Source organism: Balearica regulorum, chromosome 13, assembly GCF_011004875.1.
Source record: "Balearica regulorum gibbericeps isolate bBalReg1 chromosome 13, bBalReg1.pri, whole genome shotgun sequence".
Lineage (NCBI taxonomy): Eukaryota > Metazoa > Chordata > Aves > Gruiformes > Gruidae > Balearica > Balearica regulorum.
In genome coordinates, this window is record NC_046196.1 from 14,473,838 (window position 1) to 14,994,047 (window position 520,210).

Here is a 520,210-nt window from a genome sequence, read left to right on the forward strand (position 1 = left end):
TGTATACTCAACCTCAGACAAATAATAGAGATAGTATTAGGCTGTTCTTGTTTGTCTTACCTGATGTCCACATGAATAGCTTGCTCTCTTTAGAAAGCCACTGTAACTGCTTCTAAGTTTGTTATTTCAAACTGCGGATTCGTGCAAATCTGCTGCTTTTATAAAAGAGGAGTTTACCACATGTGAAACACTGGCTGAATTAAGTGAAGATTATGTGCATCCAGTGACTGTTTTTGAGCAAGTTTTGTTTTCTTTTAGTAACAAAGGGGCCACACTGAAGGCAGCAAGTCCCAAACTGCTTACAGTCTCTAGGAAACTCATGGAAAGGAAGACAAAGCCCATCGATGGCCACATATTTTAAGGCAGATGATGATCCAGTGGGCCAAATCATGAGCGCAGAGGTAGGCTGCATCTCCTCTCTTAAATTACCCTTCAGTTTTGGCAGACTTCAGCAGCCTCTGCAGCTCATTCAGCAATCGCTATGTCCCACTCCTCCTCCCCAGTGCTGGGTCAGCCATCTTGCCAGAAGCTAAAAGAAGTCTTAGCCCTTTCCTGGCTGCTCATGTTTGGTTTCTGGAATAGGTCTGCCTTCAGTGATAATCCACTGTCAATTTGGGAAAAAGAGACCTCAGAAATACTGTGTTCCTGAGTTTTGTGAAAAGAGCAGCCAGGAACAGCAGTGAGACCATCCAAGTGTTCCCACAGATGGAAATGCCGAGGCAGCCACAGCCTTGTCCACCCTGCAAGGCCACAGGCAGTGAGCTCAGCAGGAGGCACAAGATGGCCGTCCAGCACATCACCACATTACTGGCTCTGCTGGGCCAAACGCACAGGTGAAAGGGGGTAGGAAGTCTTCCAGAGATAGCAGAAAGCAGAGATCGTTAGAGGACGATAGAGGACCCTATGGGCCATTGGAAACTGCTGCAGATATGGTGTGGGGCATGAGCCGTAAAAAGGCAGCTAAGAGTAGCCAGCTAGCCAGAGGACATGAGGAGGAAACTGGGAGAGCCGTTGAGAAGGCAGGCGGGCGGCCGTTGGGGAGCCGTTAGGAGGGCAGGCAGCCGTCGGAAGCATTGCTTCATAGAACCTGCTCGTGAGGGAACCAGTCTGCGGGCAGCGGGAACAGGGCAGTCCCGCCTGCAGCCCCGCGGCAGGACTCCGGAAAGTTTTGCCAGACCGGCGCCGTCCCAGCACGGGGCCGGATGGGCTGCGGACACAACCGAGCCGCCCCACAGCCCGCGGCGCCGCGCCCGGCCCCTCCCTCTGCCCGGCGGGGCTGTGGCGGGGCGGTGCCAACAACAGCGCGGGGCGGGCGCCAGAGCCAGGCTCGCCGACGGCGGAGTTGCGGGGAGCACCGCTGGCTTTCCGCCGGCAGCCATGGGCCAGGACCTGCCGTGGCTCAACCACTCCGGCAGCCCGCGGGCGGCAGGCAACGCCTGTGCAGCGGACGGGCAGCACGACGGGCCCTTCGCCGCCGCTACCGCCGCTCTGCTGGCGGCGCTCATGGGGCTGCTGGTGCTGGCCACGGTGCTGGGCAATGCCTTGGTCATTCTGGCATTCATGGTGGACCGGAGCCTCCGTACGCAGGGCAACTTCTTCTTCCTCAACCTAGCCCTCGCCGACCTCCTGGTGGGTGAGTTTTGGGGCGCCGGGAGGGGCGGAGGGTTGTGGTCTGAAGCGCTGCACATATCACTGCCGAGCTCTGTCCGCAGGCAGCTTCTGCATCCCCCTCTACATCCCCTACGTGCTGACGGGCGAGTGGAGACTTGGCAGGGGCTTGTGCAAGCTGTGGCTGGTGGTGGACTACCTGGTGTGTACTGCCTCTGTCTTCAACATCGTCCTTATCAGCTTCGACAGGTTCATCTCAGTCACCAAAGCGGTAAGGGCTAGGCAAGTGGTCCTAAAGGTGCTCTGCAGGGGCTCCAAGGCTGCCCTTACAAGCACAAACACTGCAGGAGACAGGGGGTATTGAGGCAGTTCCCCTCAGTCCTGGAACTACTTCTGGGGGTGATTAGCTTTGGCAGACAAGACAGTTGCTTCTCACTTTGACAGTGGAAGAGGTACTCTGTTTTAGAAACAGGCACAATTTGTATATGCTACTGTTCCAGCTAGAAGGGCAGAGGGAACAAGGTGTACTTATTTCCTCCCCTTGCTTCAGCCATACAGCATGTCAGTTATCGAGAAAGGAGTAGACTAGACTTTCCAAATCAAAAGCTAGCTTCATTTTCACTTAGACCATCCTGCCTCAAAGTATTTTGGATGGTGCTGAAGTAACACATTTTACCTGCTAATAGGTTTCACTCTTCTACACACACTTCTTGGTTATTGTTCCACCCACATTTTCTTAAAACATTCATTTAGCTTCATTGCTCATTCTAAATCACACAAAGAGGCAATGATACTTTTTTTGGCAAACAGTACAAAGAGAGGCTGCAAGATCACATTAACAGTTTATATGCAACAGTGTTTTACCAACTTCTTTTTCCAGAGGGAGAAATGAACAGATTAATTCTTAAACAGTCACCACTTACAATTCCTTTATTTTCTAGGTTCCAAATTAACCATGTATTTTGCTTTCATTACCAAACTCGTGACTATACACATAATATAAATATATAGACTGGATGGTTTCAGAAACAGAAAGGGTCATAAGTGAAAAAATCAGCCACTTTAAAATACTTCAAATTAATCCTCCATATAAAAATCCCTCCCCAAGCAAGAGTATGGAAGCTGGCTGTTGGGTTAGGGCAATATAAGAACTTCATATATTCCTGTTCATATGTTCTAAATTAGTCTCTATCTCAATGAAAATGTTAATCTTCCTGCAAGACTGCTCCTAAAATCATTAGTAGCTTTGTCAAGGATTGCAAAATCAGACCCGATTCAGGCAAGCTCAGGATTCCTCAGCTGTGCAGGTATTCCACCAGAACAGCACTGGCTGTGGAGATCTAGATCCAGAAATTGGGGCAGTAAACATGAATCCTATACAGAATTCAAGGCTGGAGGACTTCGCATTCCAAACCACTGTGTGGCCACTGTAGAGATGTGAAGACTGAATTCCAATTTACTACATGAATATTGTCTAGTACACTAGGGAATTAGAACATTGAGAAATAGAAGATACTGATTTTAAGATTCTACTGAATTCTATTGCTGATATGGTTTACTGACATTTTTGCACCTTAGATTCTCTATTTTCTAAATAAAGGAAATTAGTGACTCCTCCTGTAAAGCACTTTACAGACCACAACACTCCATCTATACATCTGAACTGCAGATAAGAGTTCTGCAAGTACTTCTAAGAGAATGAAGGTAAAGATATCAAACAGAAATAAAAGCTTTTATCCACTGAATTTTTTTGGGGTGTGATTTTCACATTAAGAAAAAAGGCTATTTGTCTACAAAGCAGAAAGAAAAGAGATTGCATGGGTGTTCTAGGAATTCGGATTCTTTTATTTATTTTAAATTAAATTATTTAAAAACTCTAAATAAGTGAATTTTGAAGGGCCATCCTTCTAGCTTTTAAGCTCCAACATACATTCTCAGAACATATCCTGTCAGCTTGATAATGTTTGTTGGAATGATTTGAGAAATAGCTTTTCTGTGCGACCAGTAAGCTTGGTATAACCCTCATCCTCAAAACAATATATTATCAACCCTCACAAGTGACAGAGAAGGCCATATTCCAAGGTACCCATGTAACTAAGATACTAGTAACGTATGTGATTTAACTTTTCTCTCTCACAGGTCAGTTACAGGGCTCAGAAAGGGATGACCAGAAATGCAGTACTGAAGATGATCGCTGTATGGATTGCTGCTTTTCTTCTCTATGGTCCAGCCATTCTCAGTTGGGAGTACATTGCCCAAAAGAGCATCCTCCCTGAAGGAGAATGTCATGCAGAATTCTTCTACAACTGGTATTTCCTAATGATTGCCTCTACTATTGAATTCTTTACACCTTTCATCACTGTCACATACTTTAATGTAAGTATTTACCTCAACATCAGGAAACGCACATCCCTCAGAAATGAAAACCTATCACCTGGTCAAGAGGACTGTGAAATGAGTTTCCAGGGGAAAAAAAGGGAACACACCATATTTTTTGTAAAACCTGCTAACAGACACAAACATGAGAAAAAGAGAGCAAGCAGCCTTTCTCCCCCAAAGGTTTCAAGGCTCAGCCTGAATGACAATCAGTCATTAAATCTGACTGTCAATCAAGACCTCCCACCACTTCAGGTGGAAGTCAAGACCAAACCTCATAGGAATGGTTTCTACAAAAATACAGAAAGCATATGCAACACCGCCACCAGAGTGGACATTGCTAACACTATGGCAAATAGATTTAGACTTTCCCGGGATAAGAGAGTAGCAAAGTCTTTAGCAATTATCGTCTGTGTGTTTGGTTTGTGTTGGGCTCCATATACGCTTTTGATGATCATCAGAGCAGCTTGCCATGGGCACTGTGTGCAGTATTCTCTCTATGAGACTTCATTTTGGCTTCTGTGGGTGAATTCAGCCATTAACCCTGTTCTATACCCACTGTGCCACGTGAGCTTTAGGAAAGCCTTTATAAAACTCCTGTGTCCAGGAAAAGCCAAAATTCATCCTCATATATTTATGTGAAAAAAAGAAAGTGTGAAGGCTAACAATTAGTACATCTTGCTTTCAGTGGGAGCGTAAACTGGCTAATATTCACCTGCAACTATTAAGTGCCATGTGCACTGGGTAGTTTATGGAATACTGATAAGTAGGTACAAGTGTAGATATTTATGAATGTATAGAAACAGTCATCCATGTAGCTGAAGAAATCACAGCAGTGAAGAGAAAGGTCATTTCTCAAAATTTTTTGAGAAATTATGCCAGCAGTATATTTTCTGGTAATAGTGCACTAGCATTAAAGTGCTGAAAGAGAATACAACATTCATGGCCAATAAGAGTTCAGGCTCTCTCACTTTTAGTAACTGTAAGCATGACTGATAAGGCATTTCATAGTGTTAACCTTGGATCTGTTATATCTTACCCCCAGTTCCACTAGAAGACACAAAGGGTCTCAGCTGTTAAGTGTAGTATGTTTTTTTCCTCCTTTAGTGGCAAGCCAGACAAGATCATGAGCAATGAAAAAACCTAAATACCAGTGTCCAGGAAAAGCATGGGACAAGAGCTTTAGGTAAACTTCCCTTGGAGTAATTTTTTAAAAATATTTCCAAGTAGACTTTTACTAGTCCTAGCTAGTTCTGAAAGGAAATAATGTTTTCCCCTGTGCCACCCACTGGATCTATCTATCCATCAAGTCATCAATGGTTTAAAAAAAAAAAAAGAGATCGTATTTGAAGTGTTCAGACACTTGCGCCATGAATATTCATGCACCATGAATAGCATGACCCAAAGACTTAAAATTTACAGCCTTCCTGTTGACCATGGGTATGAAAAACAAGAGCGTAAACACCTACGTACTGTTTCTGCCATTCTGCCTCTGCCACAAGAGATGCTTGCACAGCTAAATCCTTCCTGAGTTTTGACTATATTTGTCCCATAACAGGTATGGATTTGAACATTGCTAGTGATAAAGTTTGTTTCCACTGTCATAAACATGTTCTACGTAGCTTAACAGACACTTTCCTTTGCTGACAAGAGTGATAGCTATCAAACAGCCACAGTTGTCCATTGCCACAGCCAAAATGCATGTTAGTACAGTTATCTTAAAGTTTACAGACAGTATTTTGAAGTTATTTACTTTGTCAATTTCAATAAAAGTAATTAAGAACTGTGCAAGAGTCATAACTTTGTAGCCTTAACAAGCGGTACATGGAAAAAAGCACTAGCCTACAGCATTTCGGTAACTGCAGTTGAAACTGCAAAACCATTATTCAAAGACATTTCTTAAGTTACAAGGACTGACCTTGAGGATTAAACAAACATGGTTAGCCAAACACTGTAAACTAGGACATATCCCTACTATATGAATGTATGTACATGAACGTGATCATCATGTTCCACTATGGATGTTTTATAACAAAACAATCAGCTTAACAGTTCTGTTAAGAGGAACAGCATCAACAGATACAGAGCAACATTAAGATTTTTGAACAGCATTAGTTGTATCACTAGGCAAGTAAAGCCATTAGATTCTCTCCCCATTCCTCCTCCCCTCCAAGCCAGCCTTACACATCAGTAGATTAATCATCTAATTGCTGTCTACTCCATAATTCTTATGTTTCCTAGGATCATATTTGCCTTTTACAGAAAACAGGTAGCATTATTAGACACTCCCACCAAGGTCTCATTCGCTGTCCAGTCAAGCCAGGACAGTTTTCACAACAGTGACTCAACTCAAGGAGTAAGGAAGTTCAATCAGATAGCTTTAGAACATTATCCAGGTAAGGTAAACCAGACATTTCACAGTTCTCAGCAACTGGCATTAACCTACAGACAAGTCTTCACAAGAGTTGCCATTGGCAGTTGTACTACTGCTCCATTTCCTACAGCTTTGTCATTTAATTGCCACTCGTGTCTCTGCCACAGACCTAGAATCCAGCAGGATTCTCCACCACGCTCTCAAGATAAGTCGTAAAAGTGTTCTGAAATATCAACACACATCATCTCAGCATCATTTGGAAAAACACTGGATTTGAATTATAAAATTCTATATTTGAAATAGTAGCAGCCTCCCAGCTTGTCCAGGTTAGCTGTGCCTTGGTTCTTCTGTCCCTACAAAACAGAAGTTCCTTTGTTTTTATCAAAAGGTCCAACATTAGCATTGGGTTCAGTGGGCTCTGAAGAGACATGAAACAACAGGTGTTAATAGCAACTTTATTGTTTCACTGGTGCAAAATCATGATACTGAATAAACTTGTGTAATGCATTTTCCCCTAAATTTACAGTAATGAAGGTTATACATATCTATATAGATTGCAATTTCTCTATTTTTATACTATTTGGAACAAAATTATCTTGATAAATATGCCCTGTGCACAGTACTGGCCCTCACTGAATGTCACAGAGCCTTAATATGCAAAATATAACTTCTGTTTTTGAACATGGTACTTTAAAACTCTCCAAACATGCATTAATATATTCTAGTTTTTAGGGAAAAATATTACACTTAGTCTTAACTTGCATTAAAAGAAAAGCACAAGCAGAATCTGACATACAATAATCCCAAAAGATCTGATGCTCTGTAAAGGATCAGACACAGTTTCAGATGACAGTCACTGCCAATTTAGACCTCTAGTGCTACAGAAGCAACAGTAAACAGACAGAAGATAAATCAGAACTGGAAGAGCCCTACTATGTCACATGGATTTCAAAGAAGTTTCAGCCATGCTAACTGATGAAACCTGTAGTTGCTGGTCCAACCTTTCAAATTTGTTAGAGTACTCACAGGTGTTTGAAGTGCCAGACTGAACACATGAATGTTAACTTAACTTGACATTTCTGAAAGGCACAACCTATGAATCTATTTTAAAAAAAACATACAGTATGTAAATGAAAAGAATGAAGTACAGTGTGTATCTTCCTAAAGAACAAGACCTTCATAAATTGGCCCCTCAGATTCTGGTGATTCCCTCCGCAGACGCAAGTGCTCCAGTGTGTTGTGAAAGTGTTTGTTAATCTGTTCTGTTTCTTCAGTAGACTCAAGGTTTGGGAGATCTTCTCTTATCTTCTGTATAAGCTGATTCAAAACCTGAATTGTCACCTACAGGAGAACATAAACAGAATAGAAGTCATCAACAAGACCTCTGTATAAGTGCATAGACATTACTTTTAACAGACTTGTCTCTAAACTACTGGTATTTGGACAGTTCTTAGAAATATTGGCAAGACTGTATGCAGACAAACTGTTGGAGGCTGCCTTCTCTTGTTCCTCATAGGACCATTCTGATTTCAGAGTTTTGTGGAGTTTCCCCCATCCCAGCAAATGAAAAGAACTTAAGTCATTAACCCAATAGCTTTGTAACTTTTACCACAGCATTTCTCTCCAGTTTGTTCAATACAAATTTAAAAAGCTTTAAACAAACAAAGCACATAATCAGATTGTCTATGCACCCTAACATAAACTGTTTCTTGTTAAAGTCAGTCAGGATGGCAATATCTCATGTGAAGTTACTCTCAGTGACCAAGTGAAGTTATTCTTGGTGACCGAGGAAAGTTCGAATGCCTATGGTTGCAAGTCCAGCACTACACACAACACCACAGCACAAAGTGCACTGCAGACCACCACTGTATCCAGGGACTATTCTTATATCTGCCAAGTGCTTGAAATTCAAAGTTTTGTTTTCATCTCCATCAGATACAGCATCTACTAAACTAGTGCAGCACTACTATAGTGGGAAGCCAGTTCAGCTGCTGGAAATTCAGCAAATCCCTAAGATCTCTTTAGACAGTTTCTCAAGAACTACAGGGTATTCATCAACATCTGCTCGTGATCAAATGACATCAGATGGGATGTGGATCTCTACTTGACTGAGCAGCTTTTACAAACTGGATAAATTTACTAGTTATTTCCTAACAGAAAATGTATGAGGTAACTACTGTCTCAGATTTCAAAATTTAAGCTGGTACATGAGATGTCATATCTATTTCTTAAAATTAAAGCTTACACCAGCCATTTGTGGTACACTCAGCAGTGACCATGAACAGCCGTAAGAATTTTCTTTCCCTTATATGTACATACAAGTTAGGTACCTCTAAAGTTAGAATCTTACTACTTTATCATCTAAGTCCTAGTCAGTTTTGATCTAATAGATATTTCAGGTATCCAAGTATCACAATATTTAAGTTCTTAACTAAACTGCAAAGGTTTGAAGTTTTTCCCCCACGTAAGAACGAAGTTTTATCTACAGTTTTACTAGCATATCAAGAATTGACTACTCTGTCATTACCAGAACTTGTGCTTCTCATGAGAGGTTACAGAGCAAGTTGAAGAGACACGATTTAACATGTAAGTGTGAGTGAAAAGCTTAAAGAAATGCTGTTTAAGAAAGATGCAATAGAAAGAATACAATTCTACTTACTGCCTCATTTTCCTTTTCATAAAAATAGATATATCTATTCAGAATTTCTATGAAGAGTTGGACTTGCAGAGAAGGGTCCATGCACTGATTTGCTATCTTCAGAGCCTTCTTTAGGCATTCCATCACTCTTTTTCCTCCATGAAGCTAGAAGAAAAAACCCAAAAGTTACAAGAAACAAAAGAAACTTAGGGAGCTCCACTGTCTCTTCCCTTGGCACATAAATGGCACAACCTGCTGGCCTACCACAGAAACACAACACTAGACAAACTGCAGAACAAGCTGTCATTGAAAGCTTACCTTTCTTGACTGCCACCAATTTTACTAATTTTTCTGTTAAATCAGGCAGTAACATTAAGAGTTGTTGAAAGCCTTCAATTCTGTAATATGTACACTAATGCGTACTTTGAGAAAAATATTTTAAACATTGCTCTTTAATTACAACAGCTTATGTGACAAGCCCTAAAGAACACAGTTGTTTGTTGGTTTTTTTTAACCTTTAACCTCAACACCTTTAATTTGGAAGTTTGTTAGTTCACATGCAATCAAGAGCTGCTATAATAAACACATACAAAATGCAGACTGTACCAGTCAAACTAATTGACACTCAAAAGCTTGCGTGGTACTTCCACGCTTAAATTTGAGTTTTCTCCACTTTGGTATTTATGCAACTTATACTGCAGTGAGATTTAGAAGGTTCATATATTAGAATACATTCCAACCAAATCTACATCATTAGGTGATATATACGCTTTAGATGTAAGAGCCTTCAGAACAAAGGCAGAACTATGTTACCGAGGTAGGATGTGTTACACTGCTGCTGCTTTATTCTTACCTCCTCTCCATTCTTGTCAGTGTTTCGGCCAGACCAAAACAGATGGGCACAAGTGCTCACAGCCCGGCATTGGTCTGGCTTCTTAAGGAGCTTAGAGGCTGCCAGCGCACACTGAGTCCTCAGAGGCTCATGGTTCTCCTCACTGAAGCACTTCATCCTCTCGAATGTCCCAATTATCAAGGTGATTGCAGCCAGCTGTGCTTTTGAATCACTGATTTCATCTTCATATAGAGAGAAGGCCTAGTGGGAGAGCAAGACTCTTAATCACTGGTTTAGAACACATCAGGAAAAAAAAAATTGCACCTGCTAGTGACATGGCAAGAAAATGTCCAGTTTTACATTTGTTAAAAACCTCAGGCAAGAAGAAAGATCTTTCATTGTGAGTGTCAAAGTCAAGTTAAATCCACAGTCTGGAAGTAAGTCTTGCAAGAAATACTACTTAAGTGGTCATAGTAAACAAATGTGATCTACATATAATCTGAAGATTGAGGTTTTCCTCATTTCAAGCGCCTGTTCAAATAAGGAACCTTCAGTAGAAGTAGTAATCCCTGAAGAGGATTTGGTCCTTTGAAACACACAAAAGAACAGAGCAGAAATTGAGTGGTAGGTCGGTGACCACAGAGTAGGTAAGAACAGCGTTTGCACTGCTCCTACATGGATGAAGAGCCTTGAGAGAACACTCCAGACTAAAAGTCTTAAACCGTATCTCTAACAGAAAGAACACAGTTGTCACACTGCTCTCACCTTCAGAATTGTACTACAATGGCAACCGATACAAGACAGTGAGGAAAAGCAAGGGGTTATCAGCAACTCAGTTCAAGAACGTGCATTAGTAGCAGTATTAGAGGAAAGATTAGGACAAAGCTTGCAACATGGATAGTGTTAAATACATTGGTTCTTTATCTGATGGGGAAGATGGGAAGGTTTTTGCAACAAGTAAGGCATAAGACCACGTTACAGGTTTAAGTGTATTTTCATCATTTATAATAGGTTTCAATACAGGGATTTTAATTAGCAAAACCCAGCATGGCAGTTGTGCAATTTTTAGAGAACTTCCGAAGAGTGCTTGTGGTCAGGGCAACACCAGCCAGATACCAGGAGCTGGTAGACAGTCTTGGAAGCAGTGAAGGAGCATTTTATATTGAGAAAGCTACACTCCTCCAGTGAACCAACTATGTGAGCAGGAGACAGCTGTCAGACTGAGTATTCACATCAGTAGCAATGGAGCTTAATTCCACAGCAGCCCGGGAAGCAAGAACTAAGGTAAGGAGTTTCTACCTAGTAGCATTAGCTGTCAATCATTTCAGGTGTTTTAATCACACTGGATGGTTCAGTGTTCAAGAAACCTACCCAAGCCAAATTTAAGGTAGCATAGGACAGCAACTGTAATAGTAGGACACTCACCTGGGACATGAATTCATAGGCCACAGTTTCATGATTCTCAAAGCCAATCTCTCCTGCAGCCAGTGCTCCTTGTAGGAAGAGCCGGAGAGGCAGCTCTGCCAGTTCTGCTTTGATCAGAGCACTGATGGTCTGATGAGCAAACGAGAAGATCTTCTGGCACTTCTTTTCCCATTTGTCATCCTAGAGAAGTGAAACAAGTCAAACCTTGAACAAGACCATTGCTATAAGGAAAAGAGAATCTAAATTGTAATAAGATCTGTTAAGTGCTTCAGTCCATTGTCTTCTGCATGCCAGTCCAGCCACTTATTTACTGAGGTAGTGGTGAGTGCCCTAGCAATACTGTGTTGGCCTTAGTGGGTCTTCACAAATTATTTCTTCCATTTACAAAAAAAAAGAAAAGAAAAAAACCCAAGGAAAAAAAAAAAGAAAAGAAAAAAACCCAAGGGAAAAAAAAAAGAAAAGAAAAAAACCCAAGAAAAAAAAAAAACAAGAAAAGAAAAAACCCAAGAAAAAAAAAAAACAAGAAAAGAAAAAAACCCAAGAAAAAAAAAAAACAACTCACATGCATTTTTCCTACCAGTTCATAGAAACCTTCCTCAGAAGTCTATGCTGAGCTGTAGTTACCACAGCTATGCTTAGAATGTAACTGAGCAAAAGCCTAATTAGCTAAGTGGAGAAAAAATTCTATTCAGTCAGTCACTGCATTTAAAAATACTGATTTTGAAGAGTGTTTTAAACAAACAGCATTTTAACTTATTTCCCCACAGTAAGGGAAAATACATATTTAAGCTAACTCTCTCAATCAGAAAGCACTAAAAGGCCAAAATGGATCAGTGATTGTTTTAGTGTGCACTTTTAAAACTACCATGTAAGTTAACCTGCAAAGAAGAACTTGCTTTTAGAAACATTAAAACAGTATAGCTACCGATTTAGAAAAGTCTATGAATTTCAATATCCAGATTTAAATCAGTTTCATGCCACCACTTGCAGTGTCGTAGTTGTCTGATCTCCATGTAAAAACACATAATCAGTCACCTTCACACAACTACCCAATTTCTGCTTCACCATTCCTCAAGTGCTCAAGTAATTTAATATGAATTGATAAAAATCCTCCTTAAATTAGAAAGCATTCACACCTCAAATAAAAATCTGCCTTGAGCAAAATAACCCTAGCATTCTGTATCAAGTCTTAGCATACTGTAGCCAGATGAAATGTATTTTTCAGAAAGTCAAAAAGAAGGAAGTATACAAGAATTACCTAGAGGTCAACTTACCACTTTGGAGTTCTCTTTGTAGCGAAAAGCAAGCTGGTATGCTGCAAAAACCAGTGGTGGTAGTGTAAAACGAATACGTTGGTTCCCACCTGCACCAAAGTGCTTCCGAGCAGTGTTTAGGATCTAAAACAAAAGCACTGTAAGCTTACAGAATTCTTGAAAGAGATATGTTATTTGCATCTATAACTTAATCTGCACTCCATGGAACAAGAGCAGATAGACAGATAGAGAGTTAACATCAGATAAATTACAGTATTTTGAGGGGACTACATACAAGTTGCTTTACTTGAATTAAATTTGTGCAGTATCTGTAGCTTTTTATGTGTTATCTGCCCAAACTTTTCCTACAGCTGCTTAATAAGTGTTAGGCAACACTTGTTGTACTATATTAACTGCAGATACATTTTGGATTGTGCAGCAAGATGGAATGTGCCTGAGCTTGCATTTAGTAATGACCTCGGATACATTCTGTCCTCAACTCAATGGAAGCTACAAAAAGGACTATTCTTTCTTACAATAGCCTGTAAGAAAGGAAAAGAAAGAAACCAAGTTCATGAAAATAAACACATAAGTCAATAACGTTTCTCATACTCTGAGAGAGACTATAGTGCCACATTCTGGTAGCAATACCTGCAACTTTTGCCATTTTCTCCTGGTTTTAGTTTTTCATTATGGTCATTAACAACAGTTTCTTTTATTGCCTTTTTCAGTTTTGAGCACAAGCTGCACACACAACATGAACATGATACTTTTCTGCCTATCACCCTTGTTCTAAATCTGTGGAGAGGGACTAAGGAGCTCTACTTGTTTGTTCTGCTAACTTCTCCTCTTCCCCTTATTTTGGGATTATTTCTATCTATTGATATAGTTAGTCATGTATTCTCATAACCAGAATTCTTGGGAATAGCAAGAACTCCAAGTATCAGAAGAAAAATTAATCAATCTGTTCCAAGCAAGCTAAACATTACGTTTGTTGTTTGTAATAACCTGACTCCCTTTCAAAGGGGACAAAACTCAGACATGTCATATTTTACACAAACCTCTGAAATAAAACCAACACGTTTTAACTCTGATCTCTAGCAGATATTTTATGATTTATTTTGTGTGTGTGTGTGTTTAAGTTTCAGAACAAAGATGCCTAGTTACTACAGCCAGGTACTACCTTGCTTTCTGGTCATAGCAGTCCCATTACCACTTTGAAACAAGCACTAGAACTGAAGCTCAAACATTTTTAGATTACATCTAGAATTCATGTAAATAACAAATAAATACAAATCTGTCTTCACTCATTATACACTGTATTAGCCACTTTAGCTTGTAATGCACTAAGGTGTTTGACTTTACATTTCTGATCTCTTCCATACAGAATGCATAATTTAAAGTGAGACACCAAAAAAGAACTATGAAAATCCCATAGTCTCAGATTTTTTCCTACCATTCCTGTAATGTAGGATAATTTGATACAACCATTTGTGATGCTCATCAATAAGCCATTAACCATTTTTACCAAAAGGTGTTAAGTAGAATTCTATCCAAAAGGTAGTTTGACAAGTCCTGTGATGGCATTTAAAGGTGGTCAATCTGATTAAAGCTAAGCATTGCTAGATGAGAAAGAGGACAGCCTGATGTTCAGCAGCTTTGCAAAAACAGCTTCAAGATCTCTAGCTATACAAAGTCTTTTGGGGTAAAAATACATCAACTCCCTCAGTGCCAGCATCCCTTTGAGGGAAGCTTTGTTCTCTATTAAAAAAAACTCAACAAACCACCATTATCTCAGCTTTTCCTATATGAATAATGGTACTTGCTAGCTGTAATCAACCCATATAGTTCTTGAAATGAATGAGAACCTGGTTGACCTTCCTGCCTTCCTCCAGCAATATTCAGAAATAATGCAGTCAATGAAATGCAGGTCCTGAAATGCAACCCTCTCCCATGTTTGTACAGGCATTAAAGTTATGCTTCTCCCCATTACAGAAGTTGCAGCAAAGCTCTACATTTCAAGCAAGCTATTTTAATACAATATTTCAAACTCAAGCTAAGTGAATGTCAATAATGTTGTACATAGCTTCTACTGGATCATGTTGGTCTTTTGTCACTGTTTATACTCTGTAACATTGCTGCAACTTCAAAACATAGTCAACGAATTATATTTCAGGCACATTAACTGTAACTTCACAGTAGTCCCTACTCAGGCCTAAGTTCTGACTACAGCTAACTAATTGCTGCTGCTCTGTAACAGCATCCAACTTCAGCACATCTTCTGCCAGCTTCTCCAATGGATTTTGTGTAGACAGAATATCCCTGTCCCTCTGCCCCAACACACACTTCTCTATATAGGGGGACCATTTAAACTTCAAATAAACTAAAGTCAAAAATAGCAGATTAACATCAGAGAGCTACACAAAGCTTTGATGGATCAACTCAAACTGCTGGAAATAACATAATGCATAATTTTCACGGCCATATCAAGTCTGCTATTAAGGACAGACCAAGCAGAGAGGAAAAACATTTGTACCCACTAAGCAGCAGTATACTACAGGCTATACGAAGACTGTATACTTACACTAATTAAAATCTGAGTCCAAACACATGAACTGTATTTTCTGAGCTTTTTGTATATTTTGATACCAAGAGAATGCAAGTGGCACAGTGCTCCAAACTTCGCTTGCTGGATTTTAGATAGATGGTGATACGAATTTGTCACTATGTTAATTAAGAGTTACCATAAACTAACACAGTTGCATCCAAACTGTCCCCTCGTGGGATAAAAAGTTTAAATCCACAAATGCTTTTAAGTCCTTGCCTGCTTTTTCCAAATAAACATTTCACACTACCATTAAAGGTGTCATACAATGTTTTCTACTGAGTTTGTAGTGCCAGAGCACTGATGTCCCAACTCCCAGCTACACTAAATTCTTGTATATTAAATAATGCAAGAACTGACAGTTAAGAGAGCACAAGCATTCAGAAGCATCAATCGCCATACCAGATACTGTTGGTCAGGGTCATCCGAACGTAAAAGGTGAATAAATCTTCCCACAAGACTCTGCTCATCAGCAAAGTCCTCAGGGTCAGGATCTTCAGCAGGCTGATCTGGTTGATCCTGGATCAGCGTGGATACCAAATTCATGATAGCATCAACCTGTTAAAGGCAATACAAGCTCTGTTTAAACCAGAGTAGTCTATAAGCGTAAGTTGACAGCAACTGGGAACATCTTTACAGCCATTCGTAATGCTGACAAAGCACGAGGAAAGTCTATTATTAGCTGGTGATACTTCAGGACATATTTGCCTTACTCCCTGAAGAAGGGTCCCTCCTAACAAAAGCGGGACAACACAGCAGCATAGGGGAAATTCAGATTCCAGAAGTACTATCCAGCCTTCTTTAGGTAACAGGCCTAGTTTTAAGGGGATTCAGGGTCTTCGTTCAACCCTAACAGAAGTAGTCTCTAAGATAAGGTTAGGTAAAATATGCAACAAGATACTTAACAACATGAGTAGAATTATTAAGTGGGATAAAGCCTATGCTAATAAGATGGGGGGGCGGGGGGGGGGGCATGCAGGTGGTGAAAAATATGTCCTGAATGAAGTCACTTAGTATGTGTTTCCAAGTCTTCAAACAGTATTTTAGATACTTAGAATTTCCACTTAAGTTAACTTATGCCATACCTGTTCTTGGGATACAATTTCCGTGTTGTAGTCCAATACATTGCTAAGCACGTAACAACTCATGCTCTTCCTGGACTCGTAATCAAAGTATTCAAAGAGTGGGTGGAAGTGTTTTAGTTTCAGAACTGTCAGGATATTGTTGTAAGTATCAACAGGGATTTTCAAAAGTCTAGTCAGCTCCTTTGAAACAGCACTGCTTGTTGCAATACTATAAGAAAATATACGCAACACACAATTAATCAGTAGTTCACAGATGTAGACAGATTTAAAGTCTGCCTCAATACAAATTCTGATGTATACCACAACAATTAAGCAACTTGTTGCTAGGGAGATAGGAAATAAAGTATCAAACCAAGTCATATCTTGCTCTTTAAGATATACAGTGGAAACTGCACATTTTAAGTTGCTGACAGCAGAAGCAGAGACTATAGCTGCAAATTCAGCAAGAGGAGAACTCTGGAGTGCCGTAAGGGATGAATAGATAATGACTACACGCAGCATGGCATACACATTGTGTAGCTGTGCAGGTATGCAGTAGGATTCGTGCACGGGTGAGCAAGTCCTGGTTAGTCAGTAGTTTATCATGATCCTCTCTAGCTTGGCTCAGTAACCTTACACATCCAGAGCATAGGTATCTGCCATGCTGCCAAGTATGGCGAAATGTAGAAATCAAGATTTTAGAGTATTAATTGCCAATCCAGAGAGAATGCAAGAGACATTTACTTACTGTTCCAGATTAAGTTTATTGAATATTTCCACAGTTGTCTCCAACACCTTATCAACATAGTCAACACGGTCCGGGTAGCATTTCATAGCCAAGTTAATGAGAGAAACTTGCAGAGATACCACATCTTCTGAGGGCATGTCCTGGCGAGACTGAAATTGAAGACAGCACCGAGTTGATAAAAAAGCACATAAATTTGGGAAAAAAAAAAAGCCAAAACTGCATGCAAGAATACACAGCATACCTGTATAACAGTAGCAACCTGCTGTGAAAAGATGTCAAACAGTTTGATATCTGCTGGGATGCCAGGCCCATCTTCACGATGTGCAAATAAAGCTAACCTGGTAACAGATAAAGGAAAGCAGCTCAGTCAGTATAGTTTTCCCACTCCTCAGATCAGGCCAGAAAGAGACATTGGCAGAAAAAGCAAGTCCTTTAGCTGTATTTGCAAGCTCTATTACCAGCAAAAAGGAAATTCAGAGAAGTCAGAAGACTTAAGAGCAACTAAGCCTGGTAAATATCAGTCCTGGAAAAGTGCTGACAGAGATGGCAAGATGAAGAAAGAACAAGGATGGTGTTTCAATAATCCATATTCTTCAGCTAGCAGCAAGTGTTCTGTTCTGTCCAGCAGAGAAAGAGGTATAGTGTAGGCTGATGGAAAAAGCAAATATCCTGCATCAATTCAATAGTATTTCTAAAGCCAGACATCCAGCAGCATTCTCTGCAAAACTATCTCCAGAGAAAAAACAGAGGAAAATGCTGACTTAACTATGCTTTTTCTCCAAACACAAACACGTTTGGGACTTCCACTGTTTGCAAAGGGCAAAATACAAAGTAAATTTGAAGTGGAAAAGAATACTTTGGGGGGGGGGGGAAGAGATTGCTATCCAGCAAGCATCCAAAAGATGTGGTTTCTCTATCTGTCACAGGAGAAAGTCATGCCAACCACCACCTTTGCAGAAATCAGACACAAGATAAGAATCACCACTATAGGAAGGCTAGCACCTTACCAAAACTACACCTTAAAAAGCTCAGCATTGCTATCTGTGCTTTCTAATCTTAATTAGAGAAAGACCTACAAGAATATTTAGGAAAAGGCACCTGATTAAAATTAAGTTATTTCTTACAGGGTTTCTAAACTTTGATTCTGAATGAACTCTGGGTCTGAAACAAAGAGGCAGGTAAGAAAAGGTTGAGGTGCCAAAATACTTCACTGTCAGGAAAAATAAACATTGAACTATGCTTATATTTCATTAGGGTGGTAACAAGCAGACTTTCTAAAGCCAGGAACAATCACTGCCTTTTCTCAAAGGGAGAAGGCAGCTTTTCTTGGCAACAGCTCAGAGGGTAAGGCTGGCATGCTACAAAGTATGATCAAGATGCGCGCAGATGGCGGCAAAATTAAAAGCTATGAATGGTTTAGTAAGGCAAGAAAGATCCCAAAGCAGCAAGACTATTTGCAGAAAGATTCCTTTAAAAGTGAAGCCCCATGGGAATAGGGACTAAAGCTTCACAAGCTTCCTCAGCAGTTGTTGATGTTCAGTTTCAGTTATCCCCCGCCAGCTGAAATATGCCAACAGGCACTGCCTGTAAGGGGCAGATTCACATCTTAACCACACAATACTGAAACGCACCTAACAACTCTAACCCAAACACAAGAGCAACATCTTCCCTACCTGCATGGATTCCAAAAACTGATCCACTCATATCCTCCAACACATGCCGCAACATTACAGTCAAAAGCACAAGTTGCCATACTACAAAAAAGATAATCGTCACACTGCCACCTTTTGATCCTTGTCCTATAGCCAAATAAGAAGGCTCTGGAAGACACTTAAGTGGCCCAACAAGACACAGTAGCAATAAATCTAGGAGGGCAGCAGGCTCATTGCCAGTAAGTTTATTACTGTTGTTTGTAACAGTAAGAATAGAAAACCTACTGTGGAGGTAATACCAAGGCTGTTTAGGTCCTCTAAGTAGACTTGACAGCAAAAGCTACCTGAGGAAAGCCTTCTTGCAAGAATTACATTGCTACACACTAATGTGTAAAGCTAGCCAAAAGATCCTGTGCCTCTGTTGAAAGCAGTCTCAAGACAGACAGTCTCAGAATTATATTGTTATAGGTAATGCTTCTTGGGATTTCGGGGTTTTGTGGGGTTTGGTTTTTTTAAAGCTAACAAAATTATGAAAAAATCTCAGCCACAGCAGCAAAATTAATTCCTGTGAACATCTCTGGATGAAGGCAGAGCTGCTTTTCTGCCAAATGCACAAATACTTAAAGATACTCCAGTAAGACCAAAGACCTGAACAAACAGATCTGATGTAACCTGAAGAAAACAAACTACAGATTTGTTCAGTAAAAAATTCAAGATCTTAAGTTATACCAGTCATGCATAATATACATGCTCCATCTCCAGGCATTAGGGAAGATAAAGAAACAAAGCCATAACAACCCTATTCATTGCTGAATGCCACTGGGACTCAAGATTCCAATGGAACCGAAGTCCACACATGGATCAGATATACAAAGGTACATATGTTTGTGTGCAAGTGTAAGGCTTTTTTGAGGCTTCAAAAAAGCCATGCAAGCGCTCTTCCTTTCTGCGGTAAGAAAGTACTGGTGACTCACTGATATTCTGTGTTGCTTCCTTTCAGGATACAAATCTTCAGTTGCAATTTCTCCCCCATATTTGAATTCAATGCAAGCAGTTTTAAGCAGCACCTCCACAGGAAAAATACACTTTTGGGAGAACAAGCAGGAAGCTAGTGGTAAACTAAGAATTAAGAAGGTAGATCCATTTCCTACCAGCTCTTTCATCAAGAGGCATGTGTTCTGTTCTCCGATTAAAATTGCAAGGCAAAGTATCCTTGATATACGATTTAGCCATTAGGATCTTCAAATTTTCAAGAAGTACCTGTGACCAATATGGCTGTCAAGCAGAACACTGCTGCCACTTTAGTTCAGAAATATGAAATTGGTCAATACTAAATGGGTTGTTTCCTGGCTTAATCTGTTTACTAGTTTTAATCAGCTCTTAAAGCAGGTTTCATTAGAAGCTGTAAAAGCAGAGTCCAGAGAGCAGAAGCTATAGAAATAATATTCTTCGCAGCCTTAATTACAGCTGATGGAAAGACACAGAAACAGTGAAGCTAAGCAATATTACAAATTGAAAGCTTTCAAATGCTAGAAGAATTATCATCTGCTTGTGCACAACACAAACTTAATTTTGAGTCAATTTCCACCCCCTTGGTCACTCACCTGTCAATTAAAGCAATAATTATATTTTTCACATTCACATTTTGGTGCAGCTCAGCACAGGCTCTGAGAAATGGGTTCAGGGTTTGGAGGTGAAATTCATCTGGGAAAACCTGAAGTTTTAGATCAATAGTCATCAAGTTATAAACTGAATTTGCCCATTGTTACACAGCAGTAAAATGCAACAGAGTAATTCTAAAGCAGATAGCCACATAGTAAATACGGTCTGGCATATGAAGGCTTTACAGTTCCCCAAGCTGACCTTGGCTGGGTAAATGCATGAAGCAAGAGATGCAAGACAAATGGGTAACTTGAAGGCCCAGCTATCTATTACAATTCATACAGCAAGCACTGCTGCTCAGATGCTTACAAGCTTCCACAACAGGAGGAGCACAAAATGGACTCATCTCCACTCTGCCCATCTGGTTAAAAAAAAAAATTATGGGACAAGCCACTATGTAAGAGTCCCAGTGATGTTTTCCAGTTCGTGAGGAAGAGGTGAAAGTAGCCTGAATCTGACTAAGAGTACAGGAGCGTCCCTGTGTCCCATCATTGCAACTGAATTTAAGCAGCTCACCTGTATGATGCACTCCATGAGGTACTCCTGAGCTAAAGCATCTCTACAGTTTACAACTTGTTCCAATATTCCAGGCAGAACAATCTGAAACAAGAAAAAAGAAGTCTTGCAGTGATTTTACGATTACTTTCTAAGTTTATATTCACACATATGCATTTAATACTGCTCTGCTTGGATTTCTAACATTTCTCAGCTTATTCTTTACATAAAGGCTTTCTGATAAAAAGTCCTGGTTTTCAGCAGTTCCATCCTTCAGAGAAAAAAACCCCACTGGTCTCTGACATCTGTCCCTTTCGTACACTACATAACCTGCAAGCTTTGATTTACTAAGTCAGTGCTACTAGCTTTGCTGGCACATGCCACTACTCAGGGTCTCAGCAGTACCACTCAAAATAGTTTTCAGCAGCTAGATGGTAGAACTTACAAGGACAGACTTCTAAATAATATCTTTGCTTGACTGTCATTTCATGCAATAACAGTTCTCTTCAATGCTTTGGGAAGCATAGCTTCATTTAACTTGTAAAGTCTGTCACAGAACACTGTATGTATACACATCCCTTAAACCAACTCATTGTTCTATAAGTAGAATGGGAATCAGCAAGGAAAGTTTTAAAATTTCTTGTTAACATTACAGAAAAGCTTATAGGAAAAATGCACGAGTCATGTCCTTAGCCTCACAACACATTATACAGCTTCATTAGCATTCAGAACTCTTCCTCAGGTTAAGAGTTTGAGAAGCACAGGATACTGAACTTCTAGCATAGCTGTAACACTTCAAGCTGCTCATCTGAAAATCCAAACTGTTTTCATCCTGAAAAAGTAACAGAAGTCAGAGAAGATGGACAGACACCTCACCTGCTTATATCGTTCCACATTAACACCTTCCAACTGACTGAGACGAACCAGGTTTGTTCCTACTAGGATTCTCAGTTCCTGCCTTTCTCGTTCCCTTTTCTCTCTGTCCCGACTATGGCCCTGGTGTTGCATTCGCACCCAAAGTTTGTTCATCTCAGCAAAGTTCAGCAGCACAAAATCCATCGAATCACTGATGTCTCCAGTGGTTTCTTCACTGCAAGTGAGAACAGGAAAAGCTTGTCAGAGGCATTCATCCTTCCATCCAGTGGTGAACATCCAATTTTTAAGAAGGTAGGAGGGTAGGAAAGTATGTGGTGGCACATCTGGGTTCGTAAGAAAGGTTCATATCCTCACGTGTGAGAAACCTTCGTTCCGGAAGGCAGTTTTTAATGGACAAAACAACTGTTGAGTCTACAGAGTTCTAACATATTTACTTCTCTCAAATCTGAAGAAAGTCATACAGAAAATTTAAATATGTTCTGTTAAAAACAATAATTTTTTAAAGTTATAGCCCATCTTTCTTACTCTGCTTGCTCGCCTTCATCTGGTAAGATATTCCTGGTACACTGCAGGAGATAGTTTCTAAGAAAGAGGCCTCTAAGAGGATGCTGTACTCCACGGCACATCTCCACCAGGTCTTTCAAAATATCTTTCCTGGACTGTGGAAATGACTTGACATAGACAACACCTACTGTTATCAGGAGATACCTGCAAAAGGCACAGAATCAAACAATAAATTGTGAAGTAACAATACCATACTTAAAAGCAATGGTTCCTTTCTTACATCCTGGTAGTACTACCAAAGCACAGAAAGCAATAAAATATCATCTAGGTCCCATAATTTTGGATATTTAGTCAGCCTTCAACTCCTATTCTCCTCTGCTACACAGCACAGCAAGTCTGAACAAACACTTGACCTCATTATAATGCTTTATACATTGAATGTGTAAATGCTGAGCATGCATAGGTTCTGAGTGCTCTCAGACTAGCTTGTCTATACTTTCAGCGTTCCACTAAGCTGGAAAACAGCTCAGGCACATATAGATAAGTAATCTATAAGTAATCGATAAGTAAGTGAAGGAGATAAGCCTCTTTCACACAGTAGTCTAGCTGTTAGGCTCTTCAGAAATCCCCAGACCTGTACTCTTCAGCATCTCTATACTAATCAACTGGTAGACGTAACATGCAAGATGCAAAGGACTGGTGCTGCAGTATACTTGGACTACCCTTCAGCTTAAGAGAAAAAAATACAATGCTCAGAACCTTCACATATTCAGTTTAGAGGCCTGAATCCTCCCTGCACACTTCTCTGCCTCATGCATGGATGTGCACCGAACTTCCATGAAAGCACCAGAAGTGTTCATCAGGGAGAACTAGAGCCTACATCAAGCAGGCAGGAAGACAACTCAAATGATTATGCAGAGGGGTAAAGATATTGTGGAAGTCATTAGCCAAACTCCAGAAACTGCATGAGGATGCAGTCTGGTGTCTCCAAAGCCTCTTCCTGGCATGAACATAAGGTCAGGTATTAAAAACTGCAGTACCAAGCAAAATCTGAGTCCTAAGTCTGAATATCTAAAAGATCTATTCCAGCCCAATGGTCGCATATTTAAAGATAAGCCTTCCAGTATCACCTCTACCATGCTAACACACAGCCAAAAAAACATATTGAAAGCTTTCTGATTCTTAATAAGTAAGTTACAGAAATTTTCAGCTTCCTTCTCACAGTTCTTACTTTTCAAAGTGACAGACTGTTACGAAGCATCTACTATGTGTGAGAATCTAAGACCTCGATCCTCAGGTACAAGTTCATTAACAGATAACAGAAAAAGTTAATAAATGTGTAGACAATCTCACTGATCAGAACGTGGTACTTGGTAAATCTTCCACTGACCAGCTCTTTACTCAAAAGCCAATTTTATTCCAAGATCAAAGTGCTTTCATCTTGGTCATGTGCAAAACCAACACAGTGGCAAGAGGAACTGACTTTCTGCAGCTGCACTCTTGGCATAAATCTCAGAAGTCCCATAGCAATCCACTCTTAAGATATGCAGAAATACTATTCACCGTTGCAAACCAAATTCTTGCTGTCAAGCAAGAACGCAGATCAATCATTATCTGAACCCAGGGCCTGACCACTATTCACCAATTTAAAAAAAAAAAAAAACCACAACACTAACATATACACACTTACAATCTTGGAATAATATTTCCAGCGTACTGCACTAGCTCATAAAGGTCTGCCACTTTCCGTCCTTTGGCAAATTCATCTGTCAGGTAAACTTCTAAGTAGTGTAGTTCATCAGAAATTGCCATGTCTTTTTCTCATAGTTAAGGATTTTAAGTCAGAATGTCTACAACAGATTTACATAGCAATTTGCTCATTCACACCAAGGAGGAAAGATGCTATACCAAATACAATCATGCTTAGGTAGGTAGTACTTCTGAAACAAAAATCACTATTGGGATAAATGTGCAAAGTTAACCACAAGTGTTCAATTGTCATTTTTATCATATTAGAAAAGGAGAAAAACCCTGATAAAATAGTGAGCAAATGAATGTGACTGAACAGAGTAATTAAAGGCATACTATGTGTCACAGAAGAATATCACCCACACACAGAGAAAGTATTTGAATATATCCACATTCTATTCCCAAGTCTCATGAAAAGGCTCCCCTTCTTCAGATACCACACTATGCACAAGTTAATACATCGAGGCACTGACTTATGGTTAGAAGCTAAGATAATAATGAAGGGCAAAAAATAAGTTGGTTTTACAGATTTTTGGGGTAGCATAATGCAAGCAGAGATGTTTTACAGAGCTGGTATTTTCAGAGACCTAGACTCCTGAAACCTCCCAAAGGAAGATATGCAAGACATTAAAGACCTGCTTTATACCAATGGGAAAAGATGAACTTACACAGTGAGCAAATAAGTGTATATTCTCCTACAATATATCCAGATAACTAAATACTGAGGAGAAAAGTGCTAGAAAATACCTGAGACCAATGAGACATCACTGTACCAAAAAAACAGATGAACATTTAATTCCAAATTCAGCATTTCAACTATTTGTTTCCTCTTCAAAGGATACAGAGCTCGTAATAGCTCTTTGGAGATAGCATAGAAGTCCGCAGCTCACCAAGCATGTTGGAAGCATGTTTCAGAGCATCCATGAGCTTGTTTTTGTCCTTTAGAGGAAGAAAGAGAGAATAGTCTGTAAGAAATAATACTAGGCAGCTACAGTATTTTAGGCGGCTTTTTTTTTTTTTAGCTTTTTCAAAAAACATGCAAAGATTAAGTAAATATCAGGAAAGCATTAACTCAAATCAAGTGATTTAGTTTCTAGCTTGTACTATGTTGCCCATCCTAATTAAGTGCAACATTATACCTGAAGGTAGTATCTGAAGAGAGTGCTACAGTACTTAGTTGTAATACTAATGGTAAAAAAACCCTAAAAATTTTGCTTATGCAGAAATCTCCACCCACCACTCAGATTCTATCCAGCAAGCAAAACAGAACAGATTCCCTCCCTCCCTCAATCTGGTCTGTTGTTTTGCTCAGATCTCATGAAGAAACCTCTGGCAGACGGAGGATACGCACTGCCAGCAGAGCACTGTTAGAATTACATTCCTTTCCCCTACTTCTCACCCAAGAACAACAGCTTACTGAAAGCCACAGTTTATTAGGCTGCATATAACTTACACTTATGATGTATATAATCACCTGGCATCACAAAATACAAGACAAACTTCTAATCTACCACCCATTTACTTGTTCAACCCACCATAAGAAGTAGCATTAAGTTTTGGGGGAGAACGGAAGGAACTGTTGGTGTGATCCACTTAGTATATTGCCACTGAGTTACACATAGCAGTGAAAAGCTAAGCTGCAACTACTTCAAAGATTTCAAAAGCATTCCACAGAGTATAAAGCTGGAAGAGGTGTTACCTTTCTTGCTACTGTCATTTGGCTGCAAAGTTAGCTTGACTAACCATGTGGAAATATATGGCAATATGTAAGTTTTCACTGCAACTTTAAGCAGTTTCTCCAAATAAAAATAAGCTTCTCAAACCCAAGAAAGCTACGCTTGATGACATCATCTGCCTGCACTGGCTACAATTTCAAGATAAAGATCGCAGCACAACCCTAGCTAATGGTGTTTTTCCAGTCACAGAAGAATTTATGCATCAGTCTACAATTAATCACTACAAAATTTATCCTATGCAGCAGGTAAGTCATTAGCAGCCTCACAGTCTGTGGCTCATGCCAAGAGAAGACTATATGGAAAAAACAACAGTATGTTGACCATAAACAAGAATAGTGTCTCATCACATAGTTCCATGAATTTGAGTAATAACCTTCTGATGTCAAATGGCAGGCTTATTTTCAGTTTAGGTTTACTTAAATGCAAGCACATAAATTATAAAGGTTAATTTATCTTGTCTAACACTGGAGCAAAAATCAGGAAGACACATTCAAAGAATACTCAAGGTTCACTCTCATTGAATAGCTGCCTCATTTATTTGCAAAGCTTCTGCTAGAAAGATGCATAAAGGGTTAATTTTCCTCACAGCACTAGAGATTAGTGCTGATTTATTGTACTCCTAGCAGACAAGAAGCTTCATTGCATTTTAAATTCACATTCTTACCAAGCATCTCTTCATCTGGAAAGACTGCACCTTCACAGCCTGAATGGCTTCATCCAGGAGTTTTTCCTGTTCATCCTGAGGAGATTGCTGTGTTGTTGGCTGGAGGGAAAAAAAACAGAATTCAATTATTTTTATGAAGCTGTTTATGACTTGTTTCAAACAGGGTTCCTGTAGTTTAGAACATAGTGCGAGTGACACTGCAGTGTGACCACTCAAGAGTTGTCAGAAATAGCTGTGTGACATGTAAGGGAGAAAGCTCCCAGTACTCTGAAAAACCTGAGGGCAGGGAGGAGAAAGGTTATGGGTAGCCTGCGAGCACTGTTGCTTCTTGCAGTGCAAAGCCATAAGGACGCAACAGGGTCAACTTTACCCTTTTAGCATTTAGAGGTCAAGAATCCAGTCCAAGTATCTGGCAAGAAAAAGCTTCAAGAGAATGCAAAGGCATCACCATGCTGAGAGGAAGTATTGCTACTTCTTGACACAGAGCTTCAAAGCAATGCTCAGATCACACACACTGCAACTGTACAGATGCTTTCAGTACTCACGAGTCACAAGTTCAATTAACTACTATCTGAGCCACACAACTCTATTAAGGACAAGTTTCAGATAAGCAAAGGATAAAGTACAGTTGGTGCTTTCCAGAAGCTAGAAGCAACTTGCAGGAAGCAACAGAAAACTGAAGAGAAGCAACAACTCTTCACGTCCCTTATTTGTCCCAGTGACCCTCTTCTCCTCAAGAGAGGCACATTCCAGGCCTTCAACTTTCAACACCTTTTGCTTTTCCAATGATCACACTGCATTTTCTCACATTATTAAATCCATTGCTTATAGCCTTAAATTTCCCCCCAACCCAGCAATAATACTCCTACTGCAGCTGCTCCCTGCCCTCTACCAGACTGATGAGATTAGTTTCTATGAGCATTACCCTCTAAGATGTCCAGATTTACCTAGCTTAGAACCCCTAATGCTGTCCCCGCCTGCAATCTGCCTTCCTCCTAACACCTTACAAGGAAACATCACCATCCACCTATTGTTTAGGCCAGTCTCCAGCACCTCATTAAGAGTCTTCCAGCCTCTCCTTTTTGTTTTCAGATGGCCTCTCTGAAATATTGACAAAGATAAAAATGCTGATGTTGTGTCCTAATTACATCTTTGCTAGTCTTGACAAATACCATGCACAGTGATTGGCACAGCAGGTTCTCCAAGCCTGTAGCTTCAGTAATTTCTCAACTATTTATACATGTTCCTGTCATCCACTGTGTTCAGAAGGTACCCAGTCTCCTCTTTTTAACTAAATCTCAGTAACAAGCTAGCAGACCATGAATTACGTCATCCTAATGTTCTTAAAAACAGTATCTTCAGTACCAACTCCTCCCACACATGCCATGCTTGGAGTCCTCCTAAGTATCTTTTGAGGACAGATTAAAATCGAGGTCTTCATTAAAATAGAGGGTTTAGATCAACAACAACTTAATGGTTATAGAGTATCACAGCCTTGACACATCTGTTTCTCCCATATTTAATTAGGTTTTCTTCTGCAACTGGAATCTCCCTAATAAGAATGGCAAACAGTATCTCTGCCTTGTTCTCCCCACTATCCTTTTTCACATACAGAAAGCAGACAGTGCCATGCAATACTGTTCTTGCCTTGATCATGCCCAAATAGGCAGTGAATCTCTGCCTTTGAAGGTTTTCAATCAGCTAGACAAAGCCAAGGCTGATCTGATCTAACATTGCTGACAATCCTGCTTCAAGCAGGAGGTTATATGAAATAAAGGTTCCTTCCAATCAACACTTCTGTGACTCAATGTGCCTCAGTAATATTCAAACCATGCACAATAACTAATTAACAAGCCCATTTTGTCAACAGAAAAAACCTACCTCTTCTAATTAGAGAAACTGCACCTCTTACAAAGCTCTCTCTATAATTAATCACATAAAGTGCAGGTCTTCCAAAAATGACTGAAGTATAAGGCGAGAGTGGTATCCGTAGCTAGATGACCCTATTTCCCAGGCAATTCAATAGCTACGAACTCTGGAAAACCTAGAAAACCTCCAACTGTGAAGCAAGTACATTCTGCCAACAGAACTTCGCTGTAATTGCTAAGCTTTATTTGTACCATGCCAGATCAGACTTTCAAGGAACAGAAAATGACAGTGCTAGGACTAGTGTGCAACAATCAATATCAAAGCATCATGTAACAGACTTGCTGAATTATGACCATGCCAGCACATGTGTCACCCTACAGTCCCCTAAATGCATATTAGTGCTTTAGAGAAGACACATCGCTACTGAGCTGAATACCACATGCTCTAACCACACCAGATATCCCTATATTAAAGCACAGCTAGAAACAGTGGAGTAACATTAACACTAGCCACAGGTTCCTAAATCCCCTTTCTAATGGGCATTAAGTTTACACAGCTACCAGTCCTGCTCTTCCATCCCCAGTTATTCATGGGGCCACATACTGCTGGGAGAGCTATTTAGGCTGTAAAGCATCAAAGAAGCTAGAACACTAGCCCAGCTGATTGGTAGTTTACCATTCATCTACTTCACCCTACGACCACATAAAACCTTGCAAGGGGTGTGAAAAGGCAGCCTTTGACAGCAAAGCCAAGTTAAAGCATTTACTGAAACACATAATATTTGCTACAGCTCCAAGAAGTGGTTGACAGAGTGCACACACATCAGTCTCCTCAATTTTGGTTAAATCATAATGGCTACTACAAGTTCGACTATGCTTTAGATGATACAAATAATGACCTCATCAGAAATATCTAACTGAAGGTATACACTTTCTTATGCAACTTTAACCCCTGTTTTTTAGTGACAGTTGGGGAAATAATGGTATTTCAGAGCCTTGCTCTATCAGACCTAGCTTTCCCATTTATGACAAACCAGAGTCAGCTTTACATCAAATTCTGTCTGCATCAACAGAAGACATTGACAGTGTTTCCATTTCTGCTCTAAATCTGAGCACCAAGGCCCCACACTGTATTCAACATTGGGACTGTAATAAGTGCAGGATGAAATTCACTGATACAAGCATTTCCATGTTACTGTATTTTTTTCTTCTGTATCTCTTCAAGATTAAAATTACATTCATATCCGTTCCAATTTGAAGACTGAAAAGGTGATTAGTATAAACAAAGATATCTTTACTACAAGGGTACTGCACTTCATGTCTGAAGAAAAGACAATCTCAGTATTTTACAGTTGCATAGGCAGTGAGATAACCTACCACTGATTGTAACAAGTGTACAACCAAAGCAGTCTGAGGTGTTGTTTGCAGCAGCTTTACTTCTACATGAAAACATCTTAACAGCAACACCACTGAACAACTTCCAACTTTCTTACTTTTCAGTTTTCAAAGTCTGAATATTCAATCAGCCTACCCTTCCTACTTCAGAAAGCAAGCTACTTTCACCTTCAGAATTTTAGAGCATTTCTGCACATAACCTGGTTATTATCAAGTGATGCACAAGATCACGTGAAGATACACGTCCTGATACATATGCCTGAAGTTTGAGGAAGTTGTAGCAAAAAGCAACTGAAGTAAAGAGAACGTACAGCAAAAGCCTACCAATGACAGTTAGCAGGGCACACACCAAACCAGAAACCAGTTCTTCTGTCAGATACAATGTGGAATAAAGCTGTTTATTTTCTGTATCTTCCACTTCAAATGAGGAACCTAATAACACAGGATGTTATTTTCAAGTGTTATTTTATCAAAAATGCAACTGTGCTGTGAAGTCCTATGCCAATCTACAAACAAAAGTCTTGAACATAAGCTTTTGAAGTGGCAGATACTTTGACACTGGAGAAAAGCAGCAGTACTCTGTAACCAAGGCACAGAATGTCCTGCCTTGTCAACAGCATGCACAATAAGGTATAAACTCCTGCATGAACACGAGATAAGCAATTTATAGCAATTATGCAGCCATTTAGACTTTAGAAATGCCTTATCCCCACTAGATACACTGCAAATGCTGAAGTAAAAAGGAGAGTTGATGTGAACAGAGTTTTCTGCTTTACTTGCTCCCTAACCTTTTTTTCCCGCTGAAACCGCAAGGAAGCCAGTGAGCAGTGAGGAAGGGACAGAGAACTGCCTCTTTCAGCCACACTACCAGTTGCTGTACACCAGACCATAGCCTTTTTCCAGCTTTGAAGAAAGGACTATCATAAGTTACCACATGCAAGCTATGGAAGTCCCAACACACAGCAGCTGAATTTGGCAGAGGGGTGAGGAGAGCTGGCTTTTGGTGTGGGGTTTTTTTGTTTGTTTTGGGTTTTGTTTCTTTAGGGTTTTTTTTGTTTTTTTTTTTAAATAAAAGCTAATCAACTGTAAGTCGCCTTGGAAAACAAGAAATTTTTTTAAACCCAGAACTAGATTGGAATAAGTCTACTGCCTGGCTAATCAGAGTGGGTAATACAAGTTATCCTGTAAATAACAGTTACAAAAGTATATTATCACAGCAACAAACATTATTCTGAACTGTGCCTATCCTCATAATAGCAACTGTTCTTGAGCATACAGTATGAACTTTACACCTATTGTGTAGGATTTACTTATTTTCCAACACTCATCTCCATGAGAAGACTTACATAAAATTCATACTTAGTTTCATACTTGAGACTTAGCTGCACTCTGGAGATGGTTATAATTTTGGGTCAATATGTTGACTAGTCAAGATGCTCATTCCATTTTTAAAAAATTGTAAATTGCAGTACTCAGTAGAAAGAATTACATAGTATTGAAATACAGCAGAATTCAAGGCAAGCTTGTGGAGCCTACCCAATAGCTTGGATTCTGGCGATATAGCTATCTTAAGCTGGATGCAGAGTATAAATACTACAAAGTAGAAGGTTTTGCTTCTGTTCCAATCTAAAGTTCATTAGATTTACCCTGCCTCCTCCTAGTTGGATTTTATTAGGGCTAGCTACCAGTCAGTCACCATTGAGACATTTAAAATGAAAGCTACCCAAGAGAGAAGATAGGTTAGCTACAGAAGCAGATCAGGACAACTGTCAGCCTACAGATGAAGCCTGGGTGCACACAATACATCACTGTAAAAGTCACCGAGGTGCTTGGAATTAACAAAAAAAAAATGCATCAGCATTTTATACCACATTGAAATCATTACTCTGCAATACTGAAGGCAACTCCAGAACTTCTATTATATCTCACAGTATAGGAGCTCAAAGATGAGCCACAGAGAAGAAAACATTTTTCACATGTTTAAACTGGTACTTACTGCCACAGGAAGCCATAAGACATTAACAAGAATCAAGGGGCTGGACTTTTTATTCAGGGGATGATCAAGAACAGCCAGAGTCCACTTAAAAATCAGTCTTGTTAAAGGTATTTAAACATTCAGCTTCAAGGTTTAAAACAAGCTTGGCAACAAGAAATGGCAGTGGAGCCAAATTTGGTAGAGGGGATTATCCCATGTTTAACACCTATAAGTTTATTTTTTCCTGAATCACCTGATATCAGCTATTCTTAGAAAAAGGACACAAGAGCAGTCTCAGGCCAGTTTCCATGGAAGTGACAGAGAAAAGTTGTGTCATTCTTGAGTTAGTGACTACCACAAAGTATTTCTCTGGGGGACAGAGACTGCTATCTAAGTAGATGTAGCATTTCTCATCACCCAATTAAATATTTTCCATTCATTTTTCAAGTTATATTACAGGTTTCCCCCCCACACACATCTCTAGAAGATATAGTATTAAACTTTTACCAACATATGCATAACTTCAAAAAGAAAGGCTGTCCCAAAAGCCTAGGAACTGCACAATCTCTGCATTATAAAGCACTCGGGTTTCGCCTCGCTGTCTAAATCCTGTTAATACTGTCTATACTCCACAGCTACGCTAATCAACGCACTGCAATGGTTATAGCAAATGCTGTGCAAAATTTTACTGAATATTAAATACCACAGAAGACACGTACTAAACAAGCAGACTTTTCTATTTTACCAGGAAACTTGATTGTCACCATATTTTTATTGAAAATTTAAAAGCGTTTCCTAATAAGAGGTATTCCCATGCTGAAATTTCAGGTTTGCTTCTCTAATAAACATCAACATTTGTTCCAGACCAGCTTTATGGAGCAGGGCCCACCAACACACAACCATTTCTTCTGCAGGAGGAGAAAGGGGGCTCACTAGGAAAGCCTGAAATAGCAGTCCAGTCCTGGAGGGTCAGGAACAACTGAACGGCAGACTGCAGCGCGGACAAGAACACACATGCACAGCAGCAGCAATGACATAACCTCGCGTTTACGATAGAAGCAGCCCGCTAAAATACATTAAACTCTGAACGCAAGTGCAGCAGCGGTTCCCTAACAAGAACACCTCCCTCCCCTGCGCCCCTACAAGCAAACTCGGCTGAACCCAGTAAAGCAGCGACTTGTACCGACCCGCCGCAGCAGCGGAGCGCGGGCGACGTTCGCAACCGATACCGCGGACACAACGGGCCCAGCCCTCACCTCAGCCCCACCCGGGCCGTGCGGCGGCCTCCGGGCCCGGCTCCGGCCCCTCCACCCCGCCAGGCCCGGCCCGGCCCGGCCCGGCCCGGCCCGCCCCCACCGCCGGCCGAGCACGGCCGCTGACGGCGCTCCCGAGCAGCAGCCAACAGGAGCCCCCAGGCCCAGGCCGACCCCGGCCAGCCGGGCCTGCCCCTCAGCCACCGGCGGGCGCGGGCCGGACCCCTCCCACCCGCACACAGGGCGGCGGCGAGGGCGGCATCAGCGCCGGCTCCCGGGGACCGCGCCCCGCGGCGCCCGCCAGACCCTCCCGCCGCGGCCCGGCCGCCCCCCGCCGCCCCTCACCATGGTCGCGCGCCGCCACAAGCCGCCCCCACCAGCAACACCCCGCAGCGCCGCGCACCGTCATGTGACTGCACCGCCCGCCCCGCCCCGCCGCCGCGCCGCGGCCTCTCCATTGGTCCGCTTCGAGGAAGTGGCCCTCTCCAGGCCGATCGGCGTAGAGGACGATGATTGGCGGTGAAGCCGGCCAGTCCGCAGCCGAACCTGCCTGCGCGTCGGAGGGCCGTGCGCTGCAGGGAGGCCGGGCGGGAGCGGCGGCGGTTGGGGCGGCCCATGGAGCGCGGTGCGGTGCGGCGCCTCGCCGCCCGGCTGGGCCTCACCGAGCCCCGCGTCATCAGGTACCGCGGGGCAGCTTCCCCTCGGGCGGCCCGGCTCCGGCAGGGCCCCGAGAGCGGTGTCTTCCTCCGGCGGCCGTTATCGCGGGGTGTAGCTGCCGGGGCTCGGTGCCGTCCCCTCGCGCTGTGGAAGAGCCTGCGGGACGTGCCGCGCTCCCGCTGACCGGACACCAGCTCCAGCCGGCTGCCGCCGCTCTCGGGAGCGTTATTCCCGTCGGGATAAGCGTGTCCAGCGGTGCGGTGCTGGCCCGGCCCGCTCCCCTCCGGCCGCCTGACCGTGCTTTGCCGCCGGGCCTGCCTGGGCTCCGCCCTGGGGGTGCTGGGCTGGGTAGGCCTCGGGCCGGTTCCTGTCCTGGTCTTCTTACTGCCTTGCAGCTGGTTTGTTAACGAAGGCTTTGTATGCCGGGTGTTTTGCAGAAAAGCTGAAGAGTATCTGCGGTTATCCCAGGTGAAATGCACGGGATTAATGGCTCAAATGACGGCGACAAGCAGTGCTGTGATGTGCCTGGACCTAGCAGCTAGTTTCATGAAACAACCAGTTGACAAAGTAAGATACGGTATACGACGTGGCCGGCTGGCGCGTTCTCCATAAGTCCACTAAAATCATTGTTCTGTGTAGTGTATGTCGGGATCAGGAAAGGGACAGTAATAACTGGCATTACCCTAGACCCCGTGTGCTGCTAAACATAGAGCTTTCACTGCTCAGGGTTTGAAACAGGGCAAATTGAGATCAGTGCCATAGTCACTTCACAAGTTGAGCTTGCTTTGTTATCATTTCAGCTCTTTTAGTAACAAATAAACTACCAGCGAGGATGTTAAATTTAAGATCTGTGGGAGGGAAGCGGTGGCAGTACCTGTAAACCTCCATCTGCAGACTTGCCAGGTAAATGGCACTGAGCTGCCAAAATAACATCCGGTACAAGATGTTATTTTGTGTATATTTGGATCCGTCCATTCACAGACAGAGGAGAACTTAATGGGACCTGACCCCATGAGAAGCAGCATGAAAATACTGCTCAACTCTTCAAGTTGCCCAGATCTTAGTTACCTTTGTTTTCAACCACCTTGTGATGAAAGGGCCATGTCATATTATACAGAAAAGACAAACCTCACTTCCGGTAAACTGGTCTAAAAATAACAGTGTATTAAAAGATCCGGCATTCCTAGGTGGTTAATCTTTCCGTGTGCAGTCAAAACTTACATCATTCATTGCACAAATTTGTTTAATACAGCAATTGAGCTTTATTTTATGGTGTTGTATAATTTCTCCCTGATTTATTTTGGTTGTCTGAATAAGATGTCGGAAAGGAATCTTGCTAATTCTTGGGGTTTGTCTTTGTCTTCTTGGAAGAGCTATTTTGTTAAACTCTCTGGTTTGAACAAGACGACGTACCAGAGCTCCATGAAGTCTTTGGAGTGTTTGCTAGAGGTGAACCCCAGACTGGGAATGCGAGACTTGGCTGTGCAATTCTGCTGCACAGAGGCAGTGAGCACCGCTTCAAAAATACTACAGAGGTGAGGAAGGTCTCATGAGCACACTGGTAACCACTAGTAAGATTCTTTGTTTGTTAGAGGTGTTAAGAGCTTGATGGTTTGAAGGGCCAAGTATCTCCCACTGACTGGAGTGGTGAGGTGAGTTCTTAGCACTGACACTCCAGCCATTTGTCTAGGCCACTTGCTAGAATACATGCCAGAAAGACTTAGTCTGTGAATCTCAGTAAATCATTGTCTGAGTCCCCTCCAGCTGGGAAGGGTATAAAAAATGTAGGACTCGGAGTCCCTGTATTTGTCCATAGCATCACACTGTCTTCCATTTAACTGCTGATCATGTCACACTTCAGAAGTAATGCTCAGCAGAAATCCTCCCTTCTGGGGAAGCAGATCTTTTAAAATGCATGTTACTCTACCTGTAAAAACAATAAGTAGAACACTTCAATGGAGATTCAGCAGATTTAACTAAAATTTTGCACTCTAACATCTCCTTTAACAACAGCATTCACTGAAGAGCTCTGTTCTAGAGTGCTGTCACCCTGGTAGCACATGTTTAAGCGCTGTTAGGTCAGTGAAAAAAGGCTGTGTATGCTTGGCGGTGCTTAATACAAACTAAAAAAAAAAAAAGCCTGAAGACAGGTGGACAATAAAAAATGAAATTCTCCAGTGCTGCACATCCACTATGTCATTTTCCATATTTAAGTCTTCATCTGTGTAATATACATCAGAGAATCAAAAGAATCAAAAACCCTGTAATTCTAGGGAATTAAAAGAATCAAAAAACCTATAATTCTACCTTCTGCTATAGGATGGATGGATGCAAAGTATCTCATTGTCACTTTTAGATGTAATGTAGAGATAAAAGTGCTGTGTGGATGGGGATCACAAGAAGTAGATTTTACTGACACGCTTTGATCCAGATCCCCAATTTGAAATGCCTTTCATTCAAAAAGAGGAGGTGATCCCAAATCCCCTTCTTTTCCCTGGTCTCTTTTCCTCTTCTCAGCCAGTAGCAGCTGTTTCTGCTTGACTGGGCTGCAAAGGACCAAGTGATCCAACTGCTGAGTACCATGTGACTAATGAATTTCAGCAGCTTCATTTGAGGCAAACGCACTATACAATGATCACTCTTGTTGTTTAGGTATGAATCCAGCCTCTCTGAAGCACAGCAAATGGACCTTGATTTCTCAAAACCACTTTTTATAACAGCCGCACTATTCACTGCGTGCAGGTGAGAATACCTTGAGGGATCTTTTATGGGCTTAAATGCCTAGTGAGACACCAAACAGAAATAGTGCTTACAGTGTAAGCAGCTGATTCATTCAGTATGTCTGAAGGGTCTTGCTTAGCTGCCCTCCTCCTGGAAATGGAGACAGCTGCAGCAATCCAGGCCTTTCCTTACAGTGAAACCTACGCTGCATTTCCCTTCAGGAGAAAGCAGAAGTATTGTATCAACTATACAGAAAAGGACCTTGAGTTACCTATCCTAAAATAAATGAAACCTGTCTTCCCTGATGTGTAATCAGATGCTGTGGATAATTCCATTAGGACATATCCACAGCAGTGGCTGAAAAATTTCTGTTAGTGTTTTACACTTCATGTTCCTTCTCCTCAGCCTCACCTGCATAACATAATCCCTTAGTAACATTTTCAGATTTAGTGGGATTTTTTTTTCCATTGTCAGGATAGACTGGAGCTGGGCACAAAGCAAAAAGTTGCATAGCTGCATAGGTGAGATACCGCTTAAGGTGCAGGAATGGCTGCTAGCTTACTTCTGAGCACCAAGAGGCAGCGATTCTGAAGAAGGAAAAGCCCTACACCATAACATCCTAAGGGTGCTTTAACCTTTGGGAGATGGATCTAATAGCTGTCTATCTAGATCTATCAGCTTGGAAGATAAGCGTCAGGAGCAACTGACTCATCCAACCTTTGTAAGAATTTGGTTGCAGGCAAATACCTTCCCTCTCAGTGTTATGCCTTATAACAATCTTACGAAGCAATTCAGGTGCTGTGTAGTTGGCACAGCTCCTGACAAATGTTCTCTTGACATAGGAGTCCCATTCAGCTTTTTGCAGTAGTGGGATTCTGTCCTGGTTCCCTCAAAATCTGAAAAGTGCTTTTTTCCTAATAGAATTTCCTTATGTAACTTGAACTAACCCTGAGTTTCAACTCCTGAGCTGTATTGACTGAGTATTGGAGGGGTCTATATTTTTAAGTAAATCTCTTTCTGAGACAAGGATTAGATAGGACAAAAACTCAGGCCTAGCTTCCTCATTGTTGCAGGCAGTGGTGGTACAGTAAATGTCACCTGAGTGAGAGTTGCTGGAGTGTTGCTTTGTACAGAGGTAACTTAACTTTCTCTTGTAGGTGTTTGAAGCTAAAAGTGGACAAAACCAAAATGTTGGCTACATCTGGGGTGAAAAAAGCAATTTTTGACCGGCTGTGCAATCAGCTGGACAAGATGAGCCAGCAACTCGGCAGTAAGTTTTTGGCTTTATCCCTGTAAGACAGCATACCCACTGTCTGGCCTCACAGTGCCCCATCCTTTTCCACTGGTGATTTCATTTGGATCACTTCAGCTGTCCCCATCCAGCCAAACCTGCCCCTCCATTCCAACATGTTTCCTGCCACCCAGTTCCTGTCACAGTCATTACTTCTGGAGAAGTCGCAACAGCTTAGCATGTGGCAAGGCAAAAAAAAACCAAACAAAACTTTCCTCTCTTCCCAAATGCTCACTGCTCCTTACATTCTGTGCTGCTGCAATTTATTCCCTGCTTCTTCCATCCTACCTGACTTATCTTGGATTCTTCGTTCTTGCTTGCTTTCTGCATTCCGTTAATGTGGCAACATCACACACAAATTAACATAAACATCTTGCTACCTCTCTTGCTTTAATTGACTCACTTCTGTGTCCTTTCCCCTGCTGCAGGACTAACAAGACTAAGCCCTGCTCTTTTGGCAGTAATAACTGATAATCCTGCCTGAGGAAGCAAGAAGGCTAGTAGTGTGGTTTTGGGGTATGAACATGGTGGATCATTGTGGTTACAAATGCAGCAGCAGTGCTAGTTAAAGCAGCCAACCAGTCCATGCAACCCTTGAAGCATGCTGGCACCTCTGCGTGTACAGCCTGAGCATCAGTCTGGACCAGGTCACTGCTCTGACTGGGAGACAATACTTTTGGAAGGTGATACTGCTGTCAAAGAATTGCATAGAGAACACCACCCTTGGGGCCCCAAACACCATTCAGAAGTAAAGCAACTTATTCCTTTTGTAGAAGATGTTCCACTGGCTGCAGACACACATGAAAGCTTGCAGACCGACCTGGAGCACTGTGAAAAGGAAAGTGGTAAGTTGTGTTTAGCTATGAACTAAAATCATCTCACCAGAGCAGTTCTGAGCTTTATTGCTGCTTAATATTTTAGTTGTATAATATGCCATAATCAGTTCACAGCAGCTTACTCCATTCTGCAAACCCCTGGCTAGGGAAAGGATGAGGAGAACCTAGCAGAAGGACAGTGCTGTTTATACTGAGTAGTCCTAGTAGAATTAAGGACAAATTCCATTCAGATACAAAGTGAAGAGGTGACTGTTGTGGCAGGTGAGGGGAGCAGCAAACCACAGGATTAGATAATGCAGTGACAGACCCTGTGCTTGTGTCTGCACATTTGCTCACTGCCGTGTGGTTATTCCCAGCAACGTATTGCCCATGATAGCCTGCGATGGAGTTTCTCCTTCTCTTACAGGATCTGAAGATGATGAGGAGATGCCATGTAAACGGCCAAAGACTGAAACAAAGCAAGACTATGAAGAATGGAAAAAGAAAATCCTGGAAAACGCTGCTAAGGCACAAGAGACAAGTAGGAGTACTGTCTCTGTAGTGCCACCTAGTAACACAACTGCTGCTTGCTCATAATTTTAACTCTCCCTCCGCTCTAACAAGAGTTCCAGTAGCATATAAGTGATGGCTATCTGGTAGCCAGCTGATTTTATTTATTAGCTGTTTTTTAAGTATTTAAGAAGTTATTTTTAGTAAATTACACCAGAATTGAGGTGATTTTACAAGAAGCCTGTCTGACTACTCACCAGGCTGGTACCTGAGCAGCTATGGCATTAGGTGGTAAATTCTCTTGCTGCAAGAAGCAAGTAACATTCTAATGCTGTGTTAAGTGTAAGTAAGTTACAAGTTATATGCCTTGGGTCCCTGGCTGGAAGTAGCCAGTGAAAAAAGAGGGAGGGGACTTACAGTGCCTTGTTAAACCAGCAGAGGAATTAAGACAGACAGTTTTTTATTAATTTTTTTTTTACTGTTGAAATACTGTTTTACTAAGAAATATTATTTAGTCACTGAATTTGACTTATTTTTGTGACCTCTATGGGACTGAAGTCTCTTGTGCTTGTAAGGGGTCCCAAATATTCCCAGAAACAATAAAAATACTGGAAGGAAAAGCTTTGTATTATGACATCAGGTTCTTTGCACTTGTCATATATAAAACCCTTAGAATGCAAAATAAAAGACAGAGGAGATGTCTGTGCTTTAAGCAGGAAGATATCCAGGGACAAGGATCTTGTCGGGGTAATACAGGTTTTTGCATTTCGCAGTCATAAACTTAGAGGAGAGAGTGCTCTGCCCCGTAGTTCTTAGGGGCAACTTCCACAGTCCTACACTTTCATCCCACAATTTGTATTTACTACTTTTTGAAGGAAAATGATTACTTTTAGCAGTACAGGGCTAGTGTAACTACATTTCTCTTGCATGTTTTCTGCCTGGGATGTGCAGAGAAGTTCACTTTAATAAAACCTCATTTCAAAACAACCTGGACAACCCCAAGTGTCCATATGAAGCAAGGGAAATTATCTCATGTCTGAGCATTTGGAGTTGAAGCACTGCCCCCCCATCTGAGCTTCTCAACAGTATTTTAATGGCTTGCCAAATGCCTAGCTGCTGTGCATGCTCCGTGCTTACCTGCGTGACACTGATGGCACTAGGATTACGGCAGTTGATACCCTTAACTGTTTGAGATATCAGTGTATGGGGCCAGTTCTTTTTGTCGTACTTACCATTCCAGTGACTCACAGGTCACCTGTGGTTTGGCCTTTTAGCTTGTTGTTGACCCCAAAGCAAAATGCACAAGACATGGTGAAACAGCCCGTAAGGCTGCGGAGGTAGGTTTCATTGTACTGCGGAACCATGTGAAGAATCTGAAGGGACTTCTTTCTGTTATGAACAAAATAGTAATCCTGCTGGCCAGATGCACCTTCTCTTTGCAGAAAATGGAGAGGAAATGCATGCAAGACAGCAGTGAGCATCCGTGTGTTACACTCTTAACAAAAATAGAAGCAGCAGCAGACAGTAACTGGAAAATTAAAACTTGCTGGCCATTTTCCTTTCCCTTTCCCTCCCAATGCATAAAAAAGGAAATCACTTGAAGCCAACTTTAATTAGCAAGACATTTCATTCCAGATGAGAATTCTGAAACGTAACAGTAGCTATTGGGGAATGGACTCCAAACAAGTGCTTGGTGTGCAGAGCAAATGTTGCTAATTAACACACATTGAGTAACAAAGTGTCTGCCATTTAAAGTCTGATCTAATATGTAACAGAGGGTTCTTAAGATGGGAGAGAATCCAACCTCGTACATTAGCATTCTGTTGTTAAGACCTATTCAGAGATGCTTTCAGGTTTGTTTGGCAGAGGGATTTAAACCAAAATTGAGGAATAGGCTTATTCCACTTTAATGGAATTTATTAGTATTACTTCAGAAATATACAGACCAATTAATATAATCACATTTTAGCATGCAGAACCATTGTGGAAGGAAAACATGAACAAAAGTGGGCCTTCACAGAAGGTGATACATTGTCAAGATTATTACACTTGATTTTAATTATTCTCCTCTGTTTCAATTCTGGCAATGCTGCAGAAGTCCAGAATTCAGGACCATGCAAAAGGAGAAGCACTGGAGTGGAAAAGATAACTAGACTAGGGTAAGCCAGTCTTACAGTCTCTTTATTAGCCACCAACACTTTTGCTAATTCAAGGGACGTGAAAGTCCATAAAGTTAAAGGGATCTTTACAGTGGTTTGATGCCTTTGCTGGAAAACTAGGTTTAGTAGTAGGAGTTTCTATTTTTCCTAAGAGCCTATTCAGATCATACTGAGTTTTACAGAATCTAGAACAGGAATAAAGAAAATCACAGGTTTAATAAATAACGTTGTTACACCTTTAGCTGAGACTGTGAGTGGCTCCAACTCTTTATACATCAAGAAAAAGTTTAAAATACAAAATAAGTTAGTGTTGTGAAGAAAATGTTTAATGTTCAAGAGCAAAGTGGGGGAAAAAAAGGCTTCAACCTCCTAACTGGGTTAAAGGCAGAGTCTGGCAACACACCATTTCCCTTTTGCTGAACAGCAATAAAACCTATTTTTCATATCACACCATATCAACTTCTCGGACTTCATTAAAATTGTCAGAGAGGAGAAAAAAGTCCACAAACTAAAACTTAAAGAATTAAGGGCTGCAGTCACAGGCAATGAGAAGCACTTAGAAGTTTTAAATACATATAAAATGATGTCTGGAAATCTTTTCTGCACAGCATGGGATCTTTTTGCATAGACCCAACGGTCGTTAGGTGATTTTTATTTGTGGCAATTTCACCTATCTCCTTCCAAAAGTTCAATCCAGTTCAATTCAACTCATCGTAAGAAAAAGCAGCAATTGACCGACTGACTTAAGTTGCTTCAAACCAGGATTCCTCATATTTCCTAACTATGCAGTGACTAATTTTTAAAGGAGCCAGTAGAATAAAAAAAAGAAAACCCCACCCAAACCAAAACCACTCAGCTCTGAGTAGTTGCACTGAAGCATCATCATGTTTGGGGGAAAAACAAAAATGAATCTTTTTGAAAAAATTACAGAAGACAAAGATATCCAATATCTTTTGTTCTAAGTAACAAACATCCAAAGGAAAAATTGTGCCATTGTTGTGGCAGTGCTCTAAAACTGCTGACATACAGCAGTCATGAAAAAAGTTTTTAGAGATCCCATGCTTGGTGTGAGAAACCAGAAAGCTGACAAGGTGTTCTCTGATGTAAACACACCAACAATACTTCGCAGAATCCAAGCCTTCAGCAAGAAGTGAGCCCCAGTAACAGCCATGTTTTTCCGTGACTATGTACAACTACTAAAAACTTGTAAAAACAAACAGGTAGGTTCTGCTTTTAAAAATTATTTCAGTGCCTCTTCCTTGAGACAATTCTGGAACCTTAGCACTAACACACATAACATTTGAGGATGACAGACCAAAAACCTTATGTTATAAAGCAAAGGGGCAGAAATTATTGAAGATACTGAGTCCTTCTTTCATGGCTTCATGTCCATCTCCAAGAGTGGCAGATGCTTCATACAAGCTTATGCAAGCTTGACAGACATACTCTGAAATCTCTTCAGCCTGTTAGCAGCAGCCACCACATAAAAATGTTTCTGTAAACAAAACAACAGTCCAAGTGTGAGTGCAACTGAGGGAAAGGACCTTTTCAGTAGCTGACTGGGATTTTTCTTCCTGGTCACCCACACCTTGTGTCGATTGCAGTGCTGAACAGCTTTGTACCGGTGAACCACTGATTACTGCAGAACAGACTGCTGGTACTGCAAACTTCTGCAGCATTATTATCAATTGTATAGTAACATGTCTTTAGATTATATATTTTTTTAAAATGCAAGTGCAGAGGTCTGCGACCAACAGCTGGAGTGGAAAAAAATGTAAGCCCCTGGTTTAACTCCTTTGCAAGGAATTACAACTCTCCAGTCACAAAAGAAAAGGAAATGGTCCTCACTGAGTTTTCCTCACATTTCCACAGGCTTATATGTAACCAGATCACTGTGTTCACCTCTCAGGATTCATTATCTACAATCCAATAGAAATTCTTATCTATCACTTCTTCATATAAAATTGAGTTCTGAAGGAGCATGGGGTTATCAGAAAGGTCCTGAGGAGTTCTCTGGATGGGTTTAAGCCTAATTTTTTCCTTTCCCCCACACTTCTACTCTCTGCAATGGGAGGCACAAAACTGCCTTATGTTGTATTCCTACTCCATAGGGACAATAGAACAATGCAACTGTTACCAATGGAAAAAAAATCTTAAATATGAAGAGAAAGAACACTTAATACAAGCTAAGTACCATCTGAAGCCTCTGAACTTGCAAAGAAAAACAATTAAAACTTCTAAACACCATTCAGGAGGAGTAAAAATTGAAACAACGAATTTTGCTAAAAATAAAAGCAATATCATTCTTCAGGAGGGAAAAAAAAAACAAACCCAAAACAATTTACAACTGAAAAATGACTTCCAAAAACTCATTTACAAGAAATAAGCCTGTGGGCAAAAGTGAGCCACCATCCAAAAAAGGAGGGAATGGCTCTGCCTGTGTTGAGCTGATTTGCCCTCTGGAAGTAGATTTGCCACGCTTTGTTTGTTTACCTTCCATTTTCTGTGAGCCATGTAACTCTGCAGCAACAACTGGGACTTCAGGCGAAGCTTGGACTTCTTGGCTTTGGCAGGCAGATCGTTTAACCACTCATGCTTCAGGCACTGTGTAGCACTCATCCGGCAGCTGCAGGAAAGGAAATCTGCCATGTGAATCCAGCTACCCCCCCGCTGCCATTTGCTCAGTGCCCTGTGCTCCTCAGTATTACTGCTCAAAGGAACTGCCTTAGAGGAACCAACACCCTGAATGGGGATGCTTCCTGAGACGTTGCTCAACCCAGCCCATGGGATGCTAACGGCATCCTGCACTCTCTGATGTAAGGGGTAAGGTGGTGTGAGATGTTGCTGGTGGGTCTGCTGTGGGTTCACTGAGCTGTGGTTAAATACTCTTATTTTGCCTTTTTAGGGTTTGGGTTTTTTCTTTGAAGCAGCAGCTGTACAGGTTCATCAGTTTCTGTATCATTTTGTTATGTGAAAGGAGAACTTTTCTAAAAGAATCGGTGCATGCAGAAAATATTTTGTGGTGTTATCTGTCTGTCCTGATAGTGTAGGTTTATTCTGTGCCTCACATTTAAAAAGCAAAATTGTCTTTTCAACCTAAACTTGGATCAAGCTAAGCATACATTACATCCCAACATTCAGCAACGGGCCAAAATCTGAAGGCCTACCCAAAAGCTTTGAGAAAGCTGTTGAGGAAAGAAAGAAAAAAAAAAAAAGCTCAATTTGCCTTTTTTTTTCTGAAACAAAAGCCTATTCCTAACTCCTGAGCTTCGTCTGAGCTATCACTGAGAAGACAATGAAGACTCCTGCCTGCTCCCACCTAATTTCAGTAGCCAGGGGAGGTAGCTAGAAATCTTGCACACAGCCAGAGCGACTGGCATGCCAAGGTGCCTAGTCTGTAGGAGCACGGAGGCTGCCCTGGGAGTACCTTGGGAACAACTGGGCCAACTAATCGTTGCTCTTTGCTTCTCCCCGACAATACTCTTCCTTTGCACAGTCTTTCATTCACCAGATTCCAGTGTGCCTCTGGAGTCCCTATTCCCATTGCACAGAAAAATGGAAGACTCCAAAGCAAAGTTTACAATCTCATAGCAAATCATCATTGCAGTCTGAGAAAAAGCCCCTTTGCTGTCTCCTGCTGGCAATATGCTAAAGTTCAATTTATTCTTAGCTTTTCATATGACTTATTGTTCAAAATGTAATTAGTACTAGGACTGATTTGTCCGATTTAGGTAATCATCTGGAAGTTGTTAATATTCTAAGCACTCCTTTGAATTCCCCTCGAACACATAATCTGTTTTACTGTATGCATCATTTCCTGTTTTGATTAGTTTTGTATCACTGCTCAGAAAGGGAAAATTTTCTCTACTCGCCCAACCCCATAGCCATGGTCTGACATCAATATCACCCTCGTTCTCTCCTGCTGTTTCATATGTGCAATCACTTTTTTTTTCCAGCGGAGCCAAGACTGAGAAGCCACATGCAGAGTTAAGTCCCAAATGCTCCTTAATATCTACCAAATGCATGTAGACCACTTTAGAAGAGAACAATGCACATTTTCACAGCTGCAGCTTCCATTTATCCTCCATGGCATTCAAAAGACATTTTTGCAATTTGTGTCAGGGCTTGTGAGAATCCAAAGTATCACAGAAATAGCTTTTGCTCAGAGAAAGAATACTAAAGACAGATTCCTACACAGCAAATCCTTCCAGATTTTCTGCGTTCTGCCTGTACTGATGCTACTGTGAAAAGCAACTTTCTTCAGCCAAGGTACCCAGACGTTTTCCTTTTAAATAGGGGCTTTTGAATCACTGAGGAACTGCCCAGCAAGCACAGATACAGCATACAAAAGTGTCACGTACTAAGTTCTCATTGCTGGCTGCAATGCAAACAGTTGGCTAGGAGGAATTTAATGTTATTAGGTGCTACTGTCCTCACAATCAGACAAAGAGGTACCTTTTCTCCTTCATGAGCAGTCTGGAAATAAAGTCTTTAGCTTCCTCCGATAGCTGTTCAAACGCTTCTGCATCAAAATCCCAGCTGCAATTGACTACATAATTCATTGTCTCTGCATCGGTTTCTCCCAGGAACGGGGACAGGCCACTGAGCCTTAAAAAAAAGAAGGAAAGAGAGGGACATGAGTAGTTATTATATGCAAGATGCATTTTTAATTCTATGAATCCCCTGCTTTATAATTGTTGTTAGCTTATGGAAAGGAACTCTCAGCTATGGGGATTCCACTTCTCAATCACTGCCAAGATAAGCCAACAGTTTGGTGCAAGAAAGCACTGTAACGTTAGTGTTACTCTGGCACGTCACTCAGCTACACCAGGGAGCACTGTTAATAGATCCCCAAGGAAATTAGTTCAGTGGAGATCTAGGTACATAGTTCAGTGCTTTCCCAGCTAGGAAAGCTAGAGGGACTCAAGAACTTTCCTGAACCAAGACCCATATCCGTATTTGGCTTGAATTAAATGGAATTCTGAACAATAGCATACTTTTTCAATTAGTCTTTAAGCTTAGATTTATTGTTTCAGTTGTTTATTACTTCACTCAGTTGGGTTTTGGCTAACATAAAAATTTAAACCAGAATTTCCAGTTAACTGAAAGCGTCTGTGAAAGATTCTGGGATATAAAGTCAGCTGATCAGAAGGCATAGATTTTGGACAGACAGACCGTCAGCGACCGCCATCCAGATATCAGAGAAAAGTTTTAGCCCTCTTTGTGACATGACATTTTTTAGACCTACGGCCTAACATCCAATGCTAATTCCTCTGTGCAGATGCACACAAAGTCCAAAATCATCAGACTGCAAATTTGAAAATTAATTCAAGTCCTCAAGAACAGAATCTAAATGAAAACTGTGATGTGTTTTGAGCAACTTTTCTGAGAAAAAAACCAGACCTAACCCATTTTACCTTGCTAAATAAGGTGGTAAGGGGGAACACTTACGTATTTATCAAAAGGATTGTTTATTGTTTACGGACTTCATATGCACAGCAAGGTGCCTTTGCATTAAAGGCTGGATTTTTAACAGAATTAATTAGGTGGAGCGACACCCAGACGTGCTCAGCAGTTGCTGCGTTCCTGCTCTGCTGATACCCTCCACTGGCATGCTCTTGCACTGCCTTTGGCGCCATTGCCACGACCCCTCACAGGGCTACTCACAACATATACGTGATGACGCCTACGCTCCACATGTCCGTTGGGAAGGAAACAAAGTCGTAGTTCACCACTTCAGGAGCCAAGAACTCTGGAGTTCCAAAATTAACCTTCAGTTTCTCACGAGGTTTGTACCTTTACCAGAAAGAGACAGACATCACTGCTGACAGCAGGCTGGGGAACACATCTCACATTTGTAAAAATCAAGGCATGACGTTTTGCCACGTGAGCATGGCAGAGCGAGCATAGCAGGCTCCCCAGGCAATCAGGACAGCATTAAGGTCTCTAAAAATAAATTGGTGAATTCTGCTGTGACTTCAGGTGAATAGACCATCAGCTATTCCTTTGCCAGAGCAAAACGAGAAGGAAGAGCAAGGGCAATAAAACTTGTAAAAGCCTCCCCCACAGAGCGACAGCAGCTTTACGCTGCCAGGCTCCACAGGATGCTTTCCAGCAGATGTTATCCAACATAAAACAAATAAATGAGCTTCCATTAAAGCAGGTTTGGGAAGCATTTGCTTAGTGGGATGTACTCAGCTACAGCTCAGGGTGAAGGTCTGTATGACAGATATGAGCACAATATAACTGCTAAGGTGGGACTCTGAAGATGTTTATTTGGGCTTGGTAACAAGTTAAACAGTGATCCATATAGGGAGAAAATTATTCTGGTTTATTGCTTAAAAGAGAAAGATTAGGAAAATGGACCAGTAACAATTGTCACTGATGGCAGCTGGAGTTACATCTGTGTAGAGACAGAACAAACCATTAAAGTATTGCTTTTACATCTCTGCTTCCTGGAATATGTTGTTTTCAAAACTGCTTTAGTAGTAGTTTGCGTCTTTACCCTCACAATTTAAACAAAACAAAACACCAAAACACAATGTATCCATTTCTGTTTTCATAAAATACTTGTAAAAGAAAAAAGTCCTTGGACAGATACTTATATACATGTAGGTACATGTATAGGCATGAATATACCAGGATTTGGCTTAACAAAAACCTCAAAGGGTTTAGAAAAATAGAGAAATGTTGGTGTTCTTACCATTATACCAACAGGAGTCATTCTTTTCTATTCTAGGGGAAATGACTCGCAGCTTTCCTTTAACAAAATTATGCGAACAAAGTAAAAGAATGGAGAAAAGTCCGTATTTCTCTGAAAGTTTCCTGTTTTAGATGGGATGGCTCAAACATGCTTTTTTTTTTTTTTTTGTTCCCTTTAATCAACTTATCTACGTAAAGACTTTAGCAGATAATTTCCAAAACTTGAACCTGCTCAATAAAACCCAGCAGTCAAGAAGTCTCTGAGAGCCTTCATGGAGCCCCTAGAGTAAAAGCTCTACATGGGGAATCATTTTGAGATAATTAGAACAGCAGTATATCTTTACCCAACAGAAATGTTATTTGAAAAAGTAATTAGATAATTAATGCACACAGCAGAAAACTCATGCCTGGAGCAGCATACTGCTTAGCTCATTCACATAGAGCCACCAAAATGTATAAACCACCCTCCTCCAAGAACTACTAAAAACATGTCAGAGGTTTGTGGGTTTGTTTTGGTTTTGTTTTTTACAACAAATTCAGAACTGAACTCTCTTACCTCCTTGCTAATCCAAAGTCAATAATTTTAATCTGGTTTCCTGTGTGATTTACACATAGTATGTTTTCAGGCTACAAAAAGAAAAGAGGGTATTTTGAGTTAAATATATGACTGTTTGAGAAAGAGACCTAGCAAAAGAGTATAAGAATCTCAGAGACTTTAATGATTATTTTTAGTATAAACTTTTCCTTCTATTCCTATCATAAGAGAGAAAGATTTGACTGGTATACTGAGCTAGTGAAAGGTTTAGGTTGGACCTCCCATAAAGAAGTTCAACTTCTGTTCCTGTATAACAACATTCCTCTATTTCACCAAATAGACAAATAGATTTGAAATGGAATGGCCCCACTGTGTGATACAGGAGAGTCAGTCTGATGGTTGAGGTTTACCCACTGGATTTACTCCTTAAGTATAAAAGGAACTCCATAAAAAGCCGCAAGAAACATGTCAAATGCACCCTCAGGTTTGCCCACGATGGCAAAAAATTGATTTTTTCAATGAGAATATTTTTCAAAGTGGGGATGGGAGGGATGATGGTGTCCAAACTTATTACAACTGCAGAACTGTCTACACGACAACCAGGTCTAATGTAATTTGGGTAAGGCGCTGTATAAACAAGTAGAAAAAAAATCAGTTGGTATTTCTGTTCAAAAAGATCAGTTATTAAGGGGCCTTTAGGAAAACATTGTCATTCAGTTCAGTTCCAGGTAGTAAAAAGCACAAAGAATAGGAAGATGAGTGAATAGGTATTCGAACACAGTTACAAGGGGACAGGGGAAAGTGGAGGGAAGACTGCAGGCATTTCTCACCAAAGTGGTTATTGGGTGTGGTTTTCTCACTGATGACAAAAGGCCATTGTTCAGTGAATGAAAAGCTTCTCATTTAAGAGAGGCAAAAGCACAGAACCCTGTTCATTTCACTATTCTAAGCAAGCTACCAAATGGACACTGAAAAAAAAAAAAAGTAATGAATCTCTAGACCTCCATTCATTGTGGCTATTGAATTAAATAAGTCTATTTCTTTATGGCATAAGCCCATGAAATGAGAAATGACTCTTGTAATTAAAGACTTTGTGGTGGTCCAAACCATAGCATCGCTAAAGAATGGAGAGTATGAACTACTGACCTTCAGATCCAAGTGGAGAATATAATGCTGGTGCAAGTAGTGGACTCCTTCACAGATCTGTCTGGTAAATAGGATTGCATCCAACTCAGTTAGATTGTAGTTTTCATCCGTGATCCGGTCAAATAATTCACCACCATCAAGACTAAAATTTTGACATAGAAAAGTGTTAAAAACCTTAAAATTCCTCATTTTACAAGAGCTGACAAATTGGACTCATTTCTGCACAAAAATTAAGAGAAAATTACATCAGATATATAGCCCTGACAAGGTTCTGCAAGGTAAAAACTTCAGGTATTAATTTCAATATACATATTGTAAATATTTTATCATATTTATATTTGCTGTTTCATTTTGTATTCTTTTTTCCTTCAGGTCACTAACAATTAGTTCTGTAACAGAAATTCAGCTCAGTTATAAAACTTCAGGTTTTTGTAAAGCAATATGCCACGACACAGGAAAGGCGGCAGGGGTACATCATGAAATCTCCCTTTTGTGAATTCCATATTTGATATAGATCAAAATTCTTATTTAGTTTCAAATGGGGAGGCATTTCTATTAATCCTAAAATTATTTAGAGGAGGCAGACTATGCATATAACTAGTCACCTTCCTACCTTCTCCATGTCTTTTCTAAATTTACTTAAAACACCTCACTTCTCCTCTTGTCTGGGTCTCTCACCTTCACTCTCTCCCTAATATGAGATTTTATTTACTCACAACACTTCTGTGTAATTTGGTAGCTAGGGACAATGTTGGGGCCTCTAAGTTAAATGAAAAATGAACCATAGCAAAGCTCTGTTCATTAACAATCTTGTAATTTTGTTCATACTCTTGAAGATAGCTTCCTTCCTTACCATCTGTTTAAACTGTAATCTTGCCAAATACATAATTTTTAACCTGAAGAAATTACCTTTAAAACATTTTTTTTTTTTTTTTTTTCCTTCTGAAAGTGAAATCAACTCTCTGTCAGGCTGGGAAACCACTCAAGTCTTCTTCACACCTCAATTATCATTCCCTATTTCCTTCAGGGACCTGAGAAAACCCAAACATGTAACAGTTCCTGAGATCATTTAAACTTACTATTCCATGATCAGAGTTATATTATTTTTGGCTTCAAAAGCATCATAAAGCTGGATCAAATTCACGTGATTTAATTGGTTCATGACGTTAATTTCATTTTTTACTTCCTCCTGAAAAAATAACAAATTAACAAAAAATGAGCAAAATATGCTTCTTAAATTCCAATATATTAAAATACAATTATTTGTAAAACCCAGTAACCGCTATACCACAGGTCTCACGTGGACAGAAGGTTTAATCACAAACACAGGAGCTGACTAACAATCACATAAACTCCAAGCTGCTACTCACTGAGACAGACTGCACAGTATTTGATACTACCCAAGGACAAGTAGACTCTTAGGGCTGCTTCAGGGAAGCGGTGTTAAGGTGCTTGCAATGAGGCCAGGTTTAGAGTGTGCTCACTTGGGTTCACAGCAACATAGTTACCCTCTCTTTTGCTCCTTTCACTTTTATGATTTTGGCTGCCAGGTTGAGACCGGTTGATATTTCCGTGCACTTATGAACTTGCCCAAAACGCCCCCTGTTGATACCAAACAAAAGATGGGAAATGGGCTTAACACAGCTCACTGCAGAAACTTTTCATACAACTATTCTTATCGTCAATCAAAAATAGCACAGTACAAAGTGAACAGAATCAGGTGGCCAGCAGCATGAATCTCCTCTTTCTCTCAGCTTATGAAGGATTAGTTTTATCTTTCCAGCCAGTTGTTCAATGCTTACATTAAAATATTATGCCCCCTTCGTACTACTACATTTCACTGCGGTATGATGACCTGATGATATTCTTTTTCGGTTCTGTAACTGTACCCGCTTGCTGTCCTTCAGTGATGCGTTAGTGGGTATATTAACAAGGATATTTCTGTCCTGATCTCATAACTTTTTAAATGACTGTAAGACCAGTAACTGTAGCCACTCCACAGACTGCATTTCTTGCATGTTGTAAATTCTCCCCCATGTCACCCAGATACGTTAATGCCCCTTGGGACGATCTCTAAACACCGTCTTTCTGCTATTGCATCATCAGGCTTATACTTATTAAGCCATATTTGTACTTGGATCAGCCTGTAAATCAAACCTTCTTGTCAGATAAGTAAGGATACAAGAATACAAAAGCTGAAGCAGCTGCAGACTTCCTATGACTGAAAACTAAATGTAAGGTCAAAATAATTATTGTTTCTCCCTTAGTTGTCTTTAATGCACAGTTCGGCACAGAAAAAACATTTGGGAAGGTGCCTGCCCTAATGGGCTTCGCTGACTTCAAATGCTCTGAATCTGTCTGCCTGAAGGTTACAGATTTTTCTCATGACACCAGCTGTGGCCAAGATTATTAAAAAATGCAAAAAAACCAGTCATCCAAGATCACAGTCGGGAGTCTGAAAATGAAAACAGTCATCTAAGGGACACCTCCACACGCACTGCACCCCCAAAAAAATCAACAGAAGGGTGACACAAGGAGCCCAGAAACTACGATAGCCCAGAAGGTCTCAAGCTCACCGTGGCTGCAGTGAGTGTGTAGATGCCCCACCCACACCTTGGAGCTGTCTGAAGAAGACAGCTCTAGCTCCCCAGCTAACCGAATTTTTCCACACCTTGGCCACCAACAGCAGTACAGTATTAGGGACCTGGAGACTTACCCCCCCAGTACTTCGTGACGACACACCGAGTAGCACGTTGTTACCTCTGTTTGCTTGACACTCACTATGCGATGTTCAAAAGGAGCTGGAGGAGAAGGGCTGTCATCTAAAAAGGAGACAAGCTGGTCACTGAGATGTTTCTGCACACATCACTGCACTCAATTTCACCTCCCTCAGACCACAGATTTCAATTCACAGGACATGCACATCACCTTGTTGTGTTTGCTAAGTGTAAAGAAAAGTCTCAACTGCCTTCTGTGCTTCCAGTATCCACAGCTCCACAAAACCACGCTCTTGTGCTGCCCCCCACCTTCGGCACGGCTGCTCCTCAAGGGATGAGCCCAGTTGCTCAGACAGGCACTGGTGACGCAGAGCTGGGAGCACAAATGCAGACACACAGCTCTGCCACCTCAGCCCTCAGCACTTCTGGGGATGTGGGGCTCTAAGGGGGAAATGCTGGGGGCCAACACAAATGCCCAGACAAGGAACCTCCGACTGCTGCCAGTGAGCTGCTCGTGCAAACACTCAAAACAGAACTTTATACTAAAGTGCACTACCCTCTCTCCCATCTTTGCTCTTTGCTTCACGTTCCTCTACCACACCATCATTTTTTCTTCTACTGGAATTCAGACAAGCACTGAAGTATCTGGATAACATTAAGCACGCAATTCCTTCACTATTTTTAGAGTGGCACTGCAAGTAAAGACGATTGCATTTGCAGCTAGCCCTAAGATGGGAGGTGCTGAAAACATCCAAAATCTCCCTGTTACTTCAAGTGAGGGACTTCTACTGCTAACAGCCTTTTACAGATGAGGAATAAAGGCTTGGAACCAAGAACAGGATCCCACCTCCTGAATCTCAACCCTTTTTTTTTGCTTAGGGTTTTTTGTTTGTTTGTTTGGGGTTTTTTTGTTTTTCTTTTTAACACACTAAATCCACTGGACACCTTTAGAATATCAACCTCTTAGCTTATACATTAACAGAAGAGGTCACTTGAAAAAATTATCTTGAAGTTTGAAAAAAATTACACTCGATCTTCTTTTAATCTTTATATGGCAGCTGGAAAGACCAGCACAAATACACCGCATTGATAAACAATGACAGTTACTGGTAAAATCAGGAAGTTTCTCCTAGCAGCAAGATTTTTGCAGACAATGTCCATGTTAAAGCTGCAAACATTAACATTACAACTATTAAGTTTAATCAGTTTCTGTGAAGCTAAATCAGCTAAGCATGATATGTTTAAAGTCCAAGTTTTTCTACGGTAAAGCTTCCATAAACCCACTTTTGGTGTTCCGCATTTGAAGCAATTTTACAATTAATCTCCAGATATCTTAGGATGCAATTTAACATATATCCAACTCATCTCCAGCCACTGCTGAGAAAGCCAGATCCAGTCATGACATCTACCCACGTATGTCCATTCTGGGATATACACATATGTATGCGGCCAGGAGAAAGCACTCCCTGAAACAATGCAATCAGGTATTCACACAGTAACCGAGAAGAGATCTGTGGCCAATAACACAACAAAGACCACAGCAAGATACTCCTTCTGCAATATGTTGCTGCTCCAGCCCATAGTTCCTGAAGCATACCCGGCTTCCAGACTCTGTCTTAAGGAATAAATGCTGAATCTAAAGAAAATGGGTTTTTTTGAAATTACTCTTACTTCTGAACAAACATATACTTCACCCAATTTTAAAGGAACTTTTTTCCCCCAAAACACACTTTAAAAGGAAAATTGCTATTCAAAGAATTTGTACAAATGTTAATTCACTTGTTATTTACAAAGGTACTCACGGCAAAATGTTCTTGAACACAGGTGGTCTACTGAGCACTGCTTCAGCTACTATTGGATATATAACACACAAGTAGCACAAAATCCTGAGTGTAAAAGTTTCTGAGAGTAACTGCGAGCAACTTACCGATGACCATTTCATCCTGTGTGGGAAGCTCCTTGCTAGCGTCCAATGACTTTGTCTTCTCTGGTGCCATTCCTGTACCCTGATGGGCATCATTTTCACTTCCCCCTGCAGATGCAGACTCAGATTCCCTCCTCTCAGAATTACTCTCTGTTGGGGATTCTTCTGCTTTTGCTGTTTCTTGATGGAGTTTCACTTCTGCCACCAGATCTTTCGTAGGCTCCTTTGCAGAGGTATTCTGTGAGGTTATGGGCTTGCATTTTAATTCTGATTTCTCTTCAGCCTTGTTACCTGGTTTGGGCTTGCTCAGTAATGGCTGTTTCTTCCCTGTTTGAGGTGCAAGTTCATTTTGCTTATTGTTGCCTTTCACTTCTTGATTTGGCTCAGTGCTGATGCTTTTAGGACTCTGCTGAAGTTTTAATTTGTCAGGCAGCTGTTCAACTCCTTCCACTTCTGCTGGTGTGGAGGATGGGGATTTTACTTTGGGACTTTTACCTCTGTGATCATTTAAGTTGCCTTCCTTGGTCATCTTAATCTTTTCTTTCATTTCAGTCATATGTACGTTGATGGGTATCCTGCAGAGAAAACAGCTGACGTTTTATGCAGATGACTAGCCTTGCTTTTGTAACTTTGTGGGGAAAGAAAAAAAAATCTCTAAGCTTCTGAAACCACAGCTTTCTACAGTATCAAAAGGAATCTAACTGTATCAATCCTCTTCAGAAATACACCACTAAGCAAAGACCACCAAAAAGCCTGCGGATGCTTTTTCTGTGTCCTTATCTGTGTGTACACCTGTCTTCTGCTGCACACAAAATGTCTCACACACTGCAGTGTTAATCCCTCATTTGAAAGCTCACCCACTTTTTGCAACTATTACCGTTGGTCTAAAAAAATACCACTCATCTGGGCCGAGAAGGGATAGTGACTGTCCTCACAAACTACAGGCTGATTATCGAAATGGCTAACTGTGCACATGGCTCCACAAATCCAAAGGTTTGCATCCATCCCAGTCCTCTTCCAGCTGGCTGACTTGCACACTCAAACATCTGTGTTTGTGTCTTCTGATGGGATAGCATTCTTTCCACAGCTTTCTGTTAAAAATGTAACTTTCATAAACTCGCTCGCTCCGTTAGTACTATTTTCCTTGGCATTCTAGCTACTGGAAAAAATTAGTAATTTTTTTCCTCGTGTTTCCTAAAAAGAACATGGGTTAAAACCAATTCGCTGTGCTCCTAAAATCCATCAAAGACATTCATGTGATAATTTGAGTCAGCTGTTACCACTTCAACTGTCATGAGCATATAGTCTGATTTCAGAGAGGCCGAATTGAAACCTGTGAAGTTGTAAAGTAGATTTTATACAACAGCAATTACAGAAAATTTCTGATGTCTAGGAGAGAATGCACCTCATTTTCCCAAAAGTTATTGCCTCTTTCAGTGCAGCTACCTTATTACAAAAGATGTTATAAAATAAAATGTTTCCACTTTTGCATTACAAGTCTGAAGTTTCTCATTTTCAGCATCTTTAACGCCCCTGCGTTGTGCTATGAATCTAAACCACACTGGAGTGAGCTACAGGGCAGCTGAACACCGCTCTGAGCAAACGCTTCCACTGCTATCTGGACAAGCCTGAACTCGGCAGGACTCTTGGGCATTTCTCCAAGCAGAGGAACACAATGTTCTTTTGATGCTTCTGCGTGGGCTTACAGACTTCATTAAAAGTTGTATTCATTTTAGAGAGGCGTTCACCACCCTCATGTGACTTCACAAACAAAAACTTAATAGGTACCCTGTGCAGGAAGGCTGCAGCTCCCCTTGGGGATTACTCTGGGTTCTGCCTTCCAGTTATCTGTCTCCCTCCTCCCCGAGCCAAAGTCTTTGGGGCTCAGACATCCCCCTGCCCAAACCAACCAGCTGCTTGAGAAGCTGCTGCCTATCTCCCAGTTCACTGCCCGGCACGTCACGATCAACCAGCACTGACTTCCAAGGGGTAACGGCAACTGTTCCTCACTGCTTCTCCAACACCCTGAGCCGTCCTCAGGGGAGCCTCCGAGGCAGCGCTCCGGCAGGCGCCTGGGACGGCCCTGCTCCAGCTGCTGAAGCAGAGTGCCTATGGCTGGCCAGCCAGAGCCTAAAACCCACAGGCAAAAATACAGGGATGCTCCGCTTTTCTCAGTGCTATTACAGCAACCAGTTTGGAGGTGACAGTGTCTATAACGCGCACACAAAGCAGTTCCTGCATGTTTGAAAAGAGGCTGCAGCAACGAAAGCTTCTCTTACTTTCTCCTGCCACTTCCTCACACTCAGCCTCTTCGGAGAAAAATATCCCAGGGTGCCAGCCTTCGCAGTGAGCCATTTCCCTCATGAAGCCCTATGTGCTGGTATCAGGACAACTTTCATTCATTTGGGTAATTTTTTTTTTTTTTTTTTTTTTTTTTTTTTTTTTTTTTGAAGAGTCCTGTAATCCCAGCAGACAGGAAGTACCCATTGCACAGGAAGATTTAAGTGTTCATCCAATATCCAGAAGTACTGGTACAAGTTCAAAGTTTTCAAATTAAGGTACACAAAAGTACTGTCACATTCTTGTCTGGGCTTCAGATTGTACACGAGCAATGGGGAAATTTCACACACAAGTAACATATGTACATATATATACACACACATATGTAAGAGTGTGTGCATCACCCATACATATACATGTACAAACAGCTTTATATCCACCAGCCCAGCCAGAGAAGGCATGGCAGTTAAAATTTGCCACAGAATTTCCAACTGTCGGGGTTTGGTTGGTAGGGGTTTTGGTTGTGAGGTTTTGGTTTTATTTTTAATTGAAATAAATGGGATTACAATCAAATCCTAAATAAATAATTTGAAAGGAAATTGATTATAAAAGACATGTTATAAAACAGCTATTTGAGGAGATTAGGCTAACAGATATTAAGAAATGAACAATCTGGTCATATCGTTATGTGACCAAGACATTAAAAACCCCACAAAAACACTGCTGACATCAAAACAAGTTGTTCGGTTTTGTCATATAGTAGTAAGTGTCTCAAATTCCTCTCATCCCCATGGTTATAGGAACAGAGGAGTTAGAAAGAAGCAAGTTGTCTATAAAGGTACAACGATTTAAGCTATACTAGTGTGGTCACCTTCCTATCTCTAATGCACAGAAGCCCCAATCATATAAAAATCTCCCATACGTCTAGCCCTCTAATTCCTTGGCTTCATAAAAAGTTACAAAGGGCCCTTGCTGCCTTGAGTTTTTGCCTTAACCATCTGTAAGGTCTCACTGCTCCGTTCCCAGCATGGCTGGTTTTCCCCTGGGTCATGCCTCAGCAGGAGCTGCCTCCTACAGTGACCTGGCTTTCTTTTGTTTCCTTCTGACACATGGAACGGTTTCAGATCACACAGAACGCTACCAACAAGGCCATTACCTGGTGTGTGTCACTTCACACCCTGTGTCAGATATAGCCTGGGATGTGGAGGGCACAGCTTCCCGGGATGCCACACTCGACGATGGAGGTTTGTTTTCATTCTCTCCAAGTTTCTGATGAACAAGCTGCCTGTGGCACGCGTCTAGGTGTGAGGTTCTGTCTGTACCACGTGCTTTAGCAGGAACATTTTGACTGCCTACACGAGCTTGATTTACGAGGGGAAGACCATTGTGTTGATTCAAAGCTTTGACACCAACGTCCTTTTGCTCTTGACAGCTCTCAGGGCTGTGTGTTTTGCCAGCACCTTCTACTGCTTGCTGCTGCGTCGTCCTCTCTTTAACTTGGGGTTTGGAGTCAGCTTTGCAGGCTACAGCATTAGAAGTGTTCTCCTTCTCACGTGCTCCCTTGTTTTCATCCAGCTTTTTCCCACTTTTTGTCTCTGAATAAAATAAGCCATTAATAAACTATCCTTAACAAAAGTGACAACAAAACAGAGAGGGGGTAAAATAATCCACCATTCAAAATAATCTATGCAGTTACATACACCTGAAAAGTAGCAAGAAAGCCCCTAAAAGGTTTAAAATCCTTACACCAGCAGGCTTGAGACAGCCATTATTAATGCTCATGGCTCGATGAGAGCTTTAACTGTTCTGGTGGCTTTCTAGCCATGTTATAGATTGAACTTGGATTTCCCTAACACAAACAAAAAAACCTGTAAGGCTCACCTTACTGCTTTTCAAATCTGAAATCACTCTGCAGGCAAATGTAACAAATAGTTCAGGCACTACAGACCCAGCCAGGACACTCCTAAACCAAATACACCCTCTACCTGATGAGAGCAGCAGAAATGCACAGAGCAAGACTCCAAGGGATGCTGGGGCTTGAGACAATGCCTATTGTCCTTTTGTGGAAAATGCAAGAAAGTTCTTCAACATCCTCTCATGACAATAGGTGTGAATATTAACAGTGGAAATTCCTAGGGTAATTTCTTTCAGGGTTCAGCATACACAGGTCACCAGCTATTAAGATTAGTTCACAACCCTGTGTAGCTTTTGAGTCAGAATTGTGACTGACTGTCTGCTTTATTTTTCTCACTTCCTAAACGATGAAGCTGAAAAGGGGATGGTCCATAATTTAAAGGATTCACTGACAATTTGTGAAGACAACAGCATGACAGGGCCTGCTCAACATCACGTTCACCCCTGTGGCAACTCCACAGGTATTAATAATGGACGCAACAGGGCAACGTCCTGACAGACGCATCCTAAATAGGAATCAAACCCTGACATGGCAATGAAACTTGCTGATCAAAAAAAGATATTCCCAATGTCAACATGTCACTGTTTCTGAGAGGGGGAGGAGGGAGGGCTGGTTCAGACGTGTTAAGGGAAAAGAATTTATTAGGTTTGCTATGTGATATTGCCACTACCTTTGTGGTATCTCCAAACAAATTCTGCTGTCTCAATTCAGCCCATTGTAATTTCAAAGCTAAAAAATCTGTGCAGCTGAACAAAGGCGCTGCTTTTATTTTCTTTATCTTCTAGGGTTTTGTGCGGTTTGATCTGGAGGACAGATGTTCTTGTGGAGGAGGTGAAGAACATCTCTATTTTCCCAGTATTGGTGGACAAAGTTACTCAGTTACATTTGAGTAATTCAGGTAGTGGGAAACAGCAGGCTATTAATTTCCAGTTTGCCTGCTGCACATTCTAGAGTCAAATCTTGTAGCGTGCCTGGAGTGATACATACCTTCCAGGGGCTTCTTGCTTTCAGTTTGGGTTCCTCTATTACTAAGCACATGCTTAGGTTTTGCACCACTCTCCTCAGGTTTATCTTTGGCCTAAAAATGGCAGGGGAACACAAAAATAACAGTTATGGCCAAGAGTGTTTCTTTCCCACTAGGTTCCTCCAACTACCTGAACTAGGTATTCAGACTCTGTAAAACAGACACTAACACCTCTGATCATCTGATTTTTTCAGTGACTACTATGTTTACTCCCTTCTTCCAGACTCTCCCCACTTTTGCAGACAGTCATACTTCTAAAACAAGATGACAATGATAATACATCAGCTCACTGCTTTCCAAAACTGTGACTGTCAGAGATTTTGCCTCCTGTCATCTTTATTCACATTGCTTAAACACCATGACATGTGAAACATAGAAGAGAGATTAGAAAAAGAAGTTACACTGTCTTTCTGTTGCTTTTTGGCTGGTGATTGAAAGATAAGCAGTATCTCTAAAGATATTGCTTAACATATCTGTCTCAAGGCATCTAAAGATTCATCATTTGAGCTATGATAGAAGTGATACCAAAAAAGAGCCTCTAGCTTACAGTAACTCTTGTGTATGTTCTCGACTTTACGCATGCCACCTTTGGCATGGTTAAAAAACAGATTTACTGTCTTTTAGTGGCAGATTTCTATTTTTAAGCAAATTTCTTCCTCCAATTAGAAAGCACAGAGGAGGGATATTTTGTAATAGCACCACTAAACACTTTACACAGCAATATATTTGTAATCAAATTAAACTAAGTAACTAGTTTTTAGCAAAAAGCATTACACAAAAATAGGAAAAGGCATAACATATTTCTTGGTTGGCATATAGTTAAAATCTAGCGATGAGCAGCCTCTTATCCTTATTTGTACAAGCAAATACACACTTAAAATATTTCTGCAGATAACTGATTACAAGACTGCTGCAAATCACCCCCTTCATCTGTTAGTAAAAGCGGTTAAGGATTAAGTTTTTCATGCTCCAACCACATGGATTCCAAAACAGACCCCCCTCCCGCTCCTTCCCAAAAAACAAAACATCCAAAGAGTAAAAGTAGTAAAAAATCATTACCATTTTTATTACAGCTCTAAGCAAACCTGCAACAATGACCAGGGGGAACATTATTCTTGCAAAATCCTACGTGCAAAGAAAGCCTCGGATAAGTGACAGTTTAACGCTGGTGGGTTTTTCCGTCTGTTTGGTTTTTTAAATAAGTTAGAAGTTTGGATCCTATGAAGCTCAATTCACAGTCTTTTATTAATTTGACTCCAACCACACAAAACTTCTTCCATGAGCATTCCCATGGCATCCCTGGAATGCTGTCATACCATCAACAAACAGCTTCACTCAGAAATGAAAACATAACCTCCCCACTCCCATCCCCATACTGAGTAACCTTGCACTAAGCCAGCTCCGTGATAAGCAGCACGCTGTTACAAAACAGCAAAGGCTGGAAAACGGGAACAAGCAGCTAGCAAAATCTTTCTGTGTGCAGCCCCCGTGCAACTGTGGAGCTCTTTGGACATGTCTACGCCGCTATCACAAAACAGGCGGCAAAAACCAGACCAAAGTTAGCACATGGCTCAGCACAAGCCAATTTGTTTTTAAATTCACTCGTGCTTTGCTCCACGTTACCCCAGCTAGGTCACGTACATACACTACCACACTAATTCAAGCCTAGTTCAAATATCACTCAGCAGCCTGTGATCAAAGTATAGACATATCTTAAGGTCTTATAACTGACCTTATGCTCCAATTTCAAAAATTGTTCATGACCAGAAACAAAAAAGGAGAACGATGATGGTCACATTGCAAAACCGGAGTTAGTCATAAAACTCCTCGCTTGCTCAGTACACATTGGCTGTTACAACTAAGGCAGTAGTTAGAGCCTGGGACAGAGACCTCCGCCCCACCCTAGTCCATCAGGGCACCAACAGCAGGTCACTTCACCTCTCAGTCTCTATCCACCTACGCATAAAACTCAGATGAAGTTCCGACCTCCTTCAATCTCCCCTTTTGCAAACACCGACGAGGAGGCAGTGCATAGTGGCTAGTTGACAACTAATCCCAACAGTATGCTAGAAGTCCATGTGAAACATTCCTCCAGTATCCCTCACATCACCTCCCTTTATTTACATCCCTCCTTACTGCTCGCTTCACTTAGAAACTGACAATCTGGAAACAAAATTAGTTTATCATCTCTATATTCATCTTCACTTGGCCATTGACACACTGTGCACTGTCAGCCCGGTTCAAGGTGTAAATCCTGCTATGGATTGTATCTGTCTCCAGGCATTTTACAGTGACTGCAGGCAATAACTTGTAACAATACACAGCTTTAACCAAAACATGTCAAACTTTTCCATTTCTCCAAAAATATGTAGAATTGAAATTGGAACTGCAAGGAAGTACAAGTTTCATCTCTATCCGGAATTAAGATTAATACTTAATGTATGATTTATTGTTCTCAACACTAATGGAAACTCTTTTTAAATTCTTCTGTCTCCTAACAGTCCAGCTCACTGTCAGCCTCCAGCACTTAAAAAGGGAGACCAGGAGAGCATTCAGAAAGCCTGAAAAGGTATGCTAGCATCTAGCATTGCCCTGCTCTTGTAAAAGTTCATGTGTACCTTTCACCAAAACATTTTACAGTTTTGGTGAAAAATATTTGGATTACGATACACATGGACATTTGCATGTGAGCTAAGTTCTCCTTACTGTAATCACACCTCTACATACAAGGAGATTCTTGGAATGAGCAAATCTATTCCAACTCTTGCAGTTTTCCTCGCTTCTTCCCCACTGTGGGATACAAGCCGTAGTGAAAACTGAGCCCTCCCATTAGCTAAAACTAATTCCAGATGCCTGTAACTTTTAAAAACAAGGTTAATCGATTCCAAAACACCGTATCAACTACGTACCTGTCTTGCCTGTTCCTCCCTCACTGTCCTCAATAATTAGGAAATGCTTAGGAATTGATGTGTAGGAACTTGCAAACACAAGAACTATTTGATTTGAGGAGTGAACAATGTTGAAGTTGTTGATAAAGTCACAGGTTCATCATAAAGATGTAGCTAAAGACAACCTATGTGTCTAAGGACATATATGTCTGCTCAGTAATATGACCATAAATCAGCACAGGTTTTAGTAACTGGCGTTGTGTTCAGAATTCATGATCAATCAAGAAAACAGAAGCTTCTTCCAACAACAACAACAAAATGTTTCTAGTATGTTGCTCATAATTTTCACTGGGGCCTCATTTCAGTCCCTAATTTGAATGACACTGCTGATCTTCAAGCACTGGTAGAAGCTGAATTTTCCTTTACAGTAGCAATCTACTCCTCATTCTTGTTACAGGATTGCCTGGCGCACTTTGGGAACCTCAGACATAAGACTGCAAGGCACGTTTTGAGCCTTGGACTCTGCCTTAAGAGCCTCGCAACGCAAAGGTCACAGCAGTAACCTGTAGCAGCAATACTGAAAGGAAAATCTGAATTACATGTTATTCAAATCGTCAGGAGAGCCTAAAACCCTGCTACATCATAAAAAGAAATATGAAGAATAGTAGAATAAAACCAACCTCAACAAGGATTTCCAGCAGACTCCCCTTCTTCCATGGCACAATGCCTTTGAGAATAAAATCCACTACTTTAGAATTTTTTAAAACTTCTCCCACAAATGTAATCACTTTATCCAGTGTATCAACCCTTTTCTCTATCTTGGCCAGCCTCTCCTTATGCTTCGAGGCATCTAGCTGGGCAGCTTTCATCAATTTCAACACTTCTGAGCATATGCTCTGGATATCAGCCTGGTGAGTGCTGTCCGATACCTTTAGGCCTTTTTTCATTGTATCTGTTTCGTCAGGAGCTGCTCGGGATACTGTTAGCTTGTTAATGCCTTTTTCTACATCATCAATGCCTTTGTTAACTCGCTGCAGTTTGCCTGTCAGATCTTCTTGGAAATGCAACAGTTTGTCCATCTTTTCATTCAAGAGATTCAGTTTTTTGTCCATCATACTGAAATTGTTCACTTTCGTAGGCTGCAACTTGGTCAGGGCATTTCCCTCTGCAAGGTCCAAGCTACCCGCAGACATTCTGTCCAGACAGCAGGATGTCAGATAGATTAGGTTGGCTTTTCATTAATCATAAATTAGAAAATGAGGGTCTGAAAGTTCATCTTCGTTAGCTATTCCTACACCAGACAACTTCACTTATTGGAGTCACTAGAGCATATCATGAGATAGCTACTGCACAAAAGATTTATTTCTGTGTTATCTCTTTCTTACTGCGTGCTTTCAATGATGGAGGTAATTTGGCACCAGACTATACTTTCTTGAACCTCCTTGACGTCACAAAACCATTTAAAAATTCTTTCTCAAGTGGCTGTTGATAGGCAAGTATCTTAACAATTGCCAATGCCTGAGCAGACCTCTGGAGGGAGAAGGATTGTTTTTATGACCAGTTTTAGTTCTGTGATAATGGAAAGAACTTACTAGAGCATTTCTCTTAGTTAAATAGGAAAAATATAAAAGTAAATTTGGTGGCCTTGTGCTAAGGCTTGGAAGAATTCAGCTTTGTAGCACGGATGCAGAGCGTGCAGCATAGGGTGTGCTCTTTAGGTTGGCTGGCACTTGAATTTAAAAATAGAGTACAATGACAAGGATCTGAAATACGTATCTAGCACCAGCATGTCTTCGTCAACTGAAAGTTCTAAAATTAAATCTTTCTCCCAGGCTATGAAAGTGAACAGAGTTTAAAAAAAAAATCTTCATGAAGGCACAGCAGAATTAGTCCAACTATAAGCTATTAGCAACAAAATTATTAAATCATAAATCTTATTTAAACAATTTGTTACTGACTTGCTTTCACTTCTGAATCACAGCGTGTCTACTACAAAAATTAGTCAGTCACTAGAGAAGAGAAAGATAGTCACTTTATATTTGCACAGCCTGCACTGCCACAATTCTGAATGCTTTAGAAACATTAATGAATGTATCCTTACAGTCCAACACAGAACGAGTCAGTCCTCTTCCACAGAGGATGAATTGCGGCATCAGGAGATAATGCAGTTTGTTCCATGCCAGACATGACGTTGTGTCAAACGACTGCGCCTAGCTCTCAGGTCCATTTTCACTGCTGTGTGTACGTAGAGAGGGGGCAGAAAGCAGCGGAGAAATCCTGCTGCCGCAGGAGTCCTGGTGTGACAGAACAACGGAACCACATCAAATCCATAGGCTTTGGGCATCCCTTTGCTTCCAATCCCTTCCTCATTTTTTGAAATGAGCATATGGGAAGAAAGTATAATTCTTAAAGTGAATTTGCTGTATGAGATAGGACATTCTAGAAATTAAAATCCTTCCCCTACACACCGCCGAGTAGTAGCGGCATTAAAATTACCCTCTTCAGAAGATACTAAGTCCTTGCCACTTCTGTAAGACAAAGTGTTTTACCGTTACAAATAAAAAAAATAAAAAATTGTTATGTCTGCCAAGGGTACCAAATAATTACAGCCAGCCTGGTGGTTCTGTGATATTTAGAGGCCAATAACTGTCTTTGCAAAAGACACCAAAAGCTTTAATACTTGGACTGTTCATCACCTTGAAGGGAGAGTTTGAATAACAAGCAATGACTTTAGAAGAAAACTTGGCCGATGGGAGTCGGCATTTCATGCCATGTCACTTCTCCTGATCAAAAAAATATTTTAAACTCACTGGTATGCTTACAGTGGTCTGGGATAGTATGGCATAAGTTTTATGATACTCATATAATCTTATTTCAATAATCAAGCACATCATCCAGTAAAATATACAGCTCTATCTTGAAAGTATAGGACACTGGCAATAAAAGTTTCGCAACTCTACTACTGCGTTTAAAGAATCAGAGTTTTCAACCAAATGTCTTTAAGTAATTAATTCTTTCAAGCCTACAAATATGCTTGATGACAAATAATCCAAACAGTCAACATTTTTATTAAATCAAAAGTACCAGCTGAATGTTGTCCTCTTAGGGACAAAAAGAAAAAGTAGAGTCATTTGATTGTTATATTTAAAGTTAGACAACTTGCAGCAAATATTTCAGTAAGAAAACCTAGCCACAGAAAGTCATCCACAGTTGCATACTTTGAACTTAAGTTGCCACCAGCAGTGTGCTATTACAGGCACAGCACGCATGGTCGTGAAACAATGCAAGTACAATAAAAGTGCGCAGCTGGCCTCTATGGTTGTGGGCAAATGGGAGTCTTTTGAAATCTTGAACCTTCTTAATTATTTAACAATTGAGAGCCAAAAGCATTAATGTTGCACCATTGTTATTTACTGCTGTTATTATTCATATAACTGATTATTTAATCCTCCTCACATACAATGGACGCTAATGGTAAATGCTGTGTAAAACAAAAAAAGGAGACTTCAAAAAACCAAAAAGGAAATCTCTGAATTTATATTCATTTACGCAAGCAGACCTGCCCGACTGCAACTCAAGGGGCAGAAACCATCTCCTCCTCCTCCTCCTCCAGCTTCAGCCACACGCACTGTGTATTCCAGCTACGTGGAACAGATTTCACCACCTAATACCTACTTAGTGCACTGTGAGATGTGTAAGATAACGCACTATGGAGAATACTTGCTACATGCAGCAAATATTCCTTCCTGGTGTTGTCTGATATATACACCAGGGAAGATACAGCCAAAACTGCTTCCTGCTCAGATACAGCTGTTTGACTTCTAACGCTACTTACATTGTACTGTGCATCCATAAACAACTGCAAAATTACGAGTGGGATGAGGGATAGAGAAGAAGGAAACATCATTTGGCCCACAGTGAGACGTTTTAAACATCTGTCAAAAAGTTATTAAGGTCAGCTTTTTCTTTTAATTCCCTCCTCCTCTCCATTTTTGAACTGCTGGCAACACACAAAAAGAAAAAATGGTTCCAACGGATCTGATCGTTTTGCCTTCAGGGTGATAATATGCTCAAATACTGGCAAAAAAACTTTTATTCCTTTTGCTTTGAATTACAATAGAAGGCAGTTTTTGTTCCAAACGTTAATTTAGTGCCCAGTGTTTCCATCTTGCTTGAGAAGCCTGAAGAGAGCATTCAGTTCCATTGACAGTCTCAAGCCTTTTAATACTCACCAAAAAATAAGAGAAAAATTCTAAATTGCCAGGCTCCGTATTACAGATCATAGCATACCTATCCCTAGACATCACAAAAAAGTACCATTATTGTAACAAATGCAATAGCAACTCACTTTTTCTTTGTCAGGAGCTATTGCTTATGACAACGCTTTGCACTTACATACTACAACACATGTTGCTTCATCTTCAATACTCCCCAATTTACATCTGAAGAACTTGAAGTGTTGTATGAGCAACGAATACCAGTGAACCTTGCAGGACCTCTGTAGACTGCAGAGCTATGCTCAGTCACCCCGTGTTGTCACTGGCAAAACACACTGGTGATCCACAAGACTCCATCATAGTCTGGATGTAACTTTGAAGTTTCTGATGATAACTGGTCTCCTGTGGATTTCTGCTGGTTTCTTCCAGGTAACAAAAATGAGCATTGTAATTTGGTGTGTGTAGGCAACTGCCTCCGTTCCATTAAGAGCTGAACTGAAATGAACTTGTCGGATACCTTTAAAATATCTCCAAGGTATCAAGTATCTTAGGAGTGCCAGAGAAAAGGAACACAAATGCCGGAGAACCAGAATGACAGGTGACCTTGAACCGATGATGCCAAAGAGCCTTCTGTTCTCAAGGGGGAAATCAGAGTTTATTCCTCCTTGGCTTCAACCCCCTGCACGCTCTCCCAGTTGTGAGAGACAGATGTCAGCAAACAAAGAGAAAAATTCACATTCAACACAAAGAATCTATGATATTGCAGTTCAGTTACAACCCCTCCTTGCCAGCTCTGAGCCAAATGAAGGAAAAACCACAAAGATGGGGTGCAAAGAAAAAAAAAAACCACCAAAGAAAAAACCCTACAGCACATACTACAGTAACAGCAGAGGCTTATATCCCAAACAAGAAATGTCACAGAGGTTAAAACCAGCTGCTCAAACAGATCATCTCATTAGATTATTGCATTGCTTCCAACAACACAGTAAAACCAGAGATGGCTGAAAATATGTAGGTAAATGAAAAAAAAAAAAAAAGAAAAAAAAGAAAAAAAAACCCACACCAAACTTTTTAAAAAGGCCTAAACAAAGTCAAAGCTTAATAAAGAAGTTGGGGGCTTTGGGAAAAGTTTGCAGTGGTTACAAAGAAACAGAATTCTAAGAGGATGAAGAACTCAGTGTTGTAAAGTATCAGGAGCTTACAAAAAGGAAAAAAAAGCAGATAAGCTCAAAACAATCTGGCTACATCTGCTAAACACTACTCAGGCAAAAAATACTAATAAATATCCTTTACATATTTAGAAACCAGCTGTCATTTTTTTCAAGTTACACTGAAAATCTATTTAATCTACATCTAGATGCTGCAGTTCATTAACATACACTTCTTAGTTTTTCCCTAAATGAAAAGGTAACTAAACATTTTTAGGGTAACGAAACTTCTGAAAACTTAAGGCCTACACCAGTGAGTAATTTCTCATGAACAGCATGTTTCCTAGACACATGAAAAGTAATAAATCATGCCCAAAGAGCAATGGTGCAGCAAGAGACCACTTCTCATGACAAATGGCAAGCACTGAAATGGGCACTGGCTGTAATTTAGAGGAATAACTTCCAAGGGCAAGATATGCCATACAATCTGGATAAGTCTATCTGGTCCAATAGTTGGGTTCCCCGCTGAGATCAGACAGAAGATGTCCATCTGCAATGTTTGGTGGCGTACTAGGAACTGGCCCACACCTGCTTTAGAAGGCCAAGAACCTGACATTTAACACATTACTAATGTCAGCTCTTGGTTGAAATCCACCTGCACAGTACAAAGGTCTATCAAGCACTGTCAGTCTCCCCAAGTGTCCCTGGCATGATATATTTTCAATATCGCCCAGCTCACAAGAGCACAATGTTACTGTAGTACTAGATTGACTAAACCTTAACAATCATTGTATAAACTTTTTTTCTTTTGCTATGTATTTAATGACAGAACTGTTAACACAGCAGGTTATGAAAAACTCTCTTGCAAGTCCTGACTTCTTCCCCTCCTTTTATTTAATTCTTTTTCAAATAACTGATTCTAAGTATAATGCTCCCAGGCATTAGCACCGCTAAGGACAGGTTAATGAATCGCAGATCATGTGTAATATTGTAATGCATCTCTGTCAAGCAGCTGACAGCAGATAGCTGAACAGATCAATTATGACATTTCACTTACATCAAAGTGATGAGATTGCTAGATAACACTGTTTACCATTTGCCCACATGGCTTAACAAGAACCTTTAAGTCCTTCCTCCAGGTTACTTTGCCTCTCAGGAGGCCAAGAGAGCACCTGTTGCTTACTCTCACCACCAAGTCTGTTACTCACAGAAACTACTTTAAGAAGCTGTCTCATAACTTTTAATTTTCATTCTTTCAAACTTTTAAAAAAAACCAAAAAAACCCAAAAAACCAAACACACCCAAGCAGCTACTATCTATTTTACCAACTTGGACCAGAAGAGTGGTAATCAGTAATGTCTCAGATGACAGCTGCCATTATGATACACCAAATACCAAGTACTGTGCTACTGTGCTCAGTATTCCTTCCTCATAATGGTCTTTACAGGAACCTAACAATGGGGGGGATTTTTTATTTTTTTTAAACTAAGAACACTCTTTTACATTACTATTCCCCCCTAATAACCAGAACACCACGTTAAGGAAATTCTAGATCAAGTAAATAGTCATCTGTCCTATAATGAAGTCTGTTATGTGCTATATTCACCTGCTGATTTAGATCTTTCTGACATTTTGCTTTGACGTCATTCACAAACACAGAAATAACTTCATCAGTTCAGGCTTAGTCCCAACACAAACTCTGCTTTGAAAAGGATTCAGAGTAAGAAAATCTGCATACAGAAGCTGGTGATTTTGCAAACTCTTCTCGGTAATCAAATACCCAAAGAGAAGCTACATGTACTCCTTTAGGTGAACACTAAAACATCTGGCAAAAACCAGAAAATGCTGCATCCATTTCAGATGTGCAAAAGATCTCCAGCTGAATTTATAATGGCTTTCATCAAGTTGGAAGAAAAATACAATAAACTAAAGAACATCATCTACAGAAAAGCTTGTCTAGAAGAAAATTATATCACATGCCCGTGGAACTGCAGAAAGCACATAACAACAGGCATCAAGCTTACCAGAGCAAGGAGTGAGAAGGCAATTTCTTCAGGTTTATCTCTCTAAAGCAGATAGTTTAAGAACAGTTGGGCGTGAATCAGACGCCTTGAGTTAGGGCCCCAGTGGCATGACTAAGCACAGTGATCCATTTTTCCATCTGAAGTTGGTGTCTCAGCACAAATATCTAGTAAACCCAGAAACCCACAGCACATTCGGTGCAGCTTTTTTCAAGCCCAAAACAGTAAGGACCCCCTGGTGCTTCTATCAGAACTCAGGAAGCTTTGCTTCTGAACCACCTCGCTACCTTAACAGCCAACAGACTCCAGAGTATTAATTTTAAGCAACCACATAAAAGATTCTCTGCACTCATAAGAAGCTCCTGAATTAAAATGACTAAAACATCAATTTTGCAATTCTGCTATTAGATCAGTGACAAATTAATCACCAGATGCATTGCAGAGATAGTTGTAGTGTAAACCCAGATACACTGATAAGCCGTATTAGACTGAAAAAACAGCATCAAGTGCTGGCACCGTAAAGCAAAATCACTTGGAGGAAAGCAAGCAAATAACACCGTTGATAAAAGGTCTGGGATATGAATGGTTTGGATTTTCATATTAGTTGATATCAAGAGTAGCTGTATCTAAAGGGCAGCAGGGCAGTGCCAGCCACACATCTAGTAACAGTACATCAAGATCATCTCGGTGTGAGAAATTAGGAGAGTAGATAAAATGCTGGGCAGGATGCTGGAAAAGACTACAGTAATATTCTGCCAAGAGGTGAGCACCAGGACAGCAAGTTACACCTGGCAAGAGTCTCTGCATGCAGTCCGTGAAAACGGTGGAATACAGAGCTGCCTGGCTCTTGTTCAGCCACAAAAGGAGGGACAGGAAAAATTTGCAAAAGTTTCTCTAAACTGAATCTAATGAGGAGTGGATCTTAGGAAGCTCTGCATTAACCATAACCCAGTGGGAAGCGTGCTGAAACGAACTCCATGCCGCACAGCAACGACTGACAGCTTTCTACCTGCCTCACCAACAATCACTGACAGCCATGGTAAGACCTGCCTTGTGGAGCAGGATGACCCAGTCGGCCATTTGGCAACTCGCACCAATGTTTTCTGGCCCTAAGACTGACACTTCTGTATAAAGCAAACCCAGAAACAAGGAGGTCATTCAATCATCAAATTTGTAAGAAACTATTTTCTTTTTATAGCAAGAGAAGGCAAGGAAAATGCAATTAAAGCTGTGCCAGTTCTTAAAGAGGTGCTGAGAATTAACCAGAACCCTGAAGCCAAAGCTCCCCACATTGGCTTCTGGGGGACCTCAGCTGAAACTGGGAACAGGAATCCACCAAGAAAATATCCAGAACAGAGCTATTTATAGAAGAGGAGCATTCCTTTTTAATTCTACCCAGCCTCATACAATACCAGTGAGCATGCAATGACAGTGCTGGAAAGGATCAGGTCTCTGTACAGAAGCATTCAGGACAGTACATACCTGAAGTCGGAGGCAAGTGTAAATAAGTTGGATGAGCCAGAAAGCACACGTACTGCTCAACCCTGAACACCAAAACGAGGACACAAATGTGAGAATGAAGGGTGAACCACAAATACAGAAGACAACAGCAGAAGGACCTGCTAGCTCCTGCTATCTCAATTCAGCCATAGGAGAAGGTGAAAACAAACCTGTTTTGTAATGTCAGAGCCTATATATAGTTTACTACTCTAGTTTCTGGGATATGAACTGTCTGAAAGGATACTCAATAGAATATATTTAGACAGCAAACAACTATACACTTGTGCAAAATTCAAATGGGAGCATACGACATCTTTCTCTTGAATTCCCACAAAGCCTGGGAAGACAGTGCTAACAATGGAGACGCTCAGAAATTTTCCAACCATGCATTTTTCTAGAAGTCTCAATCCTTCAAAAAGGCTTACTACTTCCACTGATTTTGATGATTTTTTTTTTTTCCAGTCTGTCCACTTTTCTGCTAGCTCTCCGTAGCAGTCTGCACGTAGCCTGCCAAGACTCTGGACCCAAGGGTGGTAGATTCAAGGCCTCCGCAGTACGCAGACTGCCCCAGAGCCGGCGGTCCCAGATCAGGTCTGCTGAGAAGAGGAACGACTCCCCAGGTAAACAGGAGCCGGAACTGCAGGTGTCAAGGCCTGGCTCCATCAGGCCTATCCCAGCACCTCTGTAATCCAAGCATCAAATAACTACACAAAATGGGAGACAACTGTTCTAAGAGGCAACAAAAGGTAACTGTTATGCAAAAAGAACACTGGAGTTTCATAAGTTAAGACAACGTAATAAACATGGTTTCACATTATTTATATTTATTATATATGTTTATTATTAACACAATTCTCCTCTAACTCCCTGTTACCTCAAAGTCTGATTGATTTAACCTAATAAGGATAGATAGAAGAAAATACTTGGACAGTAGCCACAAAGCCAGGAGAGAAAACTAAGCAGAAAGCAAAACTCCTTATATACAGTTTTACAATATATTCACATAAATTTTATGTGCTAAGAAAAAAACAACAGAAAAAAAACACCACAAAAATTCAAATTCCAGAGTAGTCGTTTTCCAGTTCTCATGAATAAACTATTTAATAGCATAATGTTAAAAATAAAAGAGAATCAATTTAATACAGCAAAACTATGAGTGTGAATGATGTTGCATGCCTGAATTCTAACAGGATCAGGCTAAAAATACACTTTCTTATAGACATACTTTTACTGCATCATCAGTCCTATAGAATTCAATGACATTAAAAAATGAATACACGAAGGTCAAGATGTGAACCAAAAGTACCTGAGGAGTTTCAAATAACCCTACACAGGACTCCCAGAAGAAATAAGCCTGAACAGCAAAACCAGCAAGACGTTACCCAAAAAATGACAGTGGTACACACACACCCTACTCTCCTCCTTGAGAGGAGCATAAAGATTAGCTTCTGCGAAGGACTAGGTGACTTCAGATATCTTATTCAGTGGCCATGTCCTACGAGTCAGTTCCATGAAGTCAGCAAAATAAAGAGAGCAGCACCACCAAGGCTAAAAGGACTGATGCAGCTGAACATCAAAGCTGTTCAGCTCATGGGAAGGAGAAGCTTGAAGGAAGTATAGGCACCTTGGTCTTCAGACACATTAGAACACTCCTATCACTGCCTCTACTAATAAAGAGTCCGATTAATTTTGGAAATACAAACCACCTCATCTTATTGCTTGAGCACGAACTACACCCTCCACCATACATGTGAGCAACACCACAAATTTCCAAGCAATCTGTAAACACACTCAGGCCACTGCTTTCAGAGCTGCCTCGTGTTATGAGTTCTTCCATAACACCAGGATCAGCTGAGCCAGCCACTTACTTGAGTATAAGCAGGCAGATCCGTGAGTACTATGCCAGAAAGAGACTACAGTCAACAAACATGCAGGCAACAGGCTCCACACTACAACCACTGAAATCTGAAGTGTTGATACACTCACCAGCTTCTGCTGGAACAGGCTCAAACCCAACTTATAGGCTGCCATTCTGTGTGGCAGAAGAGAGCTCTCACTAGGATTAATATTAACATTACAGATTACGACAGTTCTCACCAACACCACCAGTTCTCAACTGCACGCATGGTCCAAGACACTATTTATCCTTGTACGCTTCTCTGCTGGTCATATCCTCCAAAAATAAATTTGAGTGCTAGCTTTGTGACTAAAACAAAGAATGATTTTCTAAGTGATAAACATAATGAGTTTGGTAAGCTGGAATGATGTCATCCAATGCAAGACATCCAAAACAAAGTTATTTTTGATTTCTTAGCTCACTGAGGACTAAGAAAACCAATAAATCAAACTAAATCTAAGATAGCTTTTACCTATGGACCTTAAAGTGTTTTCAGAGAAGTATCATTATCACTAGTTTTACAGAAAAGGAAATTGAAGCAATGAATATGAAAGTATTACTCATTCACCCAACAAATCAATTGCAGAAAAATAAGATATTCTGCATCTCATTACAGTCTTCGTATTACTGCGAAATACTAACTCTGCTCTGCACAGAGCCGAGCCACAGAATGTCATGTAGACAGAGAACTGCAGTACTGACTTTTTTACCCTCCAAGATATGACTATTCCAAAAAATCCTGATCATTGCTTTGATGGTTCTAAAGCCACCTTCTGTAGTCCTTCCTGAAATATCTTTCATTCGCATTCCTCCACCAACAAGCTAAAGAAAATTGAATGTATTTCAGGCTGTTAAATATCTTTCATTAGCAAAAAGATGAAAAACAATTTAAACACATCATTATCTTTTCAGCATAAAGAACAGTTGAGTAGTACATTCAATTAAATTAATAGACTAAATTTTTTTCTGCTCTGTTGCCATAAATAGACAATAAATCATATGGCCAGAGGGGTATGAAATGCATCTAGTCTTCTAAACCATTCTGTTTCTTATGTAATAAATTATATCCAGAAAATCATATTGTACTGTTTGCTATATTAAATCCAGTACATGATATTACATTAGATTAATTTGAGGCTTTGGAACAAGATCCTATTTGTTGAAATTAGTAGAAATTTTGTTTTTTTCTTCAACTGGGCCAGAATTTGGTTTGTCACTGTTGATTTAGTTCATTGACTCCATTGGCTCTTTAAAGAACTAAATGATTACGAATATAAACTCTTTAAGAATGCCCACTAGAGTTAGCATCTAGCAAAATACATGAGGATATAATTTCTTAAAAATTTTGAAAGAAAACAGCCCTAAAAAACCCCTACAACAATCTGAACCATTCTCATTTAAAATGCAACTCCTACTTTTTTTCTTCATTACTTGAACTGTATTATGTGTACATGGCATTCTTTTTAAGGTTGCTTAAGTCTATTTTCTGCTTCTGTCTGGATGGTAATGGTCTTTTCAGCAACTCAAAAAGTAGGCAAATGCAAACAAACTGAAAAAAACTGGGAAAAAAAAAAACCCAAACCTGTTTCCCTAGACTTCCTACCACCGCAGCAACTGAAACTTAACTCCACAGATAGCATTAAAACACAGCGTAGTTTGATGAATAGCTTATGATGGCAGAAAAGCAGATTCCTATTCTCTCTTCCACCAGTGACATCTCTACGTCTCTCTCCTCTTGCAGGGTTTGCGGTCTGTCGATCAGTGGTTAAGCTTTCACAGGCAGACTCTCTTTCTCTTTATTTCCTCAGACCCTTGCACAATGGGGTTCTGATCTCACAACTTTTAAGTACTGCCACAGAGCACACATTTCAGGTACCAGGCGCCTTGCGTTCAAGTTGATTGCACTGCTTTTACCACAGGTCGATGTAGAATTTGGCTTCTCATTAAATTGCCTCAGTGTGAGCCTTCCCAACAGATTCATTGTCTTAAAATTCTCAGACACATGACAACTAAAGCAAAAAGCTGTAACAACTGACCACATCATTTGAATGGCAGTCTGGCATCCCATTCTACAGATATACCACTTGGAATAAAAGTTTTAATGTGCCAAGGCTCTCACAAAAAATAAGTTTATTTATAAAGGCAAAGCCAGCACTCATCATTTCAGAAACACGTCCTTGACATGGGCAGGTGTTTTGCAAGCCAACAGACAGCACAACCTGGCCAAGAATGCCAAACACATACAGCACTTTACAAAAGGCACAGAAACCAATACTGCGCCATCTAGAAAGTTTTTACATTCAGACTCGGCTCACAATAAAACACTAAGGAGTCCCTTACCGTAAATCTCTTGATGTAATCAGAAACACAAAATCCTCCCATGCTCAAACGAAGGGATCTGTGCAGGGAAGATTCTTGATATAAAGTTCCCATCCTGTTTGGCTCGTATGGTGGTCACTCAGATAGCCCAAAGGCTTTTACTGAATAAAACTGCACAGCCTCCCTGGATCTTACTAGAATTCTGCTTGTGAGATAAACTAGGCATTTCATCTTATCTAACACTACACCAGGCATTTCAATCATTTCACTCCCTTATCAGCTATGTTACGTTCTATCCGTATCCCAGCAGCTTCCTTCCTGAATTACTGATAACAGCTACTGTTAGGCACGGAAACAACAGAAGATCACAGCCAAATCTCTTGAGTCACTAAAGAGTCCCTTCTTTGCATTTCTCTGTTCCTTAGCTTATTTCTGCCAATTTAACTTTGTTTTAGCTGTAACTTAAGGACAGCATGTTTCCTTCAGCCAAGCAGTGACAAGACTGTCGTTTAACTGACTGTTCTTTTTTTTCAACGATGCTAATTACTGCTGCAGAGTATTTCCTTTAACGTAACAACATGACCATTATACATGTGAGCATTTCTTTTATTTCCAGTTTCTCAAGCGATAACATAGGAACAGAGAGAACAAAAGAATGGACAAAAAAGGACAAATATTCATCCTCCATCAGATTTCACATACCTATTTATGCCTTCAAGCACTGTTTCTACAGTCTGATGCTATGCACACAGAGCCATTCACTTCAGTCCGTAAAACACCTTACGGTCAAACAAAAGTACTCACACAAGTGTACGTTGCCATGAAGTCCATGTAGGCATAGTTGTGAACCCCTAGATTTAGAATCTTTAAAATTTTTTTCTACTACACAGTTAGATTAATAAACAGCCATAATGTACCCAAATGATGTTCCTCCTCACGCATTTGGTCCTCAGCTAATGAATTCCTTTTTATTTTAACCTGTGTAAAACACACATTTTTTTAATTGAGTTCTTACCTTAAGATTGTGTCAGTTGAGTACAAATATAAAAAGACAACAGATACCAAGATGCTGGATGACCTAAGAAGGAAAGTAAGTTCTGGAGAAGTAGAAAGAAAATCTACTTTCAATTTTCATCTGTACTGTGCCTTCCTTTCCCCCTCTGCCAACAAACTGCAGTGGAATTAGCTCTGTTGATTACCAGCTGCAAGTGATTTAACACTAACCTGAATCACATCAGGCATGGGCATACAAAAGCCACTCACTATGGACCAGTGGCCTTTGAGCAGATGGACAAGCATCTCGAGCCCAGTATCCGGGCTTAGCAAGGGCCATGTCTTCACTGCTTAAATCAAAACAGATGTGTGTTTTACCATAGAACGAGTGCACATGCACTCTCCCCTAAAATAATCAATCAAGCAACGGAGATAAAATACTGTACCTTTATCATTACGGTCTAAGAGATGTCAGGTCCAGAAGTGTGAGTACAGCTCTGGCTACCTCTCTCACAGCAAAAACAAGTGCTTCGTTTCCCCTTGGGTTTGTACAGCAAGATAACCAATATGCTGTTAAAACACAAAATGAAACCTATGTGAGTACAGACAAAACCAGTGAATTAAGGCGAATGAGGAACTCTCAGAGGGCAAAAGCCAGGGAGGAGATGGCCATGCTTGCTGTGCTGCAAGTATTCTTTTACTGCCTGGCAGGGGATGTTTTTGAGGCCATTCAATAAACAAGTGAAAAGGCCAGGGGCTGCCTGGGGTACAGGATGACTGGCCACAGCTCATAGAGGTGAGAGAGAGTTCTACCAAGCGGTTAGTGGTCTAACATCCTGGTAAAGGGACACAGGCAACCTGAGGCTGCCTGACACACTGGACTTAGATCTCCAGAAACGTGAAGTCAGTCTCAGCTGCCAGACTCCTGTGTTATTTCTAATTCGACCTCTGTGCCTAGGCTTTTCCCCCTGTAAAACCAAGTTAAACTCTTCCTAGCTCACAGAATATTTTCAGAGGTTAAGAATCTGTTACTACTATTGCCCCTTTTAAAAGGCAAAATCAACCCATAAACCCTAGGTCAAAACAGCCCCCAAAATTTTAAGACACATAAGCTAGCTCCATACAGTGGTATAGAAAAAGTGGTGTCTTCTGAGCAGTAAGCAGTGAGGCTGCTGCCGAGCCCTTCTGCCTGGATAGGGTAAGACCATTGCAGGCTTTGTGGCAGCACTTTGAGCAGTATTCCTGGCAGCGGCACAAGGAACGCTACCCAGCCACTCTCCATGGCAGAGGAGACTATCCGCATGGGCATCAAGCTCTTGAACATGCCCTAAGCTTTATTAACATGTAACCGATTATATGAATTAAAGACCCCTATTCCAGATCCTAAGAAAAACAACAAATACTACAGCTATTCAAAAGATTTAGCACTTAATAGAACAATCAAGAGACCGCTAGACCTAGGGGAAGAAAAAAAAAGTATTTTTAATACATTTGTGACTTATTTCAATAGCACAAATAATCACGTTGTTACTCCAGATTTAATAAAGAGATGCTATTACTTAATGTGGCAGCAGAGGCATGCACACCATGTAAGCACCATGCCACAGGGGAAAGCTTGCATGACAAAGACAATCCTTTAGGAAATTTGGCAAGCAGTCCGGAACAAGCAATGCTCAGCCTGCGACCTTCCATTAGCAGATCTAAATACAGAACTGTAGTGTAAAACAACACCTTCCTGCAGTATTTTCATTAATTAATACTAACAATATAATTATTATGATGATGAACTTTACCGATTTTGCTTTTTCTCCATTTTAGCTTCTGAAAAAAAAAAAATTTGGAGCTTTTCACCTCCCCATTTTCATTTCAGATCTTATGATGCCGATTCTGGACTGTGTTTTCAGAAGAGCATTAAAAGCAACAAATCAGTAGCAATTATAAAACATTCAATCCACAACAAGGAAATAGTCCACTTTTCACAATTTAAATGTATTGCTGTGGATAAAAAACAGGCAATGGACACAGGACTACATTTTCTTCGGTACTAGGAAAAAGTCCAGTGAATTTTACACACAAGGAAAAACAGTTTGGTGCCTTGCCCTAAAATACCAAGAGCTAGAGACAAGAAAAGCGCTCACTTGGAGTATAGTTATTCCAGTATAGGCTTTGTAGATGTCATGAGACATCATTCATCTATAGAATAAATGCAAAGCTTTTCCAAAAATAATGCAAGTAACACGCAACAAATGAAATCAAGATTAAGCTACTTTAACTTTTAGAGCAACTCTTTGAATCTGCTATACTTATATTCCATAATTCCTCTTTCAAACCAAGAGGGGTGTTTGACAGCTAAATTGGTGCATTTGGAGCAAAGACTAAGAAAAGGAAAAAGGTAATGTTAAGAGGCTATTAATTATTACCAGCTTGCCCAGCCAGCTGCTGACAGATATGCCAATTCCCACACTAACTACAGAGTAAAATGAAGGGGCTCAGCATTTTTGAGGTGACCTCTTTCATCTCCTAGCATCAGCCTTTGTGAATTAGGAGGTGCACTGCTCCACAAACACATCCCATTTTCAGGGAGTTTATAATCTAAACAACATTCCTTAGCTGTAACTGTTAACATGGCAGTTAATACAGAGTATATTCCTTCCTGAAAATAAATAAGGAGAAGCTTTAGTCCCTTGGCACATACACTTAAGAGTTACTAAATTACTTAAGTATTTTAGAGCCTTTTTGTCATAATAATCGGGGCAGGAAGCTACTAACACTGATACCACCCAGTTTAACTCACCATGACTATGTCCAAAACATCTGACAGTTCACAGTTCTCTTCCAAAAGGGATTTCCAAACTACCAATAACTTACCCTTTCATTACGCTTCCATCCATGCAACAAGCTAGAACTGAATGCCAGCATACAGGAGTGTTCCCAGAGAAACACACGCAGAATCAGCAAGCAGAATATGAGTATCAGAAATGTTCAGGTCCCCGTCTGTATCTGATCAGGACAAGTATTCAGGAGTTTGTGAAGACTTTGACTGATGAGGCATTTCCTAAGAGCAGTCAATTCCTGGTTGTCTCTGTGCCAGTATCAGCACATTTCTAGAGCTGCTCCACTCACAATGGATTAGTATTAAAGGCCAGGTCTGAAAGCCTCCCCACTTCATTAATATTCATTTTATATTTTAAATCCCATTTACACAAGGACTCACCCCCAAGGCTAGAAGCCTCATAAGTTATGTTCCGTTTTTAAACCTGCAGTATTCACTCTCATTGTTTCAGAAGGAAACCACTAGCAGAGACAGCTTTAGGCAGGCTGCTTTTGTTTAAAAGAATAGTATCTAAAGCCCTTTAACTGCATTAGCCCATAAAGATTTGCACTACAACGAATCCTGCCTGCAAAGCACAAACACAAGTACAACTGTCAGCAGATTTTCATTCTTTCATTATTCTGCTTTTGTTCCAGCTGCCAAAGCAGCTGGGTATAACATCTACAGCTGAATAAATTCACAAAAGGCATCATACCTAGTGAACACTTCAAAATAGCTACAATCGCCATAAAAAAAAAAAATTAAAGGAGACAAAGTGATTCAGTATCTACTTTGTCTCCTGGCAAGCATGGGTAGATGATTTTGCATTCAAAGCATACCACGTTACATAGAAAGCCTGGCTTTGATGGTCATAAAAAAGGTCCGAAGTAGAACAGATTCAAGCCTTCGCTGTAAGAACGGGGGACAATTTTGGGGTAGTAGTCTTTTACTTCTGTATAGCACAGAACCCTGTTACACAGGTCAACTCTACAGGTAGAAACAAACACGTTTGGGATGCTGAGACAGACAGTGCCTGTACCCTTCTAGTCTCCACTAGTGAAGGAATGAACAGCAAAAAGAAAAAGAAAGATGATTTCTTCTAGTTTTACCTTATTCTCCTTTGCAAAGCATCTGTTGTAACACAGTACGGTTCAACAGCCTGTTAGTTTTTAATGCAGAGGTAACCTTTCACAAAAACCTGAAACCAAAAGAATTTGACATCATTCCTCCACTTGCCATCAAAAAAGCCTACAATAATGAGCAGAGCAGATCAAGTATGTTTCCCAGAAGATGGGATGAGTAGGCTGTTCTTTGCATTGGATGACAGATTTTTATCAAGCTCCTACTTTGCATGTGCACTATTCTGTACTTTTTCTAAGAATTAACTCACACCCTCTTGCCCACTCTGAGGCAGCCACGAAGTATAGTCGGTAATTACAAACTCTCATTTCAATGGTCCATTAACTAGAGAAAGTATCATTTCTGTGAGTAAGCCCCATAAAGTACACATGCAGCACCAAAATTATATGTCAAATGAACATGCACGTGGAGATCAGATTTATAGGATCCTTTACATTTGTTTGAAATTCAGAGGTAAGTATTTTAGATGTATTTTAACTCTGGCAGTCTACATTGCTGACTTTTTTTTCTTTAAATCAGTGTCCACTAACTGGGTTCATTCTAGTCCTCAAAAACCTTATTTACAAGATGTTTCCTCATTTTGAATCCGCTCTGAAAAACAAGGATTTAGACTCTCAGTCCCACTCCCGGGGGGAAGGGGGCGGATCTTGTTCATCTTCCATACAATCTCTGAACTGGTTTCCCATAAGAAAAGATGAGTAAACTCACAACTAAGGATACAGCCAGGGAAGCCCAAACAACACAGAAAAAATAATACAGCCTCTGGAGAATTCGTTTCTCAAACCACCTAATTGTTAGGTAAAAAGGAACTGCTCAACTCTGAGAACAGCTTGAGTAGCTGTATCCTTACTCCTCCTCCTATCCAGTCACCTCTCCCTTGTTCTCCATATTGCCCTGCTCCTCTTCAGATCTCCAGAAATCTGAAACACGTGCATTCCTTTCCCTGCCATGATATCCTGCAGAAGGTCCCCATGTCTCTCCCAACAGCCTTAACACACTCATCTTTAATTCTCATCATTATACCCTTCTCCATTCTCTAGCTAAGTCTAGCTGTTCTTTTTTCTACCCTCACCGTTCCTGGCTTGGTCACCCTGGTCCCTGCCTTCTCCTGATGCCTGGAGTGAGCCACAATCACCTTCCTCCCTTTGCTATATAAGGATACTCCACTGCAACTGTAACACTGGCTAATACTGAGAACTGCATGCCTGAAATCCCAGATATTGAGATTAATGTAATACAATAACAACCTGCCACTGGCTTTTTAAGTCATTGTGCTTCTAAGTATTACTACAGCCATAAAGAGTGCAAGCTGTCAAAAAACCCTTAAGGTTTTACAGCTAGATCAGCAAAGCAGTAGTAAATTGACAAGCAGCAAACAACAATCTCAGAAATAATTAATCTAATATAATTTCAACCCATCTGTTAGTCTCACAAAATATCTCTATATAATTTTTGTGACTTTCTCAGATTCCCCGTGTTCAAACAATTAATCTTCTTATTTCCCAGGAATGCATTTGTAATGTTGGCATTCAAAATAGAATGTGTCCCCTGCTCTTTTCCATTTGCTGTATTTTTATTTTTGATCTTTCTATGGTTGGTCGGAGTAGAGTTCTGTTCATTTTGTTTTCAAGTTTTGTAATACATTAACAATCTAATAAAGATTTTAAAAGACAAAACACTTTACGAGACATTTGCCTATGTACTGTTGCCTTCAGTCTCAAAATCAAAATTGCTGAACAGTATAAATTATTATTCCTCTTCCAAACTCTGTACTCCTTTAACCTTTTTTTTTTTTCCAGAACTACATTTAGATGCACACGTATGAGCTGTACGTAAATGTGAGCTTCACTGTTGCTAAGTAACTGTGTGCCAGTAGATAGCACTGCAAATGTTGTAAGCAACATCACACAAGTTGCCAAGTTCATAATTTGGTCAGCATGGAGAAATGGAAGCTAAATATTTTGGATGAGACTCTCAGACCTTTTTAAAATGGACGTGAGCAACAATGAAAGAGAAATACACTGAGAAGTGACTAGACTCATGAGTATTCCTACATACTGTGGGACAATTTCCCCTATGAGGACAGTTAGGCTATTCTTCAGAATGAAGCTACTAGTATTTATCTAAATTGTGCTTCTTTCCCAATTTCCATTCAGCCCATTTTTCACTGCTCTGGGGTACTATGTTCAAAAGACTCCTCTATGTAAGTGTTAGAAAGACATTCCATCATTTTAAACGTTCAGTTAAATTAAGAGTTTGTTTTAGAAGTATCTTCTTGAAAAGTTTTCACTGGATGTCAAGACCTGTCACCAAAAGAAATCCTAAGAGTAAATTCTAACACTCATCTTCAAATCTTAGGATAAATTTGCCCCCTCAGTTTGGTAAGAAAGTCTACTTGTACAATTTTTATATATTTAAGTTTTTTATTTAGTTTCCTCTTTTTCAAGAGAATTAAGAGGTAAAACTACAGGATCAGGCTCTGAATCAGTACCTGGCCAAGACCTGATATGTCTCAATGTCTTCAGTATCTCATAACTTATTGTATTGTTTTTCATTCTTTGGAATTGCTCTGACCTAAAGAACAGATACTTGTTACTTTTTCAACATGACAGGAAGTATCATTATTCTCCACTGTTTCAGAAAGCTAAAGTAAAAAGCAGTTATACCTTAACCTCATTCTACAGTAACATAGGTTCCTTAGTGAATTTAAAAAAAAAAAAAAAAATGAACCTTGCATTGCTAACTTCATTCATTTGAGGTTACACAACATTTCAGAGTTTTAATAAAGTCCTCCAGCTGACAGTCTCATACAAAATAACAGCTATTCAAGAGTTTCTTACAGTCATACCTTTTCTCTGATTTCTGCCTTGTGTTCAAGACAAAGTCTGTCCTACCTTTAGGACACTCTGTGCGGTTTCACAAGATAGATTTAATACCTAGTGCACCTCTTATGCATGTTATGACAACACTAGATTTAAAGATTCATGAACTATGCTGTTAATAAACTATCCTTTTACCTAAATAAAAACGTCCTTTATTACCTATTATTTTAATTTATTTGCCAAACAAGTAAACTCCATCAATAAACATTACTTTCAAATACATTACAAACTACCATGCAGTGCCAGTAAAATCAGTGTTAGGACTCAGTATCATTTGTTCATTTTACTGAAAAACAGAACTCCTGGTTCACACCTCTTGATCCAGGTGACCTTAGATGAAACACCAGTTTGCTGTTGTTGAGGATCAGGACCTTGGCCTCAGACCACCTACATGGCAGACTCCAACGATGTACCTCATTACGTGTGCTCACGTGTGCATGTACACACACACCCACCCTGCTCCACAACTTCTCCAAATAAGGCAACGCAGATGTCAATCCAAAGATTTTTCTTTATTAGCAAGATATTGTCAATAAAATATTCAAAAGTTCTTTATTCCAAGACAAAGTAAAAACCACTGAGACTTGGAAAATCATCAGACTATTAGTATTTGTACTCCTGGTATCTGGAACACTCAGTGTTCTTAATAGCGTTCTATGGTCTTCAACACTGTCCAGGATCAAAACCAGTATTTATTTCTTAACCCTTATGACAAAATTAAAGACTAAGTTATGATTGAGAGAAATAATGCATAGTAGGAGACCAAAGGTAGTAAACTAACTTTTGTAAGATGGAGTTCCGTTTCTACGTACAAAGCTAAAAAGCATCAAGAAAAGCAGATTGTGGGGGTGGGAGGAAAATGAGGGAAGAGTACCTGACTTTTTCCTGGGGGGATATGCTGCACGATGACACAGAATGATTCATAAGAACCATGTTCTGAGCTTGAAATTAAACAACTTTGGTGAAAGCAGGTTTAGGTTTTCTTCTGGAGAAAAAAAAGAAATACACAGATTTATCCATTTCCACTGCCTTCTTCCTAATCAATTTCTTGCTTTTTCCTTAGATTGCACATCCCAATCAACGGCTAGCAGCTATAGGCAACCCCTTCTAAAGTAAGGGAGGAAAAAAAAGCATTCTTATACATTGATTTACAGATACTTTCGGTTCATTATCAATTCACAGTATCTACTGAAATCGTGTAGGGTAAATTGACCATCTTCATCTCAACAGAAAAACTGCTTAATCAGATATAACTTTGTGGTAGCCAGACTTAGAATTCTGTAACTACTAGTGAGTTTTGAAAGTGACAGTTCAAACAAGAGGAAAAAAAAAATAAAATCTTTCTACTACTTATGAGAGCTGTCCTACCACCACTGCTACTGAAGTGGCAACCTCCAAAAATAGGCAAATAACTGGGGAAAGCAACATCGTGAAATGCTACAGATAGATTTGCTAGAGGTTATTTGCCAGAATCCAGTGAAATAAAAATGTAGGAAGCCTACTACAAAACACTGATAAAATTGTTACTACTTTGAAGGATAAATTGCTTTTAGACTCACCTGAAAGTGTTGGTTAAACTTGTTAACATTTGCTCTGCTGTATTTTCATAATAAGCAAGGAGAGAGGCACAACGGGAAGTCTGTAGAGTGAAACAATTGGTACTGAGAGCCCAACATCTGCTATAGGTAGTCCTGATCCTGCAGACCAAACACCCACTACCAGCTGAAGGACATCTTCAAGGTCAATTTTTTGTAAAAGAAATCCACTTCCTGCTCCCCAAGACCATTCCATGATGCAAACATAAGCACTGGAAGTACAGACTATCATGAGATTTGCTTGAAACACACACTCCTAATCCAAACAAAACCACTTGCATAGATGTACCCAGAGATACAAATTAGGACACCAGCAATACCTGCACATGTTCATGCACACAGAGGAACTGTGTTCTGGAGAACAGCAACTCAAAAAGGCTTAAGCTAAACTGTGGTTTAAGACAGCTTTCTGGTTACATTGTTTAATCCCAGGTTATCAGTACCTTAAAGGTTATCACTATCTTCAACAACAAGAGTCAGGCACCATGTCCTGTTAGGCAACAGAATACTAAGCATCCTTGACAGTACAGTCCAAGATACAAGGAACAGACACAGTGCTGCTAGTAGCCTACATGAATCATTGTTTCACTCTTAAAAAAAAAAAAAAAAAACAACTAGAAAAACTCAAAAAAAGAAAAGCACTAAGTAAAACCAACCCAAAGACCTTGTTTAGGACCTGATATTTGAAACAAATATCTCAATTCTAGTCTCCCTCTCTACAAATCCTGCTGCCCAACCACAGGGTGACGATAATCTGCAAAGTATTCCCAATACCTTGCCCCATTTCCAATGGTTTTTAATCAATCATAACAGTATTTAGTGAAAATAACAGAAAAATCAGAGATGTTTGTAAAATTTGACCAAAGAAAACTTACATATATGAAGAAGAGTTTCCTTAAACCATTTTTTATTAAATTGCTAACTGAACGTTCAGAGTTCTTTGGTCTTGACAAATTCATCTTCACCAATTTTTACAGGTCAAGAGCTAACATTCCACACAACTGATGAAGCCATCTACTTTCAGCACACACAGCCAATAACATCCATTAGCAGGATTTTAAGCTCCCAAGTTAGGTATGAATGAGTAATGTTCTAATGAAAAATAATCTTTCAGTGTACTTTCACCAAAACTGAATACTATGCTCTTCCTAGTATCAATAGTAAGAATGCCTGAATAGAAAGCAACTCTTTAGAATAAGGCTGCCATCTAGTAGCAGAACAGAGTAAACGCAGAGAAATCTCAAGCCAGAATTTGAACTGTGAACCTGCTTGACAGCCTGACATGCTGTTACATAGAGCTATAAACACTGGAAGCATAGTTCTTCAGGAAAAAAAGAGGAAAGAGGTGACAGAAAGCAGAGCTTGCTAGATGGTGGTTCATAAACAGGCAGTTCTCCAGTGCAATCCAAAACTATTCAGTTCACAACATCAAGTTTTTCTAGTCAGGTAAGTTACTATGCACATATAGTAACAGTATAGAGGTAGAGTGGTATTTTTGTGGTGGTGATGTACTCGATCTTCTTTCAAGTTAATTAAAAAACCTGCAGCCTAATTCACTTTCTGAAAGACAACTATTTTTCCATGTGAGGTCTCATGCTACAAAATGCAGTGAAACAAATTTTAGACTGAACCACAAACACAAAGGCAGGGCCTAAAATCTTATACTGGAACTAGAGAGTCACAAAAAAAATTTTGCATAAGCAACTTCCTGAAGTGTTCACATTTATTCTTGCTTCTTGGAAACTAGGCAGTTTCCAAGTAAGTCAGAGCTGCAGTACACAGAATTTTATGCTCTCATCATTTAGCTGTCACTGGCTTTTTTTTAGTTTCATAGACAGAGATTCAATATATTTTACAACTGTAATCTACAATGATTTGCCACAGTGTTTCATCCATTGATCATCGCTAACACAAAGAGCTCTTGAGCCGCCATCATGTTGACGCCCATTTCATATGATACAGACACTTTCTAGTTCAGTCACCGAATATGTTCAAAGAAATCTAAGTCTTAGCATACCACAGCCACAGAGTTATGGAAGACACTGAAGTGTCTGTCCATATAGGAAAGAATGGTTTGTTTCTGGTTGGTGAGACGAGAAAGCCAGGACTCTTGCTTTGCAAGATCCCCTAGCAGAGAACCACTCTCTCCCTAGGATATTTTCAAAGCCACCTGCTTCCATCACAGCTTTCTCAAAGAAACTGGAAGCCAGCGGGGAAAGAAAAATAGCATGACCACAAGTGGGAAAGAGCTGACAGCAGAGACCTAGGGAAGACAAAGAAAAGAAGTACAGAGATAGAACTCAACCACTGTTTCAAGAGAGTTTCCACCAATGAAGGAGAAAAACCAGTCTTGCACTTTTGAGAGGTATGAATGTATTTTTCAGTACTTATCAAAGGCGGCACCACTCTAAGTGTAAAAAGCATAAGTTAAATTTTGTCACATCTAACAACATTTGACTTCAGTCCTCTGAAGATAACTAATTCCATGTACAGGAGCAGAAAGAAATAGATACCTGCAGGAACGCAGGTTAGACTGCCAAACAGGCTGCATTAGTAGTTTCCTTTGTCCCTTCTTAACACAGCAGATCTCATTCTAGTGACAGAGGTAACACAAGCCTGACCGTATCTTAAGTTTTCAAAATTAGAACTTCCCTTTTGTCATTCTGACTTTAATAACTTACCATGCAAACATATACTCTATCCTTAAGAGTTACTCATCTGTCCTTACTACTGGTATCTGTGACAGGCTAGTTCTGGAAAGCAGAAGTCTACATGATGTAGGGAAGTAGGTCTCATGTTCGCAATTCCTCATTTACTGGAATAAAGACAAATGTATATTAATGGTTTACGTGCATTTCCACACCCATCCCTCTCGCTCAGTGAGGACCCCATTACTCCTTAGGAGTCAAGAATTAAAAATCACTTTCCACGTTTCCTGCTTCTGCTTACAAAGTTTGCATCTGATCATTCCCTTGTGGCTTGACTCAAAACTATATAACTAGTTATTATAGTAACAAATAACTAATGAATAGTCAGTATTTAATAGTCTAGCTTTATTAATAAAAATCTCTGCTTCCACCCAGAAATCAGTTCTGTAGCAGAATCCCATTAGGTAATTCTCACTATTAAAGTAATGTGATACTGAAAAGCATGAGTAATACTGAAGAAAAGCTAAGACATTTAGTTGCATTTCCCTTCTTAGAAGAGTGACATGTGACAAAAAACTAGCATGCCAGACTTTATGAATGCAATTACCTCCTACACCTCCTTCCTCTGGATTTTACAGGGCTTGAGCTTTTTTTTTTTTTCCTTCTAAGAAAAAAACCCTGTATATTTACTAAAGTAAGAGTTATGGCTCAAATTGCACTATACAACTTTAACAAAGACTATTTCATTGAATGTCTTCCCCAAACCTATTTCTATCAAGACAGCTCATTTTTGCACACTCAGGTAGACTTTTGCTTTGGTATTTACAGTCAACAGTTCAAAGACAATACTGCTAAGAATTACACTTTTAAAAGACAGACAAAAAATGGCAACTAGCATATCCTCCTCATCTTTTGAAAATACCAGTAAGAAGATGCTAGCTGCAGATCTCCATCTCTGATGCCTGCTTCTCTCCCTCACCAGTAAATGATGGGCCAAGAAAGAGTATGGGAGACGTACTTACCGGCTGGACAAGGCAGACACCCCACAAGTAGTTGTTACAAAACAAGTGCTTAGCTCTCAAACTTCAGGATTCTGATCCCAAAAAGCATATGTGATTTTTAAAACACAACTCTATGTAACAGGGAATAATTTTCTAGAGAGAATTCATAAACAATATGAAATTGTCAAACAGAATAATCCCCCAAAATGAAACTGCTTTAATTTTCTTCCTATCAGAATGGTATCACAACCTATTAAAAAAATGCAAATCTAAAGACATTCCTAGGATGAATACCAGATTTCTAAGAGGATTAAAGCCAATACACCCTAAGATCACAAACGTACTTAATTCCCAGTTCAATAAAATATTGGAATATCAATTTATTAAAAAGTTATGTCAACTGTACATACATAAACTGCAATATAGCTGAAAAATCTGAAATATATAATTTTAAACGAAAATCATTTACTTCTGAAAATATTTAAAATATTGCATTTCTGGCAGCAAATTTAAAAGAAGTGCTGTGGAATGGGTGCAGTCTCTCTGTGCATTTGTCTAGCATTTGTCTTCAAGGCATAAAATATATCTGCTTTCTGATTTTTTCATAGCACAATCTCGTGAACACTTTCTGACTTGCAGAGACAGAATTCGATTTCCAAGAACAGCATCAGAATTTTAATAGGAAATACTATGGTCCTTGATGGTGCAGACAACACACCTTCCGAGAGTCCACGACACCTTGAAAATATGCTAGCCATTCTGCACATAAATGCATCAGATTGTGCTTACAAGTTACAGAATAAGTCTTTGATTGATAATTTTTCTGTTTATTTCCGCCAAGGCCACTGAAAATACGAAGGCCTTTTCATCTGAAAGGTTAGCATACATGTCAACTTCTTTTTCTTGTTTCTCTGTAGAAGAAAAAAAAGTCACTATTAGAAGTTTTTCCCATTATTCAAAGTTAATACAAGTTACATAGCAGTTAATAAATTATGTGGAATGGAGTACTGGAAGTTAGACAATTAACTCCTATGCAGGGAGGAATTGAGAGAGGGGAGGAAGGAATGGAGGCACACAAAGGCACTAAAAGAGTCACAGAATCAGTCATCCAAAAGCATGACTGAATTTCTGTTCTTTAATGATGAAGAAAGAATGAGTCATTAACATTATATTGATTTCTGACACAAACAAGTATTCAAGTGTTCCTCCAGTTTTGGTTTTGTAGGGGGGTTTTTTTGCATTTTGTTGGTGGTTGGTGGGTTTTTTTGCTTTTACATAAACACCTCCCATCCTAGAAAACAAAGTTATTTTACAACATCCTCATTAAATAGGACATTTGTCCCCCTATTTTACATCTAAGTAACAGAAACCCAAGAGTTTAATTACAGTGCCCAAGATCAAAGAGCAGATACATGGCAGAAGTCTGGTTCCAAATTTGTCACCATGAACATTTCTGGACTTTCTATACTGCAGATTTTCAATCTTGTCGCACATAGAGAACAATGCTAACACTTCAGTAAGCAAGCGAAAGCCCCTGAATTCCCTTTGCTGATGCTGGCTTGTTTCAATGCTACAGACACACAACAGCAAGCCATCAAGAAGCTTCCATACTGCAGTGCTCAAGTACACTAAGTTACACTACAGCATATGACAAAAATCATAGAACAGCATAATTTCATAAATACCACTTAATCCAGACCATGACTATTTATATCCCAGTTTAGCTAGCCATGGGTAGCTGACGCAACTCATTAAAAAAAAAAAACAACCACCACCAGCTTTGTCAGCAGAAGACCAGGCTTGTAGACACAAAGAAAGAAATACACATAGAGCTTTAAGGCTGGTGTCTAACTGTGGAACTCCAACTCTCATCCAAGTTGCACGGTGGCCTGGATGAACTCACAATCACAACACAACACTCCCCTGACAGACCCGTCTCATTAACACACAGACATACATGTGCATGCATTTTTTGCCCACAGCATGCTCTGGCAGACTGCTCCACCAAGAGACCTAAATCAGCAACGCGTATGTGAAAGACAAAGCAGCATTGGAAAACAATGGGAAGCCCCACATGGAAAAAGGATCCCAGCATCTCGTATCTCTGCCTACTCACAAGGTTATTCCTTCAATGGGTCCACATTCATAACAACATTTTTAGATTTGGCTTCACATCCAATTGTCTATCTGTGTTACAGTTACACACACCATTCCAGACTGCCTTCCTTGTGAGATCAAGCGCTTGTGTTAAACAACTAGTGGGAGAAACTGAAAAATCCTTTAGCACTGCGTTCTGATTTAATATTGATATAGAGACACACAGCAACAAACCCCTCTACTTAAAAGATTTCTAGACAACTTAAATCATACACAAGCTCACCTTTCCCTGCAAGTGAAATTGCTTAATGAGGAGCCTGGACACACAAAGATGCATCAGTTTTTAAATTAAAACCAAGAAACTTGATTAGCAAAGAAAGACAAATCAAAGCATGTTTGATATTTGGAATGTGATTTCTGCTGGCTTCCTGGCTACACAAGACAATATTCTCCAGTGTACTGAGTTTCAAATGAAAGCTAAGAAACTGAGTTTCACTGCAAGTCCTACCCCGTAGTTTAAGACAAATCAGTTTCTATATGTACACTCAGTCTGGGTTGCTCCACTTCCTCCCTCCCACCATTTACAAATTAACAATGCTGGGAGTTGTTCTGAGCACAGAATACATACACTGGCCATTCCACATTAACCTTTCCTATTTTCACTTCTAAACCCCTCCCCTTTTTTCATACTTCCCGATCCAAACAAATCCAGCCACCACCTGAATATGTCACCACCCATCAAAATTAAAAATACTTTTCCCCCCCGGCCCCTGGTTACTGTTAACAGATTGTAGAATTCTTAGCAAAATAAATTTCTCAAGTTTCCCTTCACCACTGTCCTCTCAAAGTACTGGCTTGTTCTGACAGACTTCAGCTTTAAAGAACTGAAAACCTGATATCAAACAGCGTCAGGGATTAACACAGATTTGCAAGCTTTATGCATTCTTAAGACAATTCCAGTTCTCATCAGTAACTAGTGAAGAGCTTGCACCTGCCTGACATTTTATCACACACTACTCATAGGATACCGTGGTTTCTACAGACACTATTAAAATTTTCCGCTTCACAGTCTTATCTGAAAGTAGTTTTGACTCACTTCTCTATTATTAGCAAAAGACTGCCTTACAGACTCACAATACCATTTTTGTAAGATGTTAAAAATATTAAGTCTTTTGATAGACAGCTAAGAGGCTATTTAGGTGAAAATACTCAGGCTTTCTGTAGCATGTCTCACCTCCCCAGATCTGCAACCCACTAGACCCACAACCCTTAAAATCATGATCTATGTATAAATCGAATACGGGCCCTCCCCTCTCACAAATTTTGTATGGATTCAAAATCCAAAGTGCTGAGATTCACTATCCAATATAGTAAACTATTTCAAATGTGCACATTGGGCAAGCAAATGTATGAGTAATACAGTCAGAAATTACTGGAAAACTTGGGTAAAGAAATTTAATTCAGCTTAAGTTTTTTCAGCATACTGAAATGTATGTGTCTTTAAAGATTCACCCCTTGTTAAGTATCAAGCATGCTTTAGTAAGACTCCAGGCCCAACTTATTGAGTCTCACTTGATGGTAACCTCTTTCAGGAACAGAATAACCAATACCACTTCCTCCAGCATACGAAGGGTTTTTTGTTTGTTTTAATATGATCAAGGTTGTTACCTAGATAACAAGGCAGATTGGGAACCTGTCTAGCTGTGTATCACAATGCCACACAGTAAAATAAAAAACATACCACCACCACAAAAATCAGAATCAGATTATTATGAAGTTTCTATTTTCAAAACGTATTGTACCATTTCTGACAAAGAAATTAAGTGACAATTTTGACAAGCCAAGCCTACAGTGAAAAGTTCCTATTTTCCAGGGTCATCACAAGGCTCTGAAACATGATAGGAATATTATCTGGGTCCCAGCACTCTGCCATATCCCCTCAATCTACATCAGCTTCCTCCTTCTTCCCCCTCCATTTCTTCTTAATAAATCTGCAGGAAAAATAGCTTATTTTAAAATGCCCTTTTGCTTCTCCTATTCTTTTTAATTGCTGTTGAATCCTGCAGCTCTTTTCTCTAATGTGAACCAGTCATGAAGGATACAAAAGAACTAGTCAAAGGCACAGACATAACTGGGAACAAAGACACTATGTATGAAAAGAGCATGACACAAGCAAGGAAGCAAAGCTACAAACATCATGGGTGTCTTTTCCTAAAAAAAAAAAAAAAAAAAAAAAAAAAAATTTCACAGCTAGGTAGTCTTCAGATGGATAGATTATCTGTTCTTGCATGCTATTATAATTCAGGTGTTCTCTGTCCTCCTGTTTTTCATCTACAAATGCATTAGGCATTGCAGAAGCCTAAGAAGCACCAAATATTTAACAGCTTTGCAAATAGTGGCTTATTTTCAAGTCTTTTGGGAGAAAGAAGAATAGCATAATCTCTAGTGGCAAGTAACGTGTACCCAAAATATCCTAGAAATATACAATAGGCAAGGAAACAATATACTTCAAGTGTAACACTAAGTTAATGTCTTGCACTCCGGAGCTGACTTTCAACACTATGCAGACTGATAAAAGGACCAGCAATGAGTCACACAAAAATCACCTTAATTGGAGTAGAAGAATTAAAGTTGCTTAATATGCTTTTACACAAACAACACTATCAAGCAGCAGGTTTGGTAAAGGAAGAATATTTCTAAAATTCCCCGCTAATTATTCCACACATAGTTAAGCAAATTTTATAAGCCACTTGAAAAGGGAGAAGTCAATGTTAACTTGTTTTATAGTAATTATTTACAAAATGATGGGTTCTCTTCTGAATTTATTTTTATAGCCATGACAGCCATATATATCAACTTTTTGTTTGCTTTTTTAAATCTCCCCCATAATCACTACAGTGGTCTACACACGTCATAGTCTGACATGACCAGAAATAAGTCAGAAGTAAGAAAATATCCTAAGCCTACTTACTCCTAACCAATAAGGTCTGTTGTACTGCTGAGGAGCAAACATAATTACAAATGGGTGTGAACCCAAGCTCTGTACCAGCTCTGCAGAAGAGGTCGAGGAAGAGTAGTCACAGTACCAAGAAGTAAAGGGGATGGTAGGACAGCACAAGAAGGTGAAAGCAATCTTCTCAAGTGAGATTCAATTTAAAAACAAAAAACACAACAAGCAACAAAAACCAACACCAAACACCAAGAAAACACACTACACACACACTCTTATGCAAAGATTGCACTACATCCATATTTCTAGTTTTCTACCTCAGAGCACTGGCATTTTGTCATGCTTCAGAGTATGTGGCAGGAAGTTGAAAACATTCAGACTAGTTTCAGATAGGAAAACATGTCCTCTAAATATCCCTCATGCTTTCAAATTCTCACTTTGTGGATACTATAAAACATGCATTAAGATAATGAATATTTTCTTTTGATTGCACTCCCTCTTATCAGGGGACAGAAAAGAAGATTTACTTTTACAGGGCAACTCTACAGGCTTGCACGAATTTTCAAACCAAAGGTGTGTGAGAACTAGACTGACAGTAAAATGCCCAGAAATGATCTTACAGGTGCTGGACAAAGTCTAGCTTGGGTCAATAACAAACAGGGAAGTTCTGTGTTCTGTGAAGCCATATGCAACAGCAGAGAGATTAGATATTATAAGTGTATTCCTATTAAAGCAATCGCCATCCAGAAAACATACAGAAATCAAATTCCACCTCCTCTTTCCCCAGCCAAAGCACTAAAACAACAACAAAATCCCAATTTACACTTTTTCTCATAGGAAAGAAACTTTTAAGAATGAACAGGTTTACATTAAACAGCAGAGACAACAAAATTGGTTTTGAAAAATCAGAAGTTAAAGGTACTCACTTTGCAACACGGATTAACACCCAAATTTGTTAACAAATAAGGTGGGGGGAAAAAACAATTGCATTCCTGAGTTATGCCACAAGGCACACTTGATGGTTTCAGTAGTTTTAAGAACAAGATCTTCTGAATATTTATATGAAGTCTTGTTCTTCCTCTCCTATCTCCAGCCTTTTTAAGTCTATGCTGTTTTGGATTAATTATTCAGGACTAAAATTGGTATCTCCAAAACCATAGGTAGCAAACGCAGTATCAATAGGCTCTTAAAAAAATAGGAATCTTAAGTGATAGTCATATACTTGAAGGGCTCCAAAATTACTCTAGTGCATGTAACAATCTACTGTGTAAAGATTAAGAGCAGCAGGTCACCAAGGAACCTTAATAAGCAAGGAGGCATTCTTTCCTCTAGACTATTATTCTGTAGAAACATGGGACAAAAATTCAGGTCATAGCAGTGACTCAAGATGCCCTTTTTACTTTGGCCCTCCAAAAGGTTTCAGTGAACTTTTTAAGCAATTCAATTATCCTAATCACTCTCTGATAACAGGCATCATTATATTGTTTGTCCTTGTAACATAGAACAGTGGTATCTCAAAAAAATTTAAACAAAACCAAACCTAAAAACCTACTAAGCACTACAGTTCAACCTACTTGCTGAAACCTGATCTGGTGGCCAAAAATACAGACTTAGTTCTTTGTAGTTAGTTCCAATCAAAAACTGAAACATAAACACAGAGGTCTCTACAGATCTGAAACAGTCCCTTCCCTGTACATTAAGACACCGACTATTGGCTGAACTAGTCTAGTTATTTAAATGGTTTGAAGGGTATAAAGGTTTATTGATATAAAAAAAAGTCTTCATACAAGAAGAAAACTCAATTAACATATTTCTCCAGTTCGCATACCTCTTTCTTCCTCGTGCTTTTTGGCTGAGGCACTCTTAGGTCTTCCTCTTCCTCGTCTGCTATGATCTGAATGGCTGTTAGACCTGGACCTTTTTCGGTTTTCTAAGTCTTTATTTACTGCAGAATTTATCTTCTCTCGCTTAACTCTCTCTGTCCGTCTCCTTTTGGCCTCACTCTTGTTTTCTGTACAAATAAATAGAGATGGTATGATCCAGGGTCGTTTTCATCTTTGTTCTTAATTTACTCTTAGTGCTTACCCCACCCAATCACCTTTTTTCTTTAAATCTCTTAGCAAAAGCAGTTAGATGTCTATACCTTTACAGAACTACATCTGCACAGTATCCATACAGAAATTAAGGTGTCAGATCCAGAATGACACTTCACTTCTTCATTACAAGGATCAAGCCTTTAATTACTTCAAATGCATTCTGCAACATGAGACACTTGCTACTATACAAAAAGTTCAGTTTCCCATAATAAGATGGAAAAAACTGTACAGATCACAGCCATCAAGACAGCCCATTGCTGTTTCCACTAGCCAAAAAAAAGTTTATCATATAGGCAAACAGCAAAGTACTTCATCTTCTTTTGTCACTAACAATGAAATCATTCCCGCTGCTCACACAAATTGAGACGCTGAGTAAACAATGCTGTCAGTAAAAGCCACATTACACAGCATACATGTCCCACCAAATCTAGTCTACAACAAGGCCTCATAACACTTAATGGTGAACAAGTGTATTGTTTTCCTACACACCAGATTTTAAAAAAAAAAAAACAAACGAGTATTTACATGAGTTTCACCTGTAAGTTAAGTATGGATTAACAAGCTTGGGTACTGAAAATAGTACAGTCACCACAGCACACTATTCAACAGACTAGTTGCACATTTGCATGGCTGCAGCACCATTCTGCAGTAGCTATACTGTTGAAAATACTGGAACAATGTTTTCTAAAAGAAGTTGCAGTGACCTTATGAACACAATACAGACATACACAGTCTCCCACTATATCTTCCTGGGCAACTAGTTTCCTTTTGCTGCAGTTGTCCCATTAATCTTGTATGGACACAGGGTACAAACTGGACAGCAGGGTAACATTAACTAATATTAATACCAAAGCTGTATTTCACAGTATCACAAAAAGGTTGCGGTAGAAAAGGACCTCTAGAGACCAACCCGTCCAACGCCCCTGCTCAAGCAGGGCCACCAAGAGCTGGCTGCCCAGGACCACATCCAGATGGCTTTTGAGTATCTCCAAGGATGGAGACTGCACAACTTCTCTGGGCAACATGTGCCAGTGCTTGGTCAACTTCACAGTAAAAACGCGTTTCCTGATGTTCAGAGGGAACCTCCTGTGCTTCAGTTTGCGCCCATTGCCTCTTGTCCTGGCACTGGGCACCACTGAAAAAGAGCCTAGCTCCATCTTCTTTACACCCTTTCTTCAGGTATTTCTATATATTGACAAGATAAACGTGAGCCTTCTTTTCTCCAGGCTGAACAGTCCCAGCTCTCTCAAACTCTCCTCAGAGGAGAGATGCTCCAGTCCCTTCTTCATCTTCATGGCCCTTCACTGGACTCTCTCCAGTATGTCCGTGTCTCTCTTGTACTGGGGAGCCCCAAACTGGACACAGTACTCCTGGCCTCACTAGCACCAAGCAGAGGGGAAGGATCACCTCGACCTGCTGGTAATACTGTGCCTAACGCAGCCCAGAATACCATTAGCTGCCTTTGCTGCAAGGGCACATTGCTGGCTGATGTTCAACCTGCTGTTCACCGGCACCCCAGGTCCTTTCCTCTAAAGCTGCTTTCCAGCAGAGTGGCCCTCAGTATATATTCATGCATGGTGTTCTTCCTCCCCTGGGGCATTCCCTGAGTACAAAGCTGAATTATACAAGAGCTTTGCTCTACCAGATTACAGTCTTCAGCTTCATTTGGCAACTACTTTATCAACTTTCAAATAAAACAAATCAGGGAGAGGGAAAGAAAATTGACCAACACTTCCAAACAGCACCATAGACATTGCTTAATCTCCTCCACCTTGAAAATTATCTAGCATAACATCATACAATTCCTACAAGCTAGTAAACTATGAGTATCCTTCAAGATAGCAATATAAAATATCAAATACTTAGTTTCCATTTTGTACGTCTGCTAGATTATTTTTAAAAGTAGAAATTATAAATCAGATTTTTTTTTTCTAAATATCTTCCCTGACAGGTGCTTGTTCTGACTAATTCCTACTAGGACTGGAGAAAATGACAAAAATGAACACTAGGAGAATGTGAATCATGCCAGAATGCATATTCAACCAACTTCTTACTGTGCCCATCAACAACAAAGACACACAAGTTAGACACAAAAAATACACTATTTTTTTAATTGAACCATGCAGAGATACTTAAGATCCACCTGGTTTTAGACTAAACATATGACCAATTTTATACAAAGTGCCATTCAGGTGTTCATGAATAAATACAACTTAGCATAACTTCTTCAAAAAGAGAGGATTTTTACTTTCAGAAAACCCAGCTTCAATCAGCATGTACTCTGAAATCTGATCCCTTTGGCACCTCTAGACATTTCGCTTCAAAATAGGATTAACAGAAAGCTTTCTGTAAAGAGTTATTTTGCATAGCAACCAATACGTGCTGCTAGAGTACACAAAGAATAAATACAACATCACAAGTACAAAGGAAGTAAGACTGAAAACACCCACTTTTTACCCCTTCAAAATTCAAGAAAAATTAACATATTAAAAGTCTACCATGCACAAATTCAAGGTAAAGTGAACTGACACCAGTCAGTTTACACGGAGAAATAAAATACTCTATCCTTTGCCTCCAAGTAATAAAGAGAAAGAACTACTGTGCCCTTCTGCCCATTTGTGTAAGTATTACCTGTGATGGGTGGTGATCTCTCAGCACGTTTAGCATGCAAGAGTTTTCGACTAATAAATATGTAGCCACAGGGACATGATTTACATGCAACAGGAACCTGGGAAAACAAAAGACAAATATTTCAATCATGTCAAATTATGACAGAATTCTTGTCCGATGAAGAAAAAAACCCTAATAACTCGTATTTTGTCCTCAGAGATAGCTCTTCAAATTCAGTCTGTACTGCAAACTATGGCCTGCACTATTATCCAATTGTATTTAAATGCAGTAAAAACAGGTTCTGCTGTGAATCACCCACCAAGCCTTTTCTTTACGCAGTTGTTAGAAAGCAAGCTTGAAACATACAGCTGTTGTGACCGCTTTGTACTACAAACCCTTTTCCCCAGACTATCAGGAAGGGGTAGGGGGAAATGGAGAGCACTAAAGCAAGGGTGAATTATAATAGAAATATAATTTCTATTCAGAGCTCTCAAATATCCCCAGTCAAATCAGTCAGACATTCCCTGTTTTCCTTCCTTCATTTACGTTCAAAAGAAAATATTACAGGAAAATCATGAGTTAAAACTGTCAGTACATTCTGAATACATTCACTTTCAGAAGCATTTGAGAACAACTCCTTTAGAGAGCAGGAGCAGCTTTAAACAGGAGGCACAATAGAGCCCAAAGCAGAACAGATGCATTTGTACCACACTCTATAACCCGACTGTAGACAAGGCCGGGTGGTTACAGAAGGACCTAGTTAATTCAAAATGCAAATAACCTACCAGAGCTAGTCAAAAGCTGACTGCAGGCTGAAGAGTTTGAGATACTACAGCTAAGTAGTCAGGAGCAGTACATTTCCCTAGCATAAGACAATTTAAAACAAGATGAGAAAGTCTGGAAGTGCCACACTTACATGAAAAATGACAAAAATCTTACTCTGAGCAATTGAAAGAAGTGATGCTGATAAATTACAAACCTCATTACCTTCACTTAAAACCAAGATCTTCCAAAATGTAAGGAACACACCATATTGCTTTGATTAGGTTTAAGACTGAAAACACAAATCAAAGCAAGTTTAAACAGAGATCTGGAAGAGATTAACATAACATACGTTAAAGTCAAGTCATGTTGAAGCAGGATAGTGGGGGAAAAAAGCAGGAGGTAATTACTTAAATGTAATTCTTTAAGACACGTCTCTACAAGTTGGCCAATGTCTGCTGAAACAAACAGGAGTACAGAACCATGACTGCCTGCTCAATTCTACCGGACATGTGGAAGAACCAAGTTCCAGTGTTCTACTGACTAGGGAAAAAAAAACCCCCGTCAAATTAGTACATGAATTTGTAAAGGAGAACTTAACTGCTACTCAGAACAAATCATTTTGCTTTCTGTAGCACATCTTAACTCCTGTACTTCACCTTATGAACAGCTTATAGATAGAGTTTTGATACAGGTTTTAAATAAGTAGACTTTTAAATTCCCTTTATGGAGACACTGACATAATAAAAACAATTCTAATCAAACTTTATTGAACCCTAAAGCTCAGAATTTATCAGACTTGTGTACACGCTTATCTCCTCATTCATATGTCAGTGTAAGAGTACTAAAACCCACTATCTAGCAGATAGTTTGTCTGTATTGTTTAGGTGATATAGGAGTTCCATTTAAGCTCATTTTTGAACACCTGGGTCTCTAATAATTACCTTTCCAGGCTCAGCCTAAAAAAAGATTGGGGAAAACCACACAAGGGGATTGCAGCAGATCCAATGTTTTTCAATGAACTTCACTGTGCTTAACAGAACAATATTGCTCTCCTATTAGAGGTTTGGCATGTAGATGTATGTGTCATTTTTGGGGGGGCTGATTAGGTGGAAAGGGACTATTCATTGAAAGATATCAGTTATCCTTTGAAGATCTGCATTGATAACACCCTGTAACATAATTATTATGGCAACATAGTCCTACACACACTATTTTAGTCTCTTCAACATTTTCCTAAGCAAAAAGAGATTGAGTTTCTCATACCAGAAAGTTTACCTGAAGCTAAATTAAGAAGCGATAATTATTTCTTCTGATTGACTGCACGTACTTCAGGCTCCCTAGTTTAACAGGTCCACACTTTGCTTGTGAAAATATCATCAAAACCCTTCTTTTTTATTTAAAATAAAATCTAAATGTCAATTACATATCAACCTAAATTACAACAGAAAAAGTTCAAAAGCCAAAGAAGTGTTACTCAATATTATGCTCCAATATTTGTGGCTGTCTAAATATTTCCATGCATGCCACTTCCAGTGAAGAAATCAGAAACAAATGCAAAGCCCTTGTTCATGGAAGAATTTAAGCAATGCTAGCACACAACTAGACACAACCACTTAAGAGTCACACAAGAACTTCCCCACACTCCGCAGAGGGCTGGCTAGTACTGCAGTAGGGCAAGGTTCTAATTTCTTGTCCTCTCTCAAACACTTGGCACTGGAATACAAGGTCCTGTGAGCAATCCTCGTGCCAGGGCAGGACACACAGGCCCATTAATTCCACGTTAGCTGCAGAAGAGCTGCTAACAGAAAATCTACATTGACATATGCATATCACATGTTTTAGTTTTAAAAAGCAGAACAAAGTGAAAATTTCAGCATCAGCTTAAAAATGTTTGCTTACTTGCTCTTCCTATTGGTGGTTTGACATGCACTAAAATTATTTTAAAAAAAAAAAAAAAAAAACAACCCAATACCACTCTCATATTCAACTTCTCACTCATTTTAATTTCTTCTTCCGCCAAGTGAATAACCAGAACTTGGCACACAATTTTTTCTCAGAAATAGTACTTCAGTGACGTGCTTAACATGTGAGCATTTGCATTGGTTCATCCATTGCTTAAAACATGAAAGTATGCCCCCCTCCCCAGCTTAACATTCCAAACTGTTCCAGGATGAGTAGAAACACTATAAAAACTAAGCAAGTCAGAACAAGTAAGATGACTTTTTAAAAATCTTTATAAGTAAAGAAAAATTACATGAGATTATTTTTTTTAACTATAGCTAAAATAGCGTATAGCAGCCAAGTTTCAGGATCAAATAACAGAAACGTGTTTCCCATGATTAAACATAAAAGCCTCCCCCCACCCCGAGCCCCACAGCAGCAGCATTCTGCAGCGCTGTGCTATTGTTCAGCAGAGGAGCACTGCCCTAACAAATTTGCCTATTTTTAATAGTAACATCATTACCAGTAAAATGCATAAATGAAGACAAGCTGATATTATATTAACAGTGAAAATCAGCTGTTGTTAATGTTTAAGTGTAACTCCATTTTGTACATATTACAAAGCTGCAGTGAGACATAAACAACAGTTCGCATATACATTTGGACTACACGATAGAAATTGCAGCAAAGGTCTCAATTTTGCTATTTCTAAACTACTCCATGAGAAAACAACACAAGTGAATGCTCTCCTGACTAGCCTTAGGCACATTAATCATCCAAAGGGCAAAATGCATCGTATAAATTACTAAGTTCATTATATTTTTAATAAATTACATAGTTACTAAACAATACTAGCACATAAACAGTTCTGCACGTCGCACAGAAATCCTTTGGCATAATATATTGCGCTACCCTGCAAGAGGAACACGGTATTTAATCCACATTCCAAGTAGAGACTGCAAAGGCAACAATTATTTACTTCATATAAACATTGCTTCACAGCGGCACGGAGACAGTTCAATATATTTTTTTCCCCCCTCCTCCCTCAAAACCAAACAGCTCATTCGACAGCTTCTTGCATTGCTATTGCAAACGCATAATCCGCAGCGGCGGGTATCAAGAAGCAACCACAACCGACACGGAGAGGAGAGAAAACAGGAAGCAGCGCTGTGCGTGCTAACGCGGGCAGCCGCCCGGCGGCCGGGACACGGCGCACAGCCCGGCGCCCCGGGAGGTGGAAGGCGGCTGCGAGCGGCCTCTGAACTCCGCCCGCCCCGGCGAAAGGTCAGTGCGGGACAGCACACACCTATCGCGCCGTACAGAGACAAGCCTGAACGGAGTCGGCAGCGGCGCTCCTCGCCGAGGCGCTGCCAGGGAGGGACGGTGGCTCAGGGCGGCGAGCACCAGGGGAGCGGGTCCCGCAGTCGAGGGACACGGACCCCACCGGCAGCCACGAGCCGCCGCCGAGGGCCGAAGCCCACCTCCCCCAGTTCCGCCGCCCGTTCCCATCCCTCGCTTGAGCCAGGGCCCCAGCGGCAGGAGGCACCTGTCCTCACTGAGGTGGCCGGCCGGCCCCTCTGCCCCCGGAGCGGGGCACCCCACCGGCCTGTGAGGGCCAACCGGCCCCGACCGCGGGCCGCCGGCTGGCGGGGCGGGCTCCGCACCCTGCCTCGGGATGGGCAGAGGCAGCGCGGCCAGCGCTCCTCCCGCTCACGAGGACGCCGTTTTAACCCCGCGGCCGCTAATCCCCCTGCCCCGGCGGGGCCGGCCCTCGCGGGGAGCGGGGCCAGCAGACACCTCACCTGCTGGTCGCACTCCGGGCAGGACTTGGTGGCCATCTTCACTTTCTTGGCCCTGCTCGAGGACATGCTCGCTGCTGCTGTTGCTGCCGCGGCCGCCGCTGCCGGAGCGCCGGCCGCCCCGCCCCGCGGCGGCCGGGAAGGGCGGGAGGAGAGAGCAGGGGCGCGGCGCCGGCCGGAGCCTGCACAACCTCCGCGGGCCCGGCCCGCGCCCAGCGCCCGCCCCCGGCGCGGCCCTCCGACAAAGGAGCCGCTCCCCCACGCCGCCGCCGCCGGAGAAGCCCTGCCCACCCCGGCGACGGCAGAGCTTGGGGCGGGGCGTGTGCGCCAGGCGCCGGCTCCGTGCCGGATTGGCCGCGCGTGAGGGCCGGAACGGGAACGGTTCCGTGCGGCCGCGGCCCCCGGGCTGAAGTGTCGGGACCCGGGGCCGAGGGGAAACCGGGGGGAGCCGGCGGCGGGGGACGGCGGAGCCGTGGTTATCCCCGGGCCTAATCTCTGGCTGTCGCTTCCCCGCGCGGCAGAGCGCTGCCGGGGCTCCGGCGCGATCGCCCCTCTCGGGTGTCTTCGGCGGGGCTGAAAGCCGGGCAGTGCCCCACAAAAGCTGCCTGCTTCTCGGTTTTCATGTTTCCGCGGGCTTCTGTTTCATTCGAGGCAGTAAGTGACAGGGCAGCTCCGTTACCGCCTTCCCAGCTACCCGTGCCCCACAAGCAGCCCCAACCAGCAGGATGAAATCACAGTGAAGTACAAGCAGTCAGCAAGTGTTAGGTGCTTTTTTTCCGGTCTTCATCTCAATTCAGAAAAAGAAAATACTAATGTTGAGGGGAAGGCTTACCGCCTGCCGTTCCTGTATCTTTGGGAGCCTGGTGGTTCAACAGTTAAGGGTCCTCAGTCGTGCCTCTAAAAGTTGTTGTTATGCTTGCAAATTAGATGTTTTTACTTTAGTACGTTAATCTTCCTGTCACTCCCACCTAAAAATATTAATAGCATAATGTAAACTAACTGCATTTTTACGTTTCTTGTAAAATACATTTTTAAAGAAATAAAGCAGCTGGAAATACTCAACTCCAAAATTTCTTCAAGATAAAGTTCTTCGACTGAAACTTTGCATCAGCATGTAAAAGTTTTGTATTCCTATGAAATGCTTATATCTGAAACATTTATCTCTGGACTTAAAAATAAGAGGAAAGTGACAACAACAATACTGCTATTAACAGGAGTTTGGATGATTTTTTTTTTTTTTTTGTACTACGAAATGTCTACAGGAGAAAAGCACAGCAAAGTCTCAACAGAAAATTCTTTTTGAAGATTACGGTTTAAAATAACCTGAAGTGCAGCTGCCAACAAATATTAAAGGACTGTAGTGGAACTGTAATGCTTTCACATGGGTAGTAATGAGTGCATCTGTGAGACTGGCTCTGGGCCCAATATAACAGAATTTTTATTTTATGTTTGTGGTTTAGTCTTGAACTCAATTTGCTGCACCTAAGTATTGAGAAAAAAACATTGGAGGAGAGGCAGTTTTAATAAGACTTTTGTCTATACTTCTCTTTCAGGGAAATTAACCTAAAAGCAGTTTGAAGGATAATTTTTTTTAAAGTGACTTTTACAGCTATTTAAATATTAATACCGTCTACTAGCTTGTTACTGAGTTACTTTGATGCCTTTGGACAGGAATCTAAAGAGAGTATTTATTCCTCTGCCAGGACAGCCCAAATAATTTTTCCCTGCCAGGCAAATTAAAAAGACACTTCTTCATTCAGGCAGAAAAAGACTAGCACTTGTCACAGTTTCTCACAGAGTAAATTCTCCCTACGGCTGCAGGCCTAGTGGTCTTACCTTCTGTGGCTTGTCGACCTTCCCTACAGATCAGATAGCTCACAGTATCCCAGCTGCCAAGGAAGCTTGTCTAGAGTCTCACTAGAGCTTGATTCCTTCAGCTTAATTGTTGAAGCAAATTTATTACAGGTTCTGTGAAACTTGAAAATGGAGATCCAGATTCATAAAAGACCACACATGCTCTAGATAAGCGTTACATTTTTATTACAGATTTCTAAGTGACATGATTGCTGCACATACCTTAAATGTAGACTGTAAAAACTGAAACATCTTCTGAAAAGCCACATAGAATAACAAATTACACATATCTATTCTGAGGAAAATCTGAATAACACCAGGAAGTCATGTGATATGATAACCTTAACTACAGCAGAGGTAGTTCCCCACCTTAATCATTTGAAATGTGGTTCCTCTTAGTAATCATGACAGTTAATCTTCTCATATGACAAAATCCACAGGTAACAATCTTAGGATAAAATATTCCTTTTATAAATTTTAAAAACAAATCTCTTTCACTACATACTAATCATGATCTCCTCAGAGTAAATTTCTCACATTTACCATTTGAAGTGGAAGGCTGCAGTTCTGGCTCCAAGTACGATTACTACAAGTCATTTACTATCTTCTCTTGTTAACAACTTATCTCTATGATTATCAGGGGCAGATCTTCACTGAGAGCTCCTGGATAAAACAGAATAACAGAACTCTGGACTATGCAATTTTTCACATGCAAACTGAGGACATGCAAGGGTTTTAATCACTTCTAACCTGTTTAGGCTCCATTTTTCCCACGTGGCCCAGGAGAACGTCTTCCCACCCTTCTTTTAGCAGCCACCCTAAAGAGGGAGAAGGCATCTCACAGCATCCTAGGGGATGCTGTGAGATCTGAGGGGCATACCTTGTCATGGACAGGGCCTCCATGAAGACAGCCCCTGAATGAAGAAGATTATGATCCACATTTGTACAAAATACTATACTTCTCATTGTAATTCTCATTGTACTTCTCACTGTACTTGATTTCACAAATCTTTCATATAAATATTTATATCTTTGTGTATTCACTAATATATGCAAGTTAAAGACACCTAAAAACCTATTCCTGTAACAGACCAGCTGTTCTGTTTCTTTGTTGTTGTTTTGCACTCTTCTTAAATGAATTGATTTAATGTAAAACTGTTGTGAGATTAAAATGACCAGAAAGATCTGTTTGGTAAATGGTTTTTCTACCTGTTTTCCACTGGAAGCCCTACATGTCACAGCTGGCTGCAGTGCTGGCTGCTTTCGCTTTATTGTAACACAGAGGATTTAGATAAAACAAATGCTGATAGAGGTAATTGCTTCAGATAGCTTTATATTTTTGCCAGGGTAAAAAGTAAAGACAATAAAATAACCTCAACATTTTGATTCTAAATTACTCACATAAAGCAAAAGAGTACAGATGCTTATTAAACTATACTACAATTAAGATTTCCACCACTGGAACACATAGTAGGTAGACTTTAAATGCAATGCTTGCTTCATGCACACTATCATGAAATAAAAGCAATGCTAGAATGGATATATGAACTGTAGGCAAACAAAAATAAACTCATAATAATCAGTATATACAGTCAAAATATAATTAGAAGTGGTTTAAATCCTAAATATTGATAGTGGGGAAACATCACCGAACTCTGATTATCATCTCTCCACACAAATATACTCTAAGTGGTTTTCTAGATGCTGTGGGTATCCAGATGCTGTAAGTTACAATGAGCATATGTAAGTATTAACTTTGTCTCTTATAGATAAATGTAAGATATACAGGTATACAGTTTTGTTTGATCTAGTTTTCCTGATTGTATGCCCAATGCCTCAACTATAAAATCATGCTTACTGCAGTCTCATACATAAATTTCTCTTCCTGAAGACTGCAGTCAATGTTCTCAGCAGTGTGCTACTACCGTACCACTACCAGGATACCAGAAAGTGACAGGAAAAACACTGGACCCCTGCTATGGATTTCTGAGAGGTAAATTACATTTATGCCCTAGAAAGTATCCTTCAGATTCCCAGTTTGTCATGCCAGTCCTCTCCATCCTTACTACTAATATTATATGATGAATAAAGAATCAAACATCTTATCATTTTCAATATCCTTTCCTGTGACAGTACTATCTATTGTTTTTTTTCTATCCTTCCACTTCCTTGAGTCTCTATCTTGAGCCCTTTTCCCATGCAGGGCATGAGAACACACTCTTCTGTACTCGTATCTTGGGCTCCCCCAAGTCTGTGTTGTGGTTTGTGTGTGAGTACAGAGTTACTGAATTGGCTGACTTGCCCTTTTCCTTTTCTTCTTAGTATTTAAGTTATGTCTCAGAGGGTGGGTTTTGTTTCCCTTCTCTCTCTGCAAATTGTTTTCAGCCTATAGCACTCCATTACCAGCAGAGGTCTTATCCAGAGATACACAAAGACAAGGCAGTTTATTTTTTCTATAAACTGTGACTGTTGCCAAAAACACAAATGTGTTCTATGTAGACAGGACATCCAGATTTCATTGCTGAATCAAGACCAAATCCATGCAACCAGGACCTTGAGACTACTTTCACATTTATTTTTTTTCGTCTTAACTGAGAAAGCCCAGACGTAACAAAACATAGAGACTGTGTTGGTATTTCAGAGGGTCTTTGTAACAGCAGGGGGCTCTGCTGTGTATAGTAACAGTATCTAGTAAAGAAGTTAATGAATATACACGAGAACTAACAGAGACTATTACAATACCCTGCCTTTCTGTATAGAGCAAATAAACTAGTCAGTGACAGCTGTTCTATTCTAATACAAACAAAAATATTTTCCTTATTGAATACAAACAAGATAGTATTCATAGCTAAACAATTGATTATTAAGATTTACCAAACAGACATATATTTTTCTTGTTACTGTAATTTATTAAGTCATTAGTTTTGAGTTCTGAAAGTCCAAGACTATTTCTTTTGCATCATTTCAGAAGTTTAATCCAGCACTGAGAAAAAAACAACAAATACCTTTTTAAGGGTACAGGTACCTCCTCTCTTAGAGAGTCAATAATGAGTGGCACCTTGCAAGACCAAGCCTCATTTAAAATGTGCTTTACACTAATTTAAAATAGAAAATAAGAAAGTTATGCCATTTCTGTATTTTATTAAAAGCTACACATTTAAAGTGTCTGTTCCTGATGGCTTCCTTTCCTTGCTGTTGTCACAATGGAGTCCAGCTGATCTGAATAGTCTGAGATCTTAGGGTTCTTATCCCCTTCATGGAATGTAGTGTGTATGCCTGCCACACCAGCTTCTTGCAAACTATGGTATTTTGGCATGAAACTATAATTTTTCATGAAAAAATCCCAAAGTAGGTACAACTCCCATATCTAATCCACATGAGTTTTGGAGAAAGAAGCACTTCCTAAGTTTCATTTCTGCTCACCACTACAGACAATTTGGAAGCATTCTGCTCTCCTGCAGTAGAGTTCCCTGCGAGCTCTCCTCTGAGGACTGACAACCTCAGACTTGCCTAAGAACTGACAACCATCAGCAAACTGAAAAATTAAATTCCTAAATTGCTGTGCAACCTTGTGTCAGAAAGGTTATAATGCATTCTGATTAAGTAATTACTCCCTCATTAGTCAGCTATATTCAGTGGGGTTTTTATTCTTTCCTCAGAAAAAGTAACATCTAGAGAATTATTGCTATATCTAAAATATATAGGTATTCATACTAAGAACAGAATGTATCAGAAGAAAATTACAAATAATAATAAAAGCAGCTAGATGATAATATTTGCAATGTTACCACAAATGAATTGAACTTGTAATCTTACAGTATACACCTGGTAAGAGAAAAGTACTATATCAAAATCCATTCATTATACAGACAAGCTTTAATCCTATTTTCTGTGATTTTGGTTTTGGCAATTTCAGTAACCACAACAGTCTGCAGTACTTAATACTGTCACTATGCTTCTCATCAGGAGATTTCAGGGTAGCTGTAATCTGAGTACCCTCCGAGTCCTTTAATAAGAAATCAAAGTTGTGCCTAACAAGTCCTTTGAGATCCCATTGCTCTGAACCTGGGCAAGAACAACATTTAAGTGGTACAAATGTTGGCTTTGTTCTCCAAGTACAGCTAAATATTAAGCGTTGCCCAATTACAAAGCATTTTGTTCTTCAAAATGTTGTTACGCATTGATGTCTTTTGGTTTCAGAAAGCCCACATTCAGGGTGACTTCCCATCTTTAGTTTAAGGTTTTTTTAAGTTAGACCTCGCCTGAAAAAAAAAGACCATGCCACCAGTGTAAATAAGTATGCCAGCTTCTACCAACACAAGGTAACTGCTAGCTATTTCAGACAACTATGACATAGTTATGAGCCAGCTCAAAGTGTTACTGCATCATCAAGCTTCCCAGGTAATCAACACCCACTCCTGCTTTACAGTCACTGCAACACTTTCCCACATCTGCAACTGAACATCACTTGTTCACCACAATCTGTGGCAACAGAGTCTAATCAAAGTGAAGCTCACTTCAGTAAACATTTTACATGTTTTTAAGAAGTCCTATATTTTCTATACCTTTACTGTGCTTCTTTTTGTACTCAAAAAGAAACATTTTAATTTCTAGCTCCTGTATTTTAGTAAGTCACTATATTAGTAATGGGAAAAAAATACTTGAACTTTTCCACTCAACTGCTTGATTTTACTTGATTCTTAAAGCAAATGTGTCCAATACATTGACCTTGTCCATCTATTTTATAACAATGAGTTATACGTCACTGAAACCCTCTAGGGGTGAAAACTAGGTAGAAGATCCCTCTCTAATCAAGCTGAAGCGTACCCTATAAAATGAGGTTTATGGCCCAGGTCAATAGTGTTTTTTCAAAAAGATTTATTTGCTTTGTGAAGCAAGTCAGCTTCAGAAGGGATTTTTAAAAGAAGATTTTATTAAAATATTAATAATTTAAATTACTTAATGCCAGTAGCAGCTACCATTCCATAAAAAAGACTTCCAACATTTTATTCTCACATATCAGGCCTTTTTCATGGGAAACTTTATTAAAATCCGGATGTTGTTCACAGTTTGGTTTCAACAAAATCATCATTTTCCCCAAAAAACCTCCTGAGCAGTTTTATTTTAAATCTAGTGTGTGTAAAAATGCTTTGCAAAATAAAATTACATTATTTTCATAGAGCACCTTTTCAATTAATTCTCATTAAGAGAATTCAATATCCTATTTTACACGTTTCATTTTGGGTTTGTTTTTTGGGTAGGGGGTTGGGCTTTTTTTTTTTTTTTTTTTTTTTGCTTATCATGAGAGTATGAGAGCTGGTAAACATTAAGATATGAACTCACTGAACTGGCACTTTTTCCACTGACTGCATTGAGCTTTGGACCAGATCTTAAAGGTTTACGTTAAGTTTGAAGAACAGTAGGAACAGTAATTTCTCTGAAGATGCTCATTATGTTCTGAACTGCTACCATCAGCAGTATTCCAGAGGAAACAACCATCCTCCATACCTGCACAACACAGAATACAGAAAGGCTTTGCTCTTTTTGCCTAAAAACCCATAGTTTTTGCAATGTGGTTTCCATTTACTTAGTGTCCTCAAAGATTCCTAAATATCATTAACAAGACTTGGCCATTTTAAGCTATGAAGAGTAGTTTTCTATCCAATGCCTTTATTTAAATGAAAGAGCAGAATAAAAATGAATGCTTAGGTACCACATGCCATTATTGTAATCATGTGGTTTAAAGCATGCAACTATACATAACAAAGAAGCTTGCTGAAAGTCTGTCAAAATTGAAACATGTGACAGCAGCTGTTATCAGTTTATCAAGGTTTTTCTCCAAGTCTGTCTTTATCTTTCTGTGTATTTATGCATTTGCTGTTGTTCTCTATCTCCAACTCCTCACCATCAACATAAATTCATTATTTTAGCTTCTTACAACCGCAAGAAAACCAGTCTCTGTCTTTATGACTAAAGATGGAAGGCAACACAAGGATCAAAGAACTGCCCTTGGTAAGCAGTACTTGCCCACTTTCTTTGGCGTATCTGAAACTTGTGTTTGTATGATTTGTACAGGATACATAAACTGTCTGTTGATCAGGCCAATTGATGACCACAGGCCAACTTGCAAAAGCTAACGTCTTCTCTGAAAAGTATTGCATGAGCCTGTAATTAAGTGTGCTATCGTCAGTTCAACTCAGGGAGCGGGGGGAGAGAGAAAGAAAGATTTCCGTAAGTAAAAACAAAAAGATACTTCATCCTTAATAGGTCATCGCACAAGATTTTTACAAACATGGCTTAACTAATTTCACAGCTCATGAGGTAAGTTTTCTTCTCCTCATTTTATACATAGACATCCAAGCCACAATAAGTTAGAGTGCCATGCACAAAACCACAGTCACACTGACAGAGGAGTGGAATGCTCACTCTCCTGAAGTCAACAGGAGCTTCGCTGCTGACTTCAAAAGGCAAGAAGATAGGCACAACTTTGCCTCAACATTGCAAGTTCATCATACTCCATTTCCTTTCCTGAAAGTATCTGTATTAAAATAACATTTGGAGATATATTTATCATAATGAAAGCAACAGATACTCTTTCTGTAACACAAACAAGACTGCATATTACATTGAACATGGAAAGGCTTTTTTTCATCTTATTTATTTCCTGTGTGCATTTCTTAACTTAGGAAATTAATCAGACTATTGAATTTCAAGTTTGCGTATATTCATTCAAATGTTTTACTAAAAACATATGCTTTGGCTTGTGCAACATGTGTTTTAAGATTGTTAGCCTTATTCCAGCGCTGCCACGTTAGCCTTATTCCAGCACTGCCACGCTATGTTACGAGCTCACAAGCAGCATTACAGAATTTGCAAACAAGGTGTGAGGTCTTGCTGGGATTGTCAGCTAGAGGCAGAAATGGAGATGTCAGGCAATCTGTACCTTTCCTTCCTGGGGGATCAATCAGAGATACTGTGGCAGTGCTGGCTGGAAACTTTCTGCTACGCCAGCTGTTTCTGGGGGGCGGATTGGGGGTGGAACAGTAGCGTGTGGACCAAGAGCAAAGGTTAATTTGTGTTCTTCCCCCAGCAAAATTAGTGGTTCCAAATCCATTGGACTTCGATTTTTAATAGGCTGGGTAGCATTTCAGCCCAGATTTCTAATGAGCCCTGCAACACTCACACTTAAATCAAGACATCTGGAAAGTCTACTTGTATACACCATACGTAAATATTAGAATTTAAAAGTTAGACATTTCAAATGATCTGATTAAAGGTTATTGCAAAATCAGTTCTGGTTTTGTTTTCATGGTAAATTTGACCTTGACAAGTCTTAGCACAGCTTGAAATCTTTTCTTCTGAATTACATTTTATCAAACCTGGGGAAAAAGCACCATGACACTGCTCGTTAATTATCAGTCAACAAGCTGGATTCAGGTAACACTAAGCTTTCCAGATATACAACTGATGACGACTTTAAAGGAAAAGTGTCAAAATGTACAGGCTCCAAAATTTGACATTTCAAAAGTTAAAAAGGTTTAAAAAATGGAAAAAAAGAAAAAAGTCTGAGGAGAAGCAGACTGCGATGTCCTGAAACAGTTATTGAAGGTGCAAATAAACAAAAATGTCCTTCTTGGAACTTGAATTTCTAAACATATAGTGCTCCACTGGGTCATTTTTGTGAGCAGAATTTTGGAGGGAGGATAAGCAGGGCCAGACGCGCTCCACTCAGCCTTCACAAGCTGAGCAGTAAACAAGAAAAAGCTTTCACTACAGTCAGTACAATGACTGGAAATACACAAAATTTAATTCCTGAATAAAACAAATGAGTTTTCTGCACCATCTGAAAATGGTCCGGTCCCTTCAGCACAAAAACCATCCCATTTGTGTTATTTTGTTAACTATGAATTGACTAAAATTCTCGAGTAGCAATTATTTTTAAATTAGCATAGAGCAAGAGCTAAAATATTGCACTTGAAATAGAATAAGGACTGGAACAAATTATTTATGAAACTAAACACTATGGCAAGCAGAAGCTCATTAGAAAGAAGAAATAGTAAAGACAGGAAAAAGAGGCAAGATATAATTGTATGGGACAAAATAAAATCAAACGCAGCAAAAGCAAAAGCTTGCTTCCTCTTCATTAACAAAGGAAAGATACCAAGCCACACAGAACAGAACTCAAGTCTCAAACCATCTAATTTAGGTACCTAAAACAGAAAGCTGGTTTTGTATATTCTAAGTCAGTGGAGAAAGAGAAAGTAAAAAGATGGCTCTACAAAAACAATTCACAAATAAGCCTGACTTACAGCCCAGGCACTTACTCAGAGAGGTAACGTTAGGTCATAGGAATATTCCTGAGTGAATGATCCCTTATTCCACTCTCTGAGCACAAACAAGGAGCCTCTTCTGGGCAACCAGGATGGTAAAACGGGCCTTCTCCTCCCCAGGAGCAGCAAGAACGAGAGAGCATTTACTCCTCTCTCCCCCGAATTCTGCTGCTGTTGTATTTCATGGCAGATCTCCAGTCATTTGCCATGAAAGCTGAACTGAACCCACAAGATAAAAACATTTTCATCATCTGGAAACAATGAGGAAACTGTGAAAGAGGACCGACTTGTTCCTGCGGGAGGGAAGGATCAGGAGAAAACGCTCCCCTGGCAGGGTGACAGCGTGAGGGATGCAGCTGCTGGCGTTCAGCCTCGCTGCCTGGTCTCTACCCGACTCGCCCTCCAGCAGCCCAGCAACAGGTGAGCCATTTGCAGACCCCCTCCCCGCTGCACGCTAAACCTCACGCTGCATTTCTGACGCCCCCGCGAAGCTGGGAAATGAGAGCAGGAGGCTTTTTTGCCCAACGGACAGAGGAGAATCAGCGGGGGCAATACTGCATTTCTCAAACTGCAGAGCAGAAAAACAAATGCAGACAAAGGGAGCGCTCTCTGTCGCGGGCAGGCAGCGGCGTGCGGCGGCACGACGGAACCCGCCGCCGCCCGCGCAGCGGGAGCGGCAGCGACGCCCTCCCCGCCCGCCGGGGCTGCGACCACGGCCCCCGCCGCCCTCGGCCCCGTTCCGGGGCTTGCACCGAGAGGACTCGGCTTTGCCATTCTCTCAGGAAACGCCCCGGATTTGCCCCCTCCCCGGTTCCCCCGGCATCTCCAGCACCAGGAGCGCGCCCCCGCCCGCAGGCGGCGGCAGACAATGCGGGACGGCGGGTCGGGCCGGGCCGGGAAGGCCTGTGGGTGCGGTAGTTCCCTGCCCATCACCTGATGCTGTGGGCAGGCGCAGCCGAGGGCTGCAGGAACTACAAAACCCGCCAGGCAGCGCGCCTGGCAGTCTCGCTGGTGCAATCCACACCTTAGCACGCCTCGGGGCCGGGGTAAAGGCTGGCAGGGGCGGCTGCAGGCGCTGGCTTTAAGAAGGATGGTTTTACCCGGGACTCTTCCGGAGCACTAGCGCGGGCGCTTCTGCTGGGGAGAGGCAACGCTATTCTGATGCAATGGTGGGATCTATTGCTCCTCCGGTGGCATCGCAACACTGCAAGATCAGTTGTATCCATTGCAATTAAGTTTGCAGGATCTGGACATGGGAGGATCGAGCACGTACGTATAACTGTGCCACCTCTTCGGCATTGCTTCTGACTGCATCTCTTGCTCGCGTGAGTCTTACTAGCTCCCGGTTCTGACTACAAAATACACCGATCCTCAACACTAGTATCCTTAATCTTGCTTTGGGAACTACCTGGAAGACCATGCATCGATTTGTCTTGGTTGCCAAGCAAACTGCGGCAAGCCTGGGCTGCAAAGGGCCGGGGGTCGGCCGAAGCGGAAGGAAAGACATGGCTTTGCGCTGCGCCGCTTCGCTGGCGGCGGGGCGGCAGCCGCGGTGTCCCCGGCTCCAGCGGCCGGCGCGGGAGGGGACGGTGCGCTGGAGCAGCGCTGCCAAGGCCTCCGCGGTGAAGATCAACGAGAAGGCGAGCAGGGAGAAGATCCTGACGCTGGAGTCCATGAACCCGCAAGTGAAGGCGGTGGAATATGCAGTGCGGGGCCCCATCGTCCTTAAAGCCGGCGAGATCGAGAAGGAGCTGCGGAAGGTGAGGCAGGGGCGGCCGGGGCGGGGCAGGGCAGGGCGGACTCCCCGCCGCCCCGCTCCGCGCTGCCCGCTCCCGCGGCGTGCCCGCCGCCGCCGCACTGGCCCTGCCCCCGGGGCACTCCTCCGCCGCCGCCGCTCCTGATTGGGGCGTCGGGGGGCTCGGCAGGGCCGCGTCCGACGGTGGGGCCGACGTGGCAGGCGGTGGGGCCGGCGGGACCGCTGACACCCCGCGGGGCTGAGACGCGACCCCGTAGAAGTCTCGGGAAAGCGGGCGGCCGGGGGACGCACGGGGTCGGCGGCGGTGCGAGTGCCAGTGCAATGCCTCGTACCAAGCTAAAAACTGGCAGACCACGAGCAGCTTTTCCCCCCGTCCCTGCTGCTGTCCGAAGCGGTGGCCGGACGTGCTGTCCCCGCTGGGGGCTGCGGGAGCGGCCGGGACCGGGCCAGGGCGCGCAGCCGCCTCCCGGCCCCGCCCTGCCCGGCCCCGCTCCTCTCCGCTGCCGGACACCCCTTCGCTTGCGCCCCTTCACACGGGAGAGGCACAAAACAAAGAAACCCGCCCTCCGGCTACTGTTTATCTCGTGTCACTGATTGCGTAAGGCAAATACAGTATACCCCCATAAAGTAGTGTTTACATTTCTTCAGCCACTTTGACCCTTTGCTGCAATCCCATGTCCTTTGTGTTATACAAAAGGGTGACTGACCAGCTTTCATCATACCGATAGAGCATTTAAAACATCCATTACGGTTTTAGAGATACTGCCTTCGCCGAGGCAGGGAGACACCTCTGAAATCGCGATCTCCTAACCCGTGAGCTGGACTCGGCTCTTCCCAGTCGCTGCTCCGCAGGCTCAGCCAACGCTCCTCTGCCTCTGGGTGTTCCAGAGCCGGAGAGACTGAAGTTTTCTGAGGAGACCACCCATAGTGTGCTGCTCTTTTCTTTTTTTTTTTTTTTTTTTTTAAGTTGCACAAGTTGCGGTGCCTGAGGACAAGCCTTCAGAGCACAAACGTTCGGTGATGCTGCCCAGAGTTTTAGGTGGTTAGCGCTTTTAGGAGGATCGGGCAATAAAGCCTGATACAGAATACTCCTGTGGGTCTAGGCCAAAATGTACTAAATAAAGTATCCAAATCATTCAGTGCTTACATTTTGTTCTTCTTATTTTTTTCTTATTCCTTATTTTAAGACGTACCGTTGGGAAAAAAAAACCCTTAGCAATTCAGGCGTGGCTTTTTGTTTGTACTATTCACATCACCGCTTCCCCTGTCAGCATGAGGACTCACTTTTGTTTTGAATAAAGCATCTGGCATAGTTACTTTTCTATCTTTTCAAATATTATTCCCTGGCTTCACTGCTTTAGAAAGTCTTGCTAATATCTTATTACAGGTACTGCAAGACAAATTTGATTAGTATATGTAAAGTGCTTTGAACAAAAACAGTGCCATAGCAATGCTAATGAGAAGAGCTTATTTTAATTCTTTGGTCTTTGTGTTACTTGCTTGCCCTTGTTTTAGAAGGTGAAGCATGTTTTCAGCTCACTGTGTATTATATACATCAATTACTTACATCTAACTCAGTAATTATTAAAACCAGCTCCTTTTTTAGAATTCTACTTAAAAACTTTGGTGATGGAGATTTCATTTCGGAACATTTGTTTTGATTTTTGCCTTAAAGCTTGTTTATAAAGGTGTCACTGACTTTTGGCAGCTAGGTTCTCTAGTGGGTGCATTTTCCAGAGCATAAAATCTTCCAGTGTTCTCACTGAGTATGTTTGTTTTCAAGTTAGAGGGCAGGAGATATTACTTGGCAAAACAAACATAGTATGATCTTCACTAACTCCTCCCAACTCCCCTGCTTACTTCAATTACCAGCTGAGTCACCAGCAGACAGAATCATCTTCTGTGCACTTTTTAAAAAATGCAAGAGCAAGTCATTGCCAATCACTTTATTAAAAGATTGCTATGGCAGTTTTGTGCCCGCTTACGTGGCATTTTCCATTTAGAAGTTTTTTTCTTGAACCAGTCTCATGGAATATTATCAATGGCTACCAGCAGTTAGAGACATGTGACTATGCTCTAAGATGACTAAAGCAAACAAAAACCTCCCTGTTGGCAGAGGAGTACAGTACTACTGCAAAAGTTAAGACAATGTACCAGCAGAGAACACTAATCAACTTAAGGAAGCAGCTGAAAGACTTTCTTTTCTTCCGCAGTGCTCAAGTTACTCATTCCTCTTTGCCTTCCTGATAAAAATACTGTTATTCCTGCTGTTGTTTAATCAAGCTGTCTGGTAAAGCCTTGAGTAGTACCTAGGTTCCTTATAATTGAAATATTACAGGTTATCTAAACGTCTACTTTTTGGTCTCAAATTGACTTCTGTATGATCACAGGTCAATAGCACTTCTTTGTTTACTTTTAATTAAAACTGGACAACTACTTTTTTCATCCCCTTCAACCTTAGCTCACAGAGTTAGATCAACCACCGCCAGCAGAATTAACGTGGACTGATTAAAAAAAAGAGGCTAAAGCGATTGTCAGAGAAAGGTGATGCCCCACAGCATCTCTAGATCCATGGTTACTCTCCCTTGACAACAAAAGGGTTGCCCCATAGCAACTCTACTACATACGCAGGAGCTTTGCACAAGCATGAAAGCATGGACTCTATGGTACGACATGGAAACGCTGCACTGGCTGGTGGTAGCAAGAGCAGGCAGAGGTGAAGCAATGATATACCCACTAGTAAATCTGCATTTGTCCTGTTCTGCCAAGATGCCTTTGGGTCATTTGTTTCTAAACTAAAACCATCTGAAATGCAGCCATTGTCTAATCAGATGCAATAGAGGCTCTCCCTGTTTAAACTTGGTTCAATTCAGTTAGACTTCATACTTGTGTAACTTTTACAGCTTGTTATGTAGACTATAAAATAACTATTTGAAGCTGCTTGCACAGTGTAAGCTTTAGTCTTCTTTGAGTTTTGTTCTGCTGTCTCAGATTCTGAATAGCAGTTCCTCTGTTATTCTACCTGGCATTTGCTTCTTTTGTCTATTAACTGCAAATGATTACAACAGGAGCTGTAACTCCACAGTGCACATAGAAATAAGGACTAAAATGTTACTTGAGAAGTCTGCAACTAGGCAATTTAAGGCATAGTTCTTTAAAAAAGTAAATAAAAATGAGGCATTAATTTCAGCTAATGTGCTCAGGATTAAGCCAATGTAACTGACAAGTTAGAATACTCTATTAAAGCCAAATAAGATTGATTGCTCAGGAGTACTGATGGGGCATGCTGTACTGGATTCATTAGGTTTTGTTGGCCTGTGACCTATATTGATCTAGGTGGAAAATCAAGGTTTTGATCTACATTAAGTCTTTCCAGCTGGCAAACTTTATGTAAAATCACTTACTGAATATTTTTTTTTATAATTTTGAAATTGCATCATGCTTCAAAAGTTAAAACCTGATTTCTCTTCCCCTTTGCTCATGGTAATAATCAGCTGATTCTTGCTTACTAAGGTGATACATGGAGAAAGAACTGACTTCAGCCATTCTCCTTGGTGTTTCTGAAAACTTTTTAAAGCAAGCTAGAGCACAGGCACATTTTAATAAATTATTATAGCCCCAATAGAACTCAAACAAATATGATCTTTTTTCTATCGCCTTTTTTTAAAACTTGCTAACAGATGGCCACCATATCAAGCATTGACTTGATATTTTAGACTAGAAATTTTAGCCTGAACATGAATTCAATGCAAGAACAATGTAATCTCTGGACAGAGCCCTTCTCTTTACTTAATCAGTAATAGCAAGCTAGCTTTATCTTTACATAGGCAACACATATACCTGATTTATTACTTTGCATTCATGCTAATTTTAACTGACCTTGTTATGGAAAGTCCCTTCATATCTGTTACTCTGACTTCTCTCTCCACTTACACTCTCCTTTTTCCCCTATATCCTGCTTGGGTTTTACATAATGTCAAGTTCTATCTCAGGTTAAGTTGGCTTAGGTATACTTGCAAAGCGTATGGATATTAAACAGCATTTTAGGATCCACAAGTCAACTCATCTTACATTGGAAACTGTGCCTGGCTTAGAGTAAGTCACACAACATTAGGTCCCTGTTCAAAACTTTCAAGTTACTGAAACAGAATTGTCCGGCAGAAAGGGGTAGAGGGATTGTATGCAGAGAGACATTGGCACCATGTAGAAAGTTCCTTCAGATCAGCACAGGTGGTTGCATATTCCACCACTGGGTCTGGAACTATGTGCCTTTAATGGCAATATACAGTCTCTACGCACTGAAGTCCATTTTTTTCTGAACAGCCACTGAGTCTGACTTGCTTTTACAGCAAAAGGGTTGTACACTCATGTGCCCATGTTTTTCATTTGCATAGCTATTGCAAATAGGTTCCTGTTGTATGCTTATTCTTCAAGTCACTGGTTCACTCCCTACCTTTCTGTTTAGATCAAAAACCTACCAAAATCCCTTTTACTTATGTAGCTATAACCTCCGCTTCTGAGGCGGCTTCTGCTAAAGTATTTTGGTGAAGACTGTAGAGCTTTTTGGTTTTTTACTAATTCTTCAGGCTTTTAAATTGAATAGAATAAAATCCGACTTAGAATCCAGACTTAATTGTAAATGTGAGTTGACTGTGTCCCTGTGAGTTTAGACGATGACATGCAAAAATACAATCTGACATGCCAAGAAAAAGATACAAGATTGACTGGTACACCCAGTAATGAAAGATGTTAAGCTTAAATTACCATCCTATAATTTTCTGCTTTGAATACGTGACTGTGTGCACACTAAGAAACTATCTTCCAGGCAAGAGCATTTGGCCTCATTAAGACTGAACTGTTGTTCTTCAGTTGCCTGTACATGTTGCATACAGAAGCGAAGCTGTAGTAAACCCCATGTTTTTTAACAGGGGAAAAACTACTGCAGATGTAGATGAAAGAAAATAAATTTTACAAGTATGATTACCAACATCATATGATCAGAAGCACACAGTCCACAAGATCTAGTTATCTGATCTTTTCTTGTAAGCAAGAAAGCAAAGTAGCAAAATCTATTCCAAAATAGCCCTTTTCCAACAGGTCTTCAAGTTAAGAGGGTCCTAATGTCTAATCTCCTTCTAATGAGCATTATTTTAATTGTCATTTACAGTCGCATTGAAATCTAGAGCTTTATTCATACAGACAAAATTTCTGAATGCAAATGCACTTTGAACAATGTATAAGGCAAAAGTAACTTGAGGACAACTCCTGTTCTGTAATACGTGAATCAGATCTGCCAATTAATGGTCAGCCTCATTGATTTTTTTCATCTGATATTAGGGGGACATGCAAGTCATCACTGCCATTTCAAGTCAAAATTCTGAATCTGCCTTCTCCTTCCTTCCAACAACAGTTCCTGTCAGCTTGAATTACACATGCGTAACACAAAGACTTAGTCTGTGGTAAGCAGGTCAGGTTTATTTTTCTGCTGCGAGCTGTTTTAATAAAAAGATTGGAATGCTAATTCGGGCCTTCAAGTCCCTATTAGTTAAGGGCCTCTGGGTAGTGCTTTCTTGGCCCTTTGCGAAAGGGAAGAAAAAAAAAAAAGGCAAGCAAGCAACTTGGCTACTACAGCATAGATCTCAACTATGCTGAAATGTTTGGTTTTGCCAGCTCTCTTATTATACAGCTTGTTTGTGCAAGTCACAGCAAAACCAGACTTGGCTTGTGCTAAGGAAATAGCACAATGTTTCACAGTGTGATGTTATTGCCTGATAACCATTAAGAGGAGGCACAAAACAATGGCAATGAAAATGAAACAGTGAGGAGCAGCCAAGAGTGGACAAAATCTGAAATTCAGAAATAGCTGAAGTACTGTGTTGCTCTTCTGGGATTAAAAGCACCACACGTTTTCATGGCCTCCTCAAGGGAAGTCTTTTCAGTTCTTTCCTATCACCATTACCAAATCCAAATCACACAAGCCTCTCTACAGACTGAGGGTTTTTCTTTGAAATTTGCTGAAGATTTTAGCTTTAAGTCAATTTGCACCCTTCTTTACTCTTTCTGGGCACAGTGTTATCTTGCAACTTCCCAGCATTCTTAGATGGCACCACTGTAAAGGGAACCTCCAGGCATAGTAAAACTCCTAAGAGAAAAAGCAGCTCCTGGCAGTGCATTGCCTTCATGTTAGTTTTTTGGGATAGTGTATGTTCTGGCATCATATCATTTCTTTGATCAAATAATTCTCCCAACACTTCTTGCACGGTGACTCTCTCCTTGAGAGACAGCTCATCATTTCATACTGTGCTCCTTAACCTGCTGGGTTTCTTGAGGCCATGGGGATATCTAGGGGAAGAGGAAGCTTCTCCAAACCTGGTTAACTACACAAAGATTTGTATTAACTCTGCACCAATGAACTCTGATTCACATATGAAAATCCCTTCTCCCAACTTTGTGTGATACTTAGAACACTGATACAGTTGTTAGAATAATCCTGTCTCACCTGCTTCAGGTTTCAGAGGCTTGTCATCTGGTGTCTTAAAGGACTGCATTTCCTCTAGGTAGAGGAGTGTGACAGAAGTAATTGCTGAAGGAACTAATTTCCAAAGAGCTTATTTCAAATCTGGGAAGATTCCTTTATTCCATTAAAATCCTTTAATTATCAAGAAGACAGCAACTGGGGAAAAAAATGAACACATTTTTGTATTTTCTTCTTTACATCTGACTTTGAAAGTGCAAGGTGGCTTCTTCAGCTTTAAAAATGGCTACTACAATTAGTCCCTTTGCTAACAATTTCAAAATAATGACAGAAGATTGGCTTTGTTCCCAAGATGAAGATGAATCATTTTGTTAGGACAGTGTGAGGTGCCACCAAAGGCTTAAGAAGGCTATAGCAGTGCTTGTTTTGTAGGGCTGGGTATTGGTTTTCCTCCTTGAAGTGGATCATACCCTCTTCAGTAGACATGAGTATCAATCTGGTACTTACTGCTCCAGAGTGTGTTATTAGAGCTCCTGTTCTGCAAGCTTCACTTTTCCAATTCTCTGCCTACTGGCAGAGGCCAGTTACAATCCAGTCAGACTGCCTCTAGAACACACCTCAAAAGCCTGCCTGTACTTAGAGAGAGAGAGAATATTAAAGAGTATGAGAGAGTATGAGAATATGAGAGAGAACATGAGAGACAAAAAGAATATGAGAGAAGCAGAGAGAAGCTGCGGAGGGTAGCTCTCTATCACTAGAAGAAAGCAAAACAATTCCAATGACCTAGTTGCTGCCCCCCTGTATGTTCCTTGGCTTGCCAGGGACTTAAATTGTCTCAGCCACAGGCATGTTGCTGACATGGTCAAAGACTGCTTAGCTTTCTGCAGTGAAATAAATCTTGCCCTAACAAACTATGTCCTGTTGCACCACTTTTCCTGCTGTTCTACAGCCTGATGTTGAGGTTATCAACATCACATTCACACTTCCTCCTTGCATACAGATCTTTTCATAGACCTTCCAAAAAGTATTTGACATTACTCTTCCCTTGGATACCCATGCAAACCAGTGCCATCACCATAGAAGAAACCTTGACACAAGTAACCAGTGACTAATGCCACTCTGTCTTAAGGATTTAAGTAGAATTCCACCTTGAACTCATCTGCAGAGTCATAGGTACTGTCTAGACTTCTCTTGATGCCAGCTTCTGATATCCTTGGTTTGAAACTTGGACTCATTAGCATTTGACACTTTTTCTTGTCTGTTACTGCTTCCTGTTCCTTCTTTCTGAAATGTTAAGATGGGACTTTTTGTTCTGGAGGAATCAAAACTAAATCTGAACAACTTCTGATATTCCTTCTTTCCACAGAAAGACTGGAAATCAAGTAAGAGAAAAAGATGAAAAAACCCTATGTAGTCATAACAATTTTTTTCTAGATTTCACTGGGAGGAGATACAGTGAATCTCGTGAAGATAGTTCTAAACACTTGTTGATATTAACTCATTGTCAGGGAAGGCAAAGGCCCCAGTTATTTAAAAGCATCTCTCTTCTGAAAGACAAAAAGGGTAACAGCTCTTGTAGCTGAGACCAAGAAATACACGTTAGTCAAGAGGACCACAGGCCTTTAGGCAGGTATGTAGGAATAGTGTGTACAACAGAGAAAACCTAATTGTCCCTTCTCTCCCAGAATTTTACGGTAAGATAACTGTTATGTATATTTTGATATTTTCTCCAGATCAATCATTTTAGAAGCAAAGTTAGTGTGGGGTTTATGGAGTAGGTGATGATTATAAACTTGCAGTTGATGCCCAGAGGCAATGATGGCATAAACACTGAGTTTGGCACTAGCAGAGATCAGAATGGTATCGATGCTAATAAGCTATGACATTATTTACAATAAACCTGACACAGACACCAAAAAGCTCTGCTACATTTGTTGTAAAGGCTGTACCGCTAGAAAAACTCCAAAGGTACATTATGAAATGCAGGATACCTTTAAGTATTTCGCTAACCAAAGCAGCAACAATTTTTTATTACAGATCACAATAGTATTTGTGTGCAAAACCCATCTAATTTGTCTAACATCATGTATTTATGTTGTTAAGGGGTTGGTTTGTTCTGTTTTTAATCTGGAAAACAAGGTATTTCTATTTCATCTTATTGCTAAGAACTGCTATGGTTTTTTAGATTGCCTAACTTAAGGCAAAGAAAGTATCATCCCTTATTTTTTAACAAATTTGTATTACTGTGCAAATCTAGTGAGACTGATTCAGGTTACTGTAAAAAGGACCAAATGCAACCAAAATCTGTAAGATTTTTTCTTAATTTCATACAATCTGAATTTGTTGTCCTTCTACATGTATCTTTCTTTTCCTGCTTATTTGTAAATTAGAATGAAACATTCAGTGGACCCCAGATAGTTTGAAGAGAACCTATTTGTAGCTGTTTGCATTACTCACAAATTGCTAAACTCAGCCTCAGATACCTGTAATCCTTATTCCTAATTCCTTATTTAAGGTTGAAATACAACTCTTATTAAGCACTCACTTAGATCAGCAAACATAAAAGCAAATGACTTGATGGAATCAGTGTGTCACTTTCAATTATTTTAAGTGAACATTTTTTTCAGTTCCTGCTAAATTTAAGATCATATAACATTCACCCTTTTGAGTCAGGCTCACAGAAGTCAAATTGTCTTGTTTCAATGCCATTTCTAACTACTTATTTAATTTCAAAAGAAAAAACTAAATGCTATCAGTTATATGATGGACTGGATCTGTAGTGGGTATCTGAATCACATTATCACATAACCTCTCAGCCACATCACACAGCTGTAAACCTCTAAATCTTGGCATACCTGAGAATTTCTGTCCCTGGTGACTAACTAATATTTTAGTCATTGTTATCTTTGCACATCTGGGTTCCAGTCTGTCATTGAAGTGCAACACATAATCCATGGTATAAAAGCAACAATCAGCTAAGGCTTGCCAGCCACATATTCTATATCCAAATCCAATAACTTGCTGTAAATACATAGGCCAGGAAGAGGCTTTGTGAGTTCAGTCCACAGCCAGAGCAGGTTGTTATAGGTAATTTTGTACAGAAAACTAATCGGTCTAATTTTGCAGTTCATTAGTCCACATGAAAATTCTGTCACTGTTAGAAGGCCTCCCTACTATCTGCCATACTTAAATATACATTAGAAAAACTATACATTTTTTCTTGCCTCATTTATTCTTCTTGTAATGTTGGCCTTTCCTTTCAGTTAGTCTTTTTTATTTAAATCAATGGTGTTTTTTTTCCTACCAGGCAGTTCCTTGCCTTTTTTCCCTTATTTTATTTTGGTTTTTAAAGAGCTATGATTGCTAATCAACATTCATCAACTGTTTTCCCTCTGTTCTCATGATGTATTCAGTTCCTCATGGGAAAAATGGCTGTCTGTTCAGATTTCAGAGATTAGGAAGCTTTTAAATATTCATGGAGATTATTTAGCACTTCTGCTGTTTATCACATAGAGCCTCACTATGATATACTTTGTAAAACATCTGTATATGGAAAAGTGGGCTCATCACATGATGAATATTTAATCTAAATAGAAAATAAATAAGCAAGCAGTATCTTTACTGTTTTTACTCTAAAAAGTACTAAAGGTCTCAAGTTTTCTTTTGTTGGTAGATTTCTCAAATGTCAACTGTTTTTAGCTTCTTGACTGATCCATCCCTCCCTTAGGTATATCAAACAAGTTGCTCTATTACTGACAATTCAGAATGCGTTTTTTCATCTTTTCTACTTCAATGCGTAGTTTCCAGGCAAGTCAATCTCTTACTTGTAGCTAGCAGAAAAAAAAGCCAGCCCATCATTTAAAAATGTGTCACAGTCAGCATCATTTCTGTAAAGCATTTAAGATTTACTAGCAGTATTGTTTAAGAAATGCATTAAGCTTTACATTAAACACTCTATGACAGATACCAAAAAAGAAGACCTACTTCAGCCCTAACAATACATTGTGAATTGTCTCTTTTTAGGGAATCAAAAAACCTTTTACTGAAGTAATTAAAGCCAACATTGGAGATGCACATGCAATGGGACAGAGGCCAATCACCTTCCTCCGTCAGGTAAGAATATTATAAAATATTATTCTTGATTTTTTATTAGATTACCCAGAATGCCTTAAAATCTGTCTGATGTCTGTATTAGTATAAATGATTCCCTAGATGCATAGCTCACTCGGACTCCAATCTTCACTGTCCGTAATACAAATAGTTAATAATTCTAAGCTGTTTTTATCAGCAGAACTTGGAACCCAGTAAGATTTCTTCACTTCTGTAAGCACTACCCTTAAAAAAACCAACTGAAAGCTCTTCATCAATAACCTCTGTTTTAAATTAGCTTGTATTTGTCATCTTAATTTCCAAGGAAAGTTAACAGTAATATTACCAACTTAAAATTACCATTGAGAAGTGGCCAATTTACATTTTCTTGGCACTCTAGGTAGTGGCACTGTGTACATACCCAAACCTGCTGGACAGTCCAAGTTTTCCAGAAGATGCCAAAAAGCGAGCCAGACGGATCTTGCAGGGTTGTGGAGGAAACAGCTTAGGTAAGTGTCTGTTTCAGTTGCTCCTGTTGGTATTAGAATCAACAAAGGTAGTTTCAATATCTGCAGTGCTGAAATTTCTTAATTGTGTTTTATATGATTACAAAATCATATGGGAGATGGCCTAGGGCAAAATGATAGGGGAGGGTTCACCGTATGGCCTTCTGATAAGCAGTGACTAATAGTGCAAATTTTTTATAAGACTTGTCACAGAAGAGGACAAGATAAGGATTATACAGTTATGGGGCCCTCACCACAATAACATCTAGGCGAATGCTAAGCTATTTTGTATTAGAAAAGTATGTGGCAGAGAGTACTAGTGAAGCTTTGTTACTGTTCTTATGACATATGTTAATCCTGGGCTCTGACAGCTATGTCTCCTGCTAAGTCTAGGTGAGGCTGTTTATAATTTTATCGTCTGTAGATGTTTCTCTGTCAAGGAGTCTACTGTCCCTGTAATGATGGTATCAACAAACAATGTATGTCCATCTCAGCTGATCCAGTTCACAATCCTGTATCTTAATTTTGAACTATCAGTCCCAGTATGTTTATCAGGATATGAATTGGGGTATCAGAAACTCAGGTAACAAGGCAATAATGCTCTGCAAAGGGAAAGCTACACAGTGGAAAGGTAGTAGCTTTTTACTTAGCTGTGATAGTTTTAACTGAAGATGTCAAAGCCCGATTTCTCCAAGGTAAAATAACCCTTGAAAGAACTAAAGAACTCTGTTCTTCAACCACTGTTCCTGCAAGAGTATACATATAATATACACACAAATAAGTACAAATTTTGCATATTCAGTAGAGAGGAAATAGAAGAGACAAATTATTTTCCATCTAGCAACTGTGCTGCCTACTTGTACCTGAGAAATGCCACTAGAATTTGTACTCTGCAGGTAGTGTTACAGGTCAAAAACTGATCCCTCCATGTAGCTTTAAGTGCTGCGTTGTGTTCTAATAAAACCTTATTTTCAAAAACATTGTCACTCCAACACAGAAGTGGCTCTACTACATATGGTTAAGCTATTTGAAGCATTGTACCCACATCTATACTGGCCTATTTAAATATATTAATTGCAAAGTTAATATGAATGTCTTAACCTCTGGTTATGAACTAGAATAACCTCACTTCCAATGTACGTTCATTTGGCAAAACCTTACTCTTAGTATTGAGTCTTGCTACTCCCAGACCATGTATTTATGAAAGCTCAGACATGTCCTCAACTTCTGTTGTGTTCAAATACTCTGGGATTCCTTTGGCATCACTTACTTGGCACGTGGGATAACTGTCATATCTTTCCAGGTAGTCGAGAAATTTACCGCCCTCCTATATATAAAAATATCTAATATATGCACATGCAGCTTTTTGGGTTGGGGTTGATTTTTTATTTCTTTGCATCTCACAATGCAAACAGATGGATTCTAGTCAAAGCTATCAGTTGAATACAATCAAGTGTAGAAGACCTGAAAATTGAATTCAGGTCTTCTGTATATCCTTACTGAGTCATAGGACTCAGCCTTCAATGGAGCACAAGACAGAATGACAGCTTAGGTTTGTTCTCTTACTTTAACAGCAGCTTATTAGCTGTGGTCAAAGACCCAAGTATAGATCCAATATAACTTTTAGTTCTGTAAAAGTAAATGTTTAGGACATCAGGGAACTTTGTGCCCTGAACTACCATTTTGTCCAATGCAATTGTACAGTACTTGCAAAGGTTCTTTGTCTTTATAAATTATGCTTTCGCAGAAGTATTATCAGGCAGACTACTAGCATATAACTGAGTGATGAGAGTCAAGTCAGGCACAATTATTCCACTCCACCCAACAAGCAAAGAAGATTCTGCAGCTTCATGACAGTGTTCGAAATTAGATATACAGTTGTCACTTCATTGTCCATCAGTCTTAGGCTTCATAGCTTGAATCCATTCCTTACCTTGGCTTAGGCTTATTTTTACTCTGTATTTGTTGCACGTGCTCAGCAGTGTTGCACACAGGCATCTAACATCTGACTTTATTTAAGATTATTAGTTGTGCTCTCTCAACTGCACATGAGCCTTATAGACTGGGGTGATCCTAGATGTTTCTGCTACAAGTAAGTGAAAAGCAGTTGTGGGAGGCGCTGTGGGGGGAGAGAGAAGCAGTTTAGTATTTTTTGGGTTTCAGATTGTGGGAGAAAATGGTATTATATTATTTTCATATTGCAAATAGAAGTTATTTTTGTCATGGATTTGAGGAAGTTATTTTCCTTTCTATTGCACATGCTACCTCTGTTCCTTCTTCCCATTATTTAAATAGGTGTTGTTTGACATTCTGAAGTGGTTTTCAACATGAAGAAGACAACAGGGAGATAGCTAAAATGGGATTGCTGTCCCAGACTTTAAATCCTACTTCTTAGCAGTCCAGTATATTATAGTGGATACTTATTATATCTGTCTAATTGCAAATGAATTCTTTTGCTCTATGAACAAACCAACTCCCTTTCCTACTCCTTGAAATAAAACCACACCAATCCTGGGGATCCAAAGCCGTCATACATACAAACTACTTCATACAATACTAGCTCAGGAGTTTTGCTAGCAAATAGAAAATCTGATGTTCATTGTACTCAGTTCTCATCTCATTCTTTATTTTTCACAGGATCTTATAGTGCCAGTCAAGGTATAAATTGCATCCGTGAAGATGTTGCTTCATATATTGAAAGAAGAGATGGTGGGGTTCCTGCAGATCCAGATAACATATATCTTACCACTGGGGCAAGTGATGGTATTGCTGTAAGTGTTAAAATTAAACCTGTATTTTCTTGGTATAAACTATAATTTATCAGTTACCTTTGGATATACGGATCTCTCTTGAACATCTGGTCTCACAAACTTCTGTGAGTTTGATCTAACGGATACTGAAGTCACATTAAGTGGATATTCAATATACCCAATTATGTGGATGTAAGGGGCCAGCTAAGAAACAGGCACATGGAGACAAAGTCTTTTAACATACATTACCTTGTACCTTCCGTAAAGGTAGTATAAACCACATAGGTGCCTAAATATAAATTTAGGAGATTCAGACCATTCAGACTACATAATGGTGTCCTCAGTGGATAAGATACATAAGCACTGAAGATTAGAAGGTATGAATCGGTGGCAGAGAGAAGAGGGAATGACCTTGGATGTGAGAAGTCTCAGCAGCTCTTCTTCCTACTAAACTCTCTGCTAGTGCAGATTAATGACAGTGAAAATCCCAAAGATCTATTTCAGTAGCCAGCTTGTTTGGGAAAAACTTCCGGTTTTGGCTTCAACAAAGGTTCAAAGATGGTCCTCAGTTAAGACAGGAATAACTGACTCTATTAGATTTTTTCTTTACACAGAGACATTTACTTATACTACAACAACCAGCAGTTCTTTGCTATTATTAAGGTAGCCTTTTATAGCTTGTTTGTAAAAGGTTTTTTTTAAATGACATCTAGTGGCAGAGTTCAGAATGACAATGTTCTGACATGAACAGTTCTCCAGATGTCTTTAGTGAATAGGCTTTCCAGAGTTTATGATGCCAAGCATTATACTGGCAGCTTGTCAGGAATGGCAGCATACCATATCAAATCTGTACCATGCTTATTTGATTTCACCAGTGATGAAAAGTCAGCAGTACAATGACTCTCATTATTTGGCACTTCCAATGATAAAACAATTATTGTTTCATAACATGGGGGACAGAGGGTATTAAAGAGGTTTTAAATTTGCATTTGGTCCTAATTATACATTTTGGATGTGTGTTGGGTTTGTGTGGCAAGGTTTTGGTAGTGGGTGGGGGCATGGGCTATAGGGGTGGCTCCTGTGAGGAGCTTCTAGAAGCTTCCACAGTGTCTGATAGAGCCAATGCCAGCCAGCCCCAAGATGGGCCCGCCCCTGGCCAAGGCCAAGCCAATCAGCGCCTCTGTGATAACATATTTAAGAAGGTGGGAAGTTTTTTTACATCCGGAGGGGGAAGTGCGGAGATGTAACATCAAGGTCAGTGCAGGAGGAGGGGGGAGGTGGAGGTGCTCCAGACACCGGAGCAGAGATCCCCCTGCAGCCCGTGGTGAAAACCATGGGGAAGCAGGCTGTTCCCCTGCAGCCCATGGAGGACCGATGAGGGGGTGTAGAGATTCCACCTGCAGCCCGTGGAGGACCCTACGCTGGAGCAGGTGGAGGTACCCGAGGGAGGCTGTGGCCTGTGGGAAGCCTGGGCTGAAGCAAGTCCCTGGCCGGACCGGTAGACCCGTGAAGAGGGGAGCCCACGCCAGGGCAGGTTTTGGTGGCAGGACTTGTGACCCCGTGAGAGACCCATGCTGGAACAGTTTTCTCCTAAAGGTCTGCACCCCATGGAAGAGACCACGCCGGAGCAGTTCGGGAAGGACTGTAGCCCGTGGGAGAGACTCCATTTTGGAGCAGGGGAAGGATGAGAGGAGTCCTCCCCCCGAGGACAACGAAGCGGCAGAAACAACGTGCGCTGCACTGACCGCAACCCCCATCCCCCTCCCCCTATTCCCCCCCCCCCCCCCCGCCACTGAGGGGGGGGAGGAGGGTGAAGCCGGGAATGAAGTTGAGCCCGGGAAGGGGGGAGGGGTGGGGGAGGTGTTTTAAGGCTTGATGTTACTTGTTTTTTTTCATTGCTCTATTCTGTTTAGTAATAAATTAGATGAATCCCTCTTTCTAAGTTCAGTTTGTTTTGCTCGTGATGATAATTAGCTCTCCCTGTCCTTATCTCGACCCGAGCCTTTTGTTAACTTCTCCTCCCCATCATGCTGGGGAAGGAGTGAGTGAGCGGCCGCGTGGCGCTCAGCTGCCGGCTGGGCCTAAACCACGACAGTCCTTTTTGGCGCCCAACGTGGGGCTCGAGAAAATCGAGATAAGGATACTAATTGGAAGAGGTAACGGGCAAAACATGAACTGAACATAGTTTGAGACTGAAATAGTGGTGAAGGGACGAGGGGTGGACTCTGTATTGGTGTTGTGATGGGGATATTTTCGCTTTGGTGTGGGAAATTTTTTTTTTTTCCCTTTATAGACGTGATTACTGTTTGTGAAGTTTTTGTGTTGAATGTATATTTTAATGATTCTTAAATATGTGATTCACAGAGGCGAGGGGTGGAATGTGTTGGGTTTGTGTGGCAAGGTTTTGGTAGTGGGTGGGGGCATGGGCTATAGGGGTGGCTCCTGTGAGGAGCTTCTAGAAGCTTCCACAGTGTCTGATAGAGCCAATGCCAGCCAGCCCCAAGATGGGCCCGCCCCTGGCCAAGGCCAAGCCAATCAGCGCCTCTGTGATAACATATTTAAGAAGGTGGGAAGTTTTTTTACATCCGGAGGGGGAAGTGCGGAGATGTAACATCAAGGTCAGTGCAGGAGGAGGGGGGAGGTGGAGGTGCTCCAGACACCGGAGCAGAGATCCCCCTGCAGCCCGTGGTGAAAACCATGGGGAAGCAGGCTGTTCCCCTGCAGCCCATGGAGGACCGATGAGGGGGTGTAGAGATTCCACCTGCAGCCCGTGGAGGACCCTACGCTGGAGCAGGTGGAGGTACCCGAGGGAGGCTGTGGCCTGTGGGAAGCCTGGGCTGAAGCAAGTCCCTGGCCGGACCGGTAGACCCGTGAAGAGGGGAGCCCACGCCAGGGCAGGTTTTGGTGGCAGGACTTGTGACCCCGTGAGAGACCCATGCTGGAACAGTTTTCTCCTAAAGGTCTGCACCCCATGGAAGAGACCACGCCGGAGCAGTTCGGGAAGGACTGTAGCCCGTGGGAGAGACTCCATTTTGGAGCAGGGGAAGGATGAGAGGAGTCCTCCCCCCGAGGACAACGAAGCGGCAGAAACAACGTGCGCTGCACTGACCGCAACCCCCATCCCCCTCCCCCTATTCCCCCCCCCCCCCCCCCCGCCACTGAGGGGGGGGAGGAGGGTGAAGCCGGGAATGAAGTTGAGCCCGGGAAGGGGGGAGGGGTGGGGGAGGTGTTTTAAGGCTTGATGTTACTTGTTTTTTTTCATTGCTCTATTCTGTTTAGTAATAAATTAGATGAATCCCTCTTTCTAAGTTCAGTTTGTTTTGCTCGTGATGATAATTAGCTCTCCCTGTCCTTATCTCGACCCGAGCCTTTTGTTAACTTCTCCTCCCCATCATGCTGGGGAAGGAGTGAGTGAGCGGCCGCGTGGCGCTCAGCTGCCGGCTGGGCCTAAACCACGACAGGATGCTTGATATTTTTAAACTAGTGGTGGGTACAAAATTATGTTGATTATAAATCATTAGCCTAGCAGCTGAGTTAGCATGTGATGAGAGGCACAGAAAGGCAGAGTTTGTTCTAGAACCAATGAGAAACTTAAAGGACACCGCTGTTATATCTGAAGAGATATTGTTGTTTTTACACTATCAATTACAAATTGATAAGGATGCCTGCTTTGATTGCACCTGTACTTCAGAGTTCTCCCTTAATTATAAAGGCAAGAAATCTCTCCACTTACTGTACCAAATGCACTCTTCTATTTAATTCACATTAAAAACCTACACATAGACACACACAAACACACAGCTGTTGGGCACAGGTAAATCCTCTGGACTGACCTTAGCACAAGTATTACATTTCTGTCTGTATCTTCTGGGCATAAACTACATATGATACATTAGATTTCCATCCCAAGACATACAGACTTCTGGTTTCTTCTACTACTTGAAGATGAAACCATAATGTGAGTCTCTAGCTTTGTTCCCACCTGGCCACACTTGCTCCTAATCTAAAACAGGGCGCTCTCTTCCAAAGGAGAACCTCCACAGGCCCAGTTCTAATTTCTGGTTTTACTTATTGGCCTCTTCTGTTTAGTGAGATAAAATGGCTGGAAAGCAACAACTAGCTGAGGCTTCTTTGCTTACAGCTGGGCACAGTAGAAAAATCATGATCTTGATATTCCCGTTTCCAATTTTCCCTCTAGCCTTGTGCTCAGAATGTTTTTCCTAAATTTTGCAGTTGATCAGATGTGATCTTCTTTAGAAGCCATGACATGCAGAGGAATTCCATTAAGCTGAGTTAGACTGTCCTCACTCAGCCAGCAACAACTTGAAATAAATAAATGCCCGTTGATATGAGAAAATGACTGTATGCCTCTAGAATAGAAATCTCTCTTAACTCTGATTTTTTTTAAGAAGGAAGATCAGTAACTTATTCTAGAGTATACTATTAATTATGGTGGGTGACTCTTTTTTTTTTTTTTTTAATTACTATTTTTTCCCCAGACAATTTTAAAGATCCTGGTCTCAGGAGGTGGAAAATCCCGAACAGGAGTGATGATCCCTATACCACAATATCCCTTATATTCAGCAGCTATATCTGAACTAGATGCTATCCAGGTGAACTACTATTTGGATGAAGAAAATTGCTGGGCTCTAGATGTGAATGAACTTCGCCGTTCCTTGAATGAAGCTAAGGCATATTGCAATCCAAAAGTCCTCTGCATCATCAACCCTGGAAATCCCACAGGTCTATAGTAATTTTGTTTAATGGATGGGTTTTAAGACCAATTTTTTTTCCCTTTTCATTCATTTGACATTGCAGGCAAACCCTAAATACTTATCAGATATGTAAAGCTGAATTCTAGAGATCAGTGTTCTAAGCAGGACAGTATGTCATACTTTTAGAAACCTATTTGCGGTATCATGGAACTCCCAGGATTTGGGAAGAGAGGAGGGAGCAGTTTCACTTCACTGGATCCCATTTGAAGCCACTGCTTCCACTGAACTTTGCAGACTTATGGAATGACTTTCAGTCACTTTTGGTCTTTATCAAAGATCTTGTCTCTGACATGACCTTTAAGAGGCAATAACTACAGATACACTCTGAACTCAGTCACAACCACTGCCTCCCTCAGAAGAATTTAGTTTTTTGAGTAGTTGAGGTTGATTATTGAGAAACTAGCTCCCACTTAACCATCATGCATGTATTTCAAATGATCAGTTAAACACAGAGTACTCTTAGTAAGTTATTGATTGATTACTGTATCTCACATTTCCTTTGCTTGAGATGAACTAAGTTACCTTGAACCATAATTCCTAAAAAAATGTTCTTTAATTTCACACTTAGTGAATTGAATTCTAAAATTCAATAGCACTTTTCTGAGAAGGAGGGATATCTTATTCGAAAGCTAGTAGTCTAACTAGGTCTGGGTGAAAAAAATTGTATATATGTGCTCCACTAACTTTCTTCTTACTTTAAAAATCGAACTATAGGACAGGTGCAGAACAGAAAGTGCATTGAAGATGTGATACACTTTGCTTGGGAAGAGAAACTTTTTCTTCTCGCTGATGAGGTAATGGAATATTCTGTTCTCTCAAAAGCCCAGCTCAGTATGTATGTGAGGTATAATTTTGCTCCATGTGTGGTATTGGTATTTTTTAAGTACAGGGAACAGATTCTCTGTTATTATCTTAAGACATGAACAAACATGCAAGATTCTTAATATCAGAGGATTAACATGAGAGGTGGCTTGATCTGGATTTGAACTAGAGACAAAGTGTAGGGGGGACAACCAAGGAGACATAAGGAAGAACTTTGCTGGAACTGACATAAAAACCTATGTCATACTCAGACCACTTCAAATGAAAGAAACAGTAGGAAAATAAATTTAAACATAGAAGTAAAAGTTAAATTATACAAAGCAGCTCACTGTTCTTCCAAAGGCTAAACTAATAAGTATGGCCACATGAGTTAAAATGTATCATTACAGTAACTATTAACAAAGAATCTTGTGTCTTCTAACGGGTTTGAGTGTTAGCACTGTTTCTTCAGTTCAGATCTGGCTATCTAAAAGGCCATCTTTTATCCTTAGTTGGGGGAACAGAGCACATTAATGTCTTCTGACTGTTCAGGTTTACCAGGACAATGTGTACTCTGAAGGATGCCAGTTTCATTCTTTCAAAAAGATTCTGTATGAGATGGGACCCGAGTACTATAACAATGTTGAGCTGGCCTCTTTTCACTCCACCTCTAAGGGATACATGGGCGAGTAAGTCTGCTTTAGTTGTTTGTTGTTTTTTATTTCATCTCACCTTCCTCATTAATCTGGTTGGACAGCCGTTTCATGTTAGTGACCTGAAGGTAATCTACTGTCTTCTATTAATTTTAACTAAAAACTATTACGAAAAGGAAAACAAGCATTTAAAGCACAGAGTAATGGAATAGCTCAGTGGTTTCAAAGTACCGAATAATAAGTGTATTTATTTCAGACACCTAATGCCTCAGTTCCACAAAGGTGAAATCCTACAGTCCTAAACTGGATCTGTGATAAAGGAAAATACAATCTCCAACATTCAAGGGAACAGCTCAAGAATCACTGGGATGTTTGATATCACAAATGTTTGGGTTTGGTTGTTTTGGGGAGGAAGAGATGGAAGAAAAAGAACTTTCTGATTAAATGAATGCTAAATTAATACGCTACAGACATATGCTCTTATTCTGAAGAGCAAACAACCCAAGTTAATTGTTACCTTGCCTAGCAGGGAAGCTGCATGTACACAATTTTCTCTGTATGGGATATTAGGGCATAAAGGCATATTATTTAGTTCCATCTTGAAACATTATCAGTATAGCAGCTGTTGCAACAACCTGTATGTTACAAATTGCAAATTGTCTTTCCACTTCTGCAGTTATTTTCATTGCTTTTCCACTGTTTATACACACGAGCTTAACTGATCTTTTCTGTTCACTTCAATCCCAGATGTGGCTACAGAGGAGGTTACATGGAGGTCATTAACTTGCACCCAGAAATTAAAGGACAGCTTGTTAAGCTGCTTTCTGTTCGCCTTTGTCCTCCAGTCTCAGGACAAGCAGCAATGGATATTGTAGTGAATCCTCCAATACCTGGAGAAGAATCTTATTCACAGTTCATAAAGGTCAGCAATAACATGCCTGTTCTTTTGTGCACTTCCTAAACCTATCGTAAATATTGTTAACTCAAACTATGCACAGAGACCAGACTTCTTTCTTCTCAGACAACCCTGTAATAACACTAGTTTACGGAACTATGCAGGGTATTTTAAATTAACTCAATATGACTACCTTTAAAAATATTTTTTATTCCTTTTGAGGTTCCTTTGTTTAGGAGCCAAAAAAAGCTAAGAAACCATTACCAACTCAGTTTTCTTACTGATAAATTCAACTTTTCTCCTGTGTTCAGCATGACAAAAGAATGACTAAATAAGATTTGGGTTTAGATTCAATACAGTTATAAAATCAGCCTTGTTCTTAGGTATCCAATGCCTCTATATACTCAACAACATGGTATTCTCTAGTAAAGTATACATATAGTTTCTCACTTGTAAAACGGAAACTGAATCTGGCTTAAGAAATTACAGTGTTAAGTCAGATCAAAGGTTCAGCTAACACGGTCTCTAAAAATAGCCAAGAGTGGATGCTCAGAAGGAAGAATGTAAGAAGGCGGCATCCAGATAGAGATTTCTGCAGGTTACTGTTTGTCCACACCACTTTGTAGTTGTATCCTGCTAATGCCATTTTGCATTGCTGTCTGTAAGAGTATGACTGGAATTGGGAACATCATTTGCTCTGATAGCTCAGCAAATCCCTAAAAGTGCTTAATTTGGGGAAGGCTTCTTGAACATCATAATTTTCTCTGACCTTTTTATTGCCACTTCAAATATGTCAAACTTAACACCTTCCTTTTAAACAGGAGAAGGAGTCTGTTTTGAACAATCTTGCCAAAAAAGCCAAATTAACAGAAGACATGTTTAACAAGGTACCAGGAATTCACTGCAATCCACTTCAAGGAGCTATGTATGCCTTCCCACGGATCTTTATTCCTTCCAAAGCTGTTGAGGAAGCAAAGGTCAGTCAGTCATTTCTACCGAAATCAATTTTAACCTTCACACACTTGTGCCTGCCACTTCCAATGATGAATTTTTATTCCAGAGATAGAGTAAGCTCATGTAGTTACAAAAGCAGTACTTCATTGACTACGTATGATCTTAAATATAACATGACCTTTATTTTAAGAGAGGGAAACAAAACAGAGCATTTCATCACACTGGTAAGGCTTCCAGGTTGAGTATGTTACCCAAGGACTTCAGTTTTAAATAGATTAAGTCATAGGGTGGGCAAGTAGCTGGACCTGTTCAAATTCCAAATTGCTGCCCACGCCCGGGTTAGGTAGGCCAGCACGTGCGGCATGGGTTGTGAATGGCAGAGTGCTACTGACTCTGCAAAAGAAGCCCCATTCAGCAAGTGTGGGAAAGAGAGGAGGAGGTTTCCTTACAAATTTTATGTACAATTCCTTTTTGTATTTGGGTCAGTAAGCTACATTACTACACAGCAAGTCTTTTTGTTCCTAGCTAAGCTCTATTACCTAATGCGTAACATTCAATTTTTAAAGGGAATTTTATCAGCACAGCTGAGGACAAAAATAGGGCTGTTTTTCAGCTGATTATTTGATTAGGCATGTAACCTGTATGTATTTAAGAACTTCCATAGTTATTAATCAGGTGACTTTCTAGTCAGCACATAATTCAGGGGAAAAAAATAGTAACTGTCAACGGAACTGGAACACACAGCTCTCAGTTTCCCCTTGCCAAATGTCAGTGGCTTAGACTTTTGTGAGTACAATTTTGAGACTTTTGACAAAATGTTACAAGCAAGTCAAGGAGAAAAATAAATATATCTAAAACCTTTCTTTTGAAGCGAGTGTTTTGTGCAGGCCTTGCTCCTCCATGAAGTACTGTTATTTAATTCGCAGTGTGAACTGTCCCATTGACAATTGTTCTTCATCTTCTCTAGTAAATAGAATAAGAAACTAATAATGTAAGATAAGGTTTCAGGAAGAAAAGCAATCATGAAATTCTATATATTTGGAATATTTTGACTTCAATAATTCCAAAGCATCTGTTCCCTTAGGCTCATAAAATGGCACCTGATATGTTCTATTGCATGAAACTTCTGGAAGAGACTGGAATATGTGTCGTACCTGGAAGTGGATTTGGCCAAAGAGAAGGAAGCTACCATTTCAGGTACAGTTTCTGTTTCTTTAAAATCAAATGAACTGTACTTTCTCTTCTGATTATATATAAAGATTTTTATTTCGGTTTATGTTGTCTCACTTTCTACTGGACATTTTCTGTGGACCGACAGCTAGGTCAAAGACCTGATCTACTAGATCAGCTATTCACATTTTCCAGGTGTTTTCACAGCTTGCTGACATAGTTTTATTCTATTTTTATACATGGACATTTTAAATGCCTTCTCCACGAATACAAACAATAATAATAGCTTATACTGTAATCTTAAAGTTGGCTAAGGCATTACAAAAATTGCCCTGCTTTCTTCTGGGGGACCACAGGATTAAACAGTATTTCCATACGGAGAAACTGCGTTAAAGATGCTGTATCTTCCCTACAAATCAGCTCCTTAAACACGCTGAATAACTCCTCACTTTACCAAAACAAGATGTTGGACTAAATCTTCTAATGCCAAAACTGTGAACATAAACACTATTGCTTTTGCTTCCAATAAACAGTGCTTTACTCCAGCTGAGTCACTGATAGCTACAGTTTATCATGGAATTTAGTCTTGTTTGGTCTGAAGCAATATAACAGAGGGTACTTTTAGCCAAGCTAGTTCTGCAACACAGATAGCTGGGTTAGATAGCTGGGTGCATGCAGCTCCAGAAAAAAGCTAGTGTGACTCCATTCCTGTACCAGTGTGGGAAAAACATTTTGTTCTGTAGTTCTTGGATACAGTCTGATAACTCAATGTGATTTTCAGATTATACAGAAGAAGGAAAAAAAGGACTAAAAACTGCAGTGTGGGATGTTGTATTGTTTGAATGCTTCTGAATGAAGTTTTCAATTAAAGAAGAAGTGTACATTTACTCATAACTGCCGGCCCGTAAAGCTCAAAAAAATTAGTATAATTTGGCATGACTGCCTCAAAAATGGAAACCTAGTTGCTGCTGTTTCTTACAGATGACCTTCTTTATCACTCAACAGAAAGTAACAATTCTTGAATTCCTATGTATGAACCAACCGAAACAAATGGCTCTAGTTTAATAGTATAGTTCAATTACAGCATAAATGCAGAAAATAAGAGAATCACATCAAAACTGATATTAAACTTAACATCTTACTTGCTGTGCCCAGAGATTAATCAATATCTCTGCAAAGATCACAGTTTAGTTTGTTTTGAAGATAATGTGGGTGGTTTTTTTTTTCTTCCTCTAAATATTATTTTTCAGAATGACCATTCTTCCTCCAGTAGAGAAGCTGAAGATCCTACTAGAGAAAGTGAAAGACTTCCACATAAAGTTTCTTGAAAAATATGCATGAAACTACTGTGGCTTTTTCCCCTCATCCTCTCCCCTTCAAGGCGAATGCAGAAAATGAACAAAGATGTGCTGAGAATGTGCTGTTCATCTAATTTAACTAAATTCAAAATAGATAGATCCAATCTCAGATACTGCTACAATTTATTGGATTATTAAATTTAATGTCTGGTATAGAAGACATTGTTACACCAACTTTTTTTTTAAGGGGAAGGGGAGCATGTGACGACAGCAGTGAGAAGAAAGAGTCAGTAAATGATTTTGTGCCTTGATTGGAAGCTACATTCGTGAACTTTTGACTCAATAGGTTGAGGAAGGGAGTTGTTCATTAAAATTGTTGTGTGTGTTTTTTGCAAAACAGAAATGCCAATAGGGATTGTTTAGCTATGAACATGTTTCCCATCTTAAAATTCAGAAACAAAAATTCAAAAGCCTACATTATAGATATTGTTTGGTTTATTTTGCTGTTGTTGTTGTTAAGTATGAAGTGTTCTCCAAATCTGATTAAGCATGTAGGTACAGTGTGCTTATTAAAAAAAAAAATATTTGGCAGATGTGTGCAGATACCTTTGAACTTTTGTTAAAAAAAAATCCTGCCATCACAGCACAATCTGAATGGAATATACAGTTTTGATCAGAGGAGCGAAGATGGTGTCTGCTCGAACCCTATTTTTATGAAACTGAAACATAATGAGGAGTATTAGCTTCTTACGCATATGCTATTCAACACGTTATCCCAGCACCAGATGAGAGCACTGAACACTTCCTCTCCTAACAACAACTCCATGAGTCTCCTGTTAACTCACATCTTTTATATACATGGTACATAGTAAGTTACTGTTTCAATGCAGATGTGAGTAGTATCAATCCTTTCAAGTAGGGTAAAATATAACACTATTACAGAATCACTTTATCTATGGAGAACATTTGTTTGGAACCACATGACTGAGAGACCCCTTAGCTGGCCAAAATCCAGCTTGAACTGGCAAGGACTAACAAATGGTGTTACCAGAAGAAATGCTGGGGGTGGTTTCTAATGAAGGAAAAGGTATTTAAAGGAAAATGTCTTGCACCAAGCATAAAGGTAACAACAGTACAGCTCACTCTTAAATCTTCCATAGTCACGCTGCTGGCTGAATGATCCTGAGTGCTTATTAAAACTCAGCTAAACCAGGTCGCTGTCTAGGAGTACAGCTGTATTATGCTACTAATCTACGCCAGTTTCCCTGCACAAGGAAAGAAGGCTTCTGTTTCTCTAGAGTTGGAAGCTGAACACCTTCTGCTAGTACTGATAAAGGACTGAAGGAACATAGCTTCCAGTATTCAGCCATGAAAGCATTAGCATTTGTCAGGCTTAGGCTCAGCATTTACAAAGTTTATTCATTAAGAATATCTCATTTAATCTAGTCATTAAGTTATTATTTAGAAGTAAACTCATTTTACTGTCTACTAGCACTTTGTTAGGCTGCCTTTGTAGCTGGTTCAACATCCTATGCTGATCCAGGTTACTAAAGCCAAGGGCTAGAGAATCACCATACGGATAAAGGATGTGCCAATCTATTATGTGTGGAAGACAAGAGATGTTGCCCATAATTGTCCTTGCAACAGCAGCTACTAGTCTATGACATAGCATTAGCAGTTGGTGTACTTCTCACAGTTCCTTACTGAAATCTGTGAAGAAGAATTTAGTACTTCCCAATCACCTGCCAGTGGTCACAGGCTCCTAAATGAAAATGGCATGCTGCTACACAAAGTTACTATGGAGGCTCGGAGAAAAAAAAGTTAATACTTTTATCCTTGGAGAAATGGACTTCTGGGAGGACAGCAGACAAAAAACCCTGATGTTGCTACTATCCATTGATAAATACAACCTTTCATCTGTTAGCACTCTCCACTTGGCATCCTTAATATGCACTAATAAAACAAATCTAGAAAGCAAAACTGTAGGAAGAGGTCAGAATATTGATGTAAAAAATAAGACAAACAGCACTTTCCTATTCTAGGAATGTGTCCAAATCAGATCTGGCTTTGGACTCATACTGCAGTGTAGATTGAAGCTAAGATCTAACAATGGGAGTTAGAGTATTTTTTATATTTTTGTAACTACAGCTTTTTCATGGGGTAGTATTTGTAATCTAATTAAGTCAATAGATTTTATATTAGTCTTGCATTTGCACCTGATACTTCTGGAAAAAATGTAAAGGTTTACAAGTTTCTAATGATAACTTACAGGTGTGAAAGGCTTTTTGTTTTAAGTCGGGACAGCAATTCTTACACTTTTAAATCAAAATATAATGGCATAAACTGAGTTTTTTCTAAACATTCTATTATGGTGCCTTTTATGTTTCTGACATTATAAGGGATAACAATTTGTTCTTGATGCATCTCATATGGAAGGGTGGTGATTTCTATTGTCCATCCACAATATTTGTATGTACTGTGATAAGGTTAATGTGCAATTTTGTGGAACAATCCTGTAAAGCTAAGAAAAGAGGCTTATTTTCAATGTCTTTGAAATATTTCATTAATAACAGACAATCCTTACTTTCAAATGCATGCTTCTAGGTTTGATTTTCCTACAGGTGCTCCTTATAATGGTACTTCAGATGTATGAGACTTCCAAATAATAAAGCACACGTTTAAAAAAAAAAGGCAATAGTTCTTCATTTCCTATGTCACTGAAGCAACACTTGCTGGATTGCACTATGAGGCATTTAACTTCATGTTCAAACTAGTATTTACTTTAATCCATGTACCAGATCATTAATTCTTGCATCACTCCAATTTATGGACTTGAAATTTGTCAAACTTGTTACCACAAAACTAGTCCTTACCATCGCAGAACTGTACATAGAGATGTTTTACGCTCATAATTAATCATATCTGTTGTAACCAGGAGTTAAGCAAGCCAGACTTCTTTCTTCATAGAGAGGATCAATCAGTCACTTAAGGCTGATCAACTGTGGCCTGAAAGCTTTGGTGGAGGGTTTGATTGGTATTGTCAGTTGTTTCCTTTTTAAAAGGCTTCTTACATAGCTTGTACAAAATTAAACTTACAGAGCAACACAATTTTGTCTTTTCACAGTGACACCTCAGAATTACTTTAGAGGTGTTTGTTTGGTAATTTAAAAGAAGATGAAATTTAGGGAAAGGGAAGCTAGTCCTGATCTAAGTATATGCCAGCACCACTAAAAAATAGTAAAACTAGGCTATTCTCTTCTTTGTATCAGGTATTTGAGTGTTTTTTGGAGCAGAAACATTTACCTGTTTTTTTGGGGGGGGAGGTTGCTTGTTTTTGAAACAAGAACATGGTCTGATATAAAATGGTTATATTATGTATTGTCAGTCAGATTTTTACAACTCTTTTTTTTCAGTGACATAGGCTGTCCCATCTGGATCAGTAGATAAGGATACTGTGCCCCATGCATAATACAGAAAAAGCTACTAACTTCAGAGAGCTTGCAACATCAGTTACATACAATGTGTGAAAACCACCAGTATTTTAAAACATTATCTAAATTCCTTTTTATGCAGCTCCTTGGTCAATAAAGAATATGGGTTTGATCATTTGTGCAAAACCTAGGATACTCATACGTCTGGTGTGATTTTTTTATTTGGATGCATGTAAGATAGTAAGTTTCAGCGAGGATTTCTGCTTTTAAGGATATGGCTTTGAATGTTTTTATATGTCCAGTAATACGCATAAGTCATGCCTTTCTAATGCTCCACATTATTACATGTTTATTAAATACTTTCTTCACCTGATTAGAATTTACACAACCTGTAACCATTTCCATCAGGCAGAACAGGTTATTCACTTTGTTAGCTTTGAAGCACTGCATTCTCTGCGCACTGAACAGCAGTAAAATAGCTAAAACTAAACCTCAGCTCTGAAACAGGGTTCTTCCTATACAGCAAAAAAGTTTCCCAGTACCTATCCAAACCCTGGCAGCACAACCACTGCCTGGCCAAGGCCTGGGCCTGCATTCGACCCCTCTGGCACTGGTTACTACTCACCCCCGGCAGGAAATTGGTCATCTGCCCTACTGCAGCTCCTCAATCAGGTGCGGAGGTCAGCAGCTGCCGCTTCAAAGCAATTAACGAAAAGCATGATTAATTTTGTTCCACCAGGCCAAAGCAAGTGTGCGTGTGGATGTACGTAAGTGTGCCTAGCTCCTCGCAGAACGCGAGGGCCCCGGCCTTGTGCCTGTCCGGCCGTGCCCAAGCCCATCCCTGGGGCACTACCGAGACTGGGGACGCCAAGATTCCCACCCTCACCGCTTCCCCTCACCCCTTCCCTCCCTTCTGACAGGAGAGGCCGAGGACCCCCGGGGTATCCCCCTCCCCGCTATAGCTCCCGACCCACAGACTGGCACTTCCCGGGCCGCCCCCTCCCGCAGCCCCTCACAGGAGGCCGGGACCGCCCGCTCCCACCGCCCCAGAGGGTGTGTCCGCCCGGGCCCAGGGGAGGAGGAGAAGGAGAAGGGGAGGGAGAAGCCCCCGTTCTTACAAAAGCTTCCCGGGCGAGGAGCGGCACGTTTGTCCCGCGGGGTAGCAGCCATGCCCCTGAGGAAACCCGTGGGCAAGCGGCGCAGTTCCGACTCGGGCGTGGAGCCCGACCGCGGGGCCCTCTCCCAGGAGAAGAAAAATCAGCGCATCGCGCTCTTCCTCAGCGACTTCGACCAGCAGGGTAGGGGCGGCGGCGAGGGCCTCGGGGCTCTCACAGGTGTTGAGGCGGCTCCCGGCGCGGGTCGGCGCGCTGGAGCTGCCAAGCACGGCACTGAGGCCAAGCACCGCGCTAGCGGGGACCGTGGCGGTATCGCTGTTGCCCGCCCGCCTGCGCTTCCCTGCCCGGCGGGAGGGAGCAGCGGCTCCTGGCGAGGAGACCCTCCGCGACGGAGGCGGGCGGCGAGGAGAGAGGAGCCGCTCGCCCTGTCCCCTGAGGGGCGCCGCCAGGCACCCGAGCCCGCGCGCGGGCCGGCTCCGGGAGGGGACGGCCTGGGGGCGAGCGGGCCTTAGCGCCCGGCGCCGCCTGGCGGAGCCCGCGGGACCCCTCGATCGCGGGCGGGCGGCGGCCCCGGCCCCCTCCTCCGCTTGGCCGCGGAGCGGGGCGCAGCTCTCGTAGGTGTGCCCGCACCCTGTCTCTCCTCAGCCGGAGGAGGGTCTGGCTGGTGGCGACTTCCAGGCGCTCTGCCTCCCGAGTCAGATTACCCCAGATAAAGCGGTAACTTTCTTTTTTAGGCAGTCTACCAGTGCTTATACTTGGAAATACGTAACACATATGGCACTAAAAGCCTGTTTTGTTTTAAAGCCAAGGAAAATATCCAGGAAATGAAGAAAGAGCTTGATTCGCTTTTGCAAACAGCTGAGAAGGCGTTTACAGTGGAGCTGCTGAAGATGCCCGTTGCCATCAGGAAAATGAAAAGAAAAGACTTGCTTAGTAAGTGTGTGTGGCCTTACATTTGTGAGGGATGCAGGCATCGTTAGAGCGTGATGGACCCTTGACTAGCGTGAGAACCTGTCAACTTGGTGGCTTTTATGAAAAAGTTTGCTTTCTCTGCTGCCTGTCGTAAGCTAATCAGCAGTGGTATTATGCTGCAGGTGCTCCGTAAGCGCTCTTGTTCAAATAGACTGACCTGTGTAACACAGGGTATAGAATTAGTAGGTAACAGTGTATAGAGTCTGGAGCCTTCTTTTTTGTGTGCTATTAAGTCATCTTATTTAAAGCCTGAAGATACAAGGAATAATTACACCTCTAGTATTTTCTGTGCATGAAAATGTAAGGACTTCTTTCCATCTGAATCTGTTCTTCCTAGCCACAGAGATTTTGTTAATTTGAAGTCTTTTACTACTGAGCCTTTCTCATCTAGTCATTTACCTATGATGACGAGCAAACAAGTTTAATTTTAACCTCACATTTATGCAGCAGTTTAAGTTGTGGTGTACAGTCAGCATCAGACGTATATTCTGGTACGAAATGATGTTCTTGGAATCTACCTGGCAGCTAGAAATTGCAGGAATCTGCACAAAGATCAAACCTAAGACTCTTGAAGAACTTGAGTTTGCTGTAAGCCTTTGCTGAGTATGTGTTTCGATGTCTTACCTGAAAACTTCTGCCTAAAAGCATTAGCTTTCAGCAGTGCACTGTATGGGTTTTTTTCTTTGAATTCAGGTTATATACTGTGTGACTACACTTAGTATTCTTTCAAAGATTAAACATACTGAAATGGCCTAAGATTTTCATTGTTGTTTTGTAGGAGTGACTATCCTACAAGACTTGAATCTTGTTCAAATATGACATATATGCTAGCTAAGGTTAACTACTTAAGCAACTGTAATCCTGAATTACTTGTTCAGCTTCATAGCCCATAAGATAAGAACCTGCAGTAATAATTATGTAAGTAATAGTAACATAAACAAGCTATACTTTCTTGAGTTACAGATTTGCAAGGAGGGGAGGAAGTGGCTCTTGCTGCTGCGGTGGTAAGTGTGTGTTTTCAAATTTTATCACAGCTTACAGAATAGAAGTCTTCTCTCCCTGAGAGAATGTCTGAAAACATTTCAGACAAATAATTTTGTTTGGCTGTCTGTTTAAATAGAAGATGATATGAAAAAGCTAGGCAGACAGCCATGGTGCAGTTATAAACATTACCTAAAGCTTTAGGGTCATCTGCAGGCAGAAATCCAAATGTTTCTGAAAAAATAAATGGGTGTTTAGCCAATCCCACTTCTGTCACTTTCTTTTATGCCCTTTTATTATCCTATAAGAGGTAGTGAACTATGCATTTACTGAGCAAAATCTGTTGACTTTCCCTTGTCAGATAAACGTTTTTATTTTTAGACTGACTGCTCTCTAGAAGACATACCAAACCCAAAACTAGTGAGGACCAACAGCAAAAAAGGCAAGTCAATCCATTAATATATAGCTTGGTTCTTAAATTTTCTTTGTTTATTGGTTTGAACTGAGCATTTGTAAAGTGAATGTTAAGCCTGAAGAATGTAAGAGGGAAGGGTGTGTAACCAGAAGTATAACATACAGGTCCCTCAGCATTCAGCGTGGAAGATCATGAGCTATGCTACTGTTGAGGTACTTTAGAACGTGAGATAAGAGTTTCTACCCTTTGGATTTATCACTGAAAATGGCAAGAAGATTTAAATGACTTGTCAGTGCTTTACAGTATACCAGAGGAGCTAGGAAAGTCACCCCTATTTTCTCACAGGTTCCCCTTTGACCTCCTGCCCATTGAGGTTTGTCAGGAAAATTCCGTTCCTCTTCATGTTCTGAAATATGCAATAAGGAGGTCACTACCACTGCAATGTAATTCTATTTTGTCTGGGGGTTGAAGGGTTATCTAGTGTCTCTTAACTGTCCCGTGTGTCACAGTGTCTGTGACAAACACAGAGTTTGCTTTGCACTCTGTCCCAGGCGAATGACCATGGAATAACAGAATTGCCTCAGAGCTGTCAGTGGGGAAATAGCCCTCAACCAAATGAGTATGAAGTGGTGTTTTGTGTTCTTCATGAGATTTTTATTTTCCTTGTCTTTCTAATATTTTTCTAGTTAAGGTAACTACAATTGTTGAATATGAAGATGCCAAGCATACTTCTGCAAAGAAAATATCTAAAAAGGTAAGTTTATTCTGAACAAACAATGTGAGGGTTTAATCAGTTCTGACCTGCTATGAACCCTGCTAGATCCATGACTGGGCAGGCCAGTGGCCTGCTGTTTGTTTAAAACAAATCAGTTAGTTTAAATTCAATACATTTTAAGTTAAGCAAGGCTAAACTGTATAGTAAATTAATTTCATAATAAAATATTGTATCTGTACTTCTGGTAACTGATTCACACAGAGTTGCGAATATTGGCATAGTCATTCTCTCTTGACTTGCCAGTAAGTCTTGGTGGTTTGAGGAACCATTTTTTGTTAAAATTTAAAAAAAAAAAACAAAACAACCCTCAACTCCGTGTTTTAATACATGCTTTTCTATATTTGAATGACTTGTGCATTCTTGTCCACCTTGATCTCTAAACCAATTAGCACAGGTACCATCTCGGTCTGTCTGTGCAATGCAGTGCCTCAGCCAGACACTGAAGTATGTAGCAAGATGACAATAAAGACAAAGATTATATGTGGAGTTACAGGCATTAATTATAAGAGGGCTTACAAGTTGAAGGGTGTATATTAGAAAGGTGGTTGTTTGTACAGAACTTCAGTATGAACAAATACATTTTGGCATTATGAAACTCTTCGTTATACATTTTGGCATTATGAAACTCTTCGTTTGGAATGCTTATTTACCACTTTATGTGTATGTAGAACTATTTAAAAGGCAGCACTATGGGCTTAACTGTTTGGGTTATTTCAACAGGGAATTCTCAGAGTTATTTTTCCCTGGAAAAATCTATCTATCATTGTACATTAAAATGCCACTTCTTTTAACTGCAGTCTTACATATACATTTTCAGGTTTCCAAAACAAAGTCGTTGGTTTCATTGGCCTCTGGTTTAAATAGCAAACTGAACCCTCTTTCTAGGTAAGACTGACCCTCGATAGCTTATTTAACTCACCTGAACTTGTCAATGCTGAATAAAATTCTTTTCAAATAAAGTAGGTGAGACGTGAGCCCAATAGGAATTCATCTGACAAAGATGTCTTCCATAACCTGAATCAGATGCATTGTAGTGATGTGAACTCTGAACAAAAAAACACCTCTAGCTGATGAAGGGATGTAGTTGTATCTCTCACTGAACAGTGCAGAGTTCTGAATCTATGTAATCAGTGTAGATTTCCAAACAATACTTAATGGAAGAGAGTGTGTAAGGAAAACATCCTCTTTGCTCTGCTAGGACTCATGAATTGTGTAATAATTGTACCCTCATACATAGCTTGAAAGGGAGGTGTCATTAGCAGGAAAATACACACTTGCAAAACCACCTTAGAGCTACTTACAGTCATGATGGACCAAATTCAAGTATCACTGTAAGATCTAATGAATTAAGAAATTGGTGAATATCTGCATGAAAAATCATTTTCTTTTTAAGAAGCTCCTGCTATGCCTGTGGCTCCAGTGTGCATACTTGTACCCACTGGCACTTATTTTGATACATTCAAACTGTCTTCAGAGAAACGTAATTTAAATAATGTATCAGTGTTTAATGTGCCTAAAAGAAATTAAAAAATCTTAGCCAGGTTTAATTACTTTCTTGAATTGTGATTATAGAATTTTTGGCTCCACAAAATCAAAACTAGAGAAGACTACTTTGCCTGGGGAAGTCTAACTTTTCAGTGTTTGAAGGCTGCTTTTATTCAAGTACACTAACACTGGGCCAAAACCACATGCCCTTACAATATCTCAAACGTGTGCAGGAAGAGACAAGAGGAAAGAGTGAGGTCAATTTCTGACATCAAGATTTCTGTGAACAGAGTTAAAATCCAAAACTGGAAAAAAAATTGTTCTCTGGATTCAGGTCCCTACACAGGATGAATATCCTGAGAACTAATCCAGAAAAATGAATTCCTGCTGAAAAAGAAACTTCCCAAGAAACTTTTTGCACATTCAAATAGAAAGCTGTGGATGCTTCCTTAATTATACCCAACTTGGGTTTTGCAGCCCTCCCCTACCTACTACATAAACCATCCTTTCATTCCTCTGGTGTTAGGTCCCACTATATCATGTCTACCTCAGGAGGGTTTCTTCATGTGTATATACACTAGATCTCTGTCATGGAGCACTTCAATGTTCTCTAATTCACCAGCTGTCTGTCTTCATCCTACCTAAAACTCTGCAGTGGAAGTAGATGAAAATTAAAATTTAAAAAAAAAATTTTTTTTAAAGTCTGGTCACACTTCTGCAAGTGTGACTGAGGCCGTTAAGTCTCTTGCTTCTGATTGCAGTGCCACAAATTTCAAAGCCACGCCAAAGGTATCTAAGAGGTAAGGGGGTTTTGGCTTGTTCTTAGTAAATAATTTTTTTTAAATACCAAGATGCTATATATCTACCTTAGTATCAATCTAGATACTAATAATCATCATCAGTCTAGATTTAATAGATCCTCATGGTCTGCCACTAAGTTTGGTAGTGGGGATGTGAGCCAGTCACACCACCTACTTTGAGTGTAGGTATTAACATGTTCTCATGGAGGTACAGGATTTGATGTCATAACTAAGCCAGCTTAAAACCCCAGAGATTTAGTATATAAATTCTGCTCCCACCCACTGTTGTTTAAAGGTATAATTTACAGGTTAAACTGAGAGCCCATACTTGATTAAAATGTCACAAATGCTACTCTTTAAAAAAACAAACCAACCACTCCTAACAAAAACCAAAACACTGCCCCCCCCCCCAAAAAAAAAAAAAACAAAGCAAATAAACTGACAATCAGTTCTTTGCACATTGAACAGTTAGGGTTTTCAGTTGTTATCATTTTCTATACACCACAGAGTTTTGTTTTAGTAGAAGTCATCAGCTGAAGTGAGGGGGTGAAAAATTTAAATGACTCATGAAACCAGCATGTGGCTTAGTTTCACCGTGGCCTGCTATAAATTTTGGCTTGTTTCCACGCAGAAGATATCCAAATCTTATGTTTTTTTAAAGTGGAATAAGAACAACTGCATCATGAAAGAAGCTTAGGAATTGTGTGGCGTAAGGCATGCCCTGTACTGCTGAGAGCTAGCAGCCTCAGTGTTTCTTGGTATCTCCCTCTGTAGTAGACACATACAGCATGTGTCTTACCTTTAGCCCTGAGGCATGAAGTTTGCTGTTTCCAAAACTGTAAGCATTCACTGTTGATATTTGGAGAGTGGATATTCTTGTTACCAAGTGGTCCAAATGTCAGCTTGCTTGCTGGCCTGTACACAGGCTTAGAGGGTTGCTGCAGTGGTTCAGGGTCATAAAATGTTACCTAGTGGTGCTACTAAATGCTGATGGTTGGATTTCCCATAGTCTTCTGGCAGAACTGGAGAAATTTAGACATGATTGCCTTTCTGTTAGGTATGTTTGCTACTACTAGCATTTGTTTCATGCTTGAAAATGTCTTGCACAGCACTGGAAGTTAACCTCAGAGTAACATTTTTATTGTATTCTAGTGCTGGACTGCAACAGACTGTTTCAAGAACTGTACCTACCAGTGGAAGAGTTCAAGGCATGTTACTAAGAAGTAAATCAGTACCCCAAGATAAAACCATTCCGTTTATAAACATTCCCCTGGCTGATGGACAGGTAAACTTCTTTTTTTAAAACAAAAAACAACCTACTTACTTATAGTAGTTGATAAACTGTGAATAGTCTGATAGTGATAGCTTTTGTTATCCCTAAATGAGTTGCTGCTAAACAAAAGGAAAAATGGTGACTAAAGTGTTGCAGCGCAGCAGGGAAGATGATTTTCAGAAAAGCGGGTGATGCAAGTAAAAACTTTCAAGTAGTTTTTATCTTAAAAGTGTTTCTCTTCACGTTTAGACACTCTGTGCAGCTGGTGGAGACCTCCATAATATTGATGTGCAACTACTAAATCAAGATACAGTGCAGCATATTCATAACTTAGTGGTAAGCTTAAACTAGTACACTTAAATATAAATATTAGGTGTCTAGTCTCAGGTTTTCAAGTGAAATACTGTCATGAATGCAAATTCTAAGTGCTTTAACTCTTTTGAGGTTAAGCTTAAATTGGCATAAGTTGGAGGGGGGATAGGGCAAGGGAGAACCAGGGAGGGGAGAACTGCTGCACATAGATAATGTGTAAAAGTAAATGCATTAATTAAGCATGTGTGATTTGGTAATTGCCTGGGGGACAACAGAAGCATAAACTCTTCCTTCTAGATTGCTCTGGTGTCTCTCCTACTATGTGAGCAAACTGCCCTTCTCTACCTCTTATTCATAAAGGCTCATAAAGCTACAGCTAAGTTTCAATTTTTTGCTATAATCTCTCTATTATTGTGTTCCTTGCTGATTAAGAACTATACTCCTGTTAATTCTCTGCTGCAACTGAATAGTAACTGCCTTAACTTTGGTTCAGGGAAGTAAATTGTTTTGAAGCAGAATGAAGTTGAATAGAACTTTGTAGCACATAGTGCCTGAATCTCCTGAAGATGCAGCTACCTGGGCTTTTGGATGAAATAATGTGCAGCACTAGACATCTACCTAGACATCATAAATCAGTTTACAGTCTTGCAGGTATTTAGACTTGAATGCAGCTAGGAGTTAAGCTAAAGGTCTGGAAGCTGTTGCATATTTTACAACATGGATCTGCCTCTGTAGGTAGAGAACGGGGGAATTGCTTGCTGCTTGCTTTAGCAACAGTGACTTCTTTATTTTTTCAACTTCTATTGAGTAGATTGAAATCAAATTGTTTTTTCTCCTGTTAGAGTGAGCTGACTGTACTATGTGGAAAGGCAACTGCTAAACCAAGTTAATGGAACTGCCTTGTGATTACAGAATATTTGTGACAACCCTTGCTGCCTCTGAAACATTTAGAAGAATGTCTATAATGTCTTAATAAAGTGTATACTACCCAGTAAATTTTTTTATATAAAAGCTTACAATGTGATCTGTGTATTACTAAATACCTGTTATCTCTGTGAAGAATACAGAGGCATAAGAAAATAATTCTACTTTTCCAGCTTCTTTATAACAGGCTTAGTTAACATCTAACTTCCATTCACAGTAAAATGAACAGTAATAGGTTGTATGTAGGAAATAAGTATCAACTCTGATATTCTCAATAGACTGGGGGGGTTTTACATAACTGTAGAGCTCTTTAATGTCATTCTTCCATGTAGTGTTGGTTTAGTACTCATGTTTAGTCTTCCCAGTATGCATTTCTTTGAATCTAACTCTGGAATCAAGCTGAAATGCAAGTTTCTATATTCTTGAATAGTGTTTTAAGGCATGTAACTTCAGTTCTGTGGTGGCATATATGAATTTGACACAGGAATAAAATGTATTACAAGTCTTGTGCTGTGACATGACAGTAACATGCAAGATGACAGGTAGTAACCTAGACTTGCTGTAATTTATAGTGTCAACCCATTTTTTCTAGTACTTATGTACTTTGGGTAACTTATAGGAAAAACTTTTAAATACCTTTCCAGGTAAAGATGCCAGTCCAGCTGTCACCCTGCTGTGGGTACTTTAGTATTTTTAGAACTGGAGGATGCACTTGAATTTTACTCCACCAGTGGTGATTTCAATTAAAGTGCTTTCACTGTTGTAAAGGATGGTATGAGAGACTCCTATACTCTTTGAACTAAAATGTTAGTTTAAGAATAAAATCTAGATAAATTTGTCTTCTGTTCTGCTTCCACCCTTGTTTTACTTAAGGAAATGAAGGTCACAAATTTCAAATAAGGTAAAAAAAAAAAGCTTTCCAAGGCATGGGAGAATAAAACTGGTAAAGAACATGAAATTAGCACTATTGAACCTATATTAAAATAAGGTGCTCTCATTTGGTAACTAGGAATAAACATCTTGTTCAGATTATACATGAAGTTTACAGAACATTCATGAGTAGTTAGAGCTGTAATTCAGTAGTTTAACCTGAATTAACATTTATTTTCTCTTAAATTGATAAGAATGCGATATCAATGCAGTATCAGCAATGCAATATCAGCTTTTGATTATTGCAGACAAATGGACATTTTTAACATGAATGATTTTTTTATTCCCATACCACACTAAGGTAATCAAAATTGCAATGCAGTATTGTACACTAATTGTGTATTTACAGTTTTTCACACTTTTGGAAGTGTTAGGTATGGTGGCCTATCTTTCAAAGCACACCTTTATGGATCTCACTTGGGGTTTAGGTATGGTGGTAGTCATTAAAATTGCTGCTAGTGTTTAATCCAGTCTGCTCTTGTTAAAGTATTTTCTGAGTTGCAATTTAGAGATTAGTACTTTTGTAATTAAAATGCTACTACTTAAAGTGTTTCTAGGCCCTGACACAAAGGGCAGATTCAGAGGAGTACACTGTAATGAAGGACTCTTCAATCAACTGAAGTCATAGTGACTTGTCACCAAGCTAGGAAGCCTCCAGAACTCCATTAAATTTGGTAAGAGCCATACAATTGAATGTACCACACCTCCTTTACATGGATTGTTTGAACTTCATACTTACATCAGCCTAAGGCTATAGTGGAAGGTTATGGGTTAATATGTAATACTTCCCATTACATCCTATTTAGAGGGCTGAGAAATTGCTGCATGTTAACAGATAAGTCTGACATGTTTCATTTTTGCAAACAGCAATAATCATTCTTCCCCTGATTACTTCTGTTGTCTTTGCAAACCTATTTTTCAAAAGAACACAGCCTCATCTTTTATGTGAAAAAGAACCACACCACTGTCAGCAACTCAGCGAATTGAACACACTCAGGAGGACAGATAAGACTGCCTGAGTTTATCTGTCCAGCTTCTTGATGCCAATACTAAAGATATAAAAGCATCAACTAGAAAATGGTTTTTAAACACTTCTAGTTATCACTTTTCCTTCCTCCCCAACATACAGAATACTCATTTGTTAGAGGTGGTACTATAAACAAGTACTTCAGTTGCAGCTGTTTATTACTGAGCAGATTCAAATAAAGTTTACTTCATTATTTGGAGGACAATCACATTGGCCCAGTTAAAGGACCCATGTGACTGTCCTATGAATAAAGTTAAATAGCTACATTAAGCTTCAGTAGTAAACTACTAAAGCATTAGTAACTTTAGTCTTATATTACTTGGAACTTAAATATTGAAACCAAGACACTGTAAATTATGAATTTGTCAACTTTTTCTACACTACAAATTTGTAAAGGGATACTCTCTTAGTAGAGGAGATATAAGGGCAACTCTGAAGTAGTCATCTCTCATTGTAAGATGCTGCTGTGAGGAGCCTAAATCAGTTCAGTCTCAGGACTAAACCAGAACTAGACTAATTCACACTATGTACAGTGATCAACTTCTCTACCCCTTCACTTCAGCATACTATACAAAAAGTTACCAAGAATCCCTTCCTCTATCCCTGCCCCCCCCCCCCCAAAAAAAACCAACCCCAGTTTGAAAGTAAGGAGATAAAAGTTTAGAGTACATACTCTGTTTTCCAAGGAGGTAAATCCTAAAGCTATTACATAAAAGCAGAAGGCAGGCATTTTAATTATTTAAGCAGTACAGGTTAAAGATGACTGACTGGGAGAAACACATCAGGAAAAGGGATCAGTATGTAGCCATGGCTTCATGAAAGCCAACCTGAAGGTTTAATAAATGAAAATAAAGATTCACTAGACTAGAATGCCACAGCATAAGAAATGAATGCTTAAATGCAGGTCAAAGTATTTATTCTTGCTTCAGTTTTAGAGTTTATCACAAGGATGTTCAGCAACACTCAAATGCCAATGCCTACCCAAGCACATGGAAAACCTTGGAGTTTGTCCCTCTAACTACATTGGTAAAGCATCAACAACTATCTGAGCAATAATTAAACAAGTCACACTTCAGATTTGTAAAGAAAAGTAGAGGCATTTTTCAACTTGCTCACTTCAACAGGGAAAGAAACCTCACTATAGAGAAGCAGCTTAATCAACCAAAGTTCTCACACAGTTCCTTAACACTGTAACAAAATACCTAGATAACTAACTGTACCTGATAATTAAAGGTCACATTTTTGCTTTGTAAAAGCATATAAAAAGCTGAAGAACTTAATGTCTTAACAGTTAAAACAGAAAGTGCAAACTACTGGAAAAGTAACAGAACCATCTACATTTAGTATGTTTCCAGGTCAAAAATTTGTCAGGTACAACACTAATCTCAATCTCTTTGCAAACTGTATTAATGCAACCACAAGTTCCCAGGCCTAGTGTTCATTTTTACAAACGTTTTTGAAATTGGAAACATTTCTCTAGGAAGTCAGGCTGAATCAGGCTTTGAATGGGATTCAAAGGCTAAGACAAGACACCATTATTTTGGGATCTAATCATCTTCATTTAAAAGGTTTTGTAATCTTCTGACTGAACTCAGACATTCCTGTGTTTTCTTCATACAAAGGAGACATGGCTAGAACCTACCCCGTGGCCCAGTTAGTCATATCTCTTTTCAAGAAAAGGCTTTTGTATGTGGCACACAATTGTTACCTAACTGCAACCTAGTCTTAAAGCAGCCTCAGCCTCCCTGTGTTTATAAAATGTCTACCATCTACATAGTCTCATCATATACAGCATATTCAAAGCCACTTGAAAAGTAAGAGTTACAAGGCAAAAGAAATATATTATACACCAACTGCTTTTATTTAATTTCAGAAACCGTTCACAAGATGGTAGAAAAAACTTACAACCACTTCTAATTTAGCCTCCCATTGTTCCCAGTCAGCTCTAAACCCTTTATGTGCAAAGCCCATTTACCATGCATCTAGATGATAGATACAGGCTATGAAATTCTTTATTCTACTTGTAGCAGCTTATGCAGGTGCAGCCAAATACCAAGCCTCAGGACAAATTGTACACAAACTTTACAATGTAGAATTTGAATTTAAAATATGAAACTTAAAATCTACACAAAACTGGTAAAAATCAAGCACAGATACGAGGACAAACTTAAAACCCATGTGAAAAGGAGTCTTGTCTTCCTTTCAAGTGCTTTATTCTGCTACACAGTCAAAATGAAGATGTAAGCTTGTGGTTAGTTTAAATTACACTCTGTAGATACTATAGACCAATTTAAAAGTTACACATACAGCAATAAATGTCCATTGGTTCATCTGGATTACTTATACAATCCAGCTGGATTGTTGAAAACAAGTCAGGCAAAATTTGAAAGAAAATCCTTGTGCAACTTTTTAGACAAATGTTTACTGATGGGCACACTGTACCCCAGGTCCATGATGGCTGCTTTCTTCATCAGAACTATCGTTATAAGCTTCACGTCTCTGGCCACCACCTGAACCACGAGTAGTATCAAATTCCTGAAGATCTACCTCTTCTGCATCACCAATTACATTGGGAAATTCTGGTCTAGCTGGCAGAAGGTCTTCAAGTTCCTGCCCCAAAAGAAGAAGTACATTCAGTACTGCATCTACAACTGCTAAATAAAGTGACCAGTTTCCCACAACTTCAAGACTCCGTCTCAGAGCAGGTTTGGTTTAGAAGTCTAAGCTGATATAAGCCCTGAAGTGCATACTCATTTAAAAGCATCCAAAGTATCTGTATCAACTGGAAGATGCCACTTAAAGAAAACCAACTGCTCCACATATTATCAACCAAAAGTGCAATCAGTAAATACAGTTGCACTCTGGAAACTTATCACACAGCAGCAGGAAGATTCTTCCTCCTGCCCTCATTTGCCTAACATCTGCACAGCTCTTAAATACAGGTTCCGTGGCTTCATATTCCAATAGGTATTTTCAAGTTACGTTAAACAACATTAAAAGAACAATTGTATTTGCACCTAAATTTAGGCACAGCAAGCAAGCACATGAGGTACAACACACACACTTCACATGCTGTCAAGAAAGACCACCACGTTTACGCTTGAAAAACTACTTACTGAAAGCTTTTCTGGGCTAATCCAGTTATTTTCAGGAAACTGAACATCAAATTTAATGTAAAGATCCCCCTTCTCAAAAGGATTGCGATACTGTGGCATTCCTTCACCTCTGACTACACGAACACAACCTGTAATTCAAAGAGAAGTAAGCTGAAGAGTGCTACTTCAGGACAAATCTTTCTCTATACAATTCTCCTCATTCTTCTAGCCTAGGTTCATTTAACAGGACAACAAAAACAGTATTAGGTGTTAAAGAATCACAAAAGCATAGTCAAAGAAGTCCTTATCAGGTCAAGCCTACCTGGTTCAATTACTTTTCCAGGAGGATATTTAACCACAATTTGACGTCCATCAAGGTGCTTAAATGTGAACTGAAATCCACACAGTGCTTCAACAAGTCCAATCTTGTGCGTCATATGCAAGTCATTCCCATCCCGCTGGAACACCTGAAAACAAAACCAGATGTCTTCTTAGTACTAGACTCATATCTCCACCAGACTCGTTATTTAGAATTCATTATTATTTCTTCTTAAAATTCAATGTCAGAGCAACAGCCTTTCTACAAATTTAACTTGATTCTGTTAATTCAAATAGCTTAACATGCTCGGGAAAGTTTGTGCCTGATGCAAGTGGCATCCAAGGTAAGGCACACAACACTAGATGCTATGAGGTAAGGTTCAAATTAAACAAGAAGGCCTATATAACAGCAGTGCTCTCTCACCCAAGATCTTCCACACAAGCAACCCATAAACAAAAAACTTCTGACAGTTCGACATTACTTCCCCCACACAGGAGTACACAAAACACATCTTTGTTTCTCAACATTTAAATAGTCATCATGCATATCTGCTTCAGCTAACTTTATCTACAGCAGGGCTTCGATCAATTAGTCCACAGCTGTCATAAGTGATCTTTAAGCCATATCACTCAGTATTCTTAATCAGAGTAAATTTAGGCTTTATCCACCAGCAGAACCATGACTCCCACCTCAAAGGAAATTTTAAAACCACTAAAAGCTTCACTAAAAGTCTGTCTAGTTTTACTCACTAGGGCACAAGCTACAGTATTTTTCAGAATTGTTAATACTGTAAAACTAGATGTAGTTCATTAGGAGACTAAGATAGAAGTGGCATCCACCATCTGGAATTTGATGCTGTCATGCACATCTGACTGTTCTGTACACTCACAGACTATTTCTCCCTCATCATAGTCAAAATCAACTGCAATGCCATGTTGCAACCAGTATTACACAAGAAAGAAGAGGGGAACATGTAAAGAGCTATGCAAAACTGATTGACAATTAGCAGTCCTTGACACAGCTTTGAAAAACTTACGAAGTACCTAATTTTCAGATAACCAACACTATATCCTTAATATGTGACTGAAATTGAAACTCATATCCAACACTATTCTTTGTCACAAGAATTTCCCACCACCACTCCATTCAACGTTTTTTCCAGAGTGTAACACAAACTGTCTTATTTTTCTTATCTTAGTAATACCTGGCCTTTGTAAACAAAAGCATTAAAAAAAAAGCAGTCACCTCAACTCTGCCCTAAGGGAGTTTTAACACAGAAGAACATAAATTGCAATATTTAATTCAAAAGTGTAATGTATATACTCCAGACTACAGTAAGCACAAGCATTAATGAACTAGTATAAAATAACTGTGTGTGTTTGAAGTGAATCAGTAACATCACCATTCTGTTACACTTCCAGAACCACAGTAGCAGAGATAGAACACACCATCTGGGGATTTTAATATGAGTTCCATGCCATGTCACAAGACACATGATAAAAGCAATACTTAGCATTTTGTTAGTGTCACAAGCAAAGCAGACTGAAGTTAACATCTTGAGTGGCTCTTCACTGCATCCACCGTATCAAAGTGAGCCCAAGCTTACCCAAGAAAGCTACCTTTTATTAGCACAGGAAGCACCAGAATCTGCGTGTCCTCCGGCTACAGACTTGCAAAGTTTGCTCTGGTTCACCATGAGAGCCATATTACTTGCTATAAATCTATTAAAAGCTATTCACTATCTCTCCCAGAGCTGCAACTATATGAATTACTTTAAAATGAACAGCCATCTATATCACTTTAATATTAAAGACCAGTATAAAAGACATTTAGAATATAAACTCAAAAGCATTACCTCATTCTCCTTTTCTTGGAGTAAGAGGACAATATCACCTGGTTCCACACCTGGAGCCTGATCTGCTTCTCCACTGAATGTAATTCTTTGCCCATGTTTCATGCCTTTGTCTACATGGACTTCAAGTATTTTAACCTCTTTGATCACCTTCTTCCCTTCACATTTTTTACAGCGGTCTTTTTCATTAATTACTTCACCTAAAGACAAATTTTGAAATCAGAGATTTCCACGTAATTGCATCCGATTCTGAATAAAAGCTATTTTTAAAGTAGGCTGAAGAATTCATGCAACACAGCCTGTGATTTAGATGTTGCTTTATGAATTCCTCACAAGAGGAAAGCCAGGTTCAGTTTACCCTACCTGGGAGAGGGGAAAGAAAAAAAGAAAAGGGGGGGGGGGGGGTCAGGGAGAAGAGGAGGAAATACAAAGATACACATAACCTTTCATGCTGTCTAATCAAGGATTTTGAAAAGTGAGAGTGCATTAGAGAAAGGCAAAACAAGGCTTTGTTTATCACTTCTGGTGTTCCTTACATCTTAATCTGACTCCAGTATCCTTACCAATCAATTTACTACTCTTAAAGAAAAGCTTACTTTTCCATTCCTTGTTATGCCAGAGGATGACAGCTATAAGAGAAAGGATAAAGCTAAAACCAAAGTGAAGTGTCTCCCCTCTCTTGAAAGTCAGAATACAATTTTCAATGAATTTAGGAAGCTTAGTTCCTCTTCTGTTAACAGTGAAAAAAAGGATTACTGGGTTCTGTTCACTGACAGCCATATTTTGTAGTATACCCCCACACCAAAAGTATGATATAAAAACAGCCAGTAGAACGAGAGTGTCTTACATACAAAACGGGCAGAAGATAGCTGGTCAAATCACAGTTTCGTGCAAGAGCAATATGTAGGTCTTCCCACAAGAAAGGATCTAACATTTTTGGACACATAAGTGATTTCACTTTTATACTCTGAAACCAAATAGTTTTTCACATTGTCCATGACCTCCAGGAAGGCAATTACTTCTTCCAGCAAACTCAAGGATGACTATCAAAACAGCTTAAATCCTCTGTTCTACCTCATCTTTATTTTTTAATTGAACTATTGTCTTTGTACAGAGTAACCAAAATATTACACCAAATGCACTGTACAATTTCAGTACTTATTTCCAACACTGCTCTAAGTGCCACAAACAATGCACTTGGCTTACGATATTAAACTTGCCAGCTTTAAACAACCTTTCTGTGAAACAACGCATAACATTATGATGCAGTTGAAACTACTAAATATGTAGGTTAGGTATGTAAACTGTGAAAACTAGATGTTCAAAGACAACATCATTTATGAAATCTTTTGACTAGTCAAAAAATATAAGTTACTTCTAAGTATTATGAAGAGTAAAATCATCCACAAGGTGATGTTACTACGCTGCAAACTGCAGAAAATCTAAAAAGGAATCACATGAAGTGCAGATCATGTGCTGAACTTGTTCCCCCAAATACAACCAATTCAGCAAAAGATATCTTCTAAATTTGAAGAAACTAAAATCCAACTTTAGGTTTCATTTTTAACCTAAACCTGTCCTTGGATATTAAGAAACTGCAAAAAGACAAAAAGCTCCTAAAACAACAAAATCTTGGTTTTTACTTTAACAAGAGTAACAGGAATAAGTAATATTCACATCTAAGTCTTTTAAAAAAAAAATAATCTCCATCTCTACTGTTGAAGCTTCCCAGCTGCCTTTCAGTACATTAGAGACTTTAAATCTTGCTGCTGTTCCAAGTAACATGATTTCTCCATGTTGAGATCAGATTGAGACCCAACAGACTAACTGAGAACAACATTGTCCTGGATAAGTTCCCCCTGAGATTTAACCAGGAGGTCGAATCCAGCTAAATACGTTTAGTAACAGAATAGCTTGGCCTACCTTCTCCATTACAGTCAGAGCATACAGACTGCATCTGCTGAACCATTCCAGGAGCCAGCTGTCTGATCATGATACGTACACCTCTACCCCGGCAAGCATTACATTTCTGAACAGCTCCAGCCTTCCCTCCCTGCCTAGAATAGAAAGCACCAGTTGCATGAAAAATAAGTATTTCTGAAACATACAACAAAAAAAACCCCTACATCAGTAGGTTAACATGCCTAATTGCACTGCCAATTATAATTAGGTTCTCTCCCCCCACCCTCTTTCCCCCAAACAAAGCCCTTGAATAGCTCCAGTGCCATCAACAGCATCATTCAAGTTCAAAAATTTTCTAGTCTGAAAGCAGGCTCCAGTAAGTCAAATACTGATAAAGATCTGACAAAGGAGATGCTTCATTACACTATACACCAACAAAGCAACCAGAGAACTCAAAAATATAAACAAACTTACCCATTACATGCACTACAAAGGACATTCTTGCTAAGTTGTAGTTTAGTTGTCTTTCCATTATATAGATCTTCTAAAGAGACTCTACAAAATAAAGCATTTCTCCTGGGTTATCATTTAAGAACTTACTTTCCCCATGTAATTAAAATACTTGCCTAGGACAAATTAAAGAAAAAATATATATCTTCACACAAAGACTAAATCTGCTATTAAAACAAGATTTTAAAGCACAATTTTAGCTTTCACAAGGAGTCATTGAAAACTATTCCATACGTATGAATACACAGATGTAATCCTGAACATAGATTCTGAGAAAAAAAAATATCAGAAGAAACTACATAGGATTACTTGTGTTTCTCAATAGGAAACAAGTTGATCTAGCAATTTGTGTTTTATTATATAGTCATAGTTGATTTTTTTTTTTTTATTACTTCTATGATGCAGGTGATAAACAAACCCCTCTAGATAGTCCTGACAATATTTATAGCAAGAATACATACAGAATACTTACTACTGTATTGGGCTTTCCAAACAAGATAGTTTAGTTGGGAGGGGTTAGCATGTTCCCAAAGCCACTTAATTCTTTACATTTGCTCATATTTCAATTTTTTTAGAAGCTCTTGAATAGACTATCAAACTCCACTAACCTTCATATATTGACAGAAGTTTATGAACACATTTAGTGTTTCTCCTAAAAGCATTTATTAGCAGATAGAAATTTCAACTCAATGCATTGAGAAAAGGTTGCCTGGCATCAGTGTTTACAAACAACAACAAGACCAAAGCATGCAGTACTAGCTACTAAACTAAGCAAGCATGTAAAAGTAAATAGACTTTACTAGGCACGGTTTGTCAACCACAGGAAAGATGCAGCTTAAGAAGTTCGAAAGGACCTGCTCAGCAGGCAAAAAGCCAGTCGTGACTGCAAACAGAAGTCTAAAAAACCCAATTAGATTTTTCTTCTTAAAGCCATGTTTGAATATCACAACAAAAAAAAATCCACCACACACACTTTTCCATTAATTATGCAGTTCAACTTTAGTTCCAGCCAGTGTTACGCTATGAATGCAAGTCAACTTAAGTCTTTCCAGAGCCTTAGTACCTCTGCTTCACTTCCTCATCCAGCTAGTAAGTAATACCTGGATGTTGAATGCTTTTTCAGGTTAGAACTTCCAAACATAATTAAGGAGCAAAACCAAGGAATATAATGCTAACAAAGTATATACGAATATATAGGGCTAATAACCTGGCAAAACAAAAGCATTAGGTAGTCTATAAGATTAACCAATCATGAAAAGTAACTCAAGATGACTGGCTTCTGGGCTACACACAACATGCAGGTCTAAAAAGTAGGTGTAGACTGCAAAATATCTCAACTGAGAAGCATGTCAAGACCATAAAACTAGTAGAGTCAGGTACTGATCAGGAAAGCTCGAAAGTACAAATTGCAGTATCAAGATACTCACTTGAGTGGATGCATCATATCTTCTCCTCTTCTTCTACCATTACGACTTCTACTCTGACCACCCATGAAATTGAACAATCCACCACCAAAAATATGGGAGAAAATATCATCCATTCCACTGCTTCCACCGCTCCCTTCTCGAAGACCCTGTTCTCCATATCTATCATATAACTCACGTTTCTCTGGATTTGACAATACTTCATAGGCAAAGCTTATTTCTTTGAACTAGAAGAGGAACAGAGTCAAAACAGTGCATGATAAATTAGAACTTCAAGGGAGCATTTTACTACTGTTTTTTGCACAGCATGAACACCCAATTAAGAAGGTGCAGAACAGAACAATTTTCCACCCTCATTCTAGTACGTAAGACTTAAGTGAGATTTGGGCTTAGTTGTGTTACCTCTTATTTTATCATAAAATATGCTATTTTATTGCAAAACTTTGTTAGCTTCATTCTTTACTGTGCCTAGCATGACAGTTTTCTTACAAACAAAAAAATCCAACCAAAGAAGAAAGCCCCCAAGTATGCAATACTGCAGTAGCCACCAGACAAAAAACCCAGTTACACACTAATGTTAAAACCTTCAAGACACATTAGGCACTTAAAATATGCTAACAATTGAGCAACTTACTAAAAATGTACATTAACGTGTTTGTCCTCAAAACAGATTAATATCTTTTCACAGTCAACTCTGCTCACCTCTAAGCAACCATTAGAACTTCAGTTCTGTTAAAGAGAATCAGTGGAGTCAACTTAATTGACTTTTTTTAATTGCTATTAGCATAACAAATCTAATTCAACCTTCCCACAGACATAATTTGTTTTATGCCGCAGCAGTTTCAAGAACCTCCATACATGCATTTTTCCACATTGGAAAAACTTGGAAAATTGACTCTCTATCTTTTTCGAATACCTATGTAGATGGCAATGCCAGCTGACATCATCTTGGCAGATGGAGAGGCAGTTTTTCCCTCAGCATTACCTTCTCAACTAACTTGGCTCAGCCAACTGCTGCATTTTGTCATGAGGGACACTGGTAGATTTTGAGACTGGGAGGAAGCAGACACAATAGAGTTCCCTCTCACAGTTGTTATTTTTGAACAACTTGTAACAGCAAGCCCCCAACACCTGCATTTGGTCCCTTAGATGTTACTCTAATAGCAAACCTCAGGATTTTAAAAAAAGTCTTACTTTGTCCCCTGCATTTGGATTCTTATCAGGATGGTATTCCTTAGCCAGCTTTCTGTATGCCTAGTTGAAAGAGGTACAAAATTAGTTTCAATTTTTATTCATCTGTTATTTTCTGATAAACTCAAGTACTGTCTTCAGGAAGAAAGAAAATCCTAACAAAGCAAAGTGAGAAAATGAGTGTTTTGAAATCAGATACACATTGAAATGATACATACAAAATTCTAACATTGCTATATGCATAAATTAACTACACCTGGATTTAAACACAACTACAGCACACAATAGCTAGAACTAGTTTCCCTGCTTAACTTACAAGAAGAATTACATTGGACTTTCAGTAAAATTACTTACCCTCAGAACCTACAATATGACAATTTAAGTTTGAACCCATTTGTCTTTCCCCTCAATCACAGCAATACATTAACAAGAAAATGGCTGCCTCAGCTTCTCATTCAACCCTACCAGTCAATCCTCACACCAATCATTTTATTCTTTCTTACCTATCAATAATGGAAGATTTCATCTCACTTTGAACCAAGTGTATGAGTTACATGTGTAGAAACATACAAATCATTGCTTTTATTTAATTTCATTGTTCTAAAACCATACAAGGAAGAAGTACAGCCAAATCTCCACAAGAGATTTTTCAGAATACCTTTTTTCCCTGACCAGTACTTTGACTGTCAGGACCATCACTTTTTCTACAGCAGTACTTCATCTGTTTTGCTTATACTTTAGAGGATCAAAGCAAACAACAAGACAGGCAGATACTTTTTCTACAAATTGAGTTGTGGGGGTTTTTGTTTGTTTGTTTTGGGGGGTTTTTTGTTTGGTTTTTGGTTGTTTTGGTTTTTTACAGTAAAGATCTCAACTCTTTCCCCACTCTTCCTCAACATCCCCCAGTAACAATCAGGGGACAGATACTAATAAATTACATGGTATACAATTGTTTATTTTTAATTATACATATTAAAAAAAAGCTACAGTGATGCAACTACAAACAACTGAAACCTGGTTCTTAAGAGTGGATTTTTCAAGAGTTCTACTTCTGTAGAACTGAGCATCTAAACTAGCTCTTTAGAACAACGTTCAGAGCTTTACACACAAGCTTTACAGACAAAGCTTTACGGAGATCACCACTTTCCATTTTGTACTGGAACAAGTAAGATTCCTTTTTTGTATCTGCACAGTTACTTCTCTTTACTGATTATCCTGAAATACTCTGTACTTCTGCATGCAATCAAGAAGTAAATTTTGAAGAGGAAATAATGAAACAAATAGAACACTGATATTACAAGCCAAATATTCTAAACCACAGTAGGCATAAAGAACAAAAATCATAGGTCTTATAGGACAAATTACCCATCAGTAACAAAGCATGATCTTCCATAAATCTACACATTCTGTAATAAAAATGGATTTTCCCCACATCTTTTAAGGAGTCAAAGTAAGAAAACAAAAAGAGAACACTAAACTAAAAACCTACGTAACAGTATCTAATCAGGAAAAAAAGCTTGCATGGTGATCTTTAAAAAGAGAACACTCATGTCTTTGCTGATAACAGCATTCCAGTTTAGAGCAATTCATTAAGACTACCCATGGCCCAAAAGCAAGCTACCACTATTTATTTAATCAGAAAGAGATCCAGAATCAAGGTCTACACAGCCATCATAATGTCAACAAAAGTTAATTTAACTAATCAGTCTTAAAGGCTATTCTCTCAGCCCCTTCCAACTAAGCTATTACCTATTTGTTTTCACTTTCCAGTACTGTTATATAGGTTAAAATATCAGATTTATAAAGCATCCATGTGACCTCTGAGTTACAATAAGATATAGAGGAATTTCTTACTGTTGTAGGCAGTTAGAAACTTTATGTTCCAGAACAAATCTAATCTATAGTAATTAATATTGAGCAGCACAGGTTATCTGAGTGAAACTGCTGTCACTTTTTCATTCACACAGATACCTTTAAGAGAATCCCGTAAGAAAAGAAAATTCTACTTGACTATGTTCAGTATACAGCACTATCTTCTCAAAGCATGCCTTCCATCTCCAACACTATTTCAACACTGCAATTGCCTATCCCTGCACAAATTAGGCTACCACATGCATGCTGGGTAACGCATAGTTGTTAATACCAGCACCACCCATCAGCGGAAGCAGGTCACTGCTAGTAAACTGTCTACTTAATTATTCTCCCTCACGTGTAAATGACCATTAAGTCCTTTTAGAAAAAAAGTGGTTTGTACACTATAGAACGAAATGGACGTTGTGACTTGTTACACTGATGACCTGGCTCCAAGCTTCCACCTCGCTTCTTTGTTTACCTTGCCTCAGCGCTTTCGGCCTGAGAGGGATCAAAATACAAGAGCAAACCGAAACCTTACCGAGGCCTACACGTGGGGGAGACAATAGCACCAGTTAGAATCTGCCGGTCCTCCGCGAGGCTTTTCACACCCAAAAAGCCTTTCACTGGCTGCGAACACCGCTCTGCCGCGCCGGAGGGACGCGGCGCTGCGGGGGCGAGACGAGCTGAGTCCCGGCGGCGCCCGGAGCCGACGCGGGGCCCGGCAGCGCCGAGCTAGGTAGACGGGGAGCGCGGCCGGGCCCGCTGCTCCCTCCTCCCGCCGGCCCCCCTCCCCCCTCGCCTCCGGGCCCTGCCCGCGGCCTACCCCGCTCCGCCGGCGCCTGCCGGCGAGCCAGGCCCCAGCGGCACCGGGGCGCGGCCTATCTCGGCGGGCTGAGGCGGCACCGGGCGCCTTCAGCCGGTGCCGCACCCTCTCCCCCCCCCCCCCCCGCAGGCCTCAGGCGCGCGGCTAGGCCGGCCGCCGCCGCCTTCAGGCCGCGCTCCCCGCGCCCGGGGCCTTCCCTCGGCTCTCCTCCCCTCGCCTCTCGCCGGCCCCGGGACAGTCCGCCGCCCGTCTCAGCCGCCCCGCAGGGCCCTGCCTGGTGGCGAGCGAGCCCGCCTCCTCCCCGACAGCGCTGCCGCCTGGTCTCACCGGCCGCCGCCGCCCCTCCCCCGCACCTTTTTGAGCTCGTTGTCGGAGGCCCCGGGCGGCACCCCCAGAATGTCGTAGAGCTTCGTGTCGGCCACGTTCGCCATAGCGGCAGCGGGTGGCGGGCGCAGGCCGGAACGGGTCGAGGGGCGGCGAGGGCGAGACCGGGAGCAGGACGAAAGCCGCCGCGACGTCACGCGCACACCACCCTACGTCACCACGCCGCGACGCGGGAGGAGCCCGCCCGCCCCCTTCACCCGGCGGCGGCGCCGCAGCCCCGCCCCCTCGGCCCACTTCGGGCGCCTGACCCAGTTCCAGCGCAGCGCGGCAGGGGGCGCTAGTGTGTGTGTGGTGGGGGGGGGGGGCTCGAGCTGCCGTTCGCAACCGCCGCGGCCGGGAGGCGGGAAGAGGCTGTGAGGGAAGGGGGGACGTGGGCGGCTCTCTGCCCCCAGCGGGCAGCTGTCCTCCTGGCGTTTGAACCGGCGATCCGGCAGAGAGAGGAGCACTGCAGATGAAACCAGTGTCCTCAGCTCTCCCCCGTCATTTCAAAGCCTGAAATTCCACGGCCTATGTGCGTGCTTCCCCGGTGCCCTCCTGCTGGCGTGATTGCTCCTCACTCCTGAAGTACGTCACTGAAGTTTGTGGCCAAAGGGCACCCATGCACCAACCTGCTGTCTAACCTCAAGCACCAATGTATTTTTTTTCAGGGATGTATTGCTAAGGCTTCAGTAGTTATTAATAGTATTGGTACCCATCTGCTCAATTTCTGTGTTTTGCTCCACTTCTGGGATCTTAAAAAAAGCACTAGTTGCTATGCTATGCTTAAAGCGACTCAGGAGCAAAGTATATTTGAGAGGTGCAGAGGCCTCGAGGCCTCAGCTAGACACTACTTTCAGCAGGCAAATAAAAAGCCCAGTTGTGTTTAATTAGAGGCTTGTTTCTTACAGCTTGGCCAGGAGAGCAGCTACCCAGCCTTTCCTCAGGTGTGGTCTCTTGGTTGTTAGTCCCTCATTAGGCAGGGGCTGCAGAAGGTGCTAAAAGCTGTGGCAGGTGCCTGGCTGAGGAAGATGGTGGAGGGGGTCTCTGTGAGGGCAGAAAACAAAAAAACCCAATTTTTTTGGCCTCTCTGTAGGTAAGCCTAAGGCTAAATGGGAGAGGGGGCTCCCTGAGGAGACTCTGCTGGGAACAGACTCATGATCTAGCATGTAAGAGAGTACAGAAAAGGTACTTCAAAACAATTCATGGATTTGTGGGGCAGAAATTTAAATAGGCCCCTTGCCTGAGGAGCACAGATCTGAGTGCTTAAAGGCTTCTCTCATTCTATGTAGGGGGACTCTTAATCTTTAGTTCCTTGACATAGCTTGCGGTTGCAATGGCTGTGTTGGGAAATGTACTCTCCTGGTGGCTTCTCTGCTCCTTCTTAAGCTTGTGTTTATGGAGCCCGAAATTCCATCGTTGTGTTTATTCAGTCTGGCATAATCTGATTCAGTAGATGATAGTAATATCTGCCTCTGGTGTTGCAGGTGTGGCAGCAGTCAAGAGCTTCAAAGGAAAGTGGAGACTGGTTTTGGAGGGAGAAAAACAGTGGCAGGGCAGAGAACAGCTTTTGGGAAGACAGTCCCATGGACTGTAGTTATTAGTCTGGTTCAGGGATGTACAGAAAGAAAGTTAAAAAAAAAAACTTCATGAGGAGAGATATGTTTCTTTGTTATTTTTGGAGGCTGTGTGTACAGCCTTTGGTAATTGCATGGCTAAAGCCAATAAAGCTTCACAACTTGCTTTACCTGTGTTCTGCACTACTTGGCTTCGTCTTTTATTTTGGCAAGGTTGAATTCAGCTACTCTAAGAACTGTCTGCCATGCACACATGGCTTGACTGTTTTGACTTGTGCTTACTTATGGATTGATATGTTTCTAGAGGAGATTTTTTTTTTTGTCATGCAGGATTTTTTTCTTAATGGGCAGTCAGGTAGGAAGAAAAAGTTAGGAGTGTGTGGAAGAGCGCTTTTTTGCCCTACAACTCAGGCTTATAATTTTAGGAGCTAAGCAGAATTAGAAGGATTGATATAAACAGTATTTAAACTAGCATTTGCATGTGTCTTTGTATTTAAAAAAAATAATCTCTAAAGATCTGAGAAGGTAACCCAGCTCAAACCAGTGGGGTGCCATTCGTATCTATGCCTGTAGGGATGAAGTTCACCAAAAACATGATTCAGCCCAGACTTTCCTGTTCTGTGAGCTGAGCAGCTTTGTTTGCAACTCAATCCAGAATGAGAACCAGCAGATCGATGGATAGTAGGAATGGTAGGTGAACTTGGTATATCAGCTTGAGCCCAAGCTAAGGAGGCAGTTTAGAAGTAATCTTTGTATGCTTTCTTCTCCCTTGCCAAAACATCCCTGTTAATACAGGCCTGTTCTATGTCTTATAGAACCAAACCACACAATATATAAGAAAACTTCTCTGGGATGAAACTTTACATGTAATTTTGAAGTGGAGCTAGAGAATCACAAGCTTGAATGATCACATTTTATTAAACCAAAATGCAGATGAATTGCAAGGTAAAGTTTCCTCTTCCTGCATACTGCCTTTACCGAGAACGTTAGGCACACAGCTGAGATGTTGTGTCCTCCCCCACTTTCTTGTTAACACTTGTGCATTGTCTTTGTTTTCTTTGTATGTCTTTTTCCTTTTTTTATTATTTTCCTCCTCCTCCAGATATGAGCTTATTTGTTTAGTTTCTAATGTTGTTGTTATCACACAATGTGATGAAAAGCAGTTGCTATGTGAAGTTTTGCTTGTTTGTTTTTTGAAATAGACTGCAGAATTCTCAGCTCTTTGAGATACTGTTTTGGCCTTACACAGGCACTAAAAGGATAATTTAAATTCAGTTCTTGTTTTGGACCTTTTTTTGCATTCTTTATATGAAACAAATTGAATTTCTTTTTTTTTTTTTAAGATTGAGCATTTTATAATGCTTCCTTAGAAATCAAATAAGCATTGATTACATTTATCACTGGAGAATCAGAAAGAGGTCAGTTCATGTTACTGCAAAAGACATAAACTTGAAGGAAGGGGGGTTATTTTTATCAAGTTATTTTGTGTTTAACATGGTCTTAACACAAAAATATAAGCAGGCATTGCTGACTCCTGCTTAAATCTAGTACAACAGAATCAAATTTTTAAAAGTGTTCTGTTTAAATACTCCTGAAGAGGTATGCAGTTACACTTTAAAAAAATTACAGAGCCTACATGACCACTGCTTTGAACCTTTTTGGTATCAACTTTCAGATAAAGCAGGTTGTGTGTTGTGCACACTCTCTGTCTGATTCCTAGAACTCTTCAATTACAGAAAACAAGCAAGCCAGTAAAGAGCAAAGAACCTGAAACTTGTAGAGAATTTTAAGACTTAATAACTGAAGAGCCTGTTTTGAAGTGGGCAGCTGCCTGTGCTGGCAGGTGTAGAAGGCACAAAGCCCAGGATTTTTGTGCTAGCCAGCTGTTCCCTTGCTGGTCAGGAAAAGCACCCTGCCTGCCCCTACCCCAATTCCCCTGACCAGGGAAGCAGGCTTGAGTTTTATGGTGTGCTCAGGACAACAGGTTTGGCTTATTGCCCTGCCCCAGCTGTGGTGATGAAACCCAGGGCTGCCTGACAAGTACCTCTGTGCAGCACCAATAATACGAGTTGCATACTGTATTCCTTTTGCCCTTTCTTGGCCCCCCTTTTTGTTGTCCTTGCACCTCTGTTTTTCCATCCCAATCACCTCCTAAATAAACCACCTGCTCCTAATTACTTATGCACCATTGGTCCCAGTTTTGCTACATTTGTACTCAGATTTGGGTTACTTAGATACTGTTACTTAGGTAATCTCAGCCTTATATGGTATTACTGAGATGGTTACCTAGGTGCTCTTGCCCTTGGACGACTTTAGGGACCTTTTAGGGACTAGTAGTCCCTTCCAACTATCTCTGATGTCTGGCAATTTCTCCTCTAAGCCCCCCTTAAGCACCTGTGGGACCTGGCCACCCTCACAGCATTATCTGTAACTTTTGTCACCATCTCATAGTGTTATTTGTAACTTCTAGTGATATATTTTTATGTCATGTCCAGTAGTTTTCCGCATCTTGTTCAGTTAACTGAGTCTCATGCCAAAACCTAGTCAGTGGCCTGTTATTTGCCTGCAATTCTAATTGAGCATAGCTAAATAACTCATAGAAAATCAGAATATTAAATACTTTTAACAGAGTTTTTATTCTTTTTTATATATAAACATTTAAGTGCTATACTTTTTTTTTCATTACAAAATGAAAGTACACATCAGCAAAGAGGGGAATGTTGGCAGGTAGTGTCATCACAATCTCAGAATACTGTAGTGTAGGAATCTGTTTGGGGGGGGTGAAAGGGGGGAAGATAGCTTAAGGGATTTTCCTTCCGAGTTAGCAAGAACAACTTATGGAGTTCCACATTCTTAAACACCAAATTATCCAGGCAGTTGGGGTCTGCTAGGTTTTTCCATCTGAAGGGTATGTGACAAATCTTTTTTTTCTGGAAAGTGGAGTGGTTTGAGTTTGGATTTAGGTTTTGGCAGTTTTGGGTGTGGTGTTTTGGGTTGTTTGTTACTCGCGGACATTACCCTACTTTTTGCCTGCATACAGGCTGTTCTCAGAGATCACAGAGCTCCCAATAGATCCCATGTTAGCAACTTGGGGTGGGGGGAAAGAAGAGGATTCTTTAATTTCTTCCTCACTGAAAGAGATTTCTGTGTGACGAACAAATAGTATGAAGTGTTAGGTATAGACCTTTTGAAGATTGGGAGAGGATCAGAAAAATCTACAAAGGAAATTAATCAAGTTTATCTTTTCTCTTCCCAATAAACTCTTGGTTAGGTTCTTTCCTCTGTGAGTCAGAGCAAGATAAATTGAGTTTCAGCTCTAGTTTGACATACAGTTTCTGAGCTAAAATTATGCAGTAGTAAATTGGATTATCAGGCTGAATTTGTAATGATCTTTAGCAAGGTGGAAAGCCTTTTTTTCAAAGCTCAGGAGAAAGCTCAAAAGGGTTGTGATTTTTTTTTTTTTTTTTTTTTGTAATCCTATAGTAAGAGCTGGATGAGTAAGGAAAAAAGTGTATGTGTATATAAAAAAGCAAAAAAGTATCTGTACATATATGTATTGATAAATTGACATTGCAAGAAGTTTCCTTCTGCATTTGAGTTGCTGCTACTTGGAACCTATATTATTGATTTCTTTGTAAGTATGTACTAAGCAATGTCTTAGAATAAACTATATTTGCATCTGTGCCTATGTCTTAACACTGGATAAGCATTTAATATGCTAAGATTCCAACTCATTGTTCTAAACATAATTTTTGTTATTATTTGAGTTTGATTATCTTGTGTATTTGCTTGGCTTTTCTTGTCTGTTGTTCCTCATATGCTAAAACTGTGCCTTGGAGGGACTTTTATGGACTGCAGAGCTTATTGCAATAGGACCCTGATACAAGTATGGTGTATGAATGTAAGCAAAAGTGTTGTGAAAATAAGTTTGGATAAGGAATCAAAGCTTTAGCTTTGAAACAAAAAGAAGTGGTGGTTTAGAATTTTTTCTTAATACATCTAAAAGATTAATTTAAGACTTGACAATGGGAAATTGTGGGAAATTTTCAGTTGGAAAAATAAACCTTTTCCAAGTTCAGGTTATCCAGTGAGAGATAAACACCATATGATTGACTAGCAAAGAGATCAAGGAGTGAATAGTGAAAAAAATTATTCACAACTCAAATGTACACTAAATTTTTGGCAAAATGTCTAAATTTCAAAACCATCATTTGTATTAAAAAAAAAACAAACCAAAAAAAAAACCAAACCCAAAACAAACAACCAAACAAACCACAAGCAAAACACCTCTGCTCAAATATAATTTTGGAGGAAAAGGGGAAAAAACCCAAACCAGCCAGCCCTGTTGTTGTCTCCCTTTATTATTAATTCCTGAGTGAGGTCCAGCTTTCTTTTTCTAATGCAAAGATCTCAGTGTTACTGGAAATTGTACTAGACAAGATGTTTTTAATAAGGTTTGTCTTTGGAAAAAATGTTTATTAGAATGTATAGTGCATGTAACTGTTGAGATGGAAGGCCCTTGACATGGTGTGAAGTGGCCTTGCCAACTGTTGTTCTTTTTAGTTGTCATGTTTTCTAATATAACTGACACTTGCATTCGCTATTTTTATATAAGAATTTTCTTTTTTCCAGTGTGCAGCAAATCCAGTAGTAGTTGATACAAAATGAGTGCCTGAGCTGTAAGTATCTTTTAATTTTACTAACAGTTTAAATTCACTTGCACTCTGAGAACTTGTTACTCAGAAGTCCTGCTGGTTGTGTAGCCTTTTGCCCTTAACTCTGTATGGAGTGGGAACCAAAGGCATTCTTAAGATAAATGTTACATTTTGTAAAACACATGCATAACCACAATCTCTGTGTACAGACTTAAACAGATGTTATATTTTCATACTTAAAATTTGGATGCAACTAAAGTTTACATATTCTTGAACTATATGCTTTTAACAATCTGTCTTATTAGGTCCTACTTTCTGCAATACATGCAAACATTCTCTGTGAAGAAAAATATACTCTTGTTTAATACTTTGTGTTGTGTCTATTCTTTAATTGAAGGCCTGTTCTCAACAAATGGCTTCATTTCAAAGGAGAGTAGCAAGGACATTTTCTTGTCACATAAATGTAAAGATACTGTTGTTATATCTCTGTATCTATTTACATTTTTCCTGAAGTATGTTGCAACTGATACAAAATAGACTAGGCCCTGGAAATGTAGGGTGAGAAGGTAACAACTGTGAAAAGTGGTAGCTAGGTAGTGCTGAACAAACTGGACAAAGGTTTAAGCAAGGATGGAAGAAGCCATTGGAGAAGGTAACTGGGGACAAACAGCAGTTGTTTAATGTTTACTTAGAAAAGAAGACCTATTTCTGAGAATCATCCTTAGATAATCCCTGAGCAGTCCATATGGGATTTAATTCTTTCCAGATGCAGTTAAAATATAGACAAGTAATGACTGGCTTCTGAGCCACAGAACTTGGGATAGTATGCAGAAGCCTTCTTTATATTGCCAGATTTACTTTATGCTATTATGGGGTTTTTGAAGGAAAGAGTGAGAGAGTGTGTTTGTGTGTGTAGGTATGCTGAAGAAGGAAGTACTTACATGGGTGGGGGAAGCAAGGGAGAATGGGAATTGGGGGATGAAGAAATATTATAGTTCAAAGAATGCTTTAGCAAAAAAAAAAAAAAAAAAAAAGGCAATACAACTACTTGAGGTAATAAACTGCTGCTGAATGTGTCAATCTGCAAGGGTGTATACCCTTTTAGAAGAAAGGAGGCAGCAAAGGTGCAGATAACTAGCTCTTTATAAAATTTTGAGACTAGGACATGTATAAAATGAGATGAAATATTCTGTAGAAGCACTCAGCTATTCACTCAATAGCTTATTTATTCTATAGAAAAAAACACAACTGTTCATTAGTCTACCAATAATCCATCAGTTAGTGGTTGTCTTAAAGAAGCCAGTCCAGCTTTTGAGACACTTGTCCTTGAACAAGGAAAACACATTCCTGAAAGCTGTTACTGAATTCCGGCTTGACGATGGCTCATTACTGACCATTTCCTCTATGCTTTGAGCTTATATTTGTAATAAATCTTATTACAGCCGGGAGTCAAATTATTGCTAGATCAACAATTTTATAGTCAGTGTTTAGGAAATGCATAAGGAATTTTTTTAGAAACCATTGGATATTGGCTTTTTATAAATATTTTCCATTGCACATGCTTTCTCCAGTTATATTGTGTCTCAGATAAAATAATTTACATGAAATAGTCTACTATAGTTATTTCCATGAGTGAAAAGACTGCAAAACAAATAACAGGTAACAATGTTTTACCATAAGTTATGAAAGTATCTGCATTTCCTTTCTTCCTTTATATAGCCAAAATGTTGATGTCTAGAGTTATGTGTTATTTTGGAGAGAGATCAGTTGATAAAAATTTTATGTACAAGATAGATCTTTGCAAATAGATTTGTCACATTGGAGCTTTCCAAAATGAAACAATTTCATAAGCTGGGGCTGTATTTCTTCACTGATTTAAGAGTGCTATTTCAAATCTGTGCACTAAAGGACAAATCTATCCTCATATATAGATTTTTATGAGTTTGTTTAACCATCCACCAATACGACATTATTTGGTTCAGATCTAAAGGTTACTTTATAACTTTAGCTTCAGACTTGCCGTACTTGATCTCAGTTTTACTGTTGATTTCAATAGAAGTGGAAGTCTGGAACTTTACCAAATGTCTGTCTAAGCTTTGCCAATTTGAAACATGTTTGAATAACAAGTTAAAATGGGAATAGCTTTTTATCTGTCACTGAATTAATAATGTGGACAGAGTATGTGAAAGTATGAGATGTCTGCCTTTCAGCTACCGACAAACTCTTTAGCCTTTGGGAACAATATGTGACTTAGTGGAGAGAAATATTAAAATTAATCTTGTAGATCCTCTCTCATATTAAAAGCAGAAGTTGTTTATTCGTGTATTTATTAACTTTGTACTCTGTGAACATGTGAAAAATAAGCGTTAACTTGTCATCGTACTCCTTCACTTGAATAATGACTCATTTCTGACTTCTTCTGAGAGCTTTGGCAAGCGGGAAAGGTGAAAAACCAGAATCTCTTCCTGTTTTATTTAATTACCTTTTTTGTAATTTGAAGTGGGGAAAAATGGCCTGAAGAAAAAATGAAATGGTTTGTGAGGAAAAAGTAATACTTAAGATTTTCAGACTTATGGTCCTCAGCGATGGCTCTGAAGTTTGGTCACACACAAGATAACTGCAGTGTCTCAGCTGAAATGTGAATTGCAAATGAAACAGGAAAGGGGAGGAGTTCAGACAAAAGGAGACTGCCAAAGAAGTCTGGCTTTTTTGTGTACAACTTTCCTATCTTTCAAATAATCTCTATTATGGTGGACATGCAACCCAGTATATCAGCAAGGTATTGGAGGTTGCTTCCTTTTTTTTTTTTCTTCCTTATCTCATCTCTGTAAGGAATAATGGAATCTTGCATCTGATGCCTATGAAGAAAACAGTGAGAGAAAATACAGAAATACTTAGGGCCGCTGCACCCCCTGCAAGTTTCCACCAACATTCTGGCTCTGTTTCCTCTAGCATGCTGTCGCTAGGCAAGTACCTGCAGCCAGGTTTTTTGCATCTGAGCCTTACAAAATACCTCTTGTCTACTACAGGTCTGGGGCTTGAGGAAGGTAGACTTTTCTCAAGGCCAGAGCTCTTCCCAGAATGCTTTCTAACCATCTTTTATTAAAGCTAAGAATGGTCTTTAAAATCATGTGCCAAAAAGACTGCCATCATCAGGTGATATGCTTTGTGTTACATTACATGTTAGTGGCTCCCTTTATGAAAAGTCTGTAGTAAAGAAATTTAACTCTTGTTTTGCTGCTTCAATAAGCAGCAAGAGACTTTTTGGATCTTGGACCTTGGATATTTTGGATCTTGGATATTTGCCATGTGGATGCTAAGCAGAGGCACATTGTCTCTGTGTTGAGGAAAGTGCCTATTCCTAGCACTGTGTCAAAAGACCAGCTAATATACTGCTGAAAATAGTCTAGGGTGTCCATGCTGTCTTGCAGAAGTCTTTCTCTTCTGCCTTGGTTATTGGTGAAGCAGTCATCCTAGTAAAAGAATAATTATTGTGGTTCATCTTGAATATCTTCAGATACACTTCTGAACTTTGAAATCTATTATTTCTATCAGTAAAGAAACTAATGCCCCTAAAGCAAGATGAAATGGGCGTACTTAATTTCTGAATGAAGTTGAAGTATGCAGCTCAAAGAACATTCTTGTTCTTTTCTCACTTTAATCAGCAAATCTTGAAAAAAAAAAAAAGGGGGAGAAAAGCCTGGTATTCAAAGTGTAGCACCTCTCCAAACCCAAGTAATGTTTTTTTTGTTGTGGTTGGTTTGGTTTTTTTAAATATGTATGTGTTGGGACAGTTTGGGATGCTGCTGACCTCAGAGTTGAATTCAGTTGCCTTAATGTTATTAACTTCCTTATTTTCTAGTTACTATTTTATCCCTCTTAATTCTTGTCTCCTTTCATGAATGGAATTATTTTTCCTTTGTGTCTGTGTTGTGGTAACTGACCAGAGAGAATGGCACTAGGGAAACGATGGAGAATCAGCCCCTGCACGCTGTGATCTCGCCTCGATTTTCATTCCGGTGTTACCGGACCCCTCTCTTGCCGCTGGAGGGAGCTTTTGCTTGTGAAATCATTTTACTCACACCTGTACGTGCCTGTGACGTGCCCTTAAAAGTTTTCTAAGAAACCCCCCCCAAAACGTGACTTTGTCAAACTAAACAGTTTTCGTTAAAATTGCTCATCTGAAATTGTCTGTCAGTTATGACAAAAATGTCAGGATGTTGAATCGTTTCCATAGTAACTTGAAAATAGATGCTTAGGAACACAATCTACTAAACTGACAGTAAACAAAATTTGGAATAATTTTGGTAATTATAGTGAGTTTAGTGGGACCTCTGTGAATTCAATAAATTGTCAGTTTGAGCAAAATCTGCTCCTTACTGTCTGGTCAGAGAGCTCTGGTAGTTGGTTGTATTGTATTATGAGGGAAACCTGTTTGAATACAACCCAATGCTTCCACTTTGAAGCTGTTAACAGAAATAGGGAAGAAGAATAAGGTCATGCTTTCAAAAAAAAAAGGAAAATAATACAATTAAACCTATCAGTAACAGCTGAAAAGGAGGAAAAAGGATTTGTAAATGGCAGAAAATTGAAATCAGAGGCAGACTTATATTTACTATACATTTTGCAGTAAAAAAGAAAGTTTAGGTAAGTGCTGTGTCATGGAGAGTGGTGGCCAAAGCTATTTTTGTTTCATTTAATGCCAAGCGTAACCATCTTTCACAAATATCTCAGGAACATAGCTAGGACTTGTAATACCGTAGGTTGTCTTTCAGTAGAGAACACAGCTTTGTGTGTTAAGGGATTTCTTCACTTCCTGATCCATCACCGAGGAAACAGGAGGAAAAAACCTCAGTCCTTTAAGAAGTGTAGAGATTATCTCCTAGGGAACAAGAAATAACTTCATGAAGAGGTCTGTGTCTCCTAGCTCTCTTTTGTTACTTAGGTGATTTTTTTGTGGAATAGTTAATCAGAAAATAATTTTGAACTTGATCACCCAAAATAACTTCTTCTGCTTTCCTACTGGTCTCATTGGTAAGAATTAATGAAGGCAACCTATTCCATTTTGCAGTTCTGTAAACTGTGAATAAATATTTTGTGGAGCCTTCAATTTAACTCAGAAAATGGAACTAAGGAACTAAATGGAAGACAGGAAGATTTTGCCTGGTATCCAAGAAACACACATTTGGCAATAATCCTGGGCCTTCTGATTGCTAGCTGAAAGGAAAAAAATATTTAAAGTACATAATAGACTGTGAGAAGCTTTTTCTGTAGTATTCTTAATTGTAGGAATGTAGTCTGTTAAATAACAGAGATAAAGCACTCTGCTGTCAAACCATTTGATGGGGAAAACCTGAAATTATCAAGTAAATAGTCTGAGGACAAAAGAAGATGATGTGGATTTTAAAATTCTGTTATTGTATGTGTGCATTTAAAAAAATAGACAAAGTAACAATTTCAATAATATTTTAAAATACCCTATAGAAACCATATGGCTTATTTCTGGCATTACTATCAGTAGATGCCTAAAGCGGCATCCTGAGTGAGTTATGCTCATACAGTTCACTAGGAAACATGACCTTTTGAATCTAGTGTTATGATATGTGACTTGCTGTGAAAATTTTTATTTGTAGGTGAGTAGGTTATACCTCAGTAGGTATACTTTCAAGGGAGTTCAGGTATTGTGGACAGACTTCTAAAAATGCATACTTTTAAGAGAGTCAGCTTTACCCTTTCATCTTTCATAACCTATATAAAAATGCAGCTAAGATTTGTGGACGGATCTGCTTTTTGTTTTGATATTCCAGACAACTTGACTTTGTCAGATGATTTAGATTCTGTACAGGAAAAGTGTAGAACTAGTGTAGCAGCGGTTGCAGACTGGCTTCCTAACAACATTGACTGAACAGTGAAGAGCAGCTTTTTTTGACCTGTATATGGGAACGCAGTATGTGTGTTGCTAAGTGTTTATTACCTTATTAGGCTTTAAAACAGTTTGGCTTTTTATACAGGGTGAAAAAAAAATCTAAAAACTTGGGGCCTTTAGTTGATTCAGTTCTACTAGCTAAAACCAGAAACAATCACTATTAATCAAACAAGCTGATTTTGCTCAGTCAATAAAATTACAGTACATGGATTTGGCATGCTAACAATTAAGTGAGCAGCTGGCTTAGACTGAGTATATTGATAATATCAGCAATAAGATGCCCTGGTGGTGGTAAGGTCTCACAGAAATAAATATGCTGTTTCCAGATGGAGAAGTGAGTAATGAGCCCGGATGCCCTCCAGCATTGCTCCAGCTCACAAACATTCTACCTTCAGCATTGCCTTTTCCTGTCAAGTGTAGGAACCTCTTGGCAATAACAGCTCAGTGCTCCTGACAGGAAGCATCTCCGCTAATGATGTATGACAAAGGGGTATATACTAGCATTGCCATAACGCATAGGAGAAGGAGACTTCATTGCCAGCTCTGAGTTGACAGAGGGCGAAGTGTCTAGATACAGCACAGCATCAAGATGAGCTAAATCAAATAATAGTTTCCTACTACTACTGGCAAAAGCTATATCAAAAGAAGGGTGACATAACTAGAGGAGATTACTAGAAGAGGGCGTCATCCCTTACAAGATGATGTAGTAATTCTTCCAAAGGAAAATGTCCTGAGAGACAAGGTATAAAATAGAAATAACTATATAAATGTGAAAAACCATTTTTTCTATAAGTATTTGCATGAAGTCTTGCAAAGTTAGAGAGCATGCTCAGAACATGCCTGTATATACTGTGTCATGTGTCGTCCCCCCCTCACCCCAGTTGGCCAACAATGCCTTTTCTTAGTTCTGAATCTCTGCTGAACAGAGATGAAATTACTCAACTGAATATTGAGTAACTAGGCTGGCTCTTACTTATGAGGTAAACTGTAGAACCTCTGTGGAACTACTGTGTTAGCCAACTGTTCAAAGTAGAAGATGGTAATGTGGGTTGTAGAGTACTTTACAAGCAAAAGAAGATTTAGGGATTTCTAAATTTTGAGTAAACACCTTGTCATGATTTAAGTCAGCAGGCAGCTAAACCACACAGCTGTTCACTCGCTCTTCCCATGCACAAATTGTCACTCAAACTAGACATCCATCAAAATAAAATAAGGACAGAAGAATCCAAAATATGCCAGGTATTTTGCAGTATATAATTTAACTTTAAACATACACATTAATGCACATCAGCTTGCTTTAAAATGCACTGAAATTAGTTTGAAAACAAACCAACACTATGAATTGCAGGAAATATGAGGAATAGCACATATAAGTCAAATGTGCTGAAAAATTTAAGTAAAAAAATCAACATCTGTAGAGCTCTGGTATTACATGTTAAGTCAGCAAACCATTTATGATACACGTATGTCCCAGAAATTAGATTTTATATAGCTATTATCTACAGATGTTTGTTGTGACAAAAAGGACCTGCATTTTTGAGAGATTTACATATGGTGTCAGACTGGTATAACATCTCTGTTTTTCCTGAAAATACTTTTGAATGTGTTGTTTATTAGTTTATTAGTAGATTCTAAATTCTGTGCAGAACCTTAAGCTTTTATTTCAATGCTAAAACATAAATCAAGCTTGTTAGTCCTTTAAATATCTTTAAAAAAAAAAAAAACCTCAATGTGTTTAATGAGAAGGAGTGATGTTATACAGATCAGATACTACATCAAGTGTGGTGCAGGAAACTCAGTAAATATCACAGTTACATTGCAAAACTGCATAAATATAATAGAATCTAAATTTTTCTCCTTCACATAAATCCAAACTATAATTACATCTAATCTCTTATATAGGTGATACAAAACCTAGCTAGCGTCAAGTCAATAATGAGTTTCATATAGTTTAAAGTAGCTCACTAGCTGGTTTATTCTTTGCCTTCATTTCATGTTGTTACTGTGAGCAATGGAAAAATGTCAGAAATCTTATGGCTGTTTCTGGCATGTGAAGACCCTGGTGGCTTGGTGTCTTTGTGGGAGGGATTGAGAATAAGATTGTTCTGGAATATTTTTTTTCTTTTTTGTTTTTCTGCTTACGACAAAGAAATATATGATCTGGGAAGGTATTGAGAACTTATTTATGTAGAAAAATTGGATTTCATATAAAAATAAATGTGTACCTGTTTTGCATGTATTATACAGGCTCCTCCTGACTGAACTAATAGCCATTCTATTCCTTTTTAGTTTAGTGAGGAGGTGAAGACTATAGAGATTATGATGATATTTACTTTTTTCCTGACTGTCATATTTTCTTTTAAATACTATGCAATAACCTTTCTTTCACTGTAGTTTGCTTTGTGTGTTAAGGCAAAATTGATCCCTGAGCAGGAAGTTGACACAAGAGTTACATGCCTCTTAAATTCTATGTAAACTCTACCTGGAGCATGGGATTTATACTGATATTTTGCAAAGAGTTGAACTTCACCTTTAAGACCTGGTTAAGGCATTCTTAACTTGGTATCAGTAGGCCACTTGTGAGGAGTGGCATTGCTTAATAGGAGTTAAATCAAGCTTCAATTTTTTTTTCTGCTGAGTTTCTTGAAATTTTGAATAGCAGTTGTAGAGAGTAATCCCTGTTTTCATTATTGCAAGACTTTGTCCTCAAGATCTGTTACCTCATACATACCTGCTGAAAGGGAAAAAGAAGGCATCATCTTTATGTCCAAGGCTATTAGTGTGCTACACCAGATTACCATTTTGTCTGTCCCTATGTCCTGTTTGACGTGATGCCTATAAATGCAGAAAATCCTGAAGACTCGGTATCCCTAAAGGCTGAGTTCAAATATATAGAATTTGGGCATTTAATTACAATTTGAATTAGAAGTTTTTATATACTTTCAATCTACTTACGTTGATGAGTATTTTAACTTGGACTCTTTATCTATGCTGTCAGTCAGACATGCTTGATGTGCTTAACTGTTGGTCTTAATAAGTAGGTTCTATAGCTGAACCATTGTATGTTCTTCTGAATATAGGTCAATTCTTAAACTGTTTAAGGAGTTTCTCAGTTTTTGTGTATGCTTCTACAGTGATGAGACAGGACACACTTTTCTGCTGTTGCACTTGCTTTTATTTATTAGGGTGGGGATCATTGGTTTCATTTTTGTGTTTGTTCTTGTACCCAAGGCCAGAATTTAGTCCAAAGATCTATTATTATTATTAATTCCAGATAAAAGCCAACTGGAAAAAAGTAATGGTTTAGTTCACAAGTTGCACAATAATAACTATACTTTTATTGTATTGTCATTATTGAGTGCAGGAAATAAATCTTGTGTTATCCTTTAAAAAGCTAGCACAATAAATTGTATTACAGTTCAGGAATCCTAGCTGGCATGGTCTCAGATTCTTCAAAAACATACAAGAATTTCTTCCCAATTTCTTTCTTCTGCTATCATAAGCCAGTATAAACATTGGGGAAAAAAGGAGCATGGTTCTTTCATCTTCCCTGTAAGTCCCAGGAAACACCAAAGAAAGTAAACTGGTAGCTAAAATGGAATGTAGAACACTGACAATTGAGGAAGAGTGTAGAGGTAGAGTATACATATAGTTTTGCAGGCAAGAAGTTTAATTAGGGCTGAGTTTCAGAAGTTTAGACCTGTGCATAGGTATACTTACATGTCTCGTGCCATTATAAATAAAATTGCCTTTAATAGATTTCATTAAAGCTAAACCAGCAGTTGATGATTACTGCTTTGGTAAATTTGGACAAAAGCATGAGTATTTATGAATCTTTGCAAAAGTAATCATTTGAAAAAATAACTGAATTAGAGGTTCTGACAATGCTTTGAAAACAGCATTTATGCAAGGTTGTACTGTCTGATCTAACATTGTCTAAATTACAAAGAGTCTTGCAGTCTTCCTTGCTCAACATTGTTTCAGGGCAACCTCATTATTACTTTTCTGACCTTTTTCTCTAGCTCGGTTCTGAGATAATGTCCTGGAAGGCTCTGTGGCTGATGCATCTTTCTGATTTAACAGGATTCCCTTGGTGTTCCAGACTTTTTTTTTTTTTTCTCTGAGCTATCCCAGTGGCACATGTACACCAAACCAGTACACTTTCAGTTGTGTACCAAGATACCCTAACCAGTCTTCTTTCTTCTACCTATTTACTGTGGAGAAAAAAATATCTACCTGATTCACATTGCCTAGTTATTAGGCTCGGTTTGTAAAATCTACAGCCTTGATCTCTTAGAGTTATAGGTCAAGAATAAAATAGATAACACAGATCAGAACTGAAGTGCATAGACAGAATTTGAAGATCGTATAGCACCCATAAGCAATTTGCCTGCTTTGAAAATGTCACTATGTTCATTAGTGCTGAAAGTATCCAGCTGATCTGATAGTTGAATAACTGAAGTAAAAATTATGGTAAAAGAAAAATCATCCTCGCTAACTTCTTGTTAAAAAAAACAGTACAGAAAGCGCATCAATGGTTTGCATCTGTGTCCTTTTAAGACTGCATGACAGCATAGAATAAGAATTTTTTAAGAAAACCCATGTTGGTGATTATAGGAATAGCATCAGACTATAAATCAAATGTATTCAGAAACTGATTAATGCTTTATAAATTTCTATTCTCTTGACAACACTATATGCTAAAAGGTAATTCTTATTTGTATAAATATTAGTGGTTTAGAATTCAAACTTCTTGAAGTGACTGCTTTAGGGAAACAGCAAGATCCAATTATGTATTAGAGGCCTTTTATTTAGCAAAGGTTAAAAAAAACCTGTACTGAAAACTGTTCATAGGATTGCATCATCCAACTCTGAGATATCTATAGATAAATGTTACAATTACCTTCTAGTATATTTATTTGCTGTCTATTCCAAATCTGAATACCTATTCTATAGGAGGAAAACAGTTTGACCCCAAAAAACTGCGATGCACTAGTTTCTATAGTGCTCTCGGTCACGGCACTGGGCTGCTAGGTTGTCTGGGAAAAATGGGACAGAAAGTTCTGTTGTGAGCTTACTTTGCAGTCCTGTCTCTTCTCACTATGTACTTCTGAGTAGCTTTCTCCAGCTGAGTTGCACAGATAATGACCGTTCATGTTTCTCCTCCTGTGTGGACTTTGGTAACAGTCACATTCTTCCTGAGTCTGCTTCAAATATTTAAAGTGTGTTTTTTCAGCATCCTATAAATTCTACATCTCCTTTAACTTGAATGAGGCAAGGAGGGAGTACAACTATTGCTGATAAGCTGTTTACTGTCATATGCTTTGTTAGTTCAGCTTCCTTTTTCTTGTCTCAGTATTGCTTGTAGCTTATCTGTAAATAATGCTGAATCAAGAAAAAGAAAACAAAGACGAATAGCAAAAGGACTGTTTTTATCCACTTTTGCTTTAAAATGTTATATATATTTTGGGGTTGCTAGTGCTTAAGACATTGTTTCACAGTGCACCACTTGGACAGATGTGATATATGGTGCTCTGCCAAAACAAAGACTGTAATATTCAACTGTCATCTTTGAAGCTTATGTTTGAAGGTTGGATAAAGTAGCATTGAGATAGTTCTGTTTTGTTAGGGATGTCTGGAAGTAACATTTTCAAAGTAATAGGGATGGGGAATGTTATATTCTAACTATATTAGAGCAGCAGTGGTAAAATTTGCTAGAAATGGCTCGTAGTAGTCCATATTTTGGTTTTATTTAATACAGTATAATTTAGAGACATTCTTTTCACAGGAAAAAAGCAGAATAATTTCTAGTACCCGGTTTTATGTGAAGAAAGAATTCAAGGAGGTGAAGGGGAGGCAAATGGTGCTTGGTTTTAATTTCATTGAGCTATTTATGTGGTTTTAGTAAGCAATACTGAATGAAAAGAGCAGGAGACCCCACAATGTTTACAAATGGACTTTTATTTTTGTGCAATTAGCAGTAACATTTTGTTATGTTGATTGTGCATGGGATGTTGTAACAGAATTATAAACCCCATGAGGAAGTAGCAAAGTCCTATGAGAAAAGCAGTCATATGAGCAAAGCATCGCTCTGATACTACACAACAAGTAGTAGTCATGTGACCTCTCGCTTGGTGCGCGTAAGAGTAGAATAGGGTAATGTGGGCCCAAAATGCCTATTGACAAGAGAAGAAAGCCTTGTCCTGTGCCATTCTTCCTCCTGTTCTCTGTAGAAGCTTCTTCATGCTAGATTTTCAGAAGCTGACAAATATGGGTGAAAAGGGGTTTTTTTTTTGTTGTTTTGTAATATGCTTGTGCCTAAAGGAGCCGCATTATTCCATGATCCTTTGGAAAGAAAGAAAGCAGGTTCTAACAGGGGGTATATTTTCCTTATAGAGGTGGAGGCATTCTGTAGAATTATTGCGTAGAATCTCTCACTTTTAAGGGTGAGACATTGGAAGAGTGAAGAACACCTAAGCTATAAATGCCCACCCCCCAACAAACTCACCTGTCAGGATCTCTGTGTAGAGTTTACCACTTGTAGATATAGCAGACGGCAGCACTGTTGCGGGTTTGCTGCGTCCAACAGCCTTCGTGTTAGGCAGCTACCTGCTTTGCCCATGCCTAGAGCTATCTCTAGTCTTTGGTTAGAACACGTAGTTATTTTATAAGTACCTGAAAATAAGTGTTTCTTTTATTATTAAAAAAATATAGTTCTTACACAGTTTTTACTTATGTGACTAGATTTATCAGACAGTAGACTGCTTACACAAGTAACTGCTCAGCTGAGTAAGTCATAATATATCCCTTATCTCTTGTCAAACAGTTGTTATCTTCAATTGAAAACTGCTATAGAAACTTAATTACCATAATTAATTGAGACATTAATTATTACATTGTCTTGTGTTTGAATATTCTGTCCCTAGCAATAAATGTAGAAGAGTTTGAGAATTATTAGAGGATTATTTATACTATATTTGCTATGGTTCTTGGATTGCTCTTAAATAATAATCCTCAAACATTTCCAATACTAAACCAGTTTAAAATCTATTATATATTTAGTTTGTTCATCTGTCCTCTTGATATTTGCCTTAAAAAAAATCTGTTGTTGAGCTATGTTGTGAAAGGATAGGGATCATCTATGGAGTTTAGAATTTCTATTCTAGTCCTCTCTTTCCCTGTGAGAGCAAAAATGTGTGCATAGCCATTTGAGCCTATCGTGGCTCAGGATATGCAACAGTGGAACTTGCAGGCTTTCATCTTCTCTTTTTAATCTACTTTCATAGCCACAGGTATAAACGAAATCTTTGTTTCCATTTTCTCAAATTTTCTGTTCAGTTTCCATCAAAGCAGGCTCTTCTTGGAGGCTTTAAATAATCCATTACTGTGATGCTTTTTTCTTGAAGTGTTATGGGCTTTGTTTCATCAGGGAATGGACTGTATGTTTTGTTCAGTATTGTAATCTGTAAATCACGTTCTTGCTGGAACTATTTTTTTTACTTTCTACCTATGACTGGGCATTAGAGATAGACAATAATTTCCTGCCTCGGAATGTAACTGTTCCAAACTGGTGATACCCATAAGCAGCTTTGTGTTTCAGGCTTTTTCTAGTCAGCCTGCCATACACCCGCCGAACTTAGCGTGTAGCTGGTAACAACATGTGCAGTCCTGTGCTGAGTGCTGCCTTAGAGGGACTCTCTATGTAGGAGCATTGGCACATAACTGTCCTGTGACAGTTTGTATGAAGTAGTTATAACGAAATATTTCACTGCAGAGTAAACATTTCTGTAGACATTATCCTCATCTATAGTCAATATTAGGTATGGCAGGAGAGAAGGAAGCAAGAAGATTTGCATGAGAAAGACCTCAATTAAAATTTTGTAATGAGTTTCATATGTAGTAAGCGTTACCTACAATTAGTAACCACTCAAATTTGCTCAGTGTTCCCATGCATTAGTTACTTTGACCAGAGACGAGCTGAATCTGAGCATAAGTTAAAACAAATCAAACTGAATAGATCTAAGCCAGCAAGGTGAGACACTTCAATTTAATATCAAGTATAGTAACTAACCCTTGTTGCCATTCTCTGTGACCATTCCAGACTTTATGGAATTGTATTGATTTAAATTGAATCAAAATTAGAAGTTGCTACAAAGTCTGGATTTTTGATGATGTTACAGAGAAGATGAGTTTGTTCTTTTTCCCACCCTTTCCTGGTTTTGTTTGTTTCGTGGGGTTTTTTTTGCTTCTGAAAGACAAAGGAAACAAAATTCACCTAGTTTTATTAGCCACCTCTGCTCCAGAACAGATTTTTGTCATTACTGTTATCCTCATTTCTGTATCAAAACAGTTTAATCCATCTTGTGACTACTGTTTCTTTGGTATTTCTAGTATCATCCCCATTAAAACTGGGAGGAACTGTGCCCAAAACCAGATTACATGAGTGTACTCTTGGCCAGGAAATGGCATTATAAACAGTAATTTGGTTAGAAATGTTTATTCTAGAACATGACCTGAATAATGAACATCACCTGCTCAATGCTGCCAAAAAGCTCCTGACAGCATAATCCCTGTAGCAATAACAATGCCAGTATTCTGGTTGCAGACAACTTGAAAAGATCTATCTCTAATGTACTAGGTGTATCTGCAATTTTGTGTGGATAGTTAATTTTTTTAATCTAATTTACTTACTAAATATACCCCAATTTCTCATATTTCAGGACCTGAGTAAAAGTAGAGAAAACTTAGAAAAGATGTGATACCCATGTAGTCAGGATCCTGCTAATGTCTTCAGATACCTTAACAATTTTGTAAAAAGTTGTATTTACCTCCTTGCTGTTTTGATTGTTCACTTTAAAATTAGATTTAAAAGTGTTCAAAGAGATCTTGTGTTACTTTCCTCACTGACCTGTCTTTTTGTTTCTTTAAATTGTAAATTTCCTACCTGTGATTCAGACTTGTTCAAAGCATCATGCCTTGAATCATGAGAGAGACATTGGAGTCGGATTTTCTTTCTGCTTTGTCGCTTACATGCAACAAACCAATTACACTTGTTTTGCAGCACAAATGAAAGTAGTGGTTACACTTACACAGAGATGGCAAAGGAAGTAGTCATATGTATGAAGTGGAAGATTGTTAGCTATCTGGAAACTGGATAACTTTTGTGTGTTGGTGGTTTTTTTCTTCCCTTCCCTCTAGTCTAGATAAAGTAGTTATTTGTATGTGGGTTTTAATACTCCTCTTCCTTTGTTGTTTTGGGTTTCTTTTCTGCACTGGAAAAGTAGCGCTGGCAAATTGCCACAACCTTGTTTTGGAAGGAAAATATAATGAGGAAAAATGCGGTTTCTTTTCAGTGATGTGCATGCTGGCTTGTTTCAGGAGTACAATACGGTCTCAAGTACTTGGAACCAGATGATCTTTAAGGTCCTTCCAACCCAAATCATTCTAAGTTGAAAAGCCCGAGGAGAATCTTTCATGTCTGCTGTAACATTTTGAAGTAAAACTGAATTTTATAGGAAACTAGTATTGTCACACCATCGGTAATGTTCAGGGCAGACAGTTAACATTTTATTACTGAATCCATGAAACTAATAGACAAATTTGAACACTTGATCTCAAATGACTAAACGAAGAAAACAGTGAATAATGGCAGAATTGGGAAGAAAATCCATGACTCCTGACAAAAAAGGTAATGCTCTATCTTTTGAATCTTGACTGCACCAGTATCCCTTTCCAATCAGTATTATTTTATGATTTGATTGTAGTACAGTTGTGTGCTTAAAATTATAGTCCACAACTGCAGACAAAAATAATCTTGAAATGGTTGATGTAGAAAGGCACATACCTAAATGCACCTTTATTCATGACTTTTAGCAGACTCAGAAATTAGTTAGTAATGTAATAAGTAGGGGAATTAGGTATTTGACTGATGAGACTCTTCTTCCGTGTTAATCCTATGACTTACTGCCAATTATTACTAGAGCATCACATCACTGCAAGTAAGCTTTTCCTGCCTGCTCTTTGCTTATTTATTTTGCCCTCAGTGTGCTTTAGCTGGCATTAATGGAGGAGCATTCATTTGTATGTTTATCAGGATGTAAAGAGACAGTTCTGCTCTCACTTTGACCACTACAAGTTGTGACCAGTCTAATGAAATAAGAGAGCTATACAACTTCTGTAAATGAAGTAAGAAGTATTTATCTTGTCTCTCCACTCAGTCTTGTTAGTAGAATAAGAAATTTAGAGCAAATAACTTTTCCACAGTCAGAGATGGGAAAAATCATTAATGTAATTGTAAAGGGGGCAAGGCATGCCTTTTTCCTTGATTCGTTTCTGCCTTGGCCCCCTGACTTAAAAGCCTGAAATGTACATTGATGTAGCAATTCAGTGAACTACCGTCTAGTGAAAGAATTTTCTAAAAGCCTCTGTTTTGGTCGGAGTGTAATTGAGGCATCATTCCTTCTACCAGAGTAAGTAAGAATTTAAAGGAATATTTTTATTATGTTCTCTTTCCCTCTGTATGAGCTGTGTATCCAGCTTAAAGGATTTATTAAGAAGCCTTTTCACTTGTTTGTGCTCAGGAGGTGGGGGGGGGGGGGGAAGTTATTTCTTTGATGTTCTCAAGTCTTTCCACATAACTGGATTAGACCCTGAAACCATGTTAAGCAAAAGCTGCGACAGTAATGTACCCTAATTTGTTTCCCTAGAGATTGATGTGATGGGTAATTCAAGCTGACCTCTCTTCAATTGTTTGAACATCTTTAATAATGTATGGATATCTAGAAATAATCTTTAATGCTGATAGTAAGCTGCTAATAAACAGGCAATACTTAACTCCTTTGTAAATTTTCCACAATATTCTTTTTTCTCTCCTGTATACATACTTTATTTAAATCCGGGTTGTCCAAGATGAAAACATGCATATTTTAAATTGTGCGTGTAGATTCTTACAGGGTTACTGGATAGATGTTTAGCAGATTCTCTCCCCTATTTGCTATAGATATTAATGGATTAGTATTTTAAATAATAGCTACAGGAACATAATATTGTACTTTCTGATGTTTATTTGAGTATGAATTGTTATCTGCATAAAGACAGAAGGGTGCCATAGTCTCTGAGCTTTTGGTCAGATGGAGTGAAGGACAAAGAAAATAATTTCTCAATCAACAGCTTTCATGGATGTTAATGCTGTAGGAAAAAACAGAGCTGGCAGGCTTTGGCAGCATATTCAGTCTGAGGTTTGTTTTGTTGTTGTTTAACACTGACACGAAACTCTCATGAAGATGTAACGCTTGTCTAGACATGCTCTGTATAGACATTACTGGACACAGGGTCCCATTTGATGAGGAAATAGGTTTATCTAATTTTTTAAATGTTTGCTGTTGTAGCAGGCTAAAGAGGACCATATTCTTGAATAGTCAGATTTGTGCTTACGAGGGTTTTTGCACTAAAAACAAAGAACTTGGTCTTTGATCTACTTCATGCACCATCAGGATCATGAGTGATGTGAATATCTCTGCAGCCTACTGTTACAGTCTAAAACCTTCAGTTGTGTCAGTATAGGAAAATTGGATCATTAGATGGGTGATAAACTTCACTGGTGATAAGTGAGACAAATCTTGCAATAGAAGGGAGCAGTGTTTCAATAATGCTGTAGGTTTACCTTTCTAGAGCTCAAAAAAGCCTGTTTCCAATTTTCAGCTTTATATTGGTGCTAGAGAGACATACAAGTTATACCTTGGATTATATATACAATTGAATTTTTCACCCCTTTGTAGACTGTTGTGTAGTATCTGTTCTGACACTTTTGTAACTTAACCTTTGGTTTTTTAATAGTTTCTTACCTAGCTTTTCCCTTTCTGAAAGGGTTTGTAACAAAGATTTTTCTTTCAAAATCCTTTTAAAAAATAGTAAAATAAGCATTAGCTCAGATGTGGCATTTTGCTTATATAGTTTGGCTGCTGGGAGCAGAGAGAACCAGGTTTAATTTAATTTGTTAAATCGTCTTTCAATTCTTTTATTCTAGGCACTAGCCATTAATATTCATACCAAGTCTTCCTTAAAAAGAAAAAAAATCAATAAGCACATCTGACCTTAACAGGGGTTTGCTGTTAATCAATAGGATCACTAACATAATATATTACCCTTCAAAATAGCACTCCAGATATTTGGCTCTGTCTCGAAATCTTTCAACTTGAGTGTGGTTTAGCATTGAAAAGTATTTCAGTATGTTCAATGAAGCTAATGTCTATTGTTCACAGGAGATCCATATCTAGTATCTTAGGAGATTGTGTGATTTTTTTATTTTTTATTTTTTTTTGGTTGCTTATCCACTGAATCTGATGGGTTTTATATTAGACCCTAAAATTTGACTCCTATCTGAGAGGGAATCGAAGCCATATACTTTTATTTTCCCCTGGTATACCACATTGGGTATTTCTGTTAAGGTTGTTAAGCTGAGCCCCACAGTCAAGATTGCCATTCATTTCAGATATTCTCCCATTGTTACTTAAAGTGCTTCCATGATGAAAGAAGAGAAGGTAGCCTCATGGTTAGGCCAGCAGAAGACTAGTTATTACTTTTTTGAATAAGGCAGACAAGTTCTTCTGCTTTGAGATAGGCTTGGCTCTCTGCTCTTTGTAACTCAACAAGGCAACCAAACAATCTGCGTTTTCTTGCAAATTTACATAAATACTTTTTCATTATACTGTAAATCTGAAGTGACTGTTCCTTATATTTTTTTTTTTTGGCAATAGTAATTTCTGTGTAGTCCTACAGTAAGGATAAGTCATGACCTCCAGTTCAGATTAAAATAAAACTGAATTCAACTATGTATTTTTCCCTTAGTAGTCCTTGTTTGATCACCCTGGGTATTTTTGTTTGTAATGATGCATGATCTTTGTAGGAATAGGAGAATTAATGTAGAAATATCTCCTATACTCTTTCTACTTCTCATTAATGTTCCCCTAAGCCTTGAGGGCTGCTTGTTAGCTTGAGCTCCCTGTTTGGCACTGTTGCTAAAGAAGAGTTAGTAGCCCTTATTTGTGTTCCTGAGGGGAGGACAGAGTACTGAAACAGAAGTGGGTTTGTGCTTTTTATTTCTCTTGTTGAGCACTTGTATTTGCCAACTGTACTGCTGTAGTGTTATAGGTGGTGCTGAAATGTCATTACATGAAGTTGCCAGATGTGTAACATGAGGATTTAATGTGAACTATTCCATGAATGTATATAACACAGCTTTTGATACTTTTATAAATTTACATTAAAACCAGGTATTTTGTAATTTTAAACACAGTAATGCAATATAAATCTACCTATTATAGCTCTTTGTGGGCAAGAAATCTGCATGCTTACTTTAGAGAACATTTTGTCTTATGATGCTAATAATTAAAGGAAAGTTGGAACTATAATTTAAAAAAAATCCAAACCTGTGTGTTCTAACAATTAATAAGAAATAATTCATGTTTGGATTCTACTAGTTCAAATAAAGGATGTGTTTCCCTTATGCTAATGCCTGTCCTTGCTCCTACTCTGATGTGGAAAGTGCAGTACAGTAAAGCTTTCCAAGTTTGCAGCTTTATTAGTTCTGGATCTTAAAGGCAAATAACTTAGCTTTCTGTTATTACTACTTCCGTTGCACAGATTTAAAGTTTGAGTGCTTGTATTCAAATTTGTCAAAACAGACATAAATGCAGAAATGTCTGGGAGAATATGATAACCTTAGGAGTCATACAGAGCCCTAAAAATTACCTAATATATGAGATTATTTTAAGTATCCATTACTTTTTTATTTGCTTACTATACACTTGAATTTTACATACTTATTTTGTACTGTTCTTGTATATTCCAGAATTCCCTTCACTGTTAAGGATAAAACTTAATGATGACAGAAGATAAAATGGCCTATGCAGAATCTTTTGCCTCTGGTAAGTGCAAAGCGAACATCTTCACTCTACTAGATCTTTGTTTTTCATTACTACAGAAAAATTAAAATTATTTGGCTTCGCCTCAGGCCTTCAATTGCTCTGTTGGGTTATTAAACATACAGTGGAGAGCCAGTAATGAGTGGTATTGCTTATGTACCTTGTCTGTTTGTTCTTTACAAATAGAAGATTCATTACAATGTTTAAGAGACTTGGGATTTATTGACTTGTCTTTCTAAGAATCTCTTATTCTCGTAATTGCTTTCAAGAGTATTTTCTTCCTTTTTTCACCCTCATTAATAACTGAGTCATCTTTTTATCTAATAATCAGTAGTAATTGAGAATGCTATCCAGTAAACTTGGTACTAAACAGCTGGGTTCTTCCAAATTATCAGGAGTATTGAGGGTGTTCACTAAAGTGAGGGAACCTAACATATTGATTAAGTAGAATCGTGTACTTTATTACCTTGAGAGTAATTGGAGTGTGTTGAAGGGTAAGTTAAACATTGCATCAGAAATATCTAGTGGTTAGTATTTTATTGTCTCCCACTTTATATTTAAAACAAAGACTTTTTTAAAAATTTTCAACTCCTCTCCTGTCTCTGCAAATAGCTTTTTAAATTTTTGTACAACTTGATGTGCTTTGCCAGTGGAACTGAAAGGAAGGTTAAGCTCAGGATTCCTGTGTTATTCACAGGTGAATGTAGTAGTCATTAAAGACAAGCATTATGAGCAAACTGAGTGTGATAACCAGGGGCAAACTAAACCATTTCACATAAAAACACACGCCCTTTTAATTTTGATATTACTTCCTTATAAAATACTAAACCTTGAGTATTAGAACACTGATATACTCGTTCCACTTTAGCCATATTCATTTGAGGTTAAGGAGATAATCCTGTGAGCTTTGAGTTTTCCTTGTAGTCTCTTTTCAGGTGAAAAATAAGCTGCAATATAAACTCAGAAATTAACATAATGCTTAAACTCTGAAATACTGTAGTTTAATGACAAATACTTTAAAAATATAACTCTTGCTCCTAAATAGATCTGGAAGGAAGTCAGAAGCAACCTTTTCTGTGATAATGTACTTTGAGGCTAATTATAAGAGGTAAATAATATGCTTATATTTCTATATATAAATTAATAAAATACTGAAATAAGAATTAACACTTTAAATATGTCTAAAAATCCATGTTTGGGAGGAGGAATAGTGCTTCAGAGAAGATGGTATGATGTACATCCTTTAAGTACACTGGCAGCATTGACAGGTCTTACCCTTCAGAAGGCATGATTCAGACTCCAAAACAGCAAATTATCTTGAATTTTGAGATGTGTAGGTCTTGGGGTACCTATTATTTGGTTTATCATAATACTTTATTTTTTTGTGAACAAGACATAATTTTTTATGGGTTTCTCAGCATAAAAGCTATTACCATAAATTATGTGATGGTAATGGAAAGACATACAAAGACATCAAGTTCTTACTTTGTTTCTCCCTAAGCCTGGCTCTGTAAGAACAGACTTATAAAAACTAAGCTGTTTTATCTGGTATATGGTAGATTATCTTCAATAGCTAGATAAGAGGGAAGAAGTTGACAATTCACAAATGACTGTTGGTGTTGATCTATGAAACAGATGGAAAACAGATTTTTGTTAAGCTGATTCTGTAAATGGAGTGCAGCAAAGGAATTTGTGAAAATAAACTTGCCGCTCCATGGTGATACAGAACCACATATTAGAGCATATTGACATGTGATTTATTTGTGTATTATAGATAGGATTTATGGTTATACAGAGATGGTTATTGGAAACCACAGAAACAGAAGTCTTTAAAGATAGTAGCTTTTTATATTGTTAGGTTGAGATAGGTGCTATAAATACTCATTTTCAAAGCATGAATCAACTCAAAGGTTTTTTAATTATAATGGGAGAAGGATTTTAAAATCGTATTCAGTTGTAACAGTGTGATCTCATATAATGTAAATCAGCTTATCTTTCAGGCTGACATAGATTAGGAATCTTGTTTTGGTAAACAGTCTAGAGACCTTTTTGAGCATTCATAGGGCTCATACATAAATTTTGAAATAAAGACATGTAAAAATAAATGGATTTGACTGAGTTTTACTGTGAACAGGTATATAGAGACTGACCGTACAGGAAGATCAAACTGTAGATATGTTTCACTATATCCGTATGAATTAAGTTGCTCCATTTAAGCAGTAATTTACTCTTGGCTTCTCAGATATAGGTGCTAAGATCTTTTTTTACTACTTTTGCTGTGGTAGCCTTTTAGATAAAGGATTATACTTAAGTAGTTTGGAAACTTAAATGTTACAATCGTTGATATAAGAACCTTCTATTTAAGGACCTAAATTGATTTGAAAATAAAGCAAGCCTTTTCTTCCTCATTCAGCAGGAGATTTGCTGCTAATGCACAGAATTCTCTGTAGCAAGTAAAAAACAAAACAAAGTGTATTTTAAATGGCTTAAATTCTGTGAAGTGTTCACATGACATGCACTTTTCTTGTAATGCAATGACAGATCTGTTCATACCTTTCTTTGTATTGGTTTTAGTAAAAATGGACAGTAATTCTTATAATACACCATTACAATTTGTATGCACTATGAGGGTCATCTTGTCTATAGCACACAAGTCTCATGCATTTCAAGTACAAATTAGTATTTCTGTGATCACTGAAACATTTCAGAGTCAGTAACAGTGTTAAGTCCGAGTTTCCCACACCAGTGTCATCATATCTGTAAATGCAGATATCTCCTTACAGAACGGTCAAGAATCATGGTTCTCAGTCACTTTTATTTTTGTTGGCTGTAGGTTTACTTCTACAACTTTTATCCACAATAAATTGTTCTTCATGTTAGATAGTTTGTATAAGCTACTATGATAAAAGGTTAAGTGAATTATATACACACAAAATTGGTTAATGCTGTTGGCCTTTTCCTGGTCAATGTGGTGTAGGGAATGTAGCTTTGCTTGTGAGCATTTAGTGTTAACAGAGGGTATCAGCGATATGGGTACAATTGAGTGCAAAATCAGGATGCTCCTAGAAATGTATGGATTTAAGATGGAGACAATGGAAATAGGCTAACAGATATTCCAAGAGCATGAAAAGTGGTGTTTTCACTAGCACCAAAAAAGTTTAAAGACCACATCATCAGCTCCAACTGGACTGAGACTGCAAAACCACTACTAGATTCTTTTGCTGAAAATGTCGGCTTTCTGCACTCTGAGTGATATCAAGCAGTCCACCTAGTTAGTTTTTCTCTGTAGTAAAGGGAATTTGATTATACTGGAAGTGGAATTATGGCTCTAATAGTTACCACTCATTTCTTAGAGCACAGCTAAGTAACTGAACCCATCACTACAATGAGATGTACAGACACATTGTTTTTTAAACACACCATGCACAAGTTTTCCTTTCAGATTTGTAGGTTCGATGTTCATTTCGTCTTGCTTCTAGCAAAACAAGCACTGATATTTCATTTTCCTGCCCTTACTATGTATAGAAGCCTATAGTAATTATTCCTTTGGGTTTTTTCTTTTGGATCTGTTCAAGTGTACGGCTATTGGCACAGTAAGGCCTGGGTCTGCTACTACAGAACTACTGAAAAGCTCCCTCCAGGAGAGTTTTTGCTTTGTATTGGGAACCGGGTGCAGGTGTTACCTAGGCAGGAGTATCTTGTCTTTATCCTGAAGACAAAAAAACCCCAACAGATTAGACAGCAAGGAAGGGGGAGAAAGCAAAGCTTGTAGCACTGGGCGTGGGGATATTGGAAAAAGTTACACAGAGAAGACATGACTGGTTATGGGAGCTCACCTATATGTTCTGGGATAGCCAAAAAACCCAGCTGGTGTTCTGACTATGTCATCAGAAAGTTACAAGAGACTGAAATATTATTCAAGCCATTTGGAACTTCTTCAGTAGAGCTTTTCCTCTTTTCTCCACAGGACTTGTAGCTTTGCAGGCTTGCTATTTGTTTATTACAGGTTACTGTTCAAAGACAACATAACTTAGGAAAGAATAGGGTTCACATTATTTTTATCACATGGACAAATATACTTTAAAAAGAAAACTTAATCATGCAAACCTTGCACTTACAAGAGTTATGTGGATAAAAATGACCTGTGTAAAACTACATATTGTTGAAAGAAGCTGAAACTAATAGACTGTCACAAATAACATCTGTATCATATAGGTCATGGTGAGATACTTATTTCTGAAATCAATGAGAAGTAAATTAAATCTGTCAAGAAATGTTTTAATTATTCAAAAATTTTCAAGTCAAAACTAACTGGATTTTTTAACACTTATCTTCTGCATGAAGTATATCTAAAAATAATGTCCATTTTCATTCAAATTGAAATCCATTCTGGAACCAGCACAAAAACTGACACCAGGATACAGCCTTAGGGGTCTGATCTATGAGCTTCTGATTAAGTTCTTTATAGATATCAGACAGGGTTAATTTTTGAAATTGGGAAGTGTCCAAGACACTAAATTCCTTTCCCCCCGTCTTAAACTTCTTACAGTCTAAGCATTCATTAAAAAAAAAAACCCTAACTTTTGTCATTCTAATGAAAATTTGTGATTACAGCTGTTGTTCATCTTTTATTTTAAAGGAAAGCTTTTTCAGTTGCTAAGGTTTTTGTTTTTTGGTTGGTTTTTTTTTGGTACTACAGTCAGTACAACAAACATTACAGTTTAACATATATTTGTAAATAAAGGACATGCCCAGTTCAAGCTGGTAGGCCACCTTTAGTGAAAGGTTTCCTGTAAACAAAATACCAGAATAACCCCAAACAAACCAGGGAATAAAACGTAGGCTAATGTGGAAGTCATATTAAGTATTCTTGGCAAACTGCGATGTACGCAGCAGCCACTGCACATTATTCAGAGCTGTGAATAGGGACATTGAAACAAGCCTGCTGTACAGGTGCTAGATTTTGATTCAATAAATAGTCTGTACAGTATCAAACTATATAAAAGTTTAAAAACCACAATGAGAATTATTGTATTTTAAAAAATTTTTATATTGTAAAAATTTTAAAATTAGGTCCAAACCACCATTAAAAAAGGTATGAAATGTGCAATTTTGCAAGTGGAAACAAGGGACACAAGAAGGGTTCCATAAGGGTTAATAAGAGTTGCTTTGTGATTTCTCTTTGTTTCCAGTCTCTTCGTATACCTGGTAATCACACAGACCTCAGAGCGGTTCTCTTCAGGCAAGTAGGACATGAGCTAAAAGTATCATCACTGATTTCAGTAGGGAAGATTGGCTGCAATAAGGAGTGAAAGGCTATTTTAAGAGACAAATGTACAGTCTATTTATGTAAATACTTGGAAAACCAGGAACAAAATTGTTTTCTAACTACAGAGCTGTGAAATCAGTGAGCCATATGGATCTATAATATATGGTAGAATATTTTAAAATCCTAAACCTTCTTTAAAGAAAACTGTTGTAAAAGTCTGCATCTAGAATATGAGTACTTACTTGTGTTCTGCCAAAAGCTGCGAAGATTATATATTTCCAAATGTACTAAAATTAATGTAGGTCAGTATATTTAAAAGGCAGAAATCCTTTTCACTTATTTCTCACAAAGCATAGAGTCAGGAACTGATAATTAAAGGCAATATAAATGGTAAGCAAGATGAAGCAGATGGCTGTTAACATAATTCTTCAGTCTTAACTGGCACTTAACACTAACTCTACTTTCAATTTGACAAATACAATAAGACACCTATGTTGACATACATGTGGTGCACTTAACTACTTTTATTTATGTAACTGAGGTATTAAAAATGTCTTGAAAAACAGACATCTAAAGAAGAGAAAATGATATGAGGAAGAGAATAGTAGTCATTGTTCAACGATTAGTAGTTGTGTTTGGGTTTTGTTGTTGTTGGTTTTTTTTTTTTTTCCTTCCAATATCCTTAACTTGTAAGTTCCGTGCAATGTCTCTGTCTTACTCCTCCACTAGATAGGTAGCTTGGGAAGATGGGAGGAAATCCACCATTTTTCAGCAAGAGTTAGTTATGAAGACTTTTTTTTTTAAATGAAGTATAGTAAGCTAAAAGTGTGTGCATCTCACACGGTGCATATAGTGCACTTTTAATATATACACTGTCATCGTACACAAGCATCTTGTAAATACACTGATACCATCTTCCCTAGGAAATTAAAAGTCAATAGATAATGAACCTTGTGCCGTATCTTCTCTTCCTCTAACATAGATTTCACATGGAATCTCCTCCATCACCCTGTCTTCTATGACTTGCTCAGGGCAGTCATGCGCTTGTTTGAAAGTGTAACTACTTTTCTTGAATGTGCTATTAAATGTTTTCATTGGCTGAGGCTGCGCAAAATCATTGCGAAAGGGAAGTTCCATGGAGCTGAGGTTTGTCCTGCTTTGTTTTATATTAGAGGCCTGGGAGCCACAGTGGTGGTCATGAATGCATCTGGAAGCTGTTGAAGGGCGTCTCATTTTCTGATAATTTTCAAGTTCTTCTGATAAATCTGCCAAATCTGCAGAAATTTCTTTGTCCCTTAGTGAAAACAGTTCATAATGTGGAGGATCAAATACTTCCTGGAAACCAGTTTTATTGAAAGCAGTCTTGCAAGCCATAACCTTTTTGCGAGGTTGTTTTACTTGTACTAGAATTGAAATGATGAGAAGAACTAAAACTATCCCTGATGTGATGCCAATGACTGTTCCATGAGTTTTGGTGATTTGTTCAAACAATCCATTTTTTTTCTTTTCTGCAAAGAAATAATGAGAATTAGCATAAGGCTTTTATTATTTTCCACACTTTTGATCATGTATTAAAAGCAAGCAAGCTGTGTTGTCATTGCCAATAAGTGATGTATTAATTAAATGACTTAATAGGGAGATGACCTGTATTTCAATGGGATTTATCATACTGGATTTGTGCATTTGTTCAGCAAGTCTAATTCCCTGTCTGCATTAGTGGCTACCATATGATAATTCAGTGGCAGGTGGAACTCTGTGGCCAGTGCATGCTGACTCAGCTGGGACGTGGCTTCAATCCTGAACCTATACTGATCAGTTCATATTCCAAAATGCACGAGTTAAATAGGCTTAAATGAACCTTAAATAGGTTAAATACAGCTACAGATGATACATCTCTTACCATGGTTTGCTCCTGCTGGTAATATTCCCATTGATGTCAGTAGAAGGAATCTAGATTTAGAATTATCTAGTCCTTTTTTAAAAGTGAAATATTATCATAGTGATGATGTTATGAGTGACTATACTGCTTGTTTTCACATCTCTTGGAAATTTAATGACTGCATCTATTGTTTAAGTCTGTTATACCTATTTCCACACAGGGAAGTTTAGCATAGATATATTTCAGTTTTAACAGTCCAGTAATAAAGTCAGTTGGGGGGGAAAAAAAAGGGGGGGGGGGGGAACAGGGGGAACCAACCAACCCACCCAAATCATATGGCACTTTTGGCTAGTACTTCATATGGAATCACACAAGATGGCAGCATCAGAACAAGATGGTTTTCCATACTTAAAATTTTTATTTGAAGATTACAATTTTCCAGTTGGATTTCTGTTCTGTAAATGTATTTGTCCTAGAGGACGAAGAGAATTCTACACTGAGACTCTGCAACATCTGCTGGTGGAGGAGAAAAGCATTTAAGATTATGTAGAAGAAAATGTAGTAGCCTAAATGTTGCATATTTTTTTAGATATCTGGTTCCTGGCATCTGGATAGGTGTGTTATGCACCTAAGTACTCCACACACAGTGCATGGAGAGAGTTATATAGCATCATATGCTATTTGAAACAATCCATATACTAAACAGAGACTTCCAAGAAATTGGCTAGTAAGTTGTCTGAAATACAGTTCTGTTTAAGAGCATACGTGGTTTACTCTGAGTTACATTTATAACTTCAATGTGAAGGAGGGCATCTCCCCTTGTCCTGCCTAGCTTAGATCTTAGTGTTACCATACTTTGTGGGAGGTATGAATTTCAGTGCTATGGCAGTTCTCTCAACTGCATCTATATTTCTTAATTCTTGGAAGATATTCTAACCAAGAAGTTGTTATGCAAAAGGTAATGTCTTCTTCAGTAAGAAATTGCACACAACTGACTTACCTATCAATTTTTGTGTCACTGGTCTTAGGGATAAGTCAGGTCACAATATGCTCAGATTTAGGTAGCTATCGATATGGACTAAATGAGAACTCTGGGTGCCTGCAGGAATTAAGCACAATTATGAGAAGCTCTCTATTTAAGGCTAGATGTTGCCCATTTGGTTGCATCAGTCTCCCTTCAGTCTACCTGAGCTGGCAATATGGATCCAGTCTTCAGCTGTCTCTTAATTATCTGCTGTGCAAGTATTAAAGCAGAATATAGATTGTATTCAACATAAAACATGGTAGGTTATTCAGCACTAGATACAGCAATTTACAAATATTGGGAAAGATACTTTCGTCACATTGCGACATGGTTTTCATGGAATTAATTTTTTAAATACTGCAGTATACGAGTGAAGGGTGGATCCTAGGCAAGATTTTAGAAAGCAGCTGGTAAAGATGGGAAAGAGGTCTAGAAATTGCACTTAAGAGGGAACATTGCATCAATCAAAGCTAAGGATTGTTTAGAGGTAGCTTACCTTTACATTGAAAACTTGGGAGTTATGGATCAGTTTTGTTAACTGGAAAGCGTCCATAATATACCTTGCATTAGAGTATTTATTAGTGGTGTGAATTTGTTTGCCCAAAATGCAATTTCAAAGTAGTTTTTTTAACATTTATTTAAAAATTTAAGCAGGATTTGTGTGTTGAAAAGCCATTTTATTTCAAGTTTTTCTGTAGAGAAGGTTTTGACCCTTCCAGCAGGGTCAATTTCTCTTTGAAATGGAGACATACTCAAATCTTTCTGGAGTTTTGTGTTCAGACCTATTTATGCCATTCTATTTGTCAAGAAAACCCAAAGCTCAAGTTTGTTGTTTTATTTTTTTCTTTTAGCAAGAAAAATTGTTGACCTTAAACTGGTTTTGTTCCAACTCTGAAAATTCAGTTATTGTTGAAGCATAGGTGAATATATTTGTGCTCTAACAGGATAACAATTTTTTCAAATTATGAGAATTTTTCCTAAAAAATCTGACATCGAAACAAATCTTTACTGTAGTTGTGATGGTTTAAACGATACTCCCCTGCCCCATGTTCTAGAAGCAGTGATTTACATGTTTCCTGTAAGCAATGACTTCCTGCTGCCCAACAATTCCTCCTTCCTCCCATCCTTTCTCACACCATATGCAGTAGATGCATTTACTCTGAGATAGTCTGTGAAGAACAACTTACACAATTTTAAAACATTTGGTTTTTGTCTTTCAAGATTGTTGCTTCTATTTCAGCCCTGAGAAAGGGTTTTTGTGTTTGAAGGCTTGTCTGTCTTTTTCCAGCTCTGTTTTTTTTTTTTTTTTTTCTCTAATAAAAGGTATTACCTGTCCCTATGATCCTTGCTTCATTTAGAGTTTGGAAATGGATAGAATACAACCTGGCAAATACTAAATTCTATTTCCTATTAAGCTGACATCTATTTAAGATAGAGAATATATGCTGAAGAGGAAGAAATTTAATTACAAAGCAGTAAGATCAATATTCAGCATGCTTACATGTCTCCTGAGTTTAAATAAAAAATTTGGAACATCTTCCTGAGATTAGTAGAATAGCTGTCTTCAGCATATTTCCAGGAAAAAGACACTTCATGACTTTTTTTTTGAAAGGCAAACTGACCAGCCTAGCTCATAAAGGCTATACTTTGCATTAAATTCACCTCTGCAGTGATTTTCATCCCAAGGGTATGCACAGTTTTGAATGCCGTTGCAGACTAAAGAATTATTGATGCACATGTTGCTATGGCAGAAGTAAGTGTTGCCTGAGCAGGGAGCTGCAGGAGAGAAGAGAAAGAAAACATTATGAATTTTCAGTAACTAATGCATTGCAATAAAACTAGTAAATTCCTATTATTTTAACATGCATACTCATTCTTTATCTTTCAAACACAATCACTTTTCTTGCACATCAGTAATTATTGGATGATTTACTCTCTCTTCGTGTAATGCTTTCAGGTGCATTATCAATAATAAAATCAATAAAAAATATTTCTTGCTCAAAATGGGTAGCACACAGAAAGAAGTCACACAACACAGATAATGGAAGAAAGCGTTAATACTTGTCTTTAAAAACTTAAAGATCGCATGCTCACTATCAATTATATATTTATTCAATCTGCTGTGCATCTGCTATGTAAATGTTGTGAAACAGTTCCTGAACAGCTGCATTTTAGAGCCCATTAATATCTTAAGGCAAATCAGATTTCAGCTTGTGGAGGACTGTTTCAGTAATTGCAAGAGATTTCAGTAACTGGAGGCATCTAAGTCATTCCTGCTTGTGAATCAAAGCTCTTAGATCCTCCTATTAGCTCTAATGCAGGGATTGAGAGGGTACAGTTTAGCTTTTTATCTGTCTATATATAGTTAGAAATTTGATCAAATTAACTAGAAAGTTGCCCAAAGATTTTATGTTTCCGTGAATGTTTGCTATAGTGCCTTGACATTAAAAAAAATATATTTAAAAATAGTAATAATTCTTTTCAGGATGTTGTATAATATACATAGGGAATTCCTTATGAATTCAGGGCACTGGACAAGAAATTGATTTTCCTTTTCTCTATCTCAGTAATGTGGTATTTTTATGATAGAAATGTCTATTAGTGGAGTCATATATTAAACAGAAAAGGTGTGTGATAGACATTTTACTATTTGGTTTCATAGAAAGAATTTATTCTTGAGCAGTCTGGATTCTCTGAAACATAATGTGAAACCCAAAGGGTACAGCAGAGGAGGGTGACTAGTCCTGAATAGAGTGTGTTTCTCACTTATCCCTTCTGTTAGGCTTTGGAGTCTCAATGACAAAAGGAGTTATGTCTAAAAGAAAGGAAAATTCAAACCTTTAATTCTGAATTTGCATTCCCTAAATCTGTGTTGTCTTCCCGTTTCTTACGCCACTGAGATTTGGTAACCTATGCTCATTGGTTTTAAGTTTTTTGTATTAGCCTTATGTTATTGCTTAAGCCCTGGCAACCTGGCAAGAAGTTCCATATGGGAAGCTTGTGCTTTAATTGTAGCACAAGTGCTGTAGTACTTTAATGCAATACAGAATCTATTTAGAGTGTATTTTGGAAGAGTTTATCGATGTAATTTCAGTGTTTAAAAATGTCATGGTAGCTATCGCATGTATCTTCCTCAACTGAGTTGAGAATTTAATTGTTTAATTTGTTTGGAAAGTAGATTTAGTCTGAAGAACACTGCTTTAAAATATGATCAATGCTTAGGAAGGTATAGATCATGCCCATTATATCAGTTATGAATGAGATGTCATTTTAGGTGCAAGCAGGGTCAGGTGGCCTGAGAGGAATACATTATTCTGTAAGCATCATATGAAATCATGATATATTGCGATATAAGCAGCATCCAAAATTATGCTGCAATTAAATTCTAAAGGGATTCACACTTTCTCCCTGCAGGACTACATGATGATAAGCTAAAACATACGCAAAAGTATCAATCTAAATATGAAAACAGGTATCCCGGATAACCTAAAGCAATTCATAGAAACAGGAAGATGTAGTCAGTGTTTCTAACCATTATACATATATAATGGGAGAAAGGCTAATAGTTAAAATGGAAATGTTCATGATGTGGACCACAAAATAAAAGGCTCTTAGCCTTATTAGCATATGTGGGGAGAAGAGACTTAGGTAATTTTTCCTTCTGAATTTGGAAAGAAAGATTGTGCAAGCTTTATTTTATAAAGGATAAACAGGATCATTGTTTAAACAGAATAACTTAAAAAGGCTATGTATGTAATAGGCTACAATATCTACTAAAATATTTCTGACTGAGATAAAGGAGGATCTACGAAATTCATATCCAGAGTGTTTGTCATGGATGCATGTGTATCTGCTGGTGTTTCAATATAGATCTGTATGGAGCTGTAGTTCTTTTGGAGGCACAGAGGAAGAATTATGATGTAAGACACAGTGCCTTTCTTACTTCCCTCAACAGGGGAACTTTTTCATGTTTGTGTATTTTTTGTATGATGCGTTCTGCTGCTTCTCCATCCACCAGCACAATCTCTATTTTACATTCCTGTGTAGTCTCTAACATTTTTGGAGGATGGTTTTTGTTCACAAGTTCATAAAGACAGGACGAATAGACTTATTTTTGTTTGTTATTTGGGGAGCACTAAGTCTTAAAGTCACCACAATTGATTGGTTCCAGTCCACAACTTCAAGGACATAGCTGGACTCTTCTCATAACAGCTGCCTAATACTGGTGCAATGTTCAGTGTTCTTTGTATCTAGCATTATTCATGTATTGAATCAAGCCAGAAATCAAATACATTGATTGTATAACATTGCTGTTAGCCGAATTACTTAGTCAAATCTGCAAGCAGCACTAGATGTGTGCTAGCTGACTGCCACGCACAATTACTTCACTTATGTAAATCTTTTCAGAAATATTGACTGTTTTCATGGTTGGCTTCATATAATTACAAATCATTAGTAAGGTAGAAGAGAAAAATAGCTTAATGATCTGAAAATAAGATAGACACGGATTAACTTTTTTCAGTTAGAAAAACTGCTTATCATTATTTAAAAATACATGAAACACTTCAGAAACATACTTTTCAATTACCCTATCCAAGAAAGACAGTACCGCACTTTAGAAGATAAATAAGAATAACCACATACCTTTGCAGTTTTTCTTTTGCCAACGACTTTTGAATTGCTTTAAAATCATAAGTTTGGAAAGTTATCTAGCTTTAGGAGTCATCACTGTTTCAACCTCCTGCACTCAAAAAAAAAAAAAACCCAACAAAAAAACCCCCCAAAACCCACACTCAACCAAAAAACCCCCAAACACTCCAATATTTATAATATAAATAGATAATTTCCCTGGCAAAGTTAATAGCATTTTCCAGATTGAAACCTGGAATAACTTGCACTACCACTAATATCAATAATTGTATTGAAGTAAAAGTTATTGGAAAAGTAGTTATAAATTTTGCAAGTTGAGTTTAAAACTGATATTCACAATATCTAAAGTCTATGAAGTCCCTATTATAGGTTAAACAATAGACTAGTTTGAAACATGCAATTGTTTATTATTACCATGTATGCAAAGTAATCAATAAGCTATTTCTCTTACGTTTCTGCTACTTTAGAAAGATTATTTTACAGAAAGTAACTTTTTTCCTGTGTTAAACTTCACTGTTTTATGGAACAGAATATAAAATCTACTTGTTACCTGTAAACTGAACACTCTTGCAAGTGACCAGGATACCTTTCAGGACTGGCTACAGACATGTTAGTTCTTTGACAGCAAATGTGTATCATTTATTCTTCAAACAGAATTTTTTGCAAGCCTTTAGCACAAGCATAGGTCTGATTTCCTGAAATGGCAGATATGTTTTATTCAGCTCTCTCTATGTATCTCATATCTGCTCTGCAGTTCTAAACTCAGCCTACTTTAGTGCTGAAGATGCCACTTTTTTTCAGGTTCTGCAATGTGGACAATGTCATCCTTTGTAAATATGAGGCAACAACATTCAATTAAGTTCAGAAAGAAAGCAATTAGAAGAAAATCTCACAAAAGGCATGCTTTCAAGAAACATCTTAATTTGCAATGAGCATAAAGACTATCTCTAACCCAAGTTATGGAATCCAAACAGAAATCCAGATTACATTTACAGCTCTGCTTTGAATATAGCCTTCTTAAATAAATTTGAATTAACTGCTTTTCCATGGTTGTGCAACACAACTGGGCTTTGCTAAGGGAGCATGTTTGGGATCATTTGGAGCCATGTGCAGCTGAGAAGAAGGTAGCAGCTTAAAGCATAGCTGGAGTGGGTGTAGTTCCAGATCTGAAATTGGAGGTAAAGCTGTGGATAGGAAGAAGATTCAGACTCTGCAGGGTCACATGTGTTTTCCAGCCTTCTGAACATCCACTTTGGGCTTGAGAAGAGTCTGTTGTGGTGTCTGGCAGAGAACTGGAAGATGGGGGCTAGCAGGAGAGCACACTTCAGTCCCATTGCTGTCTTTTTTTAAGTAAGCCTCTGCTCATTTGCAGAACTCTGTGAGAAGGACATAGCCTAGGGCTGTATTATTACTGAATTGAAATGAAAAATAAACCTTTTAAGAATGGAGGAAAGCCTTTCTTCAGGAACCATGCTTATAACTGTAATAAAGCAAGTATTTAATTTACCTGCTAGTATGTGATGGAAACGGAAACAACCTTTCTCATGTGTTCCTGCTGCATAATATACAGCTGATGCTTTTCCTAAAATACCTGAAGTACCTTGATGCCAGTAGAATAGGCACTTTGAAATCTACTTACGATCCACAAATGAAGTGAACAGCATTCTGAATCTGCTTAGTCTACTGCCTTCATCTGCCCACATTCGTACCACACCGGTCCCAGTCTGCAGCATGACATCGTTTGCTACGGTGCTGCAAAACTTTGCCTTCAGGTTTTCAATAGAACTACTGCCATCATATACAGCAACAAAGTTTCTTTTGCATTCATTTGAATGCTCCATTTGATAGTCGAGAAATCGCAAATAAATCTGTTAGAAAAAAGAAATGAATGTCTCTAGGAAAAGTAATACAGAGAAGACAGTTTTCTTTCTTAGCAAATCTTGAATAAGATGTTTTGTCCCTTTACACATGTGTAACTCCCAATTCACGACACTTTCAAACTTACATTTTCTCATTAAATGCCAACGTGGAGTATTACTCAAAATCTGTCTTAAGTATCTGTTTCGCTTCTCCTCTCTGCCCAAAGCAATCTTTACTTAATAATTTTCTCTGATATATTTCTGCTCCACTTGGAAAAAAAAAAATAGAAGTGACACACTTGCTGAAGAAAGCCCTAAGCAGCTCTGCTATATGTGCAGTCTGTTAGTCTAGAAGAGATACAAGAAATGCATAAATCTGCTGAAAGAATTTTAATGGTATTTCGACTGATTTCTTTTTAATTCATAAAAACAATGTTAATATATAAGGGAAAGAGTGTAGTCAGAACAGCTCTGAAGCAAAATAAGGAAAATTTGTTGCTTCAGAATGAAAGTTAATTACTGAACCATAGCAGTGTTATGGAGACATAAACCATGAAGTCAGGAATAATTTGAATAAAAATTTGAAAGAAAAGTAAGCTAGCTACCTAGGAAAAGTTAATGAGTTTAAGCCAATCTTAATTCCTTCAAAAGCAGAAATCTAATCCAAGAGAAGGCAGTGTATGGTATTAGAACACATGCAGCAAGGAAATTAGAAGACCAAGATGGCACTTGAAGAATAAGCAAATAATTTATTTTGCTGGAGCAGGAAACTTGTGCAAGATTGTAATTCAGTTAGAATTACATGAAAAGATCATAGGGGTTTTTAATCTTTTGAATGGTTGTATTGGAATTCTCAAAATTCTAGTAAAAGTTGATGAGATACATAACTAACTCATTTAAGCATGCTGCAAAGTCTATCTTTAAACTTTAAAAATTCCTCAGATAGCCATTATTTTGATAGAGAAGAAATCTATCCATGTGGAGGCTGAGGTCTCCTGCTCTGTGAGAGAAAAGGTGTTCCTCCTCTATCTATGAGGTCTTCCATATGTTCTTCAGACGAGCTTGGGTCTAGACTGTATGTGTATTGAGTACAGTTTATAATTAATCAGCCTCTCCAGCTGACACTATGGATGCTAAAGACCTTTTGCACAGTGCAGTTTTTCATGCATCTGCCTAATGACAAGAATCTCAAACTCTTGTTTAGTTTGTGAAGCAGGGAAGACGGGGTAGATAAATATCATGTTTACTACTAATAAAGTATCTATTTTTCTGTCCTTTTACCAGATCTTGCTTTTAACCTCAGTGAGTGCCAAAGCCTTTTAAAACTGAATTTTAAAGAATTCACTAAAACAAAACCAACCACCTTGGGGGGTGAGGATGCCCCCCACGTACACTTAACAGGCTCAATTGAAAACACAGTAAAAGAGCATAGGAAAAGACAGGTGACGCTTGTATAGCCTGGCTTTTCCTTGTCAGTGTTTTCCAGAGGCAGAGTGCCAGCACCGTTTCCCCTTACACGTTCTGTGAAAAGGAGCAACCTGTGCCATATTATCTTATGCTTCATCTCACTTACTGTTTCGTGATTTTTCAGTATATAGATTTTTTTTTTTCCTTTCTTTCTCATTTTTGCTTCTGTCTCTGTTAGATTTACTGCCAGAAATTCTCAGCTAAATTGAGAATCTGTCTTTCATTGATGTCTTATCTCACAAACATTGGTGTGAGCTGTAAGTACTAGTATTTGGTCTGAGAGATTGTATTTTCATTTAATGATTGACTTTATATATCTGCTGTGAAACTACAATGGAAGCTAAAAATAAATTAGCATGCTTTTAGTAGAGCTATTCTGTGCCTGAAAACAAAGGAGTAATTCCATTAAAAGAGCTCAGCTCTGCAAAAGCTCCTTCTGGTTAGTGTGTTAGGCAAGTAAATATAAAAGGTTCTCACTCTTAGATTATATTGATTATTCTAGTAATTTTCTGAAATATGGAGGTAATTTATTAAATATCTGGGTTTTTTAAAAGTCCTTTCATTGCTGCTGTTGTACCAGTTTTAAAAATTTATTTTTATTACAAAATCAAATTGAAAAAATTAAAAATGTCTATGCTTATTTTTCTCAAGACACTGCACCATATCAGATTTAATGGATTTTATCATCATGATTCTGCCAGAATTGAAGCTTGAGAAACCACTGTCAGAATACTAAGAATTATTTTTCTGTAATGTTTTAACTCAATAATTTATGATGATGATCTAATCTCAGGACTGACCCAACTATAACTCTGCCTTCTGGCAACATTCAATAATTTATTAAAATATTTAAGCATAAGACCTGGTGCACTCAAGTGGCAGTGTAGAGAGAAAATGGTTTTATTATTGTTTCTGGAAGAATTGCTACTATTACTTAGACTAGAATAGGGCTCTGGGGAGTTGAGTCACTTCCTCAAAGGCTCAAATATATTAATGGAGTTTTAGTTTCTTTCTTGTCTTGTCCTCTTATTACCATCTTTTAGGTTGCTGTTTTAGAACTAATTTGGAAGTTGGTGAATAGGGCTGGTTAGTTAATATAAGGCGTGTGTAAGAAGGCATAGAGTAGGTTTGTCATTTTGGCAGCTACCGCTTAAAAATATTTTTTAATTTTTATGTATATGTAAGCAGTGGTATGTGCTTTAATACACATAGGGAAGCAAAATTACAGATGTGTATGCTATATGGAGAAAAAAAGTATTCTTCTGTGCAACTCATAAGTAATTAACAAGTATATGATTCTGAAACATATAGCTGTGGTGGTTTGTTTTTTTTTTTAACATGCTATAGCTATTGTATTTTGGAATTATGAATAGGATTTTATCCTTCCCTCTGCCCAACAATAAAGCTCAAGTTGTTTTTAATGAGTATAAGATAGTGATGTTTTTGTAAGCTGTCTCTAGTTCTGCAGGCACAATCATAAATACCAGGTAACAAATGCTGATTTTTGCTTTGAGGACCTAATACGTCCCTTTACGGTTTGGGTGGAAAAGCTCTAGCAAATTTTATTGTGGCACTTTAAGAGGATGTGATCCTATAGTAAGCCAGAAGAGAAAGAGTGGTAATTCCTCAGTTGTTTCCAGGTAAAGCCTTTTATTTTAGCTCAGACTGCTGCTGAAAGTGGGTTTTAAGATGCTGGATTGTTAATTAAGACTGAGGAGGAGCGAGTACGTGTTCTGTTGACTTTGAACAGAAGCAAATTCTCCAGTAGAACCACTTGAGGCAAAATTTTAAACCATGGCAGCAAGATTTACTGGAATTTATCAAAGCTGTAGCCAGCATTTTTGCCTGCAGTCTTCTAATAAAACCAGAGTCCAAGTCAAATGCCCTTGAAAATTGTTGCTTAAACAGTTTTCACAGTTATTTTGTATTTTAAGTTTCAAATAATAGGAAGACAACACTGTGGACTTGCTGTATAAGTTTAATTTCAGAAACAATCCTCTATCTGGATTTCCTAAGCCACTGATATATAATTCATTTCAGTGAAAGTGAGATATGCAAATCACAGCTAGTGACTATTACCTGTTACTAATGACTTGGAAGCCTATTATGGCTGAATGATATGAACGAAACCCACCTTGGCATTTGGAGTAGCTTTAATTGTCCATATGCAGTCAACTGCTTGTCCTGGTTTTGTTTTTCCTTCTTGTTCTACTTGACTTGAACGTACTATTCCATCAGCTCCTGAGAGCTCAAACTGGCAGTCTAGGGAGAAGATACACCTTGCTGTCAAATGCAGTATGATATTAATTTAAAATTTCATATATAAAGAAATTGTTACTGTAATACTAGACCTGGAATGGGATTTAAAATACCTCCTAGGTAAGTGAAGTCAGGATCTGTAACAGAAAGAAGTCATGAATCACAGGGGCTATCAATGCTTGAGAATCACTTTAAGGTTTAGTATAATCTGAAGATTACGTCAATTTTTTATTATGTCACAATAAAAATTGCCAGAAAGTTTACCGAATCAATTGGAGGGTACAGAGATATTTTTTTTTCAGATGATAACATTATTCCACAAAGACTGACCTTATCTGAATCAGGTAATTCTATACTGACAGCTCAGATTTTCAGTATAATACCAAAAATTACTATTCGGTATTTTGTTCCTACATTACATTCTGAATTTAACTCTGCCAGTTTTCACTGAAATCACTGGAGCTCCACAGGAGTACAGGGGATTTTTCTGTGTGCATCGTCTCTATCAGATTGCTGTCTGTCTAGTTGTGAACAATTTGAACTGGAACAGTTTGGTAGTTCAAAGTGTATCAACACTTTGAAATTGCTAATTTCTATTAATAAAGAATATAAAGAAGGACAGTTCAATACTAAAGATACTTTTTCCTTGGGTAGCCATGCCTCTTCTGTTAGGCCAAATAGCACACTTCCAGACATCCTTTATGAAGGCAGAATTTCACCTTGATTCTATCTTCTCTCTTCTAAATGTGATATGTAGGTAGTGTATGTATCTGTAGTATATACTGTAGTAGTATACTGTATGCATACTGTGAAGTAAGCATGCATGCCTACTGTATGCATAATGAACTAAGAATATACTTTTTTGTAATGGTTAACTGATGGGACTAGGGTGTGGCTAAAAATGGGTCTGTAATGGGCTAGGATGGTCCAAGGCTTAGATTGCAGTGATCAGGGTAGTAATCACGTATCAGCAGAGAAACTCACAAGATGCACCCATTCACAGCTGTGGCATAAAAAAATCACCACAGAAATCACGCAAACCACAGTGTGTGTGTGTGATGTAAGTCTCTGCAATGAAAGCACTATTTCATGCAAAAGTGCGTGCCTGTTTTCTACAAAATTATTTTCCAAATGAAGATCCAGAATTTGGTTCTTTCTGTGATGCTCTAAATGTTTTTCTGTCTAGGGAGTTTATCACTTCCCCTAAAATGCCTCAGTCCTGAGCTTAAGACTCGGTACAGTTCAGAAAACGTCTTTTTTGCCCTCCTCTGTTTTAGTTACCTATAGTGAAATCTATGATCACTACATGGAAAATTCTGCAAGGTTTTCAACCTCCTTTGTGAACTGATTTTTTATGAAGTTGGGGTGTACGTGCATGTCCTCTTTCATTTTCACAATCCCAAAATATTTTACCACACTCCGTGTAAATGTAGAGGAAAGAAAAGGAAAGAAAAATATCAGTCCTTCAGTTGCTGCAATCTACTGTGGAAATAATATACAGTTTAAATATATATTTAAAGTTCCAGCCTGGAACCTAGGCTAAGTTATTTTTGAAAGTGATGTTAATGAACTGGCTTTGGAAATGGACTTAGCAAAATGCATAAGTACTGTCCCTATGAAAACGTTTTAGCATGTTATTCCCATTGGACTGATCACCATGTTAATCTGAAGAGTTTCCAAGTTTAAATCCCTAGTAAGGTATGCAGTTCTATAAGCAGTAATATATAATCGTGTATAGTGTTTTCATGTGTTGTAGGGGTAAAGACCAGTTGGGTAAAGATGACATTAAAAAGTTATGCCTGTGTATACATTTATAGCAGTAGTAGAGCTGACATTTGTATATTGTCTTTTGTTCCAAAGGACAATAAAATGCTGATGACTACACATATAGTATCTATGAAGTACAGCAGTCAAGCATTGCACAAGGACATCAGGTCAAATTTTCTTGTAAAAAGAATGCCCTGCCAGTTTTAAGTGGCCTCACAGAGCAGACATACTTTTTGTTTGTCTAAAGGTACTGTCAGCATATTATCCTCTCCTTCTTACCCTGTAAATTACACAGTACTTTGAGCAAAGAACAATTCTGTTGTCCGAGTCTGTGGTTTGAAGGAATCTAATTATACTGAGAGCTGATGCTTGGACTGTATAGCTACTTCCTCTGGCTTTTCAGAAAGGAGCTTTAAAATATTTTGCATCTGGTTGGAAGTGCTACTGTAGATTGGCTTCAGGTGTTTTTGTCATAGTGTCTTACATTTCTAGAAGATAAGCTGTTGAAAATACCAGCTATTTGTCTATCTAAATGCTCTTTCCATGATTACCAATGCTGAAAGTGGTACAAGTTACAAAGTAACAAAGAGGGAAGTTGCTAAAACCTTCAGCATGAACAAGATCAACTGACTTCTTCACTAGCAAAATATACACCTGTAATTTCCTTCAGTCAATTTTCCAAAGTGGTTTTAGTCATGTATGCTGTAGGATTAGCAGGACTGAGACTGAAACTATCGCACTGTCACTTTGCCTTCATAACCACTTATGACAAAATACAGCTTTAGACTGCCAGCATAAACACATCCACAGAGTTCAATGGGAGCAGATGATCATTAACTCAGAATTTTAGGCATCTTTACCTGGTATAAATGAGTACTTTGCTTGAAATCCCTTTCCTTCCAGCTCCTCATCAGAAGTAAACTTGATCCACATAAATCTCCCTGTTGATCTAATTAGTGCAGGACTTTTCAGACCACAGTAACGATTAATGAGAGGGGAGAAACCAAAAGGTCCATCTCGAACTTCCAGATGATCAAACCGACATTCAAATGAGGGTTCTATGTAATAAGGTTCATCAAAGGTCAACTCAATTCTTTGCCGTGGAGCAGCTAGACATCAAAAATCAAGCAAAAGATTAAATAAAGTTCTATATAAAAAACACATGAAGACATGAAACAATGAAGAGACAGGCCTCCAAAACAGCAAGATAAAAAAGAGACTGGAAACTTCTCAAAATACATCTGTCAGTCTGCTACAAAAACTTGGATACACTGTAATAAAAGTTTAAAAAATGACTGTGTAGAAGGTATTTTTTCACGGAATTTTATGGAATTTTTTTGCTTGCTGATCTTTACTGTTGAAAATTCAGAAATGACATAAATTTAATGCAGCACATGTAACGAATATTAATATACATGCAAAGGTATTCAAACAAGGTTTAATATTAAAGATATAAATTAAAACCACTGTTCTGTGAAAGTAAAGTACATAAAAGAGGACAAAATATTGAGGGATGCAGAAAAGAATGGAAAAGAAAAAGATACAAAGAACTACTCACTGGTATATTTCCTAAACATTAAGCCCAAATTTGGAGATCCTTTGGCAGGAGACATCTTTTATTAGAATATTCAGAGAAGTGTAAACGCTTCATACATATTATTAATATGCAGGTGACTACAGATGTTGGTAAGTCTGAACCAGTGACAGCCTAACATCAGGATTTGGATCAGACCCCTAAATCCTGATGAGATGTAGCTATGGCTACTTTGTGACAGGACTTTCACATCCGTAGTTTGGAACCGTAACTTTATATTGTATGAATAGCTTTAGTGTTTCTTGTTCTCTATGGAGCTACATGAACTTTCAGATGGTTCTGGTATCTGGAATGACAGCATTGAAGAATCACATGCTGTCTGCTGCTTCTGACTGCAAAAAGGTTTTACTTACAATGTCTAACGCTCTGTTTAGACCTCATGCTTACTTATACCCAAGTTAAAAATTCGTAGCTGTTTGCACTTACTGGCAGTAGTCTGCAGGAAGGACCACACCCTAGCTAGAAATTGCAGAGGATCTTGGTCTCACTCAGGTACTCATGATGTTTCTGTATAAGGACTGTGAGGACAAAGGTGTGGAAGCTGATTCTGTGCTCCATGGAAATTGCCTTGTGCAAGGGAGATCAGCAATGCATCTGGTATGTCTGAACTCTGAAGCTGGACAGGACATCTGTTCTCCAGTGCCTTCACTGGCAGGGATGATGCAAAACTTCAGACATGCATGCATACAAGCAAAAATGAGGGTGTCTAGGAACCAGTGTTATACTGTACAAATAAAAACTCACTGAAACGTATTACTTGGAATATTTCAATTAATTGATATGAATCTGATGATTAAGCTGACTAAGGTTTTAGCTGACTTCAGTGGTTTTGGGTGCATTCTAATAAGAGGAAAAAGTAATTAGTGTGTCCCAAGTCTTGCAGCCTTTATCCAAGACATTCTCATTGGAATGTGGTTTTATTCTGGTTAATGAAATTTTTTTGTCCTCATCACATTACTTTAATGGTGACCTCAGCAGTGTTAACAAATCTCCGTATTTTTAGTGCAGTGCTATGGCAGTCAGGTGTGTCTTCATTTATTAATAAAGTACAGCATAAAGATTTTCTGCTTGTGAGAGAGAATAACACAGTATGGTCTGGTAAATGCTGAAGATACAACTGCAAAAGGTGGTTGAAGACTATTATCAGCAATGTTGGAAGTGATATCAAGATAACAAGCTACAATTTTTATCTTAATAGTTCTGTGCCTTCATAGATTACAGTAGATCTGATGCTGCTTTTTCTGGCTGTGAGGGTGTGTCTTATTCTGTATAGCTAATTCCCAAATGTTTGCATTTTCTATAATTTGTTGTTATTACTTCAGAGAGCAAATTTAGCTTCTTGTTCAACCAAATGACTGCAGAATTGATTATATTACCAGTATGGCTATACAATACTTGACAGTATAGTAAAATGACATAGTTCTAACAGTTCAATATTATCCACTTAACAGTAAGATTACAACACAACAAAACAGAAATACAGCATGTACCTTCTAAGATATAGATGCACTCTTGATTTGGTGGGTACATGTTAGGGTAGTTTGGTGAAGCAAAATGTCCTCCATTACTTGTCCGTACCCAATTGTCACACTGGGTAGGAGGAATGCGATTCACTCCAATATTTTGCCCACCTTAAGCAGGGGGGGGAAAAAAATCAAATAAATTGCTCCTACAAGCATGCAAATTTGATTTTGCAAAAGTAAAACAATGACATAACACATATCCTATAAAAGAAGAAAGTAATTTATTCTGGTTGAAACCCCTCTTCTATGCCACTCTCATTAATATCTCGCTAGGAAAATCTTAGGTTTAATTTACTGATGTGGTATATCTTAAGAGATCCCAGTTTTGAATATCAAATATGTTTCAGTAATCCTAGGGAATGGAAGAGAGAAAGTAAATATTTTTTTGCCCAGTCAGGTTAGATTTTTTGGATGCTCTTCTTTCTAAGTCAAATAGTCACAGTGGCTGCCAATACAACAGCATTATTTTATAGCTTACGTCTTCTCCATTCCTACGCAAATGTAATCCGAAATATTTGTTAGCTTATACTATTTTTGTCCCTTATTCCAGTGTATACTGCAGTAGATGGCCCTTAGGTTGAATATGTATTTACAATAATTTGCTGGATACAGAATGCTTATAACAGAATGAATTATAATATGTAAATACACTACATACAGCAATAATAGTAAATAAAATTACTGGTAATAGGTAGATTGCACTGGTAGCTAAGGGACTCATTTAGGATCAAAGGTTGTCTTCTGGATGCACAGGGAAATATGATCCTTGGCTGAGATTATGCAGTTTACTAAGCTAGGGCACCAGGCTGGACCATTTGCAGGAGCTTTGTTAGTTTGGATTTCCTTATCCAAGGAAAAAGGAGTTGGGAATAGCATTATCTCTCTGACGTTCTTCTTAAGTACCTTTGGCCTTTCTCCTTGATATCAGCAGAACTGGAGAAAGACAAAGGATACGTGTTTTCTGCTAGATTTTTCCTGAATCTCACAGAGTGCTCTCATGTTATTTATATCTATGCAGTTTTTCTTTGCAGACCTTTGAGAGGGAGTCCATGCTGATACAGGTCTTAGCTGCCTGCAAGTAAATTACATCCACCTTCCACTGGTTATCTGGGCAGCTTTTTGATTTATGGGTGTGAAAACTTAGTCTCTCCCTACAGAAATTGTTCAGGAAATTCTGTAGGTGTCAGTTCAAGGAATTCTTCTCTCCTAAGTGTGGGTTAATCCTACATATGAGAAAATAAGTTTTGTGAAAACTGATGCCTTCCCCACTCAGCAGGCTTCAAAGTGTTTGTGGGTGGACTATTTAAAAGCTTGTGTGTCAGATACAGAAGATACATGACTTTCTGTGGTGGTTTTTTCCCACCTCTGAGGTCTAAAATCATAGAATTTGAACTGGGTAAGTGAACTTCCATGTTATTTGTACTGGATGGCTTTATTCAATTGGAAAAAAATGCAGTAAATAGGGGGAAAATGGAAAATACTGAAATTCATATTGATAATTCAAGAGCTATTAATACCTGAACACAAATACTTTCTTTCACTTATATTGCTTAATTAACAATTATAAACTTGTTACATTTTTTTGAAAGAAAATCATCAAAATTGTACCTTGTGTCTTCTGTGCAACGGCAATCCCTTCCACTACAAGGATTGTTACTAGCAACACTGATGAGAGAAATTGGACAGGAAAACCATCAGTAATTCATCAAAATTATAGACCATTTTCTGCAGTCCCACTTTATGCAAATCCTAGAATCACTAACCAAAACAACACAGAACATACAAAAATATATAATTCATTTATGTGCTTTCTTAAAACTTCAACTTTAGGAAACCAGTGCAGTCTAAGTGCACTGTCAGTTCTTTTTCCAAGTTCCTTAAGAAAGCGTACATGAGAATAGCAATTTATTATTTGAGAGGACTTTGAGAATATTTTCTAGAGCATCTACTAATTTGCAAGCATTTTTAAAATAACATGGTATCTATCTTCTACGTAACTTTTATATCCTGAAACAAGATGTTTCACTGCTATATTGAACCGTATTTAATTCTACAATTCCATTTGCATAACACATATAAAAGACTTTTCCAGCTTCCAAGAAATTAATCAGGAGCACAGGAGACACTGCACGGTCTTAGCCCTACGTGGATTTCAGGAGCACTATGGAATTGTGCTGGCAAGACCGGTCATTGTGATGCTGCTGCAATATTAGTGATTTCTGCAAACGATGTGGTAGTAGAAAATGAGCAGTTACAAGTTCTAATGATGGAGAGACTTACTCTGAGCAGCGACAATAGCTAAGACGTGGACACTGTTAGGATGTATGCTGCTGCGAGCTCTCTGGTTTGCTGCACTGTTGCGTTAGTCTCAGGTGTTGGTACATGCTAGTGTTTTCTAGATATGAATTGACTAAATACTGGACCCGTTAGATTCTGTTATACTCTTTCCTCCAGCCCCCTCCCTCCCTCCCTCCCTTCCTTCCCTGAAAAGAAGCTGTCTAGATGGTTTTGCTTTTGGTCTTTCCCTTACATTTACACTTTCCTTGCATCCAAGAAGCATCAGTCTGAACAGCACATATTAAAGATTCCATATTCCACTATTCATCAACGGTTTTAAAGCAGGCTTAATGTCCAGATTTTCCTAAATGGCTTTTCAAATTGTTAGGGATTAGCAGGAAGGGAAAAGAATGAAATAGAGTATATAATTATGCCACTCTTCAAATCTTTCATTTGCTTCTATCTTGAATATCTCTACAATTCTGGACACATCTTAGAGAACTAGCTAAGCAGGCTAGGACTCTCTGCCCTGGACAGAAGCTGGCTGAGGGGAGATAGGATACAAGTTATAAAATCACGAGTGTCAATAGACAGCAACTACTTGTGGTCTCTTCCAATACAAGAACCAGGGCTATCAGACAAAGCTGGCAGGTGGCATGTTCAAAGTAAATGAAGATTTTTTTTTTTTTAATCTTTTTTTAATGCACATACTTCATAACGCATCCTTCAGGTAAAAAATTCTGTTTCAGAAACCCCTTAAGCCATAAGTTGTTGGAAGTCTGAGACAGTATTTGGGGCAAATATAATTTGCTATACTTTTATACTTTATCTGCTTTTTTTATCTCTGTGAAAGAAGATAGTAGGCTAGATGGACCTTTGATTTGACCTAGTATAGCCTTTCCCATGTTCTTGATCTACTTCAATACTAAGTCAGACAAGCATGGCCTCATCACTGCAGGAAAAAAAAAGATTTCAGCAGGAATTTTATTGTCACATTCAAGAAATTAATTTTATTTTCCCAGTTTTCCCCCCTGGTTGCTCAGGCATTTTAGTGGCTAGTGCTGAAATGGCATTTTCTCTATGTGTGATTTTCCCTGTGTTGCTGTTAGACTTTCAGCCCTTTAGAGAGTTCCAGAGTGAGCATGCACTGACTGTGAACTACGGTGATCTCGACTGAACTCATCTAGATGCTACTATAATGTTGGCATAGATATATTATCTTGGGGAAAGACAAAAGGAATCCAAGTCTGCCCCGGAAAATATCCATCTAACATTTGTGTTTTACTATGTATGTTTCTGCTGCCCTTTCTCCTCTCTACAGATACTAAACCAAACCGTATACCATTATAAGACTCTCCTTACCAATAACCGCTTTTCCCCTTGCAAGTCAAGTTCACAACTGTGGGTGTTCTAAAATACCATAGGAGTCTTGCAAACTTACTTGATTTTTAGGGATGGATTAGAAGACTTAGGTAGTTTTGCAATTTCCATTTTCGCAATAATTCTGCATTTTCATCAATATTAATATACTGAAAAATACAATTCCTAACTGTTATTATCCCAATACAACATATCAATCGTTAATCATTGCTGACACTCACCCTAGATTGAAAATTCATCCTTCAGAAGAAAGTATCTAGTACCCACTACTCGTCTTCAAGTTATGGATGTTCACTAGTCTTTAAAGCAAGTAAAATAAACAAATATCCCATCTTTATTGTCATTAGTTTTCAGATATTTTAATGTTTAGTATTTCTTATATAGATGCTATTATTTCAAATGATTTTGCAGTTTATTTTTGTGGCTTCTGTGTTTAAAGTGTGCACTTAAAGATCTGAGTTTAAGTGCATGAACTTACATTGCATTTGTTCTCCTGAGATTGCTTGTCCCTAACAGAGGATGTTGATAGTGGTTATAAAGTTGTTTTTATGTCTTTTCTTTGTTTTTTCCTACACTGGTTTTGGAGCAACACTTCAAAGTTGGCTTGTATTGTTAAAGTAAATGCAGTTTCCACAATCCTATGTAAATCATGTGTGTCAGTATGTTGTTCTATTGAATTAACCTTTCTTAAAGATGTGCTATGCCCACCCTCTATTTTGCAAGGACATATCAATCTCTTTATAGCTTGTGCTACTGCTTAAAATGTGAAATGGACTTTCTTTTTTCCTTAAAACAAACAAACACAGAAATATGAGTAAAATAAATCCTTTCATGACTAACAAAGTTAATGCAGCTAGTCGCTTTCAAGTAACAGTGAAAAATCTGGTGGGCTGTTGGATTGTTTTGGGTTTGGTTGGGGGTTTTTTTAGCTATCTACTACGGCTAACGCTGTTACAGTATACCTTTTTTTTTCTTTCTCACCTTTAAAATATCAGTAAGCATCTATGTTTATTTCAGTGACTATGCTCTCTTGTACAGATAGAGACAACATAAGAATAGATGTTCAGTTACACTAACCAGTGATTTCCCTTCTTGAAATGATGCGGATACAGAAACAAGCCTCCTAAAGGGACTTGAGAAAATCTGACTGGCTTTCACTAAAGCCTGTGCCATTTCTATTAATAGTCCAGAGCTGTGTGTGCGTGTGTAAGTGCAAAGGAACGGTGCATATTTCCTGCAGAACAGCATGGATATGCAGGCAATTACAGAAGATAAACGGGCTGAATATTTGTCTTACTGTCCTCCTTTTGTCACGTTATATGGATGACTGGATATAGTAAGTATGGGCCACCTTCTCTTTGTTCCCTGCCCTTTTCATCCTCTTCATTTTTAATCTCTTCCATCTCTTGCCTTTCCCTGGCAATGCCCATCCTTCTCATGCTCTCAGTCCTTAAGATGTATTCAAAGCAGCCCAGGTAGCAGATGTTTAAAGGCATTCCTTTGCCATTACTTTTATCCCTGGTGATAGCTCGATAAAGAACAGAGAGGTGTCTGACTAATACTCTCTATGTGTGCTGTCCTTATCTCTGTGACATTGCTAGCAAAAAGGTGGAGAGAGGACTTATATCTGTTCTTCCGGAGAGTAGTGGGCAGGGATGCCTGAGGCAGTATAGCTTTAAACTGCGGGCATTTACATGACACAGTATAATGTGGAATAGCAAACAAGAGTTTTTTTGGCTGAAAACAAGGCCTATCAATGTTCAGGATGAAAGGAAAAAAAAGAAGGAGAAAAAAAAACAGTCAGGATATTTTTAGACCTTCTAGACTGCTTCCATTAAACCATTTTTGTGTGCATTTTAAAAACAACAAAGCAATCACTTGGTGTCCTAAATCCATACCACTTCCTGGAAAAATATTTTCGAATCTCAAAGACTAATTTGGACCATACAAGTCAGTAAGGATGGAAGATGTCTAGGAAAGAGACAGATCTTGTAGGACGGTGCAGTGGAGAGCTAGTGCTGAACCAGTGTCCTGGTACTGCATGCAGGGACGCAGACACAGCAATTAGAACAGACGTGAGATACCAAACTACTTTTAGTAAAAGTCTTGTAGCACTTGCAGAAGGATGAAGAATGATCATCTTATTTCTGATAAATTGAAATTCAAATAGTTATAATGCACCTGAATTTGCAATGGGCCACAGTATTCCTCTGCTCCTTCTTTTTTCCTCTTTTGAAGTCTATTACATATCACTGACATGATTGTTCTTCAGTATGGATGAAAGGTAACTCTAGACTTAGCTCCGTATTCTACTATGGTACAGGAAGCAGAAGTAGTAAGTCTCTAAAAATGCCACTTGAACGTGGCTTGTTATGTAAGCAATGGCACAAACAGTGCAGGATTGCATGACTGCTTTGATTATCAAAGGGATACAAGGGTGGGTTTGATTGTTTTGTTTTTAATGCAGGAGTGTGGTGAGAATTCTACTAGAGGACGCTGAAATATGGGAGACTGACCTTATAAACTTAGAGATATTTAGTTGGCAAATATAATAGAGGTTAGTGCTTCTGCACCTTATATTGAGCTTCTACTTCATGATATGTAGACTGCAGAAGAGGCTATCATTAAGTCAACAGCAACACAGCCACTGAGGCAGACAGATTGAGGGGCTTCTTTTATTCATGAATCTGGTATTTGCTACAGACTTTTATTCCACAAATTATGCTGCATACTTTTGTACTACCATTTAAAGCTCTGATAGTTTTTACCTGTGTGCACATTAACCAGAAATAAAGAAAAAGCAGCAAGCTTCTGTCTCCGTTTTTAAAAGAATTGATTTTTCATTTTCTTTACTTCTTTGCATGAAATATTTTAGATCACATAACCTGCAGACAGCTGTATGAAATTTTAAGAGTGAAGACACTAATCATACATTGTAAATGCTTATTACTATTCTGTTGTTGAAATAGGCTTACGGAATAATACAAAAGAATCCCCTGAACTGGTATAATAAACTATACATTGATTGCAGGAGTCAAGATTTTCTTTGATGGCATTTCTTAAAATTCTCTAAAATGTATCTAAGCTACAAAAAAAAAAAAAAAAATTAATTTGCGTATTGAAGTGTATATACAGACAGATTCACAAATGAGTGGCTCCTACTTCTCTTTAAAAATGAGAATAATATAGTTAGTTTTATAGTAAATGGGTGTTCAACCCAATATTGAGAATTCACTGTTGCTTAGAAAAACAAGTGCTTTAGGCTGCAAATCTGACATATGCTTGTATTTTCTGGCAAGATGCATTCTTCAGATTTCATGGGATACAGTAGTGCTCTGAGCTCCCAGTGGTATGTCTTTCCTCTGCTTTTTCTGCATGCTCTAGGGATCTTCACATATAGAGAAAACAGACTAGATGTGCCGTGTGGCTCTGAGAGCAGTGTCTGTCTTCAGTGATGGCAGTGGGGGATCTATGCATGCAGGGCAAGCTGAATATCAAACTGGGGAGCAGTCATGCACAACTGAGAAACAGTGAAAAATTCCACCAATTTTTTAAATAAAGACTTAATCATTTAGAGTATTACATGTTCTTGGTATAGTGGTAGTCAGAATCCTAGGGATAAAGATGATAGACATTGCTTAAAGCAGGATTCACTGTTTTATCTCTGTGCTGTACTCCCTGGATTAGGCAGCACCTTGTATACATACAGTCCAAATAGACAGTAATTGGCAACACATGGGTCACGCGTGTTAGAAAATCTTGCCAGGATGCCTGCTTCTTTCTGGCAGATACAGCCTAGAGTAACAAATGCTTGATCTTAATTATATACTATGTTTAGCCTTATGGGAATGAATCCTTTTCGTGTACTATTCTTAAGCCTAGCTCCTAATTTGTCCCATGTGCTAAAATTAATGTTACTTTCAGTAGCTGCTAATCACAGTATCCCAGCTTTTACATCCACTTTTTTCCCCACATATGTCTAAACGTTAGCTGTTAATGTGGTGGGGACATTTGTGATGTCATATCCTATCTTATTCTCTGGCCAAAATTATCTGTACAACATAAATTACTTATGTGTTTTGGGTGCTTTTAAGGACTGACCAAGTGTAGGGTCCCACGATATTAGATGCTGCACAAATTCAAAGTGATTGACTGGTCTTCTTGCAAAGAAGTCCTGCAATTTAGACAGACAAGGTAAGACAAGTGTCCAGACACTGGATTTCATGTAATTCTGTGTGGATGGTCACCACCTTTTCTTTCAGAAAGCTAATTAAGTGCATTTCTAATTCAAGTCATTTTTAGCTCAGAAACACAAACTGTAAATTCCAAGGAATGAGATTCTTCTCTCTCTTCCTACCATTTGGTGACATTTGCTAATTGATAAAAGGAATACTGGATTGCATCTGTAGCTGCTTTTTTAGGCAAACAATTCTATTGCAGAGGATGAAAACACAGTGGTTTTCGAATCCCACATGCTCTTACCGTTCATAGTCTGTATATATTCCCTAATCTCTCATGGTCTCAGCAGGACATTTGCAGATTGGTAAAATGAGTATCAAAGAGCAGTTAAGGTGGCTGCCTATAACTTAGCCTATAAACAGCTCCGGAGATTTCCTCATATTGGAATATTCCGCAGGGTTGCCACAGAATAAAGCAACAGAGTTGAAGGTGTGCACATCAGGCAAGACATATTTTAGCTGTTTATAAGTCTCACCCAGAGCATGCTAGTGGAGATGCCAACTCATTTTTAATCCTCCTCACAAAAGCCTGATAGCAGAAGTGGGCTTCACCAGCTATTAACAGTGACTCTAGCACCTTTCTATGATCCAAATCTTGTTAGCCATTAGCATGCCAGCAGGATATCTGAATGCACTCAGGTCTATTCTCAGATATAACAGTTTCATCTCACTCCAGCTGTTTCCAGTAGGGATTCCCTTCTTTAAGATTGCCAAAGAAACAAATTGGAAGTCTGTATCTCTGCAGAGAAACCAGGTTAACTGATTCAGGAAGTGAATGCAGTTCTCCCACGTCCCTTTGATCAAAATCATCTGCAGAACAATTCATGCTTGGATGGATCTGTGACAGAGTCCCTCCAGGTTTGCTGAAAACATTTAACATTTCTGATCCCTTCCTCCATTAGAAATGTACAAGCAGCTGTGCGCTGCTTCATTTTACCAGTTGCTCCACATCCTGTTATTTATAATCCATTCCTGAGTATGTCTGCTAGCAAAACTTCTGCCAGAAGAATGATATCTTTCATTTTTAAAATAGAATCTTTCCTATGGAATATCTTTTTTCATCTCCAAGCTGTGTGCAGCAAGACTGATGAGAAGGCTGCATGTGCAAACCATGTTGATGAGGGGTTCCAAAAACCTTATTAAAATACATACACGGACTTAAAGTTCAGATGGTTTCCCTGTAGCTGACAGAACTGATCCTGCTGTATATGACTATTCTGAATAAATCTTTCACAGAGATCACGTATTCCTAGAACACTTGGATAGTGACACTTTTGACTTAAAAATAGAACAGATTGTACCAAATTCTTCATCTCTTGTTCTTTATTATCAATACAGTGTATTTTTCAGTGGAAATCTTTTCAGTAATGTCTATTATGGAACAAGTATTAAAAGTTCTGCTATCTTCTGTGATGTCTGACAACGATTTGTGTACAGAATATAAATTAATATTTTTTCTAGCTCCTCACTCTCAGTCCCTTAAAAAAAAACTTCTCTTGTTCATGGATTTCATCGTATGCTAAAGGAGGAGGTTTTTTTAAAATGTATTGTTAACATATTGGCAGTCCTTTCCTGCTGCATAGTGGGTCAGCTTTGTAATAACAGAAAGTGGAATGCAGCACAAAAATAAGCTAAAAGAAATGTGGGGGTTTTTCAGGAAAAGTTACCTGCAGATTTTTTTCTTGAATAATTTACACTCCCCCACCCCAATCACTTGCAGTATTTGAGGTGGCAGTTGTCAGTCATATATCAATAGAGGTAGCAAGCTATTTAAAGGTAGCAAGCTATTTAAGTTGTCCAAGACTGTAAGTGCTTCATTAATTAAAAACCAAATTGGAGTATATAAGGCAGAAAAGCAGCAAGCTTGTTTGCAGTGCTAGAACACCAACTGTATCCAAGACACTGTAATTAAGATTTTGCTTCAGTCTGGATAAGCATGTCCATCACCACATGTGTAACCTGTCTGGTATGTAAACATGTACAAGGGTACGTGCAATTTCTGGTATTAACTGCAATGTTCATGAGCTCTCTTTACCATTCCTGCAATGAATTATACTGTGAATTTCTGACAGGCTCATAAATGAATAGCTTATAAAGTTTCATTTTGGGGGTAATTTTTCTGTCTAATCTCTCTCCATGAATTAAACCTTAGGGAAGGTGCTAAAAATCTTAGCTTTTTCATTAGACAGGGATACATAATTCAATAGCTCCTTTAGCTTCAATCCAGTGTTATTCTGCACTCTGGCTACAACTATATACCTGATTTATACACTGAACTTTTCTATTAATATCAATGTAATTATAACCAACTTGTTCGGTAAAAATTTTAGTGGTCATTGTCAACTATGTCCTAGAAAACTAGGGAGTTAATGTTTTTGAAGTTATGCTACTCTCAGAGCAGTGCATTTTGGATATTAAGTTTGTATATATATATTAATAGCAAGGCATAATACATACCACCAAATACTTCCCTTGTTTATAACACAGCAGCTTTTTGAATCCTATTCTACAGTTACTTGAGTTACTTTGCTTAACTGCTTAGTGGTCCAAGCTGTTTGGTGCTTAGCTTTTTTTTGAGTGCAGCAGGAAAGGTTGCAAGTAGATCCTGGTTTTAAATAAAAAATAAAATTCTGACTTCTACTTGATACTGCCTTCATTAGAGCCACTGTAGCCTCTACAGACAGTACTTTGCTTCTGATTTCAGTGGACAAATCATTAAATCATTAACAGATTTTTAAATTATCTTTTTTCTCTGCTTTTTTTCAGCTTTTTGGGGCTATTGCTACACCTTTTGATTTTGGAAACAGGAGGCCATAACTCCTAGCTTTTGTGTGGAAGGAAGCATTACTTCCTAACACTACTTGTTTGTGAGAAATTAGCTGTTAACATGATGCCAAAATGCAAATGAGTGGGCTGAGCAAAATGGCAGGAAGTTAATCATAGTAGTCCACATTCTTGCAACCTGCCAGAGTTGGAAATAATTCCAAAGCTCATTGGAAGGCTGGGAATGTCAACTTTCCAGAAGTAGCAGTAATTTGTTCTAGCCCTGGCTACTTGTTGAATTATCAGGACAGAAATGACAGAATTATCTTTTTTGGCTTTTTAAATTAATCCAATATAATAACTTCCAAATAAATATTCCAAAACTAATGTACAGTTAGGATTTAAGTTAAGGTTTGTGTGGTTTTTTAACCAAATAATAGCATATGGAAATGAAAGAGGGAGCATATTTGAAGAATGGGAACAAGGTCTTAGCAAACACATTTTGGGGGAATAGCAGATATGAGGAAATTCAAGATAGATATATTTAGTTAGAAAGCATAACAGGAACGTGGCTTTATTAAGAAAGCAGCTGCTTTTCTCTCTTATGAAATAGAGGGTTATAATGCTTTATTGTTGTAGAGCAGTTGCATTTTGCAAGCTGTGCTAGAATTAAAGAATGATTCTAGTGTGTTTAAAATCTCATTGAGAAATGAAGATGGGAAGAAAAGGCTTTGTCTTTAAACAACAAAACGCAGCAAGCACCTTGGCCTCCAGTAGGTTAGATACACTACTGAGAGAGCAGGTGGGCATTGGCTGGGCTCCACTTCAGCACACCTGCAGCTACTGCAACCTCAGTGCTGTTGTGGTCCACCATCACTTCTGCTCAGCACCACTGGCTGGAAGGTCTGGATGAGAGCAAATAATCAATGTAAGATGATGGATGAGACTTAAAAGTTTACCTGATCTCTATGGACAGAGGCAATAAGAATAAAGATGTTTATTTAAATCAGCCCTTACAATTGATAGCTGAGGAAGAACATAGAGTAGTTCTGAACAAGCATAACAGAAGAAATTTGAATTGCCACAGAGTGAGTGTGATGGGCTCTCTTCTGTGCTGTATACTGCAGCCAAAAAAATACACCCTTTGTGGATGACAGAAATGTATATATGCATTCCAAGTTAAGAACACATATGAAGTATTATTTAAAAACAGATGACTTTTCACAATATACTGAGCTTCATGGAACTTCGTATACGGTTTAGCAGAACTCACCCAGTTCTGCACACAAAGCTGTTTGTATGGAGAGAAAAAAAATTACTGCCACTGTAGGTAGAGCTTCCACACAGAATTTAAGATGCAACTTGTAAAATACAGAGGCTTACTTTGAATGTTATTTCCAACAGTTTCTTTTTTGGATTAAATCTGTGTGTCTATTTATAGGAATCTTTTTTTTCTTTCTGATTAGATGTAATAATCAGACTATATGAAGACTTCTAGTGAAGAAGAGATAAAAGGGAGTGTATGGTGATAAGTAATGATAGGTTGTTTCTGTAGTCATGGCAAGTGATGCATTTAGAATACTAACAGCTTATTGACGAGTGGCTTTGTGCAATTTATAGATTATGAATAATACAAAAAACTTCCTGTAGAGGGACTTTTCACCTGGACACTCGTGTGATTATAGAAGATTAGCATGAGGTCTGTTCAGGAAAAAACCTGTATAGTCAAATTTGCAGCAATCAGATATTTCTGAAATATAACTGAATCTGCATATGTAGAAAGTAATTAAGAAACAGAAATGGCAGTTGTATTTTATGGTTGTTTTATAGTGGTTTTTGGTATTTAACTATGTTACTTAAAGAGGAAGTACAAAAAAATCTAAATGCCTTTTCTCCCTCATGTAAACCTTATGTTCCTATGTTATCTAAACTCAGCGGATGGTTAACACCTATTAGATATAGACAGACATTTATTGAGAGCAAGAATCTTCTCTATTATTATGCTAATAAATGAGAAATATTTATTTATACCCTCAAGACATCTGTTCTTCAGGCTAGGAACATGGGATTTTATGGGCTGCAGAAGCATTCTGGATTTAAACCAGACTTCTTTACAACTTTCATACCGTGAGAGGACATCAATGCATATCAGAAACAGTTCTCCACTCTGCAGTAATGCCTTGTTGGCTTCAATAATGCAAGCAGATGCTCTAAAATTTCCTAATGGAATAATTTAATAATAAAAAATCCCTCATGGTTCAAGCCTGCCATTGCTAAAGAAGATACAGAATGCTAGAAAGAATCTCTTGAGGCACAAGGTTAACTGCAATATCTAGCTTTATTTTCCAACAGAGAACCCTTGCCCATTGTCGAGCTGTATAAATAATACCACAGACAAAGAAATGCTAGGATGAGGAGCCTTCCTCGGCTGTTTACCTCTGAACCTAAGTAAGTGAGAAACAGGATTTAAAAGCTTCAAGCAGAAGAGAAGCACAGGTGAATACCGGTCAGGCAGTAGCTTGCGACTCAGGTGACTGATTTTGTGAAAACCTTGCTGAAAACAGATCTTGCTCCCGATAACCTGATCACTGCTAAGGCATCTCGTTAGGAGAGTTCAGAAAGCTGAAAGAGTGTTTTTACCGCGATGAGAGCGTAGGACGCTCTCGGTGTGTCTCGGGAATACGCGGAGCACTGGGGCAGGGGCGCTGCTACCGTGAGCCACGTTTCTGCAGGTTGGGACCCCCCCAAACCGAGGTGCCGAGGAGCTCCCGCCGCCCGCCCGCGCCCAGCGGGGCCGGGAGCAGCCCGGGATGGCTGCGGGCTCCCGGCCCGCCACGGCTCCGCGCTGCGCTCCCGGCACAGTCCGTCCTGCGGCCCCGAGCCGCCGCGGCCCCGCAGCGCTGGCTTTCGCGCGGAGCAGAGCGGGACCGGGGACTCGCCAGCCGCCCAGCAGTGAAGCGGTGCGGTGGGGCAGCGTGGGCGAGAAGCAGCAGCCCGGGAAGAGCAGCCCCCGTCCCCCTCGTTTGAAAGTTTCCGCTGGCGGTGGAAGGGCGGCCGGGGCAGAGCGGGGCCGCACGGAGCAGCCGAAGAGGCGGGCGCCTCCGAGGGTACCGCGGTCTCCCCTCCGGCCGGGCGCGGACAGCTTCTCCCGCGGAGGGCGCCGAGCCTCCCGCGGCTCCTACCTTCCAGCACCGAGCAGAGTTTGTGCAGGGCCATTGTCTCCTGGCGGGCCGCGGCGGCGACTCCACGGCGACGGCGATCACCAGCGCTCCATGGCAGAAGCGGGGCGCGGCGGCGGCCCCCCGCGAGGGCGCTGTGGCCCGCGGCTACGGCTTGGCCGGCCCCCGCCCGCCCGCGGCCATGCCCGGCGCCCCCGCGTGGGGCGCGCTCAGCCTCCGCCGCCCGAGCCCGGAGCCTCCGCCGCGCTCAGTCCCATCTAGAGCGGGGCGCGGCGGGCTCCGTCGGGGCTGGCCTGCCCCAGGGTGGGGTGGGGGGGGAATGCTCCCCGTTAGGCTGTCTGAGCGCAGCCCGGCAGCTCCCAGCCCGACTGAAGCGGATGACGGTAAATGAAGCTCATTTAAGATGTGAGGGGTGTTTGCCTGGATGAGCCGCTTGTACGCATGTGCCCGCCCCTCACGGAGCCCCGCAAGCAGCCGCAGCCGGCGGGGCCGCCGTGCTCCTCCCGCCTGGCTGGGCACCGAGCGGGGGCGGCCGTTGCGGCGGGGCGGCAGCCGTCCTCGCCCCGTCCCTACGGGGAGCCGGTAGTGGCCCCGCTGAAGGACCCCACCTCGGTCCCCCGCCGTGCATCATGCCCCAGGCCCCATCCTCCCCGCTCGTCTGCCGGGATTTTCCCTTCTGCGGAGAGGGACCCGGCGGTGCTGGCTGCTGGGAGCGCATCCCCCGCGTCCGCGGCGACCAGGGCGGAGCGGACGAGCCGTACGGCCCCCTCTCCAGGACACGGTGGCTCGGGTGAAGCTGGATCCCGGCTGTTCGCCTTTGTTTGGGATCTGACTGGGGTCCCGGTGGGGTAAAAGGGAGCCGGTCCTCCCCTTCGTCTTCTATTCCTCCTCTTCTCCCCCTCAGTCGTGGCAGAGAGTCCGTGCGGCTCCAGCCGCCCAGCGTGCCCAGCTGCCTGCCTGGCTGCAGTGTGCTGCCTGCAGCTCAGGCGCCGGGAAGAGCCCCATCACACGCTATTGTGCGGCTGTTGTCTGACAAGAGTGACAGCTAAAATGGAGCTATTACTTTACAAGAAGTTAATAAAAAGGCGCACTTAGCCTGCTGCCTGCCCTGGCTCCCATCCCTCTGGTTATCCATCACATCGGGTTAGCTTGTGAGGGGAGATGTTACTTAGGGAAAGGGCCCGAGGTGGGGGCAGGTGGCGATGTCTGGGGAAGGGATGACTGTAACCCCCGGGAGAAGGGCTTTCCACCGGGCGGGGCGGGGCGGGAGAGCCCCCCAGGCCCGCAGATCCAGCAGACCCCGTGGCGGCCGGGGCTCCGCGTCCTCCTGGACACCTCCGAGCTAGCGATGGAGGCGTGAAACGGCGAGAGCCACTGCTGTTCCGGACAGCCGGGAGCATGGCCGCGAAAGGTTGCCGTACCGATAGGCTACGTGTAAAATTGTAGCGACACATGTAAGCCCATTAGAGATTTTTTCAAATCTCTCATAGGCACCACGGGTTGAAGTATCTCAGGGTACTTCATATAGGATGTCTTTTCCCGAGAACTGCCAATTAGGCGAGGCTGAGAGCTTTTGCTCAGGATCTCGAAGTATTGAAATGAGGAGATGTTCGGATCTGTGCGCGGAGCGTGTTGCAAAGCTTCGCGCAGCGGGCAGCGCGGTCCGAGCCCTGCCGGCCCGTCCAGCGCAGGGGCTGCGGTGCCGGGCGCGGCGACCGCGGGTTTCCCGTGCCCGAGAGCAGGCTCCAGCCCCGCTCGCAGGATGCAGGAGGTCACGTTCTCCACTTCACTCAGGTCTTCTCCCCATCGCGGTCGTGCACAATGATGCAAGTCTGAAGCACAAGGTACCCATGCGGAACTTCGCTGTCCGAGCTCAGGCACTTTATGGAAGCAGTTTGGCACCCGCTCGATAGACCCACTAGATTTTGCAAACTGTAAATTAGATGCGTAATTGCAATTTGCTATTCTGTCTGCTAAGGAGTAGGGCTGCTCACCACAGTCTCGAACATGATTGTGAGAGGGGAAGCTCTGATTTTCTTGTGGTTTGGTGCTACGTGTTTGAATGTTAAAGTCTTTCTACAGTATTCAAAGGTCAACATATTCTGTTAGAAAAGGTCATTTTTCTTGCTTAAGATTATCAGTTAAATATTTCAGGCTCTTCAAGTCAATATGACTGTCAGTTATGGCGAACTAAGCGAGGCGGGACTGAAGAGCAGCTGGCCGAAGCCAGCGCGGAGCCCCGTGGGCTGCGTGTGCGGGCGGTACGGGGGGCGGCACACCGCCCTCCCAGCGCTCCTGCGCTCGGCTCAGCCACCGGCCGCAGGGGAGACCCGGCGAGATCTTATCGTAAAGGTCCTGAGCTTTTCTGGGTATTAAAGATCCATTTCAGTGTTCTAAAAGAAGCTTGATGAAGTATTAAGCTTGATGCTCTGGCAAAATCCCAAGTTACATAATTATATTATTCCGCTTACTCGAATTGTCCTTTCAATTTCAAATAGAGATGATACAGTCATTCTCAAAGGGTAGCTTTTCCATCAGTTGTTAAATAGCTAATGCATTCCAGCAGCAGATAAAGCAATCTCTCTCTGTTCACCTCTTAACCATGTTTTTATAGTGGTGTGATGAAAAGTTAAATTCTATAGTGAAAACTACTATATAAAGAAAAGTCCTCATTAGGTGGATCTACTTTGCATTTCTTTATTAACATGTTTATTGTAGTAACTCAAGAAAATATCTAACAAATAATTCCTACTGTATCTGTGCATCATCCACAATTTTTTATCCTCTCTGCAAGTACATAAGCACAAAATAAAAATCTGACTGTGCTGTTGTGCAGATTGTTAGGAGATGGGGTTGCTTTTTTCATCTCTTTTTTTTTGAATGCACAATGATGTAGCTGATGGCAAAATTTGGCTCAGATATTTTTATTACCTATGATGATATAAGAAATGAGAGAAGTAGCCTGATTCTCAGATCTCAAGCTGAATTTGCATTCAACAAAACTGTGGTCAGTTGTCTCACACCAAAGAAATAGGAGAAAACCCTAGTAACATCTTGTGCTCAGTGCAAGTTGGTAGTAATTGCAAAGACCCAATCTGCTACAGTCAATTTAACTGCAAAGTTAAACTTCTAGTTTGTCCATTAGAAGGTTGAACAGAACTATTACACACTTGGGGAAATGTAGTAGCTTTTCCATCCTGGTTTTTTCCCAGGGCTGCATCAAGCTGTCAGTGTACGCAGGTAGTAGCATCAACTTGTAGATTTGGGGCATATTCTGCCATTATTTACCGCTGCTTTCAGAGAAATTTCTCATGTGGACATCACTTTTGCTATTGAGTCATCATGATTATTTTTGAATGGGAGTAGTTCAAGGAAGGCAATGGGCCCCGCTCATTTTGATGTAGGTAACTACCTGCATGAACAGTTAAAGAATGAGTCAGTTACATCAGGTGCTCTGCTGTAATAAAAGGCTTCAATTTCCATTATTAGATCTGGTTTTGCCTCCTCCCAACAGTTCTTGCTTAAAACTTCCTTTGGTTTGCTGTTCTGCTAGAAGTTTTGATATTACATAAAGTATTTCCTGCTCTTGAGTAGCAGGTTATACATCACAAATAGTCTTAGACCAGCAGGTTTTTTACTACATTTGAGGCTATTTGGATATTGTTTTTGAAAGAGATTGCAAAAATATAGATGTCAACAGTGAGTAATTCTGAAAGGACGTTAGCAGTTACATTTTAACTGTTCTTGTACCTGGGTTTGTCAATGGGATTTAGGTGCATTTGATAAATCTTAATTATATACAATTTCTAATTAGAAAATGATAGAAGGTGCCAGTGCCTCTTAGTGTGGTAACAATATGTAATCAGACATAAATATGTATAATTGACTTTGTTATTTACTGCTAAGTTAAGAACACTGCAAACTTTTCAATAGTCATGAAGAATACCGATAGTCTTCAGAAAGATTACCGTGCACTTCTCTATTTGCTAGGCAATATAATTAGATCTGAGTATTACAATATACCTATAAACTTTTCCATCTGAAGTCAGGATTTTTAAAATAAGGTTAGCATGTATTTTACATTTTTTATGGATTGTATCATAGATGGGATCACATTTTTCACTGAAGACAGGAATTATAAAAATAGTGCTGTGTGGCTGATTATTTTCAAAGTGACAGCTGAGGCCAATATTACTTGTGCTTCAACAAAAAGATCCTGTTGCCAAAATGGAAAAAAAAAAATAGAATGGATAATAGGGTTACTGAAACAGCATAGCAGTATTTCAGATTTAACTTCTCTATTGCTCTTGATTTCTTGACATACTTCTCAGTCTTCAATAAGAAAATTCTGAATTAGTAAAATAAGAACTAGTACTATTTATTTGCAAAGTTTGAGATTATTTTAAGCATAACTTTATTTTCTGGATTAAAAAAAATAATTCTTTTGGTTATTAATACCTTTAAAACTGGCATGGTTAATGCTTTTACATTGCTTTAACAAAACTAAGCTCTGATTATTATAATATAGTAGAACCTTACGGACTTACTTCTCCTGTTCTTTTTAGGTGTCATTTATTTGAAAGTAGTTATAAAAGTCCTGAACTGACTTGGTGATTACTTTTCAATTAATTGTAGCAAATGTTTGTAATAAAGCTGTTAAGAAAGATACCCTCATAGGATTCGTCCATACTATCCATTCCTCCATTCCTATCATACTACACAGAATATGCCTATTAATCTGAAGCAGCAAAGTTGGTTCTTTTTTTGGGGGATTATAGTGCATTAATGATAAATCTGGCAGGAAGATTCAGTCTTAAAGCTTCTCATGGAAAATGAGAACAAAGAACGATGGTATTTCAACAGCCATCTGTCAGTTGGCGTGTCAACAGTATTTTTATATAGGTGAGATTTCACACTGAAGAAGCCTTCCAATAGCATTTCTCACCAGAGCTGTGTTATGGTGGATGCATTTTGAAAATTTATGTAGTTAGAACTATTTCTCATTTTTTCAGTTACTGTGACAATTACCTGGAACTACCCTTTCTCATTGATGTTGCTTTCTTAAGCCCAGTGGTAGAAAAGCAGTAACCTTATCCAAACATATTTTTGATGCTTATAGAATAGAAAACCAAAGTATGACATGAAACCTTTGACAAGAGATTTAACAATATTTAATGCTTTAATTCAAATAGTATGCATATACTGTTGTGAGCCAAGTTATGAGTAGTTAGAACCTATGGTAAACTTTATTATAAGAAAGCTATTAAAGCACCAATAATGTATTGTATATCAAGTGATGCAATGATGCACTACAGAGCATGCAAAATACCTTAAAGCAAAAGATACCAAGTCATTGTTTTGTTAACTTGACAACAGCTTAAATTTCAGCATGAGGTTATTTAATTCCAAAAAACAGGAGGTGGCTAATCTATGTTTATCATATTGTGACAGAGGGCTACAGACAACTTTGCTGCCACAGTGGCATTATGCATTTAGCCTTATTCTCTGACCATCTGAAAAAGACAGGAAGATATATTGAATTGTGCTTCCACTTAATTATGAAATCTATTATTACTTTTGCTGTTGGAAGCAAATTCTATCAATGGGGTTTAAAAAGTCCAATAGCATTGAGTATTAATCTAAAAATCTTACCTTTTCTCTAAGAGAAATATTGAAGGTGTGCATTAAGGAAATATGCTATCCTGAACAGTAACAGTAAAGTATTATGAAAGTCTCCTTTGTTGGAATCTGAACAGTTCATAGTGGAAGTATCTAGTATAACTTCATAGCTTAGTAGACCGCTTATCAGTACTCTTCTGATTTTTGGCTTGGTGTTGCTGTATGAATGGGTCACTGTTCAGCAGTGCCGTGGTAACAAATTGTTTGACTGTGATTCGGGGTGGACGTTACCAGTTCAGCTTTGTACCTGCTTTCTCTCTTCTGTTGCTGTGTTGACAAGCGAAGGTAGTGTTACAGGACAAGCACCACACTGGAGGAGATAACTACTGCAGAGGTGATGCATATAAGACCAACACTTTGTAGTTTGTTGAGAAAGTGTGTTCTAGTTTATCAAACAGTATTTATTAGGAATGCAAATTAACATATTTAAATGCACAATTAATCATGTAAACTCATATCACCAAGGAACAACTATTAAATAAAAGCCTGATTATTTTTAGAGACTCTTCCAGGATCCAAAGAACACTGAGCAATTGTAACTTATCACTATTTAAAATATATAAAGTTGAGCTACTCATCTTACGTAATTATTACAGCTTTATGAAATTTGGGCATAGTAGTGTACATAGTGTACACTGCTTATTCTAAGTGTCCTATTATTTTCTTAATTTAATCTTAGTATATCTCATCCCTTAGCAATAAATGTTAGGGAGTCAATCTTCATTCTCCTTCCACTCTAAAATGTGTCTTTTAACTTCTTTAAAAAACAAACCAAACAAAAAAACCCCCATACCTTTCTTGTAAGTTAAAAAAAAAAAAGTTACTTCCATGATGACTTAGGTCTTTTTAAAATAAATGTGGTTATAGTTTAATTATAAAAACAGTTTATGTAATGCTGATACATTTTTATGATTTTAATTTTTTAATGTGTTGTCTTCTCTCTAGAACTAACACGCATAAATACTGCATCTATCCCATGATAAGCTACTGAACTAGCATTAACATTGCAGGTTTCTTTAGTTTTCCAATTCCTAAATTCTTTAGCTACTGTACATATGGATTTAAACAAAGAAAAAATACAGCATACATACTTTAGCTTGAGTACCATTTAGTACAATCAAAATAATTAATGATCAAGTCATCTGAGAAATTGCTCGAGCTTAATTTTCAGAAATGCCAGTCATTTTGCAGGAATGTATAAATGACAAGACCAATTCAAGTGGTACAAAGTATTCTGCTCGCTGAAATGCTAAACTTTATTTACACTGCTTTCTTTCTATCAAATATTATGAAAGAATTGATGGCACGTAAACAATGGTACATGCAATTTGATCCCTTTACTAAGAAAAATACATTTACAGTTCTGTTAAATAAAGACCAAATGTTACTATATACAGTCTGTTAACCGAAAGGCCTTGTGAGACATTCAGGTCTAATTTTAATACTTTCCAAATAAATACCAAATAATGCAACATTTACAAATAGCACACCAGCAGTATTTTCACGGTAATCACTTTACAGATCAGAATTTAGTATTTCAATTAAGCAAATGAGTAGGAGCTCCTTCATAAATATTAAGGCATGTCACATAGCATCAAAATGGAACCGATGAGCCTCCTGTCGCTTCTCTCTGTCATCTGCTTTCTGAAAAATAATAATGAAAAAACACTTTGTGGGATCTAGAGCAATACTGTTACAGAAATGAATTGTCAAATGTCAGAGGATGGTTGATTTTTTCCAAGTCATTCATTTGACAAAAGGCAAAAAGCTTAGTAAAAGTCCCAGTAATTAGCTTTTAAATGATGTCAGTTTGAAATAGCAATAATCTACTCAAAATTGGCTTCTGCTGTTAATGTTCAGCTGGTTTAGTATTTATGACCCATTATTTTATATTATTTCTAACAATGTTTTTTAAAAGGAATATTTAAAAAATGAAGAATGTTTCCTAGTATGCATTTATTTAGTCTTCATCATAAGTATGAGATAAAATTGCTCTGGATTAACTGTAAATGTCATCTATGTTACACTTAAAATGAGATTATTTGTAAAAATTTCTGTCAAATACAAATTTAGACAAAGATGGCAGTTCAATAATTAACAGAACCAAGTAGGCTAAAAGTGGTCCATGTTCTTGATTGTATTATGAAAACATGAAGTAGGATGCATTTCCCTGCTTGTTTATGCAGAACACACATTGAAAGAGTAGCTTGGATAGTGCTTGTAAAAAAGAAGCGTATTTAAATTGTACCTATAATCCATGTAATGTGTAAAAACATGTCCTCTGCCACAAGCCTCCTCTTGTGTTCTCAAGCAGTAACAGAGTATGAAAGCACATCTTAAAGGATTTTTGAACACATAGTGCAAATTTTTCTAGAAAACAGTGTTTTTGTCATGACAGACAGTATGTGTAAATCTTAGCATAAGACAATTTAGCAAAACAGATTTAAATGCTTTTTAGCTTGCTTATGCCTTTTTTTTTTTTTTTTGATGAGTAAAATGACAAAAAGCCTTTACAGTATGCTGTTGTGTGGGCATTCAGATTTGTATCTTGGTTGATATATATACATGACAATTTTGGTAGAAATTGGTGCATGTGTTCTGCCATGAAAGTTCGTCATCTGCTTTGGAGCAATGCCAAAGATTTCCTCATCACACAATGTTTATGTACAATAGCAACTCTGTTCGATTAACTATGGATTTTACTGCATTTTGTGGCAGCAGCAGAGCTGTCAGTGAAGTTTAAGATATATCAGTATGGCTTTTTTGCAGGGACTTTATCAATGTCAGTAGTATTCTGAACGTCAAAAATGGGGTGGGAAGAAGGGAGTGGCATACTCTTTCCTACATTGAAATGCTTGTCACATTCCACAAAATTTTATAGTCTCACTTAGAAAGCAATTTTCATTCAATTTCGTCTATGCTTGCTGAAAAAATTACTACTTCAAATTTGACAGTTACTGATACTCTGATGAATCCATCAAAACTTCTCTAGCAGTATTAACATCAATGTGTAGTGTTCACATGACTAGCCTCAAGACCACAAAGCAAGTTATAAAGAATCAGAATACAGGAATATCAAGGTCCTTAGCTAATGTAGCAGACTATATTGTTGTAAGATGAATAACGGTGTAAATTCTTCCTCAATTTCTCTTTCATTTGATGTATCAAAACTAAAAACTAGTAACTATTTAAAAGTTTTTTTTTTTTAAATGGATCTAAAATTTCTATGGCATGACAGAGCAACATACTATTCCTAAATCCTACAGTTATTTAAACAGTACAATACTTGACTGGCAGACGAGTGTAGAAGAACTATTGTAGACAAAGGGCTCCTACTACTACTTATCTGCAGAGGTCAATGTACACGGTTTATTTTAACTGCTGCATAAAACACTGCAGCTTACACATAAATATATCCTCTGGAGGAAAAGAAAGGATTGTAACTGCCAGTACATTTCCCCTTCCTTTCTTTGCTATAGGTACTCTAGAGATCTGTAAGGGAAAACAGCATTTAGGCAGAACAGTATTTTTACGAGAGGAATACTGCAAGACACAGTAAACCAAGAACAAGCTTAGAAACAAGGAACTTTGGAGTTTAACTCCCAGTCATGTCAGTGATGCACAATACAGCCTTGGTCAATATTCTTGTTTGTTTTATACCTCAACCATTTCTTCTAAAAACTGGGAAGGTAAAAATCAATAGGAGGCCTTTGGAAAATTATAGTAATTAACAAATATTTATACAGTAGTCTGACAATACACACAATTTATCCAAATAATTGTGCCTATTTTGAGCAAGATGCAGCTGTTGGAAATGAGTTTATAATATAGCCGATACACCACTTCATTCACATATACCTAATGGGGTTTGAAATGGCTCAGAAAGCACTCACTCTGGGCTGAGTGCTTCTTTACATTACAATACATGAATTATTATAAGAAGAATCATTTTAAACGTTGACATAAAATTGCCATTTCTCCAGATGGAATTATACATAGTTAACTCGTCCCCAACTCAAATCCAAGTATTTTTTTCTGCTACTCTTGTTGCTTAAGATGTGTTGGAGACAGTTAAACCCAGCCAGTGCATAGACCCAGCTACAAGTTATCAGTGCTTTCTTGGTACCGTAGGACATGCTAAGGGCAGTCATCATAAACTTTGTATTTCTTTGTATGTTTTATTTCCAGCCTTACTATTATTTGGAGACCGTATTTAACATTTTGAAGAGTGAAGACTGACAAATAACATTTAAATATGAAGCATGCGCAAAGCCTATCTGAATGTTTAACAAGGTCATTTTATTTCCACAAGCACAAAATAACAAACAATTCTACCATGTCAAAATGTGCAGTAATTTTATTTGACAGCTAAGATTATGGTTTGGGTATAGAGTAGCATTTATTGGCAATCCTGCCAGTTGGATATGATTGTGAACTGAGTATAGTTAAGAAAAATGGGAATGCATTTCTTTTGTGACATGAAAGGCCCCTTTCAAAATGCTTCTTCAAACCAATGGATTTCTATACACTGCATGTATAATTCAGACACACAGAGCAAAGCAGCCAATATGCACACGATTGACTCCGTATACAGTCTTGAATGCTAATGTCAGGGCAATCAGCAAAGATGGATACAGAAAAGGAGATGTTTTCTTTATTTTTAGATTACCAGGAGAACTCAAGATAAGTAAACTCAGTTTATGTTCCATTTTCCAAAACAGTACTCCTTAAAACTCTGCAAAATAGAAAGCTTAGATATGAAACAAAAATGTCTCATTCAGTTAGGAATAACAGCTTAATGGCAAAAGCTTATCCACGCTGCTCTTCATTTCCCTTTTTAAGCATTTTAGAGCTTAAATAAAAACAATGCCAATTGTTAAGCTTGCAGTAAATACTGAATTAATAATAAACACCTTTTGGGAATTAATGCAGTCTGTGTCAGAAATTATACTGTAGAAAACTACTCAAAAAAACCCCTAATGTACAAGACTGTAAAATATTAGGAAGTTTTAAATAGTATAGAAAATATAGAAAAACGTAGTTAATTAAGCTTACCTTTTCTTGCCAGTGTAATATGCCAATTATTGCCAGGATGAAAACACAGACACCAATTAAGGCTATAGCTGTTAGCAGCACAATGTTACTTGGGGTCAGATATAGCTTGGCGCTCCAGCTATACAAAAGAAGAAAATCCAAGGAAACATTAATACCTTTCATTAGGAAGCCGAAAACAGATTCAACTTAGAAAGATGAAAAGAGTCTGCTGGTGTAAGACAGGTAACAACTTGCTCTACAGAAACTAGTGGCTGTATTTAGAGACTGAAGCTTAATGGCGTTTACCTGGAAATATATGGCTTAATATCATTACTTTCAGGTAATGCCATGTCTAAATTCAGTTTCTGTTTAACTTTTCAGGAATGCTATGGATATCCTCAGGGACTGACTTTTTTCTCATTAGGAGATTTATCTTCCGCCCCTGCCCAGGACAAAGTAAAATGTGTAAGAAAGCCTTCCGCGAAACTGCGTGCGGCTTGGGGAGATAGAGAAGCAGGGTGAAATAAGCCTGTAAGACAGACTGTTTCCTCCACATGAGGAGCTCCTCTTGGACAGGCTCATGGGGTCCAGTTGCCTAGGCATCTCTCAGTCTGAAGTCTACCCAGGGACAGCTGCAGTTGTAGGCAATAGAACCAGTTGATTATGGCAGGAGAATGCTGGAGAGCAACAAAATTAAGCAGTTTAAGGGCTTCTGGAGACATTGCTTGAATGTTGTGGGGTTCTGAGACTCAGTTAATACCCTTTTTGTACTCCAGGCTTCCTATCATGGGAAAATTGTCAGCAGGAGGCTCTGCGTTGAGGCAGCACTGAGGCTTCTCAGGAAACAACACATCTATGCTAAAAAAAATTTATAAATTTAAGAAGTGTTTATTATGACATCTGATTTCTTCTGGGGATTCTATCCTCTGCTATTCTACACTGTCCATAAACTTACTTTATAGGAAAGCAAAAATAGATTAAGGATAAGACAACAGAAAAATTTCTGCATAACACACACCTTTAAATACTTCAACACTATAAGTAAATTTTCTTCATCTAGCAGATGTTATTCCTGTGGTTGTTAATTAGCAACTCAAGTGGCACATCACTTCTCCACTGTTATTTGTCCTATAGTAAAATTAACTGCTGAAACTGATTTCAGAATAATTTCTGCATGATAAATGCAACTGACCTCACTAGTAGATCAAGCGGCAAAAAGCAGCTGGAATAGATGACTAATGTTTTCTCCAATAGCAAAGAGAGAAACATGCTTTCTTTCTGGGAGAAACATTTTAATTGCAAAGTGATTTCAGTGTTCAAGCTCTTGTGTAACCAACCCATTCACCTTTACTTAAAGAAAAACATTTATACCTGTGGCAACAGATACTGCATTCAGAAGGGCTGAACTAAAGCTTTTATATGCAACTAGACAGAAATTGCATGTTTGGTGAAACAAAAATGCTTGCTTCAATCATTACCATGCTTGCAATTTGTCAAAAAGGACATTGGTAAATCTAGCAAATATGTTATTATTTACAAGAGTTCAGCTGGTAATTCATTTTTGATTGTTTGTATGGGCTGGTAAAAAATTTTGATTGTTTACGGGCACTATCTAAGAGTCTATGTAAATACGTGAGAAGTATTCTGCCTGGTCACAGAGAGGCAATGACATCTATAGAATTGACACCCTCCCGCCATTGTTCTGAAACTTACTTTCTGTACAAGTGACTATTTTTAAACCTGCACATAATGTCTAATTTAAACTCTGTATTAATGTAATTTTGTGATGTGCAGATCACAATGAAGAATGAAGAAGTTACCTTCGAGGAACATTATGGGGATAAGGGATGACTATAAGCTGGGAGTTTGGTATGATAGCTGTCCATTCTTGTTTTCTTATGGACTGAAAGAAAAACAGGCTATGTCAATTCCTAACAAACCAACATACTTAAAAGCAAAGAAATTCTCTGTTGAAATATACAAAAGGAGAAACAATGAAACGCTCGCTTTTTTAATTTTAAATATAAGTGATTATTCCCTTATGTTTGTATAAATCTTTTATTCTGAAAAAAAAATAATTATTGCTGATATGAAACACAGCACATGCTTAAAAAGTACAAAGCAACAACATAATAGGGAAAGAAGAAAAGAACCAGTTCTACAAAGGAGGCAGGAAAAGCAATTATCCAAATCCGAATTTGGCCAGTATGCTAATTTGAATACTTCACTTTTTAAAAGTAGTGACATCAGATCTTTAAAGACTGACAATAGTCAGGACCCTACTTTTATGTTTCACCTGAAGATTAGATAATCACAACAATCTCCACCTCACATCATACTGATTGTGGTTTTGTCGCTGAGGCAGAAAGGATCATGTGAGTTTACAGGCCGGCCAGACCAACCACAGGAAAGTCTTACAGCTGAGACCAGAATAATTTGGACCATCAGATCTAATACACATTTACCATATAAACAAGCACCATATACCTGTGCTAACATTTACAGACGGCTTCAGTCATCCTTTGGTCTTAGTGTTAGCTTCAGAGCTTATACACCCCCCCAAAAACCAAGCATACAAGTTTCTTTTTGGCAAACTATTCTGTATTCAAACTTACTACTTTGATATTCTTGCTTCTGGGGGGGGAAAAAAAAAAAGCATCCCTAGCCGTATTTCCATCCAAACTCTATTAGGAAAGGTAACACCATAAATATTAGCTTGATTATCTTAAATCTCAACTAACCTTTTCTCCTAATGGACGAGGAATGCCAACGTACAAATGGTCAAGGAAATTAGCACTACGTCCCAAACCTAGCACGTTGTATGGCAACTGGAGAGCAAAATGTGCTGACTGGCTAAGCTGTCCAGCTGAAATAGAATTAGAAAAGAAGCCCAAGTAAGTATTTAGGATAAAAACAACCACCAACCCCAACCCCCCAACTTTCTACACAAATATACATTTCAGAGTCAGTAATAAAAATGTTTAAAAAATTGTAACCAACCACATGATTGTTTAATTCTTGAAGGCTCAATCCCACATTTCCAAACTACTTGTGGGCACTCACTTAGAGAACAGCTTAAATGCTTTACGTTTCCAAGTAAAATGATTCTTTTGAGCACCATTTCTATGTTGAACTGAATCTCCAGTATTTGTTACAGGTTGAGAAGAAATCAGCTATCCGCATTTATTTTCCTACGAGTAATACTAAGTCTATTGCTCCATTGATTTATAAGCTCAGACTCAACGTGTGAAGGTTCACTTTAATTCTTACCAGTGTTAATCAGTAACTACTGTTTTTTCTTGTGTCACAAAATTTGCTAAGTAAATTCTTACGAACAAATTCTCAAATAATAAATTGATTCAATGAAAACTGGTTTACAGTGGTTGCAAGTTAGGTCCTGGTGAGAGCATGTAATTATAAATAATTAAAGGAGAGACGTAGGGGGAAAATATCATTCTTTGCTTCCTGAAAAGGCAGTAGGGAAACAGACAAGCGTTGCAGCTATCAACAGGTTCACTAACATCCCATTTTCAAAGTATTTAATTATCCCATTTAAATAAAAGTCTCATCATCTTTTAATTTCTGGCAAACTGATTCAGACCCTACGTAGATTCTTTGTTCATTGTCTAGAAAGCCTCTTAGTGATCTGGTTACACAGCAGGAATGGTATCAGCACCTCACAAGCACCACAGTGAATTCAGCCCTTCACCAGACTAACAGAAATGAGTTCAAGGGATACTTGACAACCTCAGGTAGGTTTATGTCATCAATAGAAACAGTTTTTCACAAAGATATGATGTATTTAAGTGGCAGATTTCTCTCTGCTTTAACATCTGATAGATTATGCCTGAAATTTATTACAATAAGTGACAAAACATAACAGAATGTGAATTAAAGAACATGAATTCACATTTTGTAATGCATTTACAGCCAACTGCTTTCTACGTCTCCACACTTTCTTCCAAGGTTCAATTCTGAAAGTCAGTCTTTTGCTTCAGACAACTTTGCCATCCTAGTTGCACTGCAACTTGCACAGCTGCAGTGAACAGAAGTGGGGAAAAACTGCCAAACCACTACCACTACAACTTCTTTGGCAAAGTCAAACATCCTTTGAAGAAAAAAACAGAAACAAACTCCCATGTTTTGCTGCTGGAGATAGCCTAATAAGTGCAAGCATGCATTTGCTGCTGTTGAACAGCAATGATCCCTGTGGGAAGTCTCTGGAAAGTGACTGTACTAGAGTATTATAAAAAGCTCTTACACCAAGGGACTACCAAGATGAGACACCTACTTCCAGAAGCATTCAGCTTTTGTATCCTCTCATGGGGGACAAACTACTTTGTATATTGGATCGTGGTAATTTTGAACCCCTATTCAATACAATGGTGACTTCACAGTTCTATTTTTCTGAACCTCCACACCCTCCACCAGCTTTTTAGGAAGAAGCTTGCCATATGCTATCAGGCATGTTTTGAAACAGGCCCTTTCAATCGTGAGATAAATATTCTGTATTATTGTAGTTTTATTTAAAAATATAAACATCAACTAAATACACTTAGATGAAATCTGAAAAATTAGCTTGATGCAGTTACCTTTTTATTAAGCTAAAATGCTATTAGCAAAAAAAACAATAACAGGTTTCCTAAAAATTAGGCATATTTTAGATATAATTTCCTCCATGCAGAGCCATGTAATGGGCAAGTAGACGTGGAAATATTTACATAGGGTTTGTACTTTCAGTCTTCTGGTGTGAGGGCAAGGTGGACTGTGTACATTGTTAGGTGAATTCCTAGATTACGGAATCTGTGGCAGACAGCATTAGCTGAGAAGCTTTTCTCTAAGAATGGGGATTTTTCCAGTAAGTTGAGATAACAGTATAGGCCTTGAGTCTGTCCCTGCTTTGTCACTGACTTCCCTTACATAATCTTGGCTAAATTGCTCAATCTCTAGGTCTCAATTTCCAAATAAAAAAATTGAGTAATTCTCAAATTAGAGTAAGCTCATACTATCTCAAAGCACTGGTTACCAATATAAAAGTAGAAAGGAACAAAGGTAGTTTTATTAAATTTAAGTTAGGTATACAAACAAGGTATGTATTACTTGATAATGCTATAACATAATAAAGAATTTTCTTTAAAAATTTGCTTCATTAATGCTGAATTCTGAAGGAGTTTTCCCCAATAAACAAGGTGCAAGCTTTTTAACACTGAAAAGCTTTTAGAATGATTTTTGAGTGAAATATTTAGGATTATGAGGAGACTGCAGCTGACATCTTCCTTTTTTCTTTCATCATACAAATGAGATGAATGTCAACTAAATTAAAGGAAATAAAAGAAAATGTCATACACTGTGTGCAGTCAGCCTTAAAGAGGTTAGAGAGTCAGATACTGCAGCTAGAATTCTTAAAAGCATTGAATAATTTCATGGCTACTAACACTGGTTCTTATGCCTACTAAGATAAGGATAATGAAATGCTTCAGGATGTAAATAGATCATTTGCAAAGGTCAGAAAGGAATGTTTTCTTCTACATAGCAGGCAGAAAACGTGCACGTACCTTTTCTTTATTTGCCTTTAAAATTGGGAGATACTAGCTAAGCAGGACTTGGGATGATAGCATATGGAAGGTTCTAGTTTACTTTAAAGCTAACTACAAATATGAGATCTCTGAGACTATTTCTTGCTTTACTCCACCTATATCTATCATAAATTCTGTAACAGTTTGATGGTTACTCAAATGTTCCGCTCAGAATTGCAAACAAGTAATTAAGAATGACAAGTGTTCAGCTGAGAAACATAAAAACCTTGAACAAAGATTAAAAATAAAAAGAGAAATTACAGAGAGCACTGTTAACAGTTTAGTGTAATTTCTGAAGTTCTCAATCACTGCTAATTAATTTACTTATGAAAGTAAATAGAAACATAGTTTTCAGTGGTTTCAGCCTGTCAGAGACCAAATTTTTAAGAAATAGCCAATGATGTTGGGCAGCCAAACCTTACAAAATTTGCAGAGTTTGATATTCAGAAATCATTCTGAATATCTCTGAATCAATCTCCTTATTTTTGAAGTCTGGCATATAAAATTTGAAGCAATACATATCATTAACCTTTTGAAAGTCTTGTCTGAAAAACACAATGATGTGTTGTCTATGCCACATACAGTACTACTTCTTTTATATCTGAATTAAGGCATTTCCCTTCCATTTCCATTAGACTGAAGTAAACTTGCTTAAAGCTTAAGAGTAGCCCACTATGCCCTGGGTTAAACTGCAATGTCCTCAACAGCTTATTTCAGGGTGACTAGACTTAAGAGCGTAAGTGCTTAAATGAAGCCAATTTAACTTTATGAAGGGAAGGTGACTGCATTTACATGTAGAAGCAGTCCGTCCTATTGTTTTTTTAAACAGAACTGATAATGTGTGATACTGGATTTAGGAACAGACTAGTTGAACTTACATAGACAGATTCACAAAACTGATATTGTTCAGCCAGTTTCAATAAGCTTATTTTGTGGAATAATAGAGCAGGACATACGAGATCACCACACAAAGTTGAAAGACTAATGGAAACTCAGATTTCAAACCTGCAGTCTCCTGAAGTGCCACTCCTTTAGTTTTTTTTATTATGCTTTTCTTGACAAAATATCATTTGCTTTGAAGTAGTCCATTAGAGCCATTCAGACTAATTCACAATTCAGTAATAATATTTAGGCTTTCTAAAGTCCCCCAAATTCAATATATTAGAGGACTGAACAGCTAGATGTGTGTTCATAAATAAAAATGTTATGTCATTATTTCTTCCAGTTACTATATTTTCCTCTAATTTGCAAAATGATGCATTTATCACAAGCTTTAATACATTCACCAAAATAGTAACTGAAGATATTTGTGAAGTGTGAATCAACTTGTCAAACCCCAAAAATACAACAAGGAGTTGCTTTGGTTTAGACATACATTCTTTGTACTCATTGACAATGTAGGTGGCTTTTCTGGTAAAAAAAAACCAAACCCAGTTCATTGCGTAAAACATAGTATCCAACTTGTAGCCTGTAGTCTCAGACTTGCATCTAAATTCTTCTGTACCATCACCTATCTTAATACTGAGGTCAACACATGATTGACTGCTTGCTTATAGATCAGATACACATGTGCATCCTAGAAAAACTGAAAGTTATTCCAAAAAACTACACACAGAAGTTGCACGAATTGCTGCATAGCTGTGAACAATGTACATGGAACAGCTGGAATAAGACAAAGCCAATTCAAGAGTTAGGTAAAATTACACAGTGAATGTGCATCACTTAAGCTGCATCACTGAAACACTACAATGGTATTTACAGTGATTATCAGTATTGTGCTACATTGCATACCAAAGTGTTTCCCCATCTTTTGAAGTTGGCAGCTCCTTATTTTATTTGAAAATATGCCAGAACCACTTACTGCAAAAGAAGGGGAAAAATATAACTGATAATAATGAAATACTTGTGTAATATGCGTAATAATACAAAGCAGCTTTCAGGAAAAACAAAAACAAAACAAAAAACCAAAAAACCAAACCCCTAACAACTTCAAACCTGAAAGCTTTTTAGAAACTTGGTGAATTTTATTTCCTTGGCTGTAGTTGAAAGCTTTACTTCAGTTCCCTTATTACTGCCTTTGGGGTTGTAGGTCACTGGTTGTAAAAAAAAAAAAAAAAAAAAAAAGTGGAGAAAGAGCTCTTTTTTGGCTTAAAATTATTTAATGGCAACTTCAGCTGAGGATGTCTCTCTCTTCTGACTTAGCTGTTGGCTTCTTTTCATTGGTTCACACAATAGGAAATTCTGGATTAATGCAGTACACAATTTCATCTCAACTTTTTCTGCAATTTCTTTAGAGTTCCAGAAATAACTAGGGGAAGTGGGCTGAAAGTGCACATTTGTAGCTTTGATACCTATTACTTGCAGTGCTGCTCACACTAGTGATACTTCTTCTGAAAGCCCAAACTCCAAATCTGATGCATTTATATCAGAATATGCACTTTCATTAAGAATACTTTACACCATAAAATTATAGAAGTAAAACTAGAAACTCTTTTAAAAAAACATACAATAAAACAATCATATTGCTCATATTCCAAACCTTTGCACAGGGGAAAGTTGTCTAATTTGTAATGCCTAAATATTTGAAGTTTGGAAATATTGCATGCGACAAGTCCAAATAAGTTTTCTAAACAGAGTTGTATAGAAAAACATACTAGCAGGGTATCCCCACCTACAGCAACCAGAAAATATCTCTTAACAGAATCCAGCTATTCCATTATTAAATGTTTCCAGCTTGTTCCATGAATACACTCCTCTTTCTATAGAGCGTGGAATTCCACATAACGAATCCTGCAATGTCAAATGACCATTGAAATTAAGCTTATTTTGCTTTCGTCTGTTACATATTGCACTCTTTAAGTTTAAATTCATTACTGTAATAGCTGCTAGACATTTGTGTTCTCCTCACAATCCAATTTAGTCAAACAGCATGAGAACTCAATGCAAAAACAGGAAAGAGTAAGCAGATTTAAAAAAAAAAAACCAGAAGGGCACGACTTAACAGCATGTGAAAGGTCATTCTGCCATGGAAGGTTTAAAACAAAACCAAGCAAAACCAGCAAAATGAGAATTGCAGAGGCTATCAGTCCATACAGCTTTAGTTGTACAGATATTGAAACAAATTATGACCTGATTCATATGAGCAATTCAATTAATCTATTAATATGATAATATTATGCCTTTGTATGGACATTGATCTTTGTGTAAACCTTAAACATTCATTGCTCTGTTGTTCCTGGCCCATAGGATTAATATTTTTGGTAGACACAAACGGCAAGTATGAGATGCTGATGGCTAAAGGCAGCCTGATGTTCATAGTATGAAGTCTCTACAGGACTACCCAGTCATTTGACTTGTTGTTTGGTCAAGGACTGAACACTGCAATAACAAATTTAAAATGCCTGTCTTGTGCTGGTGCTACAACATGAAACCATCCTTCTGCAGTTTGTGAAAACATTTCAGTAAATTAACCGCTGCTCCATATTAAATTTAAAGTATCTGATCTTATTTATGTTGTTCTGGGTACACAAGAACATTAGTTTTAAGAAAATTAGTTTGTGTTACTGGTAATAAAATAAATGAAAGCAAACATATCAAGTAGGTAGCCTTCTCAAGAAAACACAAAGGATCATTATCAGGACCCGCTTCAGCTTGCAAAAATGACATGCCTGTGTTTTAGCCAAGGCCAGAGCTGTTAACAAATAGAGCTGTATAGATGTAATCTGCAGTAATCTAACTAGCATCAGTCATTAAGCAAAATTCTACTCAAAACCAAAGAGATTTAGTAGGGTTACTATTTCATTATCAACAATGATTTTTTTTTAGAATGCTGAAAGTTTAAAAAAAAAAACCAACAAAACAACAAAATGAACAACCCGCAACCAACCACACAACAAAAAACTCCAAAGCCCAACAACTTGCATTTGGTTAGTTTTACTAAATTCATCTCATGTATCACTCCCCGCACCCCAAACAATTTCCATTTACTCTGTGCTCAACTTTAGGTATTATGCTCTATTTTATGCTATGCATTGTTATTTACAGGATTCAGCTGAAAACCACCATGCCAGAATGACATTAGAAATTTCTTAGAAGCCAAAAAAAGCCTGGAAATGCAGATGAAGAGCTGAAAATCTGGGCTGACGCTCATACTTAACTGTGGGGTCTCCTTAAAAACAACAACTCCAGAAGAAACGTGCAGTGGAAAAGGCAGATCACAGGAAATGGATCAGAAAACATTACTTAAATTTGAGTTTGTGAACTTCTCCCAGATTTACACCTGGACCTGATCTGTTCTCAAGCATAAAATTCCTTAAATATTTGAAGAAGTTGTTGCAATTGAATTTCCTCTCAAAGAGAGAAGGTCTGTGGAGATGTAAGATGTAAGACCCAGTACTTCTCAATTCTTATGCTTATTTTGGCAATTGCTATTCCTTGTAGCTAATTTAATAGTATTTCTTGTTGTAAGATTAGAAGTGAATTGAGCAATGTGGAAGTATAAAAGCACAGAATATGCACTGATTATTATTCTGCTATCTTTTAACAACATACTGGAATGTTAATAGGAGACAGAATAATTCTAATGATGTTTTAAAAAAACCCCCTCATAATTATGCAAATTTCCTGTAGTTAAGGCTTGGCAGATCAAAGAACCTTAAAATGAATTAGATAAGGACAGCCATATGTGCCTTTTTATTTTACTCTTTGCATGAATATTGCATACATGAAAGATACTGTAATTAAGAACTAAAGACCTGCAGAATTAGGAAGATCAGAAGCAGAATGGTGGACATTTCGTTGAGTACCGTATGATTTACTTTGGCCCAGGACTGGATGGATAACTTAAGGCAACTGGAAAGTTTGGTTTCAATGGTCCAGCCATCAACTCTTCCCCTGCTAAGACCAGTGGTAGAGACAACAAATAGCATCAACTGACTTGGAAAAAACCCACTGATTGGTTAGCACTGTTTCCATTAGAAAAAGAACTATGTCATTACTCATGTTACTTCTTGGGAGAGAGATGAATTATTTTAAAAATATGATTACAAACAGATTGTCTCATTATTGCTTTCATATAATTAAAAGCTTCAGATATGGATTGTTCCCTGATATTATATAAGGAATATAAATAAGGTGGTGAAAATTAGTTTTAAAATAGTGTATCGATGCCCTACTTTTAAAAGCTTAATCTGGAAAAGATGTTTTGTAAGTTTATATATAGCCCAAAAATGCCATGTGGGTTTGGTATTGCCCATCAGTGCACATATATAAAAGTGTTGCTTGAGGTATTTCTTGATAGTCAAGTAGAATGAGAGTCTGATGTAAGAGACTGTTTTTCAAGATAATAACCTGTAGGCCAGTACCTCTAGTTAGAAGAACATTTAGTGAATTTTACGAGTAGGACTTGTAAAAGAAGAAAGTTTAGCTACAAACTTAATATAATAGCTTCAGAAAATGTGACTTTGAAAAGTTCTTGCAGGAATTATACAGACTCAAGAAATGTATTAACATATTACAGTTGAGAAACTGATCAAAGACAGTGTTATAAAATCCCCTGTAACAACACTGCTAGGGTCATAAATGCACTTGGAATTCATTACTGTTATTTCATAATGCCAAAACAGAAAAGGAAATTCATCATGATTGGACTCTGTTACGTTTTTATTATTGTAAATATGGTAGCAGTGGAGATGAATGGTACTACAGCAGTATTAAATCACATTTGATAGCTTGCTCTTAGAGTAAATTGTAGAAACATTGCATTTCTAAAAGCACCACCCCATGCCCCCCAAAAACCCCCAAACAACCACACTCACCAAACGCTAAAGATAATGTTTAAGAAAAATGGATTTGGTTTTGTTCTTGGAAGAGAGAACCAGGAAAAAAAAAATTGATACATGAAATAGGTCCAAATTTTAAGCTGGCTTTATTCTCCACAGATTTAAGGAATTTGTTAGCTATGTGCATTCTTCTGTGACACAGAGGTCTATAGTTCTAGGTCTATAGCACATCTTTATTTTGCCACTGGACTGTTTTGTAAGCTTGCTTAAGTAGCAGGTGCCAAAGGGTCAAACGTAAACGCGACAAACCCATCTAATTTTCTATTTCCTGAAAGTAGCATTTAGAATCAGTTTATACTGCTGTGAATTAACCTTTTAATAGATATTCTGCACTTGAGATCCCACAAATCCATTTTGTCATCTTCTGATTAAAATTATGTCAATTTATAAAAATAAAATTTATTTTAAAAAGCAGCATGCAATATTTCATCCACATATGCCAAGTTTCAGTTCTCTACAGTTACTATTTATGATATCCCAAATATAAAATAATTTCAAGACTCTAATAATACAGATACTACTAGCTGTTAGACACGATTAAGTGTATTGTATGTGTTCACTTAAAATACCAGATTCCTAAGTCAGAGATTGTGTTAATAAGTAGCAAGAGTTAAAAACTTCTCTGACTACATGAATGATGAATCTAACTGAGTATAATTAGATCTAAGCAAAGGTTATGTTGTAGGTTTTTTTGATTTATAGCATTTTCCTAAAGAAGAAAGAAAGGGTCAAGTTTGATGGTTTTACTAACGTGTTTCTTTTCTTACGCAAAAAATGTCTTGTTACTTAGGCAAACAGTTATTTATCAGTACTCTTGATTCTCTGATAAGATTAAGTATCTATTCCTAAGTCACATGGCCAAAGGAACTATGAAGCTGTGTTTTCATTACGTTAGTTTATATTCACATGTGTGCACCAAATTTAGGCAGGCCTGCATTAAGTCCCAGTGAGCCTGAAGGAATAAATACATTACACTATAAACCCACCAATTTCTTAATTTAGATGCATGTTCGCCCAATGAATGCATTTAACTATTAGTGGCAGGCTGGAAAGAAATTTTGTAATATAGAAATTATGGTAATTTCCAGTAAGTCTGACAGCAGGTCTCAAGCTCTATCGCTAGATCCATATTCCAAAAAGGTAGCCCCTGGAGTACAGAGGGGCAGTGATTGACTGCAAATACTTTAGTTAACAGCAAAAGAAGAGATTAGTGAACTCCAATCTTTATTACACACACTTATGAAAGAGTTTTTATTCTTTACTAAGATATGAGAAAGCATTCCAAACTCTTTATACTTTTGTTGTTTTGAAAGACAAGTACTCATGCCTTGTAAAAAAAAGGAATAGGTACAACAAAATTGCTTGTATTTAACAGTATAGGTCTTACTGGTATCCTATCAGAAACTCAACTCTAAAGCCAATACGCAACATGGAAGCAAAATGAGAAGAAAACCCAAGATACTCGATCATCAAGAAGAACAGAGCAGAAAAGGCACTCCAATGTGGATTAAAGTAACATGGAGAAAACAGTAGGAATCTCTAGAAACCTGTCCTGAGACAAAATGCTTTCAAAAATGGGATAGAAACTATGAAACTAAGGATGTCTGTATTCGTATGAATAGGAATTCCTTCCTGTATGGAACCTGCAAGATCTTTTAGCCTTATCTTCTATTTCGCCATAAACCCTTCATAGTACACGAAGCTTTTTTCTGCAATGCTCCCTCGTTACTGCTGGACAAGAACATTTCAGGCTATGGCTAATGCCACCCGCAAGCATGCTGACCATATGGCCAGCCTGAGGACAAAACCAGACCAAGTAACTGATGATCTCTTAAGTGAAATCTTTTTTTCATGTGGAATTTTGTCTTCCTCTGAACTGCTGATTTTTACAGAACTAGTAGAGTTTTGAGGCATGTAAGTTTCAGTTAAAATTGGCTTATGCTAGCTAGTGGATTCAAAAGTTATTAGGGACCACAAATAATCTTTTTTCTCTTTATTTTCTTCTAGGGTGGAATTAACAGTCCTGAGCACAGTAGTCAAGGTGAGAGCATTATCATTGATTTAGGACCTTAACATGTCAGCATTTTTTTCCCCTGAATTATTGCTATTATTTAAATAATGTTATACAGAATACAGTTTTGTCAGTGAACTACAGGGAACTTTTTTTTAAAATTTGAGTTTAATTTGAAATAAGACTTGAGTGACAGATGCAGATGACTGCCACCATTGGAAAGGAGTTGGAATGGTGCAATTTACAGACTTGCATTCTCTGCTCTGATCATTTTTGGCTTGCAAGTTCGAGATTTTTGCCTAAGCAAGAAGTGAGTCCATTATGAGCTGTGGTCATAAGAAACATTAAGTCTTAAACTAATAGACCAGTTAGTACAGTCACCTGTGTCTTCTAGGAGCCACTAGTACATAGCTAGGAATGCAGCATAAACCTCAGGATATTCTTCTAATATTAGGCACTGCTTGGACCATGGTCTAATGGATTATTCTTTGTCTACTTTGGTTTTGGACTTATGGAAACTGTGGCATCTGCAGCGTCTCATGCAATCACACACAATTGTGTGAAGCACTGCTTCTTTCCATTTATTTTGACCCTGTTACCTAATGATTCTTTGATACCTTGTAGTTCTTGTAATACATGAAAGGATGCAGCCATTCCCCCTCTATCTTCCTCATGCTACTTCTGACTTACAGATGCCTGTTAGACTGCTAGATGTAGTGAACAACTCCAGAAAAATACATCCTGTGTTTACTGAATACTATGTTGATCCTTTTTCATGCGCCTACAAGATGTTATTTAGGTATTTCAAGGCCACTGTTGTTTCTTAATATATTAATTGCTAAGGAACTAGTAGAAAAAGTAAATCATTAGCAGCTTATGCTATTTCACAAACTGTTGATATTGTATCCAACAATTTTTCATATTGGGCAAGATATAGCCAACTGTTCAAACCCAATTTGCATGGGACAGAAGAAAGGAAAAAAGAATGCAGTTGCAATGTTTTGAATAAATACGCAATCTGTAAAGAAAGAAGGGAAAGTTAGGGGGGTTTGGCCTTGTAAACTGAAGACACTATTCAAAACCAGTCCCATTTCACTCTGTAGACTTCTTTCCAACTCTTTAGTTTGCTGAGAAGTATATACAGACAGACCATGCCATATGTATTCTCATTATAAGGTTATCTTACCTGACCCATTTTTCAGGTATCCATTTGCATCTACAGTAGTGTACATGATGTAAGGACCAGGCTGATTAACACCAAAAGGCTACAAGGAGGGGAAAAAAAAGCAGACAAAATTTTAGGAACAAAGCTACAATAATAAAAGAGTAAATCCAAGAAAAATGTTTCTAGGTTAATGATTTCCTATTGATATGGATAATTTTGAAATCTTGCAACTGTTTTGGTCATAGCATTATGTGGAAATTAATTTTCAAAATAAGGCTAATCAGTTGTCAAAGTAACATTTAGTTTCTGATGAAGAAAGCAACACTAGTCAGTCCTCTGGCAAAAGGTTTAATGCTTCCATGGAAGTTACAAGTAAAATTTAAAAAAATCTCTAAAAATTCAAAGAAATAACTGCATGTCTTGAAAAAGCAGAACTCACTTGATATTGTCTGAGAGAATGCACTATCTTGATGGCTTTTCTGAACTGAAAAATACTACACAAATTCAAAATTTTGTTATCAGTATTTAGCAGTGTTTTATTTAATTCATGAAAGTATTTGAATAGTTACTTGTTGAGTACCAATATCTATTTTGAGCAAATTCTCTTGAGGGAGAAAATGTACTTAAAGTTATAGGGGAAAAAAGTAAATAAATGCATAAATAAATAAAAAGGGAGTTGTGGATTAAAGAGAGATGAACCGTAACAAATTCACTGAAGAAAGAAGGCGGGGGAACAATTATCTGCTATGGTGGGGGAAAGGAGGGGAGACAACTGTAAGAATATATTTTAAAGAAAGTTTTTGTGTGGGGTTTTTTGTTTAATTTTTTTTAAATGCTGAATTCAAGCTGCTATTAGGGTATCAAATCCAGTAAAGATCTTTCAAATGAGTTATAGAAAGAACACTACAAGAAGAGATGATGACACATTTCACACCAGGCCTCAAAAAAATAGTAAGATCTAAACTGTAAGAGTAAGTGATAATGATGAGAGATGAGATCAAAGCCTGAAAAATAATTGATTAGAATGAAGAGTAATGAGACCACAAAGGTGATGTTAATGTAGATTTATGAAAGAGGAATAAATAAGGTGAAAAACTGATTTTATTCTTTTTTTTTTGCGCTGTATTCTGGCATAATGCACTTTTTGTTACTTTCTGACAGAGGACTTCTTTTAAAGTGGAAGCAATAGTATTTCAATGATCTTGATAATGAAACGTTCACCAACATCTGTTGTGAAGATATGCTCTTTAAACCCTCTCTTTAGTTTTGTAATTAAGCTAATAATACCAAACCCCTTTATTATTTTATACTGGAAATTAAACCCTATGTTTTAAAAATGGTTTGAAGAAAAAGTTGGTCGCATTTGAAGCAGTTTTTATATTTTCAAATCAAAATTACATTTCATATTTTTGCAGAGCTAAAGCGCTAATTCTAGCTTTGATTCCTCTAAGTTCCTCTGTCAAGCCAACTTTCACTGTGAACATTCCTAAACAATTTGCTAATTGAAAGTTTGGTGGGCGAGTTGCAGGGTCTCTGGAGATTATTAAAATAATTAAAATAGAAATCAGCACACATATATGTAACTATCTGCAGAATCATCAGAACCAAGTATATTTCCTTCCCTTATATCCTTCATTGTACCCATTTACTGTATTTTAATGCAGAAGAGGCTTTATGGCTGAATCTGTCCCATAATCAGCTTTGCCTGGCCTTTCTGACTGCCTAGAACAAGACCTGGCACACCACACAGTTTGGGCATCCAGCTATATTACACAAGTTTTTCTCGTATCTGGTATATCCCAACCCCCATGATGCTGGGTACCAAAGCTCACTGCAGCATCAGGCTATTGATTTCATCTCTGAGCAGGCAGCTGGTGAAAGGTATGGCTCTCAAATGTGCAGAACTTGGCCAGTCATGATTTGGATTACACATTCTTCCAGTCAATAACTGGCTTAATATGTGGAGAGCTTTTGGTATAATTATACCTCAGCATATTGGAGGCTAAATAGTAATGCAAAGTTATAGTTATACTTACTGTTATTTTCCGAGGACAGTCATTAGAACAGAGGCCACTGAGAACTGCAAAACAAAAAGTGAGCTTGTAGTGTTTATGATAACAAGCCATCTTACAAGCTCTACCTCTGAAATCTGTTATAGTATAGCAATAGTGTCAGGTATCCATTAAAACAAATAAAGAAATGTCTTCTATATGACTTATGTTAATGTATATTCATTATTCTTCATTTCTAACCATTTAAAAATACTGGCAGAGATTCAGCTTTACTGTTTTAACTAGTAAAAAGGTAAGTAAAGGCAGACAGTGAAAGCTGATATTTGGACCAGATTTGAGGGCAGGTCATCCTAATCACCAGGATTTTTGAAAAAATGTTTTCTATCTACTTTAAGGCTCCATGGAGTTTCAGGTAAAAAATGTCTAGGGACAGGGAAATACTAAAAAGTGCACATAAGATGTTCATAGCGTAATAGTCTGATTAGAAATCATTCCTTACTGCAGTCGGGAATGGCACTGTTCTAGTGAAGCAACATTTCTAATATTTTGTGTGCAAATATTAACAACTGTAATGATTCCTAAGTTATCATTCTTTTCTTGCGATTTAAAGATGTTGATGTTTCCAGATATAGAAAAATCTATTATTTTTATGCAGTCCAAAAAGTATCTGGACACATAAGATGAAAGTGTGGCAAAACAGAATTTGAAGACCATGTGTATCTACAAATAGACTTTTTAAGCTATGAGTTTATTTTATATATTATACATAGGTGCATATGCAAGTGGAACCAACTCTTCCCATTTTGGTGCAAAACACCACACTGCAATTTGCTGTTCAATTTCACTACCGGAACAAATAATCTGACCAAGTACATTTGACACCAGTTATAATGAGCAAAACTGTTCTCATTGTCCATATGCCAAATAAGTGAACACAACGCATTTATTAATACACTAACTTGCACAAAGCATGTCTTGTTAGAAATACTCTCCCCTGTATCACAGTAAAGATATTTTTAGATAACTCATTAATTCCCATTTCCTGGGGTTTCCATGCAAAAATATTCACACCTTAGAAGAGTGCTAAAAAAGATTTACACAGAGCGAACCAAAAAGCATGTTGCAAATTACTCCTTTCCCCATTAAAATATCACACAATTATAATTCTAATATGGCTTTGTAAAGTGTAAGATTTTTTTAGAGCATTTTCTGCATGCTTGTGTGAATTACACTACCTATATACAGTATTATTTAAAAGAAGGCTTCCATCAACATGACAAATCATTATAGGGTATTACGAAGAGAATTAAGTTCAGGCTAAGGAGAAAGCCCCAGTAGTAGCTGCATCAGCCCCAGTAGTAGCTGCAGTTCTGTTAATCTTATGGCGTGCAGAATGTGCATGTGAATCCTTTCAAAGGATTAGATGCATTTAAATAACATTAAGGCCAATACAATTTTTGAAGGTGAACCTCTAGTTGTTCCTATTTAGCTTTGTCCTCATAAGCTCATGTACAGCCTCACTTTTTAGTCATTCTCAAAAAAAAAAAAAATCAAGGAAGACAGACAAGCAATAAGCTCAAAGCTCAACACCTCTGCAGTCTGGAAGAACATGGTAGGGCATGCAATTTGAAAACCTAATTACTCTCAATTACAAGTATCATAATCTAACTCTAGCCTTTCAAACCAAGGCTCTAATTAATTCACACACCCTTGCCACGTTCATTGTCATTCTGTGCTTTTATGGTAAGATGTGTTTTGTGCCATGTGCCTCTAGGCTGAAAACACCAAACTGACTCACACATGGAAACAAACTCTCAGAATAGATCATGCAGCATAAGCAAAATATACACCATGCTAGTTCTCACTGAAATGAAACCAGCTTATTTTGCACTAGATTCTGCATACTTTCCAGATAATATAGAAAAGAACTCCAGTAAAGTAAGCTTGATATGACAGAGGTACAGCAAAAAAGACAGAAGTCACTGCTGGAAAGAAAATATTGCAACCACTCAAGGCACAGATAAAAGTAACTGCACTTGGTTATTGTTTCTTGCCTAGGTTTCTGAAAATAGGCAAGATAAAAAGGCAGTCACTGTGGACAGAGCATGTTCCTTCAAGTCAATATTGCTGTACTTTCTTCTGGTTCCTTTCTGTCTTACTATGGCATACATATTTTTATATGCAAGCATAATTATATTTTTCCTTAGATTAGTGATTTATGAGCTAATCTTCCTCCAAATTTTAAATAGCATCACATATTAAAAAAAAAAATCTAAGTTGAATGATAGGTATGTGTAGATCTAATACTATTTTTGTATTGACAACATTATGTTATGTGAGGAGATAAGTGAAGGTTCACAGAAGGGGCCTCATATGTTCAGCTAGTCCAACTCTTTCCCTCAGAAACAATTAAATACACTACATAATTTCTTAACCTAGTTGTGAGGAGCTCTAGTGTTGGTAACTCTGCAGCTTCTCCAGGAATTTATGTTATAAATTCTGTCATTTAGGAAATTATTCTTAGTATTTAGTTTTTGTAGTTTGTTACTTTATGCTGTATCTTGCATGGACACACAGAATGCTATTCCCCCGCTGTTATGCATCATTATGGATTGAAGACATGGATCTTCTTTCTTTACGTTTCTCTTTTACATTGAATAACTTGGTTCCATGTGGTCTTTCCCTGCAGATCATATTTTTAAGACACTTGATAATCCTTGTTTTTCCTTCAGAAGCCAGCTGAGAAATGAGTTTTTAAAGACCTAGTATCTCTTTTTAGAATTTTGCTGGGATGCAGAAGGAAAGCTCCATGATGAAAGAGATTTAGCCTGGCTCTAGTTAGCAAGTGAAATAAGACATGCATTCTTGTAAAAAAACCAAAAACCAACAAACAAACCCCCCCCCCCCCCCCAAGAGATGATGAACACTTATTTAAAGGTCATTGTGGTCAAGACTGATATTAAAAACAACTAAAGTGTTGAAAATAGTGGGCAGAATTACTTTGAATTTTAATAAGTACACTTAAATAAAAACCAAGAAAAACCCCTTTGAAACAAAACAAAGCCAACGTATCCAAGTTCAGATTCTGTAACAAGAGATTTCTGCAATCCCTAATATTTTCCACTCTATGTTTTTTCTTTTCTAGAATTATCATACCCAGAGCATTACCATAATGTTATCACATGCAGAGGCTCAAATATTCACATTCCTCTCAAGGTCCCATTTTGACTTGATTATACAGTGATAACTTACCAATAACTTTAACAAAATAGGCATCTGCTTCAAAGTTATTTTTTAGTGTATGGATAGCAAAGTCCTTGTTCGGGTAGCCTTTGCTTAGCACAATGATATCCAAGATTCCCTGGAGGAAAAAGTTTACATTAGAATGCTGATTTACTCTAGATAACATCTAAATTTAGCAAACTAATTCCCTTAGATACAAAAAGGGAAAAAAAAATAGTGTGCAAAGTTCACTACTAATTTTAATACCTTTCAAATCTTATTGATCTATGGTTATTTAGGACAGAGTGCTCCATCCAGAGATAACCAGGACAATGCCTGCGGTGCATGGCTTCTGCCTTGCCACTGAAGAGGGCAGCTCAAACTGAGCACCTGGAGGGTCAGCAGACTTTTAAGCAGCGATGGGCTGCTGCTGTCTGCTCACCTGCCAGGGAGCATCTCGAGAGTGAATTTCACTGCCTGCCATGTGCTGTAAAGCCAACGTTTCTACAAAGCAGCCTGGCAATGGCGCACTGAGAGATACAGCAACACAGAAAGAGAGACACTGATGACGTAGACAGTTGAACTTACGTCTTCGTATATGTCAAAGAAGGTTGCTACCACTGCATCCTTGATTTGATTTAGATCCGAGAGCTCCCAAAAAACTTTAAACATACGACGTACACTCTTGCAGCTTACATTATTGCATGGGACGTTTTCTAGTAAAAACGCTTGTTGATTGCTGTAAAACATGCATATATATCAAACAACTTACTTGCTATAAACAGTGTAAATAATAGACATTACAAAAACAATGTAATTAAATAATTTTAAGTCTGCTGAAGTTAAGTATAATAAAACCAAAGCTAGCAGCCACTGGATACTTTAAAATCCATAAGCATTTATGTTAACTTTATGGACAGAATTATAAATATTATGTGATGCCTGACTTAAACTAATGAATACACTAAATAAATGGGTCCAAATCAGCAGGAATCATTTCATTAACCATCCACTCAAAAGACTGAATATATTCTTACTTCATTCTGAAACAAGTACAAATGTACTTATCTATTCCTTAATCCCTCCATGGTCCTTCAGCTTAAACACTGCTTAAAAAGTGTCAGTGCTTTTTCGTTATTTTATGACAATCTCTTCCCACCCCAACTCCATTAATAAATTTTCATACACATTTCATGACAAAACCAAATCTCTGTTGATATTTTTCCATTGTTTCAAAGCAAAATAGAAAACACAAACCCCAACCTACTAGTACAGAAGAAATAGGATAAGACAAACCAAATTAGACATTTGCTAACATACAACAAATACAGACAGAAAGATAGGCTGTAATACTGAAACAAGAAACAAACAAACAAACCAGAGCACCAGGTCTAGTATAGCAAAATTTCCCTTCTAAAGAATTTATCTAATACATGCCCATCGGTCAGTGGGAGACACAAGTTCATACATGCACGCTGGTGGCTAATAGCAATATATGCTGTCACTGATACTGTAACATTGCTACTCTCACTGGCATGGTGAAAACCTTCAGACTTTACCAACTGGGAGTCTGATTCTTTGGCAGGTCTGTATCCTGGGAGCCCACTAGAATTCATCACCGCCTTGGCAATGGGAATTGGCAATGGGAATGAAGTTTCTTCCTCTCTCTCTGGGGGCAGAGCCAGGAGATGGAGCAGACAGTGTTCTCTAAAGCCAGCTAAGCATGTCAGAGCCCAGGGCAATAACCAAACCCGCTTCTTCATTATGACCTTGAACATGCTGCTCTTTCAGAGGGTGACAACAAGGTGTTTTTCTGTATCTTAATGGCATCCAGTGCCTCCAGGATGCAGTCACGCACATACAAGCACTCCTCCTTTCTTTGTTTCTATGGTATATTTCTCATAGGAATCATATCCCACAATATTCATATTTCTGCTCCATCCATTTCAGAAAGAGTTAGACAAGGGCAAAACATTTACCCTGAGAAAAAATATTTCTGACACTGAAGTAAATCAGTTTCCTTGCCTGTTCCAAGTTAAGATTTTAGAACCTGCAATGGGAAAGATGTAGGATTTTATTTGCTGTAAAATGTGTCAATAGTAAAATGGGATATTTACACACTTCCCTCAAAACCTCATAATCACATTTCTTGAGCTTCTGTGAAAAATACACAGACTAGGCCTTTATTCTTCTGCCATATGCCTGCATTTGATTGAAGCCGAATATGAACAACCCACTTTTTACTATTTCACTTAGAAGCACAAGTATATTGAATTAATGTCCAGCCAAAATGAAATGAGGTGATCTGCAATATTTAAGACATTGTATTATCAGTATCTGAGAACTCATAATCGTAACTTGAAATTGTTAAGTGCTCACATTCATTTCATGTATTATATAAGTATTGTATCAGATTAACCAACTATAGTGTAAGGTGACAACTTAAGCAAATTGTTTCAGTTTCTCTTTTTCATCATCTTGATGTACACTTTTTCATTTAATTTGGAGGAAGTTTTACAAAGATGCTTTCTTTCAGTTCACATTTTCTATATTGCCAGATATAAATGCTTTAACTTGAGAATATCACTCAGGTGTCCTCTACACCATCTTGTTATTTCCTTTTCAAAAATTGGATAACATTTATAGTAAAGAACTAAGTTACAAACTCACATTTAACCCCAAAATGATTCCATTTGATTCTTAACTTTCCTCACATTTCTGGCCAAAATTTTGAATTATATATATCCTACTAATAATACTTGAACAGCATTAGTCAACTAAAATACACTCTTGAAATAGTAGTAGGTTTTGCTGAAAATATTCCCCCTTTTTTGATTGAAATTGAGTGAACATGACTTTCCTTTTCCTCATGTGTTTTCCACCCATTATCTCTTGATAACATACAAGATAAGGATTTTATCATGAATATGTAAGAATTATCTACAACACCTAGAAACAATTTCAAAATAACTACCCCTAAAAAGCAAACGAATACACTCACACAGCAACTTCTGAATTGAGCAAAAACCAAAAAGTGCTCATTTGGTGGTGGGGGACAGTCTTAAGGTTTGCCCCAAAAAATACAGACCAAAAAATCCAAACAAAAAAAAAAGCTTTCCTCACATCTCTGTATAAAACAGCATTAGTGCTTTAAACTTTCATGTTTTTCAAGGAGAGCTCCGTTCCAAGTTGCACTGAAGGCTGCACAGATTATAACTAGTTGTCTTTGTGCACAAACTTAATTTTTTTTCATATGCACAGACAAGTGATGCCCACTTGACTCAGATAAAAAACAGCAGTGAAATAAAACATTAATAAAGAATTTTTAGATTTTGATTAATAATGAACACTAATGGAAACCAGAAACTATATATATATGTGTGTGTGTGCGTTTTATATATATATATACACACACACACACATATCTTAGCAATTGTTAGCTACATTATGTCTGTCTTGATCCTTCTCAGTCCCAGTCCACTCCTGGGGCTGTGCTGATACGGGAGGTCCCGTGTGCTACATCTCAGCACGGGAGGAGGAGATCTTAGTGTGCGGGCCGTTCTGTTGAAAGGCTGCAGCAACAGGGACAGCTGCAGTGCCTTACTGTTTGCAGAGGGAAGAAAAATCAGCTGTTTGCTGCTGCCTCAGCTGTTTAATTCTTTCTTGGAAGAACTCCTGACATCTGGATTTGGCCTATGAGCTGCCAGTTGAATCCTTGTTATTTAGGGCTTTAATACACAAGCATCACTAGAATCAAAGTGTCTACCTCCGTGTTTCATATCTGCTACATACTACCATTACCAACAGCAAGTTTATGACCTTTCTGTTATTTTGAACCAAATTTTAAGATTAACACCATCAGAAAAAAAATCTCTCTGTAACAATGAAAATCATCATCATCTCTAAAATGACAAAACAATGTCCCTGAAAGCCTATGGAAAAACACAGGCACTGTTACAATGGTAAAACCTTAAAATCAATGCTAAAGTGCTACACAAATGTGTAATAGTCAATAGCGAACAGTTCAGCTTAAATACTGAAAAGAAGTAGAACAAAAGAACTCTGAACTAAGACTAGCACATTGCTCTTAACATGCTCCTTGCAGCACTTTTAATATTTAGGTATACACACCAACATATACACGGTGGCAGTTAAACTGTGTACTACTTGCATAACTTTATCCCAAACAGGTTATGAATCATGCTCAATAAAGTACATAGCTGTCTACAATTTGGAACCTTCTGACCAAAGTAATCTATGCAGCAAAACCAGATTTAATAATGTTGAATAACTGTAAGTAAGGCCTAACACCAAAGAAAGACCGAAGACTTACCTCAGTTTTATTTTAACATATTTCTTTGCAATTAGAATTAAATATTTACTGCTTAATTTCATACATCTCCTTCTGTCACTTTTAGGCTAGTTCATTTACAGTTGTACAGGGAACATCTAAATGACTAATGTCTTACTCCAGACAGTCAGAATAATTGGATTTGTCTCTATTTTTCAGATTTGTTCAATTATAGGGTGCTCATCAATCCTACATTTAAAAGAAGTCCTTTATCCAACCTTGCTTCTGACAAGTGACAACTAAGTGATTTAGGAAGAGGTAATTTGGTCAAATAAGAGTCCTTTCAAGTAGACCCATTTAAAGGATTAATACACACACATTAATTTAAAACTGAGCAGGAATACACTTCTAGAAAGTTTGAGGTATTCATGCTCAAAGGTCTTCATTCACCTGTCCATAGCCAGTTCTGTGTTATCTCCAAGTTTCAGTCTTTACTGTTATTTATCACCAATGTCAGGGAGAGAGAGATACTGTACTTCCAACTTGACCATTACTTTACCAGTGAAAAACATTCCCTCTGAATAAAAGCATCATTGAAAAAAATGCTTTCTTAGATTACATATTTGCAATGCAAGATGCCAATTATTAGCATCTAATTTGGAAACAAGTAGTTAAGCAAAATTTGTTTTATCTAATTAGGTGGGAGAAAGCTAGGTGTTTATAGACTCACATACAGTACTTATACTTTCAATGTTTCCAGAATCAATTTAAAACCAGCATGTGAAAAAGTGAATACATTTAGATAAGATAGCAAGTAGAGATGAACCAATGAATAACTACTGATAAAATCCCTTTACGTATTATTATTCTATGTACATACACATTTTCTAATACATTCACGACTAGAGGAAAGAAAAATTCATGTATGTATCTGGCCTGAAGAAAATTCTGTGCACTGGAATTCTAATGTGCAGGTTTTGACTCAAGTCAGAAGTTAAAAGAATTCTTAATGGACCAATAAATATGTAAGAATCGACTGTGAATTTAGCATCTGCACCTGTTGGAATTTATTGAGTCTCTGGGTTCAAATCCCCACTGCACTTGCTACCACAAGTGAGATTCCTTTTTTGTTGTTGTTGTCAATAAGGAATATCTCCATGCTGTCAGAATATTACACGCTTTTATTTAAAATCAAAAGGATATGGCAGGAAATGAAACAGTATGGTGTTACGGCAGTTCTGAAAATATTTAAAGCTATTAATCATTTTCCTGACTTACTCACCTGGAAGGACAGTAAACCAAAGTTATGAATAACTATCACCTCTTTATTTCAGTGTTTTGTAGGTATTTTTAAGGACTTGACCTGAAAGTGCTTTCCAGAATTATGATGAAAGCATATAATTGATTTTAATTGCATTTTTCCATTATCATGTATCAGTGTATTTTCAGATGAGTAAAATGGTTTCTGCCTCCCTTAATTTCTTTAAGTTACAGATAGCAACTAGAGGCTAGGCTTCCTAGACTATAGCACAGATTGAGGTCAAGAGTTTACAAAAATGCTTTTATCATTTAATCACAGTAATCAATCACTGAAATTAGATCTGTAGATGTAGCATGAAAGGCTTCAGAGAAAGAAATAAACAGCTTGATCCAGAAGTGTTTAAAATCAATTAAATAAGGTTTTCATTTTATGTTGCTCTAATTTAAGAGGAGCTTTTAATTTAATTCCCACACTGTTTTAATTCTTTCCACTCTATGACCCAGTTACACATTTTAACAGAAAGCATTTGCTTAAGTCTCTCAGAAACAATGAATTAATATTACTCTGAAAGTGACAGCAGGTCAAGGGAGGCGATCCTGCCCCTCTACTCAGCTCTTGTGAGACCCCACCTGGAGTACTGCGTCCAGCCCTGGGGGCCACAGTACAAGACAGACATCGAGCTGTTGGAGAGAGTCCAGAGGAGGCCACGAAGCTGATCAGAGGGCTGGAGCACCTCTCCTACGAGGACAGGCTGAGAGAGTTGGGGTTGTTCAGCCTGGAGAAAAGGCGGCTCCAGGAAGATCTAATTGTGGCTTTCCAGTACCTGAAGGGGGCCTACAGGAAAGATGGTGAGGGACTGTTTATCAGGGAGTGTAGTGACAGGACTAGGGGTAACGGGTTTAAGCTGAAGGACGGTCGATTTAGATGAGATGTTAGGAAGAAATTCTTTCCTGTTAGAGCGGTGAGGCACTGGAACAGGTTGCCCAGAGAGGCTGTGGATGCCCCATCCCTGGAAGTGTTTAAGACCAGGTTGGATGAGGCTTTGGGCAACGTGGTCTAGTGGAGGGTGTCCCTGCCCACAGCAGGGAGGCTGGAACTAGATGATCTTTAAGGTCCCTTCCAACCCAAACCATTCTATGATTCTATGACATTTTATAGTGAGTGCAAAAAATGAGACTTTCATTCCCATCCCAAAGTACAGAGTCTGTTGCCATTACCTTTCTACAAATACTAGAAATATAGTGTTAACATGCAATGTATTTCTTAATTCTTAGTTTACTTACTCTTTTTGTACCAGACTTCCTCAGCTCTCTGAACTTCCCTTTTAATAACCTGTCAAATCATCTGCCAGTACGTTCAGTCCTTATGCCTTACTGTGTCACTCAACTTTGAAGTCAAGTTTCAAAATAACTTTAAGACACACTCAAATGAATAAACAAACCATTTCAGAAGTAAGGAGAATAAAGATAAAAGTGTATCACAGTCATTCACTGCAATAAGACATACGTAACTTCCTGGGCTTTTATAGGAGTAACTATTTACGAACTATTTGCATCATTTACATAATATTACATTGCCATAATTATACACCATCTAGAGGAGAGAGGCTCCTAAGAATATTAAACGATAAAATAACTTCAAATAAACTTCTGAACTCCATAAATCTTCATGAAGTTCTTCTGAAGTGTATTAGCCATCAGGATACACACTGGAGGATAACCTACAGTACAGCTCAAAATACAAGATTTGTGGGATTTAAGTAAAAACAAAGAGAAGAACAACTTAGTTTAGATGTCATGGTATTTCAATGGAAAAGGAAAGACTTTGGTTCTAGTCTGCTCTCTAGACTGTTTACATTACAGTCTTTATTCAATGACTACTGAACAGAAGATGTAAAATCCCAACTGAGCAAGGCTATGGAGTAAAAAACTTGATATTCAGGGCACTTTAACTATGCAAGTTCTGGGCAGTAATAGCATCACCTCCTTCTCTGTCATATCTGAATATGAACAGCTGCTGTGATAGTTATTTTAAGGCTTAGAGGTACAGAGACAAAGCTCAGCTGCTCACTGCCTTGTCTCTGAATCACATCACGTAGGCTGAATACAGGCACGTAACTCTTCAAACTAGGTCATTTTTAGGTATGTGTCAGCATTTGAAAAACTCCAACACAAAATGTCAGTGGGTGACTCCTGTTTAGGCAACCACTAGAGGATCTGAATTGACTTCTTTGACTTCAGCATCTAAATTCTGTCAATATACTGTTTTAAGCAAAGTGAGCTCCTCAGTTCTTTCCTTACTGAGTATTAATTCCAACTCTTGAACCTGCACTCAAGTTCATCCAAGATATTGTACAGAGGAAGATAATAAACAGACCTGTAAGAGAGACTTACTGTGCTTTGTAATGTGCTAGTGCAAGTATTTGTCATAGATCCCAGTAAGGAAGACATTGAGACTCCATAAGGTATCGATTAAAATACCTCTTAGAAGCGATGCCATGAGGAAGAAAAAGGGGATAGCATAGATAATCTTACATGTCTTCAGATGCTGGAAAACCCAGGTTGTGCAGCATCAGACAGACCTCTAGTCAGGGCACGGCATGCTGCGCATATCCTGTCTGTAGTGATGTTCACTGGCATTAAGGTCTCTAGAGCTCTTTTAGGTTTTTCTTAGAAGTAAGTCTATTCATCATTTCTACTGTCAAGCAAAAGGATGTTCACGTGAAAACACGCTGCTTCACTTCAAGGTAAAGACAAGGACATGCCAGTGGTATCATCACCAGGTGCCAAGTGAGAGCTGCCTACAGGCTTCTCCGTTACGTTTAGCTGGCTAAGTTTATCCTGCAGCCAAGCAGTATGAGCAGAACAGCACAGGCACGCACCTACTCAGGTCAGCTGTTATGTGGATCACTACGTACTCAATGTGCAACAGTCTCCCTGTAAGCATCACCACATGCCCTCTCCCACTTAACACCAGATGGTAGCTATACAAAGTATTGGGAAAGCAAGTAATAAAGAAAGAAAAGGAAGAGAAAGATTACACTGACAAATTTAATAGGAAAGGTTACAAGCTTTTTTTTTTTTTTTTTTTTTTTTTAGAGCAGGGGCTTTATTTATTTCAGTTAAACTTGGATAATATAAAAATCACTGGTAACTTATTAAGTGTATCTAAAATTCCTGATTCTCAAAAGGGCCAAAAGAGTATTGCATTTTTCAGCAGATTCACAATTAGTGTTCACTCCATGTGACAGCACAGAACAGGCTCCCCAACTCTCAGCAGCCTGGTGTTACTAGCTAACAGTGAAAGCTCAAGTCAGGATTCTATAGAAAATTATTTGGGAAAGGAAAGGGAGAGATAATCAGTTCCTGTGATCCAGGAGGAGTGCCTAAAATGCTACTTCATACTCCACTCCTCTGTGCAATTCCCCACCAAGAGTCACTGTCTGAGCCTATACAATTACGCATTCTGAATATACCATGTAAATGCATACTTTTAAAAAGGGAAACATTTAGCAGAGATCAAGTCTTGTTCACTTGATAAAATGAACAAGATTCACTAAAATTAGTAATTTGTATGACTGAAAATTGAACATGCATTTGATAGTCTTTATTTCTAGGTTTACATATACTCTACCTTCCAGATGTATTCTTTAATATAGCAAGAGCATCTGGGTAGCCATCCATATTGTAATCTCCAATATGAAGTGTAATTGGAAATGAAATTTCCATTGAAGATTTGTCATTTTGATACGGTACGAAGCCCCAGAGTGTGTCTTTATTTCTGAAGTCTTGCAAGACTGGAATCCACTGTAAAATAAACAAACAAACAAGAACAGCTAGGTAAGGAAACCCATTTTATTTATTTAAACAACCTAATTCTGTTTTAAACAGCTGACATTTCTTCACTGCATCAGGATCTTACCCATTTACAAATTTCCAAAGAGGAAATAAGGATTATTTCCTAAGACTGCCACCAAATGAAAAAATTAATTTGAAGTCTTTTCTATGCACTAAATTATTCCAGAACAGGAAAAAAATGGGTAAGGTTGTAAGAGTAAAGGACCTGTGTTTTGGAATGTGTCCAACGTATGGTGATATTCAGTAACAGCCTCACTGAAATTCAAGCTTGCCTGGAATCTGTGCTAATCCTTAAGTGTAGGTAAGCCAAAACCATCAGGGCCTTGAGATCCTGAGTCCCTTTGCTTTCCTTGGAATTACAAACAATAGGCAGCATTAAAGCTGGAGGAGGGATGCACCCTCATTAAATACGTGGACACCACCAGTTTGGGGACTGCAATGAATGTGCTTCAGGGCAGCATGGCCATTCAGAGAGGACCTAGAAAGACACGAATGGGCAAACAGGGACCTCAAAACAATCAGCAAAGTCCTGCACAGAGGCTTGTTCTGCCTGGGGAACAGAAGATTTAGTGGGGACCTCATAGCGGCCAAGGAGATAACTGAGAAGACAGAGCTAGGCTGTCTACTGAGATATATGGCAGAAGAACAAGGGACAACGGTCACAGACTGACACAAGGGAGGTTCCAACTAGAGACAAACAAAAACAAAAATTCACTATGATGCTGGTAATTAAGCTAGGAAAGAGGCCCAGAGAAGTTGCAGAATCTTTGTCTTTGGGGGTCTTCAAAAGTTTGACTGGACAAAGCTCTAAACAACATGGTCTGAATTCAGTGTTGACCCTGCTTAAAGCAGGAGGCTGGATCTCCTAAGGTTCATTTCTGCTTGAATGATTCTATTATTCATGGATATTTAGAAGTTCAAGAGCTTCAATTCCCCTCCTATCTCCCCAGCAGCCCCAGATACTGAACTGTTTGATAAGAAATTAAGATTACAGTGTCAAATTGAAAGTACAAAAGAAATGCAAAGTATAATTTCTCCAGGACAAGAAATAGAATGTATCTGCCCTTAGTCTCCAAAGTGCTGCAGAGGTGCTAAATCGGAATTTATCTTAATTAAAATCAAAGTAATTTCACAAGTTGGTATGAAGCTGAAGTACTAGGGTTAACATTTCAATGCTACAGAAAAATTCACTGCCATTTTTAAAGCCAGAAGTAATTTTATATGTCAAGTAACTGACAATGCCTTCAAAAGGACGGAAGGGTGCCATCTTAAAGGATCACTACCACCAATATCAAAAGCACTTAAAAGCATCGTAAATGTCTCTCAATCGAGCCTTAATTTCGCTATTTCAGGCACCAGAATGAAATCCCTGACTAGCATCCTTTCCTGCTGTGGAGAGACTCCCTCACTAACACAGTCCCATAATCAACAGCATCCCTGCCACACGGCCATTGCCTGCGACACTTGGACTGGCCCCTTGAGATCACATACAACCACATGCATAGGAGAGAAGCCTCTAAAATTATTAAAAACATGCACTAAAGTCAACTTTGTTTGGATATCCCAGATGGCTTAGAAGCCTGGAACAGTTCTGCCAGACACTGTGTGTCTGCCTGTGTAAGTGATGACATCGAAACTGCAACAATGATCTACAACACTCTTGATGAAAACTCAAAGTTGAAATTAAACCTAGTTTGACCCCCGCCCCCCTGTCCCATGTGCATGCCTATTTAGTTACTGTTAGCAGCTGAAGGTTTGGAAAAATCTAAGAAACAGAAAATAAGAAGGAGACACTTAACCTGAGGGAAATTTTTCAAAGGGTTACATTTCTTAGCACTTGTCATGCAGAAGACAGATGAAATGATATTACTACAAAATACTGTAATTTTGAAAAACACTGATTGAAATCAGAACCATGAAATAGAATATAGTTTTTACTTTACATGGTATCATTCACACAGTCATTGCAATGAAATCCAATTATATCCATCATATACTTTCTAAATGTTCCCATGTATGGTAACACTATTGTAAAGAAACAAAATTAAAAATGAATTTTTAGGTACAAATCTGAATTTGTATTCTTTTTTACTCAGAGTGATTCGTAGAAAGCAATTTTACAATCATACGGTCTACAATGAAATGCAGAGATATAAAACAACAGTGAGCAAACCAGAAACATCACCTATAGCTCCCAAGCATCAGCACTGTGCACGCTCCAGAGTAAGGTTCATCCATCTCACTGAATCAGTTGTGGGACTTTTTGTAACAGCAGTTACAGAACATTTCAAAAACATCAGTCTTGTTCGATGTGTAACCAGAGCACGATCCCAGCACCATATGTAACTTACTCTGACAGTTTAAATTCAGAGTAATCCACACTTTTGGTGAAACTCATTCTGTATATTTCTATTATAAATGGCAGTATTGTGTAATGTAATGCAAGACTAATTGTTCACGTGCCTCAGCACATAGATTTCAGTACGGAATACAAAAAAAAAAAAAGAAGATATGTTTGTCAATAATATAAATCTCCTGCTTCTTTTGTATTTGATAATCCAGACAATTTAAACTGTTATAGAGGAACAAGGAAAAACTAACAGTGACCAACTGCAGCTGATAATCTATACTGTCAGATAAACCTCTCTGGCCTAGAGAATGATACCACAAAGACCTGTGGTTTGCTGTAGGATGCACTGCTGCTGTGGTCTACTTCAGAGCTCCCAGATTTACAAGAGGAATAAAGCTATAACCTTTCTATTGAACAGAGAAGGGTTATAAGGACCACCAACCCCACAAAGAAACTCTCAAAGGAAGGGACTGAAATACTATTTGCCTCAGGAAATGAATGAAAAATCATACCAAATACTTGGCAAAATTAAAGGAAAGATTAGTCATCTCTAAAAATATCGTGATATCTAGAGTTTCTACAATTAACAGTAGTGAAGACTTTAAAACAAGCTTCAAGGAGAACTCAGTCTAATTTTCAGAATCTACATGAGAGATCCAAATCAGCTAGCAGATTAGTCTGTAGCTATTGCAGGTGAGTTTAAAGTCATCTAAGGTGGCCTAACACCTGCCACAATCTAAAACAGCGTATGGGATTCTGCTTCAGATCTGACAGCAATTCTTCTGTTGCTATGGAAACATTCACATACTTTTACAATTTTAGCAGGTCTGTATCTCCTTAAGTCACTCATAAGTATTTTGTTGGCCTTTACTTTGGCTCCATCATCCAAACCAAAAAATTTTACCTGACATCTTTCTAATACTTATAAATATTAAATTATTAAATAAATTAAACCCTATGGTGAAAGATCATCCTTGAAATAGTTCTCCTAGATCTGCTTGGTTTGTTGCATGCTTCCTTCATGCAAACCCTTTATATATGTGTGTGTGTGTATATATGTGTAAATTTTTTTTTTTTTTTAGTATAAAATAACTCCCTAACTTAAACTGAAGAAGCTTATTTGAATTAATTAGATCTGCTTCCAACTCTTAACACAAACTCTGTTTTTCATCTCGTGCTGGGGGAACTTTGGCACTTAGAATGCATTGTTTTGAAATCAAGAAAGTGAATCATCAGAAACATCAATAACTTTCTTGAGTAGAATTACCCATTATATAGAATTCTAGGTATGCAGCCTCTTCCACCAAACGCATATTTTTTTTGAGAAATAATAAATAAATAAAAATATATTGTATGCAATAATTACAGATGAGGAAGTTTCATTTTTCTTTCCTGAAAAATCATTTTCCTATTTCATAAAGCACAGTATTTTCCTTTGTCTTTGCAATTCCAAACTCACAATACCTGATCCAATCCCAGCTTAGTTAAGTAGATGGCACTTTTCTGACATGTTGTATCTTCACAGACTGGTAATAAATGTTCACTTTGTCCATCCCCATCTGCCAAAGAAGAAAAAAAAAAAAGACTGTCAGCTTTGTATTTTCAAAATCAGAAACCCTGTTTGCAAGAGACAATCAGCTGTGAATAATTTATTATTTTTTAAAATGTGAAAAATTACATGATATAAAACTAGACCTTTTCAAAATCCTTAACCTAATCATTTAATTTAGATCTTTTGTTTGAAGACTGTTGATGCATTTTCATCTTGATCCATAATTAGAGAAAGTTTTACATTTTATTTCTGATGATAATAAGATATATTTAGAAGAGTAAGTGCCTAGTAGTTAACTCAATTCCTGTGTTTAGTTAGAAAGAAAAAGTAGCTTTTATATAAGTCTACCATCACAAATCTACCATACAAACTTTTTTAATTTTCTAAACTAGTTTTAAACTCCTGTCCTGTCAGCAAGACTTTAAGAAGAGTCATAAGTTCACATGTAATACGTAACCTATATTAAAAGATAAAAACAAGACTGGAAAGTTGACTAACACAATGACTAATGAATTCCAGGTTTACAGAATTAGGCAAATCTGACTAATTTACAGGTTTTCAAAATGGTTCTTCAAAGCCTTTAATCCATGTATTTCCAAAATCTTTAACAGAACCTTTTAACATTTAAACAAGCAATATCTATTTGCATCTAGAATTCTGACACACAGAGCACATCATGGGGGTGGGGAGGAATAATAAAAAAAACCCTAATCAATGTACTGCTTCATTATCCACTCTAGGAACAATCACTATGATCACATTTTGACCTTGCAGCCCTGCCTCCCATATTCAGAAATACACTGCCCTCCTACTAAGAGACAGGCTACCACAAGTTACCTTGTATGGGCTGAGAAGGAAGAACAGAGAGATAGGTGAGTGTAAGCAGACAAAAACCAGCAGCTAGAATTGCTGCATTAATGACAACTGCTGCAAGTCCTGGTTATAACCACACTTGACTTGCTAGAGAGATGGTATACCCAGCCCAGAAAAATTTCAAGAAATCCGCTTATCCGGGCTGTGAAATCAAAGCTCATACTGTAAACCAAAAAAATTTAATCTTTCCAAATTGTCCCTTAGCCCATACAGTTCTGAGGAGCTTAGTATTCATAATTCAAGTGATTTTGTAAAGTTGCTTGATGAAGTCTCCTTAGTTAATATGCAAAAACTAGATCATCCGCCAAAGTCACTGAATCTCCTACCTATTTGCCAATACACTAATGACCATAGCCTAAATGTTCCATCATATTTTACCCATACTATAAGAAATGCTTTCACAAATTATATATCTATGAAGCCGAACCTCCTTTTAGTGTGTATGTGTGTATATATATATCTATGTGCATAGCTATGTATAATTAAGTTTTCTAGGTCCCCCCCTTATTACATAAGGAAGTCAGGAGATGGAAAGTAGGGTTAGAAGAGGGAGGAGAAGTGAGAAAAATACCAGACTTCCCCAAATATATCTCCAAGTGATAAAGCCAAACAGCCACCTTTAGTGGCTTTCCAACATCCCATCTGCCTCGTGAATATTTCACCTCACCACTAAACCCCTCCCAAATTATCATGGCAGCTCAGTTATCAAGGGTAAACTATTTAGGATGCCAAGTAGGCTAGGTGATAGAAATCCAGTAAGTTCACATGCAAAGAGCTGGGAAAGGAAATTACCACTGAATAGAGAAACCAACAGAGCAACTATTGAATTTGGTGCTGATTTCAGACTGGTCAACTTTTGAAGCTGTTTGTTTTTCTTCTGCATCATTCAACAACAACAATTAAAACATGTTAGTTTAATTTTTGCTTACATGAACTAGAATTCAATACTGTTTAGACTGCAGGCTTTTTCTAAACTTAGAATGGGAGAAATTGTTTAATTTGCAAATTATAAACTTGAAATATTGAAGGCTTTGCTAGAACTAAGTTGTAGAGATGTGTTTGTGAAATATAAAGTTTAAATTAAGCCCTAATCTTCTAATCATGTACCTACAGAAGTTTCAGTCAAAAGTAATTTTAGAAGATTTTCAATAACACATGAGGACGAAGAACCTTCAAATACTAACTCTTTTCTTGCTCTTAGTTAGAAAGGAACAAGGACGTTCTCATTTTAAATTATGCTATGGAGCAGAGAAGAATAGAAAATGTTTGATTCTACTTAAATTGCAAACATTCACCTTGTTATGCTGATAACTCAGTTTGATAGTCTTGGTAATTAATGTTCAATAATACTGCAGTATATTGACAAGAACAACCTAAGTAGCTTTGAAGAATAATGAAACCATAAGGCAGTAAGAAGGATAGAACTTTCACATAATTAGATACAAAGGCACCATCTCACAGATGCAAGTGTTCTAGATAAATTACAAGTTTAAGACTAAGATTTGATCAAAATAATTCAGTACAAGCAAAGAATGAATAGAAGGTAGATATGCAAACAACATACCTTTGTCCCTGCAACAGAAAATAATATGATACATATTCCATATTGGAAGGACACAGTTTCCCCACAGTTTCCTTTGACCAGAACCTACAGGTCCATTTATGTAACTTTTATTATAGGCTCATGTTTTCAGCTGCAATTGCTCTTCAATTCTGTGTAACATAATATTTAAGAATCCAATAGTTAAAAAATAAATTTGTAAGATAAGAGAAAAATCTGTTGGAGATTTATAGCACAGTTTTAAGAAAACTGCTAATTTTTAAAATAAATTTTGTGAAGAAAAATCTTTAAGACAAGGACTCTCAGGGGCCACTCTTAAGCTCACCTAGATCTCAAATTATTGCTGTATCCACCCTCCAAAGGTTTTGCAGATAAAAATATCCATCTTATGAATAGTGGACTGTTGTGGTGGGGTTTGGGGTTCTTTTGTGGGTGTGGTGGTTTGGTTTTTTTTTTTTTTTAAACACCGTGCTCAGCTGAATGTAAAGATAACAAAGAAATGAGATATAAACATATTAGTCCAATAAATTAGTATAACTACATTTGTCTTAAGCATGGATGTCTGAAACTAAATTTTAAGCTGTTTGTGTGTTGTAAATTTTGAATTCCTTAAATCAGTACTTTAAAATTAGTATTTTTATAAAATACATTTTATATGGCTCTACAAAACGATGGCTTTACAGTATAACACTTTTATTCTGAAGTGATATAGGCTGTGGGTTTCAAGTAGAGATGACCACATGACGATGTGGTTGAGGCTGTTGAGCTGTCTAAAAGCACTTCCATTTGCTTCCCTCCTCCTCTGAGGTGCGTGGCTCCCAGCAGCTAATTTAACTCTAGAATGGCTCACTGTGGAATTGGGTAAGAATTAGCACCAGCACATGGGAGAAAGTAGAACTATAGGAGCAGGGAAAGGAAAAGATAAGCTTGGACCATGTAAGTATTGATTTGTGTTTAACATGCCGCAGAACTGCCTTCGCAGTTGAGACACAGAAAAACTACCAACTTCAAAAGCAAGTATTAGAAAGCAGAATCTAAATAAAAGCACCTCCTTTAGAACTTCTTCAGGTGTCTCCTAAGTGTAGAATTTTCCATGCACTTTGTAGTCACTTTAAAAAAAAAAGTCAAATATTTCATCTTGGTTTTGATGTGGTACCTGATTTACACAGAAATTACTTGCTGACATTTACCTGTCATACTGGATCATTAATGTACAGCTGCAAGTATTTTACTTATTATGTGCTTAACACATAGAAAAAGATTATTGTTGAAAATTAAGTATTTATTTAGACATAATTAAAAATTAGTATGTTTTATATGCTGTGAATGAAAATTGTGCCCAGCATTGCTAACACAATGACCAAGAAGAACATGGCAAAAGAAAGGTGGAACAATTAAAGCACCTAACTTTCCAACAAACATTTGTAACATTCATAGTATACATGACAATGGGCAATTTATAAATTTGCCTCACTGACGAGCTTCATAACTGTTAGCATTTTTCATCCAAAAGAAAGTAATTTTCTGAAAAAAAATCAGAGATTGTAAGAAATGGTAACATTTTATAAATAAACAACAGCAGTTACTGTTTTTGACAAAAATAAAAAGGAATAAAGATAAAATCTACCTAGAACATTGGCTAAAACTGTAGAATAATTTATTTAAATGCAAATCTTGCATCAATCTTTGTTGAAAAACCCCACAAAGAAAAAAACCTCCCCCAAACCCAGCCCTAAGCACAGAGCTAAAGCTGAATCTCTTTCACTACCCATCGCCATTTTAAACTGTCCTCATCTGTAATAAGTAGAAAGTGGAAAAGGCTAGAAACAGTCCCACATACTCATCAGCTGCAAACCTGCACTTATGTCAAAAGATGTCAAGACAAAATTAGCAGTCTTATGCCATCTAGGAATCATGTGAGAATCCTTACTTACAACTGCCTGTTCACTGCAATTCATAATGGTAACATTGCAGTTTGTGCAGTTTCATAAATTGCTGTAGCAAGTCTATTAGGTTTTAGCCCTTTCAATTAGAACCAACTCGATTATCACCTCACATTGACATGGCCCTTTTGTGATGGGGGGGCAAAAGGAACTCAGTCAATTGTATCTGATAACTAACTTACCATCTACATCTATCCATAATTAAAAAGAAATATATATAAAGTAACTAGGCTGAATAGGCAAATAGGCAGCAAGCCCTAAAGACAGAATATAACCCTCCACTACCAAACTGATTTTTTAAGAAAAGACTGCAAGTGAATTACGAAGTTCTTTCACACTTTAAGAAAGAAAGAGTTATGTACATAGTGAATTTCTTCCCAAACCAAGATGTATCACAGATATGCTTTTAAAGCAAACATGCATATAATTAGCATGAGTAAACATAGGCAAGAAATACTCAATCCAAATCTTTAAATTCCTTTAAAAACATAGAAAAAGGTGTCAGGAAAGTGTTATTTTGCAACCAAGTTCAAGGGTTATCAGATTCATTGGACACACTTATACAATGTACTTTCCAACACGGGCTTTGAAAGAAAACCAGAACCCAGGTAAATGACAAGTATCATGATCACTTGATTCAAAACTGTTTTGTAATACAGCAAGATAATGTTGTAGTGGGTGTATGATCCAAAACTTTTTACTTTTAACAGCTATATAGTTCTGCTGCAGTGTAATTTTACTTCTGCTCCTTTAAAAACAAAAATTGAATCATCTTTTTTTTTTTTTTTTTTTTTTTTAAGAAGACAGACTGATTACAGTTGTGTTAAATTCTTTTCTGGCAAATAAAAATAAGCTAACTATGCAGGCTCAGACAGAACAGTCTAGCTTTCATAATTCTGAATGTGATGCTACATAAAAGCAAGACACTTCATATGCCACAAAGTCCTCATGCCTTGAGAGCCTACTGTTCTCTCTTGAGAATACACATTCTAAACTAGCCGTGGTCCCTGTACGATTACAGATCTTCTGTCAGTGCAGTTTTACCAGTTCCCTTCAAAAGGTGAGAAAAAAACACCATCCTCAACATCGTACAATAAAAGCCAAGACATTTTTCTCTGCTGTTGATTTAAAGTCCAAATAAGTACAAGGCATCTCTTATTTAATACAATACAGCCTAATGAAGCTTTATATGCTTTTTATTTCACCACACATAGCTTGCTCACATCTCCCTCATGGCTTTGCACAGTTCTGATTCTCCTTTGTCAAGAGCCTTTCATTTAAAATTCTAAAGAATAGTAAGAAAGTAAGGAGGAAAAAGCCCTGTTATAGTAGTGCTCAAAAAAAATACCCTTCTGGGGCAGGCAAGATGACTACAACCAGTACAACTGAGTTTGATATTCAAACGCAACAAAGGTTTGTTTGAAAGCTGATTATCTTAAATTTATCTTCTGAAGTAATAAAATGATTAGAATTCTTTTGTCATTCTTTGCCTTTAGGTGTTCAATGAGATGGTCATGATAGAGACAATTATCATAAATTACTAAGATAATTAAGCACTATTAAAAGAATCAGTGTCAGCTGCTTTTAGAAAATGTGAGTCACAACTTCAAAAAACAGATGCAAAGAGCTTTTACAGATGATTCAAAGTTCTGTGGACATTAAAGAAACCCTTCTAACACTCTCCTTCATACTGAATCAATTCTGACTTTAAGTCTGTCTATATCCTTCCAAAGAATCCACATTGACACCTCCACTGCAAGAAAAGCATTTAAACACAGCATGCCAGCAAGCCGCACAGAGACTTCCAGGCTGCATCTGATCCAAGAAGACAGCGCGGTCTTCTGCCTTACACAGACTCTATCAAATGTAGTAACTGGAATCCAAAGGAAATGGGAAAAATAAATGGAATTCAATACAAAATGAGAACCCCCCTGCACACTAAACAAGAAGTAGCACTGAAATTCTTGTAGTTGAAGCTGAAAACTACTAGTTCCAACTATCTCATATTGTTAAACCAGAAACTACAAAGCCTGACGGTACAGCTTGAAATTATCTAACGTTACACATTTAGAAAGCTCATACGGCATCAAATTTTCACATGCTAATAAATGAAGGGGATAATGGTAATTAAAGGCACTTGTGCAACTAAATTTTGGGTTGAGATTTCTTGTTATATTAACCATGAATGTTGTCAAGGAAAAATTCAATCCTGAGGAGATGAAGTTGTTCAACAAAGAATGAATAAGCAAGTGGCACGTGCACCACTCCTCTAATTTTATGATTGGAAACAAAACGAAGTAATTCTTAATGTACAAGTCCCTTTGACAAAAATTAATATGAAGCAACATGTGAAAGAACTTGGCAAAATACGGGAAACAGTTATATCATCCCATCCCCCCCCAACAGACACTGCTTTGAAACAACATTTAAAACTAAGTGGACAAAAATATCTCACCATATCCAAGTCATAATAAAGAACTGGAAAGAAAGAAGTAACAGAATTATTGTTTATGGTTTGGAGGGAGTCAAGAACACATATAAAGTTACTTAAGAGTACATGTCATCTAAGGCTGTAGCTCCAGCTATCGCACAGCACGCTCACAGGTGCCCAGACATGCCAAAACGCTCTAAAATATTCTGCTCTTGCAAAATTAGAAAATTTAATCCCAATTATATCTTTATTATATTATTATTTACCCTGTGCAAATTGATGGAAAACAAGAATCATATTAGAAGAAAATATCTCTTGGATTTTTGATATGCCATTGGTACAATTGTAGCCAGCTACCACTTAGTGGCAGGATGGGAAACAGCTCAGAAATGTGGGATTTCTGTGGATGTCATAGCAGGACAGATACCTTAAGGATCAGGAAAAGCAGGATTTTAAACAGCAAAAGGAACAATATGAAATGATGGTATAGAAGACCGCTTACTAAATGACTATGCGATAGGGAAGAACAGTAAGGATGAGATGCACAGAATAATAATCTCCTGAAGGAGTCAAAGATGAATCTGAAAGGAGAATGAGGCCACTGTATTCAAAAGTTTCTTAGATGGACTTTACACAATTACTTCAACTTAATACCTGTCCTATTCTCAGATTCACACCATGACTGCAAAAATAAATGATGAAGTTACTAAGGCCATCAGATGGAGTGTAGTCTGTAGAGCAATGTGAACTACTTACACCCAACATGAATTTACACTTTTTGTGTGTGTGTGTGGTTGGGATTGTTTTTTCTTTTTTATTTTTAATTAAAGGAACTGCAAAGGAGTAAGACTTATAGCTATGGCCTTAAACCTCAATACAGGATCTTTTTCTAGAAAGAACTGTCCAAAATTACATAAATTAAAAAAAGGGCTAATATTAAAAGGAAAAGGTATCACTGAACAGCATTGCTGGTTACCAATTAACAAATAAGACAGATTTAGCCTCTAAACCCACTTTCATGGACTCAACTCACAAGTGGCAATTAACTTGGTATGTCTCTATGCACTGCTGTTTCAGATGAACTGAAGTGCTTCTGTTACTAAAACAACTTCTTCCTTATCTAGAGTCACTCAGAATTCTTTATTATCATCAGCTTTTGTATCTTTTTACCCAAACTGATCACAGTAAGAACAGTTTTCCTCATATGTGGAGCGTTTCAAACAGATATATGGTCTTCCTGCATCTTTAGAGAATCCTTTTATTGACTACAGGAGCACTAGTACATTTTCACAATACAGTGCTCAAAAGACAATTGCTTTATAAAGAGGTTATTTACTGAAATGCACCATTAAAATTTTCCTTTGATACACAGCTACTACATCTGAGGATACAATGTTCTGAAGAGAAGGAAAAACCTAAAGAAATTCAGATACTAAGATGACATTGATACACAAAACTAAAAGCTACAAAATTGAAATGCAACTGCAGGCAGAAATGCAATGCATTTAAGATCTCATCAGCTGCAGGATAATCAAAGTCTACTTTAAACCAAAAAAATCTTTGACCAAAATGCATCTTGCACTGTGCACTGAATGGCTTTAAAAAAATCCAAGAGGTTAGGCATTGTTATCCTGTTTAAACATAATTAACTTGCAATAATGAACTATCATTTCCTACGAGAAAACCAGTAATTTCTACCATATGTCATACAAGTAGTTAACAGTGGATATCCAGTTGATAACCAAATTTTAAACGTGAGAAAAGTTTGAGTTCAGGCCCCTAAAAGACTTGGCTAGAACTTTAACAATCCCAAACCATGCTTGGTCAAAAAGTAATCAAGTTTGCATAGTAGGAGTAAACACAGACTTCATAAAAAAGGGAAGACCACACAGATAAAGACTCAGCAGCAGCTAAGAAAATAAATGGTGAGTAAAAGATAAAGAACTGGAGTTGGCTAAATGCTACCTTGAGAAAGTAAGAATTATGTTGTGTTTACTTATGAGGAGGATCATGCTTCAAAAGTATTATCTAGTTTGATTTTGAAAAGCTATTATTTTCTTTACATACAGGCTGCAAATTTATTTGCCTAAACTAAGCAAAATCAGTGTCTGTCTCATCAAAATTTTACATTCTTTGATCAGATGTCACAAAGGATGATTTATCAATCTCCACTAAACCAAGTGAACCAATCATAGCTGAATAGCAGTTATAACATTAATTTCCTATAAAAACGAATTAATGGACTGTATAACCAGCACAATATTCTATGTAATTGCTTCTGGGTTGCTCCTTTAAACATATATTTCATTTATCTTCAGTGGAACAAGAAAATAGCAGATTTATGTGTCCAAAAAATGGTTCACATTCATCTTGTTACTAAAAAAAATTGGTCATTTTCAAAGCCCCAATGAAATCCTAGATTTAACAAATACACATTTTCCACTATTTCAAGTGACAATTATTAAAACTCTTTATAATTGCAATTATTTATCAGAATTCTAGCCAGCATCTATGATTTCCTCTAAATACAGTACAAGCAGATCTCATAAAAAGCCTCTGCTAGCATACAGATAACAACAACGGAGGATTAATCATTTTTGCTATAGCAACCATTGCACTGCAATTACCATAGTGACATGAGAAGAATAGAAAAAGTAATAATGAAGAGCTCTTATTTGTTTGGAGCAATGTGTCAGCCAAATAAGTGCAGAATTCTCTAGTGCCTAGCTCTGCTCACCTTAATCAATTGAAATGCCATTTGTAATAAATATGTCACAAAGCATTTCTGATTTATTTTTAAAAGGGCAATACAAATTTGTCAATTGTTCACTGTCCTTTGGTCAGGTTAACGTACAAATCATTGCTGCCATGTAACAGAGCGGAGTGCTACTCATTTTTGAAGTTCCAATTTAGACAAAGTCTAAGGTCTGCTACATTACCATAATGATATTGATAGATATACATCTGCTTTTGCATATTTTTCCATTAAAATACACACACAGAGGTACAGAAATGTAGTAGACTTTACAGACACATATATAGAGATGTATACAAACATACACTTGCATATCTTTTTAATGAAAAAATGTATCTTTATTATTTGAGTACTTCAGATTACACTAACACTTGTGACAGTTTCTCATGAGTCACCCAATTGATTTTTCCAGCTCCACTTATCTAAATAATTTCTGTGTGATAGCTGTTGTTCAACTTGCTTAGTTTAAGAAAGGAAACCTTACCCAAAATTAGTTGCCTTTGGAGGTTCTCAGTCAGAATCTTATTCAAAGCTCCCCCATTTTTCAAAAGGCAAGTAAATACTTACGGCTGGAAAGGGTACTTCAAATAAAACTTCTGGAAGCTGGAAATAATATTAGACGAAGTCACCATTTGAAATGAAACATGTTTTGCCAAGATGTAGGTGTGCCAATAAATCAGAATGTTGCACTGCAGAAGTACAACAGTGTGCAAATAGAAAGGTGTGTGTAAATGAGAAGGCAGCAGCACACGTGACATGCTCCCAAGCTCATGTCTGGATCTGACATCGTTCCAGAGTCTAATATGCACAAGGTTAAGTAAATGAGAAGTGGCAGAGAGTGAAAACACACAGAAATACGGAATCCTTCAAGACCTTTAGTGAACGGCAAGGCTGGCACATCAGCTATGAGGTACAGAAAATGTCAAGAACGGGGAAGAAAAGAGAGGCAGGCAACACAGAAATAAGAATGTACCAGGCTTGTGACTGTATATCGAACGTGTTTCTAGTCACAGTGGCTGTATCCCAGTGCCAACAGTGAAGATGCTGGCAGCACGCACAGAGCTGAGTGAGTGCTAGGCTACGTTCTGCCCGAGCGTATCACACAGTTTGGCAAAAGGTTCATGGGTAGAAGGTACTGTAATCTTCTAAGGCATCTCATTTTACATTTTCATTGTGCTATTTTAATTTTTTTGCAATGAACCTTCTTTCAGGCCTCGTTACAGGTAGCCAAATTACTATTTCAAACTGCAAACCATCATACCTTAACTTCCTTTGACTTATGATGATCATTATTTCATCATTTTTGAAACAGGGAAAATCAAAAGGACATGTTCAAGTCTGACAAACCATTTCTAGTAAGGCATTTTCTTTAACTTCAGTTCACTACGAGCAGAATCTGTATGATAAATGACTACCTTTTAAAGTATCTAAACATATGCAGACATGGCACACTGGGTGAACGTAGATACTGTGATACAGTGTTATTCTAGTAATGTGAGATTTTGCCTCTATTGTTAGACTGGTGCAGAACAAAAAATACCGGAATGAAAATGAACATGAGCAGAACTCGGCTAAGATCCTCCTTTGCATTAAAAGTTTTTTCCTCCTACCAATTACTATATAGCCACTCTTACACAGAACTATTTAGCTGTACGTAGGATTTTTTGATGGTGGTGGGGTATTATTCAGCTTCCATCACACTGCATTTCATAAAGAACGTGGAATTTAGAATTATATCCCTTCATTACTCATACACATTGTTTTAGCATCATATTCCCTTCAATATTGTCTAGAACTTTGTTCAAGAAAATAACTATTTGTTGTCTTCATTATTTTAAATTAATGCTGGGAAGATGAAGAAAAAAAATGATGCACTACTAAGTTTCCTACCCACTGTTACAACAGAAGAAAGATCAATTAAAGTCACAATAGTACTCAAATAGTATATTTAAAGTTATGGTTGTAAGTATTTCTGTTGTTGTCAGAATAAGCTTTGTTCCTCTATCAAATACACACATACATTTATAGCACTCCTTTCACTCGGGAAAATTAATGGGCAGAAAGGCCATTAAAGCATTTCCCATCCTTCATCCTGGATGAACGTGAGTGATCTGGAATGAAGATAAAGATGACTGTGTGTATGCAGCTGTTCAGGAAGAGGAGTTCTGCAAGACCTGTGCTGAGTGTTCTCTCTTAGAGATGACATGGCTGAGATCTTTCAAAATAAACAGTTCTAAAAAGTCAGCCTCTGAAAAGCTAGCATCTCCTCCCAGAGATGACACTGATGATTCCTTGCCTTGCTATCTACTTTGCCACATACACGGTCCCTCTACATTTATTTGCATGTATTTCCTAAGTCCCTGCATGCATTTTCTCCCATTATGTTCATTCTTACTAGAAAGATTTCTCTACTGTTGCCTCACACTAGTGCATTGGCTATGAATGTGAGGATAATGAGCAGAGCAGGGTACTAAACAACTAGTGATGGAACTTCAAAACAGCAGCACCCTGCGGCTGCAGCAGCTAGACCAGGCATTGCCTTTCATAACTGTGGCTGTACCAAAACCCCACAGCGTACTGCACTGCTATATCACTGCACATTCCATTTATTCACGTTTTCAAAATTTTAACCTTAGCATTTGAGCAGTTCCACTTCACTTTGCAAAGATATCCCAGGATTTATTAAAATTGCATTAATTGTGATAAATTTCTACAATTATGATATATCATTTGGGCTCATTAGCTACCTAACGTAGAGATGAAATTATCCTATATAAAGACTGGTTTCCACATTGCCATAGTTAAAAAACAATCTATAAAAAAAATCTGATTTTTACTTACCACCTATTAAGACACATTATTCAGAACATCAGCCTGGAAAATGGTGACAAAACACCCAACACACTGAAATTTTTTTTAAACTGTAAAACCATAGTATGTATTCTTTCCTTCAGAAATTACATACCCAAGCATTTGGATTTGTAGTTAAACAGTAAAAGATTTTAGAAAACTTGTTAAACATTTCACAGAAGAACCTAGAGCACTGTTCAGCTTCTACCTTATTTTATTTCCTATAGATCTGTAAACCCATCCATAGTTGCTAGATCAGGACCTAAGGATAATTAACTATCCAGCAGAGGTGTCTTCTAGTTACATGTCAGGAAACAGCTTTGCTAGAACTCTACAGAATACTTCTGACTGGCAGCACAGTGCAAGAGAGTTGGACTCCGCGTCTAAAATGAAGTCTGACTTTCAACTTAAAAAATTGTCATTTTCTTTAAAAGAGATTTTAAATCTAAATGATACAACAAGGCTACCATTTGACAACACTTAAGACAGGCTCAGTCTCACAATTAACAAGTATGGTGTATAAATACAGTAAATTAGTTCTTTAAGAAGTTATTTGCATTCAATACTGTCAGCAGAATCAGGACTGTAGCACTTCCCTTGGGTTGCAAAATTCTTATTTCTGCCCAGAAAAAAGGTATTTTTTTTGTACTACAAACCCAACATTTCCTGTTCATAACATGACACACATGTTGATAAGACACAATTGACTAAAAAAGTACACTAATAGAAAAATATAAGCTTTCACTAGCCCTTGCAAAAATATATTTACATATAAATTAAGTTTTTCTTCTGTCCAAAAGCCTTCCTGAAGTTTCAATTACAACCATTAATGAAACATGGTAAAATACTAATCTTTATACAAGTCATTTTAATTCATTTACATTTTGGCTTTATTAGTTTGTACAGGTGAAGAATTTATGAACATTTACTCAAATAGTATCTTCTGAACAAAATTAGGGGAAAACCCCCAAATCACGACAAACAAAATAAGTCTGATAAAAGTAAGTTTAGTGGTGTACCATGCCTCAACAGAACAGCACGTGTCCTTAAGTGTGGTGCTCAAAAGTAGACACGTGATGCAGAATGCACCGAGATAGCCAAAGTTGAATTTAGTTGAATTTATTAATAATTATTTCCAGATATTTCAAGATTTACACTTAAATAGATAGAACACCTTAAAGAAAAAAAAGGAAAATAAAATTTTAGAGCTGGACACCTTTATTTGTTCTTTGATTTAGAGTAGCTAACCAAAAGATGAAAAAGAAAGAAACACCCAGGATAGTTTAAAAGAATAAAACTCACCAAAATCTGCAAACACGGACTGTCCAACAACTTTCACACCACTAGGTGTTTCCTTACTGTTTTCTTTAGAGAAGTTCCCCTCCTGTCAAACAGGACAAAGATGAGGAAAAAACAGAATTGCAGACTAAGTGATAAAATTTGACTCTTGCACCAATGAAAAATAAAAAAAAATCAATAAACACATCAATAAAAAAAGTGTTTAACTAGACAATAAACAAACATCTCAGCTACGGAAAAAAAATGTACTCTGAAAATTGGGACTGAGTTTCTGCATTTCTAATCCTTCATGGAATCTTATGGAATTGCAGTAATATTCAGACAGAATTGTCCACCTGTTTTGCTGTGTTATGAGAAAGAGATCGGGTTATTTTTTGCAACATAATCTAAATCATAATTAAGTGATTATGAATACTAATTTGCATTTATGCATATTGACATGTGATTTTACAGATATATGTAATATATAAAGCCACACCTGTTAAAAATAGCTCCTGATTTTCCTTCTAATCAGGAAATTACTTTACATTAAGTCTGACTTAGGTCCTGTTTTAATTGTTTATTATTAAAACCTAGGCCTGCAGAAAACAATATTCTGGTGTTTCATCAGAAAGACAAAAGAGGAGTATCGGATCCTTGTTTATTGTAGAACTGGATCATAACTGGAACAAAAGCATTTAAAATGTTAATTTTTTGTAACCAAGGAAGGAGACCTAAGGCCCACTTTCCTAGTCGCTGCAATCAGCTCATATAAAGTGCTATACACACCAGAATACATAAAGCCATTGAGACAAATGATACTGTTTTGTGGATTATGTATAGTTATCTATATTGCCTACTTATGTCATATTCAGTTTGTAGACTTCAATGCTGTTGCAGATGAAACTCTGGAGACAGTAGGTAGACGTTTGACTACATATCTTTACCTTGACATGTAATTTATAATGACTCAGATGAGGGGAAAAAAAATAATTATGCAAATCATGTCCATGCAGAAAAGAAGACTAGGCCCTGTGCTCAGTTGGCCAGAAAAAGCATATATCATATAGGCAAATATTTTAAAAGCATTTTATGGTGCATCAGTGAATTACTTTGCCTACGTTTGTAGAGCAATTTAACAGCTTTTAATGGATTTTATGACCTATTTTACAGGTTTGTTTGATTCCAAAGAATAGAATTCAGTCTTTCTAAAGATAAGCAAATCTTTGCATACAAAATATATAACCTAGAATAATATTTAGAATACATGAGTTTGGAAAATCTGAATTTGTAAGAAAATAAAAAACCCCAACACCTACAGGAGACAGGTCAAATGCCTTATGTAGTCACTAGCACTCAATCCCTCAAGAATTATATTTGTCAAAGTTAAAAGCAGTTCATTTTTAAGTCAATATAAAAGCTACAAATAGAGAATTCATGACTTGCTGCTTATAAGTGTCTAGTACAGCTTTCATTACTTTTGCTGAAAAATTAATATTCAGAGAATACCTGACAGCTATTACTTCCCCCCCCCGTCCCACCATCTTCAGTTCAGCAGCTGGTTGAAGATAGAAGTCTCCAGACAAGACTACATTCCGCATTCTACGGTGACTCACTGTGATACGACAGATAAATTTTCAGGTAAATAAAGCCTCAAAAACTCATTCCTTAACTATTACGAAACACATTAAGCACTTAATATTATAACAAAAAAGTAAACTTTTAACATACACATCTAAGATTCTTAATTACAGTCCTTTTGGATAACAGATTTAGTATCAAGGATGATACTAAGTATCAAGTAGACTAATTTCATTTATTTTTATTAGCAATGAGGTTCTTCACTGACCCTGCCCAGGTTAAGCAATACAAAAGCAGCATCTCAATAAATAAATAAGTAAATAAAAATAACCTGTTGACCTATATCTCCCAACTTTGAACTGCATTTGTGATATTTGGTTAACATAGGACTATATCTTGTGTACATATTGTAACGGTTAGAAGTGAGATTTTGAAACTCTGTCCCACAAAATCTTACCCAGGACCTGAAGTCATAGTTCTAAGAAAGCTTACTTAAAGAAAAAAAATCTATGAGACAACAAGAATAAAAAATCTGATCAGCCTTTTCTTCATAAATCACCATGCTAAGTGTCAGTAACCTCCTAGAACAGCTGATGACACACCAGGAGTCCTGCTAAGGTGTATGAAGGCAGCCTGATTGATTTACTTAGTAGTAATGTTAAAAAAATCTGCAGAGGAGCTTATGCTGATTAAAAGACCTCCTCCAGTGATATTGTGTAGTCGAATGCAATAGCGCATTCGTTAAACAAGGAATATCAGATGGCTTTTTTTTTTTTTAACTTGTCTGTGTTTTAACAGAATGGTTATTTGGCTTTTCTCTTACCTTATTTACCCATGTCTCAAACTGAATGCTTTGTGAATTTGATGATGTAGTAAGGAACAAATCTGCAAGGAAAAATGTAAGAGAAAAAATATTTAACATTAGACTACACACAAATATTTGATCATTCAATAAAGAGATATAATAACTTATTTTAAAATGTATTACCTACATTTTATAAATATATTACATTCCAGTGATGTTTAGATGCATAATATATATTAAGATATAAAAACCCCAAAAACTGTTTTCATCCCTCGCTCTTCTGTATAAATATGCCTCCTGCATTCAACTTCTGCATTTCTACAGTTTATACATAAATTGTTAGCCTCACATGAGCTAGTAAGTGCTGGATGTTATATATGCGCACTAAAGAAGATTTCTTGGAGACAGATCTCAAAAGCTAGAAAAAAGTATACGTAGTTACATTTTTAGTAAGTCAAAACTAAAAATAAAAACCTACCAACTATCCTTCTATTTTGGATATGTTGAATTAAGCAACAGATATACTGTCGCCAGGAGGGGAAAAGGAGATGGAGAAATATTTCAGGTTTTCTTTACACTAAAATTCTCTTAAACATCAAAACAGTGCAAAAGAGTGCTTCAGAGGATTTATCTGACAACGCCTGTTTAAAGAGGAGCTTATTCATTGCCATTTAGGAAAGCACCCAAATTAGGAAAATGGGAAGAAAAAGCTTTATAAAGGAGGTAAAAAAAAGGGGGGGGGAGTAAGGAAAAAAATAATTATGAAGTCCAGCATTAAGAAGACCAGATTTTCAGAAAACTACTCTTGTAGTAGTTCTGCACTTGTTTTCTTTTGCATTGCCCTCCTTTAAAATATCACTATTGGAGTTAGAACACAATGGTTACTTTGTAGGCAGAAAAAAAAAATGACTAAAAAAGAAAAAGAGAGAGAGAACATCAACGTTTTACCCTGAGGCAGTTTACTGAACAAGAAGGTGGACTGCTGCACAGGGAATTTCAAGTGACACAATAAGGGTATTGTCTTCCAGGGGAAAAAAAAAAAAACAAAACCACAAAACCAAACCATAAACTCCCCACACCAAATAAACAAAAAACCCAAAACTCCACATACACATACAAAAAAAGCAACAAATATTTTGCTTACAGATTTCTTCCCCCCCCCAGCTTGAAAGTTGTACAATTTAATTTTATTCCCCTGAATACCTGAAATGGCAATTTCCTTTAGAGCACACACATGAAAAGCACGCTAGCGTGCTTCATTGGAATGAATTATATCAATACTTAAGTATTTCTTGAAGGCAAGAGACAGAAGTAATGGAAACAATCTGAAGAGACCATAGATGTAACTTAGAAAACATGTATAAACTGTTAAATTTTAACTTTGCATGCAGAAGGAAGTTTGTACAATATTGTTGATTACTGTCAGACATAAACCAGAAAAATATTTTAAAATCTAATACATTTACAGCAAAAAAACCCCCAAACATGGAACAACAGAAGCCTTAACTCACTTTCCCACAGGCCCAAATGTTGCTAAATCTTTGAAAAAGAGTTCTTGAGGTTCAAGTAAGTATTTCAAGTAGCGTTGTATATCCATGCTGTAATTTGTACCGCAATTTGCAACTAGTTATGGGCTATGTCACATACGGATTATGCCACAGTAGGCACTTTAAGTGTTATGTGTAACTACACAGCAAATGAGCAGTGTTTGATTAGCAAGTATCCCAGGTTGCCGACCCTTCAGCAGACATTGTGTTGGCACTATCCCTGTTTGCCCACCACATCTCTGACTCAGTGTCGCACGCTGCAGAGCTGAGCTCTCACCTGCAATTGCTAAGTCAGTCCTCTCTCTGCCCTGTCCCCTATGCAAGGGGAGATCTTGGGGAGCATTAACTCAGCACTCCCACTGGTAATGCTATGTTTATACATGCTTTGTGACTCTATCCCAGAATTAGACAAAGTGGTATAGCTGCCAACACAAGACATAATTCACCCAGTATTATTATGCTAGAAATTCAGCCCTGAACAGTTGGTTATTACTAGGTTAAATAAATGCATCGAGTTTTTAATACATCACAGTTATGCTTCTAGGGTGGAAAAAACAAATACAAAAGGCAGATGTGAGTTAGGCTGGGGGTATTACAAATCATTTATTTAAGGTTAAACCAAAGTTAATTAAAAATAAAACCAGCAAAAATAAAACAACACTATTTCTTGACTAATTTAACATATGATGGAATTTCATTTAACAATTATTCTTAATTTAGAACCTATACTAATACAGCATACTATGATAATTTCTCAGTAAAAAAATTTAAAATCTTTTCTTCAAGGGGAAAATGCAGTACCACCTATAGTATCCTTACAATAGAGCTTTTTGAATAAAGAGAAATTAACGTCCTTAACATCTTAATGGGAAGTCATATAAGCACTACTACAAATGGAACTATCTATAAGTAGCAATATATCTTGTTTTCATTTGAGCTTTACAGAGTAAATATATCAGTTACAGCTCCTCAGAGAGCATAATGGCCGTGTTTGACTCAAAAGGCATTCCACATTGCTCATCTCAGAGATACAACAGGCCACAGAAAGTCAGGCACTCGACTACATAATGAGTACAAGTAAACTACAAAGTATACTAACCTTAATTTTGAGACACAGCCATTATGAACTCACTCAAGTATTAGGGAATTACTTGTAACAGAGAGTATGTATGGGTACTGTACATTACACACATAGACTTATTTTGTAGAGCATGTAACAGACATTTACAATGGATTTTTCTTATGCATTTTTTCTCCATTCTTAGTCTGAAGCATATTAAATTAGTTGTTTTTCCCTCCTCATTTAATCTGATTTCATCAGTGTATAGAAATATTCAGAAATATGACTGCACAGGGATCGAAGTAATATAGGAAGACAAGGAACAACAGGCATATAAAATCCCAGATGTTAGGACCAAAATCAAAAGAAGCTTTAAAATAAGCATTAAACTCCATGAGGGGAGGGAAAAAAAAAAAAGGATAAGAGAACCACGGTGGCTGGGATGTCACGCAACTTAATAAAATCAAAGAATACATTTAGCTATCTGCAGTGTAGGAGGAATAAATCAGGATACTAAGTGAAAGTCAAACTACAAAGACCTAATAGAAAGATGATAATTTAAAACATCCAAAGTGTTTACCATGTTAAAAATGTGGAGGTGCTTACAGATTTAAAGTCTTTGTTCAGCCACTGTACAAACCAAGTATTTTAATGTGAACACTTGTTCCACATTTTGAGAGGGGGCAAATAGAGCTATGTTTTCAGAGGAGGCAATCTGCCACACATTTCTTTGGTTTCCAAGAGATCAGTGCTGATTATGGCCCTCTACAGTAGCTTAAAGATGATTAAATTCAGCAACCCGCCCATTTTGCACTGAACTCCCATCCCCAAAACAGCTTCTCTTGGAAGTTAATAAATTAAATTGCCTTTTGCTCCTCTTCATATACTCCTCCGTCTCTCTTTTTTCCTAACTTGAAGCATATAACCAACAAACCAAAGCAGCTCCAGGGCTGCTGTAATATTACACTGCACTGGTAAAATGCAGAGGCAGGCAAAGAGCAGATAATCTTCCAGAAATAGTATAGAGGAGCTAGTGCCACGCTGCTCCTAAGTTAAAGCAACAAGCTATGATTTCCCATAGGACAACTTCAGACAGGTATAGCAACACCGCCTCTAGCTCTAGAGCCCACTGAACCAATTCAGCTGGTATGTTATTGCCAGTTGTCCTCCTTTTTATCCTTAAGCCTTCTAAGAAAAGCTACATGTCTCAAATGCTCATGCATGTTTTTTTGTGATTAAAACCTCTTGCACTGAAATCAAATTGAATGCTTAATATTTACAAGTAATTTTCCATTTTGATGAAGAATGTCAGATATTTCAAAGCAAGCAAAACAAAACATTTATTTGCAGCAGTAGTGTAAAAATGCAATGTCATTTAGACACTTCAAATAACTGTTTACATATTTGTATAGTTCAGAATTACAAATGTTTTCACCAAGTTCGTAGGAAACAAATCTCTAAGAAAAACCAAACCCTGCTTGGTACAGTGTTTTAGACCGGTTGATTTCCAAAGGTTACTTCCAACCTAACTTATTCTGTGATTCCATCTGGCTTTATTACATAAGTTTTTGTCCCTAAGAGCCAAAAGCACGAGAGAGGAAACAATTAAGAATCTGTGCAATTTACCAACATCTTTTTCTATTGCAAGTATCTCCTTCCCAAAGGAACGGTGTCCATGGCAGACAACTCTCACCTCTATCACTATAGCTTTCCATGTCTATTATTATTAAATTCTTTAATATACAAGAGCTGCAGGAGAAGAGATAGAGCCAACAAATGCATTAAGATCTATATGTTCAGTACTTAGATTACACAACAATGAAGACATACACAGTTCATTTCTACACTTCTTGTATTTTAATACATTAATCATCTTGAGAACTGCAACATTTTTGTTTTGCTTCTGGCTATATCAAGAAAGCCTTCCTACAAGGAATGCCTATCATATTACATATGGTCAGGAAAAGTCACTTGTCTAAAGATATGCTGCCACATTGCCTTCGGTTGCAATTTCAGCTATAGAAAACAAAACCATTTGCATGCAGATCTCTAAGTTTAAAAAGCACAGAAAGTATTGAGGGCTGTATCGTAATGCTCTGTTCAGTTGCTGATGAACCTAACAACAGTACATTGTGAGGTATTTACAACTCAAGGTTATAAAATCAAATAATCTGGAGCTCAATCTTAATTATTTACAGAATACAAAGGTGATACTCTGGATACTTTTACTAGACAACAGGTACATAAAGGGATACTAAAAACAATAGGCAAGGCTGTACCTTTAATAACCGTATGCCAATTCTAGGTTTTGGAGATATACAACAGAAATAGGCAAGGGAGCGGGGGGGGAAATCAGTCTGGCCACTTTCCCACTGCCAGAGAAAGAATCTTGGATTAGCAGGATGGACCATTAGACTAAGCCTGCAGGGCATTTCTTAAATTTTTAATTTGTGACATGATACAGTAAAGCTAACTGAAGTCCTTGATAGTTGGGATAGGGGAAGATCTTCATATCAGATTCAGGGAGATTTCCTGAAATGTAACACCTACAGCCGAAGCTATTGGCTAGAAATTAAAAAAAAACCAACAAAACAAAAAAACCCCACAAAAAACCCTGTCTGAGAAGAAATGTTTCTCTTAAACAAATGCAAAGTGAAATGTGTTTACATTTAAATATGTTTTCCTATTTTTGATTTAACAGGCAGTGATTGACATAAAAACAACAAAAACAATAGGAAAATTCATAAACAAAGTCCAACAGCCTGAGAATAAGATAAAGAATCAAGGTTACCCAGCATTTTAGATCCACAAGGCTGAAAAATAACTGAAATATATACCGAACACTTGATATAGAAGATAACCGACACATGCTGTGACACATATCCACACTGTATTAGCATTTTACTCACAACTTTACTTTCCCTTTTTCACTTTTCACCAAAGTGAATTGGTGAGCAAATTTGGCTAGTCTTTAATTTGAGTTAATTGTCTTAGTAATTAAATGCTGCTATCCAGGCTCTACTACATCTTATCAACAGTAAATACATATACTGAAAAGCGCTGAATTCAGCATTCGTTCTTACAAAAACAGGAAATGGAAATTATTAGAATTTATGTTTCAGCTTGAAAAAGGGAAGATATTCAAGTACCGCACTGCAAGCTCCAGTAACCTAAAGGTCATTACAGAGGAGCCACAGTAGTTCCATCCATCTTTATTTGATGCGATGAGCTAATTTTGACATTCTATCAACATATGGCCTAGTGAAGACTGAAAAATCTCCCCAGAAACTTACGTAAGCCTTGTATAGCTAGATTGCCTTGAGTTTAGTGCCTTTAGATCAATCTTGTATCAATGCCAAAGTCATCCCAGATACATCTACTAACAGTGAAATAATTTGAACACAGCACACCCACAACTTGAGCTAGATCTATTTCTTATATTTTTTAATGTAATATCTAATGGAGCATTCCATAACTACTAACATTTATGGTGGCCCATCTCAGGCACTAAAAGCATGGCATTCTTGCCACAGGGGCTCAGAAACCAGACACAATAGATAATTGCCTACTGAGCGCAAAACACATAACTGCAACAGGTTATCGGTCATGACAAAGGAATTCCATAGAAAAGATGGATTAAAACGCAGGACAGCATTTAAACACCTTGAACATAAAAGCAAGTCTACTCTTCCTGCAATCCCTAGCTTCTTACACCACATTATCTTACAAATTTTGCGGCAGGTGCAGAAATAATCATTTACACAGTTTCCAGCCAAACAGCTCTACACCCAACAGCAGGTCCATCTCCGATGCTTATCCCACCGTATTCTTCACACAGACAATCCTCTCAACCCGGCCTTATGCAACTATGTTTCTCTTATTCCACACATCGTTAGGTTGGTCCTCCTCTAATAACTTAAAGTCCCTCTGTTAACATCCTCTTCTTGCAGAAATTCATCCAGCGTTTGCTCCTCATCATCTCCATCTAAATTCCCTACCTTCAGCCTAGATTTCTTTCCCACTTATCAACTTGTATTCCCACTTCCCGTGCACCATCTCTGCCTTTTGCCCCCCGCTCTCAGCTAAGCATCCAAACACTGGCAATAGTCCAGAGCCCCAAGGGAAGGGAACGATTTGATAGTCCCTGTCTATGGTATGTTCACTACTGATGGCTCTTTTAGAAAGGCAGTAATAGAAATTAAGGAAAACAACAACACAAAAACCCAGTTGATACTTCTAAAACCTGTTTCAAACTGGCTAAATTTGAATGGATCTTTTAGTCAAAAAAGCGAAAGCAAAGAGACCTTGCCATCTTTCAGGAAAAGTGCTAGGTCACTAAGAAGAAAGTTGCCCTGAGTTATCAAATACCAAACCAGCTCCACCACGTATTCAGTCTGTGAAAGTAGCTAAGCAAGTATAACTGAAGGTTAGAAAAAGTTCAACATGGAGGTGGGTAAAGAGCTTAGAAAACTTCAGAACAATCTCATTAAATAAAGCAGATATATTACAAACCCTACTTCCAAACATTGCTCTCTCTTACTAGGTTTTATTGCAATTTCTTATTACTCCTATCTATACAGAATCTACTCCAGGTTCACTTCTGATTATCCTTGTTATTTTCCTTCACTTTTGAGTGTTATAAAAACCAGCACTATTTATAGATGGAGCATTCATTTCACTAATGACTGATTTGACCTTTCTGTTTAATGTCAGAGGACTTTATTTCAGAATTAAAACCCTCAGCATCTACAGTTGTCTTCAGAAGCCACCAGGGCATGAGCAACATTAACTTACAGCTTGATTTCACATTTACTTCAGAAGTTTAAGTTAATAAAGAAAAAAAACCCCAACAAACCCTATTTTTAAACACTATCAAAATGCACAAAGTATTACCCAATTAGAACATAGACATGTGTACTTCAAACGTGCCTAAAAATTTTTTCGTTTATGTGAAGAACAGATGTGTCTGTCCATATTCTTTAACTAGAAGTTACTTGTGGATATTAACATGACTGCTTATACGTATTGGTATATCTAAATAATGTGCTGAACTAAAAATCTCTGTTTTGCAGTGTGTTGACAGAATGGGTAAGGTGACAACTGTATTAAAATCATTAAATGCCATAAAGCCTACGGTCAAGTAAAAGATAACTTGCCTCTATTTACATTACAAATTTTCCTCTATTTACACTACAGATTGACGCACCAGTAGGAAAAAAAAGTATTTAGAAACAATTAAAAGCGTTATTTACAATTTTTTTAGTTGTACTTATACCACTTTAGTTGTACAATACTTTCAATATGCACAAGCCTAATTTTATACGAAAAAGGTAGATATAGTCAGTTTTATTTCTTTACTACATGGAAATGGAAAACCAAACCTGGCAAGTTTTGTGTTTCCGTTCATAAGTTTTTCATTCAGGTAGAGAAAGCCTCTATCATTTGGTATTCGGATTTGTTTGTCAAGTTGGCACTAGTACCGTACTACAGAAAATGGAATCTACTGTCTAGCTATAGCAACTTAGCTTTTACAATATAGATACAAGTACCAACGCTAAGGAGTTTGCAATTAACTTATCATGAATTTTTGGTGCTAGTTACATGAAATAGTGAGTAAAGGAACCACTCCTTCCAGTAACTTCCTCCTCTGAAAAATTTAAGCAAATCAGAAGGACTTCATATGTTCCAAAAAAAAGCTAATTGGTATCTGCAAATTTTTAAGAAATGTGCTTATAATAAAAGAGGTTGTGAATTTATTCTGCTTTTCAAATGGGTCTTTCAAAGATTAATAAGTGTTTACTGGAACTATTTAGTAAAGCAGATGATAAACAATCATAAACAACATAATTCAGCACTAAAATCCCTTTTATTATTAAAAATGACTACAGAAAATTTCTTTATTAATTTAAAAGCATCTATTAAATGGAAAACTTTTAAATTAGATTTATACTGAATAGTTATGCTTCTGAATATGCAAAGCAGGTGGGACTGTTCCTCTGGTTTTTAGCACTTCAAATATAAGTTTTCAGACAGGAAGTTATGGGTTTTTTTCAGAATAAAGGCAACAATATTGTTTCAAGCATTAGAAGACAAACACTCAGTGTTAAGAGTGCTTTCAGAACCCACTTTCACATTCATGCTTTCCCAACAAAGTATTGTTTGGGGCAGACCAATTTACTTCTCACCTATATTAGGTTATTGATTCCCATAGAAATATCATAATAGTACCCTCCAGTGTATATAATTATATCAGTATATAATTAAAAATTTCAAAAGTATAGCTTTTAGGACACTTCATAATGGCAATTTTAGAATTAAAACTGCCAAGCAGATAGCACAGGTCATAGGTTCTTTCAGAAAGATTAGGAAAAACTTAAGTTAAAATAGTTAGATATTAAAATAGATATTAATATAAAAATAAATCTTTTCTCTAAAGATCTCTACTCATTCTTTAATTCTCTTACACACCCCCCACCCCAATTTTAAAACGCCACTCAAGGTAAGTTTTAAAAGGCCAGATAATTTGGCCATTTTTGACATGAGTCGGGTTATTTTAACAGAGAATAAACACAGATCTATTGCGTAAAATAAGCTTTGATGATAATATTACATGCAGAGAGGCCACCAGCTTCCATCGAGAGGAAACGCACCAAAAATATAATCAGAGAGTCTGACACCAAGCATTCCAGCATCTGCAGGTTTAAATTATTACAACAGGAAAATCACCTGTGATTTGAATGAGTTACTTTCAAGAAGAAAACTATCTACATTTATGCATTTAAACCAAGAAGTGGGAATCAAAAAGAAAACACATTGTAAATGTTCTGGTACATTAGGTTTCTAGATTCCCAAAGCAAAGCAACATAAGAAAATTAACCATTAGAAATCAGTAAAGAGACTAGCAATTAGCTTATAGCAAGCTGTTTCTGACTAATGATGTTTCCCCTTTAGCTTTCCCAAAATCAAATTTATGATTTTTCCCTCATTTTATATAGACAGTTCCAGAAATATCTGCAATTACACACACTATGTGCCAGTGTTCATCACAAGACAGGTTGTAAAAGCAGTATTCTCAAACTTTGGAATCACATAACCAAATAAGGCAGAGAATATTCACTACATTATGTGGCCCCAGTACAGGAGACACATCGAGCTGTTGGAGCGAGTCCAGAGGAGGGCCACGAAGCTGATCAGAGGGCTGGAGCACCTCTCCTATGAGGACAGGCTGAGAGAGTTGGGGTTGTTCAGCCTGGAGAAAAGGCGGCTCTGGGGAGATCTAATTGTGGCTTTCCAGTACCTGAAGGGGGCCTGCAGGAAAGATGGTGAGGGACTGTTTATCAGGGAGTGTAGTGACAGGACAAGGGGGAATGGGTTTAAGCTGAAGGAGGGTCGATTTAGATGAGATCTTAGGAAGAAATTCTTTCCTGTGAGAGTGGTGAGGCACTGGAACAGGTTGCCCAGAGAGGCTGTGGATGCCCCATCCCTGGAAGTGTTTAAGACCAGGTTGGATGAGGCTTTGGGCAACGTGGTCTAGTGGAGGGTGTTCCTGCCCACAGCTGGGGGGTTGGAACTAGATGGTCTTTGAGGTCCCTTCCAACCCAAACCATTCTATGATTCTATACATTAGCTATTGCTTATAGCATTCAAGGATACGTTGGCAGATGTACAGAATGAAGTAACAGTATGTTTCAGAGTCCAAGGCAATTTGTCTCAAAACTATTTGCAGGGCTGTGGCCTGATTTCTTGAAAGAAGACCTGTAACTGAGTGCACACAAATTTATTGTTTATTAATAATCCTTTTTTCCCAAGTAATTAAGTACTACATTTTTGGCTTAGAAAGACAGCATTAGCCCTAAATGAGCATTTGGCAGTTTAGGATGTTTTAAATAGAAACAATCAAGTTAATTAATTAGAAAAAAAGACATGTAGCAAAATAATTGCTATCATAAAAATTTCAACTTTAGATAAAGCACTCTCGATACACCTATGAGAGCTTATGTAGAGACAGTCTGATCAGTGTTCACCTAGTGACTCATGCTAAATTTAAACTTCAGCTTGGTCCAAAGTATTTGTCTGAAAATGCTGACTGCAATGCAAATCAACAATGGCATAAACAAAACATGCCTCTCTAGTGTCTAGCTTTAAATAGATGAGCTGTATTGGTACCCATCCCTACGCCATTTCTGGGTGGTCTTTATCAAGTCCTTTTACCTATCTCGGCCTCAGTTTGCAGCTCTAACACTTTTTCCTCCATGGTTCACCTTCATGTATTTCAGTTGTAAAATCTTCAGTATAAAGACCATATTGTGAATAGTCTTTGCTCGATTAAACGGTATTCTCTCCATCTCTCGTCTAACACATCTGAAACGCATTTCTGAGAAAGAAATTGAATTGAGTGGACTAATGCAAAGAGAAGTTACTTTTTACCTCCTTCACTGTAAGTCAAAAGAGTCAAATCCTGTAAAAATACTTTTTTCGTTATGTAACGTTGATGTAAATTTTTGAGTTTGAGGATATGACGTTTTTAAGACAGCCTTCTGACTTGATGACCCTGCTTTGGAAATGCTCACCTGGACTGCCAATGCTCTATAAAATACACCTGATGTTAATCTGTTCAGACAAGCCTATTATTATGAGCTTTCAGATTATTTTCTTAAGCTAGCTGTTAAAAAGAACTCACACAAGTGTGAGTAATATTACTAAACACCCAGTAGCCCTATTCTAACAAGGGTCACCACATTTTCTCCTCATCTTTCAGTCTATCTCAGTGCACATATGAACAGCGTCATTGATGGTAGGTAGGTTGACTAGACCATTTCCAGACATCCCTTCTTATCTCAGCCACTCTGTGAACTAGATACTCCTCCCTGGAGCAACATGCACTTAATACACACGCAGAAGACATTTGCACATTTTGTATTTACTTTATCTGTAAAGCATACATAGACCCTTTGGTAAAAGTTTTGTACTGCAATATTTTTTCATGGATTATATAAAATTCCTGGCCTGAATAAAAAGTACTTACTGAATTAAAAATTATAAGAAGCCAAAATTTCTACATGAGGATGCTTTATTCAAAAACAGCAGCAGCAGCATTACTATCTGAAACAGTCTAGTTTATATCTCACCAAAAAAGATTAGTATTATCTTTGTTCTGGTTAGTGGATTTGTGGATTATAAAATCCTTACACAGTTAGCCTTTCATGAAGTAGTGTTAGGGATTAAAAACATCTTTATGAACATGTTCTCATATAATGAAACCATAACAATTCAACTTTATTTTACCCAGAGCAGGAAAAACATGCCAATTACAAGCTCTGTTTTGAGGGTTTACTATCAGCAGGTTGAAAACGGGTTAGGCAATAAACTAGCAAAAAGATTCTCAGCCCAGAGAGGATTTTTTTTTTTTTTTTATGTCAAGCACACTTTAAATCTCCTAAGCTGTTTATAATGATAGAGTTGCCAAAAATAGCCCAGCTAAAAATCATGGAATTGGCTGCATCTGTTACAGAATACAAAGAGCCCCAAAACATTGCAGAATATTAGAAAAAGTTCTTTAAAAACCCTCAAAAAACAACAAGTAAAGATGGCATATTCTGGAGGTTTGTTTTTTATTTGTAAACAAAAATCAGTGCATCAATTTTAGGTATAACTATATCTTCAAACTCACGAATAGCAGCATTGCCTGTGAGTAAATTGCCTGAGAGGACCTATTCTTAATGAGGCTTTGTTCCAACTCAGAAATGGTAGTGGGGGTGAATACCGAGTCACAAGAATCCTCTCCTCTCCACTACCTCTACCTGAACCAACCAGTAAGTAATAGACTCCACTGAGAAATATGAATCACACTTCTCTCTCTGCTGGTGTAGGAAGGTTGCACTGCCCCAGCTATGCTAGCAAGGAACAGAGTTAAGCAAACAGGAGAAGCGTTAGCTGTCTTCTGCAAAGTCTATGCAGACTGCACAGAGCGACACACAGGACTAGTTGTGGGCTCACTGCAGTAATATCAGCACCTTATTTTGGCCCTCTTTGGCAGAGTGCATTTAGAATTACAGTACAATCAGTACTGTATAGACAGTTACATACAAGTTGGGGCTTTGTTTTGCCCTTTTTAAAAAGTTTGTATCAGTTGACTACTTTTCTGATTACTTCTACGAGTCACTTGCCCAACTCTGTACAGACTAACACAAATTAAAGATGACATGGTGAGAACACTAAAGGTGTTTTTTGGAAGAGGCAAAATGAGACTCAAGGTGCAATTTCACGCTTGGTTAAAGGCAGGCTACAACTGCTGCTACTAAGAGAGGAGTCAACCTTCTCTCTGTGCTTACATTGGCTCTGGCAATCCTGAAGCTGCATGGCGAGTTGCATCAGCTTAATAATGCAACTGAAAATGAACTGTGCTCCCCCCCAGCCCCAGTTCCTGAGCAGTTACTGTGGCTTATGTGAGGGAACTGTGATAAATATGCAGACAGGACCAGATGATTGGTGACTTTTCATTTTGGCAGCAGGCAGTCTTGGAATAACACGTCAGTCGTGAAATATCAGATATCACCAAGAAGGTATTATTTTTCAGCAATGTATGCCTTGTTCACAGTTGGTCCAATTTTCAAAGGGTCAGCAAAAAACAATTTACCATTCCCATCTTAGAAGCAAAAAATTATTTTAAAGAAAATTATTCTATGGTAATATTTTCACCAGTTTTCTTCTCAGAATGAATTATTTCCCTTGAAATTTTCCTCAGGTTGCTGTAACATAACACATATTTCAGCCTCAGATGTTATATCCTTGCTGTTACAAGAAATAAAAGTCAGGATCTTTCTATGGGGAGTGCTTCATAGAAGCCTCTATTCACGTCTTGAGATATGAATATAGATGTAAATCTATAAAAGCTCCCGGCACTGCCCACACAAATATCCTGGCTTCCACCGCTATTTAATAGAGTAACTGCCATATATCATTAGCACTTCCTGGAACTCTCTAGACATTCTTTAGGCTGTTAGCTGTCATAAGAACCTTTGCGCACTCTTGCAAAAATTGATCAGTCTGTGATTGATCTACATAAGCAAGTTAGTCTTCCTACCTTTACCTACCTGTGAGTTTCAATATATTAATCTTACAATACTACTTGGAATGCTCATCTATGCTGCCCATGCAACTTAAACAAAATTCCCAAGGATTTATAGAACTGTGTTAGAATTGGTTATTACATGACACTGATTATGGTAAGCAACCATATATTTAATTTTCCAGTTGGAATTTCCATTTGACAGCTTCATGCAGCAATGTGCCAGAACTGAACATTAAGATTTGACTACGCGCTAAAGCAATTAACTTAATCCCCAACATTTCTAAGCATCTTAATTAAATTTATGGACTCTTTGCTCTCTCATTCCCATGCTACTAAATAGGGGGAGGAAAATAAAAAAGCTCTCTTTCCAAAATTACCATATATAAATTGATGTACATTGCATATCTAGCAGAAGATAAAGCATTTCGGAATTCATTTAGCATGTGAAGAAATTAAGTTTAGCACAATATCTAAATGTGCTTGAACATACGAACCAGGTATGTAAGTGATAGATAGATTCATCGTGGTAAATCAAAGGCTAAATTGCATTGTGTATTTCACAAAAAACACCCCAACCAAAACAAAGTCACAACCACCAAAGGAAAAATACAGTATATCTACCATAAGAAAAGTTGACTCCAGTACTCGTTTGTGAACACTGAATTATAAATAGGTTATAGGATTGCTCATACAGTAATAGAAAAATAAAGTCTCACATGCTATTTTCTCAATCAGTGATAGAATTAACTATAACAAAACAGAATGAAGTCACATTGAAATCTTCAAGAAACAAATTCTAAGTCCAGTCTGGAAAACATTCTTCTGAATGAACTATAAAACTATTTTCAGACTCAAGATGAAGAAAATGCAGCCCTCCTCCTGATTCTGTTGCAAACTGAATACTAGAGTACAGCATCATGAAGAACAGGAAACAATGCTTTAATGGTGAATGTGAAATTATTCAGAATAAACATTAGTTCGTAGAAACTAATTAATCAAGTAGAAAACATTATTACGTTATTACTTTTGGCGGTTATTTTTTAAAACCCCAGAATCTTCAAATTGGAGATATTAAAATAAAATAATTAAAAAAAATCAGAAGTAGCCAACTCATAATTACTGAATACAACATTCCAGAACCAACTCTTTACAACCATCAATGAAATTCACTAAAATATTAGAAGGAAATTGCAATACATTACATTGTATACTTAGTGATAAATATTTCAGGAAGACATTTAACACTACTATGACTTACCAGCAGTGAAGTCATTACTTAAATCTATAAACGCATGAGAGTGGGGTATATACATTTTACTTTGAGTTTCCAATGCAGCATGCCATGATAAGTTCCTACAGACAAGAACAAAAAGCAATATATTTCTGTTAATCATGATAATATGTTTTAAAAAAAATTTGTGAAATTAAATAAAATTGAACAGAAAGCATGTTCTCCTAATGAGAAGCTAAAATTACTACATAGCTTATAATATACTAAATAACTGGAGTTATTGCTTGAAAGGTTCTGCAAAGGATGATTCATAGCACGTGGGCTTCAGTTAGATTTTTAACTTTCTAAAGCAACTTGTTTTGTACATGGAAAAGTTATCACTGCCCGCAAAGTGAAATTTAGTGCCTAGACTTCAACTGTAAATCTTGAGACACTGATCATTGTCCTCCCATTTCCTCAAGTAGTTTTACGATCAGTACTTTTGAAATCTGCTGTAGGATTAACAAAGATGAACAAAAATGGACATAATCTCATGCTGTTAGAGCAGCTCATGCTTGCTGCATGTAATGGATTTTATTTTCAGTCACTTAAAAATCAACACAAGAATTAAACTGTCACATTACGATGGAGTACAGGCTAATTATGTCATTTCCCAAGCAGATGATACTTTTATTTATTTATAAACATACATGCCCTGCTGGTTTCTGTTCTAAAAATGACTGAACTTCCAGCAAACTTCCCTATTAGCAGCACATTGAAACATAACAAATCCTTCAGAAGTCATAGCTGTTGAATCATCAGATATGCTAGCTTCAGAACCCTTGGCTAAACACACTCAGAAAAATCTCAATATGCACTGAACAATAGCAGGACAGTAAAATTACTACTGTCTGGAATGACTTGGTTTATTCCAGTGACATTACATACATATTACTTAAGTCCTTATCTTCTGTGACTCATTTCATGGTAAGACAAAACCTGAGCTTCTGATTACTTCCCAGAGATCACAACTAAGTCTTAGAAGTGTTAAAAAGAATCAATCTTAAAATGAAACAAATCTCTCCCATTTTTCTGCATCTTCAAAAGCTCATAATATTTTTCAATTTATAATCATTGCAAGGTGTTCAGAAGCACTTTTGTGATTTTGAAATCTCTGTTCCATAAGCCATCAATTTAAATAAAAGTAATGGTGATAAAATTCAAGTTGAGATTAATGACCAAAAACATATTGCCAAGAAGGGTATAGTTTCCAGTTGCACATGTTATTTACCCTGCATCGTTTCTGAACGATCTCTGAGGACAGGAAAATAGCCAGTTAGGAACAAAAGGTATGGATTTGTTAAGATCACTGACGGGGTGTGGGGGCAAAGCCTTATTTAAACATTTCTTAAGGGCCATGGAGATGCAGATAGAAAGCCGATATATTGTTGCCATAGAGACAAAGTAATCATCTCATTGACTTCTTCAGCAGTAACGCACCTCTTTTGAAACAACGGCTAAAGACAGACACATAGGACTGCAAAGACTTCCTAATACACTTTCTTTTAAAATAAACTTAAGTATTAATAATAAACCTAGAACAGCTGTGACACCGACACCTGGATTTCTCCTGAAACGCAGAGCTGCAAGTTTCTATGTTAACATTACTAAATAACATTCAAGACAATCCTATCAAGTTCCACTTAAAAGCTGCAAAATAGCAAGTTAGAAGATGCAAACTTCTTCAAACCACTGATGTAAAGGTCCAGTCCTCTAGGAAAACAAGCCCAGTTCCTAATTTTTCCAATTATTCATTGGAAATTATTATCAACCAAAAGAAAATAGTTCAAAAAGAAAATGTCAACAGGGGTTTTCATATCATCAGAAAGCTAAGAACAATGTATTTATTTTTGACATTTATAATCCAACTCACATCCTAAAAATAATTTCTGCTGTCTTTTGAGCACGTTCTTTGACAATTGAGAGAAAAATCTCTAAATCAGGGAAAGAATTTAATTCAAGTATCCTTCTCTGGAGCCTTCTTTCTTTTTCAAGGAATGCCCAAACCCACAACACTATCAGTGAAGTTCTTCCTTACAAAAGTTAGACTGAATGTATGCTCAGCTCAGCAAAAGGCACAGGAAAAGATGTACAGACTCCTATTTTTAGTCTTTAAAAAAAAGAAGTCATCCTTTTCAACAATGAAACTTTTACTCAGAGTCACACCAGTTTGTGCCCTTGAATACACAATCCTAATAGCTATTAAAAGCCAAAGCTTTCTTTTTCTTTATCGGATTACAATTTTCAAAAGCAGCATCAGGAAAACTGAATAGAACATGAACTGTCCTTGTCTAGGGTCCAGTAGTGTTTTTAACAAATAACTTACAACTTATTTTCAAAAGACAGATTTAAAGCTCTTTGGCATCTTGCCCAATATTACAGACATTGCTACTTTTAAATTTTTTGTTTAGAGACTGGTTCTTCTGAGTCAGTAGAGATCCATTCTTTTGTTACACTTTGATGTCAGCATTCATACTCAGAACAGTTACACAAAAACAATCCTTTGCATAGTCCTTACTAACCATTTAAATACACCATTAAAATAATCATTTTTATCTCAGTATTTGCTAGCTAGTCCCATTCTAGAAATTCCAGGGCTAGCAGAAACTTTAATAATGAAACTCTGTCCCTTTTACTGCAATCTCATCTCTTAAGACTTGACTAGTCTACTTCTATTTGCTGGAGTGGCCTTAGCCACTCCTTAACACAAAAGATGTGATACAGAGAACATCACTTGCATGCACACTTATATTGCTACTTCAAGTTGCCTCTGCCTTTTGTCTCTTTATGAATCTCTTCCCCCAATAAGCATACCAAATATTTTCCTTAATATTGTGGTGGGTTGACCCTGGCCAAGGGCCAGGTGCCCACCAGAGCTGCTGTATCACTCCCCTCCTTCTCTAGGCAGGGGAGAAAATGTATAACAAAAAGCTTGTGGGTCAAGGTAAGGACAAGGAGAGATCACTCACTAATTATCGTCACAAGCAAAACACTGAACTGAGAGAGGGAATTCATCTATTTTATTCCTAAGCAATACAGACTAGAGGAATGAGAAATAAAACCAAATCTTAAAACACATCCCCCCACCCCTCCCATCTTCCCGGGCTCAACTTCACTCCTGGCTTCAACCTCCTCCCCCCCAGCGGCACAGGGGGACGGGGAGTGGGGGTTACGGTCAGTTCCTCACGTGGTGTTTCTGCCACTTCTTCATCCTCAGGGGGAGGACTCCTCTCATCGTTCCCCTGCTCCAACGTGAGTCCCTCTCACAGGAGACAGTCCTTCACGAACTGCTCCAGCGTGGGTCTCTCCCATGGGGTGCAGACCTTCAGGAGCAAACTGCTCCAGCGTGGGTCCCCCACGGGGTCACAAGTCCTGTCAGCAAACCTGCTCTGGTGTGGGCTCCTCTCTCCACAGGTCCACAGATCCTGCAAGGAGCTTGCTCCAGCATGGGCTTCCCACGGGGCCACAGCCTCCTTCAGGTGCCTCCACCTGCTCTGGCATGGGGTCCTCCACGGGCTGCAGGTGGAATCTCTCCACCCCCTCATCCTTCCTCCATGGGCTGCAGGGGGACAGCCTGCTTCACCATGGTCTTCACCATGGGCTGCAGGGGGATCTTGCTCCGGTGCCTGGAGCACCTCCTCTCCCTCCTTCTGCACTGACCTTGGTGTCTGCAGATGTTCTTACATCTTCTCACTCCTCTCTGGCTGCAAAAGCTCTCTCCAACTGTTTTTTTCCTTCTTAAATATGTTATCACAGAGGTGCTGATTGGCTTGGCCTTGGCCAGCGGCGGGTCCGTCTTGGAGCCGGCTGGCCTTGGCTCTATCAGACACAGGGGAAGCTTCTAGCAGCTTCTCACAGAAGCCACCCCTGTAGCCTCCCTGCTACCAAAACCTTGCCACACAAACCCAACACAAACATGTAGCTTAATACCTTTACACTATGCTTTTGATTTCCCATGTTGTCTAACCTTCCCAATTAGTTTTGTAGATAAATGAGACCTGAATTTTGTTTTTAAGTTTACCCCAAACTCTTGCACATTTTCCTCTTGCCATCCCTTGTAAGATGTATTCCAGTACTTCTTGCATCATCAACCCGTAACTTCATCTATTAGACTAAATGCAGCTTAAATTCTACAGACGCTACTTAAAAATGTTGGTTTGTACTTTTGTACAGCACAGAATTCCTTAATATAGATAATACTAAATATCAAAGTGCACTAAACAAAGGAGACTATAAATGTTCCAAGAAACAATTATCCTATTTCTCACGTCAAACAACAGGTTTTTTGTTTTCTCAGCTCTCATGGAATGTCTGCTTCCCCTACAAAGCAACACTAGAAATTAGATGCAGAGTGCCATAAAATGTTTAAAGATAAACACAGAAATCAGAGAAGATGCATATGTTTACACAGTTCCAGTTAAATATGACTCTTATGCCTCTTTAATAAGAACAGAGGTGGATGCACAATGTATATGTTATTGAAATTCATGCTAATAAACAAACCCTTAGCTTACCCGCCTATCAATATCTGTGGCTTACTTGAATCACTTGTGACACCAAAGACGTCAGGTATCAAGTCTCCATTAAAGCTGAAAATGCAAAATAATTTTAGTATCACCTTAGTCATTATAGGCATAAAAATTAACTATTCTTAAGTTAATCTGTGTTTGGTTACCTTTTTCCCATTGAGCAATGAACCATTTTCAGCTGTGTAGTCTCTAACTTTTGGCTCTTGTCCAAGTAGGTAGTAGTACGCTTCTTTCAATATTTTACACTATGCCATGCATTTAATTTTCCAGCTATATTTCCCCCCTCTCTTTTGTTCAACATTTTACACAGAGAGAAGTACACCATGAAAGGGATATTTGCTTAGTCTGATAAGCCAGTAAGGTTTTTGTTTTACAAAGTTCACAAAAAAAAAAAAAAGAAAGAAAAAAGGCTCTCTTTCTCTATAAAATACTGAAATTTAAAAAAAATAAAAACTTATTTGTTACTATTGCCAGGATATAATATACGTTTTCTAAAGATGACTTACGTTTTGTCATTAGACCAGCTGACGTCACACAAACTATGCTATTCTTATAAAGAGCATGTTTCAAATTTTAGCTTTAAAATATATTTAAGCTGCTCTTAGTCACCATTAGAAATGTTGTTTTCTAAAAAAGTAGGTCATACTTACTCCATTACTAGAGGTTCATCGTGGAAAGTCTTATTTAACATAGTTTTATGGTTAAGATCTGAAAACAGAAAATATTCATTTGATTCAGTTACCAATATGTTATGACATTTACATTTTAAACTTAGACATAATTCTTTTATTAATTTACAACCACCAATTTTATGATTTAAAAAAAAATAAAAATCAGCCACCACTGAGCATAAACAACTAAACGGCTTCCTGAAATTATGCAGGAAAGTGGAGTTACAGTTAAAGCGCCGAAGCTGCTTCTCTCTCCACTAAGCTCTTCAACAAATTATTCTAAATAGATCTTAATGAAACCTATTTCTAAGTATGATTGCAATCACATAGACACACAAAATCTGAAATAGTTGGGATGAAGACAATCTAAAAATTTAACGTTTGTACAGAAGAACTCTGTTTAATGTTGTGGCACTGTAAAAACCCAAACATTCTTAATCATATACACTGAGTGTTTGAAATAAAGATTAGAGGTACACTGCTTAAATGGGAAGTGAGGATTTTAAGTCCTAATCAGATTATCAACTCTCAGACTTCACATGTCATCCAAACTCCTTGCCACATCATCCCCATTTCCTTCATCTCTCCACAATGTCTGTCGTCTTTCCAGTTTCCACATTTTATATGACAGTACCCTCCTACAGACTTGTCACCCTTCCATTACCCAAGTAGGCACCACATACCTTCCCAGTAGCCTTGCTACATACCAACCATTGCCTGAATTTTTAACCTCTGACTCTTTTCTAAGCCTCACAGGCTCATTTGTGCCTCTTCCAATATTTGTTTATTCAGAAACAAGACAGCATAAATTAATCCAAATCCTTCACGTTCTTCCCAATACTAGAGATTCCTCCTCTTCTCTTAATACCTGATCCAGGGCACCTTCCCAGGTTGCTTGTTTCACCTCTGATTAAAGCCAGAAGCAATAGTATCTAAGGCCATCACTTGCCTCAGCTGTAACTATTTTATAACACAGTTGTTTATAATAGTGATTATTCTTCAGTTGTTTTTCTAGAGTTTAGAGTATCTTCTTCTGCTTTTCCATCCTTCTTCAAACCCTAAACTCTTCCCAAAACCCTTTCCAGCAGAGTCAACAGAAAACGGAAGAGACTTCAACAGTTCACATAGTCCATGACTCTACCCTACAATAGAATCAGCTATACCTAGAACACTGCTAAAAGATTCTTGAAAACTTCCAGTGATAGAGACTCTAGAAACCTCTCTCCCAAAGAAGTTGGTTTAACAGAAATAAGAGTGTTCTATTACTTATATTGGTAAGTTTAGGCCTGGTATTTTGAAAGCATATGCACTAAACTTTATACCAAGTGCTCAGTACATTTTAAATTCAAGATAAATCTTTTGAGGTAATCTTTGTGAAGCCAACATGCATAATGGAGAAGCCAGAGAAGCAGATCTTTAGTTAGCAGGTTACTGTCAAACAGTAATACTGTTTTGTTACATCTTTTGCATAATACAAAGCCAGAGTTTTACCTTTGTTCTCTTTCATTCATTAATAAATACAGTTTAACAGCAGGATAGTATATGGGTATGAAGCTGAATAGCTGCTAATCCCTATTTTAGTTTTAAAAACTATTACTATGCTGTACAATGAGTTATAACTTTCTGACAATACTCTGAATTATTAAAAAGCCTAACAATCTTATTAAGAAGCAGTCTCAGCAACTCACCTAATGTTTGGTTGTGCCCCCAGAAAATAAACACTGAAAGTTCATCTCTGCCATGATTTTGTGCCCGGGTGGTCAGGAGGACATCCATTTGTGAATCACCATCATAATCTCCAGGCACTACACTGGTTATGGTAACACTGAGAGCTCTAGAATTATAAAAACGAACATGAAATGCCACATGCAAATAATTGTACTAAAGTCTGCAAGAAAATTGAAAGTACTTGTGTGTTCAAAGGCTTGCCTTTTCATCCCAATTATTATTAGTTGGTCCAAAGCGATATTTTCCTTCAACAACCTGGCTTTTTTTAAAGTCCTTATCTATTGCAAAAGTAACTTTAAATCAAGCATTCTGCAGTCTCTCTTCCTCCAAGGAAGGATGACATTTTTAACTCTAAACTTCAGATAATAGGCAACTCTATCTAGACTTCATTAAATCCCTTCATTTGTTGTAGAACCAGTCCTCAAAAAAATGTGTTTCAGAGAGCAGGATCTTTGGGTTGCACTCCAAGGGCAAGACGACAAAGCAACAGAAATAGTTCAAGCAGCAGGAGTTGGACAGACAGCTAAAGCTTTTTGAAGACAGTGTCATCTCCTTCCATCTTCTGCCATGTCTTACTGCTCCTCCCTATGTTTGTTTGTTCCATCTTTTTTTTCTTGGTTACCTACTCAGAGACTTTGCTTTACACACACAAACACCGATCGTCCTGTTAAGAATTAAAAGCAGATAATTTCTAACGCACTAAAGAAATTAGCTCCTTCCAAAATAGGAGGGAATAAACATACAAACATATAGAACAATAAAAGATGAAGCTGAGCTACAAGAGCAATTGAACTTTTAAGGGACATAACACTGTTAGTAAGCATTATTCATAAGCCATAACATATCCTGTAATACTATTGTGGTTAAAACCATACCTACATATGTACATGAACACACAGCTTGTTTTACATTTATTAAAAGTTGATGCTATTTTTAAAAGCCACATTTAAACTTTAGGAAGGAACAGATCTCTGCACAGAAATACCAGAACACCATTCTCCATATCCCTTTCTAAACAGATGATATTGGCTGGATTCCATTACTAACTACAGCAACCAGAAGAATTTCTCTGAAAACATGTCTTGGGACAGAGACTAATACTACCTGCCAAAAAGATGTAACCTATGATATGGATGATAGTTTGCTTTACTAGGAAATAAAGTCCAGAAAAAACAAGTCATCTGCAAAAATATTCCAAGATATGGGTATTTTTAACACTAATTAGAGGACAAAACCCAAAGAACAGAAATTTCATAAAGGGGATTGTGGTGTGGCATGTAAGTCACACCTATTAGTTAACAATATGAATGACAAAACTCATCTCCCCAAATTCCATCATCTGACTTACAAAATCCAAACAAATCAAACCAAAAATGTATCACGAAATTAATTGGGCAACTGGCCAAAGAACTGGAGCTCTAAGGGCAAGTTGAACATAGTCAAACAGGTAACAGCACAGACAGCTCTAGTCATGTTCCCACTGACTGCTGAGATGCACTTTCAAGAAAAACGGCCACTTCCATTGTTTCACCATTGAATATCTATACTTACTTCATTGGTAACTTCACACGGGGCTTAAAGTAGGGTTCCTTTTGGTCAGCCAAAAAGATAATCAGCTCATTTCCTGCAAAAACAAGTTAGATCATGTATAATAGAGGAGGATTGTAAATGTTTTATACAAAAAAAAAAAGGCATTTAAAAAGCTATGCCAGAAATAGTCATTCCCCACATTAGCAAAAACTTTGTAAGACTTCCCATACAACTACTTCCTCCTCATTCCAAAGGGAGCCAAAGGAGCACTTCTCCAACACCTATATATCGTTTAAAAGAAAACTTCCTGTAATGAGTTAAGAAACATTACATGTGGAAAAGTGGTAGGCATCAGTTCCATACAACTAATTAAAGCTTAAAAGCTAACTCTAATTAATTCTTTTAATACCATCTCTGACCTAGCAGGATCTGATACCGCTTTCCCAAGTTGAGAGACAAAAATACTTTAAATGAAACTCATTGAAGTAACCTGGTTACCCACAGCATTTCTTTATTTAGAGGCAATGATACAAGCCACTATCATTTAATTACTTCAGGAAGACCTAAATAGAAGCCCTTATTTTATGTTGCAAAAATAATAGAAATTTGGGGAAGAAAAAAAATTTTAACCCGAATGATGAAATGTATTTTCAGTCAGTAAACCACAACACATACTCACTCACTTCTACAAGTAAATTAACAGTTCACAGCTAGAGAAAAAAAAAGATTACTTATCCTTTATTATGTTTGTTTTCTGCATTCTCCAAGAAACTCACCTATAGCATCCCAAACTGCAAGAACTAGGTTACCTAATCAAAAACAATTCTACAGCTCCAGACCCAAGCTACCATAGTGTATTTCAAGAGCATCATTCTGTGGCAAATTTCACAGCTGTGAAATAGCTGAATACAAGCTTCCTGGCTATGAAAAAAAAAGATAATCGCCGTAAACATGTTTGCCAAGGAGAATATGCCAGCAAATGAGTAAATGAAAACAAACCCTTTGAAAATGGATAGGGGCAACTAGTGCAGTCCCATCTGGCAAGCTAATAAAGCCTGGGTTGCACTACACATTCACAGATGATTGAAAAAATTGGCACACAGTAAGGTGAAGAAGCCTGCTGGCTGCTTAAGCTTTTGATAATAAAGCTGTGGGTTGACTGCTAAAACTTGCAATTCTGATTTCACACTATAGACTTTCACCTGCCTTTTTATAATCTATGTGGTAAAGTAACGATGATGAAGCAAATGTGTTTTTACAAGTCAATTATACCACTCAGAAATGAGATTTTATGGTCACTAAAGATAGATTAATGAAATTTCAGCTCAGTGCTCATCAATAGTCAAAACAAACTGATGCCTGGAAATTTAGATGAACAGAAAACAAAAATCACTATGCCACTACACCAATCCACAATGCACAGGTCCTAGATGCTGTTTGCAGTTCTTGTCCTCTCATCTCAAAAAGAATACAGAAGAAAGGCAAAAAGTACATAGGAGGGTGAAAAAAAGGAACAGTTTCCATGCAAACAACAATTACATAGATCAGAAGTCTTCAATCTGAACACCTAAGTGAGGATACCACAGAAGTTCTCAGAGATTTCCCAGTGAAATGTAGAAGGTGGATAGGGGAACGATTACTCACTGCCCTGTACCACTAGAAGAAGCATCAAACACAACTAGAAGGTGGTAGGTTCAACAGGCAAACAGCATGAGCTTCCCCACTTATCCCTGCTTTGCGCAGACACTTACAAAACAGGTAAGTGTACACACAATCCTATTTATTCCTATATTGTAGTGTCAGAAGTTGACTAAACCCAGCATCCACTGGTAATTTTGAATTGTTCTTGCAACAAGACACTTTTGGATCTAAGTTACCTCTTACGTGTAGCTGCTTTGCTCTCTCTTACAACGCTCTGAATACAAACTGATTTTTTTTTTCCATGTATCTAAGCATATGAAACATAACTCTCATTCAAATAAGTAAAGATCAGAACAGTAATATAAATCCAGCAAAAGGCCCAAGGCACCATCCCAAATTCCTTATTAAGGGTCAGGATTATTAAGAGTGGCCTGCTTTACCAGATCACTGTTCCTCAAACTCTAGTATTATCTCCAATGCTCACTTCTTCAGCACTATTTGGAATTGGCTACCATTTATTCTACTACTTAGAATTCTACTATTTTGCATTTGCTATTACTTTTTGTTTAGAGGGTGTGCTATAAATTTTTCAAGCTACTTTTTATCTAGACTTAAATTATGAAAAATAAGATTTTTGAGTATGTTATTTCTGGCTGATTTTTACAGAGAGTAACAAGTAGGGTAGCAACTATAGCAAGTAGTGCTGCGCAGAAGCGAAGCAGCAGCCATAAGTATAATTTCTGAAACTTTTAACTATTTGCATTTTTATATGCATTCACCTAAAAGATAAGAAAGCAAAAAATTAAATCTCTTATCACTGACATTCATTTAAAATCTAATCTTTGAGGGTATTGTTTCAGTAGATGAGCTAGTGGAGCATTTTCAAGAAGCTATGCATTTAAACATCTCAACTAGATGGGAAATTCACTCATGCTTTACCAAAGCTACTTATAGAAACATTGCTGAGATTGAAGGAATAAAAAAGGTGAATTTGAGAATAAATTTATTATCTTAATGCATGGCTTTAAATCAGTAAAATAATCCAAGATTAACATCTGCAAATAACACCGACCGCTGATAATAAGCTCTGATTTGGGGTCTGCCATATTGGAAGCCCAAACAGAAACTCATGGCAGACGACAGCTGCATGGAATAAATTTATCTAGCCTTCCACTTTAACATAGCGTTCAAGGTAGGATAACGCACAATTTATCCTCTTTACGACTGTGAAATGTTCATCTCAGTTTCCCAAAATACTGTGAAAGCAGGAAGTGAAAAAACAATTTGCGACCATTCACTTTGTAGGACAAAGTCGTTAGATTATTTCACAACCATAAATTCAACTTTAATGAAAAATACTTCTTGCCCTGTACGAAGTCACATATTAGTGCAAGTTGCAAATACCATTTTCAATACAGGAAATATCTCAGGAGCAAAACAAACGTCCATTTTAGTCTTGAAAATAATTTTACTGTTCGCTATGCTTGCCCTCAGCAATACTACAGACAGACCCCAACAGGGAACACCGTGTTCATAAGCCGCGGCGAGGAACAAGCAGGTGGTAATTCACAGAACCAGAGGCCAGCTCCAGTTGGGAACAAGCAGGTGGTAATTCACAGAACCAGAGGCCAGCTCCAGTTGGGAACAAGCAGGTGGTAATTCACAGAACCAGAGGCCAGCTCCAGCTGGGGGGGGCCCACAGGGACCGCGGGGTCCCACTCCCTGCTCCTCGCAGGGCAATTCCCGCCAGGAAAGTCTTTCCCTACCCGCCGAAGACAGAGAAGGCACCTGCCAAACCCGCAGCCGGTGCCTCTTCGAGGCCGCTCTCCCAGAAGGGCCGGGGCAGAGCGGCACCTGGGAGGCGGGCGCAGGTGTCACCCCGGGCGCTCCTCCCTGCCCGCCGGCCCCGCACCCCGCGAGCCCCGACGCGGACCCAGGCGCACACCGCCGCGACAGCGGCCCCTCGCACCGGCGGGGGAAACCCCCAAGGCGTCCCTCGGGGACTCCTGCGACAGCACGCAGCCGCCCAGCCGGCTCCGCTCCCACCCTCCTCCCGACCGACGCTTCTAGCGACGGCGGCCCCGCTCCCGCCCCTGGCGCGCTCACCGCCTCGCAGCACGAACAGGTCCGTCTGTTTGTCCGAATTGAAGTCGCCGAAGGCCGCTAGAGTCCCGTAGGCCTCCGCCCCGAAGAGCTGGGCGGTGACGTTCTGCAGGGCCCTGCCGGGGCCCACCACGGCCAGCAGCAGGCACAGCCCGAGCCCGCGGCCGCAGCCCCCCATCCTACAGCGGCGCAGCCCGGCTCCCCGCTGCGGCCGCCCCCGCCCGCATCACTTACGGCAGCGCAGGGGTGTGCCCGGCACAACAGCCGGCTCGCTTCCGGGACTGACCCGGCGGCTTTGCGACAACTGCGCGAGGGCACGCGCGAGTCTCTTTACGGCCGGCGCGAGTAACTAGCCGGAGATCACCGCCCAGCTCGCTTGCTGAGGCGGCGGCGGTTGTGAGGCGAGGGCGGCTGTCCTGGCCAGAGCGGAGTGACGGGCGCGGCGGGTTCTTGTCGGGATGGCGGCGGCGGCGGCGGCCCCCGCGGGGGCCCATATGGCTGATGTGAGCTGGAAGATGCTGGAGCTGCGGGCTCGCTCTAAACGTTCAGGTCTGACCTCTTGGCTTGCCCGAGAGGAGCTGTGGAGCTCTCTCTCCTCTTCTTCACTAACCGCCCTGTTCCCGCTCTCCCCTTTCGTTCTCCTTGCCCCGCCACCCTCCCCGAGCTCTCGGCCGACGCCGTCCCCGTGGCTGTTTCTCCCCCCACCCCGTCCTCTGAGCTTGGCGTTTCGCTCACGGCCGGCCGCGCCGCGGCCCTGCCTGGCCGCTCCCGCCCCACCGCCCACCTGTCGCCGGCGCGCGCGGGGCGGTTGGGCGCTCTCTAACGGTCCCTCCGCGCGAGCTCGACGGGCCCTTCCCGCTCCCCTCGTCTCGCCGCGCGGCTGCAGGCCTCGGCGGCGGCGGCAAAGGGCGGTGCTGGCGCAGGACGTGGAGCGGTGCTCGAGCACGGCTGGCCTTGGCGAGGCGGTTTCAGATGGAGTACAGGGAGCTGCTCCTGGTAGTGTTGCTGCGTGCGCTGTTTTAAAGCTGTCGAGCAGATGAAGTATTTTAAAATTGCGGGCACTTACACAAAAGTACCAGCTTTTGCCAGGTTTCCCTTGGGTAGTTTTTTTTTAACGTGAGAATTTTTTGTTCTGAATGTAGACTGCCTGACAGCAGTGTTCTGGCTTAAATGAAAAATTGATTACCAAGTTGACTTGAATTTCTAAAGTTCAAAAACCCCGATTTTTTAATTAGTTTTCAAAAATAAAATACAGTCTTGGTAGGGCTTTAGGTGTTAAAGTTCTAAGGGAAACAGTTTTCCAAATGATCCCTGTGGTGTTTATTTATGTGTCATGCGTACTTGTAAAATTCAATCATTATTTCCTTATTTGCGTATTTGATTGGTTCTATTGTGGTAATGACTGATCAGACAGTGTGAAAAGAAAATGGGGCTTTATGAGGGCTCCCATAAAAAGAATTGATTGATTAAAGTCTGATCTGATTCATATGACTTTTAAAATTCTACTTATGGAAAATACCATGATTGAGACTGTCCAGTAAATCAGTTGTTACTTTGTGGCTAGTTATGATTACAGGCTACTGTTATCTGAAAATTGATTTACAAATGTAGCCACAGAGCTCTACAAAATAGAGCCTGGAACCCGCGTGTTCGGGGTATGTGAACCCTGAGTCACGAGGCAGCATGCTAACTTTGGGATTCCTGTTCAGAACCAGGCCCTGTGGCTGTAGAAGGCATTTGGATGATTTTAAATGCTTGAGTTTTTCTTAACTGCTGCTGCCTTCTACTTTTTCGTTAAACCTATAAGCAAGTGTCTTCTGTGATGACAGAATATTATTGGAGTTCGCGTCCTCCTTTTCCTGTTCATAGAGATTTTGTCATTTATATAGTGACTGAAGAAATTTATTTACTGAAGAAACAAAGATGATAAAGAAATAAAGATGATTCAGCTAACATTGTTACCTAAAAATGAAAATCATGTTCTTGTTTCTCAAATTTACTCCTGCATCTTTATAAGTATGTTGAAAATTGTATAACTTAAGAGCTGTTATACTTCCTTTCTGGCACTGTCAGAAAGAGACATGGTTGGTGTAGTCATCGAAAGTGGCTGAAACCTCCGCCGTACTGTTCAGAAGTGGCTGTGGTCTATGCTCCAGAGTCCCAGTTTACAAACAGTGCTGTTTGTTTTGGGGTTTTATTTTTTTAGTATGATGCTTGGAGTAACATATAGTAAACATGGGCGTGAAATGCACATTTCACGTCATTCATGTTTTATAGCTGACAGCAAAGTATCATTTCAGACCCTGTCCTGTAGGAGGTAATCCCTGTCTTCATGCTTATGCATATTAAATTATGAATTACATTTTTGCTGGTAAAAAGAAATTTTTTTGAGAATTTTTTTCTTTCCCTTCCTTGAGCAATAAAATATTGTTTCATTCATTGCTACTGTGATAATTAACAGTTAGGAGCAGATTATAAAGTTAATCAGTAGTTGGCCAGTCTGCAACCCCTGAAACTTTGGTTACTTTAAAAAACCATGATCTTCTTTAAAGATTTAGAAAAACTTATCACCTAGTTACAAACAGTATTTTCTTATTTTACATTTGAAACTGGAAGATATTATCTTTCAAATAAATGAGATATTCAGTACCATAAGCAATGTATATCACTGCAAGAAAGATCCTAGTGTAAATTCCACATGAGATAAAAGCAGCACTATGCATAAGCAGAATTTTAGCTCCCCGTGCTTACTGTTACTTAACACTTTTATATGCACTAGTTAAATCAGTATTTTTATTTAATACAGAAATATATCAAATAGATTTTATTTAGCGCCTTCTGATGGTAGTAGCAAATTTTCTATTGAATAACAAAGCTACTGTCTCATGGATGGTCCAAAGATGAACCTTGTGTAGGCTGTGTTATTTTACCCAGATAAGTTTTATGGAAGTAAAAGCAAAATAATACCAATTTTTAGGGTAGAAGAGGGAAACATAATATGTAATGAAACTTTACTACTCTTTGTGCTGTGCACTGTCATTTTAATAACTCCACTAACATTGCTTTCAATTAATTTAATGCTGGTTGCCTTTAACATTTACTAAACAGTTTTGAAAATTGCTGTAGCTTAGCCTGAGACGTTTGTGATTAGCTGCACCAATTTGAAATGGCCAATTTGGATGATGACAGAGCCTCCTCTGCGCATGCTTTTTTAAAATTTGGTAAGTGTGCAGTTCCGTATTTTGTTTTTGTGGCTATTTAACTTGAAAAAAAAATTGTGTGTTTTATGTTTCAAGCAGTGGTTTATGCTAGCAATTTTTTAGTGCTGTACAGTAAATTTAAAAATTTGAGCTCTTTCAGTGAAAATTTATGAAAATTGGAATCTACTTAGGTTGAAATCAACTGCTCAGATCTCCCTATTTTGTCTCTGTTTTGTGTTCTTGTAAGTATCTCTCACTGTACCTATCTGAACTGAAATGTCTCTTTTCAGATGATGGTCATGTGAAAAGTGCACTAAGAATGGTGTGTAGGTTTAACTCCTAAAAAAACCCCAACATGACTGGTTTAGAGAAAAGAAGTGAAATTTCCAATAAGTCATCAATTGTGCCAAAGCTTGACTTTTGGAAATTAAGTGGAAGCAAAATAAAGCCCCCTAGTACAACTTCTCTTTAGGCACAACAGAAGCTAGAATATATGAAGTTGTCAAGACCGTTGCTGATTTCGCTCAATATGTTTTGAAAAGAACACATGTGTCCATGTGTGAAGCTGTCTGATCTGGGGAAGACTTTATAGGGCTCTTGTTTAGTCTGTGTTGAAACCCAGAAGCACTGCAAGTGCTAGTGAGAGTAATCAGGTAAGGGAATTTCAGCTGTCTCTTGCCACAACTGAGTCACTTGAACTGCCCTGCCCTGCCTGTGGCATTTCTGTTTTGCCTCCCTTCATGTCAAAGGACACGTGAAGTGTTGATGTTGTAATAAAAAAATGGATCTTTCCTAATTACTATATTGATACTTGAAGTTTCTGTTACGATGCAAAATAAATATTTGTACTAGTTTTAAGAACTATTGTTCTGAGTTCTCAGAAATAGCAATGATTGCCTTGAATATCCTGAATGTTTTCCTGTCTTGTTTGTAGCATTTACAAGGCCTGTGTGGTAGACTTGCGTATTTTGGTTATGTGAAGCTCCTATGTGCTGGCATGAGGGTCAATTTTTTATTTTTGGTGTTCAGTAACTTCTGTGTGATCTTGAAATCAGTAATTTCCATTAAGTATAATATACTGTAGAGAGAAATCACTTCAGATGATTAGGAAATAGAGAAAGGACAGAATAAATTGGTACATATTTTTTCTTTTTCCATGAAATTCTAATTGAATTATATGCACAGTCTAATACTTTTTTTTTAATAAATGATAGTTGAAAAGTTTTGTCACTTTAAAACTATTTAAATGAAACTATTACAAGATTTTACTCATTTTTACTTGTGTTGTTATCATCACTCAACCTAGGCAACACTTTGTACCTTGTGTTTACTCCTAATGATTATTCAGATAGAGGACCTTAATGCCTTTTTCCTTCCCTAGCCCCTCCCCTGGAGTTTCCTTACCATGGTTTCATTGAATTGTAAAACAGTTCGGTTTGGAAGGGATGTCAGGAGATCATCTACTCCAGCCTCTTGGTCACAGCAGGGTCAGCTACGAGATCATAGTTTCCCCCTGTATTTAGGGATTAAAAAACCCCACCAGCATCAGCACACTTGGTACACGTTAAGTTCATGGAATCAGAGTTCAGATATTTACATATGTGAGAAGTGAATTTTCTTTCTAGTGGAAGTGATTCTGAAAATTATTTTCTGATATCACCTTGCTCAACTTCATGGGTTTGGACTTAAAAGCAAATATATTTCATGGCAGACAACTATTAGAATAAACTGTATTGTATCCAACAGTGTTTCTCTCCAGTACTGTATTAAGTCTTGTGCTCAGGAGAGATTGCAGGAGAAGTGATGTTGGGAGGATAGGATTTGTTCATATGATACCATTTCTTAAACTTTGCTGTGTGAAGAAATAAAGTCCACTTTGGTCCCAGTGACTTCTGTGTAATGGGAAGATGGTATGGTTCATACTAATATTGCATAATGAAAGTTACTGTGATCTGAGATCCAGAACTTGTTCATGTCTCAAGTGTTGGATTACATCCAGAACTAGTGTTGCATCAAAGGACTGTGGTCATTTTTAATTCTCATCAAATCTACAAAGAAATCTGGTATTCTCAGCTTTTTTTTGTTGTGTTTGATCTGTGCTGATTTAATTATGGAAGTAAACATTTTCTTTTGTTCTTCTGGCACATGAAATGTTGGAAATAAAATTCTTGCCATGTTGCTTCCATTTGTTTGTGATTAAACTTTAGGGGGTGTGCGCTTCATTGTTAATTTTTTTAAAAGTCTGTACTTTGAAAAATTTGTATAGTCAATCCTTGTTGAAATATGCAAATCTTTATCCATAGACTAGGTCCAGAATTCCATTCTGATGTGTATTTTTCTTTAGTATTTGCAATTGCTGCCATCTTCAAGGATGTGTAGGTGTTTAAAGCTTTCGTATTTATGAAGCAGGGTTTCAAAATGTTGGCCATACCTTTTAAATCTAAACATCTAGGCAGTTTAGAGCTCTTCCCTGAAGAGCAATTAATGCTAATCTCAAGTATAACTGGAATAAAAATGAAGTGGTTGGGAAAGTACTTTACCATCAGGATGACATAATATTCTCAGCCTCCAGAGGTTGTATATACGTAAGTGTTTACACTACTAATAGTTTACCTCAGAGAACCTCCCTTAATTTCCTTCAGTTTTCTACTTTGCTTAGAAGAGATAATTAACTTGTAAATTTTTCCTGGAATTGTACATTTGAGTTTCATCAGCTGGATAATGTTTTCTTATAGTTTCCATGTCTTAGCTAAGTCAGAAATATCTTCTGTTTATTACTTTAGTTCTAAACTGCTAATTGATATCTCTGTTTACAGTTATTGGGCTGTTTCAGATTTCTTCTGTTCTTTAATACTTTGAAAGGAAATGACTATCCTTTTTAGTAATTGTTCAACTTGAAGAATGGTGAAATCATGTTTTTCTGGAACCTGCAAGTGGTAGGAAATTAAAGGGGATTAATTTTTGGTTCAAAATATGGATATAGTATATTTAGTGCAATATATGAAGACCAACAGGGATTTAATTGGACTTGGGATAAGGATTTTGAGTGTTTTCTTATCAGACATTAAATATATTAGTGCAGGAAGCAACACTTTGATATCCTATCTGTTTGGTTTTTGAGTGATTTTGAAGTAGTTACTGACTTGCAGCAATCCACTTCTGATGTAAGGAAATAATGGGCATACTTCATTCTTTGTGGAAGAAAATCTGAACTACCATGTACCCTATTTAAATGTTGTATAGGGTCGTTACACCAGTATACAGCTGAAGAAATACTAAATCAACAAAGTATTTTTAAATATTCCTTCCCTGCATAGCTACTTATTTACCTAAAATAAAAATCACACTGTATGGCTACAATGAAATGAGATATTTATGAAAAAATAGTTTTTGAAATTAATGTTCTCATTCTGTTTGTTCTGAATGCTAACATACAAACTGGGAACTTAACGGTCCTATTTGCATATGTCGTTCTTTTATGTTTAAGTGTTGCAGTCTTGCTGCTGTCATTTTTTTCAGTTTTAAAACCTATTTTAAATATGTAATTGAAAATAGCTTTCTGTGGCAGGTTTTTGTCTTACTGAAATGAACTATTAAATAGATTTTGGAAAGAGTATAGGTGGGCTTTTTTTAGCTATCCTAAAAATAGTTTGCTCTGGATTATGGTCTCACTACAAAACCACACAGCAGCTAGCTTCATGTGTGTCCTATCTGTTTCTTGCTTTTAATTGGGTTGTAGTACTAATGAAGCATAATTTATCACAGGATTTGTCCAGCAGAATGCTGTAGATACCCAAGTAAAACATAAACTATATAGATGCTAATGAGGAATTAATGAAGAGTGTGTGGAAAACTTTGGGTTTGAGTATTCCTTTAAACAAGTTCTGCTTATAGCAGGAGTACCTCTAAGGAATAGTTTCAAAACATACACTTTTTGTCAATTTTCTTGAACTTTGTTTCATCAGCGGTCTACTCTGGCTGTTTTAATTTATTTCTGCTAGTAAAGTTTCAAACATCAAAAAGAATATAATTTGTTGATGGTGGGACTTCGACATTTTCATGCTTTCTATTCTGTTTGGTCGTCTTTCTGTACAAAGTTGAAATCTTTGAATGCTCTGAAATAGAAAATTATGCTTTTTTCTTTTTTTTTCATGATAACTTTATTTTGTTTCTCTGTTGGCCACAGAGGGTCACAGATTGTCTGGTAAGTACGTAAATGAGAAAAATTTTGTTTTAGAAACTTCTGACTTATGTGTGTAAGTGTCTGTGCCTGTGAATACTCAACTGTTTTTCATGGTGCAGTACTGGGGTCAACAGTCTGCAATAAATAGACATTCTGAACCTTTTTCACACACAAAAGACAGTATACTATGTGTGTGTTGTACAGTTAACAAATCTTAACAAAGTGTAAGAATCTTTATTTTGCCTTTGAAAATCTAGTAAGTAAATATTTTTCATAAATTTGCTACTTTTTATGCAATAAGTTACTTACTGAAGATTTTTTCCCTATGCGTATTCTGGCCTACTTTCACTGAATCACCTTATAAAGTTACAATTCCTGCAGGTTGCTGTATTGTGTGCTTTTGCAAGGTAACTGAATTAATAGTATAACAATATAAATTAAGAATGTTCTAATGGACAGGAATTCCTAGGCAAAAAGAAGTAGAAAAATAAAATTGCTTTGAAAAATTGATTTAAATTGGGTTCAGAATGTTGATTTTTAAACAGAAGATACAAAAGATGTGATACATTACAAATTTTTCTTTTCTGTTACAGAACAACTTCATTGCTTGTAGCTTTGTTTTTTTAGGCAACTAAAATACATTGGGCTCTCTGTGCTTGCCTGTCAGGCCCTTGCCCCACGTGCATGTGGTGTTTGGAACTTAACCTCTCCCAATGAGGAAAGGAAAGGCTGTAGGGGAAGCACAGATGTGTTGTTAAATGTCACCAGAGAATCCATGCACAACAGACCCACAGGAGTCTGCTCCAGGCGGGGTGGATTTTTTTGACTACTATGATTGCAAAGCAAAAGTTATACTAATTTGGGGAGTGAGGCTTGAGTTCTTGAGGGGCAAGAAACATTTTCCAGTCTCCGCACCAAAGGACTTGATTAATAAAGCTTCTGTCAGCACTTCACAAACATTCATTTTGCTTGTATGAGTGTCCTATATATGGACAATCTCCTGTCTAATGCTTGGATATGTGCTGGGAGTGCGAAAGAGGCAACTTGAATAGGAGCACTCTGCTGCATCCTGCCAGAACTGCTTGGCTGGCTGGGCTTCCCTGGCAATTTATTTCTCTGAGCTTTTTCAGGAGGACAGCATGCAGCCCGGAAAGGGGAAATTCTCATTCTTCCTGTTATCAAATGGCTCTGTGGGAGATCTTGCCATCCAGAACACTGAATAAAGCCAAAGTGATTTATGGAAGGAGAGCAGTGTGTTACTCTTAAATTAGAAGCTGGAAATGGTTTACCCCAGTAATTTTTAAGAAATTGTGTCTTTCTGATAGGTAGCTCTTTTCAGCTATCGGGGAAGAAGGACTTTTCAGGTGCAAATAGCGAAGCAGTCATTATGTGGGACACTGAGATACGGATTTGATAGCATTGCGTTTCTCAGGAATATAGGCAATTTGGGGTGTTTATTTGTTGGGTAGGTTGTTTAAGCTTTGGCACTATGTGCGAACAAGCTACCTTTTTTGATTCAAGGCATGAAATCAGCTAGGCTTATTGTGGTGGTGAGTGAAAACAAGGGTAAAATAGGTAAAACACTAACAGTGTTGCACATGGTCGTCATTTTAGAAGGCAAGCAGGGAAGTAATAGTTAAATTTGGGCTACTTTTGTCCCTCTTCCCTCTCTTTTTCTACATATCTCTAGGAATTCTGTCTGTAGCATACTTCTAAGACAATGTTCCTAGAAAATTCCTAACATTTAATAGGCTGTCTTCAATAATTAAACTATACATTTATGTAGCATTTGCTGTAGCTGAAAATCTACAAGGAATTGGAGAACCAGGTGAAGGTATTGTTTGTGTGGACAGGTACCGTAGGAAAAATGTATATAGAAATATATTCTCTGAGATTATAGAAATTACAACCTTTTTTGTTTGAATTGAAATTTGGTAAATTGTGCTGTTGTATAACAAACATGAAAAAATAATATTGCAGTAATTTTTAACAATAGTAGAATTATGAAATTAATTGTGATCTTGATTTTGTTTTTTCCTTTCTTTTTTTTTAGGTTCAATTTATGAGCCACTTAAAAGTATTAACCTTCCAAAACCAGAAGGGGGAAGTCTGTGGGATAAATTAGATCATTATTACAGAATTGGTAAGTTAATAATTGTTCCTACTGTGAAAGATTTTCACTGTAACTTACTAAAACATTTACAGTTATGGTTATGACAGTAATCAGCTCTGTCTTAAAATACTATCAGCAGTCTTTAATAAGGATTTTTATTTTCTGAGAGGTAAAGGGTTCTATCATGACAATTCCTTGTAAGATTCCTGTGATAATATAATGCATGTATTTGGGTCTCTCATACAGTGCTTGAAAAATCATGACCTGTAAATAGTGTTCAAAATGATCATCTGCATTTGTCAAATGGTAGAATAGATTCTGAGTCGCACCTGATGGTTTTGGATGGGGAAGGGTAAAGGTAATCTGACAGTTATTGATGCTTGAACTAATCCAGATGTGAATTGGAATTGATATTTACATGTTAAATATCATTGTTATGTTATTCCTACTTCAGGATAGTTTCCTAAATTTCTGCTGGGAGTTTGAGAGGCACAAAAACTAGAGGGCTGAATTACACTTCTTGCTGAAATTGAAAATGTATGTTGGAAATCCAGTCCAGCCATAAGACTGAATTTAGAATTATTTTGGATAAAGTGGCAGCTTAGTATTGTGGCATTAGCCAGATACAGCTGAGGAAACATTTAAATGGGAAAAAACCTTTCTTGTAGTGCTTAAAACAGTTTGACGGGTGATCAGTGAGTAGTTAATTTTTATTATTGGTGCCATAATGTATTTTTGTGCTGAAATTTTATCTTTTAGCTAACTTATTTTTAGCCAACTTTAGTTTTTTTCTTTTTATTATATCTTTTTAAGCCGAAAACATACATGTTAAAAGAAGCAATGGTTTATTTTGATTGCTTTGGAGTTTGGGGTGTTTGTATTATAAAGTCCTGCCTGTATTCTAAAATCAGATTTTTTTAATGGCTGTGCAATTGACTGTTTAAAATTTTAAGTTTTAGTTAAGCAATAGTACAGAATAGTGAACAATTTTTCCATGATTCTAAAGATGTGGGATGAGACTCCCTTCATTCAAATCACTTTTTGAAGTGAAATCAGTGAGTTGTGCTTGGTCTATCCCTAGATGCGTTGTTTTTTGTAGATACATTGCTTTTATCTTTCTTACAGAGGAGATGACCATTCCATTTACTTTTAATGCTTGGCAGCAGCAAATCTGTGATGGTGCTTGCTATTTATCTGTCAGGCACTTACATTGCAAGCAGTCTGCTGCCTCAGTAAAAATTTACTATTGAAATTATACTTCATTTCAGAATAATCTATATTGACTTTTCAGGTAACATTTTATCAAAGTTCTTGTTATAAGTCACTGAAGAATATAATGCAAAAAGCCATAAACCCCTGTAACTTTAATTTAAAATACTTAATTTCTAATACATAGACAATAAAGAGGCTTTTTAAAATTGATGCTTGATAACATTCTGGAAAACCCCCCTGCTTTCTTGTCTTATAATGGACAGGTTATTGTTAGAAGGGTCAAGTTCAAGGACATTAAGCCCAGTTTCAATCTTGTAGCATGCTGGTTATTATACAATTTTAGGAAAACAATTCTCAAAATGCAAAATATTAAAGTACAAAAAAAAAAGAAAATAATATTTAATATTTTTTCTAACTCAGTTTTCACAACTTGAAAATTCCTGTCTTGTTCTATTTTGATGTTAAGGTATTGAGTTAAATAATTGTAGTAGTCTTTTCTCCTTACTTCCTTTTTAAAAAAATATTGATACAATCATCTGGACTAAGTTAAAAAATAATTTTTTATGAATATAGAGTTCTGCAGAGTTTAACTATTTAAATTTCTTGGGCAGCTGTCATGCTGTAGTTGTGTCCCCCCCCTTTTTCTTTCTTTTTTTTTTTTTTCATAAAAGGGAAATTACTGGGTTAATTTTAAAGATTCTATATGGAGTGGGTTGTACTAGAGCAGAGCCATATAAATAGTTTTGAATATTGATTTTTTTGTAAAAAGGTCTAATTTGACTGAAACCAATGTAACAAAAATTTCTTTCTTTCTCTTCTGTTTTGTGTTGTCCATACTCTAACGAGTTGGTCACATCTTGTTTTATTCCTGAAAATCTATGTGGACATAAGTGTCATTAATACCATTTTTTTCTTTTTTTTCTTTTTCCAGTTAAGTCAACGTTGCTGCTTCATCAAAGCCCAACCACAGGTCTGTTTCCTACAAAGACATATGGGGATAACCGAAAGGCAAAAGTACACGACAGTCTTTACTGTGCTGCATGTGCCTGGGCATTAGCTCTTGCTTACAGGTGAATAACTTCTAAACTCATGTCTCCGCTGCGTTACATCATCATGGTTTAGCCCCAGCTAGTAACTGAGCACCATGCAGCTGCTTGTTCACCCCTCTCTCCCCCCAGGGAATGGGCAGGAGAATGGAAAAAAAATCCTCATGAGTTGAGATAAAGACAATTTAATAGGATAAAAAAGGAAGATTGTAAAAATAATAATTTTAGTAATAATGATGATATGAATAAATAAAACAAGTGATGCACAAATGCAACTGCTTACCACCTGTGAGGTAAAAAAACCCTGATGCCCAGTCCGCTTCTGAGCAGCGATCCCACCACCCAGCTAGCTTCCCCAGTTCTATAGGGAGCATGACGTTCTGTGGCAGGGAATGTCCCTTTGGCCAGTCTGGGTCAGCTGTCCTGGCTGTGCTCTCCCAGCTTCTGGTGTACCTGGCAGGGCGTGGGAAGCTGAAAAGTCCTGGACTTGTGTAGATGCTACAACTACTGAGCAACAACTAAAAACATTAGGGTGTTATCAACATTATCCTCATCCTAAATCCAAACCACAGCACTACACCTGCTACTAGAAAGAAAATTAACTTTATCCCAGCTGAAACCAGGGCATACATTCTTTCTGTTTACACAGTTCCTCAGGAATGTTTTAAAAGATGAAGCTTTATCAAAAAAAGTTTTGTAAACCCATAGAGATGTTACATATTTCTAAATCTCAAAAATATTTATGTAGCTATTAGATTAAAAAATGGTTTACTTTTGGTAAGTAAATGTGTTTTCATATAATTTAATTGGTAACAATATTCTGAAACAGATGAAGTAATGCATGCTATTAAAAAGAAAGGCTATTGTGGAAAACTACTCAAGGAATACTGGTCACTTTAAGTGTAGTAGGAGAGTTCAGAGCAGAAGCAGGGTTGTTGCAGGCAGTAACAATCCTGGTATTTGCAGGAGACTGAATCCTTGAATGCCCAGAAATGTATGTTTGGGAAATAATAGTGACTGTCTTCTTCACTAGGTGCAAAGGCTAGGCAGTCTCAGTTGTTAGCTCTTCTTATTTTTTGTTTCTTCTGATTCCACTATTGACTCATTAGAGAACTAGGTTATGAATTTGTGTGGTGTAATATGACCTTAAGAACTATGGGAGAGTTACCTCCTGTAATAATTTATTCATAATTCCCTCTCCTTTAGGTGAAATAACTAAGGAAATTGCTTTCTGAAATTTAGTATTCCTTGTTTCCAATCTTGCTACCGCTGCCACCCAGGAAAACACAGACAGAGGTGACGATAACTCTTCTTGTAAGAAAGAAGATGGTGTGCAGATACTGAATAATTTACTCTTTTTAGAGTAAATCAACTTCTTGTGTTGAGGTAGTGATCACATTCTTGGACAAAATTTTAGTCCATTTTACAGAAGAAGGGCCAGAAACAACATGGGGAACTACTGTCGTAAAGATGACCTACTTAGCAGATAAAAAGTTTTGAGTTTCTTTTTTGTCTCCATTTATTACTTTAGATTTTATTCCTCTGACACCAATCTGAAGAAATAGTTGCTATAATTGTTTTCTAGGAAATGTTGTTAGAAAATGATGCTTTTTGAAAGAGAAGAGCTGTACAGAGATCTGTGTTTACTTCTGGAGATGCCGTGCCTGAGATCCAATTGGTTTCAAAATTTTGAGAAATTAGCAAAAATTATAATGCATCTTTCTTTTAATTCCTCTTACTGTTGGTGAAATAAACACATTTGAAAACAAAAAAAAAAAAAAAAGAAAGAAAAAAATTAGAAGGCAGAATGAAAGGGGCAGGAGCGACTGTTTTGAATTTTCAGCAACTTATAGAAGAGAGCATGGCATAATGTTGCCCAAGTTATTCAGTCTTTGATTTCCAATGTGTAGAATCATAGAAGATGATATATGAAATTTGTTGCAGTTTGAAGGAAGGGTGAAGTGGCAAGATAAATAATTCGTGTTACTTCCAGTTGTGCTCAGAGCGGGGCCTTGAACTTCAGGTGCTGCGCAATAAATGCAAAGGTTGATGATTGAAATTAAGTTCAGCTAAAATCTGAAATGAGCCAAGATAGAAGACTCATGTGGAAGGCTATGTTATCTACCACATGCAGATTACTGTGCTTGACTCATGCCAGTGCTGCTGTTCACTTTCATAAAAGCTAAATTTCTTGAGAGCATGTTAAGAAAACAAACACTGCTGTTGTGAATAGAGGAAAAATGTTGTAACATGAAAACTTCTGTGCTTTTACATGTGCTTCTTATTGCTCTTTGGATTTATGATAAAGTTAAGAATAAATCCTACTGCGTAAAAAAAATCTTAACCTATTAATTTTGCATTATCTGGTTTTATTCCTTGGGTTGCTTTTCCCTCCCTTGTTTCAACTTTGTAACTGAAAACAAGTACACTTTTTGTTTCTAAGATTATTATTTAAATAGCATGATTTCTGGATGTGTATGATTTTTGTAGTTATCACTACCTTCCTAATTTTCACTGTAGGTAGCAGAACCTCAGCATAAACTACTAACATGTTAAGTATGATGGAAAAGGATATGGTTTGTTTGCAGTGTAGTTATCATCCACTTACTGGTGATCAAATTAGTAACAGCTATAAATTGGACTGAGAAATTGCAGTGAGCATATTATGCTGTTTTATATATTTGTATCAGAGACATGTTGTTGTTACAAATATGTAAGAAAACGTTATATTTCACCCTGAAAGGCTCTATCAAAAATTGAGAACTGGAAAAGACAGAACATGTGAATGCAATGATCAAGGTTGTTCACAGGCAATACATTTCTTATAGTTAAAATAACTTGGGATTTGGCATTGGTTTTGATATACATTTAGTTATAGTAATTGTGAGTGTTGTTTGATATCATGGTATAAAAATATTAAGGTATCTTGAAACACATTTCTGGATGTTCAGAATAGTGAACTTTAAGACTCTTTTATGCCAGCTGTAGTTCATCAACATCATCAGGAACCTGACTGCTTGATTGTGAATGGCAGATGTTTTGTAGAGTTAGAGAAATTGCCTTTGTGTTTTGGATCTCTCAAGAAACACAGAACAGTGGCTTAAATGTTATAATATTAGCAAGGATTTTTTTTTTCTTTTCAACTTTTGAAGTAGGAATGTTTGTGTAAATTGCAACGTAAATTAAAAAACATTATTTTTATTAAGAAAGTATGGGTAGGACTATAAATATGTTGATATGAGAGTGGGCACCACTATACAACCATGTTCTGAAATACTTAATATTCCAAAACGCTGTGTACTTTTTTCTTTTTTTCCCCCCCTAATGCATTTCCAATTTGTTTTATGAGTTATCTCTCTTTCCCAGGCGAATTGATGATGACAAGGGAAGGACTCATGAACTGGAGCATTCTGCTATAAAGTGTATGAGAGGAATTCTTTACTGCTACATGCGTCAGGCCGATAAGGTAAAACACTGTAGTGTGGACACAAGCACTCAGTTCTAAGGGATTAATTAAATTATGAAAACTAACTTCTAAATATAGATTAAAATTCAAAAGGGAATGCAGTATTACTGTGTGGCCCAGCTAAGAAAAGCTGCTTTGTTACTGTCAGGTTGCAGCATTGTTTTAGGGTATAGAAGACACAAGCAGTTTGCGAAGTAAACTGCAGGGTATACTTGAAACTTCTTTGACTTCCTTTTGTGGTCATTTATCCCATTTAAACATTAAATCATTCGTAATTGGGGGTTATTTTATGTCTTTTTAGTGCTTAAAAGGAAAGATGTAGAATTGCTTTTAGCTAAGGATGGAGAGTTTACTGTGCATTCTTCTCTTGGTTATTGCATTTGCAGTTGTTCTCCTTACCTAGGTGATAGTTTTTATTATTTTGCCTGATTTCCTTAGCAGCCGCTTTCCAGTATTCTTTGACCTAATGATGTAAATTCAGAAGGGCAGCAAGCCAAAATGAATAAGGAAAAAAAGAGTCATTTACTTATGTTATAATACAGCTGATTTAGTCAGCCTGTAATCTTCTGAGTGTACCCTGAATATTCAGGGCTTCTTCTTATTAAAATTTAGATGTCGTGGATTAATTTTGCATAGTGGTTAGCAGCAATTCTACAGTTAGTTAAATATCTATATTCCATGAGATTAAATACTTCCATGTCACTGGCTTTTAACTATATTATTTTTAATAATTTTCATTTTACTACATACCTTCCATCACTTCTAAGCACACAAACTGAAATGTAAAGTCCGTAGACATGTGATATCAGTAATAATAATAACAAGCAAATCAGGTGTATTGTCTCTTGTATTTATGCTGACATGATTTTTTTTTCTCAGTTTTCTTAGTCTGTTTCTTTGTAGTCTCATACCTTTAAAGAATCTTGACCTAAATCAATCCTGTTACATTTGAGCTGTTGTTTTTCTTTGACATGCACTGGTTTGTTCTGAGGATGATGAGTGCAGATAGGAATAATGAGCAGTAAATTAACACAAGTGTCACACTGCTGACATACTGATTGTCAGTTTTTGCCTTGGTTACTATAAATGCTTCTCTCTTCCTACAGTGTAGTAGTAAACAGCCTAACCAGTTCCTAACAGGCAAAAATCAAACTGGACTTTATTCTGAGACCTGTATGTTCTGGCCACAGGTAGAAGGAAGATATTTTTTTAATAATATGAATTATATATGTCCAAAGTGTGACTTGAATAGATGATGCTAGTTGTGACAAAAATTGCAGATGTTATATTCTATTGCTAATGAACATATGAATTATGACCTAAAATGCATTGAATGTGTTCATGGACTAGACATGATAACTCCGCAAAATAGTATTAACTTTCTTGCTTCTGGGCCACATGCTATATGCTATGTATGGTTTGCTGGTAGAGAAGAATATCCCATGAAGATAAGACCAATGTTAAATGTTGTGAAATGTGGACCAGATAGTGGCAATGATGGTTAGAAAATTTGAAAACTTGTTTGTTGGAGAGCATAGTATTACCTGAGGAATTACAGAGACGGATCTTTTGTTACCTTCATTCTTTTCTTTGTGAATCGGATTTCCTTTCTGTGTCCTATTGGCAGCTCTCTAACGGTCCAGATTGTTTTCTCTAATGGTTTTGTAAGGTAGCAGACATCATATTTTGCAACAAAAAAGGAATCAAAACTACTTCGAAAACATGGTGGTTCTTATTTCACTCCTTTGTTGTTAACCTCTTGTATTAGTAATTCATCTTACTGCATTCCGTCTCTATCGTAAAAGATTCTGTATCATTCTGAGGTCCATGAATAAAGTAATTTTAATCTGGGGTACTGTTCTTCCTGTCTGTGATCTTTATGTTTTCTTTTTAATCTATCAGATTTACTTTCTAGTATCTGTAAATGTTTCACTGCACACCTGAATGTCACAAACTGTGCTCACCAAAATAAATCTGTGTTTTCCCATGTACTCTTTTATATGAGATAGTCTTAGCTCTTGCAGGTTATCATTTATTACATGATCCACATGTGGCAATTTCTGAACGCTTTTGTAGGTCTATAATCTGGAAGGCTTAAAAATTGTTATTATTAATAACAATAATAATTTATTTTTTGTTTTAAAACCTTTGTCATGTTGTCAGATGGTGCAACAATAATTATTAAATTTTATGGACCATGATTCATAAAAATTATTAAAACTGTTGTTCCCAACTGAAGTTTTGGGCTCTGGTATTCTAGTAAGTGTTTTAAGCTAGGAATAGTGAGGGGGAGAGTGCTCAGCAATCAAGTGTGGAAGTGGTGCATGGGGTGGGCAAGCAAAGGACCTGGGGTGACGTGAACAGAAAGCAGATAGCGTTAACTGAAGTGGAATTGTCCCAAGTGTACATGTGGAAATAAGGAGATACCTATGGGACAGCATTATGGAGAAGAAAGCTTTTGTACCCTTTCTGGGAAATCAGTGTGCTTGGGTGCCTCTCGGAAATGCCTGTACACTAATGGATGCAGCCTGGGGAATAAAAAGGAGGAATTAGAAGTATGTATGCAGCGCCAGGGCTGTGATCTCATGGTATCGCAGAGATGCGATAGGGTAGCTCAAGTGACTGGAACACTGTGATGGATGGATGCAGGCTCTTTAGGACAGGCCAGGAAGGTGAGGAGGGGAGTTGCCCCATATGTGAGAGTGTAGCTGGAATTGATGGTACTTGGCTAGGGAAAGGTAGTGAGTCAGGTGAGAGCTTATGAGTCGGCATTCTATATGTACATTTCAGATCTGTGAATTCAAGGTAGGCGTGATGTACTTTGACGTACTTTCTGCAAAGATTTCAGCTCCAGTAAAATGAGGTGATGTTTGTCCAGAAAGTGAAAATGACTAGGCATCTGTAGCTATCTATTACAGATATTTTTCTTCCTATCAAACCCAAAGAGATTAGATAGATGGGTTGAATATTTGTATTCTTTAAGTATATGTATACTTTAAGTATGTACAAAGTAGTTTCTGATAAGTTTCAGGAACTATTGTTTATGAATTTTACATAATGGTCATATGAAATTATCGACTTTGAATTTATATTTTGCCTTTAATTCACTTTTAGGTTCAGCAATTTAAGCAAGATCCCAAACCATCTGAATGTCTTCATTCTGTTTTCAGTGCACACACTGGAGATGAGGTCTTCTCCCATAAGGAATATGGTCACCTTCAGGTAAAATATGCATGTACATGTAAATGAAAGTTTGCATGATTTCAAATAATGTTATTGTTGTTTCCATTCTTTCATGATGCAGCTGTCTCAGTTTTAGATTAGTGTTAGACATGTTGTACTTGATAAAATTGAGATACCTTCTACATCTTTTAGTGAAAAAGACGGACTGTTTTGAAATGTAACTCAGTGGTATGTTTTGGTCAGGAGGTACTGAACTAACTGGGATTTGTGGAGGTAGATGGTTGCTTGTTTATGAAGTTTCTTCTTTTTGAGACCAACAGATGGCTGTCAGTAAATAATCCTGGCAAAAAAATGTTGAAGTGGTCAGTAAAGTGAAAGATTTAGTGTAATCTTACGTTGAATATTATATGTTTTTATTAACATTCCCAGCTTAATTTTCCATAAGTCTGAGCAATTTTCATAGTAAAGATTTAATGTACACTGTCAACAGCTTTGTCTAGTTACAAATTGTTGTTCACTATTTTGTGTAGTGGTTCCTAGTCAGATTCATTGCATGATTGTTTTACTGTCTTTCATTTTCCAAAGTGTTGATTTACTCTTTTTTTTTTCCCCCCCCCTCCTCTTTACCTTCAGACCCTTTTTTGCATTCATGACCTCGTTCTTTTGCATTCCATAACTTTACATACTCCTTTTAGTTCAGAAATTGCTAGTGAAATTATTCAGAAGTGACAGTAGATTGATAATTATATAATTTCATGGTGACAATATCACTTACATAGTTTGTACAGTAAATGTATTGGATTCAGAAAATACATGTTCTGAGAAAAATGATTTGTGGAGTTATACTGAGTTAGCATTTTGGACTTCTGTGTGAAGCTTCCTGAAAATGCACATCTTTTATCTGCAGGAGGAGACAATAATTTTGGGACCTGGGCAGCACTGTGTGATAGTTCAAAGTCTCTGTTTTTTCTGGCAGCTCAACCCTTCCCATAAGCATGAATGCATATTCCCTTCCGTCATCAGCAAATCTCATAAAATAGAGGGGTTTCAGCTCTGTGGAGACAACAGAAAGCAGAGTAATTGAGGTGGTTCAGTTTGGAAGAATGGAATATATTATGTAGCTGGTCTGCTGTTATTGCTGTACTTGGTGCTTTTCAGACTGTATTAAGAAACTGGAGTCAGTGGTCTTTAAATCTTTTGGAATTTTTAAAATTTGGACCTTAATGTGCTGTGTTTCGGATAGGAATCTAATTTTTTGTTCTGGATGGTTTCTCTAAATTTCATATACTGAGATTGTGGTTTTATAGCTCATCGAAGCAAGTTGTTATGGGAAACTTACTTTCTCTATTGAAGTTGAACGAATTCTCAATTATACTAGAATTCTGTTAGAAAAGCAGTTCTATTTGAATCATTAATAAATTGACATTATGATGCTCATCTGTACAGCTGCTGAAGGTAGTTACTATTAATAATAAAAGCTATGTACAGCTACAAAAGAAAACAGTTTTTCACAAATATAACCATATCTGAATGTTGTAATTATACTTCTGTCAGTTGATAATGCTAAAATTCCAGTTAGAGGTAAAGTGATTTGTTTTTAGATGTGCTGTGTACTATTCAATGTGCTGCTTGCCTTCTTGGTGTTCTGCTTGCTAATAAATTGTCATATATGTAAACGTGAAACAGCTTGTGACTAAAATGATTGCCTATGGGTTAAAACAGTATGCCCAAGCAAAAACATTTTAATATTACAGTTTCAAATAATTTAAAAAATGATACTGCAGCAGACATTTTAGAGGACAATGCTTATTTGTGGCATTTCTTCCTATTGATTATTTCCACATCATTACATCCAGGATATTGGTAGATTGGGATAATATTTTTGAAGAACCAAAACTGTGTTATAGTGGGACCGTCTCTGTTAGTGAGTAATATCACATTTAGCTTGTTTTTTTTATGTGACTCCAATAAACATGAAGTTAATTATAGTTTCATTTCTGTTTTTAATTACTTCAGATAAATGCTGTGTCGTTATTTCTCCTCTATTTGGTTGAGATGATCTCTTCGGGGCTGCAGATTATCTACAACACAGATGAGGTACCAATCGATTTTTGATGTTAAAAACATGCTTTAAGTTGTTTGGGTTTTTTTCTTGGTTTTATTTAATTGCCGACTGTAAAATAATTGTTCTGGAAATACACTGCAGTTATTCTCCGCTTTTAATGGAAGTCAGAGAAGATAAATGGAATGAATGAATAGTGAAATAAATTAATAGCTAACAGTGTTACATATGCAAAGAGTAAATGTAGCATGACATTGAAAACTTTTATAGTTCTCTGCTATTTCTGAAAGGTGCAAGGTCAAGAATTAAAATGTCTGTTAGGACGGTTAACTTCTAGTTACATTGTTCTCGCTTTCCCCCTTATATCAAAATGTCAGTCAATGCATTCTGTCCAATGGAATTTCAATATAACAAATCATAGGGTTAATTATCTGGAAAGCTGAAGGACTTTCTTCAAATACATATGAATCTATGGATGTTAAGAAGTTTTGCTGTATCTTTAATGGAAAATAAAACAATTTTATGTCATGGTAAGAGATGTTTGTAAGATTTGTAACTGTTGGGTAAATAAGATAATGATAGACACCATGGCCTTGACTTGAGGACAAGTCATGTCAGGTCAACCTGCTCCTGCTCTAAAATGAGGTCGTGTTTTGAGACAGGAATGGAAAGCAAGATACATATATTTGTTTTCCAATTTTCTTAATCTGGATTTGCTTAAACTTACTCTGGTCTGTTTAATAGTTGCTGCTGTATTGCCTTAAAAAGCTTAAATGCACTTCTAGTACTACCATTTTAAAAAAAGGGACATTTTTCCAGTAATAGTGTATTTGCATTCTATTTCTAAAACATACATCTTCATTAATGTGGGTTGTTTTTTTTTTTAAGATAATGAGAAACCTAAGTCATGCAACTTGTCTCCTTTCTTGCTTAATTAGATCATGTGATAGGTCTATATTATTTTCTCAGATTTGCCTTTATGTCTGTGAGGAGGAAAATGTATATAATTATGTATTTACTTAGCTTGATTTATAATTTATATTATGCTCCAGATGTTTGCATTTAATTACAGAATTCGCAGAAAAAGTACATCTGTATAGACTCTCCAGTCAGTGGATGTTCTCCACTTCAATGTCAGGATGTAGTTTTCATTGCAACCATACCCTAGAAATCTGTGGACTATGGAGATTTATACTAAGATTATGTTACCACAGACTTGTTCATTCTATTACTCTCTGTATAGCTTCAACAATTGAATATATTCTCAGATTTTATTAATGCCTCATAATTATGTTATTTCCAAGTTTTCCTCTGTGTCTAGATAATATTCAGCGTAGTGGCATTGACAGCACTGTGGGAGTGGCAATCTGCTACCCAAACATCAAGTTAGATATTTCTTCCCAATGGTATCATTGCACGTTGTATTTAGTCTCTTACAGAGAGGGTTTTGAACCAGTGCTAACACAGTGGAAGGTGCTGGCAGATGGTTGATATTTGGCAAGCTGTCTGCATGAATGTGTTTGTACACAGAACTCTTGGCTTCAGAGGCAGTCATTGTATACTAGGCTGCTTGATGTCAGGCATGGCAGTTGTCAGTGAGTTACCCTCGAGTTGCATCTGTTTGCAGTTCAAGAATTCATTTAATTGCATCTCTGCATCCATAACAAAGAGAACAGTACCTGATTGTGCAAGTGAGTGAATTTGAGAGCAGTTATCTACACGTAAAACACTAGTATTTGCAGTCATCCATGCTACACGTGTATTCTTTATTATGCCTTGCTCTCCACATGCTTGACTTCTGGATAAATAAGCTTAACACACACAATCCATAATTTCTCTAAGTGCTTTAGCATTGTCTTTTTTACAGTATTTACGTGCTCATGATATGAATGATTACTGTCTGAAGATTTTGATTTGTAACCAGTTATCTGCTGCCTTTTTTGTGTCAATTTGCTATTTGGAAACCCTTAGTCTCATAAAATATCTGTAATTGACCATTTTTTTTTCTCGTGTTCTGAACATCATCACTGGTGGAAAGTCATCAGTAAGGTTATATATTTCTACATGGTGCTCTTTGCCTCTTCATTTAGCTGATGCATCTAAATTTCAGTTGGTGATAGAGATAGGAGAAGCTACGCTCTTAATCACTGGATGTTCTAACTTCATTCAGAGAAAGTTCATTTTAATAGAACCAAATGCTAAATTACAGGGATGAATAATATTGGGCCATCTAAAGAGTGGGACAGTCTGTTTCCTTGAAAGTACTAGCTATGAAAAAACCCTAGTGTACAGATAATTGTACATGTGCACCCCACAGTGCAATTTTAGCAGAAACATATAATATATAGAGAGACAAGTAAGTATAGAATTGTATATATTGCTGGTGGACTGTTATTAGCATAAAGAGTGTATCTGAAATAGTAACTTTTTAAGATTTAAAGAAAAATAGAGAGAAAAAGACAGAACAGATGTATCCAGGTAAATTAAAATGGAAGCAAATACCTTTCAGTAAAAGATTTGTTTTTTATCTCATAGCTCATTTAAAAAAAATAATCAATTGACTGTAGTAAAGTGGATCCTCCTTTGTAGTTCCCCAATGCGGTTGTGTTTATAGCCATTGCAATATTCTCTTTTCCCACAGAATCCCCTAGAATAATTTGGATGGCAGGGGATGAAATACCTGCTTTGGTAGATGAACCAGTGTAAATCTTGTGTTTGTCGTTAAATTTTCTGTAATTTCTAATCTGTGAACTCTTTGAAGTGAACTTTAAAATTTATCATAAATTTAACTTTTCTACAATTGAGCAACTCCAAATGTCTCTTTCAGCAGTGTAAATGAGGAAAAAAGTATCTGCTTAAGTAAGTCCCCAGCTCTAGTTAAATACACCTTAAATACCTTAGAATACCCTTAAATACCTCAGTATTCAGTTGAAACATCTTGATCCAAGAGGAGATTTTAATTATAATAAATTGATTCAGTATTTTATTTGTGTTTATAAAGGAGTGTGTTTGAATCTGCATAAGTATGTATCATCTGGAGCTAATATAATAAAACTTTGGCATATCAATTCTCTTAAAATAAATTAAGAAACCACCAAGATTTCCGTGTCCTAATCTTGTAGGATTTAATTTCTTTTGCTCCTCGATGTTGTTGTTAGGACAAATTTTTTTTAAAGATCAAAATGTCACCTTTTTGGAGCTCTTCAGATACGTGTCTTGAATATGAAATAATTTTTATCCCTGGCTTTGCAGGAACTGTTGCATAAATCACATCATCACCTAATTTGGGACAGCTCTTAATATTTTGTGATTAAAAATTGATTTTAAAGAGATTATCTGAACTTGGGCACATCATTCTCGGGGAGGAGAGGAGGGAAGGATGGAAGGCACAATTTCGATGGCTGAGGAGAAACAATTTTATCTTTTTGAAAAATGAGCATAAGAAAATGTGCTTGCATTTTCCTTAAGTCACTTTGTCTTTCTGTCTGTCTTTCCTATAGGTGTCCTTCATTCAAAATCTTGTGTTTTGTGTGGAAAGAGCCTATCGTGTGCCAGATTTCGGTGTCTGGGAAAGGGGAAGTAAATACAACAATGGCAGTCCAGAGCTGCATTCAAGGTAGGTGAGCAAATGTAGCTCTTTCAGTCAAAGCAAATAAATGTGATACGAATAAAAAGAATTCATGGGATGAGTTAAAAATAATAATGTATTAAAATACTGTTTGAACTAAATTAAGGTTCTTTAAAGAGTAAGATGTATTTTGGGAAAATGTGAAGCATAATTTCATCATCATATGCATGCTGAAATAACCACATAGATGCTTAGCTATTTGAGTATTCAAATTCCAGTAATTATGTGCAGCTGCACGTATATAATTCCAAAGATTGTGTTCAGAACAGTTCAGACCCTTGAGGCATGTGCAGTAGATTAGATTCAGAAAAATGTTTAGGAATATCCTGATTTAAGAAGGTGTTGAATCATGAGTCTGGATTTTCTCATCCCCACCATGGTGGGATGAAGATGCTGGACGCTGTGGAGGATAGCCTAGTGTGCAAGTTCTTTTCCAGGTTCTTCAGATGCCACAAGTAACTGGGCGTTCTAACCCCTCTCTAGTGAGATTGTTAGGAATGTTCTTAGCATTTTACTATTAGAGTGGTCAAGTTTGCTTCAGGGGAATTGCTCACATGCTGTCTATCTTGAAGGGTCAAATCTGTAATCTGACAACATGCTTTTTCTAGCATTATTGTTGTTTTCTTTTCTTTTTGACTTCTGATTTTTTTTAAATCGTAAAAATGGCTATAGCTTGGATATCTTAGGATTTTTAAAATATCGTTGATAATTATGATGATCATGGGCTTGCAAATATTACACGTGTTTCTTCCAGTCTTTGATGTTGCCAAATGAGTCCGTGTTCTCATTTCAGAATGAAATAATTTTTCTTAGTTCACATACAGGCGTGTATGTGAACATATACAGGCTATAAATATAATTACATGTCACTGGCAAAGCAATTAGTTTAGGTATGTTTTTTTCAGGGCTTTTGTAGGGTTTTAGTACCAGTATGAGAACTTAAAACTCCAAGTTGTTATTACATAATCTGTTTTATTAGTTTGTTGGGCTTTTTCTTCCTCCTTTGTCTGTAAAATTGTCAAATGCCAGACTAAAGGAGCGTTCACTTAGAGAATCATATACTTCCTTCTGCACCTCACCTAGTACAGATTCACAAAAGGAACACTGAAACCCCTGTGTCTCCTGTTGTTTGCAGCTAAAGGTGAGGCTTTATGAGATGGACTGAGCCAATCTAACAGATCGTTGAGCTGTCGCAGGAGAAAGTATAGAGCTTGGTCCTAATTTAAGAAGTAGACTTTGGTCATCAGAAACAGATATTGCCCCTATTTATCTTTCCTTGTGTGCACATTGATACTGTGTTTCACTGGAGGAAGCCAGTAGAAAATTTCTCTTGTTCTCATAAATCAGAAAAAATGGAAGAGGAACATTCATCAAAAGATGTATTTAGATATTATTGAGGAAAGCCCTGGGTACACTAAAACATTTTCTATATTTTGTTATGCTCCTGCTGTAGCTATCTACTAAGAGAGCTCTCAAAAAAAAAAAAAAAAAAAATTCAAGAAGTGATTATAACTAATCAGGGCTAGTCATGAATGATGTATGTCTGTCTTCAGTGATTATGGACTCCAAACTTGTCGCTTCAGTTTCAGTATTAAGTATGCTGTACTCCTGGCACTTAAAACTTACACTGTAAGTTTACATACAGTGTGTGTTAGTTTTCAGAATTAGAAGTTAATTCTTGTCTTTTATTGAAAGAGACTTTCTTTTTAAAGAAGGTATTGTATAATAAGAAGTCCATGAATAACAACTGCAAATTATGGCTTGTGTTAGAAGATGCAGATATTTTAAGTCTCTACACAATTTTGGTATTCTGTCTTAGTACAGTTCAAAACACTTCTAATAAATGATAAATAGCGAAACACTCTGTGGACCAGGTCTTCACTGATGTATGCAAATTGATGTCTTTTACTGATTCAAAGGCAAGTTTTGTAACAGCTTTTATTATAGCGTGATCCCCTTCCCATACGGCTGAACTTCTGAAAAATTAATTTGTCCTGTAACCATTTGATCAAGCTGCTCTCCAGGCATCTGCTGAGTACCTCTGCAAAATGTCTTTGACATCTCCCATATGTACTGTGAAGAATAATGAAGTTGCTGAAGTGCAATATCTTCATATTCTAAATTTAAGACCATAAAGCCTCGATCTTACTCTTCTCTGTAGTGTAGGTATTTTATTGCTATAATGCTGTCCTTCCTTGTTCTATTTTGTTTGGTCTAGTTATGAAATTATTATTGTTGAGGGATTGGTTTTTGTTGTCTGGGTTTTTTAGACAGCCCTTGGGGTGTTTGGTGTTCCAGTTGAACTGCACAGTTCTTGGATGGAGGCGAAAAACTGTGAATGGGAGGAGGATTAAGGATGTGTATGCTTTAAGGTGTGCTTTGATTAGCAGTTGCTCAGAATATGCAAGTTTTAGTGTTAGCTCTCAGGTATTTTACTGAGAGGATAAATCTAACAATTAAAAGTTACTGGGAATTATGAATGACATTTAAGTGAATTTACTAATGCTTTTTTAGCAAGCTGGAAGTCTAATTTTTCTAGGTTAGGCTCAGTGTCCCCTGCCCCAAATGTGGACTGAGGTCAAATGTTACCCATAATGTTATGATTGCAAGACTGCTCTTGATAATCCATGACAAATCACAATAATTGGCAGCTACAGTAAGGTCCACAGGTCGCATCTGGGTAGGCTCAGCGTAGACAGAAAGAAGAAACCTTTCCTGGTGCAGTGAAGCACCAGAGCAGGATACTCAAAAGAATTTACGGTATCTCTGTTCTTGGAGGCTTTTGAGACTTTGCTAGATGAGGTTATGGTTTACTTGAATTGTTCTTGGCTATTCTATTTGGCTTCAAGTGAGATTTCATGTTGGTCTAGATGAGTTCTGTGTCCCTTCCAACCAATGACTTTATGATCCTATGAAATTTTCAGAGGAATATTTAAAGAGGGTTTGGCTTAGGCTTTGTTTTGGGGGCATCTCCAAGTAAGCATCTTTTTCTCTGGGAATATCCAGCAGGTTAAAACAGCACGTTCATAGTAGGTTGCTGAGTGGAAGAAGGAGCACACTTATTAAAATACATTTTGTCTTTTAGTTTATACTGTTAAAACAGTCGGTTTTTTCCATTATTAAATTGTAGAGTATGAAGAATGTAATTTCTGTAGAAAGACATGAGCATAATGTTTATTATAAAACCTCTTTTCTAATTTAATCAGTAGAAATGAAACAAGTGTCTGAAGTGTGATCATAGTTCTGAAGTGTGTTACGTTGTGTGATTGTTCAGTCTTTTGAAGACATACTTGATCCTGCAGCTATTCTCACATTCTTTTTTTTTTTTTTTTTAAAGAAACTTTCTCCTGTCAGTTACCCACGAAGCTTCTAGTAATCTAAGTAGTACTTGTGTGTATGGTGAAGGAAATGCTTGATATACCATTGTAATGTGAAGAAATAATTGTGTGATGGGGGAAAGAAAGCAATATGTTAATGTTGAGACGTTTATATTTTCATTTGCAACTAATATTTGTGAGACTACTGAAGTCTCCAGGGGCTTTGAATAACTAGAGGTAGTAAAGTATTGATCAATTACAGTAAGTATTATTCTTATAGTAGAATGATGACTGAGAATGTAGAATAGAAATAATTTCAAGGAAGGAATCCATATTTGTCTTCAATTTTTTTTCAAGCAGTATCATACAATTTTACAGATAGCGAGTAGTTTTATATTATCTGAATACTGACGGTGGTTGCTGTTGAACAACTATTACTTCTCTACCTTTTGTCAGTACTTTTTTTCCCCCATTCTGATATTATCTGACTGTTGGTATTAGAAGTGTTATTTGGAAGGGAAAAGAAGAAGATGAGATTTTAACATGTTATACAGATATCAGTGTGCAGGATTTCTCTGATTTTCATTTTCTATGTATGCAGTTTGGTAATAATACTTCTATGAAAAGTTCTGTTCTGAGTTACCATGCTAATTTGTTTGAACGATTGCTAGGTGATAATTAAAATAAAGCAATTGTTATAACAATTACATTTTTCTTTAGGTATTTGAAGCAAAGCCAGAAAAATAATTACATTCAGAACACTTCTGAGTTCAGTTTATTCCTTCATCACATTCTCTAGTATCGAAAGCTTTCATCAGCAGAAGATACTGAAACTGAGGGATTTCACCACTGTTTGGCAGCTGCTCAGAGCAGAACTTAGTTAACCTAATCAGCTTTCTCTTGTTAAACCAATTAGAATTAAATCTCATGAGTACTATTTCTGGCAGTGTTTCAGAAAGAAAAATGAAGGTTTATAAACCTGTTGGTAATAGTTAAAATGATAGAGTCTGAAATCAGTGTTTAAAGTACTTCTAATATTAAAACCAACCCAGGTAAAAAAATACTTAAACAAGTTCTATAACTCTGTACTGATTTTTTTTTCTCATTATTTTCAATATTTTCTGTGTAACCATAATCGGCTCCCATCTTTAAAATACAGGTTAGTTAGTAAACATTTGAAATTTTATATTTTACATGAATAAATAGTACAAATCAGTTTGTTTACAGTAAAGTAAAAAGTTTAGTCTGATCCCAAAATGCTGCATGGATTTTAGAAGAATTAATGTTAAAGCACAGTCCCTGTTTGCAGTTTTCTGACAACTTGGTTGCTATTAATTTTTTTGGGCTGGATAGTACAGTTGTTTGTCAATACTAGCACAACTCCTCTTACACAGAAGTTGGGGATTATTACTGATTATTTTTCTGAATATTATTCTAGCGCAGAGTTGCTTCATTAATTACTTTTATAAACAAAATATCTAAGGCTGTCTTGTTGAGAAAGTACATATTCCTAACTGTTGGTAATTTTCCTATTTCCCTGCACGTGGAGCATGGCCCTCAGACTCTTAAGGATGCTTTGATTTTTCACAGTCATGACTGTCTCTGTGCCAATGTTGTTCTCATGTTATCTGGGCACATGGACCCTCTGACAATTTTATTTTTTTTTATTGTGTTCCTTTTTTGGCAGTTCTGCATAATTTTTATCCCAAATGAAAGATGGCATGAAAAAGGGAAGTTTGGTTGGCTGAGTGGATAATCAGTTTTAGAGAAAAAATTATATAAACTTTTAACTCCTTTTTTTTTTTTTTGTCCCCCCCCCCCCCCCCCCCTTTTTTTTTAAGAGAGTATTTAAAGGAATTACTGTGCTAATAAATGAACTGTTAAATTAATTGGTGTATTCTGGTTTTCCCAGACTTTTCTCAGTTCTTAAAACTTCAGACTTTTCAAGCTTCTATATACAGCAGTGTAGATGTTTATGAGAGTTCTTTGGTGTGGGTGCGGGTGTTCAGTTTGGTTTTGGTTTTTCTCCAAATTTATGTATTGTGCTCACTTGGAAAAATCACGGTAGCTCCATCTAAATGGTTGTTAGCTGAGGACAGTGTCAGCAATTCCTTTCCCTTGTAGGGAAAGGCTTTATGGAAAGATGAACCTTTCCGTTGTTCTTTCCACTGATTTTTATCTTCCTAAGGTTGGAGGCTTTCTTCCCGCAGTGTTGATCTATGTCCTCGTACTGTGTTCTGTCACTTTTGTTTACCCTTACAGTCTTTTTTCAACTCAGAATCTTTTGTCATGTCAGCATGATTAATTCTGCTTTTTCAGTCTTTTGCTATATGTCTTCAGATTTGTTAACTTTTAAGATAACAAGGTAGACATCTATACTTTCCTCTTATTCTGCTGTCTTCCTTTTCTATTGTCTCATTTATTGTCACTTTTTGACTAAAAATATTTCAAATTAACTGTAAGCTGGTTGGAAAGCAGAGCGCCTATCTAAAGGCATGGGCAGTTAGGGAGAAAGATGAAACTTGATTTTGAAGGAGGGAGCTTCAAAACTAGGACAGTCTTTTAGGTGTAGCTTCTGGGGTGTCAATGAAGTCAATAAATCACTGTTGTAGTTTGTATAGAAATGAAACAGAGACAGATAAAGATGCATTGGTCAGAGGCACTGTAGTTCAGTGGAGACAAAAGCGTAATTTAGTTTTAGTTTTACCAATAAAGTTGGGAGAATTATACTAGGCTTTGTTTTACTGGATGCTCTGAATCTGTTTTACCAGATTGCCTAGGAGAATGTAAAAGGTGTTTCTTTTATTAGCTAGACTTCTGTAGTATTTCTAGTTCCTATACTTTTATGTCACCACTTACGAAGCAGTGCTAAGTCCTATCCATACTTTGAATGCTTGTATTTGATAGTAGAACTGTCAGAAATCTGGTAGTGTTATATATATGTTATATATTATATTATATATAGTTTTTAAACTCTAGCACTGTTGGGAACTAGCTCATTTAATATTTTACTTCTTGATGCCCTGTGACCTTAACATATAGAATTTTTGAATCAATGAGCAAAAAATTTAGCATTTTGTGTGTATGTTAATGGTTTAGCTCCTTACTGCATTTGAATGGACATGTGTGAAGTTGGTCTACCTATAATTATGTGTTCTTTAAAACAATACTTCAAAATTCTGCCCTCTGTCATTCTTCAAATTTCATATAAACCCATCAAATGCATGTAGATTTCTCTTAGCTTATTTTGAGCTTTTCTTAAAAAAAAAAATAAATCAAAAATGTGTGTGCATTGAGAGGGAATGCTTCTTCTCTTTTTTCCTTTTTTTCCTTTTTTTTTTAAATACAAGGAAAGTCTAAGACTACTTTTTTTTAATGAAACAGTCTTGTAAAAGTCTTGTGTATATTTTATGTACTGTATACTTTTCATAATCAGTAATTATATTTTAGTATATAATTTTATTTAAAAATAATTAGTGAATTTAGTAGATACAACTAATGCTTAATGTTTTTAAACGTGAACTTGCGAACTTGAAAGCTTGTTGGTAATATTTCTGGGTCGTCTTTTCTTTGTGATGGGTACTAGTCATGGAGTAAGTGAAATAAAAGATGTTTTGCTATATGGCTGACATTAGAAAATCCTCCTTTTCTGAATCCAGATTGATGAGTTCTTATATCAAAAGCTAGTCAGAAATCAAGTCTAAATTTCAAAGTTTAGTGCTTGAGAGCTGGGTTGAAAAATTGTGCTGAAGTAAATCCTCCATTAATACACTATTAGCAAGACCTTGAAATACATAATGCCAGATGTCTAGTAGCAAGGTGAGAGCAGAAGTGCTTTTTCCAGATGGTCTCTGACATTTGAAGGCAAGTAAAAATGCTGAAAAGTATTTTTTTAAAACAACCCACCACTGAACAACCCCAAATTTGCTGCATCATCATTTTATTAACATAAAGATTAAGCACAAAAGTCAAATCAAGAAAAGATCATAGCTCTGAAAGCTGTCAAATATGTTACATTTTAGTCTGGGCTTGAATTATGATACCTCTTTTTTTTGTTGTTGTCATTTTGTTTTCTCCTCAGCTCCGTGGGGCTGGCAAAAGCAGCTTTAGAAGCAATTAATGGTTTCAATCTCTTTGGAAATCAGGTAATAAAAATATTTGCTTTCTCTCCTTTTTTTTTTTTTTTTTAAACAATAATGGTTTACACTGTCCATTAGAGGATATTTAGAAATATCTAGCACAGTTTGTTAGATTCTAGCTTTAAAAAAGGTTAGTCTGCAAACTGCTCCTGTTTCAGGTACAGAATTCATCTGATAAAATCATTAGTGCCCTTACTATCAAGAATTACTTAAAAAAAAAAAAAAAATCTAAAATAATTGCAGCTTATTCTGAAAAAGGATTTGGTTGCCAAAAAGGTTTTTCTTTCAGAGCTGTATCTGTTGATCATAATACAGTATACCTCTACCTACAAGCATTACCTTACTTCTGTCTTCTTCCTTCGTGTGGCTTTTGATCAAGATTTTAAACAAGCTACTTGCACATAATCCCACTATGTTATTGGGGTTTAATTTCAGGATGTTGCATAGTGGTAAAATCTTTTCTTTTCCCATCCTTTCACTTTAAGGCTTGGATCAATTAAACAAGCAAGCTTTTTCTTAGATTTTTCTCTCTGACTTGTATTCCCCTTGTACATGTCTTTTCTTTAGGTGTTATACCTACAGTAGTCTACAGCTACAATAAAAGAATAGTCTTCCAAATTAATGGTCCAAAAACTGTACAAATGGAAGAGATACGTCATTGTCAAGCTCTTTGTGTTGTTAATGAATGGAAGTGAAGGGTAGGAGTGCAGCTAAAAAGAAAGTTGGATAGCATCAAGTGTGTGTAGAAATAGTTATAAAAATTGCTGGTGAGTTTTGTCTGTAAATTGTGTGGAAGGGAGGACAGGTTGGTCACAAAGTGGTGAGCTCAGTACGCTAAGTAATGCCTTCCATATTGCACTGTTTTCTTGGAATCTTTCATCCTTTTTGACTTCTAATTGATGGACCTTGCTCACATGCCCAAATGGCTTTACTTCATACAAATGAAACATTAATTGATGAAACATGTGTTATCTTTTCTTAGTGTTGAGTAACATTTGAAACTTAGTTTAAAAAAAGACATGTTTACATGAGTAGCTTACTATTTTTTTCTGCAGTTAAGCTGTTTATGATCTTTTTGAGGTTTAATAATTTTATATTGTGACCTTGACTTTAGTATTTATATATTTTTTGAGTAAAGTTTCTGTATATTCTTGCTGGTTTCAAGATAGGATTTTTTTTTTCCTTCTGTAATACCTGTGTTCTCCATTTGTCTTGCAAATCAGATGAAGCTGACTTTCAGATTGTGATACTTGTCTGTTTCAAATATTCAACTTTAAGAAACTAGATTAAATGCACTGGTTTGCCTTAAAGAAAATAGTATAAAAGAGAGAAGATATAAATGGTTGAATAGTGAATAAGGGGAATTTCCAGGTGCTGTTTATGAACATAAGCTAGGTCAACTCTAAAGGTGTGACTGGGAGACAGTTTCATTTACTTTGCAAGTTCCTTCCTGTACTGCTTGATTTATTAAAACGTTCTTAGTTATTTCTGTCTCCATTTTTGTATTGGTAAAATGGAAGGTATGGATTGGAACAGTCATAAAATAATTATTGGCACTATTTTACAAAAAGTTCTTCCTTAACTGTTAAACTACAACTTAAGAGCTATTCAGATGCCTGGGATGAAAAATATAAGTTATAATTTGTTTTAAACAGTGAGCAACTGACATAGAAGTGTGATCTATTAAACAATCTTAGCTGTTGATGAAAAGCTGTACCACTTCCTTACTATTATTAGACCCTTCTTTAGAAAGGTCTTCTTAGACCTTTCTTTTTCTTGTGGCATAAACCAGGAGATCCTCCTAAGCAAGACATCCATTGCATTTTTTGTGGGTATCTATTCCTGGGGTTTTTGTTTGCGGGGTTTTTTTTCCTTTTTTTTTGTTTTTTGTTTAAATATCTAAATATTTGTACTATTCGTGCAGTGCAATAGCATTGTTCTGTTTAGAATCCACTCAGGAAACACTGATGGCTGTTTGCTGATGAGCAGAGAAGTATGAAAGTGCTTTTTTATGCATATACAAATACACTGTTTCAAAAAGACTTAGCCATTTGGTCTAGTTTTGGTTTACTTTATGTACATATTTAAAAACTGATGTTACACGTTAAGAACTAGCAGCTAGTAAGGATCTTAAATGATGATTGGACATTATACACACATTGTCAGTATTTCAGAAAAAACATTTATGTACAATCTTTACCTTCCCAACAGTCTTGAGCACCAGTAAATGTGTCTGCTGGGTTTTTCAAATGATTTTTTACTAAATTTGGAAATGGATGAATAAATTGCTGAAGCAAATCCAGTTTAAATGCTTTGAGAGTTTATTTCCAAGGTATTTAGCATAAACAGAAACCATTTTGACCTTCAGTCTGTGGCAGAGTTTGCCTTTGTGCTTAGCTCCAGCTGTGTTCCAATAGCTTTGAGAAATCCTGCTGAGCCCCTCAAGAGGAACTTGTTTGCACCTGCAACCTGCATAAATCATTGCTGGGCACAACAGACTGCACAGCCTTTCCATGCAGATTTTTCCACTCACACTGGGGACACTGGAAGAGACTAATAAATACAAGTATGTAGTATTGTAGCTGTGCTCTCACACGTGCATCACACATAAATCTTTGAGTATATCATGATAGGGCAGTTTCCCTGTGCATTCATGGATGCGCCCAGAGAAGACAAAATAAAGGTCACTTATTGTTGATACTCACATTAAACTGTTCCTTCCCTGAATTCTAGAAAACATAAAGAAATCATGCTACTTTTGTTCTGTAATAAAGCCCTGCTTAACTGATGTTCAAATATTTGTAATGCATCCTTTGCTATACTTTCTAGGAGCCAGGTACAATAAAGAACAATTATGAATTGAAAAATGATTGGCTTTTTGTTTAATCTGAATTTTACATGCTTTAATGTAAAAAGGAGTATCATTCATGGTTTTTAAATGCTGTTCATTTTCATCTGCATCATACCAGAACTATTTCATAAAAAGTGGGAGTTATAAGCATAAAAATACAGTCAAGCTGTAATCCTAACGTTCCCTCAGTAAAAGATTTATTTACACACTGTGAAGAGAATTTTTAATATAACAGATAAATAAGCTATTTAGTTTCTCGTTATTTTGCTTTATATCCTATGCTGAATTTCTTAAATTTATTCCCAATGTATTGTATATCTTTGAAATAATAGTTATAACTTTATGTGAAGTAGTTAATATGTATGACATTGCCATAAGAATTCTATTGTAACCCTTAACTGTGCATTGATCATAGCCAGATCCTGAAATTCTAAATCCTAAGTTCTGCTGAAGTTTGTATGGAAGAACTGTAAAAGTGGGCCGGATTTTTTCTTTAATTATTATTTATTTATTTTCATTTGGTATGCAGTGTGAACTGATTGCATTTCAATTCAAGTTTTTACGTAATCACTTCAGAATCACCACTGCTAAAAGTACTGTAACTTACTGCATCTTTTTGTGGGCTTGATATGGTTAACCCAAACTTCTGGTTTCAGAGTATCACAGAGTGTAAATGGCTTAGAATTTGTATCATTAATGTCAGCATTCCACTTTAGCTACAATACCTTGTAGAAAAAAAATCACTTATCAGCAAAAAAACTACGTAAGAGGACGTGCATTTACTGGCAATGTGAGTTAATGAACTAATGAATTAAGTGCATGGTGTATGCATGTGTGCACTAAAATGGGACTGCTGGTGACAAGATGCGCACCATTTCAAGTTTGACCTAGTCATAGTATAATCGTTTGTATGTGAGCTGTATGTCATATATTAGTTTGTGGAAAAAATTGTATTTAAAAAAAAAATAAATCAAGCTTTTGTAACATGTCCTTGCTACAGAACTTTACACTCTTTAGAGAACTGAAAAATAGTTCATTTGTAAAAGAAGATGCTTGTGATTTTAGGAAATGCAAATTAGTCTGCTTTTGAATCCCCAAAGAATCCTTTACTGAAGCTCAGATTTTGAAACTGTGTGCTCACGTGTGTAGAGATTGTGTTCAGAGTTGTAGGTGAATCTAGAGATTTGTGAATAATCAGAATCTGGATTAAGAAGAAAGTAGGAGAATAATAAATCATCAAAGCAAATGTGATTATTTATCTACATTCTTAACACTATTTAGTATACCTTGCTAGAATGATTAAGAGAACAGAGAGATTATTTTTCATGAGGAGAGTGGAAAAACACGCTTCGTTTAGCCTAGCAAAGTAAAAGCGAAGTATGATAGCTATGTATAATTAGAGTGTGTCTAAAGACTAAGTAAGAAAAAACCCTGTTTGGAAAGCCAAATGACTGGCTGCAAGTACTGGCACAAAAACAAGGATGGTTAGCTAGTTATGTAGAAACTTAGTTGGAAATTAAAGTTTTTGATAATTAGAGAGGGTGGGTTCTGGATCAGTCTTCCTAAGAGAATAGTATACCAAAGAAACTGATTGCTTTCTAGGAGAAATTTGGAGACTTTAGGAAAATTTATGGTATGATATTTATGACAGTAACAGAATGAGTTCAGTGTTGAATGTGTCTTCCAATGGGATAGTGATATTGAGATTCATTATCAATTACAACATATATGGAGATATCCATTCATTAACAAACTGCATTGAGTTTCAAAGAAATTGCCTGTTGATAGTATTTTTAAATGCTGCTGATTCTGTTAAACAGTATCTCAGCTATGGGAATTTTTCAGGAAGTATCAAAAAGCTGACAGAGATATAGTGCGAAATTACTGAATTTTACTAGGAAATGGGTTTTGCTAAGGAGTAGATGTTGATAACATTGACCTTACAGTAGCTGAAAAGCAGGTCATTTTTATTTGCTATGGAAGTCCTTTTCCAAAGGAGTACCTCAGCTAAGTATCCAATTATTTGTGTTCTAACTGACTTGTAATGAAATATTCAACATCACTATTTGAACATATTCTGCAGTCACAGGGAGGGACAACTACTTTTTTGTTTGTCTTTAATGCACTCATTGTTTTTCAAGAATTAATGGAAGAGTTCATAGCTTGAATCATATAATTCATAATTGCTAGTAGATAAAACCATCTAATTTTGGCTATATTTAAATATGTTTGAAAATACAAAATGTTTTCAACTTGATGTTGTGGTACATCTTCTGATTAAAATTACCAGCTACCAGACTATTACAACATAGCCTAAATAAAATGAAGAACCACTTAGTTTCACCAGGATACGCTAACCTTTCTTCCCTTCCCCTTAAATAAATCTAATGTTCTGTTTACAGGGCTGCTCTTGGTCTGTTATATTTGTGGATTTTGATGCCCATAACCGTAACAGACAGACTCTGTGTTCATTGCTACCCCGAGAGTCAAGGTCTCACGTAAGTAATTAAATAAAATTCACCTCAACAGAGTGTGGAGAATATGAACATAATTCTTAGTTCTATGGCCATTATGTTCTGTTTAATAAAGATAGGAATTTTCTGGGCAGATGTTAAATTTCTGCTTCTCAAATGTCAGTGTGATGTAGTTGTTTCTCTGAAGTGGAATTACAATGGCGTTCTTTATTTTATGAATATTTAGGTTAAAATGATAGCCTGTTGGTAGCTTTCTAAACAATTCTAAAACAAAATTTTAAATCATAATAATCTGCAGTAATCTAAGGAGGGTTTGCGGTCTTAGTGATTGTCTTTCTTTTGACCTAGTTTCCACTATACACTCAATGCCTGCATTTTTGAAACACTTTATTTTAGCTTTAATTCATTCTTTTGTCTAGAAAAGAAGCCTTTAAGGTTGGCTTTTCATAAATTGCTGAAGGGGGATTTCTTGTTATTATAAGCTACTGTTACAAAGAAGTATTTCCTCAGTGAGTAAATCTAAGTGACTAAAGTATAGATTAATTAAAAATCTAGCATCAAAGGTAAATTTGGTTTTGAAAATCAGTAATTTAAAATGAGTGAGAATAGAGTTTTGCTTTTTTGTTCATTCTGGGATATAATACATTTTTGTTCATGAAACAGACTATTAATCTTCAACATTAATAGTTTACTCATTGTGTAGAAGAATTATAGCAGAGTTGTCATACTGGATAATTACAATAAAAGGCACTGTCAGCTACTTTTTTATAGTCTAAAGGTTTTTAGAACTCTTGCTGTTTATTTGCTGAAGACTTGAAATATTCTAACAAGTTGGTTTCATAAATTACTTATGCTATAGAAGCAATCTTTATGTCCTTTTTTTTTCCCCCTTTATGGGTTCATATCGATACTGGCAAAAATACGATATTTTCAATGGTTGAATATCTTAGATATATCAGCAGAAAGGAGTAACAAAACAGTGTGTGACATAAGAATTAGAACTTAAAACTACATTTTTGTGTTTCTGTAAGCTTATCTGTAGTGATGATGCACTAGTTAGTAATTTTTCTTGGTTTTAATTCATGATAGTTGCACATGGTTCTTGAGAAATACTACTCATATTTTTCCCTGAAATTATTCCGTTATTGACTTAATTGTAAATCGGGTGCTTGTTGAACAGTACCTGAAGAATATTCCTGAGAAGGCTTTTCAGAAATGATGATTTAATCATAGTTACTTCTCAGCATTGCACCTTTATAAAATGTTTGTGATTCTTTTTGAGACTAGGATATCCAAATGTTTGTGTTTCCTCCAGAATAACCTGGAGAATGTTTTGTTTCTAAAGCCACAAAGTTCTAGAATGTATTCCCTTATCCCTGCAAATGATCAGCTGTAAAGTAGGTCAGATTTTGAGTCAAATGGGTTCTCTTTAAAATCATATACTGGAATACTGGGTTTGTAGTTTACCCTTATACATCTTTAGAAGTCTTATTTTGCATGCTATTTTCATACGTTACTACTATGATTTTGATAAAGATAAGATTGTGTTCCAAATGTACATTTAACTTAGTAAGTTAAACAGTCTTTGTTTGTGCATCAAATAATTGTCAGAGATCTAATTAAATTTGTAACGTGCTATTTCTTCCTCTCTTTCTACAGAATACTGATGCAGCTCTTTTGCCTTGTCTCAGTTATCCTGCATTTGCTTTGGATGATGAGGTTTTGTTCAGTCAAACACTAGATAAAATTACTAGAAAATTGAAAGGAAAATATGGGTTTAAAAGATTTCTGAGAGATGGGTACAGAACAGCACTGGAGGACAAAACACGACGTTATTACAAACCAGCAGAAATTAAGGTAGAGGAATACCTGGCCTTTACAGGGACAGATTTTGGTTTTCTAAAATGTTTAGGCAGTACTTAAAAAAAAAAAAAAACCCAACCAAAACCAAACAACAAACCAACAAAAAAACCAAAACAAAACCCCCCAAGAAACCCCAAAAGAAAACAAAAATACACCACCCCCCCCCCCCCCCCCCCCCCGTGTTTGCAATTTGAATTGCACAGTAATTCCTTCAAGTGAAGGAGATGCATTCTGTAATTTGGCATGTGAGTTTTGAGAGATTGCTAAGTCAGCAAGTTAGTCATTGATTTGTTTTGTAATGACTGTGCTTCCATCTACATGTAGGGTATAGTTGATTTCGCATAACAAATAAGGAAGTTATTTATCATTTTATTTAATTTCACAGCTGACTACAGTCTGAGTGTATAGAAAACAATTTTACTTTTGACCACAGTGTTTATCAGTAAAGGTTATCTAAATGAAAATTTACTTTTTTTTTTTTTCTCCCTAATAGTTTCTCTGTGGAAAATAAAACATAGATTATATAAATACTGTACTTGGAATGAGCTACAGCATATGTAAAAGCACAGTTAAAGTGCCCATAGAATTAAGAAGTTGTAAGCTAAATGAAAAGCTGATGTACTAAAATGTTTTTACATTCATATTTGTTGCTTTGAGATTATTCAATAGAATATTCAAATATATTTCCTTAAACCAAAATGATGAAACGTATGATTAATTTTTTTCAGCTTTTTGATGGCATTGAGTGTGAATTCCCTCTATTTTTTATTTTCATGATTATTGATGGTAAGTACAGCTTTACATTCCTGTTCTTTAAAGGCATTGGAGAGATGAGCCCTTAGAGGAAAGAGACAAAATGATTTTCCCATCCTGCGAGAATAAACCATAATGCAGTGACGCTAAATACCTCCTTGAGAGTTCTGCCTCATGGGTTGAAAAACCCCAACCCCCAATATTTCAGTATTTTTAATGTGAACTGGTTTTAGAATATAACTTGATAAGGGTTTTTTGAAAGCTTAAATCTGTGACATTCAGTCCTGCATTGCCTTTTAAGCCTTAAAAACTTTCACAGTATATCACAACTTCGCAGCAGCACATGAGAGAAAAGAAAGTGGAAGAGAGAACACATTGTCAAACTGAATGTTGCAGCAGGTCTTTTCAAGTTGGATATTCTGTGGTAATTGAAACAGAATTCAGAAGAGAAGAAAGCAAACCAGAAAAGGCCTAGTTTATCTTTGAAATCCCTGTGCTTCCTGGTCACGTTTTTCCACATAGCCAGTTAGTCTGATTTAAAAACAAAACAAAACCAACCAAAAACCCAACAACAAATATACCACTATCTAGACCTCGTCTTGAGGATAGGAGACATACCAGAAAAGTTCATGGGATGATTTCAGGATGGAAGCTAAAATTCACTCATTTTCTTATTCAGACTTTTGTTCCATGTCAGGGTTACAGCCATCAAAAAGATTTCTAAACGGATGAAAATCCGACCATCTGGTTTTTTACCTTTAGTGTGTGGAATAGTTCTCAAATAAGGATGGTGAGGTGCATAGAACTCTGCTATCTGCCTAGACTCCTCTGTGGCCACCCACAGATTAAAGTATTTTGTTTGAAGATGTAATAAGGTTTCACAATTGATTTTTCTAAAGGAATGCTTGACATTTTTCAAAGAGTGATGCCCAAAACTGAGGAGAAAGGCATTGACATTTAATGCTGCCCACTTGCAGGTTTGGGAAGAACAAGAAAGATAATCATCTTTATCTGAAGTTGGCAGAAGAATAAAGAGAGCGTTTTACTCTTTTGTATTGCGAAAAAAAGTACAAAATACATATTTTGCACATACTGTCCTTGTCTTTTTTCTTGTACCACAATTCTGTCAAATAGAACAAATCTATGAGTAGATTTTATGCGTGTATCTCCAAATTTACAAGCTTCCTTAATGCAAAATTTGAAGCATATACAGAGCAACTTAAACTGCAAAAAGACAACGAAATAGGAGTAGGTTACAACTGAATGTCTTTATAATGAAAATGTTGGAAAAAACCTCAAGCTGTTACATTGTGAATATTGGTTCAGCTGAAAGCCTGTTTGCCCATCCAATGCTTGCAGAGTACAAAGGAAAGCATTTGCAGCAAAGTATATTAAGCTACTGAATATCTAGGTAAGTGCTCATAGCTGGATTTTGTTACCTGTGTAACAGTGGGACAGTGCTCCATTAAATAAGGAGAGAGTCCTGTAAATCATAGAATTGTTTGGGTTGGAAGGGACCTTCAAAGATCATCCTGTTCCAACCCCCCTGCCATGCCAGGGACATCACGGTCCGTAATCCCCCAGTTTTGTTTACATCAGAAAATTTCTTTCATCATTTCCTTTTTGAAAAATTAGTAGAACATATTCAAGTAACTATGTATTTAATGTATATTTACTTATATTTTCTTTTATAAAACTAATTAGCTCATCAACTTTTCTGTTTTGTCAATGACAGCTTTTTAGGATTTTTAAGATATGGAGACCTTAAACTGTTCTAGGAAGTAGATACTACTGAATTAGTTGTGCATTTTCTAGTAGTATTAAGAACACTGTTTTATTCCTCCTGGGTGATGATCATTATTACCCAACTGTTATCTTCACTAGATGATTCTTAATATAAAAGCAGTTGTATTATCATCATCACACAAATGCATCTTTTCATCCTCTACAGCATCTGCTAATAAGTCTAAATTACAAATAGTCAGAATATTATATTGCTCTTATGTCAAGACTGTGCTCAAGTGTTTTGAAATAGTTCAGTGTGTCACTTAAACCCTTTTTTGTGTGCAAACTTTCATTGCATTTATTTCTCTTGGAAAGGGATTTAATTTCCTGCCTAGCTACTTGGGAATGTTTGGAAATGTAATGAACAACACTTGTCAAGCTTTGGTGTGACAAAGAGCCATGGAAAGAAAGAAATCTCTATAAAGGAGTCAAACTCCAGCTTTCTACTGCACTCTGGATTTTCAGTAGAATAATTTGTTGAATATTCTTAAAATAACATAAATGATAAGTTTTTGTGACCTTTTTTTATATAGGTATATGGCCTAACAAAAAACATATCCAGACATTTTCTAATACAGATGTTCCAGTATATTTGTTCTCAGTGGATGAGTTTATGGTTTTCTTTTGCCTTATTTTTGCCTTTCAGAATTCACCCTTCTTAAGAATACAAAAAAGGATATGTTAGTACTAATTTTCTTTTGGAATTTTTCTCAAAAGGAAATTTTTTAGGACTCTCTGGGTAGTAGATATGCATCTATAGTTTTGGGAAAGGATTGAACTAAATAAATCAATATGATACTTTTTTTGGATAAGACATATTTGGATAGCATTTTTGAAAGCCTTTTCACATTTCTGGTTGAACGTGGAGGATTATGGTAATTTTCTAGGATAAGATAAGTGGAAGTGTTTAAGACTAGGTTGGATGAGGCTTTGGGCAACGTGGTCTAGTGGAGGGTGTCCCTGTACGCAGCAGGGGGGTTGGAACTAGGTGATCTTCAAGGTCCCTTCCAACCCAAACCATTCTATGAGTCTACGATAAGGAGAGAAACATTACAGCTATTTTTCATAATATGGAGGAATATGGTAATTGAAGAGGAAAACCATGGAAAGAAATGAGTGAAAGATGTACAATGGAAAGTTTTCATCTAACTTGTTCCCCTTTAAATGTTAAAAAAATGTTCTATTTTAAAAAGTCAACGTGACTTGTCAAGTTCATACACATTTTCCTTGATGAACAGAAATGCTTTTGGTATTTTTAATAGATCTTTTCATGTGAGAACTTTTGATGAACTAAACACTGGTCATGTTAATATTCATCAGATTCGTTTTGGGATGACTAAGTTCTGCTAGAAAAACATTTAAGGTACTTGTACTCCCAAACTTACCAATTTCTCCCCAAAAGCAGCATCATAAAGATGCCTGTTCTTTTTAATATCTCTTGAGATATTAAAGATCTCAAGTGTCAGCAGTTCTGAACCTCTATAATATGAAGTTGTAATAATTATGAATGTAAACATTCCATCTAAAAATCTTTGGAGAGGAATTTTTCAATTTACTATTTCAAATTCCTTTTGTATTTATTTATTGGGATTTCTAGGCAACTCACTTCTAGATCAGTTTGCAACTCTACCCTAAAGATTTACAACCAGCCTGTTTGTCTTCACACTGGCACACAAGTTCTGCTTCTTTATTGTGCTGTAATTAAGGAAGTTATTTACAGCTAGCTGGGCTGGTTGTCTGTGTCCAGTTCTTGAGCCTCTGTAAGTTCATAGCTTTACTGTCCCATATAACTTGCCATTGATTTCAGTTTAAGCTAATAAGAGAGTGGCTGATTCATGATCCCTGTGAGATTTAGCTGTAGCAATAAGTGAGGATCTACAATTTTGTCTTCTACTTTTCATGAACTATTTAGTCTGTAGGCATTACCCCATGGAAAAATAAACACTAGATTTTTTTTTTTCCCTTCGTTTATGAACATTAAGCTCATGGAAAAGTTATTTCTTCCGTTAAATCAGTTATTGTTTGGTTATTTTTAGGAGTTTTTAGAGGAAATCCTGCACAAGTAAAGGAATATCAGGACCTTCTGGATCCTTTGCTTCAACATACATCTGAAGGTATTTTCTGATAATCATTCTTCTAAAACACTGTAGCTTTTTATTGATTTGAAATTATTAAAATAGTGACATTCCTATTAATGGATATTGCAGTCAGAGTGAAGGAAAAGTAATAATATCACTATGTTTCCTGATGGCAAAATACTAACACTAAATAAACTCTTAAAATTACATAAAATTAGTGTTGTCTGGAAAAATGTACTGATATAAATGTAACATTTACACTATACCCAGTCATTCCTCCTCTCCTTCACCTTAGCTTGATTATTTACAAAGTTCACTTTGACTTTGCAGGAAAATGTTAACTACCAGTAGTCAGATTGTTTCCATGTTCCACCCGGATACAGTTGCGAATTACTTGTGTCATTTATTGTCACTTCATAAGATTTTAAAAATAATTTTGTATATGCATCTGGAATTGTTTCTAGCATACAGCAGTGAAAGTGGCAAGATGTTAATTATAATGTAAGCATTCTCTTAAATTGTGCACTCCAGAGTTTTGGTGGAACTGCAGACACGGCTATTGATGGCCTACAGGCACATCCATCCAAAATTTGTTTTAAAAAAGAAAAAAAAAAAAAGAAAACCCTTAAGTTTGAGTGGGAGGAAAAAAAAGGCCTGAGAACAGAACAAGCTTCAGTATACTGACAATCCAATTTTAAAACTCGACATCTGTAGTCACCTTGACATCTGTGGTACAGTTACACAAGTAGATGCAGAATATTTTAGTCTGACTTGTTCTTTAAACTTAGAATACTTGTTGAAGTGAACAAGTTTCTATAAGAAATAGAAACATTTCTTTACCAAATTTTCATTACCTAGCAAGTTTTCTGACCTTGCTGATCATTGCTTTTTTCTGATTATTAATGAGTATGTGAAGTTCCATGGACAATAAACTAATCTTGTGGTTCCTCTTGTTGAATGTTATCATGAATGTCTCATCTTAAAATTTCTGGATGTGTTTTGATACCTCACTCATTTGAATATTCTATCTCTAATAATTCTCACTTTTCAATTTTTCTCAGCTTCTTGCCAGTAATTTTTTTTTGTCTAAGGAAATAGTCAGACACTGCAACTTTATTCTGTTTATTGCCTGTTCTTTATCCAAATAAATTCAAAATTAAAGCAATATTAAAGTGAAATTTAATTTTGCAGAAAGCATATTAATTTGCTTTTGTACTGCATATAATTAGGTCAATCATTTGTAATAATGTTTCTAAATTCCTGAGTCTTGTCCACTTAAAAAGGGTTGAAATAAAGGTTATTAATCTGCAATGATCAGTAATACCTGTGGCATAATTCTAGATACAAGATATGCTATCTTCCAATGAAGAAATTTTGCCATTTTGTTTCATGATGTTTCAAAATTAAAATACTGTTTTAAACTTGTTTTTGCGTACTTGCAAAAAACTATAATTTCCATGTAATTAAATGTTTGACAACTTTTGGCCAAGATTTTAGTTTTAAAAAACTGTCTGATACTGGTGTTAAACGTGTGGGGGGGAAAAAACCCCAAGTGTTTCACACTAGTGCAGCTTCCATGTCTTTTTGTTATAGTTTGTTATTTGTGCTGCATTTTGCTTTAGGCAAAATTTTTTTTTTTCTTTTTGCACAGTAAGGTGCTACACAGACAGTGTTCTGGGAAGAAATTCCATGGAAATGTTTGTTTAATATTGCCCAGGGTTTCCTACACTGATTGTGATTTTGAGAAATAACAATGAATGGCAATGGTCTTTCTGCTCAAATTGTTGCTAGGGTATAACTTTTTCTGTTTTGAGTCTACTTTAGCTTTATTAGGGGACTACAATCAAATAATAAGAGAAGTGGAATTTATTTACTTTCTGTACTTATTTAAAACTCCGTAGGGTGTCCTGTTGTACCCAAGTATTACTATGTGCCAGCTGATTTTGTTGAACTGGAAAAGAAGAACCCTGGCAGTCAGAAACGGTTTCCTAGTAACAATGGACGTGATGGAAAGTTTTTTTTGTGGGGACAGGCAGTTTACATCATTGCAAAACTCCTGGGTAAGCGGCTGAGGAAATTCTATCGGGTTTTGACTTGTCAGAAGTGAAGGATATTTATCTTCTTAATGTTTTTCTTGAATCTGAACAAACACATTGGCTTGAGTTTTGAATGGACTGTGAGTGGCATGTGTGTCCTCTGCTTTGGTACGCAAGCTATAGGCAGAAATTGCTTTTTCTTCTTTATGTTAAACTGTTATGCTGTATGCAATGCACTGTGAAGCTTACTGGAAAATCTTACAGAATTCTGAAAATCTTCTAAACATGATAAGTTTCTTTTTGCTCTTTTTACTTGGCTTTCTCTCTCATTTCCCTTTCTTCATGACAAAATATATTAACGTGACACTTTCTGAATTAATTGTGTCACTTGCACTTGTGTGGTAATGTTTGTAAGTGATCTATTCAAACTATTTACTGCTTTAAGCAAGATAAGTTTAAATGCTGAATAGCTGCAGTCTCAGATAGTGTTTTCTTCGGTCTGTGTTATTTTTACCCTTCCTTTAAAATAGAAGAGGCTAGACGAGCACTTGAAAGTACCTTTCAAATTTTAGCCATTGAAGGTTGTTATGGTGAATTTCAGTCACAAATGAACTCTTTCTCTCCTTGAGAGGATTTAAAGGCTAATGGAAAAACAGTTTTTAAGCCAGACAAATCTTCATAGTTAAGATTTTTTTTGGTCGTAATATTTCTTTTAGGAGAAAGATATATTACTTTATTTTAACATGCTCAGCATTTACCTGGTAATCAGTAGATTGAGTTATAAAAATTTTTTTTCTGTGAACAGTGTAAAGGGAAACAGGCTGTTGGTAGTAAAAATGAGAAGGATTGAAGGGGAGTTTAAAAATTCAGGACTTGGCAAGAACAGTGGTTGTATCTTTAGGTTCGGAGGAACAGAGTCCGTCTGGTGCTCCACCTGTTTGGTTTCACTGTATTCTGTGCGTAATTCCTTTTTTAGCCAACACTGTGAAGTAAATGCAGGCAATCTCACCTTTAACAAAAAAAAATTAATTTAACCTCTTAGTATTATTAGCCAAGTAATCCTCAAATGTATGTGTAGGAATGCTGTAGTAATTCTGCTAGTATTCATCCTGTACTAATAATTGTGTATTTCTATACCTGAGGAATGCTGGTTAAATAAATGGTATTTATTGTTTGCTAAATGCTGTTTGAGTAATGTAACAACTTACTTTTGTTTTGTTTCAGTTCTTTCCTTTGCTGAACTTTCTTACACTCTTTTTGTTTAATAATTGTGCTAAATCTCTTTTTGAAATGTTGTCATTAGTAACTGTTCCTTTATTGTTTTAAAACTTTCTTTCCTCTGTATTCACTACTTTTTCATTCCATCCTCCCTTTTTTCAAAATATTTTTTTTCCTTATCTCTCATACTCTTTGTAAATACAGTTGGGAAATTTTATCACAAAGCTAAATCTCTTCACCAGTGATTGTTATATCACTTCATCTATTCATACTCATTCATAATTGGTGCATTTAATTTTGCTCCATTCTGGGTGAAAGCCTACCTGAGTAACAAGCTTGTCCTCAGTGAAAGTCTTTGTTTGCTTCGTGGTGGTTGCTAATTAGTGGAAGCTGGAGTCCAAACACTTTGATTTCTGGGAAGGTACTGGTTTCCCATTTCATCATCAATTCCAGAAACTTGTGTTGCCTCAAGGGTAGCAATTTGTATTCGCTCCACCTCCTTGCTCCTGTTGTGTAGGCGAGCATACAGTATAACCTTCTTAGAGTCATCTTCTGTCTGTGGGCCTAGTGTGTGCCTGTTGCCATCAAAATTTGTCTAAATGCAGCAACATGAAACTGAGTCAATTCTTACACATCTTGCTGCCTCCCACAGAGGGGCAAATAGAAGTAGTGAAGTCAAAATTTTGATCCTGCTTATAAAGGCTCTGAACAACGGAGGCAATGAAAGTGTCTGCCTACTGCTGTCAGAGGTCACCACGGCTGTGCAACTGAAAAAAATTTTTATGAAGAAAAAAAGCATGCATTTTGCTGATGGTGATGCAGTTTTTCATAGAATTTCTTTCCTGCTCTGGTTGAGGAGGTTTATAAAATGTTTATGATAGGGTCCCCATTTTAGAGCAAGGGAAGGGAATGCCAGGTATTCAGCTGTTCTATGCCACTGAAAATTCACACGGTTTAGTCTTTCATTTAGTAGCTCTCTGTTATCTTTCCTGTGCTTTTCCTTATAATTTTTATGTCTCGCTCTGTGGATTTGGTGCTGCCTAGAACTAAGATAAGAGTTTTCAGCAATATTTTTTTTTAGAGTATCGACCAAATGGATTAAATGTTGTCAGCTGCTGCTGCTGTAAATAATGAGCTAACAAAGAAAACTCTGATTTTGCATTCCAATACACTTGTATGTGTGATAATGGTGATGAATATTCACTGAGATTCTTCTCTAAATAAAATTATAAATATTGAAAGTTAGCTTAAATTTTGTATTAGTCTATTGGTATAGTTGTTTTAAATATGAAATTATTTTGACTATATATTTTAATGACTGAGCAGTGTAAATCAATGTAAAAAACAGTGGAAATAAAACACCTGTTCTGGAAACTGCTCTTGTAAGAACTATGAGGCAGAGTCTGTTGATCTTGCAGTCGTTTGGTTGATCAATTTTATAGCATCAGCAGTACTACAAATGATTTAAGTAACTTACCTGCCTTCAGCCAGCATAAGAAGTCTGACTGTGTGGACTGTAGCTCAGATGACTGTTTTCCTTAGAATGTGTTTTGGTAACCTCACGTGTCAGTGTATTAATAAATCGTCTGCGGTAATTTTTCATAATCTAACTTTGGGGGTTTTGTTGGTTTGTTGTTGTTTTGTTTTTTTAAAATAACCACCTGTACATAGATTGTGACTCCACAGGAGTAGTGCAGAGCAGAGGAACAGGGTCCTTTCCTGGCAGGAGTCAAGCTGCACTCTCTCAACAGAAGGCTGTGGACAGGAGATGGTCACAGCAGCTCATGGCTGAGAGTCGCTGGCATAGTTCCGAGCAGCAGCAGGCTCCTTCATGGCTTACTCGGTGCGCTGCCCAGCCAGTGTCCTTCACTGTCTGCCCGTGTGTTTTCTTTCCACTGCACTGTCTATTCTCCTCTCTGTTCTAACACTGTGAAGCTTGAGCCAGGACGTATTTTGAGTTTATAAACTGCTGTCTTAATTTACTACACTGTGTAGAATTCAGAAACATTCTTGGTTTTCTTATGTAGCTGAATTAAGCTAATGGAGTCATGAGTTATTTCTCTTTTGGATTAATAGCTGATTTCCTAGTGTAGAGCTTTTTAAGAATATGTGCAAAATATCGTATTGAGAGATAGCTTTGATATCCTTTGTCCCTTTCAGGTTTATAGTAATTTGATTACCTTGAGATAGAGGCTCTCTACTTTTCTTCAAAGCTAAACAGTTTTTGCTGGTAACCATTCAGTTTCTAGTTAAAGCTGTAGAATAATGCCATGGTTGTGGATTGAGGGCTTTTTATATGACTTGTGTGTTGTCTGCATATATTCTTTTAACATATCTCTGTGAAAAAATAAAGGATTGTTTGTATATACTACAGTATTATAATTAGCTGTTGCAAGAATGATGCTTGAGTGATAAGTTTTAAAATTAATACAATTTTGCAGAATGTCCTATTGATCTGTAAATCATTGATCTGAACCAAAGATTATAGCAGCAGAATTGACTACATAAAATATGTTTGCATGCCTTCTTCACAAAAGCTGCAGAAAGTACTCAAGTCATATCTGTATTTTTATTATCGTTTACTTTCAGCTGACAAATTAGTAAGTCCTAAAGATATTGACCCTATTGGACGTTATATACCTCCACAAGATCAGCGGAATGTTAGCATGAGATTTTCAAATCAGGTAAGTATAAGCTTAGTATTAAAATATTCTTATTAAAAACTTGTCATCTGTGTGTTACATACAGTCTTCTAATGTTACAATTAAAGTGCTAGGAAAACGTTAAATGTATATACATTTTCTTAGTTGATGAAGGATTGCTTTTAAAAGGAAGACTAACATCTGCAGTTTTGGGAAAGTGATGCATGTTATCCTTCAAATTAAGTGATACAATCAAAATGATACATAAAATGTAAGTCTGAGTAGCTGCTAATAGATAGTCTGAGTTGTAAGGTATGTCAGGAAGGCAAGAATGAGCCTGCTTTTTTAAAATTTTATTCCTTCAAATTAATTACCACTTCAATGTATTAGTATTTTTGTATTTAGAGCTCCGAAGAGCTACAAGGATGAGGTTCTTTTTTGGTATGTACACGTATGGTACGTACATGTGCTCCTGCTTAAATGTACAGCAGGAACGAGTGCCCAGGGATGGGGAATGCTTCAAACACTAATTCAAATCTGCAGTAGATAGGATAACAAGACAGAAACATGGCCTATATGTAAGGGACTTCCTTTATTAAAGCAGTCAGAACTGTATGTAGGGAAATGTGTAGCTAAGAGATGTTTTTCAGCCTTTTTATTTCTTGATATAAGGATCATAGATTTGAAAAGTTCTTTGTTCAGCATTGTGAATTTGTTATTGAAGCACAAAATATGAAGCATTTATCTTAAGATTTATTCCAAGATCAGAAGTGAACAATGTTTTTCTTGTTGTATCCAAATGCTGCTTAAAACCTCCGTTTCCTACTATTTCCTGTTACCAAGGTAATCCAAGTGCCTGGGTGTTGTCTCATTCATTATGAGACTTTCATTGTTCACAGTGCAGCACTTCTGCCATGTTAATATGAGATAGTGAAAGCTCAGTGGGTTCATTTGTTCCCATTTCTTTCTTTGTTCTTACATCATGGGATTATGAATGCTACAGAAACTGTGAGCTGCCGATATCACCTGCCCTTTTAGGAGTGCCATTAGAAGAAGCCTTTATCAAGTCAGTGTTGCATGCAGCCCATCAAATTTTTTTTGTTTTTTGAAACCAGTGACATTTAATATGCTACAGATGAACACTTTGAAGGAGATGATGGTTTGTTCTAAAGACTGTGCATCCTTTTCTTTGATATGTAAAAGATAAAAATATCCAAGATACTGCATGTCTTCTCAACGTGGGTTAGAAGAAGGAGAGGCACTTCTGAATTTGTGGGAATTCTAGACAACTGTGGCATCAGGCCTTTGTCATTGTAGCCTCTGAGCAGCAATGTAGAAATTGTGACCAGAATGCTTAGTGTCCCTGCAATGCTAACCAGGTGGTTGTGGAATTTCATTGGGATTGTTTGTACTGAAACAGGTGCTGCTGTACTTTGTGTGTTTTGACTATTAAATTTGATTTGGGGCAAAACATTTGTTGATACAGATGTAGTTCAAATTGGTCACCATTAAGAGAAGGTTGAGGAATGAAAGGCAGATGTGTAGATGTATCAACGTGAGTGAGGTATGCTTTGTCAGCAAAGGTCTTGCAGTTAAAAGTCAGCAAACTCCAGTTGAGAGTCTTGGCCTTGCTGGTTTTTAATCCACGTTGTAAACTTGCTTAAACACTTTGAATATTCAATTATGCCATTTTATCTAATTGAGCTAATTTATGCAAAATCAGTATTTAGTATTTGCTGTAAAGTGCTCAGAAAATTACTAAAAATAAAATATGAAATGGGAAGGCGTCTTAATGATGTCTTTGGAAATCAAAAGCAGTTTCTTCTCTTTAATGATGTCTTCTCTTTTCCATATAGCTAAAGAACTATTCAGTTAAATTGAACAGAAAAATATTTGAACTTTCATTAAATTTTATTCCTGTAAGGAATAAAAGAGGATATATAAAAATTTCAGATGCCTATGTATATAAATTTTGTTGAGGTACAGTGGTTGGGACAGTGATGTACCAAAAAGAAGGCTTTTTTAATTTTTACTTGAAGCTTTGTGCTGAGGAAATATTTCTTCGAGGACCGCATTTTCTATGTAGGAATATTTTCACATTTTGATCGCATTGACTATAATCTCCAAAGACACTTGCCATTGACAAATGTGATTAATTTACTTTATTTGTGGCTTTGGTGCCACTACAATAATGTATCTGCTGCTCACATAATTGTGTAGATTTAAACAAGCAACGAAAAGAAGTATTTAAAATATTCCAAACTTAGTTTTATAGTTTTGAAGCACCAGTGAAGAATATTCTAGAATAATTAGTTAAGGAAAATAAGATAATACAGATCTACAAAGGTAAAATTGCTATGAAAAATATATATATTATGTATAACTACAGCTGTGAATGCATCACTAATCCTAGAAAATGTGATCAAAGAGGACAATCTCATTTGTTGGAGAAAACTGTGGAATCAAATGAGCAGTATACTAAAAACATAATGGCTGCTAATACTAAAATATTAATGTTGTCTGTTTATAGTCAAAAGGAAGTGTTTTCTCTCCCAATTTAATGCCCCAAAAAACTTATTTTTCATTTTCAGAAAGAGGTCTCCATATGTTCCCTCCTGGGGAAACGCCAGTGTGGTGCTGGAGCAGGATTCTCTTTGCTAGTTTTAGTCTGTGTTCTAAAATGTGGTGAAGTCTAACAGCAATCAGAGAGCTTCCCTTTTGTGCTAATAATTTGCTTTGTAATGCTAAGTGGTCAGCAGTGTTTCAGGTTAAATCTCATTCATGAACTAAAAAGAAAAGAGCATCATCAATGCTTCGTTCACTTTTTGAAAGCAGATAATGCAGGGCATTTTGTTTAGGTGAGGATAACTCTTTAGAACTGGATTCTTTAGAAGAGCTTATTTTATTATTCCTTCTTACTGTCTCCATATCCAGGAGAGATTATATTATAACGCAGTTTCTGTTCTGGCTTCTGTTTTGGGGGAATTTAGTGTGTAAGAGGGCCTGTGTAGTAACAATAACATTGAGAAATGAGGTGGGGTGGGGATTTTCTGGTTTTGTTTTGTATTTTACTGGAGCATATGAAAGCTGATTTATTGCTGTCTTACTTTTAGTTTTGAATTTAAAAAAAAAAATAAATCTTACTCAATCGTTAAAGTAAGACTAATTTATTTTCTGGGTTAACTTGAAATATATGTATAGGGTTGCATTTAATTAATTAAATTCTCTGACTGCACGTGATGACTATATTCTTTTAATGTTTTGCTTTGTAGACTAATCATTTGTGAGGACCTCATTTAAGTTACTGGAAATTAAGGTTAATGCCCATTGATTATGTTGGGAAGAGAATAGTCAAAATGATAGACTACTTATTTTTTTATTTTCAGGGAAGTAGGTAACATGTAAAGAAGGAACTAAAATTACTAAGTGTAGGTAGATTGAGATATATTACGATTTTTTTCAGCTACCTAAATTATGTTTAGGGTTAGAGCATGTCTAATTTTGCTGGTTGAGAGAGGTATTTCATATTGGATGATTTGTTTTGTAATGTTAATTATAAGCCCACTCTTGCTTTCATTTGTCTTAATACAATTGTCTACCACAGTTAACATAATTCTAAAATGATTAAATGCTTTTTGAGAATTTAAGGCATATGCATCTCCACATTGTATTTCATTTAAAAAGTCTGGTGTGTTAGTAGCATTGACCATAAACCGTTCAGCAGTATTTGGATGCTTCCAGGAGCAGATGTGCTTTCCAACAGTTCACTTGTAGTTTTGTAGCAGCAACGTGGATTATTTGGGTTAAGTACCATTTCTTCTATTGCATGCTATTTCTGTTTTCCTCATCTCGCTCCGTATGCTTAGAAAGCCCAGTAGGTACCGTTTGAATCAGTGCTCTTGTATATTATGCCCGCTCTCTCACACTTTCAGAATGAATGGATTTTTTTCAGAGTTCTGAGATTTCCTGGGAATGTGTGCAGAAAGGCACATAGTGATAGCATCTGTCCAGAGAGAGTGTGGCAAAAGCCTAACTCAGAGCTGCTTTTTCTGCTCCTGCCAAGAATGGAGTGGAGTCAGGGGTTTTTCCCTTTATCCTGCCTCCAGTGGTTTATAAACATGTTAAAAAACATGGTGGGTTTTTTTTTTTTTTTTTTTTTTTTTTTGGGGGGGGGAGAGGAAGAGCTACTAATCTGTTTTTTATCTTGGTCTTCTGAAAACACTGGGGTATATTTATCATTTGCACAGCATGCAGAATGGAGTTGAAACAGATCCTTCTGCCCACTATCCAATGTGAAAATGCCAGGCAGAAGGGTGAACCTTGGGGGAGGGGGTGTGTCTGTTACAGTCTCTTGGGGAGAAGGTGATCGATGTTGTGCAAACAACATCTTGGCTGGCGTCATTAGACAAATGTGAAATGGAACACATTAAAATGGAACTTTTAACAACAAGATTTATTTAGTGGAATATTTAGGAGGTCAATGCTTTTCCACATTTTTATTTTTTAATATATAGCAAATGCTATATATCACTATTGTTACTGAAGATGGTGGTGTACTTTTTTCGTAAGTATTCTGTTATTTTGATCTGTCTTTTTCTAGACCACTACTTGTGATCCTCCAGGTCTTGACATGTTAAATGACAATGAAAGTAACTTTCTGTTTAATGTTACAGCAATCCTGTAGTTGTACAGCAATTATAGCTATATTTTTTTTCCACAATACATTTTCAAAGCCTAGCTATTTTTCACACAGATTTTGTGTTGTGCCAGTTGTGCTGCAGATGGATTTGCTCGGTCTCGGCCCAAGATAGAATCACCACTTACTGGCTGCTCTAAAGAAGTCATGTCATGGGGCATTAGTGCTGCTGTCAGAGAAGGACTTGCTTCAGTGGAGATGCAGAATACAAACGTTTATGTACAGCCTAGAGTCTGTGGTTACACAGTCCCACTCAGGTTGTCATTAATACAGTAATCATTAAGTCGAGCTTTAACTTGAAGACCACTCCCCAAGTTAGATCACGGGCTGTCTATAAACCAGGACAGTTTTGGAGGGGGCTGTCTCGTTTGCTGGGGGGTCTTTGCTTTTTGTTTTATAAACATAATGCACTGATTATGGTGGAGAATTGGGTTGACTTTTCTGACTGTTTCTGTAAATACAACTGATAGCATGATCAACTTATTCTGAGGAGGAAAATCTTTTAATGTCACTTGAACTTCTGACTTCTTAATTTGGTCTCATTGTGCATGTACTTTCATCACAAACTTATTTCATGTGGCAAAAACTTCAACATTTTTAGCAGAAATGTAGTGCTTGTAGGCTTTTGGGAAAATGCTACCAAGAATTTCTTCTGTAAATCTGTAAGATCTAACTTGATATCAAGGCTCACAGATGTCGGAACAAGCAAGCATTCATGCTGCACTTTTTGTTCTAAATCAATATGTCTATCCATCTATCTTCACAGAAAATGCAGGGGTTTTATAGAATCAATTGATAGAAGATGTATTTAATTTTTGTCATTCATGTTCTGATAGTTTCTAGACAAAAGTAGACAAAACACATTTTAGGAATGAAAATGTGTGCTGCTCTTAGTTCTTTTGATTTTACAGTCACGGAATGCCAGAGAAATGAACAAGAAATAACTCAGATATCTCATTTTTTAGCTAGTAATACATGCTGCCAGTGAAAAGAAAGGTGAATTGCAATTTCAAGACCCAGGAGTCAAGTCAAAGATTTCACCCCACATGTTGAATTCATTCCTATTTGCACGGTTTCCTGATGTAAAATACCGGTATTTATTTCAAACATGAAGTATGTTAGAAACAATGCAAGGAAATGCTGTTATCTCCTGTAAAATGTAATAGTAGCTGTCCGATCAAAATATTTCAGAGTAAAGGGTTGAAATCATCAGTTCATTATTTTAAAGTGAATATTACCAGTTACCCAAATAGCTTTGTTATTTCGCTCTTTACAAAAATATGTATCAAAACATTATGGCATGTCAGGCATAAAGGAAATATGTTGATTCTATAAATTCTAAATGTTTGTATGAAGCAAAATGTTCTTCCTACATGTTTTTTTTAAATAAAAACAAAACAAACAGTGGAAATTATTACCAGAAACCTATTTATTATTAATTCTCCAAAATGCATCTTGCAAAATACTATTGACAGGACAGTCTTCCCATAGTTTTGAGGTTTACAAGTTTTAGTCTTGTGTTCTTTCAGTTTGTTCATGCAGTAAGAAAAAGCAATGCAGACAGTGATGTCTGTCATACTGGTGAATTGTTTAAATAGACATTGTCCCTGTTCATGCTGTATCTACCAAAATATGTAGTTAGTAAATGCTAATAAATATTTCTTCAATATTTTCTAGGGTCCTTTAGAAAATGATTTGGTAGTGCATGTGGCCCTGATAGCAGAAAGTCAGCGGTATGTATTTACTTTTATTAAGAACGTATGCATTAGGGAAGTGTTGAACAATAGACATCTTAAATTTGCTAAAAGTATTCAAGGAAGTGCAAAATATAATACTGCTACTAGTGTATCTGCTGCCAAGATAATTGTTAAAACTAAGATTATTCTGTGATTTGTCATTAAATTTGTCATTACTTCCTTCGTAGCCTACAAGTTTTTCTGAACACGTATGGAATCCAAACTCAGACCCCCCAGCAGGTGGAACCAATTCAGATATGGGCTCAAAAAGAACTAGTCAAAGTAAGGAATTTTGCATTTAAAATTATTTATCTACCTATACATTTCTTTTGTAACTATAGGAATTTATATTGAGCTATTAGACTTGTATCTCCTTAAGCTTGTTATCTGCCTTTTTGTGTTACTCTAATTCAGTTGCAAGGTACGCTGACACTGCTCAGTTACACCTGCCTAGTTAGAGCTCTTGGTGAAGCACTGAGGCCCAGATCTTCTGTATGATCTGATTAGGCTTATTACCTGAGCGCCTTTCAAAGCATGAGTAATAAAATTTCAGTAATAATTGCACAGTAGAATAAATAAGTGAAACTTGATGGAGAAACAAGCTAATAAGCAATAGTCAAAGAAATGGATTAAGGCAATAGGCATAAACCATAATATGATTTCATAGCGTAACCCCTATAACAAGCATTATACAGACTTCTGTAACTGTTTATTCAGAAGTCCCCTGAGTTGACTATATTCAGGAGGTTTTGGTGTTTAAGCCGTTTTTGGTTTTACCCCTTTAACTCAGCCCATTTAAAAAGCTACGGTCAAAAGTTACTGGGATGAAGGACATCTTCAGAATCCCCTTTGCCCTCTGTGAAGGCTTCAGGTTTTCTTTTTTCTACAGAGGCAAGTAGTCTCCGAACAGCGTACCATGGCCTTCCACTGAGAAGGCTGTGACCCTTTTAGCCCTTGTCTGTACTGAGCCTCACTGATGATGCCAGCTCAGGTGTGTCTGTCCAGGTAGCTGTTGAGGCCAGGTGAAGCCAGCAGCCGAAGACGAATGGCATCTACAGGCTGCACCGGTCCATTTCAGCACTACTGTGGCCTCTTTTTTGTTCAGTCATTTTTTGTACTTTATATATAGTGCTCTGGCTGCATTGAATATATGCTTTGAGCTATCCACTGCTGTTTGTCCTGGAAATACATTTCAGTATAAGAGACTATGACAAATGCTGCTCTGAATGATAAATACATTGATCAGCAATTGTAGGTACCCTTGTGAAAAGTCCTGATAAAAATCTGTGTGATTACTGGGTGCCTATTTACCTCTCTCTCCGACACACTTGTGCCCTTCCTTTGAAAAAACCTTGGAAACAGTCCCACTGTACACGAACCAGCCTTAACAAGCTGCAGGAAACTGTCAGACCAGCAGGCTGATGCAGAGTCACGGGTGTGCACTTGATCTGTTTCATACTTCGCCACCTGAAGTTCAGTCATGGATCAGGTCAGCCCCGAGCTGGTCAGGCAGTTGGACTAGCTGGTGGTGTAGGTCCCTTCCAACTGAAGCAGTCTTTTCTAGTCTATTATAATGAGGTACGTGAAGCTCTTGTCTAACTTTGAATTCTACAAATTGTCTCAGACAAGTGTGATGAATTCTGAATGTCTGGGGGAAGTATAATGAACATATTTAGTTTATTAGTCCTGAAGTTCCATTATATGTATCGGAGGTCTGTAGGACACAAGAAAAAAAACCTTGTGGCAAAACCTTGCTAGCTTATTTAGAAAAATGCTCACCCCAAATAATGACTGCCACTAACACCCGAGAAGTACTTAAACGGAAAGAAAAGAAACATCCTTGTTTACATTCAGCCTTGTTCATTTCTCAGCTTATTTTTGCTCACTAGTTTTCTTGATAATACACTTCAAAATAGATTCTCTCTGACTCTATTTGTCCTGCAGTTCTGTACCTGAATTTTTGGTTTAACAAATGGACACTCCATAAGTTTACTGTAGAATAGTATATATTGTCTCTCTGTCATCCATCACTTCTTTAGTCTCCCTGACAAGAAGATGAGACCTTCATTAAGTTTTATTATTATCAATTAAATTCCTAGCTATGCCAACTTCTGTGTTAGGATTTATATTTCAAAAGCTGGTGAGACATCTGGCAGTTCTGGCTTTTTCTGTATACTCATGATGGGTAGGTACATCCATCTCATCAAAATTTACTTTTAAAAAAGAATGTCATGAAAGTATTAAATCGCCTGAAGCAAAACCTCTTCCTAGTGGGCTTCCAGAAGAGGCTATGCTATAGCTGTAAAGCTGAATAGCTGTGGAGCTGAAGTAATGAAAGTGTTTGGGGCATTGTGAGAACTGAGGCTTGCTCTCCGGGCTTATGCAAAACCCCAGTACAAACCAAAAAGCAAACAAACAAAAACCCCTGATACTATTTGGGTAGAATAATGAGGTAATTCCCTCTTCCTTGTGGTGTTGGTGCATTCATTTTGCAGGCTTTTACTAAAATTAGAATAAAGATCTTTAAAGAGTTCCTATAGTGCTGTTTTACCTTTGTATCCACATCGGAAAAGCATTGCAGAAGGCAAAACTGGCCAGAGAATAAATGCAAATGATCCTTAAAAAATTTATTTCAATGAGTAATTTGAAGATCTAAAAAATAGTTTAATTATATAGACTAGAAAAATAATAGGAGTAAGAAGGTTAAAGAGCTAATACAGGAAACAAGTTTTAGTTGAATTTTGAAACTATGCAGAAAGGCAGGACTTCAGTGTTTGCCCAAGCCTGAAGTTGCCCCCATGTGTCCTAACCATAGCTCGGGGTCCCCCCCACAGCACTCCTCCCTACCGTAGTGAAGACATCTCTCAGTGCCAACCAGCATTAACTGTGTTTTCACCTTCCTGAGTAAGGTGAAAATCCTTCATCCTCCCAAAATTATTATTAGGAGGAGGGAAGGGGGACTGTGACACCGTATCTACAGCAGAGAACTGGTGTGCCAGAGGGGATGCAGGTTACCCTGGGAGGACTTGACCAGACTGCTTGGTCGTGTCATCGTACAGCTTGTGTTTCTTGCTTCAATTCCATAGCTGATTTCTCTTTGCTGTATAGATACCTGTTGTTATCAAAAGAATTAAATTTGGTGTTTGAACTATATATTTACCAAATCTAGTGTTCTCTCACTTTATTGATTGCTGTTACATAGATGTTTAAAAAAAAAAAAAAGGAAAAAACCCCAATAGTGACCACATTTTATGAATCTTGTTTTCTAATTAAAGCAGAACACACACAGCTTTAAGCGTGAGACTTGGCAGGAACACAAGAAAGGCGTACATATAGGTGGTTTCCCTCAGTTTTCATAATTCTTTCTCACAGGCTTACTTCCATTTGGGAGTCAATGACAAATTGGGATTATCTGGAAGACCGGACAGACCTATAGGATGCCTTGGAACATCAAAGGTTGTTGCAAGAAATATTTCTGTTGTTGTTACTGATGTGTATTTCAGATAAACATTGAATTAGTCTCTGAATGATTTTAAATAGAATTGAAATGTAAGTTTATTTTATGCGTCTGTCTTAAAGTCCTTGTCATGTATTTTGCTACTAAGAATGTGCATACTCTGTCTTAGTGTTAAACTGTCATGTGTTTCCTAGACATCCAATTACTGTAATACTTGGCCTGAACAGGCTGAAGGGTAATGAAGTGAACTGCTTTAACTGAAATAGAATGTAGATCTGCATGCCTAGTAAAAAGCAGAGTACCTAAAATTACATACGTGCGTTTTATCTTAAATATTTTTTTAATTCCACTGTTCTACATTGATTATTATGTTGATAGTTTTAAAATACCTTTTTTTCCCTTTCAGCTACTTCAGAGCTTCAAATATTGTAAAGAAAAGATTAATGGCAGCTTTCTCTCTCAACAGATTTATCGAATACTAGGAAAGACTGTAGTTTGCTACTCGATCATTTTTGATCTAAGTGATTTCTACATGTCTCAGGATGTTATGATGTTGATTGATGACATTAAGGTATTTATCTGTAACTTTTCCTTTGAGAAACTGACAAAAATACACTCTGTAGAAGAATAAACTGATAAAATAGAAGATTGGAAGGGGAACGCCGTTTTCTTGTAACATAAAGGTGCAGTTTTGTCCTGGGCAGTGTATTAAGATGAATATCCTGTCAGCCCAGCAGGAGTTCTAGTGACTATCTGTATCGGACAAAAAAACTTGCCCGAAAGTGATTGGGAATGCTGTGGTGCAGCAAGCAAATGATCATTTGTTTCTTTGGGAAAACAAATGCTCTTGGCTGAAAAGAGAAATGGGACTGGTCTGTTTAAGCAAAATAGGAAAGCCTTACCTGGAGGAAATATTACTCGACTTTGCACAAACATTAAAAATTGCCTTCCTTCCCAAACTTCAAGGCAGGCAGGAGCGCAAAGCTTACCTGTCAAGTGCCCTGCGCTTCAGCAGCTACTGGCAGCGCGTAGGTGGCGGCACTGGTTTTACCACGCTGGTGGCTTGGATTCCAGCCCCGGATTCCCATGCAGAATTGCTAGGTCATTACGTGTAATTCAGTACACTGCACTCTATGTAGTGGTTTAGTCTGTGAACCATATATATGCTAGTATTATTTTTACAAAACTTGTCAAATAGCAGTGCTTGAAAGCAGCATGTATTGGTTGAAGAAATGTGTTAGTTGTTTATTAGCTAAGCTTTTTTAAATCTGTTGGGTTTTCCACTGCTGTTACTTTAAGGTAGTGCTTCTAATACCTTGTACTGCGTATCCTGGTATGTTACGCTTGTGGGGTTTTTTTGTAACTAATGTATTATTTCTTACCTAGAATGCACTGCAATTCATAAAGCAGTATTGGAAAATGCATGGTCGTCCGCTGTTCGTTGTACTTATCCGCGAAGACAATATAAGGTAGAGAGAGAGAAAAGCATCATTTGCAGTGTGGTATTTACCTCATTGCAAGACTAATGGAGTTCTGTTTCAAATTTCAGAGGGAGCAGATTCAATCCAATATTAAACATGTTGGCAGCCTTTAGAAAGGGAATTGTTGGAGGAGTGAAAGTTCACGTTGACAGAGTACAGGTACGATATTTTTCCTGAATGTTGTTCTTACCTCCTAGTACTGGTATGTGGATTCTTACCACTTTTGTTTTTCACGTGACTTCTGAGTATTTTATTTAGTATCATAAAATTAAGGAGTCAAGAACCGAGACATTTGGTATGGTTTGTTTTATCCTAAATGAAAATGGATTTATTTTGATTCCTTTTGATGAGTCTCTAGAAAGTGATAATCTTCATAGAGGATTTTCAAAAGAGAGAAGGTTTGGGGTTTTTTTATGTTTGGCAATCTTGTGAAATTACCACCAACGGATAAATCCACAAAGTCAAGCATTGAGGGATTTATTTTGATTAGATAATCAACAAGGGGTTAAAAAAACCCCCAAAAATGGTGCTTCACATAGATTAAAATTCTTACAAGAACTAGATCTAGTTTTAACATCTTTGCTGTTTGAATTAATCTTAAAGCAGGAGTGTTACTTCATTAAAACATGAATATTACTGAGTCGGGTGCTGGGTATAGATGCTTGTATGTGCTAGTTAATCTCAGTTTACCCCTATTGAAGAACTGTTCTTTTTGTAAGAGAGAAAACCAAACCCACAGTTATAATTTGTTCCCTAGAAAATAATGAATTTTTAAAACAGCTGGGTTATTTGTAAATTAAATACTCATAGCTATAATGGTTTAAGATATCCTTGTTATCTTTCAAATACTGATGTATTTCTACAACAACTACTACACGTAGGTCGTGTTGTCTCTCCTGTTACCATTTACTTTTCCTATAGCAAATGCCGTTACTGCCCATGGAAACCCTTTCATTTCTCTACAGTGTTTGTTGTTGTGGGTGTTTTTTAAATTTAACTGCAATGACTGTTTTGCCTTGCATTTGATTAAACTGATGTATTAGCAGGTGAGAAATTCCTCAGTCTATGTCGTGTGTCCTTACTGTAAGCACTACACTGTTACAGTCTAGGGAGTGAACTTCCCCTTCTGTACTCATCAACTTTCCGGAAAGATTTTTATTTTTTTTTTTTTAATAAGCAATTAATTAGTAGTTTTAAAGTGTTGTCAGTCATTGGTCTTTGCTTTATTTGTTATTCATTAAAAAGAATGCCTGGTAAACTACGAACAAATGTTTATTTGGCTTTAAGGCACCTAAAAAAAAAAAAAAAGGCAGCTGTATGAGGTGTGATGCTTTAAAATTGTACTGTGAGCTCCCTGAGGCTTCATCTGTTACCTGCAGCCATGACTTAACCACATCTTAACAATCTGCAATGCTAAGTGACACGATGCCTGGCCTCCGCTAAGCGGTAGTCATATTCCCTGGCCGGTGAGTCAGGCATGGACCGGAGCTGGCAGAGGAACCCCGCCCCGGGCAGGAGCGGCAGAGGGGCGGCAGCACTGCTGCTCGCCTGGCTCAGGCTGTCTGCAGGTGCCACATTAAGGTTGCACTTACTGGAATTATTGATGGCAGGTCCAGCATGGGCTATTTCTGCCCTCCTGGGTTTGTTGTTGGTCAATGCCCGTGCTGCAGTTCTGCTGGTGAATTAGTGTCTACCTCTGCTGTAACCCAAAACTAGAATTATCAGGTCTGAAAACAAAACAAACCCAGGGTTGGTTAGTAATGGTCAATACTGCAGAAGTGAAGAGCTGGTAACTGTTGTAGGCTGACAGAGTGGGTCGAGTCGCATGCAGAAATCACTTCCAATGGACTGGCCAATGAGAGAATCATTAGTTTAACAGGGCCCCAATACAACTTTGTTAAATATAGTTACGTACTCACTCAATCCCCCTGTAGATTGAATGAAATTTATTAAAAAAACAAAAAAACAAAAACAAGCCACAAGAATGCCTTATACTTTTTCCAGAGAGAAATTCTTACCACATCCATAAATACAATGTGTGAACTTCCCCATATGTCAGTATACCATGTTTAACCATGTTGCAGCGTATTACTAAGATGTAATTCCTGTTATGCCAGTAAGCTAAGGATATAAAAACTGGTTTGGGTTAAATGGAAATTGTCTCTCTCATTTATTCTTAACATCCCTTTCTCTTTTGCCACTTTCCAAAGCCTTTACGTCTTTATTTTACCTTTTTTTTATAAATTAATGTTAGATGTTGGTGATCAGTGCATTGACTGGTAGAACATGGTGTGCTTTCTCCAGCAGTTTAACTGTAATGTTTCAGTCTTACTGCACGCTTGTCACATTTTGGAAACAGCCTTGTTTCATTATGGGGGAGGATTTGGTACAAGAACAAGCAACATGTTTAATTTGTAGTGTTTTCTTAAATAATTCATCTATTCCCACAAAACAGATATTGCATCTTTGTGAATTGTACTCAGCTGCTTCATTTAGAGGCGTATGTGTAAACGTGCCTAGAGACAGAATGTTATGTCTCTGATTGTATGAATGCTTTTTTTTTGGTAAAATATACAAAATGTAATTTCATTTGAAAATTATGCTTAGAAGACGTGTAGCTTTTTTCCAATTTTCATCTTTACTGTCTGTTTCCATTGTCATCATGTGTTCAAGCAGATATGCAAGACAAAGAATGAATGACACCAGCAATAAAAGCAAAGCAGGGTTTTTTATAGTCAGTCATCCCACAGTGTAACAGATGAATGTTTTACTGCAACTTGTGTACAATGCAATGGAATTTAAAAGTTCACAATACATACTCAATTTTATTTAGCTAATGAGAACCATGAAAAAGCAGTCTTAAAAATGCTGTAGTACAGTACGTTTCCTCTGGAACTGTATAAATAGGAAATTCATATAAATTTGGAGTAAATGAATTGCAATGACTATATCAGACAAATGTAACATTGAATTTCAGGTATGTGATATTCTGAGACAGAAGTATTTGTAAGCTGCATTTGATGTGCAAACTTAGGCATGCTTGGATTTAAGGAATGACTACTGTGGAGTAGGAGTAGGAAATGGAGTAGGAAATACTACTATGTTGTGTTCCTGTAACATCACGGAGCCTGAGAGGAAAACTAGCCGTCTTTCAGTGATCCCTCAAACAATGTGTGGTATGATCCAGAACATGGGTGTCACGCAGGACTCTGAGGAATGCAAATCCTTCTCTCGGGGCTTTTCATCAGACCCGTTCTGGGGAGGGGGGCTGGCCATTGCTTGATGAAGCTGTACACTGCAGGCAAAAGAACAGCAGAACGCCAGCAAAAGAGAGACAGCAGCCTGAGAGACTACTTCTGTCTTAAGGGAGATCTTGAGAAAAAGGAAAAATACTCTGGAAAGAAACTACTTTCTCAATGGAAACCACCAGCAACACATTGTGATCAAAACTATATAGTTATGTATAATTCTGCATCTTTTTAATTTTTTCAATTTTTCATTTCAGACATTAATATCTGGAGCAGTTGTTGAACAACTTGACTTCCTAAGAATCACTGAAACAGAAGAGTAAGGCCATGTGTAAATAATAATGATGAAGTAGTTGATAATTAAAATACTTTTTGAACTATGAAGAAATGAAATATTATTTTTCAGGGCTCCTGTATTTAAGAGTTTGGAGGAGTTGGATCTTCCAAAACATTCAAAAGTCAAGAGACAGTCTAGTACTCCAAATGCTTCTGAACTCGAGCAGCAACCAGATGTAAATATTAATGACTGGAAAAACAAGTCGACATACGAGATCCTGCAGAAACTCAACGTAAGTAAATTTGATAAAAATACAGTTTAACTTCATTCTCGTGAAATGAGAAATGATGTGCAGGTGTTCTTTCTAACAGCAGCCTACTTACTAATCACGTTGATCTGTCATGGTTCAATGTTAATAATATAGCTAGGAACATAAAATGTCTGATCTTCCTGTTCGGAGAATCTTCCTTTTGACAGTCACAGAACTTTCTGGCCCTTCATGCTGTAACTGTTGGCTTCCATTTCTCCGAGCTACCCACATCATCTTCTGGTAGTGACCCATCTAAAAGTATGAATAGATATTTTATTGTTAGATGAACATTCAGAAGACTTCAACAGATGGTATTCGCTCTGATGGACTGGTGACTTCTTAATGATTCCAAGGGAAAGTTCCAATCTGGCGTTTTTCCCGTATCTAGAAGAAAACTACCGGTGACTGTTTCTCGATAGAGTGTTCAGTAGGAACACACAAGGTATTCTGCTTGGTTCCCTATTCACTACAAGCGTTTCTGCTGTAAATGACGGGATGTGAGAACAGAAAAATCCAGAAATGTTTCTGAGGCCAAATTATTACAACTTAATTTGAACTGCGGAGAAGCCTCTGAAAGCAGCAGTGACAACAATACAGCATACATAGGGTATGAAATAGTTGTGAAGTCCCCTTAAAAAGAAAATTTGTAGACTTTTTTTAAATTAAAACCAAAAATAGGTCCTTTGGTTTCACTTCAAATTTGTAATAGCTTTTCTGGTTTTGCTTCACTGAAAATCTGAAGGCTATTTGTTGTTAAGTTGTTGCTGCCTTTTTTTTTTTTTTTTTTTTTTTTTTTTTAAGGACTGCAATTGCCTAGCAAGTCAAGCATTACTCTCGAGTGTGCTGCTTAAAAGGGAAGGACCGAATTTTATCACCAGGGAAGGTAAGAGCTGCTTTAATTTGACTGCTCTGAATATTTCAGGAAGCAGCTGTATGCTTAGTTGTAATGAACATGAATAATGGCTGTGCATGCAAGCAGTTGTGTAGCTATTTTCTTTGCTATTTAAAGCAATTTCTGCATTAAATGGGACATGCACATTCATAGTGTAGTGGGGAATGAGCTGCTAAATATATGCACTCTTTTTCATTGTCTGTAGGCTGCTGCTGTATCTGGTTGTAATTTTGAATGCATAGATACCAAAAATAGGGGATTTGACCTTGTATAGAAAACAAACTAAAGACGAGTTCATGTGTCTGTAACAATTAGTCTGAAATGTGTGAAGCTTGATACTGAATTTTTATTTTACTTTCATGTAATCGCACTTTAATACATCTCTGAAGCTTAGTCTAATTTTGTATTATGGCTTTGTATTAGAGCACAGGATTTAAACTCATGAAAAATAATTCAGAAGAGCTACTGATGCTTCTGGCTTTTGTGCTGCAAGGTTTGCTGGTTTTTTCCCCCAAAAGACTACTTATTAGCTGCCTTTGTACTATGAATACCCCTCAGAAAAAGAGGAATGTTAAGATCAAATAACATTCCCTTAGTTATTCATCAAGCAGTGTAACTTACCACCTCGTATTCTAGAGCCCTGCTTTATAATTTTGATTTAAGTTGGTTCTTGTGATGAAAAGTTGTCATTTTGACATAAATATACATTATATCCATTTTGCTATATTAAAAATGTAATGAAAACAATGTACGGTAGAATAAAATTCACTGTTGAAATACAATGTGAATCCAAAGTCATGGTCAGAAGCTGAGCACTGTGCACGTGTAGTCTCTGAAGCGGGCTTTTTCACCCCTGTTACCTGTACCGCTGTTGGGCCTTTGAGAGCCTCAGTGGTTTTCTTAGTCCTTTGTAGGTCGTGTCCTTCTTTGCTCTGGAAACAACTTGAGGCAGACTTCCTAACCTCTGGAAACAACCAGTATAACCACTTTTGACCATTAGATCATGATGATGAACTTAAAAACTCTCTTGACACCATTTAGGTCACAAAAAAAGTGCTGTTGTGCCTTTGACTGTTCAGAGCTCACTTGCATAGACCTTTTTGTGCCATCCAATATGAAATAGTAGATGATGGTAACCTTTTTAATATGCACCTTTCATTAAACTGTCTGAGTCACTGACTAAAAGTTCCTGTCTTCCTACGACTAGAGATTTATGGAGACTGACATTAAATAATCACACAATCAATAAAACATAAATCTAAAGACAAAAGCTGAAGAACCTTGGGTGTTTCAGCTGACAAGCACAGGCCATGATTTTGTGAGTCAACTTCTGCTACTGTTGTTTTGTTATAGATGAACAATGAGTGGCATGAAAAACACTGCCATTCCATCTGAGAATTTAAAATCTAGATGCTAAATGAAGTTTAAACAATGGAAAATTTGTCACCACTTTTACCTTTAACAAAATGGTCCCCATTTGACCTCTACATAGTTGAAGAGATGTCAGTATAGCAAGCTGATGCACTATGATCAACTATGGGCTGACAAGAGAATGGTATCTCTTGTTCTGCTTAATGTAATTAGTGTACTTCAGGACTTCTCTGAATCCTGGCTCACCTACTTTTGACTTTTAGAAGCAGTGTTCTTCCCATGTCCTACCCTCTCCTTTTTAGGTCATGTTTGCACAGTGTGATGCTACTTTAATACCTTACACTTCACAAAATGTGCTGTTTGGTTTTGGCACGCAGAAAATCAGGTTGGAGAGGGACAGTAGTAAACCAGTAATATAACGCCTAATATATCTGTCCACTATCCCCTGTTGCACTTAGCAGCAGTGATCATTAGCTTCCCTAGAGTAGTGCTGTAATGCACCTCATTACCAAGCCTAGCTCTCAGTCACTTAGGCATCTTTGTGGGTGCCTTATTGTGGTTATTCAGGGCAGAGCCACAAAGCAGTGAAAGATCCTGTGAAAGTCTCATGACCCACATGATTAACCAGGTGATCTGTTGTTCATATACAAAGTTGAAAACAACTCATGTCTTGGATATCAGCTATTACAAACTTTGTCCGAACCTAACATCCCTTCAATGAATTACACTGTCAAGCACAAGACTTCCCTGTTGCTTCCCGCAGGTTTTAACTCAACAAAGAGGCAAGACAGCAGAGAGAGTAGCTACATTCCATATCCGAGACATAATCTGCAGTTTGAGGATGTACCTTATGATGGGGATGGACCTTTATAGGTCAAATGTGTATGTAGATTAGTTTTCTCCAATATATTGCAAAAATAGGTGGTATCATAGGTGTCTCTATAGTGTGAGCAGCAAATTTAGCTGAAATCTGGTTTGGCTTCTTGTGTAACAACATACAACTGGATGATGGGGGACTTGATTGCATCTAAATTTTAGATGTTAAGGACAATAGGTAAGCGCTTTACTAAAGCTGATTCAGAATTAACTAACTGATCTCATCAAATTTACTTATTACTATTAAATGAAAACCCGTACATCTTTTTTGCTTGTGGTTTTTGTTTTTTTAAATACATTTAGGTACTGTTGCTGAGCATATGGAAAGGATCTATAGACGAGCTGGCAGCAAAAAGCTCTGGTTTGTATACATATATCATGTTCCTTTTGTTTTACACCTTCCCTTCCCCCCAACTGTGTGTGTAGAGAGTAAAGCCGTATCCTTATGCACTCAAAAGGTGTGTGGGGGGGAAAAGACAGCTTTCTCTTGGTTCATTGCAGCTGAAGATCTGGTCTGTAATGCTTTAAAAAAGAATTAAGCAGTATTTTCTTACTGTTATCTTTTAAAATATGAAAGAGGAATAAACTCGTTTTGCTATGAGTGCAAAATATACATGCGTTGATGTACAGTTCTTGTTAGCATTCTTTTCTTATTATTTAATATTTTTATTTCTTACAGGGCATGATAAAATACTATTAATACCTTTCTGTACCAAGGCTAGTGATCAAACATAAATTAGTTAAGTTGATACACAGTTTATTTATTGCCCTGAAATAATTTGCTTTCAGCCTGACTTTGTCAGAATAACTTTAAAAGGTTTCAACAAGTATGTTTGAATTTAGATGTTTATTAATTTCTTTGCCCGGGAGCTCAGTAGAAATTCAGTTTCTTTGATAAAAAGAAATGAGTTGAAGTCTGTCTTGAATTCTGATCTCTCACTCTGTAACTATTCCTAACAGCTGAGTGTATAAATATAAGAACTGTTTTTCATTTTTCATTTTATTCTGTTCACGCAGTTAAATGGGCCTTTGCCAATAATAAGGTAGAACCAAATACCTTGGTGGTATTCTTTGTAAAGAATAAAAATCAGAAGTATTTTTAGAAACAAAATATGTAAACTGTTTTTCATTTCTTTTCCATGATTGCCATGTGACATACATATAGGTTGGTGTTGCGCTACAGTGCTGCATTTGCACAGAAATTTTCTTCTTCTATAGCCCCACATATTACTACTTTACTGGTACATGGGAAACAGGTAAAGTGCCCAGAGGTCTGAAATGGAGCTCCATGATTTTTTTTTCTTTTTTGCTTATTTGCATTTTGATAGTATCAGCTAATGCATTTTTGAAATGCTTTGCTCTTGATCTTAAGAAGTGTGTAGCAGTTTTCACAGGCATCAACATCAACTGTTTGAATTTTTTACTAACACTATAGACTATTACAACTTGTTCATTATCTCTCTGGATAAAGGATTCTTGGTAGTGTCAAAGCCTGTGCTAGGAAGGCTCAAATACGGGTCTACTAGGTTTGTATTTTGTCAGGAAATTATTATTCCAAGTATTTATATCTTTAATCATCAACTGGATATATGAAAAAATGTTTTTCTTAGAGGTTACACCTAGTTTTTAACCTAGGAATTTACGTAAGTCTGGTTTCTTCATGCTACACATGTGAAATATTACCTCAGTACAGAAAACAAAACAAAGCCTTGGTGTTATGTGTTCTGCTTTCTCTTGCAAGTTCTTTCTTAACCTTGGTAGTTTTTTAATGTATTTATCTTGCAAAATGATGAAAGTGTCACAAAAGAGAAGCTGGCATCGCTTACCTGTCTGTTTTCAAGATGATGTTGAGAAAAGAACAACAAGCTTTTTATGGAGCTGGTAGTTTAATGAGTTCTAACTAAATTTATTTTTGATCTATTAATCTATACCTAGACTACAAAATGAAAATCCATAGAAGATTACATAAAATCTGATCCAAATTCTGCTTTATAATGTACATATTTACTAAGTTAGTTTTGAGATCTCGGCTGTGGCAGACTTCAAACTTATATATGAATTCATTAAACTAGCTTTTGATATGTAGTGGGTTTGCTCTGTTTTCTGCCCTCAGGTCTGTTGTGCGCTTCGCAGCAAGTCTTTTAGGTAAACTAGTGGACAGCCTTGCACCATCTATTACTAATGTTTTAGTTCAGGGCAAGCAGGTAAGTCTTTACTCCTCAGAAACATATTAAGGAATGATAACAGAGAAACTAAATAAATGGGCTTTTTAATTTTGAAGGCCTCTGATGCTTCTTTTAAAAGTACCCAATGGCTTAATAAATCACTACTGAAGAAGAAAAATCCAGGAGAAAAAAGAAATGTTTAAAACTTGCATATACTATGGGCTACTAAATTTACTGTTATATAATGACAGAACAATACTGAAAAGACTGTCAAGATAAGAAGGGAAGAGGCATGATTTACATAACCCCTTAGATTTTATACACATGCCCTCGTTTCAACAAAAGTAGATGGAGTCAAGCAATAAAGCTTCTTTTTAAGACTTACTTAATAAAGATGTAGCCACTCTTTCTCTAACTGAGCATCAGACAACAGCTGGGTGGCAGTTGAGCAGAATGTTTTTCAGGATTTAACCTTTGTGGCAAACAAAGTTTAATCGTCAGTGTTTCTTCCTTTCCTAAGGAGGACTTTTTTCTTCCTCCCACCAAAATAATTTTAACTAAGTTTGTGAAGAGCTGTTTCTAAATAATAATAATTGAATAATACATATTTTAGTATTAAAATGTATTAAAATATGTGTATACTTACCTATATGCAATGCTATTATGACAGATTTGTCCTAGTCTTACTCCAGACTGAGGTCTGGGTATGTGCATCTGGCGCTACACCGCTCTAGAGGAAGCTACACCCGCATGCAGCATGATTTGTAGTTGTTTATTTTCAGCTTTTTAACCTATCATGTTTATTATAAGAGAAAAGTTAGTGGTGTTTGTGTTTTACTGACAGTAGATTAAAAGAAAATCAGAATTTTAACATAATTCCTCCTTTGTGGTTAAACAATCTAGTACCAGCAATATATTTTCTTAAAATGAAGGCTGTAACTTTTAGGATGCTATTAGAAATAAGAAAATGAAACTATTAATTTAATTCTGAATTTTAAGCGAGCTCCACAGCTGTCAGAAATGAAAGACTATCTAAACCTAGTGTACAGTCACAATTATACAGCCAGTTTTGAAACCAAAGCAGTGGTCAGGTACTTTTACTTTCACCTGGAAAAATATATTCTGTATTTACTCTGGTCCTTAGTGAATTTTGTTATTTTAATAGCATCCAACTAACAGCATTAACAAGCATCAGTCATTGACATAAAATTATTTTTGTATTGTGAAATTTTAACAAGAAAAGCAGAGTTCATAAAGCTTCATTACTGAATTGCTTCTACGGTGCTTTTATTCCTCCCTATATCTTCTGAATTGTTTTCAATGTACTGCAGGTGACACTTGGAGCTTTTGGCCAAGAGGAAGAAGTTATTTCTAATCCGTTATCCCCAGGAGTGATTAAGAACATCATCTATGAAAAATGTCATTTACAAGATGAAAGAGAAGCTGTAGTTCAGCAGGAACTTGTCATACATATTGGCTGGATCATCTCAAATTCACCTGAACTTTTCAGTGGCATGCTGAAGATACGGATTGGGTAAGCAAAGTACTTACTGTTCTTACTACTAGTATTGCAGGGGAGCATACATACTTCACTAGAAATTGTTCCTATGTTGCAAAAATGGTTTATATAAGATGATGCAGCAAAACTCATATACTTTAATTTTACATTTCTATGAAGCCTGCTTTAAATTAGTGTGCCAAATCAACAGTGTAAAGTGGAGGAGGGGCAGTCCTTGTAATAGCCCATGTGAAGCTTTCCTACAGTTAATACAGTGAACTATAGTATTTTTCAAAGCCTGATCCCTATCATGTTAGGGCTTTAAAGCCACAGGCAGTGTAGTGGTGTTAGATGTGTTCTGTACAGCCCATGAACAGTGGCAGGTATGCTGTAATGGTAAGTACATTTGAACTGCAGAAGGCTTTTATTACCTGAAATTCCCATTGCAGACAACACTCTAAAACAAGCTGTCTTTTTAGGCAGATTATTGTGCTGAAACTCTGAAAAGAAATAGTTCAAATGTACTTACCATTACAGCTTTTCCTAAAACATTCTGAGGCATCAAGGTGTACTTCTGATACTCAGTGAATCTGAGTATCTGATATCTGGCATAATGAAGACATTGTTCAAAGGCAGTTCCCTACACAAAAATAATTTACTGCCATGGTAAAGAAAAACCTGATTTGTCCTATAAAGCTGCTAAACCCCTCTTTTTGTTCTTAAAAAAAATAATCCACAAACACCACCCCTATTACAGACACACACAATGCTGCTTGACTGTTCATCCGCTACACAGCTGTCTAATTCTATACTAACTAGATTACGCTAAGCTATACATAGCTGAGGAAGCACAAACCTGAATCAAGTTTAAAATGTCATTTTTCTCCTGGATTGTTGTATTTAGTTCTTTGATAATGTGACCTATGAATGGTCTGTGCTTGAGTGTTATCATATTCCATGGTATCTGCATTTACTTTGCTATCCACAGAAATTAATTATTTTTTCACATTTCGGAAGAGACAGATGCATTTGAGTAAGCACTTCTTTGAAGAGGCCAGGTGCTACTGACTGAGATTTACAGAATTAGTGAGCATGTTTTAGAATTAGAACTTGTGTCCCATCTTCCGTATTTTTTTCATGGAGAAACTACAGCATTTCAACAGTGGAGGGAGATACCAGCAGTCTTTTTTTCTAGCACACAAGATTCATGCTTCTGGTTTAGCAGTACATTCCAGTCATAAAACCAAAAACTCTTCAGATCACCTATGCTACGTTTACTGCAAGTACCTCTACCACTTTTGCACTCCAACACCTTTTCTGCACCCTTTACAGATTCACATTACTCTTCTTTTCTCCCCTTCCTCATTCTCTGTAACTAATTCTTTTTGCACTTTTTTTTCCTTTCTCCCAAGGTTAATGCTAGACATTCAATTTCCTTTATTTTGGTGTTATCACCCACTCCAGTGAGCAAAATTAACCTTCTCGCAGGAACACCATTCCAGTTTGATAATTACTTGATTTAGTGTCTTGTTATTGATTTGTTTTCAGGGTTTCATGTTGAAATAGATCAAGCTCCTGACAGCCCTATTACTATAAAAACCTCCAGCCAACTGACTTCTACCCACCTTTTATAGCGAAGAGCTTGATAGGAGGTCTGCTCTTCACTTTGCTATGTTTTGTAGGCTACTGCAAAGAGAAAATACCAGTGAATGACTTGTATGCAGATGCATTTGAGTCATAGTGAAAAAGAAGAGATTCCTAAGCCATGTGTGTTTGTTAAATTAGTAAGTAGAGAATGACACTTCCCCCACTAAAATAAATAAAATATGTTCTTCAATGAATGGTCCTAGAAACCTCAAATTTAAAGCAACATTGAGTCAGTTGGCCTGACATCTCAAAATTCTGTGTAGTTACTAAGAATCCTTCAGAGAAGATTGTGACTTGAATTACATAAACAGAAACCTTCTATACCTTGTAGGCTAAATGCCAGTGGAATGTGGCTATACTGATAAGGTAACTCTCTGGGGAATACTCTGCATTTCATGACAAACTGAGGAAGGCGCTCTGATGTACCTCAGACTTGATCAGGTGTTGTATGATGGACTGTTTGAAAAAAAACTAGTTAAGTTTCTTTTCACTTTTGATAGTAATACCTACTTGAACTGAAGTAGTGCAGATGGTAAGACTGAGCTCCACGGTCAGTTATCCCGCTTCAGATGTACCTATACATTATTTCATCTTTGATATTATAGAGGAGGCTGTAGTACTGTTTTTATGTAATGCGCAGAATAAAATTCAGCATTTTTCTTCAATAATTTGTGAAGTTCTACCTCTCTGATACCTAAGGCTGAAAAATCTTCACTGTTGCCATATTTTTATTTAATCAAATCTTTTCAAAAGGGAGTAGCAAAAGAAAGTGTGATTGAAATTCCTTTTGGCAGTCTAAGCCTAAAACTATAGATAACCCCTGAAGTCTTTTTAAATGTAAAATCATTTAATTTTTAATTTTTTTTTAAAAACTCATCAGCAAAATATTTATACTGTCAGAGCATTATTTTGAATAGGAATTTTAACATCAAAAGGCAGGTAAATGCTTGTCTTAATGAACATGGGACGTAGGGGAATATGTAGACAAATATATCTTCCTTATAAAAGTATGCTTCACAACCCATTTCTTAAAATCTATGCATTATCCCTTTCAGTTTGTATCATATTGCAAACAAACACAAAAATCTGAGTAAATTCCACAATACAGTAAGAGTTGTGGAGTATTTGTTTGCTATTTTATGCATGTCCTGACAGCCAGATACCAGGATCATGTGGAATTCTTAGGAGCTATTTTATTAGACTAATTTTTCATCTTTGAAAACTTCATATTTAATTAATAAATATATTTCTCACTTTACTTCAGATGGATTATCCATGCTATGAAATATGAATTGAAAATCCGTGCTGGGGATATGCCAGCCAAGGACTTATACCAGATGTCCCCTAGTGAAGTGAAGCAGCTTCTGCTGGATATTCTTCAACCACAGCAGCAGGGGAGGTAATGAGATGTGTGGGTTTGTGACACCTGTTTTTATTCATTTTAGGCTGTTCAAGTAATTTTCATTTCTGAAATACTTTATGTACATCTGAAATCACCAGTCATCTGCAATCAGGAATATACTTATTTAAGGAAAGGTAGCAAAAATGCATTTCTTCATTCTTTCACCTGTGTCCAGGTTCTACTGTTTCTTTTATATTGCAGCTTCCCTTTTCAGTGTATCTTTGTGGAAGTCTTACTTTATAGTAGTAATCTCTATACTTTGGCAGTAATCTGAAGCGTTACATTCTTTCATGTGGAGCCAAAAATGACTCAATACCATCTAGTTAAGTAACTTGTAAGAATATTTGTCTGCTGTTCAGTGCTTGCTTTCTTCTAGCTTATTATATGAATTAAGAACAGATGTTCTCTAAAATTCCCAAGAGACAGCAGTGCTGCCTCAAACTTGTAATCTTTTCTCCAAGCTGTAACTAGCTGCCGAAAAGAGTGTGCATTGTGATACAAAGTATACAAGAAAGAAGTTAAAATTACAATATTTCCACTTAACTATATTGATAAGAGTCAAATCAAAAGTTCTCCTGTAGGTTTTACTTCTGGTTGTTAGATTAAACTTTGGCACATACTACCCACAATTTCTGTAGTCCTTGATTGAATGGATGATGGCCTTTTCTCTCAACAAAGAGGAAATATACCACATGTCATACTAATGTTCCTGCTTAATTCAAAACACATTCTGTTTTTTCCCCCCCCGATCTATAATGCCCGAGCAACAAGCTCCTTAAATCGACATCTGCTGTCTCTCATTTAATTTGTGTGATGTAGAATCTCTCAGTGTAACTGACTCCGTACTCTGCATCTCCCACACGCTTTTCAGTGTCTTGGTTGTGGTTATTAATGCTTGCTGTTTAGTCACTGTCTCTACTTGTGTTGATGTTGACATTATTCCTCTAAAATCTTCGCAGAACAACCCAAGGTTTCTCTTTGCAGCATTTTCCATTAAATATTATGCTATTTAGGAAACAATTTGCTCAATCATAGTAAGCAATTCAAGCACCATTCTTCATTAGAGATCTTACCTGAGTTGTCACAGTGCCTTCTGCTTTTCATTCCTTTAATATACAATAGCTGGGTCAGCAAAGAACACTCCGGTTGATTTTCTGAGGATGAAGGTTCTTTTTTGGAGTTACCCGAGTACAAAAGCTAGCCAGCATATCCTTCAAAACTTCCTATCTTTAACTTCTTCCTGTACAGTATTACTAGGTCTTTTTCCTTACCCATTAGTGACTTGTTTTTAGAAGTTCTCTTCCTGCCAGGAAAACCAGAACACTGTCTCCTTGCATTTTTTTTTCTGTGACAGTTTTTCCTACTGTTGTGATTTTTAGACAACATCTCTGCTCCTGTGATACCACATATCACTGCCAATTAATTTGTCATACATGAAGGGCTAGTGGTATATGTACCTCCCTAACAGTGTCTCCACAACTAACCTCTCTCCAAGTTTTCATAGAGGGTAAAATTTTTGCAATTTTCCTACCTCTTACACTGGGCTCCAGGATACTATACCAATATATCACCTGAGTGCAGACTTCCACAGGTATTCTTTTTGATGTATCTGCATAGGTCACAGGATTGTGAGTAGCCTTTTTAAAATGGAGCACTGTTCTTTTAATGTCATAAAACTAGTTTTGCTTATAGAGCTTACAGGACTCTCTTCCTTACCATAGTAATTCAGATAGGTCGGAGTATTTTTGACATCTTCAAGTGCTGCTTTCTTTGTATGAAGAAAACAACCTTTTATTTCTATCACAACTTGTCTTTTTGTTTTTATGAATGTTTTCTTGTCCTAGCCCAAGGACAGAGCCGTGCAGAGAATGAGATGGAACTGTCGTAGCAGGCACAAGTTTTTGGCAGTTAAGTGTTTTATGGAAAAGTAATTTGTAAGACATTTTTCCTTAATTTGTCATGTTACTCCAACACAGTTATACAGGAAAAAGATGCTGCATATTGGCTTGATCCTGGCACTGGTAAAGTAATTAAAAGTCAATAATAAGGCAGTGACAGCTGTTGTATCATAAGTCCTTTAAGCCTTAACTTTAAATATCTGCCTTGTTCTCATAAAGCATATCCCACCTACCTACAAGCTCAAACCTGTTCAGAAGATGCACTACTTAGTAATACCTCTTTCTTTCTTTTAAAAAAAAAAAAATCCCCAAACACCACACTGTTTGCTTGGTCTTCCAGAGTAGTTGGGAGCTACACTACGAAACTTAAGAAAAGTGTAATAACACACACAGAGTTGTCTGAATTCAGGTTCTCTTTTCTGGTCAGATCTCAGAAGGAATTCTTACCATTTCTCCAGTATTTAAAATCAAGGTTTTTCAATGTAAGATCTTTTTGTTATTTCATCGGGCACACTGGCGTCCAGATAAACAAATAATTTTACTGACAAGTAATTTTATTCTGAACATATCAAGTTAATCTAGCAATACAAACAGAGGAAAAACAAAACCAAAAAATATTACTGCTTAATTTCATTTGAGCTAGGCTAGAAAAGTTCTGCAGAACTAGAAAGTTAAAGTTGACCAGGGCATTTCCTCCCCACCCCCCCATTTCAAACAGCCTACCAGAACAAGGTCTTTGAAACACAGAAAGCCATGTTGCCAAGCAGTAATTTAAATCTAGTTTTCCTAAAAAACCTCTATTTGTGACCTGAGGAGACATGGAACTTTTTGCAGTAATATTAAACTAAGATACAAAAGTATTAGTTGCTTTTTGCATCAGAGCTCTGCTTCCTAGGGGAGCTCTTGCTACTCTCTTACCATATAAAAATAGATTTTTCTACTTAAAATTTAAAAGCCAACTAGAAGACAGTAACTTTTAGGAAAACTCTTCTGTCACATATGTGCAGTACTGCTACACAAGACTTAATTCTTTACTGTGAATCCACCAATTAAAATACCCATGGCTGCCACTGCTGGAACAGTATTGTAAGTAAAAAAAATAAAATAAAAAATTATGGAGAATGTAACTCTGTTCAAAGCTTTAGCTTAACAAAAAAAAATACTGTCAAACTTTCTAAATTTATAGGCTACTTGTTTTTCTACATGCCATCATAAAAAAACCTATCTATCTTCAGCAATCCTGCTGAAATAAATTTTTCTAACCTGGTATTTAAATTAGAATGATAGGTGTTTCTAAACCATTATCTATTACATTTTGTATTTTAGAGATGCAGAATTTCATTGAGATTTATATAATGTTTTGCCTATTGTAGTATAATAAAACAATTTTAATATTACAGTTAGTATTTTTTTTCAGTGTGTATAAATTTGGCTGTCATAGGTACCCCACAATGACTTCTGTTTTATGTATGTTTTAGTTTATAGTGACTTAAATTGATTGGATATGTTGAATTAAGCCTACTACTGTTACTGTACTGCACTGGATAGATTTCACAGTTAATTCTTTTATTCCAGTTACATAAAGCACAAACACACACATAAGAACAACATTCTAACCTCTATATGCTGAGCATCTTCATCTTGTTTCCTTTAGAGTGTAACTTACCAGAAAACACAACATACTGCATGTTCATCATTAATACCTATTCGATGTCACTGCTTACCTTACTGGCTTACACCACAAAACAAGGCTTGGTTCTGCATCTGTACCGGTTTTTTACTTCAAGTTCTCAATTTTCTTTGTCCACAGAAGCTGGCTAAACAGAAGACAGATAGATGGTTCTCTGAATCGGACTCCTGCTGGATTCTATGATCGAGTGTGGCAGATCTTGGAGAGAACCCCTAATGGTTTAATAGTGGCAGGGAAATTTTTACCACAGGTAAAACCAGCATAGATGCTCAGTTATTTCTGCTCTATTAACAGTGAATTATTTTATTGTTAATGTCTATTTTATACCATAATATATTATTTAAGGTAGTTTGTTCCTGTTAGGATTTTTTTTTTAAAAAAAAGGTATTTTCAAGTTTTCTTTTTGATTCTGAGTAAAATATAGTTAGAATAGAATGGAAGTCAGTTATTTCTATTACTTCTATTATTTCTATATTATTTCTATTATTTCTATTCTAGACTTCATAAGTCTAGAAGACCCTTTCCAAGTGACATACTCTGAAATCTGCTCCCTTGTTGATCCTACAGTGGTCATATTTCTTAGCTGAGTATTATTTATTCCACAATAAATAGGCTCTACTTGGGGGTGGTTTTGATTTAATGCAAATGGTCTTTCAATAAAAGTATTATTTGTTTTTCAGCAACCAACCTTATCGGATATGACGATGTATGAAATGAATTTTTCCCTTCTAGTTGAAGATATGCTGCAAAATATTGACCAGCCGGAATATAGGCAAATTATTGTAGAGGTCTGTAGCCTACAATGAAAGAAATTTTATAATGTACATAAGTATGTTACAGCTTAAAAGACAAAAAAGTAACCGAGGGTCAAATATGTGAAGAAATAGCATTTTAAATATGAACACTAGCTTCAGTGGTTTCTCCATAGATTTTGTATGATTAAACACGTTCCTGTTATCATGTTCAGAATATACTAAGCAAATAGATAAATATTAAAGACAGTGCCAATATAATTAGAGTTGAAAACTAATAAGAATAATAATTCCAAAGTAGCTTTCCTTCAAGTCCCTAGCCCATGCCTTTTCCTAACAATTTTCTAGATCTAGGGAAAAGCTGCTCTAAAATACCAGTTTGCCCTGTGATAGATTCTTCCTTCTCCTTTTGCTGAGGCTGTCTAGTAGGTTGCTTACGCTACTGAATCAACTACCAGTTTCCTTATGTTCCGATACCTAACAGTAAAGCAAGAGGCTGTTTAAACTCCTTCCCCACCACTGCACGTAACGTATACATTCTGAACAGATCAAGAGCATCTGTACCCTTGGTAACTGACATCTGTGTTGTCAGCAGTGTTCATTGTTAGTTCCCAAGTATATGCCTCTGGTGCTTGTGAGTATTTCTCCACAGTAAAATCAAATGCATCTCAATTCCAGCTAACAACTACTGGTCATGCAGCTTGCTGGACCATCCCCAATTTTTGCTAAAAGATAACATAGTTATCAAAACCCAAGATGACCAATATAGACTGTACTGTCCACTTGTAATTATTACAACAGGTCACTGATCATGTGCACCTTCTTATTTTAAACCTCTTTCAGATATAAGGAATGTAAATTGTCTTGAATTGAGACTTTTTATTAGTGTCTATTGACTTTGTTTTTTATAAACTTTGTCATAGTACAATAGTATGAATAACATCTGTGATTACGGCTCAAATCATCAAATGCTGAGGTTCAGTGTTTTCACCCTCTCCATTGGCTGAGCACCAGCGTTTGTGCAGCCGCACAGTGGACTGAATAAACTGGAAAATAACTTCCCTGGCTCCCAGCAAAGTTAGATGCTAATGTCAAACATTTAAGCAGTGCCCTTAGTTAGGTAGTCACCAGAAATTGTAACCTTTCATAAAAGCCTGCTTTTTCAGTGGTTCTTTTATCAGTCAGAATTCTATTATCTGTGCCATTATTACATGGCTTCCTGCTTGAAAGAGGCATATGCAATTATTAACAGTGTTTTTATGTAACCTAAATTTTAACAAATCAAATTCGAAGTCTTACAGTCTCTTTCTGCCTTCTAGTTGTTGATGGTCATATCTGTTATTCTGGAGAGAAATCCTGAGCTAGAGTTCCAGGACAAAGTGGACTTGGACAAAGTGGTGCAAGAAGCATTTCATGACTTTCAGAAAGATCACAGCAGTCCAAATGGAGCTGAAAATCAAGTGAGTAAAATATTACTGTCTTATAGAATTCAACATTCTTATTCAAGTTAGTAATAAATATTAATTGTGTGGTTCAATAAAAAGCAATTGATATTAGTTCAGAATGGAACACAAATAATAAATTCATATACCCAGCTGCTGCCTGAGTATGCAAAGAGCTTATAAGCAAAGATAAAAGATGTGTGCTTACTTTATTGCTGAATTGTGAATTCAAACTGGTACGGTAAGGAGACCACTCAACGTTATATAGCTCTGAAATGGGAGTCTGGGTAAAGCTGAAATATAATACTCATTAAAGGGGAAAGAATTTGTTAGGGGGGGACACTAGAACAGAAAAGCGTTAAGAATAACAAAAAAAGAAAGAAAAAAACTAAAGCTCAGCAAGCTAGTGTGAACTTAGGATCTTATATACACAGATACTGAGAAAAATTTAGTAACGAAAGAACTCATATGGACAATACTAATGTAAGAACTTGAAATGCAAAACTGTTCTTAGCTACTGATTTTTGTGCTAAAGTTGCATTCATGACTTTTTAATCTCTAAGGCTTAAAATCCAAATAAATGAAACTTGATTATTAAGTAGCTTTTAAGATCTATTTCACTAGGATTTTAGGTTTTATGTTTTAAATGCTCTAAATACTCTCAAGTACAGGTTTTGGTGCCTGAAAGCTCTGAAATTCTGTAATAAAGCCAGGGTGAACTGGTTGAAGGAAGAAATATGAGTAAAACAGTGGGACAAGTCCCTGTGCTACTGAGGATGGTCATCCTCACTATGTCTGGCATTTTATTGTGCACAATATACTCAGAGATATCTGCTAGCTCTGAATAAGCTATTGATTCATAACATACTGATATGCAACAGCACTTCCTGTTGCTGAATTTAGCTCCTTTAAAAAATGAGGAAGGATGTGGTCCTTAAGAATTCTTTCAGAAGTTTCAAGGTTTTTTGTGACTATTTTTTGGTAAGAAGATTTGAAAGCAAGCTAGATATCCAGCCTTAGCAACATATCACCTGGCACAATAGCTTTGATTTTAAAAGAACACAGTTTTCTTGAAATTATGATATTTTTTTTGGCCTGCCCATTTTGGAGACTTTTTGGTGGCAGCCATAGCAAAATTGGACTTATCCACACAAATGGCTGTTAAGTGCCAGATCCACACAGTATCTTGAATATGCTACTGACTTCAGTGACAAGCTGGAAATCCCCAATGGCTATAAACAGAAAGAAAAATCCCCCACAAAACCCAGTTTTTACTGCTGCTGCCCTAGCCTCCATTAAAGTGATGAATTTTTTTCCACGCCCAGATCTACTTAGAGGGAGGCCTTTTTGTCTCAGAAAGAAATCCCAATTTATAGTTGTGAATACTATCTTTAAGATTGTTGTTGTTGGAAATTCCAACTCCTTACATTAAAATTTTCTGGAATCTGAGTATCCCATACTTGCAGGTATATGCCCGCTGGCAGTTAATTGTAGCCTATTTAGAACTGTTCCAATAATATTCTGTCTTAGGTTTTCCTAACAAACACACACTGCTAACAGAAGTCCTAATTTGTCTGAACTATGCTCTTCCATTAAATACACTTGCAAATACACTTGTTAAGTCCCTGTTAACATGTAATAAATGTCAGAAGTATTTACTCTGGTAATTTCCAACACACTGTAAAACTACAGAAGTCTAATATTATTCACCACAGAATCTCTGTCCTTGATTTGATAAAAATAACCAATTTCCTGAATTAGAGTTGAACCTTTGTTATAGCACCCAATATATAATTTGAGATTAAGCAGATGTTTTAACATCATTAACTGTGCAAAACAGGTGTTCAGTGAAGGAAACTTGTTTTGTTGATCTGATCAATGAATTAGTTCATGTGCTACCTGTGGTTTTGTTCTTGGGTTTTAAAAAGAAAAAATTCTTTTTCCAAATAAATCTTTAGTCAGTATCTCTACATGTACATCCAAGGATCTGGCTCACAATCATACTGTGGTAGCATAGTAAGTTACCACATAGAAATCATCTAACAGTATGTTTTAAGAGAGCAGTTGTTCTCTGACACCTATTGTATTAAGAAGGTGGTATCTGCACAGAACTGGAAAATTCATTAAGAAATATATGCAATCCACTTTAGAAATCTCTTTTCCACATGTTCAGGTAAGTGTACATCGGAGCAGATTTATACTATAGCTTTAGAGTCTGAAAACCACATTTGCATTCCTAACATATTTGTGATGTTCCTCTTGTTCACCTGTGCTTGGCTGCTTTACATAATCAACACTAAGGGAAAACTCTTTTCCCTCTCCTGCAGGATGACATGACTGCGTTCTACAACACTCACCCAATTGGAAAAAAGGGAACATGCAGCTACTTGAGTAAGGCTGTGATCGCTTTATTGCTGGAAGGGGAAATGAAACCAAGCAATGATGATCCTTGTACCATTAGCTAAAGCTTCAAACACAACATAAGAATCGTTGTTTTATTTAGTGTTCTATGTATTTTTCATGCATATATTAAAATACTATTTTGAAGAGTAACCCTGGCTAGTAATACAAATGCATACTATCTTTTGCTAAAAGAAGTGCCATTAAAGATACTAAGTGCCACCTAATTTCTTCCTTTCTCAACTATGTAGCATGAAACACTGAGCACATGAAGTTAATCAGATATTGTAGGACTAAGTTGAATGAGATTGTATTTATGATCTTAAATTATGCATTTAACATAGTTGGTAACTTCAAGAGAAATGCAGTATGAGATTTTGTCTTTATACCTCTATTTATTTAAAAAAGTTTATTGTAAATTCTAAATGAAATTCAGAAAAATGCCATGATTAATATGCATACCAATCAGTGTAAAAACATGAAAATTGGAAATTTTTTTTATTATTCTACACACAAATTGGAGGTGGAAGTTAAATAGTTGTTATTCTTTACAGTTTTTCTGTATCATTTCAATTGACTGCATACTTTTAAATTTGGGGTTTTTTTCTTAATTTACCAGTTGATAACTTGATATACAGGTTTCATCCTAATAGAGTAACTTTTTATCTCTAGCAATAACTATCACTGCAGTTTCCCAATTGTTGTTTAAACACCTGTAAGTTAACAAGGGAAATGTATGGTAACAAGACAAAAGTTTGTTGCTCTATTTAAAATTAATATCAGTGAAGAAAAAAACCCCCTTTGTATTACATAAATGTATCTTGAATTCTTTAATGCAGTGATAGCTTATCTCCTGAATGTGTGAAAACACTGTATGCTATAAGCTTTATTTTGGTGAAAGTAATGAAAAGCAAATGCTTGTAAGAAAACTGTCAATAAAAATACTTTAAGTTACATGCAAAGACTCCTACTGACTTTACTGGCAACCTTTAATGTGCTACTGGAACCCCTTTGAATGATCATTAAAGTACCTCTTTTAGCAGAACAAAATATACTAGCTTTAGAACTGGTCCTTAAACATTTTGATAATTAAATTGTGACCAGCTATCAACTGGACAATTCAACGGTCAATAAAGTGTTGCCATATTGATATTAAAGGCAGGTAGTTCAACTTACCTAGAGATAGATGGCAAAACTAATGGCAAAAGTGATGGAGTGAATCTGGGCATGACAGGAATATTTGAACACACTTAGGCAGTGGTTAGTACTTCCCTGATTTGCAGAACTTCCTCAGAAACCACAGAATCAATCCTTCTCAAACCAAAATGACACAATTTGTTACTGAATTTTGAATGGTTTAGTGTCCTAAACCATTAACAAATGTCTTGTCAAATGATGTGGAGAATGAGGAAGGTTGGACAAGCTAGTTTTGGGCTAATAGAGTAGTGGTCCTACTGCTCTTCCTTACTGTAATACATTTACCATTCAAAGAATAGTGGGCAGACAGCAAAGGGGACTGGAAGGAAAATCGAGAAGAAACACACATTTGTTACTGACTGTTAGGTAAATTATTGTAGCGTGTTAGTACATTTAATGGTAGAATATGTTGTCAGATGGGTTGCAACGTTGTTCTTAACTCCAGGAAGAAGGTTACAATTAAACAGCAGACTCAGTTGGCAGCAGTTCTAAATGCTGAATGAGCCACAAATTTAAACAGCAATCCAACACATCCTCCAGTTTTTTAGTTTTTTACTGCCATAGGAGTTACCAACTGCAATAAATTCCACTTTGTGTTTTTTTTTTTTTTTTAAGTAAGTATTGCTTGCAGTTCTACAGCTGGTCATGGATCAGTGATTGCAGAGGTAGCAAGCACATGTATTTCTAGTATTTTTAAAAATACTCTTTAAAATTGATGCACCTCTTGCCATACAGACACAGAACATAATTTCTTTGTCTACAAACTGTAAATCTTATTGAAACAATCCTCTAAATACAAAATCTACAGATTACTTCAGGAGCACTGGCATTTTGCTAGACAGTACCACTGTTGTTTGGTTTTGCATTGCCTGTGATTTAAAATGTAACTGCACATTAATTCTTCAAATAGCAGGATAGCAGTTTTGGATTTTTTTTTTTTTTTTAACATCACTTACCATTTCTTATGGCTTCTCTCCTGCTCTTATTCCTTTAGTACCTGCAGTTACTGGTAAAGTCTCAAGTTTGCTGATCTTGGTCTGAACTGTGTAACTGCAAATGAATGGAAACCCCAGTCACCACTTTTCCTTGTATGAACTTGGAATGAAAATCCATACAAATGCTTTCTGTTTTCCTTTATAGCCTTGAACACATAGTTTATGGAATTGTGATTGTGACAATTTTTCAACTTCTACAAAATAAGGTTAAGTACCTAGATTAGAAGAAGATACTAAAATCAAGCAGACTCCGCATTCTGTGGAAAAAGATTCTCTTATGTGAAAAGACACTATCATTAATTTTTCTCCTCTCTTCCTGAAGCACGGACAAGAAAGGAGCTTGATACAAATGGCTCTTACCTAGCATGCCTAGTAAATTATAGTTTTAAAAGACAACACAAGATAATTGGAAAAGAAACTAAAATTTCTACAAAAGTAAACATTTTTCCTACATTATGTTTGAAATCACAGAGAAAAGACAAACCTTGGTGAGAATAAAGAGGGTAGCAGAAAATAAATGGTAAACCAAATAGTTTTTAAACAGCTGTAGCTCAAGAAGTAATGTGTGGTTAATATTTAGCAAACTTGGTCCTGATTTCTTTTAAAACATTCTTCCTCAAGAGAACAAGGAAAAGATGCATTTGGGGTTACGATTAATAGCCAGAAGTGCAACAATCAATACAGTCTCCTGTGTACTTACAAGAACTACTGGCAATAGAGTTACTGCAGCTATTAAATAAGTCCCAATGGGTTCACACCATTCAGCTCCCTTACTATACACCTTCACAGTGCTCCAAAACTTGAAAAACCATTCCACTTACCAGAGGAAGTAAGATCCATTCAAACAATGGGAAAACAATAGTTGAAACAGTATAAAGTAAAGCTATTGAGTAAAAAAAATCAGGTTGTTTTTGAACACGATTTTTTCCGGATTGCTTCATCAGATACTTTGGAGAGTAAGATCAAATTAATTGAGCTAAGCAAACCACAGAAAAAAATATCCATTTTGCTCTATTAGAAAAAGGGGAAATACCAACTTGTGTGGCAACTCCTGATGCAAGTACATATAATCCACCACCCCCCACTCCAAACTCAGTCACCTTTGATTTTGCCAAAACCATCATCTTCACACTGTGGCTTACTATGACAGTTAATAGGCATCATGTTCACAGTACGTGCGATATTTCAAATTGCTCTGTTCCCCGAGAGAATTCAGAAGGTAAGGTTGATGCAGTTCAAAGCTGACTTTCTTGGCATTTTTGCTGTTAGCTTTGTTGCTTTCCTCCACATGGATTTTCAGTTTTATTTTGCCTACATATCAGTTTGTTCAACTGATACGGAACTGATATGGAAAAGAAATAGACAGCCAGATTAATAATAAATCAATCTCTGAGAAAGCCTCTTCATTTCTTGCTAACCTACTACAGTAAAATATGTAGTAAGAGATCTTGATCTGAAAGGGCTGTTGTTGCATCAATCCTGGAACACATAACTTGATGCTATCAAAACACTGAAGGTTGAGGCATTTTTCTGATTAATGTTTTGTCATCAAGGTCAGTCAGCACGCAGTGTATTTCCTAACAGCAAGCTTAGGATTAGTATGATAATACCATTAGATAGCTACCCTTCTGCTTTTGTAATTTAGGTCTCACATTTTTTGTTTTCATTGCTATTTAAAATATTTTCTTAAACGTTATACATGGAGTTCATGCCATGAAAATTCCTCAAGAAATCGTCAGCATTCATGATCAGTGTCATTTTATACGCATGTACAGTTTTCAAGAAAGTCTACCTGCTTGACCAACAGCATTTTTGAGACTTAAAATTATCCTTCATTAAAAATGCTTTTCAGCTACATAGTTATTATGGTGCTAATATCACTGGAAGACATATATTTAATGAAAAAAAAAAATCAATACAATCACAGCATATACCTATGAGTCTTTCTTTGTATGCTAGTTTGTAAAAGGACAAAATAAATGTACCAAAAGAAGTGGGAGTGGTGGGCCAGTCAGATGCCTAAAATATAAATTAAGAAAATGCAGAGCTGCAATTAACTCCACTGAAGCCTGTATATCTCATCCCAGAATCAATCAAGAAAATGGCTTGATTGGATTTTTAGATAATTATGAACCACAAAACCCCTCCCAAACATATTCTCTTCTCCAGAAGCGTGATAGTCTTCTAAACTACCCCAATGAACTAAGCCTTGCAATATGGGAAGAGAAAATTAAATAAACAAGAGAGAAGTCTATGCTCTGTCATAAACACAAAATGCAATAGTGTTGTGAAACACTGCTGAGAGCTCAATGGAAGTGTACTGGATTACATACACTGTTCATGCCTACTTCTGCTCCTTTCACGCTCAAAGAAGTCATGGGCTGTGTGTGTGAATATGAGTAGAAGGTAAGAGGGAAACACAGCTGGGGTCTTAACTAGAGAGAACATAAAGGATTTCCCCTTGGTGTTGCAGTCTTGTGTTTTTGTGGGCGGGGAATAAGGAAGTTGTATTTTTTCATTTACCTAGGTAGCACTCTGACATTAGTAACCATAAATGATAGGTATTTTTTCCACCTGAGCATGCTTTTCCTTTTGCACATTAGCAAGAGCTGGAAAAAAAACAAATGTAGAAACACCAGATACAAGGAATGCAAAAATCTACTTCTCGTGGGTTTTTCCTGAATCAGTAAGACTCTCCTAAAAGGTCTGCAAGAGTTCCTTATCTAAGCATTCTGTTAAAGTGCATGCTTCTCACAAGTGAAGGGGAAGAGGGACAAAATAATTTCCCTTGTCTTCACCCAAATGCATACAGGATAATTTTTGACCCGATCTGAAAGAAAGTAGCAATTAAGCCTCTTATTTCATAAATTAATAACTAAGACAAAAGAGAAGCTATTTGGAATAATGTTTCCTGCTAGTGCCAGACAGTAAGGATTGAGCTCACCTAAGCCTATGGGCACGTGGGCACGAAGCTTCAACGGCTGTTTCAGAATGCCACTAGCCAGTGTTTTTAGTGATTAAGTTGAGGCTGAACAGAGGGAAAAAAGAATAAAGTATGTAGGAACCATTTCTTACTCAACTTTCACATTAGTGAAACAATCAAAAGAAAGAGGCCTGGAGGCTCTATGCCTAGGCACATCAAGAAATCCACTTGGATTGCAAGAAAGCCACTCAGGTGCAAGTGCGTATAGAAGAGAGGACATCATATTATTTTACTACTGTACAAGACCACAGACCTAAAACTTGCATATCACTCCATCCAGGTAGGAAACACATAACTTACTAAAAAGCAACTCCCAAGAAAATTATGGATAAAAACACCCCCAAAACCCACCTTCTACCACATCAACAAAGTGTGATGAATAATGCATGTGGGTCCACTCTGGGTTATGAACCACAAATTAAAACATACAATATAATTGCACTTAGAACTGGAATGGGACTATATATTGAACTATATCTTTTTTGACATTTTTGCCTAAAGGTGGATGCAAGCATCTCAAGATCCTGGTTTGCTTATGGAAGGCTACTGTATCACTAAGTGGTCTCTGCAACAGGATCGTCAGTTAGCCGTGCCAGCAGAACCTGAAATTACTGGTATTGCTTGTGTATGAGTCATCTGGCTGCACTTCAGACTCTCATAGAAGATGACTAATCTGACTCCTAGGCAAGCCAACCTAACAATTTTCTGTGTTCCAATGATAGACAGTATGTATTTAGTTAGGTATACACAGTTGAACTTGCACTTTCTGAAGATAAATCATGCTGCAAAGTTTATTATAAAGGAAACATTAACAATGTGCTTAGAGAAGATTTTAGCACATTCTCTTAACCTATAGTGTTTACATGCATCTGTTCTATCATCTATGCTAAGTACTAAAAAACCAAAACCTGCCAGAAAGAAAGCGTTAACAGAGATTCTCATATATTTGGAAGGTATCTAAAATTGCTGCCTAGGACATAAAAGCATGCAAGCCAGAAGAAACAGAACTGTCTTTCAACAATGCATAAAAAAAGGATCCTTAAGGTGTTCATGCAATGCCTCCAGATTGACCGAGCTAAATCCAAAAGGCTTTTCTTTGTGAACAAATGTGTTTCCCCATTACATTGTTTTCTTCTCAGTACTAGGGACCTCAGGGGTTTAAATACAATCAAAATTATTAAGTATTTTAGTCTTACTTTTGGTGAGTTTTATACTTTATTTTCCATGCCTGAACACCAGATCATTAACACAGGGAAAGTCAACAAGCTCTTAACTATGTGATTTCATCTGCCTCTGTTCTTTAAGAGTATTCATTTTACTCTTTAAATCTGGAAATTTTCATGAAAAAAGTACAATTATTACACTGCTGCTCACTCTTCATTATTTTTGTTATCATGTATCTTCAGAGGCCTTAAATAAAGTACTCATTCTTGTGTCTAGCACTATATGCATTCCCCCTTCTCAAAGGGCATATAAGATCTGAGTGTAAAACAAGAGAAAAGAGATAAAATAGAGAGAGCCAGGCAAAGGAACATAAGAAAGGCATGTTGTTGTGTGGCTGAGTGTGACTGCCATAATCCCTGCAAGCACCAGGCACAGGAGAATCTGTTTTAAAAACTGATTCCTGGCCTCCTTACTATGTCAGAGCACATCTAGAAGATACAATGGTAAAAATACCAATGAACAGTCTCACCTCATCATCATTTGCGCTCCCACCACTGTTATCAGCCAGTGGAACTGCACTGGAGGTCTCTGGCTGACAAAGGCCTAAATGGGTAGCAGCAACATCTCAAACATAACATAAAAATCTTCTAATGTTGGAGCCTAAGATAGAGACCTGCCTTTTTATTTTAATAATATTATGGCAAATAACTAGTGTGCTTCTGGGAACAAATGGCCTTTAATCTCCACGGTCTTTTGTCTTTTAGTAAGCTTAATAAAAAAAAAAGTTTTTATTTTATAAAAAGACTTCAGCCTTATGCCTGTTCCTTTTGCTATCAGTACTATAGCTTCTGCTGAAATCAATTATAGCACAGTACAAGTTCTGTGGGATTTATTCAGATTCCCAGAGCCACATCCAAGAACAACATTAAACTTAACCAATCTACTGAGAGCTATACAAAATATCAGTAATGAGGATTCACACTGAGCAGACAGAATGAAGGTTTCCTGGCAAAAAGTCAGTGACTCATTAACAGAACGATTGGCTCTTTGTATTCTAGAGACAGACAAAACAGGGGATTTACTAAAATTAGTGATTTTCATCTCAAAGGTCTCATGACAAAACTAACAAAACCACAGCTGTTACAAAACTAGTCTAAAAATCAACACGTTTCAAGAGGATGAGACAAACCTTCAATTCTACCTGTAAATGTTCTACAATAAAATGTTTGAGTTTGGGTTCATAAATTCTTAGTCTCAGCATCACAGTGGTCATTCAGGAAGATGAATTATGCATTATTTGTTTATGATGTGTTAAAAAAACACATAACAAATAGCTCAACTTTCCTTTTAAAAACTCAAAACGTGGTGGAAAGATTAGATATGTTTGGCATAGATACGGTTGGCATGTGAATATACTGAATTTCCCAGACTTTCCCCAATGTAAGTACTCATCTTTTCTGTGACTTAATTACTTCCATGGTGCTTTCTTATCTGCAGGTCACATTGTATTAATACACAAATAGAGATATATTATTTAATTTGAATGCGTAAGTAGTCTAAACAATATACATTAAGGACTCAAATTTTATTTTTACAAATATATTTTTAATTTAATACGGTTTACTGGTCTGCTCAATGTTCCACTCCAGATTTGCTTTGGCTTATAGTACTTATTCCCCAACACTGGCAATGTCAACACAACTGATGTTTTTGCTTGCCCCTGCACTCCACAGTCCCTTTAGAATGCATACACTAGACATTTCTGTATCAATGATAAATGAAGCAAATGCTCAGAAACGGGAATAACAAATTAAAATTAGTAACGAATGTGTTATTTTTGCTTTTTGGTGACTCTTTTGGAAGGGAAGGCAAGTATTAAATGAGCAAAATAATCTTCTACTTAGCATTGAATTTACTATTACTGAAACCATCTTAAATTTCATGAGCCTCCTGCACATGAAAAAAAAAATCGGAATTTTTCTAGGTATACTAGGAACTATGCACGTTTCACATGAGCCCAATGCTCATTCAGATTTTATGGCTTTTATATGAGGCACTGAAGTAAGAGTCAGAGAAACTGACACTACTTTCAAGAAACCAGCGTTGATATTCTCCATGTTCTCCTGTATCTAAGTTTGCTTTGCAGCAAAATTTCAGCTGAGTAGTTTCAGAGTTTACAGGTATTTTACATTAATGAATTCATTTTTTCATTATACAGGCAGACAAGAGGCAGAGCCATCATAATTATGAACAAGATTGACTATTAGAAGAAAGTCCCCTAGAGCAATTGAATAGCACACTACTCTCTAAATCAAATGAGCAGCTATTAACATCATTTGTATACAGGTTATAACGTGGCACTACTGCTGCCTTACCAAATTCCCTAGAAGTTAGATAAGAACTTCAACTTACCTTGTTAACTAATTTTAAAAAAGCAAATGTTCTTAAAATATGAACTCTTTAGTCACAATGCAGAGGGAAAAAAAAAAAAGGAAAGATAAATTTAGGGGAGAACAAGATATAAGTGACAGACTTTATATCATGCAAAACAAATGTCAATACCTAAACCAAAAAATAATAATTCAAAATACTTTTATTTTAAAACTACACTTAGGTGGAAGTTTGGCTATGAAAAACTAAAGATAACATGAAAATGTGAAACATGTCTTTAACTATATTTAATATAGTCATTCCTAGATAAGTACATTTTTGCTTACACAGAAGTTTTCTGACTTCATTTGGCATTTAAGTGAGGAATGAGTAAACTCAAAGAAAGAACATGAGTATCTTGGCACAAATAAGTAAGTATAAACTGACAAGCATTTACAGCTTTTACAATAATCAATGACTACTAGTGCTGTTACCTGAACCATTTTTTTTGTTACCATTCATAAGCAGATGTATTTAAAAAACATTTCAAATTTAGATGTTCACTCCAAACAGAATTAGCTCAATACAACACACAGAATTCCAGCTTCACATGCTCAGGTCTAAACTAAGTGATGTCACTGCATTACAAGGTAGAAAAAAACCCATGTATTTTGAGTGGCAATAGAGATTACAGCCCTCTGATGACTGTACTGAATTTCTAGAATTCTCAAACTGTTGGATGACATCTAATATACAATACACAACAGTAATTGTGGGGTTTTTTTTTTCTTTGGAAACAGAGGTATAGTAGTGGCAAATTCTATTCCTTGTCACCATTTGATATCTATGTGAAAGTAGTGAGCTGTACAGACTTCCCACTTGAAGGAAGACAAAGCAACAGCCAAACATATGATAAACTGGATAGAAAACAGTTATTAGTTTAATATCTATAGAGTAGTATCATTCTACAGAAAGCTAAAATCCTTGCCTTTGCATGTCCTCCTTTCTGGCCTCAATATTGTTAATTTTCCTGTTCCATGTTTTATGTTACTTTCTTCTTGTGGCTCCACAATCCAGGATACCAGGTCTGTAAACCACTGGATTTGTCACCAACAAGTTTAATATGCATGAAGATTACCACCATGAAGTTTAATTACGGTCAAACATAATTATACAGCCAGATGTATATTCTTTGGGCCAGATTACACCCTACGGAGCTTATATTTACCTGACATTCACTGTGGGACAAGAGTTAACATGTAATCTGACATAGTGGCATAGATAGCACTTCATATAACAGGAAAGTCACAAGAACAAAGTGAACATACTAAAAATACAAAACCCACAGAAAATTTCAGCTAGTAGGGCAAGTTTTATGCATTAATTCTTTTTTGTGATGTTGGTATGACACTTCATACACTGTGTAAGATGATTTCAGATCACTAAACATGGCCTTGTTTCCATCGCATCTAATGGAAACTTCTTGCTTCCAATGGTATCTATAGTTTACAGAATTAAGTAGCTTTTTTTTCTAATCTCATAGCTCTTTTATTCTGCTGATGATACCAGCCTAGATGACCAGATTCTCTTCTCCTCTGTCAAGTGTTCTCATTTCCAACCATATTGCTTTTAAAAAAGTGTGAAAGCTCCTACTCAAAGCAGAAAGCCGCTTTGTTAAAGGGAATCTTGCTTTTTCAAACAGCATTATCTTGCAACAAATCGCATTTGGTACCTAAAAACCACATTGACACTCATTTCCACCCATGGCTTTCACATTCTATTTTCCAGTAGTCTCCTACTCCTGGCTTTCTCTTTGAGAGATCATTAGGTATTATGGATAATTGGTAAGCTTTTTTTTTTTTTAATGCTATATATGATACTCCGTTTGGCCTCTTATCACTAATGCAAGATGAACATTAACAGTTACCAGAGAAACAGGGATATTATCTAGGACTACTTTTATGTTATTTTACTCCCAATGACATTACTCTTCAGTCCCACCATTTCATGTACTCTCAAGAGCCCAAATACTCTTACACAGCACTTCTAATAAGTAACGAGACTGATACTCTCAGTGCTGTTTTCAGAATTATTTTTCCTCCAACATGCCTGAAGATTGGATGAAAAAAAATAATTTGGAGCTGATCTTAAAAAATATTTTTTTTTTTAAAAATAAAAATCCTAAAAGATCCCTGAAGACTGCTGAAGTAATCAAGTACATATCCCATTCTACTTTCAAGTTATGGCAGAACTTCTCCAAAAATTATCAACCCTCCAGGTCAGTTCAGACGAAAATACATCTTGCTATGACAGCTGTTAGCAACAGAGCACAGATTACACTCAGCAGACAGCTACAGAGCTGTGGCAACAAATTTTGCGGCCACTACTGACCCTGGCTAAACCTCTGATGGCAGATGATTATTTCCTCAACTTCTCACAAAAATGTTAGTTCAGAAGAAAAATATCAGATAAAAATATTGAAGAAAGACCAGCATGCTCATTCGGTAGTAAGCAATTTATATGCACTAAAAAAGTAAACAGAAAGAGAGACCTGTTTTGTATCAGCTATTGAATCCCAATCTTACACAGCAAGATATAACACACACTTGAAAAAAAGTTTGGTTTTTCCCACAGAGTTAGCACTCAAGGTTAGAACAAGCAAAATTACCCTACACCATCGTCAGAAAAACAACCCCAATATCTTTTCCAAATAGAAAATTCTCACCAGTATCTGAGAAACTAGAGTAAGCGTAGCCAATCTTATTCCCCCATGTTCCAAATCATGTTCTTCACACACTTCTATCACTTACTACTAAATTACTAATTAATCTCAAACTTGAACACGCACACACACGCGTATATAAAACAAATGCTAATTTAGTACGATGAAAAAAATTATTTTTGTTTCACTTAGTTTTTCAGATGCAACTTTCCCTCCCTCAGCTGCAACCTGTACTAGAGCAACCATGCTTAATGCTTATTGTGTGACACCATTCTACAATTTACAAAGAGTGGTTGTGAAACCTACAGGAACCTGCAACTGCAGAGATGATGAATAGTACTTATGTACTTAGGGTCTGTACCATGCTGTCTCTCTCTCCTCAAGAGGGATTTAACATAAGCAATGTGTCCCACTGATGCTTCCTGTTGGTTTGCAGGCCAAAAGATTTATGGCAGAATCAGCGGATACTTTGTGAACTTTTATTGCCTATGCAGTCTGGAGAGACTGCCACTAAATAGTCTCATTATGGCCTTGTTCCCATGTCTGATTTTACTCCAGCCAAGGCAGTAACATCAAAAATATCCCCAAAAGACTGTACACAAATCACTGATATGATACTGGAAAGGATAAGTTACTGTATTCACAAGAATCCTTCAAAATGATAGCAAAATGGCAAGTCTTATTTGGTAGTCTGATTTTTTGATCTCTGCTAGGAGAACCTGATATACGGCTAGGATTTTTTCTTCTCCCCACAAGCAGCAAATGACAAGTAACTACACCCACAGCACGTAGTAAAAGAAGTTGCATTTCTAGCTGGTAAATAATCTCTCTCTTCAAAGCGCAAATGTTTTGCAGAAAAGATGCAAGAGACTTTTGCTCCACAACCCTCTTAGGTTACTGTGACTCTTGTTAATGAGTAGGAACACATCTGTTTAACTAGCATGCAAGGGAGGCTAGAATCCCTCCTAATGTGTATTTTCTATTTAAATTTTCCATGCCACATATTATAAAACTATTCCAATAATGTTTGTTTATATATTTATATAATTATAAATTCTATATAGTTATATATCTTTCAAAAATGCAAATACATTGTGATACCTTAGCCTTGAATGTTATTTTTTCCAGAAAAACTGTACTTACATTAAAAAGTATTGATAATGAGATATCAGAACATGACAACATGTAATAGTATTTGGATGTCATTTCTCTTTGAAATTGTTTCTGAAACCCTCTTATTATGCAAACTTTGTCATGTTGACCTTCCTGTCTTTTGATGGTATTGGCCAAGATAAAGAGAGAAAGCTCACTAACTCTTGTAAAATTAAGCTTTCTTCACCATGCAGTTTTTCAGATTCAGTCCTGTCAGCCTCTGTATTAATTCCATGATTCACTTGAGCTTTGGGTCAAACCTCAAGTGACAGAATGAAATTACTGCTTATGGATACTTTTTTTTCCTTACCACTATCTGCCCCCCAGTACTGGAGTATTCATTACTTTAGATCAGGTTAATAGTGTGCTTATGAGAACTCATTCTGTGCCTTGAAGCCTTTATATCAAACACCCCATTGCCTAAATTGGCTAAAAAAAATATTTACCTGATTACAATTCCAAGGCCTGTATTGGAGCTGACACTCTAATTTGCTTTAAATGCTTTTATTTCAGAATGCTTTACCTGTCACACAAAAATACATTGTACATTACTAAATATAAAATAGACTTTAAGAGACAGCAGGAGTAAGTGTTATGTGGTAAACTGACACATCTCTCATACAAAGTGCACTGTCACTGCTCTAACTACAGTGCAATTTGCATAGCTTCAATAATAGAAATTACAGCTTCAAAAAGTATTTTGCAGTTCCTTGCAATGCAAGGATGCAAGATGCTAATCTGTTACATAAGAGAAAAGATGGAGGACAAGGACAAATAAAGAATTAGTTACCTAATTTCACTACAGTACTGACAACAGAGGTTCCTCCTTTCAAATAATTTTAACGTTTTTGTTGTCATTGCTTTGAAATAAAATCAGATATGCCTTAACTGACAACTAAACAATCACTAAGTGATTGGAAGCAATGTCGAGACTGAAAAGCGGCCTCAAAAGAGTTAAATTTAATGCACTCAAAACCCAGAGAACACCTGATCTGCATTCCTGCATGCTTTTAAGCTGATTTTTAGGTATTTCAGTTTTATACATATGTCAGTTTTTGAGGTCACAAATTCCGTATGTACTATTTTTACATGCTAATACTTAAGTATGATATCAAAATATTTGGGTTCTTATAGAGACAGGCACAGACACAACCTAAATACCTGAGTCTCCTATTAGTGGCAACCATGTTACACGATCAAAGTAATTCTCGCCTGAGCTGGCACAAGCCTTTGTCTAGCCTGCCCTCAAAGCTGTATTTTTATTAAACTGTTTTACTCCACCAAATTGTGACATGACATTACACACACACAAAATCCCATGCAGTCAGCATTAGACTTGTTTGCTGATCCCATTTTTACACTTACTGACCACTGTACCTTCATCATCTGCATTCACACTGCAGTACAGTATAGCAGGATAGGCTGGAGGATGCAAGATGTAACTAGCCTGAACAAGGCATTGTTCTTATTATTTGTCTAGGGATCACATGCTGATCTCATCTACTGGATGAAAAGAAAGTCTAAGGCTGGCAAACATTATAGCAGTGGCTAGCTTTTACTAAGCAGAGGCCAAGTTAACTCACACTTTCACCTTGCAAGGGCTTCTCCACCAAACCCCGGTGTTAAAAAGAGACGTACTGTTTTTAGTGTCACATACTCCCACGTAACATGCTGACATCTGAGCAGGGTCTATGCAAGTACAGAGAAAGGCTATGCAGAGCTTATTGCAAAATCAGACCGTGCCTGAAGAGACTGCTATCTTAAGGCATATGGTATGCCCACATTAGTTTTAGTAGATGTCTCAACATAAAGCCTTTAAATTCAGTTAACAATGCAAACAAGAAAAAAAGCAGGACATTCGCGCCCCCCCCCATTTGACTGTTTAAAAAATAAAATACAAATGCAAAAAACCACACCATAATCGTGGCTATACTAATAGTCACAATAACATTATCATCAGATGAGTTGGAGAGATTTGAGAGAACTTCCTCTAGTGCCAAGGTATGTCAATTTTTATTATTTCAAAGCTCACACAAGCCATATGAACTTTAATTTAACCTTTTAATATTCATTCAGAAGATATTTTTGGTGTATGTGGAGAACAGTATGTTCACTGCGTGTCTATTTTTATTTCTCAGCCACTAGTTTCAACACTAATGCTTTACAGTAATTGATGATGCTCTTGCAGAAGATGGAATACCATCTCCAAGAAGAAAAAAATACCACTTTGTCATAATGTAAGAAATCTTTCCCTTTTCATTGCACTCAAGCAGGTTATGCTGTAGATAAACCACAGGTGAGACTTTAGAGTGAGTATATGCTGCTGACCCTGCTGTAGGTTTCACCCAAAGGCCAGAACTCCATCCCCAGCCTTCTCCTGAAAAAAGCTGTTGCAGAGGATATCACCACCAGTGCCAAGGGTTCTACTGAAGACAGGGAAGCAAAAAACCCCACAAAGATGTCACTACAGGACTTTTCCTTCATTTGTTGTTCAAAACTGCCATACTTACTGTATAGGAAATTATTTGCATCCTATGCATATAGGACTTCTATAATTCCAGAATCAGCGCTTCAAATTCTACTGCAATTTTAGAAAACCAATTCCTCTGTTCATTTCACTGACAAGATGTGGTACATTTCATTGGCATCTCAGTCAGGGATCTATTAAGGCAGTAAGATTCTTTTATTCAGAGCTTCTTACCAGAAGGGTTTTAATCAATTTTAGATTGCTGAACAACAGCTTTGTAGATAAAGAAGCCTCTTCATACTGTCTCACTGACAAATCACTTTCAATGCAAAATTTCAAGACACAACACACTTAAAAATTCTAAACTTCCACTGACATCAACAGTAGTTTTGATCAATGAAAGAGTCAAATAAAAACAGATACAAAGTTTGGCCCTTAGAACCTACATACTTCTGGGATAGAAAAAGGTTGCTGTTAGTGCTGTAGAGATAGCTATGGTTTAGATTCTTCCTTCATAGGAGCCCTTGCACACATAGATAATAAAAGACTGGTAACACAAATTTAATTAGGACTACTCATGAATAAAGCCATGCCTGTATTAAAGTACTATCAGGATCCAGACTTTCCTAGAAGAACTGCCGTGTAACACATAAGCCCACTACAGACTGTTCATAATAGTATTTTTAAAATGTCATGTTTTACATATATGTGTTAAAAAAAGTGGAATGAAGTTACAATCAATACATGAGCTTTTACTAGAGTGCTACTAAACTAGTTGTATTAAAAATGCATACTGACACCATGCCAGCAAGTGACAATGTTTTTGCACAAGATGATCAGATATATTCAGTTGAACTGCTTGATACTGCTCTCTGTTACATCAAACAGCTGATGGTAAAAAGTTCCCATCAGCTTCTGTGTGAATCACAGGGAACAATTCCCCCAGTGCTACCCAATTTCTTTTAGTGGGGCTGCCACTGATCTCTCCTGTGACGCAAGTTAGGTTATAGAATTATGTGTTTGAGGCTGTCGGCTCAAATGTCTAGTTTGTTAAATAACAGTCTACAGGGGTATATGAAATACAAAATTACTTTAGAAGATTTTCTGTAAGATTGTGTAAAAGACATGGTAAATCTCAAATGCCCAACCCTGCAAACTGCAAAAGGGCCCATGAAGTTTTGCACTGACAAACCTAGATAAAATTTTAGAAGAGAAAATTCTAACACCTCTGCAGCTGTCCGGCATTACCCCTCCAGTTTCCATGGATACAACCATTAGATCAGCACACACAAAGCAGCTGAAATTTTGAAATCAGTATTATTTTAAATCATCCTCTTTCATAAAAATCCCAGTGACAATAGATCTGTTAGAAATACTGAAATTCTTTGGTTGAAATCCCACCCACAGTTGCAACATTGCTAAAACAAAGGTTGTAAAAGAGAAGAAAATAAATCCCAACATTTCACCTTTTTGTTTTAGGTAAGAAAGACTACAAGCAGGAAGAAAGTTTAGTAATATTTACAGGGAAAAATATTTTCCAGTTACATAGTTTGTTTTGCAACAACAACAAAATTCAGAAAGAAGCTAGCCTTCTTTTTTTCTCCCCAGAAACAACAGCAAAACCAAACTAAAACCAAAACCACAAAACCAACTGAGAAGGTATATATTTGCTTTTAGGACAACTACAAAAGGTGCTTTGCAAATACATACAATGTTGCTTGTTTGGGGTGAACCCAAAAAACAATACTCCCAGATAAAAATTCTGAATCAATCCAGAACATTTTATTAAACAAAGAATATTGGGGGGGGGGGGAATATTATGGTTTGCCTATAACAGAAGTATAGGGGGCAACCTTTATAATTCATATGACTACATGACTCATTGGAAATACTTAATACACTGAAGCAAGTAATAGGAATAAGCAAGAACGACTGCCAGCAGGTAACTTAAAGACTGAAGGCTGAATGAAAATCTCAAAAAAAGAGTAGTCATCTTGGGTAATCAAGATAAAATCTAACAATATTAGCTTGTAATAAAGTCTATTTGTTTTGATGTGTACTAGAAAGTCTCATTTTAAACATCTCATTATGCTTTCTGTATCATTGTGTAAGCAAATCTAATGCCTTCTGTTTCTGACAAGGAAACAAGATATGTAGTTCAATCTTCTCAAAGGTGTAGAAAAACATGACTAAATGCAAGGAAGGAAAGTTTGGATTCCCTTCTTATCAGACATTATTTTCACAGAGATTAACAAATGCTGCAAGGTTTGCCAGGAGAGATTTCTGTGCAATTTCCTCTATAATTTATTTTGAACTACAAACAACTTCTTCGTATGGATTTTATATTAATTATTAACTTCCCTGAGAAAAGCTGATATGCTAAGACAGTTTAGAAGGGTGTTACTAATTCTGTCATGATTTTAAAATAGTTTGTAACTCAGAAATTCAAAGCCTATATTTAGTAACCAGCCAAAACCAAGGTTCTAATGAATTCTTTAAATGAAAGGTGTAATATATTGTGAATCTTAAAGTCTTAATTAAATTTCATTCTCACTACATTAAATGAATAGTTTTTATACTAGTGGTTCAGATTTCTCTCACTTTTCTCTACTGAATGGTTAGGAACACTTAAAATAATCACCCTTCCTGCATGTTCTACCCTCTGACACTTTGAGAATTCCACAACACACTCTCTTGATGCTTTGATGGGCAAACAGGCAACATATACTACACTAGAAAAAACTCAGTTCTGCCAGTCTACTGTGTGCTAAGTGATTAGCACAGCATGCATATTTAAAAGACCAAATGCCTCATATTAAATTAAGTGACAAATTAGATTTCTACATTATGCTAAACTCATGTAGTCTAGAAAGGTAACTGAGTATCGATGCACAACAAGTTTTTCTAATTGTTAGTCTGAATCACTAAATGGACCAGCATGGTTCACCTCCGTTGCCCTAACACATACAGATTTCTAGAGTACCCATCAACCATAGAATGAGTAGGAAAAGTGAGTAGCTAAAAAGATCCTATATCTAGTTTACTTTTTCTCTGGGTTCTTAGCACTAGGAACGTAGCTAGACAAGGCAGGTACAACTCAAAAGATTTTTTGCCTCCTTTTCTCAAAACTCAAGGTACAATCAGTTTCTCTTGGTGTTTACTATTGCAAAGCTGGTCCTTGGACGTACTACTGCGCACACTAGCCTGTTCCATAAAGGCTTCCACCAAAAATCCGTGCTGTTCAACTGCGCCAAATGCTTCTACTAGGAATGACCAGCGCCTATCCAAAATCAGAACAATTTCCACAAAACAAAAACAAGCCCCCTGCTCTATCCTTTAAAGGAAGCCACACAAATAATTAGAGGAGCTGATACATACAATATAGTAATTAAGAAGGAAGTAGGGAAATGTGAAATCCTAATTCTGTAACAAAATGGTTCAAACATAATTTGCTTTTAGAGAATAAGGGTTGTTCAAGTTCCCCTCCAACATGGCTTTCCCTATATTCATGGTTAATGATTGTCAGCAAGTACCAGCAAAAGGAGAAAAAGCATAGAGGGCTATGGGAAACTGAAAAGGGAAAACGCAAGGGAAAATCACATGGGTTCACGAGCACAGCTATATTTTCTTTTTCTGTGCATGCAGTTTGACCAGGAGAGTATACATCTCTCCTTTCTATAAAGGAGGGAAGAGCTAGGCCATACAAAGATGACAAATCTGTATAATGTGCTACAGAAATTAGTCTAATAACAAAACTACTTAATTTTCAAGGCTTTCCTCACAGCTTACTGCTAGTTTTCTCGTGTTTAACTACGTAGCCAGAGGGAGAGGGATATATATATGTATTCATTAGAGATCTATATAGCAACGTTTAAAAAAACCCAAGACATTAATGTGGAGAGTGTCAACAATTCAATACAGGAAATATTTAAGTTAAATGATTTAAAGACTGAAATAGCATCAAGCTATTCTGGGGAAGCAGAATTTATTTCTGTAACCCAGATACCTTTCCCTGTATAATCCTGCCACACACTATGTTACTGGCTTGCTGTCACTATAAAGCTTACTATTATAGATTGCTGGGGATACCTAGAAGCACATAAGTATAATATATCTATCAAGGCATACTCTATCAGTAAATATCCAGGCTACATCAGTTAGATAAATGGAGGATTCAAAGCTTAAGTCATGAAAAACTTGCTTATTTACTACTTCTTCCAGAGAAGTTTTTTTCATACTGCATAACATAAAAAGTTGGGGGGGGGGGGGGGGGAGAGAAAGGAAAGCTAGGCAGCAATTGCATTTCTTTAGAAAACACATTGCATGTGACCGCAGACATGGTGCTTCTCCAAGGCAGTGTAACCCAGAAGTGAAAAGGGTTTCCACTACTTCCAAAAAGTTAGCTTGATAGCATGCACTGCATCTATTCTTTGTTCAGTGCCTAAACAGGCAAGAATTGTTTTAATGCTCTATATAAGTTTTATTAGCTGTTTTATTGTTTCCTTATAAAGTACTGTTTTAAGACTAAAACTTGGAAGTCATATGTGAAAAGATGCCGTTTAATCTCCATTATGAAATCACGTAAGTTATACAAAAGAAGACCCAACGTGTATTTCAGATTCATCGCTGATCAATGGTATCTCATTCTCATATAATTATTTGTAAGACATAGCAAATGAAAAGCCTTTCAAATTAAACAACCAAGTTTAATCAATCTACATCTTGATCTGGACATTACAGAGTTCTTTTCCAATTCCCAGTTCTCATTTAAAAATGAGAGCCAAGTCAGTGTAAGATTTCTAGAAACCATCTCTCAGAATCTGCAGAAACAGGAAAATGCTAACAGCTAAAGACATTAGTATTCTAATGCATAAATTGCAAAAGCACATCCTCCACCTCAGGCTTCTGTTAATCACCCTGTGTTGTGATCCATACACACGTGTATATATCTACAGCTATATATACCTGTACATATGGGTGTGCGCACAGGGTTAAATAGGCCTCTTTTACCATGTACGCATAACAGCCTCTACTGAAGCATTCGTGTGCGTTTTTCGGTCTGCAGAACTGGTCTTTAGGCAAATTGCACAGTATGAATTTCGGCTGTTTACGTATTATACCTTTCCAAGTAATTCTGTAAAGCTTTGCTCAATCCACTTGCCTTCTCTGTGCTTCTGTTTAGGCATCTGGAAAATTCAGGAAATGGCTTATGCTTTTCTAGTGTATAAGGTGGAATGCTCAGAAAGTTCTTCAAGGTAAGTAGGCAAGCAAGATTCCACCAAAACAAACCAGAAAGCCACAGTAATTTCTTCTTCACTCATACAGTGAATAACTAATGGTCAGCTGAAGTCAGACCTTCTTTCCAAACACAACTGGCCTCTCCAGGATGTAAGTATTTACCCTTCTATTTCCTAAACTGAGGCAAATACAGCATTTCCTGTTTTAGTAACATATACTCTGCAGAGCAACAAAACTATCCTCAGCCTCAAATCTGACACATTCTATATCTAAAAAAACTCCACTCAGCCTTGGAGGCTTCTATTTTCTCTTATACAGAATAATTCATTCATGAATTTGGTCATTCTCTTATAATGACAACAATCTTAGGGTAATTAGTAAGGGATTAAGTTTCTTTTTTTACTTCATTGCTTTCTTTCCAGTATCAGAGGCAAACCCTTATACCAATGCTGCTCTATGACTTTGGTGACCAATGTTTTACGAAGATCACATTAAATACTCACATGCAGGAGAGATGTGGTGCAATTACCCTGAAAACATTTTCCTGATCCAAGATGCTAAAGGAATTTAAGTCCATTTAGTACTGAAGTCTGCCTTCAGTAAAATATTCCCCTTATAACCCATGTCAAAGCGTTGCTCTTATGTCTAAGTTAAAACAGAATTTTCAAAGACACACACCATTTCTGAAAGCTTTGTCGTAGCCTGTTCCCACAGCACAAACTTCGGGAACCTGTTTGCAACCTGTCAAGACTTCAGAACAGAAAACGTGACATTGATAGAAAAATTGTATGACAAGCTTAATGGCCTTCTACCCTTCAAGAACAACAGCAAAACCCCAAATCTACTATGCCCTGGAACACAAAAATCATTAAATTGGGGGAATTAATTCTTAGCCCAATTCAATTACATATACGGTTCCATGAAAGTACACTAATCTAGGGTTATGTCCATCTTATTTATATTTTTTCCATTACGTTACAATAAATTCTCTTGATTTGAGATGTTAAGGCCACTAATGCATTAATACAGTTTCTTTGAGCAAGCACTACATCTGTGTTCTATAACATTTACATATATATTTTATTTTATTTTCCTGTTTCTTCTTCTCAAATTTGCTTTGTAACATTTCTACAACAGTTATTTTAATGTAAAAAAAAAAAGTTGTTAATTTCATGCATATTCTCAGTCAGTTCCACTGAGAATCGATATTGTGTGTTACTAGGAAAATATCATTAGTTAAATTTGTTGCTTTCAGTGGAAGCACAGTCAGGTATCTAATAAAAAAGTGTTCAGAAAAACCTACTAGGAATATTTAGGCCAGCATATTTTGTAAGTAAATTGAAAAGCATTTTTCTAAAAAAAAAAAAAAAAAAAAAAAAAAAAGAGCACTTTAAAAGATTGTTTGTGTATGAAAGGTATTTGGTGACAAAGAGATAAAGGGTATTAATCAATTAAACTTCTTTTTATTTTCACCGTTGACAAAGACTTCGTACAGAGCCAAAAGAGGCTACGTGTTTTACCAACGCCAGTTAACAATGGAAATATTATGTAGCTTGAATAAGCTGTTTGGTTACCTATTGATTTATCCACTCTTCTGTGTGGGCCAATGAGTTAATGAAAATTAAGAGATCTGAAACATAGAGATTGGAAACACATCATGTTTTGCATCATTACAGAGGAAGTAATAATTGAGAATCAAATAGGTAGTATCACAAAATATGTAGGCAGAGAAGTATCTTTCGCTTGTAACCGGGCATAACTGAGTGAAAAGGTACGTATCGTGAGGAAATACATAAGGGAAAAACCTGCCATGCTGAACCAAACAAACTTAAAAGACAAATCCCCATAAAAAAGGGCTATTATTTACTCAGTGAAGTTATTTTTAGCTTTAAGAAGAAAAACATATCAGAAATGTCCTTCCATTATTAAACTTTTATCTTCTGTTATTTGTTATATACAGTTGATAAAACCAAGTGAAGACTGGAGACCAGTGTAACAGGTTAATTCTCCAAAGAGGAAAAAAAGGAGGAAGGGGGAGACATCCTGCAACACCGAAGAACGAACAATAATTGGAGAAAAAAACTTCACAAGTGATGCACTGCATGCAGACAGCACACACTATATCTTTGTTACATAGTCAACTTTCTATTATCATTTAAACAGATATGTCTTGGTAGGGTGACAGAAAATTCCTGAAGACTGACAGAGACAATATCAATGTTAAAAATAACCACAATATAAAGACAGTAATAATTTGAATCTATAAATATGTGGATTTGATCTCTCAAAGACCAAACAATTTCAAAAACTTCTTCAGTAGGTAGTGGAAGAACAGCTGGAAAGGGCAGTTTGGTTTAAGAATAGCAACATGGATAAAGCAAAAGACAACATAATTAACATGCTGCAGCACTGAACCACGTCTCAACCTCCAAATCTGCCCACATGTGATGGCAGAGATTGAAAATGGCCAAAACTGTAGCACCTGTTATGCTGCATATTAAATCACAACTGTCAAGTTATGATTTTTAAACGTAGGAAGAGCACATTTTCAGAAGCAACTAATTTTCGTGATCTGCAATTTGCAGTATCCACTGCTACCAAGTAATTTTTTTTATTTTTTTATTTTTTTTTAAACACACTGCAGACACACTTACTTGGCTTACACTGAGATAATGTCTTTTAAAAAAGGTGTTAAATTATTGTGATGCAATATACAACAAAAGTCCCAAATGGTTAATGAAAGGGGAAAAAAGTAGGAAGAGAGAGCTGCCAAGACTGCCCCACACAGGCATATACATATGTTCCTGCTTACTCTGAAAATTAATACATGTGCTACATTTGCAATACGGCCAAAGACTTCCAATTAATGCAGAGCTTTAAGCACAATGTTGTCTGGAAACACTTTTCCTTGCAGTTGCGCTTCTGCCTTCCTTCTGAGACTAATTACAACATCACCGGAGCTGCTTCATGCCCCAAACTGGTCTGTCTCTCCCACTAAGTTCAGAATTAACCTCGAAAGGAGACTGGCATTGTAACTCCAGGAAAGAATTCCACGTAAAGGAGAATCAGAGGGATCAATTAAATGTTCAAAGAAGAGACAGAGGCAAGAAAAAGCAGATGCCTTGGAATTACAGGCTCATACTCTCCCTCATAAGGCAAACTGCTGAAAATGTCATCCAGAAGCACAGGAAAATTGTACCATGCTCCTTGTAGGATATGCCAAGTCAGGTAATTCGTATGAAGGGGCCCAGCATTGATTAGAAAACCAGCTGCACCAAATGAGAATTTCTCAGGCTGACAAGGAATTGTTTTAGTACACTATATACCAGCTTTAGGACAATCTCAGTTTGTAAATAACTGCAATGAAAAGGTATAACCTTCATTAGAACTTAATATTGTGGGGTTTTTCTAGGGCATGTGCAATATCTACAGCAGTGATTCTGTCAATTTTAAGTGTCTCAATAGATTCAGAATTGAGAACATAAAGACAGAACACAAGAAGATTAAAAAGGTTTGGGTTACATTAAAACCTTACTGTCTCAAAAATCGTTAATGAACAAAAACTAGGAAATGTGGTATTTGACATGCCATAGATTATGAATAGCTAATGGCAGGTATGCAGATACAGAAAAAGAACCAAGATATTAAAGGATGAAGAGTAAAATGAGCAACTAAGTTGTTTCTATGGCTGCATTTGCTAGTGCAAAACCACCTTGGAATGAGAATGAAATTGTAGCATAAGAAAACAAAAACAGGTTAGAATTATCTAAGCACTAAGTAAAGATTCTTGGACATCTTTTTTCTCATTCTAAACTAACAAGAGTTAAACGGTCAAATAATCATAAGAAGGGAAAAGATACTTAGGAGAGGAAATTTTTAGCAGTGACTTGCTGGTTGACGTGCTATATCCAGCATCATCCTCAAGTATACCATCTGAAAACGCTGTTCCACTTGGGAGCATATATTATCATGCAATTAAAAAAAAAGTGTAATTTATAGAAGTAGCAGTTTACTACAGTGTTTCAAAGTTATGAGACAACAAGAAAGAATAACTGGGGAATATAATCTAAAAATTGTTATACAAAAACTTCTGGCCAGCTAGTCCACTCAAAAGGCAGTAATGGAATAAGCTTATGAAATAAGTTTGTAAGAGATGATTTACAAGAACAGATGACAACAAGATTCAGAGGTGAAAAATAATAACCTAGATTTAAGTAGAACAGCCCCACAGACACCTTTCTCTAACATATTTTATGAATGTAACATTAAAGTGGAAATACCTCAGAGGGAAGCTGGATGAAGAGGTGCTTTGTAGATGTACAGCCATACATTGAAAATTTTTGCTGCACTAACTATGAGTACAGTTGAACTAAAAAGCCTTCTTGGTCCCTCTGTTCTCTGAAACAGGTGCAGTATGATTGGCATAAAAACTCTTATAGCAGCATATCTTATTCTTGTACAAGAGTAGCGGGTCTCTTAGCAGAATAGATTTCTTTACACAGTTCCAGGTTGACCAAGTTACCATTCTGAATAAGTTACCCCAAACCATGGTAACTAAATACAATGGTTTAATTTAGCCCTTTAGAATTAGTACATGAAATATATTATGATCATGTATGTTACTGTGAGCCAACTAACAGGCAGTAACTTACTAGGCTAATATTTCTTGATCACCTTGGAATATATATCAGGACAAGAGGAAATGGCCTCAAGTTGCACTGGGGAGGTTTAGATTAGATATTAGAAGAAATTTCTTCACTGAAAGGGTTATCAATCACTGGAACAGGCTGCCCAGGAAAGTGGTTGAATCATCATCCCTAGAGGTATTTAAAAGACATGTAGACTTGGTGCTAAAAGACATGGTTTAGTGGTTGGACTTGGCAGTGTTAACAATTGGACTTGATGATCTTAAAGGCCTTTTCCAATCAAAACAATTCTATGATTCTGTATTATCACGCTCTCTACACGATGAATGAGGTGTCCCTCAAATCAACAGAACCATCACAGTTTGTTTTGTTTTTAAATCTATTTCTAACCAAAATATGTTTATTGAAAAGACTGCCTTAAAGACTTAAATAAGAGACAAAAAAAAATTTACCTTGTTGGCACCTTATGAAGAGCAGAAAAACAGTTCCAAGGACATCAGCAGAGCTATTTCTGCTTAAGAGTCTTCTCTACATCAAGAAGAGTATCAAAATGCTTCATGAGAATTAGCATTCATTCTATTCCAGGTTTGAGAAAACTTTAGATTTTATTTCCCATCTGCAGCGTACTGTCAGTTTGTATCACTCATGTCCTGTTATGTAACAGTGGGACTGACACAATTCAACCTGACTTCACAGAACCCAAGCTGTCACCTGTGAAATCTGAAAAAGCACTTTTCCTAATGCTGCAGTTAACACGAAACATTTCTTTTTAACATCAGCTTATTTTTCATACTTAAGGCAAAACTCCTATAAAATAAAATACTTCACTGACACCTGAATTCTCTAAACAGTGCAACTGCTTTACCATCATGGTCATTTCCATGCATAGGGGTTCATAAATTTTGTACTGGTTTCGCTGATGTTTTTGTTCCATGTGTTAGTTCATGCATAATCCAGGGCTGAGTACCTATGAATACACATCACCACCAGCATCAATCACAGGCATAAAGGTTAGTCAAGAACTCATTTCCACCATTTTTACTCTATTGCAACCATTTAGATATTATCAATGTCACACTGAACAGACTAAAAAAGCTTATTAAAGCAAATCAAACCAATATTTACTCCCAAGATTTGTATAACTGTATTTGTAGCTAATGTGATTACAGTCATGAAACTCATACACACAAAACTAAAATCTTACTCAAGATACAAAGCATGCATTTTGGTCTCTACATGTTGCCAGGGTGTCCTTAATCTGTCACCTACTGCTCTTGGTGATGGTGAAGCTGATCATGTCAGTAAACTGACACAAACCAGCACTGGTACTGAAGACAAAGTACCATATGACTTCATTATAAAAATAAGAAGATTCAACAAGACATTTCTTCATAGATTCATTACATGTCTTTAAGATTCTGGTGGGCAAATTTAATGAGTTAAATTAGCTCCTGATGACGAATGCTAAAAACCAATCCAAGAAGGAGGTGGTACTACTCCTCCTGGTAGTAAACCACTGTATCAGTTTAGACAATTTTTGACACCTCGCCCAAAAGCTTAAGGTTCTAGAAGATTCAGTAAGCAGCTTTAAGCTCTGAAATGGGTAAGTTCTACTCTGCTCTACTACACTGTTCATCATTTTTGTTTTGTGTTAGGTCACAGCACTCTCAACTCTCCACACATTAATTTAATGCAACAGTCCAGCAAAAAAATCTCAAACTATTGACACTGGGAAGGCTCCAACATTCTCCACCAGGTGAGACCAAGTATGCAGTCTGCAACTGCATGGTCACAATGAAGAGAAGCACTCACCACTACCACCTTCCCTTCTCGTAGCAAAACTCCAATCCAATGTGGATGGGTCAGCCAGCTGTCAAACTGCCACTTTAGCTGTAACCTTGATCTGTTGCCCAATTCAGTTCATTGCCTTTCTGTACATGCATTTATGTCAGCACAACTGATAAAACATAGCAGCCAAGGGAAGGGAAGAGAAAGGTGTCTCTGGATGGTAACACTGGCTTATACTGTGTGTTAAACCACTGCCTTAAAAATAGACTGGTATGAAATTCAATCACTCAGGATAATCTTCTTAAAGAATAATTATGAGAAAAGCATCAAAGAGAGGAAAACAGGGTTAAATAGAACACAAGTGGTAGAAAATAAATGAAGTAATGAGTAGATATCACAAAATAAAAAAGAGGGAAACTGGAGCAGACAGTTACATTTCAAAAATTAAGTTATTTGCAGACATACTATTTTTAAAAAATTGCAAGTGAATGTTTTTCTCTGCAATTCTCAGATACATTGATACAAATCCGTATTATGTAAAAATGTTTGACATTCTGAATGTGTCAATGTAAGTGCATTTTGTAGGACTCACAGGGAGAAAAAGTGAAAAACAATACTTCTTAACTTCATACACATGCTAAAAGTTTAATGGCCCCGTCATCCATCTATCCTTTTGCAATATGGCTCACATACATCTCAGTATGTTTCATTTAAAATTGCAGTCAGACCACAGAGATCAGCTTTTCATGTTTAGTTCCTGCCATGCTTTTCTTATTCTTGACATGAACCATAAAATCCTAACTTACAGTCTCACTGTATCAAAAAGTAAACTTTGATCTTATTCCTATGGGCCCCTATTGCTACTGAAATATTTAATGCTAACATTTTTTGTATAGCAATGTTCTCCAAAAATCCCCTTGAACACCTAAAGAGCACAAACTAAATTGATTGTTTTGGTAGAATATATTAGCAGAAGACTTGAAGAAACTGTCAAACTCAGATCTGCTGAACATGGACATTAAAATATTTGATTTGCAAAAATGTTTTGATATCAGCCCCTAAAATCCAATAAACTGGGAATCTATCGCCAGATCACTGCTTGCATAAAACTGCTTTTGACATCCTTATCTGGTGATTTCACTGTTCTTGGCATACTGCTTCCATGTGTGACCAGAAGCCCCTTGCTACCTATGACCTGAAAGCACAATGCTTTCCGAGTTCTACCTTGCTCTAACCTTCAGTTTTCATGACAAAGCTTCAGTAAATTGCACAGGCTAAAGCAACCAAACAGAACTATTTGTGTGGCAATGACAATAAAAAGGGGAAAAACCCTAAGCCAAGAAGCCCAATCCCCAAATGCAAATTTGCCTTCAGTTTAAAACCAGCAAAGAATAGCTAGGATGACAGAATACTATTTTCAAAACTTTGAAAGTTAACTAGGCAAAGATCCTTGAGGAAAAAAATCCAATAGGAATTATGCAGAGAAGTACCATTTCCAACAGCAATGCAGACTTCTATTACGCAGATCCTTACAGATATCTAGTCTCCCACACTAAGTGATTTTGAAATTTTATGTGTTATCACAGTCTTCCAAATGTCTGTGACAACAGTAAAGAATGTTTCACTTATATTCACCTTATATTTTTGGCAGCATCCAAAATGACTTTGTATGTAGTGGTAAGTGGGTAAAAGACCAGTAAGTGGGTAAAAACCAGCCCAGATATATTCTGCTTCCCCTGAAGCTGTGCTATTGATAGAGGGTGGAAATACGTTGCAAGAAAGTACTAGTTAGTGAAGGCTTGCATTAGCCTCTCTCTAACCTATGCAACAGGAACTTTTCCTGAAATTATTTTTCTCCCTAGTGATAGGTGCAACCCCATAGCATATGGCATTCAGACTTCATAAAAATGGGAAATTTTATACAGTCTAACTAGTCTCTTACCAATGTAGCCTTATCCAAGGCATACAAGATTAATAGAATTGACACCAATATACTCAGCTGGTAAAATACTAAACTACAGTCATTTTATCAGATTTTATTAATCCCTGTAGGTATCTTATCCTACCACATAATTGCATGATTCTAGTATCAGCTGGGAAGACACAAACTTAGCAAGCAGTAACACCCTTTCCTGTCACCAATGCACTGATTCTTAGTACAGTAAGTACTCCTTTGTGCTCATTCCATTTCTTGGTATGTGGAACTTTTAAGTGCTATGTTACTGATATATTATGTGTTATAGAATACTGCATATATATTACAGATCAATTCAGGTACAAAAGAAACAATGTGTAATACTGCTCTAGATTCACAAGTCATGCCTTGACACATAAAGTGGACTTCTGTGTACTCTTCCTTTTCACACACCTCTGTATTCTGATATTCATCAAGTTACCATGTTTACAGACCAAAATAAAGGGGAGCTTTCAAACAACTTAAATGTGTATTTCCCCTTAACAACCACCCAGTTTTGCAGGCTCAAGAGCTCCAACAGCATCAACTACTGATCAGAATTTTTAGGTAGCTTCTTAAACCAAACTCATTGCAGCAATTTTACGTGATGTATACAATCTTATATAAAGTAATTTCACTACTTTTCTTGGGCATCAGGAGAGGGTTAAAAAAGTAGCTTTTAGGTCTGGAGATTATTGTTTGGTGTCACTTCAAGAAACAGCACAACATAACTACTGAATATTATGTTTTTAGGAGGAACTCTCAAAACAATTACCATTCCCCAACATAGTGTTTACCCTCTCCATCTTACTGTTTCAGCTTAATACATAGTCCTCATTTGACAAATAAAACTCATGGAGGTGCTAAGCGACAGTATACCATCATGACACTATTAAGGATAGAATTTAAGTGCACGAGACTAGAAAAACTAAGATCAAAAACGCAATAGAGATTACAGTGCAGGAATGCTTAAATGACACAAGGTTACTTCTCAGAACACGATCATTTTCTCAGGCATTTGTTCCACAATTTTATTTTTATTATTCCTGATATTATTACTTCAAAGTAAAGAAATCAAATCCTTAGCTTGTGTGGCAAACAAGCAAATCTGAAATAACAGTATTGGATTTTATTATACAATTAAAACTCATACTACACACATTAGGATAACTTACTGATATCTTGATGTATCACTTCAGCTACTCTACTACTAACATTAGCATGAAATCTGACTAATGTTATATACATAATGGATCTATCCATAAACTTTGAAGTTAATGGGAGGGTTTTTCCTGACCAAAATGGACTTTGAGTCACATCCACTATTTCTTAGGAGGCGTTGTAGATGTATTATGTCTGAATGTAAAGAACTTGGATTGGCTGGCTAAAAATAGTATGTTTCTCTTGTAAACATGTCACAATGTAAGAACTTCTAAAGAGTCCTTTAAAAGATGCTGCTTTATTTCCTCCTTTATTTTTGCAACTTAGAAAGGTAAAATGAGCAGTCAAATAATCTACTAGATGAATGAAAATACCCTGGCTGAAATCCAAAACAGTAACATCCTTTAAGTTGAAAGAAAATATTTTTCAAAGATCAATTCGATCATTTTATTGCACCACACTGATCCTTCACTTTGCAAAATTCTTAAAACAGGATACTTATTACCAAGTAATATCCTTCTCAAGACAACTATTTTTCCTCCCTGTGCACACACGTGTGCAAAGGAAAATGGACATTTTCTGCCCACAGTACAGAAGCTATGGATTTTATTTTAAATCCTCTAAAGAGAGCTCATTGCATAGAGGCTCCTAGAGCTAGCATACAAACCTCAAAATCCACCTGAAGGGAAAGGTATCATCTTTAATATTAATATGTTTCCAGAGAGCCAAACAGGTTGTTTTTTTTTTTAATATAGGTTTATTCCCTTGTAAAAAGCTTAAATTATTCAAATAAAACATGATGAAAGTACATTTGTTCATACTACTAGGTTTTTTGTTTGGTTGGTTTTGGAAGGGCAATACATAATGTCAGCTGCTTAACAGCTTATTGATCACCAATAGTTAATATATTAGTATTTCTACTATACCAATTTACAGAAAATTTAAGGCTTCATGGATTCTGCACATGAAGAAGAGTTCAAAAGCACACCAGGCAGATTTTGAAAGCTTTCGTTAGAATATAAAGGGGCCAAATACCTTTGACAAAATGACTGAGAAGTGGTATCACTGGGACTTGCACATAGTTTTCATTAAAAAAAAAAAATCAGCTTATTATTAGCCATTGTTCCTTAAGTTCTTGTAATTCTGGTACTACATAGCCAGAGAAGATACAAGGTTAGAAACTGCTTCTTATGCAGTAGTCTCGCTAGCAATTGTTCCAAATGTGACAGGACAAAAGCATTATTTGTATTTCTGGAGTAGACAAAATATAGGTTACATCAATATCAGCAGGGCAACTCCAGCCTGAAGGCATTGTAACTAAAGATAAGAGGATATAGAGTTCAAACAAACATGTATCACTGGAATCACTTGTATCTCAACTTGGAGTACAAACAAAACAGTGAGTGACAGCATGCAAGAGAAACAGGGCTTAGAAATGCAGAACTCAACTAAGATCACTAGTCATTTCAGACAGCTGCATTTTGCTATATAGTTAGACCTAGTAAACTGAAAGGGAAGAAGTTAGAAATTTCTAACTCTGTTAGAAATTCCTTCAACTATTTCACTTCCCAATAGCAAAGGTGCTGTAAAAATGTGATATTTACAGCTCACACAAGATTAATTAAAGTACCAGGAAATAAAACTCAAAAATTAGTCCTGTAGAAGCCGCAGGTGCCAAACTGATATTTACAGACTGAGGGAATATAACATTTTAAAATTAAAGATTGGCATGCATCATCTACAAGGAGATAAGAGGTGAAATATACAGCTAACTCAAAGAAAGCAACACTCAAACATCAGCAAAAAGCTAACTACAACCTAGACTATGACAGTTTTGTTAACCTTTTCATGGCATTTCAATAGAAATAGCATACCACTAACAGAAGCCACCAACCTAGGGAATTAAAAGCTTATCCAAAGTTATTATGTTCTCTATCCCATTTTTATTCCTTAATTTTGTCTACAACATTACTTCTAGCCATTTCTTTACAATCTGTGCAATATTTTAGAAAAATATCTCCATCTCTACTGGTCAAAGGGACAGGAGAGATGCCAGTCAAAGAAACACCTGTACTGTGCTTGTTTTGTTTCTTTTCTCTCTCTGCACTCGCCTGTAAAGCTATGGACTGCACTCTAAGCAGCAACCTTCATGAAAACTTAGAGCTATTATTTAGGAAGTGACAGCAATGGACATCCTATGAAATACAGAGGACAGTCTCTCAACAGCGTGCTTTCAACATAAGAATGCAATTTGGTCAAATAAGATCACCCCAAGCCTTCTGTGCAAAACTTTTAAGCAGATGCAAACTTGATGCAATCTTACACAAGCTCAACATGCTCTTAAGATTTAGATATTTGGTGTTTAGATGGCTTTGGCAGTTTTGGTTTGGTTTTTTGTTTGTTTTTTAAACTAGGATTTCCTCAGACACTCATCAAACATAAAAATGAAATTTAAAAATTCATCTGACAGTGGAGGACTGATTTTTTGCCCTCTAAACAAATGCTGTGATTTAATAGAAGATGCCTCTGCTATCTTCGAATAAGAATGCTTCTGGGTTTTGTGCATGAACTACTCCTGCTGACATGACTTCAGTGTGCTTTACAACACTTACTGATCGTGTATGTTAGATTTATGTAAAGAAACAGCTAGTTTAAGGGTATTTATCAAGCTCAGGAATGAGGTAAGCAGCATGTGGTCCTTAATGCCAACATGCACAGAAGCAGAGCTTTGAGTTGCACATCAAACTTCATACCTACTCTTAAACTTCAGTGCTTTCGTTCTGCTAAAGCTCATTTTCTACCTGCATCTCTTCTTTGTGTCTCTAAGTCAAGCAGTTACTGCTTATGGTTGTAAAAACTAATGCTCATCACAGAAATACAGATAAGAACAACAATGGAATTAAGAGAAATGGAATAAGCATTCTGTCTTGGAGAAAGAACAAAATATTCCCCAAAAAATGGAACAAGCGTTGTGAATGGATTTGAAAGAAAATTACTGTAATTTTAAAAATTGTATTAACTTGCCATGTTCTACATAATGGTTCTACAGCCATTACAACCTTGTGTAGAACTCCACTTTCTTATTTTTTATGTGTTATCCATTATTTCTGCTATTTATACAATCTCTATTGTCAACTGCTCTATTTAATATATATATAAAAATCTTGACTAACAAGATGGCAAGGGAGGGTAGGGGAACTTAATATCACTATCAAATAAAATTCTTTAGGGTTTCAAGTGCTGTCACTCATTTAGTTAGACAAAGTCCACATTCTGGACAAAATGTTACTACTTTCTTTTCAGGTCATACTGAATTTCCATGCCTAACTCCTACAACCAGTTACTCTATTAAGATTGCTCAAGTGGAAAAATAAACTGTTTACAAGTAAGTAAAAGAAACTCATACTTCAGTTAGCTCACAGGCGGGTTTCCATAGAATCACTTTGCACACATAGCATTCGTTAGAACACTTAACTCATTCCTCGTTTGTATGTGCTAGAGAAAACCCATATTTTTCTTTAAAGATTTTAGTTACAACAACTGCTGCATTACTTATTTGTGTACCATCTGATTACCAAACATGAAATCCGACAGTTAAAAAAAGTCTGAAGATTTCAGTCAATCTCTTCAAAACACCATTTCAGAATTTTATACAAAGGAGTTCTTCCTTGGCTATTTGGTGAGCACTGTCAAATAATACTAAATTATTTTTGCTTTAACTATTCACAAATACTTGATGTGAGAATTGCATGAACTTTATAGCCTGCAATAACTTTCACAACTTTGAATTGCTAATTATTTAAATGGAATTTGTCTGGAATAGGTTGCTTTTATTATCTTAAGTTGAGACATGCATCACAGGCTGTGAGTGGTAGGTCTTGAATTTAAAACCTCTTCCTAAATTGAAGAGTTCCTCCACTGTAATCTAAAGCACAGCAGGCATACTTGTTATCCAAATGACTTGAATCACCATGGGAAAAATGTAATGAGAGTTTCCTCACATGAATTAGAGATTTGAAATTTAGTAAATTCAGAACAAGCACTCTGATTTTCTAGCCTTGAGAGCCAGCAGCATTCTCCACTACTACAACTACTCACCTAAGCAAAAACCAGATTCACAATCCACTCTTTGGAACTCATTCAATTCCTCTCTGTGCAAAAGCATTCATCCAAGAATTGTCAGAAAAAGCTTTATGCCTTTTTAAAATAAAAGGTTTCACAAAAATGGACAGTGTAGAAGATAATGAGACCAGAACAACAACTTGGTAAGAATAAATCAAATTGCAAGGAAAAGGTAAGGACCTGCAAATGGAAAAGATAGAAGATACTCAGTTTTTTCCCCTAAAATATGCTGGACAAAGTAATAAATTATTAACACTAAAGAAGGAAAAGCTATTTACTTTGAAGAATGTTCTTCTTCAAGGTTTGCATCTTACCAGAAATTAATCAAGATATCGGCTTCCTTACAGCATTACCATAGCTCACATTTATTTCTACTGAATTAAAGAGACTAGCTGAAGCAAAGTTCATAAGTGAGGGAATTAGACTTTCTCCCTGTATTTAGGGGAGAGTCAATAGATTCAACAGTTTCAAATTCTAGACCTCCACTTAGTCTACCTTATGTTCTCAGTAGTAATTGGGATCTCCAAACACTATTAGAAGGATTTAAGAATAAAAGCTAGAATATTTTGTGTATTTTTCCTTACTATATGAATAAAAATTATATCAAATATAACTTGAGGAAAGCATAGGTTTCCATAATGGCTATTCTATACTGGATTTGTTAAAGATTACTTAACTTCTTGTAATGAGAAACAAACAAACTAAAAACCTCCAAGAGATATCACTCCCAAAAGCAATCAACTTTTAATATGGAAGGCTCCCTCACACAAACTCATTTGAAAAGAACTTAGATATTGCACTACCTGGGTTATCTGAATTGTTTAAAAACAACTACCACTGATCTTTCTATGACTTTAGCTCCTTTCCATCTCATGACCACTAGTTGCAGCATTTTTCAGTTAAGGTTCAGCCTACTTGCACAACCTGTTGGTTTGGGAGGCAGAGGGTTGCAGACTTTGTCTTCTTCCTTCTCGTTTTGCAAGATAGCTGTATTTCTCATCATCCTCTTTTTGTGGGCACTATATGCACACCCTGATCACAAGCTGTTACTGCATAAAGATTTTCACCTTATTCTGACCCAGAATGAAAAGGCCACGTTCCTCATCAACAACATGAAGAGTCAAAGGTGTAGGAACACTACTTTTCAGTACTACATCACTTTTCAGCTTTTTATTTTTCCACCCCTAATTATCCCAATGTGCATATGCATCCTATATTTCCGATTCAATTAAAACACAAACAGCCCCCTACATACATCATTAGTCATTTTTGTGTTCAGCTATCTGACTGACATCAGGCACACAACAGGACAGCACTTGTACACATGTGGGACCTATAAGATATTTCTTTAAGACTGCTCTTTCTAAAGTCATTACAATTGCTTCAGCTAGGCAAGCAGAAACACCAACCACCACACCATGGAGGACAGCAAGCTCCAAACATGCCCTAACTCCTGTTCACCCTGTCAAACAGAAAACCCGAGCACACCCACAGAAAAGAAAGGCCCCACTAGACATACTCCTGCACTTTTAAAGAACGGAAGCGTTAAGGTAGGATCCTTAGAAGAAAGGGCCACATAACAGGAGCTAGTGTGTCCCTCCCTTAACCAGTCAGGAGGGCCCCACCCAAGACAGGCGGGAAAGCGTGAGGAGCGGCTGAGTGTCGCGCTGACCACCCTCCATTTTGGGAAGCGTGGCTTCAGCGAGTTCGAGGGAATTACCTAAAAAGGCGAAGTTCCTCCGGTTGGTGCTGAGTTGTGCCGATACTCCTAGCAGGTCTCTCGGTAAAGCCACTTTATCGGTCGCGGTAAGAGGGAAAGATCGCTGCCCTCTGCCGTGCCCTCCTGAGTTAAACCTAGCTGCTGTCTCCTGAGGGGAGAGGGAGGGGCAGTCCTTCCCGTTGCTCCCGCCTGAGGGCAGGGAGGGAGTCCGCCCTCGCGCCTGCTCTCTGTGAGCCGCTCGGGGGGCAAGGCAAAGGCGGGCGGGCCTTGTGGCTGTCTAGAGGAAGCGGCGTGAAAAGCTCACGCTTTCTTACGGGTGTTCCTTTGTTTCGGTGGCCATATAGTCACTCTTTTTTTCGGGGCTGTTTTGGGAAAAGTTTGAGGAGGATATACTTGTCCTCAGTGACTATGAGGTGAGGAAACAGGAACAACGCTGTGGTTTGAGGTGGTCTTACTTCGGTCTTGGTTTTTTTTGGAACTTGCGGTCTAGAAGAGGATGGTGAATCACTGAAGGTCTTCTGAGGAAGAATTTCTGTTTTTTCCCACTCAGCTGCGGAAGCACCCTGAGCGAGGAAAGGCAAAGGATGGAGGTGGGTGCTGAACTGGTGAAGAAAGGAACAGTTATAAGTAGTGCTGAGGGGCTGCCTGTGTTCGGGGAGGAGGAAGAAGAAAAGCATCGCAGGGTTGCAAGGCCTCGCATGACCTTTCTTGGGAGTGTAGGGATTGGAGACCTGTAATACACATAGGGTGGGGAAAGTAGACATTTTTAAAAATAAAATATATGCATATGGTCTATACAGAGACAAAGAAGCAGAACAAAAAAAGAAAATGTAGGAACACTGATGGTTTACAACAGATACTCTAAGATGCTCTAATTCAACAAAAGAAGAGTTAATGTTTGTTTGTCACTTGTAGACCTCAGGAAAGCACTTAGCATGTTTTGTTTCAAGGATATAAACATCTAACTAAATGTATTTGAGTTATTTAACTTAAATATCAATTTTAGTGATGTTCTTCATCAGCATAACTTTTCTCAAAATCAGTTATTACACCTTCAGACTGTGTTACCAGACTGTAATTGCCAAAGCTTTTTGTGAACGCCTACAATGGATTTTACTAGAAAAAAAAAGTCTATATAGATCTTTAGTATCAGCAACAATGTATAGAACATTCATTATTGCAACAGATAGAATAATGTGGAGATCACAAAACTGCAAAGCAGTAGAAGAGAGCAAATTGGAAACAATTACATCAGATTATTTGGGACTGTATTCAAACCATACTAAGGGTGACTCTAATATGTTATAATTTTTGATCAAGAATGCACTAGCTTGATCTCTTTAGACTTTTACAGATCATTAAAACTATTACAAACCATTTAAATTTATTTGAGCGTGTTGTCATTCAGCAGCAGAGAAATTATGTTAATAGTATTGTTGTTATTTTTTAAATGGTGCTAATTTGAGGCTTCTAAGAATACAGATGTACAGCTCAAATGTTGCATTTTTGTTAGTCATGCAGTAGAACATGACATAAAGTAGGTATTTTGTCATTGTTAGAAACAAAATGACCTGAGTGAACGATAGATTGCACATCTTTTCATTAGGGGAGGGGACATACTTGTGAGCAAAACAAAGTGGTTCATAGGAGAACATTAGTGAATAAAAGTAATGAGGGAAAGCTGTTGCCCATTGAATGAAAAGGGGAAAAAATGTGACTCTCAGCTGTGTTGTTATTTGCTGGAAACAAAACCCGTAATACTATGTCCTATATAGAAAAGGCTGCTTTTAATGGGCTACCACCACTAGTGCAGAAATAATGCAGGCAAACTATTTGTCATCTCAAAGATTAATTGATTGATTTCCAACTCCAAAAAATAATGTGATTGTGTTTGAAGGAATAAGAAAGAAACTGTAGCTATTGGATCTATAGTGAAAAAGGTCCTGGAGACCTGCTGCAGAAACCAATAACTTGAAATGGCATGACAGCATTTGTTTACTGATACCTGGAAAGTAGCTTATTTTTTCAGGGATCATTTAAAAAAAAAAAATGTATATATTTTGCTTTGTGGGGAATACTTTGTGGCTCATTTCTTGATACTGAAGTAATGTTCATTTTGTGTTCATCAGTATTCTAGCCGAACTTTCCATAAGTCTGTTTTGATTTATAAAGCAATAGAACAGTTTGAGAAATGTGTATGCATTAATATTTTCACAAAATTGTAACCAAGCTAAGCAGATTTTGCATTAATTCCGTTCCAGGCTACTGGTACTTAGTGTTTATCCTTGAATAAGTAACCTATTTTAATAAACTCTCACTGCACCAATATTAGCATTGTTTTTTAGGAATGCGTTGAAGGGCGTGCTCGCGTAGCCACTGCATCATGTCCTCATCTGTCCTTTCACTGGGCAAGCATGCCTGAGAATTAGAGTATCCACAGAGTTGATTGGAATCTCAGTTTTTAACACTTACTTTTAATGCTGAACAGCTGGGTTATCTTTGAGGAAATAAGTAAAGAAAGAGAAGATATACTTTATTCATGCATAAGTTGTCTGTTTAATTTTTGTTAATATCTTGGTACTCTTTCCTTGATAAAACTTTTTTCCTCATGATGAAATTTCATATGCGCAAGTGCCATTTGGAATACTTGATAACTGGAAAAAGTATACTATGATTGATGTTTTGTATTTAGCCATGGATAAGTTTTTAATTGTTCTACAATAAGAAGCTAATAGTACAAAACTGGTTTTGATCTTCTGAAAAAGTGGAAGAATGCTGTTATTTTGTATTTCAGACTGATTTTCTACATGTGCACAGTGAAAGCCTGGATAAATGTAATGCTTGTCATTTTGAAAGCAAATGAGTAATGGAGTACACTTTGAAAACACTTGATGCATCTGCTGTGCTAAATGGTAGATTTTTACTGTAGGGGTACAGCTGTGTTAACGTTCATTTTTTGTTGACTCTTCATTTTGGTAGGATGCTGCTGGCCATTAATCCTTGAGCTGCAGCTTTTGTTTTCTATATCTTTTCCCTCAGGCAAATTTAATATTATGGTGGATGTTGGAGGATCTCACCTTTTGTAGAAATTCAGATCTGAATTTCCTTGATCAAGAAGAGTGTTGAGATGAAATTGTTAGTATCCTATGTGAACTATGTGATCTTCCAAAAACCTCCATTAGCTGTCAGCTTCCCTGGATTGAAAATAGTTTTGATTGGGAAGTTCTTGCTCATGGTACCGCACTGTTTTCCTTGTTACTCTTGATTCCAATAATAAAAGCTGTGTCTCTGTTAATCATGAGATGTCAGGTTTAAATAAGAAAATGAGGACAAACAGAAGATAAGAGATGAAATACGCTTTCTTCCCTTTATTTTCATACCAGATCTCTTTCTAATTGGTATTTCAAGACTGTTCTCTTCTTTTGGCTGCCATTTTAGATGAATTATCTAGCCATTGTTGCACAGACATAAATCAGTTCATCATAATAATCTCAGCTCTTTCATGTATTTTAGCAAGCTAGTTGCTGTTTCGGGTTAGTCTCGAAAGGACCAGAATATACTTTTCAGGTTATTCTAAGAAGGATATTTTCATCATTTAATTCAGCACAGTTGTTCTTTCATATTTGTTATCTGGACATCCTGAACTTGACATTTTCTCCAAACTTTGTCAGTAGTATACTTAATGACCTTTAAGCTTTTTGAAGAGTTAATCTAAACTGTGTCACCTGTTAGCCTCCATTTAGAATCATTCAGGTGCTGGAATTGATTATGTCACTTGTGAATATTGATGGCTTCCTCCTTAGCAGTTGGGATGGATAAGATCTCCTTCACTTAAACAGTTTGAATAAAATTCTTTGGCTATCTCACTGGTAAATGTGAGAGAACTATGCTTTAATCTATAAATTATTCATATTTTTATACAGTAAATTAAAATATACAACCCTTCACCTCCAAATTACTGAAACACCTTTGTTAATTTGAACCAATTTTTTATAATATTACTGCATTTAAATGACACATTAACTCAAACTGTTGCACTTACAGATCGCATATGCTCCACTTTATGGGATTATTGTTATCCTTGAGATTATGAAGCCAGCTTGCACCTAAGAGCTCATTTTAGTTACTTTACTCAAAATGTTGTGTTGTTTCCTTGCTATGTGGCTAACATAGCTTGTGAGTTTTCACTGAGTATCTCTTTGTTTTGGTGTATGTTTCTAAAACTGAATAAACATTTGTATTATTTTAACTATTCTAGAAGTAATGTTGCTGCTGGGATGAAATGAAACAGTACTTTGCATACCTTTTTATTATTGTTACTTTGTTCTGAAATTATCTTTTGAGTGCGTGCCGTTTTCACCTTAATGCAAGTCCTGCTGGTGCCTCTTGTTTAATCAAGAAACTTGTGAGAAAGAATAAAGATCTTTGCCAAGACGTTTGTACTGGGATCTGTGCTGGTAGCAGAACCCTTGTCTTGTGATCCAGCTGATCTATGTCAGCTTATTACTCAAGAGTGACCCAGTGCTGTGGATCTTGCTATTGAATTGAGCCTGATTGAAAATCATCACAGACAGTTTCCTTTCTGAAAACATCCTGCTTTACTGCTTATGTTTGGTGTTTAAAGAAGAAAAATTAATGAAAATTTACTAACTGCGTGCTATCTTGTATAGCTGAGACTCAGAAATATCATCTGCAGGAGAAGGCCGATTTTGCTTATGTCTGGGTAAAGGTGAGTGTTACTATTCTCTGTATGTGAGGCACTGTGACAGCACATTTAAATAATGCAATAATTTCAATATAAAGTGGATTTCTGGTCCAAGTTCATTAATGTATAGATCATTTGACGTGTGGAGTGTTTAGGATATGTGGTCATACTGATTTTTAAAAAAATATTTCAGACATAGTAATGTTTTAGCTAATTTATTTCCCAGAGAACTTTTCTCATAGGGATAACTGTTTTGTGTGTGCTTACGTGTATGTATAGCAATAAAGTGCAACAGTATTGCTTGCGTAACTGTACAGTCTTACCATGTTATATTTTAATCTCATGTGATGCACAATATCCTCAAATCTGAAATTTTTATCTCTGATAGTCACTGTATGAATATATTGCATCACTATGAATGTATTATACTAATTATTATCTCCCATATTGGGCAAAATTATTTTTATGGAAGGCAGAAAATGTTTTTAACACTTGTACTAATCCTTTTGTCTAGAAACGATCCTAACTTGTACGGTTGGTTTACATCTATTATAGAATTCTTGATTCCTGCAGGGTTGTGAGTAGTCCCACTTGATCTCAATTGTGTGATGGGAATGGCTAACATCTGCTAGGCATGAACATGGTGCAAAGATCCCAAGTGACAGAAAAACTGCAATTACTTTTTATGAACTTATCAGAAATTGTTTTCAATTGTAGTAAATGCTAATACAGTAAAGATGAATTCATGTGACCTTGGAATTCTGTTGGAGAAGTTATTTTCCTCTATGACTTAGCAACAATATTGGGAAATTCTGTTTGGCCTTCACTAAAGAAAAAGGTTTTAGACTCTAATCCCCAATTATATTGAGATGTAAACCTTTTGGCTCCAGGACAGCTGGTTTTACAGCAGGTTTGTCAAAGGAGATTTTTATTTTGCAAAATAAAAATTGAATCTAGGCATGCTGTTTATCAGGGAGTGTAGTGATAGGACAAGGGGTAATGGATTTAAACTAAAAGAGAGTAGATTTAGATGAGATGTTAGGAAGAAATTCTTTGCTGTGAGGGTGGTGAGGCGCTGGAATGCGTTGCCCAGAGCAAGCTGTGGCAGCCACATCCCTGGAAGCGTTCCAGGCCAGGTCGGATGGGGCTTTGGGCAACCTGGTCTAGTGGAGGGTGTTCCTGCCCATGGCAGGGCGGTTGGAACTAGACGATCTTTGAGGTCCTTTCCAACCCAAACCATTCTATGATTCTGTTTTGCCATGGGATGTGGGAATAATTATTCAATTACCCTGTTGATAACAATTTTCTGTCTGATAGCTGAGCTATCTTTAGGTAATGGGGACTGTGGGATTCCATTCTTTCAGGCTCCCTGTTGCAGTTCAGCGAAATCCAAAGATGCTGGCTTTTGTGGTTTTTTACATGGAAATTTTATTAAGTAGGTAATGACTGCCTGGACTCTTTACCTGTTTGAAGTAGTAATCTTGCTTTGGCATAAGCTATAATAAATTTGAAATCTCATGTTTAAGGGTTTAATCAATAAACTCATGTAGCACTTTCATGTAAACAAGATGATCCTATTATTCAGTAGCTTTTCGCACTCCACATTTTGACAAATGAAAGGCATATTTATATTGCTTTCCTATTTACATAAGCATTTTCCTTCCACCATTTTTTTCCCAGCTTCAGGCATTCAACAGATAAAACAGGCATGTAGAACTGTAAAACCAAGGCCTGGGCCTACAGTTTCTAGCCTCACCTGGTTTTTGCCTGCTTTATTCTTCTCACTTTGATGCAAGCAATCCTGTCAGATAACTTCAATCCTGATCCAAGTTCTATTTTTTTACTCACTTTGATCAATATAATGGAACAATGCAAACAAATCAGCGAAACAATGAGGATAGGTTCAGTCTTTCTTTTAAATGTGAAAATGCTTTTTCTGCCTAAACATGTAATGGGTATTACATAGACCTGAGGATCTTCTGATTATTTCTTCAAGTTTTTCTTTTGTCCTCCAAATAAGTGTCTAACTAATATTTCATAAATAGATAAATACAGTGGAATACTACATCTTGGCCAGAATTTATTGCTTGCTTCAGTCTTCCATGGCTTTAAATATATTTGGAAAAATCTAGGTGTAATCAAGTTGCATGTAAAATGTCATTCTCCGTGGGGGGAAAAAAAAAAAAGATGGTAATCAGGTTTCTTAAAATTGTTTTAACTCAGAGTAACAGTGTTTATCTTGCAGAATTCTAAGGATGCTGATCAGTCCTCAACGATGAGTGGTATACCTAATACTGCCTGTACCAGATAACAATGTGGAATAAGTGCATGAGAGGCATAGTAGGCATGGAGTCATAGCTAACATCTGCATGTAATCAGAATTTAAAACTGTTATTTGTGCAGAAGGCTCTTTTGGATATTGTGAATGGAAAAACAGTTCACTGAAAAGCAAATCTTAGTGTCACATGAGCAACTACTGATTTATATAATTTCAAGTACAGTTCAGAGAGTAAGGACTCCAAACTGAGATTGTTCTCAGTTTCTATTGAATGCTATGATGCAGCTTGAGTCTCCAGACAGTGGGTAATTTGACAAGCTCTGAAAACCGTAGTATCTAGAGTGGATAGAATGAATTGAAAGTGTAACCTTAGTTATGAATTTTCTTGCTTTTGTGAATATAATTTTTGTAGTTTAATGTGATGACTACTACTCTTACATCTGTAATGATAACTGTGTAGATTAGAGACGCAAGTACTGAGGAAAAGGACGTTTAGTACAATTTATAATTGTCGTCTTCAAGTTCTTTTTTTGAAGGCATTCTGTCAGAACAGCAAGAAAGCTGAACAAAGAATGCATCTGAGCTGAATTGATGTGTGTGTGTGTTGATTACAATTAGAAAACTTTGTGGCTAGCGTATATTAATTGGAATTTCTGCTGAAAATGATTTAATTTGAACCATTTTTGTCAGTAACAGTATACTTGAATTCTGTTGAGCTGTTTCCTTGATGTATGAAGACTGGCATTCTTGTTGTTTTAGCCATATGGAGCACATTATCCTGAGAGTGTAAAATGTTTGCTTTCTATTGGTTTTTTTTGTAAGTTATTTTTGTTAGAGTTTTGTTTGGTGGAAGCAGACCTTCTAATCACTTTGTTGCAACCACTTTTTCATTTTCAGCCTTTATTGTTGGAGAATTTGCACAGGGAGTTAATGGAATACCATATTTAATGCCTGTCAGTAAAGCTGAAGTCTGAATTGTCAAAGCTGTAGCTTTTAATGTCAGGGTGACTGCCAAAACAGTATTATTGAGAAGCTGGATGGTCTGGCTTGGTGTCCAAAACAAGCTTCTACAAATACAGCTATGGCATCTGAGGTATAATTTGTGCCTAATATAACTGTGCTGACAAAAGCCTCTTACTCTATGCTTGTACTACCAAAAATAGGGTTGTGATGATGTGGCTAATTACAGCTCTCCTATATCTGTGATAAATGATTGTCATACAGATCGAAATGAGATATTATAATGCCAGCAAGGCCCAAGAATGTGAACACCAGACACCATATTATTAACTATCTTGTTAATAGCTTTGAAATATGTTGGGCTTTGATACTGAGGTACACGTGGTTTCAATATTCCTACTATTCTATGTGTAGTAATACTACTGGAATAATAAAAAGGGGAGAAAAAATGTAGATGTGACCAGATCACCTTGATTTTGGCTTGATAGTGATCGTTGATAGTGATGTAAGTTCTGTGTAACTCTTGGGATGCTCTGTGTAAAGCCAAATTAAGATGATGTTATGATTACGATTCTGTCTTCAGCTTTCATTAGAAATAACTTTTAAAGTACATCATTAGAGGGAACTTGTGGATCCAATAAAATGTTACCATTTTAACCCAGCAATAGTCAAATTATGAACCTTGGCTATGTAAATTGTAGATATACTAGTGTTAGTATTCTAGCTTCTTATATTTGAAGTGTTAGAGAAGACAAGGTGCTGGTTCTTGCCTTTACCTGAGGTTAGGCCTGAGCCTTAGGTTTTCCACGTTGTGGAGGAGATGTGTATAATTCATTATGGTTTATTATTTATCCAGCCTAAACAATTCTATGATTATTTACATCCTCTCACCTCCATGACAGTGATATAGTGAGAATGATCGGGTAATTTGAGAAGTTTAGTTTTTTAGAACAGAATTCTTGCATCCTAGAATGACTCTTTGCTGCTATGGTGAGCAAGCATACTTCATATAGGTCTAAGGCAGTTTCAGATTACACCTCCAAAGTGATCTTGTGACAGATTCATTTTCCCATTTATCTCTTCTAAGCTCTACTCAGGTCATCCCTGATAACAAAAGTTATTCAGAACCTTGGAGCTTGTCAGCATAGATAATTTTGAGTGCACTAAACTAGAACATGAAATGCAACATGCTAGTTACTCTGCCAGCTCTCTTTGGCACGTACTTTCAGTCTGCAGCAAGGAATCTTGCAGGTAAACATTCTTGGGGGCGCTAGGAGAACGTATGTGGGAGTGGTACAAAGTGGCTCGTGTGCTGTCAAGGCATGTGATAGTTCACAGCGCTGACTGTTCATGTTAGACAAATCCTTAGTAAATGACAAGGGCATTACCAATAAAAAGTCTTGACTTACTGAGTTAGGATATTTCACAATTGATATTAACCTCAGTAAAATGTTATGTTTCACAGAAGAATACACTGTTCCTTAAAAAGAAAAAAAGAAGGGGGGGGGAACCCCACATAGGCCTGTTTGTGGTTTTAATAGTTGTAATGTTTTTGTTTTCCATCCCATTAGATATTCTAATGTGGCTAGAAATGCAGTTGGAAAAAATTGCCCTGAATGGTATTGAACCCTAGAAATCAGAATCTGTATTTTGAACATGAACTGCATACAAAACAGGGTAAGAGAAGAAAGCAAGCCCTGCTTACAACACATGCTCAATTAAAACTGTGAAAACGTACACAGTTTTTTAAAGAGTTCTTATAAAATAATTTGCTTCTAATATGTATAATTATTATCAACTAGTACATAAGCCGTAAGTCTTTGATAAATATTTTTCCAAGCGTGATTCCAGGAAAAAGTTTAATATGAAGATGGTACTTAATAGAACTATCGATTGCAATGATAAATGATCATTTAAAACACAACTCCTTGCACATTTAGTATGCAGAAACACATTTATTCTTTTTGATTAAAAGATTGGATCTAAACAAGCAGTCTCTAGTATAGCTCTCTGTTTCTTTTAAACAAATTTCTATATACACATAAATTCTCCAGAACTTGAATACAGCTGCACTGCAGATCAAAGGCTTTTTCAGGGGGAAAACAGGTTTGATTTTTAAAGTTGCACTTTCTACAATGTCAAAGTAAGCTTGACTCTATTGCTTTAGATTAAAGAACGTGTTTAGTTTATATTCGTTGCAGTATAAAACCAATAAAGGTTAATGCAGTGGTTGAGCATGCTATATGGGTTTGAGTTGGTTTCCTAGTTCAGTCTTGTCATAGCTCTCTTAACTGGTCTTGTTCCAAGTGTGATTTTTGGTCTGTTAGATATTCTAACTGCATTTTCTTCTGTAACATGTATCTTTAGCCTACAACTTCTCGTAATTACAGCATCACTAATCTTATAAGGAAGGTAAAGAGGCCAATAGTGTAACGTTTTTGAAAAAGATGCTTGAAAGCTGCCTCTCAACCTTATATGATGGCAGTGCTTTTGTATGGCCAGATATAGCATAGGACAAGGGACAAAAAAAAAGTGATTCTTCTCTGAAATATAGAAATGTTAGAAACTGAACTACCAGCCTTGCTGTCTTCTGCATTACCTGTTTCACTGCAACATCTGTTCACAATACGCTACCAAGACAAACTCTTGTCTGCAAGTGTCCAGATCTTGTTTCTGCTGAGATTGGCAAGTGACTCTACCACTGACCTTAGGTGACTATTTACTGTTTTTTAACCTATTTACAAGTAGATTAAAATGATGAGAATTTGAGAACCTGATGAGCATTCTAAACGGTGAAAACTAACAGGAGGCTAAGCATATTTTTAGAAATAATACGTACATTTTTCAGAGAAAAACACAGTCAAAATATCTTGAGTCATTCCAGGCTGTGTCAACACATCCTTTTAATCTGCATTGGAATGGAATCAACTCACAGATTGCATTGACAACCTGGAAACTTGGAGAGCAATTTGGATTGATGTGTCCAATTGATAGTGCATGACACATCAAAAATTTTAAGGAAAAGGTCTTGATCTTGAGGATATGAAAGACTGGCAGCAGTGAGGAGATAAGGTTTGTATAGAATAACTAGGCTATAGTTTGACACCTAATACAAGAATATAAAATTGAAGAATGACTGGAAAGCAATTTTTCAGAATGACATAATTTGACAGAACAATTAGAAAAAGTGGATCTGCTTGATGTTAACAAGTAAAGTCGGAGTAGTAGGCCACTCTCAGTGTGAAATGCTATACTTCTGAAATGGGTTTGTTGAAGGTGGATAAGCCTAGATATTAAGTACTGTTAAATTGCTGTGTTACTTTACTGATAAATTTTTAATTTTAGCCTGAGTTAAACAGTACTTTTGTTTGTATCATCAGGTTTTTACTGAACTGAGTTGTCTTTGAAAATCTATTACTGTCTTATAATCAGACTTTTAAGTAGCTCAACTGTAGCATATTGTGATGGAAACAAACTTAATGGTTGTTATCGTTGTTAAGACTTTACTAGGCTTGCTAGTAAAGAGACTGTGGTGTTCAGCTTGTGAAACATCTTATGTTAGTAGAGCTTGTATACGAATTAAGCTGCAGATTGCTCTGAGCTGTGCAGGACAGATTGGCAATACGAGGCAGGATCAGGGAGATAATATTGAAGTCTAAATAAACCCTATGGAGAAAGGATGTATCAGAAATTTTGCAGCTGTTCTTGTTTGGAGAAAGGTAAGGCGTTTACATTCCTAGGTTTGGGTGAATTTGTTTTTCCTATGTCTATATAGGACTGAACATCTGAGTGTGTGCTAGGTAAAGGTATTGATCCTTTTTTCTTAGTAAAATTGATATAAGTAACAATAAGATTTAAAGTTTGCAATAGTGTTTGTTTAAAGTAGTATATCTTATAAATATTTGTGTAGATTTTGAGTGGGTTTGATGCTGGTTTTCCAGAGTATTTGCCACTTAGTTTTTACTATGTGCCTGGCTATTCTGTTTTTTTTTAGTCTCTCTACAGATTGCCAAACTTGCTTAAATATGAACAGTACTAGAGAAATCATTTATGAGGAATACTTCAAAGTAAAAAAAGACTGAAAATGTAAATCTTACGAATTTTTAGACTCTTAAAATGTTTTCCTATTATCCGCTAAGGCTTGCCATGTAGGTGGGAACCTTCCTTTTGAAGTATTTGTGTTCCTTTCTGACAGAGAGAATTGATCCAGATTTCATAGTTGTCTAGTAGGAATTAGTCAAAAGAAAATTGAATGCCAAGTGCTGTAGTTGTATAGTAGGTAAGTAGGAATGATTGAGTGGGCTATTCTTTGTACAATTAATTTCGCTCAATGAAGACAGAGTTCAGGCATTCTTTCATCTATACTCTGATTAAAGCATAAAAGCCTGTGGTTTTATCAATGAGCATTCCAGATAATGTTGTTTTAAAAATTATGGTGCTGTAGGCAGAGTTGAACAGAAGGGCTGTAACACTGAAGCAGTGTATTCAAAGCATATTTTTTACCACTTTCTCATCTGAAACTCTGTAGCTTTAAAGAAATATTAGGTATTCATTATTGGAGAAGCTAAGTGTAAACTCAGCCTGTCATCAAGAGGCTTTGACAATGAAATCTTAGTTGGATATTCCCTGTTACTTGTTCTCCTCAAGTCCTCTATACCATATACTCTCACATACACAATTAATACAGGCAAAAATGTAACAGCAGAAAAGGTTCTTCCTCCAAATTGCTGCTCCTTTATAGCACTGAACAAAAATGAACTTCTGTGGTAAGAGCTTCTTGAAGTGGAAGCTGGTAGTGCAAAAAGGAAAAATGGGATTTATAGAAAGATCAGAAGCAATAGGGTGGAAAAAAGATAAGCATTTGGGTGCATGTGAGAGAGGAGTCTGAAAATACGGAAGAGGAGTTGGTAAGACTAGAAGACAAAACAACAGAGAGAGGAAGAAAGCCTTTAGAGCTATTTAATGAGAAAATACTTGGAATAAAAACTATGATAGGAAAAAGTTAGTTGTATCAGTAGCTGTGTTCTAAACCCATAATTGCTCTGCTTAGCTGGGGAGGGAAGGAAATGAATTGAATTCTTTGTCTTAATGATAAACTTAGCAGATGGGCAAAATGAATACATAATAAATTGTGCTTCATTTCTTACATAGACAGCAGTTTCATGAAATATAACAATGTTCTGCATGTTCTCCATCTGTTTCTACAAAAATAAATTTATTTCTTCTGTTTTTCTCACTCCTCTTTCACAACATTATTTGATTTGAATATCATCTAAACTTGACAGAAATGGTGGTTGTCATAAGAGGTTTCAATCAAAGCCTTGTCATCAAAGGAAAGATGTGCCAGTATGGAATTGAAGCCCAAAAGTTTATATAGATATGGTTGCAGAATTTTGAATTGTCAAAACATAGTATATAATTTGTTAACACATTAGGATTTGGCTGGTTTGAGTTTCATTTAGAGGGTAAGCTTTGGTGTCATAGGTGATCTTTCTCAAAAAGTAATTTATTTTCTAAACGACACACAGCAGGATTTGTAGCTCTAATCACACAAATTTTTGATGTAATTGAGTCATTTGTCAGAGCACGCCTAGAGATCATGCTTGGTTTCCTTTCACATCCATCTCTTCATAGAACTCTTTATTTAGTTCATCCTTCCATATTAATTTGGTATAAAAAACCCCCTTGGTTAAGACCTTAGGTGCATTGATAGTATTATTATATGCAATTAGTATTCTGCTGCTGCAATTCTTCTTTTTGTTTATTACAACCATATGCAGAGGCATGTTCAGAATCAGGTTTGTTCTTTGATCCAGTTATGCGTGTTTTTTGCTAAAAGTCACTGGAAGTGTCCAAAAAATCTTTTTGTAAGCAGTTTACAATGAGGACGGGCCAGGTGAGATTTATCCAAATCATGTATGAAATTCAAGTAGCTGACTGCATGAATTACCATACCAAACCCTAGTTGTAATCCTAATCCCAATTCTCTGAAGTGACTAGCATAGAGTTCACCAGCCCTGACAGATGCAGAAGCCATTCACTCAACATATGTGAGAATACTTGTCGGGGTTATGTGAAAGAATTGTGAAAGCAAGTTATACAGTTTCTTAAAAGTTTTTTTAAATTAATTATGATCTTAGTTGTAAAGAGTTTTTAACCTAAAGAAAAAAGTATTGTTAAACAAGTTATATTTCTCAGAATTTTGCAAACATATAACTCTAATTAAAAATATTATGCCTGGAAGAATTGGAAAATTTTGTGAAATTAAAATATGGATGAAGTTGAGTCATGCAGATAACTTCATTAAAAGAAAAACCTTTTACAGTGTCTGTTAGCATTTATGTAAGTGCTTTGTAGTCTGTCCTAGCAGATTTATTTTTTTTGCATCAGTTTCACATATACCATATTTAAAAAAAAAAAGACTCCTGTTTGTTCTGCGAATCATGAATGTATCTTAACATTTTATGGTTATGACTGCATTATGTTATAGTGGAAGCTGTGTTCCGTAACTGCTATGGTGGTCTGTTGTTTTGTTGGTTATTTTTCTTTAATATAACAAAATCTAAGATGAAATCTAGAAATAGAGGCTTGCTTCTGATGCTCTGCAATAAAACACAGCTCTGTTTCAGATATACTCCCATCTATGAAGAGTTAAGCACCTGAGAGTTTGGAGTTCCTGTGAGGTTCTTATCCATACGGGGGACTGTTAAGCTGTAGGTATTGGGAATGATGGCTGAACAATACTGGTTTCTAGAGAAAATGACTGTAAAGGACAGATTCAAAAATACTTTCTTTTGTATCTAAGTGAAGCTACATTGGATGTTGTTATATGGTAAAGGTTTTATGATTATATAAACAACTCTGGTGTTAAAAAAAAAAAAACAAACAAAAAACAAACCAAAGGAAAAAAGGCATTTAGTCAATAAAACTTGCTGCTTTTCACAGGTAGGTGGTATAGATACTGGTCTTAATTTCTTGTTACTGTTTATAAATCTAGGACCAATGGTTATTTTCTTGTTTTATTTTTAATTTATTGTGAACAAAAGTAATACAACCCAGTAATGCAAAAAGCATCCTATGCAAAACATCTCTTGAACTACACTGTGCTGTCTAAAAGCTATTCTGAATGGGTTTTGTTCTTTGCTACATCTAACTTTTAATAAAGAATCCCTAACACCATATATTCAGCCTGGCAATTTAAGAGGCTCAAGAAAATGTATACAAAGGAACAAACACATTGTATTCAATGGAGTGTTACCCTTTGTTGCTATGCTAATGAAACGTAAGTCTTACTGAAATTTTAGTTGCCTGTATCCTTTTTATTTTAGAATGTTAATCTTGAAGTTGAATGTTTCTGTCCCTATGAACAATTTATCTTTTTAGAAAACATTGAAAACTGCTTATAACCATATGCATTAGACCATATGCCAAATATTTAACTTCTGATGAGTAACAATGCATTATAGATTTTGACAATGTGACTTTTCAAGTGAACTTGCGTAGTATTTGTGTTCTAGATGTGGCACTACTATGACCTATACTTGTTTTGTAAGGGTCTTCTCTATTGAGATGCTAAGTACCCCTGTGTGGAAGGAAATACAATCATCTCCATTTACAGAGAGCAAAGCAGATAAATTTTCCAAGGGTATTCGAAGATGGTTTTACAAGTTTTAGAATTGTGCTCTTGCTACTAGGTTACTTTTCTAATTATTTAATCATACTGAAGTGAGAGTGCTCAAATTACATGAAGTATTTTGAACCTGAGATTCAGTAGCATCTGTCAACTCAAAAAATACTGTGTCTTTTGTCAAAATCAATACTGTAGTTGTAGCTTCTTTAATATTTGTACCATATTTCTACAAATGTGTCTATAAAGTGAGGCCTATTAATACACTAAGCCACAGCAATGATTTCAGACTTATCAACTGCTAATTAGACCTCTGAGCTTGTTCTCCTCAGGATACCTGACAAAGCCTTAGGAAAGCTTCTGGGTTCTCTGTGCTTGGCATAGGCTTTGCAGCAGGAATCTTGCAAATGCTCAGGGGGCTTAATGTATGCATGAACACGCTTCTCTTATGGCTTCATTGCTACATACCATTTAATAGCACAGTTCAGATGTGTACCAGAATGATTTATTGGGTAGAAGTCAAAAATATATGATGAAGGAAATGGAAGATCATGACAAGAGCAACAAGAAGCATAGTAGTAACAGATTTTGTGCTTGTAAAAGCAGCAAGATAAAACCACAGGAAATAGTTTAGGGATGTAGGTTTTATACTACAAGTGGAGGGAAGAGCATTATTGAAAGTTTAAGTGCACTGACCCCACATGGCTAAGAATTGCCTAGTGCATTCGTTGCTTACAAAAGATTTTGTTATTGCTTTGTTATTCCTTCAAAAGAAGTGCTAAGCTCTCTGAGAGATCTGGTGGTCAGATTCACACATCCTTACCTGTCTCCCATAAGTATATACAGCTGCTTATCTCCCTCTTCAGATTCCCTTTGTTGTGTACTGCTGATTGCAAAGGAAAGATTTAACTCTGAGTCGTATTGCAACATACGCAACTCTACTTCAGTGACAGATTCAACCATCCTTTTACTGCGTTTAATTTATATGGATTTAATTTATAGGAATTGAGTCCAAAAAACCTGCATTTTGGAAAGAAAAAAGCCTTAAAAAAGTCACTTGACAAAAACTTCCTGTTCTAAAGTATTTAAAGTTGGGGGAAAAAATGGAGATGTATTAAGAACATGTTTTATAACATAAAAACAGATTTTTTTTTTTTTTCCTGAATTAAATGAAAATTTGCCTGTTGTCTTTTTCCAGTTCTATGGAATTCACTTCAGTGAATTTGTAATGAGGTCAGAGGTTTCACTGGTGCTTTATTAAGCACAGTACATGGCCCTACCTCGTGAAATTCAAGAATTGTAAAAAATTAATATGGTAAGTCTAATGTTTTAGTTCTATTTTAATAATAAGGCCATAAGGAACCCAGAACTAAAATCAGACCTTATATTTTGATTAATTGTGTGGTAAATCAAATGAGAAGGTGAAAAATGACCTTCATGCAGAGAAGAGGGTTTTTTTTTGTTGCTTCTGAGAAGTAATTCTGCCTTCTTGTAGAAGTATACTTTAAATTGGAATGTTTTATACTAGACAAGAGGCTTTTTGTTCCAGATTGGACAGTTTTATATAGAGGATGAGGATTACCTAACAACTGGGGAACGAGTTTGGTAGCTTTGCCAAAGTACCCAGAAGTGATCCTTGTGTCTTCATTGCTCATGTCCAGAAGAGGGGAAGGAAGAAGGAGAGGAGAACAACAGAACTATAATATTTGTATTTGGTTAATTTTTATTTTTGTCATTGATCTGGGAAATAAAACAGTCTCCAGGATACTGTGGGGCCACGATACACCCTGTATTCCAATATGATTTAGTGAAGTGCATATTTTAAATAGTGCAAAATAGCCCACGTTTTTTGTGGGTTATTTTTTGTAATAACTAAAACCTATTGATTTCACCTTTGACTTTTAATCCATCTTCACTCTTGGTAATATGTACAGTACTAGGACATCAGTGTAACACTGATAATGATCATAGGTCATATCACAGTGGGGAGAAGCAAAATACTCAAGATAATTGAACTGCCTATTTGCCTTCATATATAATCTATTTGGCTTAACTGTTGTATCTACACTTCATGTGAGAAGCTGTCAGGGTCACCATTGGGTTGCGCATCACTCTGTTCGATTTATTTTTCGGACTATAGAATTGATAACCATTTCTGGATTTGCCTTTGGGATTTGGATATCATTTTATATTTCCTAATAGCTGGCTGTTTATGTGATGATCACACATGAACTGTTTATTCAGAGATTCCGTATTCAGCTTGAACTGATTGATGCATTGATAACCTGAAAAGTTAGAGATAAGTTTACTTGATTCTGTTCACTTATAGTTCTTAAAATGCAACGTATATATTTTGTACAACTGTGTTTATAAGAACTACATATATAAGCAATATCATACTTCATTTCATTGGGGTTTTGGTGCGTAACAGCTCGGTTTGAATTTCACATTTTATTATACTTCATTAGTATTGTATCAGTAGCAATCAAATGATGGAAACGATCCTAATAAAACTGTTCATTATCAGTTGCTACAAACCAAGGAAATTATGCTGTCAGATGGATTCATAATGATTATAGCTACAGGTGGTTGTGGTCAGTCACATGAGGAGGGGGTCTGTCCATGTCAGGCTCACATGATAGGGAAAAACATATTTCATAAAAGAGCAAGACTAGTTATGGTGGTGGTTCTCACTATTTCAGTATGACATCTGCTCAAGTCTGAGAAGTTTTAGTGCAGGATTTTGATGATCCAAACAAGAGCCTACCTGTGTGACTACAGAGATTCCTTAGGACTTCTGCAAAAAATGGAACGAAAGTGAGAAGGATATGGCACTGGAACTCTGTTTTCTTTTGTTTTCTTTCATTTACAGTATCTTAGATATGTATCTCAGTTTTCAGTTTTATGTTGCTTGTCACATGGTCCTAAAGATAGAAGCTGTGAGCCAGCCTGTCTATTAAGGATAGTCCTCTGAGAAGCATGCTTAGAAAGGTAGTATTATTGACCTTTCTTCTCAAACAGTAATTTTTGAAGCCTCACAGGCATGGGATTGGGATGTAGATATTGCTGTGCGTACACAAGTGAAGCTCAGTCAACGTTTTGAAGCAGTAATCAGGATCTTAAAGTCCATGTCTATTGCTTTAGCCACAAAATAAAACTTTGTCTATTATTTTTGTCTTGTGTCATTGCAGTGGTAATATTTGTGAATAGTGAAAATATTTGCAATGATAAAAGTTTATCGAAAAAATCAGATGTCCTAAAGATATTAATTTCTTCAGCAAAAGTACAATGTAAATATATAATTATGTTACTTTCTGGGTTAAAAATATACAGAAGTAAAAAAAAATTTACACTAGAAATTTAAAAGGTCCAAATAAACTTTTCTCATCTCTTCTAGTGAATAATTGCTTAATGTTACTATGTATTGTCTACAGATTTGAAGTTTCTTAAGAAATCAGGTTTTTTGCATTCCTCTCTAGAAAGCCTCTGTATTTTTTGTAGATTTCAAGGATGGAAAGATATGTGAGACTAATTTCTTTTTTCTCTTCTGATTTATCTTTTTTCGCAAATCTGTGCCTTTCTCTGGATTGTCTAAAGTGCATTTTATTAATAAAATATTTTCCAGAACTGTGCAGAATGTTCTAGTCTGATTCCTCACAATGAAAGTGAAAGATGAGTGTAGGCTAGTATTAAATATGTGTATCATTTAATGAGTATTCCTTTCTGCATTTTATTTTTTCACCTTTTTTAGAAAGTACAGTTTAGTTCTAGTATAAGGAAAATGCAGAATATTATGTACTTTTCTGACTTTCAAGCAAGATCTTTCTATAAATTGGCATGAAACAGGTTAATATAGAAATATCTTGGTTCATTCCAGGTGGGTGAACTCTCTTATTCCTAGACGTACCAGATACCTTATTAGAAAAATGTGAGTAAGGATTAACTCCCAAGTACTTGATACTTCTAGACAAGCTAATAAAAATGAAATGAGCTTCTCATCAGAAGATGACATTTTCTTTTAATTAGAAAGGAAATATTGTAATATGTGTGTGTGATGAGTGCAAGAGAAATCCCATGCAATGATTTTTTCAGAGGTAACCAGTGGAGTACTTCTTCATACCTACGCAGAAAGAGACATGATTGAGTATCCCAGAACATTATTGAGCTTTTCTGTGTGAGTCTATTGAGACAGTATTAATGTTTCTTTATAGGTTGTATTAGAATGTGTTTATATATATCTGAACTATTTTAAGAAATTATAAAAGAAATGCTATACCTGTACTTACTCTGTAAATGAAACAGCTTTTTTTGATTTTACTGCTTTTCATCAGTCAAAAAGGGCAATGTTTTAATGTGCACAGAATGAATCTTACCATGCATGAAATATATCTCATTTACCAACTTTCAAAGATTTTTTTTTTCTTGTAGAAAATGAGCTTTTTCATTTCGGTTGACGTTACTATCAGAAATTATGATACTGTTCATTGAGTACTTGTTTTTTCAAACTTGTTTTCAGATGGCCTGTGTAGCATATTATTTCAATGAAAAATTCAAGATGCCACGGCACAAGACAAATATCACTTAGGCAGCTGATGTCAGATATTAGAGGTAACTGAAACCAATTCATTTAAATTGCATTTTAACTTCCATGTCTTTCCATTTCCAAAAGAACAAAGTGTACTATAGGAGTCAGGTTTTGTTGCTTCAATCTCTCTTGATAATGATTCTAATTAGTGTTGTGATAATTAGATACAGATGGTTTGCAGGTGGGGAATGCCAGGCTTCGTCTTTTCTAAATTGCTCAATGCATCACCTGTTTCACAGAAACAGCTCAAGAAACTCTATAGGGCCCTGACCAAAAGCCTGTTGATATAGCTGAAATACTGCACATGATTTCATGGGTGTTTAGAATAGACCATATATTCCACTGTGTTTTTTCATAGTAATACCTACTTTGCAGAGCAACTTGTGTACTCGTGGATATTCAGAACTGTGTGAAAACATCTCAAGGAGAAATGCTATTCTAGATGAGTTTTGTTTATGTAATCTTTCTCTAATTGTACCCTTTCTCCTCTGCTGTTCAGTCCTGGGGAAAACCTTTTCCCCTACTCATTCTCATCTTTTCACAAACCAGTAAATTACTTGATCCAAAATGCATGAAGGATTACATGAAAATAATCTTCAGCATAGTTTCCCATGGAAATAGTTGTGTATACTATGTATCTTTTATATATTGAAATCAGTGACTGTATTTTACTAATTGGGCTATTTTGTGTAAAGATGGTGACAGAATTGCAATGAGATGATTTCCCCTGACAAAGCTATTCTAAGTCCTTACCTCTATTCCCAAGACAAAACATTTTGCAGTTTAGTTGTGTTTTGTACAAAGAAAGTGTGTTTAGATATGTTGTTATTCAGATGTCAATTTATGAACAAGGTAAAGTGTGAGAAAGGACTGCTATCCAGGAGACAGCTGCATTTCTGAGATTCTTGCTTGAGAGGATGTCAGTGACCTAGAAAATTTGAACCCAGCCCGTGTGTACATCCAAGCTTCTATTCAGGGCACTTCTCAGATATACCGGAAAAAGTTTCCTGTTATAAAATAGCATTAAAAAAAAGGTAATTTGATTTTCTAAAAATTAATCTGATTAAGCTTTGCAATATTGATTTATATGCTTTGTTTGTAATTATTTTTTTTATCTGAAATCGCCACAGCATAGAAGGCCATGCTTTGCAGAATTCATTAGTGTGAGGGCTAAAGATTTAGCATGTCCTTTAAACTTCAGCAATTGCATTGTTCCTTGCTTGTGTGTGCTGGCAGGACCCAGCTCTTTGGTAGTAAAATGACTCCATGGTACCAGCAAAGAACACTTAAAAAGAAAAAAAAAAAAATTACTTTAAATTATTGCTAAATACCTGTGACATGATTAAGTGATTTCAGTATCCTATAAAGACAGACATAGAATATTGAAGATGTGTCTTGTTCTTGCCCTTAGAAAATGCAGTATAGAGCAATCTGAATCCATCCTTAGCAGAACTTAAATGCTAAGAAAGCAGCTCAAGACATGTATCTCAATACATCTACTGCAGCTATATATCTCTACATTAGTACACCATGTTTTGTTGATACTTATGGATGAGTACTTGATAAACAGTTTGCAGTTATAATTGGTTTATCACCAATCCTAGTGTTGAGTAATATTTGTCTCTGCTGAGTTTTTTGTCTTCCCAAATTGTATTTGAAATACTGAAACTGCACAAATAGGGGTAATATTCCTTCTTTTCTTGTTCCTTAAAGGCCACTTGTTATTTTCTATTCTTAAATACACATGCATGTTGAGTAGTGAATTTGAGATAAGTTTTAACTGAAACTGCCTTGGTTGTGATGCTTTGGACTTCTTATATTGCAAAGCCCTTTTGTCCTTATCTGTGGTTTTATATGGGAAATAATAATTCTGCCTTTATTACACACCTGAAATGGCAAAATACTCCTGTCGCGGGGTAGTCAGATCCAAGAAGGGTCTTGCCCCAAGATCATATTTCCGCTACAAGGCAATAACTTAACAGATGGACTTCTCATTAGATATTCGTGTCACATCCACCACGACTGTCACCTTTGGATCGAGAATGAAATTCAATTCTGGCTGCAGATAATTACTTCCTTACCAGGCAGAACTGTGAGATCAAAGGTCAGAAGTCAGAAGTTGTCAGTTACTTTTCCTTCTGTATCATTTCTTCTTCTGTCTCAGCTGTTGGAAATACCAAGAAATTACGCAAATTCACTTACATTTATACAATGTCATTTAAATCAAACATATTAAAAATCTCAAAAGTTTAGATAATGCCAAGTATTATCTTAATCTAAATAATAGGAAATAGTGTCAGCATTAGGAAACCTTTATCTTGTTCCTTGCTTTTCCAAGCACTTTGCTTCACTTGTAGGAGACTTTCTCTTTTGTTCATCCTGTCAAAAATGGAAATTTTTCAGCCTGGACTCTGTCTCATTTGTCTATTTATGATGGAGACATTGCTGTGACCACAATGTAATGTAGCTCTGCCCAGGCTAGCTAGGTTGTGCGTTGTGTATATTTTATCTGTCTGTCCATCTGTCTGTCTCAAAGTATTGTAGCCAGAAACTCACTGTGAGCTATTTGAATATTTATTCAGCTTCTTGAGAGACTTTGCAGCTTGCACTGAGTTGACTGATCCTGTAGCTAGTTTGCTTACTGCTGTCTAAGCAACCCAGTTCAAAGCTAGCTCAGGTATCCTGGTACTGCAGAGTAGTCACAGAAGATAGTTGCACACACTCAATTAAACATTTCATTTAACAAAGCTCTCAGCTTATCAGTGTGTTAAGTCCAGACCTTGCTTATTGTTGTGTACTTAATAAATAGGAGTGATATCCCAGGCTTAGGTGGATTGAAGGTTTGGGCCTTTAACAAAGATTCAGTCGTGCCTCTTGTAGAGCATATGTTAAATCACATTGTGAATTTCTTTGCAACAGCTATAAAACCACAACTTCTTTAGTCCTTAATAGAGACAAAACTAAGTCCCTAGTTGGGGATGTATTTATTATTTGAAGTGCAAATATTAATTGGTTTTTAATACATTTTATCAATAGTTTTAATGATTTATTTCTTGTTCCTCTATTTGTATCACTATTCTTTTACATTTACTCCCCTCAATACAAAGGGTATCTCATTCATCAAGCATAGATGTTTTTCAATGTTTAAAAAAAAGAAAAAAAGGCTCTAAAGTAACTGTTTTTCAAGCGTTTTAAACTGTGTTCCAAGTGTAGGGAGTCCAGGGAGACACTGTTATCCTTGGAAAATGTAGAAGCTTAAAAACAAGCATTAATTTGGCAGGAGTTATAACCTAATTTATTTTATCCTGTACTAAATTTCATTGTGCAGCTGGCTGATCAGCTGTGGCCTGATGATGCCTGAGAGGCACAGTGCTGTGCAATGGACCATATTTCCATCTTTTCCTTGACTCTCCTCATTCTCTTTTAGATTTTGCTCCCGAGGGACAAAGGGCTGTTCTCTTGTTTTGGAGTGAATGTGCCTGTCCTTAGATCCTCTAATGTCTAGTTCTTGCGTGGGAGTCTAACACAGTGGTGTCAAGAAACCTGTAAACCTCCTAATTAGACATGTCTTAAGTGTGAAACAATCAAATCTGGGGTTCTGCCCACCTATCTGGGGATCAGGCAGATAGAGAAACTGCTGTTTTGCCACTTCATTATCACCCAGTACACTGAATAGGAAAACTCTGATGTCACCCAGTTGCTATAGCAACACCATCCTTGCTTAGGTCTGTTTCTCTGGCAACAATCCCTTACTTTGTGCTACATTCACACTCTCTTTGTTACTATAAAATTCCTTCATTGTGGTTTATATATTCACAGCTAATGTTAGGTCACTCCTTAGAGTCAGACTCGATGTCTTCCTTATACAGAGGATTACTGAACTTCTATCATTTTGCATTAGTTTTGGTAGGCTTTGAAACTGGAAAAGAAAACCAAACCATTTAGGAGGCTATAGAGAGGTGTGGTAGAGTTGTTAGAAATGAATTTTCATTTTATAGGATGTAGGATTCATTTAAGTCTGTAGGGTCTGGGTTTCATTTGGGAATTACCCTGGTTTCGAGTTAGAAACCTGGGAGTCCTTGGGACAGTTTAATACCTGGGTTCCAATTGGCTGCTCTCCCTCAGAAGTGGGTAAAACTTGGTCTGAAATCACAGGGTACTTAAAGAAAGCAGCCAGAAGTGATACTTATGGGCTGGGAATCTGTGAAGAGTTCTAATGTGTGTAGAATCAATTACAAGATAAGAATATTTATACAGAAGTTTAGATTTGTAGCATATTTTGTTAGATCTGTTCTAGGCCCTTGCTCAAAGCAGATGTAATCACATCAGGTTACTCAGAAAAAAATGTTCAGCTCAGTTTTGAACACCTTCAAGAATGGAGATTTTATAATCTTTCTGCAACTGTTCCAATATTTGATTATTCTTATTAAAAAAGATAGGGAGGAAAAAGGGAATTTTACTGTTCCAACTTGTCTGTTGCTTCACACTTCTTGCTCTCTTGCTTGTTGTGCACCTCCAAGAAGAGTTCATCTTTGTCTTCTTTACATCCTCCTACCCCTGACCGTCATGATGGCTCTCCAGTGAACTCACTCCAGTATGTCTTGTACTGCAAAGTCCAAAACTGGACATAGCACTCCAGAGGGAGTCTCACAAGTGTCAAATAGAGGGGGAGGGGAAACCTTCCCTGTACCTGGTAACTACTCTTTTACTAACAGCCTGGGATGTAGTTGGTTTTCTGTGCTGCAAGGTTGTGTTTCTTGCTCGTGGTCAACTTAACATCCACCAGGACCCCCAGCTTCTTTTCTGCAGAGCTGCTTCCCAGTCAGTCCCCAGCTATATTTTTGCATGGAGTAACTACATTCTAGATGAAAGATTGTGTTTGCTTTTGTTGAACCTTGAGGTTCTTGTCATCGCATTTTTCCAGCCACCCTGGGTTCCTCTCAGTGCCCTCCAGTGTATTGGCCACTCACTGTAATTTGGTGGTCATCCATACACTTACTGAGAATGCCCTCTGTGCAGTCATCCATGTTGCTAATGAAGACATTAAACAGATCCCTGAGGAAAGCCATTTGTTACTGGCTGCCAGCTGGGCTTCGCACCTGGCACTTTAAGCCTGGCAGTCTAGACAATTTTCAACATACCTTGTTGTCCACTTATGTAGCTAGTATGTCACCAACTTGGAGGTTATGTCAAAGACCTTGATAAAGTTTAGATATACATCATCTGCTACCCTTGCCTTGTTCACAGCACCTGTTACATCATCATACTAGCAATGAATTTGAACAGGCATTATTAACAAGACAGATATCAAGCTGTTGGAGAGAGTCCAGAGGAGGGCCACAAAGCTGATCGGAGGGCTGGAGCACCTCTCCTATGAGGACAGGGTGAGAGAGTTGGGGTTGTTCAGCCTGGAGAAAAGGCGGCTCCAGGAAGATCTAATTGTGGCTTTCCAGTACCTGAAGGAGGCCTACAGGAAAGATGGTGAGGGACTGTTTATCAGGGAGTGTAGTGACAGGACAAGGGGGAATGGGTTTAAGCTGAAGGAGGGTCGATTTAGATGAGATCTTAGGAAGAAATTCTTTCCTGTGAGAGTGGTGAGGCACTGGAACAGGTTGCCCAGAGAGGTTGTAGATGCCCCATCCCTGGAAGTGTTTAAGACCAGGTTGGATGAGGCTTTGGGCAAGCTGGTCTAGTGGAGGGTGTCCCTGCCTGCAGCAGGGGGGTTGGAACTAGGTGATCTTTAAGGTCCCTTCCAATGCAAACCATTCTATAATTCTATAAGAAAAAAAAAGAAAAAGGAAAATGAGAAAAAATTAGTCTGTTTTGAGTATAGCTGGAGTTAATACCAACTTAGAATTTCCAGAACAAGTTAAAGATTTTTCTTTTGATGGCTAATAGGTTGATAACAGTATTCCATAACTGAATATTCATATTCATTATGAACTATTGATGATAATTAACGGATTTGGTAGCTGAAGAGAAGGTAAAAAAATCTTGATATTGTTAGTAGTAACAACTTTGGTTATCCCTTCCCAAAGATCCATTTGATCACAGTTATAGAAAAATGACCCTTGCTAACATTCATGTTAGTCTTCTGTGTAAGTATTCCTGTTCATTTCAGTGAAAATTTATCACACTGTATTCTACAAGCGAATTAAAATCTGCATTGCATTGTGTATCTGCAGAGACAGACATGTTTATGTTCATGTAATATAGCGCAATATTAATCATTGAAGAAGTAAAAGGACTATTCCTAAAGCTCTTATTCACAGCTTTTACATTTAGCTCTTTTCAGATTTATGGATTGATGGATACTGCATATTTATGTATTGTGTCAGCACTGGAGCAGTTTATCATTTAACACTTATCGCACTGAAGAGTAATATGGTCTCTCCATATTAGGCAATTTTTGAAACCCTTGTATGTAACAAAATTCATGCACTATAAATTTATAGAGACAAATTTGAATGAGCTTCAGAATTGATTACTTTCTTTTAGGCAAAGTAACTACTTTGTCTTTTCTATTATTATTGCTGTCCGATGCTTCAGTATTCTGTCATTGTCTGTACGATTGTTCTGGCCTGCATGATGATATGAAGAAGGAGATGTGGAGGGAATCAATGAAAGGCAGTTCCATTTTTTTTGATAGAAAGATGCTTGTTATCAGTATATCTCTAAATGTATTGTATCAGGGAATTTAAATACACTATTGCTCTTCTTTAAATTTAAATAGCAAAGTAGCATTTAAGTTTCCCTATAAATACATGAAACTAACAGTATATTTATATTGTACTCTTGATACTCTTTGTTTATAAAGTCATAATGAGCATGTGAGCTCATTCAGCTACTAATTGGAGAGATCAATATAATCTTTCCTTTAAGTTCTTCTTCGTGGCATGAGAAGAAGAAATGGGTTGTATTTTTCCAACTTTCATTATAGAATTAAAGATTTCCAAAAAAATAGTTAACTGTGAGCTGGATATTTCTTGCTGATAAACTAGTTTGTTGTTTAATTTTTTTTAGATATTCCTGTGTTCATGCCTATTTCTCTGTTACTGGTTTGTTATCACTGATACTGGGTGAGATGTTAAGGATATTCAGTTGTAAGAGCTATTTCATGTAATATTTCAATGAGTAGTCTAAAGCCTGTCTCATGGTAATTTCTTGCATTGTGCTTTAAATGTTCTTTCAGGAAAGGCACTTAGCACTGCGCTAAAGGACTACTAGTGAGAAAACATTAGAACTCTCCTTCTAGTATCTCCCTTCTCTCAGTGACTTTCCCCCCTACACTATCTCCCACTGAGGATTTAGCAGAAAAGGGAGGGTGGCTGAAGCCTGTCAGGTTGAGCATTCAAAGTTGAGTGCATACCAAAGAAAATAGGCTGTCACCTATGTGATGAGGAGCCTGGAGAGGAACAGAGGTGGTATTACCCAGTCTGAAACATTATTTGAAGATTTGATTTAAAAAAAAAAAAGTAAGATTAGGCCAGGGAGGATGGTCTCTAGCATCCAAGGTTTGTCTTTTTAAAACATAAAAAAAAATCTGACTCTTGCTTATTGCATTTTAAGACCCTTGTGTGTTAGTCATTGTTCTTGAGATGGGAACGGAAATAATACTTGAGACGCAATCAGAATTTATAGTTCTAAATAGTGGTCTTGACAGTTTTTCAATAAAAAGTGATTCAACATATTGCCAACACTTTTCCTGATCAGAGTGCTATTCATAATGCAACAGATAAGTGACATCAGGCTCGGCAGGCTAGTAATCAGCATCCAGCACATAATGATCTTTATAATTTAGTATGTATCTGCTCTGTCACGTTGGCAATCAGTAGTCATCCCATGTCTGTTTGGTTCCTTGCCCTGCAGCAAGACTTTTGAATGTAAAGAACATCTTACAGGAAAACTAAATGAACCAATCACTACTTTACCACCTCCATTCTTGCCATGTGTGATTAAAAGTTGTAGCTGAGAATTTAAATTATAGCTTAAAACTTACATTTATAATTGTATGTTTTAATGAATTATATTTGTTAGCAGAAACTTCTGAATTATTCAAGCAATGGATTTTGTATTTTGCTGCTCTGAGTAGTCAAAGCAGAGTATGTTCTGGCTACTTGATCTTGCTAACTTTGTTTTCCCCACTCTCTTTCTTGTATATGATAAAATATTTCCTAGCAATTTAGCATTGTCTTAGCAAGATTTCACTTTGTGGTATGGGGTTTTGGTTTGTTTTGGGTTTTTTGGTTTGGGTTTTTTGAGGTCTGTTAAAATGGCAGTGTGATCTTTTCATGCTGGAGGACCATTTAAAAAAGACCATGGAATCAGGACTGAATCTGCTGATTTTGGTAGGTTTAATTAATTATAACAACAGAAATCATATTCTTTCAGTTAGTACAGTTGGGGTTGCATTTTTGTAGCTATAAGTAATTAATAAAGCATTACTTAATTGATGCAGTGTTGTGCTGCTTTTAATTTCCGTGTGCCTCTCAGTTTATCAGGACATCAAATACAAGATGTTCAGGATGTGTCTAGATTTGTAATATTAAAGCAAATTTATCATCATACATGTCTATCTTATAAGTTAATTTGTTCTTCAGTAGTCCTGCTGTGTTTTGCATGGTGTCTGAGCACATATGCATGTACCATCTTTCTCTGTCTATATTCCGATACTATCACTTGAGGTGGTGGTTGCTTTTTATATAGAAAATCTCGGGTGGACATTTTGGAAAGTACTTCTTCCGTCTAGCCTTTTGCTTTTAAGTTAGCCAAATAGTTTTCACAGACTTGCTTTATAGCCAGTGTAGAAGACAGAGAAGGTCTGAATAGTGATTAAGAACTTGATTCATACTTCCTGTCTAGATGATCATGTTTCTATGAATACTGCAGGAATCTAGGGAGGTTGGCTAGCCAAATGAAGTGCTTAAATAGCGTAATGGGAGTATTTTCCTCTTATACTGTATATGAGGTCTGAAAGCATCTTATAACTTTGCTTTGGCTGTACAGACAGTCTCAGAGCTGCAGATCAGCTCTTCTTGGTGAAAAGAAAGGTGTGAATTTGGCTGTCTGGGTATATAGCCGGTAGTGAATGATTTATGTGACTTTTTCTTATTTTTCCTGACATAATTATGACTGTTCTTCTGAATGCATATTCTGATTGCCTGGACTTGAGGAATGTGTTCTTCAACACTGAGGAGTTGCATTCCACAATTTCTTACTTGTATTTCATATATTTTTCCAGCTGTTGGCTTGAGACAGATGAGTTTATAGTTACTCTTTGTATAAATACAGCCAAATTACAGTGTCTGAAAATGTCTGTAGGAAGTCATCAAGATGGTACTTTATAGCTACTGTGTATTTTAGACAGCATCACGCTATTCCTGTTACTTCAGCCTGTAGTTAAAAAAAGCAAAATGGCAACCTAACTGTTGAGAGAAAATGAGTTGTGTAATGCCTCTTTTGTTTTGCAAAGCTGGCAGTCAAGACAGTTAAGTTCTGGCACCTCCTTTACAGAGTTTGTGTATCTGCCTTTTAAAATGCTTGGGTGAGACTGGGTATAGAAAGCATTTTTTATATGCTTCAAATCCAGTAAAAGAGAAAATTTAAAAAGCAGAAAAAGGAAAGTTACCATTGATAAATTGCTAGAGATAGCCAAGAAATGGATCAGATAAGATTTGCTGGTGACACTATGTGTTTGTTTAGATAGTAAGAATGGCTAGAACATAAAGCAAGTTGTAAATACATTCAAAAGTAACAGCACTAGATCATGAATACTTTGACATGGGTAGAAGATACTGGTTAAAGTTTGTAAACATAAGCATGTATTTCTTTCATTGATACAATAATACTAAAAAAATACTTCCTATCAATATGAGACCTTAAAATTACATAATCTTGATTCTTATTTACATTACACTTCTACACTATTCAATTAGAATGAATACAAGTACTATGGAGTGGTCCATTTAGAGGAGGGAAGAAAGGAAGGATAGGAAGTAGGAAATCCTATTGCTGATTCAGCACATGTTACAAATTCATTGTGAATTTTCACTTTCTAGGTCAGACTGAATCACTTGGCTGGGTTTTGTTTGCACATCTTCTTGGTGACCTGCTGCTTCCATTTAGCACATGCTCTAGAATGCTCTTTAAAAAAAAAATAGCAGTTTTCCATCTGCTGTTCTCACAACAGATTTTATAGCCCTGTTATCTACTTACATCTTCTAGAGAAAAGTAGTTGTCTGCAGTCTTTTCTACTGTCGGTGTTGTCAGAAGTATCGACTTGGGTTTCTTCTGTCCCGTAAGAAATGGGCAACACAAGCATTGTGAAATCATCTCCCCTTTTGTCGTTATTGCTATTTTAAGGCCTATTTACCAACCAATATAATGTTAAATGCTATCGATTACCAAATAGATCCTGATCGTAATTCCTGTTGTGGAAAAAGAATCTATGTGTGGTGACCACAGTTTGTCAGTATACAAAACACATTAATGTCTTAGCATGCTAATTTTAGCATCGTTTGCTCCTTTGAGTCTATTCATGTAATGTTGGCATACAACACCAATTTTGTATTATTCCAATATTCCATTCTTTCAATGACATTGATTTATAAAAATGTCAATCATGTATTCTTTGTAGCACAACAAATGCCAAACTGATTCAATTTCAACTTCTTTGCTAGTCTCTTCACCTTTCTGAAGAATTATTATAACCTACTTGTTTAGAAAATAAATTTTTATTTTAAGTAGCTTGACAAACTTGGTAGTAATCTCTGGTGGTTCAGTGTAACAGCAGCCATATGGAACTGTAATTTCAAAGTCCCACAGATCTCATTTAGTTTTATGCTATGTTGGATTACATGTCAAAATTGTCTTTATGCCATCTGTAAGAGTTCTTACATCCTGAACTGTTTTATTGTAGTTTTACTGTAGTTCTTGTTATCTAGAGATTCATTCTTTACATCAGTTACCAGCATTTGATTTCTTAAAGGTCCTATACAGCTTAATTTTTTCCCATATTGTGTCTTGTAGGTCAGGCTCAAGGAATTTCCTGAAAAAAATCGAAGTGACTCTAAAGATGAGGTAATATGCATGTAAGTGATTGTGGTAAAAAGCAGAAGTTTATTTGGCTTAGCTGCAGCACTTGTGAATATTTTGCTTGCTTATCATTCTGTTTTGCTGTAGTACACCAAGATCCCTTCCCTTTCATGTGTAATTGCTTGGCCTTTCCCACTGAAAATGTCTCCTGAGGACAATTGCACATACTGTCATGATGGTCATGTTCAAAGGGAAGGAACGTGAGGAGAAGAAGAAGAAAGATGAGAAGTCCTTAAAAGAAATAAAAAGTTAACTGCCTTAAATGTTATTTTTGGGTACCAAAAGAGAAAGCTTTTCATAGCCAAATAGGTTGCAGCTATTGCTTTCATAGCCCTCAGTTTTGCCTTATTAGCACAGTCCTTTTTCTTTCACACAAATGCCCCTGTTAACCCACTAGAGTGCTTCACCGACTTTGCAACCTGTCCCTGTTTGTGTGTGCAAACTTATTATTGTGGTCAGAGATTGGTAAGAGTTTTCAGACTGAGTCTGGCCTGTGAAACTGCTGCAGGCTATGTAATCATTTTAGAATACTTTGGAAGGGGAGGAGTGGGAAAATCAAAACAAAATCTCAAGCGGCTGTTAGCAGATGCTTTACTTCTTGATTCATGGTCAAGCTTTTTTGTCGTCTTTTTTGTTTGCCTTTCCTTCAAACTAATGTCTCTTGTTTTCTTTCCATTTCACTGTCCTCTCATCAAAGCTCCATTGAAAAAATTAAGCGTGTCAGCATACAGAATAGTAAATTGCAGCAGGAACATGACAATTGGAGACCTTCCTAGTCCTTCAGTTTATGTTATATTCTTTCTTTTCTTCTTCTGTCTCTTCTCCATTTGGACTATTAAACAAATTCGTAGAGGGGCTATGTCTTCACGCTTTTACAGTATTTGATACTGTGGGTCTCAGGTCAATTACTGCTCTTAGATGCAGTTATAACATGAAAAATAAAATCCAGAATTTGGCCTCTATGGTATTTTCTTTTTTTTTTAAATTTTGTTTTTCAAGGAAGCAGTTAAAAGCATAGGTCAAATATAAGTGAAAATATTCACCATAAAATAGTATTTTTGAGTATATGTCTGCATATATACTACCTCACCAGGGTCTCTTGTTTAATAAGGTTTTAACAGTTCTCTTCAGTTTTGCTGATAGATCTACCATACATCTTCAGTCTATCAGACCTCGATAATACTATTGATACCATAACTTTCAGTGTTCATGGTTTGAGGTTTTGTTTCTTTGTGGGGCTGTTTGTTTCTTTAAACTTGCAGGTCTTTTGCTTGTGTGTCAACTGTGATTTAAAGGCACTATTTTAAGTTACAGCTGTAAGACAAATCGCAGCTTGTGGTTCTGGGTGACTTATTTTTCTGTTGCAACTTATACAAAATGTTGGCTGCTGTAGGGATTCAGTAAGGCTCTCTTACTGTTTGATATCTACTTCACACTACCTTCAGAAAAGTGAATTTGTAGAGGTAATATGTGGCTGCAATTATAGGTGCTGAAATAGATAATAAACAGTTTTAATGATTTGTAAATTAAAACATTAAAACAAAGTATTCCATGTTTTCCACAAGGAGAGGCTACTTGTCTACTATCAGAATTACATAAGACTACTGATATAGTTTATATCTATTAAAACTACATGCGTTTAAGATTTGACACATGGAGGCACCTAAGCCTGTGTAGTGGCCTTAATTGATAGATGCTAATTCTAAGATCAATGACCTCTGTCTTGGGTTCTTCCTGAACTGGAACTTTGTTTTGGAAGTGGATGGCCGATACCTTGCCATTAACAATTTAGGCCTATGCATTACATCTCCTACTGCTTACACCACTTACACTCGTTTCCTTTCTGGGTCATCTTATATATGAAAAGACAGGTGATTCAACTTAAACTATGATGCACTCTGGTGAGTTTTCTTTACTCCACTGTATTGGAGCCTGGTATCAGCTGTCCTTTTAGCATGGCTTTTGTGAAAGCTTTCATTTTGTAGTAACTTGCTGTGTTTTGATGAGCCTAGAATAACAAGACAGACTGTGAGGAGGTAGGACGGACAGAATACTAAGGTCACTTACAGAATTTGTATAAAAAATTGTCTTTTCACATAGATAAGAACATTTTGTAATACTTAAGTCAGAGACATAAAGCATGAACTTTCTCTATTTAATCCTGTCTTTGTTTTGGTAAAAGTGAGAAACCAAATGTTTCATGGCCAGTTTCGCTCTTGAATGTATCCACATAAGTGGACATGGGTACTGGTTTTGGTCTTTAGGTAGACAAACTACAAGATCCTGCTGCACAAAAGGAATGTCAGAATATATTTTAAACACTCTTGGGATACTGAGAATGGATCCAGCTTTATTAGACCGATAACATTTGCAGAGCAGTACTGAAATCACTTGACTGCAATTAGATAGTTGACATTCTCTTGCCATAGCTTGTGTTGATCATTCTCATTATCTGTTCTGTTACTTTCCACTCTATTTTAGACTGAATTTAGAACAATCCTGAGGACTATTCTGTCTGTATTGTTGTTTCATCTACAGTTATAATAGATGTTTAGTCTGCAGATGTAGACTTGGAGCAATATCTCCAAATAACAGTATTTATTAAGAACAAACTTGGTCTTAAAAATGGACACTTTGTTAGAAATATGAACTTTAAAAATGCTTTACACAGGCTGACTGTATTTAGTCTTGAATTTACGTGAATTTATAATGTATAAATTTCTGCCTTGCTGAAATAGCTTTTCTTCTTTATTTTGACAACTTGTTGATGGAATACTATCTTGTTTCCCTTACCATTAGCAACAAAGAGGATAAAATGTTTTCTCCCTCTGCTCAATAGGGTTTTTGTACTAGTGAGAGAAGATTAATTTTTAATCTGATTCTTTGCTGTACAGGGTCAATGTATTACCCAGGACTACTTTTTCCAGATAAATGGAAAGGTATATTTGAGGAACTCAGCAGGGATTTCTTGAGAAATCTTGGCCTATATGTGTCTATAGAACCAAATGGGATGTGTCTGAGTGTGCTGAGAGAACTGACAGATGTCGTTGCAAGGCTGTTCTCTGTTAAATTTGCCAAGCTGTGGATATTGGGATGGTTGGAAACTGGGGGGGGTGGGGTGGGGATGGGAACATGTTCACCAGAGAGGTTGTGGATTCGCTGTCTTGGGAATTTTTCTGAACCTAGCTACACACAGACCTGAGCAACCTGGTCAGAATTCAATGCTTATTCTGTTTCAAGGAGGATGTTTGACTTAGATCGTGTGCTAAGGTCCCTTCTGACCTAAACGGTTCTGAGAGAACAGATTTGTACAGATTTGCAATGTCTATGGGAGGATGTTAGATTTTTTTTTTCCTCATTCCTGAGGTAATTGTGTTTTATTTTGTAACTTCTCTCTACCAATAATGAAAAAAAATTGAAACAAAACACTTACAGAATTATTAAAACATGTTATTGCCTCATAATTTTGGTTTATCTATTTGTATTTTGGAGAATCTTTTGGGTGTGGGTTTTTGGTTGGTTCCCCCCCCACTTACTGGTTCATTTAGGCAAAGGAAGATCTTGTGCTGTCTCAAATTTCTGTGATTTATAAAAGTCATATGTATACAGGGATATCTAAATGCAGATTAGGTACAAAACAAGCTTTGAAAGAACAAGAGAATGAATGCATAACCATGGATTTGATAAAGTACTCTCCTCACTTTACAAGACAGGACTAAGAGATAATCCATCAGCAATCTTCTGTTAAGAGAATTTGCAGACTGCAGTCTTGATGGTTTTAGTGTTACACTATGCTGTAAGACACACTACCATATTTGCTGATTTTTCAGAACAAAAAACTAAACATGTTTTGAGTTACAGAAGCCAGACACTAGCTAGGGATATAACAGGTTCCTACCATATGTGTCCAAAAAGTGGAATAAATGCATACACTGTACAGTTCTTGCTGACTTATAATCAATAGAAATTTTCCCAATGCAGTATATGAGCTATCAAGATTTCATCTGTAAGTTATTGGAAGAAGGGCAAAAGTCTTGGGGATTGGGGAGAGTAAAGAGAAACCTGTGTTTCAAAAAGTGTGAATTTTAGTATCTTGACTGAGTAACATGCCTTCTGCTAATTTTGAGAACCTTGTTAATGTTTCCCTTTTACTGGCCTTGGATCAGATAGCTATTTCTAAGATCTACAAACTATTGATTAAAAATACCTTCACTTCATGTGCCTGTGTTACGCTGGCAGCTAAATGCATTACAGATTCATACCTGTCATCACTGTTCACTCTTATTTCCTCCTGCGATACAGACAGTACCCATGGCTGTGTTATAATGTGTGACCTCAGGGGTTCCCTACCTTTCTGTGTTTCATAAGATTTCATTCCATTTTTGTATGTATTTTCTTTGCTCTAAAAACTATATTCACAGTATCTTTAAATCTTGTTTTGCTTCCTTTTAGAGGATTATTATCGGTGTTGCTGTCTAAAATCTTACCTGAAGCTGTATTTTTATATCTGTTTACTGAGCTCTTGTAATACTTAATATTTTTCCCCTCTGAACAAACACTTTATGCTCACTGCAGAACCAAGGAACTAACCTGTACATTGATCAATTTGAAAAAGAAATCCCTGAGGAAGTGCAAAAAATATTTCATGAGGTTGAAAGCCAGCTATGCAAAGGAGTTTGTTACAGTTTACTGTGTAATATTTCTGTGCCATGACACAGTGTAAAAAGCATTAAAGGACAAAAGATAAATATTGCAAAGTCAATCTGCAATATATTTCAAATCATATTAGGAAATGGAGGAAATTCTTTTAGGTGTATATATATGCATATTGTAGCAGAGAAAAATACCCACTGCACTTTTTTAATTAAATGCTCAGTTTAAGTTTTACATTCATCTTGTCAGCTGCATAAATGTTGAATCTTTTAATACTATTGTGTGGAAGACCCAGTGAAATTACTGAAAGTTCATTGTATTGAAAGGGTGTTCTTTAAGTAATAATCTGAAAAGCTGCTGAGGAAAGTAAATATTCATTAAGCTGTTGCAGTATTGCCATTTATAGTAGAGAACTGTGGTAATACAGTATGAATATATATTTATGCATTGTATATCCCTGGATATGTAACTTGTTTCCTGGGGAGTTGGTAAATATCTTCAGGATACTTGCAACTTCACCCAAGGCTTTTTTCCTTTTTTTCTGTCCTGTCATGCTGCCTTAGCTACTTCTCCATGGATCTATGGAGATGGCTAAATAGCTAAAAGAGCAAAGAAAAGCATGGATATCTGTACCATGTATGTGTCTACTTTTGATTATTTTGCCAAAATTTCTTTTTTCTTCACTTTTTGCTGCCAGAGTCTTGACTAGTGCTTCTAAAAATATAGATAACAAGGAAGTCTCTACAGCAAATTTTTAAGAATTAAACCTGGATGGTTTTAATGTAGAAAGGTAAATATTAATGCACTGACAGTGAGTGATTGCTTTCATCATACATACACTGAAGAAGAGCAGGTTAGTCTCTTTTCACACTGCTCCAAACAATACCCCCCTTTTATAAAGTAGATATGAAAGTTTTCTAATGATTTATAGAGAGACGCTTCGATCAAATGCTGTGCCCAGTACTATGCAGTAAAGGTGGTTGAAACAACACATGAAGGAAGGGTTTGGAAAGGCAGCCAGCACTGCCTTTGAGTTCCTAAGCACTGCTGTCTGTCAGTTCCTTGAGGCATCCTTTTAAGAGCGTCTAGTTCACTGGCTAAGACAGAAAAGAAATGGCTGGTTGAGTCATAGCGGTTGGTATCCTTTAACCAGACCCCCTTATGAAGAACTATTTCTGATAGTGCACAGGTTATTACAGCAGCTCTACCAGATGAATTCTATGAGAATGGCTCTGTAAAGCTGTTTTTGCATCTGGTATTACTACTGGCTATCTGATTGCAAGCAGTTTTACAATAGCTTTCATAAGAAAGGACTTGCATATTAATGATGTAACTGTTCTGGCAACTTTGGCAACAGCTGTCATGATAGAGTTTCTATGAATTCAGTGAATTATTAAAGTAGTATAACTGTCATCTCAGCTTTTTTTCTTTTCCTTTTGGAAGGCCTGAACTCTGTAGTTTTCTATGGGAGTAGGGACTTCCTCAGTTCTCAGCCCTCATAGGGAACAGCTCTGAATCAAAAAAGCAGCAATCAAAACATTCTCGCTAGACATTTGTAATCCAGTTTTGTAGTGCTTTCTGCGGCTTTATTAGTAGAATGAGAGAAATTGGCATCAAGGGCTTTGAATGTTTGCCTTTGGAGCATCAGCTCAGATCACAAGTAGTTGGAATGAGTTTAAAGACAGTCCTGATCTACATAGTAGTGCCTTAAGGATCTTGCATTTTAGCTATTTGTTGTTTCAAATCAAGTTACTAATTTTACTTAGCTTATCAGTAAGACGTTGTTTGGACGCCATGTCTCCTATACCAAAGGAAGTATTTTTCAGTTTCTGCTACAAAGTCAAGCTTTATGAAAAGCTTGATAGGAACTCAAAAGCTTGAATTCAATTCTGAATTTAATCAGTGCATGAGATTTACATCAACATATTATTGATAAAAATGTCTTAAATACAGAAATGGTAGAGTGAAAACAGATATTCTGTTTAGAGATATGAGTGTCCCAATGAACATGAAGCATAAAAAAGGAAATAAACAAGCATTCAGATAAGCAATGCAGCAAACAAAGTACTATTTTTTTCTTAGATTGGTTAGTGTGTTTCTATGTAACAAAATGATTGTTGATGTTTCTAGAACACCAGAAATTGTAGACTAGTGTTCCTATCGCATGGTACACAGAAAGTGTCTAATATTCAGAAAAGACATAAGTGTCATGTGGTATGATTTTTAAATAGAGGGATTTCCCCATACTTACCTTAATTACCATATAAGCTAACAAAAAAACCCTATATACTGCTCTATAGAGATGTTTTAGGCAGTGGTTCTGCTCATGGTTCAGAAAGGAAGGCTTGAAAACCCAGAAAGTGTACTGTTTGATTTATTACATTATTATTAAATAGTATTATTTCTAGCTCAGCAGCTCTAGTGAGCTTTGGAGGTGGTTAGTGAATATGATATCCTAGTTTCATTAAAAGAATGTCAATAACATGTAAATAGTCATATTATCATGGGCATACTTGCTAATTGACTACATCAGATTTTAGAGGCTCTGGTGTCTGGAGGCAGGCCCTCTGCCTATATCTTCCCATAGAAGGTGGATCATGCATCTTCTCAGATGCTCCAATTCCTGGACAAAGTTGGTGGAGTTCTGTCAGAAGTTCGTCATGGTTATATTAAAAGTTAACAGAAGTTGAGTTACTTCAAGTGAACCTGCTGCAGTCTCGGTGAAGCAAAGTTTCTCATCAAAGCTGCTTTGTTGAAACATGTCATACTGGGGGTTTCCATTTGAGTATCTTGTGTTATTGGACAAGGACCCTTCAGATGCGTAATTCTGTTACATGATGGTGTCAGTTCTGTACAACACAACATTATAATGAAATCAAGGAAGAATGGTATGAAACACAGGTAGAAAAATAGTATATGTGCCATTTAAGATGTGACTCGAAACACTAATGTTTCAATTTTAAATGTTTGCAGTTTTACACAGCTACTGTTTCATGGGTCTGTGGGTATTGCTTCCCAAGGGATTTGTTGAAGCACTTGAAGTAAATCAGGTTAATTCTTGGCACTGCTGGGGTTCATTTAAGTTAGTACCATCTTATGCAGGATGTTTCTGCAAGTTGAAACCAAATGTATATTGGGGGTGACTGTGACTTCATGAAAACTCCTAAAACTGGCTAAGTGCTACATCTCCTGAATTTCAGTGAAGGCTCCAGTGCAAGAAACAAAAGGGGCGTAGGCTGCCATTTGCCTACAGCATGAAAGTCCCCTGCTGCCAAACCATTGTGCTTTGTTATATAAAAAACATTGTTCCTGCTGTGTCTTATGCCAAATGTTCCCTGTGGCTGGGCACACAAGCTCTAACTACCTTCTCATAATTGCATCAGAGCAAATGAGCTGTGACACTGCTTGCCTATTTTTAAATAAGCTCAGTGTTGTCCATCTAATGAAATGCTAAAGTGTACTGTGCCTGTGGGGAAATGCAGGCTCTGCATGGAAGAATAGTTAGGGAAAAGGTTTGTGTGTGTTATATTTAAACAAAACTAAAACCACCCAAGTATGTGTTTTGAATGTCACAATAAACAGCCACTGTTTAACTTGAAGTAAATCTTGAGTTGCTGATTTTGAGGTGGAATGTATGGCATTGATAATCTTGAAGGATTATGTATTGACTGTGATAAATGTGTTAACCACACTTAGGGGACTCTTTTGGAATTATAAGCATGGAAATTCTTGTTGTACATGGAAGTAACTGTTTACTTTTTTAATAGGAGTGTATGGCTGTGCTGTGGATAGTAGATTAATGAATATATGAAGATTGGAAGATCATCCCTGTTTTTATGTAAATCTAGTTTGCTTGATTTACATGGTATCCCATTTAAGTGAATAATGAAATTTAGTTAAGAGAAGCTCTGGCTTCTATTTAATTTAATGTTGGATCTCATGATCCTGATATTTTTGCCTTCTATACTGAAGTCCAGGTTTTGGCTGCTTGAGATAATATCCTTATTCCTCTGCAGGTTTGGCAACTACTTATTCTGTTTCTAAATTTTTTTCATTAATCCTTTTGCTTTATTTGAAAGTCTACTGAAAATCTATTTCAGAATATGAGCTCATTTCTCTCCCTGAGTACAGAACTGCACTAATTGATTGAAGTACTGCTTTTTGGCTGTAACTGATGCAGCTGACTGACATACATTAGATCAATTTGTAATAGAATCATAGAGAGGGTTTTCAGAGCACTTCACAGAAGGTGATGCAATCATCATAGTTATGTACCATTTATTTTTGTGCTGGTTATATATCTTGTTTTAGAATACTGTCTCAGTGGTTGCTTATATCTGTAGAGAAAAAAGATGCAAAACTGATGTTGTTGGATCAATAACTGCCCTTAAATTTTGTTATGTTAGAAAAAAAGCATGTTGCAGTAAAAAAAGTTTAGGTTAAAAAAAAAAGTAATAGGTACCCTTTTCAGAGCTTTACAGATAGAAATTATGAGAGCAGTGATAAATTCTCACATGCACAAATATTTAAGCTTCATATAGGTGGGGGATTTTTTTGTGAGTCAAAACATACATAAAATAAATGAGGTGACTACTACAAGTCTCCTAAAAAGTCAGGTCAGACCTGGGAATAGAAAGTGTTTCTCCCATATCCCCATTGTGAGAAAAGTTTTGTAGAATAGCATAGTTTTGCAGAATTACAAAAAAGAAGGAATAAGTGATATGGGAAAGCAACTGTAAAGAACCTAACCATTTTGTGGGCCAGCATATGCAAATTACTTCATGACAAGGAATTACTATTAAGAGACTAACATCGCCATAAAGAAATTCATTACAGGCCCATTAAGTGACCAGCATTAGAGTTTTGGGATAAATTGTTGGAAGTGTTTGTAATTATTTAAAATAATCTGACTATGAGTGGGTTGAAGTTGAACGGAGACAAGACAGGACTGCATGCCAGAGAATGTGTCCTGGAAGTTGGCCATGGCAAGAATGTTACAAGCAGGAGATACAAACAATCTCTTAGAACAATTAAGTCAACAGTAGCAGCCTGTTCTCATTGATCACTTGATATTTAGAGAAATTTTTCCAGACAGCTTCAGATTTTCAGATGGGTAAATTCATATTATTATGTTGAGAGTAATTAAAGCTGTGGTGTGACAGCTATACAATCTAAGATGGGGAGTCTTTATATGTTCTGCATATAACATGTGATTTTTAAAATTGTTGCACAACTGACTTGCATTCCTGCCTGCCTCACCTGTATGGCATTATTTAGGGAACTGTATGAAATGGTTCATGGGGAGTCTTTGGTCTGTGAAAAGTAGACATGCATTTTAAAAATCAGACACTTGATGTGCAGCGTGCTTCTCTAAATATGCCACTGGTCTCTTACGGGTACAACAGCTAGATGGAAAGCTTCATTGATAAAGCTTTGCGTAATGAGGTGTGAAGCAGATGCCGGGATGAACAGTGAAAATGCAACAGGTCAGGCCTGAGATGATAATCACACTTCTCAGCTCATTAGCACCTTTTAATCCAAGAGGCCCAGAGCATTTTAAAGTTTAATTTTTGTAATATCTGTGAGCTGTGAGTATAGTACTATGTCCCCATTTTGTAGGGAATAAACCAAAGGAGAGAAAGGTTAACAAAGTAACCCAGCGAGCTGCTGGACAAGGCAGAAATAAGTCTTTTACTCACTCCTACTATTCTTCAAGAACTAGCCCAGTAGCTTTCAGTATGTGTCTGGAGATTGCAGAAGAAAGCAGTATTAGTACCTGGTTTTAAAACAGACTGTGACTAGTAAGCAAGAAAACTAAACATATTCCTCTTAGGTTTTAGTTCACTTGATAGGACCCTTTTATTATATTTTTTTTTTCTGTCAGAAAATATTTTGAGGTCTGGAAGCTGAGAAATGTTGAAGAACAGTGAAGTAAGATATCTCGGAATATATTCTGGCAAAGCTAGTCTGGATGGAAGAGAGCAGAGATTTCTGAAGACGAAGAGTGAAATTAGCAGGAGAAGCCAGGGATGAGGCACATCAGATGAGCAAATCTGAAAGGGTATGTGAATAATGAGAGCTGCCATAAGGAGAGCAGTGGAGCACTGGAAGAGCTGTTTTTTCTAGCAAGAGGTGTGAATTTATAATCAGACCATCTGTGGAGATTCTAATCCCCAGCTGTAGCCTTTACTTATTAACAACTGGAAGGGTTTTTCTCTTGAGTTTTCCCTGCCAAACATCTAGCCACCGGTAATTCTTGGTTTTGGGAAACCTATGACTTCACAATAGTGACAAGTAAATAAATGAAAAGAATTAAATTGGAAAAAATAGCTGATTTGGCAAGCTCAGATACACTTTAGTTTTTTTCTCCTAAAACAATTCCTTTGGTTGTAAGAAGGAAAGGGAAGAAGAGGCAACTACATGGGCTTTGGTTGGTTTTTTGCTTCAAGATCTAATTGAAAGTGGTCACTGTGTTTTGAGATTAAAATGTGACATTTGAATGGACAAAGGAGAGTTCGAGATGACTGGGCAGAATATGAGTAGGCTTTTTTGTTAAGTTAAAGTTAATTATTGACCGGCTAGTCAGTTTTGAAATTTACCTATCTGAAGGTGAAAATGCAGCTATGTTATTGGCAAAGTGGAAAAGAACAGAACAGGAGAGTAGCTCTTTCCCCTTCTACAAATAGCTGCTCTACTCCTCTGCAATCAAAAGCTAACACTAGCTTGAGAGGTTTTTTCTAGCTGTGGGATATTCCTAATGGATTTTTCCTGATAAACTGTAGATGTGATTTCTTATGCCAGAATAAAGGATGTATATTCCTGTTTAGTTAATCTGTTAGACTACCTTTCCTTCCCTTACTTTTTTAAGGGTTATCAAGTATAAACCTGATTTTTCAGTCCCATGATAATGAATCAAGCATGTCTTACTCCAGCCTAAAGCAAACTGTTAAGAAATAAATGTATGTGGGAGGAGGTGCTATTTGAAAAAGCAAATAGTTTTAGGTAACCTTATTTTGAACTGAATTCTTTTATCTAATTTAGTCTGCTTCTGCAAAAGCTCTTTTCCATATAGACAATCCCTAAAATATAAAACATTGAATAATAACAAGTCTGCCTATTATTAAGAATCTAGGGGAGTTTTGTCCTAGGTCAGAGTAGAATTAAGGCTAGACTTTGTAGAGTATCAACCTATTATAGTATAACTGCAGACCTAACCATGATGCATTATATTAATCAAAATGTGTGTGTACATGGTTATTTGAAAGCAGATGTTGGTTGCTCTGTCTTTCAAACTATCCAGGTGCAAATTGGAATGATGCAGCCATGCTTAAGATAATGCTGGTCCTGTATTTTATAGGAAGCCTTGCTTAGCTGGGGCTTAGGACTTGGCTAAACTGGAAACGCAATTTCTAGCTGGAGCAACACCTGAGTGAAAGTGCTGCATTCTGTTCCCTTACTCTGATCTACTCTCACTGTAGCATAGGCTTGAGTATCAATAGAATGGGGTCATTCTCCTGTCTTCCAACTGATTATTTTTCTTGTGAATTATAAAGTTAGCAGTCCTGTTCTCAGCCCGTACATGTTGGACCTGTTGAAGATCATTTGAGTTTCATCCTTCTATTTATTGTACCTGAAACAGTTCACTATTACAAAGACAAAACATGTTAAGTGCCATATAAAATTTTCTTATTTGCTTTCAGTTTTGTTCTGGTTCAGGTATGGTTCACTTGACTTTTATGGAGCTCTTGTTCTCTGAGTGTGAAGAGAAGCATATGCATTGGATGGGGTTTTTGGGGTTTGGGTTTTTTTAATTGTAACTTGTTCATTGTTTTTAAAATAATAGTGACTGAAAAACTGGCAGAGTACTGTCCTGTAATTCCAGTGTTTTATTCAAATAGGTGTTATTTCTGGTTGTTTTTTAAAAGGGTACAACTCATTGTGAAAAATCTTAGCCCCCAAATTTACCTGCAATCCTTATTGAGGGATATGAGTGCATACTCTATAAGGTAAAATAAAATCAGTTGGTGTTGCATAAATTTCCCTTATTGGCGATGTTAAAAATATTGCCAGTAGCTGATAAAGCATTTGCTAGTTTTCTGTCCTTTTGTTGCTTGTGAAATGTATGGTTTCCTCTGACTAGTATGCTTTATTGCAAAGTAATTTATGCACACTCAGTTTTTATTTAATCTCAACTACTCTTATGGGAAAATCACAGCTTTTGAGACATCAGCATTTTGTGTGTTCATCGGTTATTCAGTAGTGCTCTGTCCAGCTTGAACAGCTTCAAAAGCTACAAAAAAAAGGATTTCACTAGGTATTAAAATTTCACTTGGTAACTCACTTTCTTAGTATCTTACTTATCTTGGTATCTTGCTTAGGATCTCTAGTATCGTACTAAATACTGGTTTTGCACTTTAAAATGTTAGATATGTCTTGCCATGCAAACTGAAACAAGACGAAGGAAATAAGAGTACTGAAGAAAGACAGGAGGAATGGGTTTGAGGGTAGAGAAAGAATAAATGGTGAATGCTGGAAAACACCAGGAGATGCAAAGAAGGGAAAGAATAATTGAAATCAAGAGCAGAATAGGCAAAAATACAAGTAATGAAACAAATCTTGAGTTGACATTTATATTATCATTGAGTTGATGTTTGATGTCAACATTTCAATAAAAGGATGAGAAACATTATGCAATGTCTTTGCTGTTAAGTTGAAAGCTTTAGGGGAGAAAAAGAATTCTGTAACGGTACTTCTGAATTTTAGATCACACTCGTTCTTTAAAGCAAAACATAATTTCTGTAAGTAACATGTGTTTTCCAATTCTGACCTTGCTACCTTAATTCTTATGAGAAGCTTAGAAATGTCAGTTTTGCATGATTGGAAGTTGGGATAACTGTGTTTATTGATACAATCAGTAAAGCGTGTATTTTCCAGAAGTGTTTGTTTCAGTGACTATTTCAATTGAGTGAATAAATTTTTCTTAATTCAGGAAGGGCAACTGATTTCATTTAGCAGAAGAATTGCTATGCTAGGTATTTCAGACTTTGCTTGAAAAGAAAGCCTTAGTTCATTCTTTCAGCTAATAACGTAGTAGCTGATATCTGAACTGACAGTACTGTCCTAGTAAAACTTGTTATTAAATTACTGTATCAGTTAAGAAAAAAATTTACCTACAGGTTTGACAATAATGCTGTAATGTTGTGCATCCTTTGGATAGATTTGATTTATTGCTGTAAGAATAAATGAAAATGAATGTGATCAGGTAATATTCTGTAGAATTCCACTGCTGTTTTTCACATGCCAGCTGATGTGAAAATAAGCATCTTCCCAGAAAAAATACGTTGCAGTATTCCAAGAAGTAAACCATTTATTTCTAATCATAATGATTCAGAGCATTTAGAAAAGTTTCAAAACATTCCTTAGTAGATGTACGTGGATCAAAAACATATTCAGAGGGATTATAACTAGTATTGTGTTAGGATGTTGGTGCATGTTGTGAATTTAAACTGCATGTGAGTGAATAGTCTGTATATGCTGTTCACAGCATGTACAGTTCAAACCAGTAACTTTTCTAAACCACATCTTTGTGCCCTTAGATTTTTCTAGCATAAAACTGTTTTGGTTTTTGTATCAGTGATAGTCACAAATATTTCCGATATTCTCCCGCCTCCCCTTTATCTCAAAGAAACCCAACATCTTTTACCACACTTTTGCAGTTACTTTTACCAGAAATGCAGTTACAGAATTGAGTTGGGAAGTGTTCTAGGAGTCTAGGTCAGTTTCTCCTTTGATACTGTGGGGCTGAGTTTGTCAAGACAATGATTCTGTATGCCTGTTTTTTATTTACTTTTGATAATTAAAAAAAAAAAAGGTGAAAATTGCCAAGTGCCATATATGGGGAATAGACATTGCATCCTTTTAGGAAAGATACCATCCCATCTAACATGCTTATGTTCCCAAATCCTGTTTTTGTTTAAAGTTTAGCTTTTGGATGTGTTGGTGAAGGACTACTGAATTACTTACATGTACCTGTTTTTCAGCAAAAGTCATTATGTGTTAAGGGTGTAGGAGTGCCAAGTGTCCCTCCACTGCTGGTGGGTATTAAATGTAAATTATGGGATATTGCTATTGCTTAAGAGCTAGATGGTGAGCTCCAGGCCTGCTCATGTAGAGCAGACTGTTGAAAATTCAATTTAATTACCACTCAATCTTCAGCAACAGAGGCAGTTTTGAAACAGAGGAATTGATGCTAGAGACGTTAACGTTTTAATCAGTGACTTTTTAATAAATCTAATGAAAAATGAAATAATCCAGGTCATGAACAAATTCTTCACTTGTTAACACTCTCATCCATTGTTAGTGAGCTACTTTGAGACCTCATCTGAAAACTTTTTCTTTGCTTCTTTCTACTTTGAAAGGGCTTTGTTGTTTAAGCTAACTTTTTATAACTCATCTTTAAGCTTTTCAGAAATAGGATTGAACACAATATTGTGAACCCACCTACTGTTCCTGTTATATTCTTCAATATTTCTAAAAAGGTTTTTAAAAGTCCATTTCCTGGAACTGCATTTTAAATCAAATTCTGTTGGCCTCCCTGTCAACTTTCAGCTTATACTGTCTTTGCAGTGGGTATGTAGAAGTAATTGTTAATGGTTTCATTGCTTCATGTCTCTCCTTTTCAAGAACACAGGAAAAAACCCTGTTTCTGGACCTGTGGCTGTCACTGTAGGATCCTATTTCATGATTGTGATTCATTCTTTCCTTTCTCTTCATGTGAGAAATACATCTTATTTTCAGAGTACATCTGTCATTCTTCTTTTTGAACACAAAACTGAAGCAATAATTATGTATCGGGCCATGTGGTGAAATACGTATATGCAGACATAGCAAAAATTTACTGCAGATGAACACAAAATCCAGTCAGACATTTGCTTTGCAAACAAACTTGAATTCAATTTTATCCTTTACAGCTTTCAGATTCACACAAGTAGTATTTTCTGTCGTCCCTCATCCCCTCCATACAGAATTATATTTAAAAGTGAAGACTAATGGGAAAGGGCCATGTTTGCCTTGTAAACTGTGTATATCCTTATAATCCTTTCTCAACCAAATTGCTGTCCTTGTCCTTTACCTGACCAACTCTTTGAGATTTTTTTTGGTTTGGGGTTGTTTGGTTTTTTTGAACTGTCCAGTCTCTTTCTATGACTTGAATAGACTGAACAGTTTTCAGAGCATGGACCATTTAGTTTACTGTGCCTTGTACTATGTTGTTACGTAAGGAATATACCATTATGACTAGCTACCTTTCTGGAGGACAAGACGGGGACAGAGTAGGAAGACAGAAATTTCTGGTACAGGAACTAGCAGATAAGGTAGTGGGAGATGAAAGACATACAGTCTATCCCATGCTCTTTATTTTCAGAGCCACAGAAGGCCACTCCTTATACTACAATGCATCTAAATAGAAAAATCTCAGTCTCAGATTTCTTTTTTTTTTTTCCCCCTTCACTCTCTAGAATGTCTGTGTACACGTACAAAGACTTGTTGAAATAGTGTTGCTGGTGTGTTTTGTGGGTTTTTTGTCTGTTTTTTTAAATTTGCTTTATTCTATGTAGTGACTCTGGATGAGAAAGGACACTGCACCAGTGATGGAGTGATCAGTGTTCCCTGGTCAGTAGCTCTGTGACTCTGCCAATTACTCAAAATGATGCTTCAGTGATATAAAATGGAATATGAATTCTTAATTATTATTTCTCTTCCTGGCACTATTTTTAGTGCAGTGACTGAGTTATAAATAAGAACCTTGAATCCCAGTAGACAATGCATTTCCTTCAAGGTGTGCTGTTTATGAACAGAAGACAATAATGTTGTATGTGTTTGTTTTAAAGATATTTTACAGAAATATACAGACTGTTAAATTCTCAAGAATCAAACTGGTTAGTTATTGCCTGATAACTTTTTGTTAGACATAGGTTGTTTCTGCCTGCTTGCATCTAACATTTAATGGCTTCATGGGAATTATATGCATGCACTTGAAGGCAAAATCTGGATCTGTTATGTTTTTCTCATTTCTTCAATACATTTCATGAATGTTACCAGTGAATGGCTCTAAGTACACTTGGATTTTTACCTCGTGGGTGTGCGTTCCCAAAAGACTAAAGCAAGCTGTTAAAGTAGTGTATGAGGTTTGTAAATGACAGCCTGATGTAAATTAAAGCCAATAAGCATTTATGATATATTCTAGATTATTTCTGCTAGATGGTTGCTTTTATGATTAAGTCTAATGTGGGACCTGTGTTGAGGAGAGAGCTAAGCCGCTTTTCTTATTCTACAGATTCTGGATTCTGGTACTACATACCAGTCCAGCTACTGAAGGATGTAAATTTTGACTGGTAGATAGTGAATTCAGCTGCCTGTTGCAGGTGTTAGAAATTTCTATAGCTGCAGGTTAGTCCAGCTACGCTTGCAGGCAGCTTGTAGGAGGATCATTAGTTGTACATTTGTACTTAATGTGGATCTCCTTATGCTAGGCTGGGACAGTCTGCATAAATAATCCTAGAAAAACATTCTTTTTTTCCTTTGTTGTGTTGCTTTGCCTGTTCTAGGTCCAGCAGGAAGCTAATACAGTACAGTAAGATTATCGCTCAATCAAGTGTTTTGAATAAATTTTCAGTGATACCATGTTTTGAAGCTGTAAGGTAACATCAGGAAAGATAGAAATACAAGTATCTTTCCCTTTAGTTCTGTGAACAGATCGTTCACTGTGCTTCAGAGAAGCAGAAAAAAACATTAAGTAATGTTTACACAGTCTTTCAGCTTTATGTCTATATCTGGTGATCAAAAGGTTAATGTGTTTGAGGAAAAAATAGTCAGTGTGGAGGAGTCAGTTGTTTTAAAACAGTGCACTTTATAGGCAAAGCTCTATGCCCTTGACAGAATTTTCCACAGGGTGGAAAAATGAATTTGGTGGTATGTGTTCTAGCTGAAGCCTACAACATTTCAGAAGTTAATAATTTCTATTTTAAAAGATGGCGCTTTTTTTCACACATTAAACTCTTAACTGATCTAGTCAGATTTCTATATACTGTTTACACATGCATAAACATTTTTGTCTACAAATTTCCTAGGCAGATTTACAAATGGGAATTCTGTTCCTGCTCTACCCATCTCAGCCTCTGAAAAAGCACGGGAACTCGAACACACATACAAGCAACTTAGCAACATAGACTGTGAATCTTACTGCAGTTGTCATGCTTTAAAAAAAAAAAAAACAATCTTGAGGACGGAAATGCATCTTACTTGTCATAGTTTACTGTCCTAGAAATGAAAAGTTGGAGGAGACCTTAATATAGTCATTTGCTTTGAGACAGTTTGTGTATGCCCATGCTCTCTCTTGACAGATGTTTAATCAGGGTGATCTTTAACAATCGAACAGTGAAGAGGAAGGAGGAAGCTTTGAACAGATCAGTTAATTTGACCAGTGCCTTAATTTCTCCATCTGTAGTCATCTGCCTGTCTTTATGTATTTAATAAATTATTAGAGTGAGTGCAGTAATGCTTGAAAAGAGGGATTGTTGTACAGGGTCCCAGTCACTGGTCTCATGTTCTACTTTATGGAGGAAAGCCTCTTGTAACAACTAGGTCATATTGCCGCATTTCTCTTTCAAATCATAGGGAGCTACAGTAAATTGTGCTGTTTCTAACAAAGATGCATCTTTGGAACCTTTTGTTCCTTCTGTCATCTTTCATTCTTCTACCACTCCAGACAGTTGCAACGCATTTATGGCTTCTTCCAACTTAACAGCTGTACTATAGCTTTTCTCCATAATTGGCACTGTTTCCCTATTCATTTTTGGATACAGTTCAAAGTGTACTTCTTGTGATTGGAACTCCGTTGTTTTATTCCAGTCCAATTTACTGATTCCCTCACTTTCTGTCTTTCTGTATTTCCCTCTGAGCTTTCTCTCCTCATCTATCGCTGCATCCTCTTTGTGCCCATCATTTCCCAACTGTATTGTAAAAGGGAAGGAAGGTAAGCCTTTATACACCTCTATATCACAGTATATTAGCCTTTTTGAATGTCTAATCTGAAAATTTATGCTGTAGGTAAACGATTTTTCTTTGGTTAGGGCTGACTGGTGAGGAAAGTCTGGAAGGACTTGAATTTTCATGGTGTGATTAAAAACAGTAACCAAGCAGTTCCATTGGCAACAATGATATGGGACACATCACTTGAAACTAACCTCAGGCTGTTACTTACTGGATCTTTTCAGTAGAAAATGGGAGATTAGGGGAAACAGCTCCTTTAAATTGCTTGCTTTTTTACAGTTTTTACCTTTTCCAAACAATCCTTTTGCTAATGCCTCTAGCTAGACAGTTTCCAGAGATGTGCACTGACTTTATGGAGGTCAAAATAATTTGAAAGGAAGAAATAATTTTAACAAGCAAGCTGGCTCTGAGTGTGTAATTTAACTTGAACTAAAACCAGCATTCTGCAGTGCAGAAGAATTGGCCCTTCCTTTCTGAAATTAAGAGCCTTGGGTTTGACAGAACATTTTGAGTTATCTTATCACATCATTAATTCATTTGGAATACAATGTCCTTCACTGACATAACAGAAATCATAATAAATAATTCTAGCAATAATGTGCAGGGGCATAGAAATTCTCATATCCACACACACACCCTACCTCAGCACCCCAAAGATATTTGTAGAGGTACTAGGTGCTTAAACAAAGTTCAACTGTTGACCATCTGCATTTTATGTTTATGTTCTTTTTCCTAAGGATAATAATGATGAGTTTGTGTTCTGTTTCTGTGCTTGTAGATTTTGCGAGAAGGAGCTGTAAAACACCTTTCTTCCTCTTCGCCTGACCTTTTATTTTGCCAATGGAGCACAAGAAAACCACTTTTTTGTGTTTCATGGAGTGTTACAAACACAATGTGACTCAAGGACTAATACTGCATTTAACAGATATAAAACTAATGCCTGAAGCCCTAAATTTTTCCTAGTTCCTGTAACTTGCACAATTTTGATTACTGGATCGTAAGAGCAGACAGTAAAAAATTTCTGAAATTGTAGGGTTTATGGATCTTAAATGTACAAACATGAATTTGTTAGATTATTAATTAGGAAGGCTTTGTATTAGTATGTAACTCTTAATTTGAAAATATGAGTGGGATGAAATGACTTGCCTCATGTCTATGAATGGTGTCACTGTTTAAAAAAAAAAAAATAAATCTTTGTTTCTGCTACCTGCTCTCTTCCATGCTTTTTTTTTTTGTGTTCTCATCACAGGCCTGAAGGCAAATGTTGAAAAATGTGGATAGATGAGATGAAAATCTTGAGTTACAAGTTGCAATCAGCAGTTGCAGCTGACTTCCAGTGATGATTCTAGGCTTTCTTATTTATTAATGCGCCTTTGAAGGGTCTCCAGTTAGTCACCAAATCAGCTTGTTGCTCCATTTTCTTTGTGTTCTTGCACTCAAAAGCAACAACAACAAAACTAAAATCAAAACAAACTGTACTTTTAAAAAAAGCTCATAAACATCAGATGATAGTACGTGGTGACTGGGAAATAAAGACCATTTTGATTGTGGGCACCGGTGAAGTTGGTAAAATGGATGAGGGCAGTCATGACAAAAGCTCCGTTTTGTACATGTGATCTTTATTTTATACAAGGGGATCCTGGAAGCAGCAAATGGTTCTTTCGGAGATTGAGAGTAGAGTGAACTGCTTCAAATAAGACAGGTACAGGGGCTTAAGGGCAGAGTACAAGAGATCTGTAAAGAGGCCATCCTTCTCGAGTTCTGGTATATTTAAAACAAACAAAAGCCCCAAAGAGGTGATGAGATTAAATCTCAAAATCAACTTTGTTCCATATTTTGGTGAAGCAGCCAGGAGGAATGAGGCTTTTTCCCAACAGGGCTTTGACATGCTCATTTTATTTTATTACCATGCTCTCAAACACATTTAATACTGTATGGATATGAGAGCAGGACAGATTACTCTGAGGAGTCCTTTGCAGAGTAGAATGTAGAGGCTAGGAAAGGAAGACTTCAAGGAGTCTCAAACAACTCTTTCCAGTTTTCCTCTCCAAATCGGGAGGAGCTGCCACTTCAACATAAAGTAATAAAGCTGTCTGCATCCACGGCTGTAAGGTTCCTATTCCCATAGGCTCTGCAACATCAATCAAAAGTGAATTAGAGACAAGTTATACTTCTGTCGCATATTAGATAGCTGTTCAAGCATTGCCAAATCTGAATTCATTTTAGAAGCTTGAAATGAGTCAAAAGCTGGGTTACAGTGTATCTGAAAACTGCTGTGTCCTGGATTAAATGAGTGTAACATGAGAAATGTGCCATAGCTGCTCCTCTTGCAGTAGAAGTCCCTGAAGTGCGACGGGTGCTTCAGGGGTGATTGAAAGACATGTATTGATAGTCAAATTATTTGAGAAGTTATTCACAGTCCTCTAGCTTCAGCCTTCAGTGTGACATTCTCATGCATCTCTTTTGGATAAAGCTATCTTAGCAGTGATTTATTTAGCTGACCATCAGATAATTTTCCTTCTGGAAGGTTGTGCAGACACACATAGGTGTATATGCTGCTGCTTCTAGTTTACTCAAGAATGATGGTAGTCTGGATTCAGGTGAGGGCCTGAAGCTGCTGCCTTGGATATCCTGTAATGCTCTAAAGTTGTTCTTGCCTGGTAAGGACTTGCTGCTTCTTGAGAAACACACAGAATTAAATTGGTCCAAGTTCTGTTCAGAATGTACTCCAGGTCTGGCTTCCAGAAACAAATACTCCAGGTAATTTATATGCTCAAAAAACATTTACAACTTTAAAGCTGTGTCCATGCTACTGGGTTACTGGTGTGCTAGATCCCACAGAACCTATGTGAATTCAGCATGCCAGCAAAGTTGTGATTTATACTAACTTAGTGACACAGATCAGTGAACACTCACATTTACTAATACATAAATGTACGAGTATTAGGGACTTCTACTAGCACAGATATGCATTGCAGGAAAACATCTAACTGGCACAGTACAGATTTTGGTGGCTTTGAGGTTATGATTTGAGGATGGAATGGTTTGTTCTTGCTGTTGCTTAGATGGTCAAGGCAGGTTTCATGGGTGGTAACCCCAAAGCGTTCAGTTAACATGTTACAGCTTTCTATGTAGATGTACAGTTACTGTGACTATACAATTTTGGTAGACTATACCTCCCAGGCATATCATTACTATTTGCCACCTTTATAAAATGAAATGTTAACATCCATTTTGGAAGATATTGTGCATTTCAGGTGATTAAATGAGATACTTTTGTTTTCTGCACTGTGCTCCCCTTGTTTCTATGAAGTAGCAAGGATGGTACTGGATGCAGTTTCCATACAAAAAGATTACACTGTGTCCTCATTTACTACTACTCCTTTTGCTGTTATATCTACTTACCCTGATGCTTGGCTGGTTACAATCTGACATTTTCTTCTCCTGAGCCCAAAATGCAGTCTTAAAATAAACTGGTGAAATGCATGAGCTCTTCTGCAGCCAACAAACTGTATATAGTTTTAGACTGAGTAAGAGTGGACAAAGTTACTGTATTTACAACTCTGTTATCTTAGAATATTGTAGTGGGATAGTATTTAGATAATATACAAAAATATCTGGATGTTAACTCCCATGAAAATGCGGTGTGAAGCAATTGCCAGTGGAAAAAACCCTGAAATAATACATGGCAAATAGATTTTGGTAGCTGATCTGTAAGGTGATTTTTAGCCAGTTACTTCACCTCTGTGTGTTTTCTTTCATTTCTTACCCTTTGCATTTAGTTTAGACAACTTCTTTGGGCAAGAACAGTCCCCTTTTTAATGCCAAGCCTTGCCTTACTGTGTCACCTCAGTCAAGGACTAGGTTCTTCCATTTTGTACAAATTAGAGTAGATTTAGAGGACCTAGCACAGACTAGAGATGATTCTGGGGTTATGATCTAGATTGAGTGCTATTAACCAAATATTAATAGGAATTTTCTCATTTTATGGCATATTTTGGTTTTGTTTTACACACACTAAATGTATACATAGTAAGATGCAGTCTGAGCCCCAAGGAGCATTTACTCTAAATGCAGAGACTGCAAAGTGATAATTCACATCTTAGTTCATATACCTAACATGTCGATACTGATACATGTGATCTAGCTATATATAATACACTATTATATGCATCTATGCAGAGGTATATGTATGTATATACTGATGCATCCCCATTTGGTTCTCATATTTAAGTTATGGCTAGTAATTTAAAACTGTAGTGGTAGAACTTAGTTCTATGTATAAATAGGAGAAGTTTCCCAAATCCAGGGAAATAGATGCTATTACGGGTGTTCATAATGTGGAAATAGGGTATTTTGGCTCCAGGACAGAGCCTCAGGTTTATTGTATGTATTTTAGTTTATTAAAATATATCAAATTTTTGTTTATGGAGAGGTGAATGCTTTCTCTGCAGTGATTATTGGGACAGATTATTTTGTTTTCAGTGCCAAATATGGAGCTTGATTTTTGAGATATGAATGCTGATGGCTGCATGTGAAAAAACAATCACTTATCTAGCTTTTTACTGTACAATTTGGATGGGACAAATATGTGAAGATTCTTCAACAGAGAGAATTCATTCTTATTTGACCTTATCAGGAAGACATTTATCTGCTCCTTTTTTTAATTGTATGGTGGTTTTATCCCAGAACAAAAAGTTGCATTACCTGTGCTCTCTGCCAGTTATTAAATCTGTCATTTTTCTGTAGATTCCTTAAGCCTGCTGATTAAGCAATGAATTCTAACAGGGAAGATTTTGTGATGAGAAAATGAAAAAGCTGGAATGACATTACAAGACTTCCATTGAATTTACATAAAAAATGAAACTAGTCAGAGATAAGAAACTACTATAGACTGCTTCTTTATTTTAAAGTTATATAATCTCTGAAAATGTTGATCAGGTAATTTTTTTTGCTTAAAAACTCAGTGCATACAAAATTGCTAAGTCCTTGAAAAGATTTTCAGCATAGTTCCACATATTGTAGTGCAAGCAAGCTAGCATTAGAACACAATCAGGTTTCTTGTCATCATTCTTAGCATCTCATGAAAGATCTGTCACAGCCCAGACTAAAAGAAACCAGTGGAAACAATCTTCATGCTAAACCTGGGGTAAAGTTTTAGAAGAAGCTGTTTTACAAGGGAAATAGCAGGATAGATAGTAAATACTGGAATTACACATTCATGTCATGAAATGGTCACCGAGTTTTCTTTTTCATGGTTTTCTTTTTCATGGTTCTGAATGTTGTTTCCTCTAACGAGAGCAGCACCTAGTGGCCAAAAAATACCCAGCTCTGGAAATAGAGCAGGGTCCTGGTGTTTGGCGAGTGGGGAAGGAGAGACTTTCTGACAATGCATGGAATAATTCCATAGCAATGACTGTACGATTACTATGGTGCTACAGTAATTTACATAATATTATCTGCTGAAGTGTCTTAAATGGTTTTGATTGCAAACACCAAAATAAGTCTCATAGAATCTTCAGCTCAAAATCTCAAAACATGTTGGGACAAACCCGATGCAGCATCAGCTGCACTTTAAAGACAGTGATATTTAAAAAAAAAAAAAAAATTGGAGATGCTCAAAATGTCTTTAGGATTTATACATATTCTGTGTTAACAATCAAAAAACATCAGGTTTGAAAAGTGATGTTTAAATATTAAATATTTTTTCATGTTTGTATGCTGCCTTTGACCTTGGTGAAACACATACAACAGCTATGTTTATAGTTTAAAACCAGTATTCACTTTGATCCTAGAATACCTTCCTTCTCTTACTCAGTTAAGGTGACATTAAAATCCAGGTGCTTATCTGTTTATCTAGATATTATGTTTGTTTACATTAGAGAAACATTTCTGTAAGCTGTTGTGCTACAGGCTTGGGGAAGAATGGCCAGAAAGCTGCCTGGTGGAAAAGGGCCTGGGGGTATTGGTCAATAGCTGGCTGAGTATGAGCCAGCAGTGTGCCCAGGTGGCCAAGGCGGCCAACAGCATCCTGGCTTGTATCAGAAATAGTGTGGCCAGCAGGAGTAGGGAAGTGATTGTCCCCCTGTGCTCGGCACTGGTGAGGCTACATTTCGAATAGTGTGTTCAGTTTTGGGCCGCTCACTACAAGACGGACATTGAGGTGCTGGAGCATGTCCAAAGAAGAGCAATGAAGCTGGTGAAGGGTCTACAGCACAAGTTTTATGAGGAGCAGCTGAGGGAAGTAGGGTTATTTAGCCTGGAGAAAAGGAGGCTTGGAGGAGACAGTATTGTTCTCTGTAACTACCTAAAAGGAGCTTGTAGCCCAGGTGGATGTTGGTGTCTTCTCCCAAGTAAGAAGTGACAAGACAAGAGGAAATGGCCTCAAGTTGTGGCAGGGAAGGTTTAGATTAGCTATTAGGAAAAATTTCTTCACCAAAAGGGTTGTCAGGCATTGGAACAGGCTGCCTAGGGAAGTGGTGGAGTCACCATCCCTGGAGGTATTTAAAAGATGCGTAGATAGATGTGCTTAGGGACATGGTTTAGAGGTGGTCTTGGCCGTGCTAGGTTAACAGTTGGACTTGATGATCTTAAAGGTCTTTTCCATCCTAAATGATTCCATGATTCTGGGATTTCTGTACTAGGATGCAGTCACTATCTCCCACAAACGCAGGGTGATTTAGGTGGTTATACTGGAGGAAGAGTTAGAACGTGTCATTCATATCCTATTCCTTTATTTGCTTCTTTTATCTGATAAGATGGAGCTTTTATCTGCTTGCAGTTGTAGACAGTCCTGCAGATTTTAGTGTAACAACTTACAAGAGTAAAAAGCAAGACCATTTCAGTCTGTTTTATCTTGAAAGCTTCTAGCACTTTAGCAAGATAGAGGGCTAATAATAGATTTCTTTATTCAAAAGAACTCAGAAAACATTCTGAACTCTTAAGCTGGCATTGACTGTCACAATGGTAGCTGATGAGTTAGTTGTGAAAGTTTAACTTCATTTACATGTTAGAGTTGGAACTGAGAGTTTTTCCTCTCAATTTATTCCAGTTGTATATACACAAACATAGGTGTTGGCAATTTTGAAAATCTGGCCATGTGTGAAAATCTAAAATCAAGACAGGATTTTGGGGCTGCATTAGATTACTTTTTGAAATTAATTTGCTATTGAAGTGTAGTCTACCATATCAACTATTAATAAGGAAAATATGAGCATATTCATATTTACTTCCTCCTTCAGCCCAACTGTGATTTTTTTAAAGACTCTTTGACATTGGCTCTTTGATTCTGAAGGTTTACCCAATTACAGTTCTTTGCAGTGTAAAGCAGTAGCTGCTTATTTACAATTCTTTTTGAGGGAAATGTGCATTTTGAGTAGTAGAATGATAGCTCTTGATCTACACTTAATTAATGCTGACATTGTTCACATTTATTGAAATAAAACTAAACACAGAGATGTGTAATTTTTATGCCAATTAGTCTGGTCAAGTGAGGTTAGCTAATGAAAGACTATTTAACTCGTAAAGGAATTGGATATTTGTTTAAAAAAAAAAAAAAAGTGTTTCACACTGTTCCAGCCCCTTGCATCATTGTAGAACATACAATACTGATTACAAACATAGGAGGGTGCTAAACAGTAGTGAAGTTTTACGTATTTGGAATCTTGAGGGAAACAGGAATAAGGTAACAAACCTGCTTTATAAATTAATGGGAGTAGGTCTTTTTAGTGACTAGCCAGCTTTGTATTACTGTTAATTCTAGCTGAGGAGAGGTCTGTTAATCTCTGTAAAAGCCTGAGAATACGGAGTAAGTGTAGTTGTCAATTTTGATTGTAAGCAGAGGGACACTAAAGAGTGTCTTCTTGCTAGAACAGCGGAAGAGGCTTGGATGTTCAGAGTGACTGTGTTAGTGTTTTGTCATGAGACGTTGCCTCAAATTTAGCTTTTGAGAATCTTTCCTTACAGGAATTTCTTTAAAAAAACTTCAGTGTGGAGAATGATCATGCATGAGAAAGCAAAGGACTCAGTATTGTGGATATTTGGGATATCTAGTAAAACTAGTCTGTGCTACTTATCAAATTCTAGGCATGCAGAAACTAAGGCAAAGAACTAGTCTGATCGTTGTTACATAAGTTGATAGAGAAATCCATTTCTCTGAATGAGTAGGACTCAAACCTATAAATGGCCAATCCTGTCAGTAGTATTTTTACATATTATCTGTGTGCAGTCTGGTCACATCAGTCTGTATACATGCAGCAGGTTTCTAGCATTTGCTTGCCTTTTGGGGGGGTTGATTTGTAATTAAGGAATGTTCATTTTATTGAAGTTGGATATTTCTTCCATAGTTGCTAATGGATTGATAAAGTAAATAAGTTATTTACATGTAACATACCTCTCAGATGATTAGTATGAGTAGAAAATAAAAAAAAAAAAAAAAAGAAAATATCTATTACTTGCACACCACCTCCTGCTCAGCATCCAGCAACAGAAATTTGCTTCAATGGTATCTGTATCAGCCCCGAAACAGTGCCGTCTTAATGAACATGAGTCATTTGCTGTTTCCTGGAGATGATCATACTGTACACTGTTCACCAGCCAACCCCATAGGGAAAAGCCATGCTCCATTTTGGACTGAAGTGCTAAATGTCTGGAGAAAATTTCAGATTTTCAATGGAGGGAGCCTCCTGAAGCAGGCTGTTCCAGATACGTTGTCTGAGGCTCAGACTTGAAAAGGGCCTGAGTAGTCCCGAGGGAGGATAAGCAAAAGTCAGAAGAAATGTAATAATGGTGCAGTTTGCATGCAGTTTACAGGCTGCACGGCTGCACAGCTGCACGAAGGGAATATAGTTGGAGGCTTTGCTGGTCTGTGTGTGTCAGTTTGGTTGAACAAATGTCCTATAAATAACCGAGAAACACTAGAGAGCCTTTGCTGAACCCAGTCCCTGTGAGCTCTCTTACTAGCTGCTCAGAGCATGATTACTATTGTCTGTGCAGCTGATGAGGGCTTGGCTGGTAATCCATATATCCCTACCATAAAGGAAACAGGGCAAATATTGGCATCTGGAAGCACTAAGTGGATTTGGAGCAATCAGTGGTGAAGTTCAGTTTGATTAAACAATTTCTGTGATTAAGTAACTTGTGCTGTATAATTTTAATCCTATATAGTTCGTGCAGTTTAAGAAAAACACTATACATGAGGTTATGACCAATACTGCAATGCTACAATAACACCTTTAAGTGTGATTGAACTGTGGAATTGTATGCAACATTGATTTGGAATTTGATTTGAAGCTTCAGATATTTACAGTGGTCAGATTTCTTACTCAACTAAATTCACTTCAATTACTTCTCAATTTTGAAGCTGTGCTCTTTCCATGCCATTTTCAATAGCTGCTCATAGGTTTCCTGGCAGTTTTAACATCTAGAGTGTGTGATTTCTGTTTTTTTAAAAAGACAGCAAGATTTTTCTTGTTCTTTACACTGATTGTGTTCCACTGTGCATTGGTTTGATTTTATAATTAGTTATGTCATGCATCTTTATTGTACCACATAAAAACGGAAGGAGGAAAGAAGCACATTTTAGTTACTAGTGAGAGTACTCATTTAGTATTGTTGTTATAGCCTTTGTGAGTAATTATGTGCTCTAATAAACAACAAATAATCCATTTCAATTCATTTTAGTAGTTTTATCAGAAAATAAACTGACTGAAAATGTGAAATACATACTATCTCTTTCATAAAAGTTCTTTCAAGTGCTGGCTAGATCTGACCATCTATACAGTTGCTGTAAGGATCTCAATTGTATCTGAAAGAAGAAGAGAGTGTCTTTAAAAAAGGCAAAATGCAAGATACTAGAGCCAGGTTCCTACCAATTATCTTTAAATATTTGTTGGATTGGTCAAATAACCATGCATTTTAACTTTTATGATACAATATTTTCATTAATATTTTTCTACTTCAAATTTTTCTGTACTCAAGTACTTACAGAACCTAACAGGGGAAAAACTCCTGTTTTCCAAGTTTCTAAGTATTAACATTTTTGGAATCATTACTAAAGAAAAAGCTGTATTTTTATAAGTATACGAGCTTTCTACAAGCAATCTTATATAATTAATCCCTGCCTCACTTCTAAGAATGGCTGCATTTAACTTTCTGTTTAATTATTTTTCATTAAAAGATGACATATTCAGAAGTTAGATTTTACAGCACTATACTAGCTGCTAGAAAGAAAATTCTATCTCAGCCAAAACCGGGACAAGTTCTCAAAAACTTAATTCATTGTGGATGCCTAGGCAAGTGATCATGAGATTTAGATTTAGTTTCCAGCTTTGTCTTGACCATGTCACTTGATCTGTCCCTGTTTCCCATTTGTATTAGTACTTCCCTTCTCCAACCTTCTGTTTTCTTTGATTGTTTGCTGTGTACAGTCTTCATGTTAGAGCTGTGTAATGGAGAGTGGATCTCAATGTTAGCTGACCTATTACTAGAAACTAAACAGTACTTGCATCTCAGGGCTTTAAGCTTCTGTAATAGCAGTGGAAATTTTAGCATAAGCTAAAAATACTACTTTATAATTTTTTTTTTTTATTCCTCTGGGAAAAAATGTGTTTAGTCATAAAAGCAACTACCTTATTGTACCTATGAACAGAATGGTGTGTTGAAGAATTGCAGAAAGTTTTGTTCTTAAGTCTTGCAAATGAATTGTACAGATGTTCACTGTCTATTAGGGTAGTATCAGCAGTTGATTCTGCTAGTCAAAACATTGCTACACATACTGAAGCCTTGTCTGCAGGAAATAAAACATGGCATGATGTTTTAAATAGCTATTTATAGTGGATACTGTCCATAGTTGGAGAGGGTCTACACTGGCAGACCTCTGACTGAATATCAGTGCTCTATTTCCTACAAATAAAGTAGACTATAATTGACATGACGCAAGATGCTATCCTATTGTTATGACATATCCATCATTTGTAGTGTGCGAGAGAGGAATGTATGATTTTTTTTTAAGGTGTGTGAGATTTGTTCATGCTGCTTACTTGCTCATTTTTGGGATCTCTGAACGTGTTAATAAGTGCACCAGTAAAACTAAAAATGGTTTATAATAAGGGTGGTATTTGAAATTTTGGTGAAAGCTACTCAGAAAGTTTCTAATTTTAAGAAAGGACCATTAGTATATTAGAGGAGCAATGTAAAAATTGAGCCTACACAGTTAATTCTGCTGTTATAGGACAATTTACAAGATTAAATTAATGTACAGCAGAGTGTGTGAGTAATCTGTTGGATTTGACAGTTTCACAACTCAGAGTTTAGAAATGTCCACGAAAATGCACAAGTTCTTAAACTTTTTCTAGTAACTAAAGATAATAAAACATGATTTAACCTGTGATGTTTGTTCGACTGTAAATGAACAAAACCAATGTGCTAGGATAACCTTTTCTTTACTTGCTGAATAGGCACCATTCTTTGTGGTTTGTGCGTAATTAAAGCAGAATCTTCTAGGTTGCCTTCCCTCTGGATATGTTTACATGGCACAATGAAATGTTGCATAGCAATAACAAAGTTGAATCTAATTGTGTGAACTGAGGTATCAAGTAACGCTGCCATATTTACTATACTGTTTCACATATGTTAATCCCTGTTTCTCAGCATCATTTATTAATGTGTATGGAGAATATACTATGCTTAATGTATCACTTTTTTTTCCCTTAAGCTAATTTATTTAGAATTGTCTTAGGATGTCATTTTATAATGCTGCAGTATGTAGTGTGGATCTTTATAGTATTAAAAAAAAGAAAAAGGTACAGATAAATCTACTTAGAAATGTAGATCTGTGAGAAATATGTCATTAGGTGGCACAAGAAAAAGCATACCAAACAAAAGGTGTGTATTTTACCAAAACGTGTTCTTCTGGCAATACCAATAGTTCCTTCACCATTAAATTTAATACTTAGGCCTGTGAGAACTACAAAACTGTCTTTTCTGTATTTCATTTGATAATCTTTAAATATAATTTCTCCTTGACTTGGCCAGCCTTTGGGAGATTTCAGTGACTTACTGTTTTGGGGTGTCAGGAATACGTCTCAGAAATCAGGAGGAAAAGTATATTATTTAATGCATGCACAATGTCTTTAATAATACTATTAGTTTTAACAGAATTTTAAATATTCGTGTAAACTGTAGTCTTGCTGTCATATTTACAGGCAGGTCTTAACCAAGGCATACTCCATGATCTCTTCAGCTGAAGCAAATTTTGAGTCTGTCTCAGTTCCTGTTCTCTCACACACCTGGAGAAGTCCACTCAGCTATAATTTACCCAGGAAAAAAAATAATCTGATATAATTATTGAAAAATCACCTTTGTTAATTTTTATCTGTAATAGCTCTTTTGAGGAAAGGCAAGTGACTAATCAAAGTAACAGGCTGCTTAAGAATGAAGCAATATAAAAGCTCATCAACAACAGAACTCAGTGATAGACCTCGAGGCAATTTCCAGGCTATTAGAACTGCCTGTGGAGACTGCCAAGCTGCAGTAGCTAGAAAAATATTTTTCACAGTTTGATGTGAAGTCCTGTGTTTTTCTGGCCTCTCTTCTGACTTTAAGGAGATATTGCATAGTTATTAAAAGGCAATAAACAGTATATTTAGCGTGAAATTTTAACATATATATGTTGTAACAACACTAACAATCAAGTAGTAATGCTCCTACAGTGTGTTCATTTCTCTATGCTAGTTTTTATTGGTGTTTGAATTTTAAACATAAATAGAAGTAAGACTGAGGTGAAAAAAGGCTCAGATGGAAAAAATGCTTATCGTTTGTCAGGGTTTTACTATTTGAAATATTTGCATACTGAAAAATTATTTAAAACAAACAAAACCACAAAAAAACCCAAACAAAAACCAGAACAACCCCAACTGAAGCACTAACCGGAGATTGGATGATGATGATGAAAACAAAAATTAAAACACTTCTATTTATTATGAAGGAAGCAATTCTAATTCCTTTTATGCAATAAAGGAAACTGAGATTCATTTTTTCTTATGCATTCTAAAATAAACAAGTCATTTTTACATATTCTAAACACCCATGTTTAGAACAGGGGTTTTTTTTAACAGTACATGAAGTAATCAGATTTGGGGCATACTGTACTAAATGTGATACTGACACAAAAAGAAAATATGGTCTCTGTTTTGCCTTTAGTGAAATACTTCCAATCTCATTTTAAGAAGATATTACAAGTGAATTTAACAAGCTATAGAAGGGCATTCATGTGAAATGAAATTCATATTCAGTAATAATAGCATGTAGATTAGCTACATGTATAATTTTGTGTTGTACAAGAGCTCTTTGCAAAGTACAGACTTCTAACTCCTTTTTGTTGTTATACCTTGGCATGCCTGCAAAATGCTGTCTGAATATGAGTAGGATAGAATGTGACCCAGGAGAATTTAAGTCTTGAACTGTGTGGTATAAACAGTGGCTAAAATAAGAAAATTACAGGTAGCAACATAGTTTAACAGCAAGGTTAACCTGTGAATAACTTGTTTTACCTAGATAATGTAAGGTAATGTCAAATATTTTGATGCAGCACTTATGGAAGGAAAGCTCTAAACAGCAACAATTGTCACTAAGCTCACAAGGATATCTGTTCTCACTGCAAACCAGAATAATGCACAGTCAAATAACACCATTTGATTGGCGTTTTCATTAGTTAACTTTTAAAACCTGAAATGAAAGCAAAAATGAACATTCAATTTTATATAAAAGTTTTTAACATAAGTGGAAGTTTCATGTCAAATGTTTAAGTTCTGATTGTTAACCATATGCTTCATGAATGTTTTCACTCAAAATACTGTGTGAGCACCTTTTAGTGAAGCAGGCATATTGATTACGAACTTCTGAAGAATCAGTTTAGATTGCCACTTTTTTTTTTAATGGAAGTACTAAGTTCTGAAGAGGGTCTGGCAGGTCAGATGTTCTTACTACTATGCTCCCATATAATGAAGATATGGATTGGTATGTGCTCCTTGAGGAATATATTTTATGAAAGATACTCCATTTCCAGCTAAACCCTACCAGTTTGAGAAGCATTTTTCTTGGGCATACTTGATCTTTTCTCTTTTCACTGAATGTAAATGCACGTGTGAAAGGACTAATATTTAATATGGTAATAAACCCATTGTTTAATAAGTCTGGCAGATTGGTGGGTAAACTTTAGTTCAGTACACACATTGAAAGATAAATTCTATGCAAGCATGGAAGTTGAAGCTAAAATCTCTTCAAATGTAGAAAAGAGTTCTGTATGTAACTTATTTCTCTCTCTGTATACAAATTAGACAAGAGGTTAGCCAAGGAACTCTGGAGTTAAGTTTGAGGAGAAGGATCCTGTTGCTGAAATTGTGATAGGCATCTACAAATTTCACTTAGATTGTCAAAAACGCATGTAATATCTTCACTGTTTGGAGGGGAGCCAAAGTATGTACAAATTTGAGATTTTACCAGTATAAAGGGACTACAGCTAAATGTAATTATGCAGTTTAGAACTCCTTCATTGTTCCTGAGAATCAAACTTCTGTGTGGATGTGACCTATCCTATTTAACACTTCTGTCGGACAATGAGAGCGCCTCTGGTCTGAACAGCATACTTTGACCATATTGATATCTCACTGTTTAGAAACCTGTTAGATCACTATGTTTTATTTAGCCTAATGGATCACTGGTTACCGATTTAAACAAATGCCATGCAATGCATTCTCTACTCCCTTATATGCTGGCTTCTGGACAAAACTTCTTCCTCTCTTTGAGACAGCTTTCCTGAGGATATACACAGTAATATCTATTGCTTTAAAAACCCACGAATGAGAGTCATTGACCCTTATCTCTTTAAAAGGGTTCTAGAGATTGCTTAAAACTCAAAGGTAAATGTATGGGCTATGTTTAAAAATTAGCACAGTGAGATCGGATTTAATGGTGTTTGTTAAATTCTTTTAAGGGTCTGTAGTGGAAACTGGTAGCATTCCTGTGGCTGCTCATTTTCTAAATATGAAAAGCTCTGGGATCTTTGCTGTTTGTGTAGCATGGTAACTTTGATGGAAACATTCTTTTATCACCCTGTCAAGGTTTCATCAAAGTCAGTGTGGGATGTCAGTCCACAGTATCCACAATCATCTGAATTTAAAAGCAGTTTTACCTATCTAAATTAGAGCAAAAATGAAACAAAGAATGTTGAATTCTATTTGTCTTACTGGTTGATTGCCACATTTTCTGTCATAAGCGAGAATTACACTGAGACATTGCATGGAGAAGCCTATATGAGACAACAGTGGTGATCAGCTGATTTTCATTCTTTGTAGTTCTTGGATAGTTTTCAGAAAAAAACTGCAACACAATAAAAACACAATGTACTAATTCTATGTGCCTGTAAACCCCCTGGGTGTAAACCACAATTGATAATTTGGTAATGACAGTATCTCATGCAGGTGATTTGAACTGAAACTTTGCAATGTGTGTATAGTGACAGCTCTCAGATGATTTGTGCTGTATAATTTTACCTGAATGTCCCAAGAATACAGAACTCATATATATAAATTTCCAGCCTCTGCTTTGCTTTTTCTTATCAGCTGAGTTCTGTTTTCAATTTAGAAGAAATTAAGACTGTGGCCTTCTCTCTTTTAACCTTTAAAATATTTTGCATCCTCAGAAACCCACAATAAAGTAGTCCCTATATTTCCTGAGCAGAGTGACAACAACTTTATCTAGGTTTGGCATAGTAACAGAAAGTTAGGACAGCCTTCTGGCTTGCAGTTTCAACAAATACCCTTTTAGGAGTCTAGCTTAAGATGCCTTTAAAGACCTGTTTGAGGGAGTAGCTACCAGTATTTAAATTGGTTCTGTTCAGGTTATCTTAGGTCACTAGTCAGTTGAAAACTCTGGCCATGCTTGCTATTTCTGTACCTACTTTTTCCTCAGGTCCTCCCTGAAGGTTTTAGCATAGAAAAATGTTACTAATACATTTTTCATAGTCAGTCTCCTGTTGTGTTTCACTACTCGTAATGCACTAGTAACAAAATAATGTAAGATCCTCACCCTTGCAGATTCTCTTACATGATTTTGTATCCTTTCATTGGTGATGTAATGAATATTGAAGTATGACAAACCATACAAGAAAAACAGTGAAAATGCTTTCATTGACATTGTCAGAAGGGGAGAGAAGCTTGAGTAATAGCAACATGTCTAATTGAGCATGTGCCCTTCAAAAAAAAAAAACAAACCCAAACAACTGGGTTCCCTTGGTGGTTGAATGTGACAAAGTATCTTTGAAGTTTCTAAATTCTTGCATTGCTGGGTGCTCTCTATCAAGTGCTACAGCGGTGAATTTTCAGGCACTTCAATTAGCAGGAATGGCAAACCTGGCCTATTTCTGGAACTTTGTTGCTAGCTGTAGGACTCTGGGTGAACAGGCAGTAGTGGTTGACATGTACCTGTGTAATTGCACTCTGCACAGATGAAGAGACCTGGCTACATTCAGAAAAAATGGTTTAACAAAAATCTGAATGCAGCCCTTTATACAAAAAGTAGAGAATAATTGACAGCTTGCCACGATGGATGTGCTTGCTATTTAAGATATGTGGTTCTACAGTTCTCAGCTTCTGATAAGCCTTTACAAAAGAATCTGCAAAATTGAAGTTTATGAATAAAATACAAAAGCATATACTGTAAATTTCTGTAGATCAAACAAAAAGGGTAATTTAAATAACTTAAAATATATTGAAGGAAAAGATATCAACTTAAAAATAATAGCTGTGATAGCAACTACAATTAGCAGAAAAGGAAAAACGAGCTATTTTGACTAGAATAAAGAAAACTTGAAACTGCTGCAGAAATTCTCAGCATGAAATGGAAGGCTCACATCCAATTCATCCATATTATTAGAAAAAAGGTTCATTAGTCTGCCAGTGGGAGTTGTATCAAACTCATTGGACTCTGTAAGATCTGTGGATAAAGGGAAAGAGCAGAATTAGATGGTAGTCTTTGTCTTTTACTGTAGTTTATGTAGTAAGGCATACAATAGCTTTAATCTTGGCTAAGATTAAAATTATGGGAACAATTTTATTATAGCTTTTACAACATCAGCATTTATAAAGCAGCTTCTGAAAGTAATGCTTTTGAAAGTAAAATAAATTTCTTAAAGTCTTTGTTGTTTTCATAAGTAAAGCAAAAAAAGAATGCACGAGAGTCAGGATATCAAGGATTTGATGATGTCGTAGCAAAACCTGCTACCTTCGCTCAGCTCTGACTTAAAGCAGATCAGAGGTGCTGTTACAGATTTAGGTTACACAGAATGATAGTTTTTACTTAAAGACCTTGTTGGGGGTTTTAGGCATTTTATGAAGATTAACTCATTGAGAGGTTTTTACAGGTAGTACTTTTTGTAATATAATAGAAAACCTGATGCAAAAGACTGAGCTTCATATAATCTGCTTCAGGTACCTATAGCGTAGATGTCTGCATTCAAGTCTGTTATCTAAGCTGTCTTTACCATCAGTGGAAATAAGTACATGCTTCTACAGGACTGTTCATCTGACATGTTGCAGGCATTTTATCTCAGGATGGGATGAATCTCACTTAAGTTGCTTGTTTGCTCCTTCAGTTCTTAAGGAAGTCTAGATAAATATTAACTGTGTATTCTCTACTAACTGTAAAGAACAAGGTAGTTGCTTTACCTTGTAAAATAAAGTATCAGGTAGCATAGAAGCAGCCTTTTAATGTTGCCTTTGTAAAAAATAAACCCTTTAATGATGCTTAATGTGGTCGTGGTCACCATGCTGATTCCATAGACTAATAGATAAAAGCATATTCCAGGGTTCTCTGAGATACTTTCCAGCACAACAGTTTTTGTCATCCAAAATGTTGTAGTTTTCCTTTAAAAAAATACAGAAACAGAACCACAATCTAAATCTTCACTGATACAATGATAGACAGGAGCGGACAAAGACAGAGCAGCTGAACTAAAAGGCACATCTTCTACACTGCTTTCTTTAAAAAAAAAAAAAAAAAAGGAAAAATAAATAAATTGGAAAATGGGTCTGAGGAAGACTGATGTTGTATAAAGCAGTTCTAGGACATCTTATGCATAGTAAATCCTTCTACTTTATGTAGAAAAAGCCTTGGTTCTATAGGCTTATAAAGTTAAAGCTGAAACAAAGGCTAAGTCAGTTTGGTGCTGAGCACCTTAGTTTTGAATGAAAGGAGAACTCCTGTTTCTCCTCTCCTTGAACAAGTTGCTTTATAGGAGCTGCAACACAAATTTCTTTGTAGGACTAGATGTGGTCATTTTTGTGCTAGTGTCAGCCAATATTAAGCAAGTTTTAGCACAATAACGAGACAAAAGAACCTTTGTGTTGGTTATTTCACAGGAACATTTTGTCAAATGTACTTATTCATATGTAGACTCTTTGCTTTTGCTAAATGCTGCTGTATGGCAAGTATTCCTTCCAGTTTTGTAGCAGTTATTGAATGACTAGAATTGTGATAAATTATATGTACTTACTAAGAATGATGAGAAGCTTTTAGGTCTGCATACAAAACTGCATTGATATTCCATTTTTCCCTTTTTATCCTTGACAAAACAAAATGTCAATAGAAAGAAACGCAAACCCCAAATTTTGTTCCATGAAAGAGTAGTTATAAATCCATTTCATCCCTCCTTTTTTTTTTCCTCCTGAGTTGAACTGTGAGGGCAGAATTTTTATAGATTAAAAAGTGATTTGTCATCTGTGGAAATGGACCTTCAAGCTGTAAAGAAAATTACTATGGGATGATGTAACAGATGTGCAAAGATGAGTGAGATGAAGAGGATGAGTAGGAATTAAGCAGTCAGTGTCTAATATGATAACTGGGATGCCATAGATGAAGCAAATGAGCCAAGGGTGATTGTTCATACCACATGCAGTAAATCTGTAGAACTTACTGTGGATGTTTTACATGGTTTCAAAGGTAAACTGGACAAGTTCATGAGGAGGAAATCTACTGAGGATTACTAAATATTCAGAAACTACAATTAGTTCAGTAATTGGGTAACATGGCATTTGAATAGTTAAACTCAGTCCCACTATCTGTGTCATTAATGGAAATGTTAAAATATTGGTCCCAGATAAAGACTTGTAGGGGTTTTTTGCCATGGGAGAAGTGAAGTAGATCAAGTGGAAGTATGGTTCTGCGTGTCCATGGAGGCTGTAGGGATTTCAGATTCCAGGGTTGTGTTTGGGGCAAGGGAGGAATTAAGTCAAGCTAGTATATTAAGTTCAAAAGACAACACCTGTTAGTGAAGACAACTAGCTTAAGCCTTTGCTTAAATTGTTCTGGAATGATCAATGGGCAGAACCCACACAGCTAATGCAACTAGTAAATATTTGCTCTCATTTAGAGTCCTTATTTTACCTTGTTGATACAAGATAAATAGTGGGCTTGCCAAAATGCCAAAAAAAGAAAAAAAAAAAAAAAAGGTTCTCTTTATTTAATGATTTATCTTTCAAAACAGTTGTGCACTTAGACGCTTATACATTAGCTAACTGGTTTTTATGGCCACTCCTTTTATTTCCTGAAAGGCACTTGCTCTTAACAGCCAATCAACATGTTTTCAGTCCTTAAGGCCACGAAGAAAACTCAAAATCAGAAGAAACAAATGTAAAGTTATGCCAGTTGGTCTTTTTTCTTTTTTTTTTTTTTTTGAGATGAGACTGACAGAACTTGTAAGCTCTGTTCATCTCAATAGATACTAAGTGTGAAGTTGAATTAGTTTTTAGTGTCAACATTATCTTGTTACTGATCCTCATAGCGGATTTGCCACAAAAATGGGTCTCTTCCCTTCGAAATGTAATCACTTTGTATTTACCTGTTATTCCCTCTTTTGGACCCCCAATGCACCTACAGTAATCTTCAGATGTATTGCTCGTTTTCTGTTTTGTTTCTAAAAATAAAGTGGTATCCCTCTGATAATTCTTCAAACAATATACACAAATAAGTATTACTATTTTGTAAAAACACATATACACATTTTATACCACAATATTTGTAAGTGAAAGAAAACCCCCTCTATTTACCTCCTGTAATTTATGCATTACCAACAGCATTGGTTTTATTCTTTAAGGGCCTCTCTTATGCATTGTTCAAAAATATGCTTTCCAACATGTGCATTAACTGCTGGTAGGGGATCATCCAACAGATAAATATCTCTGGCATAAACAACATGCACAGACATGATCCTTTTGTTTCTGGTCACCAGGAAGGTACAGATCTCCCTCATCTGAGAGGAAGAGAGAACTCCATAAATTAGAGGACAGACACCTAGCCAAAACACAATGTTACAACTTTTTTGTGTTAGTGTTGCAGTTGGTGGTTTTCACATGTTCATAAGAGCACTGTCACCTGTCTCCTGATCTTTGATAATTTTGGTAATATTATGATTTTGAGAAAGTATTCCCTCAGAGAGATAGGCATAATGTGATAGACATGTCCCTGAACCTTAAGGGATTTTGTAGCAAATTTAGATCTCAATTTCATGTCTTTTGTTACTTCAGCTGTCACATCTTTTAAGTCCAAGAGTCACTGAAATGAAAATTTTTAACAGAACAAGGCATATCTCTTCACAGTAGTGAATTCTGAAAAAAGGATCATGGCTGCCTAAAGCTAAAGTACTGTCTTAACAGGAGGGAAAAATAAAGGTAGTATGGAATCTTGTGTATGGTAATAACTTGCATTTAAAATTACTTCAAAGCAGTCTTAAAAATGGCTGTTGCTCAGGCAAACAGGTACTTATTTACTAAAATTCTGCATATCGTTCTTGATCTGCTCCAGCTGAATCACATGAGTTTTCTTTTAGTTTTCAAAATGGACAAGTCAATCAGTACTTTTCAGACATGATCACCAGGTGGTAAAAGGGACAGAAACAAATTGGGTAGAAAGGTTTTTCCTGATTTCTGCTGCCCCCCAAATTTAACATTTTTCTGGCTACAGTACAGCATTTGATCTCAAATTTTTCTGAAGAATTTAATCCTGTCTTTCCCAAATGTGAAATAACAATTGCAGCTATCAACTGTGTAACCACAATGTACACCTGAAGAAATTAGTATATGAGCTTCAGTGGCGAGCCAAGAGGGGCATAAACTTATAAAACTTCTGTTTAAATATATCCTTCTGGCAGCTACTTGTCTAGCCAAGGAAGAGAAAAAAACATTTCTTGGAACAGGTCAGGTCAGTGAATATCTGGTCTATTATAAGCTGGTGTAGAGATGTCTCCACTTTTGAAGATTGGAAATGGGTCACTCTCATGCCAAGATTTTTGAAAGAGGAGGATGAAATCTTAAGGGGAACAAAGTGACTGTGTAACAGGTTGCTCTGATTGGATCACTTTTGTGGCTGATAACATTAGCATTTGCTCTGATTATTGGGAACAACTATGTAATTTGAAATGCATGCCTTTGGAGTACTTGAATTAGCTTAATCAGTTATAGTATAATTTTCTACTGTAAAATTTTTCTTCTGCATTTTGAATACCTAAATGTAGATCAGGGATTAGTCACTTTAAAAAAATGATATTACTAACTTCAAAACATTTGAGAATGTTCTTACATGCATGATCAGAGGAAAAAGACAAAATTCAGTGGCTAATTCACCATTTGGAAATAACTTACTTAACCATTCAGTAACAGATGCTTAGCAGTTATAGTATAGCTTCATTCACTGCAGTTTACCCCTGCTGAAACATTGGCCCTTTTTAATGGATTATAAATGACTTGCAGACAGTAACCACTCTGAAATGGCAGAAGAGAATACCATCATTCTCCTGAGTCTGCTAACAAGAGTTTCTTGTTATAAAGACACTCAGTGAACCTCTCCATATTTCATTGTTTTCCCATCTTGATTTCTGAGTCTGATAGGATGTGATGTAACTTTATTGACAAGAGTATAAGAAAAATATAAGATCTAAAACTTGTAGCTCTTTATATGCAGTATTACCTCCAAAAGGTGTAGTTACTGAATAGTTTATTTGAGGCTCTTAGAGGCAAACCCACCAATATAAGGAAAATACATCAGAAAGATGATGAGCGCTTAGGAGAATACATGCATAGACACAAAAGGCATGTTGAATGCTGTGGCATACTAACATGGCAAGATGTGTGACAAGCTAGAGTCAGTTATGTCTGAAATAGACTTTGGTGCAATTGAAAGCGTGCTGCTGTGCATAATTTTTGAACTTAAGTGTATAAAAGAAATCCTGGGATACGAAGTGAGCGACTATGTTTAAAGCCTTTTCTTCTGGGTAACAGTTCTTAGGGTTAATTGTATTAATAAACTTGTTATAGTAAGATTGCTCCTACAACACAGTTTTAGGTTTTCTTCACTTAAAAAATTATAAGCATTTTAAAATTTAGTCTTTTTCCTTGATTCTTTCTCCCTTTTTCTTAAATGGCAGTGTAATTGCTTACATTTTAGTATGAATTGAAATACGTACTTCAGTCATATCTCCACAAGGAAGAATTTCCATATCTGACTCCAGGCTGCATACTGCATAATTGTATCTGAAAGTAAGAGTTCAGCATTTCTTATTTTTCATCATCTGAATAAAATCTCATGCATTTCCATTAATCATGGCATCTGTGCTCCAAAACAGTGCTTTGAACCATACAGATATGACTAAAATGCAATCCTTCATTGAACTCTTATGTTTTCTCTTTGTAAAACTGCAGTTGTTTCATACTGTGAGACCTGTGGTATTCTCTTTAGTTCTTATATATTTTTGTTATGAGAAGAAATAAATTGTTGTACTTGTTAGCTTACATTTTCGGCAACAAGCACTGCATCTATCTGAAATTTTGAGCACTTACAAACCAACAAGTTATAGACTTGACATAAGATTTTACTGAGGATACACAATGCACAGGATTTTTTTCCTGTAATAAGTCAGTTTGCCTTAACAGTCAGGGTACAAAATCACCAGGTTGATTGTTTGCCTGTTCCATCGCATTTTCACAGACACTGTTATTTTTGCTAGTTTATCTTAAGGCAATAAGGGTATAGCAGCCTATTCTACAAATTCCCCTTTATATTGTTGCATATGGCATTGCTTGATTTTTTATTCCAGGGTGAATCCCTCTCTCCTACTTTGCCATATTTTTAACTAAGTACATGTGAATATTCTGTTCTCTCTGTGTATATACTAGTTGTGCTTTATGAGTAACTTAAAAATGAGAAAAGTGTTAATGCCATCCTTTCCTGCATATTCCATATTATGTATCATTCTTTATCATTCCACAGAGTTTTTAACACTCCGTCCCCTTTCAATGTAAGCGTTAACATTCACAAGTGAATAAAAATTAATACAGACTGATTTTTGCAACAAAAATTTTGAGGCATTGTAGTTACTCCTTAAGAACCATACATTTAATACTTGCTATCTTCCTATAATTTATGAATAGTCAATTCCACAAGACTGAGTTGCTTCTTATCTGTCTACATTTCAAGCTGGTACTTGTTAAGGAAATTGGAGTGAGTTTGGAAAACTGCATAAAAAGTTATTTGGAGAGTAAGGGAATAATTTATGAGAAAAGATGAAGTGAATTAAATATGCATGCCTTAGTTAAAGAAACACCTATGTTGTTCGTAAAGGTCTACAGATATTTAACAGATATAAACAACAAGGAGAGTGTGAGTGGAATTATTAAGGGATTCTTGGTCATCTAACTAGAATAAGGAAATGAAGTGGTTTTTTTCAAATGTCATCTGAAAATCAGAGGAAAATTAATGATAAAAAAATAAAATCTTTGGGCCAGTGCATGTAACCTTTAGCAAGCTCTGAGATCAGGGTCGCGAAATTAAACTAAGTCCCTGAAGAATCATGGTAGTTTGAGATTCTTATCACATTTCATTATGTATGATGGTTTTTAAGACAGAGTTTTGATTTTAAAATGGTTGGAATTCCAAGTATAATTAGTTTAAGTGTTTGGAACATTTGAATTGGATGTGAATCAAGTACTAGATAACATGTGTTAGGCAAAAGCATGTGTTGAGAAAGCATTAGCATAAATGAGTTTGGTGTTTGGGGTTTTTTGTTTTGGGTTTTCTCTAGGAGTGAAATTGTAAAAAGCCCCCAGTGATTCAGAAAACTAAATTCAGAGGAATGGAAGAATTTCTCTGTGAAGAGAAATCTGTAGTACCTGAATCTCCAGATCTGTTACTATTGGTTTTTCACATTGTAGGAGATTCTTTCTCACTGATGCAGAAGACTTATGTTCCTCTGGGATAGAGCAAAAAAAAAAACCAAAAAAAAAAAACCCCAAAACTACTCTCTTGAGATAATTTCTGATATTTTGTTCTCTTTGCCTCTTATTAGGAGAGAGAACTCAGAAGAGGAACATATAAAGATACTTCCAGATAAAATGTTTTAGAAACTACAATAACGTGTATTATTTCTGTGAACTGATATTGGAAAGAAAACCACAATTACAATTGTTTGCTACTTTGAAATAATAATTTTCTATACCATAGGTGGTTATTGCAAAAGCTATTTCCCAGTAGTATGTTGTAGTCAACTTAATGCATGTTAAAATCTCATTCTTTATTTGCATACACTTATCAGTTACTGAAATTGCTGCTTGTTGAAGTTCAGTTGTGAATTTAGTAATCTTCATCTGTAATCAAGCTGTAAAAATCTTGTTAAAACATTTCTTTAATACTAAAAAATTAACATAAGCGGAGATAATTGAACATGAGTGTTATAAAGTAGAAATGGTACAAACCATGTGCCATGCTTTTTAAAGTGATATTTGTTATCTATTTTTATGCCTATTTTTTCAAGCATATATGCTTCCACATTGCGTACTGAATATTCATTTATTCCTATGAGTTCTATTACATTTTATTTCTTATTACAGTATTCTGTTGCTCACTAAGAACATTAGTCAAGATTCCCTTTTCATACTTACTGCTGTATGCTAGTAAATGAACATGGGGAAAAAAGCATTTTTAAAAAGTTTAACAGAAGAGCTCCGTGTTAATAACTGCTTGAATAGGAATATATATATGATATATTAGAGATATATGCTTTACAAACATACAGGAAAAAGTAGAACTTCTGAATTATCAAGTGATTCATTGCACATAAAGTTCTTCTTTATGTGTTCCAGAAATTTCTTAGGATTTTACCTTACATCTTATTTTTAACTGAAGGGACTGTCTAGATAATTAGCATCTCATCTCTTCTCAGCATCTGCTTTCCACTATTTGATATAAGCTTAAGGAAATGCTGAGGTTAAGTGAGTTAGAGATTGAACAGTAGGGCCTTTGCATCAATTTAAATACATTAGGGTTTTATATATCTATTTAGTTATGGTGGTATGGTGGTGTAAAGCAGGCAGGCTGAGAGATATACTGTTTCATTCTGGAGCATAAGTATTTTGTGCTCAGAAAGTTGAGAAAATTGGAGTATACACAATCTTCTCTGGTCTCTGTTCAAGCATGAGAGGAGATGGCCATATGGATAAGAGAAACTTCTGTAGAACAAATGGTTTTGTATTTAGTGGTTTGAGATTATGTTAATTGGTCAGATTCTAAGAGCATGAAAATACAGAAAATTAATTCAATTTTCATGTGAGGCTCATGGTTTCCTATAACAATTCTGCAAAAACATCTGTAGAAAAATTAAGGTAAATGATTAAAAAATGAACAGACACTGAAGGACATGTTGGGACAACATTTCCCATTCTGCTGTTACTTATTCATCGCAGGTGTGATACATTCATCTCCTGCATTGTTTGTCTTGCTATTGCATAAGTAAACCCTGAATTGTAGCTGAGGATAATCACATTCATACACACACACACAAAAAAGGATTGATAGTATATTAATACTCATTCCTATACAATATAGTTCACCTTTCCAAAAACAGACTGTATTTTAAATACTTAAAATATTTTCATTGTAAGTATTTATGTGGTAATAAAGTATAATAAGAATACTAGTAAAATCATTTATAAATATGAAGTAGAACTTACAGGTATTAAAGCAGCAAATACAATACTAACTAAATGTGCTGTGACATCCACCAATAGTCCTGTTCTTTGGAATTTCCATACTACTTTGCCCAAGAAAGCTTTTTTCAAGCCCAACACTTGCAAGCTGTACTTTCCAAAGATGTTGAAAACTGTAAATAAATAAGTAAATTTCCCTGATTTTAAAAGTGAAATATTCGATGGAATTTTTTCCAATCCCCAAAATGTGTACGACACTTGTGTGGGAAATTGCTTAAGTAATAAAATTAATCTTTTTGCACTGTCAATCAGTTTATTTGAAGACTTCTTCAGAATTAACATACAGAGCACATTTTCACAGAGCAACATCTCATGAAACAAATTTATTATGCAAAATGACTCCTCTAGGAAATTATTAAAACGAAGCATTAATTGAGAATTTGTTACATGAGGACAGACAGTCTTAATTTTTGAGCTAAATGTAAACCACAGGGGAGTAGGATTAAATCATTGTTTTTTCAACCCATGGAGTGAAGTCACAGAGTGGTAATGTTAAGTTGAACTGAATGTCAGCTTCTAGCACTAGAAACTGAAGTTTCATGGGATTGTTAATACCAAATGTAAAAATAATTTCTCTTCACAAAGCTTTGGACTTCATAGTATAAAATTCTGAGCATTCTGACTCTGGCCCATGGTGCTATTAACATGAATTTAAGGTTATAAATAAATTTTACAGTATTCATGCCAATCATGAGCAGGGCACTTGGATCAGATTCAAGTTACAAAAATAATTTGCAGCTTCTGCTGGTTTTAGGTTAGGACCATACACTTATTTGACTAGAGAGACATGCGGATTGATGAATTTTGAAAATAATTCTTCACAGCCTTTTTCATTTTATAGGTAGAGACTAGATCTTCTTGCATAGTCTTTAAGAAAGGATGCAGCAAACCTTTTTTTACCCTTGCTTTTATGTTTGTTTCTCTGTTTTTCCATGTGTTATACACAACTCCTACTTGTCTTTTTCTTTTATATGTTAAATACATTATATTCCTCCCACCTTTTTTATTTTACTATTTTATGAGAATCATGTACCAAGTTAAACAATGGGAACAGCACAAAACTGTTTGCAGCTAAGATCTGTGTCTATACCTTTCATCATTAAGGGCGAAAGCCAAGAACATGTAGCATATGAGAACAGCTTTGCATGATCCATTGGATTAACAGTCAACCCAAGGGAAAACAGAGGATGATATTATGTATTCACCAAGTTCATTTTATGGTTGTTGGACTGACTTTACAAATGTTAACTGTAGAAAATTATGTGTTCTGAAGTATATAAAGATCTCTTGACACTTCTAGACAGAGACTACAGTGCATTTTTTAGGAGCATGAAAGACAACCTGAATACACCACTGACTAATTAACGATAAGGTAAGGCCACATCCATGGGCTAAGAATGAATCCCTTCTTTCCAGTGAATGCTGTCTGCTCTGTTTCTAAGCCAAAGGAGACTCCCCTTCTTGAAGAAAACTGGCATTTGCTACATGTAACCAGTATTTTCCTCATACTGCTACAGGGTATGCACAGAGTATTAGGGCATATGTTTGTGTTACCTTTCAACAATGCTGAAATGTTATATTCTGTGAGTTTAACTCCAATGGGGTTGGGACTAAATGTTATCTTGACAACACATTGACCCAGTTACAAAAAACATACCAAAGACAGACACTATTTCATAATAATGTAGCTAATGAAATTTCAACTGTCTTGTATGTTTCTGCATTTCGTTTTTCAGTTACAAACAGATGTGGCTTACTTTGTTGTGGATAGGAATAATTGATTTTAAACTGGGTTTGTATTTCTGAAGAACAGAGCTTTTATTTACTCGTCCACCTCCTTTATGTGGTGCTGAATTAGTCATTATGCCAATATTTCATTTCCAGAGTTTGTTATCCCTCTTCAGATATTTCTTTGGAGCAAAAATTTGAAAAGCTTATAATTAGCTTTAACAATTTTTAACTAACTATTTAAAACTGGTGGCAAACTTCCTGGGATTTTTTCGGTCATAACAGAATGTTATCATTGGAGATAAACATGGAAAGTGTGCGCGCGCGCGCGTGTGTGTGTATATTACACCTGTGTATCTATGTGTATTGGGGAATTAGAAATCAGTGATGGCAACACTTTAGAGGGCCAATAAATAAGGCGAGTGTCACAGCAACATTTTATTAGATTGATATTCAGTGACAATACACATAGTCAATGGTTAGTTCTTAATCACTGTCAATCATTATCAATGCATGTGCAAAGTATTACTCCTTAACAATCTTGTAAACTAGCTGAATGTAAAAAACCCATGGACCTGATACTGTATGGTTAGCACTGATGGCTGTAGTCCTTGACGGTCGCAGAAGTCAAGGTGATCAGAGTTGAGGGCTCTTCAACAAGGAAAGATGGAACTGAAGGAGTCTTTCTTTTTTTTTTTTTCTCTGCAGTCTTTCCTCTGTCCTCTGATGGTGTTCTCTCACCATCCTGTCATAATTCTTCTTATTTTTGGGGGTCCTGGAATTCTGGCGTTTGCCAGGCATGTTTCTTGCTTATTCTGCAAGATTGCTCTGGTTTTTGAGGCACTTTCTGCTTTTTCTGCAGGATAATTTTGGTTTCCCTGGACATCTTTCCTGCCTGTACTACAAGCCTTGTCTTTTGTACAGATTTTACTGCGTGCAGATGTCTTTACCCCATTTATGCAGCTGTGCCACAAATCTCTATGCCCCTTTGGGGTACGTATATACATTCATATAAATATATATGTTTAGCTGCATTACAAAAATGCTTTTTTGCTTGGTTTTGTTATTTCTATTGTTAAAATGTTGCAAAATCCTTATGTACTCTTAGTGGTTAGGCTGTTTTAGTGTTCTTAGGTCTAGGGATGCATCAGGCCTTTGCCTTAGCTACCAAAGTTCTGCATCAATTCTGTTTTCTCCCTACTTAGAATATGCCATCATGGCAGTATCACAATGATAAAAAGTAGAAAAGCATGTAAAGGAATATAAAGGGTGTGCTCTCCCTTTGCATTTTGATCTTCAGTATAATGACTTTTTTTTTTGACTGAGCTATAATACATTTCTCATTACCATCACAGGTTTTCTTGAAAGCTTGCCGCTTATGGTGTCCAACTGAGGATAGAAGAGCTTAAATTTAGGAACTTTTAACTTGAGAGAATTTATTGTGTGTGGTTAACATTTCCAGTGATATTGTTGACCTTAGTCCAATGTCTCACTGGTCCAATAAAAATGAAAAAAAAAATCTGAAAATTCTGCCTTTTGTTTCTTCTTCTGTGTTTTGTTAATCTTTATACTTTGCTATTTGATATTTACTAGACATAAAAAAATGCTATGTGTGTGTATATATACACACAGATAGTTCATATTTTTATAATATATATCTACATGTACACACACAGAAATTTACAAACACAGCAGAAATCCTACTGTTTCCTGCTTGGTTCCTAGTGTTTCTCTGTCAGTATAATTCTTTTGTACCAAGTACCATATCTCTTTCCTCTACAGAGTTTTAGATCACTTGCATATTTGATCAAGGCACAATACAGCTCTTTCCAATGTTAATAAATATTAATTATGTTAATTAAATATTAAATCAAATAGTAAATCATAATTAAAATTAAAATATTAAATATTTATTGAAAGAGATCTGGTGTTGGTGACTCTGAGACTAGATATCCAGAAATTAACTCCTAGTTAATATTGTGCTATTTATAATTGTTGTGATAATGGTCCAGCAGCCAATTATGTATTTCGGACTGCTATATTCATGTATTGACCTGAAAAGTATACTAATCAAAGTTGATACTTGCTCCCCAATTCAAAGGCTACTGGCCTTGTAACTTGGTCTTTGAGAAGTTTAGAACATAGTGAAGGCACGTTATACCTTAAACCTGATCACCACTGGGAGAGGGAATTAAAAGAAAAAGTATTAAGTCTCTACACTTTTTCCTGATTATGCTTTCTACTCTTGGAATTCTCATATTGGAAAAGCCAATTTGTGCTTGATATTCATCATTTTATTTGACTAATGGTTATTATGTTTTTAGTGTATCTGAGCTTACAACTCTTGCTCTAACTTGTATTCAGCATTGTAAAATGGGCTACTGGTCCTACTCTGTTTTCTACTGCAGAAGTCCTGAACGCGTATCACCGGGGTCTTGTATGTTCAATTAAATTATCAGTATCTTGACAGTTCTGTTATCTTACTAAATCATCATTAAAGCTAAGCTTGTAGCGTGTATTAACGTGAGCTTAAAATACAACTTCACAAGTTAAAAACAGAAAGTGATATGCTACAGCTAGGTTCCTTGCATTTGATGCATGTTTTCTGTAACTATTTTCTGTATCTTTTCTGTGAAGGGTTGATTACTGGGAGAATTTGAGCTGTAAACCAACTGGGGCAGAAGAAATTCCTGTTTCCAAGTTGTTTCCAGGTTTCAGCCTCCTACTCTGTCATAACTGTCAATCTTTTTTTTTCTGTGGGGATCTCATTCATTGTTTCAGTAAAGAAAAATAGCTGCTAACTGGAAGAAGGGAGAGCATTCAATACTCCAAAGATTTTCATGTTCCTCACCTTCGATTTCATACTAAGTAAGGTTACATTAGGAAGGCTGGGCTCCAATAGGAAGAGAGTTGTTATCAAATCAAGGGATGTGATCCTTCCCCTCTACTCAGCACTGGTGAGAGCACATCTGGAGTTCTGTGTCCTAGTTCTGGCCTCACCAGTACAAGACAGACGTGGACATACTGGATTGAGTCTAGCAAATGGACACAAAGGTTATTAAGGGTCTGGAGCATCTGACATATGAGGAGAGGTGCTGACATTGTTCAGCCTGGAGAAGAGAAGGCTGGGGGGATGTTATCAATATGTGTAAATACTTTATGGGAGGATGGAAAGATGGAACCAGATTCTTCATGGTGATACCATGCAAAAGGAGGAGTGGGCAAAAATGAAATAACAGAGATTGTCTTTAAGCAGCAGGAAAAAAGAAAAAAATTACTGTGAGATTGACCAAACACTGGAACAGGTTGCTTAAGTTGCAGAGTCTCAGTCCTTGAAGGTATTCAAAAGCCAGATAGACATTGCTGACTCTGCTTTGAGCTGGAGGTTTGGACTAGATGGTGTCCAGGGATCCCTTCCAACCTCAACTATTCTGTGACTATATGTTTCATACCACATATGTCACAGGAATTGGTATTTTTAGTGCAAAATTAACAATAATTTACTAGAACATGGAAACAATTACAGTATGGAAAATTCAGGCCTATATTAAGGCCTATACTGTTTACTTTTTCCTCTATTATGCTGCTTAATTTGGTTTGAACCATTTATAATTTTCACATATTTAACCAATTTCCAAGAAACCTGTCTTAGATTATTTTCACTAAAACAGCATTCTTAAGAGAAGTATAAACTGCCGTAGTTCATGGAAGCGTTAGAAGCATAGTGTCTGGTATGAAGTTCTGCCTCTTATCTTTTTCTTCCAGGTTTAAAGTGATAAAGCGTACCCTGAAACCTAGAAATCCAGTGTGTCTCAAACCATTTTTTGTGGAACAGACTAGATGTCACAGGCAAATTTGAACAAAACACTTGATAAAACAGGCTGAATAGAATATGCAATAAATAAATGTGAGCTCTTTTTTGGTGAACCATGTCTGAGATTTGCAAATATCAAAAGATATTTGAATATCCTATCCTGAGTCTTCAATATCCCAAGTAAAGCATATCTTAAAAGAAACAGGGAAGTCTGTTTTTTTTCTGTATTAGTATTCATAAGACCTGGTTTTATTAGCTTTTATTTCTGGCCACATTTTTGTTCCCACTTCTATTCCACTTGAAGTTGTGGAGGCTGAGATAATAATAATCAGCCTAGCACAGCTACCTATTTGAAATAGCTGATCTAACAAAAAATGAGGCTAAAAAGAATCAGAACACGTAGGTTTCTGTTAATTAAATGGTGGTTTTGTAATTTATCTGCTGTCACCATGTTTTGTCAGTTAATATCCTATAGCCTAATATTTCCTGAAAAGGTAGCTTGCTGTTTCTTGCCTTCTTTTTTTTTAATGTAGCAATTAAGAATTAAAAATAATTATCCCTTTACATTTATGGCAAGATTGCTTTTCAACAATTGCACTGTAGATGGTTTTAAAACTACTATGGAATTAAATCAGAAAAATGGTGAAATACTCATACTGTGAATACATGCGCCATCTACTGTTGGACATCTTGATTGATATTAAAGCTATATTAAACTACATTGTATAGGCTAAACCTTTATTAATCTAGTATAGCTATTATTTATAAATATTTATGTTGGAACAGACGAGGTTAAAAGAGAATACTCCCTGCATGTGGAGTCAGGCTTTCCATCTGTTTCTGCATGGAAACTGGTTTTAAAAAATTAAAATATAAATTGTACACACTTTGTGAAAAAACAACAGGTAGTAAAAAGAGATCTTAATTAGTGTCTAAATTAAAAGAAAGATAAGCAGAAGTCCGTTGTTATGCATTTTGTTTAGCAACAGACAATTGGTTTGCATGCGACTACAGACCAAGCAAAGTGCTCAGTGAGACTCTTCTCCACACTGGGCTACCTCTTACAGCTATGCTCACGGATTACTCCAGCATGTGCAAGTGCAATGCAATTCAATATTCCCTAGATTTAATTAATGGCTAAGCACAAAAACATTGCTGTCATTAATGCTTGCATGCCAAAATTGAACCTAATGGGCTTTCTCTAATGTGATTAATAGGAAAACATGGTCTTCCCTTCTTAAACAACATATGAATAAACATTGGAAAAAACAGCTTCTTTCTTCTCCTGTTCTACATTTCTGTAGTTTAGGAGAACATAGCTTATGTGAAAAGGAACCTACATTACATGTTTTTACTTTCACCGTTAATGTTTTCCAGAGATGACTAGATACATCAGTAAAGATTGTTTGCTTCTCTGGTAAAAGAGGGCATAAAAGTAAAGGACTGTGAGGAGAATGAAGTGGAGTAAAATTTCAAGATTTATGCAGAGGTGTGTGGGAAATCAAGATTGCTTTTGCTTCTATTAATTTATAGCCCACTTTGGCACTGGTTCAAGATTGTTTGGGGTTTTTTTTCTTCCTAGCTTGAAGAATTAATCCTAGAATGGGTGATTGAATTATAGATAGAAGTAATTTTGGTAACATGACTTGCTGTCTTGGCTGTTATCAGAGAAGCTGCTAACTAAATGGAAGACTCTTTACTCAGCACAGTTCTGGTAAGTGTACTGTCCCCTTCATGTTTAATCATGAAGCTGAATAGTGCAATGTATATCCAATTTAAGAAATCGATGCATATCACAGTGACTTGGTTAATCTCATATTTGTAAATCACAGAAAATTCCCAGCTATTTAATTTATACGTTATAATGTCTAATAGTACTCTTTTTTTACACATCCTTATTTACAGCAGGCTTTTTGCAAGACTTCCAGGAGTTTTTGAACATGGATAAGCATTTTTAATTTTTATAATAGATACTGGAAAAAAGTTTGTACACAGAGAAGTTCTACAAAGAGGCAATAGGTTAAAAAAAAAATGCACCTGTGTTTGCCATGTTTTGTATATTCTGTATCATAATATTCTAACAGAGGGCCAACTTGATAAAAATTTAAACATGTAGATGCTGTTGTGCTTAGCTAATACAATAATTTCTATGAAAAACAGTATAGTTTGAACTTGATTTATGTACATGAGAGAAATCTGCATGAAGTAGTAATGTTGTTGCCACGTGCACATGATATGTTTCTGCTATGGAGATTTCAGAATTTCAGGCAACGAGGTCAGTGGCTACCTGACCTGAATTTAGACAACCATATTAGAGAGGAAATTGGTTCTAGTATATAATTTCCTGAAACATCCTCAGGGAATACACAGTTATGATTACTTAGTGGCTTTAAATCAATGCAGCTGGAACAGTATTTGTAGTATTTGGCAGCTTAAAAATATTTTTAAACATGAAATTATGGATAACGTTTTGGGTAATGACTCCAGTTTGTATCGTGGTCAAAACCAGTAACGAAGCATGTTTATGTAGCACAGATTCTGTCAAATGGCAATGTGCAGATACAATAATAATGAATGACCAGTGTGAAAACAATGATTTCACTAATTCTGAGTTAGGCAACTGCATCTATTCAACTTCATTTTTGAAGAGTTTTGCCTCTGGAAAGTTGAATAACATAGATAAAGTTTGGTTGAATAACTGAAAGCAGAGTAGGTCATGTTGCATGTAGAGAATCATTATCCTGCAGATTTGAAAAGGATCAGGTAGGGAAACATTCTTGAGTTGATTGACCTACAGTGTGCAGTTAATACACTATCAAACTGTTGAAAACAGAGCAGAGTGACTAAATCCAGACCAGGCAGTCTATTCCGAGTTCTTGTCTGAATAGGTAGGATAGAAAGTACATTATGTTGCAAAATGAGGAGAAGCAAATACAGCAGGAGAAAGAGCAAAAGTACAATGTGAGCCGAAGAGAAGGAGGAGGTAAATGATCAAAGCAAACTACAAGGACAGACTGAACAAGTCTTAAATAAGGATTGCTAAACTTCTTCCTTGGAAGTTGTAGGTTTTCAGCAGTACCTCTGCAACCAAATAATTAGGGTAAAAGAAAATGTAGGCAATGAATGTGAGTGGAGTAATATTTGAATAAAAATACTGTGAGAGAGGCCTTAGGAGTAATAATAACTAAAGTTGAAGGAGATTTTATACTGAAATAAGGTTGCAAATCAAGAAAATATTATACTAGTAGTTTATCACAGTGAATTTCACGTAAACACCAAGGTAACATTGCTTTAGTATTGATGCAACCCCTGTGATGCTGCACTGAATTGTTAATACAGTAGGCTATCTACAAATAATAGCAATCAAAAATGTGTTTATGTGACTTGAATTTGAAAATGTGATTAGATTGTGAGCTTAGAAGCATTAGTAAAACAAGGGCAGGCTAGCAGAACATGTAAAGTCAAGGCTGCCTTACGCTGTGCTACTACTATGAAGAGCCAAGCCAAATCATCCATCAGTAGCTTAGGGGTTGTGCATTACTTTCCTCTTTCCTGTGAAAAACAAAATATCCCCTAGCGCATAGATAATCCCAGATTATTAGAACAGTGCTTTGTGATTATTAGATAGTAGTGTTA

General features: G+C 37.4%; 11 protein-coding genes and 1 long non-coding RNA gene across 32 annotated transcripts; 5 read left to right on the top strand and 7 right to left on the bottom strand.

Annotated features, from left to right (window-relative positions):
- Nucleotides 1-1,321: 1,321 nt before the first annotated feature.
- LOC104629410 (histamine H3 receptor) lies at nt 1,322-5,175 on the top strand. Its single transcript, XM_075766088.1, has 3 exons — nt 1,322-1,633; nt 1,713-1,879; nt 3,748-5,175. The coding sequence occupies exons 1-3, from the start codon at nt 1,378-1,380 to the stop codon at nt 4,624-4,626; spliced, it is 1,302 nt and encodes a 433-aa protein (XP_075622203.1). The 5' UTR covers nt 1,322-1,377; the 3' UTR covers nt 4,627-5,175.
- A 1,624-nt stretch (nt 5,176-6,799) lies between these two features.
- On the bottom strand, nt 6,800-33,272 carry VPS35 (VPS35 retromer complex component). 2 transcript variants are annotated; one of them, XM_075766074.1, is made up of 17 exons: nt 33,156-33,272; nt 26,262-26,360; nt 24,704-24,800; nt 23,803-23,926; nt 22,134-22,316; nt 21,609-21,822; nt 20,754-20,837; nt 20,180-20,289; nt 17,165-17,261; nt 16,924-17,072; nt 16,197-16,404; nt 15,514-15,669; nt 12,528-12,650; nt 11,254-11,433; nt 9,850-10,089; nt 9,018-9,161; nt 6,800-7,699 (listed from the first exon to the last, which is right to left on the bottom strand). In XM_075766074.1, the coding sequence occupies exons 1-17, from the start codon at nt 33,159-33,161 to the stop codon at nt 7,520-7,522; spliced, it is 2,394 nt and encodes a 797-aa protein (XP_075622189.1). In that variant the 5' UTR covers nt 33,162-33,272; the 3' UTR covers nt 6,800-7,519. The 2 variants fall into 2 exon arrangements, with proteins under 2 accessions (XP_075622189.1, XP_075622188.1); XM_075766073.1 differs by having other exon boundaries at nt 33,098-33,178.
- Nucleotides 33,273-33,275: 3 nt separating this feature from the next.
- ORC6 (origin recognition complex subunit 6) lies at nt 33,276-41,736 on the top strand. Its single transcript, XM_075766084.1, has 7 exons — nt 33,276-33,432; nt 33,847-33,976; nt 34,781-34,944; nt 36,062-36,151; nt 37,288-37,400; nt 38,195-38,266; nt 38,664-41,736. The coding sequence occupies exons 1-7, from the start codon at nt 33,368-33,370 to the stop codon at nt 38,831-38,833; spliced, it is 804 nt and encodes a 267-aa protein (XP_075622199.1). The 5' UTR covers nt 33,276-33,367; the 3' UTR covers nt 38,834-41,736.
- MYLK3 (myosin light chain kinase 3) lies at nt 40,646-79,232 on the bottom strand. Of its 4 annotated transcripts, XM_075766071.1 has the most exons (14): nt 79,000-79,232; nt 76,578-76,701; nt 59,112-59,202; nt 57,366-57,804; nt 53,933-54,504; nt 52,005-52,110; nt 50,797-50,890; nt 50,368-50,477; nt 49,289-49,430; nt 48,164-48,234; nt 46,573-46,701; nt 45,361-45,513; nt 43,399-43,531; nt 40,646-42,400 (listed from the first exon to the last, which is right to left on the bottom strand). In XM_075766071.1, the coding sequence occupies exons 2-14, from the start codon at nt 76,584-76,586 to the stop codon at nt 42,329-42,331; spliced, it is 2,121 nt and encodes a 706-aa protein (XP_075622186.1). In that variant the 5' UTR covers nt 76,587-76,701; nt 79,000-79,232; the 3' UTR covers nt 40,646-42,328. The 4 variants fall into 4 exon arrangements, with proteins under 4 accessions (XP_075622186.1, XP_075622184.1, XP_075622183.1 ...); XM_075766069.1 differs by lacking the exons at nt 76,578-76,701; nt 79,000-79,232 and adding an exon at nt 75,160-75,300; XM_075766068.1 differs by lacking the exons at nt 76,578-76,701; nt 79,000-79,232 and adding an exon at nt 62,717-63,430.
- A 9,332-nt stretch (nt 79,233-88,564) lies between these two features.
- Nucleotides 88,565-105,173, bottom strand: C13H16orf87 (chromosome 13 C16orf87 homolog). 3 transcript variants are annotated; one of them, XM_075766086.1, is made up of 5 exons: nt 105,072-105,173; nt 104,865-104,984; nt 97,984-98,080; nt 95,085-95,267; nt 88,565-89,120 (listed from the first exon to the last, which is right to left on the bottom strand). In XM_075766086.1, the coding sequence occupies exons 2-5, from the start codon at nt 104,916-104,918 to the stop codon at nt 89,002-89,004; spliced, it is 453 nt and encodes a 150-aa protein (XP_075622201.1). In that variant the 5' UTR covers nt 104,919-104,984; nt 105,072-105,173; the 3' UTR covers nt 88,565-89,001. The 3 variants fall into 3 exon arrangements, with proteins under 3 accessions (XP_075622201.1, XP_075622200.1, XP_075622202.1); XM_075766085.1 differs by having other exon boundaries at nt 104,865-105,139; XM_075766087.1 differs by lacking the exons at nt 104,865-104,984; nt 105,072-105,173 and adding an exon at nt 102,471-102,728.
- LOC142603775 (uncharacterized) lies at nt 103,156-104,858 on the bottom strand. The gene is made up of 3 exons (XR_012837672.1): nt 104,691-104,858; nt 104,304-104,443; nt 103,156-103,435 (listed from the first exon to the last, which is right to left on the bottom strand). It is a non-coding gene; the product is annotated as an uncharacterized LOC142603775 (long non-coding RNA).
- An 8,398-nt stretch (nt 105,174-113,571) lies between the features above and the next one.
- Nucleotides 113,572-141,463, top strand: GPT2 (glutamic--pyruvic transaminase 2). Its single transcript, XM_075766076.1, has 11 exons — nt 113,572-114,411; nt 124,906-124,995; nt 125,372-125,480; nt 128,115-128,248; nt 132,727-132,970; nt 133,717-133,796; nt 134,356-134,492; nt 135,204-135,378; nt 136,173-136,328; nt 137,390-137,502; nt 138,726-141,463. The coding sequence occupies exons 1-11, from the start codon at nt 114,070-114,072 to the stop codon at nt 138,814-138,816; spliced, it is 1,671 nt and encodes a 556-aa protein (XP_075622191.1). The 5' UTR covers nt 113,572-114,069; the 3' UTR covers nt 138,817-141,463.
- A 1,869-nt stretch (nt 141,464-143,332) lies between these two features.
- LOC142603774 (borealin-2-like) lies at nt 143,333-227,697 on the top strand. Of its 4 annotated transcripts, none has more exons than XM_075766079.1 (11): nt 143,333-143,502; nt 144,124-144,252; nt 145,249-145,295; nt 145,654-145,714; nt 146,374-146,441; nt 147,280-147,347; nt 148,709-148,747; nt 149,900-150,032; nt 150,270-150,356; nt 151,175-151,309; nt 227,686-227,697. In XM_075766079.1, exons 1-10 carry the CDS (start codon nt 143,373-143,375, stop codon nt 151,220-151,222), a joined length of 810 nt encoding a protein of 269 aa, XP_075622194.1. In that variant the 5' UTR covers nt 143,333-143,372; the 3' UTR covers nt 151,223-151,309; nt 227,686-227,697. The 4 variants fall into 4 exon arrangements, with proteins under 4 accessions (XP_075622194.1, XP_075622196.1, XP_075622197.1 ...); XM_075766082.1 differs by having other exon boundaries at nt 143,334-143,502; nt 145,255-145,295; XM_075766081.1 differs by lacking the exon at nt 227,686-227,697 and having other exon boundaries at nt 151,175-152,037.
- Nucleotides 155,052-166,731, bottom strand: DNAJA2 (DnaJ heat shock protein family (Hsp40) member A2). Its single transcript, XM_075766078.1, has 9 exons — nt 166,537-166,731; nt 163,510-163,569; nt 162,319-162,542; nt 160,856-160,936; nt 160,403-160,536; nt 158,483-158,679; nt 156,631-156,775; nt 156,330-156,457; nt 155,052-155,823 (listed from the first exon to the last, which is right to left on the bottom strand). Exons 1-9 carry the CDS (start codon nt 166,612-166,614, stop codon nt 155,635-155,637), a joined length of 1,236 nt encoding a protein of 411 aa, XP_075622193.1. The 5' UTR covers nt 166,615-166,731; the 3' UTR covers nt 155,052-155,634.
- On the bottom strand, nt 194,391-230,195 carry NETO2 (neuropilin and tolloid like 2). The gene is made up of 9 exons (XM_075766077.1): nt 229,755-230,195; nt 217,523-217,579; nt 215,882-216,022; nt 213,658-213,906; nt 211,123-211,167; nt 210,906-211,033; nt 207,085-207,313; nt 202,458-202,571; nt 194,391-199,400 (listed from the first exon to the last, which is right to left on the bottom strand). Exons 1-9 carry the CDS (start codon nt 229,786-229,788, stop codon nt 198,820-198,822), a joined length of 1,578 nt encoding a protein of 525 aa, XP_075622192.1. The 5' UTR covers nt 229,789-230,195; the 3' UTR covers nt 194,391-198,819.
- A 4,704-nt stretch (nt 230,196-234,899) lies between these two features.
- On the bottom strand, nt 234,900-317,236 carry ITFG1 (integrin alpha FG-GAP repeat containing 1). 2 transcript variants are annotated; one of them, XM_075765897.1, is made up of 18 exons: nt 316,832-317,236; nt 313,106-313,178; nt 311,515-311,660; nt 309,806-309,863; nt 309,141-309,215; nt 304,615-304,709; nt 289,697-289,758; nt 287,317-287,398; nt 273,514-273,608; nt 269,476-269,648; nt 260,879-261,029; nt 260,321-260,429; nt 257,093-257,136; nt 255,078-255,156; nt 243,206-243,330; nt 242,285-242,367; nt 240,486-240,603; nt 234,900-237,074 (listed from the first exon to the last, which is right to left on the bottom strand). In XM_075765897.1, exons 1-18 carry the CDS (start codon nt 317,004-317,006, stop codon nt 237,015-237,017), a joined length of 1,803 nt encoding a protein of 600 aa, XP_075622012.1. In that variant the 5' UTR covers nt 317,007-317,236; the 3' UTR covers nt 234,900-237,014. The 2 variants fall into 2 exon arrangements, with proteins under 2 accessions (XP_075622012.1, XP_075622013.1); XM_075765898.1 differs by having other exon boundaries at nt 317,063-317,138.
- Nucleotides 317,237-317,238: 2 nt separating this feature from the next.
- PHKB (phosphorylase kinase regulatory subunit beta) lies at nt 317,239-400,277 on the top strand. Of its 11 annotated transcripts, none has more exons than XM_075765890.1 (33): nt 317,239-317,377; nt 319,937-320,049; nt 324,215-324,232; nt 326,265-326,354; nt 328,468-328,606; nt 331,949-332,048; nt 335,163-335,270; nt 337,248-337,328; nt 340,794-340,909; nt 348,320-348,383; nt 353,631-353,726; nt 355,362-355,559; nt 356,294-356,351; nt 360,140-360,217; nt 362,083-362,241; nt 366,025-366,119; nt 372,451-372,506; nt 372,698-372,791; nt 375,882-375,965; nt 376,433-376,537; nt 377,353-377,435; nt 377,516-377,606; nt 380,953-381,014; nt 381,102-381,264; nt 382,084-382,165; nt 384,725-384,782; nt 386,535-386,625; nt 387,918-388,120; nt 390,996-391,130; nt 394,842-394,971; nt 395,402-395,509; nt 396,793-396,933; nt 399,243-400,277. In XM_075765890.1, exons 2-33 carry the CDS (start codon nt 319,995-319,997, stop codon nt 399,378-399,380), a joined length of 3,279 nt encoding a protein of 1,092 aa, XP_075622005.1. In that variant the 5' UTR covers nt 317,239-317,377; nt 319,937-319,994; the 3' UTR covers nt 399,381-400,277. The 11 variants fall into 11 exon arrangements, with proteins under 11 accessions (XP_075622005.1, XP_075622006.1, XP_075622008.1 ...); XM_075765891.1 differs by having other exon boundaries at nt 319,955-320,049; XM_075765892.1 differs by having other exon boundaries at nt 317,248-317,377; nt 319,960-320,049.
- The last annotated feature ends 119,933 nt before the right edge of the window (nt 400,278-520,210 follow it).

Coding starts and splice junctions, on each gene's coding strand:
- NETO2 (XM_075766077.1), bottom strand. CDS start 229,788: ATGGCCCTGCACAAACTCTGCTCGGTGCTGGAAG. Junction 217,580..229,754: donor ACTCTGCTCGGTGCTGGAAG/GTAGGAGCCGCG, acceptor TTCTCTCATCAG/TGTTGCTAGTAACAATCCTT. Junction 213,907..215,881: donor GTGCATCTATATCTTAGAAG/GTACATGCTGTA, acceptor TTTGATGTCTAG/CTGCTCCACGGCAAAGAATT.
- DNAJA2 (XM_075766078.1), bottom strand. CDS start 166,614: ATGGCGAACGTGGCCGACACGAAGCTCTACGACATTCTGGGGGTGCCG. Junction 158,680..160,402: donor CTCTGACTGTAATGGAGAAG/GTAGGCCAAGCT, acceptor ATTTGTCTTTAG/GTGAAGTAATTAATGAAAAA. Junction 155,824..156,329: donor TTAGCCCAGAAAAGCTTTCA/GTAAGTAGTTTT, acceptor CTTTTGGGGCAG/GAACTTGAAGACCTTCTGCC.
- C13H16orf87 (XM_075766087.1), bottom strand. CDS start 102,536: ATGTCCTCGAGCAGGGCCAAGAAAGTGAAGATGGCCACCAAGTCCTGC. Junction 98,081..102,470: donor GCCCGGAGTGCGACCAGCAG/GTGAGGTGTCTG, acceptor TTGTTTTCCCAG/GTTCCTGTTGCATGTAAATC. Junction 95,268..97,983: donor GAGATCACCACCCATCACAG/GTAATACTTACA, acceptor TTATTTGTACAG/AAAACAAGAGTGAGGCCAAA.
- ITFG1 (XM_075765897.1), bottom strand. CDS start 317,006: ATGGGGGGCTGCGGCCGCGGGCTCGGGCTGTGCCTGCTGCTGGCCGTG. Junction 242,368..243,205: donor CTCGTCCATTAGGAGAAAAG/GTTAGTTGAGAT, acceptor TTTTTCTTTCAG/TCCATAAGAAAACAAGAATG. Junction 240,604..242,284: donor CCCCATAATGTTCCTCGAAG/GTAACTTCTTCA, acceptor TCTTTTGTATAG/CTGGAGCGCCAAGCTATATC.
- ORC6 (XM_075766084.1), top strand. CDS start 33,368: ATGGAGCGCGGTGCGGTGCGGCGCCTCGCCGCCCGGCTGGGCCTCACC. Junction 36,152..37,287: donor GCACTATTCACTGCGTGCAG/GTGAGAATACCT, acceptor TTTCTCTTGTAG/GTGTTTGAAGCTAAAAGTGG. Junction 38,267..38,663: donor GCACTGTGAAAAGGAAAGTG/GTAAGTTGTGTT, acceptor CTTCTCTTACAG/GATCTGAAGATGATGAGGAG.
- MYLK3 (XM_075766068.1), bottom strand. CDS start 63,229: ATGTCTGCGGGTAGCTTGGACCTTGCAGAGGGAAATGCCCTGACCAAG. Junction 50,891..52,004: donor CGTCACGAAGTACTGGGGGG/GTAAGTCTCCAG, acceptor TGGTATCAACAG/GGGGCGTTTTGGGCAAGTTC. Junction 43,532..45,360: donor CTGCTCATGAAGGAGAAAAG/GTACCTCTTTGT, acceptor CCTTTCCTGCAG/CTGCCGGATGAGTGCTACAC.
- PHKB (XM_075765887.1), top strand. CDS start 317,287: ATGGCGGCGGCGGCGGCGGCCCCCGCGGGGGCCCATATGGCTGATGTG. Junction 335,271..337,247: donor AGGAATATGGTCACCTTCAG/GTAAAATATGCA, acceptor TAATTACTTCAG/ATAAATGCTGTGTCGTTATT. Junction 384,783..385,586: donor GCTGGCAGCAAAAAGCTCTG/GTTTGTATACAT, acceptor ACATACATATAG/GTTGGTGTTGCGCTACAGTG.
- LOC104629410 (XM_075766088.1), top strand. CDS start 1,378: ATGGGCCAGGACCTGCCGTGGCTCAACCACTCCGGCAGCCCGCGGGCG. Junction 1,634..1,712: donor CCTCGCCGACCTCCTGGTGG/GTGAGTTTTGGG, acceptor CTCTGTCCGCAG/GCAGCTTCTGCATCCCCCTC. Junction 1,880..3,747: donor TCATCTCAGTCACCAAAGCG/GTAAGGGCTAGG, acceptor TCTCTCTCACAG/GTCAGTTACAGGGCTCAGAA.
- LOC142603774 (XM_075766079.1), top strand. CDS start 143,373: ATGCCCCTGAGGAAACCCGTGGGCAAGCGGCGCAGTTCCGACTCGGGC. Junction 145,296..145,653: donor TGGCTCTTGCTGCTGCGGTG/GTAAGTGTGTGT, acceptor TTTTATTTTTAG/ACTGACTGCTCTCTAGAAGA. Junction 146,442..147,279: donor CAAAGAAAATATCTAAAAAG/GTAAGTTTATTC, acceptor ATACATTTTCAG/GTTTCCAAAACAAAGTCGTT.
- VPS35 (XM_075766074.1), bottom strand. Junction 23,927..24,703: donor AAAGAGCTATTACGAGCTCT/GTATCCTTTGAA, acceptor TATGAGAAAAAG/ACATGGCAATTTCTGATGAA. Junction 11,434..12,527: donor ACAAAGAGAACTCCAAAGTG/GTAAGTTGACCT, acceptor TCACTTCTCTAG/GATGACAAATGGGAAAAGAA.
- GPT2 (XM_075766076.1), top strand. CDS start 114,070: ATGCATCGATTTGTCTTGGTTGCCAAGCAAACTGCGGCAAGCCTGGGC. Junction 132,971..133,716: donor CAACCCTGGAAATCCCACAG/GTCTATAGTAAT, acceptor ATCGAACTATAG/GACAGGTGCAGAACAGAAAG. Junction 136,329..137,389: donor AAGCTGTTGAGGAAGCAAAG/GTCAGTCAGTCA, acceptor CTGTTCCCTTAG/GCTCATAAAATGGCACCTGA.